This window comes from Passer montanus, unplaced genomic scaffold (assembly GCF_014805655.1).
Source record: "Passer montanus isolate IOZ18808 unplaced genomic scaffold, ASM1480565v1 scaffold54, whole genome shotgun sequence".
Classification (NCBI taxonomy): domain Eukaryota; kingdom Metazoa; phylum Chordata; class Aves; order Passeriformes; family Passeridae; genus Passer; species Passer montanus.
The window spans coordinates 1-512,500 of record NW_024370374.1 but is presented as its reverse complement, the minus strand read 5'-3'; the positions used below and the strand labels follow the sequence as shown (position 1 = coordinate 512,500).

At 40.4% G+C, this 512,500-nt stretch overlaps 5 protein-coding genes across 24 annotated transcripts; 3 read left to right on the top strand and 2 right to left on the bottom strand.

Moving 5' to 3' along the window:
* The first annotated feature begins 46,474 nt into the window (after positions 1-46,474).
* Positions 46,475-52,029, top strand: DBX1 (developing brain homeobox 1). Its single transcript, XM_039725049.1, has 4 exons — positions 46,475-48,676; positions 49,139-49,240; positions 50,867-51,069; positions 51,422-52,029. Exons 1-4 carry the CDS (start codon positions 48,088-48,090, stop codon positions 51,794-51,796), a joined length of 1,269 nt encoding a protein of 422 aa, XP_039580983.1. The 5' UTR covers positions 46,475-48,087; the 3' UTR covers positions 51,797-52,029.
* A 10,116-nt stretch (positions 52,030-62,145) lies between these two features.
* NAV2 (neuron navigator 2) lies at positions 62,146-435,130 on the bottom strand. Of its 11 annotated transcripts, none has more exons than XM_039724986.1 (40): positions 434,529-435,130; positions 210,419-210,536; positions 207,263-207,315; positions 193,565-193,637; positions 188,353-188,584; positions 186,718-186,786; positions 182,299-182,456; positions 164,741-165,842; positions 161,368-161,480; positions 157,974-158,082; positions 155,064-155,459; positions 143,884-144,006; positions 112,261-112,399; positions 106,820-107,111; positions 105,198-105,900; positions 101,477-101,944; positions 100,403-100,468; positions 99,140-99,184; positions 96,779-96,939; positions 94,425-94,613; positions 88,153-88,205; positions 86,848-86,871; positions 86,661-86,735; positions 83,204-83,287; positions 82,499-82,610; positions 82,025-82,170; positions 79,806-79,814; positions 79,216-79,388; positions 77,142-77,295; positions 76,497-76,656; positions 75,934-76,034; positions 74,539-74,634; positions 74,219-74,387; positions 72,265-72,500; positions 70,955-71,109; positions 70,426-70,497; positions 69,757-69,953; positions 69,454-69,572; positions 66,143-66,346; positions 62,146-65,815 (listed from the first exon to the last, which is right to left on the bottom strand). In XM_039724986.1, the coding sequence occupies exons 1-40, from the start codon at positions 434,601-434,603 to the stop codon at positions 65,690-65,692; spliced, it is 7,149 nt and encodes a 2,382-aa protein (XP_039580920.1). In that variant the 5' UTR covers positions 434,604-435,130; the 3' UTR covers positions 62,146-65,689. The 11 variants fall into 11 exon arrangements, with proteins under 11 accessions (XP_039580920.1, XP_039580914.1, XP_039580923.1 ...); XM_039724980.1 differs by lacking the exon at positions 434,529-435,130 and adding an exon at positions 265,904-267,131; XM_039724989.1 differs by lacking the exon at positions 434,529-435,130 and adding an exon at positions 235,705-235,853.
* A 29,477-nt stretch (positions 435,131-464,607) lies between these two features.
* Positions 464,608-476,711, top strand: E2F8 (E2F transcription factor 8). Of its 4 annotated transcripts, XM_039725197.1 has the most exons (14): positions 464,608-464,695; positions 464,954-465,063; positions 466,289-466,564; positions 466,946-467,102; positions 468,199-468,504; positions 469,136-469,297; positions 470,704-470,841; positions 471,154-471,363; positions 471,897-471,981; positions 472,255-472,738; positions 473,617-473,835; positions 474,709-474,838; positions 474,933-475,249; positions 475,838-476,710. In XM_039725197.1, the coding sequence occupies exons 2-14, from the start codon at positions 465,046-465,048 to the stop codon at positions 476,009-476,011; spliced, it is 2,676 nt and encodes an 891-aa protein (XP_039581131.1). In that variant the 5' UTR covers positions 464,608-464,695; positions 464,954-465,045; the 3' UTR covers positions 476,012-476,710. The 4 variants fall into 4 exon arrangements, with proteins under 4 accessions (XP_039581131.1, XP_039581132.1, XP_039581129.1 ...); XM_039725198.1 differs by lacking the exon at positions 464,608-464,695 and having other exon boundaries at positions 464,845-465,063; positions 468,199-468,450; XM_039725195.1 differs by lacking the exon at positions 464,608-464,695 and having other exon boundaries at positions 464,845-465,063.
* A 3,154-nt stretch (positions 476,712-479,865) lies between these two features.
* On the top strand, positions 479,866-493,796 carry CSRP3 (cysteine and glycine rich protein 3). The gene is made up of 6 exons (XM_039725105.1): positions 479,866-479,953; positions 485,974-486,104; positions 489,800-489,968; positions 491,325-491,460; positions 491,915-492,008; positions 493,114-493,796. Exons 2-6 carry the CDS (start codon positions 485,993-485,995, stop codon positions 493,191-493,193), a joined length of 591 nt encoding a protein of 196 aa, XP_039581039.1. The 5' UTR covers positions 479,866-479,953; positions 485,974-485,992; the 3' UTR covers positions 493,194-493,796.
* Positions 493,797-494,274: 478 nt separating this feature from the next.
* ZDHHC13 (zinc finger DHHC-type palmitoyltransferase 13) lies at positions 494,275-509,860 on the bottom strand. 7 transcript variants are annotated; one of them, XM_039725099.1, is made up of 17 exons: positions 509,796-509,860; positions 509,087-509,220; positions 508,584-508,706; positions 508,039-508,116; positions 507,444-507,588; positions 506,087-506,151; positions 505,348-505,510; positions 504,350-504,475; positions 503,911-504,044; positions 503,032-503,132; positions 500,514-500,638; positions 499,425-499,487; positions 498,948-499,041; positions 497,517-497,600; positions 496,549-496,706; positions 495,309-495,406; positions 494,275-494,870 (listed from the first exon to the last, which is right to left on the bottom strand). In XM_039725099.1, exons 1-17 carry the CDS (start codon positions 509,814-509,816, stop codon positions 494,735-494,737), a joined length of 1,848 nt encoding a protein of 615 aa, XP_039581033.1. In that variant the 5' UTR covers positions 509,817-509,860; the 3' UTR covers positions 494,275-494,734. The 7 variants fall into 7 exon arrangements, with proteins under 7 accessions (XP_039581033.1, XP_039581038.1, XP_039581030.1 ...); XM_039725104.1 differs by having other exon boundaries at positions 509,087-509,176; positions 509,796-509,857; XM_039725096.1 differs by having other exon boundaries at positions 509,727-509,855.
* Between the last annotated feature and the right edge of the window lie 2,640 nt (positions 509,861-512,500).

Below are 512,500 nucleotides of genomic sequence, written 5' to 3'. Positions count from 1 at the left end.
GAATGAGCCTCTTAGCCGCACTTGAGGGCCTGTCACAGGTAGGCAACCAACAGAGATAATTCCCAGCCTATGCTTGATTGCCCCCTTATAGACACTCACTCATGATTCTGAAAGGCCTCAGACACTGTTGAATAAACTCCTACTCGCTTCCATAAACTTTTTCTCCCATTGAATTTTCCGGGGATGTGAGCAGCTCCCAGCCCAGTCCGAGGATGCCTCTGAATGCACTCCTGTTCTGAATCAAAGCTTGACAACCCCAGGCTCTTTATTGAACAAGAGAAGAAAACGGGGCCATCCCTCCATGGGAGGAATGTGCTTTCTTCTGCAGGTGAAGGCGCTCTCATCAACTTTTGCGTGTTGGGGGTGTGTGTGAAAGCCAGGGAGAGACTGTACTCTTCTTTTAAACACTTGCACTTTGTTGTCTCTGCTGCTACATCGTGCCTTCTGGCTAAAGGTACTTTATGGTACTTCTGTTCCTTTTACGCACTGCTTTGAGTGACTTGAGATTGCTAGAAATGCATGCTCAGCCTTTAAAAATTTAATTTCTATGTAATGGGGGAAATTCTGCTGGCTTTACTACCAAAACAATACTGTTTCATTAGGGCAGGAGTGGTTCAATATCTAATTTTCTCATCTGTCTAGGGCTTTGCCCACAAAATCTTGGATATTCAAATGCACCTGGTTCAGACTGATCCTGAATGACGCATACCTATCCTTAGCAAAATCCACCCATATAAGCTTCTTTAAAAAAACCCCAAATAGCAGAAAAACAATAAACAAAACCTTTTCTCAGAGCTTGTAAACGTTACACATAGTGTGTTAGGACCTTTTTTAAAACATACATGGAATCAATGGCAAAAGATAAATAGTAAAACTTTGCTATCTACAGATATTATTTGTCCAATAATTCTTCATGATTTTTCCAAGTAAGTCCCTTCTAAAAAGCTACCAATGAGGGGGAAAAAATCAGGTTGCACAGCAAATGACACAATTTCTCTTTCTGTTTCTAATGGTGTATCAATAATATTTCAAAATCTTGACAACATAACCATGAGTCAACCACAGTTAACATGTAAAAATGTTCAACAAAAGGGATTAGTGGCACAACAGACAAGTCAAGACTTGTGCATCTGCCATCACAGTCAGCTCTGGTCAGTTACAAAAAAGAGATGTCTGCATAATTTAATCTGTTTTCTGGTCACCTATCTTTCACGTGTAATGGGTATTGTAATAGTTTACCATGAGATCAATCCTGCAATTCCTTTTTCCATTTCTTCTGGCTGCCATTCAACCCTTCAAAACATTCAACTCTTCCTGACAGCAGGGGCAGAAGCTATATTTTCTTTTGTATCCTATGGTATTAGAAAGAACACTGGTCCTCAACAAATTAATATTAATTGCAGGTCAGCTACTGTAGTGACGAATGAAGCAATATTTTAGTAACTGTTTTCAGAATTAATATCTTAACATCCCCAGGTGCAACACTGAGCAGATACTGAAGTTCCTAACACTAAATAAAATTAATGGTTGAAGGCTAAACTATGAGAAAATCCTTTCCTGGGGACAGCTGCTTCAAAACCACCACCAGGCACAATCAGCCTCCTGAGAACATGCTCTAGGGAGCTGCTCTTTCCCTCTCACAGGAGGCTGAGAGTGCCTAATACAGTCTGAAGTTTTGCTGATTAAATCTACCAATCTATCAGCAAATTCATAGGTGCAGTTTGCAGGCCCTGGAGAGGGAAGGTGGGGTCACCAAGACCTTCCTGCAGAATTACATCATGCACTCTGATGTGCATTAAGCTCCTTGGGAGGGGTTTAGCCCCTCCAGCCACTGCAACATCTCTCCCTAGGCATAAAGCAATTTGAACTACTGAAGGGACTTTGGAACATATAGTTTGGACTTCCTCTATTCCAAGAGGATCATAGGAATTCTATAGGAATCAAAGCTAAATTAAATCCGATTACAAAGTCTGTTTCTGGAAATCTAGAGATGTCTGTTTTATAGGTGCAGGGTTAACTTAATTCCTAATTACTTTCTCTCTTCTAATTATCAACTTTGGCGCAAATTCCGCTACTACTTGAAGCACTAAGGAGCAGATAATGTGAATCTTGACTTGGTAGGTAATCTACAACCTCTTCTTCAAAAATCACCCGTATGAATGGTGGGTGGAGGGGAGAAACAACAGGGAGATGAAGAGCAATTTTCATTAGGTCCATGAATAGCTTGTGGCAGAGCAGACAAAAAATAGGTATAGCACAAGAACAGACTAAGTTCCTTTAACATTGACTGGTAGTGCAGCTAAGGCAATATTTTCAGGCAGATTTACACTTTTTCTGAAGTTAATTAATTAACTAGTATTTTACTTTTTATTCTGGCTCATGTTATTTAGTTTAAAATGGCAACAAATTCCCACAAAGGATGGAACAAACCTTTTCATAGTTGGGAGGCTCATAACACTGAAATTTAAGGCCAAACAATGTTGTCCATCCCAGGTTGCATATTAACCCAAAATTTTCCACCTCTTCTCCCTCAGCTTCAAGAATGCTGATTTCTCTGGAGCACCTGTATGGAGCTGTGGTGGTCAATTAGTGGTCTGCTCTTGATTAAGGACTTTTGTTTTCTAGTCTGACAGGCACCAAACCAAAGCCAAGAGAAGAAAAAAATGGAAAACATTATCCATAAAGAAAAGACGGATTTGAGCCTGCAGCTGTTATTGCTCATCTGGTAGCTCTTCACCAATACCTTCTTTGCTAAAAAAAACCCCTTAACCAACCACAAAATAAGCAGTCATACATAAGAGCCAGGTTTCAAACTTTGACCAAACAAAGGCTGATTTATGAAGCATCTTGGCCAGTTGTCACGATTTTATAGGAAAAAAAAGCAGAACTGTGATCCATTAATGAACATCTAAGGGGGTGCATGACATGGCTAGTTTTATTTGTAGTTGACTCAAGGCTCTTAAATTATGTATCAAGGGATGCCCCATTTGTTTCACTGCTGTGTCAGGGATTCTAAATGGAAAACGGGTGCTTTGCAATATCTCTGCAATTCTTTGTTTGGATGTTTGTTTCCAAAGCTTGCTTGTCTCATTAGTAAGGCCAGTGACATGCAGAATGAAAGAGGAGTGTGTCAAATTAGTTCTTTGAATAAAGATTAGTTAAACATCTTCATGTCTCAGTGATTATTTCTCAAATTTTATTTTAATTTTAATTTTTTTTATCAATAATTTCCTAATTTACATTGCTGCCATGTGATCTATAGGGAAAAAAGCCCCTTCATTCCCACTTGACCAAGACCAAAAGCCAATTACAATCTGATTTTTTGATCCATTTAAGCACATGAACCAGGAATAATACATGATTGCCCAGTTTCAGTAGCTCTCTGAATTGTGACACTCATGTTTTTTAAACTTAAAAAGAGGTTTTAGCTGTGTATCAATATGGCAGTGGTGGAAGATGAAAAGACTGACTTGTCAAGTAAAGTCCAGCTCCAGAGAAGCTCTATTGCTCCTGGGGCTCCTGGAGCTCCAATTAAGACAAAGCCAAAGCCACAATTAATGAAGATATCTGCTGTAGCATGTTACAATTATAGTACCATGGTGGCTGCCAACAGCTGTGAAATACATTTCAAGGTGGTTTTGTTTCTGGTTTTTTTTTTTTTTTTTTTTTTTTTTTTTTTAAATCAGCCATCATCAGTGCATTAAGAATTAAATACTACCTGTAAAAAGTACGGAGGTAGCATAAATGCTACCTTAATGAACACACCTACCTATACATTATAACTCTTGATTTCATTAATAGGATAAAGACCAAGCAGTGGTTGTAAGGTAAATGGCATGAATAATTTACAGGAGTACAAATAGCATGTTGTCTGCTACAGAATAACCATTCATCAAGAGCATTACCAGAGGTCAGCAGCTCAGTTAGAAAAGATTTTCATCTTTTTTAGAGGGAATACTTACAAGCAAGTTGAATACAGGGCAGAGCTGTGAGTCAATAAACTTTAGTCTCAAATCATAAAAGGTTTGAGATCTGAAAATACCCCAAATTTTTTTTATTTTTCTTTAATAAATACTCATTTTTCACCTGAAAAAAAAATGGGGAAAACTCAATTTTACCTTGAGAAATCTTGCAAAGTTCTACAGCCAGTGTATGCAGGATAGCACAAGTTGGAAGCTCTTAACTGATGGTTCTGAGCTTAATTAGTTAGTGGCACATGCCAAAATCTGAGCTGTAATTAGTCAGTGGCAAATGCCAAATGTGCTGGTAAGTGATGTCATACTGGGCTTGCAGATGCTTTGTCTTAGTCAGATGAAATGTGGCATCTCCTTGATGCAACACCACTTCAGCATTCTGGGGTTTTGTTTATTTTTATTGCAGCACTTTTCTGATGGGGTTAGGCTGAGTTGGTATTTGCCCTGTCAAGTGCTTTTTCTTCTCAGCCTCTGCCTGGCTGTGAAGGGTGCAAGCCTGGCTGGACTACCCCAGCCTCACCTCCCAACATTGGTCTCACACAGCTGCAAAGAGTGGGTGCCTTCAGGAGAATATGAGCACACCCCCAGCATTCCCCTGTTTTTAACTCCATGATTTTTCCAGTAATTACAGTTCTTGTGGAACTGTAGTTATTTTCTGTGAAATACAAAGCTGTGTTTTGTGTCAGGTCCATACAGGCAACCTGTGTATCTGTGATTGTGATATGTGTGGAAACTGACCATGGAACAGTTATAAAGATGAAGTCTAATAAATAACTGAGGAAGTAAAGCTTGGAAGAAGGCCTTTGAACCTATCCTTTGTTCGCAATTAACCTTTATAAGTCTTAAGTTGATTTAGGAGCATTTGAATTAAAGCTTTAAGGATGTTGCTGTTTGGCAGGAACTTTCTGCTTCTAGCGAAAAAGAGTTTTGCAATAATAACCTTTTGAAGTATAATTTTAGAATATTGCTTGTAGTAAAGATCTTTGAAACTATAGCTTTAGAATATATAAAAAGGAAACATGCTTATCTTGATGCCTTAACAAAATATTGAAAAGCAGCTTGAGAAAGGAAGATGAACATCAACTCAAGGATTGATAGTTTCAACCAAGGAAAGCTGGACATCACTGTTATGGGATTTATAGTCCTTGCAATTAAAAGGTGGACCCACATCTGGAATCTGGACCTCACCAGCTGGGAGACTTCCTTCTTCTTTTGGAAGCTGGACCCCCACCATGTGGGGATACTCCTTTCTGGGATACATCCTGAGAAAAACTAAATCACAATAATGTATAGAATTCTGATGTAAAAATTGGGAATAGAAATTGCTGAGAAAGCTTATGAGTACCCCTATAAATATCTGTAAGCCACACCTGTCTGTGTGCAGTTGGAGGGAAAAATTCCCCCGCTGTACCCAGCACTGTATTGCTCATACTTTACCAAATTAATTAAAAAATTGATTGCTGCTTGAGTATTGGCCTAGTCTAGTTTCTTATTTATAATATTTTCTCACAGAGAGCAGATGACAGGTTTCCTTCAGAGCAGAGATTACAAGTGCTGACACTGCCTTCAGCACAAAGCAAAGAGTTATCAGTACACAACCATCTGCTAAGAGATAAGACAACTCAAAAGAAACAGCCAAGAAAAGCAGGTGCTGCACAAGCTACTGCCTGGTAATTTAGTCTCATAAAGCTAACTTTTAAGAACTCTGACTTTTCAGATTTGGCAGTGGAATCTGTCTGGCAGTGATGCTGGTGCAAAAAGCACGAGTACTGCCCTTGATTCTGTTTGCTAGTGAGATCCAACACAGAGTATTTCTGGTATTGCCAATAGAAAGTGTTCTTTTGGCCTAGCTGTGTGGTAAACAACCACAACTTTGCTGCTAAACTATTCATTTTGTGGAATACAATGGCCAGGAAGGCAGGGTTTATTCCTCTAAGGATCAGTAAGGTCTGAATCTCTGCTTTTGTACAGCTTTTGTGAGTGAGTCAGCAGCTGAGGGTAAAGCAGGATGAGGTGTCTCTCAGAGCAGAAAACTTCTTTCCCAAACACTTTGGACTACAACCGTGGATCATACAAATAATAAACCTATGTCATCAAGCCCTGTTTTCTTCACGTGAGTCTACACAGTCATTTGGAGAAGTGATGAAGGAAGATGTGGGAACAAGATTTGATATCTGGGAGAGCTTTCTCAGGCAAAGATGTGAACTGTGCAACTTCTCCCTTCACCTGCTAGAAATGATTCTTGCTATTCATCTGCTGTTGCTTTCCTAACCTGTGAGCTGGAGGGAACTGTATTAACAGGTTATGCTTCTGAATGTTTCCTCATGTATATCCAAGGGACCCACATTTCTCTGTGTGTCTCCATTTATTTGGAAATGAGGAGGAAGCAAAAAATGCCTGAGTGTGTGCCAGTGTCTAAGAAACTTCACGTGTAAAAGGTTTTCAGGTGCCTATTTTCAGCCTAAGAAAAGAAGTTCCTCCTTCCATCTTCCACATCCAAATCACCTCCACGCTCATCACAGACCTTGACTGTTAATCTCCTTTACACTGCCTAGGATAATTAAAATTTTGACAGCCAACATATCAGCAATGGATTCTTAGTTACCAAACCCTGATGCACAACCTTAGAAAGGCATGACCCAGACTGCACACTACAGAAATTATATCATAGTCCTGCCTCCCAAAGCAGCCTGTAACTCACTTCTCTTCAAAACATGCTCAGCTCATTGTGCTTGATTTGAAAATGCGAGTCACTCAGGGTGGAGTTTATGCCTGACACAGACCAGATAAACTCCCGTCAGTGCCTCACAATACTTTTTTTTTTTTAATTTAATCTTTAAAAGGACAGGCTGCTGGTTAACTGAGACTCCCCTGTTTGATTGACAGTATCTGTCAGAGGCAATGAACTCCACTTGAACATTGCCTTTATGTTCCTGTGTAAAGTTGTTCAACTGTGACCCTTCCATCTGTTCCAGCTAATCTGAAAGTCATTTAGGCCCGCTTCTCCATTCATCCTAAACACAGCACATTCTCCTGTTAACACACATATGCAAAGTTGTCAGGCCGTCAGCTACGTAAGGGCTTTTTTCCCCTCTTTTTTTTTTTTTCCAGACTCCCACAACATCTGTGTATACGTTTCCTTGTAACAATTATAATTACAAAAAATAAAATCAGAAACTGGCTCAAATCTTGCTAATTACTTTAACAAACATAATAGTAAATATCACAGCATTACTTCAGAAAATATTCAGAGGGGTCCTTTAAGGAAAGGTCATCAGGTAGCTAACTCTGGTGCTCCAATGTGCATGTGCAAACCTCCATATTTTAAACACTGAAACAAGTCATTGCCTTGAAGGTATAAGATCTTTACCAAAAATGTGGTTTATTTTCAGACTGCTGCTGATAAACAGCTGTTCAAACCTACTTCAAATATCTATGATTGTCATATCCTACTTGATATGCAATTTTAAAATGCATATGAACTTATGGAAAAAATGTCTGGAAACTCTTAACAATGTGGTAGTCTCAGTTAATTTACTCTTTTAAATTTATCTTATACCAGTAGGAAACTATTCCACTAACAACGTCAGCACAGTTAGTATTTATCTTGAGAACAACTAATAAATCATCTGTTCATTGCACACAAAGGTAATGCTGGCAATATATAGTTGAGTTTAAATTCAGGAGAGTAAGTATTCATTATGGTCCTGCTGAAAAACTATGAAATACACCCAACAAAACTAAGAAAAAACAAAGAGGCAATTTCTGATGTGTCCAAAGAAATACAAAGGGAAGGTTCTCACCCAATCAATTTGCTATTGCCACAGAAGAAAATGTTTATATAAATTTCATCATTCATTATTCATTTCTGGTACATGCACACACCAAAGTCTTTACAGAAGTCCAGGTTCTTTACAAAAAAAGAGAAAAAAAAGCCTAATGCCATCTATTGTAAACTACTTCCAGAATAAAGAGGAGAAAAATGCTAAAATTTATGGAATAAAACAAAATAACAATCAGAGGGAGAAAAAAACAATATAGAATTACTACGGAGTTTGTTGTGCTTCTCAAAGGGATCATGACTATGTGCTGTACACACCCACACAATACCTCAAGTATTTATTATATAGAATGCGTACTTCTGGTAGAATCTTGACTTCTTGGTAAATGTTAGCACAAAATGAGTGACACTTGTAGCAAACCTTTGTTCTCGTGGCTGATTTCTCTGACAGAAGTTATATAGAAGAATAGAATCAGGAAAAAGAAGAAAAAAAAAGCCCCAAATCTCCCCAGCCTACTGTTCAGCTCTGTCATACAGAGGTAAAGAAACTAGACCTCCTATTCATGTGTTACCCACTTTGGTTGTCATGCAAGCTTTTTGGCCATTCTCATTGTACTTGAATGATGGTAAAGTAATAAAAGCAATGGGATGAACCTCTTTTTTTTTTTCCTTTTTTTTTTTCACTCACAAGGAAGAAGTGTTCTGGATTCCTGTTATGGTGTGATGGAGGCTCAACAGTGACAGTGAAAGTCTGCCAGCCTCACATTGAAGACACAATAGTACAAGTTTAAGTACAAGGTTGCCATTTGTGCTATGATTTATTTTAATTCTTTTAAATAATGTGCATTGAGCTTACATGAATTACCAACAATAAACTGAAGCAATCCTTATGTGTCCAAATGCTTTCCTGCTATATTTATAGGAATACAGCTTGTAAAACCTGATCTAACAAAGTATGTCAAAATTACAGGGTTAATTGCAAAATGCTCAAAAATTACTCAAAAAGCTTGTCTGTCTTTTCATGAGTATCATCTCTGCTTAAAATATAGAGCCTCTTTACCTGTCTTCATCAGCAAAGCCTTTAGGATGAGATTCACCTGCTATCTGCTCTACAGACCTGTTGAGGTCTGTAGAGCAGACAGAAAATCTGAAGTGGCCTGGTCTGCAGAAATATGTCTCCTTTTAGGGTGTTGAAATGGCAGCCTGTGCTGATGAGTCAGACACTTTTAGATGTGTTTATTTCTCTTACTATAAAGTCCTTGAGACAGAGAGCCTGGACACCTGTCCTGGTGGGGTTTTTACTGATGAATGCAGTCTTTATTTGCCGTAAGTACTATTAATGGAGAAGCTTTGCCTTTATTTACCATTAGTACCATTAGTGAGGAAGCTTTGACAGTGCTCCCCAACACTTCTGGCCCTAAAACCTTGGTGTAGAGACACTCCTGTCTCCTGTGGTACTGCTTTTCATATCTTCTTGTATTACTGATGATCAAATTAATGTCTTAGGAGTCTAACAATAGAGGTTTTCTAATTAACTCAGGAAAGTGGCATTAAAAATACACTTAAAATAGCTTCCTGGTATCTACCACTCTTGCTTGACATGCTGGACTTCAGAGATGGGTTGAGTGCTGCCTGATATGTATTGAGCTTTTACTTTACCACCTGGGGATCACTGTTGCTTTCCTTTTATTTTGGATAAGGGCAAAGTAAAATGAGTTTGCCATAACAAAGGGCATTAATTTCAAGAGAAAAGATGTCACAAAAAAGGAATTAAATTTCCTTGAAGATGGAAGAGAAGGTGGATTTTCATGAGTAAGGGCTCTATGCATATATAAAAGACCTCTAGGGAGAATCAGGTCTTTGTGTTTTTTCCCAAAATCTCAGAACAGTAAAAAACAACTACTATAGCACAGTGAGAGAGAAGTTATAACAAAAGTGATATTGGAAGTCCAAGAAGTCTGCAAAGAACAAAAAGTATCTAAGATTCACTAAAATCTATGGCTCATGCCAAGTTTGAATTTTTTGAGTACTCATGCTGGTTGTTTTTCCCAAACATCAACACTTTGTAGCATTATGTAATATATTGTTAGTATGTTGACTCTGAAAGAAAAATTCATGGCTTTACAGTCCCAGGGAAGAGGCCCTGGGGGGGAGTTCATGGGGAAAGAAAAAAGAGAAAAGGTAGAGGTTCCAGCTGATAATAAATCTCATTTGTGGATGTATCTTTTACTTTGACAGCGGCACTCCTGGCTTTTCTAGGATCTGGTTGTTTCTCTGTATCAGAAGATGAGTACTGAACATGCAAGGTGCAAATTACCCTTTGGCTTCTTACCCTGTCTAGTTTGTATCGAATCTTTGCCCAGTCCTCACTGGAGGAAGAAAAAGATGACTTTCATTTAACCATTATACTTTATAATATTACTTTTATCTGAACACACAACTGATAAAGTTATAAGAAAATCTCATACAAAATAATGTTTTTAAACATTACTGTGTCATCTACTCTGTACAGTCAAATGATGAAAATTAGAGACTGCCTTAAAAATAGACCTTTTTAAAAATATATATATAAATTCTTATTTGCCTTTTGATCTTTGCCCCTAAAAAACCACCTTCAATAAATCTTTCAAGATTTATTTCACAATCAAAAGACCCGAAAGCATACATTTAAATGAAAAAAGAAAGAAGGCAGCAACTTCTTTGTAACTGTATGACTCCAAGAGCTGGGGACTAGAAAAAGAATAATAAAAAATACAGATTTCTGAGCTGAGACTGGGGAGCTTGAGTCAGTTAGTCCATTCCCTTCCCTCAATACAACTGATGGGGGGAGATAAAATCATACAGCTCTTTGCATGATCCTGTCATAACCACAACAGGAAAGATTTTTCAATGGACCAATGTCTGTCTTTAAAAACCAATCCTACATGACAGAAGTTTTATAAATAGAAACCTATATGGTCATCCACTGAAAAGGAGAAACAGGAAAGTAAATTCTTCAACTTTCATTAGTAGTTCTTGCAATTTTTGAATGTGTAGGGAGATTACAGAAGTATTACATGTGACCCACAGAAAATTATAAAAATCTGCTGACATTTTCCCATGCCCAGATTTAGGTGTGTAATCTTTTCACTCTGAATTGCCACTGACACTCATTTTTGAGCTGATCATCTCAGGAACTTCTTGCATCTCATCTGCATGTAACAAACAAATCCCTAGTAAGGAACAGTTCTGTATCTCTCTTTGCCTGCATTGGTGCTTCATTTTTAATATGTTTTTTAAGAAATTGGTTTGATCCAAAAGAGAACTGGAAATAAAGAAAGGTATATATCTTGCCCAGGTTTGCCTGCATATTTACAAAAATCAACATTTTCAGCTACAATGCTGTTTTTGCTATGTATAAACTGAGCACCAGGACATTCCCTGAATCTTTAAACAGCAAGGCAAAGTATTTTTTCTTATTATTCATATTCAGCTCAAAAGTAGAAAACAAAACTGGCATTGGAAAACAAAATTTGCTACAGTTTCAATGTGATCGCAATAACAACTGCACTGTATATCTGACAGAAAGACATTTTAAGGCACAAAGAAAGCTCTTTAGTAAAGACATGGAGGTACCATAAAGACAGTGGAAATAATTATCCTATTAAAAAAGTTTAATCTAAAATCCCAAATTAAGTTTGGTTAAAACCCTGTATTTGTCACTTGAGGATGGCTGAGCTGCAAAAGAAATGTGGATGGGACGGAATAATCTTTAGTGCAAGCAGAGCAAATTGAAGGATGTTAAAACAAATAGTACTCAAAGCCAAGAAAGCCGAAATAAGGACAGAAATGGGATGTAGGAGTATCGGTCATATTAACTCACATGCACCATGATCAGCAGATACCATCATCAATGTCCTTCTTGTTTAAACACTTATTATTGTTTTTGCATATGACAAGTTACTTGCAATGACTTTAAGATATTTGAGAAGTTGGACAAACAGATGCTAGCTGAAGTACAAGCATGAATTAATTACTACAAAACTTCAAATATCACATAGCAATCACTTTATTTTACATCTTCTTTAAAACCTACAGTGGATCTTTTATTTGACTTACAAAATAAAAGCTTTCTAGTATATTTAAGTCATTTTAAATCTTTTCTCTTGACTTCCAGTGAGGCTGATTTTATTTAATGAAAGCTGATATCCTTACACAATGATATGACTCCAGGAGCTGTGGCTCTGACAAAAAGCACCACTTTGAAGAAATTATTCAATCCATGAGAACAGCTGGTTACACTGAGTAATAACTAGTAACACAATCTGTCTCGCTGCATAACTTTGAACAGAAGTATTTTTTAGCTCTAAAGAATGGTTTTAAAACCTAAATATAAGTTACAGAGACAGAGGTCAGTTTAATACATAAAATTTTATACAGGAAATAGGAAAAACAGTAAAGACATGAGGCAAATAGCCATAGTGCATACTCACTCTTGAGCTTTACTCACAGGAGCATTTGCCACTGCTCCTATGAGAACCATTTATTCATTGCATGTACGTTCACCAACCCCACTTCTTTTCTCCCAGCACAGTGCAAAATCCCTCTTGGAAGCATCCTGTTAATTTAAATGCCACTTGTCCATATCAAGCCACAGCAAACAGACTCATTTCTGGAGCTGGAACAAACAGGCTGAAGGGCAGAACTGGAAGAGTAGCAACGGTGCTCACACTGGAAATCATATCTAGGAGGGAAATTCAGTAGAAAACCCAGGTTTTAATAAAGGAAGATCTTTATGAAAAATATGTCCACACATTTCTTCCTCAGAAGCATCCCCACTGGAGCCCAACGGAGCCATCAAATGGGTTTGGGGAGCCTGTTAAATGGGTCTCAGCTCTCTTCTGAAGAGAAGCCTCCTCACTTGTCAGACCTCAGTTTCCCAGGGATTCACCTGGACATCCTCTGTTCTTTCACACATGTTAAATAATGAATTCACCCACTAATCTTTTGACATTGTTACATAGATTTATTGCTACCTTTTACCAGTCAAGTAGCCAGAGTGTCTAAGAGCCTTTGCTGAAGTCACAGCAGGAGCTGTAGGCACTGGGAGGGAGCATCCTGGTGCTGCAGCAAGGCCCACATTCAGCACAACCTTATCAGACTGAACAATGAACGCATGCACAGCCTCATCCCACCAAACTGAAATAACCCAGCCTCCTAAACATATGGAGAAAATTATTTTAGAACAATAATAGCATTAAAAAAATAAACTCATGCCCAGAAACATGCAGTTCCAACTCAATTTTAGCACAGCCCTTCCTCCAACACCCAGGCAAACAAAACATCAGAAAATTTGATTTCATATTATTCAAAAATTGTAGGTCTTTGAATCTATTTTCTTGAGCTAACCAGAGATGGAGTGAGTTTTCCAAATCCTTCACCCAGAGACAGAGCAGACTTGTAATTTCCATGAAGTCCTTCTGCCCCACAGATATATTGTGGCCAGCTGAAGATTCTGCTTTGCCTGCCCTGTCTGCAGTTCTTTGCAATCATTCCCTTCTCTGCTGTCTGAAGTTACATGCTCTGGTGGAATACCTGGGTAAGTGACTAAATGCTTTTGGTACTTCCTTTTATAAGTTGAAGTTTATTAATTGATTTGGGGAGCACTTTTGCCAAGATTACAACCAGTTTATAGCTGCCCAGTATCTGATGCTATTCAGAAACTCCAGTGTTGGTGATTTTTATATTACTTATCCAATTACGGCAATGAGTCGAGGTCTAACAGTCTTACATAAATGACTGCTCAACATAAAAAAGCCTAAATTCAAAGGAAAATGCAAGAGAGGACTATTGGGGGAAAAAATCTCAACCAACCACAAGCTTTGTTTGTATCTCTCACTTTAGATTCATTCATGCAGCATCCAGAAGTAACAGGTATTTGTTACTGGCACAGCAGCAGCAGAGTTGTCTCTGAATCACAGCCCAGCCCCAGAATTTGTCTGGGTTTTGAGCTAAACATTCTCCTCTAAGAATTTTTAATTAATATAAAAAACAAAACAAAACAAAACAAAACAAACAAAAAAACCCAAAACAAAACAAAACAAAAAACAAACAAACAAAAAAAAAACCAAACAAAAAAAAAAACCAAAAAAAAAAACACAAGACCAAAAAAAAACCCACCAGACTTAGAGACTGCCCAGCCCAGACTGGTATCAATTAACACCATCACCCCTCCACACACCCCCCTCCTCCCCCCACCCCTGTCCCCCAGCTATTTTGTAAAGCTCCATTTAATATATTTTCTTAGAGCTGTGTAGTGTTTTGAAGGACTTCTGCAGGGGGAAGCAGCCAGGCAGGTTCTGTGACACTGGTGCTGGGTGGCAGCAGCACAGACAGGCACCAGGGTGGGAAACATTGAACTTCATCCTCAACAAGTATCAAAAGGCAACTTCATTAAAGCCAAAGATTTTTTGCAGTGAGGTAACAGCTTATAGTGTATTGCAAAGAGATATGAGAAAGGGCAGATTTTTCTTATCTTTTGTTATTGGAATTGACCCTCAGGGTCCTTAGGCCTTGGTGAGAGCTTAAGCAAGCTTAGATCAAGGAAGGATTTTGAAATTGAATTTATTCAGATTAGTAAAACCTTCCATGAGAGGATTTACTCTCAACAAGCTGTTGCCAACTCAGAGCTTAGAAAGCCCAGCACATTTTACTGATTTACAATCAACTTTTTTTTTTTTTAAACCCAAGGCTGGCCTCATTAAAATGTTTGCCATCAACATTCACACAGTAGCAAAGATTCCCTGCCAAATGTTTATTTATGGGTATTTTCCTCGCTTGTTCAGATAATTTTCATTCAGATGATGTTTCAGGGTTTCAGGAAAGAGATATTGTAAATAATGATAGGGGAAAGTAAGAGAGGAAGAATTCAGTAATGAAAAAGTGCTCTATTAAAATGAAAACTGCTTCTCAGTCACTATTTCATTTCACAATAAAAACATATCCAGACTGCATATAAAAAACTTTGCTCTTGCACTTGATGTATTGATTTTGATACATCAAATGTTTCTAGCTCTAAAAAAGTGAATTATATGTTCCCATTTCTGTCCTGTGACATGCATGGAGCTCTCAGTCCCGGCTGTTTTGTTTCAGCAGGGAGCACTCTTATGAACTCCAAGAGAAATCCAAGCCATGCTCAAACAACTCAGCATTTCACCATCCACTTTGCAGGGTCAGGATTTTGTCCCACAGCTCCCAAACCAAATTTGCATGGTTGGAATTCATTATGTGCTTGCACTGGGAAATCTCTCCCTGCCTTCAGGCAGAGGAAGAAGGTGCAGCAGAACTTGCTCAGAGACCACTCCTGGATGGCTTTGCCAGCTCAGGTACCACACCTGTGTTCTGCAGAGCTGCCAGTTTTGGCAGAGGTTTGTGCCTGTGCCTGATGAGTCCCTGGTATGTCAGGGACCTGCACCAGGGCTGTGATACCCACAGGTACTTTGTGCAAATTCCTACCTTCCCCAGCCCGTTGGGAAATGAAGAACAACCCTGACAGCTGCCACCAGGAGGAAAGTGTGAGGGGGAAACCTCCCCATCTCTGGGGAGGGCTTGAGGACACAAATGCAGGAACTCACCTGTTGGGTTTAGCCTTGTTTTAGTGCCTCAGACAATAATTGAACTGCAACAGTCTAGCTCAGCCAATTTCTGTTCAACACAGTCTAAACAGTACTTTATTTTTTTTTTTTTTCAATTAGAAAGTTATCGCCAGAGCAATACTAAACCATTCGTTGCAGCTTCTCAATCTTATAACTTCTTTCTTGGTTGAATCCTAGAAACGTATTTTGCATTTCAATGTGAAAATCTGTCAGGGGAAAAAATAAAAATATATTAATTCTCAAATTGTGTATTAATGTAAGGTGAAATGGTGCAAGGAGCCAAACACTGCAGCACTTGCTAAGAATTTTTACACTGAGTTGATGCAGGAACTATTTTACACAGCTTTAATTTCCTCAGCACGTTCAAATTTCTTTGCGCGTTTCAGTGCTTATTTTATTTCTCCAGCTAAAACTGTCTTCTTTGACTTAGAGCTTTATAGTTTTTTAGGATAAAAAGGAAAAATAAACTCTAAGTATGCACCTTTCTTAGTGTGGAAGATTTTTATAGTATTTTTCCTAAATAATATCTGTTTTCAGAAAAAAACAAACATCATTTTATAAAGCCTTCTCAGAAAATTTCCAATATCAATCCATAAAATGTTTTCACACCTTTAAAGTGCTTTGGGTTTTTTTTCACCTGAAAAATGTGAGAAAAGTATATTTAACAAGGAACACTTCTATATAAACAAAGCTCAAAACTTGTAGAATATTTTGTAACTACTTGATTTTATGAAATAATCCATTGTTTTCATGTATTTCTGATTCTGATTGAATTTTGTTCCTTGGAAATGAAAGAATTAACTATGAAATTTTATCAAATAAAGACCCAGAAAGCATTATTTTTTTTTTAAATGGAAGCTTTTAAGAGAAACTACTACAAAGGACTTTGAAGTCAAATCTTACATACAGCTCCCTTAAAGATGGACTGGTAAAGACACTTGTGAACTAGAACAATTAATGAGATCTCAGCCTTTGCACCTCTGATGTCTGCAACAGTCCTGTTGCCAAAGAGCTTTCTTCTTGTCATTAAAAAGCAAGTAAATGTTCAGTAAAAAATGCACATAAATTTTCTTTGCATTACCGAGAAAACTGTAAATTATTAATTAATGAAATTGAATTTTTCCTGCAAACAAATGGGATTTTTTTTAAGCATGCATATGTTGTGCACATAAATTTCTGAAAAATCATCTTCCCTGTTGCATGGTGTGTGCTGAGAATATGCTTAAGGTACATGGGATTCCCCTTTGCTCTCTGCCAAAGTGTGCACATGCATATGTTATGGGAGCCAGGTTTGGTAACTCTTGCAAATTCTAATTTTGTATACTTGCCTAACCCTAAGCCCATTGTGTGTGGTATTAGGTCTGTTTCTTGTCAGAAAGATTACTGTTGTATGTATACTGTCTTAAATGGTCTTTTTGTGACCTTACTCTGTGCCCTGAAACAAATGAAGCAGGTTTCTGGTGGAGGGTTTTGGGTTTTTTTTTCCTCCTGAGGGGTATACTAGGAGTGGGGGGAGAAGAAAAAAAAAAATCATCATTACACATGCGGTGCACCAAGGCACACAGACTTCCTTGTGACCGTACTTAGAGAAGCAGGCACAAAGAAATAGTCATTGCAGCTACAATGGGGGAGATCTAGTATGCATTTCCAAGGAATCACATTTTGGGGAGAATTACAGAATAATTACACATATGCTTAGATCATGAGCATTCAATGAAGCGGACAATATTTTGAGGATTTAAGATGTTGGTGTTGTGGTCGTCTCTAAGAAACCAGGATAATTCAGACATTCAAATGCAAAAATGCACCATTTGGAGAGTGTAATGCGGTCTGTTCTGGTCAGTGTTACAAATTCGGAAAGGATTCCCTGGCTGCAGACATTAGCCACTTAATACTTAAATCTGTTTCCAAATGTAAAGCATACAACAAAAGTCTTTTGCATTAATGAAATGGATCCTAACACCAGTGTAGTGACACATTTCATTAACGTGTCACATTACAGATGTAAAATATAATTACAACAGATATGCCTGTCCTACAGCTTGATAAAACCTGTGGATGAAATATTTTTTAACTGATTATACAATAAACTTCTATCTCGGTCCCATCATTTTCTGGCTGTAGACTGAGCTAATTTCATGCCAACATACTGAATTTCTCAACCTTGCAGCTACACTTAGGGTGGCTCAGCCACGTTGATTTGATTTCTGCTGGTTCTACAACAAAAATATTAGGCCATGATAATTGTGAACTGCTAATTAATTGTTAGGAAGTGTCAGCAAATGAGTGCAAATATGTTTTTGGGTTTCCTACCAGCATCACAACATAAGCCATTGCCACTTAGGCTGGCTGTGCTTTTAAATACAGAGAAATGCCACTACACAGAAGTTTTAAAAACTTCACATTGTTTTCTCTCATATTTCATAAAAGCAGAGCGACTGACACACTGAGTATAGCAGAGAACCAGCATCTAACTCTTATTTCTTATCATCTTCTACTTTCTTCAAGTCTATTTCAATACTCTTTAAAACATAGGACAGGTTTTGATCTTCTACTTCCTTCAAGTATATTTCAATACTGTTTAAAATATGGAGCTGGTTTTGCTTCTCTGCATCTGGTCTCATTATAACTGAGAGCAAAAGAACAGCATAATCAGTATGCAAACGAGTATTATAGTATCACTTGTGTGACCCAGGGTGTTCTGCAGTCATCAAAGGAAGAACAAATGTATTATTGTTATTGTTATTGTCATTGTTATTGCTATACCTAAAATATGCTACAGCCTTTGCAAGTCAGTAAAACAATGGCTGTAGTCTGAAATTTTTCCTTGGATGAGCATGCTGCAGAATTTATGGGGCAGTTAGTGTGATGAGAGCCTGCTTTGAAAATGATGAAGTCTGGGAGACTCTATGTAATTGTGGCTTCCGCAAACATTTACTTCTGGGAAGTCCTGATATAGGGCTAGTTTACTGCAAGAACAGCCTTCAGACTGAGGCACAGGAGGGCTGGAAGTCCAAGGGGTGATTTTCCACAGGGAACCCCCATTCTGGGGTTACTGTCACTGAGGCAGCACAAAGTTGAGCTCAGTGTTTGAAGGCTCAGCCACCACAAAATGCAGCCTAAGCAGAATAGTTACACCCTTTCAAAGCTTCTGTCCAGGCATTACAATGAATCTGAGACAATTCCTCTAGTTCTTCTCCCAAATCACAGCACCAACACAAAATAATACGGTCTTTTCCAGGAAATTAGGACAGATTTCCCTTCATTTATACTGTGGTTCAATTAGCATCTCTGATCCCCTTTGATTGTGGGCTTTAGCACTTCTCTTGGTGCATTAGCATTGAGATTTAAAACTTTTGCTTCAAATTAATTGAATTAAATTCATGAAAACAAATTAAATTCAACTTATTAAATGTACTAAACAAAAATTATCCACCAAACTGTCTCACAAGTCACAGGATTTTAAAACCTGAAGAACCTAGTAAAAACCTCCTACTTGGATCATTCTAGACTTGAGGGGTTTTAATACTTTTCAGTGGACTTTTTATATCTTTGTATTTCTTGGCAGAAGAAAAGAAATTAATAGACCTCACAAAACTCTTTAAAAAACAACAAAGAACAAAAAACCAAAACAACAAAAAAAGAGAACCCAAACCCACACAACTTTATGTTTCTCTGACACTGCTGATGTAATTCTGCCTATCAGGAAGTAAAGTCACTTGGCAGCAGTGAAGCATCTTTTTTGAAACTTTGAATTTTTTATGAAGCACAGGCATTATGTGTACATGAAGTACTCAAAAAGAAAGGAAAGGATGGCTAAACTGGTAAACAGCCACAGGTCTCTACTGCATGCAAGAGTATGAAATTGGCAACTTGTAAAGTTTGTTTAAAATCCTATTTTTGTTTTAAACTGCTGAAATAAGTAAACAACAATAATTATAATCAGAAATAATAAAATAATAATAATTTAAAAATTCAGGACCCTGTGGACCATCCGGTTCATATGAGCTGTGAAATTCAAGTGAAGGTCACAAAATACAAGTGTGTGAATAATATACATAAAGGTAAGGAATTCCCTTGATGGTTTAGCTGCAGAAATTGTAAATGTCCTTGAAAAAAATAAACAATTATCTTTCTATAATAGAACACAGAGAAAAATATGGTCTAGTATACATTCAGCCCTTGCTACAACAAAAAGGAAATAAAAATATAGGAATATACTAAATAAAATAACAAAAAAATTGAACTTTATAATTAAAATAAATTTATAAACATAAGGTTACACCTGTAGCATTTAATTACACAAGGATATAAACCAGGCAGAATTCACTTGACATAAGTGTTTGGATTGAAGAAGCTTCTGCTTTGAACATGGGAAGTGGAATAGACATTTGCAGTAGTGAAGAACAACTTGCCAGTGCTGTGATTCCCCACTGATCAGATTGTGCCAAAGACTTGACTGATACACCATCCTAATGGATGGACTCATTTTCCCCGAGAGTCTTCATGTTTCTCTCTAAAATGTAAAACCCAAGGGCTTTTCTCAATACATACGTTTTTAATTTGGTTATGCTTTGCTGGCAGCACCCCTTCATGTGCGTGTTGATTTAGAATGACTGTTGCTTAAGTCTCTTTATGTTTCTGCTTATTATTAACCATAAGTCATGAAAGAATTATGAGTTAATTACTTTAAAAACAGTATTTTTATTTCCTTGTAGTCATGTTACACTTTCATCCACCATAGTTTAATTGCATACTTTTTATGTACTTTACTGTGTTACAGTGACTTTCAAGCAGCACTGTGCATGCTTCCTTAGATGTTACCAGAGCAGAGAAAAATCAATAAAAATCTTAATTACTGAGACCCTAGTCTGGGGAGACCTGAGGCAAGTTTTTAAAGCCATCTATTATCAATTCAAGCTTCCCTGTTTCATCAATGACTAAACAGACTTCTTACCTCCTTTGTGACTGTGACTTTGTGTCACATTGTCATTCCAGCCCAAAATCCAGCATGGGGTAAATCCCTGCCTTGCTGCTTTCACTGTAGTGGAAGGATGAGAAAGGTGATGGGGAGCAAGGGAAAGGTGGAGTGTCATCCTCCATTCCCACCATAAAGTGCCTGGAGCTCTTTATGCCAGCACATTCCATTCCCAAATGCCAAAACCATCCCATTCCCAAGCAGCCAGTATTCCTTGTGCTCATCCCAGACATGGTATGTAACAAACAGCCATGGGTTTATAGGAAGCATTTACAAAATACTCCTAGGAATGTTCCCTCCTGTTCATCCTAGACATCTTTGCCCCGACTAGGTCCAATAAGAATCAATTCTGAGTAAATTTACAAGACAGCCTAATGAAAGAGCAGTCACTTATTTTCATGGGATAGTATGAAATCCTTCCTGTGGTAACTTCAGACTTTGAAGCAAAAACTCCACAAGTAGTGGAGATCTGTACAGTCATCCGTAAACCTCACTCCTCCTACTGTGCCTAACAATATTTTGGTGATATTATCCTTAGCATAACACTGGAGTAGGTGTTTGAGCAGTTTATGTTTTCCATTAGCTTTTTTTTTTTTTGCACTGTGCTGAAAGATTATGGAAAGAGAAGAAACAGGACATTAATCAAGGCTCAGCTGTCAGACAAGAGGAATGAATATGGGAGTCTGATTTAATTTCATTTTCACAGAGAGTAAAACTCCTACGCAGTTTGTAGCTCAAGTCTTCCCACAGGAGTTATTTGTTAGGTCCTGCAAAGTTTTTGCTTAGTCCAGCTTTATGTTTTAGGAGCTGCTGACCTAAGTGAGGTTTCTCCTCATGCACACCAGCACAGCAGCATAGGCAGCCAAATCCTACCCTTCCAGTCTCAGCTGGAAGTGCTCCATGGGAGGAGATACACAGCTATCTACCAGCAAACAGAGCGGTGGTCTCTGTCTCACACTTGCTGGGTCTATGTTGTTGCCTCAGAAAAGCCAGATCCATTTCTTCCTCTTGCTCAGACCTTCCTTTTGATTAACAGCTAAAAGAATTTCCCTGGTAAATCATGAACTGATTAACAAAATGAAACTTCTGCTAGAAATGCAGAAGAGCACTAGAAACTCAACATCCTCAGAGTTAGCAAACAAGAAGTGTGACACATTCTAAAAAGGATTTATTAAGGTCTTAATATGTTCTTTGACACAAAAGTGGCCGGTGGCTTGGGAAAGCGTATTTGCATTATCACATCCGCACTGGCAAACAAGACTCTAGAGGCTGTACCGTGGCTTCCACATTCTCCATAAAAATAGACAGGAAAGCTGTCCCAGCATGGCTCAGTTTACTCTGTGTGTCAGCCAGTCAGGATACATATTTCACCAAGTACAAAAGCAATGTCATGTGCTCCCTTGACAGAGTCACAGGAAAGTGCAAGGGCAACGCTGACAGAATCATCATCACCTCTGTGTCAGACATCAGCAAAGAAGAGAACATGAAACTTGGGCGACAACAAGTCTGAAGTTTTCTAAGGTCACTCAGAAACATCCTGTTCATTATAGTGGGTTCAGGTAATAGCCAGATCTGCCTGGCACATCAGATCCACATTGTAAAGCAAAGAATGTGATAGCCATCCAAACCCTCCTGCCTTTTTGTTAGAATGCTCTTTGCCGATGGTCCCTACAATGTACTAGAAAAATCTGTGACCTAGAAATATTTGGAGTTACATCTCTGCCTAGCACTAACCAACACAGCCCCACATTTACTCAAATTGCCTGAAGGTAGAATCATAGAATGGTTTGGGATGGAAGGCATGTTTAAAGATCCTCTAGTCCAACCTCCAAGATGAGCAAGATCTAGCCTTGCAAATATTTTTGTGCCTTCCAAATACCCAAAGTCCTAAACATTGCATTCATATTAAATCTGAAGTATTTAACCATGTTTACTCTGAAATCTAACAAACTACCCTTCAGATGCAAACTACCAAGCAGTTAAAGTAGAAAAGCTCTGTGTGACTTCTAGTCTGTTCTAAACGTATAACTGATGACCAACCCAAAACATACAATACAAATTTCTCCACAACACCATCTTGCTGTGGAACAAAGCACGCTGCAGCGCTCCGCAATTTGGCTGGCTTTTCACGCTTTCCGTATTCTTCTAGGGAAATCTTAAGCCATGAAATTTCTTTTTTGTTAACGCAAAGACATGGTAATGTCAAGCATTCATGACCATAAGCATGGAAAATTGATGAAATTACAGTGTGTTCAGGAAAATAATGCAGTGATGACAGAAAGAATCTCTGCTTGTATCTGCGTCCTGGTGGCAGCTTTTTGAACAGGTGAACATTTTTTCCTCCCTCTGTGCAAAACATCTCTTTGCATGAATACATCAAATAGATGCCCAGGGAGAAAGGTCAAAGGGAAATACTCACACAAATAATTAAGATATGAAGAGACAGTGTATTAGGTTAAATAATGCTTTCCACTGTCTTATTCAGTTGAGGTGCACCTTTCACCCTGACACAGGAGAGTGTCTGCAAGGCTCTATAAAAATGGAAAGCAACAGAACTGGGCTTCTTGCTGCCACGAAACCAGGACAAGCAGAGTGTGGATAAACAGGGTATCCCTCTTCCAAAGGTCCCCACAATCTAGCAAGGGCCATCTGGAAGCTCCATAACCCATGTTCCCCATACTCTGGGCACTCCTGTTTTGGTCCTGCAGCTACAGTGGGATCTGCACACACCTAACTCCCACAGGGTGGCCAGGTGAATAAATAAATGATGAATACATCAGGCCCAACAGTCACAAGTGACACTATCTTGGGCAGTTCTTGAAAGAATCAAGAACTGGTTGAAACATTAATTACATTAAGAATTCCATCAGTAACATTAAAGGCTAAAATTAAAACCAGAAGACTAGGGAAAAAAAGAGTTAAATGAAACAATAAGGAAAACTAGAGAGAATGAATACAGGTGAACACTTTACTGTAAGAGACTGTCAGGATCCCCTCAGACTGGGGAGAGCACTTGGCTATGTCCCCAGTCCAGCTCTCCTATAAATGGGAGTTCCTCCCCACAAAGAGTGTTCCCCTAATTTGTGTGTCAGTATGCTCTGCCTGGGGACAGAGTCTTCTCTGCTAAGAGCAAATCTCAAAAGCCCTTCTGACCAGCATCTGGCTTTCATCATAGACCAGCAATGTGGAGAACTTGGTCATAAATAGGAATACTACCCCCTCAAGCATAGGATTGCTTTGCTGGGAAGATATCCATCATAGTAACTTCAGACACTCACACAGACAGGGTCTCCTGCTCTAAGGGTACCCCAGGAAAATGCATTCTCTCCTGTTTTCTTTCCAAAATTATTCTTTCCATTAAGGCCACACCCTGATTTTAAAAGAATGGTTGCAAAGAATCACAATGACCGAGCTGAAAGCGTAAAATCAATCTAATATTAACACAGTTCCTTCTAACTCAAGTTTATCAGGGCAGGAAGTACTTCCAGATATTTCTTTGAAATCCGAGCAGTAATATGTAGTTTCTTACAACTTTTCAGTCTTACATTAATTTCTAGATTTCAGATTTTCCACAAAGGTATCTTTTCCCCAGGCAGACAGAACACACTCCTGTTTATGTGTCTTTTCTATCCAGCAGGTGCACAAGTATTTAGGAAGGGGTCACACAGTCAAAGACTCTCTCCCATACTCTGGTCAGCTCAGCTGCAGCTGCTGAAAACACAGTCTGAGGCAAACCTGCCACATTTGCCTCCTCTTTGGGTTCAAACAGGAGACTTCATATCACAGGAGCTCAAGCCCATATTCATTAAGGGGAAAATAAATGCATTACTAAATTTCCTCATGACTCAGTTGCTTTAGGCTAACACAAACCTAAGTTTCCGGGTTTGTTTTAAGGCAGCTCTTTGTTTGCCAGAAATTTGCTTCTTGTTCAGTCTGTGGGCAAGGACCCTGCAACAAAAGCTGCATTTCTCTGGCCCAGTTTCCATCTGCTCTCTGGAACCAGCCACCCAAGCCTGATGCATCCCAAGGTTTCCTTGCTAGGGATATTTTCCTGAGCTTCCTTAGCCAAGCCAACATAGGGCTGATTTTCAGGCAGTTGCTGTCATACTACTACTTTTTTAAAATCATAAATCCTTTTTGTTGTCTTTATAGTTGAAGTCACCTCTTAATGATTTTCTGCATAAATCTGAGGAACAGGACTATATTCTTAAAATCTGAAATTCATATATAATCAGAAGGCTCCAGAAGCAGATGTATCTCACATCTAAAGGTCTGCCATAAACTGTAGAGCGGCAGCACCACCACTCCAGATCCCAAATCTTACACAACCTCTGCATTTGGGGAAAGCAGCGTGAAACCTTGTGAAACTGCACATAAGACAGCCGTGCTTTACCTCCCCCAGGCTTTAAGTGCTTCCCGAAGCACAAGGCAAACGCCAAACAGGGAGAAGTCGTGTCCTACCCTCCCAGGGCACAAGCTGAAGGCAAGGCAGGCTGCACAAGAGCTGCAGGAATGGCAAGCTGTGTTTTACAGCGCCGATTTCTTCCTCACCGCCGCCCTTTGTTGTGCTCGTACTCATGTTGCCCTCTCGTGGCTGCTCTGACAAAGAAGCAGGCCGCACCTCAACCCACTTAGGATGAGCTGTGATTATAGATATATTTTTGGAAGTTTAATACCAGCTTTTTATCCCTAAGAGTGATCCATTATAGCAAGAATTCGTTATGCTGGTGATTCTACAAACATCCTTACATATTTCGTAGAACCACAGAAGGTTCTATGGGGTTGGAAAGGACCTTAAAGCTCGCGTAGTTCCAGCTCCCTTGCCAAACTACACCATTTTGTCCAGAGCTCCATCCAGCCTGGCCTTGGACGCTTCCAGGCATGGGGCAGCCACAGCTTCCCTGGGCAGCCTGTGCCGGGGCCTCATCACCCTCACAGGGAAGGATTTTTTCTGAATATCTCATCTAAATCCACCCTCCTTCCCCCTAAGGCCGTTTCCCCCATCCTGTCATTCTATGTCCTTGTCCAAAGCCCCTCTTCCTCTCTCCATCCCAGTCCTCATCTGCTTCCACACATACCCACATACACAGCACCATCACCTTTGTGTTATACAGCACATTAAGCACACGTATATTGATTTTGCTGTTTTGCTCCACTGCTTTATCCCAGCACGAAAATTCAAAGGCTCCTCTCACTGACACCAATGAGTTTCCAGATCAAGTGTAAGCAAGGGAAGGCCCACAAGTTCTCAGCTGAGGTTCCTCTGTCTGCGCAAGGGAAACCATGGAAAGCACTCTCAGACCACAGACCCTTCAAAGTAAGAACTGGTCTGTAAGGGCACCACCAGCAAACAGCATCCAGGGCCTCAGGATTTTTTGTCAGGCAGTGACTGCCATTCTGCCTTCTCCCAAAAGATATTCAAGCTCTCAAAGCCCTACAGCTTCCTCTAATGCCCACTGATTTCACCCGCAATAAGCTGGCTTACCAAATACTCTGGAGATGAGCCTTAGTCTCCTGGTGGGTCAGTGATTAAGGTAGAAAGTGTGAGTAAGCCCTTATAATCAGAAAATGTGAAAGAGGACACTTAATATACATGAGGCATAGATACTGTATGCAAAATAAACTTTGTTTCAGCAACAAAAAGAGCATCAGGATGTGGTGCTCAGGGGAGAAAAGAAAAGCAGTTTCATTTCTGAGAGGTATTAGTTCTTACCAAAAGCTGTCTAAGTTAATTCAGGAAGACAGATAATTGCTATAGATGGAGTGCCAGAAGAAACGGGATCCAAAAAGTACAAAATTGTCAGAATTTTACAAGACTTGCTATTCATCAATTTTAAACCCCCATTGAAATTATTTTTCCCAAATTATAGCAGATGCTGCTGCATTTCTCTCTGTAAGCACAAAGAAAGAAAATAAATAAATAAATAAATAATGTTTACAAATAAGCGCAAACCTTTAAAAAAAAACAGTGCTGTGTGACACTGCACATAAAAATCACATAAAAAATAAGAATGAAAGCACATTAATTTATATCCCCACAAAAAAAATTAATGCTAAAGGGAACCCTCATATATTTGCTAAAGCAGTATTAAAGCTTCCACAGCTAAAGCCACTAAGTAGGCATCATTTGCAATTTGATTCTACCATTACTTAAAAGACTCAGGAAGTTAACTTGAAAAGTTTCCACTTCAAAATTCCCTTTTAAATATTTCTCCCTGTAAGGTTTGGCATTCCTTAGAGCTCTCACTTCTGCAAATGCATGGGACATCACAGAGCAGACACCTGTAAATGGGACAGTAAATGGAATGGGTCTCTTTGGTCTGGAAGGATGGAAGAGGAATTAGAAAATGTCTCTGTTTTTCCCAGTTTGTTTCAAAGCAGCTGACAAACTTTTGCGGGGGAGAAAATTAATCTTGTTAATTGGCAAGGCATGACATATTCAAATGTTCAGAATCACAAGTCCATGGCTTTATCCAAACTCACTGTGACATAAAAGAAAATTTGTAACCACTCTCAAGCCTTCCTTTTTGATACTGGGCTGATAGTCTGTGAACCCACAGATGTTTTTCTTCATAGGTTACTAATTAAAACTTGAACTAAATCTACACCAAGAATGACAGTTTGGGGAAGGAGCATATCACAGAACCAAGGGCCACAAGCTACAAGAAAGCACCCATAAACATGGAGTGCTTGGTGAGCTCTTGGGTTGCTACAGGGTGATAACTCTACCCAAATAAATCACTCCAAGTAGGAATATGGTCTTTTCACTTTTCTTAAGCATGAGGAGAAAATTGGTGACTTTAGAGTGAGCATGTGGTTGCTTTTAATAATTCATAGCATTGTCGTCATCATTGTGGTAGCATTACTTTCTCCACTCCTGCCAAAACCTATGAAATTTGATCTCAGTCTGCAGCAGTCAGTGGTGGATGAAACACTGGAATGTTCCTAAAGTACATAGGCCAGCTCCCAAACAATGCATTTCATTCATAAGCAGTGGACATGAGGTTTTGTTTCAGAAGCCAAATCCTCCCCCACAAGAGGAAACATTCCTTTCTTTTTGCCAGCATGTTCTGGCAAAAATTACTGTGCAGAACACTGCTGAGAAACTGGGCAGAGTCTGTAGATTCATGAGGACTGGGAACCACCTTGAGACTTTTTATCCCTCTGCATTAAGTTGTCTGTGGTTGACACAACTTTGCAGGATTCACTTTGATTTTGATTTAAAGCTGTCCTCAAAAAACTATTTTAAGTTTGTTATGAGCAAACCTCTGCAGCACTTCAGCTTAACTATAGCAGAAACAATTCGTCACAGCAACAGCTGGAACAAGATGTGTCAGCAAGATGAATGTCTTGTTGATGCACACTGCAATGCTGATCAGTACCAGAGGGGAAAAAATCAGTCTGTTTCCAGCATGTTTTAGGCAAGAAGAAATAGTAGTGAAACATTTTATTTCAGTAAAGATGGAGAAATGTCTGTATTTTATCAGATTTCTTAAAATAATCCCTGGTTAAGTAGAGCATAAAGCTCCTGAACCAAGTCAAGTCTATCCATTCATATTCTCAAGACTATTAAATGATGATCAGGTGGATATTATCCAAACATCCAAAAGTCTCCATTGAAGGAGATTGGAGGAAAAATCCTCTTTCTGACAGAAGAAAGTAGGGGAATTTGACTTCTCAAAGTGCTCACTCTGAGTTCATTTTTTAGATTTAATATTTATTTTCTGGCAGTTATTTAGCACCTATTTTAATTGTCAAGTACTATCCCTACATAGTCTTAAAATTTGCCCGGGACTTTATTGCCAAATGAGATTGTTCTCAGCCTGTGTGGCAGGCTTTTGAATGGAAATTTCACACACCATGCTAAAGTAACTATGGTTCTGCAGAAGCAGAGCACCAAGCATATCTTTTACTTTCTGGAAGTCAGCATAGACCTCTATTTATCTCTAGGCATTAGATAAGTCCAGAAACAGACCAGTCTCTGCAGCTTTTGACTCTGTGCACTCAAAATGCACTCATTGAATTCCAGAAAAAGAAGAAACACCCCCAACATTTTTGGATCTGTACCAAACATCTTGTACCAAGTGTGATTGAAAGCAAATTTTGCCTGGTTTTAAGTTTTGTTTTGAAACATTTGATCTGGTTCTGCAGTCCTTAAATTTTCTGTTCTTTCCCTGCAATTACCACCCTTTGCTAGCAGAATTCTTACTGTTTTTTTCTTCACCTAATTTGCTTACCCTTTACTAATTAAACTTACTATTTATGCATATTCACCTTTGTTATCTCACTCCTCCCCTCAGTGCATCTGTGTTGCTGTCCAGCACAAACCTAAGGCTGGCCCAGGACATTATTTTCAGATGAGTTTCAAATAATGTGAAATTTGAACTTGACTTATATAGGAAGTGGATAAGGAATACTTCTGTTTGGGAGATAACAGAGAAGGCAGAGATGTCCCATTTGACTTTTGCCATGACTGGAAGATGAAAGCATTGCAGCTTCTTGCCTTTGGCTCTGAGGTGCAGGACAAGCAGAGGAATAGAGGAAGACATCTCCTTTTACAGCAAGATTTGTTATTACTTCTAGATTAATTCATTCAGTAGAATCCTGTTCATCTCCTTCATGTTTCTTCTGCCTTTCTCTCCATTCCTTTGCAACTCTCAAATACCCTAAACATTAAAAAGTCACTTAATATTACCTTGAACAAGTCACTCAAGTTTGAACACCTATTCTTACACCTAAGAGATATAGATACAGATATACAGATATCTCTATCCCATATAAATGTCTGAAAAGAGTCATGTACATAATTCTATTTTTAGCAGCATACAAAATCAAAATAAAATGCCTTTCTGCTAGCTTTTCTGACTCACAGGTATCACAGCTCAAGATTTTTTCCTAGCATCTTCATGCTCCATCTTGCACCATGGATTTAGAAGGAGACAAGATAACCAGGGCAACTGCCTTCAAACTTCATGTGCTTCAGTATGGCACAATCACCAAAACTGTAAAATCAGTGAAAACACACAGTGGCAGGCTTGCCTACTTTTTGCCTTCTAAAATTTCATGAGGAAGTTTTGCAAGGTTTTTGGAGAATACGAATTATCACACCTTCAGTCCAACCTTCCTGCTTTGCTTCTGCTCCTCTAATCTGCTTTGCCAGTTGCATTCATGCAGTAAATATCCTGATTCCCTTGAACTCACCACCCCCCAGTCCCCCAACTGGAGATGACAGGGTGGGAGTGTGCCACCTCAGATTGTCTCAGTGGTAAAGATTTGTAAGTGGGAAGTAATCGGGATCAAAAAGCATTTACTTAAATTAACTTTATTATTATTACGTAGAGCCCAAGAAATCTTCACAAGGGATAAAGTTTTCCTTGAGACTTTAAGCTTTAGGTGTATTCAGGCCCTAAAAATTTCCAAAATTCTCCTCATAATTGGTTTCAACGTACATATGTCATTAAAAATCATCCCAGTGTATTTGTCCAATATTAAAAAAATATATAGAAAATTCCAACTTTTTGCCCTTTCTAACAGAAATCATTCCATTTTGACCACCTGATGGGCCCTTGGGGTTAATTAGAAAATCCCCATCAAGAGCTCAGAGGCCAATATCAGCTGTCAAAATCCCACATTCCCCTCTTTCACCTCTTTCAAGTGCAAAACAACCTGTGTCTGAAGATGTGCCAGAGAATAAAAGGGCACACCACAACCACTGTGGGCTCTGACTTAGACCTATTCATGGCCTCACTACTATGAATACAGCAAAATCTCAAATGAAAGTTTTAATCTCCCCACTGCATTCAATCCAAAGAGAAAAGGGCTTCCCTTTTAACAATTTCCCCCCTTAAATCTTTTGTGTTGCCGTGCTCCTGAAAAAGCTGAGATTTTGCTCAGCCCCAGTGAGGGCTTTTGCCACAGAAAGCACTGCACCTAACCCCTTTGTGCTGACATAAGAGTAAAGGTCTGCTCAGACCAAAAGTAACTCATGCAAAAGGCCTTCAGAGGGTCTAAATACAAACTGAACAAGATCAGTGTTAAAAGTGCAGGCATCTGATCTCACCCAGTTTGCCTTCCATGCTCCTTTCCCTTGTTCCCAAAGGTGTGCGGTAAATACAAAAATGAGTGGGGAAAAACAAACATTGGCAAAAAAAACACCAAAAAAAACCCCTAAAACAGATGTTCTAACGCTGGAAGATAAGACAGAGAAGTCCTGTTATTCCGTGTCCTCTGCCTCTGTATCCAGATGAGATGAGATCTCTCTCACATGTTCAGGTGAAAACACCACACCAGAAAAGTGCAGGCTTGTTGTTATCAGCCATCACCAGCTGCTTTCCTCTCCTCTCCCACTTACCCCACTTAGGAAAGTCAGTAATAACTTCATTTTACACTCAGTTTTTGTGAATGAAGGAAAACAGCAAAGGCTGTGCTTTCATTAACAGCTCAGCCACTTGCAGGCGCATTAATGGCCTGAAATGAAAACCAGAAGAAGCACTGAGGATCTTCAGATGTGCTACTCTAACTTTCGTGGTTTGGGGAGATTTTTTTGCCATTTTACCACAAAACACACTTTTCATCCCATTTCACTTAGAGTAGAAGACTTCTTCCCCAGTGCCCCCAGCGTCAGAGAGCACCACCCAGCCTCACTGTTTGTGCCCAGCCCCTCTCACCCACGCAGAGGTGAGGAGGTTTTCTATCCCTGGAGGGACCATGCTTGCTCCCCTGCCACGGACTCCTTCTCCCCACTTCAAGTGATTCTTGTTTTGTTTTTTTCTCCTGGCGAGCAGCAACACCTACATTGTATGGGCAGAGACAGGGAGTATTCATACCCCTCAGAAAGCCATTCACTCCAGGGCAGCTGGAGAGGCTCAGTGCTCGGCTTGCCCTCTTCACTCTTGGATGAGTTTTGTGCAAAGCTCGGGCTTGGGGTCCTTTCCATCCCAGAGCCAAGCATTTAATGAGAGGTGGAAAAAGGAGAGAAAATGTCACAGGGTTTTGTCTTTCTTCACAGTTTGTTCTTTTTATGTTTGTTTGTAGCTAAATTGTGTTATCTGGTTGCACTGGAAGGCTATAAAAGCATACTTGGGGAGGAAAAAGGAAATTATGTTTATTAATTAATACATCCTTGGGCTTTTTTGCTTTTACACTAAAGGTTTGGAAATGGCACATCCTATTTCATGGAGCAGTGAGTGTAACTGCTGCTAGGAGAGAGACCACTGACCAAGTAAGATTAGGGGTGTTTTAATTTAGTATTGCCCTACTTCAGATAGTGGCTCACCTCTTTTCAGAGAATGTTTTTGCAGATCAGAGTTCTAAAGATCCTAACAGGCTGCTAAAAAACTTTTGTCCCCTGAGATTTGTGCTCTACTGACCAGAATCACATTCTAAAGCAGCACTGTGGACCTTTACACAATAAAACCTATGAAAAAAGTGAGAAAAAAAGTTTTTAAAATATCCCCCCTCACAGCTTTACCCATCATCCTATCTCCTTTCTATTTTATTTGCTGTTGATGCAAAACCCTTGGATTTCCAATTGCATATTACCATCATGCTTTATTTCTGTTGGAGATGCACCAAATACTTCCCACCCCCTCAAAGTTACATGGGCCATCCTTCACTCGGAAGTTTAAATTTTCGTGTTTTATTTAGTGAAGAAGATCCTATAAAAATTGAATAAACAGTGTGGTTTGTTTCTGGTGAGACAAGCACTAAGATCAATGAATTAGTTTTTTTGGTTTGTTAGTGATATAATTTATCATTTGTTTTTAGGAAAATACTAAAGTAATGAAAAAATATCCATCATTGGGTGCAAAATGTAAACAAACACCAGGGATTAATTACATTCTTGGGTCTTCCTTTGGAGTGGAGTTAAGACACTGAAATAGCAGAGTGTAATCATATTGTGATGAATAAAATAAGGCAGGATCATTTAATGTGTCATAGTGCAGCCATTTCCTACTGGTGGCCAAGGCAACGTGCTTCACACCTAAATACAGTCACTGCAAAATAATTTTACTAGAAAATTGTTCAATAGAAAATGCTGTTGTGTTCCATATGACAGCAAAATCTGTTTTGTCTTCCTTTTGTCTTTACTAATACTAAAATAATAAAAGATAATGAAACTATTATATCTTTAAGACCAACAATAAATAAGGTGAGAACTAATTACTACAGAAAATAATTTTGTCCTGTTGTTTTCCATAGTAACATGATATTTTACTATTGTAACCTAAAAATAAAAGTAAGTCATGGCAGATGTTTCTGGATGATTTAGAAGGCTGTGCAGCCTTGTCCTGGTTGACACTGGACAGGAATCAGGAATATCCCTGTCAATCCAGAGTAAGAATCAAACAGTCAGTAAAATACAAAACTCCAAAAAGTTAAACACTCCCTTCATTCCCATTGCACAGACAAATGGGGAAAAGAAGGAAAGAGGAGCCTGGAGGCCTCACTCAGCTGGTGGTTCACTGTGTCAGGTGCCAATAAACACAGAGCAAATGGGAGTCTTTCTTCATAGCTTGTGTAACCAAGCAGAAAGTTTCTCAGTTCAGTTTGAAGACATGAGTTCAGCTCTTTCCATCCTCTCTCTTTCCTAGATCCTGAATTTATCAGACACCATTGAAAATCAGCAATTACATTTACAGCTGGTATATAAGCAGGCCCTAAGTAGGGTAGATATAAATAAGCTGGTAAGTTGTGTTTTGTGATCCTGTTTGTTACATAATTAGAGACCTGATGGTATAGGACAGCAAATGGAAACACAGACTCATTGACCTGGATATACAGAAATATCTCAAGGGGCATTTTAGGTGTTGGTTGGGTAACTAAGCTACCAATTAATTATTTGGGAGATATGATGGAAAAGTTGTGATCAGCCTCTGGTCACTACAGCAAAGTCAAAATCTAGACTTCCATTCAGGTCTTGAGAACCCTGGGAGGAAAGGCATAGTATCAGCAGAGTGGGATTTGATGGGATATGTCCTAGCAAAGGAACTACTGTGGCCAAAATTACAACTCACTTGACCCTAGAGCAGGATTTTAACAGATATCTTACATGAAAAAAAACCCTTTCATCCTGTTCAAGGGGTTGAAAAACCTCTCAGGACAGCTCTACTTTTACCTGATTTCAATAAATGATTGAGATCTCAGTGAGACACACAAACCCATAAGATTTTATTGTAGATTTTATCCAATTATTTTTGGTCTCCAGAAAAGTTGAATTACTCTTCTAGTATGACACAAAGATTAGATTTGGCAGTAATATTCTAAATATTACTCCTGTGAGTCCTTTTTCCTAAAACTTTTGAGAATCTGTCGACTCAAAAAAAAAAAGGTGGATCTTATCCAGAATTGAGTTTGATGAGGTCTGACTATTGTACTGAAGGGAGGTAGAGAATCAAGGGTGCCTTTGACTTGGATCCTTTACTGGATCTGTAACTAAGTCAATAATCTGTTGCCATGACTTTGGACTTCCACTTAGCCACCATTTGAACACCACTGCCAAAACTTCCTCTCTGGATGTGATCAGAGCAACCCTTCCACTCTTCTGTAGTTTCTACATCCTTGAAGTGCTGAATGGCACTTTTTTATTTTGTGCATGCAGAGCGTTTTACTTAAGATTGTGCCACAACGTGGCACAAACTCCACTCCCTCCAGGAGAGATTCTCTGTCAAACAAAGACAATTTAGTGAAAACTCTAAAGCTCTCTGTGTCAGTCACAGTGATGGGCACAGTATAAAAACAATAGATAAAGACAAACTGAGCAATGTGGCAGAGAATTACCAGGGGATCTGCCTGTTTGCGAAATGTCTCCTGTTTGCAAGTGAACGCTGCTGAGAAGCCAGAGCCCTTGCTTAGGACTGGTTTAATTTATATGCCCTCAAATGAGGTCATATCCATATCATGCATGATCTCTATTAGCTTTACAGATGCTTTAACCTGAGAAGGTTCAAGCTCTTCAAGAGCTATTCACACTTGGCAGATTGATATAGTAACTGACAATTCACTGCCATCCAAGTGTATCTGGGAACACAAAGCTCACATAAATATTGTCAAGCATATCCCATTGTCAGTCATTCACTTCTGCCCTTCAGCTTCCTGCAGCCCTGAGAGGAAGACCATTTCTCTCAGTGTCATATGTCTGACTGACCCAGCAGACACAAAATTGTTTCCTTTTAACCAGCAATGGACTGTGCTCAGAATGTCAGACACAGGTTTGTTCAACCAATAAACGTGAAACATCTGAGGCCGGGTGGACAGAGACTGGTGAGAAAGCCTGGAACAACTTGTAGTGGTGTTCCTACATTAAAAAAGCTCCAGGAGGAAGCATGAAGGCCTACTTGATTTTTTTTTCTTCTGCAGTTTCATAGCCGACCTGCCTGCTTACTCAACCTAAGCCCTTACCAAAGACAACTGTGAGCAGACAACAGGGTTTTCATGCTGTACTCGTGGCTTTCCAGCCCAAAAATTCCCACTTGGTCCTTTGCTCTGGGTTTACTACTCTCACCTGAGCTCTGCTCTCTCTGTGACAGCTCTCAGATAGGAAGGCATGAAAAGAATAATAAAGGATGAGAAAAACAGGAGAAATAAGTGTGCAGAACTCATGACTTTCAGACTTAGCTGGACCAAATTTTCTGACTGATAAGTCTGGTTGAAGAAGGTCAGATGTGCTCCATTCTAAATTTGGTGAGTAGTCTTTCTTTTAATTGCCTGACATGCATCTCTCTCACACACTAATTTAGCCTGAAAAGAGTAATCAAATTAAATTGTTATATGCTCTTAGCTGCACTAATTTCTTTTATTCAGCAATAACCCCCCATTTTAAAAAAATTACTTTCTTTTTCCCTTGATGAACTGCCAGTTTAGTTTATGAATGAAACTGGTTCACAAACAAGGCAAATGAGTGGCAGGACTGCCATAAGTGAAACCACAGACTCATGTGGTCCAAAGAGGAGTGTAATTCTACCTTCCAGCACTGCAAGCTGCTGGCAAAGCTCAGCCTCTTTGTCTAAGCATCACCTTCATCTTCAGCTGGGCAACCTGGGCAGACTGGTTTATTGGAAGCACACAAAACAACCTGGGCACATCAGCAGTGCCCACACAACATTTTATTTTTGCATCCTAATTATTGTCACATGTACTGTTATTTGACAATTTTGACATGGAAGACACACAAAAAAAGGCTCTTTTCTGTTGCTCCCCTCTAATGCAATGGGAGTTACTGGAAGTAAAATCAGTTAATATCTAAACTGCAAAAATTGTATACTAACTACCAAATGTGCTAGAGAGAAACAAGAAATCCAAAACTAAAGCTTTCCTTTAAGCTGTAAGCACAAGTAATTTAATGCCTATTTCTGGTAAAGTATGGAAAAAAGTAAATCCATTACTTCATTGTCAAAATCCTTCTTGATTTAAATACTGTGAGCACTACAGCCATACCTGATGGAAGGAACAAAAGAGGCTGAGTGGTATTTATCCATTTACAAAATTTTGTGTTGCAGATGGTACCATGAGAAAAACCCAGGAGCCTTGGTGCCCTGTGTCTTCAGTGCATCAGGCAGCTCTTCCTTCCATGGCATCAAGGTAGACAGAAGTACTGGATTTGCCTGAAGAGCCCCTGGCTAATCCAGAGGGGTACATTACATCACCCAGGTCAGTCAGACAGGCACAGAGGTTCCGTTCCCTTTGCCTTCAACTTCCCCCAGATTAAACCACCAGACCCACGTCAATCACTGGCTGTAAAAGACATGGAGTAATTGGAGGTTGTCACCAGGCTGAGGGCTTCTGTTCAGATGTCTTGGCTTTTCCTCGGTCTTATTTATTCTTCATAAATACCAGAGCAAGACAGCAGAGTCATCATTCTCTCATGACAACGTTCTGTTAGTCAGGCATGTCATTTGCTTGTGTGGCTCAATCTTCTGCAGATCCCAGACATTCCCCTTCCACAAGAATTAACCACAAAAATACTGCAGTGTAGCTGCTTTTTGACCATGGATAGGATCAATTTTTTTTGTGCTTTCAGATACTGATCTTGCAACAGCAAACATACAGACACTATAGCAGGTGCTTTTTTCACATAAATAAGGGGTTTTGACCACCACCTTTCCTTTTTCAGTGGCAGTTGCCTAATTTCTAGCTTCATAAAGAGACAGCACTAACTGAGGAACAGCACGTCGTTCCCAATTAGCTCTAAAAAGCTATCAGCAGAGTGAAAGCCAGGTTAAAATAATAATTAAACCAAGAGCATATATTGGTAGGCTAAAGCCAGGAAAGAAAAGAAAAGGCAAAAAAAGGAGAAAAAAATGAGAGAAAGAAAAAAGGCAAAATAAAATCAGGAGTTAAAAGAAGTAACCAAAGAATTCGAGAAGTAATTACGAAGTTACAAATAGCAGCCTGAACGCAAATAATGGCAGAGAGGACCCATGGGCTTATGCAGAAACCAGAAACAAGACCAAGAAAGGGATGAGGCAGGAAGAACTCCATCTTTACACACACTTCCAAGTGAGCTACAAATTACAATATTCCTGCCTAGAATGCAAACTCTTCTTACAGTGTCATTTGCCTTACCATAATTATAATCTGTAACATCAACTTGATTCCCCAAAGTATCTGGATTCAGAGGTTTCATCTGGAATAGCCACTGTGAGCGTCCTCAACTCCTAGCTGAAGCGGGTAAGTGACACATTTCCTATCCCCACTATCTGTGATGGAAATCTTTATATTTTAGCAGGAACAGCTGAGCTCAGAGTGAAAACCTTGGTATTCTGCAGAGGGGGCAGGTTCACCACAAACCCTGACATCTTTAATCTCAGCAAATGCTTTAAAACTCAAATGAATCCAAGTAACAGCCCAGCTTTCCTGCAAATACTCAACTAACTCTGGCAAATACTCAATTAACTTTGGCAAATGTGGACCTGGAGGTTGCCTCCCACTCTTCATATGGACTCTGCTCTGCTGTAACTCCATCCTGACATCTTGCAGGAAGTTTTATATTTTGCTTAATTACGGCATATGTTTTTCTTGCTGGAAAAATGTCTACAGACTTCAATAAGAGCAAGATTTGGACTATTTTTTGAAGCTTCTCCTACAGTGTCTCGTAAATTTTACACACTTCTGTCCTCAGAGGTCACATGATTCAAAACCAGTCTCAGTATCTGTATGCAAACATAACATTCTTTGCCAGTCAAGCACTACAGGTGTCTGGATAGTAAAGGAAAAAAATAATCAAAACCAAACCTTACACTGCATTTTATACATGCAATGGAGATGCACAGTATTTAGGAAAATTAAGGAAAAGATGGGATGTGATAGAAAAACATTTGTGTGACCACACATGTGTGGGTGCAGCTCCCCACATACGGTCCTCTGTAGGGGTGTGCCTCAGATGTCATCTCCAAAAGTGAAACAGAGAAGATTAGTAGGAGGGGAAGCAAATTTTAAAAAAAGCTTTTTTCCTCTGAGCCTCTGCTTGGTGCCTGCACTGGTGTTAGACCCACTCCTCCCTCAGCACACTGTGAAGTGCATGTGGCCAGCAGGACTGGAATCTTTCATTCCCACGTCTCACAGGATAACCAGGCTTTCACACAAACAGCACTTACATTTCAAGGGCATTTGTCTCTCCTAGTTCTTTATCTCTCCACAGAGCTCCACTGCAGTCCAACACTTACTCCACCTACATATGCTGCAATTTTGTTTGGGCTTCATTTTTATTAAATATCAAAAACTATAAACGATGCCATTGTTATAATTACAATGACAGCAAATCAAACACAAAAATGTAAGTGTAGCTAGACATCAGAACACAGGTTTTTTGAGGAGGGTGTCAGACTGCCCAGCGAACAAGTTTAGCTTTCAGTTTTGCACATCAGAGTTGGGGGTAAAATGGCTTGAGGAGCCCTATAGAGGTGCTTTTGCTTCCCTGACTTCTCACACAATATTCTTTCAAATGAATTTAAGGCTTTTCTTGTCCAAATCCCCGCAAAGTAACCACACTGCAGTTTTTCTACTATTATGCAAATAGATTAATCAGCCAACGCTCCAGTGAGAATTAATTTATATTTGAATCAAATGAGGCCTTAGATTCTTTATAACCCAACCCCCAGGCCAAGGCCTGGGCTAGATAGCAACCTCATATTATTCATTTGACGAAATGTGAACTGACATAAATACCATGGCTAACTTTCAATCCGATTACCCCGTTACCTCACATCAATGCTCTCCCAGCCATCAGCCTCCAGCGTCCCTCCTTTCAGCAGCACAGCCAACAACTGACAACTCCTCCCTGATAAACAAGCACCCACGCTGCCACCTCAGACCCCCACTCTTAACCCATCATTCCTGTTCAATGGCCCTTATTCAACAAGGTACTTTATTTTGTTTGTAGGAATCGGGGCACTAAACAACACAAAAATACTGTTTTGCTGGGACTGTGATTCAAAGCTGCCCTTTCAGAGCTGCTGAGCACTTGAGGCACGAACAATAAACATTAAAAAAAAAAAAAAAGGAGCATCATATCCAGCCATACATAGATATTTATAACACTCATGCACAAAATTTTATGCAGTCACTGACATCTGTTATCTTTCATACTCTCCTTAACCCTTAAAAAAAAATTAAAACAAAGTTTGGGGACACTATGCCCAAAGGTCAATGTAAAGTGAACCCACATTTTAGACAGCACACTCATACTAAACTCATGTTGACAACCACTAAATTCTTTCTATTGCCTTGCACAGGAACTTGTTTTTTAAAACGGCTTCCCTTCCCCCCACTTTAAAACTGTAAGCATTTAAAAAGCTTGGCTAAACAATCCACCAGGTGTGAGAAAAGCCTTTTCTGTGCAAGCAGCTCTGTGTCAGAAACCTACACTTTGTAATTAGATTAGCAAGCAAGGACTGGATAGTTCGGATCAAAACATCCTCCCTCTGCATATTGTTTCTAGTGCATAACTGATAACTGAGCTTCTATAGTCATGGTTAAAATCTACTTAAAAACAGGAGTCCTGTGCACTCTGGGATTTAAATTAAGAGGGAAAGAAAACAAAGTGCACATTCTTTAAAAGCTATATGTAATTACTTGCCTTGCTTGCTTAAATGCAGCTTGATTTGAAAATAATAAAACAAACCCTATGATTTAACAACAGCTCCTCATGAAAACATCACTTAAAACACAGCTAAGAAAGTTAGAGTTGTGGGTTTTTACCTTAAAAACATTCTTCATGGTGAACTTGAGAAGAGAAGGAAGAAAAACCTCTTGGCCACATGGCCTCAGCACTGAGGGACATCCCAGATCCCTGCCAACAGAGACAAAAATTCCTCGGCCAAGGAGGATGACTTGACTAGTCTGTCTCTGTGGATTTTTTCCATGTGGCCAGACAATCTACTTGTGGACTGGGGTCAGTTTCCCAACATAAAGAACAAGTTTGAATGTGCTGACTTCCTGGGCACACTAGAAGTGGAATGAAAAAGAGTTGTAGTAGGTTAGGGAGCAGATCATCCCTCCTCTTCCTTCAGAGCAGAGGCCTACACTCACCTGGATATGATGCTAAATGGAAAATAAGGTTCTCCCTAAATCTCTCATACAAAGCTTATACATTTTTCTTGGAAATAGTGAGACTGTTTCACAGCCCTATTTCATCTGCCCAGAGTGCAAATATCCCAGTTTTGAATTTTGAACTCAGTCAGTCCAGTCTGACATCAGTCCCCTTTTGCACTGTGAGGCCTGGGACCAGATGTAAATCCTTGTGTACCAATCTTTCCAAAGAGAGACCTCTGATTACTGGTGCTTCCTGCTAAGGTCAGTACACCTCATAAGTCCCATTGTTATTTCATTCTTCTTAAAGCAATCTTTTAAATATTAGGGCTGGACAACCAGAACTGAGACCAAAAAGCTGCCTTCTCTTTGGCTGGTAGATGCTGTGGAAATAGCAGAAGATAACAAGACCTTCTCTGTTTTTCCTCTCACAGATCTGGAGGCAGTTACTGTATACATAGCAGTGGATGGAAAATTTTCCATGCTGTTCAACCTGCTCCTGCTTCTGCTCTAAGTGCAGAGAGGCCCAGACATGAATTGTCCTGGCACAGAAGTCCAGCCTCATTGCTTGAACTCTCCTGAGAGAGGGTCTGATCACAGTCAGCTGTGTAGTCCTGTCTCTACACATTCCCCCCTGCTGATTTATTTATCTGTAAGAGCAGGAGATGTTCACCAAAAAAGGAGGACATAATTTTTTTTGTATAGTACCATTAGGGAAAGTTAGATAAAGGTTGATAGGTGAGGAACTAAATTTCAATTTAAGACCTAAGGCTGAACAATTTCAGACACCAGAGAAATTCCCCTTATGTCAGTACATTTATGAATCAGGGGGCTGCAAATGTAGCTTAAAGCTACAATTATTTCCTCTCTCTTGAGCTTTCTGGGTCTGACAAGTCACAGTCAGAGTATGAGTCCTCAAAAAGAGCTCTGTCCTGTGCCAGGACAGCACAACCTTACCAGATTTCATCAAGTTAAATTTTAAATCTGCTAAATCCCACCTGATGCCCCTAAAGATCTTATTAGAGACATATAATTTGATGTTCTCCACTCTCTTACATTTTTAATGGACAACAAAAAAACAGAGAAAAAAAAATCATGACATGATGAGAGCCAAAAATGTGAATGCAACCACTAAAACATGTTTTTTTGCAAAATAGTACTCATTGCTACAGGTATGACGAGAAACCTGAGAAAACCTGTTTCATCTTATGAAGATCCTCTTCAAACATCCTGGCTGTCTCATTCTAAACTTCAGTTGTCTTTGATATTTCCCCCTGCAGTACCAAAACATTCCTGACAAACTCCTGAAAGAAGACAAGTACATTGAAATTCTTCTAGGGCTTAACCCCACCACATTGAAATTACCACAAGTTTTGCCCCTGACTTCAGCCCTGACAGAACAAGAAACATTCTCCGGCCAAAGTCACGGAGAAAAGCTTTTCTACAACTCTCTTTGCATGCTTACATTCTCCTTAGTCCCAGAGATTTCTGGCTGCTTTCAGAGAGCTGAAGGCACAAATGAGCAATACACTTCACTGTGTATCTCTGCGATTTCAGGACTGCTGGAACACAAGCAGGGCATTTTTCTTCTGTTTGTCAGAAATAAACATGATTGTCTCAGAAGGGATGTACTTTCTGCAGGTTGGGAAAGCTCCCAGGAGAGAGGCCTTGGCTATTTCAAGAGGTTCTCAAGGTCCAGGACTTCACCAGCTTTTCTCAATGATGAAATGGAAGAGCCTTCATATCTGAGCATCAGGAAGCTGCACTGCTTGCAAAGCAAAACCCAGAAGAAGGGTGGTCCTGTTCTAGTCTCCAGGATGAGCCAAGTGTTTTCTGAAGAGAACAACTCCTTCTCACAAGTGGAGATCCAGTGGAAAATCTCCCGGCTCTGCAGGAATCCAGTCATCCTGAATTTAGATACTTATCCCAAAGAATCCTGAAGAGATGTCTGTGATGCCTAAAACTATGAAGCTGTTAATTCCTCAGGCATTATTGCTCCTTGGTTTTCTGTACCTGAAGCAGCTCACTTGGTAAAAGCATCCCCAAGGGACAACAGAAACACAGCAGTTTTCATTCATCTCACTTCCCATTTTACACAGAGTAACCAGGAGCAGAGCACATGGACCACATGGACCAGGGCTTGCTAACTCATTTCTTTTTGATTCTGTGAAGGTGAAACATGGGGGGTAGTTTGTCATTCTGTCAGAGCTCCATAAATCAAACACACTCCACATCAACATCTACAAGAGCAGCTTAGTATTTCTGGAAACCAAGCATTCTGTCTTTATTAAAGAGCTCCACACAGTTACATCTCATCATCTATGGATGCAGAACCTTGTAGACATGGACATGGTCAGGGCATGGTCTGTAACTGAACAATTTAACAGCAAACACATCACCTTAATGGACAAGGTTACAAATGCAATAATTACAAGAAGAAAACACTAAATGCCCAGGGAATCTGATGATCAAAAACCTTGGAAGTCTTTTTTTTTTTTTTTTTTTTTCCCCCATTTCAGTTGTGAGAGCATTAGAGTATCCCAATGTCCTCCTAAACTAGGACACCCAACAAGGAAATTTTGCACTTGTGTTTACTAAAGAACTGTTACACAGTGTTTGAGTTTCCTTTCCTTCCTTATCACATGGCTTTGGGTCCCACCAAATGAATCACAGGTTAATCCCTGTTAAAGGACCTTTCAGCACCTTCACATAGGGCTCAGAGAGAAAAACACTCACCCCACAACAGCTGTTTTCCCCACTAAATCATGACATCTGAATGTATTTTCATCTACAAGGAGCGAAGTGAGCCTCCCAGCCTATTACCATCCTTCTGGCTACCAGCACATAGCTTGGGGAGGGCATTTCATTAGGAAATGTGCTTACAGGACCCCAGCTCTCTTCAGCATCTCTCTTCTGAGTCTCCCTCTTAAACCTTCCCAGAGAGACTTAAGCCCAAATAATGTGAAGCATCAGCTGGCTGACATGGAAGAATTCAAGGGGCTGAGGGTTGATGCCCTTTTAAGAAAAGGTGTATAAACAAGAGAAGGTCCTGGGTTTATCCTACAGGTAGTCAAATAGTAATTCTCTTCTTTCTCTGAGAGACAGAGGTCCTTGTGTGATATTCCATCAGGCAGAGGGGTAGAGAGCAGCCTTTAAATCCATTCTTGTGCCAGACATCAGGTAGTGTGTGGGCTCAAGGACCCTCAGTTCAAGATGACAACAAACTCCCAGATTTTGTAAAATCCACCCCAAAACATACTCACTCTCTTGCTGAATTGTGCTGGGAGTCCTGTCCTCCAAAGAAGGTTGTCCTTCCTGTCATAACCTGGAGAGTGAGGAACAGAGTTGGGTCTTAATGAGTGGGAAAGTTTCAAGTCACAATACTTAAAAATGCCCAATGCAAAGAGATTTCAGCAGATCAGTCAGCAGAGAAATTTGCCACTGCGATAAGCAAAGAACCACAATTCAGTTTGCAGTGAGGAGGCAGAAGTACTCTTAAGAAATTATTTGAAAGACGAAAGGATTTTTAATTCTTCTGACCTACTTGAGCAACATGAGAGAAACATGTTTTTGAGAAAATAAATTGGCAAATTTGGTATTCTGTCATCCTCCTCCACATTTCATCTGCACAGTTTAATTTGGAAATCCTTGGGGCAGAAACCACAACTGAAACAAGCAGGACCCTGTCCACCAGCATCTGAAATCCAAACTGCCTCTGTCCAATTCCCAGAAAGGTTCCACTGGGCCAAGAAAACATGAAATTGAGGGAACAAATAAACCATCATGTTTTATTTTGCAAATCCTAGGTCTCCAAAATATGCCAATCTTAGCTCATGAAAGGAGTTGTTTTTAAGGAAGTTGTGTGGTTATTAGATAGATCAATGGAGAAGAAAGAAGAGTGATTGTTCAACCCCAGATTATTTTTTTAAAATAAAGGTGGAGGTTGGGGAAAGGATAAAAGGACAAAATGGACAAAAATAATCAAATTTGGAAGAAAATATGCAAATTAAACGGGCTTGGAAGGAGTTAGTAAAGCATGAGCAAGACACAGAGACTAAACTAAAGTTAATTACTTTTGACATGATCAGATCGTCTGGTTCCATTTCAGGGTGTGTGTGCTCTGGGCTGGCCAGCATGAATGGTGAGGGAAAAGAAAGTAACTCTCCCCTCGAGGTCCCTTTGCCAAGTCTGGGCTGTGCACTCTGTCCGAGATCCCGCTTTCTTTGCGCAGAGAGAGAGAGGGGGAGAGGAGAGAGAAACACAGTTAACCACCTGTCAGGGCTGAGGACACAATAAGGCAGCCCCCAAAAGAGCTTTTCATGCATGCGTAATATATTTGTTCAGCTATTCACTTAATGAAGCTGATAAATGTGATGCAAAACAATAGTCAAGTTAATCTATTTAGTAAAATGTTTTGAGACTCTCAGGCGATGTTAAGGAGGGTAGTGTGCTTGGGGACATTTTCATTTCAATGCACTCATCTCTCCCCTCTTAGGGGGGTTTCAAGCATCCTATGTGAATATAATTTCTTATAAATGTGTCTTTAATGGGTTTAATTCACCCTTGCCAGCTGTTTTTTTAGCTATTTTGTAAGAGCAAAACAAACGTGCCAGGCTTGGAAAGCTAGTTAAAATTAGTTTCGGTCACTGGGGCCAAGCTATATTTCCTGCAAACCATCTGCTTGATTGGCACAATAGAAGGATTTTCAAGAAAAGGGGGGATCTAGAAGAGCTTTGAACGAACCAATAGTTACTGTTCCTTGTGCTTGAATTCTAAAGGTGAAGACTTAGGTGTCTTAATACAGCCTCGCCCCCGCAGCCTCCATTCAAGCTGCCGGCGTGGTCGATGAGCATCGTCAGGGGGCTGAGACACAGCAGGGAAGGAGCATCCCTCCCCCTCTCCGGCGGCAAAAAAAAAGGAAAAAAAAATAAAAAAGGAGGGGAAAAAATTAAAAGGAAGGGGATGTCGGGGGGATAAGAAAACATCTAAAAGGCGCACACACACGTTTGCACCGCAGCTTTCCGGAGGAAGGAGCGGGCACCGTGGCCCCGGGCAGCCCTGGGGCGTGCGGAGTGGGGCTCGGCTGGTCCCGTGTGGAGCGGCTCCCGGCTTGGGGAGGGAGGGCCGAGGAGTTCGGCTTCCACCTGGCTGCGGGGAGCGGCCCGGCGGGGGCAGGGCTGTCCCGCGTGGGGCCGCGCCGTGGCGGTGATTGAGACGTCCGGGGATGCGGGAGAGCGATGGGCGCCGAGCGCGGCTCTGCGCGGCCGGGGGGCGCCGGCCTGGCCCTGCCCAGCCCTTTGGTCTCCGGATTTGAAGTGCTGGCTCTCCCAATTTCATGCGGATTACCAACCTCGGACCGGGACACACGCAGCTTCAGCCCGCACCTCCCCCTCCCTACCCCACCCGCCGGCAGTTTTGAGTTTGGGCTCTTTTTTTTTTTTTTTTTTTTTTTTTTTTTCCCGGAAAAAAAGTTCCCGTGACAAAGAAAGTGAGTGACTTTTAAGAAATAAATTTGAAGATAACGACATTAAAATGAATGGCAGGAAACACAAAACTGCCCGAGCATAGGTCAAACGGCATTAGTCACAGGTTTTATCCTGAGACATTAGAATTCCCTTTCCTTAAATGATCACTGCCTTTGAAAAGGAACTTCCAAAGGAGATCTCTTAAAATAAGATCCTTTCGTCTGATTTCTTGGTTTCTTATGGTCTATCTTCCCTTTCAATAGATGTCTAGTCCCTTTTGCCGTGGTGCTTAAGGAATTCTTTATGAGTGTGCTCAGACGCATCACAAGGAACCCGGTCCACGCGTGCCCCAGCATGTGTTTGACCCAACCTTCCAGAAAATGTCAGCCCCTCTTTTTTAAAACCAGAGAAATTAGCAGCAGTTGGTCTATAGTGAGACAAAATGCCCCCAATGTATATGTAAAGAAAGGAGTAAATCATCTCAAAGGAAACGTATAATGACTGTAAAAAACGAAGTGTTCTCGGAACAGCCCGGGCGGAGCTCATTTGGGAAACGCCGGGATCGGGGGGCGGTGGCCAGAGGGGCAGGGAGCAGGGTACAGAGATGGGACCGGGAGCTGGCGGGGTGCCAGGTAATTATTTTATTAAACGGGAAAGACCTGTTCGCTTTTCCATTCGCTACCGTCCCGCTCGCTCGCTCAGTAACACCCTGAGAGCAGCGCGGCGCAGAAACGGGGCTTGGGATAACCCGGGTCGCCCTGGCCGGGGGTGAGGGGAGAGCGGAGCCCGGGGCAGGGCGGGCAGCCCCCGCTCCCCGGCACCCCCGCACCCCGGCACCCCCGCACCGCGGGGCCCGAGCGGGCCGAGGGGCAGGTGCACGGCCCGCCCGAGCCCCCTGACCTCTGCCCACGCCTTCCTTCCCCTTTTTCTTTACCTGTTAAGCATCAAGACCAACAAAACTGGGGAGCGGGGGGAAAACGCCAGCGAGGTTTTATTTCAAAGTGACGCTTTCAGACGGCAGACCTTCCAAGTCAGGTCTGCAGGTGTTCGTCTGCTGGGGGCCGGCGAACAGCGCCGGGAAAGCTTGTCAGGATCATAAGGGCTTCCAGGGCTGATTCCGTCCTCTCCAATAAATAACTTTTTGATTTGAATCAAGGGAGAGGTTTAACAGACTTTCTTTCTTCCCTAATGTGATATAAATCGCAGATGCACTTTTATTGAATGGTTAAAGCATCGACATGGAGATAACCAACACAAAACGTCCGGACAAAAACCATCGAGAGAAATAAAGCTGGTTAATAAGATTTTTGAGAAAGCTTTGTGTTAAAAAGTAAAAAGGGAAAACAGCTGAAGGTGACAGTTAGTTCATGGTTAATAGGATAAAGGCTGCATGGTTGAGCTGCACACTTCTGCTTGCAAAGGTTCAGACACACCAAAGGGCTGAATAGGGTGCTTTTAAAACATAGGACATTTAACACATCTGTTATAGTCTTTAACAGAGAAATCAGGTAAAACCACTCTCAATAGTCGCTTTCATCACGCACCTTCAAAGGAAACTAACTACACTTGCGCCTATTTCCGTATTTGCCGCCACGAACAAAAACTCTCTGCCAGAAAAATCCCTATTTACTACTTTCCCGTTAGACGATGCCATTTGTCCCTCGCACCAAAGTTAGGGGACTCCGGGCTCTGTCGCAGAGACACCTTCCTTCTGAGCAATACACGTTCCGAAATCCCGCACACACGCGCAGATAAGAGGCGGTATCAGGTGAATTTGGCTGCTTCGAGCCATCCGACACTGACACAGCCCAGAGTAGCTCGGACAGCTTCAGCCAAAAGGATCCAAATGCTACAAAGTTGTCTTCATTTTCTCAGCTTGAGGGTAGTGATTCCCGCTATTTTGAACGTAGATAAGCTACAGACGAGCAACAGACTGCGAACCCTGAAGGGGTTGGTCTGGTCCCACAGAGGTGTCCAGATCTCTCCTGTGTGCAATACTCAGATTTTGTGGGAGCAGAGTTCTCACCGGCCACACCAAGGCTCACATTTCGGTGTGGGCAAACCTCTCGCCTGAGCACAAGTACCGGAGACTTTTTGAGCACAAGTACGTGAGACTTTTTGTACACAAGTACACGAAGATCCGAAGCTCGGATCTTGAAAGGACAGGTTGGCACGGCAAATATGCCTTATTCCGGACCTTTGATGTGCAGATAGAAAACCAACCCCATCTACACGCACTAATTCTGCCTCATACTAATAGCAGGAGCAGAACATGTTCAAACCACCGTGGGATCCACTCTCCAAACGTGTCTCTCCCTCAACAGAGCTTAGTTCCACGTTTTCTAATTTGTATTTTCAAATCCACAAAACCCGTGTTTTTCTGAGAGTCCGCAGATAAGTTTCTATGAATATTTATTGATTTATTTCCTAAACTCAGCAGGGGAGCGGCAAATAAATTTAGTGCTTTCTTTAAATAATTCCCTTTCTACGAGGCAAGATGTCATTTGAAACTTTTAAATAGGCATTTAATTAGCCTGTGTGTATTGCCTCTGAACAAAACCCTGCTGGGAGCCTTTGGAGCGCTGTATTCCAAAGAGGCGGTCAATATGCAAAATTGATGACTACACTTTCTTTGTGGCGGGGCCATTGTGCCCCGGTTGCTTATGAAGTCTAATCCAATCATAAATTGCAGCTCCGGACCAATAGAGAAGCCGGGAGCTCGCCCTGAATGAAGCTCAAGTGGAGAACTTTGTTGAACCCCATTGTTGGGGCTGTCACTTTTGAAAGAGCCTCAGCGGGGCTGACCACTATAAAACCCATGGTCCACGAGGAAGGGGCAGAGAGAACTCCGCCAGACTCGCTGGCTGGATCTTTACCAACCCACGTTTGCAAAGCAGAAAACAAAAGCAAACAAACAAACAAGCAGGCGAGCGGTCCCAGCCCGGCTCCGCGGACGGCCCCTGCGATGATGTTCCCCAGCCTCATCGCCCCTCCAGCCGTCTACCCCAGCCTCCTCCGGCCGACCCCCTCCCTCACCTTGCCTCAGTCGCTGCAGTCGGCTTTTTCCAGCCATTCCAGCTTCCTGGTGGAAGATTTGATCCGGATCAGCAGGCCCACCAGCTACCTGCCCAGGACTGCCCCCCCGCCCAGCATGTCCCCCCCAACCTCGGCGGCCAGGACGGACTCGGGGACGCCGGAGCTCCCCAGCTCCACCACCACCGGCTCCAGGAGGATCTGTTCGCCACAGACTTCCAGCAACGACTCCACTTTCCTGAAGTTTGGAGTCAACGCTATCCTCTCCTCCACGCCCCGTGCCGGTAAGCGGGGCGCAGCCCGAGCTCCGGGCGCTGGGGACACGGCGCCCGCAGGAGGGGGCGACGGCCGGGGGGCAGCGCAGGGACCCGGTTTAGGAAAGGGAGGCAGGACCCCGTCCCGAGCTGCAGAGCCCTCTGGCGTCGCTCGGGTTTCCAGGGCGAGGGGCAGAGCTGCCGGCGGCCGGGACGGACGGGAGGAGCAGGCGGAGGGAGGGGTCCCGGGGACGAGGGGTCCTCCGGCCGTGTCTTCTGGCTGACCCTGTCTTCACGGGTGCCGCTTTGCTGGCAAAACCAGCAAAGGTGCCTCTTTCCCTCGGCCCTTCCGAGTTCGGTGTGGTTCTTTCATTTTTTTCTAAAAGTACCACAGCGCTGGTCTCCAGACCGAGCGACAGAACCCAGCCTTGCCTTCGGTCGAATCCAGCTGGCGGTTACCCTCCGACTAACATGATTTTATTTATTTACTAGAAACCTCCCCTGCGTTGCTTCAGAGCGTCCCGCCAAAGACTTTCTCCTTTCCGTACTTTGAAGGATCCTTCCAGCCCTTTCTCAGATCTTCCTATTTCCCAGGTGAGTGTTTGAAATGTCCCTGTGTGCGGGCGGGCCCCTCTGCCGGCACAGCCGGTGATTTCTCCCCGTCTCTGCGTTGCCCCCGGCGGGGTTATGCTGCAGTTCAGAGGTTGGAGGGAGTACAACATTCAAGCATCAGTCGCGCCAATTTGCTGCCCGATTTAGCAAACGCAGTGACTGCCTGACATTCCCTGCCCGCTCCCCCCGCTGATCCGCAAATTAGCCGGGATTGTCACGGTCCCGAGGCGAGGCGGGTCCCCGCTCCCTCCTCCCTCCCTCCCTCTGGATGTTTCAGCACCACGAGGAGCGGTCAGCTCCCGCCGCCCGCGCTCCGCGCCCGCGCAGGGAGGGAGGGAGGGAGGGGGAGGGAGAGGGAGGGACGGAGCCCGTCGGTGTCCCCCAAACCTTTCCGCGTTACGGGCGGGTCCAGCGCGCTGCGGGAACGGTGTGATTGCCCTGCTCCACCTTCGGCGCGTCCTTGCCCTCTGCTCCATCACCTCCCACGCCTACTAACTCTTCCGTCCTCCACCTTCCCGGTTACACCGTCAAACAACACGGGAAAGGAGAGAACGCAGGTCACGGAGCTGTGATTGCTGCAGCACCGAAATATTATGATGCTGAGAGAACAATTAAAAAAATCACTGAAATCGAATTACACAAACAAGCTATGAATTTAAAAAGAAAACAGGGAAAGGGAGAGAGAGAGAAAAAAAATTAACCCAAGCTCTTCTATTCATCCTCTGGATAATGGAATTTGCTTCCTTTCTCCAGCATGTGAATAGCCTAACAAAAACAACTTGAGCTTTATAAATAGCTTTTCATGTCCATTTAATGAAAATTATTTGGGGAAAGAGACGATTGTGCCATCAGTATTCTCCCGAGGAGCCTGGCATGCCGTTGTGTTTAGTTTGAAAGTGTAAATCTCTTTTGTTCCAATAATATATGGCGTTAGCTGCTTGTCCTCAGTCTTTTTCTGTTAGTTCATTACTACACAATTACCATTCACGCTTCATTAGCATCTCTGTCTCTCTTGGGGAGGTTCCCCCCCTCTTTTTTTTTTTTTTAAGGCGAAACTCTGCCCTTTTTTATCATACTAATGCCATTGGGAACCAGGCAGTGTGCTAATTAGCTGCAACTTTTCATGTCTTCGAATTGAATTCTCCAACTTTGGAGCAGGGGGGAGGAAGAGAGAAGAGATTATTATAAAAAGATGAATACTGATTGATCAAAACTGCATCTGAAGAGGAGCTGTTTTGTTCGGAACCAGAAAAGTCCTCATTTTCATCTCCAGCATAATAAAGCATCTGAAATGATAAAAGCATCTAAAAAAAAAAAAAATCAAATGCTTCTGAGTGGGAGGGAGAGCTTTTTTATTATACCTCTATCTTAGCCGGTACGCCTAGCTTTGCCTTTTCAGGCCGGGGACCTTTGAATCTCCCAACAAAACCGGCCACCATTGACCTATTTTCCACATGTGAGTTGATAGATCACCGCCTGAAAGGGGGACGGTTGGTTAAGCCTAAAGCTCCTTTTCACGGCCCCAGGTTGATGAGTGCCCTCCCGAAGGGCAGCGCGGGATGGCGGGGCCGGTCCCGCTCCGCTCAGTGCCGTGTGTCCCTCCCACAGCTGCCTCCGCCGTGGTCCCCATCCCTGGCACCTTCTCCTGGCCGCTGGCTGCCCGGGGCAAGCCCCGCCGGGGGATGCTGCGCCGCGCCGTCTTCTCCGACGTGCAGCGCAAGGCGCTGGAGAAGATGTTCCAGAAGCAGAAGTACATCAGCAAACCCGACAGAAAGAAGCTGGCGGCCAAGCTGGGCCTCAAGGACTCACAGGTGAGAGGGGCCCCAGGTGGAGGAGGGCAGAGGGTGTGTGGGGAGCCAAGATCCCCCACTCCTCAGGGGCAGCTTGGGAGAAGCATGGGAGAAGGGGATGGGAGCAGGGAGAGCACCCAGAGCAAGTTACAGGTTACAAGTTACAGAGCCAAAAATGTCACAATTCCCAGCTGGGTGAATAGGACCAGCTTGGTTCCCCCTGAGCTCTCTCCTAGGCTCCTCCAAAGATCAGATTCTATGGCTCCTGTTAGCTTTAGTATGGGCATTGAGAGGCTTTGAGAGTGCAGCCAAAACCACCTTTTCTGGTACATTTCACTGAACTGTTTCACTTCTTTGTTGCTTTGTACCCTAGGTGAAGATCTGGTTCCAGAACAGGAGGATGAAATGGAGGAACTCCAAAGAAAGAGAGCTCCTCTCCTCTGGCGGCTGCAGAGAACAGACCCTACCCACCAAGTTCAACCCTCACCCAGACCTCAGTGACGTAGGCAAGAAATGTTCAGGAGAGGAGGAGGAGGAGGAAGTTTCCCCTGTGTGCCCCCCCAGTCCCCGGCATCCCCTAACCTACCACCAGTCCCCAGAACATCTACACCTGAGGGACAGACTGGACTCCCAGATATCTCCTTCTCCATCCCATTCTAGCAGCCCCAGCAAACCTTCAGACTTCTCAGACTCAGAGGAAGAGGATGATGAAGGGGAAGAAGAAGAGGAGGAGATAACAGTGTCTTAGATCACTTGCCTGCCCCTTCCATCACACGAGGACACTGCAAAGATGTAAATAAACCAGAGTGCTATAAATTGAAGAGGTGCTGTCCCACCCCAATGTCCACATGCTTCTTCAGTGCAGGTTCTTTATCACAATAGCTGCAAGACTTTCTTCCCACTGGTACTCCTCATTTGTTGCCCTGTGTAGAGGTTTTTATGTTCATAATATCTGCCCAACTTTTCATAACTCTCTCTGCTTAGCAATCAATAGTTGCTCATGTTTAGCAACCAATCTTTTTCGGAAGAAGCAATGGTTTGCTTCTTCCAAAAAACAGACAACAGGCAGCTCCTGTCTGTAGAGTAGGGAGGAAAGGGAAATTTCCCTGTAGGAAAGGAAACTTCTATCCCCCAGCTAAAAAGATCATCAAAAATACAATATAGATTGCATGATCATTTCTATTAGCTTTCAAGTGAATTTCCAGCTACTGTATTACTTCAGCTGCTACTGAAGACTGTCTGATCTAGCAACACTTTGCTCCAAAATAAATAACCTTGAGGGACCCAGACCAACATCTGCCTCCCTCCTCACCCCAAATGGCACCATGCTTGTGCAACAAATCCTTTGAAATACCTGGAATTACTTTGAAGGTATAATGCAAGCATGCCCTGTATAATGGAGATCTTATATATTTATGATTTTCATCCTAATTAATTCATCAATATTGTGTTCAAAGCACTGACTAACCCACCTTCTTGCCGATGTTTGTGCTTATTTTCCACTTGCTTCTCCTATCCACGGTGTGGACAGAGGAAAGTGGATACATCTCTTTGATTTTTAACTGAACTTTGCTGTCTTTGCACAGCTTATATGAACTGTACACTATTTTGTACACTTACGCTGTATGGGTGTTTTATACCAAGGTTATTGTCAATGATTATAACAATGGCTCAACAATGCTTCTTTTTTATTTTAAATTAAATGACAGCTAAACTACAGGTGAATGCAGCTGTGTAATTGTGTAACTTATAAAGAAACACTTTTATTTTTTATTTTACCATGTACAGACTCTAAATATGTATATATATTAAAGTGGATGGTTGTCAAATAAAAAAAAAGTAGATTTTCAAATTTGATCATTTGATAGTACTTGGTTCTAGATAACAGGTTGTTGTAGTTTATGTCTGGGAGAGGAATCTACCTTATTAGTGATTCAATAAGAATTTATCATTTTCTAATTAAGTGACTTTACAAGAATATCTACCCGCCTTTTAGCTAGGGAGCAACTCTTCACACCTCATTAGGATACTACAGTTTATAGACTGGGAGCAAGTAATTAATTAATTCTTCCAGGGTAGAGAAATAGAATGAAAGAGATAAATTTAACTCTTCAGCTTCAAGGCCAGCAAAGGATCATTACTACAACACCAGGAATATCCATAACCACCCACGTGCTTTTTGTTTTTACATTTCTGCTGTACATTACAAAAATATCAGTGGGTTTTGCCTAGCATACAGGTGGTAGCAGAGTTTTTCTGAAACAGAGATTTCATTACAAAATTGCAATTATTTTCTGCTCCATGATCTTTAATGCCCACCATTCATAACACACCAAAATAAAAGAAACAAGTGCAGCAGATGTCCCCTGGATCCAGATCACCCTCTGTGAGAGGAGAGCTGTTTCCCTCTCCACTGCCACAGCCACAGGGGAAGGTATGAAAGGAAGAAGAGAGTGATTCTCTCTTCAGAGAGAGAGGATCTCTCTTTCTTTGGAGTTCCCCCATTTCATCCTCCTGTTCTGGAACCAGATCTTCACCTAGGGAATGGACCTACAAAAATAATCTAGTCCAGCTTCAAGGCTGGCCAAAAATTAAAAGTGTTATTAAAGGGCACTGTTCAAAAGTCTCCTGAATGCTGCCAGGCACAGGGCATAACTACCCCCTGCTAGAAAGCCTGTTCCAGGTCTTTAACCTCTTTCCAATTGGACACACCTGAGCTGGGGCACATTGTCACATTTCTCATCTTCTACCCCTCTGACACCTTGAAGATATTAAAAATTCATAACATACACCTGATACAGGTGGAATGGAAAAAGAGATGGAAAAGACACAGTATTTATCCCACAAAATACAGTGAAACAGCAAAAGAGCTTGTTGGGTTTGGGTTTGTTGTGTTGTTGTTTTGTAAAAGTCATGCATAAAATAAAACCTAAACAAGGAATTAATTCACTGCTTCCCACAGGCAGGCAGGTGTTCAGCCTTCCCAGCAGAGGAGGGTCCCATCACACAGAATGGTTACTTAGGAAGACAAACACCACTCCAAACATCCCCCCTCTTCCTCCTTCCCCCCACTTTATATCCTGAGCCTGATGCCACATGGTCTGGAATACCCTTTGGTCAGCTGGGGTCACCTGTCCTGGCTGTGTCTCCTCCCGCCTTCCCAGGCACCCGCAATTCCCTCACCAGTGAGGCAGAACAGAAAGCAGAGGAGGCCTTGGCTCTGTGCAAGCCCTGCTCTGCAATAACAAAAACATCTCTGTGTTATCCACATTATTTTTAATGTCTGTATTATTGTGCATTCAGCACAAATCCAAAGTACAGCTTCCTACCAGCCACTGAAAGAAAACTTTGCCCCAGCCAAAACCAGCACATCCAGTAAGCATAAGGCTATAGTAAAGTAATTTATAAATGACAGAACTAATTCAAAACACAGTTTGTTTTAAAATCCAGTGGCTACTCCAGAGAACACAGATGCCATCACACATACTACAACACTCTAGGCAGGAACTAGTCCAAAATAAGAACAGGTATTGTTTGTACAAAACCCTCCTGATTCATTGCTCAACAGAAACTGCTGATCTTCTCATACCCTCTGCTCTTTGCATTTTCTCTGCACTAGAAATGCTATCAAAAATAACTATTTAAGACTGCTTCTTTCAGCATGAGGGCTATTACCTCTTACACTACTAGACAAATAGACGTACTAAAGAAAAAATATAATGGAATTGCCATTTAACAGGGAAAAATCCTTACCCAAAATGTAACATTTATTAATCCTGTGGGAATCAGAAAAACAGAAACTTCCACAGACACAGAAGAGTTTAATTTGCAGCCTTAGGAGAAGCTTAGATTGATATAAAAGTACAATACACAGACATTAAGCAGAAAAATCATAAACTTACAGTTGAAAGTAAGAATATACCTTAAGTAAGTAAGAAACTGTTTAAGTAAGGTGATGAAAAGTTTATAGTGTAGTAATGTAATAATATGAAATATGTTAGGAATTTAGAGGATATAACAAAAGCATATGTGTACATGTGAGACAGAAGCCCATTAGGTAAAAGTATCCTCAGTGCAGCAAAATTAATTAAAAGTACTATGTTAAAAAAGGAAAAGAAACCCTGTAGCAACTATCTATTAGTTAGAAAGTTATATATTGTCTTATAACAAAGAACATGTAACTACTCTTGAACTATAGCTGACAGCTTGCTCCTTTAAAATCTCCCAGCCTCTGAGACTGAGGTTTATCTGAACAATAAATCGTTCTTACCCCGAAAATAGTCCCATCCCTTCATTAGAAGCAGCAACAATAATAAATCCTACACTTTATTCTTTTGTCCTTTCAGAGTCTTTTTTTAATAGCAAAAAAAAACCCCACTGTGTGACTACTAAGCACAAACATTTGAGATTCAGGGATACCTTAATATGAAGTTAATTCTATTTATCAACAGCTGTCAGACTGCATCTGTGGCTGCAGGAAGGGGACCACTTTCTCCAACAAAGGCATATGTCAAAGACATAAACTTATTCTCTTTCCTCAAATGTGGAGAGATACTAGTCACATTAGGAGGATCTAGTGGCATCTGGGTTGTTGTGGTGTGCATGGTGTTGGAGGTTCAGCTTGGGTGTATTTCTGAGAGCAAAATGTTCCATAATCCGCTGTTAACAGCCAGAATGTTGGAGGCCACCTGCCTTTGTTCCCTGAAATGAGCTCAGCACTCTCTCTCTCTCTATTTTTAACACAGCCATCTGTATGCTTTGGGAAAGGAAAAAAGGTGATAAGAAGCTTTCCTGCCTTCATGGAGATGAAATTGTTTCCATAATGACTAGTAGCATCCAGAGTTTTGGAAACTCTGGTAATCCCATGTGTAATACACCCCCATAAGAAAAGAACCTCTGCTTTAGGATATCAAAGAGCTCTTTTTAGTGACCCAGCAGCCCAGAGGTCTTGTGTGTATTTTCTTCCTTCTCAGAGACAGGAGGGACATCTCCCAGACAGGGGAATGGATAAGGCAGAGAGGGGGACTTTGATGATCATGAGCTCAGGGCAGCAAATTCTCAACTTAAGAAACCAGCTGCTTCTACATCTGTGCCTGCCAGCGTGGGAGAGCGGCTTTTGGACAGGGGGAGAAAAGGAAATAAATAATTTTCCTGGGGAGTCTGTGCTGTTGCTGCCTGCAGAGCTGCTGGTGACAGACCTGGACTGTGTCCCTCTGGTCCTACTCCCTGGTCCAACGGCTTCTCAAGCAGTGTCCTGCACAAATGGGGAAGCTGGAAGTGTTTTCACCCAGTCACAGCCAGGCAGACAAGACTTCTGCACAGCCCTTTACTGGAAGCAGGTTGAGTAAAAAATAAAAATAAATAAAAAACCAAAACCAAAACAAAACAAAACCAAACCAAACCAAAACAAAACAAAACACCCAAAAAAGTTCCTCTTTTGAAGAACATCTGTCATCCAGGAAAGTTTGAACATTACAATAACCTCAAAGAGGTTAAGAAGAGCACATGATACAAGACCATTATTTCCAGAAGCAACCAGCAAAAGCTGAGGGTGATGAGAGGATATTAACCCAAACCAATCCTAAACCTCCATGCTACAGGAAACTAGCTTGGTTTGAAGAGACCCAAGTTCAGTCCTGGAAAACAGTGATGGCATTTAAAACCCTTTGCTGGGAAGTTCAAGGTGGGGTTTGACAACACGCTGTGGGCTCTGTTATTGCAAGGAGCGACAAGGCAGTCTAGTCTCACCCCTGGCTGTGCTCCCTCCCCAGCCCGACCATGCGCCAGTGCTGGGAGCAGAAGTGATCAGACTGAAGAGCAGAAATGGTTCCTGGATTTGCTCTTCTAGCAGCTGGAACTGCCCCACTGCTGTGTCTGAGGAGCACATGGCTCAGCAAGGATGGCAAAGTTCATCGCTTCTGCTGGCCCTTATCAAGTGACCAAATTGGACATCTACAGGGCTCTGGTGTTTTTGAACCAAGATTGACTTGATACAAGTAAATAATGTCCCTCAAGCTCAAAAAGCCACACTAGCACCACTTTCCCAACCTACATGACAGGGATTTAAGGCCTGGGAAGCCAGCAGAGTGGGGCCTCACAGGAGTGCCTTTACTTGACATACACAAGTGCCAGGTGTGCTGCTTTACCTAATTTTCTCTCCCATGTGTTATGAATAGAAAGCTATCTATTTTTTTAGGTGGCAGAGTTACAAACAAGTCAGACCAGTTGTTGTAAGTCAGTTTCACTGCCAAAGAAAACAACCAGCAAAGGGCTAAAATACTTCATAAAATCATACAACAGCACAATCTGGAAAGATCCTCTGGTCCAGCCTTTTGCGGGAAAGGGAATCTAGGTGAGGACAATTACCCTGATCAACCATATTTGGGAAAACCTCCATCAATGGGGACTCTACAATATTCTTCAGGAGACTGTTCCACAGAATGATTGCTCTTTCTGTAAAAAATATCATTGTGATAGCGAGATAAAACCTCTCCTGGTGCAACCTGTACCCATTGTTCCTTGTCTCTTCCATGTGGCTCCTTGTGAAAAGAGAGCATGTTGCGGTGTGCTGTCATGGTGTGCCTCAGTTTCCCTGGTTTTTCCCCTCAAGTTTCCCTCCTCAGGATGTGTGCCAATCACCTCTCCTGTCCCCACCCTTGCAAAGGGGAGCATAGAGTGATTGGCAGGTTCAAAGGATGCTCTTCACCCCCTGGGGGGCCATTGGCCCACCCAGGTGTCCCTCTCACCTGAGACCCCCTCCCCCTGTGCCTGGTTGGCGGTCCCTGTGTTCCCTCCCCTGCCCCTCTCCCCAGCACACCACGCGGTTGGGAGCTCTGTTGGAGCTGTTGCAGGATTCAGAGGCCATGCAGCACAACATAAAAACTCTGGATTAAAACTCTCCATCAGGACCCACTCCTTCCTTCACCATCGCCTTAAGGGTTTCTCCAGCTCAGGAAGGCCTGAGGAGTGACCCTCTTCAACAGCAAGCTCCAGCCATAAGCACTGGAGCTCAGGGCATGCCTGGACTTGTCCCCGTGCTCCCACGTGCTCACAGAGAGCCAGAGCCTCTCTGGGGTGCAAAACACCACAGCTGCCACGATTGGCTCAACAACTGAGGCCAGACAGACCAAGGCAGTCCCGTTCTATAATACTGGTAAAATCCAGCAACTGAGGCCAGACAGACCAAGGCTGTCCCGTTCTATAATACTGGTAAAATCCAATAAGAGCATCCATCCCCTTTGTGGCTGCCCTTTAGGTACTGAAGTCCTGCCATGAGGTTCTTGACAAGTTTTCTTCAGGAGGAGACTCAACTGCTTCAGTCTTTCTTCACAGGACAGGTTCTCATACCAATCCTAGGTTTAGCCAAGCTTAGCCTTTTTAAATACAACTTTGTATACTCCACCAAAGTTCTTGTACTCCTTGATGGTATTTGGCCACCTTCTCGTGGTCAGGTGGTTTTTTTTTGTTTTTTTTTTTGTTTTTTTTTTTTTTTTTTTTTTTTTTTTTTTTTTTTTTTTTGTGTTTAAGCACATTCCAAAGCTCTCTGTTAAGCCAGGGTGGTTTCTTGCTCTGTTTTCTTCATCTCCCTTTGTAGGGGTTGGACTGTTCCTGAGTAACTCCCAGCCCTTATAAGCTGCTTGTGCTCTCCATGGATGCTTCCCACAGACCCCCACAGCTGGGATCTGAGCATATGGAAGTTTCAGGAGTGGCAGTTTAAGTGCTTCTGAAATCCAGGGGTTTTGTCCTATCTGCTGTCCTGAGTATTCTTAGCAGGATCTGAAACTTCACAATGTTGCTATCATTATATCCAAGGCACCACTGACAGTTATGCAGTAAATATTATCAGGTAGGTTCAGAGAGCATTAAATCCAGCCAGCAATGGGCTGTTCTGAGTCAGCATGTCCAGCATCTGCAGCAGGAAGCATTTGTCAGAGCTTTCCAGGATCCTCTTGGATGACTTGGGCACTCCTGTGCAGAAATAGATTGTTTAACAGTCAGGACTGATTTGGGACTGGAGGTTGATGGTCTGGCAGAAAGTGTGAAGCTGAAAATTGTGCAATAACATTGTCAGAAATGAAATAAATAAGGCAGGAGATCTTTCTCCTTTTTAATGCCTTTATTAAGAAGAATCGAAATCCTGCTGTGGATGAGGTTTAGTGGCTCACACAGATCTGAGCTCATGAGCTTGTTCCTTCCCCACTGGGCTTGGGCTTTGTGTCCTAACTCCTCTTTTGCACTGGGTGATGCTGGTTTGTTGCAGTGTGCTTTTTGTTTTATTAGGTTTATTGTTTGATTTGTAATTTGGTAGTTTTCTTTATGCTGTTTCCTTTTTGTTCCTGCCTTTTCCCAGAATTTCCATCACTTTTCTTGTTGTTAGTTGCTAGTTTCTATTTCTCCAAACTCTATCAGTTTACTGAAACTGTTCTCCTCCCTTGGGATTTTTATGGGTTTATACATTGTGGTTCCCGCCTGGTTTTTTTACTCCCAATTCTCCTGATTTGTTAAAGATTGCACCCTCCCCTGAGACCTGCCCCCACATATAAGTTTCCGTCTGCCCCTTGTTCCTGGTCTCGGGGATGAAGAGGGGAAGTTTCACCATCAAATAAAGTTACCCTGGGACCTGTGTGCTGTTCTGTGTTTTATGATGCGCCAACAGCTGGTGGCTGGGATTCATGGGGCTTGAGGGGGGACCTGCTGCCCCACCCTGCTCTTGGCACCAGCTAGCAGGGAGGAGCAGCAGCACTGGCTCATCACAATCCCAATAAAAAGGCACTCAGATCTGGTGAGGGAGCCATCACATGCTATTTGTTACAGAGAACACCGCAAGATGGGAACAGCAGAGACAATCTTCGGTCCCTCGGATGCTGAGAAACCCCAGCGGAGCAGCATCCACACACAGCATCCCGGCCACATCCCACCCATGGGTGTGGGCATTCAAGGTATTACAGGAGGGGCTTTTCTCACAGCAAAAGAACTCCATTAACCCTTTCTGCTGTCAAACAGAAAGGATGTACCCATGAGACCTTCTTGCTGCATGGTTAGACAAAGCCAAGGACACAGAGATGGCTCAGCCCCACACCCAGCAGGAGCTGCATGTCTCTCTGTTAGAGTGGCCTGAGCTGGTCCTATGTACAAGGGCTCTGTGCATCACAACCCAGGTCTGGAGGCCAGCCTGTCCTCATGGCACAGGGCAGAGCAGCACAGCACAGTCCTGGCCATACTTGGGCTCCCTGACATGCAGGTCACCAGATCTGTGCTCTACAAAGGGCTTTCAGTCAGGCTCTCAGTGGAAGCATGACCTTTTCCCATCTGCCTGTGGATCCCATTTCATGTAAGGTCCTTCAGACTTCTTAACTGGCTAGCCCTACATGGGTGAACTTCCCGGAGGAGAAATTACCCATATGTAGCCCGACCACGGTCTCCACTCCCTGTAACATCTCTCTAGCCTCTGAGCAAATCAGAAATACCTGTGACTGAGCAACCTGCTCTTAAAGAAAATGTCCTAGCTCATTGCAGGGATTTGGATGGTCATCATTAGATGACCTCTAAAGGTCCTTTCCAGCCCAAACCATCCTATGATTGAGGAAGAAGAGAGGAACATGGATTTCTGTGTGTGGCTAAGCTATCCAAGATGATGATGGGGAAGGATTTGCCTACAGTCAGCCCCACTGCCAGGGGCAAAGATGGAAGCTGCTGTGCTCTGCTCTAACCCCTAAAGGACCAGATTAAACATCCACATTAGAAACCACAGATAACCCTTGGTTACCACAGAGATCAATGTCAGAATCCAGGGCATCAGTTAAGTGGTGAAATGGACAGGAAGTGCGGAATGGAGGATGGGAGCCTGCAGAGTATCTGGAGGAATTTCCTCTCTGGTTCTTGAGGCAACTACTCCAAAGTACCAGTGGAAAAGGGAACAGGAATGAGAAAGGTGTAAATACATGTCATGTGCTGCTGACTGAGTTTATAGAATGACTCCAGAGAATTTCCCATTTCCACTGCAGAAAGGAAGTCAGCATTAATCTTATGGCATTAATCTAATCTGAGAAATGATGAGATGGATCAAGGAAGGTCATAAAATGAAAACGAATGTTGGAAACAAAAAAAAGTAGGAAAATAAAGGTTAAAGAGAAGAGGACGCAAAGGAAAGAAAAAGTCAAGAAAAGTGTAGATAATTCAAGTCAAGACAGTGTGCATAGATCAGAGAAAATTATGTGGGAAAGGGATAGGGCAGCCAAAAAGGAAAGGAAGAATTCCTGAGAGATAATAAGCATTTTAGCAGTCCAGTATGGATTCAAAACTGTTCAAGATCATGGCTGAAGCATTTACCACGACCAAGTCTAGGACATGCAATTCTGTGAATCAAAGGAAGTTTACAGAACACAGAAAAATGTGCTGTAGCATGTCCAAAGCAATTCTGCCTCTGGAAAACTGCTGTGGAGGACAGACAATGCCCACATTACAGACCAGCTCTGAGCTACCATTTACACTACTGTGTCATTAAGAGTATTTTTGGATTGAACAAACTTGAATGTCAATCATCAGTTTTCAGCAGAGCTTCTCTTTTTATTTTCTTAGAAATTTTTCACACGTGAATCTGCCCTACCAACATTAATCATTCAAACAGGTGATAAGTGGACAAGGAACTGTCAAAAAAGAAACATGAAGAAGTAAGTATCCAGGAAAAAAACCCAAAACCCCTAGATTTTAAGTGAAGAGGTGTTTGCATTTATCCTTTTTGAATAGAGAACTTTTATTTTTTTTTTTTAGTCAGAGTATTTATTTGTCATGAAGGATAATAGTTTCCTACATGTTTTTACTGATGGTGTATTTATTACTGTATAACCATAATGTCTCTATCAAATGGGTGAAGAGAAAATTGGAATACTTTGTGGAACATGAAGGTTGCCCAGAGGGGTAGGAGATACCTCTGGAAACATTCCAGGCTAGACTGGATGGACAGGTGAGGGGTGTTGGCAACTCTTCACAAGTACTTAATAAAGCCAACAAAACCAAAGGAGTGAACCCCATGATCTACAAATGAAAAATTATAAAATGGTGATTAGGAAGGGATAAACAGTTCTGGGAAGCCACAAATCTGAATAAATAGGCATCAATTTTATTGAATCATGAATAATTTAAGACTGGTACAATCATCAGCTTTATTCTCCATGACACGGGGTGGGGAAGGGGTAGAAAAGGGCAGAGTGAGAAAGGGGAGGCATGATCTCAAACAGACCATTCACAAATTCCAATCCTAAACGAGAACTGAAAATTAAATAGGGAGAGGAGCAAATGGAAAACATCATAAACGTACACAAAATACTCAATTCCTAGTTTTCTCTTTAAAAATGGCTAGAAAAAATTCATCAAAATGCAGCACTTTTAATCAAATATTTACATTTCTATGTTACAATGAAAAAATGTACATCTTATAGAACATATTTCATAAACTGTTCCACTGGAAATGACTAGATCAAAACAGCAACCTTCCATTTAATATCAACAAAGATTTTTTTGCTTTGTTTTTGTATATTATTTTTTTCTTGAAAGAAAATTGCCACATTTAGACAAGATTTCATACACATAATATTGAAGTTAAGCATCAACAATGAAATATCAAGTTTGCTTCTTTCAAAATGTACAAAAAGGCTAACCAACCCCCTCCCTCCTCCCCTTCCCCCCAAAAAACCCACATCTCATTTATGGCCTGTATCATTCTTGGCAGTTCTGAAGGAAAGAAAATGGTTTATTCTCTCCATTTATAACTCAACACGAATGTTGCATAGAATCTTGCATTTCTTGTTGATTTTTTTTCAAACAAGCCAACTTTGTAAGGAGGAGAAAAAAGGAAAAAAAAAAAAAATGTTTTTGAAAAAGCCTTAAATGAGAAAAGTCACCTAAAGAAAGACTAAATCTATGAAAAGTCTTGATAAAAACTAAGACATGTGCACAACAGGTAACCCTGCTTCCCCAAGTTTCAGAAAAGACACGGAATATTGTGATGCTCAGAATGACTAGCCTATTCAAAATTGCCTCTCTCACTTTAAGCCAAGCTAGTGTCAATAAAAAAGAAGAGATAATAGAAATGTCTTCCTGAGCTTAAGCACAGGATTAAACATGAAAAAAAAATACCCCGTTCCCCACAAATAAAACACTACTTTAAACATGTCTTTTAGCACTTAGTTAAAGGTCAACTGAGACATCTTCTAGGATATCAAGTCCATTTAAAGCCCTAGCCCTGCAATTGGATTTTTTTTTTTACAGGCACATGCTCTGTCTGCATGGATTCAGTTGGGGGATTAAGTACCAAAATTCACAGTAGTAGCAGGTAAAGTCAGTGCTGGGAAGCAGAAGTGTCAAGACTACTGGAAAAATTAACTTCTCTCAAACTCATCATCAGCATGCTATGGATTTGATTCCATACAGATCTAACCCATTTTTTACAGTACCAAGAACTGGATTAGGAAAATTGGCTGAGTAGCCTTTGTTATTCCATTCAGTGAAATAATTAAATCAGATTTCATAAGGTTAAAACAGTAACAACACCAAGCTCTTCCTCCCACCATTAAAATATTTAAATTTTTCCTTTTACAATATTTTTTCTTAAAAAAAAGTCATCAGCACTTAAAAGTTGTAAGAGGAGCAGATTCAAGACCAGCTTAGTAAGACAAAGTACAGTTATATTACAGAAAGTCATGAGGTATAATAAAACCATCCTCTCAAGCTGAGTCACAGAAGCATCAACTTGTTTGTTTACGTTCCTTTAAACCCACAAGCTCTTGAAAAAGTGTTTGTAATAAGATTTCTTCCTGTACATTGAAAAACCAGCATATTCCTGTAATTTATTAGAGTAGAAAAGCTTCTTTTGTCCCTCCTGCATGGATAAAACAGCTCTTCAGCGATTTATTAGCTGGGGATTGATATGAACCTGAAATGTTATCTCATTTTCTTCCTTTTTTTATCACATTTAAACAAATTCTAGTATCTCATACAAACAATATTCACAGCAACTTATGATATTTCAAGAGATGACTTTAGCCCTGTTTCTTTAAATAAAATTCCATAATATACAGCACTAATTTAATCAAACACAATTAGTACAAAATAAGGCATCGCTTTTAAAAGTCAGCACCAGAGGAGAGCTGGAAAGGCTCGTACGAATCCCTCCTGAGGAGTGAGGTGTTGGCTGAGGTACAGCTGGTGTGCTGGGGGTAATGGTGTCACCAGGAAAGTGCAACTCTTTGGGAGGTGTTTTCTTGTTCCCCAACACAAGTACAAGCCTTAACACTGATCATGTAGGTGTGTGCGTTCACACAAGAGGAGAAACCAAACCAGGTTCACAGCTCTGCCACAACTCAAAAGCATGGCACAGCTAAACTCAAAAGACACAGTACTCAGTACCTTACCTTTTTTTTTCCAGACCTGAATACTGCTGAAATGATATTTTTAATTTTTTTTTTTTATTTTAAATTAAAAGAAATTAAAAAGAAAAGTCACAGGAGTTAGTATTGTCACCAGAGTAGCACTGGAACTGCCACAGAGCTGAATTTTAATTAATCCTCTTATGGTTGTGCTGATTGGAATGAAACCTCTGAACAAAACTTAAAGTTTTCTAAAAACAGCTGTCACATTTCATGGCAAGAATTAAAAAATGAAAGTCTAACTCATCCCTTTGCAGAGGTGTAGCTCACCATGCCTGTGCACTGCCAAGGGTCTCTGGAGCTGTAGGACTCCATGGGGCACAGCCCTGCCACTGACTTCTGTGAAGGAGGGAAGCCCCTCTCTCCTCATGGTGGATTAGTGGGGTGTAAGCACCACAGAAGTCAGCCCATCTGGTGGTGTAGATGTAAGTAGGAAGAGAATTGGGCCCTGACTAGCGGAAGGCTACCTGATCTTTCATTTGTAGCAGGATTGATTGCTACACAGTGTTTGAAAAAAACCTGATTTGTTCAGACTGTATACATATTTTTATATATTCCTATTTATATATATATAATCTTTATAAACACACAATGAAAGAAAGCCAAGGTCTCAGACTGGCAAGGAGAGCAGCGCTTTTTGTTTTAGTTTCTTTTTTTCCTTTTATCTTTTTTTAATATTTATTCAAACTTCCCTGTTTTGCAGCTTTGCCTTCATTGAGTATTATTACAGAGGCAAGCAATATTGTTATAGCACCAGAACTATATGAAGCTGAGTTTAACCCACAAAGCTGATTGGTAGAAGTCCAGCCCTCATGTAAATGTGTTTGGTCAGAAGCAGCATAGACAAATATTCCCTCTTCCCTCTCTTTCCAGGCAGTACACGGCACAAAGCTGCTTGCTTCACAGCTGTGAAACTGCCCCCCCACCTCAATCCCTTCAACTTAGTAATGATGACTATTTTTAACATCTTCAGGATCTTAGGCATGAGAGCTTACAGCAACTAAAAAGAAGGAACAAAGGAGTAGTGCAGTTCTCATCATCGTTAAAAGAAAAACAATAAAAAGGTCACTTGGGTTGCCTGCACCCAGGTTCAAGATTGCTACAAGTGTCTTGTTCTTGCAGCTCTTAATACTGAGATCCCAGCCCAGGAACATGTTCTTTTCATCAGTCTGTGATCAAGGCTCTTGTCGAGTGGAAACACTCCTGTCTGAGGGAGATCACAACGTTGACTCCAGAGAGGAATCCAGGATGTCATCGTGATGGCTGTTGCTGTTGGAGTCGCTGTCGTAACTCTGGGGACTGGAGTAGTTGGCTGCCTCCTGCAGTCTCATTAGCATGTTCATCTGCAGAGCCAAGGAAGTTCCTGATTATTTGTATTTTGAGGTAGGAACAACATTAACTCCACATAACAACTACAGTGGAGTTTGCTTTGCCAGTGGCCAGGAAGGAAAGGGAGAAACAAGCAGGGGCAATAATACTGAGACTCAGAACAGACGTATTGACTGTAAATCACAGCAGCATTCAAGTTACTGGTAAAACACAGCTTTTCCAGTAAAGGAAAAAATGAGACGACTGAAGGGGTTAGTCTACAGCCACAGACCAGTTCCTGTTTCCAATCCCTAGAAACAAGGCAAATGAAACGGTTCTGCTGTTCAGAAATGAGAACTTACCAGAGGATCTCCTTCAGCATCACTCACTGGAACTTGTTTGCTGGTGGAGCCTTCCCGGGACACGGAGTAGCCATCAAAGCCCACATCCTCGGGCCTCAGCTGGAGCAGAGGAGGCCACTCGTGGTGCTGGGGGCTGGCTGCCCAGGGGTAGGTGTCCATGACCCACTTGGCAGGATCCTCCCAGGGCGCTCTCCTCCCATACAACTGAAAGAGCACAAAACCATGTCAAACATTCCAACCATCTCATCCACTGCCTACCTAACCAAAATGAATGTGCCATGGTTCTTGTGCTGCAGGAAACACTTTGCAAGCAGGGCTGAATGTGAGAGTTTCCTTACCCTAAACACACAAAGCCCTTTGTCATGGCACTGATTTCGAAGGAGCTGACCACCTTCTCTGAGACTGCAGTGCCCTTCTCTTGGCACCAGCTGAAGGAAGAAACGCCTGAAAATAACGTCACCTAATTAAGTCAACTTAAACAATGTCAGCACACAAAAGATGCCATCAGTGCTGACATCTGGATTGCACTGGCAGCTGTCTTACAAACTGCCACCCATGGAATGTGGAGGAGGAAACGTGAGATCTGTCATCAAGCAAGAATGATGGATGTCAAGGCATAAAGTTTTCAAGTCAGATTTCTTTCACATTCAACCAAGAAAAAGCACCAGCAGCATTTGTCCATGCTCAGGTTCCTAAGTAGGAAAGCTCAGCTTCAAAAGCGTTTTTCTGGACGGAACAGACTGCACTACTGAATCCCTATTCTAAGACAACATATTCATTTAAATGCCTCATGACTTCCAAAAGCATAAATACTACTACAAGTGGCTTTAAAACATTTGTCTTCATTTTATAAACATCACTATCAACATCCTTCAGCAACTGGTGCTTGTCTCTGACATTTTGTCACTGTCCTCTTCCTTTATCCACCTGCACAAGGGTCTAGCAAAGAAATTCACCAGTTCTCTGATGGATCTAGGATTATCTCACTTTGCTCAATAATATTTCTCCACGATACATTTTTTGTGGGTTTAGATTTTGCATGCACAAAGCATTAAAGTGCTGTGAATACCAACCCATGGTGTGCTGTGAAGCAGAAGGGAGCAGAGGTGCCAGCAGATGGTGCTAGGCAATCTGAAACTGAGCCTCCTCCACAGCCCGGACCCTTCATCCTTCAGCCCTCCTACCTTATCTTCCCAGTTTCAAGACGGGGCAAACCCAATTTCCTATTTTAACCTTGTTCTCAAATTTACAATGATACACGTCATTTGGTAAGTGGCAAAGATTTTGTATTTTTCACATTTTTTCTCCTGCAAAACTCTGAGTGGATCTGAGCCAAGGAGAGACTAAATTACTCACCAACCCTCTTCCATGGCAACCACATCGGTCCACCCCTCCCACCAGCATGTTTTCCAGGGAGCAAGTCATGGAACAAGGATGGAAGAGGTTGCTCCACAAAGCAAGAAAGAAAAATCACTGGAATATGACTGACAGTGGCAGGAAGCCTCAGGGACTCTGGGTCCTCTTTTTGCTGGTGCTGCATTCTGTACTGATAGACCAAGCAGGAAGAACTCAGGTTTTATACAACCTTCTAATTTTCACATCCTTGTTTTGAAGAACAAAATGAGTCAGCTCCCATGAGAGCAATTACTGTATGGATTAATTTGGTTTGTTTGTATTTGACCCAAAGTAATTCTCTAAGTGAGAAACAGAAACATAAAAATAGCTGAGAGCAGATCCACAGAGATGAGAGCAAAATTAGGACTCCACCTTTCCTTTGTGTAAGGCAATTTCAGGAAAGAAGATGTGCTCTCAGAGGTGTCTTTGTGGGCATGAGGAACAGAAAACAGCCCCAGATGAAACCCACCTTTCTAGCATTAGCTTGTTCATTAACACCACTCTGGCTATACTTCAAGTACTAAAGTGCATCTTCTTAACCATCAACCAAACAAAAGAAAATTATTTAAAGAGGGATGAATTAGTGCAGTCTGGGGAAATGGGGCTGAAGGGGATAAAGAATCTAAAGCACATTGAGAAACTGAAGTCCTCACACCTGGAACACAAGCCATTCAAATACCCTAAGGACAGATGGAGATACTGGGCAGACCAAGGAAGCAAAAGGATGGTTTTATCAGTTACTCTCTCTCCACTTCCTTTACTAATTTTTCAATGCTTTCCACATGTACTGATCAATTATATGAGAGCTCCAAAACCCAGTACAAGGAGCCCATGTATTACTGTGAGTGTCAGTTTACTCCATTTCAAGAGCAAGGAAAATCACCTGCTCTCCTTTCTCTTGTTTTAGATTGGACAGATTCCTAGGTCCTATTACCTTCCTTTAAAACAAGTTTAATGCAAAATAGTTCTCCTGTTCCATTTCTAGCAAAGTTCCTGAGTGTACTCCAGGATATTGTCTTCCTTATGTCTATGAGTCCCAAATTGTCCCAAATTGTCCCAAAGATCATCTTAACTCTAAGTAGTGACAAATTTCAAATGGGAGCTGCCCAAATTGCCCAATTCTTAGAGAATTAATGTATTTCACAATTTTTTAAGAAGCCATTAGTAAAAGATTAGTTATAAACCATATTTTAAAGTAGGTGCTGCTGGGCTTATTTTGTGAACAAAGAGCTGCTTATTAAAAAACCTCCTTTTTTCCCCCTACCTAAATGGCAAGTCCATAGCAATTCTCTGCTGAACCCTCCTCCTGATTCCAACAAGCTTCACAGTCATACAGACACCAAAAGCTATTCCAAATTTCCAGATTATGAATCAATTACAAAACACAGACAATCAATGATGATTTCACTTCATCCTCTGAAAAGAAATATAAAGGAATCTCCTAAAAAAATCATCTTAAATCCTGAGAAGTAATCAAAATGTCACTGATACTGCTCCTGTCACTCATGTATACATTGTCCCCATGCAAAGCTTTGTTCCTATGCTGAAAGATTTGACTTCCAAAGGAAAATCCTGTGTAACACAGTTAATGATGACAAGCATATTTTTCAGATGCACAGGATAATTTTTAGGTGTGCTTCTGGAACTCAGTATTGAAAGGTATTTGTACGTCTAACTCCTCCCACTGCAAACATCAGCAGTTTGGCATCTAACCACTTCTTCCACTCTCTACTTCAAAAGTGCTTGAAGAGACTAATTCTGCCTGAAATTATTGACAGCTCTGGTTGCATTTTCATAGACATGCAGATATTCAATGTGTGAGGTTGCATCCACAGAAAATGTTGCCACTATTGAGTTCTGTTGCCTTTTGAACAGATGCCATTCTAGACCTATGATTTTTCCCTTTGCCTGCTCACCTGTAGCCCTTCTCTTACTGCCTCCAGAAGATATGGAATGATGGAGTAGTTCCACAAGTCAGTGAACCAAACTCTAGAACCATCTACATCTATTGGACAGGAAAGGAAGAGCCGTGGACCTGGAGAGGGAAATTCAGATATTACACTCAAATCACAAGTGCAATTAGGGTGATGACATCTAAAACTTAGGTTTTAAAGAAAGCCTTTTTTACATGACACAGCACAAGGAAGTATACAAAGATACACCTGATATACAAGGAAATAAAATACATATATTTACATATGCCTGGGCAGAGTACTTACCAATAGTAACATCAGAGGAGCTGTGAGCCTCCAAGAATTTGTTCAGATGTTGCCAGACCTTGGGAATCCAATCAATAATCTTGACCAGCTCTGCATTCCTCATCCTGCCACTGATCTCTGTTTCAATCAGTTTTCTTCTCAGGAAACGGCTGAGAAAGCCTTTGACTGGCTCAGTGTGGTTTGCACATAGCACCCATCTATGGCACAACATCAGAAATGGACATTATTTCTCTTCCATGCTACTAACTATTCCTGACTACATTTCCCTTCTTATTTCCAGATTATCAGGATCAAAATGGGCTATTCCAGTCATACATGTTTTTCAGCAGAAGTTACTTTGAAATATTTCACTACATGAGCTGTTTTTTATTGTGCATTGTTTCAGCTTGTTTCTCATTAATCTCCTTTGCCTAAATAATGTCTTACTGAAAATCAGGTAGAAAATAAAGTATCTTAACAATCCTCTAAAAAATAAAAAGTTTTATGAACCCAGTTCTTTTAATGACAGCACTTTAACCAAGCTGAACATGTCAGGGCAGCAACCAGGAGCAAATGGCATTTCTCTCTCACTTCGCTATTTCAGCTGATAAGAACAATTTAAAATTACTCAGTAGCCATTACTCCTTTGCCAGCCCACAAACACAAATGAGAAACCTGAATAAACAGTACCTGAAATTATGGTGAAGTTGAAGATTAGGTGTGGAGGAGGTGGCTTGGTTCATTGTGCCAATAATATATGGACTATTGGGAGAAAAAAAATCAAGCAAATCAAACTTGTGAACATTGAAAAACAAGTTTTAAGTAAAACCTAAACATTAAAAAACGTCATTCAAAACTCTTTTGTCAAAGAATGTTTTGTAGTTACTTATCACCAAATTCTTTACTGAGATTCTGTGACCAAATTCTGGAAGCAAACCACAAGTCCCAAAACAGGACCTTTCACTACAAATGGGGTTTTACTACTAATGATCTACATCATGAAGCAAATACAACTACTTTTAAATTACTTATTTCAGAAAAATGGATCATTTTATGAAGGAAAAAAATCCCTCTGAAGCACTGTCCACAATATGGACAACCTGGTCATCTTCCTCCACATTACTAAATTAATGAAGGCTCTGTGTGATTGCATTTTGCAGAAGCAGTGCACTGAGTACAGGATTAGCATTTGCAATGTGTTCTGATACTATTTCTTTACCATTTGTGGTACTTGCAGTTTAGAAGTCCATTAAAGATCTCTCCTAGGGAGCTAACGTGGTGCAAATTATCCAAAATGATGACAAGAGGCATATCTACAGCATTATTTTCACTGTTGCACTGGTCTGCCAGGTTGGACAGGTACTGGCGGAGTTCCTGCAAAGCAGATATAAAGAAGCAAAAAAAATGTTTTGTCTTCACATTTCTTAAAAAATCAATCAAGATAAATAAGCTTGGTAACAAAACCTAAAGCAAAAGAGTCTGACACCTAACAAATCACACATTTTCTATGAGAAAACACAAGATATGGTTTTCTTTCTCTTTTGTAGGTTATACTGAAGACTCAGAGACTGTGCCAGAAATCCTCTGTGAGATACGGGCTTAAAGAAGGGTAATATTTTGTAACTTAGTTTGTGTTTTTTATTCATCAATGTCAGACGTAAGAGGTCTGAAACATATTTTTGTTTTCAGGAACTTGATCAACTCTCCCCATACCAAAACGAACTCTGCATTCCAGGCATATTTGTTTTATCATCTTGCAATTGTGTTTCCATCAAAATACAGATGACAAAATTAATCTGGAACAAACCATCCCTCATCAGAGGCCAAATCTGGATGCCTTCAGTAATGATGGAAAGGAGGATGAGCTTTTGGTGTTGCAGATGAGTGGCTGAAATGCTCTCAGCAGCTTTAAAGAATGTCTGAAATCACACCAGTGGCTTACAACACAACTTCAACTATCCCTTTCCTCCAGAGGAAAATATGCCTAAGGCCATCAAATACACAGATTTTTTTTTTCTTTCTTTCCTTTAATCTAGATGATCACTGGAAGTATATTCATCAAAACCACTAGCATATAAAAAAAGCAAAGACATGCCTTACCTGCCCAGGAATGTGTCTGCACAACAGCCCCTCCAAACCCCAAACCCAGCACATGACTACAACTGCTGATAACTGCAGCTGCAGAAGCTCCTGACAGCCTACAGATGCATTTGAGGGTTTTGGGAAAAGTGCCCACATGCAATAGGGATCGCTTAAATCTCTGGGAATTTTATGCAGGTGTTTCACTTCCTGGGCAATTCTCAGGCTCCTAAACACTTGAAAATCATGACACCTTTAAGTGTTTAAATACACACCTGGAAGCCTGCTGTTCCAGATCCATAATCAAGTGAATCTGAAAACCTTTAAGCATTGTTTCCTTCAGGATAAACATAACGCTTTGAAAATGAAGCTAAGTTCAAAATGACGGATTAGGAAAGGTCTCTCATTTGGGACACGTGGCTGTGCGAGGAGTGCAAGGTGCTTGCTCACCTTGCTGGATTTGTGGTCGACGTTGAAGGTGGCGATGATGCCCTCAGCCAGCTCCCTGCCCTCCCTGAGCACCATGTACTCAGACAGGCGGTTGGCCAGGTAGGTTTTGCCCGTGCCACTGGGGCCAGACAGGATGATCCTCCTGTGCTCCATCAGCAGGGACACGTAGCGCTGCAGGATGGGCTTGGGGATCAGCGACTCGAACACCAGCCCGTCCAGGCTGTTCTCACAGATACCTGCAGCAGGGAAACACGCCTCTCTTAGGGGGATTTCCAGTTTTTATCCAAATGGACCTGATCAAGCTGCTCTTCACTTCAGAGCAAACCCTTTCCCCACCCCAGTATCCCTTGTGGTTGAGAGAGGCACACATAAAGCTGGGAAACAAGTGCCGGGGTGACCCGTGGGCTTAGCCTGGATCCTCCTTCAGCCTGTTTAAGTCCTCAGCTGCACCCCTAAAGCCCTTTGGAAGCTGCCACACCAAAGGATTCCAGGCTACACTTTTCATGCACAAGCCATCCACTTTACAGCATTTCACCACCCATTCACCCTGAATGTACCTGTTTACTTTTGGATCACTAGACAAAAAACTCCCAGCTATCATCAACTCCCCCTACTTTCCCAAATGCTTGTAATTAAACTCCTCCTCTGTGCTGATAGTTATCTCCTCTAACAGAAAACTCCTACTGATAAGCATTTATGCCATGTCAGCAGTCATTTTAGGCAGAATTGGCTTAGGAAAAATACACAGTGCTTCAAAATAAACAGCAGGAAGGGAAATTGGCAGATCACCCAGAGAAATGCTTGCACCTCAGTGGTTACTTGGAATATTAAATATTTATATAGGCAGCTTTGTATCTCAAAGGTATATGTAAGTGATTTTCCATAAACTGATTAAATACATTTCTTTTTTATTGAAAACTATTATCACTTATGAACCTTCAAGGCACAAGTCAAGTCAGTGCAAGTTAAATACAAACTCAAACTGCAGCTTTACAGACACAGTTAGACCTTATGCAATATTTCAGTTAGGATTTATGACTGGACAATGCATTTTATATGAGTAGAATATCCTGGGTTAATGCCAAGCCTCAGTAAGTTGATGTATTTCACAGTTTATTGCATCTTCCTGCCCACTGCTTTGCTATACAAGGTTACCTTGTATTGGTTTTTACACCAATCTTCAAAAATCTGCTTTCAGTCAAATTTCAAAGCTGAACTGAAGAATGTTTGGCACTGCTCACAAATACCATCTGTCTGCAGATTTCACTGGTCTAACTTTGAGCAAACTGATACATGTTCAAAATGCAGCAGTTGAGGGCTTTACCCCTGAACTTAGTTTCACAGCATAGTTTTCTTTAAAAAGTTCTTCCCTAAGAAACCAAATGAGAAACACAAATACTAAATTTTTATCAGTCTTACAGAATGAAATCAATGGGAATTCTGAAAACCATACATTTTGAGAAATCCAGATTTTAAGGAGTTTCATACAATTTGGGCTCCCTCCTTCCTGGTACTTAAGGAGGGACCCTTCAGTAAGACCAATCAAGCAAATGAGTCAAGATCTATTTTTTTTAAACCCTGCATGAAGGAAATAACAAGTACACCTGTGACAAAGAAATAATGAAATTTTGAGGCTTCACTCATTTGGAAAGTACTTTGCTGCTCAAACAGCTCCACTGCATCCTTTGTGGTGTGAAGTCTTCTCCAGGACAACTTAAGATCTGTGAAGTGTGTAATTTTTCCTAGAGTTTCAGGTTGAAAACTTGTTGAAATTACAGACTCAGCATACCCTAAGTGCTGACTTTATCACACGAAAATCGCAGGAAGTAAATAAATGGTAGGAAGAGGAAAAAGCAGCACAATAAAAAGTCTTTACTCCTCTGAGTTTCTGGACACAGCAAGCTCTGATAAACTCAAGAGTGAAAACTCCACCAGGCAGGTCAGGTGAAATTACCTTTGATGGTAACTGAGATAGTGTTGTTGTCTCCAACCAGGTACCCACAGGGCAGCAGCTCCGGGGTCTCTGCGCTGTTGGTGCGCCTGATTTCCCCAATGCTGTAACCCAGAACACTGTCTGAGTTCAGCCCCAGCTGGCTCACGGGATCCACGTGGATGATGTACTCCTGGGGTGGGAAAGGGACACGGGAAGTCAGGCAGCACTGGGGGCTTGTTCTCTGCTGTGACAGTGCTTAATGCACAAAGTTAAATACAGCCTGGTACCATCAGAACACCCCCCAGGAGAACTCGAGCTCGCAGCATTTTGTACCCACTGACCTTAAACAGGCGTCTTACAACCCCATCCAGAACATCCCACTTGGTCTTCCCACTGACTCCAATGCAGCCTATGAGGAAGGTGCGAGGCCTGGAATCCTAAAGGCACAGGAATAATTCTGTCAGACAAGTGTGGTTAATGTGATTAAAACACTGGCTTCCCTGTCCCCTCCCCTTTTACTTCTAAATAATGGTGCATCCTTACCACTCTATATGGTGAATTCTGAACGGCATGTGGAATTCTTTTCACATAATAAACATTTTCTACAGTGTTGGAATTGCAAACCTAAACAACACTCAGGTGGCTGTGGTGTTAAGCTAAAGGTATTTATTAATCAATCCATGAACAATTCAAAAATCTCTGAGAGGATTACAGTTTAACAATGAGACAGAAAGTCTCTTAGGAATATTCTAGACAGAAAAGTAGATGTCAAGTTCATTCTTCCATGACTTCACAATTAAAGGTGTTACATTTGCTAGGTTTATCCTATTTATTTTTAGAAATTCTTCTGTGAGCACAGAAACCTATATATATATAGATAAATTATACATGGCTCTAATGTATACATGGCTCTAGTAATATAGAGACTTTATATTTATATACTATATATGATGTATCAGAGCATTTTGCATTTTGTAAGTTACTTTTAAGGCAGATAAAAGAAATCAGAATAAATATAATTTTTCTGGTTTTCTACAGCTACACTTACTGTGAAACATTAATTGAAGAGAAAACTAATTTCTATCATGAGATTTGAAGTGTTACTAAAACTTGCTGTGATTGCAGTCAATCAGCAGCAGTTTTACTTTTTATCCAGGGTTGTAATAATTAATGCAAAATAGGTATTTAATAGAAAGAGCTTCTGAGTCCATTTTATTTATGATCATTCAGATTCCACCCCTCAGGAAGACATGAAGTTACTCCTTAAACATGCTTTTAAAGGTGCTCAAAGATGTGAGATAGCAAGGCCATTGCTTGTCAAGGACTGTGTAATACATTCATGCATGTAGTATGTTAAACACACGAGACAGGATGCAACTTTACAATATTTGCAATTTATTTGGGTATTTAGGATTCTTTCATGTACTTGTAGATGGAAAACATCTGAAAGATGTCATTCTAAACAGGGCACTTGTGCCAGAGAGGACAACTTGAACTAGAATGATCTCCCAGTTTGGATTTGTCAAGTGCTTCCATAAGATTGGTGCTTCTGGCATTTCGGTCCCTCTCAGCAGCTCCAAGGAAGCTAGAGGTAGCCAAGTGCCCTCTCTATCACTATCAACACACCAATGAACTGTTTTCCTGAGAAAATCCTTGAAAGTCCTTTGCAAGCTTGAGTTCTCTCACACATTCTGAAGTTACCTACATTTCAAAGCTGGGGATGAAACACAACGCACCTCCTTCCATTTCATCTTGTCCTGGAAGTTGACAACTATTTTGACATTCCTGCCTCCTTCCTTCCGGGCAGAGCCATCTCCAGTGTCATCCAAGAGCATGTCTGTGGACAGGAAACATCAACAGCTTCACAGCTGGAGCTCAATTACAATGAAGACTATTCTGGTTTATTGTAGTCAAACACCACATGTCTGGGCTTCACATGCCCCGAGGTAAAGCACAAGAACCAGGCTGACTGACTTCCCTGTCACATAGCCCTCTCAAAAAGGGAAGGTCATTGAAAATTATTAGCCAGTTACTCTGTATTTTCCTTCCTATGATATATCTCCTGGAAAATGTGCACTATTAAATGGCTTTAAACATGACTTTTCAGAGCTGAGGTCATAATTGGAGGGTGTAGCAGACCTATGATGATATTTAAAAGAAGGCTCTGTGCCAGCTCGTGACATATTTCCACACCTCAGCTGTTAAAAATCTTCATGCTTTCATTTTTCCATGGCTAACCAACTCAAGCTTTCCAAGTGCATGATAAAACCTGCCCCACCACCCTTCTCATTGAACTCACCGAGACTGGTTGACTCCGTGAGGTTCAGGCTGTGTTGAGAGAGACCCACTGAGTGTCTGGGAGAGGAGGAGATGGAAACCTGAGACTGAGCCCTGCTACAGCTGCCATGGTTTTCAGATTTCAGCCGATCGTTCTCTGCTTTTAACTTTTCAATCTCACTCTTGAAAAGACAAATCAGACATTAGAAGGCACAGTGAAAACATGATTATAAGATAGCAACATAAGAAATTTATAAGAAATTTAAGAATAAAAGGTAGCTTAGCAGAAATGCTGTTTCCACCATGTTTAATTAAGGATTTTAATTATTAAAATGTCCTTTCTGTGAAACTTTTAAAAGTATCCTAAAATACCTAAATATGTGGGAATTCACTAACACTGAAACGCAACTACCTTAAGGCAGAGAGTGTGGAAACATTTGAAAGCCAAAAAAATGCTGTCCCCAAAATGCTGTTCCCCAAAATCCTGTCTTGGGGTTGAAACAGCTGCAGCTGAGGGCAGCAATGTCAGGTGTTCAAGCTGACCTTTAATGAAGTTGAACACTGGCACAGGGTTAAACACAGCCTTTAGCAAGCACTCAGATCAGTGCTGTGGGGGGGGCTGGCCACACCAGCACAGGCTGTGGGATGTGGGGCAGCTGCTCCTCACCTGCATCCTGTTCATGGCCTCGCGCAGCTGGTCCAGCTGGTGGGCAGAGCTGAGGGCCTCCAGGCGGATGTCCGTCAGCTTCATCTCCTTGTCCCGCAGCTCGTTCCGCAGCTGCAGCACCGTCTCAGCCTCGCTGTCCGCGCACTCCGAAATACTGCGGGACACCGACAAACACGCGCTCGTTCCTCTCCTTCTGCTGCTTCTCCAGGATTTATTAGCAGAAGAGGAATGATTCTTTTTATTCTGCTTGAAGCAGGTAGCAGTTTGGGCTTATTGATTTAGTGATGCCGTAAGTCAGATATTAAACAGGCCATGGTTATTTTAGAGTCTGATGAAACAAAGATGTCTGAGGGTTATTTTTTTTAAATCAACATCTGAAACAGAATTCTCTGAAAACACCTACTATCGGATAGTCTTCATTTTTTTTACAGTAGTTGCTATAAAGGAAAACTTCCAAAGCCAAAATCTAAATAAATTAAGGGCAGGCATTTAACAGCAGCTGGTTGGAGATTGATGAGTTCACAGACAGATTTAAAGCTCACCAGGTGTGCACAGCTGGGTTTCCCTGAACTGCTCTGGAGGGTTTGGAACTCTACACCAATTCAAGCATGATAAATTCCTGCTCGCTTTAAAGAACTTTTTTTTTCCCCTCCGCCCACATTTAAAAAAAAAAAAAAAAAAAAAAAAAAATTCAAGCATGATAAATTCCTGCTCGCTTTAAAGAACTTACACTTAAAAAATTTTTGGTGGCTTTTTTTTTCCCCTCCGCCCACATTAAAAAAAAAAAAAAAAAAAAAAAAAAAATCAGAGTAACAGCATTCCAGCACATTTGTAACTGTATCTGTATAAAGATCAACTATGCAGCTGCACGCTTTAGGGGAGATTTTACCTAACATGTCTTTCGCTAAATCAGTTTCATGAGAGATGTTTTCCCTACCAAAAAGCCAATAAGCCAAAACGCACCAGTTTTACTTGTTCTCTATCCTTCCCCTAGTTCACATATTTACTCTTTGTTCACATTTATCCTTTTGGCTTCCATAGCAAGGTGAGACGTACTCACACAGCATTTTGGCTGATGACAGATGGGATCATCATTTGACAATTTTCTGGCCTGAGAGTTGTAAAGCACAACTTGCTGTAGTCACCAGAAATGCACTGAGTTAGGCTCAAGAGACAGAAGAAGCTTTGATACAAAAATCATGGGGGATTATCTTCTGCTACTGACATTTCATCACTGTTATACAGCTGGAAACTATTGCTATTGTTTTCACCTCTTCATGTGAAAACAAGTGGAAGGGAACTACTCCAATGCATTTGTTCTGAAATCAGGTTGGAAGCTCTGCATGACCTCCCAAGGTCAGGAGGCTGTCTGCTTTCACAACAATACTCACTGTTACAACTTTCTGTATTTATCCTGCTCTAGTGACAAAGCTACTGATGGAATTAACCTAAAAGCTGTTTCACTAAATTTTCCATGTACATTCTCAAATGTGAGCTCAGACTCAAATTGTTAAACTTTATTTCACAGGTGGCCATGGAAAGGACCAGCCACAGGTGGCTGGGGAGCTACAGAAGGAAAGGTGAGTGGATCATCTCCATCCACCAGACACAAGCAGATAGATGAGTTCATCTGTATCACTAATCCGCAGTGTTTGATTTCCTTTCCTTTATCTGAATTTGTCAATAGAATTGGGAACTTACCACAGCAGATTAATACAGTATGTGCTGTGTTTGGACAAGAGAAACAAAATCCCAGATTTGACCTGGTTTGTTTAATTAACAGAAGAGATCCAATTAATTTGGCACCTCAAGGTCACGCTGGTTATAAATATTCTTGATAATCAGTACATTCTGCTGAGAGAGCAATCCAATGAAATATTTACACTTCAGCACTGATGCAATGATTTTTGGCTTCCTAGACACTAATGGAAAGTACTGGGTTGGGAGTCAGCTCATGCATCTTTAAATCTCTGAATACATGAATTCAGCATTTCTGTCCTCTGCCTTTCCTCTACCAATGCAGCAAGATGCCTTTCATGCTGTTTTCTGTCTAAAAATTACAAAAATCACTTACAGGGAATTGGAATGGGAAGCTCTCAGCAGTGGTGTTGAAACAGTGGTCTTGTGGTGTGGTAGCTTTGGTGAGGAGGGTAAGGAAGAATCAGTCATCTCCTCAATGTCTGAATGAGAAGATGCTGACTTGGGAGATTTCTTTTTCCCAAAAGCTTGCTTGAAGGAGCTGCGTAACTGGAAAAAAAAAACCAAAAAAACCAAAAAAAAAAAGGCCATAGCAGCAGGTCCATCATTAAGAGTGAAACCAGGCAAAAAAACCCTCATAGAGTAAAAACTCTCAGCATGCAAATACTCCAGATGCTACAGCCATACTCACATACACAGTAACATGGGTGAAAAATAAAAAAAGCTTTTTCCTTAACTAGTTTATCAGATTAATAAGGTCAATAGGAGTGGCTATGGATGCTTCCTATTTTTGAAGAGCTATTTGACAGCAAACTCTGTTCAGTGCAACAAGCTCTACAGCAGCGTGGTGACAGCTTGCAGCTGTGCTGGCACAGGGCCCAGCCCAGGTTAATGGTGCTGGAAGGGTTAGTGGTGTCAATGGGGGGTTAGCTTTGTACGTCCGAGTTTAAAGTAGGTCCTCCTTACCTCGTTGACCTGCCAGAAGAAGTGCAAGCAAAAGGAAGTGGGGGAAGGAAAAAAGACATGTTTTAACAGATAAAGCCTCTGGTGAGGGAAGTTTTGGATTTCTGAGACAAATACAATCAATGATTAACAAAGACAAACAGTTACTTTAAAACCAGAACCCTGCCTTTTCAAAACCAGAAGTCTCAAACCACATATGGCCATTTTTTTTCATTACCTGAGGAACACACCAAACTTTCTTAACTATTTAAATTACATATTCTCCTTAGCTTAGGCAGAGTGCTTTGGCTAAGAGCCAAGTTAATAATGTATTTTTCCTTGCAGGAACAGGTATTTCACCATGTGAAAAGACTGCAACTTCTCTACCCACCTGCAACTAAAATAACCTTCAGTAATGTGACTGCCATTTTCCAAACAAGAATTAATATTCAAGTCGTTAAACTGCTGTGACCCCAAAGATACAATTAAACAGGTAGTGTTCAAGAAGCATTTGGACAATGTTCTTAGATATTTAAAGTTTCACTTTTAGGGAGCCCTAAAAGTTAAACCCCCATGGAATCAAGGTCTGGATTTGATGATCCTCATGGCTCCCCTCCCACTCAGGATACTCCATGTACGCCTTTTAATGCCATTGCAAAAATTGCTTACGTACACAGGCTGGCTTAATATGAGCTGAAAACAGTTTTTTAAGCTAGACAGAGACTCCTACAATGAGAAATGTTGAAACTCTGATGTTTCAGCTCTGAATGGACATCTGCATTGCTTCTACACAGAACACAAAGACCTCAGCTGAGAACTTCCTCAGCACCGGTGGAATAAAGAATCCGTGAATCAGATTCATCTCACTCTTCTCTGTAGTGTTTTAATTTCCAATCTTCATTTCATAGCAATGATGTACTAATTTTTAATAACAACATAAAAATACTGTCCTGTTTCTTCTATTTCATGAAAATTTATTTATTTAACTTTATAATAAAAAATGTTTCCTTAACCTTCTTCAAAAATAGTTATCTGATGAATGAGAAATGTAGGCTGATGTAAGACCATATCCACTAGGTTACAATAACAAAGAATAGAAGCTAAACAAGAATTTTAAAAAGTGTTTATCTTATCTTAAAACTACAAAAGTTTTGTGTCACAAACTAAGGGTTGCTAGAAATTTCAAAGTTACAGCAATTTACCTTGTCTATATACTAACGTACAGTACAAGAAAGATTTAGACAAGATGTTGTTTCCATTCTACCAATTATTTAAGGGGCAGAGTGGAAATGCTTCTTTTTTGAAGCAGCTGGCAATACCAAGAGATACCAAAATGAAACCTCTGAGATAAGAGAGAATAACAAGCACTTGTTCAGGAAGCTCTTTCTTACAGTTCAGGAGGTTCATCAACATTTTTGAGAGAATACCAAGTAAATAGCCTTTACCAGCTCTAACCACATTTTGCATCTCTACAGATTTTTCTGTATACCCAGGAGATCCAGGGAAATTTAAATTCAGTGGGAACAAAGGGGTGGATTGTTTTACTGACTACAATAAGGATCTAGGGACTTCAGTCCAAACTACAATCAGACTAGGTCACTAAGGCAGTTATGGTCTAATTGAAAATGGGAGTTGAAGATAATGTACCTTTCCTCCAGTACAGGGTACCTTGTACATAGTACATGATAAGCAAAGAGGGAAAAACGGGAAAGGACAGGTAAGTAATGCAAAAACTTCCAAAAGAGATGTCCGTCACAAAAAATTTTTAAAGATCAGTATTTTTTTATATTATTCTTAGCAGTCCAAGTTAATGCTGGACAAAGAGTTTTTAAACTGTCTAATATGTTCATTTGTAAGAAAGCCCTACGAGATAAAAACAAAAGAAAACCCACAAGAATGATCTTCTCTTGTTAGTTTGTTTTACTTCAATGACAGATACCACATTTTCCTTAAGGGACTGGACGTTCTATTAGCCAGAACTGATCTTTGACAGCTATTTCTAATTTAATACTGGCCTTTTAGCTGTCAAGCTAAAATTTAGTCCTATACAGAGTCAATACAAGGATATACATCACTTGCAACTCAATTAAGCTTTCACAGGAGAGTTTACCCATGATTTAAGCAGTGCACAGTCCTTGTGCTGACCTGCTGCATGAAGCAGGAAGGAGCAGCCGGGTGGATTTCACCGTGCGTGTCCCGACAATTTCACAAAAACCTCACAGAGTCTGCTAGAACATACTTACCCAGTTCTTCCTCTTTTTTTTCTTGGAGTCGCTCTCGATGTTGCTGCCCACACTGGAGTGGCTGGTGGCACTGTTAATGCTGGAGACACTGTCCGAGGAGTGCTGCCTCCGGATCCGCAGGTCTGTGGGCTGAGTAGCTCCAGGACCTGGATGTGAACAGAGGCAGTGTCAAAATTATCTAGGAAATTTGATGAATGGCATTAATAATGCAATCCTGAAGAAACATTTTGGGAAGCCAGCACTCTGACAATCACTTATCCCAATGGATGGACTGTGTATTTCAAATCCTTGTTTCTTGTGATGAGATTAAAATCTGAGATGCTTAAAACATTTCCTTCAGCAGTTTATCACAGTGTGAATTAGTGGGTTACTCTGGTCTCTGGGTAACTGTGATGGTTACATCAGCTATTACCCAGAGGACTGAGGTCTTACTGGAGAGCCCTGGAGTCTCTGTATGTGGTGCTTGTCTCTCACCTTTGCACGTGAGCTCAGGTGTGTTGATGACTCCATTGATGGCAGCCTGGGCAGCAGCATTTTGTTTCTTCAGAAGTTCAATTGTCTTCCTTAACTCGTTCAGTTCTGAATCCTTGAATAAAGGAAAAAACCCATATGGTAGTACACGGTAGAAGAACACCAAAGAAGATGCTTTTCCATCCAACTTTTGATAGTTCATAGTGAATTTATGGAATATATATGTACAAAGAGGTGAAAATGAAGTTTAGGATACCTGGGGAAGCACACCCTCAATAGGGTGCAAAACAGCTTGGGTATTATGATACCAAAAAAATGCATATATTCTGTAATGCAGAAATAATGTCTATTCAAGCATAGTGTCCAAAAACACAATGCTGTGAGTCTTGTAAGTATTCTTCTTAGTGCTTCTTTCAAACATGCCCCTGCTGTATGGATGCATTGGGATGAAATATATTAGAGAAATATCCAATACTGAAGACTTGTGTCCAAAGCAACAATTGATAGGAATAACCTGATCAGTTGCCACGAAATCACAGTGCAGTTTCATACAAATTATTTTTTACATTTTACTCTGTCACCACAAGTGAGGGAGCTAAGTCAAATTCACTTATGTTTGTGATGTTTTCCCCCCCACAACTACAGAAGGAGCATGGACAACAAGGCTGGAAACAGAAATGAAGACCTCCAAATTCTTTTGAAGCTTGCCTTTTGTTCTGCTGTCATGGTCAGGCTCTGCAGTCGGATTGTCATGTTCCCCAGGCTCTGCTCAAACGCTGCCACCAGGTGAGCCTGAAACCAAACCACACAGGAGGAGTCAGTTCTCTTTCCCCAAAAAGGAGTATTTCTGCAGGTATTTAATCAGTCCACCCAGTGCATGGCATTGTTTGTTGTGTAAATGGTGCAGAGAAGACAACACTGCTTAGAAAAGGTCAAATGAGTAGAGCACACATTATGGAAATGCTTGCCAACAATAAAACATAAATCAAGTTTTTGTACAAAGAAGAGTCAGGCAGAGATTTCCCTCCAACTAAATCACTATTTTCCTTTGTGCATAATTAAGGCAAAAAGATGTTGGTAGTCGCAGGGGTGGAGGTTCTCACTGTGGTTCTCCCACCAGGAGAGCAGCTGCTTTGCCAGATAATGCACCTGCATCTAACTCTAAGACTTCTCCAATATTTGAGTGCACCTCACTTCCAGCCAAGGTCAGCTTGCTACATATAATCCAAAATTCCTGCTGCTTGGCCAATTACCCCCTTTTATTTTCCCAAGGAAAGAAAAAAATGTGCTCCACGGGAAAAAGATTCAACATTCTTCTCCTGAGAAGCATGGAGAACACAGTGTCCATTACATGAAAGACATCAGCTAGGAACTGAAAATGACTGAGAAGCAAAAGGAAGGAAAAGGAGATTGGGAAGATGGAAAAGAATGTAAGAAGCTGTATTTCTAGAGCCATGACATGGCACTGTTTTATGGGTACTCATATGCATACATAACTCATCACAGGTGTATTTCAACATGTATTTGTCTCATTAGCCATAATAATCTACACTAACCATTAAAAAAGTAGCTTTATTTATCTATCAAAAATAATTCTATATGCACAATGACAAGTAAAATGGTGAAATCTTTCCAAGCAGAAAAAGATATTTTCTCACCTAAAAAATACAAAATAGCAAAACCTTTCACAGAGCTATTTCAGACTCATTCAGCAGCAGCACACTGCTGCTAAATAACTGTTCTCACATTCACAATGAAAACAAACATGAGCAGTACAATAACATCGGGATGCACAGCTCTCACTCCCATAAGCCCCTATGAAAATAAGCAGAGCTGAGACTGTGAGAAAATGGCAAAAAGTAATTCAAAACCTAACACTATACACGAAGGAAAATCTAAATATTTATTTTAAAAACACAGAGTGCACAGCTTCTGTTGGGGAGGATGAACAGGGCACAACAAAGCTGATATTCAGGGATCCTTAGCAATACTTTTCAAAAGCAAAAAATAAATGGGCAAGCAGGAGTGCATGGATTAGTAACAGATACAAACCCTTAGTGCTTTGACCTGAGCCTTAAAAACCTGAGCCTTAAAAATTGCTCATTCAAAAACAGATCTTGCCATTATTCCTATCTCAAAATCATTCAGTGAGCTATGGAAAAAATATATCTTTATTTTCTATAGCTGGAGCAAAATGTTTTCAAATTCATGCCCTTGATGGCTTGAGAAGCACCAACAACTGCAGTGTCTACGCAAGGAAATTCAGGAAAAAACCTGTAAATTGAAGAGATTCGTTTGAATTGTTGAAGTTTTAATTGACTTTTTTTAAAGGAATTGTGTCTAAAGGAAATGTCCAAGCGTCTTAACTTACAGCACTTATTAATCTAAATCTTTCTGGAAACAGACCTTGCCTTTTACGTGGAAGAAGGATGTTCTCAGGAAAGAGGTGGCTAAAGACTGAAATTTAATTCTGGGACAGTTATAGCAACATCTCTGTTGCCAGTTTATGGACAGATCAGGGGCAGACTCAAGTCTAAGAAGTTTAAATAGCATGAATAAAACACTACAAAATTTTAGCAAAGTGAACTAAGTAAAATAATATCAAAATAATAAATTATATGCTTTGTTGTTTTTGGTGTTGTTGGTTTGTTTTTTGAGAAAAGCCCATAAGAAAAACCCACAGAAACTCAAATGACCCCAATCCAAACAAAAACACACAGGAGTGTACAATAAACACTGTTCTCCACAAACAGAATGGTAGTAACCACACAGAAATTCTTGGGCAGATGCAGAGCAGCTGGGCCAGGCAGTGAGCAGCCTGTGCTGAGCACCAGCCCAGTGACCCTGAGCTGTGGGAAGGAGAATGCAATAAAGCCAAGGCAGAGCCAAATGATCTGTTCAGCTGACAAGTTCTTTGTTTGAAGGACACAAGTTGGGTTATTTAACAACATCATTAAAAACCTAGGCAAGAGAATCTGGTCCTGCTTTCCCACAAGTAAAAGAAGCTTCTGAGTAAAACCAATGCCTGTATGCATCCCCTTTGTATTTGAAAGGCAAATATAAGATTTAATTTTTGAAAGATGTTTAGACTGTTTTCTTTTCCTCTTAGGACAGTAACTAAGTGGTTTTAACTAAGGGCAGCCAAAGCCCTTTTATTTGACTTCTCTGTTATAACTGTGTTCTTGGTTTTCTGGCCCCATTTTCAAGTTAGATGAAGCACTATGATGCCTAGAGTGGACAGCACAGATTTCCCCTTGAACCTTTCCTGTGATACTGCTCAGGTGAAACCTGTCCTTTCCTGTCCCAAGCTTTACACTCCCCCAGTTCCAAGAGCTGATGGACAGGGAAGTCCCCTTCAAGCAACACATGTTCTGATGCTTATTCATTCCCATAAACCAGGATGTCAGTATGGTCTGACCTGCTGACTATTCATCTCCAGCTTATTTACTCTAGAATTGCTTATTTTCCCTGCAAGCTTCTGTGTTGCAGATTCCTGCTATCTGTGACTGCAGCACAGAATACCCAAATAAACTTGCTCAGGGTCATACAGTATTGCCTCAACACTTCCTGGATTCCAAGCATTTTTTTCCCCTCAAGTGTCCTAAATTATTTATCCCTCAAATTCCTGAAAGGAACAAGCAGAAGTATTGTCAACACTGACAAAAAGTCATGTATCTCAGTTCTTCAGGCTTAACTTTAAATCAGCTTCCAGAGCCCCTTATGCCAGTATTATTTATTATGCCATTAACCCACATCTTTATGCAACAGAAAAACATAATGCATTTCAGTCCAAGTTTCTATTAACTTTTATTCCTACCAATTATAATCTTTATCTGTATCTCATCCCACCCAAATGTCAAAGCAAGACATTGTTTATAAAAAAAGACCCTATCTTCTCAGGACCTTAAGATGGCTTACACAGGTACAAAGCCAAATTAATATTATAATCCAGTTTTTAAAGAAAGGTGTAAGATAACTTAGTAGGGCAGAGGATGCTATTTTTGGACCTGTCCTACACATGCATGCAGTTATTTCTTTAAACACATCAGTAATAGGAACTGAATGTTATACACATGAAATCTTTTTGTCACTTAAAAAACCTGGCTGGTAATTGTTGCATTAAATGCATTCCAGGTTAATGTTTGCTCTCAAGAGTTGTACTCACATTAGCAGTCAGCTGAGTTGTCAGAGCTGACACTTTTTCTTGGGATGCATCCAATTCTCTCCGCAGCTTGCGGATCTGTGGGTTTTAAGAGAGCACTTTATTGCATCATAACAAGGAGAAATAAAACAGCAAGACATAATACAATGCACAGTGTCATTTATGCTTGTCAAAGAGGACATGCTCTTACCTCTGACTGGCACTTCTCTTCAGGCTGTAAAATAAAAGGAAGTATGTGAGGATATTACAACATAACCAGCCTGACAAATTTATGCATATTATCTTTTTGTATTTCAAGAACTCTAATATGAATTCCCTATTTTGGATTCCCTCATCCATATTCAGTCTAATTAATCTCCTAATTTATTTACTCTCAAGGAAAAAGTAAATAGGCTACTGGAGGTACTTCCTTCTGCAGGAAGGAATTTGGGCTCCACCTCAGCCTGCTGACCAGTGCACCTCTGATCTCAGTCACAGAGGTGTGAAGAAGTCCTGGCTCTGTCCATAAGGGACTGCACGAGGCTCTGAAGAACCAGGACTGCCACAGAACTTGGCTGATCCCAGGCAATTCCCTTCATCCCACGCTCAGCTCTCCATGGGAAGGAGGTCACATTTTTGCATTCCAAAGTAATGTGAAAAAAAATAAATTAAAATTCCTCCCACTTGGGTGCTGCCTAGGCACTGTGGCAATGAAATAGTGAGGACACACAGCCAGTTGTGAGGATGCCAAGTGGATGTACTGACCATCCACTGTGGTCAGCATGACAGAACTGTGGCTACTATGGTCTGTTTCTAACCACAGTTATCAGCTAAGGAGAAGTATGGGGTAGGAAGTCACACACTCCACAGTTTCCAAGAAAACATCCCCACTACCAGCCAGCAGGAAAATTACAACCATCCAAACACACTACTGGGGCCACTCGTGCAGCAAGCACAGGAACCTGAAGCTCTGAGTGCTCTCCTGCTATTTTCAAACTCCAGCAAGCCTTATTTTAGGATCAGATAACCAAAATGAGTACATACTTGTGGAGAATATGTTACGGGCACAGTGACTAAATTGCCTTTTTTTAAGGATTATTAATATTTGTGCATTGCAAAGTGAACTTCTTTAGTAGTAAATCATTAATATAAGGATGGGATGACTTTATTCAGCAAATTTTGGGATGCTATAAGTAACAAAGTTCAAATCTCCTCATATCTACTGAGGTGCTTTGTAGCAAAAGCTACTGAGCACAGCATAAAATACAGACTCAAAAAATCAATGGCTGCTTTTAGGCCATTGAAGTCTATGTTTAATGTGCTAAATATCCACAGGCATCTTCAAGAACATGAACATCTTCAAGAACATAAACATTCCTTTTCTAGCTAGCATTCAGAACACAGTCAAATGAAAACTGCTTTTTTCCTGTTCCTTGAATGGCAAAACTAGTACAACAAGACCAGCCAATTCAATAATTTTGATGAATAAATATACACTTCATTTCATTATACTCACTGTGGAATAAATAGATGATGTACTGGACACCAAAGAGAGAGAAGAACCATGCACTAAAGGAAAGAAAATAAACACAATGAATTTAAGTGCACTAACCACAGGGTGGAATCATCATAAATCATCCACTGTAAACCACCAATCTGCTGTAGAAATACTTTCACAAATTTCATCATCCATCATAAGCTTAATTATATTATTGTACCAATAATGTACGGTTTGAAGCATGCATTGCCAGCTGATACAATCCGTAACCTTGGATTTGGTAAAGCTGTTTCAAAATTCTCATAATGCTTGCTTTTTTTTGGAAAATTAGGTGTGACCAAGAAAGTTTACAAAAGTTTTGATGAAGGTCTGTTCAGAGATAAATATTTCTCTGGATAGTTTATATTAAAATTCTTGCAAAAGGGCTTACTCAAGATAAAAAAAAAAACCCAAGAAATGCAGAAGGGATTACAAAATTGAATCTAAGTATTTAATCTTCCGTTTTAGGGGAGACTGAGGTTTGGGGGTTTTTTTTCTAAGTAACAGACCAAGATGGGAATGTCCTGAGAAAACCACAACACCCAGCTCCACTGTGTAACCAGATGCCCCAGGAGAAGACGTGGAGAACCCAAGATAAAAAAAACACAGTCTAATTTTGGGGCTGTGAATTCTCCTCTAAATGCAGCTGTATCTTCCTTCTGATGACTTGAGGGATCTGCATCAATGCACCAATGAGCCCAACATTCCCTTTCCCTGCAGGGTTTTCTTGGTCTTTCTATAAAGCAAGACATTTTTTTAACAAGGCAAAGTCTGGTCTCTCATAAAAAATTAACAGTGAAAACATAGCTACAAAACTTCCTGGAAAAGGATTTGTTTCAAGCAATTTTTGCATTTACATTGAATAACGAACATATATACACTGATGACCTAGATGATCTTCAGAGGTTCCTTCCAACCCTAACTATTCTGTGATTCTCAAAGTTGTTACTATCCTGATGCCTGTTACTCAAGTACCAGGATTCACATATAAATATAGTATGATTTCATTCTTTATTACACTATTGAAAAATGTACATGAAGCTATTTTTTTCTGCTACTGAAACATGCAAAATTGTTTTCCCTTATTTTTATTTTTAAAAACAAATAGTTCTGAACTGAAACTTTCATTCAAAATTCAGGTAATTGAACACAAATCAAATAAAATAGCACAAAATCACTTTTTCTTTCTTCTAAGTCCTCCAGGAAAGAAAAAAAAAGTTTAGAAAAACTGCCATTTTGCTTTAATTACCAACTGCAATTCTACATTTGTAATAAATGGGTTCTGCTTTCCCACTGACATTATATCCTAAGGCAATACTGGAAAGAGAAGTAAACAACGTCTAAGTTGGCTTCTGAAGGAATTTAAGACAATTTAGAAAACCCACAAGAAAGTAAAAAAAACCCCTCACACCCATTTGCTTTCTCTGGGTAATCATATTTTCACTTAAAATGATATTTCTAGTTAGATATTAAAGACCATCCTGCACTAAGAACATAAAAATAAGTGGTGTGAGTCAGAGCCAGGCTCTGTCTAATGGTGTGCTCCAGCCCTGGCTGCAACCACAGCCCATGTTTACTGAAAAGAATGAAAAGAGGAGACAGATACACAATGATTATTCCCCAGGTACACCTTTGCACCTTCTGGGAATCAGCAGAGATGGAAATTCCAGGGGTAGAAACTGCAGTCAGACCATTATTTTGGCTGCTGTGACCTGTCTAACATTAACTCCCTCAACTGGTACTGATGACACATTTTGTCTGTAATGAAAAATTCTCTTGTGTTCAGAAATGTAATTCTCTGCAGTTGTTTTAGACCTGCTCCTGAATCAGTCAGTAAGTTCCTTGAGTGCCCCCATGCCATTGTGCTAAGAGAAGGAATGGATGACCAATCTCTTCATAACAAACCAAAATTCAATACACATCTCTTCAGCCATCACTTTCCAAACTGAAGACTTCTATTTTAACTTTGTATCACAGATGTTCTGTGCTTAAGGTCTCCTTCTCACTTTTCTTTACTTGCATTGTACCATTAAGATTTTCAAGATGGAAAACCCAAAGTGAGGCAATATTGCACAAGGCCACAAATGGACTCATAGAGGGAATATAGTATTATTTTCTGGTCTGCCTCCCTATGTTCTTCCTTGTTGAATTTTTTCCTAATAGAGACATAACCAAAAAAGAGCCCTACCAACTGGCCTGAGAGGAAACAGAAACTTTACCGTGAACTTGGTCAGACACAACAAAGAGTTAGCATCAGCTGGAATTTTTAAGATCACATTGGGACTTTAATACAGGGGAGAGGACACAAAATAAAAAAAAAAAGGGAAAGAAAGAAAAAAAGGAAAGAAAAAAGGGAATCCTACTCCTGCCTTGTGAAACACCACCATCACAGAGAATCATAGATTTATTTAGGTTGGAAAAGACCTCTAAGATCATCCAGTCCAAACATTAACCCAGCACTGCCAAGGCCACGAGTAAACCATGTCCCCAGGTACCACATCTACACAGCTCTTCAATTCCTCCATGAACGGTGACCCATGTGCATCATTTGAACAGGTACATAATTTCAGATTTCTCATTTCAAGGACAACTAAGGAGTTAATAGACCTGTGCAATTTCTTTTTAAAGGATCTGCAGATGGCTACTTGAAGGCTATTTAATCAGGAGCCTGAAGGCAGTTATGCTCTTGATGCAATTCCTGTTTCTTGCAGCCTACAAACCCAACCTACAAGCCTACAGCATGAATCTGCAAGCAGCCTACAAACCCAAATTGGTCTGGAGCTATTATTTTAAGGCACTGTAAATGCACAGGCAAGCATGCATCAGTTTTAATGCTAGAAAAGAAAGGCTCTAGCCATGACCATCTGCCCAGAGAGCAGAAAGAAAAACTGGTATTGCAGTCAGTAGCACAAAAAATAATAAGAATTTATATTCCAATGATAACAAATTTAACTTTTGTTTTCTCTTGGAGGCTGAAGTATCAGGGTGGAGCCAGTGGCAGCCCAGCTCCTGGGGATGACTGCTGGCTGGAAGAGTGGGGAAACTGGAGAGCCAAGAGACCACTCAATTTTTATGCTGCGTTTTTCCCCATGAAGTTCTGGCGAGTTTGGAGGCTGTTCCTGCTGGCGCCTCCACAGCCCTGAGCCCTGTCTGACACAAGAGTTACTGCAAGGCTGACCAACCTCCCCACCTACATGCTGTGCTGTGAGAGAACATGACTGTACACACACCCAGAGACAAAAGAAGAAAAGGCTTTAAAGAATAAATCCTGGCCCAGCTTTGAAGTTAATGAGAAACAAAAGTCTTGTAATATTATGTGCTAGGAAATAATTAAGAATTACGTTGGTAAGCTTATTGACACTGGATGATTGTATAAAATCAATTTGTTCATTAACCACAAATTCAAATTTCTATAATACTCTAAAATCTATTCTCTAAAGGTGAAGGCAAACCTCTGCTATATTCAGAAACACTTGACCACTTAGACCTTTTGACTCCCTGAGAAAGAGGCAGGAGCTAGTAAGCAGGATAGCTTAGTAGTAAGTGCTCTCTATAGCCAGGGAAGTGATGGAAGACCTTTCTCCTGAAGACAAAAATGCAGAGACTACACCTAAACATTCAATCCATGTGGTAAAAATTATTATCCTTTTAGGTGTGGAAAATTGAGGAAGATCTGAAAGAGATCTTCAGTATGTCCCCTGCAGGGTCAAATTCCTTCCTCAGATACAAAAGTGGTATTTTCCAACCACTTTCAAGTTCGTAACTTAGTGAATATTTTTTTGGACTTAATTTTTATTACTTTTTTCAAATGAATAAAAAGTGCTTAATAGAACATTTCTCCTAACTCTTTTCATATTTTCCTTTTCTTCTTTTCTTTTTTAATAGTTTCTCTTCAAACATGCAATACTTATTAGATGCTTATCCAAACCATGCTCTCTGCTGGACAAGAATTTCGGAACTACAAGAGAGAGTTTAACTTCCAATATGCCAAAATGGACTTGCTGCAATCTTGAGCACAGTTAAAAGACTAAGGCTACAATTTTTCGGAAGATGTCTTCAATAAAACCTAAGTAAATTTTGCTGCAGTAGCTCTTCTGGTAAATCATTGAATTGTAACACAGATACAGTGACTCAAATTCCTTCCCAAATTATATTTATTATATAAAGCTGCAATGACCCAGCTTTTAGCCCTACAGCATTATGCTAATAATTTTCAACTCCTAATAAAAATCCTCAGCCACAGACCTCTAAAACACAATAAAATGTACTGACTAAATTCAATAACCAATTAATTAATTAATCTTTCCAGAGACATATCCAATACATATTTTCTACCTTTTCCAATGGCAAAAAACATGATGGGATAACCAGAATCTCCAGAAAGGCACTTTGTGGCACTCAAAGGCTTCTGCAAGCATTGAAGTGTGGCTCCCATGCATGTCTGGTTCTTGGGGAGCAACACCATGGGGCACTGGTATTAACAGTGCTGAGTAAGTGCAGGTCTTCAGAAGCAAAGAGCCATCAAAGGCATGTGTGGCCTGTGAAGTACAATCAAGGTCCTCCAACCCTTGCCAGAAAGGAGATTTAAGACTCAAAGAGTTAATGCTGAAAATGTTTCCTAGGAACTACTCCATGCTTGACTTTTCAAAGTGCAATGCTTGAGGATTTTAATGTGTGCTCACAGCCACTACACACTGCTACAGCTACAAGGATGCCTGATCAGGAGCAACCAAACTAAATATTCATTTATAGGTAAATGTTTTTTCTTATTATATTTGCATGGGTTCTTTTTATCAGGTGTGGTTACATATTTGAAAAGATAATGAAGCTCTAGAAAGACAAGCCTAGATGTTTCAAAGAACTACTCAACTCCCTTTGGAATATCTGTTGTATCAAGCCAGGACATTGAGCAGAAATGAAAAGCAAAGACTATCTGAGTACAGTTTAAATACTGGAAAAATTACTGGGATAGAAACAGTCCCAGTAACTGATATCACTTATCTATAATATATGCAGAAATGTGGAGGTGCAAGTTCAAAATACCCCTATTGAAGAAACACTGATGTGCTGACTCTAAGCATGAATTAGTCGTTATGAGAGCACTAAAAATGAAGCACAGGATATGTTTAAGCCATTTCTTTGACAGTCAAGGTCTAGGTACAACACTTATTTCCTGTGTCTGACCAAAACAATCACTGAATAAACATCATCATTCTCTCTGGTGACCAGTGACAGGATCTGAGGGATCTTTGTCCTGAAGTTGTGTCAGGTTTAGGTTGGATATCAGGAAAAGGCTCTTCACCCAGAGGGTGACTGGGCACTGGAACAGGCTCCCCAAGGAAATGGTCACAGCAGCAAGGCTGACAGAGTTTAAGGAGTGTTTGGACAATGCTCACACATGGGGTGATTGTTGGGGTGCCCTGGGCAGGGTCAGGAGTTGGATTTGATGATCCTTGTGGATCTCTTCCAACACTCTGAATCTACAATCAGAACAACCATGACTAGAACTATAGTTTTAGCCAACACTGAGAGCTCCACACTGAAAAAGCTGTGTTTGAACTGAGAAGTGCCCAGTTCCTGTGCAAAGGCCACCCTTTGAGTTGGAGTTCTGGACACTGAGAATTTTAGACTTTCTGTGCTGATAGACTCTGACTCCCAGGAGAGCACTGAGGAGAGCACTCTCGATCTCCTCTCTTGACCTGAGGCCATAGAAAAGGCTTCCAAAATTGACTGATAGCACTGGGATTATGGGTGTGTAGTTAATTAGAAGCGTGTAACATGCCAGGGTGGAAAACTTAAGAGTTTTGGGTTTTGGGGTTCTAAAACTTAAGAGTTTTAGAATACAGTAATACATATATAAAATAAGATGGAGGTTTTAGGGTGGAAGCTGGTCCTTCTTTATCTTCTTCTTCCTTCCTCTTCATGGGTTTGAGTGGTATTTTGTAATTGGACAGAAAAGTCCGTATTGCAGACTTCGAGTTAGTTATGGAGTAAAATGTGAAAATAATTTAGGTGTCATTTCCTAATTGGATAATCTAGCCTTAAAAGACCTTGTATAGAAAGATGGTTAGCCATTGTTAGTAGAATGCAGCAGTACTCACGACTTGTAACACAGATAAGAAATAATAAAAAGAAGGGTCTGAACACAAAACACTGTCTCTAGCGCTTCAATCCCGACCTTGGCAGAGGCAGAAAAAGAAGCCAAAAAGCGGCACCTTTGAGCACGCCCAGCCCCACAGGACCTTACTGACCCTCCTCGAAGCCATCGCGGAAGGAGCCGGAGCGGCTCATGGTGCGGCTCTTCTCGTCCAGGGACATGGAGCTGTTGCGGAGGCGCGTGTCGCCGCAGGGGTCGTAGGGCCCGTCGGCGTTGGACAGGCTGTGCGTGCGCAGCATGCTGGGGTTGGACAGGCTCATCTGCGCCGCGCTCGTGGGGCTCGCTGCAAAGCCAGCAACAAACACACCTCAGTACCGCCAGCACTCCCGCTCTCCTTCTCCGATCCTCCACCAGCAAAGGTTCCTCCCTCCCCCTCCACTTTAAGACAAAAATTTTTGATATCATCTTCTCCGGGCATCACTGGTTTTCAAGTAAGGGGTATGCAAACTAGGCTAGTGAATGTGAAAACTCTAGTAAAATAAGGTCATTTTATACACTGTCCGTATGTCCGTAATGTCCATGTGTCTGTAATTCCATAAACAAGCTCAGTCACCTCACTAACACCTCCCAGGCACGGGAGAATGAAAGAAAATTATCTTGTCATTAACTAATTCATTATTTAGTTAATGAATAAATTAATTCATTAGTTATATAATTTATTCCTCATTTAATTTGGAACTGTTCTTCCACAAAAATTGTAGTATTTTGTCTATACAGAGCAAGACTTATCTTCTTCAAAGCCTTAAAGTTCTAAGAAAATGACATTTTTCTATGTATTTTAGTCACAAATATAAAGAGCTTTAGTTTTCTCATAGCTGTGCAGTTCAGAATTTTCTTTCCACTATGATGTCCTGAGAACTGTAAAATACCAATTTTGCCTTAAAAGTCAATATTCTTCCAGCCAGTGTTTAGAGTACAAAAGTACTGCAATCTCACATTTCTCGAAAGCACTTTTGTGTTAAAATTATGCCTGCTATTTACTCAGAATTAGTTCAGTTGTGGGTAAAAAAAGAGAACAAAATCATTGTTCATCTGGGTAGGTTCCTCTTGGTGTGATGCTATTGCCTGTTTCTATATAGACCATCAAACGATACAGACTATTGCAGAAGACAGGATAATTCAGTTCACAAGTGCTTGACTTTCATATCACCATTTGCTCTTAAATTAAATCCAATGACCTTTCTTGACTCCAGTATCTCTAAGTTCCCATCTTAAGAAGACAGGAAAACTTTTTTTTTTTTTTGTGTTCATTGCAGTTTGTGGCCAAAGAACTTTAAGGCTAATACAAATACTCTCCAACACTGTGCATAAAAAGATAAGTTTCTGGGCTTATGACAACACTCTTTGGTTATTTTTTTTAAACTTCATGAACTTTCCTGACAGTTTGCTAGCTGTTGGAAATGTAGCCATGCTGAGTGTATATTCAGCTGAAATTTTGCTAAGTATCAGTTTATTTAAAGCCACTTATTGAATGTGTTTCTTTCCAGAACACTCAAGTAAAGGCTCTAGAATGTCATTACTGCAACTCAAAACTACACTAGAAATAAGTGACTGTGCAATCTGCTCCAAATTTGCACAAGACGTTCACAAGTGCAAGCTTAACTATTTTGCACACAATTATCATATATAAATTAGTTATTATATAGAAGTTATCATAAACAAGATATTTATTTTAAATAATAATATAAATTATTATGGAGGGGCTTTTGAAAGTCATAAACAAACAGGCATTTTCTTTCCAAATGTCACTTCAAGATGAAATTTACAAACCTGAAGAAACTGCAAAACAATGAAGTCATATTTAACCAGCCCAACAGAGATGAGCACCACTAGCACTTTAAATGAGGTTATTTCAACTGCTGATATAGTCAACTAAATCCTTCATGGATCCTACCAATCAGCATTTTTTGTTTCCTTAATTTAAAATGTGTTTATCAAAGAAGTTAAGTAAATGAATGACAGTTTTTCTGACTTGAAACTCCCCTGACTTTTATATATTGCTTGATTGAGCTTTCTGTAATTTTTCAACAAGCCACTTGAAAAAGACAAAGTAACAAACTGATGAGGCTAGCATACACAGTAAGTAAAATGCTTGGATTTTAGAGAATTATACACGTTGAAAAATCTGCAGGCAACATCTTATGTCCTCTAAGCATCCCAATGGGTGATATCAACCGACAGCTCTACTGAACATTTTATAAAGCTCACAATTTATATTAATCTGATTACTCCCAGAGAATCATTCTTGCAGTTTCAAAGTTACTGCTAGAATGGCACCTTTGGGCATATGAGATAATAATGCTAATTAGTCACACTCATTTCAATGAGATTGCTTCCTCAGGTTCAGTGTGGGTCTTGGAGCTGCTGAAAGAAAATTATCTTGTGCAACATGCTGTTTTCAGGGCACACAAAACATTGCTGTGATTATTCAAACAGATTATTATTCACCAAGCTGCGAGAAGTTAAATCTAGTTCCAGAGGGTGATGTTATGCTGGATCCAGATGAAAATGGAGAATTGGCAGCAGTATCCTGCAGTCCTCCTGCTGAATGGGACCGGAGCCATTCCTTTGCATCCTCTTGACTACGCAGCTGGGAGGATGGAGTATACCTGCAAAAACAAATAGTTTTTGGATGAACTTGGATATTTATTTGACTTTTTTGTTAAAAAAAACCAACCATGAAATGTCACAAGGCTTGGGGTGGGAGAGAGAGAGAAAGAAAAAAGGAAGAATCCTCATATGAAATTAAAGGATTAAATAATCTAAACCAAATATAATTCTGAATTAAGGAGCTGCTCCAAGTTCTTCCAACATGTTCCTAATTCATTTTGCCTCTGTTTGGGGGGGGAAAACCAAACCACAAACTTCTTTCCTATGGCATCAGGTGTAACCAAACCAGAGTGAACCAAAATTTACACGTAGAAGTTGTGCTGTGTAGCACTGTAGGATAAAACCTAGTGTGTGCTACATCATATGTTTTAAAATAAAACTGTAACTTGGAAAACCTACTCCTAGGTTATGCCAAAATTCTAACACTATTTAAATATTTTGGTACATCAATAATCTTAGCTGACTTTTAGTGATATTATAACAAAATTCAAGTCAACAATCCATTATCAGGATTTTTTTCAACAAGCTGTGACCCAACGCTTCATACTCCAGAGACATCCATATCAGGCCTGTGGAGGGTATCCCATTTAGTTCAAAAGTAACAGCATTGAAGCACAGAGGAGACTATGTTTAGCCTTTTCTGAAGGCATTGAAAATAGCTGAAACATAGTCTATGCCAACACCAGTGGCAAAACACCCCTGGCTTCAGCTTAAGTTTCATTTATTTTGTCTCTGTGTGAAGAATAGATATGTCAGGACAGGTGTGATGTGAGCCATGTGATAGGGTACAGGTACCAACAGCCAGAGCATCATGGAAACACTCATCTGCTGATGGAATTCAGTGTCTGCCTTGGGCTATGCCATCGCCTTTGGACAAATATTTATGAATAAATAGCTCTTCTTCCAAAAACTCAGAGCCTATTATTTGCTGATATTATCTATTTAATTAATTTGATTGCCTTCAAGTAAATGCCCTACAGTAAGATATCACTTATTGAGACTATTTTAAATCAATGGGAACACTGCAATAATTTAAAATGTCAATCTGCTTTCAGAAAATACATTCATTCTTCTGCTTATGTCTCAACACTTCATCAGCAGTCCCTGACAACCTGCATCTCTTAAACTTTCATTATAAATCAGTTTATTTAGAAAGGGGCTTTAAATAGTCATGTTACCTTAACACACTACAGATTTATTTTTATTGTCAGCATTAATACCTACCTCTTCAGCACTCAAATGTTTTGGTCTTAGAGTCTTTATTAGAGACATAGTTGAGGACCATAGAAACATTAAAACAAATTGCCATTTTAAGAAAGGCTTTTAATACTCAACTTCATGGGACAAGGCTGCTCTGAAGAACAAGATGCACAGCACAGAAAAAATCACAGCTGCAGTTTCAAGGAAGTGATCCCAGACATCGCATTATGCAATTTAGAAGCTGAATTTCCTAAATTGTCAGAGATACCTCCTGTAAATTCTCTAACACATAAAGCACTTAATTAACATAGCTAATAGTAATTCTGGCTAGAACTGCTTCTATCAATGGAAAAAAGTATGTTATAAAAATCACTACCTCACAGATGTACAAAATATGTTAGAAGACAGCAGCTGAAAGTTTATTTGATGAATTTTTTTTGCTATTTTCTATGAGAGTAGAGAATAAGGTATAGATTATAAACTATAGATTAAGGTATTATGATGCAATTTTTTTTAAATTAATATGTCAAATTTCATCCTGAAAGGTTTGGCATGATCTTGTAAATCTTTTCTATTTATATAACAACACCAATGTTCCCAAGGTTTAAAATCTATTTCAGGTCATTCCATGTAATAGCCACCGAAACAACAACATTATTGTTTTTAAATCCAGCCCAGGGATGGTTCAAGATGCTTTCCAGCAATTAAGCCAGCAAAAGCCACAATTCTTGCTCAAGCAGTGAGGCCACTGGATGAAAAAAGCACAGTTGTCAATGGCCTTCTTTGAGGATTGGAAGAAAAGAGGAAGAAAAGAGGAAGAAAAGAGGAAGAAAAGAGGAAGAAAAGAGGAAGAAAAGAGGAAGAAAAGAGGAAGAAAAGAGGAAGAGTATTGTTGCCACCTCTTGCAAACTGCAACCATCACCACCAGCCACAACAGAAACACAAATCAAACTCCAAAGCCACCACAGAAGATGTTAAACCATGTGGAAACACCAATACCTGAGTCCCTTCTTAGGCAAAGTGTTCCTATCAAGATGTGGGTCGCTGCAGAAAAGTTAAAAGAAAAGAACTTCAGAGAAGAACAAAAGGGAAGGAATAAGATCAGGACGAAGGACATACAAACATCTGCATCACCTTTTCAGAGGAAAAGGTGCTGGGGCCTCCCTACAGAAACATGCACAGACCTCCTCACCCAGGTGGGGTTTGTACAAACATGCAGCTGCTACCATGCCAATGAATCACATCTCTTCACAACCTCACTTCACTCTTTCTCCTACCCACAATGAACAAAAATGGCTCTTTAAACATCAAATGGGTGTTTAAAGATACACTTTTCAGCACGCTATTGGTAAAACCTGATGGGAATACTCAAGTCCAAACCACCTTCCCATCATTTCTTTCAGCAGACAGCCTCTAGGGAATGCACCTAATTACTGTAAAGAGGTATTGAGCCCAGACTGCTTAAATTTCCAAATCTTAGCCTACGTTCCATTAGCAAAGTAAAATGGACTGATCAGTTGCCCAAAACTCAACTATTTCAGTTTATGTTTTTACAATTGATGAGCAGAGCCTGTTAATATGTTTTGAAAAAAAATACCCCTGTGGTTAAGTAAATTAATTCAATGACAATCCTTGTAGCTAAGTTACAGTATGGGACTGATGCAAAAGTGAGCTGCAATGTTTAGATTTGTGTCATCTTTTCCTAACTTTAACATTCATTTGTACAAGGATGACTGTACCTAAATACTTGGAAAACACTCATGAGCCAAGCAGCAGTAAGAGACTGACGACACTGAATGACACAGGGACTTCACAACAAAAAGGACAGGCCAGAAAGGCAGTGGGAAAAGCAGCATGCCAGAGGAATGCTGAAATGCTAGTGAGAGTTTAGATTCATAGGGGGAAAAAAAAAGGAAAAAAAAAAAAAAAAAAAAAAAAGGCACGATTTTCAAATTGCCTTTGGCAAAGATACGAAGGGTGGGTTAAAAATACCCTCGCAAACCAAAGGACATTCCCAGAAATGAGAGCAACATCAAAAACATGCCAACTGTGCTGTATGCCACTCTCCAGATTGATTTGGGTGGGTAGATGGGTGTTTGCAGGGACTCTCACTGGCATGTCTTTGTGTCAGTTCACACCTGGATGATGAACACAGCCAAGCACTCAACTGAGCACAGTCTGGCACAAAACAATTTGCTTCACTGAGATGGGCAACGAAACCTGCAGCCTTGAGCATATACTCCTGTCCTGAGACAGCATTACCTGTCCTGTCTCCTGGGCAAGGTATTTCGGCAGAATTTGGGGCTAGCAGCAGGGGAAGAAAGAGGGCTAGAAAGAGCAGTCCAACAAGACAGAAAACAAGAGAAGGAGTATTAGAATGCAAAGATGAGGGAACAAAAAGGAATTATAATAAAACACAAAGATAACTCCAAACTGTCAGAACTGCACTACATTCAGGGGCAATTTTCTCCATTGAGACGCAGCTACAAAAGTCTTGCTACCTGAACTCATCACTACACATCAGGACATAGCTGATTTCCAGTGCTTGGAAGGGTTCTACTGCCATCTACAAGAGGTTCCTCAGAGACCACTGCAGAGTCCTCCCTAGTGTTAGCTCAGTGTCATCAATCCAGCTCTGATGCTAGAAAAGCCCTGTTCCCTCCTTCATGCTCATCCTCCTCCCAGGTCCCACCCTGTGTCCACACAGGTACCAGTGAATCTCATATACAGAGCTGGGGAACTGATCAGTCTGAAATAAAATTCAGCTGATTGTTTTCCACTTGGATCCAGCTTCCAATAGGATTCACTAAGCATACACATGAATGCTTGTACTGAAATATTTTAGTGAGCATTTGGAGATAGGACAAGACAGCAGGGAGAGGATGAGAAGGGATCAAGTGACTATGGAGATGAGGACTTGTCTTTTCAGCATCACCTCCAGTTTGAAAGTCATCAAATTCTACAATCAAAAAGTTTAACATGAAAAGGTTGACTTTTGAAATCAAAATTGGAGGATTTTTAAAAATACCACTATCACCACAATTAACAACAGATATTTGGAATGCAAAATTCAAGTATTAGGTACCATCTGGTAGCAAAAAAAAAGTTGTCACATTGGCTGTGACAGCAAAATAAAAACCTCTTCTGAACCCATCCTCCTGCTCTGAACTGGGCTCCTTTCCTGGAATAACTTATCTGTATGTTCTAGTCCTAGAGTTATCTGCACTGTCTGGTAAGAGGCATTATTTGATCTGTATCTGTAGCATTGGCTACTGCTGCCAGGACTTCATTCCCACTTGAGATACAAACATGGAAACAAGAGAAAAACCCACTAACCTTTCAGACAATGTAGTCTTAACACTGTTGGTTCGGATAAAGGGAGTCAGAGAATCATCCTTGGAGGCTGGAATCAAGCCACTGGAGGAGTTGTGGCTCAGCCCACCTCCACTGCTCAGGGAGATGTCTATGGATTCGCAGCTGGTGTGTAGGCTGCTGACAGACTGGTATCCAATGCCATCCTTGCTAACTGCAGAAGAACTACTGGCGTTGGTACCCCATGTCAAACTGTTTGAAGGAGCCGAGTGTGCAGAACTGGGGCTGGAAGCCAGTGGAGACTGGTTGAGATCTGTGTTTTTACTATAGAGGGGACTGCTGCCCCCGCTGCTCAGCACACAACTGCCAGATGGGGAGTCAAGGTTACCCTGCTGGTTCATGGTGGCATGAGGGTTGGAGATGATTACTGAGTTTTTCATATTTTCAGCTGTTGTGATAGGAACTTGTTTACTAGGCTTGCCACCAAAAAGTCTGTAAAAAAGAAGACAGCACAAAAAATACATAAAATGGAACAGTAAACATAAGGATATCTTCTCTTTCATCTCAGCTTCAGAAAACCAGAACTGAGTACATGATCCTAGATTGTACATATGTAACTATACATTTATAATCTCCTTGTGTTCATTGTCCCTTTCAATAAAGCCCAGACACAATTACAACAGCTCCAAATCTTTCTCAGGCGTGTCATCTTTGAATAATCAACCAATACTTCCAAAAAGCTAAAATACACCTTCACAGAACTAAGATACAACCATATCCTCTTCTGTTCCTTAAGGAAAAAGGACATCAGAGAAACAATCTGATGTATGGAATACTAGAGACTGGAAGCTTATTGACAATGTAAATTCTGTACAAATCGCCAAATGGACTGCACAGAAGCAGCTTTTGCTGGGATGCAACAATGTACTCATACCAAACATAGGCTTGTTTTGTTCCATTAAACAAGCTGGCTGGAAATGGTATTTTTTAGTGGAGAATGTGACGTTACCTGCTTTTTGGCACCTGGAATTGCTAGTAAAAAACTAGGCGAGCTCCAGAACTCGGGGAGGGAGGGGATGGAGGAGGCTGACCACAGCATCACTGTTGCCTGTGATGCAGCTCACTGCCAAGGAAAAAAAGACCCCAGTTCCCTCATAAACAGTCAATGGGAAACTTCTCAGAAGTGCCCAAGTGTCTCAGTAGTAAACACCCTTGAGACTAAATTATCCATCATTCCAAAAACTGATCTTCAAAATTAGGAAGGAAGCATATCTTCCACTCCAGCTTCAAACATCAACCCCAAAACACTTTTGCTTTTGTTTCTGCCTCTTGGCTACCTGTAACTACCTTTGGAACCTTAGTTTTCCTCATGCATACCTGTAGAGATTTGCTTTTTTGTCATTCACTGTGGAGTACTGTGGGTGAACCCTTTCAGAATAGAGGACTACAGCATTTACACGCAAGTGTTTCTGAAGACTTAGGGGTGGGCATGCAGCAGGCAGAACGTTCTCTGCTTTGGAGCATGCCCAGGTTGTGGGACACATGGACACGAAGTCACTTTGTCCATCACTTCCCAGAAACACAGGCTGTATTAGAGCTGGGCACCTGCAGCACCTGGAGCAAGCCCAGTGCTGCCCAGCAGCAGTGTCCATGAAATACCTTGCCCAGGAGACAGGACAGTGCATGAAACACACCTGAGCTGGGCAGCTGCTGTTACACACTTGCCCCAAGGCACTTGGACAACACTTCCAACTGAGAGGGCAGGTTTAGAGCAGACATAAGGAAGAAATTCTTCCCTGTGAGGGTGGTGAGGCCCTGGCACAGGCTGCCCAGAGAAGTGGTGGCTGCCCCATTCCTAGAAGTGTTCAAGGCCAGGCTGGGTGGGGCTTTGAACAAGCTGGGACAGTGGAAGGTGTCTCTGCCCATGGCAGAGGAATCGGAATAAAATGATCTTCAGGGTCCCTTCTGACCCCAATCAGTCCATGATTCCATGGCACTCAGCAGCTATACCAGCTTAGTGCATTCCCCGAGGTATTCCTGTGCCAGAGCATACAACCTCTTCAGCTTCACTGGGGAAACCACTCTTAAAGAAAGCATCCTGGAGCTTAAAAAACCCCAAACACCCACACAACAGTTTTATAAGCTGCTTCTAAGCTACCCCCTGTTTATGACAACATGGAAGTTACATATATTCACAAACTTATAGATAAGTCTTTATCATTAAAAATATATGGATTCCAATTCACTGTGTAACACCAAAAAAACCTACAGGGCCAAGAGGAAATATGCAAAAAACAATGTCTGCAACTCCACTACGAAAATTAAGCTCAAAATCTTCTTTATTGTCATCCTAGAAATCAGTAACAAGCAGACGAGGCCCAGTTCAACTCTGACACATTTCAACACATGACAATTTTGACAGGCTGGTGAAAATTCAAGTGTGAAATTGTAAATCAAATGAGGGAATAGTTAAATTGAGCCTCAGTGTCTGCTCTTTGAAGTTTCATGTATTTCTAACGTAGCTTTTCAATTACACAGCCAGCAATGCAGCTTTTTAGTAATAAAAATTTCCCAATCACATTCCTACCAATGTGCCTGAGGCACACTGAAATCACTGAAAACACTGTAAATCTGCATTTCTCACTATGTATTCTATAGAAGTGAAAGGCCTACTGGAGTTTTTAAGTAACCATTGATGAAAATTACATGTTCCAAAGTACATGGCTTATCTATTGTTAACCAGGTACAAAATAAAGTATCTTCAATTATCCTCACACAGACTCTTCAAATAAAACCAACCATCTAAAAACAGTTTACAGCGTCAGCCTAAGCTGCCATCACAGCCATTATGCTTGCACTGGTGCTTCAGATGGAATGTGGCTTTCTCACATCACTGGAAGCAGGATGATGGAGCATAACTATGGGTATTATGGGTGTCACAACAAAATGAAATGCAAAACACTGCAACTTGAAACACACAAGCTACTCAAATTCAGTTGAAAAATAATATTAACAGACCTTTTCACCAATATCAAGGCTTTGATATACACTGCATCAACAAATTAGCTCCTCACCAACTATTTGTTAATGTTAGTGTGTGGGGTACTCTTGGGAGAAATAGAAGACAGGATTTTTGTCAAAAAACAGTATTAAAATAAGAAAATTTAACCCAGCTTAGACAGTAACTTTATTTAGGGTTCTTCTTCACAGGCTAAAATGTTGAGTGTTGCAACATACTGGGCTAATCCACACAAGTTATAATAGTTTGCTTTGGGTGAATCTCAGCCTGGGAGGTCAATGCCACTGTCATCATGAAAATCTGATAACCCTCCAGTTGGTTTACAATTTGATCCACAACCGGAATATTTCCAGGTTTGTTACATATACATCTGTGCAGGGACTCTTCAGTAACGTTCTGGTAAGAAAACTCTTATATCTGAGATTGTTGCGCAGATAAAAGCCTCCAAGTATGATTTCTGCAACAAGGAGACTCAATTGTAATTGCCAAAGCCAGATAGGTTTGGTTTTTTCCTGAACGTTAGACTTCTGCTGCTGTCGCATGATGTCCTAAGTATCCACAACACTGGTCAAGCCGTTTATGTGAAATTAAATGTAAATACCATGACCTTGAAGCAGGAGACTAAATAGAAAGTGCTGCACCAAAGCCAGCCAGGCCAGGCTGGCAGAGTCCTGCTCATTCAGCTCCCACTAACATCACTGCACAACCGAGGAATTTGTTGCCTACCTGCGCAGAGTGGGAGAGGCCACATCGGGGTACTTGACTCCTTGCTGGTGGGTACTCTGAGCTCCGCTAGCAGCAGGCTGTGATGCAGGGTTCACTTTAACAGAATTACATGAAGCCACGCTTTCGTTGTCAGACGAAATCCCTTTCTCTTTATCAGTCTGATTGACTAATCCTGGCAGAGAGCTTCCAAGAATTACCTTGGCAGGCTCTCTGATTTTAGGGACAGGCAACCCAGCTGACTTGCTGCTTATGTTGGAGTCTATGCTACTTGTGCTAGATCTATTCCCAGCTCCACTTCTGCTACTGGATTTACTGGGCCGGGGTAAGCTACGGTACTGAAGATTAGTTCGTGCACTAAGTGCTAAGTAGCCATCATCCTGGTTCTGGGAGCCATCAACACTAGTCTTCCGACCAGTGGTCCTACCCATGAGTCCAGATGACTTGGGGATCTTTCCCAAGGTAGCCGATCTACTGGTGAGAGCTGCCCCACTGGCAGTGATTATGGTCATGCCTACGGCTGACCCGCTCTGTTTCTTAAATCCAAATGTATTAGCATTAGCAGCAGCTGTCCTAGAGTTACTTGTGGGAAGCTTTTTGGATTCATCACCACTGCTGCGTCCTGCATCTGATGGGGAACGTTTAACATGTCCAGCTTTAGGAGATAGTCTACCCTTTTCTGATACCTTGGCGTCATCAGTTTTCCCTACAAAAATAGAAAAAGAATTCTAATATTTAATGACTTGAAAACATCAAGCAAATGATGAAACTCAAAGCAGCATGAAAAGCAAAAGCGTGTTAGCCATTGGAGTGCGGTTCAAAGTTATGATCTAGTCTGCACTGAACTTACATGCCACTCTAGTGAGTTACACATGCAGACTTGCCAAAGAAAGTATGTGGTGCCTTTGTCTTTGAGAATATGCAAAGCAGAACAGCCTCACATAATAGTGACAGATAAAAAAAAGTTTCCCTCTGTAGCTACGACAGATTGATCATTTCCATCATTACACACTAGAAGTGTTAGGCTGATAGTATAATTTCACTAAAAGGCATTGTTAAAGCATTCGTATTGTTCAAAACAGTATATAACTTTAACTTTTTCATATACAGTTGTGTACAAGACCTAATAAAAAGAGAGGTATTAAATTATACTGCTTGATTATGCAAATTCAATAAATTTTCTTTCACACATCTGCAAGTGCTAAAATCATTAATATACATACAAGAAAAGCCAGAAGTCATGTTTAGTATAAATAAACATGCTTGTTTAGTAAGGGGGGGGGGGGCGGAAATCTCCTCAACCATATATATTGTATGCTCTTGGTTAATAGTGACTTTGACAACTAAAATTATGTTATTTATTCTTCACACAGAACTACTGTGCCAAATAAATTGGCTTAAGACCAGAGTTTTCATGAAAACAACTGGAAGGGTGTACTAATTTGAAATACACATTTTCAGACAGAAATAGAAATGTGGACATACAAGATGCTGCTTAGGTTAAAGCAATGCCTAAAAATACAGACAGGATTACCTGAAGTTCAGGTTCTGCCTCGGCAAAGTATTTAAACTGTTTTCACACCGAACACATTTTTGGCTTGTTTATATCTTACACATTTTCTCACCTGTTCCAGGTGTCTTTAATGTGCCTGAGGTGGTTGAAGGTTTAGGCCTTGGTGTGGTAATGCCAACCTGAGCCGACATGCCCCGTCGCCAGGAGCCCGTCTGGGAAATAACAGTGTTCTTCCTACCAGAAGTGCTTTTATCAGACTCATCTGACACATCAGAGGGATTCCGCCTCCATTTGGATCCTGGCTCCATTTTTATGCCGCTATCAGATCCCCCATCGGATTTCTTGACTTCATCACCGGACCATAAGGAATTTCGCTCCACCTGGGAATGCTTTTCTGCATCAGTCTAGGACAGATAAGGAATTGCAAGACAACTTTCAGAGCAAGTCCTTCTTTTAGGAAACTTCCTAAGTAAGAACCATTACCCTAATTCATCGCTAAGCAGTCATCTCTGAGTACCAACAAACATGCCATGCCTTTGATGAAGAAATGTCACAGCAAGAAGTAAACCCCAGCAATGACATAATTTTTTAATATGCTTTATAAGAAAAATAAAAAAACCACAACAGCCATGGTCCTTGGAATAAAGAAAGGGAAAGAAACCCCTACTTGTTTTATAAAGGACATATTCAGCTCCATGACATTTATAATCCTCCATCTCAAATTTCTGACAAACCCTTTTACCGCAATGCCAAAAAAGCATTTCAAACCTGTGCAGCCAGCCTTCCTTTGTTCCTGCTGCTTTCTTATCTCTTGTCTGGCAATCTGATCTCCAGAGAATGAGGAGGCAGCTTTTGGAACAGATCTGAATATGTGGAATGCTGTTAACTCTAACCTAACATAATAAAAGGACACCCAAGGACTAAAGAAAAACTAACAATACTCAAGACTGACTTCAATACATAAATTAGTTTCTCTTGCAGACTTTTTTTTCCCTATTCTTTGTACAGATTGATTGTGTTACCAGTCTCTTATGGAGAATTTTGCTATGCTCAATATTAAATAGAAAAATTTCTCATTAGCAAACTGTTGCCAAAATCTCAGAAATGCTTAAATTAAATATATTACCCTATATATAGATATGTGTATATTTTATACATTCCCCATGCATTAATATTTCTAACTGCTAATGATTACTCTTCCAGAATTCTACTCCTGTCAAATACTGTTGATTAAATTTGGTGAATGTGGTAACACCATAACCAACCATTTTGTGATCAGGCATAAATTACAAATATCCACACATTTGACTCTGATCAGGATAAAAATGGATAAAAATTCATGGCTGAAGTGTTCTCCAACCACCCCAGTACCATGAAAGAGACTGACAATTCAACACCTGACTGCAGTTCCAAAGTACTAGCTGATGGGTTTTGGTGAGGTTTGATGCCACCTTTCTGCCCTGCAGCCTCTGCAGAAGATGAATGTGCTCAGAACTGTGAGGTAGGCAAAAGGAATAATTTATTTAAAAGGAAATTATTTTAAATATCCCAACGCATTATAAAGCTCACAGTCTTTATTCCTTTTGGATAATCAGAAAAACACAGCACAGGAGAAGCTGTACGATTATTTACCATGCTTTTCAGATTTTAAGTTCCTAAAGACTGTTTTAACTTTATGACTTTTCTTTACCTACCAGATCACACCACTAATATTAAAGAATTCAGGGGAACTGTGGTTGAATTTCCCCTGCTTTTTACTGTAACTACTTATTTTTTAAAGCCTGAAAAACTAGTTAAGCGATCAGTATGTGAAAGCTGACACCACATATCACAATGGTCTTTCTTCAGTCGGAAGCAGGGCTTGGGTTGTTTATCTACATATTGAGTCATTAGACTAACATGCATTTTGAATTATGGATTTAGGTAATATAATATTCTTGTACTTTCCTCGTGCTACGCAAATGTTTTTTCCCTACCTCGCCATTCAAAGAGAGCAACCTAGTGTAGGCTTGAATGGATCTCTGCTTTCTAACTCCCTTCTTTTCCTGTGCCTGCCAGGTTTGGGGCTGGTGGGTCACTCTTCTATTTCTGACCATCAGTAGGTGTGTCATGAATTCACAGCGTGACTGTTCCTATGTCCTGAGCCTCTCCAAAATCACTATTTCATGCAAACAGCTTCTACATTCACAAATCTTGGAAGAGAGCACAGGCAAGAAGTACCAAATAATCAACCAACGAAGTGACCTCAAAGACGCCATTCCTCATGTGGTCACTTCAACATCTTGTTCCAAGCTCCTTGTCTGGAATTGTGTGTATGCATTATTAGTGTTCAAGAACAACAAATACACCTATCTACTAGCAAAGGCCTTATTCTAGTTTTGGTTGACTAGGAAATATTCCTGTACCTTCTATTTCCTCTCCCCATATCTGTAAGTTAGTACAGTCTCCAGAGAGAACAGTACTGCAAGAAGTCCCCTACCTTTGCTCTCCTGCCTTTTATTCTACTACTACACCCATGGCCAAAGCTTTTCTGCAGCCTTTGAAATGTTGCATCTCCACCTTTGAAACCCTCTGGCCAGAGATGTTTCTGTTTAATGGTAAACACTGAGAACAGCACAGAAACATGATTAAGGAATCCAAACCAAAACACAGTGAAACCTGGCTTGGGGATTGCAGCTGAAACTCCACCTGCCCAGAAGGATGAAAGTGGAAATACTCTTGGCTGGAGGCCATGGCAAGACATAGCGATCATGAGCTGACAGCACAGCCTGAGCTAGGAGCAAACCACCAGGATTTCTCAACTCACTCATAAAGTTTTGTAAATCTGAAGTTGTGAACAGATCAAACCCATCTTTCCTGAGAAGATGTCTTGTCTTAACTGCTTAGAGATGCTGCAGTTTTCTATTTAAAGGAACCTTTCTATCTTCTGATTTTTTTACCATCACATGATTGAATTTGTTACTTGGTCTCTTTCTCCCATTTTATTTCAGTTAAATAAGTTATTTTCAAATGCCCACCAGGTCTTAATTTCTCCTAAAAGTATGCATATAATGCGACTTTAAAGGCATACTATATGTAGTACTGTGATAAAGGTAATTTACCTAATTCTGTGCAGTAAAAAGAAAAAATACTAGGGTGCCAAAACTCCTGTAACTACATTAAGTGGTTTAGTACTTGGCATAATCGCAGCAGGACATGGGAATGTGGCAAGGCAAATTCTGGTTCCCATCACTAGCTTGTTCAGAAACAACTTCCAAAAATCTTCACTGCATTGCTATAAAAAGAGGATGCAGCTATGAATGTCTCTGAAGACAGAGTTAATATCATATTTAAGTCCTGTTTCTCAAAGATGGACAAACTGCAGCTTCTGGAGTATGGGGTAGTCATCAGCCCTGAAAATCAGCTTCTCAACAGAGATTTTTTCCTACTGCAACTATGCCTTTCTTTGCAGAGATGATTCTGCCTGAGTTACTGATTTTATCAGCAGATACTGACATGTTCAGACTCTCTCCCTTTGATGTTGCTGCATTATTTGCCTGGACTCCCAGCTGCACATGTATTAGCTTCAAGCTCCCTCCCTTAATTATCTGAAATCCAACTTCTGTACCCTCTCAAAGAGATGTGACAGAATCACAGCAGCTCAAAAGCACCTGCTGTTTAGGAGAACCAAAGCAAGGGACACTCTCAGAAGAAAAGTCCACATCCCTCTGCAAATGCGTGCAAGTCCTTTGTGGCTCACCACCCTGGGGAAGGCAAACCTGGGCACTGGCCATCACAGAGTCCTTCAGGAAAGACAGACAAGGTGTCTCTGCAGCATTCACTGCATCATGAGCTCTGAGGTCTACAATTGGCAGCAAAAAAATTAACCCTGCAAGCCACACATTTTAGCACTCCAAGCTCTTTTCTTTCCCTTGGCTGACAAGATTCAGGTAGTTTGTTCCACTGAAAATGAACTATTTTATGGGCAATAATTTGCAGATAACAGAATACCTGGAATAAGGACTGTCATTCATGAAAACTGAGGAGAGAAGCAGGTGAGAGACACACCACACCAAAAAACTGCAAACACCACTTGTACATTCTTGGCTCCCAGCTTCCTCTGCCAGTAATTACACTGAACTGCCTGAACAAGCTCCAGCTGCTTTTCTTCTGGTGTCTGTCTGCACCCTCTTGGATACTGTAATAGTTGTGGAGGAGGAAGAGGAGTTTGTCAACACAGATTTTGATCTCTCAGAGGTGTTTCCAAGAATCTGATCCATCAGAAGATAGAAGTCACATGAGTTTCTATTTTTTTTCCTTAGGTTAATGTTTAGTCACATCTCCCTAAGTCTTCCTTCCTCCCCCCTCCCCCAACAGTATTACAATGCTGAGACAGTAACAATTGTCAAAAAATACTTCTAGTTGCCCATCTTACTCTCTGTCAGGTACTGAAAAACATGCTTGATAGACCTTAACTCCTCTCAGCTTGGATGTGACTTGTATTAGCAATTCCAAGTGCCTGTGCAGTCACTGATAGGCAAACAGAGGCTACCTGGAAACCCTTTGTGTAGGCTCAAATATGCACTGCATGGCAAGGGAACAAAGACTACTCTGTGCTTGCACCACAGCTCTGGAGACAGCAATACTTCACAGCAACCACACATCTCCATCAAAACTGATGTCAAAAACAGATTTAGGACTCACTCATGAAAAGGACTGGAGAAGACTAAAAGAGGGAAAAAACAGAGGATTAGGTCATACCGACATCCTTCTCCTCTACCTGCAGCACTGCCAGATCACCACATGCCAGTGGCTGCACCACATGCCAGTGGCTGCAGCACACAGCACCCGAGTCCCTCCAGCAGGACTAGAACAAAGCTGGACTTTTTAGTCCTGCACTTTCCCAAACAAAAACTTACAGAATTGGCAAAAAAAAAAAAGGCAAAAAAAAAGCAGTTTGTATTAATGCAAATCTTTGCGTTATGCAATTTGTTTGACCAATGAAAAACTTTTAGATGCCTTCATTTGTTCCACCCTCTTCGGATGTGTAGTGTCTGAGCACAAAATACATATGTATCCTGCTGATGGAGGCAAAGTTTATCCTCCGACAAAATGCTGGCAAACACAGAAAACCTTCAATAACACACAGCTCTAGAAATTTAATAAAATCAATTTCACTTGCATAACATGCTTACATTTCTGATAAAAGTGTAAACAACCTTTGAACTTTGATGTTTACTTTATTGTATTCTATTATTTAAGAGAAAAACTTCATAGCATTTCAGACCTAAAAAATATCTACATAAGATCCCATTTACATCTGCTTTCTGTGTAGCAGTGCCTCTAGGAAGACAAGACCCAATTGCTGTGACATCACCACGGCAGAGATGCCTTGGGTTCCACCCACAGAGGAAATATTTGCAAATGCCATGGATGACAAGGTGGTTATTATTAGTACTCTCCATACTGAAGGCTGGCTGTGTCTTCAAGTTCAGCAACCTAAAAGAATTACACCCCTCCTGCACACAGAAAGTAACAAATATCAATGTTAGTTGAATAAACCAAAGCTCTTACCTGTGCATCTAAGTTCTTGCGGGAGGAGGCAGGTGTATTGGCATAGGAGCTTATAGAGGAGCTGGTGTTAATGTCATCAGTACTGAGATTATCTATGGTGTCACTGATCCCACTGCTGACAGAGCTGCTGTCATCCCAGCTGGAGAAAAAGCACAACATAGGGAGAAAACAAAGGTAAAAAGACAAGACATCATTCAAAAGGAAGAGTATTATTTCTACCACCCTTAGCCCACTTGTGGTTGCAAGAAAGGCCAGTGCATGCCATCACCAAGCCAAGTGCACCAAGACACAGCTCTTCCTGACTCAGCTGAAATATGTGCCTGCAGACCCAGAGCAGGGGAAAGTAGTGGCATGAAGTGGTATTAGCAGGGGATTTTTTCCTGTGGGGCTGGTGAGGCCCTGGTACAGGCTGCCCAGAGAAGCTGTGGCTGCCACGTCCCTGGAAAGTGTCCAAGGCCAGGCTGGAAGGGGCTCTGAGTGACCTGGGATAGCGGAAGGTGTCCCTGCCCATGGCAAGGGGATGGAACAAGATGATCTTTAAGGTCTCTTCCACCCCAAATCATTCTATGATCACGTGATCTCCAAGTAGGCGCAGCACTAACTTGCTAAGCTGGAACACAGAGGTGGAACTTAAATGCAAGGAAAAACAATTCACCCTGAAGCAACCTTTTGTACCTGGGTGTTCCACAGACCTGGGCAACAACCTGAATCTACCATCAACAGTATCACCAGCCTCAAATAACTTTAGTAACTAAAAGTTCAGTCCTTCAGATGACAAATAACCCTCCTGAGCTGCACTGCCCTTTTCAAGAAGAGCAAGTACTCAGGACTACCTTCTTCCAGTATGTGATAGCTTCAACATTCTCCAGTAAATGAGAAATGTGTCACTGGAAGTTTAGGACAAACAAAGCACCAACAAAACAAAAAAACAACCAACCAAACAAAAAAAGACCTTGCATGAATCAATTTGAGTATTAGAACAGAAAGAATCAAAATGATCTAAAAATGGAGCCAGATGCTCCAACTGTAATGCCTGTAAAATGCCTGTAAAAGTAAACTGCTAAAGGAAGAGATTTATATACTGGCTTACAAGTGCTCCATCTCCCAGAACAATGAAGCTGGGACTGAAATATTATCCTGGAAGGAGCTCTGTCCACTGGATATATAATTTCAGTCCACTGGATAACTATTGCTGGAAATCTGGAAATGTAAACATATATATATAATAGGTCATTTGCAAAAGGCTAAGAACTCACCACCTGGCAGCTCTCTAGCTATTTATAATCTCAGCTTCAGATTTTGAGAGCTCCAGACTCTCCTCCCTGTTGCATTTCTGTTTGCTTTACAAACTTGTAACAAAGAGATTGCACAGAGGTGTCTGGCTGGGCAGTGAAAGCTATATTCATAAACCAATATCCTGAGCAGTTAACATATGCATTTAAACCTGAACTATCTTAACCTGTGTTAAGAAAACTGTGTAAAGAAAGGCAACCTATCTCTGTTTGCTTGAACTTTATTCATAGCTTCACCACTGGATTATATAGCCTTTCTACATAAACTTTGTCAGCTTTGAAATGGAAAGCATTCATTTTTTCCCACTTAGCACTACAAAACACCTTCCTGCATGACTTTTAATGTTGCTTTAATAATTTTAATTGCTTTTTCTTACTTGGGAGTACTATGTTCACCCACACCTGTACAAGGCCTTTTAGGGAACTGAGCACAGCTTGAAGAGCAGCACAATTTGCTGAACCACAAATGTAGTGTGGCCAGGGGGACATCCTCCTCTGCATGTCACAGGAAGGGTTATAGCTGGCAGCTGCTCCTTGCTGACTGCTCTGTTCCCAATGAAGGTGTCAGCACAGTCAGTTGTGCCCCTTCTCCCATATCCCTGGGGGAAAACCAGCTGGGAGGCTCAGACCAACAGCTCCGGCAAGCCAGGAAAGAAAGTTTGGGGTGCTCAGTCACACTGCTCTGCTGGAACAGGTATGGGGAGGGACAGGAACACACCAGGACACACTGCTGGCCCCTGCCACAGGCCCTCTTTGATGGAGCCTTGGGGTCACATCTTCATCTTTTCTCCAGCTCTTGAGAATTCACTCCAGCCAGTCCTGACTGACTCTCAGGAGTGTCCCAGTTACAGGATTTCCAAGAAGATTTTCCAAAGGCTATTTGATAAACCTGCAGATACTCCAGCTGTCGTGACTGGAAAGGATTGCTGTAGTCTACAGTGTTGGTGATGCTACAGTTCAAAGGAAAGAGATAATTTTTTCCCAGATTTGCCTTCACCTGGATAAAAGGTGCAACACAAAACAGAAATCCATGTTAAAATAAAATTCACAACGTGAGACCTCCTGAATTTGAGAAAGCCAGGCAGACGGATTTGACACTCCAGTTTTATCTGCTGTTTTGAAAAATCTTTTCCAGTATAACTGCATGAAAAATGTGCTGCCCATGCCAAGAAATGTTAGGGGGGGAATTGAAAATCTGGAAAAGGATTGAAAGACTTCTTTGAATACTTTTTTATTTAGAGTAGGTAATTACAAATCACAAGGCAAAATACTGGAAGCCATATTACTTCTAAATTTCAGTTCTGAAAACAGGTCCTGATAAGTAACTGACAACTGATAAACTGATAAACAACTGATATTTATTTCTCTTTCCAAACCTACCACATAAAGCATTTACAATTCCTAGGTAAGTCTACAAATAAGGTACCAAAATAGTTAATAAAATCACTGAATAAAAAATATGCCTCGTTTTCCAATGTTTTGTGTAGCAACAAACTTATTTTCTCTTTCTGAACGTATAATAACAATCATAACAGTAATAGTATCCTCAATGCCAATGCCTTATGTGTTTAATAGTTTAATTTCCTTCTTATGGAGATATGGCAGTGGGCAGAAAAAAAAATTAAATACGATAATTTTCCTCTATGTGACTCCTAGTCCCATCTTCAATGTATAGGAACTGAAACATTTCATTTTTGAGCACTCACAATTCTTAAACTACCATAGCTCCCAGTTAATCAGCATCTAAAGAATGTGTTTAATGTTAAGCATAAGTAGTTTTTCTGGCATCAGCCAGTCCTGTTGCCTTCAGTTGGGCAATCTAAAGCATTATGAAAATATTTGAGTGCCCTTTTGAACTGGGACATGTGCCTGAGGACAAAGGTAGAAACATGCACCTGAATACATTGATGGTTGTGGCTTCCCCTCCTGTGTAACCTGGGCTTTAGGTTCTTTATGTTCTGGTGGAAACGCTGTATGTTCAAGCTTACTAATCTGTCAGTAAATTTAAAAATATTAGCTGTTCTGAGGTCTGAAGATAGATGTCTGGATAGATTTTGGGTGCCACAAGCTAAGCACCACAGCTCTCGTGGGCATGCTGGTGACACTAGTGTCCAATCTGTTCTGACAAGGTAGGATGTGTAAATCCACATATCTGTCTAAAACCAGATAGCTTTAGCTTTATTTAATAAATATCACTCCAGCTCAGTCTCTAGCTAGAAAAAAACAACAGCATGTAAGAAAACATGAAAACACCTTAGGAAACTGAAAATAATTTTGTACACCTACACAAACAATTATTGATGCAGCCCTTTGAAAAAGCACTAGAAAGGGCTGGTAGAATGCACTAAACTCTTCAAACTAAATGCCAATGCAAGCCACTTTATGAGCACTCAACATATACAGCTACAATGAACAAGTACATTACAACATTACTACAAAGTAATACAATGAACCCACACATTCTGGTTAAGGCTGTGGCTCCTCCAGGGGACAGGACCAGTCACAAACTGAGGCATTTGTTTCATGATGCTCTTGAAACCACCCCAAGCCCTTCACATAAATTAGTTCATTTTTACCTGGATCCAGTGCCTTGATGGTTAAAGTCAAAAGTGAGGAAGCAGAATGGGGCATCTAACAGCCCTAATTACTGTGTTCTTGGCTCCCAGAGCCCAGATAACATCTTTGTAATTTAGCTGGTGTAATTAATAATATCTGATGTCAGCAAAAGTCTACTCAACCATAACCTGAAGTTGAAATGTTTGGGTTTTCCTTTATTTGATCAATCACCTGAAACTTTACTTTGATTACTGAAAATTGCAAATTACAAAAAAAAAAATCTTAGAAGTGTATTAATATGAAAATTATACAACCACCTACCTGGAACCCATCCCTGCCACCACTTAAAAACTCTCACAATGCTGCCTCCTGCTCTCCATGAAACCAAGCACCCCAAGCATCTTCCTCTGCCTCCCCACTTCATTCTGCTCACCCTAATGCAGCACTGCTACTATTCATCGCCCACGTGCAGCACCAGATCAACTGCTCAAAGCTGCTTTTTCAAACAGGTTTCCAAATCTGTTAGGCTCAGACTTGTATTCTTCCACAGTCTATCAGCACTTTTCCATCTTGCATAATCATCATCCACAGAACTGGCTCTCCTTTGTCAACTCGGGCAGCATGAAAAGTCATTCTGTGATCCTCCGGACAGCCCCTCTCACTGCAGAAATCTTCCCCCTTTGCAAAGGGGTCATTAAAATCCTTCTAAATAAAGCTATTGTTGAAGGCTGAAAATGCACCTTTCTCTACAGATGGGTGTGGATTTTAATTTTGTTGGATCTTCACTCAAAACCAAAATTACAATGAGCTGCTGAAAAATACATTTGTCCAAGAAGGGGCCTTGGGGCTTTACAATATTTCAAGTGGAAACATGGCAATTATCCTCTTCTATTTAAAAATTTAACTATTTATGAGTTGATAGGTGAACAACAACGACAAAATCAAGGTACAAAATTATTGAAACTTCACAGCATCTTCAAAGATCGAAAAGGAAAAATTAAATGTGCTATAACATGAGAAAGTAAATACCACAGCTTCCACTGTTTTCTCCTGGGATTTCCTACAGTAGTGAGAACTGGGCCAGAAACCCAGAAAGCACACACAGACTCTTGCACAGTTTTCCTTTCAAACTGTACTGAAACATACCATTTGCAAAAGAATGGATGGAAATCTATCTCAAGAGAAGTTAATTTAATTAATGCGTTGTACACTGCTATTAATCAACCACCTCCCCCATGTCTCCAGTTACTCTCTTCTTACATCTCACTATAGGTATTTTAACATAAACCACTTTGTTTCTTACAAAAGAGGAGCCCAGGGACAGGACTGTTACCTTGAAACACTTAGTAAAGTCAGATGTAGAAAAGTAAACCAGGAAAAAAGAATACAGAGCCGTTCCAGTTGTTCTTTCTGGAGCAGAATCTAATACTTTAAAAGACTTTTTTTTTGTGCAGAGTTGAAGTGCTGGAAGTGTGCTGAGAGCTACTCAGACATTTTCATGTTTAGTAACTATTGGGGTTACTGCCAGCAAGCTGAACTGCAACTCTCTGTCAAGCTCTGTTTAGAATTTGTCCAAGATAAGGTTTCAGGATTTACATTTCAAATACCTATTTGTAAAGGGAATAACTCACAGAACAAAATTATTCAGTGTTGAAAAATTTGGGTAAGAAAAGATCTGGAGAAGCTAAAAAACTGTAAATGCTCTTTTCATTTAATCTTCTTATATCAGTGCTAATAACCTTATAAAAATAACACTGGATTTTATTTTGTCCCTTAAAATCTAACCAGGAATTTGACCAAGCCATTCACAAACTTGAACACAGCTAAGCATGCACACACACAAAGGACCTCCTAAAAATCCACCTGATCTCAAGGAGTTAGAACACCCTAAATTTTCATGAACTGATTTGACTTTCCACCAAAACTTGTCACATCCTGCTCTGAAGCTGAAATTCCTAAGGTCCCTTCTTCACCTACACCTTAGCTCCATGCCCCTTCAGCCCATGGCTGTCTGGGGTCACCCAGCACTACTGTATTCAGTTGCAAAATGCCTGACTGGTGGAACTTGTTTTTTTGGCCATTGTTCACAGCCAGGGTTCCTCCAGTTCCACAGCCTCGGGGAAGGGGAGAAAAGCAAGGCACGACATGTGACCCAGGTGCTGGAGGAACTCCCAGCTAAGTGTGTAAAATTTAGTGTACAACACTACAACCAGCTGCCAGCCCCTTTTTCTTGCACTCACAACCTATAAACCATATTTTTCCCAGCTACTATTCTGTCTGAAGACTTACTTGTTTATACAGCTGTTTACAGACCAGCTCCACACTGGGTGCACAGAGCAGCCCTTGGCCAGCTGCACTTTCACCTCCCTGCTTTGGAAACCATGGGAGTGATGCTCATCCCTGGTCATGTCTGTGTCACTAAAACGACTACAGAGAATGCTGGAAACAAAATCAGGGACTTCATATCACAATAAGGTCAGTGTTAAATCTCAGTCATCATGTTAAAAAAATGTGCTTTGTTTGTTCTGCCTTGTTTCCATGACAGTAAGAAGTGCTGAGAAAAGTCCAATCAAAGTCACAAATCCTTGTTTATATACAAAACCTCAGTGCCTTCCAGAAAATAAAACCCTGTAAAGTGTCCATGTGACAGCAATGGACTGAACAAATCCAGAGGTCAAGCCCAGACCACTGTGGATTCAGGAATGGACTGCCCCAGCTCCCTGCAGTCCCCCACAGGATGAAAGGATGAGGGAATGGGGAGGAGGCCCCTAGCAAAGATCTGGGTGTAGGTCACCACTGCAATATGCCTCCAACTCCCTCTCAGCAAGGTCCCAGCCCAAACACCTCCTCACTCCAGGCAGGGAGAGAATGTGGCCTGCCCAGGGGATAGAGAACTGTGAAAACTGAAGACTTGATTGTGCAAGTTTCTTACCCTGCCTCACTTGCCAGTACTTCTTTCTTACTACTTACTTCTCTCCCAAAAGCAGATACTCTGGATCACATCACCTCCTAGTACAAAGACACAATTTAAAACTTAAAGAAGGGGGAAGCATCCACCGAACACAGTGACAGTTACTGACACCTGCCTCAAGCTCCTCCAACACTGGGCTGAGCTGGTGAGAGCTCAGCAGCTCACTGGTACCTGGCAAAAGCTCCAAAACACAATAAAAACAGAGTTAAACACCGAGAAGAAAAAGAATAGATTAGTTAAATTCTTACAGGAATGATGTAACAAAAACATGTTAGGAAAGGAATGAAGGGCAGTATGGAAACAAAGCTGCGCAAGATGCATTTAAATTCCCTGCTGCTGAGTGTACTTTTGAAAGACTCAAGGGGCTGAGCCCACCTGCCCCATGGCCATCTGCCTCCTGATCAGGGTCACTCAGCCACCCACAGCCCCAGAACAAGTCGCCATGTGGGACCACTGGACATCCTCAGCCAGGAAGAGGTGGATACTGAACACCCCAGAGCCAAAGCTGCAGCTGGCAGGTAGAATACGGCTCCTCTTCTTCCCACCTTCTTCTAAGCCATCCTAACACTATAACTCCACCACTGACACCAAATCTTTCAGGTCTGCAGACTGTAACCCCAAGCAAGAAACACACAGGCACAAACTGAAGACAAGACATATATGCACAAAGACTCAAAGCAATTCTGCTTTTCCCTACTTAGAAGACACTGCAAAGCTTCTACATACATTGATCAAGGCCAAAACCTGTGCACAGCACAACTGATTTCACACCTGAGAACTGCTCCTGTCTCACAGCAGCATCAGCTGTCTGCACATGGAGACAAACACAATGCACATGGTTTTCCCATCAGAAAAAAGGAGAAAAACAACAGAAATTGTCTTTCTGAATGCATGACAGCCTACTGAAATATGCCTTAAAATAAAAGCTGAACTTGGCAATAAAAACGTGTTAATTTGATCACAGGGCACAGCACTATCACTCAGGAAGCCAAACACTGGAAAACAACAGTTGTTATCCCACCAGTGATTTACAGGACAGACACACAATCAAGTAAAATGTTTTCTTTGCTGCCTGGAAGATGTCAGCTACTACAACCAAAAAACTGAAAGCAGTTTTTTGTCCTAGCAGACTGCAATATTCTAAATAGTAGCAGTAACTCCTGGTTCATGTGAGCCTTTAAAATTAGGCTTATTTGGAAGGAACCACAAAAAGGAAAGGGATCTTATAACCTTACTCAGACAAATCAGGAAGCCACCAGAAATTTGCCCAGGAGTGAGAATAAGAACTGGATATTATGTACTAAAAGGCAAGTGCACTCTGGGCTGGGATCTGGCCTGAAACAGACTCACACACGCCTTTGTTTCCTTGCAGCGTGAGCTCATTCCCACAGAGGCTCCTCCTTTGCACAGAAACCAGACTTACAGTGCTAAAATATAACAAAGCTCCATAGTTTTCTGAGGCTAAAAGCCTGCAACACTAGTGGAAAGATAGCGAGCTAGACTGCAACCTTTGAGTATCAATAAACTTCACAGAATCACAAAATTAAGCCAGAAAAAGCAAACACAGCAATAACTGTCAGTCCTTACATTGGAAATTTTCTACCATGTTATTCAAATATTTGCAATCTATTAAAAATGTATTGATTTCATGCAGCATATAGAGATTGAAAAGAAACACTGCAGGGAAAAAGCTGCTCAGATTTATCCATCATCTAATGTGTTTCCACTGCCACCAGTATTTGCAAAGCTAAACCCCCTTACTCAAAGGTGTAACACAACACACTCCCGTGTTTTCAAAAGTGCACAAAATCTCTTACCTTGCAATATTCCCCAGCCAAAGCACTTCTCCACCTTGCTGCCCATGAAGAATTCCAGGAAAGGGGCTCAGATTTATTTTGCAGGTTGATACCTTCATTAGGCTACCATCCAATGCCTCCCCCTTAAATAAACCAGCCTGTAACTTGACTATCTAGGAAGAGACTTGGAAAAAAAGTTGGAGCAAGGTTGTTTTCCAAGAGAGCCCTTCACACAGAGTCAGCAGCTCTGAGAGACACTGGAAAGTAAAACCCAGCTAGAAGGTGATCATCAGAAACTTCCCCTGGAAAGAAATCTGATCCCTCAACAAAGTTAACCTCTGAAGTGCTGAAAAACCGAAAGGTCAAGACTTTGTGCTGGGACTAGGTTATCTGTGAGAGCTGTAACCTGATGGCAGTAACCAGGCAGACTGGTGCTTCCAGATCAGGTACCGTATCCCACCAAGTAAAAGCTCACGTCCGCAGCCCTGCACTTGGAGGTACTAAATGGCACTGTTTGATCTCAGCTGAAAGACTACAACCTCTAAAAGCATTTTTGCCACTCTGCTTCTGTAGAGGAGTTCAACAATGTGACTGCTGAAGCAAGTATTATTTTATGTGAATGCCGCAGAAGACATACCTAAAATGTTTTAATACAAAATATTTGGAATAGGGGTAATTTTTTTTTCTTTTTTCTTTTTTTTTTTGTGGTGGGAGTGGTGGTATAGAAAAACATTTTCAATAAAAATGGTAAAGAAAATAGCAATTTAGCCACCGGTATCTGCAGCTAAGAACTTAAGAAACTGAGACAAGATATGTAATATTAATCTGACTCTTCTTTATTTAGCACTGTAGAGCAAGGGGGGCTTATTACTTCCCCTTATTTCAAATAGAATAGAGATGGCTATTTATAAATATAAGGTTGGTAAAAAAATCTGGTTGTTAACATTCAAAATTATTATTTTAGTCTAATATAAATATTATCTGTCAGGATTCTTCCAAGATCTCTGCATTCTGAAGAACAAACATATGGGATTTTTAATTTTTTTTTTTAATATGGGAAATCACACCAGCTGAGTAGTGCCAGGATAAATTTCTGTTGCCAGAGAGATCCCCAGCAAGGGATCCTCTTCTGGAAAGGAGGTGGGAAGCCTTTAGGATAGAGCCAATAGATAGGACATGACACTGTTGCCTTAGCCTCACCTCAAGAAAATCATGGATCGTTCAGCCCAAAACCAAGAAGAGTGGAAAGACTAGTGAGAAGTCAACTACACCATTATATATTTATTAACTCAGCTTGAGTACCCTTGTTTTAAATAAAACACACCTTTTAGCACAACACTGCAACATTGATTGAAAGAGTTAAAATGCAAGAATTCAAAGGTTATAAAACAAAGACTTTGTGGAGATACTCTGCTGCCAAAACCTTCAAATAAATGAGTCGCAGTCTGAGCTTGCCTTTTTACACTGGAGCCTGTATTTTAGTGGCTACTTTGTAACTATGGCAACACAGAGGACGGGTAATTTAGAGGCTGGTGGATGTGACAACTTGCAATTTTGAACAATGTTAATAATAAAAGTGGCTTGGGAAAAGCATCATTTAACACAAACATTTGTGGTTCAAAATTAAAAAGGCCTGCTCACTTAATTTTAAAAATTTTTAGATTTTTTTTTTTTCAGCTGGATGATTAACTAAATTATGTTAGTCTGATGGTTAAAAAAAGGTAGAAACATGACTGGTGCTTTTCGGCTCATCTGCACCTTAGAGAGCAGCCAACCCACCCCCCTTGTGATGTACAAATGCAAAGCTGCTGAGGTCGCTATCTTTGCTGAAGATTAGACAAGAATCACATGGCTTTTTTAAAAGAAAGCTAAGTATTATCCATAAAGAAAGACGGAAAAGATCCTCGTGGACTGTTATTACTCCTTTTTTGCCTCTGGCGCATTTTAACTGCTACCCTTTATCAAAGAATCCTGCAAACTACTTTTCATTCTTTATTTCAATTGCTGAATAGTGAGCAGACATAACTCTCAGATATGAGAGGTACTTAAAAGAATCACAACTGCAGTAGTAAAGCTTTCTTTTCATCCCTAACACCCTTCCTGTCCTCCTCTCACAAGTGATGTTTCTCAATTATCTGCCCGTGCAGTTGTACAGGAAATTAGTAACTGACACACTGCTAATGGCAAGTAAGAAAAACCAGAAACACTTAAATTTTTAAAAAAAATCAAATCCGAAATTGTAATCTAGGGGGAAAAAAATCAGGACACTGCATCTGTTGAATAACCAGCTCCAAATAAAGCCAAATTCACAATATTAAGGCACAGCACTATACTAACATCCACCTACAGCCCCATTGTCCTTCCCTTCCGTGCAAAGGAGGGGTTTTGCAATGTAATACCCATAACGCTAAATACAGAGGGACATTTCCAGATGAATTTAACATTTAGCAATAATCACAGTTTTATGGGTCAGGAAGTTCAGAAGATTAGTGTGTTATGGCTGCAGTGTACAAAAGTTTGTGTTAGAAGCTTCACATAGCAATGGGGTGAGATAAGTTGTGAACAGCTTTACTTGAAGTTCTTTTATGGTAGTTAAAGTTGGGGAGAAGTAAGGAGACCCCATGTATTAATTTACCTAAAGAACAGCTGCTTAGAAAAGTCTGCAAAGTGTCCTAATATTCAGTGTCATAAAATCACTGCACCTCCTGTCCCTTGTTCCTTCCCCCCACACCTGTGTGCTATTTCCATTAACCTCGGGCACAACTGTGATCCTGGTCAGAACTGAACTAAATCTGCTTGCAGCAGAACACAAACTTACCAAAGAAATGCCTCACTCTATTTTATTTACGAAGGCCTAAACCCACAATTATAGGTTTGCATTCTACGTTAAGGGAGCTCAAATCTTGCCGCATTTCAAACACTTCGTTGGAGAACACCAAAATGCCTGAAAATTGTGCGTTTATTGCAATACACCAAATCCTTTTTATTTTTGTTCCTCGGTAGCTGAGATCTATAAGGTCCATTTCAACCTTATAAAATGTCTGCATTTGATAACTCTAACAATTATAAAAGTAACACAAACAGCATAGGCTGTAAAGACATCCCACTTTACACTCTCTGGAACCTGCTAGATAATGTGTGGCATGAGGCATCTGCCACATCTTTCCTGGAAGAGACTCCATTACCACTGGGTAAACCAATGCCTTAAAATAATCTCAACACCAATTTTTTAAGATTTATTTTTCATTTCTTTCCTCCTAATGGAGATTAAGATAATTTAAATTAAAAAACCCCAACATTAGTAACACTAAAACATATTCTGAACAGACTCAAACATGCTTTTGAACACACTTCTATCCTTTGAAGTAGAGCATATGGAACAAAAATACACCTTTTTAGAGTACTTTCATTGACTGAGTATCTGCATGAGAAAATAAAAGCAGGACTACAGCAGCACTGTTGCACCATTACAACTCTTACACATGATACTACAGGGCTAAAACTCTATGTAACTACCTAAACAAATGACCTTCGCATTAAAATAATTTTTTAAAAAATTTCAAACAAAAACAACAAAGAAGCCCCAACTCACTGAACTCATGCGTAATTGTTAATCCTAGGAAGGTATTTCTACCTAAAATAGAGGAACACTGGCAGCAACGTAAACTCTCAGGAGGAGGTATGGTAGAAAAGAAACCCTAGCTGCTACAACCATGTGGGTTTTAAGTGAGGTTCCAAAGGGAGCTTGGAAGACAGGAAAAGTAGGACTGGAAAATGAAGCTTCATTTTTAATTCTTCTTATTCTTCAGAGGCACTGAGTTTGCAGACTGACCAGGGACACGTGCTCTGAAAGACTCCTCACATCCTTAAATCTCAATCGGAAGAACCCTCTGTTGCCTCAGGCTTTCCTGAGAGCAGATAATTATATTATGGTGGTGCTGTGTGAATTTATTTATTTTTATAAGTGAACACATGAAGTGTAGAATACTTTGGGGTTTTGTTTAAATCACTCAGATGGTATCACACAGAAGAAAGTAAAAAGAAACCATCAGTGTGTGCTGCTGCATGGGCATGTATTGTAATGCAGAGGAACTGGGGAAAGGGGATTCTGACCCCCAGGAGACTGTGAATTTGACCAGAAAACTCAAATATAGGGTAATATTAATAATTATTGCACAGTATGAGATAGACTTAGATCCCCCTCCAAGGAGCTGCTTTTCACTGAGCAATCATTAAAGAATGCCCCAGCTTCCTCCAAGAAGGTGAGATGCATGCCTGGTGGAGAAGAAAAGACTATTTGTGTGTGTGTGATGTATGATTAAAATGGCTTTATAACACTTTAACAGGTACTTCAAAGATTGTTTAAAAAAAGCCAGTAGCCTCCACGGAGCACTTGTGTTGACACAGTTGTGAGGCATACTTTTCACTATGCCCACTTCAAATGAATAAGCACATCAGAGTGAAAAACACCAGTGGCCATTTTCTAAAAAGAAAAAAAGGCAGGGAACTGGAGAAAATAAAAAAAAATGGGGGGTGCTGAACAGCAATTTAGCTTGCATATTCTTATCTGAGAGGAATTCCAAATGAATGCTGAATCTGGGCTTATACTTGGATGATCCAAAATGTTTTTGTATTTAAACACATTACCAAGTCTCAAACTCCTTGAGTGAGAAATATTATCAACATATTAACTATATACACATGTATTTGCTTTTGCATCTATGATTTCTATGGTAATATTTCCAGATATAACAAATAAACCCAACTAAGATTATATAGGACAAATAGCCCATTAGTAAGAACAGTCAATATAAAATGGACAAAAATCTGATCTTAAAGTGCAGATAATGCGCTGAAACGCAAGAATGATGTATCAATCCCATTGTTTTAAATGCAGTTTTCTTTATCTCCTTCTCCAAACTACAGAAATCAGCGCTCTTTCCAAAGACCATAATGCTACCAAGCACGATTTTAACACACATGCCACTCACTTAGGAAAAAAAAATGTAATTCTTGCAATCTAGACTGCTGAATGGAGTAACAAGAACTGCTACAATGTTCTAAGACTTAACTGTCTCCTGCAACCATTAAGATTTTAAGTTCGATCCCTACCAAATGGAATTATAAACATTGTGCAGCTGGCATGAATTCTTTTTCTCAGGTCTCTGAAAAAAATGCTTTGGGGTGAATCTAAGACAGATGTTCATATTTCATTTACAGTTTGTTTTCTGAGCTTTCTAACATCATGTCTGTATCAACAAGCAATAGAGTGGAGAACAGAAACAGGTATGAAAGAAGCTACCCAAATCATCATCTAGGAGCTATGAGGTAGAGAACAGCTCAGAAAGAGAGAAAATTTGAATTACAGGTTCTGTTTTGGCCAGCAGGTAGAGGGCTCTGTGTCAGAGGATGCATTCAGGCCCAAGAAGGATACACCAAGTGTGATAGCTACAGAATTAGATATTTCTGACTGAACAAGCAGCTCTCCAAGTGGTTGTAGTATGGTTTTGAGAAGCCCTATAAAACTTGATTTAACCTTCCTACCCACGCTCCCCAATAAAATACTAAAATCATTACTGTTAAATCAATAGCAGTCATTAACCATGTCAGGGCACCCACCATAAAAACACTGCTGTCATCTGTATGGATCATGTTCAGTTATGATCAATAGAGCTTACCCATCTTAATTGCTTCAGCCGTCCCTTAATTAGAGCTGTCTCTGAATTTACAGCTGCTTATTGCTGCTGTGGATGCTTTTAAGCTTGCACATCCCACTAGAAAAGTAAACTCATTTATTCTAATGAAAATACCACTACTACATCAAGCTAGCATCATTGTAGTGTTTGCAAATCCTCTGTCTCACTGAGTCTATAAACATTCAAACCATATAAACACTTCAAATGCATAATCTGCAAAGAACAAAGACACAAACTCTCAACTTCAACAAAATATTATTTTCCTTTAGTTTTGAGAGTCCATTTGTGTTTTTTCTTATAAAACAAAAGGATCTACTCCACCCATTCAACACTAGGATGTTCCAAAGACTGTATTTGAACCAAAACACATACTTCAATCTCAGGTTACCTTGCAAAGTATTTCCACTCTTTTGGATGTGCTTTTTCATGTGAATTGTTTTTTTAAAAATTTTTTTGTTGCTTCTGTCCACCAAATAGACTAATTTGCCATTTCCAAATTCACAGTAATGAAATAATGAAATACAAACTTTTGGACATTTTTCCTCCCTGCCACTGTTATCTGTGCCTAGTTATGTAAACTAAGGATTTTTTAGATTTATAATATTCCTAACACAAAATTAACTGACTCAAACCACTCACCTACAAGACAGCAGCTCTAACCAGTGCATACTTTTAAACAAAATTTATCCTAGCTCTTGGGTATTGTTTAATATGCTGACAACACTTATGGACTCTTTGCTCTAGAAACAAAATAGAAATTCTTAAGTAAGCAGCAATAAAGGCCGAGCATAAACGATAAGGCACTAAATTTAAACTAATATTTAAAAATTGCAGCTGATTAGAGGTGTGTCCTCCGTGAAACTCCTTATCTCATAAACATCTGTGGTAATCACAACTTGCCCAGGTGAACTTCTGACCTCAGCTAAGCCATAACAAAATCGCAGCTGAAAATCACCTGAGAATGGTCCTTCAGATCAGCTGCATTTCAGAGTACCCAGCTTCACAGACGCTTGACTGGAGAATAATTCAGCTGGCAGACTTGCTTTTAGCAAAAGGGTCAACTTTTTAACTACTCCACCAGTTCCATTGCTCAAAGATGACTTACATATAGAGAAAACACTACTCTTGAAAACATAAACATAAGAATGAAACCTCTTGCTCTTATTGACCAGAAGATACACACGTTTAGATTGCAGTAGGACAGGGGAAAACTGATGGAAATAACAACTGAATATTGACATGGCGAGCTACTGCATGTAACAGAAAACAGAGCTGTTTTCTTTTGAAACGGAACTAATTCCAAACGCCTGTGCCTTGTAGGGCTCAGATTATCTGATGCCTGACATCGTTATCTGATACCTGAAAAATTAACAAATCAACCGCGTAATGAACTTTTATATTATATTGTTACAGTTTCCTAACAGGTAAATATATCTTTCACATACCTTATGAATGATGTTAAATATTTAGTCTGGAACGCTAATAAGCATTTTTTCCAGTGAGTAACTCTGCCCACATCATCCCACCTCTCTCTAAAGAGCCAGGTCACATCTGCTTGTTCCCCCGCCCCAACTCAGAATAAAACTACTAAATTCTGTGCTCTAGTAAAAGGTGCAGCAATGTTCACAAGCATGCACCTAGTAATTAACCAACAAGGGGTTAATTATTATCATGCCTCATGGCACTATCAGGCAACCTTTTGTTTCATTTTGTTCTCTTTACAACCAGACGCAAGGACAGATGTTGTCAGAGCCAGAAGTGACACTAATCCTGGGTTTCTTCCATAATTGCCCCTGGTATTCCTGCTTATCTCAGGTCTGGCTCTTTATTCTATCAGCTATTTATCTGCACGTGAAAACTTTGGAATATTCATTTCCATGCTGCATCATTTTACTCATGAAAATGCTGAAGACAAGACCTTAAGACGTGCATTACTGGCTATGTGCACAGCGTAATTAACATGCATATTATCTCTATGCAAATCATGTCATTGGAAATAGTGACTATTAGCATAACAAGCGCTTATTATTTATTGAGATGCAACTCGAGCAGGCATCCTGCTGGGGTCTGACTTCCTCTGTCACAACGGCACCATCTTTTCTTTCTTCGTTTACACATTCTTCTCTCCTCCTGCTGATTACCAGCACAGAAAACGGGAGCCTCCCTCCTGTGCCTTTCTTTAGGGGTGGAAGTCTTGTGTGCTGAATTGCCCGGGAGCATCGGATGCAGTTCCAAGCTCTGCGGAGCCTCTCCCCGGAGCCGCGCTCCCCTCCCGCCCCAAACCACCCCTTCACCCACATTATCTAATTCCGAACAGATAACAAGTTTAAAGCAGCACCTAGGCTTCTTTCTCTAATATTTTTTAAAGGAATAAAGTGTGATAAAACAAAAGCTCAACTGTGCAAAGACATAAAACTTTCCCAATATCATGCCTACTCCTCCCATCCCACTTCAGAAGAATTTAACCTTTGAATCGTCCCAGCCATGAAATGTAACAGGAAAACACAATTTTACTACTGCAGGGTGAGCAGCAGGTGAGCAAGGCTTGCTTACTAGATCATTTCATCAGCCGTGCCTGCTGAGAGCTCTAGTTCACTGCTGCCGGCATTGCTTCCCTGCTCCACTCCCTACCCCACTGAAGTCCTCCCAGGGTCTCTGCAGGACTCCTTAACCTTTCCTGGCACTTCTGTGAGAGCAAAAATTTGCAAAACTGTTCCTGGCCCGGTAATCCCTTCTCCAGCCCTGCTGGGCTTCACGGTGTATGTTTGTTCCCTCAGAGGCTACACCCACTGCTTCAGAGATGGCTGTGTTACAGAAATGAACTAATTAGCAAGGGGAATGAGTTCAATTATTTATCACTTTGCCAAATCTGAGATGTTTGGCCTGAAATTTTCCAAGCTGCACGCCAACCTAAGGATTGACTTTGGTCCTGGTTAAAAACAGAGCAATCCCTGAGAATCATTAGAATGTAAGGCATGATTTTCCCTGAGAAACCTTGTCCTACAATACAAAATACTTATTTGGTTCTGGAGGGCCCTGGAGAACAGAGAGGGTAAGACATGAAGGGAAGCCAAGAATGTGAAGAGTAACTGGAAAAAAAGAAAAGGAAAGTGAATACCAATTTAGATGTAATGTCTGGAGCTGAATGTTGGGCCTGCTGGAGGCGGTGGTTCACTGCTGTACAGTGATAAATAGCTATAACTCATGGAACCAGCACAGAATCATACAACACTTTGGGTTCAAAGGGCCTTTAAAGATCATCTCGTTCCAACCCCACTGCCATGGGCAGGGCCACCTTCCAGTAGATCAGGTTGCTTAGGGCCTCATCCAGCCTGGCCTTGAACACTTCCAGGGATGAACACTGACAGCCTGTGCCAGGGCCTCATCACCTTCACAGTAAAGGATTTCCACCAAATATCCCTTCTAAACCAACCCTGTTGGTGTGAAGCCATTCCCCCTTGTCCTTGTTCAAAGTCCCTCTCCTGTATCTGCTTTAGGCACTGAAGGGACTGACTCTCAGTTCTCCCTGGAGCCTTTTCTTCTCCAGGCTGAACAACCACAATTCCCTCAGCCTATCTTCATCAGAGACACCTTTACACCGCAGTGGTGGCACAAATGCGGCTGAGAAGTGACCAGAAATGTCCAGAAGTGACTAGAATCCTGTCAGAAATTTATTTTGCTTAGAAGAGGCTTTAAGGCACCATCACACTACCTCTAGTTTGGCAAGCTTTTAGCTAAAACTTTCCAACTGTCAGCTCTGCTACTGCTACAGCAAATATCTCTGCTTTAGAGAAATTTGGATTTTATTAAATATCCTGTTGGTTTATGAAAAAATGTGACTTCACAACACTAAGACAACTCCCTTGGACCCCTGTTAATTTTCACAGTTAAATTAGCTGGGGGAGATGTGGGAGTTCAAGGACTTCAACCTGAATTCTTTCCATCCCACTTCCTGTTCTGATAGCCCCACAATAGTCAAGAGTCCAATCAACACCTTTCAGTATCTTAGGTTATTAGTTCCAGCAAATAATTTGACAGGAGAGACAGTGAGAAATATTCTTACAGAAACAACCCTAACACAGGAAGCCAAAACAGAGATCCTTGCTCCAGTCAGGCACAGAAGCGACTTCAACTAAACATTATACATTGTGACCTCAATTGCATCAGTACTTTCTAAGCAAAAAACAAGAACAAAACCCAAGCCCTCATTTTCTGTCTTATCCATGTGCAATAATGAAATAATTCTAAACCAGCCTCTTGTTTCTCTGTCCTATTTCAACACTGGTGGAGTGTGGCCATCTGGTTAAGGCTGAACTGTGAAATGGTAGCTCACTTTGCCATCAGAGACTTAAACTAGGACTGACAAACACAGCTCTGTTTTAGTGAATTCCTATAGAGAATTCCTATAGAATTAAGGAGTGGTCACTGGATATATTTGTTTAGAGACTTCAATGAACTGAACCACACAAGGGAAGACAGGATGAAAGGACAGAAGTCAGTAGGTGTATCCTGCCCTCCCCCCATAAAAAAGCTGGATTACTAATTAGATTAAGGCACTCATATTTAGCATTTTAACAGGCACACATAAGAAACTGAAGAAACCCCTTGCCTTCAAGATTAATAAAGAAATAAACAAAGTTTCTTTCCCCAAAGAAGGGGAAAACCCCTTCTTGGTTATTCCCTCCACTTTCCCTCTAATGTGTGACTGTGCTTTGGTTCAAATAGATTTTTAAAGAAACAAAGAAGAGAGTTTTCAGAGATTAGTTTATAAGATAGTAAGTCCACAGAGGCTTTTCTTCTGATCACCCTGTCCTTCTTGTCTGCCTTAAATCCATCCTACTAAAGTTATAGCTACAGTTCACTACTGTTCCTGAAAATGTCCAAAGAAAGTTTCATTCTCCTCCCATGATCTCACCCAGTCTTGCTTAGCCAAGTCATAAGTTACCTTTCGCTCTCATTTTTTAATTTCTAAAATAATCCCTTGTTCCTAAATGATTTGGTAACATACACATTGCCATAATAAATTCAACCACATCACCATATATTGCAAACCCCTCATTTTATGAGTGTTAAAATCTGGAGGTGAAATCAGAGCCCGATGTCAATAAATAACAGAAGAATCTACCCAAAGTGAGGAGCAACTTTAAGATTCAAACACATTTCATGGGCAAAGCTGGGCTGCAGTAATTTGCGGAGGATACACGTAGATGTGATGAAAGCTCACCCAACAGCACAAGGCATTGTTTGGAAAGAGATGGATGACTGCAAGGGAAAGCAAACTGGTGGCATAGAGAGGATGATGCAGGAAAGGTAAAATAACTCACAGAAAAGAACGACCAGAATTGGTGGTGGAGAGAGGGAAACAGATGGTATGACTCACAGAAAAGTGATTATTTTATCAGTCACATGTTTAGCTCACTACAGCTGATGTAAAGTCAGCCCATACAAACAAACATGATGTGAGAAATGAGAATGTCACTAAAATCAAGAATGGGTCAGAAGTAACAGCAGAAAGGGACCAAAACTTTTAAGTCACAGCACAGAAGATACCTCTGATTTTGCCCTCTGGGTGTTGGTGGTCAAGCCACCAGCACATTTAAGCCTAACAGAGTAACAAGCAACTTCTTGTTGCCATATGGCATTTTGGCTTTTAACTTCTATTACTAAAGAAATGACTCAGTGATTATAGAAGCCAACAAAGAATTTCAACAGAAATAAGAGCATGAAACTCACAGACTGACTTCAGTTTGAAATCAGAATTTTGATTTCAGAAAATTTCTGTCTTTACTTTGCATGCACATTTAAGACACTAGAAATCTGTAAATGCAGATTTCTTTCTACCACCTGATCTCTCTCATGAGTCCTTTGCTTCAGAAATGCTCTCAAAGCACAAATGAATAAATTCTCTCCCTAGGAATAGACAGAGAATACACAGAGTCCCAAAACACAGGTTAAGTGGAATTTTTGGGTGAATGTAACCTCTGTGAACTTGACCTGGCACAGTATACTCATATTTCTTTCCCATAGGCTCATGTTGGTGATTCTTCCTTCTCCTTTTCCCTCTCATCTCTTTCCACAGATACACAGTTGCCTATAAATACCTCTCCAGCCATTTCCTGATAGTATTCTGTTCATCCCTTCGGCATTCAAAACAGTTTCAGTTCCGCAAATGCAATATTATGTTTCAGATATCCCTGAAAACAAAAATTAAGTCTCTGAATAAAAATGCAAACGAAACATGAAACTATGCATGTGCATATCAGATGATATAAAATAACATGAATGGTTTCAAAGAAATGTTTAAGGCATTAAGTCATGTTATGAAGAGTGTTTCTAGCTGCAAGTTTCATAACAAGAATAAATCAACCTTGACAATGAACATGAAAGAGGGAATGAAACCTTTTTGAATATTCAAAGTGGTTTGCTCATTTCCCTCAAACCAGAACGAATGAATTAGTTGATATACCTGAAAATTAATTTAAACTAACAACATAATCAGAAAATATAAACTTTAAAGTTAAAATTAGATTAAAAATATTAAAACATTACTTGGGGCTGATGAGAGCACATGGTAACTCCACAGTAGCTGCTGAGCTGAGCCTTTATAAGTTAAGGAACTACAAAAATATAACATATTGTTAAAAAGAGCTGGCCTCAGCCCTTGGACTTTGCTCAGGCACTAATCAGACTTCCAACATTTAGCATTTATTCCCTGGCTACTTATTGACCATCTATACCTGGACACACATAAACACAGTCTCTAGCAAAGGGGTGGTTACTGAGGCTCCCTGTGCTAACCCTGCACACAGGTTTCACACATTCCAATGCCACTTATATCCAATTAATTAGCCTCAAATTCCAGCAATTGTTTTGAAAAAAAATAGATGTTTTATTTATAGTGAGAATATGTGTAAAAAAAAAAACCAACTTTTACTAATAAAAACAAATTACACACCTTCTCGTAATACTACTGTAGCAGCACAATGTCACTCCAAGTGTTTCCACTGTGGAGTGTGCTATTATTTATCCTGGCCAAATGTACATTTAACTGCATATACTTAAGCAACTTAAGAACATTATATGGAAGCCTTAATGCCAGTTTATACAATAGCAGAGTGTTTTTAAGCCCCATGGAGCTGTGTAACACTGAGCAGTTTAAGCCTCAGGATGTTGGAGCTCAATGCAGAAAGATCAGGAGCAAAGTTACTGCTTGTTCTGTGGAGTCTCAATGTCACTGTGAATCTTATTAGCTGTCATAAAAAGGTCACAAAGTCACCTTATCATACTGAAAAATCCCTATGTCTTGATGACGCTGAGGAATTGAGAGAAGCAGGATAGGATCTACAGATAAGAAGCGTATGGACCCCCAGTATGGAATATCTAGTTGGACAACAAGGAAATTATCATGACACCAAGGAATGACATGACATAAGCAGCAGCTCCAAGAATCCTGGGGCAGCAAATAGTTATAGTCTTTTGTCCCTGTCTCTCCACTCCCCAACTGGTAAAATGCTCCACAGAGGGGGGATTTCCTTCCGTGGGGCACAGACATTCAGCCCACATGGTCCATACACTCCGTCCCCTTCGCTTCTGTCTGTGGAAATACATGAGAAATGAGACATTCCCTGCTCTTTGAAAACCCAGTTATAGATGGCACATCAGACCTATGGCAGAAGGGGAAAAGAGTGCACCTCTTTGTGAAGTGCCATGGAAACACGGAAGGAACCTTCATTTTATCTGAAGACATCTTCTGCTTTCACAAGTGCCAGGTCAGGGATGCCTTTACTTTCTTTGGTATCAATAAGCCCAAAAGCACCTCCTGCTTACTTCATTACCTTCTAAAAACATAGGAGCTGCCATTCAGGACAGCTGAAGGAGATAATTACAAAATACAGAAATTTTGCAATATGAGCTTAAAGTTGTGGATACCGTAGAGCTTCTTCTGTTATGCTGCAGATGTGGATATTTAGTGGATATACCAGGGTAGTAGTACCATCCAGCTTCAGACATTTAAGTTAACTGTCCAATTTAGGAGTCTCATGACCATGTATATGCAATGGACCAAAGCATCCAGATATTATGAATTCACTGATGGAGACCCTTCACCCCACCTGCAGTGTTTGAAATCTCTTCACAGGGAGGGAGGGACTGTTAGATGTGGGGCAGTTATCTTTCGCTAATTAGAACACCTGTTAAAAACAGATGGGACAGTTTTCTTTATCTCTTCCACAACCAATCCTCCCTCCAGAAAATATCTTCTGTTAATGGGTCATTGAGTCTCTCACTGCATGACTGATATAATTACATCATCCCATTGGGAGATGCTCCACCCAGGAAGAGGAGCCAAGCATTCCTACCTGGATGTAATCTGAGACTTGGAACACCACAGGCAACTTTTTCCCGCTAGATTCCTAGAGGAGCAGCTTTCTTTTCCACTGCATTCCCAGAGGAAGCCCAGACCCATCTACATCATCACTGGACCTTCAGAAGAAAACTACACCCTTCTACAGGACCACTGCTCCAACAGAATCTGTCACTCCAGGAGGATGGCAGCCACCATTTAATGGAACTGCTACCAACACCATGACCAACAGGGTGTCAGGTCATATTCTGACTCTGTCAGTGTTGTTTTGTATTACTACATTTTTATTTTTTATCCTTTTTAAAAAAATCCTAATAAAGAACTACTACTACGACTCCCATACCTTTGTCTGAGAGCGCCTTTCAAAATGATAATAATTCAGAGGGAGGGGGTTTACATTTTCCATTCAAGAGAAAAAGCCTCCTGCCTTCCTTAGCAGACACCTGTCCTTTCAAACCAAGACAAAAAGAAAAAAAAAAAAAGAAAAGAAGAAAAGAAAAGAAAGAAAGAAAGAAAACTCCAGCAAAGGTCAGAAGAGCATGCAGGAAAACACATGCATCTTACATTTGGACTCAGAATTCTGATATAATTTTCTAAACAATACCATTACAGGAAACATTAATCTGCTAAAAAGGAAGCTTAGATGCTGGCTATTAACATTAATACTTCTAATACCATGGAAGCAAATACTAATAAACTTTTGTTATAATCACAAGACAATACATAGCTGTATAGCAGGAGGAAAAACAAATAAATATTGAAATTTACAATTATAGACAGCACAGATAGACAAGCTAAGATCAAAAGGTAAATGTTTAGGTTTTCCAGTAATAAGATATTTAGTAATAAACACAATATTTGAAAAAAATCACCAGTCTAGAAATTTGCTTTACAGCCACAATGAGCTTCTACCTTCTTCAAACAGCCCCAAACTGGAATTCTGCTTTGGAAGCCTGACAGCTGTCTGCTATTAGTTTTATCTATTCAATCTCCAAATCCCAAACTCAGAGGTTACTGATGTAGGTCAGTTGTGAGACTGTGTTGACTCTCTTGCCATTTGACATGGAAAACCAAACAACAAAGTCTGCTCTGTGTCAGCAAGCATTTCACATTCTTCGGTTTGTCATGCAAAGCACAAAGACCCTGATACAGTTCAAAATGCACTCTTTGTATCTACAATCTTGTTTACTCTTGGAATACAAGCTTAATTTCCCACATGTCTAAAGTATTTTGAAAGCCACTTCATACAATAGAAAAGACAGTGCTAATCTTTGGCAGTGGAACCAGAAACAGAGGGTTTCAGAAGAGCCTCCAAATCAGCACTGAGATCAACTTTATACTTATATACTTTGAGTGGGGGTGTATGAAAGGAAGCACTTCTTCAGGAAAATCTAGTGGTGTAGGATCACGGTTTTGCCATCCGTAGATGTAAATTATTTGGCTGCTTAACTCAGGCAGTTTTCCCTGTTTTCACAGAATCATCACCAACAATTCTGGAAAAGGCAAGGTCCCTTCACCATTCCACACACCCAGTGCAGCCTTCCAGGGAAGCACAAACTGCATGGGCAATAAGAAAGGCCTAGCTTAGTCACCATGAGTTGCTCCCTTGAGGGCACCTCCCACCTTCCTTTAGCTTTGTAGTGAACAGCAGCTGCTGGCCTCAGCATTTTACTTGGATGCTACAGGAGAGATGCAAATATGCCCTAAAATATAAAGGAATGCAGAATGAGAATCACAGCTACAAAAGCAAGGGGCATGACACCAGGGGAAAGGTTTCAACAAGAAATGCATCTCCTAAAGCCTAGGTCCAGATTATCTCTTTCATATCTTTACATCTAATCAAAACAGGCAATTTTGAAGAGGATTAGAACTAGAGTGATAACCAAGCATATGAAGATTGCCCAATCAAATGACTTCGGAAGGAAGAGCTTGCAGCTGTAGTGTGTTTTGTTTGGTTGGTTTTAGTACTGAGTGGTAGAATTCTGAGAGGTGGCACCTTCTCATATGAAGAATTGCTGAAAAAGGCAAAGAACTGCTCTCAGTGCCTTGTCAGCCTGTGGAGCTACTAAACCAGGTATTGGAGCATACCTGAGTACCTGAGTAAGAGAAGAATAGGATCATTCTTGGCTTCTTGAATACACACATGTCCTTACTGCAGTAAAATCTGCTCTTTTTTTGTGGCCATGAATACGCAGAGAAGGAATTGTCCCCAGGGAAACCCAATTCTAATTTTACAAAAAGTCAGTTAACTAATAGGCATAGAATTGATTCAACAGCCAGCCCCCACAGGTCAATCATACATCTGCTATTGCTACATTACATGGCATTTTGGAGCCTGGATAGAATTTTCTACACAAACACAATCTCAGCTGAAAAATTATCTACTTCCTTAAGTCATCCCCTCCTCAAAACTCTCTCTAGCCTTCCAACAGCTTCTAACCTCTCTAAGCTGGTTGTTGGAATCACACTCTTAGCTGCCAACATGCAATGAGTAAAATTAGACCAAGCCTAGGAAACAAACAAAACTCTCAAACCTATCTCCATTCCTTTATGCCTGTCTGAACAGAAATAACACCACGAAATCCTACAGAAATACTGCCCAGAATACTTTGTCCAGTGTACCACATGCACACCCCTCCAAAAATGTGTAAAAAGAAAAAGGAAAAACATTGTCACTGTGTCTACTGAACCAATTCACACAAACCTTGTGTTATGTAATGAAAATTTTTGCTTCTAAACCTGAAGAAAACTTTACAAGAAGTTTGTCATCTTTTAGGTCACTGTGTCAAAGTGTCAAAGACACTGCTTCCCTTGACTAACCTTGGCATGTTTGTAGAGTGTCCTTTTCTTTCTTTTGGTAATGCTCATTTCAGCCACCTGGTACAGCTACTATACCTTTGTTTTGAACTACTATTTGTTGCTTAACTTTGCAATTACTTTATGGAATCTAAAACCACTTTGGATTGCAGCTTGTGAAAAGATTCCTTGGAAAATAAAAGTATATGGTATTGTGATTCTAATCAGCAAATCCCACGGCCATAAATGTCAAAGAATCTTTGCAATGTGAATTTCCACTGCTTTTGAGAGTCAGTTTTCAAGATAAATTTGGGATCCTTCAAAGACAGAGAGATGGATATCTACAGGTACCAAGGTACAATTTGCATATTTAGAAGCAATACCGCTTTTTTCTAATTTAGTGATAAAATCCAAACAGATGGCCAAACAGTGCAGATGATCTGCTAGGCATGAATCATTTCACCAGTCCTGTGACTTTGCTGTTAAGCAACTCTAGATGGGCATATATACACAAACTGCAGAGACTCACAGCAGAGACACAGTGAGCAATGAATGCTCAAAACCACTTTTTATCTATATTATCTTAAAAAAACTTAGAGAGTTTAAATTGTTTTTTTAGAAAATTACACTTATGTAATATACAGGATCCTTATATAGGGGTGTTTCACTGTCCTAGTAAGAAAAATAAATGGGAAAAGTGGAGCTTGTAAGTATCTTAATTGTAGCAACTTAATGCAAGTGCAACTTCCAGGATGTTCTGAAGTGAATGAACTGTGAACTGATGGCATGTAATCTTCCAGGCACAGTGGAAATAGTGTGGCAGCAACTTCCTCAGCTGAGACCTCTTGAGGTCTGTAGATGATTATCCTCCCTCTGCAAACTCATTCACACAGAACACCAGAGGAATCTCCCTACAATTCCTTTACAGGGAAACTCCACAAACACGTTAACACTCCTAAGAGAACACTGCAGGGCAGGGAGATGCATGATGGAATTCCACTGCCATTACAAGGCAGGAATATCTATTTCTACATATTATTGTAGCAATTGGGTCCACCTGAAGCTTAAGACATAACCCAGTCACGTTCTAACAATTTAAGATGAAGACTATCTGGTTTATGTGTCTATAGATATCTATTCCAGACCCATTTTCTCCAGTTTGCCCCTTTTATTATGTATTGTGGTACCACTGCTAGTGCAGTAGAACTCCAGCAATGATGAGATGGGGAGTGATGAAGTGATGGATGCTACACCTCCATTTAACTTCAGCTTCACTGTCTCAATTAAGAAGAAAAACTGAAATCACAGTCAGGACTTTGAGCTGTCTTATCCTACCATAAAACTACATAAAGGATACCTTAACAGAAATTTCATTTTTCTTTTCCTTATATTATAAAATTTCCATTGTCTACAATAAATCAGCACATGACCCCCCCCCCCCCCCAAAAAAAAAAAAAAAAAAAAAGGAAATTTGGTGCAGCTTAAAGGAAATTAGATTCAACTTCTTGAGCAATATCCATCAGCACCATGACTGTAATTCTGCTTTCAGTGGAATCTGCCTCCTCCCAAAAGCAGTGACATCTTCTCTCCCCACTTTTCAAAACAGGCCTATATTTCCCCCAACTTGATGACTTGCTTCAGCTTGCTTTTCAGCCCTTCTGAAGTGTGATCCAAATCCCCTTGGTTATGAAGGCAATCCAACAATCTCCCTCCACCACCAAGATTACTAACATCTTTTAGTAATCTCATCACTGTAGCAGGATCAGGAAATTAAATTTCAGTTAGTGAATTTAAACATACTCCAGACAAAGGGATTTACTCCACAAATGTGAAATACTGTTTACTACCTGAGCCATGACATATAAATAACTTTAATCCGTTTTTATAAAATGCAAAATAGCAACAAAATACTACTCTTCAGCTATTTTTGAAAGCCATCATTTTTACCATTTGTACTGCACTTAATGACATTGTTATTAATAGCAAAGTATGTGTGCTCTGTGTGGAATGTCCTCAGGCTTTCTGCTCACTTTCTGCTTCACTTCCACTTCTTCTTTCCTGTCCATCTCCTGTCCAGGGTCCACAGTCTACCTTGGGATTATTCAAAGATCTTTCCAAAAGCAGGAAATACTTCTAAAATGCTGACTGCCAGGAAGCAGCTTCAGTCGCAAATCTGCCTAAGAGTTAATCTGGATGTAGACTTGTTTTTAACCAAGCTGTACTCATCAGATGTGATCAGGATACAGACACACACTCTTGAAGAGCAAGCTCAGCACTGTTTTTGCTGTTTTACCTACAGTCCATCAGTGCTGTAGCTACTGGAAGCACCAAAACAACACAACCCACTCTTTGACAAGTCATTACAATCAGAAGCTGGGAAGACCTTTCTATGCCTTTATGCAAAGCCACATAATTCATGCAACCTCAAATAGAACTTCAAAAGGGAAACACTCAAAGTTAATCATGCTCAGCAGTAGGTTTTTAAGCACTTCATCACTGTTGATTTTGAAAAGGTCATATAGACACTTCCCTAATAGCAAAGTTACTCTTGACAAGCTCACATTCAGAGTCTCCTGTCCCAGCCACAAGTCTGTGAAAAAATTCAGGTCTGAATTACTTCCTCGAAATAACAGCTTACACAGGTAAGCAACTACAGAAAGATTAATTCAGATCTTATTTACCTACACATATTACAAATTTAAGTTACATATATGAAGGCAAGGACCAGATTTAGTCTCAGATGGAGCAGCTGTGTCTGACAATGTGAAATCAACTTAACCAGATGGCACACACTATGTCCATATATACAGAACAGACAAAACAATAGGATATTTATTTCCAACCTTGAAAAAAAAATCCAAAACTAAATTAAAAAAAACAATCACAAACTAAATAAAAAGGTATTTTAATGTCTTTTTTGATTTAAAATGCCTTTGTTCTAGGCAAACTGAAATTATCTTGAAGTCAGAAAATAAGCTCAGCTGTATTGTGCAATGATTCCATTAACCTTGCAATCAAGCATTAAATTCAATGCCCTTGTTTGCATTTCACTGCTGCAGGGGAAAGTGTAAAGTCTGTGCTTTACCTTACCAGAGCCAATAAATAAAATCCTCACAACTAAACTTCTACAACTAATAGCATAAGAAAGTAAAGTAGCTAGCATATTGCAAAAATTCCTCTGATAACTTTTTAATTATTAACTTCATGCTCAGAGGTTCACAGTCTTTCACACTTGTTCTCCCATGCATTCAATTAACATCTGCTTTGAACAAGTTAAATAGAATCTTCATATGTTTTCTGCATGTCCCAATAAAGTAACTCAGCACCCCTGCTCACTGCCTCACAGAATGAAGAAAACAGATACTGCACAGTTTTATTCAACTCCTTTTCCTTATGCCCATTTTCACCCCAGAAAACAACTCAGACTAAGATTATTTTTTTGTTTAAACTGAACATCATGGTCACCCAGCAAGCAAAGAGGAGCTATTTTTAAATCATTACCCTACTGTCAGAAACTCCCCATTTTAAATACAAAGCTGTGTTTCATGTCAGGTACATACAGGCAACATGTATGTGTGATTGTGATATGTGTGGAAGCCGACCATGGGACAGTTATAAAGAAAATTCTAATAAATAACTGAGGAAGTAAAGCTTGGAAGAATTTTTACAGTCCTTGCAATTAAAAGGTGGACCCACATCTGGAATCTGGACCTCACCATACGGGGATACTCCTTTCTGGGATACATCCTGAGAAAAACTAAATCACAATAGTGTATAGAATTGTGATGTAAAAATTTGGAATAGAAACTGCTGAGAAAGCTTATGAGTACCCCTATAAATATCTGTAAGCTCCAACTATGGGTGTGCAGTGGAGGGAAAAATTCCCCCACTGTTCCCAGCGCTGTACTGCTCATACTTTACCATATTAATTAATAAATTGATCGTTGCTTGAATATTGGCCTAGTCATTTATAACACCCATTTCCTGCATAAGGTATTATATTCAAAATAGAAAAGACTAAATCAAAGCAACACATCATAGTATCACCAACTCTGAGACCAAGGGTAATTTTTCTGCCATGCAGAGTCTTTATTGTGTATAGAGTCTGTCCCACTCCACGTGAACTGAAAGGATGGTTTCTGAAGCTGAAACAAATGACAACCTAGGGACTGCATTTCAGTGGGTCACAACCCCATTCTAGGTGTAATACATTTAAACACACCAATAATCCCTCTTGTCAAATGTTCCTAATTGGTGCCTGATGTGTGGTGTCTTCAGGAAAGAAGTTCAGCAAACAAGAAGTGCTGCAAGCACAGAAAATACTGGATGGGAGAAGGAACCAGTGACAGGAATGTATCACTGGCTTTCCAGAAAAGCTGTTACTTAACAACAATATACCTTAGACAAATGCTGAATTTTAAACAGACGCTTTTGCTACCATGGCAATATTGGTTCAGAAGCCACAGCAGCAGAAGAGGATGACACTTGATTCCTGTCCAGCTGCATCATAAGGTGGCAACACCCTCATCCATAGGACCAGCAGTGAATGCTGGTTGGGTTTCAAGCTGCACATTTCAGAAAGAGATGTGAGCTCCTGGAAAAATCCAGGCATATTTTACAACTGGCAAACATATGTTGACTTGTAATTCAAACTGAACTGGGATTCTCTGAGAGGTTTTAGTTCTTTTGTTTACATTTGACATCCTGCTATTTGCTAATATCACAAGGATGCCAAAGCAGATTTAGGTCTAAATCTTGGCAGATTTAGAGTTAGTTTACTTAGAAAACAAGGCTAGATTCTCCACCACTTGGGTTTCCTTAGTAATATATGCATCACAATGAATAAAGTATCAATAATATCAAGCTCAGTCATGTCCTGGGAATGACTTATAGATAGCAGAAAGAGAAAAAATCTTTAATTCAAAAATTCATTTGAACATGCACCTCAAAATTAATTTTTTATACTTAGAGGCCTCTCATGGAAGAAAAAGGATATGGGTCACTTACTGCATCAGCAGTAACACTGATCAGGTTTTGGAAGGGAAAGAAGCAGCCATATGCTGACCTCGTTAAAAGCAAGTATTTAACCCATTTATATCAACATTAATAGAATATTTCACTGGGTTCCTTTGTGACTGCACTCCCATGAATTATGGATTTCCAGTCCTCTAATTCTTGACATTTGGCCTTGACTGTTCACATTCAATCACTGGGGAGAGTCAATAGACATGAAAAGAGAACTCAGTCCTTTCTATTTCAAACACTACTAAAACAAGAGCTCAACACTTTCTTGTGCTGCCTCCTATCCACAAAAACACAGGGGAGATTGCAGCAAAACACTCAGGAGACACAAAACTAGCATTTCTCCCGACACCCCCACGAACACAAAACCTAAAATGCTCTGGTGTAAGATGAGAGAGAGATGCGGAACTCCAGGTGGCTCTTTCAAAATGTTTATATTGTATACAGCAGTCCAGGATCGTGGGTGACAGAGCCACGCCTACAGCTCTCAGCTCCAGCTGTAGGCAAGCCTGAAGACCCTTTAGTTCTGGTTACAAGGCATTATATATTTTTCTTTGCTGAGCATCTTAATACATAACAACCAATCAGCATCATATATAACACCTTTGCTATTACCTATAGCCCATCAACACTACTATCATTACCATATTAAGGTCAATATTATCCAATCACATGAGTTAGTATGTTACAGTTTAAGCTTAAAGCTGTTTTTCAGTTTTCTTGCAGTGCAAAATTCTTAAGACTTTTTTTCTGCTCACCACATCAGCATGTCTGTTTGCCTATGGTATCTTTCTGCTTTTCCTAAGACCTATTTCTGCTTGGTAAAGACATCTTTTTTGTTTGTGGTCAACATATTCTTTGCTTTAGCCATAAAACCTCCTTCCAACCTGACTTAGCCTTTGCTTTCTTAGTTGTCCAGTAATGACTGGCTCAGCAATTGTCAACTTAGACATCTATTGCTCTTCTATATCAATACTTGCTTCCATCTCTATTCTGTTCTCAGGTTCTACATTCAGAGAGCTTTCTACCAAGCATGCATATCTGTGAAACTTTCTTGTCAAACTTTCAAACCCCGGAGGAATTCATATGCAGGCGTTGAATGCCTGGATGGCCAAGAGTGTTCAGCCCCTACCTGTCGGCATCCCCGAGCCTCAGGGCCGAGCTGCGCTGCAGGGTCTCCCGCACCGTGGCCATGCCGTCGGGTAGCCGGTTCAGCCGCCGCGTGTACAGCCCCAGCCCGCCATCCGTCAGGTACCTGACAACAGAACGCCGTGTTCACTATCACAATAAAAAATTCACATATCATAACAGCACTTATGTTGTGGTTTCCCCATTTTTAAGTTAAGGATGCTACACAAAACTAGAAGCAAACAAAACGTCATTCTTGATTACATCAGAGGTACCGTATCCTCCATTGTATTCTCTATTACACCTTGCATGCTCTCTCATCACCAAGACTCGAATTTCAACATAAATGTGATAAAGGATACTTAAAGAAAACCTAACCTTCATTAAGGATACCTATATGGAAGTAATTTAATGTTTGTGAGTGCAATCATTAATGATCCCTTCTTGCCCAAAATAGACATGGTTTGTACCAGCCTGAATTTTTCCGCATGCGCTAAAACACAATCAAAATTTCAAAACTTTTACAAGTTAAGTGCAAAAATCACATTGACTTAATCCCTAGATTGTTAGAAAACAATAAACCTAAAGTATTCCCCAACTTACAGAAATCATCATGGATGAAAAGTTTTTTGCAGCCTTCTTTTGGTTCCTACATTCTACTGTGGCTACAACTGTGACCTAGAGACACCTGCATTTAAAAATTACTATTTACTATTACTATTCTTAGGCATTAATAAGTGCCAGGTGTACATATGACACTTCAGAAATTGCTAAGATAGCACATTTCTTACCTTCTGGTTTAGACAAATGAAAAATTAATGTTAAATGAGCAGAGATGGCGGGCAATGGCACAGAGTGAGCCCTGTGTTACCACCATCAGTTCATCAGCTCATGTGGGTGTACGTGAGCAGCACTGACAGCTGAGTGAACACAATGTGAAGATTTTCACACGCCTGAGACTGAAATAGCTCCAACAACCTGAGCACTACGGTCGCCGTTTCCAGAAGACTGCTGGACAAGCACCATACTCCACAGAGACAGGAGCTGACAGGACTGTATCTCCTCAATCCCTTAGCCACTCTTAGCAAATTGACAGCAGACCGCAGAATAATATCCAGATACTCAGGACACCTTCCCCTGGCTTAAGAAAGCACACAGCTTTCTCTCTGATAGTGAGACACCCCTTACCCACAGCAGGAAAGAAGAGATGCTCCGATGCTCCAAGCTGCAGGCAGCAGTGTCTCTGCTGGTGAGATCTCACTGTGCACATGTGCTTTACCCAACCCAAATTTGATTCCTACATTTATAAAAATGGGATGGTGAGCAGTTGGGAAGCCTTGCCCAATCTGCTGATTAGCATTGCAGTTCAGTGTATAAATCTGTACACAACCATCCCAGCAGCAACCCAGGAGTCTCGGTAGAGTCTTACAAAGAGGTTGCCAAGCCCATCAAGTCAGACACAGGAGTATTCCCCATTCTGCAAATCTGTGGGGATTCTCCCAATTCATAAACAAAGATTATAAAAAGCATGAGGAGCAGTTGCACTGTAGCAGGTGGAATTTGCCTTAGATTTGGCATTCTAACTTGTGTTTGACAGTTTATAAATATTTTATCATGGAAGAATATGTTTTTTCCTTAAGGTACTAAAATAAAGGAGAAGAAGAGAAAAATGGCTCCAGACCATAGTGCTATACAAACATCTGAAGAGTATTTTGCAAAAACATTTCATGTACATGTATTAATTGGTTTACTGCACCTACTTGTCTGCACACGCAAACAAGTTTCTGTATGGATACTCTCTGCACGTGTGCTGGAAAATGCAGCTTCTGGCTTTGCTGTCAGATTCCTGGCATATTGGTCCTTTGATAAGAAAGATCTGTTACAGCTGAAATAGATTGTTTGTCATACCTATCACTCAGAACTTGGAAATTAATGTAGTATTCTTAAGAGTTAGCCATGCTGAAATCAATGTCTTTTCACCAGCATTAGTGTATTTCATCTTCTACACAGAAGCCCAGCAAGCTAAAAGATTAGAATAACACTCCAGTAGCTCGAATTGAAAACTGGTTTCAAGCACTGATAAATCTCGCATGAGCAAATGGAAGCTGGATGGCTTTAGCATCTCTGACAACTAGATCATGACACTTTTCTAAACAAGTCCATGTGAAAAAGCACAGCCATAAACAATGACTTTTACCCCCATGCCAATAACACAAGTTTCTTACATGCCATGACAACACAGGATAGACTTCTGTATTTTGAAATAGGCTTGTGTAATCACAGTTTGAAAGCTTTATATCTTAAATATCCTCTACACGGGAATGTTTAATTTGGAAAAGATGCCAAAGCCAATGGTGCCTGAAGTCCTGCATGTAACAGCAAGGTGAAGGAAGAAGGAAAGGCACTAGCCTCTAAAGTCTGTGGAGAAAAACACATTTAAAATAAATACACTTTAAAATAAATGAAAAAACCCTTGTAATTATCCATTAGTTAGTACAGAGGAGATTCTAACTACTGGTACCACAAACCTCCAGCCATTGCTTTAATTTCCTTCCTCTCTATCCCTTCAAACTTCAACTGTCTTGGCTTTCAGAAACTATCTTTTCCTTACAACTACATTATTATTGCTGCAGATTTTTGCTTTATGGGAAAGGAGAATATAATGAAGCAACATTTTCCTAAAGAAAATCTTCTAATGTTTTACTCAGGGGGAAACAAGACCAAGGAAATATTATCCTGTTGATAACTGTAACAGTACTCAAAGTCATTGGAATTTATTGCCCTATCACACCCACACAATGTGGAACACAACAATATTGGCCTCTCCTCTGCAATCACACATTGCACTCCCAACCACTGTACTAGGTCTAAATGTAATTTATCTGACTTTTCATATTAAAAATAATAAGAAAATTTACACTAAAAGCCTTGCTAGCTTCATGACTGCTAAGAATTCTGCAAGCACGTTCAGTGAAAAACAAACAGGACTTAGAAATAATATTTTTTCTTATTTTACCTGCCCCAAAATAAGAAAAAGTTTAAATATATTAGTTAAGGAAATGCATAGTATCCAGACTCTTTTACAAGGATAGGTAAATTGTACCAAAAAAAATTAATCTCACAGATGCTTTATGAATGGTACCAACAGCCAGGGAGGAATAACTGCCTTTAATGAAGCTCAATATCATAATATTTAATAAATGGACAGTGAAACAATGATGAGGTTGGTAAAAAGGAGTTTCTGATCTTTTCAGGAACTAATGTACAAATACCCATCACTATAGCTTCACTCTTCATCAGCAAGGAAAAAAAGTCAACCAAATTTCTGTCAATATGAAAAGACTCAGTTTAAACAAGAGCAGTTATACAGTTAGGACTTCTAGTCCACTTTCTAGGTGACACGTTTTTCCCGTCAGAAAATGGCTCCCTGCTCTGCACTACAGGCATAAAGCAATTTGCATTGGACAACCTGGACCTTTAAGCTTCTCTTTTCTTTAGCCAAATACGCCCTTTCTGTGCCTCCCAAATTTTGAGTGCTGTAACAAGCCCTTCCAAGTGTAATATTTTTAGGGTATTTTTGACGCTGATTTATTCCCCTTTCCTGAAAGGCACACTGAGGAAACAGGAATGAGACATGGCAAGGATCAGCAAAATCCAGTGGTCTCAATCACTTGACTCCTGTCTGCACTCCGTACTTACTGACAGATGCAGCCAGCCAACAGCGCACTTACTTTTATGGTCAGACAACTCTACCACTTCACATGTATTCATTTGACTCCTTAATTCATGAATATGAATTTTTCAAGTTTGAAAATAAGCAGCCAAGGGGAAAGCATTCTTTATTTAAGGATTAGGAAGAGAAGGGGCAGCAGGTAAATCAGCAACACACAACAGACAAGGCAAGCCTACCCTGACCTGCTCTGGATCCTGTAGCTCCATAATCCCAATCCCACAAGCAGGAGAACAGCAACATGCCTCGAATGGGACCTGACTCTGGCAGCTCAGGTGCTCCTGCCTTCCTCTTGGTGCTTTGGATTACAAGCTGATGTGGAAAAAGCTGCCCAGGTGTCTCCTGGGCAGATGATTTGCCTAGCAACCCAAGAGCTTGAAACTTTAAGAAACAAAAAGCTTGAGGGAATTATTTCACATATCAACATTGGCTTTGACATGAGGAAATGTCTCCTATTGATGTAGTAGTAACACTGTTATCCTTAATGCTTTCCTTTAAATATCCATTTTCACTAAGCTTCATCTGTCTCGTCATTACAGTCAGTGAAATGAGATCAAGGGGCTTAATGACTTTGAGTATCAAAGAACAACTCTGACTTTGCCAGTGCTGAAAACCCACAGAAGAGAACTCCCCAGTGCTGTTTCTGAAATATGCTGAATGGGATCAAAGCCATCCTGTTATTGCAACTACGAATATATCCTAAATCTGACTTAAAAAAGAAATGCTACCCTAACAGCTGGATGATGACAACTGCAAATTTCTCAGTTTAGTATCAATTTGATCTACATTTTTCATTATAACACTGGCATTAGACCATATGGGCTGTTTATGTCCCCTGAAGTCTTTCAAATCACTATTCTTGCCTGACTTGAATCAGGACTTGGTAAGTACTTGATCTCCTAGCCAAAGGGTTGGACACAGACACTGTCTACAAGCCTATGGTTGGTTTAGATTCCATTATTGATCCCTATGAATTTCAACAAGAACATTCAAGAACAGGATTAGGTTCTGATCTTGCAAGTAGGGACTCCAATACAACGCCCAAATCCCTAATATTAGACCAAATATTACAGTTCAGATTCACAGAAAGGCAAACCTATTGATCAATTAATAAAACTGAATTTATATTTAAGGTAGCCTATAAGTTACAGAGTAACAGACTTTCACCCATAATCAGTAACGCTTTATAATTAACAAACTAATGAATGAACTATGAATTATTTTGCAGATGCTTAACCCAAACATGGAGTAAGACCTGAACGAATTACTCGCAGACTCAAAAATCCTAATCACTGCTGGAAAGGAGGAGATACCTGTTCCACCAACACGTAAGACAGGAAAAATGAGAATATGCAAAACTTAATAAGTATATATTAGTTTCATAGTTTATTTGGAGAAACCTCTCACTTATGCTATTGGTAAATCACCAATAGCATAAATCGTGCTGATTATTCAGTCTAGAAACAAAACAAATTCATCTCATTAACTACTTAATGCTCAGACCTTTTTCTATGAGGAGAAAAAAAAAAAAGAAATCTGTAGCAATAAGTGGCTTCTGTAAAAATCAATACTCTTCTGTCTGGAGATGTATTAAAGCTGCCTGGCAAACAACAATTTTTGGGCACCACTGTCCAAGGCTAATTTTTTTTTTCTATGTCTTCTCAGCTTCAAGCAGTCTGCAGGTAAGGAATTCCAAGGATGGTGCAGCCTGTAACGGAGCTGGGTGGCTGCAGCTTCTCCACATCCATCCCCACATCCAGAACAACAGCTTCTGACAGAGCTTTTGAAGAAACCAGTTTCCTGTGGAATGAGCAGTCTTAGATACACATAGTCAAAGAGAAGCTGTCAACACTTAATATTAGACTGAAAGGAAGTGTCTCTCATAATGGCTGCAGCCATTCCTGCTCCAGAGAAGTCTCCAGTGCATGATCCTCTTTCCAACACTCACTCCGTCAGCCAAGGGCACTTTCACCTCAAGGAGGAGGCCTGCTCCACCATGGCTTTTAAAGCTCCTTTTAAAATCTAGTCAGCCCAGACAGACTGGGCTGGAGTCAGACTGGAAAACACTCAGGAGGTCAAATCCTTTCAGGTGTGCAAATGCCACTCTGGACCCTAGGGAAACACAGGTCGAAACTCACACCCACCAAGCACCACCACCACCACCAGGCTGCTGGCAGCTGAAGGCCCACCAGAATCAGGCAGTGGTTCAATGGGGCTTTGCACATGCCAATTTTGATTTCAATGCCTAAATTCTTTCTCAGAGTCCAATGCAATTGAAATCATAGAACTAAGCTATAGAATAAGTGATCCATTTTTTCACCACACTCTTAAATTCTGTTCAAGAGAGGAATGAACTGTCACCAAACAGGATTAAGAAGGGGGTGCAGCTTCTCCAGAGGTTTTCAGCAACATCAGCAGCAGACAAAGAGTAACTCCACAGCAACTTTGCATTATTCTCTCCTGCCAACTCTTTCCCTGCAGATGATCCACATCGACACAGTGTGAATGACTGCATCCCCCTCTACTGGCTAGCCCCAGACTGGGACCCTATTTTGTCCCTTAGAAGCTGTCCCTCCACTCAAATTACAACCTGTTGGCACTGATGCAGTAGCTCAAACACTGCTGAGGTGTTTCTTACAGAAAAAAGCCCAAAATAGGGTAACTGCTATTAAATGGTATTTTGGTAATTGTTAACAGTAGGTCAGCGTATAGAAGTAAAAATACAAAACACCACAACTATTGCATTCATTTTATTGATTAACACTACATGTGACCTAACCTGAGCATTTTACCATTATACTGAGAAAAAAGGCTGATGTATAAGGTTATAACTCCTAGGCCTATGTTGTCTTCCTATGCTGAATCACACTGCAAGAAAGGTTCTATGAGAGCATGTGATCTGAAATATCACTTGAGATAAATGATAAACACTGTCTTATTGATGAAGCTGACACAAGAACTACACCTCAAGTGAGTGCAATATTTAAGAATACTTAAAACAATATACAAAACTAATAATATTGAATATGCTTGTGCAATATCATACTCATGTCTCCTGCAAAGAACTGCAAGTACAGTTCTTGGAGTAAGAATACTATATTTAAACATCTGCCATAATTTTTTCTTTTCATTTTTACAGCATGAAGTCATCTCTAATTTTAAATCCAAGCTCAGCTGCAGGTTTGTTTGCTAAAAAGTCAGAAGTTAATGCTTCCTTATTCCTTTTCACGCAAGTCAAACTTTTGAGTTTGCTTGCCCGATCCCTTCATTATTTGTGTTAATTATCCATTTACCATATATAGATCCTATTCTGCAATGTTGAAAAGTTCACTGTGTAGAAATAGTCAGCCCTAGCAAGATGAAAGGCAGTTCAAATAAATACTCTGCTCAAACACAGAAGAAAAATAACATAAACCTCCTAATGAGTCTTAGTCCTGTTGAAGTGTTAGAGCCATAAAAGGAATGCAGTTTCACCCATCCACTGCATTTAGATGAAAACTTATCACTAAAACCATATCATTTAAAGAGCAGTGTCCAGAAAATGACTAACACACTGTAACCCAAAGTGTACAGAAAAAATACAGTGACAATAACTATGGAAAGAAATAGGTCAGAAAAGCCTTGAGACAGAACTTTGAACCAATGCACAGGGCACCCAAATTCTCGCTCAGACTGAGATTAGATCAGGCACCCCTGATTACCAGCCAGCCGCAAGTTACCTGGAGCAGGAACCACTGCTACTGCAGACAGCTTAGAAGGAAAGGGTTTTGCTCACTCGCTGTTACCAACAACAAATTCTCATTAGCAGCAAACTGCAGAGTCCTCCTCCTCCTGTGAAACCTCAGCCCTAGGGGAGGTCTGTTATACCACCTGTGACTGTGACATCTAAAGAAAATGCATCACTATCTGACTTTTAAATATGACAAAACCATGGAACAGCTGCAAGAATCCTACAAATACCAACTACACTTCAACATTCAGTGAAATCAGTCCTCAACTTCAGCTCTTTTTTGCCTCCCAACAAATGTAACTCCTAAATGTAAGCCTACTTCAGAACTCTACTTCAATGATGGTTGTGGTCTGTGAAGGGCACAGTGAGAGTTTGAGACCTGAGCAGAAGCAGGGGCAAAGTCTGAGTCCCCAGCCCAAAGTGGCCTCTTCTCCCTTTCAGTATCCTTCATGCATGTTCCAAATTCAACTGTTTCCAGTGCTTGTAAAACAATCTCCAGGAAGCATAAAGGTCTGAATAAACAAGAAGCAATCATAACCCTATGATGATTGTGCATGCAAACACATTAAGAGGTTATGGAAACAGAGATGTGGAATGGGAATACATCACCACAAAATCATCAGATATGGGAAGATTAATAAAACAGTAAAATGTATCCCCCCAACAATAACCACTGCACCCACAGGAGGTGGCTGTAAGGAGAATTTTAGCACAGTGCCCCGACCATTGTTAGAACACAGCTGGAATAGCCATGCTTCTGCAAAAAATGATTTTGACAAAGGTGTGTTTGCAGATCCAAAGCCATTTCCTGAGAAAACTTGTGACCAGCACTAATCAGTATATCTACACTGTTAATTCTGCATAGAAAGCTGCAGACTTAAGGTAATGAAAACAGGGACAGAGGATTAATCAAATGAAAAGAAAATAATTATAAAAGGCTTTTTTTTTTAACCAACAGCCCTGTTGCTGCATTCCAGTAAGAGATATAAAGGAAATTAACTCTACATCTCATTAGAGAAAACTGGGCCTAAGGAGACCAAAAAAAAGATAGGAATATGTATGTTAGTAGCCAGAGGGAGACTGAAGTGGACAAAAACCTTCTCAAAAAATGCAAAAAATCCATGAGAATTAACATCCCCACCTGGGCCAATCTTTGGGGCAGAGAGGGGAGGCAATTCTGGGCTCTGAGGTGCCACATTCCAATGAGGCTCTGAGTCTTCAGCTCAGCCAGCCACCACAAGGAGTGGGCTGGGGGCTCACTTCCCAGCTCACACAAACCTGCTCATGTTGCTTCATCACTGGGTTATGTTATGGACCCTGCAAAAAGGCAACTTCTTACCTTTGATGCACCCCCTGGAGACTTGCTTAGTTTAAGAGCTGCTCTCTGTCCCTTTAGCAAATACTCTCTTCCTTAACCTTAAGAAAGCAATCCTGGTGTCTGCCAGAGTTCTGCTTGAGCAGACTCATTAAGGGAGGCCAAACGAAGCTTCCCATGACCCAGTACATTTCAGAGAAAGCACCAGGATCACAGGGCTAAACTAGTTTTTCTTGGCTATTGGATTTATTTTGGCTGTAAATATTTTGGCTTCCTTCCCTATCAGTTTGCCAACGAAAACACAGATCCAAGGTTTTCAGAGTCCGGGATTGTAGAAATTCTGAAAAATGACAAAGTGAAACACATACCAGTTAATAAAGAGCTATTCATGCTCTAAATACCCTCTTGTGCTGCTCTGCAGAGAGTGTAGATCAGCTTCTGGAAATGTTGAGCCTGTTTGCCCTACCACTGATCTTGTTCTGCAGCAAGTCACATGGATGCTTTCTTTACATGCAACCTCTCTGATTTCTAAGCAGTTAATTATTCCTCTCCCACAAAAACACAATGCTATCCTATTTTTTCTTACTATTTGAATTAAATAGACATTGGGGAACACAACTTACAGAAAAGGCTACCAAACATCTGTTTACACTGGAGATGGTAACCCAGTGTCATTAGGGGTCACCAAAGGCAACAACCTTATTTTTTTATCCTTCTCCATTAATACTGGAATGCTGTTATTGCAATTTAATACTGCAATATTCCCTTCTCAAGGAATCCACTCACATGATTACCCTCCACAGACTGCAACCCCAGGCTTGTGGGGCTGCTTGTAGCAACACTCCCTCCAAAGGCCTACAAGTGCAGCAAGTAGAGGAACCCCAAACTGCCCATCTCCCTGCCCACAACCTGGAAACGGAGTTGCATCTTTCCAACAATGGATTTACCCACAATACCAATTCTGTCCTTGGAAATTAGTCAATGACTCCAACAGTGCTATATGCATCGACAAATCAGCTCACACTACTTAGCAAAACAGACTCCTGTAGCTAAAGACAAAAGATATGGAAAAGAAAAACTTACTTGTACACACTTTTTGCCCTAAGGACCTTAAATTGAGATCTCATTTATCAGTATGTGCTTACTACATGAGTAAAAAGTGAAAAGTATCTCACTCCTTTAAAAACCAGTGGGGAAAAAAGAATCAGATACTCAGTTAAAGATAGCCCAGCACCCAAGGCCAGGAGTGAGGTAGGGTGGATTATATTACTCTTCTGCTATGTTAATCATTCTGGGTATATAACTCACTGCTTTGGTGACAGAGGTACCAACTCGCAAAACCATTTTCTTGCCCAGAATCTAAACACCACTCTTTTGCTTTCAGACTATGGAGACTCCCAATTTTTATCCTGCAGGATGACCAGACACAGAAAAGGAAATCATACACAGAGATGAGCAAAGGTACAGATTTTTCTGACTAAATAATTAATAAATTTGACAGCTTTTCTATTCTTTCCTTTTCCTCAACCTGGAATCTGAATTTTATGCACTAAGTAAAGGTCTGCAAAGACAGGGGCTCCTCTTTGAGCAACAGAAGATTGAGCTGACACAGTTCTTCCAGGGGTAATTCTCAGCTACTACTCAAGGTGTTTTATGGAAACCACGGTAGTATACAGAGTTTACTTTCCTCACTTCCAGACCAAAACTACAGCAAACAAAAAACAAACAAAAAAATCCCACCAAACCAAACAAGAAAAAACAAACAAAACACCAAACCATTTAAATCTCAAAGGTAATTTTTAACATCAATCCAATGCCAATGTACTTGAGCTAAGAAAAAATTACTTTTACAGTAGGAACTGAAAGTAGACTAAATTGAAAACTGACTTTGGAGCAAAGAACAAATGCTTTTTCCACTCAAGGCAGAGAAAAAATGCTGATGTAAAACCTTGTCAATAACTGTCTATCACTTCATATTTCTGTACACTGACTTGTTCTTTAAACCTGTCTCTAGCACATACTACTACTAACACAGAGATGCAAACTCATTTCCTTCCAGTGAACTAGCCTGTCAAAGTTGAGGCAGCAAAAGAGTTGAGCGAAGTACAAATAGTGCCTCACTCCCTCCATCTCGTGGGCACAAATGAATGTTGCAACCACTGTGAGTCGACTCTGGAAAACGTTTAATCACATGCCAGAGTATCTTCACATCTAGGGATACTTTCTTAATGTGCACTTAAAAACTTGAATGTTGTTTAAATCCCTCTGTGATAACAAGCTGTATCTCCAAAGACCCATTAAAATGAGTAGAATATCTTTGGTGCTGGCATTTATTTCTCAAAAAAAATCACAGAAATACAGGGCTATAAATGGAACAGAAGAGTCACATGAAGTGAGGCGTTAACTCACCCACTGGTGATGTCATCGGCCCTGATGTTCTTGCCCAGCACATCGCCATCGCTCATGTAACCAGTGGCATCCATGGCGATACCCTCGAGGTCCATGTCGTCACCGGCCTTGTCGGCGATGTCCACGTGGCAAACGCCGCTGCCGCGCGTGGCCAGCTGCCGCCGCAGCGGCGCTGAGTACAGGTAGCGCGCGGCGCCCGGCTCAGCGCTGACGAAGCGGCTGGCGTTGCCCCGCGGTGGGTAGCCATTGCCCATGGATGGCGCATCGCCAGCCTGCAGCCGTGGGCTGGACTGGCCCAGCCGCCAGGACAGCGGCGTCGGCCGCCCCGTCAGGCTGAGGATGCTGCGGCCGCTGATCTCGGTGGTGACGTTGGTGTCAAATGTGGTCTCCAATGTGCTTGAAGGGAGAGATGTGGATAAAATCCCTTAGGGTTTCAGCTTTTACATGCTTGAATTCCTGTACTGCTTTAGTGTATAACTCTAAACTCCATATGGAGTGTTAGTTGACTTCACATTTTGGCCAAACAAAATGATCCCTCTAGACCTGAGATTCAAATCACCTCACTGCCTTGGGCCCGAAAAGTATAAACAAAAGTGAACTGAGGGGGAGCAAACTGGGGGTATATGACATCATTACCTGAAGCTGTAATTGGAGAATTAAGTGCCAATATGTAAATGGACCAAACTTATACCTATCTGAAAAACTCATGGCCATCATTCATTTGGGTGTAACCTCTGGAAGGCTTCTGACTGCCCAAGGGGTGCCTGCTTAAAGGCCTTTAATAAATACCCACTTTATTCCCTTAATCTTGTCTAGCCTTTGTTCCAGGTAGCCACCCCAAGGCATCAGACACACTGGATCAAATGTGGCTCTTACAGAGAACACTGTGTGAGATTTCAGGTGCTTCCAAGGCCCAGAACGCTCACACAGTTACTGACTATACGCAACAGCACTAACAACTGACTGCTGCAGCACCTGGGGAGATCCTTTCCTTTCACTTTTCACGTCCTTCCCCCCATATTCCTAAAGAGACTCTTGTACCCAAGCCACCATACATGCATGCTCTACATACAGAAGAAGACTTAAGCAGGACTTCAAAATGGATTATCCACAGTATCAAAGAGTAACTTTCTCACCTTCAAGCACACATAACTCTATTACACTACGGTTTTGCCAGTCTAGGCAAAGAAGTGGGATAATAAGCTGACTAAAGGAAAACCTGCTGAAGTTCTATTTTTCTAAAAGATTTCCTTTTATTGTCTGCATTCATGATAATTTTAACTCTGGAGATGTGCCCAGCACCAAAGGGAAGCTACTTCTCCAAGATGAAGAGGAGTAAATGAAAAAGGTAAGAAGAAAGCCCAATTTTTTATTCTTCAGAATATATTTTGTATATTAACAAATCAATAATGAACGATGAGCTGCTTTGAAGATGTTCAAACCAAAATCAGAAAAAAACAATAAATTGCTCATATATTCATGAGTTATGTGTATTTTAAAAAATACTGGCAATATTTATATATGAAACCCTATAAATGGGACTACACCATGAGTTTTTAGGTGATGTGTACAGATTGCAAGACTACACCCTAAATACTCATAGCTGAATTGCAGTCAATTTATTTGAGGCTAATCCATAGCTGCAACTTCTCTTACCCACATGAGCTCCTCTTTTCCTTTCCTGCTCAACTAAGTGCTACTTTTTAAAATTTATTGTGGGTATTAGTAAAAATAAACATCATTGTACCCTTCCCAGTGTTACATATAAGCAAAAACCTCTGTATTCTCTGGTTATAGTAATTAAACCATGAAGAGCTGTCACATTAATTGAAATTTTCAAAGAAAAACAGCTTTGGGATTCATCTTTGCAAGCTCTTCTTCAGTTTTAGATACAAAGCCAAAACACAAAGCGTTCCCCCAATAAACTCATGTAGGGCTGGGGTACAAAGGTAAGGCACCAAGTGTTAGGTAGGACCCCAACCTCATTAGGGGCCAAACAGCTTATTCTCCAAAACATCCTGTTCAACACTGCAAAGATCTAACTTACAAAATGTTTAAATGTAATAGCAATCTTTGTTTATTTACAGTATATTTTAAATATTGCTGAAGATTTGCAAATGCTGCTTTACAAAAAAAAAAAAGGCAGTTTAATTCAGGGGATGACTAACAATATTAGAAGAACTTGTTTGTCCAAAGTTTGGTCAGGAATTTAAGTTATGCACTTGATAATATGGGTCAAGCACAGTTCACCTCTCACTTAAACAAAATATTACACATAGGGGGAGAGAGGTGTAATGCACTGAAATTACTCAACGGTAAGAAGAAACATTTTGAACTGTAACTTATATTCAAACATCACCTCACACATTTAATAAGAAGTGATTATTCTTGACTTTTGAGTCAATCCACACCCCATGCCATCCCATCAATTCCTCTTCATACATCTCAATAACCAGCAAACATTTAAATTCTGTGCATTAAAGACAAAAATCACAAGATCAGTATCTCCCACTGTCAGTGTTAATAATTTTTCTAAGGATGCAGTGCAGGTGTAAGAGATGTAAAGTAGAAGCAGAATTCACAGAATGACTGGGTTGGAAGAGATCTCCAAGATCACCGAGTCCAACCCATGCCCTAACACCTCAACTAAACCACATCCAGTCTCTTTTTAAACACATCCAGGGATGTGGCCCCAGGCAGGCCATTCCAGTACTTTATCACCTTTTCTGTAAAAAACTTTTCTTCCTAATATCTAACCTATATTTACCTAGACGCAGCTTGAGACTGTGTCCTCCTGTTCTGTCAGTTGTAGCCTGGTGAAAGAGACCGACCCCCACCTGACTACAGCCACCCTTCAGGAAGTTGTAGAGAGTGGCTTCCATTTTGTTACGGACCCAGAAGTGCCCTTACCTGTGGGTGACCTGGGTTCCCCGCAAGCTGGACATGGTTTCCTCCAGGTTCTGCCGAAGGTCAGCGATGTTCTTGACAGTTCGCAGCCGCCGTGTCTCTGGATCCTCTCCTGCAGGGAAAGGAAGCCATGAGTAAGGACCAAGCAGGGAACAGCACAGAACTGAGCTGCTGCCTATGCATGACTCAAATGCACTTTTCTTCTGACTTTTTAAGCTGGTTAGGATTGAGATTCCGTTCCTCTTGGCAGGCACCTGCCATCATCACATCCTGACCGAAATAAGCTCTGCAGGGTTACCCTCACTGCACAGGCTGCCTTTGAGATGTTGTCAACTCCGTTTAAATTCTGGTTAACTTTCAACCTCATTAGAATATACACTCCATCAACACCACTCTTTCTGTCTCATATATTGACACAATTAACGTTAACCTGACACAGGCAATTTCTCCAATGCTGTGTTTTCACTAGATCTTCTTTGTCCTATAATAACAGCTTTCCATAAACTAAACTGTGCTGACTGGGTGGCTGCTCCATGCTGAGTGATGTTTCAGGTAAAATAACAAAAGGTCTTGCTTGTCAACATAACACAGTTAACTGTTCCTAAAATGTGCTATATGACACAAAGTTGGGGGATGACTTAGTTTTCATAGCATTTAGAAATCCTGTTCTTTAACGACTTTGTTCTAAAATACATTCATGTCCTGCTCCTTAAAAGTAGAGTTTATGTACACAAAAAATAAAGTCTTCCTACTGTTTCAGCATAATTTCATTTTATCAAATTAATAATTTAATTAGTGCTTCAGCATAATTTATTTACGTGCTCTCAGCTGTCAATTCAGAAATGTTTTGGTTGCTACCTCAGCTGCGCTTTATAGGGTTAAATCCTCTAAGAGGCTAAAGAGATGTGAATTTCTAGTAGTGCCACCCTATCCTTTGTAAGCTGAAAGCTGAAATAGTAAACCTCAAAAAAACTGTCACAAAGCTTCTGTTGGACACAGAAAGAAATTCTTTCATTCTAAAGGATTTACAACTCATGACTAAAGAAAATATCACAGTAAATGTAAAACTTTTCACATTTTGTATCAGCCTGCTCTGTGCAAGTGATGCATTTTTGAGCAGCCAGGATGCTGGGCACCCACACAATTGCTAGTTTAGATGGATATCTATACATTACACACAACAGAGGTGTGAAGAACCATATATAAAAAAAGCTGTTGTTGGAACTTTCTACACTCTTTGCTTTAAATTTCATGTTTCTAGAAGATGCCAGATTGGTGGCACAGAAAATCCCACTCACACACTGTTGCCTACAAAGCAGCAGTGCTACAAACTACTGACCAAAATGCTCAGTGCCCATGTGAGCATTTTTCTTTTAATCAGTCTCTAGTCTCTGGGAAATCATCTCCTGAGTTACAATTCACTTAAGCCAGAGGGTCAAACAATTATGGTCTGGCTGGACTGAAAACGTCCACCTAACAAGACTGATTACTTTAGCCAGTGGGTCTCTGGGACAGAAAACATTTTCTATACTTGTGGATCTACAAATTTTTGTAGTAAAACACATAAAATATTTATAGGCCTTCAGCTTAACAAATGTCACAGTGCTCTTTTACAGATCATTTCTCTCACAGATGTGAAGGCAAATTGTAGGTAACTCCATAGGAAAACACACAGGAGACAAACTAAAGCAATTTCTACTGAGATCACTCTTATGCCTAAATTGATACTGAATTTTCACTTAAATGGCATTCCATTGCTTAAATTGAAAGTATACTTTAAAGACAGATATTGGATATTTGGCCCCTAGAGCTTAATTCTGAAATCACTTAGCTCCTCATGAGCAGGCAGCATCCTTAAACGATTCCGCTTCTATTCTTCCCTTCCTATGCTCTCTTTTGTTTTATATGTGCTTTTAAATTAACAGCATCAATAGCTGCTATGCAGGGAGAGAAGATATCTGTGCCTTATTTCTTCTAATTCATTTGGGCTGAGGGACTATTTTGTTTAGTTCTGTTTTCCCCAAGGCCCCTCCATGGATGCTGCTGTCTGTCTGGCTGTGCACAGCTGGGGTTTGCATCTCCCTTGTTTGAGTTTTTCAGCTGTCTTCCACCTCTGGATGCCAAAATGTACATATTCTAGTTGAGTAATAGTTACATAACATCTTTCATTAAAGACTGAAGACGTTTGTGATCTAGAAGCACTTTTCAGTGCAGGCTGAAATACATCCAGCCCAGTCAATATGATGATTAAGAGGTAATGCTGAAAAAGTTTAAGCAGCTGGACACTGCGTTTCTTACTTGCAACTCTCATATTTAAATATGAACCCAAAAATGTTCTCGAGGATTTTATACCTTGTGCCTTTTATCTGCCTTTTATGTAATTAATTCACTTATGCATAAATCGCACACACAGATATGTTCACTTAGGCATTCCTGCAGCCCTTTTCCTCACCAGTGATTCTGCCTCTCACCTTTGCCATCAGCACACAGGTAGTATTGATAGAATATGCAATGCAGCATGAAATGAATCTCCTTGTGAAACTTTTAGTCATATCACTTTTCCAAGGAGGGCATTTGGTTTCAAACCCCACATTAAACTGGGGGACACCAAGACTAAGTAGATGGAAAAAAACTGAGAGATTCTACAGATGAAATATCCTGCAATAGCACACAGTAAGCAAAGTCATAGATATTGCTGAAATGGGGACAGGAGGAGATCAGACCATGACCTTAAAAACACATTTTAGATCATATTAGTAGAATCTAGTATATTCTAACTGAATATGGTTTCTGAAAATCACTGTGTTATATTGGTAAGCTTAATTAATTTTTTTAACTAGCATATACTTTTTACAGTAGCAGGAATTCTAGATATATACACCAGGTACTTTCTAATTTAGACTACTCATATTCTAGCCACAACCAATTTCAGCCTCTGTATACTGGACACAAGAGTGTAGTTGGATTTTGTTGCCCAATTGCTGCAAAGGCTGTTTCTCAAATTGATCAGATTCATGTGAGTGATAGGAAGATTCCTCCAAACCAAAACTCCAAGGAAATGAACACAGTCTGTTCTGTAAGCTCCAAAATGAAGTTTTAAAATCTAAACAATGCATATGAAATGCTTAAGAATTATTAGGAACCTTATAGTAGTTTAATCCTAAAAAATGCTGCACATCTCATTAAGCAGGCAGAATTCCTGGTGATTTCAAGAAATTTGGGGAGCACACTTGTGCTGAACTTAAGCATCTAGAGTTCAAATTATTGACACCCGGTTCACTGCTGAAAGAAATAAGAGTTATTAAGAATGAAAACAGTAGGAATAAAATCAACCTGCTGTAGCCCATTCTTATTTAACCAGACCACAGCCAGTAATGGGTCATGCTGCAAGACCTACCTGAGAGATCTTCAAGGGCAGGCTGGGCAGTTTTGACATAAAGAGCAGAATCCATGCTGACTCCTCCTGTGCTGGCCTCCGCTGTTACGTTCCCTTCATTGTCTGTCTGAGATCTGGAAAACAAAACAAAACAAGGATGTGCAGCCTCTCTCCATTCAAAGTATCTCAAGTTTAACAACGAGACGAGTGCACCTGCCATCAGCCACTCTGTCCCACTCTCCAGAACACACCAGCAGACTGGTTTTACATAATTCATTGGTCCCATGTTGAATTATGTCCTAGAAATGCAAACAAGCACTCAGCTGTAAAAAATAAAAAATTCATAGTCAAAGATAGGCTTCACAGCTCATCAGACGGGGTCTTAAAACACTTGGATTTCCAGATGTATCTTAATTATCAATAACAAAAATTGTTGTGGCTAATCTGATCCTGTCCAATAAAGTCTGTATTGCATGAAGATAAAGCAGGGAGCATGTGATGTCATGTTACACTCCTGCTAGGTTCTCTTCAACATCACTTCCATTTTAAGATAAATCACTGGGCAAAACCAACTTCAAACTCCAATTTATTTTCTGATATTATGGCTGTCAGGTAATGAAACGTGATGTAAGGATCTACTGTCAGATTTGAGTAAGATACTGTGACTCATTTCACTTTACTAATTGTGCTGTGTTTTGCTCAGAGCCACACCAACAGGCAGCTGGAAGTTCTCTTGCCCCAAGGGCAAGTGCTGCTGTAAAAAAGTAAAGACACAGTGGGGAATTACTATTGCAATGCTCCTAATTTCACCTGACTCTTATAGCCGGATGCTCTGCCTGGAGTGGGTGTAAAACAACAGGAACGATGCCCTATTTACAGAGTTGTCTGTGGCAGAAGGAGAAGGGGCCTCTTGCTCTTTTGGTGTTCTTTTTGTAATAACACAAAAACCAGCCTGACTCATCAACCCCAGAGTCCAACCTCCCCATAGGGAGGTGAAGATGTGGCAGACCTGGTAAAGTACCTGATGAAGGAACCAACAATGACACCACTGATAACTGGAGATGCTGGGCTGACACAGCTGGCCAGGACACACATGACTGACGCTCACTTTGTACTATAAAAGCCCAATTCCACTCTTTAATGACAAGGTTTTCTAACACACCCCTCCTCTGAGTATGTGCAGAGTCCTCCTTGAGTGGGGACATCCTGCAGGGTGAGCAAAAGAGATGTGCCCACAATCATTGGTATGGGTGAATAACATCAATCTCTACTGAATAAGTGTTTTAATATAACTTCAACATAATTCCTTTGATATTGTTACAATAATAGTGAATTATACTATACTAGTAAACATGGCTGCCTGTACTGTGTAGTCAATAATTCTGATTGAGAACTATTAGTCTAATCATTATCGAAATTAATCATTTATTTTCATATAAATATATCTGGTTTGCCATCCTTAATCCTACAGTACAGTTGAGTTACATGAAGTTCAATTACACCTATACAATCCTTCAGACATGAACAAAGTTCACAAAGTCTGGTGCTAAGCCTGGCTCCAGCTCCATCAAGAACTCCTCTCTGAGAAGGAGTTTAGAAAGCAAGGGAGTCCTTTCTACACCTCTTGACTCAATGGGAGAGCTTCTCTAATAAGCATTGTCTGAAACTCCCTTTCTGCCAGTGACAACCCTATACAAAATGCAGGACAATTTTTTATGTCTTTTGCTTTTAAAACCGCATCAAACTCAAACAAAAAGTCTACAGGCAGCTGAAAAGTACAGATTAAAGTAACCTAACTGATGTCAGAAAACACCTGAGCCTTCTACTGCAATGCATGAACAAGTGCATTTTGCAGACTGAAATAATGCCTGGATAGTAAATATAATAATGTGTTATGTTTGCCTTGCAAACCAAAATAATCTGGCTTTTCTCTTTCCTTTTAAAGCTAACATGATTACAGAGTTTCGCCTTTTTTCCTCCAGTGCTGAAAAGTAAACACTCTTTTTTAATTTTCCAGGTAGTTTCATTCCTGGTTTTCGTAAAAGGTCAAATAAATACTGTGTGGAGTTTATCAGTATGTTTAGATTATAGAAAACGTATGGACTGCATCTGCTTTTACACATTAGATAATGATATCTGTGTTCAGACTAAGATCAATACCAACAATGAGGGAACACTGTGGTGATAAATTTAACAACCCATCTCAAAAAAATTCTGCTTCCCAGGTACCCTGGCATTTAATTGCATACACACACGGAGAATTCTCAAAGGAGTCAGAAGACTCAAGAGTTGCTCTTCCTATTCTGCATTCCTACACAGGCCTTTGGCATCCCTCTCCTTCAGGCTCATTCCACTGACATTCACTCTTATGCAAAAGATGTGACTGACCATTTTTTATGCTACATCAGCCAAGAGATCCAAGGCAAAAATGGGCACAGTAGAGCTGAAAAAACCATGGCACAGGGGCAACAAAAATTACCAAAGATCATGAACAGAATCTCTACAAGTGAAAGCAAAAGAGGCTAGGACACCTTAGCCTAGAAAGGACACGTCTTAAGGAAGGGAAGGAGGTGAGAAAGCTCTTTCAGATCATGAGCAGCATGATGAAGACAGAGCAAACACTTGCATCCTCTTATTATGAAAGAGCTAAGCAGTGTCATGAAACCCCCATCAGATGGCTGTCCAAACCAAAAATCCCATCCTCTGACTGAGAAACTTGTGTCCCAGTCATGCTGTGTCCTTAAGAATCCCTGCTACTGATTTCCTTCTTGTTACTTCCCTACTATCCCTGGGATACTTCCCTTATGTATCCTCTACTGCCACTGTCACAAAGAAGGTGCTTCAAACAGAAAACTGACTAGACAGAGCCTAGCTGTGACTTCTTTCGGCTGCTCTTTCCTTGTCTCAGGGTTAACACATACAACAGCATAGACTTCTTGTCTGGCCTTACTTAAATAAAAGTATTTTTATTTTATTTTTGTTTTGTTTAATTTCCAATTCCTGCTTATAGTGAGGCAGCTCCACCACTGTCAGCCACAACAAAGACCCCCAGAGCACCTTGGCATTGTTACAACTTTCAAAGCTATGGTGCACGAAACAAACCTGATACATGTTCTTGTACCCTTCAGAAGAGCAGCACCTGGTCAAGGAGGTGTTCAGATTGTCATCTTTCCTGCTAGCAACACCAGACACAACCATTATTCCCCCTCCTATCACAACTTCTCACACAGCCTTCACCATCACTTTTTGTGAAAATGCATAAATTGCCTACATTCTTGAAGCAAGAGACTTCTCCATGATGTAGTGTTTACCTTGCTGCTTCTCCCCCCCTGGAAGCGTCCAGAATGATCCTTCTGGGCACCCTCTCCCACAGCCCCCGGGGTGCGTCCCGTACCTGTACATGAAGGGCGCGACGGTGGCGGTGTTGGGGTGGCTGTATTGCTGCTGGGGATGAGGTAGCTGCACGCTCACAGTGTTACTGCCCGTGCTGTGCGTGGTCACCGCGGGCCCGCTCACCGCCTGGCTGCTGCTGCTGCTGTGCAGGCCCCCGACACCCTTCCCCTCGGAGGAGGCCAGGCTGGACGAGGAGCTGGAATGACGGCTGTCCAGCTGGGACTTCTGATGTGAGAGCCCCATGCTGGCTTTCCCGCCACGGCTCCTCTCGCCTTCCTTTGCAGGAACAGGGGCGCTTGAGGATTTCCCTGTGGTGTTTTTCATTCCTGGTTTTGGTATTCCGCTGTGCGAAGGGGCAGAGGCCTCCTTCTTGGCACTGTTCAGCTTCCCTCCTTTAGGGATAAAGCTTGCAATCTTGGAGGACTTTTTTGGCATCTCTGTTGTTGTTGTCTGTGCTGTCTGTTCTTCTTTAGGTTCCTCCTTCAGCTCCAGCTTCTCAGTGATGGATGTTCTCTTTGTAATGTCTTTACTTTTTTCCTTTTCTTTCTGTTTCTCTTTCTCCTTCTCATTACTCTTTGGAGAACTTTTCTTATTAGTCAGCGCACGGCTGAAAGTCCTTTGTGCAATTCCCTTGAGTGCAATTTTTGGGCTGCTGGACATCGATCCTGGGTTGCTCAAATTCTGGTTGGTGGCATCGATTTCTTCACTCTCCTCAAAGCTGAGAAGCGCCTCCAGCTTTTCACAGCTGTTGTCCCGAGAGCCTGGACACTCTGGTGTTGTCCCGGACACTCCTGCTTTGGACCCCCCTTTGCTGTTGAAGAGTTTTAGTTTTTCCAGCATGGATTTCTGACCATTGGGAGCTGTTTTGGTGATTTCCGATGGCTGCTTTGGAGGCTCCACTGCTGGCTGCTTCACGGTGAGCATGGAAGACGTTGCTGTGTGCTTGGCACTGAGGGACTTGCTGCGCCAAGGTTTAATAGCAGAGCTGGGCTGAGGGATGGCTGAAGAGTTATTGCAAGGAACAGCACTGCCGCAGCTTTGAACTGAGGATGAGACATTTTCATTCATTCCTGTGGGCTGGGAGGCTGTGCTGTCTGCAGGCTCTGGAAAAAAAACAGAGAGAACAACCCAAAAAATCAACATAGTAGTACCTGGTATTAGAGTTACTATGAGATACTTTCTGTAATGAAACATCAAGAATTTCACACTGACAACATTAAAAAGAGACATTAGTATTTTCAATGTCAGTGAAACTCGGAGAAAATAAAAGCCAGCTTTCTTTTCCTACCCAGCAGAGCAAAAATGAGCTCCTACTGTATAATTTACATTTACTTGCTGTTTCAAGAAAAAGAAAGAAGAAAAAGAACCTCTTTCAATTCAAACCAAAATGTGTTCTGCAATGTGCTCTCCCTTATTAAGTCCACAATACTTTTTCATTAGCAAAAAGACAGCACTATTTTGTAACGAAGGGTTCCCTCTGCTTTTGGCAAAATACTTGCTGTCCAAGTTTGATTCTTAGAAAAACCTCAAACGTTAAAAAATGCAGGAGTAAGGAAAAAAGTAAAACTAAAGTCCTTTCAGTTATTGGGGGTGGGGGTGGTAATATCTTCACAATGCAAAGATAGAAGAAAACTCCACGTACAAAAATAAAACCAATTGTACCCTTTTGTAAAGAACCTAAATTAAGTATCACCACATAGCCTAATACAGCTGTAAGAGAAACTTGTGGCAGTAGCTTACAGCCCTCCCCCACAGAGAAAACAAATCTATTATTTAGTTAATTCCTCCTAATGTTATTTGTTCTTACTAAGACATTAGTTCTGAGCCTAAAGAGAGATTGAAAAATCACACTCACCTACCAGTGGCCACTTGTCTGAATCAGCTCCTCTTTGCAGAGTTTCCCTTTTGAAGATGTTACTCTCTCAGTTATCACAAATATGTTTTCTGTTAAACTGCTCATGCTTCCAATTAAATTTTGTCATCTGTGTCTGTTCGCCTGCCCAGCAGCCTGCTGGGGATTAACGGCTCTTACCTATATTTCCCTGCCCTCTAGCACGAAAGTAAACTGTGTACAGAGCTGCATTTTTTTAATTCAAAAATCAACAGCAGCGAAGAGCGTGCGTTCTCGGCAGCAGGAGCAGCCCTGTGAATCCAGCTCTGTAAATCACGAGCTGCTGCAGCCACACAGGGACTGTTTTACCTCACTTTCAGTTGCTCAGTGAAGATACAGCTCTGTTAACCTCCCTCCTCTGATCCAAACCAGACCTACTGAAGATTTAAGTCTCATACATCTTCCTGACTTAGCACAGAATCGAATTTCTAAGAGTATTAGAGACTCCTTAATAATAAACTCAGCCATTTCACATGGTTATGGACAAAGTGGAATAGCAGGAACTAATGATACTTTTAAAACTATTACTGAAGTCAGGACTTTTAACCAGTAACTAACTATTATACTGGCTGGTTTTACTAGTCTTTTTCCTATGGCCAAGGAGCAGGAAGCTCCATGGAGCTGGAAGGAATCAGGAACTGGATTACAGACACAGACAGGAATCACACTGCTTTTAAACTTGTGCCACCTGCTGACTTCCACAGTATTGCTCCTGTTTAACACAGAAGGAAAATCAAGCCACCAAATATCTCAAACAGTGATACCATCTGGCCTCTCACTGCTCTGCTCAAGCCTGCTGAATTCAACCCAAAGTGTTAAGGAGGACCAAAAAGATAATGGCACAGGAATCAGAGAATCATTAAGGCTGGAAAAGACAACCAAGATCTAGTCCAACCATTAACGCCGGACTGCCAAGCCCACCACTCAACAACATCCCTAAGCACCACTCCCAGACCTTTCTTTGAGCTCTTCCAGGGATTCCACCACTGTGGGAGGAGTCCCAGTGACCCCTAGTGTGACCTGACACAGTGCCCTGACACAGAGAGGAAGGAAGGTGACAACCTCTTCACAAGCTGCCAAAGTTCCTCACTCTGCTTTCAGAAGCTGCACCACTGCTCTTTCCTTCATGCCTCTTACCATACACTGCTGCTTTGTTTTTGTTTTCATTTCCTGAAGCTCTCCTGCTCATCACAGTGCACTTCCCATCCCCACACCGCACCAGGCTCCTTTTGCATACTCAGAACAGGAAAGCCTTTGTCTCAGCCTGCCTTCCACAGAAGACATCCAGCAACCAAGTGAAAGCTTAATGAAAATCCCAACTGTGCATATTGTACAGTTCATTTGTATAGATTATTTTTTAAAACAGTAATAGCCCATCTCAATATTGAGATATTGCTATAGGAAGTGGAGATTGACAGTACTTTCAACACTAAGTTCCTAATCCACATGTCTTCTGGCCTCATCATGCTAAACAAATCTCAGCACAAAGAACAGCCATGCCCAGAAATCATCATAGCTGTGTGGAATTCATGAACATGCCTAGGATGGATTTACAACCAGGTCCCAGGACGGACCCAATGTACTGAACAATATGGGCAGGGAAGCCTTCACTTGCTCAGAAAAACAGGACTGGGGCAATAAAAGGGTGACAAAATAAAAATTACCAGTAAGGGTTGCATCTATAAAGTAGAAGAGCTGGTTGTACACCTTGTTACGACAACATATGCAGGCACAAAAACTCAGCTCGTGGTCTGAGCATGCAGACAACTGATTTCTTAGGAAAAATATCTGCCTTCTCAAACGGGTGCTTCACAAGAGTTTGAGAACAATACAGGAAACATGTGTATGGGATGGACAAAGCCAGCCTGCATCCCCCAGCACTGAGAGCCTACGCAAAGTCACTCACCTGAGACAAGAGGGATCTGAGAGCCAGATCCATAACCTGCCTGAGAAGTCTGACCCTGTCTCAGACACTGAGCTGGCCGTTAGGTCATGCATAGCAGCAGAGGCCACCACATCAAAATAGGGCTCTGACCAGCTCCACAGCTTTCTTCTGGAACTCAGTGGAAGGGGTTGCTTAATTTGGGACCTCAACTACATCCTAACAGCACAGATGAATGCTGCAGTTCACAGACTTCTGGGAAAAGATGCTTGGCTTGGATCAAGTGAAATGGCTTGTTTACAAATCCCAAAGCACTGCACAAAATTTATCTCCCAGCAAAATCCAGAACTTTTCAATTTCTCCTTTTTTTTATTTAAATGTTTTCAGGAAATATATTTATTTATTTATTTATTTATGTTTGGTCACTGACTAAAACATGTTTTTCCCAGTTTACTTGTTTATAAACACAATGCTCTCTTTGTCCCAACGCCCCCACATACACCCTCCTGTCTGGAAGTGAATTTTCCTTCCGTTGCCAGTGGCATAGGAGGAGCACAGTGCAGCTCCTTTACAGACATGTCAGAGAAACCAGAATTAGGACAATACTATGACTGTAACATTAAAAAAATAGAATATATTGCAACAGTAATTTTCAGAGTGTCTACTTAACGTTTTCCACAAAGTGAATTCTGTGAATACTGGATGTATGCACCTCAAATGAATAAAAAATATTCACAAAGTCTACAGTTAAGCAGCAACACTTTGGGAAAGGAAAGAAGGTACTTTCTTACACAGCTGCAGTGGATTTTGATTTCTACTTGGGTCAAATACAGTGAAACTAGAAATTGAACAACCTCAAGTGACTTATTACATTGCACCATGCACAGTTACGGCAAGAAATTAAAGGCTCACCCTAAAACACATGAAAAATTGCTCCAGCTTAAGAAAACTTCAGGTTTTCAGACTCTCCATTTCTTCTTTACAAACAAGCACTGGCTCTTTTACTCCTCTGGCCAAGTTTGGTAAGCAAAAGGAGTTCTGCTGCCAGAATGCAGCTTCAAATGCTGGGTTTCCTAATGAAGCAGCAACATGAATTCGTGGAGCACACATCAGCATGCAAAGGGGAAAGTTTTATTCAGCACAGTATAGACCCTTCTTTCATGAAAAGCAGAGCAGGTTTCATGCATTCAGTTAATAAGCTTATTATTTCCCATGTGTTCCTTTGTGAGGGAGGTATTTTCTTTCTTCAGCAACCTGCATTAACTAAAACTGACTATAAAAGAAATGTTTTCAAACTCAAGCTACAGTTTACAATAAATAATGATCACTTTCCTCTTTTCAAAGCCAAACCTTGGCCTGAAATCTATTTTGTTCCTAGTGCTCCTGTTAAAAAAAGATGTTGGTGGTCCAGGTCCAATGCCAATACACACTGTAGCATGGGTAAATCTGATTTCAGCAGCTCCTGCAAAGACTGAACTGCATCTGCAAACCCACCCGTGTGTGAAGAAGAAAAAAAAGAATCTGAAAGCTTATGATTTAATTCTTCCACAGAAGTCTTTGAGAGCTTATGCTATAATAAGGTCAGGAGAAAATATATGCAATTTCCCATCATTTCTCATGTTCACTCTAAGTAAGTGGACTTTGATTTGCTATAACTGAAAACTTTCAAAATCCATCATTATAAGCATGAAAGGCAACACCCAGACAAAGGATGTTCTCATAGTTACTCTCCTTAGGAGGGTCAAGAACTTAACCGCATTTTTACTCATTTTTGAATGAACAAACTTTTATTTTTTATTTCACAACTATGGGAAAAGTTCTTATGAAGAGAAATATCTTTTAGTCCAGCCTATGGATTAGATAACATATATGAAAGCAAATCCACAACCAGATTCTAATCTAGGAAATAAAAGCAGCTCTGCCCTATGACATTACAATGTCGGAACTGCAGAAACCACTGTGGCAGTTTCATAATTTCCCATCTAGAAGAATAAATGGCAAATCTTGACCCTTCCCTTCCACCCACCAGAAGACTATCCTTTAAAGCACTATACATAAAGTCCTACAGAGAACTTTTTAGCTGAGTTGTTCTCTACTCCAGTGATCATTTATCAAACCCTGTAAGTATGGAAATGTCTGCATTCCTTCCAGGAGCCAACTATAAAAGTCACAATCTTTCCATAAACCCAAATCACAAGCAGGTAGAGCAGAACATTCCCAACAAGAGCGACCTGGCACTCAGTTCCTCCTCAAAATAAGCACAACTCTTGTGGCCCACAGAAATTTCCATTTAAATTTCCATTGTAACAGTGGGAGAATTGCAGCTGGCAGGAAGACACTGGCTGACCTACCATCGAGGGGTGCACATGGCCTCCACCCACAGGACAGCTGAAGCTTTCTTTTCTCTTTTCTATTCTGGACCACAAAAACCCAACAGAAATTTTTTTTTTAAAGCAGAGATTGCCAGATAGGGAAATTCTGTATAACCTCAGAAAAGCCTGAATAGGGAACATTTTTGCTTTGCTGAGGATGAGACCTTAGAATCATAGCTGGAACCACAGCTGGAAGAGACCTTAAAGATCATCTCCCTGTCATGGGCAGGATGAGCACCTTCCACTACACCAGGTTGCTCAGGACCCTTTCTAACTGAGCAGAATTGTTTCCTTCAACTTCTGTCCACCGATTTTCCCTTTAATGGTGATTAAATCCACTGTAACACAAGAGAAAAACTACCTTAACTCCATGACATTTTTCTTCCCTTCCATCACATCTACTTCTTCAATCCCAGTGCTGTAAACTGTGTAACTTCAACAGCAGTTCCACGCATTCACAGAAATGTGTCCTACCTCTGAAAACCCTAACCAAAGCCCAGGGATATGTCAGAAATGCAACTTCCACCTTTCTGTCAAGCTGCCTCCATTCACACAGAGCTCCAGCTCATGGAACAACAGTTCTGCTGTTGGCTAGCTCACTTAGCCAAGACTCAGCATTTTTGATGAGGTGAGGGGAAATAAAACTGGAGCACAGGCAGCCCCTTTTCTCATTGTCTCACCATAACCAACTAAGACATTTGAATTCCTTGTTGTTTTTGTTTAGCTACTGTAAAATTCAAAATGCTATTGACACGAATGCCTAAGATAAGGTTGGAGGGACCTCTGTTGACCACATACTAGTTAGATGATCATAAAAATAATGAAACCAAGTTGACTGTGCCATTAAAAACAAGTTGCACTCTCCATTTTATACTAGACAAATACCATTCTTTTTCATTCTTCTCCATTTCCTTCTATTTGTACAATTTAATCCTCCAAGATGTCTCATAACAGACTTATTCAAAAGCATTCATGAATTCCAGGCAGGAAGCCGTTATGGAATCTTTCATTAAACTATATACTTAGCTGGAGTGGACAATATGCACAGTTAGCATATTGTCTGACACATCTCTCCTGCAGGTTGTATGAAATAGGCACTACGAAAATCAGTGGTCTGAGAACTGCAGTCAGGAAATATTCCCCATTTGTATCAAAACCAAATGACAGACACATACTACAATTTATGGTGGGGTCTTCTTCCTTTCAGTTCTCTGCTGCCAGCCACAGATTCTTCAGGAATATTTGGTTATAGATGAGGAACAAGCAAAAGGCTCAGCAGAGAAGCCACAAATGAAAGGGCCCAGGGAGGCTGAAAGTGCTCCCAAACAAGGAGAAGGGGCTTCTACAGATGTGGTAGAAACATGCTGGCATTTGAGGAAGTCTGGGATGTAGCACCACTGCTCTTTGCTTTCCCATGATTTAATAGTGAACCCTTGTTTCCATGGCTGTTTTTCTGGCACACTGCACTCAATAAACAATAAATTTATGAGAAATTGTAAATATTTATTTTAAAAGGAAACATGTAGGCACTGCAAAGGCCATGAAATGCTGGACCAGCTCTTCAGCTGGTATAAATTAATGTGGTTCCACCACATCCAATGCAGCTATGTAGATGTACACAGGGCAAGAAGCTGCTTCTCAAGGTTAAATTTTACTTCAAAGCTACGGATCTTTATCCTCATGAACTGTACTGTTAAGAACATGCCACTGGCTAATATTTTTAGGATATTTTTTTCCCTGAAACTTTGTTTAAATATATTTTTGCCTCATTTTATGTATTTCTAAAGCTTACACCAGCTATGTTCGAAGTCCTGTGGTCTTGTAAAGCTCCACTTCAGCCATGATTAAGCCTTCAGCCAGGCTTTGTCTAGGCAGAAGAGGACATATTTTTAAATGCCAGATTCAGCCAGCTGAACAGTTGTAAAATTAAGCACAAATATGATTCACGGCAGACTCACATCTTGCCCTATAAATATGCCATGCTGCTTGCTATTTCCTGGATGTCTTTAAGCTGTTTGATGGGCACACACCCAACATAAATATGTCACTGACGATTTACTAAGATGAGCCAATCTTTCAAAAGCATATTTGATTAGAAAAGGGTGCAAACAATACCCCAGGATACACATGTATCTCAGCTAGCCAAAGATGAGTATTTTGTTTGACACTAATAACTCTTGTAAGGGTCACCTTCTGACACAAGGCAGGAGCCTTATGTCTGAGGAATTTCTCAGCATTAATACATTTGGTAAATTGGAGAAATAAACTTGAGTCAGTAAGACTTCATTCACTGAGGTTGACTGAAGAGGTGTGTGCTGAGAAAGAAGAAACTGAATGCATAAATTTAAAAGATCAAACCATCAGCTGTGCGACTTCACTGCGGGAAAAGGAGTCACAGCAAGAATGCAGCTGCACACTCCATAACGTGGCACTAAAGGAATACAAATGTCACCCAGAAATGCTTTAGGAGTATCCCATATGTAATCAGAGGCTTGGAGAATCACAGGAGAGAAGACAAAGAACTTAACTACTCCATGTTGTTCAGCAGCAAAATATGGCATCAGGTGGAGTGCTTTTTCCAGCTCCAGCGCTCCTCTAAAAGAGACTAACAGACTGGAAAGGGGCCAGTAGAGACCATCAAGACATAAAAGAGATTTATCACATTAAAGGGATTTATCACAAGAAACCTATAAGAAAAAGGATGGAGTAGTAAAGATTGCTTTGTCTGGAAGAGAAAAAGTTGAAGGAGACATTTTAAGCCTTCAAATACGTGAAGACTTACAAACAGGACAGAGATCAAGGAAGAGCAAAAATATGCCTTATTTTTAGCCACACAGAATGGTTTTATATGTATGTTTTTAACAGATGCTTTTAAGACCAAATGGACACTGGAAGGGATCCAGTTTAAGAGATGGTCATGTCCCTGTCACGAGACATTTCAGAACAGACTTGTGAACACACCTGTCAGCTGGCTGAATGTGGCATTTACAAATATGTCCTGTTCTACCTAAACAAAGCACGGCTAAAGGCTTAATCATGGCTGAAGTGGAGCTTTACAAGACCACTTTGAACATAGCTGGTGTAAGCTTTAGAAATACATAAAACAATGCAGAATTTTTTTCTACATGGATACAGCTGGTTTTCCTTCAGAGCTGGAGCACAGACTCCCCATGTTCTTTACAGATGCAATTCTACAAATAAATATAGTATAAGCTGCAAACCCGTGAAAATTTTAAGCAGAGTTCCTTAAACAGAGTTAAAGCCAGGAACCATATCTGTACTTCAAAGTCATGACTCAACAAAAGAAAGTACCAGGTTCCTCAGCATATCGTTCAGATTACCTCACGGTCCTTCCTTACTCTCTGTCTTTTGTTTTTACCCTTGCATCATCAAATTCATGATCACTGTACTATATTCAAGGCAAAATATATCACCTTGAGCATTTAGTAAATACCTTCAATGTATACTGTACTTATAAAACTGGATAGGGTTACTCCAGCATCTGCTTTTGGTAGTGCACACAGCAGAACAACAGAAATCACCCATTACTCTGGTAATGGATTTATTGAGACAAATCCTGTAAATTTATTTTACATGTCAGACTTACAGGGAAAACCCTTGGTCAACAAAACCAGAGCATCTCTTGAATGCCAGCACAGAGGAGCACATACACAGCACCCTAAACACTAAGCAGAATATGATGTTTGCTTTGTGTCTGACCTAATGAAGCACTGGAACATTTTTACAGGGTGGGATGACTGAAATTTAAGTAATTATCACATTTTCACACTGTTGAGACAATCACATTTATTTCCAGTGAAAATTTGAAAGTGTGGGCAAACTGGTTTCACATGTTGTGGACTTATGCCTCTTTAAAATATAAAATCTTTTCTACTTTTGCAATCCTTTTAATCTTAGTGACTTTTGTACAGTCTTATCAAGTCATCATTTCAAAAGCAAATTTAAGATTCATTCAACATTAGATTAATTTCTTAAGAAATTATCAAATTCATTTCTAAAGAAAGAGAAACAAAAAATAATACTACCCCCAAGGTGGATATAGAAAAGAGTGAAAGTAACTGTTTCAAAAAGTCAAAGGGAATTTTTTCTGAGCCTATAAGAACATAATTTTCAGTCATAAACAAAGTTAGAGCTACCCAGAATTTTAAATAAATAAATAAATACATGAAATTCATCTTACTGTTATCTGTTGCACAAGCCAACAGTTTAATTCGGTAAAATCACTTCCTATCTTTCTGACATCCATATACTGTTCATTCATAAGCACAGGGATCTTTCCGTCTCACGAATTCTACCTAGTTTTGCTCATCTCAAGTGAATTGCTAAGATCTTTTTGCTGTTCCGGGTTTCCAGAACTTCCCTTACTCCACCTGTCCTCCCAGTCTTCCCAGCAGCCTCGCAGAGCTGGGCCCAGCACCAATCCATTGGCACAGCTAAAAACAGGTTCAGTGATGAGCTGGAAGTTGGTACCAAAAGGGTCAATGCCTTTTCAGTATCAACTTCAGTGCAAGAGAGTCCTCAGCTGGAAATCCTCACCCTACAGAGGACATGGGTTGAGACACCAGGCTTAAATTTTCACATTTATATTCCATCTGTGTGCCACTGGATCCTGAAGTGACTCACTCATCAGAGAGCACTAGAAAAACTAACTTTGGGGGTTTGTATGGACTCTCCCTTCTACAAGACACCAAGTACCTGAACACTTCAGGACTAGCCAGTCTTTGATTAGTAAAAGATGTAATTCAAAACATTAGAGTTATTGTAACAATGGTTACGTAATAACAGAATCACAGGATAGTGGCTGGGTTGGAAGGGACCTGAAAGATCACTCAGTCCCACCTCCAGCCATGGGCAGGGACACCTTCCACTATCCCATTTTGCTCCAGGCCCCATTCAGCCTGGCCTTGAACACTTCCAAGGATAGGGCAGCCACAGGAAAACCCATGCCAGTGCTGCACCACCTTCGCAGTAAAAAATTTCTTCTTAATATCTAATCTAAACCCACCCCCTGTCAGTTCCAAGTCACTCCCCCACATCCCGTCACAAGCTGCCCCGTCAAGCAGCCCATTGTAAAAAGCGTCTGTTCAGCCGTCCCAGTGACCTTCTGCCAGCACTAGGTCAGCTGGCTCCATGCCACAGGAACTGCATCCAACATCCCAGCTTCCTACTGCAACTATCCTGATAACTATCCCTGCACCTGAAGCATAAAAAGCCTTCTCTTTCCCATTCAGGCTGAATGCTTCTATAAATGAGTAGAAAATTTTTTTAAATGCTGCAAGACAAATTTCTATCATGCTCAGAGCTCTTTTTTCACCACTTCTGGGTTTTTTAGTTCTTATACTATTACTGTGCACAAAGACAAAAGCCGGGGGTTTGTCTCTCTTTATAATTATCAATTTATTTGGAGTGGAAAAACTGCATGAGGTTAAACAAAATGTTTCCAGCAAGGAAGTTTGTGCAATGCCACTTGATTATCCTTTACTTGGTACAGGAGCCAAATCCAATCATTCAGAACATCAAATATTTCATCTCATTTTACATAAAGCTACAAAAGAAGACTTGTCCTCCATTTTAACGTGCTTGAATGAAAGATTTTTCTTTCAGGTAAACTTTCCAGATCATCTATGTTGATCTTAAAAGACAAAAGGGCTCAGTAATTTCTGAGCCAAAATTGGAACCTCTGTCTGAACACTAACTCTGGGCAAATATTAAATTCTGACTCATGTCTGATTTAATCTCTTCCAATGGCTAAACACCCTCATTCTTAAAATTTCTATCAAATTTGTGGTCTTAATTGGGCTAATATCAAATTCCTGAGAAATGGATACCCATACACTAACTGTTGAGATAAGGAAGAATTTTTATTACTATAAATGTCACTGCAGGTATCTTGTAGGTAATAAGGGAACCTTGTAACCTTTCTTTTAGACATATAACATAAATTAACCCTTTAAGTACCAAACAGCAAAGTAGATTTTCCAAAGCTCTATTTATGCAGACCTCTTTCTGTTTTATCAGCATCCCTCTGTTTCAAAGCCCATTTGAATACTACTGAATATCTTAGCCTTCAAGACATTACCCACAAGAACTCTGAATTTTGATCTCCTTATACACATTTCTCACCTCGCTTTACATGAAGATGAGAGTTTTTCCCCTCAGTCGCTAAAGTAGCCTTTTTTAATTGAATCTGAGGGTTTGACATAATCCAAATCTGCAATTTTAAATGACCTTAAGCAATGGTGAGTTCAAGACAAGCTTAGTATCACACAGAACCAAGTAATGGGAGTGTACTGTCATGCATTTTTGTATCATGACAGGATTGAATATGAAACATTTTTATCATCAGGAGTAGAAATTCCAATGGCTCATTTCCAGATGTAGGATTTTCTACTCTTTCACAAGAGGGCATTTAGAGAAATAAATATGGATTTCCTAGTTCATGAAGTTGATATGAAGATACTGATTTAATTCTGAAGAGCCTTTCCTGCTAAAGCTCTGACAAGATTTGCCATGGCCTCTTGAACTGTGCCCTTGAACTTGGTGCCCTGCCCTCTTGAACCTGATAAATATAACTGCATACATAGAGATTGCACACATTTTTAGCACACATGGGGCATGTGTAACCATACACCAGTTTGCCCACTGGAATGGGGATGACATTTATTTCCTTGCTAACATTTTGCTGATGGTAGTCAGTCCTATTTTGATAACACAAAGTTAGAAAGTTAAGAGGAAAGAAATTCCTTAACTGTCCTTCAAAATGCCTTAGTAACTCTTCATATTTAAGTAGTTTACACTTAAGGAAAAATTTAAAAGGAAATAATATTTATAGGTATCAAAATGTGGTAACCAGTCTAGGTCACAAGAACCCTCTGGAGATATTCCTTCCAACCTTCACCTGAAAGCAGGAGATGGGGTTAGCCTGGGTAACCTGAGATGAGGTTATCCAGGGCCCTGTCAAGGCAAGTCCTAAATACTTCCAAGCAAGTGAAATCCGACCCCTTCTCTGGACAAACTTCTCCAATGCTTTATTCTTCTCATAGTAAAGAATTTTATTCCTATTTCCAGACTTTGTGATTTCCCCTAAAGGAATGTGTGCCCCTTGAACTGTCATCACACATCCTTGTGAACATAGTGACTACCCTTTATATATTAAAAGACAGTTGTTAAGTACACAAAGTTAAAAATGTTTACCCAAAATTTGAAAGAAATAAAATAAAATAAAATAAAATAAAATAAAATAAAATAAAATAAAATAAATGAAAATAAATGAGGGGAACACACACTTTTCTTATCTCCTGCCCATATAGACACTGCTATGAAAACAGTTATTTATTTCACCTCACTGTCTGAATCTGTAGGCATGTATTCTTGGTTTTTTTCCTTTTTCTGATATCTAAGAGAAAACTGACATCAACCTACCTTCTTTATAAACCTGAGAAAAATAAACATTTCCTTTGATCTCAAGCAGAAATGGGCAAAGTCTGGTAATATAGCTTTTTTCCTACTGATATTTTACTTAACATTCAATCCATGGGAATAGTGTAATTTTTCCCACAGATGTCTACTGCCCTCTGTAGGATTATTTTAAACAAAATATTAGGAACAAAGTAGAAGAAAAAAACAAAAAGAAAGCATGTAAGCAAGTATGTGACAGTACTTATCACACCATCCACATCATGGTGGAGGTGGCTTATTAAGTTGCTGTCTCTTACAGCTTCATAATTTCATTGACTTTATAGATTTGACACAAGTAATAAGCAGAATATTCCCAGCCAACACCATCAGACTTTTGAGATTGCAAAATGCAAACTGAGTGCCTGAAGAACAGTAAAGACAATGGGTGTATGGGGGTGCCCAGAGCTAGTCCAAAATCCCCACCATTTTGCAGAACTGCAGGCTGCTTTCACAGCATGTCTCAAGAGACCCCTACTGTGTGTAAGCAAAACACTGACATAAACTCAGGAGAAAACTTACTGTATCAAAGTCTTTACTGAAGTTGTAGGCTTCAATATAGTTAAGATTCCTTCTACATACTACCTAGGACGCAGTTCTGGTCCTCACTGCCATGGATAAAAAGTAGATTAATGTATTTTAAATTGCATATGCAAATCAAATTTTGGCTGTATTTTATCTGGTGATCCTGTCAGACAATTAGAAAGATATGGTAATGTGGAGCCTCAAAGTAACTACTAACTGCACACAGGCATAGAAATGCAATGCTCATTTGCTTCTCCACATTCATTAGAAAAGTTTCTGATAACTTAGATGAGTTCAGTAGTGACATGGGAAGTGTCTGATGCCTTCCATGCCACGGAAACCTGTGGTGTTCAAGGACATTAAAGGACAAGGAAGTAAACCCAAGCTATTCCTACATAAGCATGGGCTAAGTAATGCTGACAATTCAGAAGATAACTGGCTCCAGTTGTATTGAAGGGATTAAGATGACATAAGAAACCCCAAAACCCACAAGCCTAACTGCTCAATTCCCCACAAAACAAAAATGCAATTAAGACTTCAATGGCATTTAAAAAACAAAAAAGCCTGCAACACCTATTATACACATAAAAATACCCTGTCTGGAATGTAACTGCAATTATAAATGGCTAGTCACTGTGACAATATAAAAAACATACTACAGCACATTATCATTTCATGCTGTGAGGAATGAGGGTGCTGAAATTCCTATGAGTTCAGGTAAATTCCCTATAAAAGCGGAATTTTGCATATAAACTGAGGTTCTAACTCCAAAAAGCAAGTTAAAGCTATCAGGCCCTAACCTCAAAGAAGGTGTCCACAGGACTGAACTAGGTGTCTGAGTGATCATTACTAGAGAACATTTTCTCTTCTGTATATATTGAAAGTGATGTCAGACAGCATGTGGAGACTGAGAAAAAAAATACTGAGGACACAATGTCAGCTGTGGGAAAGGGAGCACCCTCATACACCCATCTCTTTACACGTTCCTTTTAGCTGAGAGAACATGTGCACCTCACGTCAAATACAATTTGCATTTGGAGGGAAAGGCCACAGATTAATAAAAGCTAAAAATTACAACCTACTTTTTGTAAGAAATTATTCAAACATTCAAACACTGAAGGCCACCTTCTATCACAAAGTGAACTATCATGCCAAAAGAGGCTGATTTTTATTTCTCCCATTTCCTTCCTCAAAAACACAACGGAGCAGGTACTGGGTAAAGAGATGAAAACTTACCAAGCCTGGCACAAGCACAGTCATGTAAGTCTCATCTTCTTAGGCAAAACACAGGATATGGGTCATAAAACCTGAATTGTCTTAGCACTTTGACAATAAACTTTGTCTGGCAATGTTACAATTAACTACAAAATAAGCCAAATATTTGTCAGACCAATTGCTTTTGTTTCTCATGGATGCAGACCAGCTTTGTGTCATGATTATACTTTTAAGAAAAGCTCAACTTTACATAAGCTTTTTTTTTTTTTAAAGACCATAATTTATGACTGGAAATTTTGACCAGAGCAAAATTCTGAGTAGTTAATGCAATTTATGTAGATTGTCAGCCTAAGAGCCGGCCCTGTGTCCTTTAGTCATTTGTAATATTTGTAGGAAGCAGTTCATCTCATGTGCTTCTTCATAAATCAGTTCATCTTTCTCAGGAGATTAATTATAGTGAGGAATGAGGGTTCTCAGAAGTGATTGTCTAAAAGCAGTTGATATTTAAGTTAGTTGACAAATTATTGTTATTTATCTGTATGCACAAGGGCTTCTTTCTTTCTTTTTCTTTTCTGAAGACTAAAACCAGTAGCTTACCTTTCTTATTTAGTAATCTTGGTTAACTGAGAAAAGAGCTAAAATAGATGGAAGTCCTCACCTCCATGCAGCATAACATCACACATCCCATATGGAGTAGGGATCATCTAGCCAACAAACCCATGCTGCAGGACAAAACAAATCCCACTCCACCTCTCCTCAATCCACTGCTTATGGGACATGAGCAGAAGAGTATTCACAAGAAGGACGAAGAAAGAGAGTGGGAAGATATTACACAGGAAAAACAAAAAGGTTTCTACTCCTCACACTAAAACCTGTTAGCTTGTTCTTTGAACTGAAAGCCAGACCTAATTCAGATTTAGAGACAACTATTACATGCTGATGTTACAGTTAAATCATTACTGTTTACACACTGTACCTTCTAAAAGAGTACACACTGATTTACCAAGGTAGAATATTGCTAAATTATTAGATTATTATGCCGATACATTAATCTGTAACATAATTATATTAGACAGAGGTTAATTTTATTTTTCTGTTATACAAAATATGATCAGGATGTTCCAGAATGTCCCTGGAGAATGCTGAGGGTCTCTGCTGCCACCATAATTTTTTTGGGGCAACATTCCAAAACCTACTGATACAGTCCTTGGACAACAATTTCCAGAGAAGGGAGAGCAGTTTCCTGGAAAGAACCAAGCATGAGAACTACAGAGAAGCTGACCCAGACCAGTGCTTTTCCCTGGAGCAAAATGCTCATTACAGTTATCAGAACCTCCGCACAGCCAGCAAGGAGACTTGAGCCTGAAGGCTGCCGCTGTCAAGTGAGTGCAAGGAGCCTCTGCTGAGGCCCAGTGCTGGCCTCTCTTTGTCAGCAGAATGACTTTGGGAATGTGGGATTTGCTGCCAGCCCATGCCTAGGCTGGAGAGATGCGCTTAGTTCTCACCAGCCACAGCCCCCCAGCCCCGCTCTGAGCTACAGACTGAGGCTAATGAATGCTGGCAGATCACTACATTAGTGAATGGACACAAAGTCAGTAAATGTCATTCAAAAAAGCTCTGCTTCACACACAGCATGGCTCTGAGTGCTCCTGATGTGCTGCCACAGACATAATTTCACTGCAACATTTATAAAACATAACATATTCCTGCCTTCACGCACAACACTAGATGATTCCTGAAATTAGACTGGAATTGTAATTTTGTATCTTACAGGATAGTCTACAATAGTGATGGAAATGAAAGCAAATTGTACTATTTATCATATAAAAACTTTGCAGAAATCTTTAGTGGTCATTTTTCATTCTTGTCAAACTACTCATCAAAATGCCTTGTTTTACGATTAATTCGTTCCCCCTTATCTGTGCTTGAAGCAAATGAAAAAACATGGTTCACCAGTGCCAAGAATTTTTAAAGTTATTTTTTGGGTGCACCTTCAGGCCAGCAAGTCACAACTTCAGCTATATTAACCGAGGACTATACTTTTTTTCAAGAAGAGACAGCTGGCTTTTGGATTATAGATGTCATGTTTACAACACACAGCTTCGAGACAGTCTTACAACTTCTGGAGATTAACAGAAAATCCAATTTCCTCTGAATGAAGCCACTATTAAGAAAAATTCAAATTATTAATTGCTTACCTTTGTCACTGCTGCTTGTTGGGGTTGGAGGGAGAAGCCCAGGCTTAGATTTGTCATAGTTGTTAAAGCTCTGGCTGCGTCGGTTGTTGGCACTGATGGAACCACGAGCTTTGGCCTCGCTGCCTGCAGCGGACACCCTCATGGTGGGACCTGGAAGTCTGGTGGAAGAATTTACAACATGTTTAAACATGGGTAAAAAGCACTCTGGGCAAGAAACTTTCAGCTGATGCTTTGGTGTGTATGTTCAGAATGGCTCTGGGACTGTGAATAAGGGACAGTGACTGACCTGGATTTTGGTAAAAAAGACCAAACAAAACAGGCAGGCAGGTGAGATTTCATCAAGTGCCAGAAGACATGGATGATAGACTGGCAAATGATGGGGGTTTTTTATCCTTTAAACTGTACAGTTCTCACTTCCCTGAACATGGTTTAAAGTTGTTTTCCCCTTCCACTATAAATGATAAACTCTTCCAAGGAGGGGAGTGATAATTTCTACATTGTAACCAAATGCCAGGACACATTGATACTTACATAAAGAATGACTATTTCACCTTTTTTTTGTGTGTGTGTATGTCTTCCTACCTGTCTGACATCTTTTTTTTGGCATCCTCCTACCCGTCTAACTTAATGAAGGCTGTTTCTACAGAGGAAGTCTTCTTGTTGCACTGTCTTCTACAGCCATGGACTGGGTAAAAGGTGGTAACTCTTTAGCAGCAGCTGGGGAAAAGTAGTGGGTAGGTGTCCTGTGCTGACGATGCCTTAGGTTCTAGCTTTTATATTTTTCAGATTCTGTACTGCTTTAGTGTGTAGTTGTGAGCTTCATATTAAGGGATGGTAAGCTCTCTTCACAGAGTAGCTAGACAAAATAATTCCTTTTCTAGCTTGGAACCAAGAACAACTGATCCAAATTTCAGGCCCAAGAGCATATACAGTGTGGACTGAAGAGAGTAAAACAAGAAGGATGGGACTTCATAACCTAAAGCTGTAATTGGACAATTCAACTCCAATATGCAAATGGATCAGAACTTATAAAAGTGAGAAACCCCATGACTGGTTTTTCATGTTGTGAACATTTTGGTTCATCTTGGGTCTAGCACTGGCTGGGCTCTTCTGCTGCCTAAGGTGTATCCATTAAGGCCTTCTAATAAATCCCTACTTTAGCTCTGTCTAGTCTCTGTTCTAGGTCAGCCTTCACAAGACATCACTGAAGAGAAGCCTCTCTGCATAGAGTCATTGGGTTGGAAAATACATATAAGATGGAGTTCAGCCATAAGCATAACACTTCCAAGTCCACCACTAAACCATGTCCTGAAGAGCCACATCTACACATCTTTTTAAACATCTCAAGGAATCCTTCACTTCCCTGGGCAGTCTGTTCTAATAGTGTTCTAATGGGACACCATGCATAAGCCGAAAATAAAAGTATCAACAGCACAAGTATAGGCTCATAAGGGTCTTTCTACTTCCGTAAGAACAAATCAAAGGATCATCTTAGATGAAAAGTGTATGTCAAACAAGCTGCAGTCTGAATTGTTTTAAACCAGAAAAAAACCCCTGAGGCAAAATTAACAGTCATTTGCCATAAGTCTGGTGAATCAGAAATAGTTGCAGGTAAATTCAGGGGAGGAATACCACTGGCAAAAGGTTAAGACTGAGGCATTACTGTTCTTAAACCAGATTGCCGGACACTTCATCACATGCTGGCCACATAAAGGCTATCCTTATTTCAGAAATAACAATGAGATGGAACTTGGCAGCCTTTTCCCTTCTAGAGAAGCACATCACATCTCTGCCCTGACAGCTGCAAAGCTCAAGAGCCAAGCCCAGCAAGACTTCAACCTGATTTCATTATTTGGACCTATATAAACCACCTATAAAGCTTCAGCACCCTCTCCTAGAGTAACCACATTATCAGTGAGCTGGTATTAGCCTCTGGTTTAAACTGGACATCTGCCTCTTCCAGCCTGTACTTACCAGATGAATCTGATTAACTAGGGAAAAAATGTAGTTATTCTGGAATAAATAAACAAACTTTTATGCTTTTCAGGCAAAAAAGGAAGGTGAAAGACTTCTCTAAAAAGCCTGACAGAATCAGGAAAGCCACCAGCATCACATCTCAGAACACTCCAAAGCCAACATTCACACACAGAATCTTTTTAAAGCTTCTTCATGTAAAATACAAAAATCTATTCAAATAACTTGTGTCAATAATAAAGTAAAAGGAAGAACTCCCAGTTGTCAGAGGGAGTGTGGATCCAACTGGCCAAATCACCATTGTACCTCTGAGAGAAGGAAGAGAAGCCAGGAAGGAACCTGGCAGGGCTTCCTAAATAAACTGATTTATCCAGGACTAGTGAAGAAATAGAAGATATGAAAAGAAGCATGGAGAAAAAGCCAAAATGTCAGCAGCTGCATGCACATGCTTTCAAAGCTCAAAAGAGTCTATAAGACATGAGGGCATCATTCAAATACAAACCCAAAAATTAATTTGCAAGCTCAAATCACCACAGATTCAGTACAGCACGTCGTGGTTCTGAGGTTGACTTTTAGACCAGTCTCTCAAATTATACAGCTTTTTCCAGCACTGGGGGGTGCTAAAAAGTTGTCCATACTCATCATTGCAGCAAAGGGTCCATGAGAAAACCCCAGAGGGTCTTCATCCACTGCAGAGGAGACCACAGGGGAAGAAGCTGAGGGCAACCAGTGACAAATAAAACTTTTTGAGAAAGTCACCAAGACAAGGAAATTTAAAAAAAGTTCATTTTGTTTGACAGGAAACTAGCTAGGTTTTCTACAAGGCACCTAGCCCAAAGCTGCTACCCAGTTTTGAAACATTGCGTACGGGGCACCCACCCCAGGATGGCTACAAGGGCCCCAGTATGGGAGGGGAGTTTTCCAGCAGCAGGGAAGGGACAATCTTCCTGTAGTGATGCATAAGAAAAGGCTCCCCACACACATCCACACAGGTCTTGCAAAGCTGTCACATTTTAAAGTAAACAAAGGTCCTCAAACTACGTGATCACTTAAGAAGTTACAAGTTTTCCACTGAGTCAGTACTGTCACTGCCAATAAAAACACACCAAGAATAAAACACCTACATGTCAAAAGACTCTCGAAGATATCCTTTCTCTTAAGACTTTTTTCCCCCTCTGTAGTTTAACTAACTGGTTTTAAGACCCTTCTTTTTGGTATTAGTTCAAGATACTTCACAGCGGTGTCTGTGAAATCTAAGGAAAAAATCAGGTTCAGGGAGACACTTCTGGGTTCTTGCAATTTAGAGAGAAGATACTGAGCTTGTATAACACACTCTTTTACTACTCTTCAGCACCTCTGTTAAGCAAATATGAGCTGTCAAGCCATAATTAAGATCAAGGAAGAACATGAAATGTGGAACTATTTAAGAGGGATTATTCTGCAGAGATTCACTGTTAGCATAAGCATAATAAGAACTAAGATGTGGGAAATAAATCTAAATTATACAGCAGAAAAAAAATCTATACAAACTGAATAAAGATCATAAGCTATAGTACAAAATCTTAGCAAAAACTGTATGGTATAATTTACCAATGTAAAACTATATTCTAGTCAAACATTTATATATAATAGCAAAATAACAATATTATTACCCAGATTAATAACCACAGCAAGCCTTAGGATCACTGAGATGAGATGGACAGATGAACTGGCATGCAAATCATGCTGGGATCCAGGGAGAAAAGTGCCTCTGATTCACTTCCAGGGAGGTCACAGGTGAGAACACTGGGGAGTGCAGGGGCTCTGATCAGCAAGAGCCACACAGTGCTGTTGGGGGGTCACAGCATGCAGGTGACACTCTCCTCAACAGCTGAGCCACTGGCCTGATGAAGCTCAGATGAGGGATGGGACTGAATGATCTTTAAGGTAATTTCCAATCCAAAACATTCTATGATTCTATGATTTCAATAATGCAGGTCAAAATATAATTAATACAGCAAGGTGAGAACTCCCAGAACCATGTTTTGTTCTCAAAAGCAAAAGCTCCTAAGAACAAAAAATCAAATTATTTCCTTGAGGGCCAAAATGCATTCCACAGTTTAAAAAAAAAACAACAAAAAACAAAAACAAAAACCCAAAAACCCACCACCACCAAACAGAAAAAACAACAACAACAAAAAAAAAACCAACCCCAAACAAACAAACAAAAAAACCAAAAAAGCCCCCACAAACAAACAAAACCACAAAAAAAACCAAAAAAACCCCCCAAAGAAACAAACAAAAAAAAAAACCTAAGAAAAAAAATTAAATCCATCTACAACTTTCCCATTTCAGCCATTTGTAAAGGTCTAGTTACAAACTGTTTTTGACAGGAACCCTAAACATGCACCCAGAAATATTGCAAAAGGATTATTCATGCTTTGCAGAAGATGAAGAAATGCTAACCTAGAAGACCTTTTCTGACCAAGAGTGAATCGGATGATTTTGCTTTGAGATGAGTCCCTGGGAGATGCACTGTGACGGGAAAGAAAAAGCGGAAGAGAACATTGAACAAAGAAACTTTTCGGGGTTTTTTTTTAAAGCCACTAAACTTAGTAACTGATTTTAGGGAAAAAATAGGGTTTTTTATGAATCTCACAAGAACATAAAGCTTCTTGACCAAGTATGACTTCTGGTCAAAACCACTACAGTCTGAAATTAATTTTTACAGAGTAATGAACATGCAAATCTGCATGCAACCCCCAACTCTAGTCCTCTTTTCTTTCTCACTCCTTTATTATATATATTTTCTGTAGAATCTGAGCAATTTGACTTTAGTACATATTAAGAAAACATGACCTTGAAGATCTTCAGGATATACATATTTTTCAATTATTTGAAACCCACCCCAATCTATACAATGGACTGGAAACAGCAAAACAGTGTCAAAAATCTCTGCATGTTTGACAGAAAACTTGCAGAAATCTCTTCAAACACATCTTTATTTTACGGTAATTATGTTTTTCAACTATACAAAACTATTGTTTACACCCAAATGAGCATAATTTGTGAAGAAAGACGTAAAAGCCAAACCCAAATAACCTCTGAGCAGTCCCACTTGGAAGGCTTCAGTTAAACTGTTTATATCCCTCATAAGGCAGCACTTAAGCCAGCGTTCACCTCAAGGTGTGTTAACAAGCAAGCCTCAGTGTGAGATTTGTAAGAACAAGAAACCTTCATACTTTACTAATTGTGCAAATATGATTTCTGCTTTTAATTCTCTTTCTTATCCCCACTAAACCCTCCCTGTTTTAGCAGTGCAAGGGTCAGACCAGTAGAAGGCTGCACGTGCATTTACTGTGGTACTGCCTCAGAAGACTGCTTTTATTCCAACCTGGGCAGAGCACTCCTAGCATTAAAGACATTCAAGGAACAAAACCCCTTTCTATTCAGCTGTACTCTGATCTAGGAGTGCCAACAAACACCAATGATGAAAATTATTTTTCATGTAAAGCCAGCAGCATATTATTTTTGACCAAAAAGCGTAAATTTGATTTTGATTGCCACCAGGCGTTATGAGATCTATTTCTTTTACCACTGGCAGAGTAACCCTTCCCCACAGTGGAAGGTAACCCTTCCATTTCTTAGTAAGGACTGAAACTCTTGTAATCTGAGAACTGAAGTTGGTTTTCATATGCCTAAAATGTATGTTTTCTAAAGGAAACAATGTGCATGCTTTGTGAGTAGAAAGAAGCAAAAGGAATAGTGAGAAAAACATCCTTTTACAATCCTATGGTTACTTGGTCCAGCAGGGATGCTACACCCATTGGGCTGCATATTTCCAGCACTGAGAACCTATTTAAACACACGTGTTTTGATTCCCAAACGCTTAATATCAATTGCTACCCTGCATTCCATTATCAACACGCTTTATTCTAGAGCAGAACTAAAGAAAGGAGTTTCTTTGGCTTTTCAAGACCTGCAATGATAAGCAAAAAAAAAAAAAAAGAAAAAAAAAAAAAAAAAAAAAAAAAAAAGGCAAAAAAAAAAAAAGAGATAAATGAAAAAAACCCCAACTTCCCAACTTTAAGATTTCCCCACCTGGACTGCATTTCTGGTTGTGCTTTAAACTGATGTTGCACAGCTTGTGGGGGCTGTTGGCACGGAGTGTGGAGCGAGGCTGGCACCTGCTGCTGCGGGACTCCCACCTGGCACTGGGATGGAGGCACTGCTTGCTGGGATGGATGGTGCTGGGGCTGCTGCTGCTGCTGCTTGTACCGAGACAGGCTGAAGAACAGGCCCAGGATGGCCTTTAGATTCCCATTCCTGATTTCTGTAAGGCAAAGTGGAGAAGTCATTCGTCAGCCTCAGTGGGTGTTTTCTCTCCGACAGTGTAGCAGGTCAGCCACTGCATCCCCAGAACATGGTCTGAACTGAGCCCCTTTGGGATATCCTTTAGGATAAGTTTCATTCTGCACATCTAATTGGCATTACAGTTGATTGCCAGTGAGCACCAACCACAAATAAATAACTCATCTCTCCCCTGCAGTGACTGAGCAACATCTCTCTCACATTTCCGCTGCAGTCTGTGTTAATGCCAGTGTGCTTAAAAAGCAAGTCCCTTTTAATCTTGCCTTTAAACTAAAGTAGCTAAAAACCCCAAAACAGAACCGCCACAACAACAACAACTGTATTAATGACAGCACGCTGTAAATGATTTCTCAGTCCTAAACTTGCACAAGGAGGAAACTACTCCGTTCTCACATATATTTCTGGATTTTCAGACTAATCTAAGAAAATTAAGAAAATTTGACGCAAGTTTTGCACTAGAAAATATGGTTATTGGTTGACATAGCTGTATTCAAACACAATTACCAGCTTTGATATGATCACAAGCTGGTAAGGGACAGGCAACCAATGTACCTAAAGAGAGCTTGACAGTCAGTGTATAAGTTTTCAATTCCTGAATGTCATCCTGCTCTTCTATGCAATATCAAAAGGAAAAATGTAAAAGCAAATAGAAATACTAAGATGAAGAGGTGTATCAGACCATGCACTTAACCACTGTATCATAATTAATATGCCAGAGGGCAAATTCTTCCTTGCAGACAACCTTAATGTGCTGTGATTTAATTATTTAGCATGTTTCATTTCCTAAATTTAAAAAGCTAATTGACAAAGCTACATCAAACAGCTGAACTTCTGCCTGTGTTGTACAGATCATTTGAACTGAAAGCTGACTGTTGCCCTGTGAGAAAGTAAGAAGAAAAGGACACGTGGTAAGACAGTGGCCAAGCACAAAGGAAAGAACCAGAATTTTCACTTGTTTCCAGTTCCGGCTGAAAGGTTGCTTTGAGTTTGTGATGGACCACACTCCATCCTTTACTCCCTCTCTCAGCCACATTTCTGCTCACATCTTTGCTGTGTAAACAAGCTTCTGCTCCTAATCCTAAGCACTTTACCCAGCAGATCTGAGGCTCTAAGTTTAAAACTGTTCTTTCCCATTCTGTACCAGCTTCCAGCTCTGGTCTCCTTGTCTACCTGCACCTCAGTTTACTTTCCCTTCCCAGCCAGTAATATAATTTACTTTCTTGCTGAAATTTGTCTCAAAGCATGCCCATGTCTTCAGAGAACATTAGCCCGCCTCTAAATGGCCCTGGTCATCATCCAGACCCAGGATATTCCTTTCCTCTCATACTTCTTGACTCAGTTTCCCTAGCCATTTTTTCTTCCCTGCAGCCTAGCCCCTCCAACACTGCTCTCTGCCACCACTGACACTCCAATCCCTTGTTTAAAGGATTATCACTCCCAGGGCCCTTCAGCAGCCATTTTCAGTCTTCCTTTGTTTTCTCAGCCAATTTTAGTCTCTTCCTGAACAGTAGGGTCCCAATTAATCCTGCCTGTTTCCCCTTTTCCCAGCCCACTCCTGCTCCCATGCAGTGCCATGGAAAAACCCAGCATTCTCCCACTTCACCAGGCAGGTTCCTTCTCTAATCTGCAGGTTCTCTTCAATAATCTGTGTTTAGCTTAGGAGGACAGGGATGGAAGTGGAACAGACACAAAATACAGCAGAACACAGTAAAAAGGATTTCCTTATCTCCATCTTTCCTTATCTCTCAAATAACTCAAAATACTCATGGCAACTGTAAGGAAAGTAGCATCTAATCACAGATTGAAGCACAACTAAACAGATCCAGAGGCACTGGGAAGCTTAACTGCACAAATACATTCAAAGGTAAAAGAAATTATCATGGACCTGCTTGTTAAAATTTAGCAAAGCTATATGCAAATTGAAACTGATTTCTATGTGAAGTGAGAGACAATTATAACAACAACCCACCTATGACAAGTTGCTGCCTGTTTTCTACTGCATTTATCAGAAGGGCAACCTGCTTTTGAACAAATAATCAAAAGAAGAACACTTTTAATGAGTTAAAGTAGTCTCTTCCACTCTGGATTTGAAAAAAACCCACATTTAAAATCAGACTTTCAGCGCCACTTCTGTTTCTTTTATCTTAAAAACTGAGGTAATTCTGGCAGTTTTACCTTGCACTTCATACAAAAAGGAGTATTTCAAAGACTGCTTCAGCCTCACTGCACTCTTCCCACGAGCAGAGTCTAAAATACTTCCTGCTTCAAGCCCTCTCCAGCCCATGGTCAGCTCCACTATATTGACTTAGATAAGGATAAAAGTATCCACCCAGCCATTCTAAATGTGGAGCCAAAAATTACTGTCCTGGATACTGGAAACAAACACTCCAGACACCTGAAACTGGAATTTGGTTTTCATAGGAAACCTCACAAATCCACTCCTCGGAGATTTCCATCCTGGGATATTCCTGATGGTGCTTGTTTCCCCCACATCACTGCTCCAGGATGTGTTCAGCTGATCATTATCCAGCTCATCTGTTATCCAAAAGATCTGCAGCTGCTTATATGTGATATCAGTTTGAGTTTCTAATGCACATTCATGCCCTCCGATATCTTCAATATCTTGAGAGCAAGGAGATATTGAGTGCAAGCTTCTCTGGCCAGCTGCAATTTCAGGAATCTAAAACAAGTCTAAGGGCAGGGGTATAGAAAGACAGTTCAAGGAATGAACAATAAAAATTTGCAGCAAGAAGTTAAAAGAGATCTCCAGCTCTCCATAGTTTTCTTCAGTAATGAGAAATGGAGATTTTAGGCTTTTAAGAATCTTTGATAAGATTTTTAAGAATCTTTTTGCCCTCATGTTTCCTGGGAAGGGGAGCCTCTAGCACAGCATGGTCATCATCAGTGATTGCAGATCCTCAGCATCTCCAATGCATAAATCCATCAAAATAGACTCTGTGTCAGTGACATGCACATATCAAAGCAGGATTTTTCAACACTGGAAAGATATACATGTGCAGTCCCAAATTATTTCAACATTTAAGAGTCATCCAAATTCCAGTTTTCAATCATTAACTTTCCTCCACACTGAAGCTTCACTGTTGAAAAATACGTGCTCTTACCAAACCCAGGAGACTTCGGTGATTACTCCCATTTGGAAGCAATCACAACCTTTTCCTTCCTCTTAGATGAGGATCTGCCAGTGAAGTAAATAAAGTTATTTGCAGTTGACCTAGCAGGTCTTGCAACTTGCACAGAAACACTGGCTTGTCTGGTAACAACATTCCTCACTTTAAATGGCTCTGTGTTCCTCAACACAGTGCCGGAGCAACTAGAAAGAGAAACTCACTTTACTGTTGCATTCAAATTATTTTATAAAAATATATTCAATCCCTCCCCCTCTCTCGTTGTCACTTTCTTCCTTCAATGTTAGTGGTGGAGCCAGTAAATGCTCTCATTCATAGGGTGGCAGCAAACATTATTGGTCCCTTCTTAGCTTCCATGTGATTTAATACACTAATTCCTAGATAGTATAAAAGAATGGCAGAAATCCTGAATCAGCAAAGCCATGGGATAACATGTGTCCTGCTGGGCCTGACTTGTGACTTGGCAGGAGAGCCATGAGCATTAATCATGCTGTCCCTTCCCCAGCGTGAGCAACACCATGCTGCCAGCTCGGTACACCCAGGCAGTTTTCTCATCATGGACCTGCTATTTCACTTAGATTTTACCTTCTAGTGAGACAGGTAAATAACGTGACATGTATTTTTACAGTATTTCCATGTTAAGATCAAAATTGGCCTTTACAATTGACTCAGATTTTCTTTTTAATAATTTCCCTGCAAACAAATTTTCTGCTGTTTGAAGTTTTAGCTCATGCTTTCTTTTCTTGACATGAGAATCCTTCTGATTATAACTGAGCAATTGAGGCATGTAATGCTGGCAGCACTCAGGTGGACCATAGTAAAGCTTCTCTTTGGAGGAAAATATTTGTTATTGCTGTTCTAATCCAGCCTAAGAATACACCTAACATTTAGCCTCCTCTTCTGCTAGCTGTGGTATACTCAGGTTAACACTAAATATCTGCTATTTTGCTGCAGCCTCCTCCTCCAAACTAAGTTTGTGAAGAGGCTCAGTCATCAAACATAACTTTGAAGTCTCACCTGATGCCACACATTCAATTATTTGTTCTGCAAAGCACTGATGGAGATGTCATATCATATATTCAGCTACTGAACCCAACTGCTTTTCCAGCATATTTAAATGTAAATACAAGTGAAAGCTGGTGCTGAGGATGACAGAAATCTGTTTGAGCACTTGATAAGATAATAGTTAAACAGCTTCTGAGCCAACAGGTACCACACATCCTGGTATAAAGGAACAGAGTTAACCTAGTTTGGTTTCAGAAAATTCTCCTGCTCTTCAAAAGCAGAGTGATTAATTAAAGGTCAAAATGTCTTGTTTTGGTTTGGCTCAAAATATTTGGATTTGTTTGTTTTGTGCACTTGGAAACAGGAAAAATATCTAAAATGAGAAGAAAGCAGGATGGTTGTTCAGGCAAGAGAATAACTGAAGAATAAGGAAATAATTTTTTTCTCTGAAAAGGCAAACAACTGACAGTAGCTCACTTATATCTGTAAAATATACACTGATCAATGTGCAAATTATAGAACTGAGATAAGAAATTTCTGGTTTTAAACAGAAAATAGTAAAGAAGTGACTGAATTCTAATTTGGTCTCATTCATTACTTTTACAGGTCAGCTGTGTAGAAATTAGATACATATTTTATCTACCTTTCACACTGAGATGGGGAAAAAAGAAATAAAAGATTGTCAGAAGTTTAAATTGACCTTATTAATTTAAATTACACTCCATGTTCTAGTTGCAATCACATGTAGTTCCTGATGTAAGATGAAACCTTAAAACAACCAGAGGACTCACCTTCTGCTGACAGACCCTGGATGTTAATCCCCTTAGCAGCCAAGAAACTCAGGCATGCATCTATGTTTTCAATCTGTTCAAGAACAAACAAAACAAGCAGATAAGAAGGAGACACAAAAAGAAAATGCATTGTAATAATTATTTACTTCCACCTACTGCCACACTTGAGTGCACTCAGTCTTTGCATCCCATAAAAATGTCCCTTTGCTCATGATGTGGAAACCATAGTATGAAACCCTCTCAGTTACTGAGGCCCCAAATAGATTATTCCATTGATTATAAACTGACTGTTCCATGGGTCAGAGCTTTCTGTTATTTGCATTTGCAGGAAGCAGGTTAGCTCAAGCCCCAGTCACAACAGGTGATTGCTGCATTTCTTATTAGAGGGTCAAGGATGCTCTGAGCCAGGATTCATAACCTACAACAAGTGTAACAAACATGAAACTGAAAATAAACATGGAGGCCATTTGTCTGAGAAGGCAGATTGCCACTTGCTCCAAAGCTGACAGCTGGCAGAAGTTTCCAGCCACACCAGGAGTTGAACACAAAAGCTGTAACTGGAAACCCCAGTTGGAATCTGGAATGTGTTCCCTGGCGGCATTCCCCGCAGGTCAGAAACACCAGGCCACTCTGGGCATTCGCTGAGGCGCATGTCCTGCCCCTCGCAGACGTAGGGCAATGGGAACAACCTTCATGGGATAAAATCAACTTTCACCAGGCAGGGACTTGTGCACAACAGGTCTGGCTGTCAGCTGCTCTACAGAACTCTGTTGCTATATGCAGACTGGACTCAAACCCTACCTAAGAAAGTGAACTCCAGAGAGGCGAACGAGTCAGGAATGTTTTCCACTCTATCTCAACATTACAGTAGGAATCTTGCAGTAGCCTCACACCTGATTTTCCACCAAGCTCCCACTGAAGCTCTGCTGTCATAACCAGGAGATGGAGGTAGATGCCAGCCCCCATCCCAGATCAAAGCACCTCCATGCAAAAGCCTAAGCTTGGACACCTTGAGGGGCTGCAAGGAACATTTGATGAAATACATTTGAGGTTTTGTGTGTGGTTACACAAAAAACTCTTGGATTATACCATTGAGCAATTCTTTGATCTAACCATGGTAATCAGCAAGTGATAAAATAGAGTCTTTGTATTTGAACATCTCTCAAACATTAATTTATTAATTCCTGAAACTTTGCAACCAAACACTGCATCCACCATATAGATAAGGAAGGAGACAGACACCAATCCCCACACCTGGACTCACATAACTATCTTTATTCTGTGAAGCATAGAGACATCAAAAGAAAACATGAAAAATCCAGCTGCTCTGGCAGCTCCTGCCTGCCCTCAAAAAAATACACAACTGAGGGCTAAGGCAGCATTTTAGAACTTCAGCTCTCAGCACCTGACCTGAGCTTCTTGTCCTTCTCAAAGTAATAAAAAAAGTACCAGGGAAGCTGCCAGGAAACCTCCCACATGGACTTCTCTCAGGGTGCATTTATTTATTGTCTACAACAATAAAAACATTTTCTTCTATCAGGGGTGGAGGTTAAGTTATTGGCATTGCTGAACTGTGATTTCAACAATTAGAAACATTTTTATCAACCTCATTATACTTTGAGATATAATATAAAGTACACAAAGTATATAGTACACTTTGAGCAAATTATATACTCAAAAACCCAGAGAGGTACCAAAGAATACATTTCCTGTACTGCTCAGATTTTAAGGCTTGGAGCAGGGAACAGTTCAAAGATTCATTTATCCACAATTCAATATGATCCAACAGTCAATTGACCCGTTTCCTTCTTCAGTACTCAACAACCCTTTCAAGTTTCCAACACGGCTGTTTTATTGAGGTGATTGGGGACTTGGCTGGAAAACCAAAGTTCACCTTTTCAAGAATAAACACCACGTAAGAGGATCAATCCATTCCTACCACCAGCACTTAACAAGCTGCATCATTCCAAGAACACTTCCAGACTTCCACAGCTGTGGGTAGATGCCTCCTCTCCAAATAAGCAGGTTAGTGACTAAAGATAAGCAATATCTCACCCTCACTCCAGCTCTGCAGTAGCTCTCTCACTCCTGCTCTGCTTGCTTCTCTTCCCAGGCCTCTCATCTTTGCATAAACTCTCTTTTAGGACAGAGTGAGCACAAGATTAAGATTTACATCTGGGTAGTGAGTTCCTCATCCATGTCCTCATTCTTGGTGCTATATAGAAATCTTTGGTGTCGTCCTAATCTCATCCTCTTCAAATTCAGGGAGTCCCCTTCCATTTCTCCTATGGGATAACGCCCCACTTTTTCTGAGCATTGTAGCCGCTGAATTAAGGTAAATCACTCCCATCCTTAGACTGAGGGATGACTCTCCATCACAGGTACCATAGGCTGAGCAACCTGGAACCACACAGCCATACAAAAGGTCAGACGGAACTGCCTTGCCACACCAGTGGTAATGCCTGGCTAAAAGCTGTGGGAAACAGGGGCTCTTGGTGCTCTACTGGTATGGAAAACACCCTATTTTCAGCAAGCATGACAAAACAAAGTGGGAGTAACAGGGATGTGCAAAGGTTACATTCAGAAAATAAACAGAATGAGATCCTGTGGGGATGTACAGCCCTGCACATATGAGAAATTCACTAAAATAATAAAACTGAAAGATATAAAGGTGTCAATGACTGTCCAAGATTTACACAGTATCTGTGATATTAACAATATTACATGGCATCATGGCAGGAATGAGAGGAATTGGTTGATTTTGAAGGAAAAATGGAGCTTGAAAAGGAAAACAGAAGGAAATTAGAGAAAATCCAAGAAGAAAGTGGAACACTGAATGCAGGACTGAAATTATGTAGCTGAAATGATTAAAATTTACTGCTGGTGAGAATTCAAGGTCCTTCCCACACAACAATGGCTGGCCTGAGTCAAGAACCCTGACTTGGCCGAATCAGTCTAATGCATTAGAAATCATGTTGCTGTTTGAAGAGATGATTTCCTAAAACATCATGAATTTCACTCATAAAAGCTCCAAGGAAGAATTCCTGCCCTGGCCCCTGCTGTATTAACTACTAATAATACTCAAATATTGTTTTATGGAGAAAGATGACACCAGTGCAGATAGGGCTGGAGACAGTAATCTATGATAATTAGACCATTTAAATGTCCATAGGATAGAAGTGAAGTTTCTGGATAGATCTTAGCGAGATGGTAGGGAAAAACTCTTCCCTGTGAGGGTGGTGAGTCCCTGGCACAGAACTATGGCTGCTCCATCCCTGGAATTGTTCAAGGCCAGATTGGACAGGGCTAGGAACAACCTGGGACAGTGAAAGGGGTCCCTGCCCAGGAACTGGAATTGGAACAACACGGTCTTTAAAGTCCCTTCCAAACCAAACCATTCTATGATTCTAAGCAAAACCCCAATAACCCTGCATCCTGGTGACTTCCAACACAAAGTACAGTTGCCTCCTTGTAATTAGCATTCAGCAGCAAATCATCACCCAGACTCTATAGGCCCCTTTTCTGCAAAGTCCACATAGCTTGCTTAAACAAACCCTTTAAGCAAATGTGAAAGGTCTGGATTTGCCAAAGGGGAGTGGATATCTTCTTTTTCACTGTGAGCTACAATTGATTTTTTGGCTGACAATTCTGATTTCTCATTTGCTTTGTCCACAATGTTTAATGCAGCAGAAGCAAAGCAGGGAAAGATGGCAGCTTCCCCTGGCTACCCAAAACAGGGGAAAGCTGTGCAAAAGAAGAGAAACCAAGCACAGCCACCCACAGTGACTATCTCACTCAGAAACATTACTGGGGTATCCAAAATTGAGTCTTATTAAACCTCCCAGACAAAATATTCAAATTAATTTGCAATTTTAGATTGCCACATTTAAACTATTTCAGGTGTAATCTACTATCAACATGTGCTATCAGTCCCACATCCTTTTATGATGGGTATTTATTCTAAAATGTCCCTAAATGCCAACCAAGGACAGCTGAGCCTACACCAGAGGGGCTGGTAGGCTCTGGGATTCCTCCTCCTGCTTTCTTTTAATTAGGAGATTGTGAGAAAAAACCTCCAACAATGCTGTAAAATTAAATTTCTGCTCAGACATAACGTATCAAATGTCATTAATCCCATTCTCATACTCAGAGAAGGAAAAGCTACCTGAAAACTTTCTCTTAACATGAATAACCTGACAAGGTGGGAACAGAAGGCATCATGGCTAAGTGCTACATGTCTGTAGCACTGTCCAAGACCAGACAATCACACAAGACTTTGTGCTTGTCATACAGCAGCATTTTCAATTTCTATTTTTGCTAGTGCTAGAGAGAAAACATGCCCTGGCCTGTATGAGCAGAAGAGGATATGCCAAAAACAAATTTAAAAAAAAAAACAAAACACAAGCCAAAATATCTCTATCCTGTAGCCTATAAATGGAGACCCACAGGTGGGCACTGATGTGCTGAACGTTGACTATATCAGACAAAAAGCTGAGTATGAACACAGCCTCCAGCCAAAGCTGCCTGTCCAACTCTGCCAAGTCAAATATGCAAGGTAAAGGATAACTAGGGCTGCCCCTGGCACAGACACAGGCAGAAACAAAAGGCAGAATTAAACTTGTTGTAGGTTCCTTCACTTACAAACCAGGGGAAGTTTCTCACATTGTGATGTAAGACTTCTGCTCCCAACTTTTGCAGCGATAAATGAGGAGTTTTGATAAACATATCCAGAAAACCCAATTCTTATACTGAAACCAGTGCCTTCCATGTAGCCTGTGGCTCAATTTCATGTGTAGTATAATAATTTTCAAAAGAAAAAAGAATTAATTCAGATGAAAGTTTTTAAGGCCTCACAAACCTTTATGCAATATTCCAGCAGACTTCACATACAGTGCAGAAACAAGGAAATAGCCTAAGAAACACAAGCTGTTCCTTAGGACAAAATTTATTCCTTGTCCGTATTTTTGAATAAGGTGTTTACCCTCATATTTTTATATCCTAAAGTTTAGAAAGGGCCTTAAAATCTTAAGCATTACATTGACAATTCTTAAAATCATGGAGGTTTTGGGGAGGAAGGGCTCTTCATTCCAATAATATCTCATTTGCTCTATTTCCTAAACATAATTATACATAAAAAATACCAAAGCAGAACTGCAGATTCCATTTGTCCCAGAAGGATATAAATGCTAACTCTTACTGCTCTAAAATAAATCTTCATTAGAGGTTATCCCATTCAAAATGTATCTTTTTAAAAAGAAAATAATACATTGCTCCCAGCGTTCATCTGCTGTTCCTGACTACTTGGATAAAAACGTCTCCCATAATTAAGTTTCTGGATTTTGACAGAACTTAGTGGGCCACTTAAAATAAAAGACATAATGGAAGGGCAATTGAAGCTAATCCATATTCTGAAGACAGGCAGATATATCCACAGAAACAGAAATTTGCTCAAATATACACGAAGAGTTGAGTCTTCTCTTAAAATTGCCTTACATTCGGTTTTTAAAGGCACTAGTCTAAGGCTGGTGAACCAGCTGGTGAACCAGCCTAAGCCTCATCTCAGGCATCCTCTTCCTTCGACCCTGGTAAAACCTTTGCTATCCTGTGTTTGCAGCTCTTCCTGTGGAAATAATGGGACAAATATTCAACATTCACTCCCAACATGCCCAGTGCGAATAGAAATTAGGGCAGTAAACCCCACAAAGAAAACTGTGCTTCATACTGGCCAAAATTCCTAACGACAACAAAGAGCATCCATGGGGCACGCTTGTATTGTGAATGGATTCAGGCCATCCAGGGCCACTCCCAAGGTTTGCCAAAGCTGATCTGCTCAGGGAGAGACACATGGAGGATTGTAGAAATGGTCCTGCTTTATTCAGCTTTCTTTCAGGTTTGTTTTTCTATGTTTATTTATTCAAAACTGAAATTTTCCCACAGGGAAAAACAAAAGCAAAGAGAATTTTCTTTGAAAAATATTCCTGGAAATATTATTTTTTTGTTAGCTCTTCAGAATCAGACCTTTGAGAAGTTAAATGGAAAATGTGTGAATAATTTGAAATCCTGAGATGTTCTAAATTATGATTAAGCAACAACAAGCTTAACTTTGCAAAGCAAGTATAAACAAAGAATCCTGCCGCTGGAGAATCCTTAATTTAGGATATAGATGAAACTCTCTTGACAATACTTTAGCACATACCACAGTAACTGTATTTCTTGGCACTGAATCCCTGTTCCTGCGTAATTGAAGAGAGGAAAAGGTGGGGAGAAGCCATGGCTGTGCTCAATAAACCCATAATTAGGACAGCAGTGACTCTAACAGATGCATTATTTCCACCTTCCCTGGCTGCTCATGGAAGACCCTTTTCTATCTGGGGCTCCCAGGCTACAAGTTACGTTCTGTGCAACTGGGAGAAGGGGGAATGGCTTTAAACTGAGAGAGAGCAGGTTTAGATTAGACATTAGGAAGAAATCCTTCCCTGTGAGTGTGGTGAGGCCCTGGCACAGGTTACTCAGAAAAGTTGTGGTTGCCTCATCCCTCGCAGTGTCCAAGGCCAGGCTGGATGGGGCTTGGAGCCACCTGGGATAGTGGAAGGTGTCCCTGCCCATGGCAGGGGGTTTGGAACCACGTGGTCTTCACAATACCTTCCAACCCAAGTAATTTCATCATTCTATGATTCAATCTAAAATGACACCAGTATCTAGCAAAGGTGGACTTCTTCCTAAAACATCCTTGAAATTTACATAAACCAATATTTTCCAGAGTGCACAAATGCTCAAAAGGAAGGACTGACACAAACACCACTCAGTGAACCAAGTGCTGGCTGCTCTCTGTCCTCAAACACCATCTCAGATATTGAAGGCTCTGTGTATCAGTAACTTGAACTCGCAACAGGATTCCAGAATTTAATGAAACTTGTTCAGAAAGAACCTCCTGCAATGCAGTCGCTGACAGTTGTTCATTTCTAAAAAAGGTCCCTGGGCAGGGAGCTGCAGCCAGAGCCCATTCCCAGGCGCTGCGCTCCCTCCCCACTGGCATTCCTGTCTGGAGGCTCTCAGCCTCACCTGTTCCCAAGGGATTTCTTCCAGCACCACCAACACATACATGCCCCCTCCTTCCCTGCAGCTGGATGGCATCACCTACTGAAATTCCCCTGCATAACTGCTTAGAACAAGTGCAATAATACCACTTGTGTATGTAAAAATAGCTCTGCACAAAACCCAGAAGAACAAAATGCTCTAGATATGCACTACCATCAAGGAACAGCTAAATAAAATAACCATTATCACCCAGTTACAGTGTATAAGCAATGGCTGCAAATCAAAGATCTGTGACAAGACACAGAGACAAAAAGTTTATTTCTCTGGACTGTTTAATTCTTTGTAACAGCTATGATCTGTTTACACAGATATTCCACAGTGAAGAGCTTATCACTGCATCTCCTGTAAAAGAAATATCCAGCCAGGAGAAGTAATTTCCATACAAACAATCTTAATTCTTATAGCACCAAGCTGAAGGAGAATAATAAATTAATTTTTACTTCTACCTGTCCTCAAATCAACCAAACTTTTTCTTCTTAGTTAGAAAAGGTTCTTATCCACAATTTCACAGTTTTCACCATTTATGCCAAGCATAATAAGAAGCTGTGTGTTTGCAAAGTATTGCATAAAAGGTATATTTATGTAGTAATTTTATATCAGCAATGGTCATGGCAGAAAATTATGTTAATGGTGCTTCTAGACTTTGGTGTAGATGTAAATATATAAGTGGAAGCTACAGACACCTCCATATACACACATGGAGTGACCCTGGCCCCTCAAGCCATTTGCTGTTTCATGAATACAGGATGGGCAGAACCATAGGTATTCACAATGCAGTAATTCCATTTAACTGTGATGTAAAATATCAAATAGAATTTAATTCTGCCTTTAGACTGAAGCTCATATATTGCATTTTTAAGATAAAAATTACTTTGTTGCTCTTCATTTAACCTCACACTGTTTCAGAGACAGATGATGAACAAATGAGAGCAGCCCACTGGGGACCACAAAGGTGATCCTTTATGGGACTGAAATGAGTGTCAGCAGCAATGTCTCCAAAGGCACCCTACACACCCATCCAGTGCAGGAGGCACACACTGCCTTGTCATCCATCCCTGCAAGCAGAAAGAGTTCTGGAAGCCATCCCTTCCAGAAATGAAACAAATCTCTGGTGACACTGCCATGCCTCGTGGCAGGGAGATGTACATATCGGTCTTTCCTGATCTGGTCCAGCTCCATTTATCCGGTTGTTTTCTATGTAGGATGATGGGGGGGCCCAGTGGGGGGCTTGTGGTTTTATTTGGACTGCAAGCTCTGCAGCACAGAAACCTCTGATCCAACCATGCCTGTCTCACTGACTACCATGCACAAATGGGAAGCATGGCAGCATAACAACAGTCTAGGTATCTGGAAAAAAACAGAGATAGTAAAATCAATCTTCTTGGAGCAAGAGTCATACAAACTGAGGCTGAAGGACAGCTAAGTACAAGCAACCTGAAAGATCTTCTCTGTAGTAAATCATTCTTGTCTAATTCACAACGTGGGTTCATACATGACCAACAGAAACTCCGAGAGTTTAAAGAAAATTCTTTTAACATTCCGGAACTTGCTGTTTGGCTACGTCCCTGCACGGGCAGTCACAGCAGCTAAGCTGGTGGCTGTCACTGGCCAGGCTGGCACAGCACTGGGGGATGTCCTCCCCCTCAGATGACCATCAGCTGTGTGGAACTGCACCACAGGTATGGGGCCGAAGACACCCACCTGTTACCATGGTAGCATCAAACCAGATTATATTTCCAAACATATGCTCCTGGAAAATCACAAACTCCCCAGGCAAAGTGGGGGAAGGCTCAGATGATGTGAAAGTTCCCTTCAATACATTTGCTCAGCCTTGGAGTTGGATTACACAGCTATATTTAACCCCTGGGATACATTTCCAAAAATCCTACACTAGGAATTCACAGAGAAAAAACGTGCTTGTGATGCTTTTGATCTTCCAGCAGGGCTGCTCCCCTGAATTAGCAGCACATGCCCCAGCAGCAGAGCCCTCCTTGGCTTTGGGACTCAGGGAGGCTGGAGCAACAGCCTGGCAGATTTATTGCACCTTCCTATGGCAATGTTTGGACAACACTGGCTGTACAAAACTGCTCAAAACTTTTAGAGGAGCAGGTTAAAGTGGGTGCCTGCTCTCGAAGAGCAGAGACAGAATTATTTTCCATGAGAAAACAAGCAGCAAATAATTTTTTTTTTAAAATACAAGAGCTATTTTTAGTTATTTGTACATAACACAGGAGCTCCCTCCCTCAGTGGACATTATGCACACAGAGAGAGCTGCTCGGGTCATGCAGATGGTTTCAGCTCCTATTATTCCTTCCAACCATGAATGTGTGAGCCCAGCTATCTCCTGTAAGTATGAGCCACATCATGGCAGCACTCACACCCATTACATCAATTCATTAAAGCGCTCTTCAGAAAAAGAACACAGAAATATGGATGACACATGCCATACAAATGAATTAGTAATGGAGATTTCGATACCTATGCTCGTTCGACAATAAAAAAAGTAATGTATGGAGCTGGCAAGGATCACACTGAAGACGGGAGTGGATACCTTTCTCCAACAGCTGAATTAATATTCTCAGAACTGTTCAAGTCAAAACCAAGATCCCCACCATGTTGGAAAATTTCCATACAAACTGGTCCTTAGGTGTCACACACATTACAAAACAGCTCATTATCAGAGCACAAGGAATCACACAAATATTAAAATAATAGTCAAAATCCCAGACTGGAAGTAAGGTTTCCTTGAAATGAAGTTATTGCACTGAAAACACGACCTTCATCCCAACTTCCATACAGTTCTAGGGAAGAAATGCTGGCTCTGATCCACACTGCAGCCAGTACAAGACCCTTTGTTTGCAAGACAAACAGCAGTAAGAAGACTGAATGATATCTGTTTACCACTACAGCTCGGTTTCTGCACCAGGAATACATGATTCCTTAAAACTTCCCATCAACACATTAAAAAAATAAATACCTCCCTTTTGCTGTTTGAGAGCACATAGACAAAGTGATCCTGAAAAATATTAAAGCCCAGCCACTAACCCACATGCAAACCACAGTAATTTCCTCCCCTATTTATAGGAGGTGCTGTGGTGTTTGTTAAGCCTACATGCCTTTCTGCTGCTCCAAATTCTTGTCCTGAGTGTCCCACAACTTCCCCAGACATGGGAAGATGAAAGTCTGGTGTATCCACCCACAGGTTCCTCAACTCTCTTCCTTTCAGCATGTTTCAGCTTTGCTACATTCATACATCTATAATGTAGCATAGACAACTCATACACTTTGGGTTTTGTTTATCATCTTACAAATGTAAGTGGTATGTTTTTTACCCCTTTTACGAGGGGTAACATTCAGCACTTGCAAAGGCACCCACATGAATAAGAATAATCTGTAATACCTAGGAGGGCAGGTACTAACCTCCCATAATCTGCAAGAAGCCACATGTTAAACTCTAAAAATCATGCCCTAAACAAGAAGCAAGTAAGAAATAAAAAAGGAAAAATATCTGTTTTTCTATAAACAAACCGTACTAGCAGAGATAGCCCTACTCAGGTTTATTCACCTAAGTCTTCTTTTCAGAAGCGTGCAGGAGCGGAAACTGGCCTTGATGCATTGACCTTCACCCAGTTATCAAGGACTATGCCAACATTTTTCAGGTTTTTTTAAAAACCCAATGCTGCGATGCTCTCCAATTGTTCTTGTCCCAGAGCCTGTGCTCCATACAAGCACATCCTCTCTTACCCACAGTATTTTCTGCATGCAGCTGGAACTAATCACCAGAATTACAGGCTTTTGTTTAGACAAATATCTACAGTATGAAAACACAGAGGTTTAGGGGGGAAAAAAAACCCCTGAAACAGATTTTATACAGAGGACAAGCTATAGAATAATGTATAATAGATTATATAAAAGCCAGCCAACTCTTATCTGCAGCAAAGGAAGACAGGGATACTCCCCTCAGCAGAACAACCCACACAGGATGATGATGGGAGGACAGGTTCTCACCTAAGTAATTTTTCACGGAGCCAGTGGGGTCCTTGTCATGTCATTTTTGGCACTGGAACACGGTTGATAAGCACTGATGGTCGCACATGGTTCTGCAGTACTAGACTTCACTTGACAAGGCTTATTAGCACTGGCTTGGAGCCTGACAGACCCAAGCTGTCTCTAATGCTCAGTTTGGGCCAATTTGCCTGATGCTCTCCAACACAGGGAACAAGGCAGACAGGCTGGATCTGGCTCTGCAAAGAGCTCCCTCAGGTTTGGCACCACCAGCTTGGGACTGTACCACATGGAAGTGAAAACACTTCTTTTCCCCACATCCTTTGATGGATTTGGGAAGACACAGATTTGGTTCAGCTTTCTAAGCTGATACACCTGGCTGGGAGTGAGCTGATTCTTCACAGCTCAGCTCACATGGGACTCTGCAAAGGGAAAAGAGGATAGTAGAAGGCCTCCTTCCCTCTGAGATCTGCTGAATTTCCATACAATGAGCAAAGTTAAATCTCCATTTATTGGTGCTATTTTTTTTTTTTACGTCCCCCAAGTCTCCTCATCTGTGCTGCTCGCCTTTCACGCACTCTAATATGGATATGGACACTTTGAACTGAAAGATTCATTTGAAAAAAAGAGTGGACATTACCTAAGTGTCTTGATGGCCTTGTCTCTGCCACCTCTCTGAGCCAGAGTTACCAGACACAAACACCAGCTCCCACATTCTGCAGGACCCTGTAAGCTGTATTAATAGAGTGCACTGAAATGCAAAGGATGAAGACCACTGTACTTAAAACAAGGACTGCAACACCTCTGTCCTATCTCCCTAAACACTGCCTGTAACTACTGCACAAACATCACCCCTACGAAGATTCCTATGTTCTGCCTTAGAAGAATCATGGAATCATTTGGGTTAGAAGCATCCTTAAAGATCATCTGGTTACAGCTTTCACTAACCCAGGTTGCACCAAGCCCCCTCCAACCTGGCCCTGAACACTTTCAGGAATGGGGCAGCCACAGCTTCTCTGGGAAACAACATTATTTTTATAGTCAGACAACAAAGAGCTCTGTAACTATGTGCACCTGATAAAAGCAAGCCATAGGCATAATTCTCATTTTTCTCACATGAGAAAAACTGCTGGGGATGCCCAGCTGTGACTCTGCAGGTCTGATGAGTGGGGGTGTCAGTCCCACCAACCACAGCCTCCTGAATGAGCAAGTGGAGTAACATCAGAGGAGGCAGCACAGACCAAATGTGTCCTTCCAGATCTGTCCAGCATTCCTGACCCAGCACATGCCCCCTGCATGCCTCAGGTTTTAACTTGATCCAGCTTCCATAAGCAACATGCATCCCACTATCCAACAGAGCAGCACTTTATCTTCATTGAGAATAATGACTTGAAGTGACTTTTTTAGCTGCAACGTCCTGGAACTGGTTATAGATTCCAGTCCTGAATGAAATTCAGTTCTTACAACACACTTGTGGAACATTAAATTATAGCAATTGTCAAAATTTCCTCATTATTTATACTCCAGACAGCTGCTGTAGCTACAACAAGCAGCAACCACCCTCTTCAAAGCAGCAAAAAGGAGCAATGATAAATCTTCCTGATGGCTTGCTTTTTACAGAGCACTTGCTCCATGGTTTCAACAAGATTGATAACTTCCAAGATACAACAAAGCCAAGAGAAAAGAGCAGAACGGAGTGTGAGTTTTGACTTAAGATGTCAAACTCTCCTTAAATCTTTATTTCATTTTACTACATGAGTGGCTGTGGTCATGTTGAAGTCAGGAAAGTAGGGGCAGACAGGAACACTCTTAAAAAACATTAAAAAAGCTTCCGAGAGAGAACAGGTATCCAAGCATCATAAAGAAAGCATTTGCAATGCCAAAGGAAGATAATAGAATTTATGTTGCAAAATTACTTTTTCTCAAGATACAGAAGGAAGTAACCTTGTTTGAAGTATCATACATTTTAAAAGCTCTTCATTTAAATTAATTTTAAAAACAAGTTTTTTATTATTTGTGTTCTTCATAAAATTCTGCTGTACCTTTAGCTTCAGCAATATTCACAGCAAATATACTCCTGAGATATTGTATACTTTTCACTTTCCTGGACTGATTTTTGGTTCTCCAGGTTTGAATATTAAATACAAGCAAGACACAAACCAACTTCTTATCTGTTAACAAATTGCATCTTGAATTTTATGAATTTTTTTCATTTCATTCATATTGTTCATTTACTTTGTTTAATTTCAAAAGATACAGAGTCTTAATCATACTTTCAAACATCTAATTCTTTATTTCCATATATTTGTTTAATTATGTGATATTTCAGAAATATAAAGTAGCAATGTAAAAATAATCTCAATTGTAAATATGTGGTAAATTATAAGACCTGATTCAACTACTGTGGAGTACAATGGGGCAAGAACTGTAATATTAATGTTCTGAAGATTGTACTTTTAGTCAACTACTGTGAAAAATTAATTAAAAATTGTTACTGAAATTAATTAAAAATTGTTACTAGAACTCTCAGACATTGAAGTCCCACCCTGTCACTCAGCCACTCACACACAAACAACAGACCACTTTACTACTTACCATTTGAGACCTATTTTTTGGGCAGCCATTGATGTCTTCAATCTTTTCATTTGCTGAAAGGCAAAAAAAAAAGAGGCAATACAGCAAAAAACCTAAACCAAGGGCATTATTCCAATAATTTCCTGAGCACCTGCTAACAGCTCAGTAAAGGGGTTTTGGACTGTAGCTATCCAGTCCAAGTGAATGTGTGAAACACTGAGAGCCACAAAAAGAAAAAAAAGCAGCTGGAGTTGTGCCTCCAGAGACAGCTGGGGCAGAAGCCAACTGTTCTGACAACTCCTTGTACAGTGGCAGTGAATTGCTTTAACCTACAAGAAGGAATTGTACAGTGGCAGGGAATTCCTTTAAACTACAAGAAGGATGTGAGTTCTGGAAGCTGAATCACTGCTGGGTGGAAAAGTGAGAACCACACATATAGAGATGTTAGCATGGCAGGTGGTTTGCTTGCAGAGTGAATACAGGTTTTAATCAAAATAGGAAATTTATGATCTATAACTAATAACTTTTTTTTCCCTTCTCTTTTAAAGCACAAATCATGAAACAACATTTCAAGATTCTTGACCATGGCTCACGTGCCATGCTAACATAGCCAACCTGCAGAAGAGCACGGTTTCCATCTTTAAGGTCAGAGGTAAAACAGTGAAATCCCTGAGGTGGATAATGTTTGCCTTAGAGTCTGAGTTTGCTCTCCTACACCTTTCAGCCTGGGATGCCGAAATGACTTTGTGTTTGAAGAACCAGTTACAACCAAAGTTCCCACAGCTTTTTCACTGTAATAAAGGCAGGCACCCACATCCCATTTGATTCATGCATAAAAGCTGTATTTTGTAGCAGTCCCATGTATTCTCAGGATACCCGTCAGAACTCCATCCACTTCATAGATTCTCTGTTAGGAGGACCACATTTGACATGATATTCCAGTAGCAGTCATAGCCATGAGAAACAAAGCAGTAACACAGCTTCACTCCTGCCTGATAGCTCCCATTTTACACACCCATGACACAGCACACAATGCAATGGGAAATTGATGCTAATCTGAAAGAGACTGCAGCTGAACTCAGTGTGCTCCCCAGAATGGTCCATCAGCCTCTACACATTAAAAGCACACATTGCTTCCAGGAATGCCATCTCGGATTTGGCCACAGAGAAACAAAGATTAATTTATTAAATCCCATTTTCCAAGTCCTGTGCACCTATCTTGTAATATCAAATTTATAACACTTGTAAAAATTGATAGCTGTATTTCTATAAATAGGCACCATTCATAACTACTTGAAAGCAGACTAATGAGCTTGTGAAGGAGCTATCTCTTGTTTGGGACACATGTACAGAGATACCTCCAAGAACCCAGATCACACCCAGGGGTCGGCATCCATGGATTTAATCACAGCTACTATGTTTATATGGCATTACTAAGGCATATAGTACTTACATATTCTTTTACAGGCTCATAAATTTTGAACTGAAATGAACCAGAATGATGTGAATGCATTTTAATTGACTTGCAAATAGCTGCTTTTGCACATAGCACACCATAACATTAAAAAACCCCACTCCAGCACTGCATATCAAAGCTTTCTTACTATGTAGTTAGGAAAAAAGCTTGGATTTTGCAGGCTACAGAAAAAGCTGCTTCTAACTGTGAAAGCCCTCCTCATCTTTGTGACAATGAGATGCAGTTGCCTAAAGCCATACACAGCAGAAACAAATTACTTTTCTGCACTATTAATTTGCTGGATTAAACTCAGAATGTTTAAATATGACCTTTCTTCCAGATGAAAAAGGTTCTTCGAAAAAGAAATCCTTCCCCCCGCCATACTTCAAATTTTGAAACCTTGTAGACCTTATCTTAAATATTAGCCAAAAGGCAGCTATAAAAAAAACCGCAAAGGTGATGAAAGCAATAATTGCTTATGCATTTTAGAAGGAATAATTTGAATTTCATAAGGATTTTCACAAGTCAATACTCAAAGAGCTACATTTTAATATTTGGTAGAAGGAACCAAGTCCACATTTTGATGGTGGTATTCTTGCTCACATGTTCTCATGCAGAAGCTTCCTACAACTGTTAAGGCAGGGTAGCCAGACAGGCATGAAATGAATCAACACCTAACACTCCTGGGTTTCCAAAAACCTTTCCTATTAAATGAAAGGGACATAGAAAGGAGCAGAGAGATAAACCCTTTTTTAACATATCCCAGCAGAATCACTGGAAGATGTTTCACATTTTCATCCCAGAAGAAGGGCTTGCAGATCCCTACCTCAGACCCAGAACTAGCTCCTTTACAGCATCTCAAACATACATAATAAATATGCATGCACTGCTGTCCTGTTCCTTCATTGCTGGCTTCTTAATTTGCATCTCAAATCTGTCAGTTTGCTCCTAACAATGGTTGTCCTAATTCCCATTAGCAGGCTTTCCCATTCCATCCATCTCCACCGGCCCATGCATGTGTTTTGTGGCATCCCCAGCACCAGATGGATGAGCCTCTGAAGGAACTAATGAAGGATCCAGGCCCAAGGGAAGAGGGACAATATGCAGCTCTACACAAAGAAAATTGTTCAGAACTTTCATTATCCACGAGCATAAATGCACTAATTTAAGAGAACTAAAGGCTTTAGATAAAATAACTGAGCCTGCACTTGGAGATTTGTCCGAATGGTAAGTGATTTTCCTCATCTGAAAACTCGTTATGAAAGATTTCTTTTTCTGCCACACAAAAATTACACCCTTTTTCCTTTCCCAGCTGTATATATGGATCTCCCAAATCCAACTGGAGGCAGGAGGTTCAACACAGGAGGCAGTATCACTGTGAATTATATTCAGACCAGTACCCAAGAGGTATTAGAAATGGTGAGGGCTAACAGCATCCTAGCAGAAAACAAGTACCTCATGAGTTGTTTGTTTTTAACATTCAGCCATGTGGAGTAATACTGCTGTGTCAGCAGATCTTATCAGCAACATCCAATATTTCTCCACTGTAAGACAAGGCTTTTTCAAATTAATTACAAAAGCCTCTGAAAGAAAATGATCTACACAATTCCATGCAGTTTGATGGATGCCCCCCATGCACTCTCTGTTGGTGTAGAAGATAAAAACAGGGATTGTCTGACCGAGCTGGTGGATACTCGGCACGAACACAGAAAGTCACTCACCTACAACTTGAATTATTTCAGCTAGCAGGACTCCATCAGTCACATCTTGCTGTAGATCCTTTATCAATCTCTTGTGACCAGATTTTGCTAGATAGTGATTAGCCCAATCCGTATAAATCTGTTAGGAGACAGAGAAACAAAAACAAACTGTTACTCAACCTGAAAAGTGAGAAGTCTTTGTTTCTCCCAGTAGTCAAAAGGCTGGTTTCAGACCACTGCCTTTTTCTTTCCTCTCTTCGACACAAGTCAACAGCATTAAAATTCAACGCCTTGTGCAGATCAAGTGTTCAGCTTACTGCAGAGTATGAATTTTTCTATTCAGCAACCTGACATCAAAGCCCAGGGTAGATGACAGCGAGATCCTGGACATATTACAGCTTGAATGGACCATGAGGAGGTCAGTGGAATATTCTACAGCAGCAGTGAGTGCGCACAAGATATTTCAATTTCCATCCAAGCTTTTTTTTTTTTTTTTAATTTTTCCTTTGACATTTTTTCTTCATAGCTGTTATTGAGAAAGTTTTGAAGGTTCTTTTCCCAAAAATGCTTCTGGTAGATATTAGCCATACAGCAGTTTCATTTTGAGGAAACTCCTTCACTGTATTACCAAAAAAATTTGTAAAGGTCCTAAATAACACCAATTTAAATAAATTCCATCTCACAGGTTAAACAGGCCCATTAAATCACTTTTGATCTATTATGCAAACTTCCAGCTGTTGGAATTTATTTCAAAATGTATTACCTGAAAACTAGGCACACCAAGCAGCCAAAATCTCCCTTTAATTTGCATTAAGTACTGCTCATCATATGCCAGCACAACTTATTCAAGATCTCCAGAAAACCTATAAAAACTTTTCACGCTAGGTTATCAAAAAGAAGCTAAATTACTTCATTATGAATTTCAGCTTATGAATTAAATAACAATATTCTTTGCATAGGACAATATTCTGAATTAAGAATTTGTAAAATTACCTATTATGTTCCCAAAAATAGGGTAAAAACAATTAAATATCAGGATTTTACCTTCTAAATATATAAATATTAATGTCCACTCCTACTCTGAAGAGAGTCTAGAATATTGGAAACACATTCATCCCAACCCAGTCTATCAGTAAGCAGATGTAGATTCCATGTGCTCCCTGGAGCCATCCCAACCCTCACAGACCCTACAAAGAAAGCCCTGTGGGGATGACAAATGCCTCAACACCAGGCTGTGAATCACTGACCCAGAGGGAACAACAGTATTGAGTCCCCAAAAACCCAGGGAAAGCCCTCCCTGTGCACTGCCCAGGAAATGCGGGTTTCCTTCACAGCTACTGAGAGATGGAAAGAAAAGAGCACAAGGAGAGGTATGGCTCTCCAGGCTGAACAACTGCAGCTTCAGGAGAGGTGCTGCAGCCCTCTGATCATCTCCATGGACGTGCTTTGCACTCCACAGCTCCACACCCGCTGTATCCCAGGGGCCCTGGGGCGGAGCACTGCAGATACCCACAGCTCCTCATTTCAGAAGCACCTCCAGCCTTGCATTTCCAGTGTGGTCATGATGTCCTCCTTCACAGGAACCAAAAGGCAGCTACCAAATCTAGGGGACAAGTATTTGCCGCAAGACAGAGGAACCTGGATGTAATACAAGGATTGTAATTTCATACTCCTCTTGCACTTGCTGATTCAATGTTAATGTGATAAAATGAAGAGCAGAGGTTTTGACTACAGCTGTTTTTGTTATAAAGTCTTCATTTGTGTTTTTTTTAACCTGTAAAACACAGCTGGTAGCAGCCATGAACAAATCACTTAAAATCTGAACGATATGCCCTTATTTTCCACCCTTTATCCTTTACTTTCCCCTTCGGAGCAGCAGGATGTGCATTTCCTATGCCAACAGTGTCATGGCTTGAACAGAAAAACATGCTGGAACACCCCCATAATAAAAAAGCCCCAGAGCTGAAAAACATCTCAGTGAAATAAAGGCTGAGTACACCAGTGATTTCCCCAGATGAACGAGAAAAGAAAAGGGACAAAAAACCCACGCTGCACAAACCAGACATTGTGTTCCTTAGCTAGTTTTACAAGAAAACATTTTCCATAACAGGAAAATATTTTAAAAGATTCAACGACTTCAAGGAACTGCTTTTCTGCCATATGGTTTTCGCTTTCTTATCTAGGAGTGAAAACATATGAGGAAACAGGTTATAAACCATTTACTTTGCAAGTCCAAGGGTCCAGACCCCCCCCCCTCACCTGCCATCCCTTCAATTCAGCTGACAAGAAACTTATCAAACACAATAACCATGTTTCCTTTAATGGGAGGGCTGCAATGAATGTCCTAATTAATCACTGAAGGACTTCCAGAAAATTTAAGATTATACTTCAATGCACCAGTTCCATCCTGGATCATTTCCATGATGCAGATCAACATCCAGTCAGACAAATCCTTGGACCAGCCCTACAGTTAAAACAGGAGCAGACCCCTCTTGGCAGAGCCTAAAATCACAGCACGACCTTCAGAGCTAGTTAGGATTGATTTTCAGTCAAATAACGGCATGAGAATGCTTGCCTGGCATTGCAAAACTGCTATCCTGTACCTGCTTCCTACTGCCCTAATTCCAGTTGCACCCAGGAACACCAGATTATATTCTTATATTCATATAATCAAACAGAATTGCATCAAAGAAATCCTGAACTCCCTTAATTCCTCCTGGTAAAGGAAACAACTTGAAAAACCCCAAATACCTGCTGCCTGATTCACTGCCTATGATAACATAAAGAAATTCCCTCTGATAGCAAATTATTCTTGTAAATCCCACTTTGGGTGCTGAAGTCAGCCTGCTACAAGCAGAGCTTTTATGGTTATTATGAAATGCACACCAGTATGGAGGAACTATTTGGTTCTGGGGTATTTAAGGGTGTGGAATATTATTTCATCCCACTAGTTAATTAGGAGAGCATTTCACAGGAAAATACAGATATAATAAACCTGTGTTTCTCTATATGTAACATGCAAACTATTTTTTAACTGCCTGGGCTATATATTTACAAGCTCTGAAGCATTCCTAGGCATACAATATTACCCAGGAGCTACTGTAGTAGCTCCTTTTGGTTACCACTGATTTTTATGGCATATATTAAGCAAATCATTGAAACTTTCCAGGATGTTTTTGAAACCTGCTTGTTACAAGTCTTTGTAAGGTACTACACAAACAGATTTCTAATGTTTCTTTTCCTTTTCCATACAAACAAGTGGAAAGGAAATATAATTGCACAATGGCTGCTATTTCTACACACATGAAATACATTTCAAAACACAGTGTTTTCAAATGTTCAAAGCCAGGCAAGTAATTGGAAAAACAATAATAAAAGAAGTAAGAAAACACTGCTGAGAAACTTTCCATTTCCCTATCTCTGCCCATTAATTATGAGTGTTCCTCAGGTATTTTCAACAAATAGTAAGGAAGTCATGTTTGAATATTCATGTGAAATTTTGAATATTCATGTGAAGATTACCTGAACAGTTGTCTAATTAAAAATATAAAAAAGTTGTGATATGAAATATTCAACCCACTACAACCCAGGAGATATTGCCTTATTATATACGCCAGTATGGACTTTTAAAACTTTACAGTGATTTCACACAGTATGAAAATCACTGGAGGCAGCTTCCTTACAAAAATCAAGTGAACATGGTGCTTTGGGCATTATCACCACCAGCAGGTCTTTGTGTCCAAGGCAGGTTAATGTTTAACTCAGGTCTAAGTCCAAGTCCCAGCTTTTGCTGAAGGTGGACTCAGCTGTTTGGTAGCTTTTTTTCCCTCTGTAGTGTATGATCTTAGGAATCCAATTATCTGGGAACAAATTAAAAACTTATGTGAAAGATCTTTTTCTTCTCACTTTTTCTCTGCCCCTTTGATCCAACAGATTTGAAATAAGAGCATTACAGTTAAGTATCAATTTTGGAAATATTCAGTACATTGAGTCATAGCTAAACCACTAAAATGTAGCAAAAAACCCCTTGAGGTTTGGGGCAAAAAGAATCCAAATTCTAAAGATTTTGAAATCTGTCTGTAAAGAAAAGGCCTGAACACTGTCTTCCACCAACAAGATTGAAGAATTTTGAAATTTAGTAGGGTTTCTTCCCACTGTCCTTTTCTTAGCCTCACACCTGCTTCTTTAAAGCACGTTTCAGATGAGAGAAGAGCCTTGCTTTCCAGCCAGGAGACCCCTGAAATTCTCTGGCACTGCAAGGCTCCTACAGCATTTCTGTCTGTGCTGAGAGAGCACATCCACCACAGCCCAGCACGCCTGAGCCCACCTGCCCTGTATCTGAACACTGAATCAGTACAAAAGGTGCCTTTTGCAGAGCTGCTTGGTTGTTCAAGCCATCCCCAAGCACCTGAAGAAGGCTGGGGAACAGAACTGACCAGCAAAGTCAGGATACAAAGCATTAATAAAGTCATGGGAGCACTGAATCCAGGAAGATCCTTTAGGGACCCAGTATATCCCTGGGACTGCAATTAGGTTAATGGGTCAGGTATTATCAGTACTCCAGGGTCTCCTTTACATGGAAATTACCTGATGTTTTTGCCTGTGAGTCAGTATTCTGAAATACACTTCATGAAAAGCAAAGGATTCACACAAAACTGCTTGAAAAGAATGTCTCTCTTCCAGGCAAGTAGAAAATATGCCCGTATCTCTTCCTTGTTTCTCATTTCCATACACACACACAAATCTAATCATAATCAATGCCCAAGTAAATTTTCAAATCTTTCTCTCCTTCCCTTACCATGTCATTTCTGAACTAATCAGACTCTGATTGTTTTCTCCCAAGAATTATCATGAATCAGGCTCTCATGAATCTGGTAACAGCTGAAGAATATCTTTTTGACATCATGCAGCATAATTAGAGCAGAGCAAGGCTTTTTTTCATGATTGAATAGCAGAGTTAGTCACACCGATGAGCCCCCATTCCAGATGAGCCACCACAATGCAGTGCCTGTGCTGCTGCTGCTCACCAAACCACACTGCCTGCTGACTTTCACAGGGAAAACAAAACCCACCCCAAAACCTAAAAATAGCCACAACACACTGAGATGACCGGAAGGGGAATTTCTGCAGACCTTACAACACTGCAGGGTTTTGGAAAAGCCCGTGAGATACTCACTGCTGCCCAGTGTCATGGGGCTTGCACATGTGGAGTCACAAAATCCCAATTTTTGAGTGGCAACACTAATTGCAGTCTCGTGTGGATCCATGCTACAGTCCAAAACAGTGATCTCATTAACAGGTATCACACTGCAAAGCCCAGAGCTAAACAGCTAAAGCCAAAGGTTTAGTTGAAAAATTACTCTCTCTGAAGCATCTCTGGCTCCAAGGAAGCACAGGAGGGATAATGGCTATTTTGAAAGTACATAGAGATTATGGCCCTGACAATATTTTGCTGAGTTACTGGCAAAAGAACAAGGAAGCAAATGCTAAAACAAATTTTTTAAAAAATCAAGTTTAACAGCATTTGTCACAGATATTTTTTTAAAGTTTTCTTACAATTTGTGGCCTTAGTTGCCCCTAAATGGTTCTTAAACCCTGTAGAAATATCTAGCTGTACATCTGTACCAAGACACAAATCCCACTAAAAGGGTAATGCTTGACTCTTCCAGAATGAAATAAACTTTGCACTGCCATAAAAAAATATGCATCACGGTTTTTTCCCAAATATAAGTTCTTGCAAAACAAAACAAATGCTTAAAAAGCAGGACACAGGATAGACAACATGTGACCCCATTTCTCTGTGATAACTCTGAGGTGTTAGTGGGCTTTGAGCAAAGAGTTCTGTCTGGTCCTGTTCTTTTGGGACACAGCTGAGGGTACGAGGACAGCAGGACTCAAAGCAAAGGCACACAGTCCTCAGAGGTGCCCTTGAGTGACCAGTGACTCCCAGCCCAGAAGGAAAGGACACAAGAGGCAAGGACTGAATCCATTCTCCTCCCTGCTCCAAGATACTGGAAACATCTGGAAAGCCAGGATGGAGGGCAGGAGCTTTGTTTATTCCATGGTACCAAGCACCGTGGCACCAAAGCCAGCTAATAAAGGGAGGAAATCACCAGAAATCCCAAGTCTGAGGCAGTGATGGGCTGAACTGCAGGTGGATTCCTTCTAGCAGGCAGATGAGACAGCAGAATTACCTTCCTGGAATGTCACATTTGGAGACCAGGCTGGATGGGGCTTTGAGTGACCTGGTCTAGTGGAAAGTGTCCCTGCCCATGGCAGGGGGATGGAACGAGATACTCTTTAAGGTCCCTTCCAACCCAAACCACTCTCTGGTTCTGTGATTTGCAATCAACTAAACACAGCTGTCACACACATATGCACATACACCTACTAATTAGTATCTAACATGATGCCAGTACTCTCAATTACCTAAAGTGCTGGAACTTAGCAACTATTGAGAATTGAGCTACAACCATCTGCAATTCCCATTTGGTTCTCACATTTCTGGGGAAACAGAGTTGTTTTCTTCTTTTTTTTAATTTCTTAAGGCAACTCAACTAAATTATTCAATCTACTCAGATGTGCAAGTATTTGTTGCAACTGCTTTGAATTATTACCCATTGGTGGAGGATATTCTTCTGAATATTCCTCTGTCATTTTACTGGACACTTGTGTACATTAATTAGACTTTGGAAGTTAAATAGATAAATAGGTAATTTAAACACCACTGGAACTACTTATTTCGCTCTCTTTAAAGCCTTATTCCCAACTGAGGAGGGCTTTTCTCATGCATATGACTACTATTCAAAAGCAATGGGCTGACTCACAGCACACAGAGCCAAGCATATGCGTCAATTTTAGCAGGCCTGCAACCTTTCCAGGAATAGAGCCTTGGACCATCCACACTTCAGAGCAGGCACTGAGTGTGTTTAGAGCAAATCTTTGGTGGATACTAAACAAGCATCGTGCTTTCAATTGCCCAGCTGGCACCTTTCCTATTCTTTCCCCACTGAATATTTTACTACATTTAATATAAAAGAGGAGCAAAGAGAAAATTCCTTTTTTTCACCGCAGCTGTAAAGTTTCTGAACCCTGTCACTGACAGGTGTTGCCTGCACAGAGGGCTCGGTATTTCTCACAGAGCAGCATTTTGCTCTGGAGCAGCCTCCAAGGTGAAGCAAGGACAGTGATTGTGCCCTCAATGCTCCCATTATCCATCCACGTTTGCCACACACAAAGCCCTGTAAGCTGGAGCCACGCACACCACGCCAAGCAGGTGGCCAGTCTCTGATTCCCCCTTGCAAAAAAATCCCATGAAGTCCTGAAAAAAATGAGATTGCATTCACACCTACAGCGATTCCTTCACGGATCCCAGAGTGGAGTAAGAGTTTAGTTTGCTGAGCTGATTGAAAAAACCCACTCCAAGACACATTTGACTGCAGTGAAACAACTGAACTGATCTCACACCAACAAATTATCATCTACCTCAGAGAACAAAAGCAGCAAATGCACTATTTTTTTCAGTGTTTTATAAAAAGTCACCTGAAGTGCACAGCAAGTTATTTTCAAATATCACAGTTCTCATACACAAAATATACCTATTTACATCTACTAGCACACACAAACAGCAACAGAAGAGGGCTTATCTGGAATGGTGAGATATATCTACTCCGAAGACAAACCACAGAAAATCCTAAGAAGCTGCCGAAGAAAAGGGAAAAAAAAACAAAACCAAAATAACACTTCTAAGGCTGAAGCTAGTTACTGTTCAACAGCACCACTGCCATAATCCAGGAGCCAAGAGCTGCTTACTGTTTTATAATGGTCACAGGAAAATTTACTTCTCCCACGAACAGGGACCTGGAAGGTCATACTACTTATTGGCATATTTAACGTGCATATATCTGCTGGAGTCCAGCTTGTTCTTGCTTCTCAAGGGGTCCACAGTTAAATGATTATATATATGCTGGCATGTGAAGCTTGAGTGGTTAATTTTAGCTGAAGACACGCATGCACAGTGCTCAGATTTCTGACACAGTCAAACTTTACAAATCCCACCCCTCCTGCAGCTCTTCCCTTCTCTCTATGTCTAACACAGAGTTCCAATGTTTGACATCAATTTCAAACGGGATCAATATATTTTATCATATCAAATAAATTTACAGCAAGAATAAAGTTTGGCAGGTCTTTTGTGTTGGACACTGCAGGCATTAAAAGAATGATCAAAGAAATTGTCGGGGTTTTGCTTGACTTCTTTTGTTGTTGTTTTGGGTTGTTTGAGGTTTTTTACAGAATCAGGAGGCTTTCTACCTATTATAGAGACAACTCCCTTCCTGTAAATGCTCCTAACATCTATGGAAATTTATGCTCTGAAAGGCTTTTTGCACGACAAAAGCCGCCAGGTACACCTCTTTTTAGAACTTCAGAGTATATTGGAAGGTTTTACCCATCACAAATGCAAAATAAAAAACATCACAGTGAATGAGATCTGTGATGGACACACACGACCTGGTGCAGCAAGGGCTGCCTGCCCTCTGGCAAGACCCCACCATGTGCAAGTCAGTCCTAATTCCATGGTCTGATCACTGTTGTTGCCATTCCTTAAAAATACAGAGAATTGGCACTTGTAAGATGCTTGGCTGGAATTCTTTATATTAAAAAAAACACAGCCGATGTTGCCAAGGTAAGAAGCGATGGCTGCTTCACCTCTCCTGTTGCCAAGCTGAAGGATAGAAGTCTGACATTTTCACTGTTGATTTTTCAAAAGGCACACTCCTGCCAGAGTCAGATCCATGGGGCTCTTTTAACTGCTCCATGAAAAGCAAACAGCCTGGGAGCCACAGTGTCTCCACATCAGCTCTCCCCCAGCAAAGCCCCCTCACCGTGGCAGAGGTGGCTGTTTGTTTTGGGGAGGTGGGGGATGAGAGGGGCTTTGATGGAGTTTGAGGAGAACATGATGTGCTGTGACATGAAATAGCTGCTTTACCCAAACAGCTCCGAGGGCTGAGGCTCTGATGTGCTCAGGACTGTGCTGTGAGCAACAGCTCTGCTAATGCAGACAGGCTGAGTGGGAGAAGGGAGGAAGTTTGCACGTGTTCTCCCCAAAACCCTGACCACTGAAGATGGGAGAAGGCTCTAACTCCAGGATGCTACAGCCTTACAGCTTCTGCTGTAAGCACCCAACACTCAATGTGATCAGTTCCCAAAACTCCATGTAGTCTTGGCTTGTGAGACTAAAGTCTTCTAAACTTTTCTAATAAAGACAGATTAATTTTCTCTATTTGGAAAAGATCTGAGAGACTGTTCCTAACAGCTGCTGTAATTTCATTGGTATTTTTCACCTGGGGTCACAAATCTTCTGTGTTTACAGTATCATCTCCTCTGGGCAGAAAGCCATGGCTGCAGGAGGGATCAGAAAAGATGAACCATCACTGCTGGATAGGACTCTGAGAAACAAAGGGCAAGGAAAAGATTCCAGGAAACAATAATCTGAAGAGGGCTGGAAATGGAACCTGATTTGCCATGTAGCTTTTTAAGAACAAACTCACTCCTCTATTCCATTTTCCGCTGATTGCTTAGAAGATTAATTCGTCAAAACAACTTTCACAGATGTGAAGCCACTCCAAGTAAAAGTAAAATTGGTTTCTAAGGCATGTGATATTAAACCCTTTCAACTCCTAGCAGTGTATGAAGATGAAAGTTATCTGATCCAAACACTGAGGCCAGGAAACATTGCAAAAGCTTTGCTTAATTTTTAACAAAATCAGTTTGCTGTGGGGATTAAGGAATTACAGAAATTGGCCTTGGTCTCACAGCAAATCCTAGCCCTTTTTTAGCCAAGAAGGACGAGCCAACATTCCCTTTTGGGTCTGCTTAGTGCTTGATGGACAAAAATGAGACTTCAAAACCAGGGCCTGGGTAGGATCAGTCCATATCAACACTGCAGTCACCAGCCAAATATCCTCCTCTCCCACAAACAGAGCACCCAATGCCACTCAAAAAAGAGTAAGTCAACTGCACTTCCTTCCTCACTCCATAGAATGTAATTTAGTTCAGTGTCCAAGGCTTTTCACGAGAGGCAATGCCTCTGGGGCCGCTAGAAGCTGGCGAGAGGCAGCACTCTCTGACACCTGGAAGGACATAAAGCAACCGGCCACAACACATGGATGGAAAAACCACTGCAGCTGAGTTAGCAAGGCCTACAACCTATTCATCACTTTATCTGCCAAGCAAGATCAATGCAAAATCTGGAGATGGAGATGGAAAAGGAAGAAACAAGACCCAAACTTGAGCAAGGACTTGACCACATGATTGCTTCAAGCATGTCCTCAGATCTCAGCTACTGAGTGCACATTTAACTCCTCTGATACTTTACTGAACAGTACTGAACAGTACTTTAGCTGGTAGTTAAAGAAATATGTATTAATTCTATTATTTCTAAAGCTTATTGATGGTAAGAGTAAAACTGAGAAGGAACCATTTACCTTTCTAAAGACTTTTTAAAATTCTGCCCATATTTCTACACACCTCCAGCTTCTGGGTACTGTCAGAAATAGGACAGTTGGATAGACAAATCCTAGGTGTGACTTACTTTTGACCTACTTTAAGCTGCATTTTTAAGATAGTGAAAAATATTTTGTGACAGCTGAGCATTAATTTGTGTGGCAGAGATTCCATCCCAAAAAAACACCAAAATACCAAGAATCTCAGAAGGTTCCAGCTTTTCCCATTAGAGCCACATTATCCCAAGAGCTCATCTTCCTCCTAGCCATCAAAATAAAGACCCATCTTTCAGAAAACTTCAGATAGCCTAAAAAAAAAAAACTAAAGAAGTGCCAGATCTCCAGCATTTTTAAAATCTGGTCCTCACTTTTCAGTAGTGAAAAAGGAAATATTCATAAATATTTGTATCAACATACAGATGAGAGGAGGCAGCCTATACAGGTGTCCGGTTGTAAAAGTTTTGTTAATGAGATCATGAGGTAAAATTCTTGCATTTGAATATATTAACTACTATCTATACATAGGTGGAAGCACTGGTTTTGTTATGTCATTCACTATATTGCCACAGCCCAAAAATCAGACTACAGAAAAAAGCTTCCTGCATACCTGGGATAACGAGGGGTTCACCATATTTTACAGGAAATGAGGTAATCTTTATAATTTGTTCCTGCTAAGCACTTACAAGTTGTTTCTTTTTTCCTTCCCCAAACAAAAAACCAAAATGCTGAATTAATTTCCACAAACATAACAAACCTAATCTAATGGTCTTGCAGTTGGCCATCTGTTTCACAGATAGAAATCTAACTGAATCTCCCACTGGCTGATAACTTTCTAAATTACATTAAATTGTCAATGCTGACCCTGCTTCCAGCTTAGTTTCTCATGCTTCCATTTAGGAGGCTGGGAGTGATTTCTGTATCATGATCTATATGCCTATTAGACAGAAGAAAATTGGCAATAGATAAAGCTACACATCTGGCACTAGATCAGATTTGAAAGGGCAGAGAAAGGCAATGTCCCCAGCTGTGATGCAGACTAAGGGAATACAGGAGAAAAGCTCTAGAATGCAGATGTTATAGAAAAAATTTTAGTTCCCCCTTCTCCACTACAGTCTGTGTCACAAAGACCTTTTCAATCAAATGTACTTGTATATTTATAAATAACTAAGAAATACCCCTCCTAATGAGAAGGACCAAGCCTCTGTACCTAAGTTTAGCTTAGCACTGTATAAACAATTAGTAATTTTATCCCTAAAGGCCACTTACAGGCAGTCTGGCCAAGACCCTGATTAGCAATTCACTGTCTTTGGGATGAAGAATGAGTCCCTGCATGATACAAGAGGAAAATTCTGCTTTTTCATTTCCCACTGACCTTATGCCTTGTTGGGGAAGAAGGGAGGGGGGGTGCTGCTTCCATCAGAGCCAGCTGGTGTGGGCACTGCTGCAGGCAGGATGCTCATAGACTCAGAAAACCACTGGCCTGATCTGTGCTGGCAAATCCTGTGCTCCTAATTAGAGAGATTCACTAAAATGACACCAGCCTGTGCTTTCATTGATCTGGCAATTAAAATCAGTGCTGTAGGGTTTTGTTAAAAATTCTGATACTGAACTTTTAACACCTTCTTTTACATTTTTTAAAAAATCCAGTAAAGTAAAACTTAGAGCAGGCCAGAATTAATAATTTTCAAGTGTATTTCATGGTTGATCAGGAAATGACAGTACAGGCACAATTGCCACAGGTGCAGGAGGTTTCGGAATCTCTGGGTGCCTCCTCACACAGCCATCAGCCACTTAAAGGCCTCCTGTACCTTCCCGAAAAAAAATCATTCAACAAAAAGCAATAATTCTTGCACTGCTCCTGAAGCTTTCTACAGAAAAATATGTATATATATATATAGCACAGTCCTTTTATAGAACTGTCATGAGGCAGATCAACTGTAGGCTTCATCTATTTCCAGCAGAAAGAGTTTTATCATAAAGATATCTAATGGGAATTTCCATTAAACAGCATGACCTACACCAGGCTAAGACTATTATCAGTTCCTTATGATTTTTCTTCATACATCCCTTTTTAAAATGGGAGATGGTTGAAATACTTTTATTATTAATAGTCCTTCAAGAATCATATGGCAGCAAGGAGGCTGATCAAAAGACCTGTGAGCTCTGGAAAATTTAGAAAGCACAAAGCAATAAGAGCAGCCTATCTTCACTGGGCCTCCATTACTCAAATTCAAACGTAATTTTACACACACATACACAGTCCCTTCCTCTGTTTGATATCCTGCCTCTAGTCCTGCTTTCACCTGAACACCTACCCCTAGAAAAGCATTACTCCAGCAAACTTATGTTACTAAAATTCGCTGAGTAAAAGGTTTAGTGAGAAGAAAAAATATATGGAATTTACAGGTAATAAACGCCTGCAACTGATCCTTGTGATCATTTTACTGGGATCCATAGAAATCAAACATTTGACCTTTTTAAATACAGAAAAAAACCAACTTGGTAAATGCTCAGTTTTCCTTCAGATGAGAACATTCATTTTGATCCATGCTATGGATGTGGTCAAATGTTCCTATAGGATGCAGATGAAAGCCCGCCTATGTATCAAAGTAGGCATGGTTTAAAGTAACATAACACAGATAAGACTAGTGGCTTAGCTGCAGATAAAATCAGAGCAATTTGCTGGCAATCACTCGGAGGACAGATCCTGCCACAAGGCTTAGGGACATCAGCAACATCAGCTATTCTTTTCTGCCTGGAGCAAGGGTTGGAGGAATGCAGAACAAAGAACAAGCTGCCTGTTTGAAAAAGAAGAAGAAGGGGGGAAAAAAAGCTAATTATGCACTCCTATAAAATGTTGATTCAGAGATACTAATACTAGGAGGGGGGAAAAAGGAAAAAAGATCTATCAGGATTGGCTGCCTGTTATCCTGATTGAACAACTATTATTTATAGTAATACAGTTACTTACCCGGTTCTTTGTTAACTACAGTTCAAGCTTTGTAATCTTAAAACTTCAGAAATAGGCAAAAAAAATTTTTCAAGGAAAAAAAAAAAGCTGCAGCAGCTGCTACGTTGACATTTTAGGTTACAGGCCACTTTTTGCAAAAGGCGGGCAAAGAGCACCATCTAAAAGCTAAATTGCAACAAATTAATTAAGCTGTGGGTAAACGGTTGAGTTGTGAATGAAAATGGAAACTACTATTAAAACAACCTGAAAGAAAAAGCAGCTCACTGCTTGGATTTGGGGTTGGTTGGTTGTTTTGAGGTTTTTCTGGTTTTGCAAGTGGGTTTTTTTGTCTGGTTTTGTTGATGTTTTATGAACAAAACAATTTTATTGATGAATTTCTTAGAGCTGTCATTTTTGCAGTGTTTGTTTTATACCTTTGGTAATATTTCTGTTGAAAATTTTGTTTATGCAATCCCACAATGATTATGAGGTTACAAATTCATTTTTATCTCCACAGATAACCTTCCCAGATACCTCCTGTAGGTTTTCTCCTGAGCCATCACTGCCGGACTCTTGAGGAGCAAGACTGCTAGGCATCAGCTTTTCACCCGTGGCTGCACCTGGAACTAGAACACGCACAGCAGCCTCAGCAAAATGACAACTCCTTCCATGGAATATAGGCTGTGACACCCTGGGAACATCGGGAGCACAGATCCAGGCAGATGACAATTAGTGGGTCTGGGCCAGCTCTATTTCTCTTAAACATGGGCATCATTTTAAAGAGGTGGGTGACACTTCCAGGCACAAATCAAGGGAGTGCAGGCTTGTCCCCATAAGAGTGACTCTGACACAAAGGCAAATAAAAACATCTTACTGAACTATACTGGAGCTGACAAAGGCAGCAGCTGCTCTGCTTCACAGGGCAAATTTATATCTACAGGAGGTGTTGTGAAAAATGGATCCTTAGGGGAATTACAATCAGCTCATCCTCTCTGCCACAATGCTATCTAAGAGATCCTAAAGAAGAAACCAAGCAAATCAGAGACAATTTGTTTTTAAAACATGAGAAGTTCACAGATTCACTCAGAGTCGCACACAGAGGTATTTCTGAAGAGCATACAGACACACCAGGAACTAACACCTCCCAGCACACACTGTAAAGAATATTAATAAGTTGGAACAGTAGTGCCTTCAAAAGATACAGATCTCTTTATTGTGATTCAGAAGCTCCTAGAGGATTTGAAGGATGGATGTTTTGGCATGAGATCCTCAAACTTCATTTTATTAGCGCATAAGAGAAAAATTTACTACTACTACAACCACACAGCTAGCCAAAGAAATAATTAATGAGTATGAACTAGCTTAAGTAATAACTTGTAAAGATTAGGATTACTTGAAAAATGAGCAATCTTACATACTGAGATATTGAGATTGCACAAAATCAAATAGGTGAAAAAGGCCCCAAGAGTCCATGTGGTATAAAACACAGCATGGAATAATGCTGCTGTTTGGTACACTAAATCAGGCTTCTCCATGGACTAAGGGACTAAGTCTGTGCAGTTTGGTATACTGGCATTTGTCCAGTATTTTGCAAATCAATAATGCAGAAAGTAAGCACTCTGCAATACATACTGAACTAAGCATTTACAGACAATACACTGTATTTAGCACATCTGTTCCTGTATTTCTACACAATCCATTTTTCCTTTCTTTAGTATAACTAGTAGTAAATAGCACATTAAAGTATCTGATGGTCTAAATGAGTTTTTGTAGTGTTTTAAACACTTGCGTCTAGTTAGTGTGACCCTTTATGTTTACTCTTTATATAAACTAGGATGTGACAATGCTTGGATAAGGGATAAGGGTTAGGGGAGGGCTTTGCACATTCTTCATGGACACCTGCTTTGCACTGACAGCATTTTGTTCTCCCAGCTCTCTGCAGATGCTTGTCTCAAAAAGCAAATAACCCAAAGATCAGATTAGCAGCCTGATATTTCCATGAGGGAAGCTAAGACTGGCAGACCTGTAAAAGTACTGAGTAGCCCTGAGACCAGCCTCCATCCCCAAGAAGGATGAAACACAATTAGCATCAGGAAAGCAGATGTCTAACAAAGTAATAAACCATAACTTTCACACAAGGTTAAAAATTTCCCTCTCCTCTCCTCTGTTCGGCAAATGATCCATGGCTCCCAAATGTATCTCTTTGCTGCTTTACACCACCTCGAGACTCCCTCATTCTCTCATCAGTTAATTCATTGGCAATCACTTGTCAGCAAAAAAAAAAAAAAGCAAAACAACAAAGAAGCTCGTTGAGCAAAAGTCAGAGATCATTAAATTAACCAGTCAAAGATCAGCAATGAACAGCTGACACCAAATTGAACCCAACACATGGCCCCATTCACATTATTGTTTAACACACATAGCCAATCACTCTGCCTTCAAAATGACATTAAAGGATCTTTATTTCATCAAACAAAAATATTTGCTTGCGGATGAATAGTCAGCCTAACATTAAGTACATCATAAAAAGTAAGCCATTGCTTTCATGCAGTACCTTCGGATTAAAGGTACTGTTTTACCTCTGAGTACAAACTAAATTATTAAGCATTTTTATTAAGCATTTTCTCTTTAGCTCAAAGAGACCCGAAGTATATTTCTGTGTACTTCTATTTGTGTACCAAGTGTATAATATTACAGGAAGGCCTCCCAAGCACCCACTCAAGACTGTATGAAATTTCTTGCCTGCTTGGTGGAGTCACCTTACACCCACAGTACACCAAGGGAGGATGTGATCTCCATTGCAGGGCAGCAAAATCTCCCAAGGCCCACAGCTCATGGGGACATCACCTGGCCTTATGAGAACGGGTCCCAGAATGACCCAACAATCAGTAGTACCTTTATGCTGCTTCTCCCAAATCAATGATTTCAGCACCCACCACACGCCTTTCCCCGAGGCCTTTCCCCGAGAGCACACACAATCTTCAGCCTTGCTGAGTAGAAATGGCATTTGGCATGGCACTTGCCGACCCCAGATGGAAAAATCAAATACCACACAACACAAATGCATTAAAGGAAGTGAGAAACCTGATGGCTTTCTCCCCTGGCAGCAAGGGCCATTCTGTGCTGGAGCTGTTAATCAGTTAAGGACAGGTTATATGGGGACAGAGATAGAACTGGATGTGGATGTGAGGGCAAGGAACCTAATGAAATATATCCGTTCTCTCTCAACATAGGAAAAAGCCAACCAGTGAATAAATGCAATATTTTAAACACAGGGTGTTGAAATGACACATGAAAAAAATCATATTTACAAGAGACTAAGGTACCCAGAGTGGCAGGTGTGTTTCCTTTTATGCCTTGAAAAGGACTTTTTCAGCACTGAGTAAATCTCTCTATGTCTGTCACCCCTCCCATGCTTCTCCCAAATCAATGATTTCAGCTTCTCCCATCAGCACCCACCACACGCCTTTCCCCGAGAGCACACACAATCTTCAGCCTTGCTGAGTAGAAATGGCATTTGGCATGGCACTTGCCGACCCCAGATGGAAAAATCAAATACCACACAACACAAATGCATTAAAGGAAGTGAGAAACCTGATGGCTTTCTCCCCTGGCAGCAAGGGCCATTCTGTGCTGGAGCTGTTAATCAGTTAAGGACAGGTTATATGGGGACAGAGATAGAACTGGATGTGGATGTGAGGGCAAGGAACCTAATGAAATATATCCGTTCTCTCTCAACATAGGAAAAAGCCAACCAGTGAATAAATGCAATATTTTAAACACAGGGTGTTGAAATGACACATGAAAAAAATCATATTTACAAGAGACTAAGGTACCCAGAGTGGCAGGTGTGTTTCCTTTTATGCCTTGAAAAGGACTTTTTCAGCACTGAGTAAATCTCTCTATGTCTGTCACCCCTCCCACTCCTTGTCTTATCTAGGTAATAATTCTTAGACATGCTTATACTACACACCTCCAGAACAAGAGTTGCCACTTAAGTTTCAGCAACTCCTCACACAACCTGCCTGTGTCTCAGTAAATCAATGTAGGCAATCCACTCAAAATTTAAATAAAGTTTTTCAAAAGGGCACAAATTTGCCTCTTAAACCCATATTTAGTCACGACAATGTTTCTACAGAAGGCCAGAACAGACTATTTGCTCCCTACAGGCATTTCATCCTCATCAATCCCAGTATCCTGTATTGTGGACCCTCTCCTAATGTAAATGCTTCACTGCAATGTCTTAAACCAAAATCAAACAACAAATATTTCTACCTTCTGAATACTAAGGCATGTATCACAAGAGAACAAAGTAACATCTGTGTGGTTTTGGAAGTCTCTGCCAAAACCAAGCCACAGTCAGGTGAGCCTTTGGAAGTGCTGGTCTCATGCTCTGTACTGAATTCACTGGTATGGAATCCTGATCGCAGATTATTTACCTGCATTTTGGTCATTAAGAAAAAACCTCCCAAGATTTGTTAAGGCAAATCTCTGGATGCAGAGCAGAGAGAAAATCCTTGCCTTACAATGCCCAACTGTTTCACAGGTGATCATTATCACATTCCAGTGTGGGCACAAGGGTGAGATGCCAGAACTCTGACACCACCACTTGAAACAGGATACTCAGGAGTCTCTAGAAGCTTTCTAGTGCTTCATTGTAAAAGCTACTGATGAAAAAAAAAGAGATATACAACTATTGCTTACTTCAGAAGCCTCATTAAACCTTTCCCCACCAAAATCATCCTCTCTCCTTCACTTTAACAGTACTCACCCTGATAAAAATTCTGTAGGGTCGTGATTATTAGACAACAAGATTAGGATGGTTATAATAAAATTAGCAGCTGCACAGATAATCTATAAAGAATTTATGTTTGTCATTTCAAAATAAAAAAGCAGATCCACTACGACAATAAACAAGTGTACTTGAAGTAAGACTTTTCAGACAGAAAGGTAACAGAGAAAACATCTGAGCAGTCACAACCTCACCGCGATGGCCCTAATCGTGAACTATCTGTTAATAAAAGAAGGCAAGTAGTGGTCGCATGAGAGACTTAATCCTTACTCACATGCAAAATTTTTAAATTAAAGATATATTAAAGCCCTTGTGCAACGTGTAATGACCTGGGAAGACTTCACCTGAAATATCTAATCTCATTCTTGCCACCTGTGATCAAGAAGGAAGAATTCAGACCAGAAATGGTACAGAAAATTACCTTGGAAATTAGGAGAAGGTCTTGTGAAAGAAAACTCTTAGAATTATGTTTATTTGAACTTCATAGTAAGTTCTTTGCCCAGAACACTGAGGAGAAGGAACAGAGCAGCCAGCAGACGTGCTGGCAACATCCCCAAAAAGCACACAAACAGGCTGCGAGAGTCAGAGCAGATGAGGCTGAAGGAGAATCAGGGGCATTTTTCCACCAAGAACAAGAGACTGCAAGCCAAGTGGTTTTCAGATTTTATAGCCATGGAAATGGTGAAATTGTTACACTAATCAGAACACTGTAACAGTAAAATCTGACATCGATTAAAACAATAAACGCTCATTCTCACATGCTATTAAATACCATCTGCATTTATCCCTATGTGGGATAAGATCACTGCAGAGCAAGACTTTACACAAAAGCACATACAACGGGGAGTAAAAGAAATAGTAAGGCTTTTAGAAAGGTGTATGGAATTTTTAATCATTCCTCAGTGTCCTATGAAGGAAAGAAGTAAATAAACCAAAATCAAGCTGCAATCCCAAAATGCATCCTGTACCAGAACAGGAATGCTTTTTGAAGGATCACCTACCTCAAATCCCTTTCCAGTCTGTTTACTGCCATAATACCAGCACAGAATTAAATGAGGCCCAAACCTCTACACCTGTATTCTAAATTAAGACAAACGTATTAATCTGGAATATTTCAGAAAGCCTAAACCGAGAAACATACAGCATCTACATATATTTTTAGATTTGCATTTCTGAAACTCCTTATGTAAGGATTTTTAAAATTATATCTTCATTGAAATGTAACATGGATAGTTTGTAACAAAGCAGTTATAATACAGCATTTATTTATCTTGTGATACAGACATATGAATACGCACATTAAGTAATTTCCATGTGTTTGTTTTCAACTTACTTTGATTTCTGTAATGATATCAACTCCTTAAATAACTAATACAATTTAAGATATTTAGATTTTTATAATACTTAAATATCTATGTGTATTGTACAGAAAAAATACACACTGTGCTGGGACCCTGACGTGCATATACACACACACAGTATTTGTATCTGGGAATTTAATTGTGTGATACAAGTGCTATCATAAATGATCCAAGTCACTCCAGGCTCCTGTGTGGAGCCTTCCCTCCTTGAAAGAGAGCCTGTTTCAGTCCCTGCTGTGGTGATTAGAAGCACCCTGCTGTACTTTGATGTCCTAACAGAGAATACTCATATGCCCACATTGCGCCCCCCCCCCCCCCCCTTTTTTTTTTTCCCTTGTTAGGAGTGCCAAGAAAACAGATTTTTCTCTGTCATGGTCAACCCAAGAACCCTTTTTTTCCTTTGCACTGATCTTTTGTAAATGATCCTACACCTGTGTGGGATTGTGGGTGAGGTTTCACCTGCCTCCTGATAGTTTCACTGCTTTCACACCTCCTTATCTCTACTGACACCTGTCAGGAACAGGTCTGCCTTTTCACAGCCTTATGATGCTGCAGGTCACAGATGTGCTGTCCTCTCCCTGACTGATCCTCGGAAAAAGCGGGGTGTACTCTTGCAACAACACACTGTCCGCTCACAGGCTCCTGTGTCAAAAGAATATTTCCTTAGTTGTGTGATTAAACAGAAGTTTGGGGAATGTATGATTACATGCAACAGCATTTTTCAGACATATCCTAACCTATGAAACACTGAATTATACTTTGCTATTTATTTTAATCTCTGCAGAGTGCCAACAACTAAGCCTTCGATCTAGACATCTAACAGCGGGCTAAAGTTCCACACTTTTTGGCTTGGAAAAGGTGGGTAACAGGCTATGATCCGATTCCAACACCAAGTCAATAGTCAGCTGCACGATAATGCTATGATTGTTCCAATAAACTGCTTATAAGCACTAACACAGATGGCAAAAGCTTAGGGAACTGAAGGAATTTTTTCCCCTACTTAATGAAAAGAATTGCTAAGTCAGCTAGCAAAAATAGGCCTGTCATATCGTAACTTTACAAATCTCTTATCAGCCCAGTCAATTCTTCTCTCTCAGTTTTTAAGTTAAGCACTTGAAAATCTCTTCCAGAATGAAGTGTTTCTTCCAAATAAGTACGTCCCCTTTGCTGTATGCCCCACATCAGCCCAGAAGGCACATAAAGATAAGAGAATTAAAATGAAATGTTTAGTAGAAGGAGAAGTCATATGTAAACCAGGACTGAAATTATACACATAGACATAAACCTTTTAACACTCTCTTCACAGAGAAAATTTTGAATTAGCTCACTATTGTCACAACTATTTTACAAGGATAACTTTTTTCCCGCTGTTTTTGCATGAACATGTTTTTAAAATCCAATGGTTTACTCAGCTTAGGGCCTGTAAACTTGTGCAAACCTCAGGTGTTGATCCAGCTGGCACCACTCACCCTGGCACAGGGTTGGGGTGGTGCAGAGCAGGAGTCGTTCCTTCTTCCCTAGCCCATATGGACATGGTCCATCTCCTCCTGCACCTCCTGACCTCCAGCAGGAGTGATTCTCCTGCTCCTTGGATCTCAGGGTCTCCTATGGAGCAAGGGCAAGGATAGGAACACTGAGGGGCTTCCACACCCAGAGCCTGTCTGCTGCTGTGGAAGTAAGAATTTGGTCCTGCTCAAAGGTTACAGCACAAATATAAAGTGCTTATGCAAACACATGCACCTTTTTTTTCTCTCATGTTATTCAACATTTTAAAATCGAAGCAGAAAATAATTATGGGGAGAGAAAAGTAATGAAAGAATTATACTGCTTAATAGTAAGTACCATTCAAATTTTAAACATTGAAAACAGAAAGAATAAAGGTGACAGTGAAAGTTGAGTAGCCTTCAGTTTTCTCCAGCTCTGTATAATCCATAAGTCTGATCTCAAATGAGAAAAGACAAAAGCTACAAAAGTTACAAATAAACTTCATTAAATAAAAACCTAAAAAGCTTAAATTTTTGTGCATCTAAAACCTGTTTTTGAAACACTGTTATATTTCACAATAAAATGCTACAGCCTCTGCTGACATTACTGTGGCTCTTCAGTCAAATTTATTTTACTCCATTCAAAGAAACGAATCTTTCAATACAGGCTTACCTTGGGGTCATTTATTACACCCTGTCAGACACAGAATGTATCATCTTGAGAACACATACATAGGGTTTTCATTCATTAGTTTCTTACGAGCTCAAAAAACCAAACAAACACACACACACACAACCCAAACCAAACCAAACAAACCCAAACCCCCCCCAAAAAACCCCACCAAGAAAACAAAACAAACAAACAAAACCAAACAAACAAACAAAAAAACAAACCAAAAAAAAAGTTTCTTACGAGCTCAAAAAACCAAACAACACACAACCCAAACCAAACCAAACCAACCCAAACCCCCCCCAAAAAAACCCACCAAGAAAACAAAACAAACAAAAACAAACAAACAAAAAAACAAACCAAAAAAAAACCCAAAAAACCAAGACCTCCAATCTAACACAAACCAACCACACACAAAAGAAAGCCTAACTTGGAAAGGTTCTCTACTGCGAGTAACATACTGACAGGTTAGTTAACATGTTTTTACTGATACAATAGCAGGAAAAACCTCATAAAAGGCTGCAGCATTCTCATATTTGTATGCGTTGTATACACACGCTTCAAGGCTGAGGGCTTGTAGGATATGTACGGGGCAATTCAAACTTGGCAGAAAGAAACAGGATCACATGCTTTTTACAACCTCTTGTGAATTCTTAAAGCCATAAAACAGTGAGTGGGAACGATCCTTGTTTTGATTACATTAGAAAAAGGTGTTTGCATTAAGGTGTGAAGCTGACTCAGAACAGTTAAAAAGAAAGAGTGATCTACCCTGAAATATTGTTAGTCTCAAATGTAAAATGGAAATAAAATCAAAATTAAACATTTGTTTTTAGAAACCCAGGAATAAGGAACTCTGAGGTCAAAATAATTTTGTTTATCAGCTGTGCACAAGTCACTCAGGACAAATAGGAGCAAGCTACACAATTCATTGTTTTTGTCCCATGAGTTGGCAACACCTTAGCAAGTCGACATAGTCTATTCAGCAAGAAAATGATCTTGCTTACTGTCTGGCCACTCCTCTGAATGTCCAGAAATAACATCAATATGCTCCAGAGAGACTGGCAAGAGACCTGACATGACTGCCCAGTAAACATACCAACGATGAAAGCAACCTTGTATTTTGCAGCTAATTCAAGACGACAAGATGGCAGCTGAATGGATTGTATAGTGTGTGAAAAAAATTAGGCCACCACCCCCCAAAATTATTCAAGGATAGTATTATGAAAAAAGAGTTACCAACACAGAGTTTCAGCAGAGTTAAATACTTATTCCACGTTGCACACTTATGGCAACATCACAATTTTTATGAACTTATCTAAGTCTTGTAGGATCTGATATTTGGGGATTTTGTGGTAACACCAAACAGATAGATCCTGCTGCCTGAAAAGTCCTCTATTACAAACCTGAAAAAAACCCTGTTTCCATACTCTGAATCTTACCATTTCAACCGCCAATCGATTTCTGCCATCGCCACCCAAAACTCAGCAGAACATATCTGACTTTTGTCGGCATAGTAGCCGACAAAGCTCACCCTAAGCAGTCACTGGCAAACATTTTCTCATTCTTTTTTCCACAGAAACCTCAGTGGACCAAAGGCAGGAGGAGGAGAGAAAGCAGAAAGGCAAGGTCAGAGGTATTTACTTGGACACTCACTTATCTGAGAATTATTTATATATATGTACAAAAATAATATATATATATAAATGAAAGATAGAAATTAGTAAATAATATATAAATAATTCTTAAATACATAAGATATATATTTTATATATTTTTTTATATATAATAAATATCAATATATAAATAAACTATATACATACACACACACACACACATATATATATATATAATTTTAAAGTTTTCTTTCTTTGATCCACTTTATCAAGACTAGCCAAAGCCTCTGGAAGAGTTCTGCACAAAGCTGAGCCAGAATCCTGCCAGGCCCCCCGAGACAGCACCCAGCAAACCACACCAGGCAGGAGGCGGTCCCACAAGGCAAACCTCTGCAATTCCCGAATTACAGGGGCAATAAATGTCTGCTGCTTGACAGGGAATGTGGGTCACGAGCAGGGTATGGGGTGAAGGATTTTATCTTTTCTCCTCCTGCCCAAGAAGTGGGTAAATCCAGTACTTTTATTCCACTCTGAGCATCACGTGGATTTTGTTGGACACCACCAAGTATATGATTCCTCACATCTCCTTTTCTCTGCTTGAATTCATAGCTCAGTTCTCAGGTGCTGGTGCTGCTTGCTTAGCCCACTGGGGCCGGGTTTAAAGGCCAATGTATATGCAAAGACTTTGCAATACACCTGTGTACATAAACTCTTTCTGCTTCCTAAAGAGCTCTTTGCATATGAAAAGCGAGAGAAAGGACTCACTTTAACCTCCCTCCCAAAACACTTGGCTTCAGCTGGAACCAGGCTTGGGCAACCCCCACACAAAGCCGCCAACTTCCACTGCCAGCTCGCAAATTCATTATTCCAGGGGCTACTCATGCGTGAAACATCCGAAACTATCTGATCCATGTGAAGGGCTGCTGCTGTATCCAGAGCTGAAAGCTCCTTCACTAACACGTGTTTATCACCTCATTCCTTGCGAGGAAAATATGTAAAATCAGAGATTGTTACATTACCAGCCGCGCTATAAATTTGATTGCAGAGCCTGATAGGAAGAGCTGCTGGGAACTCCCACACGGACTTCAACAGAGTTTTCACACATAAAGGCTAAAGGATTAGACCTGTTGCAAATCCTGCGGCTTTATTACAAATTTCTCAGGAAAATAAATCTTTCCTCTAAAAACTGCATAGAAATGTAATTTTCTTTGTTTAAATAATCTGCCAGAGACACACAGAAAACAGATTTAAAGCTATCTTAGACAAGCACTGTACTGAGATTCTTTACATCAAATAGCTTAAAAAAAAGAGCTGCTGATGAGAAGTCTAAGTTTTGATCAGAGTTTATATCTTGGTATGGACAGTAATTCAAGCAGACAGGCAGATATGTGGGTTTTCTGAGCTGATTTATGCTGCAGGAATGGAGCAGCCACACACTTTATACTTACAATGTGCAGTGGGGTTTTTTACTTTTCAGGAAAGGGGAAGAAAGAAACGGGGACGAGGGAAAAGGGAAGGGAGAATTTAAAAACAAAAACTATCGAGCAAACAAAACTCCAAATGCTCCCAGGCGACAAAATTATACCAGCAAAACTGAAAGAGAGAAAATTGCTTCCAAGAAGAAAACAATAAGAAAGACAGTAAATAAATGAAGATGAGGGAGAGAGCTACACACATAACTGATGATTCTGTTCTTAGTTTTAAAAAAGCCTAACTACAGAGATGAAACAACAAGCAGACCTAAACAAGCCCAAAATATGACTTAATAAGTAACAAATCCGGCTGCGACTCCATAGAAAAGAGCATCCGCTTGGAGAGCACATCGGTCCAGCACCAGCCCTGCCACCCTAGGTACCCCTGCTCGCTAATGAGAACCGTGCAAGGGGAATTTTCTCTCGATCAGCGGCAGTCCCGGGATGTTCCCGAGGTCCTTACCAGCTTCATGGTGCTGTTGTTCTGCTCCCAGCGCCACAGCATCACGCTCATGGTCCGGCCGGCACCTGCCGCGCCCCGGGGCTGCCCGCGCGTGTCCGCGGCCGCGGCTGGCGGGGTCGGGCCCGGCCATGCCGGGACGCGCGGGCCCGGGCGGTCCCTCCGCGCCGGGGGAGGATCCTCGCACCCCTCGGGGCGGGGGTGACCCCGGCGGGCCCGGCCGGCCCGGCCCGGGGAGGGGTTTAGCACAGAGGCGGGGAACTCGGTGGAAGCTGAGCCCAGAAACACTGGAAAACAGAGATTAACCGAGCGCCAAGCCGCATTTTTGCGAGATGCTTAAGGGTACCGGGCGCATTTTAAAGCAAAACTGCGAATTACAGGGGTTTCTTCCCATTTTGGCAGCCTGGCTCTGTTAAAAGCACAGGTTATGGAGCTGTCATGTTGTATCTGAATTTGGCCCGAGCTGCTTCCACTCAAAACTGGGTTTATACTTAAGTCTGGTAGGGTGGGAAAGGACGAGGCTTGCCCTGAGTGAAAGGGAAGAATATTCTGCCTTAAAAATTATTCAACAGGTGGAGCATCGCAGATTGCCTTCAGGAACATAAACAAGAGGATAGGGAGAGTGTTTAGAATAATCAGTATATCAGAATTTGCCACATCACATTTCAGATACAGCTATTGAAGATCTCTGTAAATGCCAGGCTATTCCATAGGTGATCTCTTGCACCCCTCTGAAAACAGCTCCCCTGTTCCCCTGGAGCACCTTGCCCGGCAAGCAGCCCAAACAAGATACTCGGCTGTGGGAGGATTCATGCCTGCTCTTGCCCAAGGTCCTGTGAAATCACCACTAAATCAGTGGGAACCACACTCCTCACCCTTCTGCTCTGCAGAAGGTGTTACACCTGATAAAGGGCAGGGAAATATGGGGAATTAAAATACCTTTGAAGGAATTCCTCAGGCCACCCTTTTTGCACCCTCCCTCCAAATACAAGTTTTGATTCACATAAAGAGAACTTGGCTGGCTGCAGGAGAAGAGGCAAGAAATTACCACAGGCATAACCCACAGGTAATGGATCCAGAGCCCACTAGCATTTTAATATCATTTTCTAATTGTTAAATCACCATTTTTTAAAAAATTAATGGACCAAATTGTACTCAAAGTGATCACTTTCCTATCTGAAAATTCCCCTTTTTTATGATTTTACTGTCAAGACTGCTTCATGTATCCACTCAGTATGTTGCTCAAGAAATACAACAAACCAGTAAATTGGCATTTGAAATTCTGTAAATACCCTTTTCCATAAGGAAAAAACACACATGCCTTCTTACTGAAGTTGTTTCCTTAACAGTTATGCTTCCACAACTTAAAGATTTAATTTTTTCAGTCTGTAATTGTTCTCTTGTTCTAGTTTATTATTTTAAGTGATAACAAAGAAGGAATAATTATTGAAACAAACAATCATATATTCCTGCACTGTAAAAATAATTGCCCTACCAAGTCTGGTAGCTTGAATAGCTACGTACAGAGAAAGAGCTGCATGTTGAAAGCACTCAAAGACTTTATGCATACAGGTTACCTTTGAACCACAGAAGTAAAATCTGAATCCTCTTCTGAGAATAAAGAACTCTTGCTCTTTTCCTTCGGACCAACATGGACCAAAGCCCTAGCACAGCCAAATCTTCCCAGCCAGCCCTCTACGTAAGCAAGTACCCTGCTGAAAGGTCATTCCTACAACACTCAGAAGAGGAGAAGGTCACAGCCCATTCCAGGGCTTGAAATAAGATGTATGGTCTTCAGGAGGTTCAGAGGCTGAGACAAAAACCTGCTGACAGACTCATGAATGAGGGAATGAATGCGTGCACTGGGAGGGAGAAGCCTGGGTATGATGCCAGAAGGATTTTCTAAGAAACTCACAGTACCTTGGAGGAGCTGCAAGTGCCTGCGGTGCGCTCCTCGCTGAGCTTCAGTTTGTCCCTTCCCTGCTGCTAGTCCAGAGGGAGCATTGCCAGGGCTTCCCATCGACCTGCTGGCATCTGCCTGAATATCCTGACATGATGGTGTTCTGCTTCCAAAAAACACACCAGCTTCAGGCAAAAAACCAAGGGAACTGAGACAAGTGGAGCTCTACACTTGCAGGATTACAGCCTGTACAAAGGGCCAAGACAGCACACAGCACAAGTCAGCGTTGCCTCAGACACTTCCTAAGTCTCTTAAAAGGTTGTGGATGATCTGCTCTGCCAGTTTGAACGGCCAAATACTTTCATTCAGCACTCAACCTAGTGCCAAAATCAGGAACTGTAAGAAACGAAGAAGAGGTCTCAGAAAATGGCAGATTTTTATCTACCATCACAGGGAAAAACTCCATTTCTGGGACCCAGGGAACAGAGTAGAGCCAAACTGCCCCAGCTACAAAAAGCAGATTAAAAGACCAGATATGGATGGAAGAACTCTTCAGTCAGCCAGTCTTGTTTCTTTGAACACAGTTTGCTGTCTGTTTTTACCTTAACTAAAGTGTGGCTCATGCTTGAGTGTTTCCTCATTTTATCCCTGTTTGAGCCAGCTGAGCACACTGAATGTGGACAGAGACACATGTAATCACCCTGAAATACTAATAAAGCAAAGCTCCTGAGGTGTAAGCTCTTTGCCTCCCAATCACTTTTTAAGCCAATTAATATCCTTAACTAAAATCTGTGTTGCTTTTAGATACTTTTATTTAATGGATTTTCCCAAGCCAGCCTTGATTTGGGATGAAGATGCCTCGCTGATAGCATTGCCAGGTGTAACCGGAATTTATTTCTTCCATTAAAAAGTAAGACTTTGGAGCTGCCTTTCATCTTCCTATCTCCCTTTCAGGCTCCCACAACACAGTGAAAGAGATAAGGTTAGGACTGAAGCTGGTAAAACCCATGCATGACCTCTTGCCCCCTGGCAGAATCACGGCAGGAGTTCCTCCCCAGTTGCAGTGCCCCAGCTTTGCTGAGGGATCCAGGAGATGCCTTTCCCATACAATGCCCAATTTCAAAAGAGAACAAGGACCAGATATTTGCTTGTATTTGAATCCTTTAAAACCATAAAGCATTCAAGCTCTCTAAGCCTTTATTATGATCTTCAGCAACACATACATGATGACATGGGGTCAATATTAAGTTGAACCTTCAGGAAAGGACATTATTTACAGCCCTAATGGGCATCTAAACTTCCCTATTAAAGTGCTGAACAATACACTTGTTATTCACCAGCAAGCCTTCAATGACACAGAAACACGTGTCCCCAGCAAACCCGGTGTTCTAATGAGACATGCTTCCAGATTCCAATGCTTTCCAAATAACACTGCTGGAAAAACAGGAGGAAACAGGTGTTGGAAACATTATGAATGAACTCAGTGCACACAGTCGTCATCCGTGCAACATTACTATAAAGAAAGCTTGGGGAAATCCGTTCAGTAATAATTCATTGTTTGCCTATGAAAAATATGTGTGCTAACAACTTGCTCTGCCGTCATTAAACAAAGCCACACTCCTGTACATACCCATTACTTTTGCTTTTTAAACACATCAACATTTTGCTGGTTTTTTTGTTTGGTTTTTTTTTTTGGGGGGGGGGTGGGGGTTTTTTGTTTTTTTTTTTTTTTTTTTTTTTGGGGTTTTTTGGTTTTTTTTTTGGTTTTTTGGGGTTTTTTTGTTGTTGTTGTTGTTTTGGGTTTGGGTTTTTTTTGTGTGGGTTGCTTGTTTTTTTAATCTGGAAAAGAAAGCATATTAGAGAGTTTTATTACTGCATTCCAATGCATTTTGGTCAAAAAGACCACAATCTTCTGTTCACTAAAAGCTACAGTTTTATTTGTTTTTTACTATATAACGTATGTCTTCTCTTCATGCATTACACATGGAAATATCTACAAATTATAATCTTTAAAGCATCCTAGAAATCTTGAAGCTGTCAATAACAGTATTTTGCTAAGCATGATTTGGGAGAGAACAGAAGCCTAGCTCATGGAATCATAACAGATGCTCAACCATTTTCATTCCAAAAAAGCCCTCAAAATGGTGTTGAGTAGGAGCCTCTGAATTCAACATTTTCTAAACCAGCAGAAGAGATGCTTTGCACTGAGTAGCACGATTAGAGGACCTAATGAAGGAGCTGCCCACATGGTTACTCTTGATTTTTGGCAGTTGTTGGGAGGTTCTGGAGGACACAGAGACAGCTGGTGCTGGGTACCAGATCAAAGAGAATGAAATGGCCTTGATAGTCACAACCTCCCACCAGTCCCAGACAGAAGTACAAAAAGAGACAGAAACTCAATTAATGAACAGCTGAAGCAGACAGTATTATTACTGGCAAATGAGAATCCTTTCTCTGGAAAACATGTCTTGTTAAACTGGTATTTTCTGCTGAGTTCACAGGAGCTTACAAAAGTGATATCACTGATGTGATTATGTGAGGAGGCTCTTGCCTTATTTTCACCTGGCATGGTGAAAACCAGAATAATAACAAATCAACCCAGCAAACATCTGGTGGACTGAAAAGGAGTTAACAGGTTTAAAAATGTGATATGTGAGATATTATATTTACAAAAATAAGCAGCTTGACTGTGACAGGAATAATTTTCAGCCCTACTTTTTGGAGCAAACCCTAAAAGGGGCTACAAAATTTGTTGTTGATACATCAGTAATGGGAGATGTACATGGTAAGAAAAGAGGAAGATCAAAGCAAGAGAAGTTCATCTATAATTTCATCATGACTAGAACCATAAAAAGGTGTTAACGCAGCAAATGCAATCTTGTAAGGAGGAGAACCTAAGAACGTGACAGAGCAAATGGCTCTCCATGAGTTCAGTGCACCTGGAGAGAGCATCACAGCCATGATGTACCATCAGGATGCCCGGGTTTGTGCTCTGGTTTAGGGGTGATGCAATACTTGCACATAAGAACAGGGGTTTATCAAACAAGAACAGGCTTTATCACCTGCTGGGTTTAATGCTGGATGTGTAAAACAGTTCAACAGGTTGAACCTTTGGAGAGCCTTCAGAGAGGAGCCGTGAGAATGACTTAAGGACTGAAAAATGCAGATCACAAGATCCAAATATCTGCTTTTCATTTGTCAGAGAAGAGTAAGGGCAAATATGAGATCATAACGTGAACTAATTTTAAAAAAATCTAAGCAAGTCAGCAGAAGTCATGTGGACTGTTTTATGGAGGAAGTAAGAGTGAATTATCACATTTATTGCTGTTTTATTTATCATCAAAGGTTATTTCTAAGTTCCCCACTAAAGTGTATCAGTCAGCCACAGATCTGTTCCGGCCGACTCAAATCTTTACTACCACCTGACTCCTGCCAGCAACCCAATGTAACATACCGCAGCTGTCAAGGATTCCAAGGAATATACAAGTAATGGAAACATTCCTGTGCTCTATCCCAAATCCCAGTCTGCTGGTACTCAACAGCTCACCAGTGCACCAAGAAATTGCTGGGTGTCCTAGGGTGAGATTATCCCTATCCCTATCTCCAATCGTGTGTTCTGTTTATGCTGGATATTATATTCTGTGCCTTCAAAACTAGTTCTGAGAGCAAAGGTGGGGAGAAGAAGAAGCACGGAGTTTGTGATCAGAGACTGCATTCACTCCTCTAAAAGCAACACTCCTCCACATTCAGCTGGACTGTGTTGTCTGGGCATGGAGAGAGCAGATCTGGGCCCTCCTTTTCTTTTTAGTTAATTTAGCTATTAACTAAATAGCTGAGGCAGAGAAGTTTTCTGCTGGACTGTTTTTTTCTTTCCCTTTTCTGGGAACTGTTGGAACCTGCTCCGGACTGGGACCGGGGGGCACCGAGAGCTTGCCCCTTGTGGCCTAGCGGGCCCTGCTCTGGGCGGCAGCCTTTCCCAGAGCCAGAGGGACTGATAACAGAGCGACCGCCCACAGGAGAGGCTTTCTGAAATTGTTGTCTCTTCAGAGCGGCAAATGAGTTTTGTCATCTGGTATTGTTCGTTTTTTCTGCTGGGGAGTGCTTTGCCTGTTAAATAAACAGTTATTTCCACTTCTCTCCAAGGAAATTTTTCCCAAACTGGTTGGGGGGAGGGGCCGTGTGGGTTGGCTTTCTGGGGGGGCCCCTTCTGGAAGTTTTCTCCCAGATGTGCCCCAAGCCAGGTCTGGGGGATTAAAAAAAAAAAAAAAAATCAAAATCTTGATTCAGAACACAATGTGTTAGGGGAAAAAAGCCACTAAATAAAGTAATAAAAATACTAGTAGACTGAATATGGACTGGTTAAGCAATGCTGACAATATTAACAAGGTCATCCAGATGATGAAGAGCAATAAATTCACACTGTAGTCTGAGGGACACAAGTGCTCAGATCGTCACTCCTAACCACCCTGGACCCACAGTCCAAAAGTCTGAAAAGGAAAGTAATCCAGGGATTATCTTTGCCAAGGAAACCTATGGGTCCTCCTCCAAAAGTCTAAGGGCAGTGTTGTCTTTGGATTGGAGCATAATCCCAGCCCACACTTACAGCTCTATCATCCAACATGCCCTTCCCCAGTTGCCCAACACATAAAAAATAATAGTATTGATATCAAACAAAAATAGATTGACTTACTATATTTGAGACTAATTCTTCAGTCATATTATTTTAATAGACAGACTAAAATACAGACAGGAAAATGTTATTTGCTCTGCTTCTGCCAAGTCTTTGCCAACTACCCTGAACAGCAAGCATTTAAAATAACTAAGCAATTCTACTTAAGCAGATGCAGAATAGTACAAAAAAGTGATTCAATTATTCTGTAGACAAAGCTGCTTAGTGCTAACACAGGATCTCTCACCATAACTTCTGAAACCTGTCCCACAAAAGAATACATACCAAGATTTAATTAAAAAATAGCTGTTACTCATAGCCTTGATCAGCCACCTGGAACACTTGATAACAACTGGTATCCATCAGATCCATTTGCCAAACTCTTTATACTTCACTTTTAAATGATGTGGTTGCTAATTCAAGAGCACAAAATTCTGTGACCCAAAGAGCCTATGTGGCAGATTTGAGTTGAAGTTTATATTATGACATTACTTATGCATACAAATACAGAAGTACTGAAGTATATAATGACTTTATTAGGGGTGCATTTATTAGGGGTGGCCTTCAAGTACCAGAAGTGAGGCTAAAAGACAGATAGAAAGAGACTTTTTACATGACACAGGGGAATGACTTCAAACTGAGAGAAGGTTTAGAATGGATTTTAAGGAAGAAATTGTTTACTGTAAGGCTGGTGAGACCCTAGCAGAGGTTGCCCAGACAAGCTGTGACTGCCCCATCCCTGGAAGTGTCCAAGGCCAGGCTGGATGGGGCTCTGAGCAATCTGGTCTGGTGAAAGATGTCCCTGCTCAGGGCAGAGGGGTTGTAAGAATCTGATCTTTAAGGTCCCTTCCAACCCAGGCCATCCTAAGGCTCTATTTAGAGTTGAATCTATTGAGCAGTTTGCCTGTTATTATATATAAAAGCAGTTATTAACCTATTATTGATGGAAGCGCCATAATCAGATCTTCCCAACTAATTTGATTTCAAATATGTATTTCCAGTGTCCACAGAAGGTTTCTGGATGCTGCTGTTCTCCTCACACTTAGGTTTCCAGCACTGCCTTCTGAACCAGCTTCTTAATTTCTAAACAAGTAAATACAATGCCCAGGCTTGTTTTGAGTTTGTTGACAATGGCATGGAACAATGCTAATGGAATCATAAGGGCCATGCCATTAGTTTTTGGTTGTTTATTAGAGCACCAGCTTTGAAAGCTTCCATGCTTTGCTCATGGCATGGCTCTGAGTCAGAGGCTGATTTCACCATAGGCAGTCCTGCACAGCTCTCCTTGCTGTTCCTGCTCAACCCAGAGATGGGAGGGAGCTGCTGCCAGCCCCACAGAACCACCTTCTGTGTGCCCCGCTGAAGGCACAGGTGACTTCAGGAATGCACCATTCCCCCTTCAGTCATCAGCCATAATCAGCTCCCTGAAGGCACCATCTGGAGATATGAACATAGGTTATGAAATGCAGTCTAGTATTTTCATGATAAATGCTTCTTACTGTGGAAGAGCTGGTGAGAGACCAACACTACTGGGGACAGCAGAGCTGGGGTAGATCTCATCTCTTACCCAAATGGCAGGTAACATGATGAAGAAAAGCTCTTCGTGCAGGCTTTTAACTAGAGCAAGGCACATTGCCAGCTGCTGCACAGCAACAGTTGGTTTTGAAAGCCCGCACATTATAAATTAATGGGCCTGTGGAAACAGAGGAAAATCCCTGCTAGGGATGCCCAAGTACCCAAGCTGGATGCCCAACAAGACTCTCCTCTCTCTCAATAAATTTACATTTCATTCAGCAGCCCAACCAAAATTTATTTTTAGTTCCCATAAGAGTACTGTACCCTCAGTGAAACTTCTACTTGAGCTAAGAAATTAAACTATAGTGAGAAACTGAGAAACACTTGTTTGTTGTCTTTTGAGGTTTTTTGTTGCTGTTTTTAATACAGGGGACACTTGTGAAAAGCTCAATTACTTGGTATAATCACACATAGCAAAAAGTAATTCTTCTTCCTCTACATACTCAGAGTCTGTTGAGTTGAATGCACCAATTCTTCAATTTTTCACAGAATAACACTCATTGTGCATGTCATGGGGAAATGACAGGCTGCAGCCAGAGCAGCGCTAATTTGACATTACAAAACAAAGATACAAGGAATTAAATAATTAGAGCCTTAATGACAGAGAACAATGCATGTCTCCTTTGATAATCCCTCAAACTCTTAAGATAAAAGCGGGGTAGAAACGTGCACACAAGATGTTCAATAACAGAGTTTCAAAGTGTAGTGGAGCACATTGTGGTGCACCCTTCCATAGTATTCCAACATGTTAAAAGATCAGCCTTTTAGAGCAAAAAGGTCTCCAATTGTCTGGGCTCCTTCTGCTCCTTTGTACCTCCCTTCCAGCTGCTCTCCCCTCACCTCCTCTGCCAGCCTCCCCCTTGGCTCACTGCACTTGTGGGCAGCTGGAACTTTTCTTGCTCTACTACTGTTTGATAATAGCAGAAGTGACAAGAACTAACTTACTTCATGTTTCTCCCTACTCTACAAGATCATAAAAAATAATTAATATATATAATCTATTAAGTCCATTGACTGGAAAACAATTTTTCCTAAAATTTGCCTCTTTTTTTTATTATTATTTCAAATATTATCCTTTCCACTTGCTTTCAACTTTTCTTTCAATTTTCATCCTGCCACATCATCAACCTAGGGGGGAAAAACCTGAGATCCATTCAAGCTCAAAAGAGTTTGCAGCAGTCTAAAAGTCAACTAAAGATATTACTTAGCTACTTTTTATATACTTTTCCCTGTACTCTGAAATTGAGGACAGAAACAGAAATAGTAATAACAAAAAAAAAAAGCAGATGATGATATTTATCTTGAAAGACTCTTCTAGGCTGCATATAAATGCAAATTCTTATTCATAATGCTGGATACAGGCAGCCAAATCTCAACATATTTGTGCTACTTTAAAAGAGATAGCTTCCACTAAAGGGTAGAGAAATTATGAGCTGCCTCAGATAGGGGTTCTGAAAACAAGTTTTATCTAAGAAAACCTTTTCTAGTCCCTGGGGTTGATGTCCAATTAATGCTTCTGGTATTCTAAAGGCATTATCACTTGCTTGAAAATAAACTTAAACATTTTGCTAAAAAAACTGGGTTTCTGTTTTTGATGGATTAGTAAAATACCACAGAGCTATGAATATAGGTTTTTACTTTAATATTATTTTCCCACATATTATCACAAGGATTACTCCCATGGCTTACTGGCACTGTTATTCTTCTGCATCTCAAAATATGAGACAAATAGAAAATATGAATAAATAAAACAAAGCTACATCATGCCCCACTGTAAACAACCAGAAGCATTTTGGTGAGTTCACCTTATATTGCACTAATGAACAGAGCACATCTGCACCCCATAAATGTCAAAGAGAGTTTTATTACTATTCAAATCACTCTAAGAATTGGACTGTATTTCCATGATGGGGCAAAGAAGTGCATGTTACTTTAATCTGCTCCCCAGACTGGCCTGATCTAGACTATGACCTACAGCCCAGTCTGACTTGAATGAAATAATTAGCATTTACTAAGAAAACTCAGTTATCAGTCTCAATTTGAGATGCCTGTCTAAGAGCATACCATCAGCATTTTGACTAGGATTCACTTAAACTGTTAACAGGTTTTCAGTTATAAAGTTATATTAGAATACCAGGCAATTTTCCCACCTACTTGCACCACTTCCTATCACTTGTGTGTCTAGCTTATATGTCAGTACTAAAAATTATTGCTAGCCTGTTCTCAGTGTACCTTAATATCATAACTAAAGAAAAAAAAAAAAAAAGAAAATCCAATTAAGATTTATGGGATCTGATTCTTCTTTGCCTTTTAGTTTGACGATGTAATTTAGCATTTCACTTTAATATTCGACTAGTATAACAAGCAATTACATAAGGTGTAAGATATAAAAGAATCAGACCTGTTTTATTACAATAAATTAAATATTTCTCATTTTTATTAAATATTTCTTCACTGGTGGCAGGCCATGCCCCAGAGAGGAGATTCTAATACTGCTTTTAAGCTATTTAGGTATTTTAAAATTGTGTCAAACTATGCTCTGAATGTCCTAAAATGTGGTAGCTGTGAGCACAATGTTATTTTCAGAGGCAAGGAGCCTCTGAAAACAAGATTAGTTTCCAACCTCTAGCCTAGTTACACAGAGTTCAAATCACAGACCAAGAAAAAAAAAAAAGAATCTGCTGCTACTGTTACAGCACTTCACTAGGGTGAGTAGGAAAAATAAACAAACCTGAGAACAAGCTATTATTAGTTTTCCTCTGCAGATAAATATTATTAATGCTGCTTGGTTTATTCTCCAAGCACTTGGCCCAAAAGAACGGGCATTGCACTGATCTGTGCTTGGAAACTTTGAGGTTTGGTTCATCCAAGTCCCAAGAACAGGAAAGAGAAGAGGAGGGAAGAGACCGAGGTAAAAAGAGACATTTGCCTGAGGATGCCTTCCAAAAATTGTGTCCTGTTCATATGGTTTGGGAATGCATTGTCTTTCTGTGACAGAGCATTCCTGAACAATAAAAAGTGAGGGACCTCTTTGGCTGAATTGAACAGGGCAGGTCAGACTGCCTGAGCTGGGGATGGCAGGCTTTGTCTCCACCCAAAACATTCCGTCAAGATATTGCTCCCTTATGTTAAGTGGGTTTAAATCTAAAGGGAAAGCCCAACAAATGTATCCTTAAATAAGTTCATTTCAGTCCACTTTTACCTGTCACTAAGAGCCAGCTCAGCTAAACCCCTCACCTTGCAGCATCCTCTGAGCACAGCCCAACAGCACCAGGGTGACTCTTACTCGTGCCAGGGGTGCCTGCACTCCACTTGCTGCCTACCTGAGAAGCCTCACACTCACCTGGGCAGTAAAACACACCTAAAACCCATCCTGAACCAGTTCCAGCAACCACCTTCGTGTCACCACCATTCACCTGCTGCTTCCAGGGGGAGCAGAGCCTGGGATGAAGGAGACCAAGAAGGTGTCCATCAGCGGACTGGGAAGAACAATGGTCTTTAAAGACCTTCTGGTGTGCTGGCAGAACCACAGAAAAGACTAGAAATGTTCAAAGTCTTTGCAAAAAAAACCCCAAAACAAACTTTTAAAAAAAACCCCCAAAAAAAAAAAAAAAAAAAAAAAAAAAAAAAAAAAAAAAACCCAAAAAATACACCTCAAATTCAATCTACTTCCTTTCATCCCTTTTCACTGCACGTTACAACCAGGGATCACTGTAAGCAGCATTTGTGCCACCATGATCCAATTCATTTTCCAAATACTGTGAGGATTAAGCATATGAACCAGCATATGAGCATATGAAACAGAAAGAAAGAAAAAACAAACAAAACATCACACATGAGAAATAAGGTCTGGCTTCCATTTCAGGGAATTAAGAATTAAAATTGTTAACAAGTGACTGACAAAAATTATTCTGCTTCCTGCTCGTTTAACTGCTTCTAGGCAAAATTATGATTACTGCTAATAAGCCTAGAAATCTAATAAGCCTTAATACAGAACAGCAAGTCACAAAACAACTACACTTTGCCGTCAAAATGGTTCTCCTGCAGCCAAAAATACAGTGTGAGTATGGTTTGAAAAAGCCAAGTGAAATTAGCACTTGATATTCATGGGGGAAGGGGACTTCGCACACAAAGGCACCATTTAGTTGTATTTCAGGTCCTGTTAAATTGGCTCACACTACCATATTAACTGGAAATCCAAAGATGATAGCTATAAGGACAGTGTAGCTGCTTCAGAAATATTTTTTCCTCAATTAAAATCACTTTTCTTTCATTATGAAGGATCATGGTTTGGGTTGGAAGGGAGCTTAAAGACGATCGGGTTCCAACACCTCTGCCAGTGGCCAGTGTCACCTCTGGGCAGTGACAACTTCCACTAGGCCAGGTTGCTTAAAGCCCCATCCAACCTGGCCTTGAACACTTCCACAGAAAACTTCCATACCTGACAACACAATGGAGATTTTTTCAGCCATAATTCCAAGCAAATGCTTGTGACTTTAATGGTTTTACATCTTCCTCCCCACAAAATAGAGAGTTTTGTGGCACAATTCATGGCAGCTACAACAGAGGGAAAAAGACTTCTAGGTTAGACCCCTACTACAGGTCAGATCAAATTTCCATAGGTGACAAAGCTGATCTTAGCTCCAAAGTGCTGCCTGCAAGATTCACAGCAAATAACCTATGCCAGTTATCCTCTGAAAAACACTATAAAGCTCTGAAATGCTCCAGCAGATGCATATGCTTTGTAGAGACAGAGAACCTACAGATTAAGCTACAGAATGTGGCTTTTTCATTGAACAGGAGAGGCTGAACAGTGATCTCCTTTTTTTCCTGGAAACTACAACTTATTCTGTATTCCCCTGCTAAAAGGATTGCAATAAAACTCTTTTTAATGAAAGGACAATTAAGTCACATTATGTGCAAAAAGTCATCATTTGATAATGATCCACTAACTTCAGCAAGATAAGAGACTAATCACTTATGGTAATCAAATTTGCCCTGGTAATGCAGTGATTGAACCCTGCTGCAGCAAATCAGAGATGTTCATTAGCTCTGCACCAGGATCCCACCAGGTCACAGGCGTGTCCCTGATGAAGATACTCCGATGCTAGGAGGTCACCACTGGCCACCACTTTACCTCCTGTTCCATTTTTGTACCAGAAGAGGCAGATTCTGGATTCATCAGTCATACTTTTTGCATTAGTTTCCAGCCACACAAGTACTGGCAATTCAGAATAAAATGATCCCCAAAGAAAGGCTTTATTATGTATTTTTTTACAACATCATCTATTCCCGAAATAAATGACAATCATTAAATACTGCGGGTCTTTTTTTCCGACTTTGAAATAATTATCTATAATAAAAGCATATTCATAATAAATCTAATCCATACCCAGTGGATACTTAATCCCATGCAACTCATCCGGGAAAGCAAAGGAAAATTAGGTGTGCTTTGGTTCTGTCCAGCACCACCAGGTGGCAATAGCAGCCCAGCTAACCCATCCCACAGGACACCGGCGGCACCAACTGCTTTATTCTCCTTTTCCCTTTCACTCAGACCTACCCCGAGCTTTTTATAACTTAAACTCAGAGTCAGACTAAGAACCTATAATAAAAAGGACACCTACTCCTGCTTCATGAGCTAGTCCAATGACTGGGTCCAACCTAAGCAGCTCCCAGGAACCCATGACTGACAATTCCAATCTAGCAAATTCTGCTGTTCTTGTGCTTAAAGGCGTAGCAGCCTCATTCAGACATGCATCACATTCACTTGATTTCTGCATACTGACACCCCTCCGATATATTTTGGCTCAAAGAGGGAACAGCATGCAAGATCCCACTCATTCCCTATCCAAACACTACATATATGCCCCAAACCACATGATATATGGAAAAGCTGGAGAAAGAAAAACACTTTTTAATAACCTGGAAATTACAGAAGTACACCGAGCCTGGATTTGAACAGAAAGTTAGATCCAAAAAGTGGTTTATATTTTTCAGATTTCAGCAAGTTCTTTATATAAGTGAGTTAGGTCTGTATAGTCTTGCTTTACCAGTTATCTTAAGTTCAAGCAAGAGGCAGAGGTGGCTTGGTGCATGGAAATTAATTGCCATTGTAAACACAAGTTGCAGCATCAATCACACTGAATGATGAAGCTGTAAATCAAAGAGCAATCTGGCTTCATCCAGTATTCCAGGACTACAGTTTCTAAACTTCTCAACAGTCTAGTAAACAGATCTGTGGAGGTTTTTTTTTTTTAATGGGGCTGTAGGAAAAGCATAATCCTAGGTAAATTAATATATAAAGTTATATCTCTGATCTGACTTCATCAGTATCCTTTCTGGAATTACAATAAGGTAAGCAAAAATGAGTAACTGATCTACACCTGCTTTTCAGACTTACAGTTCTAGGTGCTCAATTACCTCAGACCACCAGGAACTTCCAGCTCTAGCCCCAGAGATCAGCATTCCCTCCCTAACAGCCATATTTCTGGCTTGCAAGGATTCACCCACTGACCTAAGTCAAAAACTATTTTATATGACCCTAAGGAGAACCTGGAATAATTTGCATTGTAACCACTATTGTCTACTATGAACTTCTGTTAAAAAGAGTTTTTTAATCAAGTCTCATCCCTGCACTGGGAAAGGAAATGTGACTGAAGGTGATAGGAAAAAAAAAAGAGGAAGGGGAATTAGATTCTCTTGGCTTCCTCTCATCACTGTAGACTTCCAAAACTGAGCTCATGCTTAGGATGGATTTATATTATGGTAGTCAAAACCCACAGCATTTTCTTATCAGAGGAACACCTGCTCAAATGCAAGTTACACACTAGGACTTTTTGTCCCAAATTGCTTTGATCTTTAATTTCAGTTCCAGTATTGTCTGTATGTCTGTTCATAAAGCTAAATTATGACTTGAACTGCAAAATTCATTCTAGCTCCTTCAGAATTTAAAACAATAAAGCAGAATATGAAATTACCCACTGCCTCCAGCTGCAATACATTTCTTCTTTCTCATTTTCACCCACACTCATTGGAAACGTGGTTCAACCAACAACCTGAAAACTAGTTTTAATCTCAACTAGTACATGGAGGTTCCTCCTCCCCACCTTTTCGTTCCTTACATCCCATAAGCACCCAAAACAATGACCCGTAAAGTGGCAGGAGATGAGCCAAATAGCCCTCCAAGATACTCCAAGGCACCACACATCTGAGCAACAGGTGTTGAACTCTGCAAAACAAAACCAGATACCAAAAACCCAAACCACACTTTTATTTTATTTAATTTTTTGGGCATTCAGCCTCAGGCCTAACACTGCAGCTGTTCACAGCATCCACTGATACTTCTCTGCCATTCCTGAGCCAAAGGGGCAACTGTTCCCTTTCAGCCTCTTGAGTGGAAGCAATGCAATGTGGTGGAACCAGCCAGAGCCCCACAAAGAGGGGAACAGCAGCAAGCACTGCACCACTCCAGAGAGCATGGCAAGAGCTTCCTGAGGGAGAGTCCTGCTCATCAAACCTGACTTCCTTTTATGACAGGGTAACTGACCTGGTTCATCAAGGGAAGGCAGTTGATGTAATCTTTTGGGATTTCAGAAAAGCTTTCAATAGTGCCTCTCAGAGCGACCTTCTGGACAAAAGCATCATGTGATGGGTAAGCAACTGGCTCATGGGTTACAATGAATGGGGTGGCATCAGACTTTCACTAATGGGGTTCTGCAGGGCCCCATCTTAGGCCCTGTGCTCTTCAACATCTTCACTAATGACTTGGATGCAGGACTCAAAGGAATACTAACCAAGTCTGCAATGATACAAAACTGGAAGGAGCCTGCAGGGAGGCCCTGCAGAGAGATCTGGACAGGTGAGAGGACTGGGCAATCACCAACCACATGGAGCTCAACAAGGGGAAGCGCCGGATTCTGCTCTTGGGATGGGGCAGGCCTGGAGGTACAGAGGGTGGGGAATGAGACACTGGAAAGCAGTGCCACAGGAAGGGACCTGGGGGTGCTGGTGGATGGCAAGCTGAATATGGGTCAGCAGTGCCCTGCAGCCCTGGGGGCATCAGGCACAGCACTGCCAGCCGGGCAAGGGAGGGATTGTCCCGCTCTGCTCTGAGCTGGAGTGGCCTCACCTCGAGTGCTGGGGCAGTTTTGGATACTACAAGGTAAAAAAGACATGAAGCTGTTAGAGAATGTCCAGAGGAGACCACAAGGATTGTGAAAGGCCTTGAGGGGAAGCCGTATGAGCAGTAGCTGAGGGCACTGGGTCTGTTCAGCCTGGAGAAGAGGAGACTGAAGGGAAACCTCATCACAGTCTACAGCTTCCCTGTGAGGGGAAGAGGAGGGACAGGCATTGATCTCTGCTCTGTCACAGGTGACGGACCTAAGGGAATGGCCTGAAGTTGTGCCAGGGGATGTTTCGGTTATATGTTAGAAAAGGCTCTTCACCCAAGGGTGGTTGGGCACTGGAACAGGCTCCCCAGAGAAGTGGTCAGAGCACCAAGCCTGGCACAGCTCAAGAAGTGTTTGGAAAACACTCTCGGGCACATGATTCTTGGGGCGTCCTGTGCAGGCTTGGGAATTAGACTTGATGATCCTTTTAGATCCATTCCAACTCGGCACATTCTGTTATTCTGTGGAACAGGCTGCCCAGGGAGGTCCATGGAGTGTTCTCTGGAAGTATTCAAAATCCACCTGGACACGGACTACATGATCTTCAGAGGTTCCTTCCAACCTTAACTATTCTGTGATTCTGGGATAAAAAGACCTCATAAGTCAGGAATTGTTCTGTGTTCAAATTTGCAGAGTTAAATGCAAAGCCAACCTGCAGTAGCTCTAGATCTCTGGAAAATAAGCTATTTTTAAACAGCAGTAGCAATGTGGACTGCATAAATTAGCATAATCTCAGCCTTCACAGATAGTTCTCAGCTGTTTAACATACTACAAATCAACACTCTGCAGATTCCTCACTTCTACTAACATGGTCAATCATGCATTTCATTAGGCTTCAAATTTCCTTTTTTCATCCTACAAAATCTCAACGGCCGTTTTTTACACTCTTCTTTTCCTTTTCAGAGCAGTACTATCACAGGCTCAGGTTCCATTACAAATCTCACGAGGTTTCATGTGTAACAAACTGGTGGTTCTGTGGTTGCCTAAATGCAGGACATCCTCTTATTTTCTGATGATGATTTTTTCCTCATGGGCAGATGGCATAGAAGTGGAGTGCAGATGGAAACCCACAGCCCACAAACTCATTATAATTTGAAATAGTGCTAGCAGCTCTTCGATTCTCATCTTCTCTTCAAATTATTTTCAGCAATAAAGGATGAACTGCTGTTTTCAGAAGGCACAGCCGAAAGTAAGGATATCTGTTTATAGCTGAGAACCTTCTAACAATGTTACTTCTATTTTCACAAATTTTATTAAAATCCACAAATCATTACTGAAAAGGACTTCAAATCAAGCATCTCTTGCTTTGATTCAAGTATTACCGTAAGAAAAAAGATCAATAAGAAAATAACAGATCACACATGCATGAAGGTTTACAAGTCCCACTGTTAGCTATTTAAGGTAATCTGTGGCTCCAGGTATCACTTTACCTGAGCTGCTTGGAATTATAATGGATTTATCTCTGCAGAACACCTGTGAGATAAGGGAGCTGCTGGTGATAAACTGCAGCAGGCAGCAAGGAGGTGACGATGCTGATGGCCTGTGGCTCACAGGTTCACCCTGCATCCTCTCTGTCCTTTAGGACTGAAACCCCTCCTGGCAGAAAGGCGGCTCAAAATGAGGGTGCAATAGAAACTAGTCTTATCATTTCTTCAAGCGTTTTCACAGCATGTCCAGTCTGCTGGAACTGGCTTTCCTAACCTTCCGACCAGTTGGAAAAGCCTAAAAACAGCAAAATAAAAATATCTGTGGTGGAAATAGCAAGGAATGAAAAATATTAAGAACTAGAGGTCAAGCTTGGATCCCTGAAAAGTTTGTATTGACCAATGGAAAAGCATTAAAATAACTAAACTTATCCCTTAGCTATAAAAAGAAAACAAACAAGACTTGAGACACCCAAGTGACATGGTGAGGATTTACAAACTCACAGACAGCTCTCTTACACAGCATAAATGAAAAGCTGGCTAATTTGCTCCTGTTCCAGAAACCTGGAGTCAGACTTGATAAACACAAATAGCCTCTTTTGTTCCAAGTTTTGACCTGGTGCCTGACAGCCAATTATTAAACCACAGTGCTCCACCTCAGCTAGAAAGGGACCTTCTAAACTGTCTCACAAAATGGTTTCTGTCTATTTAAAAGATGGACACATATTGCTTAACTGTATTTTCAGCTTGCAAGAGTAAAGGCTTTTTCTCAGACGGCTGAATTTGTTTGCATATTACATATCAAAACCATTCAGATCTTCAACCTAGTTGTGATATACATACTCTACAACATAAATAATTTGCCTATGTAATGCAGGGCTATAATCTTCCTCAGCATGCAGGCATACTAATAATCTTACACAGAAGATGAAAGAATTAAATATTACATCACCAAAGACAATTTATCTTTCCTGCATTCATGGAAGAAGATTATGGGAGGTCATCTTCTTAGAGGTTTCCCTTTCATAACAAAAAAAGACAATGATCAGTTTTCATTAGGGAAGACTTGTCCTTTCTCCTGCACCCCATGACTTCCCTGTCCCATCCACCAAACACAGCACTGATATCAACCAAGTAAGTACGCACCATTGTCTATCACAAAGGTTTACAAAGGGTAATAGACACGCCAAAATTTGAAATGCAGTCCTTAAGAACTAACCCGTGTCAAAAGAACCTAACACACATTTTATCTCCAGCTTAATGGCTTGCACTGATCAGGGTCTTCAGAAGTGACCATTTGAAACTGTTGTTTGAAGAGAAAACTCAGCTCGAGCTTGACAGAATAAAGAATTTCCAGAGGAAGGGAACGTTCCATTGTAAGTGCCTTGAGGAAGCCCTGATTCTGTGAAATCCAATATCCCACAGCTCATCCAAAGGCACGTTCAGAGTCTTTGGATAAGAGGCTGATCACACAGGGAAGGGCAAAGTGAATTTTGGCAGAGGATGAGATACTGTACCAGCATGTCTGATGCAGTAAAAGTGACTCTACCACACATCTGTCTCTCTGTGAGAGGATGAATCTGCCTGTGACAAGGTCAATTTTGAGAAAGGTTGGTATTAAAAGATTATGCTCCCTCCATCCTCTCACTGAGGTTGTGCTAATTATTTCAGGGGAGCAAAGGAATTCTCTGATCCTCCAAGTCCTCCTTCCCTCTCAAGTTGACTCTGGCTGCCGGCACAGCACCCAGAGGAACAGCACAGCATATCCTAATTCCATAACTGTGGAATTAGCCATTTTCAACCTTGAAATTTAACCCTAAGAAATTGAGAGTGCAGTAATCCACATAATCCAGGCCTCTACACCTGTCCTTCTTCCAACTAATCTCACCACCCTTCACCATGACACATCTTAATTTAGAGTCCTGCCTGCTAAGGTCAGTGTGTAAGTGGATGCTCAGGAGTTGCAAGAAGTAGCTGTCATATGGTGGGACCAATTGCTTTGTGAACTCTGAGAGACACAGAAATATCAGCAGCGAGCAGAGCCCTTTGCCAGCCATGCACAAATGATCTTTACAAAGGTTCCAGGAGGCAGCGAGGAGAAGGGATAGATAAAGAAATAAATGCGTATAGCATAGCCCTGGATAATGCGATCTGCTGGTATTAAGCTTTCTCCTGAAGGAGTTAAGTATATACCAGCTGCTCTACATTAAACCGAGCTGGCATTTTACATCATGCAAATTAGCTGAGCTCCCATCCATTTCAGCCCATCATTTAGCAGCATTGCTGTAAATGATGCAAAGTTCGGGCCAAAGTAAGCCCTGCCATTTCAGCTGCTGTCAGGGAGGAGAGGAGGAGGCAGGGCAGGCAGTGGCTCTGACTAATGCTGCAGCTATTCACAAGATGGTTTGCAAGAGCCTCCTTCCACCACAGGTATTGTCTGCGTGACCAAAACATGCCCATGTGCATGAAAAGCCTGGGGCTTTTTATTTGTTGAAAATTCATTTATATACACTATTAAGAACCACTGAAAAAATTATTTAAAATTCAACTATTTGCCAGTGGAAAACTGAAATTTCAAATTTTTCTTTGCCTAATGCTGTACAATAAACACTGAGTAGATCTGACAGGTCATTGGCTCAGAAATGCTGACACAGCAGCTGAGGGTAGCATCAGTCCCCTCCATCATGTCCAACACCAGTGGACGTTTCTCAGACTGTGAAGGAAAGACATGAAAATCTGTGTTTATCCAACACAAACCCCTCTTCTGCTGAATCTGAGAGCACTCAGGAGGCAATAAAGAGGGCTAATTCTTCCTTAGTTCACACTGCTGTGGCCAAGAGATTAAGTTTCAGCACAAAGCTGAAACGGTGAAAGGAGAGTGAAAAATCTGATATTAAGAAGCCTAGTGAAGGATCTGCTATTAAGAAGCCTAGGAGCTCCACAGACATTTTGAAAACTATTATTTCAGGTTCTTTGTTTACCTGCTCAACAAGGGGAAGGTGGAATTCATTTTTGTGTTAAAAATAAGGTAAACTGCCTTGCTATCCAACCTGATAAACCAACCCACCGGTCAAACCAGTGGTGGTGACCCACAGGCATGACATCCCATCACACCATACTGTATCTTGGTGGTTGCACCACCCATCAGTCCACGTGGTCCAAAGCCTACTAGGGGAAGGCCAAAAGACATCTTACAGGCAGAAAAGGAAAACCTACATTGCTGCAGTGTGGGAAATTGCTATATGACTGGTTGGAAACTACTTGGATCCTAGGCAACCACTGCTGTTCCTCTTGAAAAGCAGAAAGAGGTTTGATTCAGTGAAATAAAGCAAATTCATTACAATTCCCCTGGAGATGCTCCAAAGGGATGAACAGGCTGCTTTCTCCCCTTTCCATCTCCACACTAGAGGACATGGCTCCTTTTTGCCAGCTTTCTTTGGCAGTGCCCATCGGCACATTAGTGTGGAGGACCAGACCCCTGTGTGCTCCAGAGCCCATCCCAGAGGAGTAAAATGCAATGATGCCAAAAATACTCCTTCCCAAAATAATCCATCCCAGTTAAGCCTCAGACAAGTCTGGAATACATGTGGCTGTCCTGAGAAGCAGACTGACCTCTGGTTATTGAGCAAGAAAAGCTCAATTTCTAAGCTATTGCATTAAATGGTCAATGCACATTTAATCTTGACACAACACGTGTCATTTTTTGATTAGTTTTCAAGACTTAAATATCCATGTGTCTCTGGCAAATGGAGAATAATTTAAAACTGAATCAAATTTGTCTTACCACACTGATCCATTAATTATTGTCTCCACCAGTTGCAATCAAAGTTGCATATTGATCACTGTGGATCAAAATGCCAGTACTGAAACTACCTGTAGTTTCCAACAGTGGACACAGCTCAGGTGGAGATGGCTGAAGAAAAAGGAATCTGCTTCTAAATATTTGTTTCAAGATGTGAAAGTATAACAAAGTCTTAGCACCCATATTCACCATAAAATATCACACAAACTAGATCAGCAACATGAAATCCCACCAGGGTATTAATTTTGTTCTACCAATAGGCAAGTATATAGAACTAATAGATGGCAGAAAAAGACAATACAATAATTTTTGGTCAGCATTTCCAGAAGATAAGCAATCCTATCAGGAAAGATCCCCTCATTGTGTGAAACAAAAAGGTTTTACTACAACAGCCTTCACGACTGAGAATGTCACTCCATGAGACGAAGAATTATATAAAATTACAATTCCAGCCTCTCACACACCTCTCCCACTTCTCCCAAGAGCAAAGCATGGGTGTCCTCAGACAGCTGTTACAGAAGATGTTCTTCCTAAACAGCTCTGAGAAATCTAGTTCCTTTGGCTAAAAGGCCTTGTCGGCCCTTATAATGTTATTTGGGAGATGAGGGAGAACGTGCAGAATGATCAGGGAAGTTGGGTCATTCCTTTTGTTTTGAGAAAATGTAATCAAGCCAACAAGACCCCAGCACAGAGAAGAGCTACTGCTGCTGCCCGAGCAAGTCAGCCTGTTAAGGGCTGGTTTAGGGTTTCTATTTATTTATGGATTATTTACTTCATGAGAAAGCCTAGATAGGCATGACTAGCTCACTTTCTTCAGCAAGTGAGACAAACATCTCCAGGTTTCTCCAAGAGCGCTTCAGAGCCTTCACAGGAAAGCTAAGGCACTTTTGGATTATACCATGGTGTCATTACACAAAGGACAAGACAGAAGAAATGGACCAAGATTAGTGACAGGACAGGTAAAACGAAGACACTTCGGGAGACTCCTTCCCACTGTGAAACTGGCAACTTATAACCACTACTGTAGAGACAAAAAAAAAAAATCCATGCAAGGAAAAGGACTTCAGGAAATATCCAAGACAAAGGATGAACACAAGCTAAAAAACGCAAATAAACAAGACACTGTCAAAATATGATGATATGACAGTCCAAAACTCAGCAAGCACAGGGGAAAAAGTCCTGGTAAGAGTGCATATTTAAATACAAAAAATGGATATTTTTCCCTTTCAGGCATTGTTTTCCCACACACTGCTTCTATTTCTGAAATAACCCAAAATTAAAATGAAAAATAATCCAAGGATAACACAACTAAAAATACTTTCAACAGGCAAAAAAAGGTGGAATCAGAATAAAACTTCAGATCTCAGCCTGTTTTAAAATAAGAAGTGACTTGTTTTCTCATTTATTTTAATAGGTGGTTTATTTGTTTTAAGTTTTAGCAGTTATTTCCATGCCTTTGAAAAACTGAAGAAATTGAGACTGTTTCCACAAGCTATTTCAGAAAAAATAATTTACAGATAAAATTAGAGGCATACAACTAAGTGCCAAGTGTTTGACTGAATTCCAGTTCTTGGTGAATGGAAAACCAGCAGCTTCCTGTTACAAAATGTACCAACAGTTCATGTCTAATAATACACGTATCTAACCATTTATATACTTCAAATATAGATGTTTCTAAAAATAATATTAAAGCAGGGCATTTTTAGCCAGGTGAATTTCTCAGGAGAATGAGATTCTACAGTTTGCTGCAAGGAAAAAAATAGATTAATGGGTTAAAATTTTAAGCACATCTCTTGATTTATACCAAAATATAAAGTAGAAGATTTAGCTCCAAACCTTAAAAAAAAAAAAAAAAAAAAGGAAAAAAGGTCAAGAGCAGAACACACACCTTTCCATTAAAGGCTCAGCTATTGCTTAATTCACAAATGTATCTTCTTAAACAGCACTTACAATATTTATCCTGTTGCAAACTTGGAAAGTTCAAGCAAAATAATTATTGATTTAAGCACCTCCTTAATTTCTTCCACTTTGGTAAGAAGAGGGAACTTGATGGCTAGAAGCATTAAAATACTCTACAAATTGTTCAGAGATTTAAATCTAGTGGTGAGAAAAATCTGGAAAGTGAAATTATAGAGTAAAAAATGTTTCTCGAAGGACTCCTAAAAGTAAATTAAAACCAGCCAATACCAATCCTTGATTTCCAAAACCCAGAACTTAATCCACACTATCCCAGTAAATATAGGCTTTCTTTTCTGATACCCTCTGGACAGGTAAAAAGAGCACAAGTGGTGTTGGTCTGGGGTTTTTTGGTTGTGGTTTTGTTGTTGTTGTTTTTTGGGTGTTGTTTTTTCTGTTCTGTTTGTTTGTTTGGGTTTGGTTCTTTTTTTTTTTTTTTACTTCCTAGATACTTGAAACTTGGTAAAGGTTAATTATTTGTTTATCAGACTTCTTTAGAATCAGGTTTTTTTTCTTTTTGAGAACTAAAGCTCAGGTTCAGTGCCAGCAGATTTCAAAAGCAGTATGTGTTGTTCTCCTCTATTAATATGCGTGTACCTCTTTCTGCTTGGCATCACTGTGCATCAAGTGTCACAGCAGAAGGTGATAAAAATCACTTGCTAAAGCAGGGACAAAAAAGTGGGAGTGTTCACTTAAAAATTCAACTTAATGGAGTAAACCAACAGTTTCAAGGACAGAAGGAGAACACATGGACACCATATGCATGAGCATTTTTAGCTGTTAACAAGTAGCAGCAAAGGAGAAAGATAATCTAGTATCAAGGGGCTAGCTAGTGATTTTCTATGGAGCTGCAGACTTTCTGACCTTGGCTACATTTCTTTGTGCCGTAGCCATCCACTTAACAAATATTCTCAAAAAATTAGAACAATATCCCTACCTCTAAGGTGCTTTAGGTTAAGCATATTCAAATTTTCAAGCCAGATAGATAGATAGATAGATAGATAGACTGTCACAAGTAAGAGGGGGAAAAAAACATTTTCCAAAATGATAAAAAATCAAATGGAACTTTGAACAAAGTTACTTTACGCAAAGTAACCCTTTGCATATTCTAAATGAAAACTCAATGATTAAAGATACCCTGAACTTATAATGCAATGTTAAACCTGTTGTTCAAATGCAAGAAAAGGTAGCTCTCTATATGAAAAGACAAATCACTGAAAAATCTATGTTAATAATCACAATAAAACAACTTTGGAATTGTTTTCTTGTTTTCTATCTGAGAACATTTAATCTAGAGCAACATCCCCACCACACCTCTCGCTCCCCCAGCAATTAAATATTTTTCAGTATGTATCTAGAAATAAATCAAACCCAAGACAATCATAAATAGCAGAAGAATTTGGCTACTTAGTAGCCTCAAATTGCTTACAGTGTGTAAAAAAAATTCCATCATAAAGATCCAGCTCAGGCTTTTTTGAAGGAATGTACTTAGGTACATAACTATAATCATATCAACAAGCTCATTAGCACCAATTTCAAATTTGTTTTCTGCTTATGTATTTTGATAGTCTGAATCTATAGTTTTTCTTAGCTTCTCCCAACTTCAGTAAAATCTATCCTTTGGTCATATCCTAAACATGACTCCATAGTTGGTTTCTTCCAACTACAAAAAGCAATCTTTTATGTGAAAGCTATCAGTATGATTGACCATATTTTTCATAATTTCATTTATAATTAGCTCAGCAGTCATTGCAAGACCATATTTCACACCACTGAGGCAGCTCATACAATGGCACTGAAACCAGCTGATGTTCATCTGACTTTAAATTGGGTCCAGATAAAGATTTGCTTGATCCATATCCCTGCTTCAAGTTGGTTTGGTACGAGAACTGTGAAATGCAGCATCACACACAAAAATGGCTAATGCACGTCAGAAGGGAAGGCATCATTTCTCTGCAATATGCTCCATTAATCTTGCTCTCTATGAAGCTTCACATTGGCAAGACAGTGATATGAAGGTTTAAACAGCTCCAGTTAAAGTTAATGAAAATATAGAAAAATAATTACTAATATCTGAACTATGTGGCTTCATTTGCATTGCTAATGGCATGGGCACAAGGGGAGTGAGGCAGAGAAGAGAAACCGAGAGCCCACAGATCATGGGTCATGTGTGGCTCATCAAACATCTGATGTGAGCCTAAACTTGAAGTGTGTAAAAAAACGGGAGGAACCTGTTAAGTTAGACAGTTTGAGAGCAGTGCACAGCTGACTGAACTCCCTGGAATGTGCCACCAACCTGGGAATGGCTGTCCACTCCATTTGTATCAGAGAGTTGCAATAAAGCTTCCACACCCTTGTCATCACTTGGACTACAGAATGGGCAATGAGGCAAAAAAAAGAGATGTTTTTAACCTCAACAGGTATGGCAAATGCTTTTGGGGCACACCCCAGGTGTAGATGATCTTGACAAATTAGGAAAGAATCACTAAATAAAAAATCTAGTGTAAGACTAGAAAATAGGGACATCTAGAACACACCAGAACTAGACCATCACAGATCCAGGCTGCCCAACTCAATAAGATCTTCACAAACTGGGAAAGCAGTCTGAAGAAAAATCTAGCTGAGTGAGATAGCTTGATTTCAGATTCAGTTTAAAACTGATTTCTAACCAGTTTTAAACTGAATTATTCAAAAAAAGGGGTCTAGGGAAACTAAAAAGAGCTCTGTAGACAGCACAAGGAGTTGCAGGAGTTATAGAAATCTTAGGCTTCACCTAGTGTAGGGAAAGAGAAAAGTGAGGGCACCTGTGAGCACCTGCTTGCCCTGTCCACCAGAAGAGGGCAACTGTCTGGTTTTCAGCAAATTAATATTGCAAAGAAATGTGCAAAGAAATACCAATTCCTAACCCCTCCCCTCCCAGCCAAATTAAGCACAACTACTAATTAGGTAGTTGCCAAACACATATACTTTAAACCCAGGTTAAACAGATGTCTCGTAACTTGGAAGTGTTTTAGTGGAAGGGTGGGACCAACCATTTAGCAAGGTCCTGGTGTCTTTAGTGCTGCTTCTGTTACTGAAGGTACAAACAAGTGGCTATTTTTTAGGTTCTCTGGAGAAAGAAAATAAAGAAGTTGGAGACTACAACATAGCAGCAATAAACATGGTAATTAAATCTGTAATCTCCTTCAGTGACATTCACAATGGCATAGCAGCAGATTGCCTGCAATGGCATCTTCCTTCTTACATCTGCATGAACAATTACACCACAACCACAGACTCCTAACTGGCAAAGATTTCTTTCTTAAATAACTAATGCAAATTTAGTAGCCAAATGCATCCAACTTTCTCAGAATCACTGAGAAATACCATTCTGTAGATGAGAGATGAGAATCTTGCTATCTACTTGACAGAAGTTTCTCTGGTAACAAAGTTAAATATTTCCAAAACAATTCTCTCTAAATATGGGTAGTACAATTTATTGGCGGTGTTTTCAAATTAGACAAAATAAGTACCAGTGCAACAGTCAGATACTGTTGTGCACAACACAGGGGATTTAATATGGAAAAATAGAGTGTGTGTATCAGTAACAGTAAAATAGGAATGATACTGCCATGATTCATCAACTTAAGATTTCCAACTAGCATTTACAATGGGCTTGATGCTAAAACTCTCAGACCTTTCTTTGGAAAGTGCCTCTGAAATACTCTGAAGTATGCTTTTTCTAAATTGCAGAGCATTTTAAAACACACTGCCCTTATAAAGCCTTAAGGCACAAAACTTCCAGTTATATAAAACCCAGCTAACACATAAAAAACCATATCAAGAGGAACAAAATTAGCAAAACATTTAGAAGTTTTCACCGATACCACATTTGTGAGTGGGACATCTTGAATTTCAGCAGGTTTTTTTTTTAAGTGGTGTTTTAATGAATACCACCTACAGTGCTCATGTTCTCTGAAGAATCAGGTTCTAGAAATCAGGCACCACCTGGCACCAAAAAGCTCATGAACCTTTGCAGTGGTGTGTAAGTGGCTTGAAACATGCTAACCCAGCACGAGAACGTGGTATCCTCACATGCTGGCTTCTGGACTATGTTCTAGACACAGCCTCTTCTTCAGAATAAACAGTCCAATAAGCCACTACATTTTGTATTATGTAGTGCAAAAAGGACTTACTCAATGGGATTAAGAACAACCCCCTGAAATATTCCCAGAACCAAGATAGTTAGTCCAAGTTACACAATCTCTCTCTCTCTTTCTCCTTCCACCCACAGAGGAGGATGTTCTTTCTTGTGGGCTGAAAATTCTGCATAGGGCAATGGTCCAATTTGTGGATCTAAACTATAAATTCTACTGTAAGAATATAACTTCCATCCCTCACAGGTGATGCCAGGTGCCTGTAAAATGGTGAGGGTCACACTGGTGCTTCAGATAAGCCACCCAGAGAAGCAAAGTGACCACCCTCAGATTCTCAAGCTATTCAGTGTTCAAGTCTAAACCTTACTAGGGTTATTATCAGAAAGCACTTTTGTACCTGAATGTAGCAGAAGGTGTTCCAAGATAAAAGCTTCAGTTGCTGACCTGTCAGCTGGCAGCTGTCCATTCATCCTGTTCCTCCTCCCTTGGCAGGGAGGAAGAGTAGGAAAAGGAACGAACAGTGCCCTTGAGACGACATATTTGGAAAAATCTCCCTCTGGATATAGACTGCCATTCCAAATGACCACCCTGAATGGCAAAACCCTGCATGCTTTTGTGGGCAGAAGAATCAAAGCTGGATCAACAAAACTGCTGAACAACAAAAAAATGACTGTGTTTATTCAAGATAATACATAGTGAAAAAAGCCTCACTGGTTCACACCTTAAAAGGTGCTGGTCATCTGCTCAGACTGCCAGCCAGAGGAGGTTACTGAGAATGCAAAGCTTAAGATTCTTCCTGCTGCTGAAGAAATTAAAGATGTAAAATTATCTGACATTTCTTTAGCCAAAATCTTTCTCTGTTCAAATCTAACAAGTTAGCATCAAGACCCTTTCACCATCAAGCTACAAAAAATGGGGTTTGTTCCACATCCTTGCAAGGGTTAAAACCACCAGAGAGTTGCCCTTAGTGCTGCAAATGGCTTCCACTGGCAGATCTCTGTGAGCATAATCTGTTACAGGATGAGAAAGTATTTCTGAATAGCAACCACCCTTTTCAGCAATGTAGATTTCCATGCAGAAACCATGGCACGTGTGAGAGAAAGGGCAGCAGATAATGAGATTTTGCTGACGTTTCATAATCACAAGGACAGTCTCAGGCACAAGTGAGAGAGAGCACTTGATTATCTTGTAAAGGCAAGACGTGATGCACAGGTTGATCTGTCTGCTGCCACTACCCTGCATCCATGCTTGGCTGTCTCCTTTTCCTGCTCTCAGTCCTTCAAGAACTGCTCCAATCATATCTGTCTGGCCTGAGCAGCCCAGTACGTCACCCTGTCTACCAGCAAGGAAAGTGCAGCATATCCTGAAATCAGGGCACGCGGTCAAACATGCTCAATCAGTAGGCACATTTATCTGAAGGGAATAGGGTTACCAGGCTACAGATTTCACAATCTAGGTGGCAGGGATGATCCATTATTCTGCAGAGAAGGAAAAAACCAGGTGAGTCTCTGTCATCATTTCCCTCTCTCAGTATAATGGTATCACCTTCCACCGGGCTCAGATATTGGCAGAAGCAGCGTGTAATGTATATGGCTGTTGCCAAAATACATCCCAGGGCTGTACAGCCATCTCTGGAGCTCAGCAATCAATTGTGCTTGCTGCAGCAGCCCATCTGCTCTGCTCCCTCCGCAGCATAGTTACACACACACTGTGCCCATGCAAAGCTCACTGGGGCATGGGGCAGCACGGGGCAGCCCCAGCCTCGCTGACAACCTCACCCTGCCCGCAGAAGTTAAACCAGCTGAGCAACGGGCATCTCTCCTCCCTATTCAGCAAGCAACACATATAAAAATACTTTAGAAGGCTGGCACAGATTAGAGGGAAACCTAAAATGTGTCTATTGATGATGTGCTGCATCTATGATGTCATGCATGTATAGCATTATACAGGCAATTCCACTTGAGCGTTCTTTTCCTACATAATATGTTTAATTTAGCTGCACTGAATGACATGCATATTGTAATCTAGCATCAAGCACTGCCTCCCATTCACTCCCCACACAGCTACAAACACAGAACATTCATACAACTAGTGCTCTGGTACAGTACATGACCAAACACAAAACACATTCATGACAACCAGCAATCCTCCCCCAGCCCAGGCACACGAGCCAGCCACAAGCCAACCCTTACACTTAGCACCTACAGAAAGCACACAAAGAACACACCCCACAAACAACATCTCTACCATCTCCCTCCTTTAAACCCCCCCCCCCCCCCCCCCCACTAAAAACACAAGGCAAGCCACCTCCCAGTTCAAGCAGAGGTGATGGAGAAAGCAGCACACGCAGCCCCATCCCTCAGCACCCCACATCAGCTCCATTATGCTGACAGAATTACACATGCCACTGTGTGCAATATAAAACATCCCACCACTGCAGACAGATGTTGGCAGACACACACTTCCCTTCCCCGCAATTCCATGCTATTTACCCCAGAAAACCTGCTGCACACTCTCAACACAGAAATAAATTCTCACATACACGCCCCAGCATTTGGTGCCTGCTAACCTGTGTGTCAAATCCATTTTCCACCGAGCTACTCTTCCTTGCTGGGAGGCCATCTCTTGCGTTTTCTTGTCCGTTGGAAGATTTGAGAGGAATCTGGCTGGAATACAATGGCTTCGTCACCTCCACCTTGCTCCCAAACTTCAGGTAACAGGGCTGTGGGATGGTCCTGGCCGTTGGGACATGCAGGATTGGAGCAGCACTGTGTACGGGTTTAGGTAGTCCCGATTTCATTTTGGAGGCTACCAGGATGGCTGGCATTTTCTCTTTCTGCTTTCCTAACACGTTTCTGTCAGCAGCAACAGCAGAGACAGCAGGCAGGGAGAGAGAAAATGACACGTTTGGGAAGCTGTTCTGCTCTAAAGCAGCCTGGTTACTGCAGAGATCTCCAAAATCAGCTTAGAATTTAAAATCAACAATAAAACCAATTAATTTTTTTCTTTAAAGAGAAAGGAAAAAAGAGAAAAAAAAAAAGAACACCACTTTTAGTCTAAAATATCACCCAGCTTTACGCCAGCCTTCCACCTGTTTCTTCGAATTTTATTTTCAGTTCTTTACCACTGTCCTCTTTCCTATTTCTGCTAGGTAACTTGCTCCTTCCTTTCTCTATCTGACTCCTGCAATTTTCTTGCCTGGAAATGAGAGACTTTCACTCCATTATCTTGTCACTGCATCTCCAAAGTGAGGCAGCCTTGGGGGGGAAAAAAATTTAAAAAAAACAAAAAAAGAACCTGCTGCTGCATATGCTTCCCTTTCCGTACGCACGAGAGAGTGACCGAGCAGGATTTCCAGCTTAAGATGTCCTTCTTCAGTCTTAGCCAAGAAGCAGATGTAGCTCAGTGTGTTAATGACTGATGCCCTTGGATACAAGCCTTAGAGAATCAAGCTTCTTAAGCCTAAATAGCTGTGAATAGGACAACGATGCCGGAGCAGAAGGAGAAACGTGCACTGACAACGATTTTTAAATCAAAATATGTCAGTGGCTACAAAATTTCCCGGCTCCCCCAGTGCTGAGCATAAAAACCTGCAGGAGGAGGGGGGGTGGGGGGGATGGGAAAAAGAAAAGAGATTAAAAATGAAAGCGGTTCAGCAGCGAGAGGGAAGGGAAAGCAGCCGGCAGCCCGTGCTCCCTCCCGCAGTGCAGCGGGCTCCCGCCCGGCGCTGCTCGGCGCGTCCCGGGGGGGCCGGGGCCAGCCGGGCGGGAGGCGGCGGCTGGCCGGCACCGGGCGGGCCCCGGGTTGGTCCTGCCCGCTCCGAGCAGGAACACCACACAAATAAATAAATAAATAAATAACCAACCCAGAAATCGCACCCTCTCTGCGCAGGGGGAGGAGCGGCCTCGGCTCCCGCGGCGGGCAGGGGGACCTGCGGAGCGGAGAGACCTGCAGGGATGGATGGATGGATGGACGCTCCGGGCGCTAGAGGGATGCTCCGGGGGCGCGGCACGGAGCAAGCCGGGTTTCTTTTTGAAATTTCGGAAAAAAAAAAAAAATCAAATCAAAACACCTGGAGGTGATTTATTGTTCGTGGCTGTTCGGGAAAAACTCCCGCTGCCAGCATCAGCAAGAATTTGAATAAGTGCAGTGAGTAATAGGCCCTATTATAGCCCTCTTGGCTTTGGGGAGGCTTTCAGTGTCAAGGTTCCTCCTCATGCTGTTCGGTGGATGCCAGGATCTGTTAAAAGCCCCGGATGCCGTGTTCCTGTTCATCCTGACACATTTCAGAGCTGCACATATTCCCCTTCCTGCGCACACTTGCACCATCCCGGACAGGGGGAGATTGATTATCCCGGTGCGAATCAAGGGACCAAGTGATGCCTTTCAGACTGGGGGGGGGCATGGGGGACTCATCACCAGGACATACAGTGCCACAGTGCCCAGAAAAGGCTTTGACTTATCCCTCACCACAAGAAAGACATTGAGGGGCTGGAGTGAGTCCAGAGAAGGGAATGAATGGAGCACAAGTCTGATGAGAAGCGGCTGAGGGAGCTGGGAGGGCTCAGCCTGGAGAAAAGGATGCTCAGGTGGGACCCTCTGGCTCTCTACTACTGCCTGGGAGGAGACTGTAATCAGGTGGGAGTCGGGCTTTGTTCCCAAGCCACAAGTGACAGGAGGAGAGGAAATGGCCTCATGTTGTGCCAGGGTAGGTTCAGATGGGATATTAGAAAAAATTTCTTCACTGAAAGGATTGTCAGGCACTGGAATAGGCTGCTCAGGGAAGCATTCACAAAACACGTGGATATGGCACTTGGGGACACGGTTTAGTGGTAATATGGCAGTGATGAGTTAACATTAGGTTTGATGATCTTGGAGGTCTTCTCCACCCTTAACAATTCTATAATTATAGGAGGGTGTCTCAGAATAATATTCACAAAACCAATATGAGACATGGAAGCAAAAGGTGCATTTCAATCAAATCTTCATCACAGTTCCGGTTAATTGCTTTATTTCCCTAGTAGGGCTGCTTCCTTCAGCTCCTTATTCCCACCTCATCCACTCCTCAAGTACTGAACCCCTAAGCCACTGCCTGGGTGGCAAGGACAAGAGTGATCCCAGCAAGAAGAGAGTGCTTTGGGTTGGAAGGGAACTTAAAGATTAGAAGTTCCAACCCCTTGCCAAGGGCAGGGACAACTTCCACTATTCCAGGTTGCTCAAAGCCCCATCCAACCCAGCCTCAAACACTTCCAAGGATGGGGCATCCAGAGAAGCAATGAACCTAAGCCTGAAATGTTTGAAATACACACTGGGTGAAGTGACTCAGCAGGACAAAGGAAGCCCAGCCCCATTGCCCCTGCCCCATCCAGGCTGTGAGCAGTGCTTGGGGAAGGAAGGCTCAATCATTCATAGCAAGGGGAGCTGGGACCTGCCTATTTAACACCCAATCTTTTCAGGAAATTTTAAACATGCAATCCTCAGGTTTTTAGATCTGAGACTCTTTCAGACAGAAAAAAAGAGGCATTTCTTGGATTGTATTGTAGGTGTCTCCAGGATGAACGACAGCACTGCTGGATCCTTCTGCAGATGTCATCTTCAACGACTTACCCAAGGTTACACAGTGACTAAGCGGCAGAACTAAAACCTAAAGTCAGAAATTGTGCTCTACTTATTATCAAGTACTATTCCTCCTCAACATTGCAATGTAAAATGTAATTCAAGTTTCCATATGTTCAGTTCTCACATGTTCAGTCCTGGCTGTTGCTGGGATTTTTCAGCACATCTGCTTTCACCGTGTACCCTTCTGCAGGCTGTCTTGTAGTAACTACAAAAGGGTAAATTTTATTGTAGCTGTTTTTGTAAGTAACTGCTTCCACCTCAATCTCTTTATCCATCTACCAATTTCAGACGGGAAGCACACATCCCTCATCATCCAACTCACTGAGATCCCACCAAGACAAATCTTCTAATGTTCTGCCATAACTGTCCACAATGTCAGCTTAAACACAACTATATAAAACATTTCAAAACGCTACAATTCGATAAAGAATGTAAATTTACCATCTGAGAGGACTGGTAGTCCTTGGAGCAGAAATTTGCCAAATACTCCAACACCATTTCCATCATTCCGTGCTGAGAACTCAGCCCTGCTGGCTTAGAGAAGGTTGGGCTCCAGTATGAACATCTCGAAAAAGATCCAGGCCTGAAAACCAGGCTAATTTTAGATCTGTAATAAAATATAGTAAACTTTAAAAGCTATTAGAAGATCTAACTGACAGCTTTACGTTCTGTTCTTCACTTACACATTTTATGAGGTTCAGGCCACCAATCCCTACTGCACGCAACTTGCCAGTTTTTGTTGTTCTGTTTTTATCTTGGAAAACTGGCTAGGCTATGGGATACCAAACCAGCCACAAAGTTAATCTGACCAAAAGAAAAGGATTCCTTTCATTACTCCCTTAACAATTATGGAAACTGATCCTTTGATGATGGTGGATTAAATACTCCACAGTTCCTTTGGACACTCAAAGAGTTTTACTGACTTCTCAGCGTGCAGTCCAACCAACTGAATATGATTTCTTCTGAATACACTCAGTGTATAATCCTGACAGATATTTTGCCATATCAGTGGACACATTCATCATCAAAGCTTAATGTGAATTCCTGATAAAACATTTGAAGAGTGATCTAGAATTACTGCTTCTCTCATGGATTCAGTTTGCATCTAACAATCCTTTGTCATCTAAAACCCGGGGAGTTTTTATGTTATACATATTTTGCTTTATATATCTAAACATCACAGCATAATGGCACTGAAATGCAAGCTGCTGTATCCAGTGGCAGTGTAGTCACATGAGATCATAAATGATATCACATTACAGGCTCTATCTGCAAAGAGTGACAACATCAATTTTGGTCTCTCTTTGGAATTGACAAGGTTTTGGGTTGTCTGGGTTTTTTGTTTTGCTTTGGTTTTGGGTTATTTTTGTTGTTGTTATTGCTTAATAAATTATTTTTTATCTGGTTTTAAGGCTAGGATTTTTAAAAGAAACTACTTCTCTTGGACAGTCAAAGGGATCTGGTAACCTGTCTCTTATCTTCTTTGAAAAGCCCAACCAGTTTTTCCTTCCCTGTTTTGAATCACCCAAATTTCTGTGTCTAAGGTAGGAGTAAGTAACCTTAAAAAAGGAGGCAAATTATCTAAACAAAAAGCAAGAGCCTCATTCCTTCCCAGAAATGTTGGGTAAGCCTCTGACTAGGAGAAATTCCCTTGCAGCTTTAAGTCTGATGAGTATCTTTGCCTGAATAACCACAACATCCCCTCCTTATCTGCCTGTAGTGGAGGGAGCATCCACTCACTCCCCAAATGGGGGAATATGGAAGGAAAAATGCTATAAACAAGCACTTTACTTTCCTGTTAGGAAAAAAAAAAAAAAAAAACAAAACCCAACAAACCAAATCAAGAAACACCAACACAATGAAACCACAAACATCCCTACTGATCTGGCTTACCCAGCTGATTTTGAGGTTCAGAAAGTATCACTGCTTTAGACTCAAGCTGTGACTGCTCAGCACCATGGAGTGCCAGCTCAAGTGCCAAGACTGTGGTGTTGAGAACTGGCTTAATACTCTCAAAATTTTAGTGAGCAGGCTCATGTGAACTCAAGAACTTAACACACCAGAGGAAACTATTTGAATGCCCTGTAGTTCAAGAGCTTGTAGGAAAGTCAGCACATTGCCCAAAACAAAGCCAGTAAAGAGAAGAAAAGCCCAGAGTTGACTGCTCTTGAACAGATGATCTTTATGAATGCGATGAACATTTCTGGAACAGTAAAACCACTGAAGCTGCCTCCACAGCTCACACATTATCAATTAACAAAACAGGGTCTCTATACCCAAGTGGAAAGAAAATGTCTGTATGAATTGCATGTGGGTATTGCAAGTAAAATTAAAAGCTTGATGAATTATTGCAAAAGATCAGAGAATTAGACTTTCCTTTCAACTTGTGGTTAATATTCATCCTGAACAAAGCCAAATGTTACATTAGCCTAAATGGAAAAACCATGTAGAATTATACTATCAATTAGAACGCCTCATTAGCTGGTCTGGTGATTCAGAACTGCTGATGGAACTGAACTCAAGGCTTGAAAATACCTTGATCAACTCCATCCTTGGCTTTAAGGCATTAAGGATGGATATGCAATCTCCCAGAAAAATAATTTCAAGCCAAGGTGAATATTCCTAAAATGTCACCACATTGTCAGTGTGGTGTCAGAATCACACAGTGTCAGATTCAGAGGGTTTAATTGTTCTCTCAAACCCATTCTCATCAAGCTTTACTGCTGCCAGGCAGCTGTCCTATAGACTGTGGGCATGTTCAGCCTTGGCACAGCTCCATCAACTTAAGTGAAGTTATGACAGGAATAAATATGGATCTATTTTTGGTACTGCAGGCATTTTGCACACTCACATCCATCTTTTGTTCCTGATCAGTATCAAATACGGAAAAGACTGATCCCATCTGTACATTCACATTACCATTCTATGAAAGAACCCACAAGGGTGTAGAGGAGTAAAGGTGTAAACCTCATAATTTTTGTTGTGTTTCCCCCTGGGGAACAGTAGAGATTAGAAAGAGGAATGTGGATAGAAGCATTATATAATTTGGCATCCTCTCACCACAGCAATTATAATCTGTACATGTGAGTTCTTTATATAGAGCAGTGAGAAGAGGAGGAAACCTTGGTTCTGTTCCCAGTTCTTTTGACAGAAATCCTGTCTGCATTATACTAATTCTGATCTAAAATTCCACTTGTAATCCCCTGACATGCTTCTAATTCACACTGGGTTTAATTCCACTTCATTTTATAATGGTGTAAAATTTTTAAAAATATACAAGCCAAGTTCCACCTGGACAAGAACATCTGTACCACTAATTTTCAGAAAATACACAGGAAATTTCACTGGCCACACTAGTGATATAAGCAAATGCTCTTGCACAGTTATGGCACCATTTAAAATTAGCGTCTTCTGAACAATGCTCACATTTAATCCCATTTCTGTACCAGAGCGCTGCACGGTTTTGCAACGTAAGCCTGTAGTAGTGCTGCACTCAATAGCTTCATAAGTTTCTATTGTCACAGCAAATGCACACTCACAGCTTTAAATTCATTGTGCTGCCATTGTTTTTGGATTTGTAGCCATATCATTTTCCCACAATCTAATAAAAACTGGGCTCAGCTGTCTTGAGACACTCACTGATAGGGGTTCTGTGACGGGCTTTGAAAAGGTCCATCTCTCTGACTTAGCATGTAAAGTTCATTCCTCAGACTTAAACTCATCAGGACCCGGAGACTGAAAGGGATGAGGAATGCAATAGCTTATTTGAATTAATGCTTTCTGTTGTGGTGTAAAATTTAGATGCTTACTGTTTGTCTGTGCCATGGTCACAGCAGTGACCACAGTGTAAAGCATATACACATGAATAATCTTTATGATCCTAACAGAGGAGCTCTGTCAGGCCAGCCCATAGCTCACCTTGACTTGCACATCTCTGTGTCTGTGACTGTAACAATGGACATCAACTCTCCATGCCACTAACAGCACCTGGAATAAATATTGCAGTACTGTTTTGGAAAGAGACTTGCTAATCACGTCTTTCCAATAGAGATGTGCATCTGGGTATTCTTAATCTATTCATGTGTCCTTTGTTTCCACAAGGTTAATGGTACTAGCTCCTACATTATTTTATGCCTGACTTGACATTGCCCATGGCTTGGTGTGTTTGGAAAAGCAAAGAAAACATCTGTGACTAATGAGCATATCACAGAAGAAAGGTAATGACAATGATGATGATATAAATACCACAAGCTACTTTTGACTTTACAAAGCATCAAGTTAAGATGAAATATGAAGGAGAGGATTTAAAAAAAATGCTCTCTTCCCTCTGCTGCTGTTCTTTCTTACCCTCTTGAGAAGTGGCATGTTAAAAATAGCCACCACTTACAAGTTAACAACCTCACATCATCAGGTAGCCACCTTCTGTAACCTTGCTGGCACATTTCAAATGAACCTGCTCCATCATCTGGAAGAGTTGTCAGAGCCTAAAGGCGGAAACCATCTGAGAAGCAGATTGGAAGAAAAGACTGTATTTCAAAGCCTTTTTACAACTGGATCTGCTTAAGCATTCCAACCCACCCTCAGCTGCCATTAGTCTCTCCCACATCAGCAGTTCTGAACAAACACAAATTGGCCAGATTATCATTAAGCAACTTCAGCTATTTCGTAAAGAGCAAAGTTTCACTACTCAAACTAAGTGGCTAGGACCAGATTTTCCCTTGCCTGTAGTTTCTCTATAGCCAACATCAGAATTTGCCTTCCAAATTCAAAGTATTTATCAAAATCTTCTTTATAGAATGATCCAATCCTATAATACACTCATATTATCTCCATTCCGTTCAGTATACATTTCCTATCAATTTCTATTAAAAAAATCCTCTTGCCTATTGAGCCCAAGCATCCAGTTCAGCTGGTGCTGCACCGTGCAGCTCTGAAGCCATGGAATAAGTGCTTGTGGTGCTCACCTACTGCCAGCGGATATCAGGGAATGATGAATATCATTCTACACTTCCAGCTTTTGCCAAGTACACTTCACAACCCAAGTCTGCAGGCAGCCACTCTTCCCTAGAATCCCAAAAAAAGAGCATTTCCACAGGGCACCCGTTCAGCAGCAGTTCTGACTTCTTCTGCGCTGGAAGTCACCTGCAATGCACCACAGAATGGCACTAATTGCAATAATATGAACACCAGCTATTTCTGAACATGTTACCACAAAAAATTTATATATACAAACCTAGATTGTTCACAGTGGTATCAAAAGAAACACAGAAGTGCCTAACATAATGCCCTGAAATGAACGCTGCCTACCTCCACAGTTCCTTTAAAGAAAGATTTGTCCTGAGTTGATGTTTATGGAAAATAAAAGCAAACCCACGTCAGCTAAATTTTGGGGTAATGGTTCTACTGAAATTCTTGAATCAAAAAGTTCAGGGAAATTTCTTCAGATTTACACAGACATAAGTCAACCACCAACCCAACAGCCATGACCATTCTTGAGAGTCAACATCCTTCAAAACCAACCTCAATTCCCACTGTGATGATCTAGCAAGGGAATTTGATGAGGATTACCTAACCCATAAACTGGGAGGCAGGGGCAACAGCAAAAAGTAATAATTCATTTTATTTTTAAAAACCACATGTCTGTTTGAGGGAGATATTTACTTGCACCTGCCGAATATCACACTCAGTTTTAAACCAGAAAGGTTAAATGTTCACTTTGCAAGGAAATGTACAGGAAACAGTTATTCTTTAATCTCTCTATTAACCTAGCACAAAATAATCAAATTTAAAGTGCTGCAGGGCCACTGTGCAGCCTCATGCATGGCAGGATCAAGCTTATGTTCTCAAATTTCCTTGTAATTTCCTATGTTCTCCCATTAGCAAACTGATAACGAACCCACCTGTGCTGTTCTAACACTGACTTTTTCAAGCATTTTTAATATCCTCCACCCAAAACTGACATAAAAACCTAGTAATGAATGCTGTCTTAATATTTTGTTTCCTACCAAATCAACGGAAGTTCCCACTGTAATGATTAGAGACACATTTGTTGCCTTAAACAGCTTTGATATTTCAACATTTAATCAATTTTAATTTTTTTGAGGTTTCCTGCCACCCTTTTACCCATGATGCTGTACTGAACTCAATGGTTTGCAGCTACAGTATGAAGACCTGACAGCCTTGCATTTATTTTACACACCCCATCAATAAGTTTTTTAATAACACTGCTCTCGCTGTCTGGAATATTTTGGGAAGGTATCAGTGTCATAACAACCCATGGCCATATTGGAGATCTGGCTGATGTTTTTCACTGGACAACAAACAACACACTGAAGACGTAGGACTGAGAGAGAAATTTTCTCAATTTCACATTTCCTCTTGAAATTTTAGTAGCAAGGACACTGTAACACACAACCTTTTTTCCAAATAAATGGCACACAGATGATGGAATGATTTTCTGTGTTTTAAGACATAATCACCTCCTGTATGAGAATTAACATGAGCTTTGTTTATTCCAGCAGCAAAACAACCTGTATTCAAGCTTGCCCAGCTGTCTAAAAACTCAACTGATTCCACAGTAAAAGCAGGTGTAGTCAATCATTCCTGTCACAACATTAGTACATTACTGGCTGTTGGCAAGTGGGTCAGCTCGTCACAAGCAAAGCACTTCTCAGCTGCTGTTTCCTTCCATCCCGGCTGGCACATGAAACAACGCCGCTACAGCTGCTGAATTTCAAAAGGAATCCATCTGTTTAACTTCCTAAAATGACTTTAAAGAGTGGGATATAACAAACACATCTGCTACCCTCAGCATGTTAAAAAGATCATCTGGAAATTAACTGGGAAATTATAAATCTTTTTAGATGGGGATTCACAGTGAAGTTCCAATATACGTGTAACATCTGTTCCACCTTCAATTATAGCTCAAAGCTTTGCACCTCTGGCTTGCTGAAGAACCAAGGCAGACTTTAGCTGTAACCAGCTCTGTATCTCCTTATCTCACTGCTGGAGTTTGTTCAGGACCACATCACTGGGCATCCATCTATTCAATTTTGTCACTCCTGAAAGGCTGGACTGGATAAAGCCTTGAGCACTGTGGTCTGATCTCATAGTTGACCCTGCTCTGATTAGGTTAGACTGAAGACCTCCTGAAGGCCCTTTCAATCTGAATTAGCCCAATTGTTTCCAAATAAAGAGAAAAAAATTAAAATTCCATTAGTACCTACTGGAAGAACTCAAAGTAGAAACCAGCTATGAACAACAACCTGGTCCATCACAAGAAAATGCTTAGGCAGGAGGGCCAGCAGAAGACACCAGCAGATCAGATTTTAGGAGGAAAATATTAGCACATGCTGAAGTGTGATCTTCCTTTTGGTTCTTCTCACATCTCTCAGAAACACAAATGTGTAATCACTCTGAATTATGTGAACAGATGCCTACATCTAGGATTTGCAATTTACATTAACCTAGCCTGCATTAACAGCTATTTTGACACCAAATGCAAACCACAGTGCGTGTTTTCACCCTAAGGTACAACATATGTGTACCCTGCAGCACCAGGACTTCTCAGGAAGTTCCTTGGCTACCTGCTGCATTCTCAGCAGACTCTTCAGGCATCCCAATTTCATCTGCACGGTGCAGGCAGAGCTGGTGGAACACAAGCCAGGAGAGACATGCATTTTCCACAGGTCTGTGGGCACCAGAAAGGCTGGCAGGAATGCAGTGAGCCATGAGAGGTCCCTCCCAAGGAGCTGCCATATCCATTGGGGAAGTGAGAGGAATTTACAAGGACACGGAACAAAAGCAGCCCTGGGGAATATGTTACCAGCAAACTGGAAACAGGTGAGGTGTGCTAGCAAAGGGCTTGTGAACTACAGGCCAAGGCAGACCTTTAGTAATAGGAATTAGTATTTGATACTCAGTATTAGAGCAGAATGTCTTAAGTGCAGCACTTAGCAGCAGTGCCAACACTGTTCTGCATGTATACAAATGACAAACCATTTTTTCTGTGCTGTAAGTAGCTTGTGCAATTAACAGCAGTTTGCTTTCCTGTCTTCCAATTACAGACTCAGGAAGAAAGGGCATATTAAGCTACTTCGTGCAATTCTGGACCACCTACTGTTAGAAGTGCAATTTGAGAATGAGCTGCTACTGCTAATTATCAAAATTAAAACCTGAAATAGCAATGTTCACTTTTAAAAATGAGATGACTTCCTATTGCAGGCATAACTTTCCACTGCTCTCCCCTGCCAATAGTTATCACTTTTGTATGAGATTTCTGGACTGAAACTTTGAACACAGAAATGCCATCATCCAGAAAACCTTTCAAAACATTTTGGGTCACCACTTTGGGTCTTTCAAAACAAAACCATTTATTTACCCTTGGCTAATTACCTTTTAGTTTCTCTGCACAGACGCAAAATATTTGTGTTTCTATTTTGTCTTTTCTTTTACATTTTCAGATGGCTGCAGCCATTTCCAAAATCATCACCATGTTTCTACCATGATGTTGGGAAAAAAATTTCTCCTGGACAGTACCACTGTTAGTACAACAATAAAAAAAAAAATTACAGCTGTGTATGCATATGCACGTGTGCACACACACATGCAGTGTGAACTGAATAAAAATGTGGTGATGTCTAATTTGACCTGAGAAAGCCAGAACAGGAAAAGTTCAACACTATTTGCAGCACAGCATCACCAATTCCAATCTCTCTTACCCTGTGCTGAACAAGCATTTTCAATTCAAAGGAATAATTAGCATGCCGAAAAACATCAGAGCACTAGCAAATACCTTTTACTTGGCATTAGCAAAGATCAATGAGAATTCATCACTGTAAGCCCACCACGAGCACTTGTTGCCCAAACACACTGGGACAGGCAGGACTGTGCCTACACCACCCATGTTTATCACAGGAAGTCTAAACTTCATTAGGAAATAATGAAATAGCACATATCATTCTTCTAAACATCATTACTGACTTTTTAAAACCCACTGAGAGACTCCTCACCCCAAAACCCCATTCTCAGCCGCTGACCATTCTGTCCGACTCTAACGCTCTCATGTGAGCAGACATTGCCGGTGCCCGTGGCTGCTCGGAGCCGCAGGCTCTGCCCAGCGGGCAGGCCGTGCCGATGGCCGGGCCCCAGCAGCCGATGCCACGGCAGCGGCCAAAGGAGGAACCCAAGCCCGCCCGTTTCTGCGGGGGAGCCACCAGACCATCAGCTTTGCCCGAGCCCTGCACCTCTCCAAAGCTGTTTTCCTCAGTTCTGTGACCCCCTTCTCCCCTCACTGCTCCTTCTCCCCAATTCCATCCCTAACCCGCCCTCCCCTTAACAAACCCTTGGGAATCCACTCCATCCTTCTAAACCTGGCACTGCAGCCACACGGCTAAGCCTCAACATTTCACTGAATTGAAAATTCTACTTTATGATCCCCTTCCCCTGTTATTCCAAGAGCAGGACGATAACCATCTCTGCAATCCATACCCCTTTTTTCCTTATTTTGGGTAGATCATCAGGAGCAAACCGCTTGAAGGTGCAGGGTACCCCAAAAAGCTTTTTCTTTCACAGAGTCCCTGGCTCCCTGTAGCCTCCCCAGTTCCCAATCCCTATCCACTCGTTCTAGCTGAAGAGAGGGCGTCAGCTAGAACTTTCATCCTAAAACCCTCTAACCTTTTTATCATTCTTATCCAATACCTGTCCTCTCTCCACTTCCTTCCTGTCTCCATGAAGTAGTTTTTACAATTATGCTTTTCTAGTTTGTGTGTGCTCTTATTGCAGATTGTCCTGTTTTCAGTTTTAGAAAGCAGGGACCTGTCAGGTCACAAGGGTAGATCCGACGAGAAGCAGGTTTTGATTGTTTCTTTAATAGCGAGGGTTCAGACAGTATTAGACTGCTGAATCAAAATTGCTGTTGAGTTTAACCTGTCCTCAGTAGGTTCTGAGGATGACTGATAAGCTAAAATGGTGTCTGGGAAAGTATTTTGACGGTTTTTGTGGTAAATGCTCCCTGAGTATAGGTAGTAGCTGAAGCCAAATTTATTTTTTTTCTTTTTGTTTTTCTTTTTATGACCTAAAACTGAGGGTCTTCTGGATTAAACTGGCTGGAAGGTGAAAGCCCTGAGAGGGGGAGCAAAGTCAGCACCTCAGCCTAAACTGGGGGCTGTGGTGGTCCAAAAAGCCAGCTGGAAAAGGTTAGACACCATTGAGCCAGTCACGCTGAAAAGGCCAATCCCAAAATTCTCCTATGAGCTTAGTACCAAAGGAAGCACTTGCTCATGCTTTTAAATTTGATTAAGATCTGCAATATGGACCCACATAACCAGTTTATTACAATTAAATGCTCATTTTATCTTTGCTGCCTACCACCAAAAGCAAACATCAAATCAAATGGACTGTTTAAAACATAATCTTCACTGCAATTGTATTTATATTGATGTTACAAAACTGTATAACTACTGTTTCATTTTTTTAATTGTTAATTGTCATATTTCTCTTTTCTTTCTAACGAAAAAAGGGTGAGGTGTAGTATTGCATTTTATTTAAATGGTATGCTCTGTCTCATCCCTCCAAAATGTGTGGTATATTCTAAGCCTGTGGTCCTGCCCTGAACCATCCCGTATCTGTAATCCCATTGGCACAAGTCTGATTCCGCGCCCACTTTCAATCTCCCTCTTAAACTGTGCGAGCAAGACCAGTGGCTCTCTTAGCCTTTCCCCCCTCTCAGCCTTTCTCCCCTGTTGGCCCTTCCCTCCCCCAGGCTCCCCCTCCTTCCCCCTCTCCCTTCCCCCCTTCTCCTTCAGTGACCATGCTGTTCCCAGGGATGGGACCCCCAATAAACTCCCATTTAATCAGCACCCTCAGAAGCCGTGGGGAGTCTCCTTGCCTGCCTGCTGCTGCCAGTGCACTCACAGCCTGGGGGGCCCTCTGGGGACACCCCGGGGTGCCCCCGCCCCCAAAACGAAATACAACAGATGCCCACCCCAGGCTGGAAATTTTGGAATGCTTTAGCCAAAATGCTAGAGTCAAGGTAGAACCATATGTCATCACTCAGCCATGTCCAAAAAGCACCTTTGCTTCAACAGCTTAGGCACTCCAGAGCTTTGAACTAGGTTGGGCAAGGCAGTTATGTTTATGCCAGAATAAAGTTTAACGTGTTTTTTCTGAAAGCACACACAACACAGCTGATTTTAAAATCACTTCATTTTACACATGCTCCATAAGAATGCTTAAATTCAGCAGTTAAGGTCTGCTGAGTCTGTGCTCCTGAGCACTACACTGCTCCCACGAGTGAGGGACAAGGCCCACAGCTGAACTGAGCACTCCCCAATCCAGGGGGACCAGAAGTAACAAAAGGAGGATTCTAAGCAGCAGGGAGCATAACAAGGCTCGAAGAGAAAACCTGTATGTGGGGCTGAGAGCATGGATTACGGAAGGACATGGAGATGGAAACTGGTTCTAAAGAGGATAGTGTGAAGAGCAGAGCCAATTATGGGAACAGGACTGGGATGAACATCCAATATAATGAGAGAGAGAGCATTAGGACATGGAAGCTCTGAACATACAAAACACTACACAGTGCATGCCCCAAAATCAGGTTCATATTTCATGCGTGAAGCTAGTAAAATACTAATTTTAACTTTCCCAGTGTTTCAGGCCCATGTTTATGTAACAGAGAGTACATAGCATTGTCATAACTCACCAAACATCATCCAGGTATCAGGTGAAGGCACATTACTGCCAGTACAGTATTGAGATATTAAACTGATCAGCACTATGCACTGGGAAGCACATACCAGGAAAAATCCATGAGGGTGTCAGGAGGGAAGAAAAATACAAATTTTGCCATTACGTGTAGTTAAATCTCACATACCACACACTGGTCTTTCTTAAATAAATATACTATGAAATAACTGGTTGCTAATTCACTACTCTTTAAGGCCAGCATTGGAAAAAACAGTGTATGATCAAGCCCTTAAAACAGAATCATCACGACAAATAGGCTTTATGTCACAAAATGTAAAAAGCAGGTATCTGGGATTTTGTATTTGGCATTTCCTAAACGTTGGGTTCTTAACCTTTGTATTTCAGCAACCCTAATATTCTTTTAACACTTCATTTGTTCAACAAGTTTGATATTGTTTCCCAATGTATACTGGATGGTAGATCAAAGAATTTGCACAGAAGACTCTTGCACAGAAGATTTACAGTGGCTATTTGCATCCTGGGAAATCAGCAGATCTGCACACAGCCCACACACACCATCCCAGTGCTCCACACAAACACCCCTGGTATCCTGTCCCAACCCTTTCAGCACAGACTGGATCACAAAATATCCTGAGCTGGAATGGACCCACAGGGACCACTGAAGTTCAGCATCCCACCACAGGCACAGCAGCAACTGCAAGGTCACCTCTGCACAGCGATGCTGGGATGAGTCCCACACAGCTCTGTCTCCTGGGAAGGAGCAGGCACAAGGCCAGCTCTGCCTGCCATCATCTGAAGAGAGCGAGAGCACGTTACCAACGCAGCCAGGATCACCCAGCCCTCAGAGCTGCAGAGGCAGCAGCTGTGCCAGGCTGCCTCAGCGCCCATCGTGCCCTTCTGCACAGCTTCCGTCCCTCCGCCGCAGCCTGGTGTGCAGTGCCACCTGCAAACGGGTCACCAAGCCTCTGACCCAGTCCCCGTGGCAGCCAGGCCAGTTCCACATGACAGCCTGGCACCCCGTCAGCCAGGTTTGGCAGGCACGGGCTCCCTGGACAGCAAGCAGGCAGGGGGGACAAACAGCAGATGGCTTTTCTTATCTCCACAACAATTTAATCGCAGTGGTCATGATGCCACTTACGTGCTCCACGCCACCTCCAGTGCCTTGCTGCAAGGTGAACAAGCTGCTCTCTCCCAAGGGCAGCCCTTGTGACCAGCCAGGAAGTGTTTGAAGTGTAGTCAGGACACAAGCCACACTCACGCAACTTGAACTTTGTAACTGGAACAGAGCACGACAGATCTGACCAGCTCAGGCAAAAAGGAAAAGCGCTTCTTCTGCAGGAGAGTTGTGACCCTGGAAGTCAAGGATATGGGATGAGCCCAGTGCCACTGCTGAGTTCCCCTGCAAACGTAGGCAAGCTGGCCTGACAGCTTGGCAAACGCCTCAAATCAGGCTGCCCTAAGTAGAAACAAGTAAAATTGGTTGCTGCTTTGGAAATGTATTTCTTTGTTTTCTCTTTATCAACTATAAAACCAGATGAAAATGTCTGCACAGTGTCCAGGGCAATGTGACAGCTCTGTTAACAGAAGCCCCTCAGATACTGAGACGTCACCAGATAAAGATTTCATTTAAGCATGGGAGCATTATGTAATTAATGCTGATCTACATTTGTGCGACCCAAAGCTAGGTTCCTCAGCACTAAAGGGGATGTGGGGATGCCATAGCCACTATGCAGGCAAATCCAAAAGGAAGGCCAAGGCAGCAACTATACTCCTAGTAAAGAACAAAGACTATTAAGTGTGTTGTCTTTTCCCAGCCTTGATTGAAATTAGGAAACAAACAAAACAAGTTTAAATTGGTTGTATTTTGCTAAGCTGGTCAGAGCAACACCAACTTGGTAACACCAAGGTTGTGGGTTCAATCCCTGTATGGGCCATTCATTTAAGAACTGGACTCAATGATCCTTGTGAGTCCCTTCCAACTCAGAATATTCTGTGAATCTGTGTTTTCAGCTCCTTAGCAAGACAAAACTAAAACCCCCAATGCATAATAGTTGATTTCATATTTCCCGAAGGGTATAGCTAACATCAGTTCTCTAGGCTACTCTACAAACTTGGGCTCTTAGACATATCATGGGGACTTACACATATGGATGCAGCAGCAGCTAAAGAAAACAGCTGTAATTATTCCCAAACCTGTAATAAATCACAACAGGGGAGCTGTTGGAAGAGGAGATGGAGAGCCAAAGTTTGACAAATGGAAAAGACAAAACCATTGGAAAAAAAACTTTTGGGATGTGTAAGCACGCTAATGAAGAGTAGAAATAAATAAAGTATAATAGATAGGTTATATACAAAAATATTTGTAAAGCAATCTAAAATAACAGCTTTCTCTTTTGATGTTACTATCTGTTTTGAGTTCATGTTTATGGCACTACCAAACCCCAAACAAATGAGATGAAAAGTGGGGAGGGTTATGCAGATAACATTGTTAGAGAAGGAAGAAATAAAGGAAGGTGTTGTTTATCTTTCCTTTTACTCTCAATATTTTGATTCCCTGTTGCATAAACAGGAGGGTGAGGGAATTAAAACGCTGTTAGGGAGTTCAAAAACTTAGTTCTGTTCCCTTGATCCAAAAATTCCACAAAATGTTCCTCTTCCTTTTCATATTATGCTTTACCACCTAGAGCCAGAGCACAAAGGGCAGCGGTTCCCAACATGTGTGTGCACAGGCACAAACCTTTGTGTGGCAGAGCTGTGCTGGGAACAGATAATTACAGCAAATAAAAGGCAGCTCTGCATACAACAATGTGGAAGCAAATCCAATTGCTAAGGACATTGGCTGAAAACAGCCCTCAGAAACAAAGAACCAGCCACATTAGAGCAATCTTTCATACTTGTATAAAATAAGTAATTGAGTCACAGACAAGGTGAATCCTGGGAGCACAAAGAAAGACCACAAGTCAAAGCTGGAAACTGTCCCAACAGTACTATATTTCAGCTCCCTCTCTGTTTGGTATTCTTCCCACTCTGGGTTTAAGCACAGCATCAAAGCTCATTATTAGTCTGCAATCAAGGCCATTAGAGCTCTCAAATTCAACCTGAATACTCACTGGGCAAAACCTGGCAAGACAGCAATAAAGATTCCCTCTTAGTAATCAGAGTATTGCTCCACACCATACTGATAGAAAACAGTCCCTTTGTGCCCAGGGGCCTGCCAGAGGGCTCACTTGAGAGAAAATGTTATCTTACACACTATAAATATGTGAAAATAAGATTGGAGGCAGCTGTTGTGACAGCAATTTGCCCTGTTAATATACCCCTCACACTCTGCTCAGGTTTTTAGCTCACTAGTGACTCAGAAGCAAGAGTGACACTGCCAAACCCCATCACATCCCTGCGTTTCCCGTCCACTTGTAGGACTGCCCTCACCCTCACCTGACTTCACTTTGGCTATCAGAGATGGAGTCAAGCATCCCACAGCTATTTGGGAACTGTGCAGAACAGGACAGCTTCTTTATTGTCCTAGTTTGGCCCTGTGACATCACAGCAAATGTTAACCAGGAGCAATGTTAACATTGCAAAAGTCTCTTAAAAAAGTAGATATTTGAAGCATTCCCACTTAAAACTAAGTACAGTCACTTATCAATTTTAACTCCTGCCATATTATTACATATTACTAAAAATCCTCAGCATTCTCTCAGATAATTGGCTGCATTCATTATTTCCAGTAAGAAAGAAATTACTGAGGGAGAAAAAAACCCCCATTTTGTTTCTACATTACTCCAGGTTGCATGCTTAATACAGTTCCTTCCCAGAAAACCGAGTGGTTATTTCTATTTATACTGCGTGTCTTTGCTATAAATGAAGATCCAAAACAGGTGGCAACTATCATGTAGCTGCTACAACATACAAAAGGTGCATAAGGACATACTGCAAAATATGACTACTGGCCATAAAGCTACTATTGATGAGCAAAGTATAGCCTACTGATTTCCTTCTTCAGGAAGGAAACCTAAACCTAAACCAGAGAACACTGGCACGTTAGCTCACCTCACAGTCAAAATTTCGCTGGACACTCTCAAGACCTACGGGTAATGTACTTCCCCCAGGATGCAGTATTTTAAAATACAGGTAATGAGAGAGAACATCCTTGAGTAGTAAGTTCCAGATTTGAATAAGGATGCACAGAAAACCTAAATCAATGTTTTTAAGCTTTTTTAAGCTTTCAGTTTCTGGAAGCAACTTCCTAAGGATGACTCAGTATCTGTAAAGTAATTGTTCTTCTCTGAGATGAGATAACCTTGGGGAGATACAGCAAGCACTGAGTGATGGTGTGACAGAAGGTTTACCTCCTTTGTACCTGTTCTGGAAGGGTTGACTTCAGCTGCAATTCCTGAATTACAGGGTCTAGAGAGGACTGGCTGCTGCCAGCCCGGAGCAGCACCAATCAGCCAGAAGTCATGGTAGGAGGCAGCAATGCCTCGAGCAGACTGCAGTGCCTGTGTCCCTGCCACCTGTGCAGAGCAGGGGGGGAAGCCTGCACCCTTCCAGGGCACAGCCCTGGCACCATGCAGTACACTCCCACACACACTCCCACTCCCAGATGGCCTTCACACAACCCTTCCAAAATAAATTATTTTAGGATTTAAGCAATTAAGCCACTGAGCCCAGATTTTTGTCTCGCAGTCAGGAGAGCAACTTTCTTTTTTTTTTTTTTAAAAACAGGGAAAAAACCTTGAACAGATGAACATCCCTGCCAAACTAAAAATAATAAAATATTCCTGTTTCTACAGCAAGTCACCTAATACAGCCAATGAGTTTGTTCTGCTGACAGCTCTGTGTTTATACCTGCTGCTTTTCCTTGTCCTGAGTCTGGCAGGAAACAAAAGCAGGAATGGAAATCATCTCTGTGCCAGCAAGTAGGGGAAATTAAGGGAAACAAGGGAAGGAACACAAAAAAAGGCACATGTGATGTCACCCCAATTTTTATTGTTGCTTATGATGTAGAAGACAGCACTGGCACTCCAGTAATTCAGTGGAGGGGAAAAGGCAGCTACAGACCTTCAGCCCAGTTTAGTGATGAGTCCCCTTAAGCTCCAGAACCTATAATTCAGGACACTTTTTTTTTCAAGACACTGATATTAGAGCATATCACCACATCTACCCTGCAAATCTATGTATACTGAGGACGTGGTTTTGCTTTAGACCTACTGAAGTGAGACAAGAAACACAGTCAGCTGCAAAAGAGAATTCTCTCAATTTCTGTCCTTCCTGAAAAGAGAAGATTGGGCTAAAAGATTATTCAGATAAATTGAACTGTGTTAGAGACAGGGATCAGACCTTAGTGAGCCCTCAGGTAACCACTTGCATTTAAATGCCTGTAGCAGTAAGCTCCTGGCAACGTAAATATTAAACAGACATTTCTAAAGCCTAGCACAGAAAGACAAGGGCTTTTATGCTTGCCTGCTTGCTTTTAATAGTGGATATACACACCTTATATTATATAATTTGAAATTTTCTCATTGAAGTCTTGAAAACTGTGATTGAAACTTCAGTAACAATCTGCATTGTCCATCCCATGACTCTGACTCAGAGACAAGACTGAAAAAGTCACCAGGACCAGCTGTGTGTCCCATTCCCAATGCACACGTGATTCCAGCTTCCCATAAGCCAGGCCTTGAGCCGCTGCAGTTCAGAGAGAGCCATGCACAGGAAAAGGAAACATCTGTGCTGCCCTAAGCCAAAACAGCCCCTCTGAACTGCCGTGGCCCAGCCTCTCCCCATTCACCTCAACCACTCCACCCCAAATCAGGCCTGGAGACATGACCCTGTGCTGTCCTAGCATCAGTCACCCTGTGACTCACAGCTCTCTATGAGCTGATGCATCCTCCCATCTGCCCAAATCAGGCCTGACAAGGCTGCCAGGTTCAGTGAGCAGTCACTGAACAGCTGAATCACCCTTTTCCAGCACTGTCATTGCCCCAGCTCTGACTCTGTCCTTGCCCTGGTGTCTCACCACATTGGCCTGTGTGGAGCTGCTGTTGAAGCTCCTGGAATCCATTAGGGCTGCATTACTGAGGGAATGCTGTGGGAGAAGGGGTGTGAGCAGAGTGCTATGGGCAGAGGCTTTACCTGCAAAACAAGCAGACCACCAGAACAGTCAACAGAAAGCCAAACTTTATCATGAGCACAGATGCTCCTCCAAGCATGTTAAAAGCAAATCCTTTCTACTGGCTCTGCTAACTTTAATAATTAAACCCCTAGGTCAGGCTTTTGAGGAGGCAAGTCCCAGTTCTCATGCTATCTCAGGAGTCCCATGGTACAGAGAGACAAGGAGCAAAAATAAATGTGAGTGACAGATTCACATCTGAGGCTGACATCTAGCTAAAACATCAGGTAAGTGCAGGATCAACATGACTGAGAGGCATCAAAGGAAAGGAGATACTGTACAGGACCAATTCTTCTCTCCCTCAAAGGCAAAAAGTATTTTTAAAAAGGCTCAAGAACCAAAGGACAAAAAAAATCCAGGTTATAACTCTTTTTCAAAAAAAGACTATGCTCTTAAAGTGGACGTTATAATAAGGAGTAGCCTTGTGACACTGAAAGGAGTAAAAATGGCACAACTGATAACCCACAAAACTCTCTTTTCTATATTCAGCTCAGCCCCACAGTTCTGTATACCAGATCACTCAGCTTTGTGTTCTCCTACCTCTAGGCCCTTTGCTCTTGCTCCTCAAACTCCAGATAAATCTCTGATCCTCATGCCATGCTGTCAGGAACAAGTGGCACAAGGCTGGACTAACATTTCTTTTCCTTTCCGGCTTGCAATTACACAAATCACATCTTTACAGCTTTTCCATCACTCCCTGCCCATTTATTTCACAATGCACTTTACCCAGGCTTGCCCAAAGTTTCACTTCCTGGCAGACATGAATAGTGAAGTGAATCAAATATCAGGCTGAGAACATCTCAAAAAATGTTTCAATACCAGTAATTTTTGTGAATAGTGAAGTAAATCAAACATTAGGCTGTGAATGCAGCAAGGAAATCTTTCAATACCAGTCATTTTTGCATTCAAGCTGAAAAAAACTAGGATGGAAAACACTTATTTCCTGAGTTTTGCAAAAAATTGTGGCTTTTCTCTACCACTCTCAGTGTAATCCATGTATTTTGGGAACAGTCAGCTATTCCCATTGCTCTCAGCTGGCATGTTCCATGCCATAACTCAGACTTTGCTGAGAAGTTTGCTGACCTTGCATCCTGTTTAAAGCAGTTACTGGTCACCAACATGGTGACAGTAAAAAACCATCACTTTCTGCAAGCCTTCTCCTTCCTCCCTGACAGCCATGAGAGCCAAGCCCAGAGCACACTCACCCCTTCCAGGGGAAGAACAATGGACTGGTTCCTGAAACTCAGCACAGGACAATTTTGGAGCATTATAAAAAATACTATGACATTATAAATGGCCATTTTGGGGCATAAGCTGGAGTTGGGCACATCTTATCTTAACACAAGCAACATAGACATTGTGGAGAATATCCATAAGAGAGATGGGAATCCGGCCAAACACAGGCTTTGCTAAGATGACAGGATGAGGCACTTAAGAGTGTGTATTTGAAGATGAGAAGGCTACAGGGGGGATCTTCTTGTGCTCTGTAAGTACCTTAAGAGGGATCACAAGGATCTGGTGGACGGATAAATTTGAACTAAACAGCAACAGAACAACATGTGGACAACCCCAGGCTTTAAAATAGAAGCATTTTATATTAAACAAAATCGTGGTGGTTTAGCCAAAGTGAGCTGCTATCTAGCCATGTTGGGGGTTTTTTTTTGGTTGTGTTGGGGTTTTTTTGGGTTTTTTTGTTGGTTTTTTTTGGTGGGTTTTTTGTTTGTTTGTTTGTGTTTTTTTTTGTTGTGTTGGGGTTTTTTGGGTTTTTTTTTTGTGGGGTTTTTTGTTTGTTTGTTTTGTTTGTTTGTTTGTTTTGGGGGGTTTTAGTTTTTTTTGGGGGGGGGTTGTGGGTTTTTTTGTTTTGTTTTTGGTTTTTTTTGTTTTTGTTTTTGTGGGGGTTTTTTGTTTGTTTTTTGTTTTTGTTGTTGTTGTGGGTTTTTTGGGTTTTTTTTGTCCAGGAGACTTCTGAAACATAAAAATAATGCAGCAGTCAAGAAAATAAAAACAGATTGCTTAGATAGCATAACTATGGATATGTATGGGATTAGATGCTCAAACACCATAATTTTACTCATGCATACAGGATTTATGGTTAGCATAAGTAAGGAATCTTCTTTTCTCAGAGTTTTCAACTCTTTTCTGGAGTTGGAGAGATAGAAGCTTGTGGCAGAAAAAATGGATATAACCTTAAGAAACAGATGATGTGGAATATTCTTCTAGCACCCAGTTGCACAGAATAATTTCTAATATACAGACAGAAGCACCAAAGACACACTTATTGTATCATCCTGAAATGACAGAACAGAAGAGCAAGAAATGCTCTCTAAAATGTCTCTCACCTGCCTGCCCAGCACACAGAACCTGATCACTCCCAGAGGGCCACTGTCTCCTCTGCCAACACTGAACACTGCAGCATGATCAAAATACCCTGATCTTTCTTTACCTGCACCTTGCAGATGTTCTTAACACACTTTTACTGGATGCTCAATGTCCAGCCTGTGTTGTGAAAGCAGAAAAAGCAGAAAAAAATCTTTAAGCCCATTGTAAGGGCTAATGGTTTTTAACTAAAAGGGGGCTGGTTTAGATTAGATATGGAGAAGATGCTTTTAGAGATGAAATACTGGCACAGGTTTCCCAGAGAGATGGTGGAGCCATCCCTGGAAATATTCAAGGCCAAGTTGGATGAAGCTCTGTCACCCCAGGACAGGCTCTGAGCAACCTGGTCTAGTTGAAGATGTCCCTTCTCATTGCAGGTGTTGGACTAGATGACCTCTAAAAGTCCCTTCCAACCCAAACCTGTTATTTTTCCCTCTCAAAAAGCACAACAGGCTGAAAATATTATGTGCCATGTGCAGAGCGACTTACAGGAATCCCTTCTGAAGAGAAAGTCTTGCCAGTGGCCAAAAGCTGGTGTTTTATTTTTATTGGACTGGGAGTTTTATGTTGCCTCCCTGCACCAGTTGAGATGAAATTTGAATCTGCTGCTGCCGTTTCACCTCGGGTGCCTTGACTTTCTTGTACTAAACAGGAAGCCCTTGTCAATACAAAACTATTTGCACTGGCCTCCCTAGCCTGTGCTGTGTCTAGATAATTCAGGCCTAATGAGAGATTATTTCCTGTGTTCGTGGCTGACAACACCCAAAGACATTCTGGGATTGTGTGGTGATAAAAACTGAACTATATTAAGCTGATAGCACGGAGCTGTTAAATATAAGTAGAGAGTAGAAGAGGGAATGGATACTGCTCCATGCCATCCAAAAGTCACTGAGATTTGTGCTTGAGCCAGGAAATTAAAACAAAAACAGGCTTTCTGGTTTAGGACTGACATCTCCACTAAACCCACTGAGCTCCATAAGCTTACCTATGTGCTAAAATGCAGAGAGGTAGCAGAAGCAATATGTGTGTGTGATTACAGGCTAATGAGAGCATGACTTTTATCCTCACCGGATGCAGATGGACTAAAACTAACTCTATTCCTAATATGCAACAGCAAAGGTCAATCCAAACAAAAGGTAAGGGTCAGATTTCCAGCAAAACTAACCATAGCTTCTTGGCAGTTTCACCCCCAGGGAGCTGCTGGAAGAAGCAGGCATGTCACAGGAGTGACACAGCCTCTCTCACAGGCACCTGGTGAGTACGAAGTAAAGCCCAGCCTTTCCTTGCTCTACCAAAGGCAGTTGAGCCCAGACCTAAGCCAGAGGGTTTAATAACAATTATCACATATTATACATCACACACACATATTATACATAATACATATACATATTAATATCATAATTTCATTTCTTTCCCCTTTTCAGAATATGAGCCAGTTTTCCAGCATCTCATGTGGACATTATGGATGACTAACTTGCTCACCAGCAACTAAATCAGGGCATGAGCCAATATGCTCCAGAGTGTAGCATATTTATAGCCTTTGGGATGTAAAAGTGAGCCATCCCTCTATGGAGCAGAAATATCCACTGTGCTTGAAGAAGATGGCCCTGTATAAACAAGTCAATGTACATTCCAGATGAAGGAAATGAAGAGTGGCAATACAGCACCTCCCATAATTCTAGCCAGCTGTCAGTCCAGCTAGGAAAACAACAGGATCAAAAGCAAGCTATTTTTCCTTGTGCATTCATGAACAGAAGAAATTTTCTTATCGTAATTAATTCCATTTTACAGTATCATCATTAAGATATGCAGATTATTAAAGCCAAATGAAATACTTCAGTTAATCTCCATCCACATATCCTCTTCACTGGTCTTTATAGGGCAGATTTTGAAGGCTACCTATCATTTCGAGCTGCACTGCTGTTCACTTCTACAAAGAAACAAACAGAGAGCTGCATGAGACACGGATAAAAAACCCCAAACCTTAAACTTTGTAATAGAGATGTTGGGCCACCTCTTTGGACCAAGTACAGTGCTCCAGACTCTTGTAGGAGCATCTTCAGGTCTATTTAGAAAAGAATGGCAGTCTGACGGCCCAGCCTCCAGGCAGGCAGCTGGGCAGCTCTATTAAAACTACACTGTTACCTTGAGGAGAAGCTGACAGGTTAATGAAACAGGAAAAGCGCAACAGCCCCGGGGACTTCATCCCAGCTCCCATCAGCTGTTACTATGCAAAACTGGCACTAAAGCTAAAAAAGCACCACATAAGCTTAATTACCTCCCATATTTTAGATCAATGTGACTATTTCAACCACACAAGACATTTTCTCTACTTTTCTTTTGCAGTTTCTACACATCAATTCCCTAGTTGCTGTTTCCAAGGCAATCCCACACTAGAATTTCAATGGTTTGAAGCAACTCAAAGGGTTCAGCCATAGAAGGCAGGCTGAGTTGGTCTCCAATTCCACTGCTGTAGGAAATATGAGTATGAATACCAGAAAAGTGAAATTATCTAAGAAAAAATAGCATGAGTCTTGTTGTACCTTCAAAGAGCAAAAACAGATGCTTGAAGGCTGTATTAGTTGAGAAGTTAGCTTGAGAAAAGATCACCTTGGATGTAACACAAATCTATCCAGGACATAGGGTGGACACAGAAGGAATCATTATTTGAAGAAGTTATGATTATGCTGAAAGTCAGGACCAGCTAAAACTCTCTTTGCCATCAAAGGGGAGAAACAGCACTGCTACAGAACACTGAGATCATCCAACGGTGTGTACCTAAAATAGTTCAGGTGAATCACATCCTAAAAATGCTTATTTCTGTTCTTTAACTATAAAAGGAGCCCTAAGGCAGTCAGTTCAACTGCATATGTCTATGCTGCAAAGGTTTAAAGAAAAATGAATCAATTTCTCACTCAGCGGTTCCATCCAGAACCACAGAAAGTTCCCTAAGTTATGCAGCAGTGAGATACTTGAGGAAATTACTATCCTGAAAGTGGAAATGGGGTATGCTTTCTTGATAATAAAAGTAGCTATCAGACCTCTGCCCATGTTTAAAAATATTAAATTATCACAGTGTTGCCATACCAAAAAGGCAATTACCAATATGCAAGTGTCCTAGGTTACAACACAAAGATGTATTCTATTCCCATCCACAAGAGCTGTTGAAACCAGGAGGGACATTGTTTTTTCCTTATCTCCTGTTAATGGGCCGATCAATGCCTTTCCTAGTGGCTCAGAGATTATTCCATCCAGGAGCCATTCCTGTTTAATGGACCCACCTCAGAGAATGACAACAGCCCATTGGGAGATGCTCCGCCCAGGGGGAGGAGCTGAGCATTTCCACCTGGACATAATCTGGGTTTTGGGACACAGCAAGCAGTCTTTCCACTGCATTCCCAGAGGAACAGCTGCCCTTACCCACTGGCTACCAGATTGTTTCTGCAGGATCACCAATTCAACAAGACCATTTCATCTGGACTGCTACCACCACCCTAACTAGCAGGGTGTCAGGCTGTATTCTGACCCTGTCAGTGGTTGTTCTTTCGTATTATTGCATGTATTTTGGATAATTTTTTTTCCTTTTTTTCTTCCCTTTTCCTAATAAATTGTATTTCTGACTTGGAGTCTCTCACTGGTTTTGCTTTCAAACTAGAACAGTAAGAAACCAGATGACTTGATTCTACTGAAGAAAAATTCCCATAGTGAAGTTACAATTTCCACTCTCACAAAATAAATGACAGGAGTCTTAAAAGAGAAAACAGAACAATATTCTGTACAGCTACTGACCATTTCTTCAAGACAAACTCAGTTCTTAATGCAAAACTGTGCACCTCACAATAAGTACAGATAAAAGGGTAAGAAGTGAAGAGCACCCAACTATAAGTCCTAGGCTCTACAGCAAGGTCAGTGAATGTGAAGAGAACAGTGCAGCTGATCATGCTGCATGTTTCAATCCGATCTCCAGATTCCAAGCCTGGTAGCTCTCACAAGCATTAAATTTCCCAAGTAATAGCATAATTTAAAAATGCTACCAGGAAGGAAAATACACTTGACTGCACACACTTGGTTAATTCCCAGAAACATTGCTTCTCTCTTACTTTTTTGGATGCTGGAGCCTGTTCCTGTAATTCAAAAGTAAACAATTATTCAGGAAGGCTATTCAGGCAGAAATCAAGCGAGGAGCACGCAGTGGCCTGTGGGTTCCCCAGCAAGCCCCGTGACTCATCGGGGCAGCCTCTGGGCCAGCAGACAGCACACGCTTTCACTTTCACACAACGCCCAGGCCTGGCAGGCTGCTCCAGGGAAAAGCATCCAGCCCCTGCACATCCAAAGCAAGAACCTCGGAATGACGAACAGGCACCAGCAGCCTGCTGAGAGGGCAGTCAGCCTACAGATACCAAGTCAGGCTTACTACCTGTTATAGATAATGAGATTATTTGCTCTCGTATTTAAAAGTGTAACTATTGTGTGAATGTTAAGAAAAGCTTTAGTAATATATAGCTATGTTATTGTAGTTTAGATGTCCTCTGTTCTCCCCATAGTTCCCTTTCCCCCCGCCCTGTTTTGTGACCATGAGACAGCCAGGGTTGTCTAGGACAGGTTAAAAAAAAAAAAAAAAAAAAAAAAAAGAAGGGTGCACAGTGTCCCTTGCGGGAAGCAGTTGGGAATGGAAAAGTGGGAGGTGTGGCATGGCAACACCTGACCCCCTATCAAGTTACAAGAAAGCAGTTTCCACCAATAAATGGCAAAGAAGAGCTGACAGACAGAATTTGGGAGGGGCCAGGGCAGGCTGATGCAACCCTCAGGGGTATAAAAGCCTGAGCATCCATCTTGAACGCAAACTGGCCATGTGGTATGCACAGGAGGTTGTTTTCAGTGCTGCAGCTTTTTCTTTATGTAGTCCTTTGTTGTATTTTTGTTAAGGTGTAATAAACCTTTTTAAATTTTCAAAGTGAGCAGTTGTTTCTCACACTACCTCAGCTCAGCCCAGGGATCTGCTCAAAACCCTGCCATCAGCAAGGACCAATGCCTTCTAAGGGCCTGGCTCACCTCAGGCATTTTCTTTGATGCTTTTCCTAACTTGCAGGAGGAAGGAAAGGGTGGAAGAGGCTTTCATCCCCTCAAAACAATAGACTGTGACCCAACCAGAATATCTTCTGTTTTACCACAGTTAAAATTATCCACACAGACAAACAGAAAGTGCAGTGTTTTTGTTTCACAGTCTTGACACAGCAGAGAAAGGACAGTGAGGATTTGAGGAGCCTATGCCAAGTTCAGTTCCATCACACAAAGTCCTTACTCCCAGGAATTCCTAGGCAACTGGCAAGAGAGCACACTGATACTAGGCAAGGAAACAGAGGTGAGATTTCCCTGACATGGCTTGCACAGGTTAAAAGCAATCAGCTCCTATTTCTATTTTGAGCTCTTCCAATCCCAGCTTGTCGTGGGCTGCTTTTTGAATCATTGCCAACAGCTCAAAATTGTGTGAGCCTGTCGTAATAGATCACAGCTTGGGACAAACTGTGACAATGGCTGCTCTGCAAAGGGGCACAGGGAAAGCCCTGACTGCAATCCAGGATTAAGGGGCAGCACCCAGTACCTGCAACACTACATTTTTAAGTACCAATGAACTTTTGTCTCAAGAAGAAACTACCCATTCACTTAAAGCTGCTTTCTGTTTCCCTGGGTACAAGTTAAAACCAGACTCTGCCAGCTTTATCTCTGCTCATGAATCACATCCCAGTCTTTCTAGTCTCCTTGACTACAGCTAAATAAAACAGGGGCAGGAATCATTCGTTGGCCGTTAAGTGCCTGAAATAAGGCGACGACTTGCAGCTGGGAAGTTTTATGGCAGGAAATACTGGGATGTGTGTTTCATGACCTGGGTTGTGGCATAAAGGGCATCAAGTGGAGCTCAAGGCATCAGGACGTGTTGAGGTAGAGCTAGAGGACAGAGCAGGATGAAGGGAGCCATGGAAAACTGGTTCCTGGTGGATGTTGCTGCAGCACAGCAGAGGCATGAACTGCCCCAGGACCTAGTGAACAAGGGAGATGGACAGTTGGCTAGGTTCACTTATTTATCAGTACAAACATTGCCTGCACCAGCACAAATCAATGATCCTTGTATGTCCCTTCCAACTCAGAATATTCTGTGAGTCTGTCACCAAAAAAACAGACCACGTCGCACAAGCTGGACTCAATCTTTATGTGTCACTTCCAATCAGGATACTCTACGTTTCTAAATCTGGAGATGAGACTGATGGACATGGGGACCTGAACTCCCACAACTGATGATAAGCAAGGAAAACCTGGCTTCCGAATTAACATCTCGTCTCCTAAATCCCAAAGTAATTTTTGCTTAGTGGATTAAGTAGCTCCCAGACACTGCCTTGGGCAATGCTTCAGTTTTATTTCAGGTGTAGGGCCTCATCAGCCACTTCAACGCACATCAAGAACAGCCTCCAAAGTCTGAGGTGACAACCACCCCTTTCCCCAAGAAACAATTATCTGAATAAGTTTTCATATCATTGAAGGGGAAAACTACTGGCTGTGTTTCCTCTTGTTCTGAAGCTGAGTAGTTTATTCCTATTTCAAATAAAACCAAAAGTGCAAACCATGTTTTTGCTGAACTCCTAGGTCTCGATGAACATGAACTGAAAGAAAGATAAAATCTACTGATGCATTCTCTTAACCATCCACATCAGTAAGTCTTTGTACACAAACTAAATGGAGTATTTAAAGCCTCAGAGCAGGAAAACGAGATTATAAAGGGATTTTGGAGGAAAATGAATTCCTAAGAGCAAGTTGCACACCAACTTTCCTACACTGCCCTTGCGTAATTAAATCTGTATCCACTGAAAACTAGCACTGCATGAATGAAGCAACCTCTTGAGAAACAACTACATGAAGACTAATAAAACAGGACATGTCAAAATTATTGCCAGATCTCTAAATCTTTGCCATATATTTTACAGCATGTTTGCCTACGGTTGACCCCAGTGTAATATTTATAAAATACAACTGCCAGAGAGCTACAGCACTTCCTTTCAGCAATCCCAAGGTGGTATGCAAGCTGGGGTTTTGCAGCTCAGTGTTGAATCCTGGAACTTTGGAGGATGGAGTCGATCCACACACAGTAGAGATATATTTAAAAAGTCTCCAGCAAGAACAATATCCTCCCCAGGAACATTTGCAAGTTTTCAGACTCAGACCTAAGGCTGTCAAGGCTGTGCTTTCATCAGTCTACAGTGAACAGACTGATAGAATAATTTTGAATATTAACTGATTCCTCTATTTCTCAATATAATTTAAATCCACATGCTCTAAAAGAAACAGACCCCCAAGTCAGCACACTGAGTTATTTGCTCTCAGCCAAGGATCTAACTATAAAGCACAACAATCCTGCTTAAAAGTCAAAGGGAGCTATTTGTCACTGGAGCTCATTGTAAATGCACAGAAATATGGAAGTTAATTTTATCCTCAAAACTATCCCAGAATGTGTGGAGCCTGACAGCCACTTTAGGCACCTGAGATGCTCAGAAGAAATGCCATGCCTTTATAAACCAAGTGTTGTTCCTGGATCCTGGGTTTTTTTTGGGTTTTTTTTTTTTGTTTTTTTTTTTTTTTGCAAGTGAAAGCATTATGCTTTTAGCAGAAGCAGCTCACTTTTATAGCTGCTGTGAACTAAATTAACAAAGGTGTCTCATGTAAACATAGGCTCCATCAAATTAATACTCCCAAACTGTTGCAGTACAAGTATTATCTTCAACAAAAATTAAAGTCTTTTTTGAAATAGTAAAAAATAAAATGTTCTGGGATGTCATCCAGAGCATTTGGAGGGATCATGTATCCAGGTTACATGGACCTAAGCAAAGTTACTTTGGTTTTAAAAAAATATAGATGATCCAAAAGAAATACAAATTATATTAGGTTGGACTCCCATGTTCCTGCAACAAATGTGGAAAACTAGATACTGTCTCAGCCACCCATCATTCTTGTACTTCTTGAAGTATAGCACTGTCTCTTACAGATGGAGAGGTTTTGTTTTTTTTAGAGGAGTGAGCATAATTTTGCTGACTGTAAAAGACCAGCTACAAAACCCAGCTCAAGACTCTGCACTGCACTAAGAGCTCTGTTATTGAGCAGCTTGCATCTGCTGTTCAGCTGCCTAAGCACTGTGACAGTGAGAGCGCCTCCCACAGTAATTCTCTCCAATATTGGTTCATTCCTGACCAGGCAGGCACCTTTTAATTTCTCAAGCAGGCCATCCAGTGTCAACACTCTACCTGCAAAGTATCTTCAAGTCTTATTCCAAAGATCAAAATCTTTGGAATCAAAATCTTTTAAACTGAGATTTTTCAAAATCCATTTCATGTTCCAAACTAATTTTCCACACTGTACTGCATGTTTCTGGTGGTTTTTTAGAGAACATAAATGCAACAGCTGTAGTTATAATAACAGCCATGTAGTAGCTACATAGACCTAGTTAAGAAAACATGGTCTGAGGGACTGCATTCTCTCTAAAGCACCCTAACAAAGTCCACAGTGCTGATTTTTTTCAGAAATAATTATCTAAGTTATCAGACTTCTTTCTTTTCCTTGTGGATTTGATTTTCAGTGTCACAGAATATGAAGAAATCATCACCCATCCTGTAAGTGAGAAAAATACCAGGCAAACACGCACTTATCCCCTTCTCCTTTGGGGGTTCACAATACTATCCCTCCCTGTCCTCCTGTGCAGCTCACATATGCAGGTTGAGGTGTCCTCCTGCATCTTTCAGCCAGCACATGCAACAGCTGAATTCAATATCTTCACAAAGTCCTTCAGATTGCCTGAATGGCAGTAGTTGTATTACACTGAGCCAGTTTTGACAAGCATCAAGTGTGAAATTTTGTCACCCGATTAGTATGTCCCTTTGCCACAGGAATGAACAGCAGAGCAATTGGAAATGCTTCCTCGAGAGCAGAGATGTTGTGTCAGCTGCAAACTTCCCTCTCTCCATCCCCAGAGTCAGAGGCTGGAAGGGTTATCTCATGGAGCAACAAGGAGTCCTAAACACATGGTTAGTCAGGTCATCTGAGGGCAAGTCTGTTTCAATTACTTTTTATTTTAAAACCCCAAAGTCCTTTGCTGTGCAGTGCTGTACTTTCTGACTTTGTCACAGGATAGCTGCTACAATTTCTAGGTCAGTAGGGCTCCAGCATTGCCTTTGGGCTGTATTTTCACATGGCTCAATACAGTTAACATGTCAGACACACCACAGTAAATAGCTCCTATTGTCTGTTGCTTTAGGGAGCCATTGGTTTCACATAAAAATATCACTACTTTCACTAGCAGGTATTGATAGAGGTCTGGAAATGGTCATTCACAATCTGAAATGCATCTGCCTTGCTCAGACAATGATAAAGTAAGGAATTAGTGACCCATGCTATGGCATCTGCTTGACACGGTCCTCACGCACATGAGCCAGACTGACAGACCACTGCAGCAGACGAGCTGGGGTGTAACAAGCTGGGAACTCCAGTTCCTCAGCCCTGCCTTCAACATACACTGCATTCAGCCTCAGGGTTAAGTTTACAGCAGGAGATAGGAAAAATACTGCATTTATGACATTGACTTTCCCCCCCTCCCCCCCTTCCCTTTAAATCAGATTAAACTAATGGGCAAAAGCCCTCATTATAGGTGTCATGTCTGATGCAATTCCCAGAGTAGCAGTGCATTCTTCCTCCCCAAAGAGAAGAAAAACACACATTGTGCAGCACTTTGAGATGATTCCTTTGTTCACTCTTAGTACATTTTCAAAACTGGACTTCCCCTTTAGCTGCTTTGGGAATTTATCACAACCAATGCATGGGACCAGGCTTCAGTCAGTTTAGATTATCTTTCAAAATCCTCACAAAGTGCAAAATCCCAAATCCCAGAGAAGAAAATTAACATTCCATGTCTGTTGCTGAGACACCTGGAAATATTAAAAGATTGTTTCTCAAAAGCTAGGACAATTTTCAAGCATTTCCCCTTAATTTATTTATGTCCCTTGTTACTTCTCATCTATAAAAATGCAAAGATTTGAAAACGCTGAAGAACATCTTCCTTTAAAATATGGAAATATACTTGGAGATTAGGATCATTATGATCATCCAAATCACCAGAGAAAACCTTGCCAGAGCTAGGTTTCAAGGAAAGCTCATCTCTTGATAGGCAGAGTCCAGGCAGTAATTTGTGTCAGGGCTGATTTTAGTCTTTTTCAGCCTTCTGTTTGAAAACATCCAAATTATTAATTAGCTCATGTACAAAGAGTGACAAAAAAACCTCATTAATACATGAGCTCTGTCAGAGATCTTTCTGTTGGAGACTAAGTTGCATCCCACCAGGGAGGAAATTCTCATGTTTTTAACATTTATTTTACTTTCTGATTAGAAAGAATAGGCAAAGACATTCCACTGGTACATTAGTCCTATAGAACTGATACATCAGATTTTAGAGAAGGTATTCTAGCAATTGTTCGGTTTCCTTTTCCTTTACTTAGCTCTCCATTACCTTTTGGAAATTCCCAGAGTGATACAGGAGTATTTCCAGAATGAAGTTCAACAGCTGTGTAACAATCCATGTCTTTCTTGAGGATTCCATGACATGGAACACAAAGTAGGAGAAATCAAACCTGATGCTGCAGGAAGGCAAAATATCACCATCTCTATTCCAAGGTGTGATGCTGTTCCCTTTACATCTTAGGTAGAACAGGTAACCACTTGCTCCACTTACAGCAGCCTCTGAAAGCTTTGGGCTTTCATCCTGTTCAGCTTGCTAAAGGCAACACATTGAAAAGACAGGGTGACATCTTTTCAGGTATGAAGCTGAGTAATTAAACAGCTAAAATTCTTTAGCTCATTTTAAGTTCGTTCTTTCAGATAATCTAATTTTTACTTTGAAACTGAAGAGCACTGTATACTGTGTAATTTACTAAATCACCTCTGGTTCAGATGTAGGAGGTTTTCTGGTTCATAAAGCCACAGTTTTAAATCATAATATCACCCCAATGTGCTGAACTGCTGATCTGTGATGCACAGTTAGGTGGGAAGATCTGCCATCGGTGGAAATACCCAGCTGCCAGCCTTCCACACATACCAGAACAGAAGGGATGAATTCCTGATGCAAACCCATCAAATATGTATGTGTTTTGCTAGGGGAGAAATGGAGCAGAGAGTCTGGAGATGCAAAATGAGCCATAAGGAGCCACCACCACCATTGCTACCCCTGCAGCGACAGCAGGCTGTGTGTGGTGGGTTTGCTTTTTATAAGACATCTCCACTTCTGTTTCAGGGAAATGTCTACAGATTGGTAAAATAAAAGACAATGAAGAAATAATCTGGTTTGTTACAGCAGCTATACATCAAAGGGTCAGACTGTGTCAGCAATCTGCACACACACCCCCCCATATTCTTTCTCCACTCACATAATGTACATGATGTATATATTTACATGTGTAGAGACAGATTTATTATATACATATTAAAAGGGGAAAATGTGCCTCTCATGCTGTGTCAGTTGACTTGGCTAAGCCCGTTGAAGGCTGCAGTTCCTATTTAATGGGTGAAGGAGATTTAGGTAATGAAGTCTCTGGATGAGGAAGCAGTGGTATTTATGAGACTAAAAAATATTTGGGCTTATCCAGCTTTGAAATTACTATAATAGGACAAAATAGAGGAGTCACGTGGGCAACTGACAGCAGCAACAAGCAGAAGCTTTCACAATTCCAGCCTTAATTATGTGGAATGCACTGGCTAGAGAAGATGACCCACAATTTCACTAAGTATTCCAGCACATAGAATATTTACACTTTCTACTCCATGTCAAAAAGGTTATTTCTGCTCCTCAAAATACAGTAACAGTAGTTATTTTCTGATTACTTCAAGGAAGAAATTTCCTGAATCTGACTGGATATTCAGCTTTTGATTTTTTTTTCCCCTCCAGGATGTTTCTTGTTTACTTTACTTATTCATTAGTAGTTTTCTTACACACTGCCTAGATTATAAAGCAGAGAATGGCAAAGCAAATAAACAGAGATTAAAAGCTGCAGCAAAGTTAGGTCTTTAAGAATTAAATCCAACCTCTAAACTGCAGAGGCAACTCTTCAAAAGTCACACTAAGCAGAGTACATACATTTGCAGTCCAACTTCCATTTAAAGTGGATGACAAGTTTAGCAAGGATAATACCCTTCAAATACTAGCTGATTGGAGAGGCAAGGACATTTGCTCAATTTGCCCATAGTATTATCTTCCTGGCTTGCTGGGAGTTGATGTCCCGCTGTGAGCTTACAATAAGAGTTTTCCTTCTGAAGTTCCTGATGTGGGAGCATTTTTTTTTAAGATCATGGGAAAGTTTGGGGGTTTTTATTTTAAATCACTGCAGCAAAAAAGTAAAGAAGATTAACTGGGTTAGCCACACAATTCATCTCGCTGCTTTTGGCTAATTCACACCAGTCAGCATATCCTAGAAGACAGTCTTTAAATCTCACATATGTCCTTGTTAATTATTATACCATATGATAAAAGGCAAATATTTTTGAGTGCTGAGAAAAAGTGGCACAGCATTTTAATCCATACACACTTTTTTTTCAGATTATTAATCTAGTGTTAATCTACCTTCAAATTTATACCCAAAGATAAAATATCCTGCTGCTTTTCCTTCTGATTCCCCAGAATTTAACAATCAGGGTGCACAGCAATGTATCGATCTGATCTAGCACCGTTTCCAGTGCAAACTTCCCCTTGCAGCAGCAGGTTCCAAGCAGATGGTGCCTGGATAGAGCCAATTGATGCCCAAGTAAACCAGGGCATCCTGACAGCTCCAGCCAACAACAGGCTGCACAACAACTCCAGAGAGCTTACGAGGCAAAGCCCAGTCTTAGGAAAAGGCTAACGCTTTCCAGGGAACTTGCTAGGACTGCTAGGATTGACATGTTCATGATAATCAAAGTCCACTTGCACTGGCTTGGAAAAACACCAAAGAATTTTTGAATGTGGCCAATCACAAATTTTTCCTGCAATTAATAATTAGGCAGCTCATTACTTGGCAGTGAGAGAGATTAGATATTTGATTTTCCTGACTAGTCACAAAACAGATTAGTAATAAAATTACTATTTAATGCTATTAATAATGTATTCCTGTGTAGCACTAATTCCTAGTGCTACACAGGAATACATTAGAATACATCTAATTTTTCTATGTATGGTATTTACTCTTTTATTGCTCTACATCTCCTTTTACAAAGATTATTTTCTCCCTGTTATAGATTAACTAACTACATGCTGGTTTGCAGCAGAACATGATTCTTCTCTGTAAAAGCAGAGGGTAAGAGACAGCCAGGGACAGCTCCAGGCAGGATGACACCTGGAGCACTCCAACCATGACAGCTCCGCCCTGGGAAAGCTATATTAACCCCTTCTGTCAGGCTGCTCTTCCTCCCACACCTCCCCAGCACAGCCATCCAGCCCCTGTGCTGCAGCTCCAGGCAGGGCAGGTCACCAGGGGCCACTGCCCTGCAGGGAAGGGGATGAGGTTTATTGCTCTGAGCTGCTTTTTCTGCTGGGAAAAGGGAAAGAGCATTACTGGAACCAGGATGGGAGCAGGGGTTGTTCTTTACACACAGGAGCAGGGAGATGGCCCAGAGCCAGAGCCCAGCTTGGATTCCAGCCCCACAGGTGCCAGGGCAGGACCAACCTGGCACCGGGCTCCTCTCAACATCCTCAGCAGGCACGAAAACCAAAACATGGGCAGCAGGTTCATTGCATTCATGTGAACAATCTGCACTCTGCAGCACACTTGCTAAATATTTTATCACTTCTGATTAATTGATGGATTTTTAATTTTTAAATATACTCATGTTTAGTTCTAAATTCTTGGCAAGAAAGAAAGGACTGACATAGTTTAGTAACCTACACTCTGTGAACACTGTACCCACCTCTCCTTATAATCAAGGCCATCACCTTCCAAACCACAGGAGCAGTTTCAATTAATTGAATTTTTTGGTGAAATATTTTAAGATACCTGGCATTTCTGAGCCACAATTTGCCCAAGATTTCTATGTATGTTACAAACATGAAGGAATGTCTGCAATGTCTACCATATATAGTAGCTTGGGGCTCTTTCACTCCAGAGTAAATGGTAGGTAAGATACAAAAAAGCACTGCTTGTACATCCTTAGCCTGCACAATTAATGAGCTGAGACTAAAGCTCCTCTTAATCCTCGGTCTCATATCTGATTGAAGTACACTGGGCATAACTCTTTTTTTCTTTTGTAAACTTGCTGGTACATACAGCTAGGGTGTATCCTTTTTTTTTTTTTTTTTTTTTGTAAAAAATAACAAAACCAGCCAAACAAAACCCTACAGAGTAGCAAATGGGATACCAGATTCCTTCTGTTCACCACCTTACTGTGTTCCAGAAGAACTGAAAGAGAATTTATTTATTCTGTGGTTTGGGGGGAGTTGGAGTTGGCTGCTGGTCCATAACCATATTTATGTTGACTGCGTTTGGGAACTCAATTCATTCTTGAACACCATCTTTTTGCCGGGGTTTGTCTGCCTGTTTTTGGTAAGACAGTTTCTTCATAGAAAAGAGACTCTCACAGTAATCCACATGATCAAGCCTCAATTGTATATACAGAGATGGCTTTGATTAGTTATTTTTTCAGTATTCTTGGAGATCAGGTAGGATTTGTACACCTGGTAAGAGACATCATCAGCCACAATCAACATGCAATATGGGCAGACACAAGCAAAAAGGGATGGAAAAGCAAGGCACATGTCCCTGTTTTATAGACAAGAAATGGAGACACTGAGGAACAGCGACTCAGGATGTGCAGAACAGCCCCTTTCACCTTGGAAACAACCATTGCTGCTGGCATTTGCCACAAAGCAAGCATGACCCAAAGCAACACCCACAAGCACTCACACTTTCTATGTTGTGCATTGTAACTTTCAGGTATTTACACTCGAGTCCTTCCATTTTTCCTATGTCTTTACTGAGAGGCTCCATCCCACATCGCGTGCTGAGCCAGAGCATTCCTGCACAGCCCTCCCTCCCACTGCCATGAATAGCCAGGCTGGTGTGGAGTGGCCCCCGGGTGGCAGCCACTCTGATCCACACTACATGAATAGAGAAACATCCTTTACTGAGAAATGAAAGCTGACAGTCGGTAGGACTCCTCCTGTACTCATCTGCACAAGCTTTCACATCCAATACTACTTCAAATGCAGAAATTTAACTACAGGGCTCTTCACTTTCATTTGGAAAACAAAGCTGCAGCTCTGTATCCCTGCTCTTTATTTTAAGGCTGGGTTTGGCAGAGGGGTTTTTGTTGTTGTTCTGCCTTACTCAGGGCCTCAGCAGCGCACTCCTGATTAACTGCTCTAGATCCAGCAGCACGGGCTAAGAAGGTGATTTCCTTACTGCAGATCATGCTGCAGGGATGGAGAACAGTGATTCCATCTCTCTGAGTTTATGGCTGAAGCATTCTGGAGACAATTCCTCATGTCCTTGAGGGCAGATGAAAATTATTCATTGGGTGAAGGTCCTGTTATCCCACTACTACCACCATGCCCATATTTCACTACTAATTGATGCTTGGAGCAGTGATAATGTACTCTGAAATTAGATGGTTCACCTATCCCTTGGCCAGATCAAGCTGGAGAAAGGTCACTAAATGGGAAGACGCATGAGGGCACAAGAACCAAGGAACAGAGCAATGTATCCAAGAAAATACATCTCTGCAGTTTCCTCCCCTGATGTAGGAGCACTCAGATACTCAGAAGAGTGCTCACACCAAAGTAAACTATACAGAGCTAAGAAGTTCCCATTGAGTGATATAATGATCCCTGGGCAGGCTGCCCTGCTGAGATACCAGGGATAGCAATCCAGCTGCTAGGAAACCAGCTCAATTTGCTGCACACTTCAACTAAAGAAAATAGGAAGCAGAAACATATGCTCCATCAAAACCAGAGTCACAGCAGGACTCAGAAGTAACCATATGATAACTGCTTTTAAATATAAAGTGAAGGGCATTCTATTAATGCTGATGTAATGCTGTAATCTCTAGTTTATACTCTTATTGATCTTGGATGCTTGCAAAAATAATTGAAGCAACACTGAATATATTTCCAATTTTGTTGCTTATTCAGTTCTGTTTCATGGATCTTTGTAGGCAGCTACAATTTCTATGCATATATTTCTTATCAGATGTATGCTATTCCCACTTGCTCCTCAATTATGTACATTAACTCCTTAATGACTTGCAGCTTGAAATCTTCAAGCCCTGTTTGCCCTATTTTTAGTTTTGACTGGCACAGTCAGAGAAAGAAGTTGCAAAATAATAGCATTAAAAAAGATTTATGAAATCTGCACATTAAATTATTTAAGTCTTCATCAAATGAAGCTTTTTTTACTGTACTGTGAAACAAATGTGAAGTCTTAGCACATTCTAGAAATACATACAGCAGCATAATTATTCTGTAGATATAAATTGACTGAGCAGAACCACCTTGACTTTGATCACAGAATTAAAGAATGGTTTGGGTTGGAAGGCACCGTAATACAGATTCTCTGGCAGCTCATATTTATATCAAAATTATTTAATCAATATTTAGCAGCTAAAGCAGCCACAGTCACGAAAACACATAAAAATGGATTTGCACAACCTGCAAGGATGATGCAGTACCTGAAATAATTCCAGGGAAAAAAGAAATTTTATATCCTAAAGCCAGCTTTGGGCAACAACTTTTTTCCTCTGTGGCAGCAAACTGCTTAGAGGGAGAAGTGACTTCTTGATTTGCCAACATAATGCTCCTGTAGGAATGAAGCTGCAAGCTGACCTAAAGGGAAAAGTCAGCATGAGTTCATGCCGGATTGTTTGAAGAGCAGACCTACTTGCACAGCAAAACTGCTGCTTCAAATCCACAAATGGCAGCCAGACACATGCTAACACAGCAGTTTCATGACACAGGAATACATTAACATTTATCAAACCAAACCACAATTAACTGGGTGCCATCAGAAAAAAAAGTTTTCCTGCCCACAGTGGAACAAGAAAAGATCTCCTGTGGATTTGTGCCCTACATCCATACACACACACCTCCATCCATCATTAACAGTCCTTGCTCTTTGTCCTTCTCAGGAACATTCCCAGTAATCACTCCCACCACCTCAACCCCCATTTCCCACAAACCCCTGAAGACTTAAACCACTTCTCTACTTCCTTAGTGTTGAGACCCCTCTCCCTGGCAGTATCTTTATTTCCCTTAAACTATCCAGCATTTCTTCCACATGTTCTTGAACAGCCTCCAGGGTCCTCACCACAGGAGAGGATCAGCCTCCAGAGAGCCAGTGACCTTCATTAGCCTCACTGAGCCATTTCTAGAGATTGAACACATCTGCTCTGCCTTCAGGTGGATTTGAAACTGGTAAACAGGTTCTAAAGGTACTGGAAGAAGGTAGAGGAGAAAAGATGAACTAGCAGAAAAAAGGAGAAACAGAACTACCCTAAACAAATTTATGTTCCTTATGAAAGTAGCTTAAATACACAAAAGAAGATGAGGTGCAGTGAATCAGTAACACAGCACTTCCCAGTAAAACAAAAGCACATCAGGAGAAGGGAGGGTCCCTGAGCACAAGGCTCGGAAGAACTGAGAAGGTCCCAGAAACAAGATTTTCTGAGATTTCACATCCATTGCCCCAAAGAGTATGACTCCTACCCAGTTCCACTAGATTTAGCCATGTGTTGCAGTACTTCAGGCATGAGAGCCAAAGTATTTGCAATGACTAGCCTTGCAGGTTTTGTCTCCTTTTACTCTAAAATATTCAGCTGGTTCAGCAACTTTTTTTGACATTCAGGCTTATCTGTTCTGAAGCAATAGGCTGTGCCTATCTTGAAGATTTTTATCATTTTTCAGTTCATCTCCTCATCAGCTGAGGAGGATTTTTACTGGAGGAGATGGCTTGTGGCATCCCAAAACTGGCAATCCCATACATACATCTCTGTCAAGGTGCAGCTTGACAAAGTCCAGCTCTTCATCCTGTTTCATCTCACAAAATGGAACTGACGATAAGAGAAGGGCAAGAGGAGGTTTCTATCTGGCAACTAAACTCCAATGGCTTATCTGGGACTTATCAGCCTCTGTGACTCTGTACTGGTCACTGCACTGTCTCTATGCATGATCCAAAGGCTCTGCTGGAGTCACTCCCAGAAACAATTCAGCCTCTGCTGGCACTGAAAACCCAAAGCAGGACAACAATGGGGACAGTTTTGGGTGTTCACAGCAGTACAGGAAAGGAAAGTGAAATCCAAAAATTAAATGGAGTTTCTACTGGAGTGAAACCACTTCCCCTGTCCATTTGACTGCAGAGCACAGACCTTCATGCTTTGAACTCCAACACAGAAAACCACAGCAGGAATTCTTCCCTGGGAATGGCAGAAAGCCATTGCTGGTGGTTGTCTGGAATTAGAGCTGGGGTCTTGCATAACTTTCTTAAAATTACCTACTTATGATTTAGATTTACATCTAACAGTGTTCAGCAGCAAACTTTTCTATAAGGTTCAAAAATCATGCATTAGAACACAATAAACTTACTACTTTAAATGTATCCCCAATTGCATCAACTGACTGTTTACTTTTCCCTTAGTTCCCCAGAATGGGCTTAAAATAAGAAGGATCTACCCAGGTTAAAAAGTTCCCACCTTTTTGATATGGGGCCCCCAGCATAAGAAGCCATGGACCTCTTGGAGCGAGTCGAGAAGAGGCCACAAAGATGATCACAGGGCTGGAGCCCTTCTGCTGCAGAGACAGGCTGGGAGAGCTGGAGCTCTTCTATTTGGGGAAGGGTCTGGGGAGACCTTAGAGCCCCTTCAGTACTTAGAGGGGTTACAAGAGAGCCAGAGAGGGGCTTTGGATGATAAGGGCTTGCAAAGAACAAGGAATGGCTTTAAACTGATAGAAGGCCAGTTTAGATTAGATATTAAGATGAAATTCTTCCCTGTGAGGTAGGTAAGGTCCTGGCAGTCCCTTGCCCAGACAGCTGAAAGTGTTCAAGGCCAGGCTGGACATGACTTGGAGCAACCTGGTCTAGAGAAGAAGTCCCTACTCATGGCAGGAAGTGTGGAACTGGATGATGTTTAAGGTACAAACCATTCTGGGATTCTGTGATTCCATATAATTCAAGAATTTGCGTGACATGCTCTGCCTCTAGGATGCACTGAACTTGGCTGTGAGCCTGTAGACCACATACACCCCTTCTGCAGCACCCTGAATTCCCCAGCATCAGCAGCAGCAGCACATTTTACTAGGCTGACTGTATCAAGTTATGTTTTCTCTGATCACTGAGCAGTCATCACCCAGAAGAGATGGAAGACTCCTGTGAGCTCCTAGGTATCATGAGCTGTGAGACTGCTGGCTTCAATTGGAAGCTACCACTAGCTTAACATGACAGCTTAAAGGAAGGAATATATTTTTTTCTGTAGGAAGAGTTTCTAAAACGCTCATTTCTGAAAATACAGAAGGCTACTGATGTGTTTGAGGTTGTGGGGGAGAGAGGGGTGTCAGCAGCAACTGTTCAAGCCGTACCTGCATTTCATGTGGATGCACCCTTCACATGCTGTCCCCGGAGGTGGATTCCTCTGCTGCACTGGCAGCTGCTCAGAACAGCCCTGGAAGCAGCCATGGGCTGGCAGCAATTGAAACACTTCCCTGGAAACACGTTTCTGTCAGCCTGGGGCTCAGCCTCGGCAGAAATACCCCTGCTATCCCTTCTTGTTCTTGCTACTGTTATGGCGGCACAGTTAAATGGTTCTTAGTGTTATTAGCTCAGTACATCCACAGGTTTATATGATTGGGGGGGGCAAGATAGGAATGATGGAGAAAGAAGAACAAGGTTTATCCATTTAGTAGTTTCTTAGCTTACTGTGAAGATAAAATATGCACATTCTGTATTAGGCCTTTGTTGGCCATGCATGGAGGACAAAGAACTAAAAAAGCACTAATTACTAGGAGTTAAGATTAGTCTCTCCTGGCCTGTGGTAAATATAAAGATGAGTTTTAATAGCAGAGCAAGGAGATTAAGCAACATGAATTCTGACAAGAGCCATAAGAAAAAGGCGAGTAAATTACCCCTTGTAATCCAAAAATATACAATGAAGAATTCCTTATGGCTTCCCATGAAAAAGCCACAGCTTCTTCATAAAAATTCAGCCTGGGACAAAGAGGCACTTATCACATCTACTCTGCATTTGCAAAGAAACTCCACACTGATCTCCAAAACTCCTACGAACTTGTGATCAGGAAAGACATTTATGAAGTATTAGCACTGCTGCCTGACTCAATACCATCATGGTGTATTTTTCCTTTCAGTGCCTCGGCTCCACTGACACTGGCTGCTGTGTCACCGCACAAAAATGCCACGCAAGAGGAAAGCCCGTGGCCCACCTCTGAACATTTCCCTTCTAAACACTTACTGTTTAAAATGAAAGAGCTCCATGAGACAGAGCAAGCATAGCTAAGAACAGCCATAAATATGCAAGGGTCTTGGCACAACAGAAAAAGGCATGTTTGTTATGTGGCTATGCTACAGCTCTGATATAAGAATAGGCATATGTAAATATATATATATATACACACACACACATATATATACATATCCATAAATACACACACACACATATATATATATAAAAAATAATTTAGACCCTTAAGAACATCTTGCTTTTAAAAATTGCCATGGATGACAAAGTTCAGCAGTTTTGGAGAGTCTGAGCTGTGCTAACCTACAAGCAGATGGAAGCAGAGCTGGAAGCAGGCTCAGCAGGGTAAGAGAGAGGGAGAAGCAATGAGGCAGGTTGCAGAAGAATATTCTAATTTTCCAGCAGCAGAAACATTTTTTAGCATCTTCACAGATGTTGGCAAATTTACACAGCTCATAAGAAATACAAGTTAGGAAATAATCTGCAGCATTTGGAACAGTATTCAGCTCTTGTGTATGGTGCTCATTTCCCTTTGAGTCTGTTCTGTAAAGTTAACGAAGCACTAATGAAGCTGGTTTCCTTTGGCTTTTTGTTTCTTGTAGGAATTGCTGGAGTTCAGTAAGATGTGGGCTTCCTTTAACTTATATTTTGCTTGTTTTATGTGGTAGATGCACTGGCAGGTTTAAGAGAGAAGGGGCTCCTACTGCAATTTTTTTTGCTGGCAAAAATAACTAATCATAGAGCTCACCAGGAACATAATGGCCAAAGTAGGCAAAAATATTAAATAAAATAAAACAGATTCAGAAGGTGTGAGGAGGACTTGGGCTAGGATGCTGGACAGGGCAGGCAAGCAGGAGAAAAGACCAAGTCCCACTTCCCTAGATTAGAATGGATGACTTTGGAAGGGATGCAATGTTATAATGAGGAAAGCTAAAGGAGATACACCAAACCCACACTTAACTGATGACTAAAACTCAAAGTGAGTACAGACAAATGTTTTCTAATTCATGTTTATTAATGGGCTAAAATAATTTGTCTCAAAAAATTCTGTCAATTGGACAGCTGGTTTTTTAAAATGGGCCATCATTAACAGAAAAGCATATTTAGTATTATTCTCCAAGCTTTCAGTGGTGAAGATTCTTTCATGCGGCTACAAGAAATGAAGGGGATTCAAAATTTTTGCAATCTTTCTGTGGCTTTGCTACTGACTTATGGTATAAGGCAACAGAAGTTAAATCTTTTCACTCCAGAGCTCCCAAAGCAGTTTTCTTGTCTAAGTCCAATCAACCTCATTTAAAAATCCTGCTGGCTTTGCTTCATTCTCGTTCCCACCAACATTATGTTCATCTGAGACAGAAAAGCAAAATGCAGCTACTCAAGGCACCATAGTGAGCAACAAGGGAAGATTGAGCCTAAACCTCACCAAAATGTCCATGCCCTCACTAACATTGAAAGCATACTCAAAAGGCAATAAACACCTAGTTCAAAAATACCAAACAGCCCAAAATACCAGTCAGCTCAACACAGTCAGCAGGCCAAAAGACAAACTGGTATGGAATGGAAGAAAATCAGTTTGGGATTAAGTTGTATCTTTCTCATAGGAAATATAATTTTTTTTTTTTAATCAATCAAAACAACTTTTCTTTTTTTCACATATATACTAATCATGCTTTCCTATGTTTTTCCTCCTTAAATGGAATGTCCTTTGCATGCACTCACTTTACTGATTTCCTGCAAGCAACCTCCTTCCTACAGTACATTCCTGCTTTCACTTCTCTCCCCCACAAGAAATCTCTGTAAAAACTCATCACCTGGATGATTTTGAACCTCACAGACTAGAAACAAAACTATCTTGGCACAGTTGTCCACTGTGCCTACCAGCCAAGATGCCAATTTGCCAGGCTCACCCCTTTCTTCCACTGCCTTGCAGGTATTTCCAATTAGAATAAAATCGTTTAATTCAGAGCTCTGTGTTAAGTGACTTTCTTGGTTCACTGAGATGTTTTTGACATTCACAGGTAACTGTGTGACCTGGTTCCATTTCTGCACCTCTTCCCAGTCACAACTTTCCAAAGCACATCAAGTGCATTCATTTCCATACATTAACCAGCATCCTCTGGCCAGTATTCTGCCTCCACGAAATTGATTTATTAAAGCTCACTACCAGCAATTTAGTAAAAGGAAGATGTATTTGGGACACAAAGAGGAGAAGCAAATAAGAGCAGAATAATTATTCTGCTTCTTCATCACACCTTTCAAAAAAAATCCCAGAGCATTCATCATACAAAGGACATGTCCTCCCAGCAACAGCGTATTCTTTATACATATGTACACTTATTCCAGACTATAGTTAATTATTTCCCCAGTAAAATTATTTCTTTGCAAATTTAAATAATGGTCACAGCTTGAAATGAAACACATGCATGAAGAATAACTATACTCTCAGACAACCAGAGCAGATGCTAATATTTCTCATTTGTTATGAAAAAAATGGAAAGTGTATTGCAAAAAAAAATAGAGAAAACTACAGCATTTCTAGATCTCCAAGCCTGAGTAGATGCAGGAAGCCCTGAAACACACAGCTGGGGGGGTATCAGACCACTTTCTTATGATGTATTGAGGTGATGCCTACATTGCAGTTCTTAAAAACAAATTAAACCCAACCCATAAACTCCTCACTCCTGGAAGTCCCACTGCAAATGTAAATCTGGGCAAAGTAAAAGGGAAGCACTTTGTGTGAATTTCAAATTATGTTAAACATTTTTTCTTACAAGTCTCCTTCATACAGGTGCTCACAATTTCACTGCAGTAAGCACAGTCCACGCTAGAAAGCACTAATGATGGTTGCTTAAATATATGTTCTTCCAGCAACTGCAATAAGGGAGTTAATCACAGAATTCAAGTGATTTATGATTCATTTCTGCATCTCAATCTAAGCACTGAAAAGCTTCAGCCCTGATTTTTCTCAACAAATGTGCAATTGGATGCATAAATGAATATTCAGCTGATGAAGTGAACAAAAGCATCTTAGAGAACACCAGACTGCAAATGCAGCTCTGTTTTGTGAGCCAGGGAGTGGTAGATAATGACTTTCTCAGTCTGTGATCACTGGGGAGCATGGGCAAGGCTGGAGATGACACCCATGCCAGGGCCAGCCCAGGGCACAGGTAATCCCCCACAGACCCAAATGCCACTGCATTAAAAAGTGCATTAAATCCCCCTGCGTCAGGCACATGGCAGTGCCAGCCCCACACACAGACTGTGATTAACCCAGGACTTCTGATGAAAATGTGCGTTTTTAATTAACATCCCAGTGACCTGGCAGAAGTAACAACCATCCTGATATACCGCCGCAAAGCAGGGAGCACTAATGCCACCTCACATAATGCTGATGGCAAAATGACAACTTTAAGTGGGAAGATCTGTACAATTATGTCCAAATACAACTAAATACACACTTTCCAATTCCTCCTGGGTTGCACAAAAATGGTTTTTAAACAAAAGCCTGACCAGAGACACTAAAATTCTGCATGATGCACAGTTCTACACAACATTTACACCCTAGAAGAACATGGCAGACATGCAGTGTAGTGAAGGAAAAAGTAGGAAGTGATCTTTATTTAAAAGGCTTGAGATAAAATTATTGCAGCTGTTGAAACAAGGTTTAATTTTATTTCTGTCATGCTGCACTGGATTAAGTAGCTTGGAAGTGTTCACATTACAAGGTTAAAATGCAAATAGCTTGGTCAGGACAGTTTGAGTCTTTGAAGGTGTCAGCTACAAAACTGGGAATATTTTTGTCCCATCAACTCTTCTCCATGTTGTGTCCTTGAGGAATCCCCCAGAACAACACACACTAATGAGCAAAGCAGGATCACTTTGCTTCATGTTGAAAACCAACAGTCTTTTGAATTCTAAGAGCATCACACGTAGCTTAGGAGACAACATAATTAATGGGTTTGCCTGCCCTTCAACTTGAAAAACCTTGAGAGTGCAGGTCCAGCCCACACAAAGGGCACAGTCTCTATCATTAGGACTTTTAAAAGCACCTCAGATTAGACACAGATAAAAAATCATCCAATACTATTAGACATTGCAGGAATATTTATAGATATGTGTGCATGTACTGCATCCTTAAACATGTCTTGTTTGCCAAAATGGAGAGTTTGAGATTGAGAAAACAGGGTTAGGTTTTATTAGGCTGGTCCAATACACGGGGGCTGGTATGACAACCTGTATTACTGTAATGTGGATCTTGTAACAGTTTTGGAATGACCCAGCAATTATTAACAACATTCTTTAATTCTTTATTAACATTCTCCAGATGGCCTAAAAGCCTATTTTTAGACGCATGAAAGCAGATTTTATTTATTTGAACTCACTGCTTCTAGATCTACCTTATTCATTCACCACAAATGAAGGAATCTTTGCTAAGTGATGATATGGATATTAAAAAAAAAGGAAATAAATCAAGCTTGCTCTACATCCTTGTAGTTATTTAGCTTCCTCATTCTCCATGAGTTTCTTAAATGCTGTAATCGCCATTGACTGTCCCTGTTCATTTAAGACTCTTAAACGTGCAGGGAAGGTCAGAGCAAGTAAATTGCAGCACCCTTGACTGAAGCACATTGATCAAGGCCAGTTTAGTGCTTGCTTAGTTTAGCAGATATAGTGTGGCAGTCAGCATTTCTAAATAAATTATACGATTTCCAGATAGTGATGTATGATTTTCATAAACATGATGACTCAGCATCTGAAAGAGAGGAAAAAAAATCTCAGGAGTTTTAAGAGTTTTAAAGCATAATTTAGCCTGTCTTTTTATTGGATTAAAAATTCCCTAAACAATTGGGTAAAAAACGTCTTGAAAGGGCACCAGTAACAATCAGAATGGTTTGGCAGAGACCAAAGATACAAGTTGCATGAAAGCACAAGAGACTGAAGTTTGCAGCACTGCTGTGGAAACACATATGCTCTGTTCAAGTATTTGATGTGATGCTATGCTTAGAAACTATTAAAAGATGAAGATCTGAAAAAGACATTTGAAGAGTCACTTTATTTACAAGTGGCAATTTGCTTTTCTTTTGAATAGATAAGCTTTAAGATCAGGTGAATTATGAAAAAAAAATTGTGGTTTCTAGTTTTATTAGGTATGGTTTTGTTAGTGTTTCCAGTAAATGCATGTCCTGTGTGATTACCTGTCACTTTGTGATAGCACACTGCTCTTTGTTATGACAGCCTGACCGCAAGGGATATCTACCTAAAACGCAACCTTTAAAAAAATTTTACATAAAAAACAAAACTTGCTGTAACTTTTGAAAACAGCTGTGTTAGCACTGACAGTCATTCCTGGCTGGGACCAATTTTCCCTACACAGTTTAACAGCTCCTGCATGGAATTTTTGCTTGAACTAAAGACAAAAAAATCCAGCCAGGTTTAGCTGCTGTGCTAGCAAAGCCCCAAACATCAAAGTCCAACAGGGTTCATAAATGGGATTAAACTCCCGCCAAAGATATGGCTGCAGCTGAAGCCACCCATACCAGGTACCAGAATTTTGTTGTGAAGGCTTCAAAAACAGCCAAGAAGAAACCGTTGCCTCATTTGGCACCAGAAAATCCAAAGATTAGGTGAATCCAGAGAGAACTGGGCTTGTATTGCTCTGCTCCTCACATGAGGGCTTGTTTTAATTGGTATTCCCACTATCCCTGTATCCCCTCAGATCCTCCTATCTCACCAGCCAAAAATCAAAGGACGTTGGGGACAGGATGCCCCAGCATCCTTTCATTGAAGGAAGATGCTGTGGTGGGCACGGCACACTCATAAGACTTGACTGATTAGCCCATCAGAGGCACCAATTATAGTGTTAGGCACCACAGCCTAACAGGAAGAACAGAAACCAGCTAAGATAATTCGCTGAGAATTTATTTGTGGATAATTTAATCTGATAAAAGCCAACATACTTTACTCCTTTCTGTCAAACTACCAAAATTATAGATGAGAATGTTATTTAAGAACACAGTATATTCAGGTGCCTTGCTGTGACTGTATGCTACTCATACATAGATGAATTCAACAGAAATTGTTTCTTGATTGCTCCTTAAAACCTTAATATCTCTATTTTTCTGGCAACTACTGCTATTCACTCTGCAAACTTCTGTCCCTTTCTGCTTCTTTGACTTGATCATATAAAAGAAACTGCAACTTTTATACTCAGGTAAAGAAGCAATAATACAGGTAGAGAATTTAATTATTTAATGTGTTTCATAGTGAATTAAGGACACTCACACTGATCCTCCTAAGCCTAGTGCTGTATTTATTCCTTCTCACCTGTAAACCTTTTATCAAAATTTCCAAAGCTTAGTGCACTTGCAATAGTACATGACATGACAATAGTACATGACATGACAATAACAGAAGGTTAACTTTAAGAAAAGAATAAGCAGAAGTACATCGTGCCTAGGGCTGGATGAATTTGACACCAACACTTTGCAACACCACCAAGTCTGAAGAAGAGTGTGTCCCACTGATGCCTCAGGTTTTAGCTTTTATATTTTTCAGATTCTGTGCTGCTTTAGTGTGTGGATCTGGGCTTCATATAAGGGGATAGTAAGCTCTCAAAAAGTAGGGAGACAAAACAATTCCTTCTCTAGCTGGGGACCCAAGGACAACTGATCCAGATCTCAGGCCCAAGAGCATAAACAATGGCAGAATGAAGAGAGAAAAACAAGAAGGATGGGACTTCATGGGCTGGAGCTGTAATTGGACAATTAGCTCTAATATGCAAATGGACCAGAACTTATAAAAGTGAGATACCCCGCGACTGGTGGTCCATTTTTTGGTGGCCATTTTGGGTTCACCTGGAGTAGGCTTTTGTACTGCCCAAGGTGGATCTATTGAGCCTCCTAATAAATCCCTACTTTATTCTTTAGCTTGGTCTAGCCTCTGTTCTAGGTCAGCCTTCACAAGGCATCACCACAGCCTCTGGTCCTCACTTCATCCACTCTTCTCGAAAACAGACGCTTCAATAAATACTGTCAGGATTTACCTGTGTGCCAGACAGGAATGGCAAACACTGCCCCTGCAGAGTCAGGTGTGGCATTCCTGTGATGGTCAGAAAGGTCCATAGAGAAGAAGGGAGCACTGTCCTCTTTCTGAGGAAGAGAGGAGACCACGATTCAGGAATACATTTGAACACAGGCTCACTTTAAGTAAATCCTCAAATACCAATTCAGTTAAGAGGAAGCAAAAGGTGCAGATGTGCTTCACCAAACATGGGTAATATTTCCATCCCAAAGGTCAAGTTTGGACCTTTTCATGCTTTTTAGCTCCATTGATACCAAATGTTTTTTTCAGGCAATTGCTCTTAATAATTTCATACAGTGAAGAGCTGGAATAGAAACTTGGCATATCTGCTAACTTCTGCAAGATGCCCTTGCTCTTGTAACTGCAGATATCACATTTCAGATACAGTAAAGAAGAAAAAATAATGTTAATAATTAGGAAAAATATCATTAAACCATTACATTTGAGGATTCACTGTCATTTGACAGGACATTCTTCAGCAGATTATTAAAATCTAAGGGATTTTCCAGACACTTGAGGTGAAGACTTTTTCTCATACCAAGTTTTAGGAATGGGAATAAACCTAAAAATCACACCTAGAAATTTACAAAACTGTGAACTTTTGGTTGCAGTATTCAATAGAGAGGTTTGCTTTTATAAAAATCCATTTAATTCAAATCTAGAGGCAAACCATCAATGTTGAAGTTTCTCAGTGCCTGGGTTTTGATCAGATACAAGTTTTGATCACTGTCGTTTGTCAGACATGGAACTTACACACTGAAAGATGACATTTTTCAAGAAAATCTGACCAGATATTAAGTGCGCTAAGTGGATTTTGCCTACAAGTCATAATTTAGAAAAAATAGATCAAATATTACAAGCAGTAAAAACATGGTTTTAAACTATTCAGATTTCTTCAACTCGTACAGAGAAACACAATGTAGTTTTCCACTTGGGAAGGTCAAAGCTTCACTTGTCCTAATGACTGTCACTGTTCTGCCTCCTGTTCTGAAGAATATAAGAGCTGCTACAGCTTTCCACCTAGCAAGTGATGGGCTTCAGATAATCTCAACCCCTTTAAAAAAGTTATGATTTACCAAAAAACAGAAAACAGTCTCGTTCAGAGACAAAAAAGAAAGACCCACATAAAACCCTCAAACCTGCAGCAGCCCATCCCTTCATACAGATGACTAAGCATCAAGGAGTCAGCATTGCAGACCTGGTGGATCTGCTCTCTCCTTATCAACACCCAATACCTGGATGCCCCAGGATTCCAGATAAGCCTCAGGGAACATCAAGATAAGAAAACAGTTCTCTTTCTCCCTAGAAAGCCTGTTATCTTGACCACAGAAAGCAAAAGGTTCACCATGGACACCTACAAATAAAATTTTAACTGGGTAGATTATTGAAAATTCAAAAAACACATCTGAGTATTTACATCTGTATATACACACACAGTGTATATGTATCTTGGAACAGATTTGTAAATGTTTCCACTGTGTACTGCTTGTAAAATTTCAGGGTTTGGAAAAGTGCCCTGGCTGCTATGTCACTGCCTCTGCTGCCAGGGTAAGAAGGGGGCTAATAAAATAAGCATTAGCAGGAGAGCACAGTGTGAAAAACAAGTTTGGTAGAAAGAAGCTGCCCTCAGGTTTAATGTTTTTCGGTATCAACCTCAAAAGGAAATGAGTGGGGAAGAGGAGAGAAGAGGAAAGGAACAGCAGGTGGCTTGAAAAATGATGTAGTCAGACCGATGACAACTTTTCACAACAAAGACATCACAACTAGAAATAGAGATGCTGAAAGCCCAACTTACATTTTATTGAACATCTGCTGTGAAAGATGTTCTTCCAGCACAATTAAGATAAATTTTTAGAAGGCAATTTTTAATTAAAAGACTATAAAACTCACGAAGTCTAAAACTTGAGTAAGGCTTATTCCATGTTTTGATTTTTGTCACATTTATCCTCATAAGAGTTTTCAAAAATGTACCATGTAAGTAGCTGTGCAGATGCAGGAGGCAGCACTGGAGGTTACCTCCATTTCAGGGAGGATTATGGTTGTGAAGAGGTTATCAGTATCTCTTTAGCCCCCCCACCCCACTTGGCATTGTCTTTTCCCAAAAACATTAGAAACCACAGTTTCCAAGCTCCCAAACTTTCCAAGTTTCCACACTGTGTGGAGCACTGCAAAGTGCTCTGCTTGTGCTGGGTGGAAGTTGTAGCAGCCCCTGATTCTCACCTGGGCAGTGAAGTTAAAAAAGGCTTTAAGAAATTACTGGCAGTAGGTTATTCTGGCAAATAACAGAAAACTCCAGTTCCTGTCATAAGGACAGTACAGCTTCATCTTCCATTCATCCCAAATGTGTTAAAAAACATTTTTGTCCTCAGCTACACAAGCAAATTGTGACACTGGAGACCAGGCAGTTATTATGAAAAAGATCCTTAATTCAAATAAACAAGATAGAAATGAGTCTTTAAAGCTTCTAAATTGTTTATGATAATAACTATGTGCCTGTACAAGTTCATTTCATTTTAAAAAAATATTGGACAAATGAGTAGAGTTGCACAAGGAAGCAAACATTATCCAACACATGTACAGAGGCCTATCAGAAAATTTTCCTTTGCTTTTCTACACCCACTCATGTGCAATTAAATTTGTTTTCTTTTTTAGGGAGGAGAAAACAGCTACAGAGATAGCATTAATCTTTGCTTGACTAATTCCAGATCCGTAGATGACCTCTGTACACACTTGCAGTTAAAACTAGCATACAAATTCCACTGGAGAAGCATTAACACAGTAATTTTACAGAGATTTATACACCAAAATAAAACCAGAGAAAAACCATTGGAAAAAGGACTTCTGTAAAACAAAGTTGCTTCACTGTGTCTGCAGTACAAGAGGATGTACACTAACACAGAGATGGGGACATTAAAGCCTATTTCATCCAGTGATAATGTGCATTTGCGAAGCATTATAAAATCAGAGAGCTGATGGCTCAAATCTGGAAAAACAGTAACACTTGCACCACAGCAGTTTGCACATGGGCCACTACCACACTTCACTTTCCTGCAGAACATGAGACTTCAAAGGTCCCATGTTAAACCAGCAACTACACCTTTAATTCTTTGTTCTCCCATCACCTGGGCCATCACAAGCATCACCCACAGAACAGATCCTGTTTCCTCAGCCCCTTGCTCCTGCCCTGTGTCATTCCCACATCACACCAGCACATAGAGAGCCAGGTGGCAAATGAGAGTGGCTAACTCAGCTGAGGAAAGACCAAAACACAAAAATCCAGCAATTTCTCTTGAATTACTGTTACCTTGTGTCAGTTCCTCATCCCAGGTCAATGCTCAGCTGCAGATACTCTCATTCTGGTAAGGTGGAGGAGGCAACAGGAATGTGAACAGGCTGCCAGGGAAGGTGGGACTGTTTCTCTTGGCAACACGAGCTTATGCCAGTTAAGAGCAACTATTATTTAAGGCCATAATAATTGCAAGATAAAGTATCTTTTGAGATGTATTTGTTTGGTTTCCTACTTTCACTTTAGCCAAAAAGAATAGAAAAGTCAAATTTTAGTTTAAAAATAACCCATTGGAATCCTTTGAGTTACTTTAAAATCCAATGTTATCCTTTCAGTCATCACCATCAAGTGTCCCATGCAGCTTCCTTGGTAGGATACCTTCAGGAAGAACAGCCAATCTTCCCAACTGCTTTTTAAGCTGGAAAAGTTACTTCAATACTGAAAGGGACCCATCATACCACAGGAAGTACGAAAGCCATGTCTCGGGACTGTTAACTGTAACTGGAGGAAAGGATTCTTCTGGCATCAGAGCAGTGGCAGGAACCAATGCCAGACTTATCCTGAATGGGACTACAAAACAGATTAACAAGGTTCTTTATGTTCTCTGTGTCTCATGCACATTTATTCTGGGTGTTGCAATTCTACATCACTGCAACCACTGATAGCTACCTACCTCCAGCTGAAGCAGTTGCCTTTGGAAGTAAAGAAATAAATGTTTTCACAGGCCAAAAATTCTTAAAATTCTCCTCAGGAACACAATTCATTATAGAGTCACTTTTAAAGGCACATATCAGTCTGAAAAACTATTTACTCAGCTTTCTGACCCTAATATTTCCCTCGCAGGCATGTATGCAAGAGCCAGTCCCCTGCAGCCATACAGGCACTGGGACCTAAGGTCATCATGATGTATTTCCAGCTGCCCTCAGCAATGGGCACATGGGCTGAACTGCCACAGCAGTGAACAAACCTCATGCTGAGCAGCAAAGACAGGTATTTTGCTTCCTCACATTCATGGAGGCTTTTTGAGATGGCAGTAACTGGGAGGTGAAGTAATCATCTAGTCTCAATCACAATCAAGAGTGACATTAGTGACTTAAAAAAACCCTGAATTCCAGTAGAGATGAACAAGAACAGTATCTGCCAAACTTTTCCCACTTCCAGTTGCTTTTCTTGCCAAAGTTTTCCAAGGATTCTAGTTCTCAGGTGACAAGTTATTTGTGCAGAGTAACAAATGTTTCTCACTAATAAAGAGGCAAATACTCATCTCTTGCAGTGACAATACTGCATACCAGTGAGCCACAGTCACAAAAACAAAGAAGCATTTGAGTTTGGCAGACCTGGGATCTTGTGTGACCTAATCAAACTCTACCATCAGCAAACCCTTAAGAAGAACACAGGTCTGACACAAGCGTACCACCAGTCCAAGGCCAAGAATTCAGTGGGTTTTTAGCCCGAGTAAAACACTTGTGTACAACAAGGCATCAGCTCTCACATGAAATACACACCCCTGTCCCTGGCAGAAGGACAGTGGAAAGCTAGTAACCTGAAAAATATAGAAGAAAAAAAAAGATTAAAAATTCAGGAAGAAATTACTGAATCCTTCAAGAAATTGTCTGCCTCCACAAATGCTACTACCTGCAGAACAAACATATTTTTCATGTTTTTGTGATCCCAGTGCCTCACCCGAACATTCTGTGACTAGTGGGCGTCTGGAAAATCATGTCCTGTGTATTCACTATACACAGAAACAGCACAGCATGTGGAGAGGTCTGATAACTGCAATAACTCCAGTGTTTACCTTTTAGCTTGCTTTTAAAAACCATTTCAGTCTTCCATTAGATAATTACAGGTTTCATATTCTCACTTTCAAGGTTTATTTTCAAAACACTTCTGTCACTAAAGCAATTCTAGTTTATCTACTTGCCAAAAGCAATTTAGGGACTTTCACATGACAGCAATGAAGCACAGGAAGTATTCCCTTCTTGCATATGAAATAGTGGTATTTAACTACTTTTTCCTCTCAATATTGTAAAAGTAAGCATGTAAATCAACCTGCTATTTTAGAACTAGTGAGAAAGTGCCTTACTGTTGTAATGATGTTCACCTAAAGTACACTCAAGGTAAATGAGAGATTTTGCACATTCACTACAAGGGTTCACAAAAACATGCATGGTGCTAATAAAAGTAGATAACAAGGTACAGAGCTATGAGAAACAATGTTAGATTGAAAAAATGCATCGGAGACACAGGACAAAATTTATTCTTTTTGTCAAGATGTTTAAGGAGCAACACTAAGATACTTGGTTAGTTTTCTCCCTCTCTCATCCTTTATCATAAAATACCAGAAATTTTAAGTCAATATACTCTTTTTTTTCCTAGAAACCTTCTTAACAGAAACCTTCCCCAAAAAGCCTTGAGAGAATTGATTACATTCAAACTGAACTGCTTCCATACTCATCCAACCTTTCAAACTGCTCTTCATATACTAACATTAAATAGGAGAAAATCCCTCATTTAAAAGAGATATCCAAAGACCATATCAAGTCTCAGATAACTTTTTAGGTTTTTTTAAATAGAAGATAAATGTTACCTTAGGATACATGTATTAACAAACAGAAAACTTGTTAAAACCCATTTTCAAATAAGGATAAGGCTGAACATTTCTTGTTAAAAGGACAAGAATGTTCCAGATCAACAACTAGTTTTAAAAATAAACCCCAGGATATTTCTAAAGACATGTTTAGGTTGATCACTTCTGTCTAATCCACGATAAATCAAATGCAAACCTGTTGGGGTTTGTGTTCACAGTATGAAATGGCCAGCTCATGGCTTTGATGGGAGACTCAGACCCAGGAAGCTTGCATGAATGTCCGAGAGCCCACCTCAAGAGGATTACATTAGACAAGTTCAATAACCATCAGTTAAAATACCCAGTCTGGCAGAGCAGGACAGCTCTACCTTGGAACTATTATCCTTGAAAAATTGCACTTTTCTGGACTCTTTTGCATTTCTAATCTGGAAAGCAATTGGATTTACGAAAGCCATGAAATTATTAGTTTTTGAGGTGATGCAAAACTAAACATGCTGCTCTGAAAAAGCCTGTAATTAAGCAGGCAGAAATAATTTTTCACTATCTGGCTCCTTTTCAAAGCACACATCATTCTTTTGTTCCTCCTGCAGCATATTCTCATGGCAGCAGCAACCATGCTGATCCTAGGCATTAATTACTGTTTACAAGAATGGAAAGGAGGAGGGCAAAGAGAATGGAGAGAGCAAAGAAAACAACACTACACATTTCCACAAAACACCTCATGGTGATATTTGAAAAAGCAGCTTACAAACATCTACCTACACAGTGCTTGTTGGAGGATTTATCTGCTCCTTTTAAGAATCTAACCTTGTAACAATGATCTTTAGCTGCTCAGACTAAAGAAGATACAGGCATCAGAATCTATTTTTAGTTACAAAAAAAAATAAATCATGGCTAAACCAATATACACATATATCAATTTACAGAAACCATTTGCCTGGCTTATTTTGAAAATGCCCCAGAGAGGTCTGCTATTAATCTAAATTAAGATCTATTTCTACACAAGAAAGAATAATTAAAATTAGTCTGGGTATTAATGAGTTTCCAGGGTAGCCTCTCCAGGTGCAAGTGACAATTTTTAGACATGTAATGACAAGGTACTTAATGCACACAACAAGGGGAGTCACAGATTCCTACCATGATCTTGTAATCATGAGCTACATGCTAGAGGTTTTCACATGAAGAAGGTGGAATCTGTGGAGTTGTCTTTTTTTAAGCGTATTAATAGCTCCGTAATTATTAGTGCAGAATAGTAATTACTCAATCACTCACTAAGTCCAATTCGAAAGATCCCCACAGCAGCCAATGTTATTCCACCCTCAGAATTGCTATATATAATTGCTAATATAACTTGTATTGACCAATATTGTCTTTGAGATGAAGGTTGAAATCAGGACTGGGAAAAAAATTGTTATTTGAAGAACATAAAAATTTGATGTGTTTGGCACTCAAAAGAGAACAGAATGATCCGAGGCCCCACAGGGTGGGATTTATGCTATCACTGTTTGTGTTCCATATTCAGCTGATGCTCAGAACCACATCTGCCTGAGCCAGCTGAAGTTCAAAGCTGAAAGCCTTGGCTAACAATCTCAGGTACAATAATATAGTAATACAGCTATATATGTGTTCTAAATTGGATCTGCCTCACGCTTAACCAGCTCTGAGCAGGTGCAAAACAAGACAAAGGTCATCTCTGAAAAATCAATACAGAACCAAGTTATTTATACAGATGGTTACAAAGAAGATTTATTGACCTTTTTCAGTAGAGGAGAACTGAAATTTTAGTGTCCATATTAAATTACCACATTTCAGCACAGCCTTTAGGTTTCCAAACTATACAAAAGCATACATGCAGTTATTATACATATGTCTCCATGCTATGGTTACGTAACTTGACTGTAATGAGAGAAACCATTGGCACAAGAAGAAACTGGGGAATCCAGTGTATCTAGGAGAAAAATCTGAAGGAAATGTCATCCAAAATTCTTTCACATCTCCAGCTGCTTTTTAAGGGACACTATAGTCCAGAATCTGGATTGAAAAAGAAACACAGATCTTGCATAATGTCTGTGTATAAATACTTCAGAATTTGTTCCTGCCTGTAGTATCCTAAATAGCATCCCAAGTCCCAGATACTATATGCACATATGTATAAAAGCACAGATGTGTGTGATCACAGGCAGCCTTTAAATTGAATCAAATAGAAGCTTTATACTTTCTTGTACAGCCTGGCTTGTTCCTGTCTCGATTTCCACCCATCCTGGGGTTTAGCAGAAAGATGTGTGAGCTCTTGGTCGCTCTTGAACTCTGACACCTCTTGGTCTTGCCAGGCTCCTTCGTTTCATCTTCAGGAAATTTAGTCAAGTTTATGGCTAACACCAGAGTAACACAACTTGCAAGGCAGGTGACAAGGGCTGTGAATTTACATCACAAGACAGCAACAGGAAATTCTGCATTTCCTTACAATTTTTTTATCTATATATCTCAGTACTTTTCATCTGAAACAGATTCTAACACAACATCACCACAGCATAAAGCAGCACTTGATTTACAAGCTGTATTCCTGTGATGTGACACCCATCAAGGAAAAAAAAGACACATTTTCTAGGATCAACAGAACAGTTAATAAGAGCATAAATTACAAAAACATTCATCTAAGCAAGCTAATCTATCATGCTAATCTTGAAGCATTAAGTGTAAAATACAACACTTAAAGTGGCCAAGAATGTCAAACACGCACATTGATAATCTTTGAACCAGTCTTACTATGCCAGATCCAACTCTGCCAGTTTTCCATCAACCATAAAACATAGATAGAAACTTAAATAATTATGACATACAGAAAAGATCATATTATTTGTGTGTTGATAGGTTATATATTAGCATAGGAATAGGTTTGAGGAGTAAAAATTTCTGATGGAAAGAATTCAAATTCAAAACAATTTGTATCTACTCCAGACTTCTAAATCACTTGAAGCTGGTAAACACTGTTACCAGCAGTACAAAGATACCATAAGGCTTTGTTCTGAGGTACTAAAACCTGCTATTGTGAGAAAACACCAAGTTGATCCAAGAAAACGGACTTCAGAAAACAGAAAAAGTCAGCATTTTCCTTCACAAGGTACAAAATCCTAGAAAAGACAGGATCTAGCCCAATACTGTGGAAGAAACTGATTTTTTGTAAATGGTATTTGCTTTCCATTCTTCCTCTATGTTATGTATACAATGGTAATTCGTGCTGATAGAATATGGATATAAGAATAAAATATAAAACTTTAAAATCACACCAGCAAGGAAGAAGGGGATTGCTTCACAAGGTGGTGAAACCACAGCTGGCAGCCGAGGAGGAGGAGGTGTGTCATTAACATTAAAAGTGGACCTAGCCTGCACAGGACATGGGCGTTCTCACTGGTATGAACGAGAGATGATGGCCATGGAGATGTTCATCTCAGATGGAGGGGACCATCGAGGACATACATCTGAATGCGGGGTTCCAGGAACTGGAGACAGATACACATCGGTTCCTGGACAAGGTTTCGTCCAGCGCAGGACAGAGAATAGGCACAACATGAATATGAAGAATTCCAAGGAAGGACAAAGGGACTCTGCCACAGGCAAGAAAAAGATTATAAAACTGGACTCTGCCAGGTGGCATTGGTGAACAGGGGGATTTGGTGCGATAGAGGCTGGATCTGAGCTCACCCAGCTCCGATCCCGGGGTCAGTGCCGTCCTTGATTGTTGGCTGTAGGAACTGTATATCGGTCGCCAATAAATTTACTTTTTATTTTTATTAAAAATTGGCTGGATCAATTTGTACCTATAACACTCTACAAAGGGTACAACTTATCGACTCACTTGTATTTCTCTTCCCCCTTGACTGGGATGGAAAATTGTCTTCTTGCTTGAGGAAACTCTAGGCCAGGACAGTGCTTCTCAGTCAGTCACAGCTCCCAGCAGTTTGCTGGCCATTTATTGTATGATTCACACTCAGACTCTTACCAAATATGGGTATGAATCAGCAGTTTAAGAAAATACAGAAGGAACATAATTTCAATGATTATTTACTGAAAATTAGACTTTCTCATAGATAAAATGGCATGACAAAAGCCAAACAACCTGTAACAAAATGCTATTACTGGAATATCTGAAGTCACTGCTGATGAGAAAAAGGTTGCTATTCCCCTAAAAGTGGAGTCACTGTCTTGGTGACCAACCTTGGCCCAGATCCAAGGGGCCACAAAACTGCAGTCAGGTTAAAGACCAATCCAAACCGCTTTGTCTGTTAAGATTTGATCCTGCGAGTCAAAATTTCATCTGCATTTCTTGAAGTGCAAGTTATGAACACTGGAACAGTTTATCATAAACCTGGTAATTACTCCTCCATGTCGAAAGAAGCCTCCAAGGGCTCAGTGTCATGACTTTTTTTTTTTTCCCAATGCAGGAGGGAACAATGCAAGAAGGGCAAGGCTGCTATACTGGGGGAGCTACAATCAAGAAACCTCCATGTTTCAGTGACTGACTGGGTTTTTCTGTTTTTTTGAAGAAGAAAATATATATATATATTGGAGACTTGTGAAACAGCACTGGAGTATCCAACTCATCTGTGGGTCCTGTGCTTCCATATCTCGTTTTTGTCATCCTGGGTTTTTCACATACATGGTATATGAGAATGCTGCCTCTTAACATTTTAGCCATATACTCTATTAAGAAAAACACACACATGCCCCTCCCAGATAAGCAACAACCACATGATCTTAGTTCTTGTTCCTGCTTCTTTGGTAGCATAGGTTCAACTCCAAGAGATACCCAGAAGCTACACACATTTAAAGCACCACAGCTCCTCTCAGTGAAGCAGTGAACACACTGAAAGTGTCCTTTACAATTCAGAATCACAGAATGGTTTGGATTGAAAGGCACCCCCAAAGATCATCCCCTTCCAACCCCCCTGCCATGGTCAGGGACACCTTCCACTATCCCAGGTTGCCCAGAGCCCCATCCAAACTGGCCTTGAATACTACCAGGGATGGGGCATCCACAGCTTTTCTGGGCAGGTCCTGTGCCAGGACCTCACCACCCTCATAGAGAGGAATTTCTTCCAAATCTCTAATCTAACCCTGCCCTCTGTCAGTTTGAAGTCATTCCCCCTTGTCCTGTCACTCCATGCCCTTGTCCCAAGCCCCTCTCCAGCTCTCTTGTAGCTTCTGTAGGTACTGGAAGGCTGCTTGATACTGTTCTTCTAGGCATTAATAAATGTCTCAGTGCCTTTGCAAACAATAAATGACTCGTGATGCTTGCTATCAGTTATAACAATGAAGAATACTCTGAATGTGTAATTTTCTTTTAATTTAACATCTGCAAAATTGATTTAGAAATCTATGTGGCTCATTAGGCAAGACAAAGAAATAAAACTGGGAAAAAAATAAGTCTTTATCCCTTCTTCCCTTACTCCACCTGGAAGCATGGAAAAGCTGAGTCTTAGAATTGCTAATTCAGCTTGTGCAGGACTTCCCCACAGTCTTTAACAGGTATTTATCACGTATGATATTTCTATTCAAGTCATCCATGCATAGATTAAGGGAGGTTCATGCTAAAACTATGCAAGTGAAACAAGCACAAGTGTTTGCTCAATGGGAAAGGACTTAAAATCCAGAGGAGGTTTTAGCTTAACACAAATACAAAAGAGCTCCACAGGATATCTTTCCCTTACTTGAGACTGGAGTTAAATAATTTAACTAAGAAAATACTCTTATTCCTCAGGTCACTTGAATTAATTATTAAAATTTCACAGTGAAGAGAAAAAAATTAATAAATGTCCCCTCATTTAAATAGAAAATAGCTGTTTCTTTAAAGAAAACCCACTATACTTGCTATAACTTTTTAAAATTGGAGGTTATATAGTAAAAATATCTGGTCTAATCGCATAGCTTTCTTCCCCAGGACAAAGTATTATATAATACAACTCCAGAAAAAAGTTCTCAATACACACAAAATTTGTTCAATGTCACATTTTCTTAAATAAAAAAGTTATATAATAAATGTATTAAATTCGCGCTCATGTAAATATAATAAATATATTCGTAGTTAGGGAAATATATATCGAATCACGCTTTAGAATATGTTACAGAAAGCACCCAGGTTTTTAGAAATCTTACACAAGGTTTGGGAAGTTGGCTACCTCACTAGATTGTAGCACACACAGGTGTTCATGAGATAAGAGTCCAAACTAGCAAGTGAAGGGAGTAGCTGCCACGGAAATTCTGAGGAGCCTCTGAGCACCCAAGCCACCATCGGCCAATAGAACGAGGACAGCTCTGGACTAGGGTGTGAATGCTCGGTTCCTGTAAATCGAACTTTACACGTATCAGTTCCTGGACGTGGTGTATTTTTTGTCCCAAGGCGGCTTTGTCCTAGCTGGAGACGGGATTCCAACACCTGATGGGCGACAGCAGACTACATGAATATTTGAATCCTTCCCCGGCACTGTTCTGTCTATTCGAAGACAGAATTCTTCTAACACTGGACAGAGGATGAATATTCAGAGAAAGAGAATGAAACAAAAGAAACCTAGCTCCAGGTAAGAAAAACAGTATATAACCCGGTCTGATGCCAGAGGCGGTCAGACCTGTGTTCACCCAGTGTCGAGTCCCGGGCTCTGCGCTGTCCCTTTGACTGTGGCCTACAGAGACTGCATTTTGATTTGAGAAATAAAATCTATTTCCTTTTTCTATTTTAATCTGGCTTTCTCAAATTATTGATTTGGCCTGATCTGGTTGTTGCCTATAACAGTTAGCTTCAAATAATTTTAAAAATAGCCATACTCTTTATCACTAGGTCTGTTACCTAGTGATAAAACACTATATATAGTGTTTTATCACTAGGTAACAGTGATAATACTTAATAAAACAAAAGTGATAATACTTAATAAAACAAAACACTTGGTTATAAAAAAAATGACACAGACTTGTTTGAATGCTGCTCTAACAATTGCAAAAAAACCCCCCAAAATATTCACTACCTGAACACCAATTAATTCTTCTTTGGTTCCCCAATGATGCTGAGCAACCAACTATAAATTAGGTTAAGAAAACTGCACACAAGCTTTGTCAGGGATGTCCATTTACAAATGAAAACCAAAGAAAAGAGGCTGAACTCTGAGGGAGCTAAAGGCAATTTAATTGCATATACAAATCCTCTAATCCCAAGGACATGTAATTAGCTACTTCCAAGCCTGCACCTCACTGCTGTCAAAGAAACACTGGAATGCCTGCTAATTCAAACCATATCTAAGGGAGTCTCTCAGCAGAAAGAAAATAGCAGATAATTACGTGTCTGGAAAAATAACCCACTATGCAAGACATCACAGCATTTGCACAAGCCCCTCTGCACGGGGCTGATACTCTACCACAGCTCTCTGTCATGGCCGAGGGCTGTGATGTCCAGAGGAGGCCACCAGGATGGCCAAGGGGCACAAGGGGAAGCCGTATGAGCAGTAGCTGAGGGCACTGGGTCTGTTCAGCCTGGAGAAGAGGAGACTGAAGGGAAACCTCATCACAGTCTACAGCTTCCCTGTGAGGGGAAGAGGAGGGACAGGCATTGATCTCTGCTCTGTCACAGGTGACGGACCTAAGGGAATGGCCTGAAGTTGTGTCAGGTTTAGGCTGGATATCAGGAAAATGTTCTTCACCCAGAGGGTGGTTGGGCACTGGAACAGGCTCCCCACAGAAGCGGTCAGAGCACTAAGCCTGACACAGCTCAAGAAGTGTTTGGAAAACACTCTCGGGGAACATGGTGTTACTCTTGGGAATATCCTTTGCAGGGCCAGGAGCTGGACTCAGTGATTCCTGTGGGTCCTTTCCCCCTTGTTCTGTGATTCTGTGATTCTGACATGCACCCATTGCTGAGCTCTCAGCAAGCCTGTCCCATCTCCTGGTCTCCATGTGTCATGCTTGGCTCAGTGGACACATGATTCATCTATGGTTGACTCACACTTTTTTTCTTTTTACTTTTTAAGACTAGAATAACACATATATCCGTTATTTGGCTCAACCCATCAAACCATTTAACCCATCAAGCAGGAAGCAGACTAGGGCAGCCGGCCACATACAATGGCCAAGCACCTTGTGATTCAGCTGCTGCAGAGGTGGTGGCTATGTCAGTGCCCCTGTCATTTACTCACAACCCACATCCCAGAGTAAAACAAAAAAAGGACAACTGTCACTGCCACTCATCTGAAGCTCTCCAGCTAAGCTGAGACAGCCTCAGAAGTTGAAAGACAGAGCAAGTTAAAAATCTGACAGAAAAGGTTCCTTCAGCCTGGAGCATCACTTACAGACAGACATTGCTCTCTGTGTGCCACAAGCCTTTCAACAATGACAGATCCACATAACTATCAGGTAGCATTACCAGCTAATAACAGATCTCCTTACGCTTTAATTAGAGATATGCAAATACACCAGACCTGACCACTGCTACATGAAAAGCAGAAAGTGCTGTTTGAACTACGGAGTGCTGCAGAAAACCTCCAGGTAGGATGTGCTGAAAATGTGGATATGTTATCAATACAATGATTGATAAATGAAGCCAGATGGAAGGTTTTTTAAATGAGTTATTCTTTTCACTTCTTCCCATCCATATATATTCTAAACAGTACCCTCGCCCCACTTCCATTATCTAGCAAAACACTCAACTGGAAAACAAGTATACATTTGATGACCCCCTAACTTGGCTCTACCCCAAAAGGCAACCAGACCAATTCAACATGAGACCTGCCTGGGATATTACCAAACAGCAAATACCCAACAGCACTACCTCCTGTTCCATGTGCTGCCTTCACATGCACAGTCCTGCCCTCCTTGCACACTCAGTGCTCCCATTAATGGTAAAAGCATTTGTTATTTGATGTTGATTGATTAATTCTAATGGAAACACTTATACATATTGTGAGAAGAACACATACCAAAGCTTTAAAAAAAAAGATAGAGCAAGGTCCTCTCAGGATACTATGATGGGAAACAGACTAGGAGACCTAGTCTGGAAACAAATACACTGATGGCAACCAGGAACTTTAACAAGTTGTTTGCCAAGACTCTCTAGTTGACATCTTTCTTGTTAAAATGTACCTGGGATTAAACACTGCTAAATATATTGCCAAATCAAATCAATTAAAAGTGTTAAAAACATAATTTGTAATTCTGTATTCAGTACATTTGTATTAGTCCTCTATTGCTCACTTTGGTCTGCTAAGAAACCTTAGGAATCTCTACCCCATAACTTTAATGCTTCCTTTACATGGATTTTGCTTGGAAGTCACAAGGCGGGTTGAAATAATTCATAACAACTTGACCCAAGTTACTATTCTATACCTACTTACTTCAAAATTAACACATTATCCTGTATCTGTGAAGGAGAATTGTTGCTAATTTGATTTTCCACAAAACAAAGGCAAAGAACCCTGTCAGCATTCATGCTGTAGCTTAATACAAAATCATTCTCTGGTAGAAAGGCAATGGGATGCACAAAGAACTTTTGCTTACAAATCAGAATTTGGCCTTGAACTACAAAACTTTGGGTCTTAGCAATGCTAAATAGGCAAATCTATTTAACATTTTCTCTCAGTACCATTTTAGGTACTGGCAGACATTTTTCTACTAAACACTGATATTCTTCTCTGTAGTGTTTCCTGCAGTGCTAAAAAGTCAAGAACACCTGATGTACCCTTTACAAAAGGATTTTCTATTTATCCATGACATATTTTTAATATCAAGAGACAAAATGCAAAGCTCATCCACAGAGCTGCTCTTTTACTCCACTACTGTGATACACACTGATTTTCTAATAACTGCTAAAACTCAGGGCCAGAAAGACAAACTGGATCATTCAGTCACTGCACAGACCTTCCTATTGATGCAAACGTTACCTAATGATCACTGGAAAATTCCAATTATCAAAGCTGCACAATCTCTTCAGCAAATACATTATCCATTCAAATCTAATTTTGGTTAAACCATCCCTTGGTGATAACTTTGAATTGAATACACGAACACAGCATAAATTTAAAAACATGCTTTTTCACAGGCAAATACAGAAAACAAAAAATGTGACGGTGGTTTTGGACTCTCCATTACCACCATGGCTCATGTCTCTGCTGGCGCCATCCCAAGCTGTTACTGGAATGAATCCTTGCACAAGCCTGCTTGTGTCGTAATCCCTGGATCTCAGGGCAAGCCAAAGTGGCTCCTCTCTGTTGACAGGATTTCATTTGACTCCAGTGTCTGCTGGCTGTGGAACTCACCTGGAAGCAAGGCGGGAAGTTCTCACACCAGGAAGAACCCCAGATTTTTGTTTGTTTTCCAAGGCTGTGGAAAAGAAGAGGCTAATGCAACCCTATCCTGAATACTACATCCAAATGCTCTTGGACCACTCAAGCAGGTGTGCGTTCACACCTCACCTTTTGAGGATGGGAGTCCAAAACAGGTACTCTAGCACTGAGAATAAACATCTAAACCACTAGAGAAGTGACTGGAAATCTCCAATCTCTCATTTTTCATGTGAAATGGTGATTGCACCATCATTTGTTCAGATTTCCAAACTGGAATTAAGGCAATTTATTTATTAAAGAGAAAGATGAATCTTGTTTTCTCTTTCTTTAACCCTTTGCCCTCCCCACTTGACAGAGCAGATTTTAAAAAGCCTCCTTTAACTGATAACCCATGGCAGAAATTATGTCAGCTTTCTTCCAAACAAGTATAATTTGGTTTTCATCCTCTAGATGAGAGACACATGCTAGTGCAAAACAGTGATAAAGCTGGTAAGTCAGCCTCCATAAATTACAAGTACTGGCACAGACCTTTAGAGTGAGATTAATGCTGAAATAAAAAGAAATATTCAGATTCCCCATGGTTTAATTAATTAATTTGATCCTTGCACCCTTTAGCTCGGCTAAAGTTTCATGATGTGACAAGGTGAGCAACCACTGTGAATCGTAGGATGCATGTGGGAAGTTGATTTGTAAGTTTAATAGTTCCCCTTAGTAACATTTTCAGGTCAAATATTAGATACAGAGAATCCTTTGTGGTATGAAACACACACTAGTCCAGATGACAAAGCACCTGTGGATCAGTAAAAAGATAAAAACACAAGCAAAGCTTTTAGTTGCTTGACAACTGAAATCCCAGTGATATCCCAAGGTTAGTCAAAATGAACAAGGGGCAGATATTCAGCTGCAGCTTGAATAACAGCCTTGGTTTCTCCCTCAGGTAGGATGTAGGTGCAATTTGGTGCTCAATGAAATGAGATGACCCAAAATTCTTAGTACAGACAGAGGCTCATTCAGGGGCAGGTTCAATTTTGTCTGAAACTGCTCTGCACTGCTTAGAAGAGACATCCTGACATTCACATAAATTATAGCAAATGCCAATTACAGCAGTGTTAATTTTACAAGTATTAATCCTTCAAAGCCATAATCCTATTGCAATCAAAAATATCCAAGGACAATGTCAATGCCTGGTTTTCTTACACATTAATGCCATGTAACAGAAAAAAAAAAAAGAAGGCACCAAATGCTACTGAGCCCAAAGATAGAAAATGATACCTCGACATTTCCAGTGAAGAGTTACTTTCAGGTAACCATCTTTATTTCATTAAATCAAGTCAGATACTGTACGCTGTTATATCTAGAAGAATAGAAGATAAAATAAGTAAGTGAAACCCATTGTCAGAAATTCAATTTTTAAAAAGGCACAAAATGCATATGAGAATGCTGTGATCACAGATAAAGGTGAGTAGTAAGAGCACGGCATAACCCAAAGATGTGAATCTAGCAGAAGAAATGAAAATCAGCAACAGAATTCTTTGTGGGAACAGATCAGGCTGAACACTGAGAACAGAAGAACTACAGTAACATCACACCAGCTCCTTTGGTTAATGATGCCGTATTTCCAAAGTTAACATCCAGTTACAGATTAAGGTGGTAATATAATGGAAGTTGCAATTTAAGTTTGGTTTTAGAGTGATTGTCCTCACAGCATCATCACTACACCACCAATGGAACTTTTTGCTGAATAATAAGATTCTCAATAATGTTAGCATATTTTAGACATCTAATTTGTAATTTTTCTCAAGAGCAAATTAATCTGCAGCCAAATTATTTCAAATGACCTTCAAATACGACCACAGTCAAATTAACTTCTGTCAGATTCCCAACTCCAACTCCATTCCATGATCTTCCTTGGACTCATGCCTTCAAGTTTGGAAATCCATTTTTCACAGTCAACCTAAATACCAAATCAAACTCAAGACTAGCTGAAAACACAACAGATGTTATGTTTCTAACTCAACAATTTTAGGACTTGTATTACATACACTTCTTTACTCTTTTCAAGACAATCCTTTTCGACAACAGAGCACCCAAAAAATTTGCTTCTGATAAGGAAGCTTATCAGTTAGCATTTCCTTGGGTCAACTTGTCTGTGTTTAAGGAAGTCAGGAGTATTTTTAATGTTACATTTAATGTTTTTAATACAATGTGTAAAACAAATGACCCAGTAACAGAGATAAAGAGTAAAACATCCTTACTCCAATTTAAGGCTAAGAGGTCCTACAGCTAATGCATGTCAATGTTGTGCATGTCAATGTTAAGCCGTAACAAAGAGAAGGTGTTTAAGAGATTAAAAAGTGCTTATATTTCTTCTTCCCTTTACAAAATAGTTTGACACATTCTTTTAAATCAGTATCTGCTCTGCTACTGCTTAATGTATTGAGTTCATATAAAATCTGAAGAAGAGGATGGCATTTTCTGGAAAAAGCTTTCAAGATTCAGACAAGTGCTCATTCTAGCAATGTGCAGAGACATTTGTGTAATTTCTTCCTCCACATCCCTTATTACATTTTCAGTTATTATAAATTCAGTAAACCTCAGTAAAAAAAGAACAAAAGCTCTCTGGGAATCTCAAAAAAACCCCCAAAAAACCAAAAAGGAACTAAGCGGAACAATTACCTTTCTAATTGATGGAGCAGCGTGTAAAACGCTGCAAAATGACTGAAAATATTAAACCATATATAACAGACCATAACAAAGAGCACATAAAGAAGCATGCATTGGCTTAGTTTGTCAGTGCTTGGGGCTGGTAACACCAAGGTCATGAACTTGATGCCAGTATGGATCATTCACTGAAGAGCTGGACTTGATGACCCTTGAGGGTCCTTTCCAACCTGGAATATCCTGTGATATCAGGATCACACGTTTGCTAGATCAACAGGAACACTGTTTTGATGACCCTTGAGGGCCCTTTCCAACCTGGAATATATCCTGTGATATCATGATCACATGTTTGCTAGAACAACAGGAACCCTGGTTTCCATGGTCCTGTGCAGACTGGAGAATTTTCAGTCCCCACTTGTTTACAGTGATTTCTTTTTTTTTTACAAAATATCTGAATCTTTAAACACAGTAATGACAGGTCCCATGCCACAGCTTCCACACTTGCCCTGCAACCTTCTCCACCAGGTACGAGGCACTATCACTCTAAAACAACTAGGGGGGAATATATTTGAAAATCAACAATGAGCATACAGGTGATTGCACAGCCAGCCAAACTGGAAAAAATAGTGCCTCTGCTTTTTGACTCCTAGAATATATTTTACATTCATGAAATTTATTATTTTTTCCGGGGTTGGGGTTTTTTTCCCCTTTTCCTTTTCTCCACCCCCCTCCTCCTTTTCCCTTCTTGAAGCCACGACCCTGCTGACATGGGAGCTATTTCACTGGAAGCAGGCAAGAACAGAAAAGGTTTCTGCAGCCCTGCCTCCCACCCCGCACACAGCCCGCACCTGCCGCAACCCCAGCACACGTTCCAGCTCCCAGCAGCGCACTCCGCGAGCAGCGCCCACCACAACTATTTACCCAAGGAAATAGCTGTGATAAGCGGACAAAAATAGCCCGAAATGATGGAAAGCATTTTGTTGGTAGACACGTGAAAAGAGAGGAAATGAAGCTGTTAGGAAGACGGAGCGCAGAGCGGGCAGCGCTGCGGCGCCTGCCTTCCCCAGCCACAGCCACACTGCCGGCTGGGCCGGCTCCAAGGCAGGAGAGCTGCCCTCCACATAAGGGCTGCTGCCAGGACATTGCCTTACATAGCTCTTCCATCATCTCCGCTCCCAGAACCTGGAGATCAAAATCAGCTGCACCTACAGCTACCTCTGGCATGCAGGGAAAAATCCCTGTGCGCGTCCCAGGCTCCGGGACACCCCAAGAGATTCATTAGGGAGCCCTGTGCATTTCAAATAAAATGTATTTGTGGATCTGACAGCTTATGAGGAAGGACATTAATGCCATTGTAAACTGTTTTTGTCGGCATTCAGGGCCTCTGTGCAGGGGAAGGGACAAAACCAAAACAAAGCCACCAAAGTCCCCGCAGCACACAAAGAGAGAAGCAGGTGCTTGCCTCATCTGAAATCAAATCCTTTATTTTGCCTATTAAAATAGTATCCATGCCCATATCAGACAATCAAAACATGATTTTTGTATTTTGTTTCTTTGCATATTGACTTTTTCAAGGTTCAGTATCTTCCAGGAGCAATAGCAAGTACCATTTATTGCTGCAGAACAGAAATAGCAGAGTGCCTTCAATATTCCAAGGGAAAACAGCACAAAATACAGCAAGTACTGACTGTGAAAGAGGGCAGGTTTGGACTGGGTATGAGGAAGGAATTCTTGCCTGTCAGGGTGGTGGGGCTCAGGCACAGGTTGCCCAGAGAAGCTGTGGCTGCCTCTGGATCCCTGAAAGCATCCAAGACCAGGTTGGACACTGGGGCTTGGAGCAACCTGGGATAGCAGAAGACGTCCCTGCCCATGGCAGGGGGATTGGACTGGATGATCTTTGGGGTGCCTTCCAATCCAAACCATTCCATGATAAGATAATGAGATATTGCTGCTCCTTAATTAACTTTTATTGTTTGGGAAAAGTGTTCCTGTTTGAGGGAAAGCCTTAAGCAGACGCCAATTCCACCCAAAGGCAGTAATACTTTGGCACTTATTCATTCCAAATAACTTCACTGTGGTTTTTTTCATCCATACCTGAGCTGCAGGAGCTGGTCCAACTGCTCAAGTCAGTGTACACTGCACTGAATTAATGAAGGCTTGTATGATAGCTCTAGTAGCTGGGTCCATTAGTGATATGAAGTGCAGAAGGGCTGTAACTGGCAAATGGAGAGCTGGATACTTGACATTTTAATAAAGACAAGCCACGTTTAGACAGTGCATGTGGTAGGTAAGGGGATATGATGCTACCATTTCTCCTTTAAAGCGAGAAGAAAATATTAGAACATAATCAAAATTATTTGCATCACAATTTTAAGTATGACAGAAAGAACATTCTGTTGTGCTGCTGTTGCCTTCCTTTAATGCCTAAAAACAACTGTACAACAGATAGCTTTAGAATAGATTTTTTTTTTGAGCACACATGTGTAAGCATGAACAGCAAAAATGTATGCAATTTTTATTTGCAGTCATTTGAAGTAGTAAAAATAATTTTGAGAAACACTGTGTCTTCTCTCTGCTACACAGAGACCATGCAAAAGTTTAGACATTAGATGAATATTATCTTCAGGAATTTATGAATAGGAGCTGTATTTTAAATAGCCACTACAAATGCTATTATAATTTCAGAATTATTTCCCTCTAATTTTGCAAGATGTGGCAGAATTTAATTACAAATTCTAATGGATTGATTTTTCCATCACAACATGTAGGTAATTTGTCTCCCTCCCATTTCAGAAAAATGAGCTCTGAGACATTCAAGTGTGGGAGCTCCATATCCTACTGAGGGTAGGCAGCTCTGCCATACAATCTCCCCTTAAAAGGCAGGAAATGAAAGAACATTTCAAATGCAGTTACATATATATAAATATATATTTTTAATATGTATATACATACACACATACTGTTTACCACCATTAAAACACTTCATCCATTGTCTGGCATGATGCATTGTATGGAGAGACTGTCCAGATGAAAAAGAGTTGCTTTCCTAAGCAGAAGTTCATATTGTATAAACATTTCCATATAAAGAACGTACATGGAATTTCCAATGTCTTATTCTAAATGATGACTGCCCTTAGCCATTGCCTTAACAATGCTCTAATAATTCAGCTGGGTTCAACTAAAAACAAAGAAGTCCATGTTCTGACTGTACATCAGATGTGCTGGGAAAACCAAGTCCAACATAAGGACAGGGAAAATCCAAGGTTCTGGACTATGGAGCACTATGTTACCTGTAAGCTGCCACAGCTCTGATACCTGCCAATATCTTTTACAGGTGATTGTTCATACACTTATGAATATGAAACTCAGGCCAGGAGTATTGGATCCACAGTAAAGATTTGTAATTATAGAAAAAGCCTTCAACCCCTGTAGTTAGTCTGTCCAGAAGCAATGTGTTACCTTATCACATAATTATGAATATTTGAGAAATATTACAAGTACACCCTCAAATCTATGTGTTATCCCTTTAAATAAAATAAAGCAAAAATTACAAAGACCATTTCAGATGCTTTAATGCATTTCTTTAAGTGCAATAGAAACCAGGCTGCCACTTCATCAGCATCAAAGTCCAAATTAGATCAAGGAGTGTGGAGGTAATAACGGCAGCAACAGATTCCCTTCCTACTCCTTTCATGGTTAAGTGAAGTTTGTTCCTTTTTTATTTTCTAAGTATGGTTAGGCGCCTCAAGCATGCCTGTTAGGATGGAAAAAGCGTGCAAATCCCAGACCTAGGACCCTGCCAAAAGTCTCTTTAGACAGTCAAGGCAGCCAGAAGTATGCTGAGAGCTTGCCAGAGCCATATTGGGTGGCTAAAATTAAATAAACAGTTAATAAAAAGATTTTGAATCAACCTAAATAAATACAAACTTATAGCTTAACTGCCTTATCTGCTTTATAAAAGAGGATCCAAGACAGCAACCAAGCCTTTGAAATGCTTTGACATCCGCAAGTTCTGGACAGCAGATTTAAACAGAGGAGTACTTGCTATTATCTTTTTCATAAGACAAGGCTTACATTTGGAACAAAAAAAATAACCATTGACTGCTCTGACAGGGATGTCTCTTCTTTAAAACACATACTTGCTCTGCCCCCTGTTGTCAGCAAATTACACTCAGTCCTAGCAGCAAGAGGCCAACAGCAGGTCTTCAACGCCAGAAATACCCAGAATTAGCTAAAACAAAAGGCAGCATGCCCCAGAAGTATTTTAGGAATACATTTCTGCATAGTGAAAAATGTCCCTAAATCATTATTTGCATGCTTGAGGCAGTTTGTTTTCTCTGCTTGGTATTTTATTATTTTTGGGAAAATATTACCATGAATACCAAGTGTACACAACTGGCTGGTGTTTTTTGGATATTAAAAAATATTAGCTGCTCTAGGAAGAAAAAAAATGTTTGAGGCAATAAAAGATGAGTTTTATGAAGGTTCAGAAGCCTTTTATTTTACTTTACCTCTGAATCCTTATACTGAATAAAGATCAGTGCTCTGAGTTCAGCCATTTAGCTGCAATCTGACTTTACAGCCCAGTTTTCATAGGCAAAACGAGAGTACTGGTTTGTCACTGATGTTTTTCCATCAAAATCATGCAAACTCACTGTGGCCAACCTGCAGTGAGGAGATCAAAACCAGATCTGCACCCACCAGGATCACTCAGGGAGCTCCCCAAACTTCTCTTGCCTGGAGAGCTTCTGAGCTACTTAGACCTTCCCTGGTACCTGGGAAAATGAGGTGAAAGAACTTTTGGGTGACCAAACATGACCCCACAGAAAAGGAATAAAGAAAATCTTAGATCATGGCATAATGAACACATTGCTATCCCTTCAAAAATAAAGGGGTGATAAAACAAACTCACCAGCAACAGAAATACACATTTCCTACCTCCAACTGCCATTAACAATAATATTTGCACTCCAGTGTCCTTCTTGGAATAAAATTGTTTAAATAGGCAGAAGGAATGGCTTAGTGGGCTAATCTCAAGTGAAATACTCCGTAAATCCACAGGTTTAAATGCCAGTGGGGTCACTCACTTTTCTCCTTTCCAGGACAGAACAGATGACTGTAGCTCAGGGATAGCTGTGGATTCCAGGTGGTGCAAATGGAAAGAGAGACTTTTTATAGCCCATCAGAGCAACTAGGAATCAGTTACATCTACCCTAAAAATCAATGTTTGTCTGTTGCCCCAGAATTTATTTTCCAGTTGTGGTCCTTTTTCCCCTCAAGTACCATTCCTTTCCTTAGAAAGCAAGTTATTTACCTTCAGTACTCAGGCTTCATTTTCTAGAAACACTTCTAAATTTTGCTGATCTATTATTTTAAGGCAACTTGAGTTGCTCACTTGAAAACCAGGCCAGGACTAGTATCTTTATATATTTATTTACAAGTGCCCTCACTAGCTGTGCTTTGCCAGTGATTTTGATCAACCCTATTTTGTGAAACTGTACCTAGCAAAAAAGAATAAATAACACAGTCATTAAAAAAAAATGAAATCACATTTGAGAAGTTAGTGATACCTACTTTCTATTCATTTACAGTTATCTGCTTTTAAACACCTTTTTGTGCATCTCAATGTTTCCTCATGGGAAAACAGGAGAACTCTAAAGTATCATCAAGAAATACATAATACCTTTTCCTGTTGTATTAAAGTGTCCATAAATATCAAAACTATAGATCCAATAGCAGTTTTGGTATTTATTTCTCCATCCCTCAGGAGACTGTGGCTGTTGGCACCTTCTAGCTCCCTGAACAAAAAACAGAGTGGAGATGTATATATAAATTAATGTGTGAGTCCACTGTTGGAATAAAAGCTAAGGACTTTCTCTCCTTTATACATTTTTAGCTAATACACTCTTTTGAAGTGCATATTTAGAAAACATCCACAGCATAACAGGCAAGAGCTCTTCTATAATCCTGCTCTGTCATGCAGTAAATTTGTCTGGTTTAAAACACGTGTAGAGCGAACTGTGCTTAATACATCAGTCTTTCTATATAAACCTAATTTTTGAAGGCTACAGCAGAAGATGAGGGGGGTTCACGCAGGGGGATGATTTAGAAGATGCCGCTCCTCCTCCCAGCTAGCTGATGACAGCTAATTGGGGGGGGCAGGTCCCCCCTCGAGCTCCCTTGAATCCCAGGTGCCAGTGTCGGCGCATCATAAAACACAGGGCAGCATACGGTCCCGGGGTAACTTCATTTGATGGTGAACTTCCCCTTCTTCTGCCTCCTGGGACCCCGATCGGGAGGAGAAAGGAGCTTATATGTGGGGGCAGGTCTCAGGGGAGGGCACAATCTTTGACAAATCAGGAGAATTGGGAGTAAAAAACACGGTGGGAACCACAATGTATAAACCCATACAAATCCCAAGGGAGGAGAACAGTTTACTGAAACTGATAAGAGTTTGGAGAAATAGAAACTAGCAACTAACAACAAGAAAAGGTACAAAAATTCTGGGAAAAGTCAGGAACAAAAAGGAAACAGCATAAAGAAACGACCAAATTACAAATGAAACAATAAACCTACTAATAAAACAAAAAAACACAGCAAGTAGATATTCCTGATTACATGCAATCCTTAACTTTAATTGCAAAACATCTGAATTACCTTAAAATCTGCATTATGGATCTGGAAAAAAAAAAGAAAAAAAAAAAAAAGCATTGCACAGGTCTTTGTATGGCTTTTCATCTTCTGGACACTTGGACTGCGACCTCAAATTACACCCCCAAGCAGGGAATCAGAAAGGAACATCTCTAATTTTGTTGCTTTAAACCAATTAGTTGGCCACATTTGTAGAGGAAAACTTAAGTTTTAAAACTGGGTGGCCAGTTGCTATATGGCTTCTCATATTTTGTCTTATACACACTTGTATTGAGACTACCACTACCACTTCTTTAACTTAGTTTAACACAACACTGCTAAAATACACAAATCAGGACTTGAACAAGAAATCTGTTTCTGCAGCAGCTAAAGCCAAAAGAAAAGTTGACTTTTTAACACCTGAGCAGCAGTTTTCCAACACAACTAAGCCAATTTAACAGTTTCCAGGAGGACTGGCACAGCATCTGCTCCCACAGCATCTTCTGCTGTTTTAACCTCTTGTGCAGACTTGGACAACAAAACCATCCCTACAAGGAGTGTCAAGAGCTCCTGTTTTCCTTCAAGGGAAGCAATGAGGTTGGCTCCATTCTCCGCAAAAGGGAAACCCGAGAGCTGTAATGGATACATGCACCTGGTTTTATTAGCAGTTCACCAGCTCACCACACAATCCTAGAATGGTCTGGATGGAAGGGACCTCAAAGCTCATCTCATTCCGACCCCCTGCCATGGGCAGAGACATTTTCACAATCCCAGGTTACTCAGAGCCTCGTCCAACCTGGCCTTGGACACTTCGAGGGATCATGGGGCAGCCACAGCTTTTCTGGCGCCCTGTGTCAGGGCCTCACCATCCTCACAGGGAAGAATTTCTTCCTAATATCTGACACAAACCTGCCCTCTAGGGAAAGGGCTTCACTCCAATTCACCAGAGGAAAGCAAAGCACATACTCCAGCTTCCAGGACAGGGAACACACAGGAACAATAATGCAAAATACTGGAAAAGTTTCTGAGAAAGAAATAAACTAAAATAAAAACTGACTTTAATGCTGGTTCAAAACTACCTGCTATCACATTTTGTCACTTAACGGTACCACAAGTCCAGAACACATCACAATAATTTCAGAAGCCTGAAATTCAGCTATTTCCTTTCTAAAGCTTTGTTTCTGATTAGAAGTATTTCAACCCAATATATGTATGCATTTACTTGTTTAAAAGCTTTCCTCAATGTATCATCTATATTTTGATACTCTTATTTAAATTTTCTAGCATTAGCTAGCCTGGCAGGCCCTTCAACTTCATTTCTGATCCATTTCAATATGTAAAACTGGGCTCAGGGTGTGTTGCTGTTCCTGTAGCTGCCAAAGGCAGAGTCAAAACCCAGCTCACCTTGTGTTGCAGAGAAGTCTTTCAGCACACTGTAACTTCCAAACTGCAATTTTCTATAGTATTTACCAAATTAACTTAACAGAATAGCTTTATATGGGATTCCCAACAGATATACACAGCCAGGACTTCATTCCCTTTCCCCTGCCATGCTATTTGCTTGTCATTAATTCCTGTCCTGGGAATAACATAGAAGGCAGAGGAAGAAATTATGCCTTGTTATTATCCCTCCCCACAGCAAGGGGCCAGAAACATTTGTGCTGCTCTTAGCAAATGCTGTCTCAGTCCTGCAGAGACAAGGGTTCATCCCAAAGAGGCATCGCCAGCCCACATCTGCGTGGACCACTGCAAATACTGAGACAACACTACAGACGTTGGACCAGATGTACAAAAAACAGCACACAGCAGTTTGGAGAAATTATCACAGTGTTCTAAAGAGACACTGATTTTTAATGAGCTGGTTAAAAGATCCTCTTCGGCAGTCAACTAAAACTAAATACAAACAGCATCTTTCAAAGAGAAAAAAAAAAGTTTAATTCAGGAAAGCCCTGAATCCTTCCCTTCTTCTATGTAAAGACAAGTTTTAAGATGTAACACCATAAATCAGCTGCCTAGCCACAGGCATCAGTTTTGTACTGCTTGCTTGGCTGTTTTCCCTCCAGTAATTTAGGAGGAGGGGAAAAGAAAACAAATAAACATAACCAAACCCAAAGTTCAATAGCAATCCTTAAATATCAGACTAGTCTGGATATAGTTGCTGAGATCTGTTCCTTGCGTTTGACTTCAAAAGTGATTTCAGTTAAAAGGTGATTTCAGTTACCGGTCAAGCGAGCAATGCGATTCAGCCACCTCTGGAAAAGAAGCACCTGCAAGAGATGAAGGCACCATCCACCACAGGTTTTCCTGAAGGAAAAACCTCTTTCCCATGAAGAACAGCTGTTCTTCAAACCTTTGGCTATTCTTCCCCTTTTAACCTTTTTTCAGTTTTAAATGGCCTCTGCTGCCCCCGGCAATGAGTTTAACCCAACTTTTCACATTAAAGAACAACAAGCCTGCTCACACAAAGGATTTACCAGACAGGTAAGACCTCAGGATGGGACAGTCACAGAATCACAGGATGGTTTGGGTTGGAAGAACTTTTAGAGGTCATCCCAACAGCAGCGACATCTTCAGCTAGATCAGGTTGCTCAGTGTTTCCAAGGATGGGGAATCCACCACCACTCTGAGCAACCTGTGCTAGTGTTCTATCTCCCTCAGTGTATGACCATGACCACTGTAAGATAATGGCAGTCCAGAGCCATTTCCAGCCAGCTTTTTGCTCCTAACACTTCACTGACAAGTCAGGCTCTGCACAGCCACTCCTCTGAGCTGGTTTGGGTATGTATAAATTTTTACAAGACTTTTAACTCCATCATTACACAACACCTTTCAATCCAAAGCCACACTAAAAATTCACTCTGGTTGCTGTTCCAAGTCAACATCTACACATTCTAGTTAAAACACAAATATCCAGGTTTAATCTGCATTTTTTAACTTGGAAGTCATCTCTGAGGCACCAACAGTGCTCTTTTCTGCCTACTCCTTTTCAACGAGTTCATTTAATGTATTTTTTAAAAATCAGCATACTGAAACACAGAAGAATAACTTGGCTAATTTGGGACAGAGTAGTGAGAGTGGATTATAGCAAAATACATGTTTTATCAGTGTTAATGTGAAGTTCTGCAAATTATCAGTGTCTCAGTACTTGCAGAACCCAGCAGAGGGCAGGTTCTGCCCTTTTAAACAGGAACAAAATCCTATCGAGGATGTCTGCTGCCATTCAGATGGAAAATGCCCTCACCTAAGAGACCCACCTCAACAGGCACTGGGGAAAGAATTACAATTTAAGATTCCCTTTTGCAGCTCAATCCCCACCTGGAGCTACATTCCAGCCGATTTACAGGACAACCTGCTTAACTCAGACCTGCTTCAATGGGCTTGCGAGTCAAACAAAGCAAGAGCCATAAACAAAGGTACCTGATGCACCTCTGATATACAGGCAAATTATACATCCAAATGCTAATTATAAGTACATTCACCACATATTCTTCCCGCTGAGAATTCTGGGGGCGGGATGAAGGATAAACATAATGTCCCTGCCCTGTAACTTTTAGCAAGAAGGGATCATTTTTGCCTTGTGCCATCACAGTTAAAGCATTTTTATTAGGTAACTGATGTATTTTATAAGGAAAGACATTCTCCAATTAGAGACTCATAGGATGTTCATGGGTGAAGGCAAAGAGAATTAATACTTGAAGAATATCTACCTCTCCTCACAGTCATCTTTAAGGGTCTCTCTAAGGACGTATTTTCAATATATTAGCAATGTTTTGCATACTGTTATTTATACCACAACATGAGGAAAGCAACTGCACCAACAAGGCAGCTCTCTCCAGCTTGTTCAAGTCACCTGTGTCACACCTTCCTTCTGACACACAGAGTTCACCAGGCTTTGCCTTTATCAACCCATTTGCAAATTGAACATCCCAAGAACAGTGCTATTGAGGAAATAGCACTGCGAAAAAGTATCCCGTAGAAAATGCAAAGATGTTTTACAAATCCACTGGATGAAAACAGCCTGTCTAGATGCTTCTTCTTTGGGTGTTTGGGTTAGTATTCCTTCTGTAATTTCAAACAGATTCATAATTACTTGGAAAAAAAGTTTTGTTAACTTGCTTTAGTATTAGGACACAAATACCACTAAGTAAATTCCATCTGAAATAAATTAAAAGTGTTAAATTAGAATACCTGCAGAATTACTGAAACACAGCCATGACGAGGGCTAGGGGAGAAAGTGACAGACTGTGCTCCAGCAAACAAGTCAGAACAGTCTGAGTTCTGCATGAAGAATCCTTGGGAAGCATGCCAGGACAGTCACAATAATTATTTTGAGCAAACTAACCACTTAGTTTCAATGCTGAGAATACAACCCTATGGAGGTGGGATAGCCTCTGGGGTATGCTGCCTTGGAAGAAAGAGCTGAGTCAACCTTCCTGGGCACATTTTCTCCTGAATCAGAGTATTTTGGAAAAAGCAGCAGCTCTAATCTGAGATTATGCCTTTTAGCTGGGATGTACTGCTGACACCTTTACTCCTCTACCCTTTTAACGGCCAAAATGACAGAGATTCTGTATGAGCACCTACAAGAGTGATAAGGGAGGGGAAAAAAGCCTCCCCTCCCCTTTCTTAGAGATTAACCAGTAAACTATGATACTTTTAAACTAAAACCAGCCTTCATACACATTATCAAGCGTTAACAGCTACCAAGAAAGTCTATAAATTTGTAAGAACCCACAGCATGAAATAATTCAGTTAGCAATATCACTCTTTCCCTGTAAAAAAAGAAAATATATATATATGCAGTGAACGCTGCTGTTGGTCGCAGCTGTGTCTCATACACACGAGAGATTTCTCAAGGGTTTTATGGCAAATGAGCAAGCTGAGGATTCTGCCAAAGGTTGTATTTATCACTTTTGGATGGGTGGAGAGAGACTGGTCTCCAGATTACCTCATCGTTCCTCATGAATCACAGGCAGCGCTGTGTGTCAATAAAAGACATCAGCATCTAAACCTTCCCCCATTGCACTTCTGCTAATTTTGAAAGGGGAAACACCAGACAATATTTCAATCAATTTTCAGAGGTTTAAGTAAGAACAAAAAGATTAAGAACGCTAAGCTATCAACAGCTATAAAGTACAAATTCTCACTGCCAGAATTCTCACATATTCCATCCGTTTGCTTTCCAGCGCTGCTGCTGGAAAGTACCCTTTTGTCTTGCCCTCTGGCAAAAAATCCACTCCAACAACATAGGGAAACCTGGCAGTCATTGATCTGTGCCTCCCTGCCATCTGCACCCCCTTCAGCTGCCCAGGGCTCCCCCAAGTTCCCCCGGCCTGCTCCCCTCCCAGCACTCCCACCCACTCCCCTTTAGCAGTGTCATTAATAATTTAGCAGCTGCAAGAGACAAAGGAAACACTCTGGTGACACCACCTTGGGGCTGCTAAGATTTCACCAGGATTGTGAAACTGAGAGAAATACCGAAAACACGGAGGTTATGAATTTGGTACACAGCAAAGAGTGGAAATTCATAATTAGGCGTAGACACAACCCTTTAATCAGCAGTATAGATCAGAAGAAATGAGCAGCCAAACCTGAAAAAAATACACACTTAGGAGTGTGTATTTGTCACAGCTGTCAGGATAAAATAAATGTACAGGTTATACTTCTTTGAAGCAAATTGCTGTAATATAATTTACTACTTTGAACCACTTTAGTGCTGGGAATTTAAAATAATCTCAATTAGCATATTGCCTTGTGGTTGTTATTTTGACAGAAAGTCTGTTATGTTATTATTTATAACCAATTAGAGCACTAATTACTGTTTTTACTGCTTTGTTAAGTTCTGGAAAATACTGGGTAAAGGAAAGAGAACAAGCTATGGAGATGGAAGTAGTAGTTTGGATCATTTAATTAGGCTGGCTATGAGAGTCTTAGAAACTGCCAGAGATGACAGACCTGGGAAAGGGAAAATGTGACACCTCAGCTGCGACTGGAAACTACAGACAACACAAATGTTTAGTTTTTAATTACATGGGTTTGGGAGATTGCTACAGGCTACAACCTACAGATTCCATTAGGTCTGCTGTACTAAGTAGAGTTGGACTCAACTACTGTGTGCACGAGCGGCCGTCAAGAAAACCTGGAGGAACTGGTTTTCCTTCAGCAGATGGCCCCGTTTCCCTCAGAGCAGTGAGCAGATGTCCACACATGGTGTTAGCATGTCTGGCATCCTTGAGCCAGGCACCTTTAAGACAGTTTTGAAGAACTGTAAGGAACCTCTTACATCTCTATACTCAGATAGACATATCAACAAATCCTCCAAGAAAATTAAATTATCCTCTAACCTCTCAAGCAATCAGACCATCCAGCTCTTGCAGATGAAAAGTATTTTGTCAATAAGCAGTTTTCAATGTATTGCTGCAAAACAGTAATGTTGCGTGAAACTGGCAGACAACCAAGTCATAGATTCAGCTTGATTTTATTTGATAACACCAACATCAGTCCCCAGCATGTGAGAATGTAATACCCGGTAAATTGCCTGTTCATTGGTGACATGGATGGAAACAGATATTCCTTCAGACTCCTTCCTGACAATGTCTTGCAAGAGGTTAGTTAGCTTTCTGAAACAGCCCATTGTGGGAGACAGAGTCAGTACAGGACTGCATCAAGATCTTCCTCAGAACACTCTCAAAGCAGTAAATATGGGCCCTTTAGGATTTTAATGGATTTAGTATTTAAAAACTGTCCTGCAATAAAACATTCGGTGGTGTGCTTAAATCTGAACTACCCTTGGTAGAAACACCAAATTCTTCTCCAGTCAAGTGACTCCTGCCAGACACACACCACTGTCAGTCTTTGGTCACACAGCTTCTTATACAAGGGTTGGGGTTGGAAGGGACCTTTAAAGTCATCTTGTCCAACCCCTAAGGAGGTAAGGGGCTAAGATCAGGCTGCTCAGGGCCCTGACCAGCCTAACCTTGAATGTTTCCAGGGATGGTGCATCCACCACCTCTCTGGCTGTTATTTTACCATCTTCACTGCAAAAGAACATTCTTTTATCTAGTCAGATCTACCCTCTTTCAGTTTAAAACAATATTACCTCTTGTTCTATCACTACAGGGCCCATTGAAAAGTCTGTCCCCATCTTTCTTATAAGCCCCCTTATAGTACTGAAAGGTTGCAGTAAATTTCCCTGAAGCCTCTCCTTTTGCAGGTGATCAACCCCAATCTCTCAATCTGTCCTCATACGAGAGATCATCCCTCTGATCATTTTTTGTTCCTGAAGAGTGGCTCTAAAGAACCAGATAAAACTCTTTCTGGGAGGTTTTAAATAGGTTATTCCTCTCCTGGCCAGCAGAGCATTGGGTCAAGAGAATGGTCTTGGCACTGAGTATTTGAGGTCATTAAATAATCATTTTTAAAAAGATGCGCTGTACTTTTAATTAAGTCTGTCTTTAACAGTTTCCAGGTAACGTGAAAAATTGACATTACCAATATAAATTAGTCTGAAAGCATCAGCAGTCTGGTTTTGTTCTTTGTACACAATGGATCTATGTATATTGTTCTACAGGTAATTACTATCAGAATGGTTATTAATAGACAGGTAACCGTTACAAAATTAGTCAGTGATTGTTTCTGTGTGCATCTGTTCTTCCACAAGATGTATTGGTTTTGCATTAAACTAGTTCTAGAGAAGTAAAATTGAACAGAAACTGCACAGGGAACTCCTTGGCAGGAGATAAGCACAGGAGCTAATATTGATTGCATTGGTTTTCCAAAGCACATTAGCATCAAATGAATGCAGCTGACCTTGAGAGCCTGCAGGAGTCACAGGAAGGAGTCACTTTAGGCATGAGATTGGGTAAGTGCTGTGTTTCAGCTCACAAAAGGCCTGGACAATTTTACAATTATATTTCTTTTACCTTGTAGCACACCACAAATGGCAAAGCTTTTGGTCTGTGCTAACAGTTGGACTCCGTGACCTTAAAGGTATTTTCCAACCTAAAGGACCCTGTGATTCTGTGATTCAAGACAAAAGCAGTAATTCCTCCTAGTTTAACTCACAGGGGTTTCTATTTCAATGATGGAATGCTGCTTCATGCTATTAAGAGTACATTGAGAGAGAATACCTGTAAAGGGATATATTCCTGTTTACTGCCTTTTAAAGGTTATTTCTTTGCATTTCCTGAAATTATTGCAAGAGGAGAAATAATAATAAAAAAATCTTCTAATCCCAGTGCACATTTAGATCATCTTCTCTCACCTCCATTTTTTACATCCATAAATAAGGACATAAAACACAAAGAGAAAGAGGTGATTGCTGCCGCGTGGTTCAATGAAGGCAAGGAAACTGGTTTAGCTCATTTCTGGAAGTTCATTTCACAGCTGAATTCCTTTTCATTATTAACTTTTCATTTGGCCATATCTAAAATTGTTTAGATCCACATAAATCTGAGGACGTGATTGCCACTGAAGCTCTCTAACTATCTGGCTACGTGAGAGACCAGTGGCTGGCTGCAACTTCAGCCTACAGACATTAATCCTATTCGCCATCTCCTAAAAAGATGTTTAAAAAAAAAAAAAAAGAAATGTATCTTGCTCTTTTTCATAAGCAGCATGAAGCCACCCTTTTGGTGACATACTGTGATCTTCTGTGATTAATAAGTATGACGGCTTGTTAATTAGTTGGCTAATCACTTTCCACATCTATCATCATCGTTTCAAGGAGGAAGTAATTTATTGGACTACAGACAAAACCAAGTAAGAAAATGTTAATTTGATGTCACAACAAGGTCCAGTGATTTCAGCATTTTTTAAAACATTGTTTTCTGCCCTTTTTCAAAAAAATGAATACTTAGCAAGGACAAACTAAAGAGGCCTGAACTCAGTGTTATTCAAGGTAACATATTTTACATAGAGCTTCAACATTAGGATAAAGTTTATATTTTTAAAATTATATTAGCGCAAAGTAGCATTTCTGTATAGAGAGAAAAAAAATTGAGAATTACTAATGCCATAAAATTTATATGAAGACAATTTTCTTAGAAGAATGCTATGCTGCACAGGCATTTTATATAAAGCAGTGCTTTCTCCTCTAAGCTCCCCAGATGACTTTCAGGAGTCAGCCCAAATGGGAAAAATTGTGTCATCATGGACAGTAGACATTGTCCTTAAGTAAGATACCAGGTGGCTTGGAGCTCAAATCAATGATAGCATCCAATTATTACAAAATAAAATGACCCTCTGAAGAAAATAGCTCCCATAGGCACTACAAATCAGAGGGACATGTTTTCTTCTGGCATGTTCTGCATTTTAAGTCCCTACAAATGTTACTAATAACCTGTCATCCTGCATGAAAATAGATGATACCTGCTGAAGGCACCCACTGAATTTGTGAGTAAGCACATTATGTGTATTCTCTGTGATGTCTCTGCCATCTCCAAACAGATGACTAAATGGCAGGTTTAAGAAATTACTTTCAGTATTACAGCACATCTGCTTTTTATTTCCATTTACAAACATGAGAAAGGCTGACAACTTCCCTACATTTCTCTGTACCAGCTGAAGTTCCCAGAGTTACAATATATACATTGTGTGCTTAAATTCCCAGGGTACCTGAATTGTACAGGCACGTTTCAGTTTGTCTCTAGTTTCCAGGAAAGCAGATGATGCTTCAATAATGTGGTTCTCTCCTCCTTCTGTGGCTGAGAAGTCCCTCTTTGCTGTTGCAGTTTTGTAAGTCTGTGCTCTACAGAGTTGCCCAAATAGCCTGGAAAGTTTCATGCTTATCCACAAATACATTAATTCATGCCAAGGTAAACACAAATTAAATGGAGAGGGCTTTAAAACTTTGGCAAGAATTTCAAGGTTTGACAGAGGCTGATTGTGAATCAGGTGAGTGAAAAAATACCACAATTTGAGTTTGCTGCAATATCCAGAGCTAAGGATTGGGATATCACATCTGTTCTGTGGGCCAACTCAGCTTGCCACTAGTGTAGCTAACAGCTGGCTGGCACTAGGAGGATTTTACTGATTCAAACTGGAAAGAACAGGTTTATAATGTAATAAGAGAGGAGGAAAAAAAAAAGAGTTCACTACTCCTCAAGTTAATACAATTATTAGAATAGTACAGGAGAAGGTTCCTCTTGCCACAAGGCACAGCAGCAAAGCCTGGTTGATAGCAAATTTCAGCATCTTAGTTTTACCAGTTCTACTCTTACTGTGTTCAAAGGGGAAATTTAATTCCTTAAGGAGTCCCAGTGACTGAGCAAAGAGACAAACTGAATTGATTGCTATAAAAAATAAATTTAAAAAAATATTATTTAGAAATTACTCATGCTTGTTAGTACCTTAATACTTTTATTCCCTGACAATAAATAAATCCATTAAATGGCTAACATAAATTCTGTGTACCAGTTCCTGTTTAGAAAGCAATGTTGCAATTACACTGATATACTTTCTCAGTATGCAGAATCAAGATAATATATTTTGACTCAAGAAAACATCAGCTCTTACTGCACTTTATGGCAACAAACACCAGCAATTCAATGATACAAACAAGTCTTATCTCAGCACTATTGCCACTGCCACTGGGAATGAATTACTTGTAAGAGCAAATTAAACTTTAACCATTTAAGTGACTTGAGTTGTGAATACTGTTCTACTGCTCATTTTAGCACTAACACATGAAGCTGCTCAAAACCATTAAAACACATGCAGTCATAAGACAGAGGAAGATTAAAATAAGGCTGGGCTTTTCCTGCTCAGATACAAGGACTGGTTTGGGTCTGTTTCTTTTACCAAGCCACTAATGTACAAAACCTGCATACACTTCCCTGAATTTTTAATTTTCTCCTGCCCATCCAGTTACAGCAATGGTTGGGTAATGGGGATGCAGAGGTTAAGATGGACAGGATGCACAACTGCCTACATTTTACTGCAGAACTCTGTGTCCAACTGTATGGGAGACAGCTATGGCGTCCTGGCCTCCTGGCTTTCAGGTTATCCAATTTGCACACATATCAGGCATCAGAGATGCAGGATAAGGAAGTCTGGCTTCATGACTGCTTACTGCCATAATCTCCTGATAAACCTTCACTGAAAATGTGAAATGTACCCCCTGCATGATAAGAATATTTGAACCCAGGGTTTCAGGCACCCAGATACAGTTACTTGTGTTTGTAGCCTTGTATGCAGGAAAAAGGTGTAACAGAGAGCATGTTGGAAGAAAGGCATGACACTTGTGTCCATATATAAAAACCATCCTCCCCCTTGTTTCAGCTTTTTTCTTTGATCTCTTTCTCTAAATAATTCTCTCTTTCAGAATTATTTCAAACTCTATCAAAAAAAAAATCTGCTTCCAACTTAATTTTACACCATTGAATCATAATGAGCCCACACATTCTTGTTCAGTTATTATATTTAGACCCAACCCTTTGGATATAGTATATCATAATACAATGTGTATGTAACTTTCCTCCTACTTAATGTATGCAACATATAAGTGACTAGCAGCTTGCAGTTCTGCTGTTTTCCCTCCAGGGATCTAAAAATGTTTTATAATGGGGAATTTAACTTCAAAGTGCTTCTGTGAATGAGATGCAGCTCTTGATATTTTCCCCCATTCCATATACAATGAAGCTATAGCAGAGAAGGATTACATCAAAGGTCAGGCAGAAGTTCATTGATGTAGCTGAAAGAGTCCTTCCTACGTGTCCCTCTGGCCTCAAGTGCAGAAGTGTTATGAAGCAATTCTCATTACACATGGAGTATATTCAGGTAAATGAACCTGATCCCTGAAGGATTTACAGGCCTTAAACTATTTCAAGCTGTAGAGACCTTTTGGGTGGAGTGATTTCTTACACTGAAAGCGGTGGTATTTGAATTTATAGAAAAGAGCAGATTTAGTTTCTACTTCTGTTGTCATGGAACATGTGTAGAGAAGATGGACCCCTGTGCCTACAGCAAAAGGGGGGATGTTTCAACCATGTACCCTGGCAGCTCTGCAGCACCAAAAGGGATAGAAAAGAAACTGCAGTAGCAGTATAAAACGCCCTATTTCCACTGCAAACAATTTTCTAATTTTCTTCAGAGGAGGTTTCAGATAAATGTACTGCAGGACATGAGAAGCCCTGTAGGTCAGCTAGCCCTAGGGAAAAGAGATGGGTCAAAAGAAGAACCTGAAGTTTCAGCTCTCTTACACACAGCTACCTCAAACAAGTCAAAGCATATGTCTAAGTATCCCACAACCATCATTATTTCTCATTAAGTTCTTTGATTCCCATGAATTCCCTGTTTATTTGTTGGTTTGGTGTTTTTTTCCCCCATTGTTACCCCTCTTTAGAGGAATATTTCCCACACTGCAGCTTCCTAGAAGCAAAATGTTTGCTCACTTCTCCTTCGGTTGGAACACATTTTCCTGACTTTAATAAATAAATAAATAAATGAAAATCGATAGTAGCAGATGCCATAAAGCACTGATATCCCACTGCCAGAGTTTCAGCACCAGGTCATGCCCCCAGGGATTCACCCACAGATGACCTCACCTCATTCGCTTAATGAACAAGCCACATATGAACAGGAGAGAGTCATTTGTGAGGATGTTACCATACTCAGGATCACAAATTCCTCCAACTCTGCCCAGGCATGTTTCCTTGCACTGCCACAGCACTGCATTTCAAATGCTAGCAGGGAACAAAATTCTCTGTGCATCACCAGACCCTGCGATTAAAGCAGTCGTCTCAATCCGAACCATGCTTTATTAATAAGGAATAAAGAGAATGCAAATAAACTAATTATAAAAGGGGTTTTATAAGAGCAAAATTCCCAAAGTAAAACTTTAAGCAATGTTCAAGTGATTATCCATCTAATTAGGAACACATGAGCCAAACACCAGCAGCCTGATAGCCAACTTCAGTGCAGGCAACATTTTAAATACAGACCCCCTGCACGTGTGGTATGGCATCAGTGCAGGAGTCAGGTGCCATGTGCTCAACCTAAAAATAAAAAGCATCTGAACCAGTTTAGACAATTCCATCCTATCCACAAAGAACACCAACAGAGCCCAGTGGACAGTCTGCCTGTACACTCTCCAGTGTGCCTTTCATGGATCCCACAGGATGGAGCATAAAGTCCATTTTCAGCTCATATCCTTTTGGATGGATCGGATGGCATACTCTGCACTCACATATTTTACTTACACTCAAAAATTCATAAAGTAATGAAAGAATCTGCCTCCAGAAGCAGCAAAGTCTTTAAAATGATGATGTTTTATCATTACAGAAAATGGAAACACGTCTCAGAAGTTGATGCAGCTGTACACTGAGGAGATGCCAGCTGTACTACGTGGACAGAAGACCATCTAGCTGTGCTGTCCATATGCAAAACAAAGTTTTAGCTACAAGGGCAATACAGAGGTGATTTACATTAGAGATTTCAACAACTCTTAATTTTTCCATCTGTGAGTAGAAGGGTTCACTAAGCCAGCTCTTTAAATGCTGCAAACCTGCTAAGACTTCTAAGTATTTTCTTCATTTTGATGGCATCCAGAGCACCGGTTCGGTAAACAGTATTTATTAATAATAAAATATTTAGAAAACAATAATAATTCAGTAAATATTAATAAAATATTTCGTAAGAAATAATAATTCAGTAAATAATATTTTTTTTAAAATAAAAAATGTCAAACACCAAGTTTTACAGGTTAAATCCCTCCAATTTCAACAGCATTTGTCAGCAGTTAGCCAGGCATGACATGCATTTAGAACATCAGTAAATCACTCTCAATATTCACCAAAGCACAGTACTCTGAAGGGAAACAAGTCCAACTACATATGCTCCCTAATTGATTTGAACTCCACCATCCAGGTGTTGACCAAATGAGATATTAAAGCCTGCATTTTCATTGTTAAACTCTGCTGTTCATCCAGTCAGGCTTAGTAACATCTACAGGAACATACACTGAAAACCCTACAGCTTAGATAAATTATACTATTTCATAGTTTAGAGGCACAGAAACATTTGCCAGATTGCAAATGTTATACTATATATAAAGGATACATGCAAAAAAAAATCTTTAAACAGATTCATTTAAGGGAAAACACAAACAGCATTTATCATATTTTAAAACTGTTCACTGAATTCTTATTTACAAAGACATGATGGAAATCTTCAGGGTTACAGCACACAACAGCTGTCTCTATAGAAAGTGCCAGCCTTCATGTTAACAAGATGATAAATCGACTGATCAGTGTTTAAGCAGTATTAAAACTGAACTGAATTATACTAAGATCCAGACTTAGAGAACACTTAAAAGCTCTTACTGTTGAGTACAGCTATTGGGCTGGAGGGTAAGGACAGAAAAGGACAAACAGTAGTTAGGATGTGCAGGACACAGGCCGGCAAAGACACCCTACTGAGAGCCAAAATAAAGGACACACAATGCTTCATGGATGGGAAGTGTTCCTGTATATACTTGATATGAATACAACTAGCTAGTGGGAAATGGAGTTGAGACTAGAAGGTTCCTGTAAAATGCAGCTGGAAGAGACCTGCACTCTGATCCCTGCTGATGGCCAAGATCTCATGGCACCTGAAGGTTCTGAACTGATGGAAATCAAGACATTTTTTAAAGCAGGAAAAAACCCAGACTGGAGATCCCATACCCAGTTACTATTCACAACTGCATTGATGCCACATGCCATGTCTTGTCTAGGAGTTCTGCCTTGCAGAGAAAAGCTGCCCTGGGGCAGGACCACACATTTCCTTTCACAGGCACCAACATCCCTCTGGACTCCCCCACAACTGCAGACATCAAAATGTGATCAGTGAAAAACAACCTGCTTTATTAAAATTGGACAAGCTATAGAACATTAACATTTATGCTTCACTTTCTAAATGCCTGCAATACTATAATCAGCATTATATTTGACATTTGTGACTGACTACAATCACATTTACATTAATGGCAACGCTGTTGAACCTGTAGCAGAGGTAAGCCCAGATTTTTGTATCTATTTAATGCTTCAACGACAGAGAAATAATAAGGGCGCCAACACGTGATAAAATGGTTCAGCTGCCTTATTTTTAATTAAAGCACAGTGCAGCTGACTTCTGTGGAACAACGTCCATCTTCCACAACTGCACAGACTCACTTATTTTACTAGAAAAAATTCACATTAATTTAAGGCCTCTTGACTCAAACAGATTCATCTCAGGTAGTGTAATGGCAATAGATTCCTTCTGCAGCACCCTTCTGCTGGGAGAGACACCATCTTCTTTCTTTCTAAAAAGACATCACATAGAACTACACTCCATCAAGTAAATAAGACTAGGAGCATAAACTGAGATTAGAAAAAATGCTGTAAGTAAAATTGTGCTGTGCCCTGAAATTTGCAGCTTCCTACAGTAGAGGCATAACTTCTGCACAAACAGTTAAAGCTGGGCTTTCAAACCTTGACTAAAATCTTTAGCCTTGCTGAGAAGTGACGGAATGAAAAGTATTTGCATAAGCTTGTAATTTGAGCAAGCATAATGTAGATGGAGCATGGGAATACAAAGCAGTTTTCGCTAAGACATAGTTATTCTGAAACACAAAGCTACTTATTAATTTTAAAAAGAAGACACATGTCCTGAGAAGTCATTTAAGACAACAGAGTTTAGAAAAAATACATACATCTCCTCCATGTTTTAGAATAATTGTCCTCGCCTTCCAGAAGTCCCACAAGGCAATCCTGGTACAGGTGGTGTTGGGAATGGAATGCTAATCCTGAAAGTACAGTGTCTGCATATGAATGAGCCCCTCTTTTGGTCCCTAACATTTAATAATTTTTTATAAATACCATAAACAAGAGTATTTTACCCAACACTGCTGAAACATTTCCTCCCATCTTGGCAGTTTATACAAAGGAATATTATTTGTCTCCCTCATTACAGGCTGGAAATTTGAAAGTGTGTTTTAAGCTAGTGGTGGGTCCTAGTATTTTCCATATCAAAGAAAGAAATCCATTTTGCAACTCCTCACATCACTAGTTTGTGCAAGAATTAGGTTGCTTCTGTCTGACCACAAAGTAAAATCAATCAGCAACACCGAAGTTCCTTCCTATATATTTCAGATCACCACCAAAAAAAACCCCAAATGTTGCAATATCTTTTGCGCCTACTTTCCACTGCAATCCACTCCATCATCCAGGCTCCTCATATGTAGTAATCTGTTCTTGAGAACTGTAATTGCACAGTGGGAAACTCAATAAACCTGTATCTTATCTGAAAGAGAGGCTGGTAATTGCCTGAAAGAAATGGATCTTTTTGTGGAAGGATATAAGACAGTGTCACATGTATTGTTAGCCACTAGGTTTAAAAAAAAAAAAATAAAACCAAGAAAGAAAGAAAGAAAGAAGAAAAAGCATGTTACTTTTGTGGGGTTTGAGGAACCATTTGTGGATTGGTTGGTTTGGGGGTTTTTTTAGATTAACATCTAGCAAAGACTGACAAAAAGCCTGTATTTTTCTAAAAAAATGCCAGCAAACTCCTTTTTCACCAAAATAAAAACCTGTTTTTAAAGTTATTAAGTATTTTGGAAGCTCAACACTGCAGAAAGAATGCTGGCAGATCAATACATACTCACACTATCAAATTAATCTTTACTGGCTTCTGAATAATTCAGGCTCATTAGACTTCCAAGCTGTCTGGCCTAAAGATTACGTGAGATGTGCATTAATCTGTCAGAAAGGTGGCAAACATAATTTCATCCCTCTTCCATCCACAGTCACTCGTATTTGTACAATAATAATGATAATTTCAAAGCCTTTAGTTAAATCATAATTAGCCTGCAACCCTCTGTCTGAAATATACTGAATATATTTGGTAAAACAAAAACAAACCAGACCAAAAAAAAAAAAAAAAAAAAAACCAAAAAAAAAAAAACAAACCAAAAAAAAAACCCACAAAAAAACCCCAGCCAACAACCCCCCCCCCCAAAAAAAGAAAAAAAAATTAAAGCCCCACAACACACATATGGGGAACAAGGGGAATACAAGCAAAAGACTCTTAAATGTTATTTTGTACAGGGTTACAGTGAGGGGTTTTAATTAGGAGAAGTAATGATATGTTTAAAGAAACATTAAGAGAACAGGAACACTGAAATAACCATATTTGATTTACCAACTGTATTACTTAAATCTTGCATTTATCAGTGGGCTTTAAATATTCCTGCCTTTTGTTTCATTGCCATTCTTCCAGCACTGGCAAAGACTCAGTTGTCACCTAACAAGCACAGGACAACACCGTTTTGGCTCCTCAGACTAACAGCATTGATGACTCTCAGATACAGACCCCTCTGCTGTAGTCAGGGAGTCCTAAATCACACCTCCATAACCTTTTCTTCTGCAGTATAAAGACACATCACTAAAGAATTAATAATGGGTGTGGTCCAAGTATTTTTATTTTTCAAAACATTGCCACACCACAGCCAAAAATAATTCAGAGATGATGTCTGAGCTATAGCTGTGGCTCAGTGGCAGGAGTTGCAGTCTTGATTGCCCCCAAAGCTTGGTTATACACCACATTCAGGTGCCCACTCCTGATAAGAAGTTTTCTCTAACTTCTCATTGTATAAGTAAAGTCAATTTTCCAGTAAGTATTTCCCAAAGAATGAGCTTCCCCATGCAAAACAGAAAACAAAGCAGAGAATGGTGAGAACACTGCAGCAGCTGGTGTCCAATGGACAGTGCCACTGCTCATTCTCTCCTAAAATACTCTCTGAGGGATATCTATAAAAGGTCAAAGACGGTAAAATGGAAAACTGATCTGAAATTTTAAACAATAAATCCCACCTATACTACTGGTCTCCACAGCAGGTCACAGAAATGAAAGACTTGATACGCAGTGCTAAATTTTATCACCTCACAGGCTAGATTCAGTTGATTTACCTCTTGAAGGACAAAAAAGGGAAGAAAACAGATAAGCATTTATGGTCAATAAGCAATTGGCTGGCTTGAGCTAGCAGAAATTACATTACAAAATTCTTTGAACTGTGCTTAGCTGGAGATTTATTACAATATTAGGAATGTCAATTATTTTGGCTTATCAAAAGTTTTGGAAACATGGATATAAGGAAAAACCTAAGTAAGAGAAACACAGTTTTCAGAAATTGGTCCTGCAGTAATCTCTGTGCCCGTTCATCAGTTTCTTTGCAGGGGGTTAATGTGGTCACCACAATCTCCAAATAAAAAAGATGAGCACCTTAACTATTCTAGTGTGAAATCCTATTTAATATTTAAAAAAAAGAAAAAAGAAAAAAAGAAAAAAATCTGGAACAATTTCTAAAAGAGTAGCACTAACCTTGGAAAGCAGAGATCTTGTCTCCAGTGGACAAATCACACATCATTTCAAGCTATGATTCTAGTTGAATGCAATAAATTACTTGAAAAATTGACCCTCAATTTGTTGGTTTTTCAGCCAAAAGTGAACTGACAGTGACAGTTTCCTTCAAAACCAAGCATGCACTTCCCTGAATGAGGTGTTTTGATATCTACTAAGCTCACAGTATACACCAGCAAGGGTACTGGCCAATTTACAAACTTAGTTGATCCAGGATAAATGCTGGTCTGAGGAAAAAAAACAGAAAGAAAGTCAACAGCTGTTAAGGGCAATAAGGCTTGTACCACATATCTGCTAAATGTTGACATTTTCAATAGACTCTGTAGCCTCAAACAGCTAAAAGTATTCAAATATTTTCCCTCCTACTGGCCATAAAACTGAGCACAGGCCAGAAGACATCTATCTCCATTTGTAAGATCTCTTCCACACTGCAGCTTCACATCTTTCTTCTGGTCAAGAAGTCTCATCTCATGTTTGAACCATCTACCTGATGCTGCTAAGTTCCAGGCACAATTAAACTGCCTAAATCCAGGCAGTCCAAAAATCCACCCCTTTTTCCACATCCCACCATTTGGGCCACGTTTGGAAAGCATGAACTCTTAAATTCCTTAAGGTGCTTGAGAATCTACCTCTACAACACTTTTTTTCCTCCTCTCTTAAAACCCTATCTTGTCAAACACATTTGGAATTACTGCAAGTACAGGGGAAGATTAAAAGGGGTCTAAATTCCAAGTTTCAAGGATATTTCTGCTCCACACAAACATTTTCAAAGAGCACATTGTACACATGTATATTCCAGTGGTAAATTATTTTTCTGTTAACTGCTTTTAGTTAACAGAAAGGGGCAGGAACAAACTCCTTTTATTACTTACAAGTCTTTGACAATGATATAGGTGAAAGTGGGGTAACATCTCATTAAAACAAATCTTCTCCAACATGCTACTGTAGGACATTTAACATTTCCACCCTTGATCAGAAAGCAAAATTTCATAGGGCAGACTTCTGGGTTTTTTTTAAATAGGTATTTATATCAGTTTCTGTTAAAGTCTGTATAACTCCCTGGATGAAGGGCTCAGGTTCTGCATTTCTACTTCTCAGTCTTTCCAAGCATGGAGCTTCTTGCCTTCATCTAGCCCCCAAACTCTGAGCAAGGCTATGACCCAAGGCTGAACTGACTCAACCCTATAAACCTTCCTTTCAAAATCCTCTACAGCTGTCTCTTCATTCAAGAAGTACTTTTCAATCCCATTACTACTTAAACCCTTCATAATCCAATCAACCTCGGCAGCATCATGTTTGATCCCTCTGTCAACACTGTAACCCTGTAATATTTCATTTAGGGAAAGCTCAGCGCTACTTTCCATTTCCAGAAAAACCATAACTGACCCAGCTTTGTTCTGGATTCATCTTCATTTAGCACAACCCCATTAGAAACATTGACTGGATCTTCCAGATATCTTTATTTTACATAGGGCAAAAAGAAAAATTAAACTTCTCCAGCTATTTCTAAGGAAAGAAAAGATAATTCAGATGAGTACACTGGCTTGCATTACACACTATTTTTGTAGTAGTGTTAAGAAATCAGTGTAATATACATAAAGGAAGTAAGCTGAAGCTTTACAGTATTTTAATCAAGATTTCATAATTTCTTCTATTGATTTTTTTCGTATTTTGACCTAAGTTAACTGCAAACTAAAGAGAATCATAGACTCATTTAGGGTGGAAAAGAGTTTTAAGATTGAGTCCAACTGTAAAATTGCCTCTATTTCTTAATTTAGTTACTAGAAATATAACCCTTTAAGAAAGAATACCTTTCTTAGCTTTTATTATTTATGAGCCTTTTCCCTAGGTATTAATATTCTTTATGGCAAGCTCCTACTTTAGGGTAGTCCAAGACCAGCAGAGAGGTCTAAAGGTGCTCCCAGGTCCAAGACACCAAGGATTTGTAAACCTGTAACATATTCCTGCTTCCCCTTAGGTTTAGTACTCAGCTTCCCTTCAGGTTTAGTACAGGATTATCATATCCATTTATCATCCTTAGAGTCCAAAAGAGAACACAATCCTGTAACCATAGAAACATGGAAACATGGACATTTTCTGTCTATCATATTTTAAAAAAAGGGAACGGAGCCTTATTTGCTCTCTCCACAACATTGTCACAACCCCAGCTGAAATGAAAAATCCCATGTTCATTTTAAACCAGTGCAGCAGCTCACAGCCCCTTTCCTTCCCTCTCTTCAGAGATAAATACAGCATGGCTTGGCCTGGGAACATTGAACCTTGGGATCTATAAAATTGTCATTTGTCACAATGAATAGCTGAGCAATCAAACAGAAACTTAACAGCCACTGCCATGTCAGCCACCCATCCCTGTGCAGATCAGCCCAACATCCATGATGGACCAGGAACAGTTCCCATCTGGGGCAATTTTTTCTACCCCCTTTTTTAAAGACTTGCCTTATTAAAATAAGCAGAGTGCAGTTGCGCAATACTAGTCTTGGTAGATGAGGAACAGTAGGCATGCTTACCATATATCACGAATCTAAAAACAATTAAATCATTATTCGCTGTTTGAAGATATGTGTTTCTAATTTAACCATGAAAAGCTAGCATGTTAAAAAAAAAATTAAAAATTCATACTATCCATGGCCAAGAAGCGAAAGCCAAAGCATGCAGACAGAGCCTTTAGTTAGGAGTGATGTGGAAGGAGGTTTAGGGGCTATTAAAAGAAAAATAACACATCAAATTAGATCTGAGGACATTAGCAGCAACAGCTGTTTTATGTTGCCAGAAAATGCTTTCAGTCACATCCTGAAATATTCAACAACCTAAATACTACACAGTCCCTTTAAATCTCTAAAAACTCAAGGTATCGCCTGGGAAAGGAAAGTGCCTTGCTCCATACACAATTATGCATTTACTAAAGTCAGATGCTTGGAAGAATAATAATCTACCCATTCCCCCACCACCACCCTCTGGCAATATAATTTAATAATTGTAAATCAGTAAAGCATTATAAACAACTTCAGGATATACAACACAGGCTTTACTGAGCATAATACTTCAAGATAATTAAAGAAAGCGACTGATACAAACCTATAGTCACAAATAATTACAAAAATGGACATTAGTCAGTATTAACATGGAAAAATTAGGGAAATTAGGCACAAAGAAGTTAAAATATTAGAATTATGCAGCTCCTTTAATGGAACTTCAATAATGCCTATTTTCTGTCTCATGCAATACATCTCACAATGTAGAATATTCCCATAACTTCCTGAATGAATGTGCAACATTACAATGATAAACTTGCTATCCTTGGATCACACAGATCTGCTGTTTTTCATATTTTCATGTGAAGCTTTGCCATTACGGCACATTATAAAACATACAAATCCCTTTTTTTTCACTGAGGAACCATTTAGTCCTTAGAACAAAAGTTGTCCTCTGTAATTCAGCCTTTTTCAACACCGCAAGAAAATTCTGTACATATTCATTCCCAAAGTGCCTAATCGGTCAGTATTTAAAAAAAAAAAATCACAAGCACTTTTTGAAATTAAAATATGAACTACTTATCCATGCTCTGTGAAAGAAACTCTCTTATGTTTCCACTGACCAGTTCTAGACATTGAGATAAGGGTGAAATTTTATTTTTATTTTATGTTTTTGCTCTGCCCATTAGATGCAAACCCTTTGGGACAAAACCAAACCAAATTCTATGTAGTTAGTCTAAATTGCTCAATAAAGTTGAATTGTTTTGTGAGCATTTTATGTTCTATATGAAATTGCCACCTACAGACTTCAGGGCAGCTACTCGCAGGCAGCCAACGCTTAACAAGAAAATTTTACATGTTTAAAAAGGTTTTTGCCTGCCTGTGAAAATCATCTCCCAGCAGAGAAACAGGTGCCCTTGGTTAACTGAAAAGCAACAGGAACAACATCTAATTAAGATCACAGTGGAGCTGCAAATGCTGTGAAGGGACAAATATTCTTTCAAGTCAAATGGCAATAATTCATGGAACCAAACCTTAACACACACAGAGACTCAAAGAGAAGCAGTTTTGCTTAAGAACTATTATGTCCATATTTTATTTCTTTCAACAGGCAAATAATTGACTTTTTAGTGTTTGGTTTGATACTGGTCATAGTTCTTTTTAGTATCATGAATAAATTGTTTAACAGAGGTGCTGGTAAATAGCTAAGCAGTGCATTTCGCAACTTCTTGTTCAGAAATTAATGTTAATACAATGTATTTAATATTAGAACTTGTTGAGCAGTCCTAACAAAAATCAATCAAACCAACAGCAATAAACCACAACCCCATCATTTCAGCTTCCCATCTACCTATCAAAATCAAATTCTGCTTTACAGCATGTGTCTCAAACATTTTTTTTGAACAGCTGTGTTACCTCAAAATTCCTTTATTGCCAAAACAGATATCAAGAAGCTACAACCAAACAAATGTACTTGAAGGCAAAAAACCCTCTATAGCCTAATAAATACAAGTCAGGATGTAAATATATCATCAAGAGCTTCACTAACTGCAAGTAGTTGCACCCCATGAGACAGCAGTAATTTCTCCCACTGGATTTGGGCCTAAATATTCGTAGCATGATTCTTTTCACAGGCTTAAATACAGGGTCTGGGGGTTTGGTTTTTCATTTGCTTGCCTGTTTTTAAATACCACAAAGTAATTCTGTTTCATAAAGACACAGTGAAGGCACTCTTCACAACATTTCATTTGAGCAACAGCCTCCCCTGAGTAGCTGCTCCCCTTTCTGAATGGAGCCAATCTCAGCACAGAGGTTCCCTCCAATGTTTGGAAACTGGATGGCAGAGGATGTAGAAAATGCTAATTTCTTACAGAAAGCATGTACACAGCACTGAGAAAAACCCTAAAGCTCAAAACGATGTTATGACTCTCAGGGGCACAAAATCCAAGTCAGGAGAGGAAGCTGCACAGAGGAGAAGGGCAGAAGGGATCCCTGTCCCTTCAGTTTTCCCTCCCAAACTCTGCCCATTAAGTTTCAAGCTGAGCCAAATAACTTGTTATGGATTAAATCTAATGCTCTCACCACCATGCAAGTATTGAATTAAAAGCACCATGGGAGGTACCACAACTTCTGATAAGACTTTTGCAATGTTAACACCTTCCCTTCTGAAAACATCCTTGATTTCACACTTAGATTACCTGATTTCATTTTCCGGGGGGTGACTTCTGTTACAGCTTTTCTGCAATTCAGTATTTTCTCACACTGAAGTTAGTAATATACTATAATCAAGCAACATTCATTTATTCCTTTTGATAGGCAGAACAGAAAATCTCTACGTCAAAACAATCCACAACCATGACTTCATCACCAGCATTGACTGAAAACTGAATAGGTTAAATAAAGAAAAACAGATTTTTTTTTCTTTATGCCACACAATGGAGATAACCCCCATGTTAGATGCACACCTCAAATCTGAAGGTCTACATATTTTGGCCTAAAATGCTCATTTCTTTCTTTCTTGGGTTTTTTGGTTGGTTTTTTTTTTGAGCGGGGGGGTTGGGTTGGTTTGTTGGTTTTTTTTTTAATCGCAGGGAAGCTTTTTACCACCTCCTTTGTAAACCTTGACATTTACATAAAATATTTAACAACACTCATAATTGGGGGTAAACTGATTATGACCATATAAATGTACATTCACACCTTGAAACACAAAGGAATACAAGCTGTGTAGGACAAGACCTAGAAACAGCAATATTTTATTACACTTGTAAGCTTCCCAGCTCCAACTAGGATAAATATAAATCTAGAACTTGCCTTTTTATTGTCCATTTATACAGGGTGACATAAAAAATATCTCAGACTCCAAGGAATCAGATGGAGCTATGAGGACCACCTTTGTGCAAACACTTCTGTGCCCCAGGTGAGGCACATCTGGGAGAGCTTTAGAAATGTTGGTGGTGGGATCACAGCAGTACAGGAAATATTTTCATTCACACAGCAGGGTGGGAGACTAAAATCGCACCAAGTCTCCTAACATCCTAACAGGAAGAGGAGCAAAGGTGATGAGATCAGCACAAAACACATATGGACTTGCTGGACTGAGTCCAGAGTGGGCCACAGAAATAACCACAGGACTGCAGCACCTCTGCTGTGGGGACAGGCTGAGAGAGATGGGGATGTTCAGAAGAGAAGGCTCCAGGGACAAGGCATACCAGAGAGCCAGGGAAGGACTCTGGACAGAAGCATGCAGTGATAGGACAAGGGATAATGGCTTTAAACTGAAAGAAGAGAGGTACAGATTAGGAAGAAATCCTTCCCTGTGAGGGTGGTGAGGCCTTGCACAGGTTGCCCAGAGAAGCTGTGGCTGCCACATGCCTGGAGGTGTTCAAGGCCAGGGTGGATGGGGCTTGGAGCAACCTGGGATAGAGGAAAGTGTCCCTGCCCATGGCAGGGAGCATGGAACTAGGTGATATTTAAAGTCCCTTCTACCACAAATCACCCTCTGTCTCTATGAAAGTGCATTTTCAGCTTCTACACAACTTTCCCCTACACCCCCTCCCTGAGCAAAACAGTGACCACCACCAGGGTGGCATCCAGGTGTACCTTTTGCCTAGAGAAGTGAAGAAGGGACAATCCCTCTTGTCAGGACCACGTAGCAGGGAAGAAGTTAAAATCTGCAGGGAAGGCTGTAGCTGGATACAGTCCCAGAGTGAAGGCAGAGCCAACAAACCACGCACTTCTGTGTGTTTGGGCTACCTGGGGGCTGCAACAGTAGGACAAGGCAGAACAACTCAGTGCTTTCTACCAATCCACCTTGTGATGTTTGGGGGCTTCTACAGTTAAACCCCAGTTCTGGCAATATTCAAAGAGCAGGGAAAGTTTGCAAGTGTGTATATGTGGATTTATGGGTCAAAAATGGTAGGTCTATATTTTATTTTATTTTTAAATCTTTATTTCTATCAACTTCATATGAAAGCAGGACAGTGGGGTTTTTGAATGCCTTAGGGTTCGGCCCAAGGAGAGACACTTCTTAGGCTGGGACTGGGCAGTCAAGTCTAAGCAGAAAACTACCATAATGAAACATGAAGGCTTTTGCATCCTCCATGCAGCAAACACAATGCTCATTTACATTCATGAAGTACAAGATATTTCCATATAAAATTGGCTTTTTCCCCCATTAGAATCCTACAGGGCTTGATTAATTACTGCTAATGAGAATGGATTTCTTTTCTTAATTTACATGCTACCTGTTCATTTACTTTCAGATTTATTTTTGATATCCCCATTTTAAACCATTCCCCTCAGGAAAATGACCATCATTATCAGAAAGTCCTCCGAGGAGCACAAAATAACAGTTTTCACTTTGAGTCACCATAGCAACACTACTGTAACGACATCGGATTTGGTTCAACAGGAGAGGAAAAATGAATGAATATATATATATATATATATACACACACACACACATGTACATGCAGAGGTGATGATAATAAGAGATTCATAACACAGTACAGAAAATTCTCATTTCAGTGACCATGTGTTTCTCCCTCCTTTGGCCACAATAACTCATTAAAGGTCAGTTCATCCCTTGTCACCAGGGATGCAGTTGTCCTGTGGTGCATTCATTTTTTTTAAAAAACCCTGCCAAATACTGTCAGAAATGCCATCATATCACAGGAGAGCAAATAGATGATCTAGTCACACACGGGAACCTGGGGTTCCTAAGGGATTTGCCCATTTAAGTGCCATTAATGTTAATGGGGAATTATGTATGAAGATATTTGAGTGAGGAAAAAAGCTCGTAAGAGCAAATCCACCATTATAAGCAAAAATTAAAAGTTTGCCATTATAATTTGCCATTATTTTCAGTGGGAGAAAGGTTCACAACTCAGATAAGCCAGCTAGTCAATATTTATAGAAACAAAAGCCCAAAAGGTATATTCTAAAAATCAAACATCTGGCTTTTTTTAGTCTTTACCTCTTAACACAAAACACTCCCTTTATTTTTTCTCCCTTTTTTCAGCTAGGATATATTTTTCATCTGGAAGAGGGCAAAGTGTTTTACAAATACTGCATTATGGTTCATTAATGAACCAACAGAATGATCTCTGAATCTTTTTTCTTATGTTTCTTCCTGACAGTTTCTGGCCCAATGCCTTGTCTTTGGTTAAGAAGAGAATAGAGCAGCTCTGGGAGGGGAAGTCTCTGCAAATATGAAGATGGCTATGAAAAGCTGTCTTTCCTCAGTCCCAGCCGGATGAACTCTCCAAAGGCTTCAGTGTGTGCTGGCAGCACCGGGAACCAAACAGCGCCCAAAAGACAGATTTCTCTTACTCTCTATCTCAGAACGAAATCCAAACATCAACAGTTATGAGGACCAGGTCTGGGGTTTGATACCCTGTAGCTTTGCCCTGGGATCATTTTTCAGCCACATACATAGAGAAAGATGTACATGAATTGCTTAAAAAAACCAAAAACCACAACTGTTCTCAGTTCACACTCAGCAGACAGCAACAGATTAGAGTGAAACATCACCAGGATTTGGTTTTGGGACTGCAAGTTCTTCACTACCAATTCTCTGTACCACTACATACAAGACACAGCTGGATCAGATTCAAGGTCAATTAAGAAAGCCCTCATTAGAGTTTATTAGCCAAATCATAGCCAGGAACTAAGCTTATATGTACTTATTTAAGACACAGATACAACAAAAGATGCATGGACAAACCTTCAGCCAGGGCGAGAAATTTCAGTTGTTGCCTCCATGCTTTCATTGACATGCAATAATTACGGTTAGTAGCTGCTAAAAGGCTTCTAACAAACCTCCCACAGTAATTTATCATAATTAACATAACCTTAGACATTTTTCAAGCTTTTTGTCCTCAGCTCATTATTTATGGGCCTTTCAAAATTGTTCCAGTACATTAATTTTTCTATTTTTAAGCAAATCTATATGCAAAGCCTATCAAGTGCTGCAAGAATTACAGTTCCCAGTTTAAAAGTGTGGGTAATATACATCTACATTCATAGCTTGGACTTTTTTTGAAGCAGTGGTGAATCATTAATTAATGATCTACAGAAGTTATTAGTCAGGTAGGGCCTGCTTTGCAAGAAAGGTGTAACAATGCATACCCAAAAAGGAGCAGAATTGGTAGACAGTGGAAAAACAGAAAAAATGTAACAAACATTTGAAATATTTTGCATCTAGGTTCAGGTTAGTAGTACTTTCACATTATTACAGAGAAGAATAACTATGAATGTTGCTCTGTAATACTTCTGAATTCTTCTCCAACACCTTCATCCCACTTTAAGCTCAAAAATCAGCTACAACATAGAAAAATACAGGTAAAGTAGGGTCAATTTTATTTGGAAAAGCAGAAATGAATGTAAGGATGTTCACGTAAAAATTAGCAAGATACAGAAATGACAAATTCAGAGGACTGTAAGTATGAATTTCTGGGGGATCTTCCACCCCTTTCTTTAATTTAACCAGGTTTATCATTCTAGCATACAGTACTACATGACGACACCCCAACTAGGGATGACCAAAAATTAGATTAGTCCAAGAATATCCAGAAACTACCAAATCAGCAAATGATTCTGTGATTAATCTGAACAAATACGATCCTGAAAAGACATTTTAACTATCTGATTACCTAAAAACCCTGGGTAAAGCTTTAGTTGTATTTAAAAGTTACGAATTAAGTTTATTCATTCAGGACAGCAAAGTCTCTGCAAAGAGGAGCCAAGTTACAGGAAAGCTGCTCCCCACTACAGCAGTGCCCAAATACTCACTGGAATCAGTCCAGAATAGATCAGACCCATGCCAAAGCCTGCAGCCTAGGTGAACTCAGCTCCTATTCAAATTCAAAATATCTAGAAATAGTTTAATGTTAGCAAATTAAAAGAAATTATGCCCAAAAAGAAGAGCAGTCAGTCATAACCTTTGTTAACAGGACTGGAATTGGAGGTCTTGTCTCAGTGAGACCTCCTGCAGCCACATGGCCCCTGGAGGCATCTGAGCACCAGGGTGATAAACCAGGCAGTCCAGTTTATCAGCACATAACAAAACAGAATTAAACTGTTTTTTTCCCAATTACAGGGCACGATTCTGGGAAGGAAAGCCTTAACTGCTTTGTAAGGCAGACATTTCACCAGGAGATGGCTATAAGCCAGCATATATCTCTGTCACTTTTTAAAGATAATCTGGTTAAACAGCTACATCTTCTTATGTTTTTGTTTCTACTATACACATGAAAATTAGCTTAGAGACTAAGCAGGCTAATTTACATTTTTAGGGATATGTTTTATCATTGTGTGCAGATAGGATTTGCAGTCTCTGTGCTGAATGCATTGTGTCACTAACCCACTCACTTTTCTCTGCCCAAAGAAAGAAAAACAAAAAGGACATTTGCATCATGTGAGCAGAAAATATAGCCCTGCTTTTTGCTGAAAGAAGAAAAGCCTTGAATTATCACCCCTAGCTAGTAAAGCCAGGGAAAACTGAGGAATAACAGATGCTAAAGCAGAATTTCCCCAACACTAATAAAATGGCAGGAGAAAGTATCAACTTTCATTTTTTGGTCACTGCCTTTGAGACTGCACCCTTATGAAAGTGACATGAGTCCCACAAGAAAGAAACACAGCATAATATTTTTTTCCCCACAATGGCAGGTAGTTGTAGGTGTAAATGAAAAGGAGTGATTTGCTGAAGGCTTGTTGCCAACCTTGTCACTAGCAGTAGCAAGTGTATGGGAATTGTACTTGGTGCTTACCTTCAGGCCAAGCTTTGAATAGTGGATCTGCGATCTGAAACGGCAAAGCACCAATGTATATCATCACAACTCAAGGAAAAAAAAGAAAAAAAAAACTTAAGGAAGGGAATAAAATACAAAAACCCTGTCTCAGTTTTACTCCATTCTTTTTACTTTAAAAGGGGAAGAATAATGAAATTACCTCAAATTTACCTAATTTAATAGCTATGACCAAGGAATGTGAAAAGGTTCAAACAGAAGGTACAAATGGATTCAGGTACTGTCACCAGTTTTCCAGCACCGTTTATCAAGAGGGAGGTTCACCTTCTTTCACCTTCCTTTTCTGATGAACAAACCTGTAGAGGCCCTTCCTGTTATTCTTGGCATTATTAGCCAGGTTTAATTCCAGCCCCACCTTGGACTTCTCACTTCCTCCTTACACAACTACACTTCTCTGTGCTCTTCCCAGGTCATCTGTCCTGGCTTCTACTGTGATTTTGCTTCTTTCCCTTTAGTTTGACCAGCAGGTCCCTACTCAGCCACACACATACATATGTGCGTAAAGGATCAAGCAAAATTCCTGTGCATTCCCACATATCAGAAACAGCATGGTCAGTAGCCTGGTTTATACTGAATTTATGCAACAAAACACAAGCACTGGGAGAGCTACATCTTTTGCAGAGGAGAGAAACTGAAACAATAAGCAGTTTTAGCCATGACTATACACACGTGTTAGACTGGCATAAAATTACAATTCTATTTCATAGATATTTTGTAGCACAACTGTTCGATCTTGTTCAACTTGCAAAAGTGGAAAACTCCTGCAGGAGTCAATCCAGCAACCAAGACATGAGTGTTGGGAAGAAGAGAAGCCAGCTGATCCAGGCACTGACAGGAAGCTGAAACGTTTCCAGCCTTCAGCTGGGTGTCACCAGATCACAGAATCACAGATTGGTTTGGCTTGGAAGGGACCTTAAAGACCATCTAGTTTCAACTCTCTGGTTCCACGAGACCATGTTTAGCCAAGCCCCATTTAACCTGGCTTTGAACACTTCCAGAGGTGGAGCTTCTCCGGGCAACTTGTGCCAGGGAGCCGCCACCTCTGCAGTAAGGAATTTCTCCCTAATTTCCAATCTAAACCTGCCCTCTTTCATTTTATAGATCTTTGCTGCAAACAAACAGCATCAACGAGAATACTGCAATGCCAAGAAATCAATAATTTGTGCTACAGAGTTTTGGGTGAGTATTTTTTAATCCTCCTTTCCACATATCTGCTACAAACCCCAGCAGTCTGCCTTTTTCTGCAAACTTTGCATTCATTGGAGAATCTTGGGCTGACATCCACCCCACAACTCCCAATGCAAGCTATTAGAGCTATTTGTTAAGTTTGCATCTCAATTAGTCACATTTCATGAGATCTTACTGTAAGATTAATAAAATAATATTGGAAGGCAAGAGTTCCATCATCATAATGATTTAGCACACATACCAGAGATGGAAGTATAAATAATTAAACCTACCAATCTGAAAGACAAATCTGACAAATCACTTCAACTGCCACCAAAAAGACAATTTCAAGTTCATTTAACATCTAATACCAAAAACACTGACAACAGTATCAAAACACTGCATCAAAATACAAGAAAAATTATTTATTCATGGAGTCTGATCTTGCATGTCAGATGCTGTATTTTAAATATCATTGAGCTATCTCAAACTGGTTCCCCCTGCATTGCTTTTTTCCATTTTTGCAGTGGAGTCTGATCTTGCATGTCAGATGCATGTCAGATGATCCAGGGACCATAATCAGATAGCTCATGTCATTGAGCTATCTCAAACTGGTTCCCCCTGCATTGCTTTTTTCCATTTTTGTAGAGAAACGGTACAACTTATCCACAAAACTTGTAAGTAAAAAGAAATTCCCACATGTAGCATTTAATTGACCAGTTTTGTCTACTAGCCCTTCTACAAAATCCCCTTCCTAACTTCATTTGCTTTCCTGCTGTGAAAATTCAAATAGACTAATAGGCTTCTCTGTCTCTGCTAACAAGAGAATGTTGTATTTAAGATCTTATTTAAATACAATTACTGTATTAGATTCAGTATTTTTCACTAGGTTATTCAATGTGTCCTTTGCAAAAAAGTTATGTAGCCATTTCAAGTCCATTTCAAGGTTAGGGGCCAAGGCTGAAACAAGAAAATATTTTTTAAACAGAATCAAAATGAAATATTTACTGATAGAGGGGGGGAAAGCTTTGTTTAGATTCAAAAAATATGATACACTTTGATATAGTTCACATTGAAGTCAAGAAAAAACATCAACAAACAACTTTTTTAACAGATCTTATGTTACTGGAAATGTTTGGCCAATAAAACTGGCAACACAGAATCAAACACAAATACATGAGGACACACAAAAAAAGATAGCTGTCCTAATTCTAGAAGGTGCAATAACGAAAACACCTGTCAATAAAATTTCAGTTACTCAAGAATATCAGCCACAATTCCTGTGCAGGGCCAAGACTATTTAATACTATTTCCAGCTATTTGTATCTTGCTTCTCACAGTGCCAAAAATGAATTTAAACTCTATATTTCAGGCAGCATCCAAAACACAGTTGCCTAATTAGAGGGAAATACTTCTAGTCCAGGGAAATAAACCCACTATCCACAGGAGTACTAGCAAAGGGAGGCAGGAGCTGCAGAGGAGGGCTGGAGGAGGACCTCAGAAGGGTGATGAATACTGGGACACAGCTACAATTTGTGATAACATTTAACCCTCTGCCCTCAATTTAGGCTCTCTAAGACATTAAATGAATACCAATACGTCAATGAAGCAGGACAAACACAAGCCCAGGGAGAACAACAAAACCCCTGCCCCTAGCAGCATCCATCCCTCTTTATCTTCCAGATTACAGGAGAAGCCACAGTATCAGAAGTCTTTAATTCACCAGTGAGAGGTGCAGGGGAAGAGTTAAAGCGGCAGAGCCACCTGCACCTGCAGCAGCTCATCTGCTCTCCCCACACAGCAGTCCTGCAGGTCACTGCACTTCCAGAAAAATCAAAAACCTAAAAAAAAATGTGTCTGCTAGCCAGTATCTGTCACCACCGCAGCTGTATTACACAGCAGTTGGCACAGATAAAATAATTCCTTGTTAAGGAAGGATTTATAAAATATACAGGACATTAACTGAACATACATAGTACTACGTGAGATTATAAATTCACTAACCTAAACACATTCACTGAGTAGAAGGCAGAAAAGAGAACCAGTCTAGTTTTCCATCAGTTTGTGCAGAATTTGCACAATTTGAGATAAGTACAAAGACCATGGTATCAGAACAGAATTCTCAGGTTAATGCAAATTAGGGAGTGCAGCATCAATACACAGAAGAGAGTCCAACACAGTTAAAAAAACTTCAATTAAGTGTTGAACTGCCTTAACATCCCCAAGAGTACAATTGCTATCACCTCCAACATCCATTACTGCAACCATTTGGCCTGCAAAACTCCCTAAGGAAGGGACAGTGCCAAATGCCATCTTCCAAACATGACTATTTGAAACTGCTTAAACATCTATCATGCCTATGCCCAAATGCTGCTGTAAGATATCAAGGTCTTCTCAAGAGCTTCTTTCATGCTGCCATAATCAAGTCTTAGTTTGATTTGTGATGCCATGGCAGGCTGCGTCTTAGCATCTTCTGTGTGGGTGGGTAAGAAATGAGGGAGCACCAGCAGTTGGCCACTGGGCTTCAGGGACAGGGAGGAAAGCCATCTTGGTTTAATCCAGGGACCAGCTGAGAAGAGCCCAGCTAGAAAAAAATCCCTCTCTTCCAACCTGCCTTGGACACCTGGACTAAGACATGACAGCCCTTCTTCGTCAGGATGAATGTGGCTTCTGCTTGCAGCCACCAGTCCTGCAAATACCTCTTATCACTCCTTAATTAACAGCAGCAATTTGCTCAGTGTCACTCCCAGATCTGTGCTGTTCGTTTTGTTGTTTGTCAGTTTGGGGATTTTTTTTCTCATTTTTTCTTAAGAGCTGACTTGCCCCGACCTTGAAGGGCTACGTTTTATTCTTCAGCTCCAATTAAAGGTTGCAGAAATCCGTCATGGTCTCACCTCCCTGCATGAGAAGTCAGCTCTTCTCTCTCAGTGGGGGGAACTGAAAATGGGCTCGGTTGCCTAGAAACCTGAATGAGCATCTTCTAAGTGAAAAGCAACTTCTGGACTGTTAATTCAGGAATGGAGAGCCCAGGCAAGAGCACAGTGCCAGTCACTTAGCTTTCAACACCCATGGGGTGACCCTTTCCTGAGTAGAATGAAGGGAAAATGAACACTGGTCGAAGACTGACAAGAGTCCAGGTTTTTTTAAACCAAGTAGTTGCAGATGCTGCAAGCAGGGCATCCATCAGTCTCTCCAGGTCAAGGCCACTCCTTGCTGCTGGGCAAGGGGTTTGCTTACCCCACAAAGATTTGCTCATTCATTCAGTCTGGGTGTGGCACCACACGTACTTATTTGCTGGTAGAGAAACCAAAAATGAGCCAAAGGACACATCACTTATCTGGAAGTGAATACACAATAATAACCCATTACATACAGTATTATCAATTTTGAAACATACCTGCGTTTGTCTGACTCCAGTGAGAATTAATTACATTATACTTTATGCAGCGATCCTGCTTATTTTTAATACAAGAAAAAAATACTCTCCTCTTATCTGTATTACAGCATTTATCATGCAGATACTGAATACGTTTTCTCTTAACTTACAAAGAAACCCATGATTAAGAGCCTTTCAGGAAAACTTTCTGTGAAATTTAGTATTAGATCTCAAATGTGTTCCCATCTGAAAAGTTTTCATTAGTGAAAGCAAAATCTTCAAGATATTCCTATAAAGTTAATCCAAACTCATATACTGGCCATGCTGACAACTATGCAATAGAACTGAAAATATCAAAAATATTGTTTTGAATTTTAGCTGAATTTTGAGGCTAAAAATATTAAGGGCCAACACCAAGTAATGCAAGAGAGTGAAGTAACAAGGCAGGGACTCTGTTGATGAAGAGCATTCAGGGTCAGGCCCTAATTATTCAAGTAGCTATTGTCAAAATTTGTGGCATGAGGCATCAGCAGAGTAAGTGCCAGGTCTGGCTGCAGCCCCCCATCAAATCTGAGTCCGTGCACTGCCACAGTAATCCCAGTTCACCTGGGAAGCAGAAGGAGAGACACAAAAAGGGAGCAAAGACCTATTTCCAGCCCTTGCACCCAGCAACTGCAGGTGAAGCAGATTATTAAATAAATATATGTAAGTCTAGAATCACTAGACTGACAACACTTGAATTTATTTTGGAGAAAAGCAAATAATTGGCCTCAGTTCACATAACTCTTGTGTTCCTCTGTTGTTTTGGGTTTTTTTCAAATATCTTTCCCCATCTTGCAGAAACACTAAACATAAATACACAAAGGGTTCTGCAGTATTCAGATATTAGAGACCAAAACACAGCTAAGGTGAATATCTCCCATCAGCACAAGAAGTTCCACCCTGCCTGCTCATCTATGTGTTGGGGATTTTTTTCTTTAAAAATTTCTCTTTCTCCCTCCTTCTTTTCTCAAGTTACTTCATTCTAACATTTTTCTTGATACAACAGACTCAATAACATGCATGTAACTAAAGAAACCCACCTGGTTTTGCACCCTTCCCTGACCTCTAGCACTGGAAACAAGATCTAATATCACATGCCCCTAAATCACTGACCTCTGCCTTTTGGAGCTGATGAAAGGTCAGCTCATGGCAAACTCAGTCTGTGGTAATAACTGCTCCCAGGCCAAATATTTTATCCACCATTTATCCTCAAAACCAGCAGGCACAATGCAAAATCCCTGATATTAACCACTGCCATCAGCACTCTGACAAAGCAGACAAAATACAATAAAGCTTATAAGTACAGACCCTCTTCTGATACTTATTCTGCATTCTGCTATCCCTGTCCTAAATTGGACTCAGAGTGGTTTGGGTTGGAAGGGACCTCAGAGACCCTGTCATTCCAAGCCCCCTGCTATGGGCAGGGACACCTTCCACCAGACCAGGCTGCTCCAAGCCCCTGGAGCGGCCCTGAACAGTTCCAGGGATAGAGCATCCACAACTCCAATTTATACCTGATTTAAAACAACCCTCTTGCCATGCCAGGTCATACAGGGAAGACAGCAAGCTCTACCCCATGCTCTCATGGGGGAGAGACAATGGGCAGAGACAAAACAAAATCTCACTGCTGCACTGCATGTCCTCTACACACACCTGCAGAGCGAAAAAATTCATGCTTCCTCTTCCCTTCTTCCCTCAAACTTCTGAAGGCCATGAGAAAGTGCTGCTTGAAAAGAGCAGCACATGCCAGGCTCGCTCCCAGGCTGCAGTCCCTGCTGCAGGCAAGCAATTCCCAGCCCGCTCCCCAGAGACAGCATTATCAGCCTCGGCAGCCAAGGTGGGAGCACAAGGCACGGGGACTGGGAAGGCAAGAAAGGAGAAATCAAATGAAAAATATCGCAGCAGCTGGTCAGTGAGACTCGATTTTCAAGTCTAATCTCAGTTTGTGCAGTCAATGGGGGAGAAATGGCACAATTTGCATAACAACAGCCAGGGGAACTGAATAGTGGCAAATCAATTCTGTGAAAGAAGATAAAGCAGAATATAACTAATACATTAGCAGCAAGGTAGAATTCAATTCCCATCATATCTGATGATATTGATTAAAACTGACACTTTTTTTTATTATTATTATTCCTCCTCCACTTAGGACATGGAAATAACTGAGCCATATAACAATGCAGTTGTTTTACACAAATGGAAACACACTTGGCCACTGAAGAAAATAATGTGAAGTCCACATCCATTAGGACTAACAGCCCTAAAAAATATTAGGGCTAGCTATTTTAGCGTGTTACAAAGACACAAACTCACTTAGGTTCAAGGAGGGATTTGGTGACTTTAATTTATAACCCACAGGAGATGGAAATAGCATGAATAGCTGAAAGGAAGTATTAGGTTTTATTTATGGATGAGTTTAAAATAATCAGCAAGCACAATATCTCTGACTTCCTTCCAACTTATTTAGAGATTTGACTATCAGTGCTGACTTGCTTTTGAATTTAAAATAACCTTCACAATCACTGCTAGGTTGAATACAAAAATTTCCCGACAATGTACATTTGTCTGTAGTTAAAGCAAATTCTTTTTAACTCAAACAAAATCCTCCTTCCCCCTTTCTTGGTCACCAGTGTTATTATCTCAGTTAATAATCTCATTTTTAAAGATGCTATTACAGCTGAATGAGAATTGCTGGTCTGAGAAGAGAAGCACATTCAGTATGTGAAAAAAAAAGGAAGTAGCTCCTAGTGATGCTGCTGCTTGCATCTAAGCAAAAGGAAAAAAAGAAAAACCACAAGTTTGGATGCTGAAAAGTCCACATTACTTTTGACTGAAGAATCTGCTATAAAATTTATTTTCAGATTTAGAAAAATGAAGTATTTTGTGTGTGTGTGGTTTTGACTGCAGTGCATGTCATCATAGAGCAAAGACACAAAGACTGACGAAAATCTCAGCCAGTAATGCTGATGTCACTGATCTGTTCTGCATAGCACTTGAAAAGGACAGTAAACACAGCTGAATCTTGTCAATACCAAAACTTTTGACTTTATTACCATCTAAAAGAGATACCCACGTTCCCCACTGCAGATTTAGAAGTGTTTCCCTGAATTACAGAAAAAAAGCCAGAAGCTTCACTTAGTGCCTCCTTGAATACTAAACACTTCACTGGTCTACACCAGATCTTATCCTTGGACTCCAAGAGAGTGATCTGCCACAGAGATGAGCCAGAAAAGGCAGATTGCTGCAGCTCCTGGGGTTGAAGTGTCCTAAGGGGGTGCTGCATGGAAACTGGAGAAGATGGGGGGCACTCCCAGGTGTGTTTGCAGAGGAGCAGGGTGCCACCCTTGCCCTACAGTCACCAAGGGAACAGACAGGCATCATCCTGCCCTTGCACATCCTTCAAAATGTGTCCTGGAGAATGCTGGGTGTGCTATCTGCTGTGTGTACACTAAGGATTCCAGACACATACATGTACAAACCTACCCTATAATACCATTTCTTTCAACAGGCAGCTGCCTTACATTAATATATATTAGTTTCAGTAACTAACTCGAGTAGAGATGTAAGTGACATTTGCTCCCTGAAGTGAAATTACACATTTATATACATCCCACTTGTTCTCCCATCTCATTTTTTCACAACAGTTCAGCTGTCACATTCTCTCTTTCACTCCAGAATGAAAGAAAGCAGATATTCTAGGTTTAACAATGAGAAGGCAAAATTTAAAAAAAAAAACAAAAACAAACCAAGAACAAGCCATTGTCTCAGGGCACTGAGCTCAGTTTACGGATCAAAAAGTCCAGGCACAAGACTGTTTCACTAAGTTACCCTGCAGGAAAATGGTTGGTAATATACAAAGATTTTATCTTTTTTGTTTGTTTTACAATTGAAAAATAGAAGGCCTAAATTTTGGGTAATATTCTAATGTAATTCTGCCACCTCATACCTACACAGATTCAAAAGCAGCTTGGAATCTAGACTTCATAAAGTCTGATATTTCTGCTCTACTGGTCTTGATTGTTGACTTTTTCTTTTTTAAATAAAAGTCCAGCACTGTGCTGTACAGGACAGAAGCATCCCACTGTATCTCCACTAAACAACTACAAATCCATAAGAGGAAACACAAAATACTCCTAATTTTCTTCGCACTTACATCAGTTGGAATAAATGAAAAACATGAAAAAGCAACACTTCTAATGTCATTAAAATATGGTGATGAGTAAACCAACCTGAACAAAGGGAATCAATTATCTGGATAACTTTTTGTGTTCACACAATCTGGATGAATAATTTACAGGGAAAATTTCTAAGTTACCAAGAATAGATTTTAGTTCATCCACAGTTTGGAGATAACACCAACACAGTTACTCTCTGAACTATTAGGAGTTCCTAAATTAAAAGTATTGCTTATTATGAGAGACAAAAATGTAACCAAAATTTTTAATTCAATTGGAACACCACATGGGGCTCTTTCCCCACTAGGACAGATGACTTCAACTTTTAGAGTTTAGAGAATCACAGCATATTCGGAGTTGGAAGGGACCCAGCAGGATCATTGAGACCAGCTCTTGAATGAGTGACACATTCAAGGGTCAAACCCACATCCCTGGTGTTACTTAGTACCATGCTCTGACCAACTGAGGCAATCTCAGAATCTCTTCATCATCTGCAGAATCCAACCACACTTCCCTCTTACACCCATCCTCAGCCCCACCTAGTCAGTCCCTTTACACTCTGCAGCTTGTGCCCACCAACAGAGAGAATAACACCAGTTATTTTCTCTTCCTTTTCTTCACTGGGGAGCAAGGAAGGGGATTTAACTTGCAGAAGTTACTGAGAAGAGTGTAAGACAACATAATACTGTGCTAACACCACTTTTGCCTTTCCTCAAAGTTATGTACATAACTACCACTCCCTCTGTAGGGATCACATGCACCCCAGTACCTGAGTCAGATCACCTTTCTCACCCAACTAATGAAAGAACTGGAAATTAACTGGAGAAAACTGGCTGTGTAATCGATCTGACTTACTTTAAAGTCACTAAGGATCAAAGAGAGAAAGGTAAAACTCTTTGATCAGGTTTGCAAAAGGGGCAGGACTGTCCTGGCAGACATCAAGGCAGGGCTTTAGAAACTCACTCTGGTGAGGAAACTGCACTGCTAGGTCTTAGCACAGCTTTGCTTTCCTCTGATCCCCCTGCAGCTTTTTTTACTCTGCATCTAGCATGGTATGAACACAGTGTAAAATAACCTCAAGCAATATGTATAATTTCATATGGTACAGATCCAAACAGGAGTGATGAAATTTCCTCAAACCCTACTCCTAAAAAATATTCATGCCCTTAAAATCTTTCATTATTACCAAAGGTATAAACACATGATTGATTAAAATACTATGATTTCTGGATGAGTAATTAAGAAGGCACATAACAAAGGTGAAAATAAAGGAAAATTTCTAATAATGATCCAATTTTAAAAAATCTGTATTATTTTAATGTTTGTTCAAATATATGCTTCTGTTCATGACATTTGAACTGTGACTCAAGACTGGCTACGAAGGTACATTGCAGATTATTTCTGCAGCACCCTACCTGTGAATTAGCAGGCTTTTAAATTATTTTAGGTGTAAATAAGTGGAGGTACTGCAACACAAATCCCATGGTTTGCAGGATGCTTTGTTGTCACGACTCATTTTATTACCGGTCTGTTAGCAGCAAACTGTTCTTCCAAGAAATCAACTTTGTGATTCCAAAAACTGGTACTATACTTAGGAACATGATTAAATGAGAATAATTCCTTTCTATTGTGATCAACTAACCAAGATACTAATAGCAAGAACCCTAAGTGACTGGAAAATTTATTCACTTATAGAATTTCAAAATTATGCATACAACATATTAACACGTGTGCCTCAACCTCTCATGAAGTATATCAAACAGAATAGTTCCAATTAACATGAAGCTACAGTTTCAAGTAACATATTACAGCTCATTTTAAAAAGTGTCTGTGAATATTTGGAGATAATTAACTAGTCCAATCAGTTCTGCTTTTGGGTCTTATAAATATAACAGTGGTATTTATATATTCCCCCAAAGAGTTAAATTCTCACCAGACTAAAAACAGTGCAGTTAAATCTCTTTCTGACTGAAGAAGAGGGAAGAAAGAGTCAATTCTCTTGTAGCTAATGGAGTTAAATTGCGGTAAATGAAAATAAAATTAAGACAATTTTCTTGTGTTTGTGCAGGTACGACTAAGTCTTCATCACCTTAACACTAGCAGAAAATGTTCAAGAGCTTTGATCCTGAGAAAATTAGATGTTTTCAGGAAAGTCAGGGAAATCTCCTTTAAATCAGTCTCCAAAGATGAAGATACAGCCATTATATGGATGGAGAAACAAGGAAAGAAAACCAATGCAGAATAATTCCAGACCACCATGACTCCTTTCACACCTCTGATTTGTAAAATTAAACATTTTTAGCAGGCAGGTGTGAAGGAGGGACCAAAACCTGACTGACAGCTAGTTCCCTCACACCATGGTGCACTGAGAGGCAGGGGCTGTGATGGCCTAGTGCATTTAAAGAGGGCCCAAGACCCTACTCCCATCCACTGCTCAGCACATTAAGGAGAACATCACCTTGTTCAACAACTCCAGAGTGCTATGAGTAACACAATCAATGATAGCACAGCAAAGGTTGGACTTTGGAGAATATAGAGTTATGCAGCTGCTTCTTCCACTGCTAGGTGACTTCACCAGATTTTCATAAAAACCTGCTCCAGATTCCTTCCATTCTAGCCAGGGGAAACTCAATATATTCTGGAGAAGTAATTCTGACCTGGCTAGAAAAATCCATTTACATCATTTAGTGATGATGGCACAGCTGACAAAGGGAGGTGGACAAGTGGATGTTTTACTGCAGCTACAGTAAGCAGCAGGCTGGGGCTGTCTGAAGGGAAGAAAATACTGAGAAACAACATGTAAAATCAGAGCAATGGACAGAAAGGAAAAAATAATAGCTAACCTTTATAGCTGTCCTTCAGCATCAGCCAGGGACTTACCTAGAAATACTCCTGGCAGATTAGTTACTGCAACACCCTCAGCCACCAGCTTCCAAAATGGTTGGTTCACTGAATACATTTACAATGAATAATAATCAACTTCTCAGCTTCTTATGACTTGGTTTTTCATGCCTTAATCCTGTATCACATTAATTCAAACACATTTTTACTGTTAAAGTGGCTTAAAAGTGAGGATCAAATGCAAACACAAAACAATGCAGATATAAGGAAGTGATCCTGATGGCAGGTTTGAGTAGGTGAAATATTAGTAAATGATACCACGGATAAGGGCAAAAGTATTCTATTATACTACCTTCCTGTGGTCTTCTTCTTTCCCACTGGAAACTCTAATAAAAACTGATTTTTTGGTTTTGTTTTTGTTTTAAGTCTCACAATACAAGAAACCACACTTTCAAAGTCTTCCCTCAATTCAGATGCATTACACTAGTTCCCCTTTTAAATTCTAAGTGTCTTTATGGTTCTGGCTGAGCTTATTTTACTGAAGGATTTTTGAGCAACAAACCAGGCAGACAAGTAAAAGCAGAAAGTTAAAAAGAATCAAAGCTTTAAAGAGTCAAAGAGAGGTCCTGGTGAATCTGCAATTTTCTGGTGCATCATTCTGCATCAGATGAGTAATCCGTCGTTTGGGATGGCTTCCAAGAATGGACCATCTGCTCTCAGCATGACCACGCTCCTGGAAGCTGCAAAGAATCTTTCACCTTCTCCTCGACAGCTCTGGAGAGATATAATAATAAGGTTTCTAGAAATAACAAAGCCAATAAATTGTAAGCTGCTTTGCCTGAAATACCATCTCTTCACAGGTTCAGTGCATCTAACTTGCATTAGTGGCCTTCTGCTACACATAAGTGGCATTTGACACAGAGAAAACAGATTATACTGAATGGAGGGAATGGGATTTTTAGCCATGAGATCACAAGGCTAAAACAATAAAATCACACATAAGTGATTGAGGGAATTTGCATATGTACAGTTTCTGAATTCTTCCTAATTTCACGCACATGCCCTGTCACAAACGCTTCAAAGAACAGCAAGGCGAACTCAGAATGAAAAATACCCACATCTATCCCCTTCCCTGAGTGCAAGGACGGCTACAGGACAAAAGCCCCCAACCTTAATGCTCGTCCAAGGCAGCTCCATGGAAGGGGCCAGATCTCAAAGAGGAACACAAACAAGCCAGTCACTTCTTATAAGCTGTCCTGCACTGTCAAATTCAGGCAGCTGGCTGAAGACACAGGAAATCAAATTCCCATATCAACAAACAGAGGAGATGATGTTGTTCCCATAACCCTGGCCACAGCTCCACATCCTCCCCTCTGCCAGCACGGGCATTCACCTGACATCAAAGTAGCCAAAATTAAGAAACTAAATGAGGGTTCAGGTTTTCACTCAAGAGGAAAAAAACCCTCATGGAGCAGTCTCTAGCCAGGGGGGAAAAGATGAATTTCAACATTTTTGTCAGCAGCTGCCAGCAGGTCACCTCAGCTGTATTTTAAAAATACACCTAAGAGTTGACTCTTACACAGCTGAAGGTTCCACACAAGGATTTTAACAGCCTGTGGTTTCTAGCTGTGGGGCAAGGAAAACCATGGGATCAAGTAGTTGAAGAGGAGAACGGTCAACTGCCCTCTTTGGTATTGAGAGTATACCTAGCATCTTTATTGCTTCACCTCAAGACCAGATGGGTTTGAGATCCCCTCAATAGGTGGATCTCACATCACCAGAGCAGCACACTCCATACAAAGCTCACAAAGCCAAGTGGAAGTGGGCTACAAGAAAGCATCTAAGCTATTCATAGAGGGTTTTTTAGAAGAGGCCAAACTATTTTCTGAACTAGAAGAAATCGCTTTGGTCGTCAGCGTTCCGAAACAAGACAGAACAATCCATATTTGCTAAGTGTGCCCTTAAGCATGCAGTTAGGAAAACAAAGGCAATGACCATGTTTTGCTCACGTTTTGCAACTTCCAAGTGGAACACAAGATCACTGGAACAAAACATGCAAGATCAGTTGTCGTTCATCAAGACAGACAAAGCATATACAAGGTGTCCACAATTATTTAATCTACAACTGTAAAACTGAGGTTGAAAGAAGAAATTGCAGCATAACACTTCTCTTCCTAAAGGTAGCAGCTCTCACATTCAGGGCTGGAGGACCTAAGACAGGTCATGCTGCCAGGCAAGGCTCCATCCAGCCCCTGATCTGCTCCTGGCAATTAACACAAACCTTCCACCATGCAGCTCCAGGCAAAACGATTGGAAATTGTTTCTTCCACAGCTGAAGTGGAAGTTTGCATGCTCCTGACTACAATACAATTAAGACAAAAAAAATATTTCCAGAACAGCCTTCTCGCAATTTTCCTGAAGTTAAAATGGTAGGAGATGCCACTTCTGCCAAAGGGAAAAGGGAAGCAGGACAGCACATCACAGGGTCGAGTAATGACATGTGTGGGAAAAGGAGCTCTAACTGCAGGAATCTGGGGTGTAAGGAATAGAAGACAAGGAGTGATGGAGTAAGGGCAAGAGGTGCTCTAGGACAGACATCCAGCTACTGCAGAAATGGAGTGGAAGAGAAGGGAGAAAGCACCACGTATGAAATCAGGTGCTGAAACAGCAGGAATATGTGCACAGGTGGGATTTAGAGCTGGAGTTAGAGAGAAGATGGTGAAAAAACAGCCATTATTTTTAGGGAGTTAAACAGAATCTTACAGAACATTTCTTATTTGGTTCTTATGTCACAAACAGAAAATACGGCCCCTTTGTGCCTTCACAGTGTTTCAGTCAGGGCAGCACTTGTGACCAGCCACAGTAGTGACTACTCCCATCTGAGTAGTAACTTAGTATCCAGCTCCAAGGATCCTGAAGTCTCAGCCCTTGCTACCAGTCCTTGTTCCAAACCACCAGTTATTCTACATCTCAAGTATGGTTCAGTACTCTTGCAAAATCCAGTATCTTAGGTGTTAAAGGAAAAAAATTAATTATTTGACATGAGAGAGGAAAAATTCAACACAGACTTTTGAAAACATACCTAGCCTGCTCATCACTCTCCTTTCCCTTCTTCACAGTCATTTCCAATAAGCAGCTTTGGAGCTGCCAGATAAATTTCTCCTCTGTCAGGAGAACAGGCACCAGACTCCCCGAGGTCCCAGCTGCTCCTCCCCTATTGCTATCAGGGCTCCCATTAGAGGCAACACATCCTGCTCTGATTAAAGCGTTGCCTACACAAGTCCTATACCAGCCTCAGTCTGTAAAATGCAAAGGACCTTGATTTGTAGCAAAGTAGATGAGAGGAGGAGGGAGTTAAGAGCTGAAGAAAAAAACGAAAATAATGAGGAGATGGAGAAATAATAGAAATACTCCGTTCTTGAGCTGCAGGACTATCTTTCATACCTATAAGCATTGACCCTAAAAGGTCATTCATTATCTTAGAAATCTAAAATCCTATTTTCCACTTAAAAAAGGCTTTGGTGTCTTAAAAACAAACATCATCCATTCTTGGATTAATCTCAAGTTACAGGGATTAGTTTATCACAGAATCAGGCGTGATCCATGTACACAGCTGCATCCTTTCCAAAACTCAGCAGAAGGCAAAAAGGACACAATGAATATGCAGAAACCCTGTTTACTGTTATGAGCAATCATCTTATTTGCCCTTCCTTTTGTTACATATAATATTAACACTCATTCTTTGTGCTCTTCTACACTGCTGAGTCTTGATTAATCAATCTTGTAAAAACTTGTCTTCAGTGACTCATCATCTGCTTCTACCTTTTGAACTCTACTGAAAGCATCCTGATCACAAAACAAAGCAATTCAGTACAGAAAACATTATTGCCTCCAAACTGGGAGGAAAAAACCCACAAACAAACCCATTTTGGATCACTGCAGCTCCAAGGTCTACATCATTCATATGTGGCAGTGAGCAACTACCCCCTCAGAGGCAAGGGCTCAAAATTGTTACTGTAAGCACCAGGAGTGATTGTTTAATGGGATGCTTTGGATTATTACACAGCAGATTTACAGGACATTAGTTACTACTGCTACACAGTTGGTGGTTTGTTTTCTGAAGAACCACAGCTGACTATTTCCTTTACTCTTTTCCTCTTAATAGATAAATCTTCATAAAGTATTAATAAATTGTATTTCACCAGCATAAGTTGTCAGGTAATAAACTGCCTACAAATATTAATGGAAACTACCAGCCTTAAAGCCATGCTCATACTGAAAGCAACACTGAAAATACAACAGAATGCTGGGGTTTTGGGTTTTTTTTTAAATACCCCAAATATTTGTATCTGGTCTTCAAGTGCTACAGACTCTACTGCACCTAAGAACATTCCTACCAAAGGTAACACCTCCTAATCAATACTTTCTCTGATTCCTTCTCCTTGCAGCTGAACCACAGCATATGGTGCACATAGATATTGATATTCTGCTCCCAACACCACCTCTGCTCCAGCCCTTGTAGCTGCCCTCAACTGGTAAAGTGGCTCTTGCCAGCCACAGTAGCGCTGCTCTCCTGGCAGCATTTCCCATGGCAGGGAAACAAACATGCTCCTGTTCTATGTGTTCCCAAGCCAGGATACCAATCCTTGGACACCAGCCTTTGGCACCAGGCCAGATGGATGGTTTTTGCTGTTCCTCTGCTTTATGGGTTTGAATAGCAAGAGACTATGAACTGCAAAACCACAATACTGTTATCAACTGAGGTAAAAAACACTGGTCCACCTCACAGCCATGAAATAACCTCAGTGTTAGAAGAGACCTTAGAGAGAAGAACATGAGGGGACGAAAAAGGAAATCAGAATATAAAACTAGAGAAATAAATGCAACTTAGTACCCAAATCACACACTTGAAGTAAATGGAGACACACACCGCTGCACCATCTTAAAGAATATAAACATGACTTACATCCCACATTTGTGGAACAGAGTGAAGGCTCTGCAGATTTAGCATCTCTTCAGAGCTGAGAAATAACTACCCAAAACCCCCTAGCAGAGCTGTGACATCTGTCTTCTCAGCAGTTCCTAAGGTGGTCCTCACAAGCAGGTGTTATTTTCTGAACAGAAAAGTCTCTCACTTCCTCCCACTATCCAGTATTTATGCCCACACTCCAAGCTTAAATGATTTCCCCAGATCTACTTCACCCATCTACAGCTAGGTTTTGTTACCTGAATTTAAAGGATATTAATTTACAGAAATGCACGTAATTCAGGATGGATTTGTTACCCTTCCTAGTGCATCCAGGAACAGACACAAAGGGAAGAGGAACCTTTCTTGGACAAACAGCACATCAGCAGTCATGGAGCCTGCTACACCCTGATGCGATCCTGTGCACAAATAACAACAGTCTGTGCCTGTCTGGCACATTTACCCACAGAAATCTGGCATATGTTTTACTGTGAATAATTAGGAGAAACACACAGAACTCTCTTATTTGAAGGTAGCTTTTGTTACCGCTCCAATCCTGCAAACTTTTAAAATGAGGGTAAGATGACAACATAGAAGACTATCAAAATGTAATTGAGGAAGAGGCTGAAACAGATGAGTAGGGAGGAATTGGAGTAAAGCCTCCACACAAGCTAAAGAAAATCAAACAAAGCAGATAACAAACTGTACTTTGAAAATCTGTTCATCTGTACAGGCATGGATGGCTATTTCACAGTTTCTCCCTGCTTTCTTCCTGAAGTGATTTAGATCCTGAAGCTTTATAACATAAACTGAATCTGGATTAGATATTACATATGTAAATCTTTATATAAATAAAGACAGTTTTTGAAACATATATTGGTTTTCCTTTTTAGCAAAGGATTTTTAGATGAAGAAACTTTTCCAAGGACAGGAAGAGAATCCACTCAAAACCTTATGGAATATGCCTGATTCCCTATTTGGTTACTTTACTGTCGAGTCTCCTCATTATAGATGCAGCTTCTGCCATATTTAGAACGTTGACCTTTTTTTTTTTTTTTTTTCCAAATAAACCCTGAGAACACACCAGATTTCATCCCAGGGCAGAACTAGGAGCCTGCTGTTACCAAGCTCATACTCTGATCACGCACACAGGACTGCTGTGATTCACAATTTCTAAAAGCAAACAGAAAGATCTCTGGATGCTCCATTGGTGTGTGAGTTGAGGTCTTTTTGCTTGGTTGTTATTGGCTTTGTTGCCTCTTTTTAGAAATAACATTATAATCTCACGTGGTAGCCTTGGAAATAGTGAATTACTGAGATACACACACGCTATGAAACCCTATTTTCAAAAACCTGGCATCAGCAATGCTGGCACAAAGCAACTAAGGGTGCTGGAGAAACCCTCAGCTGCTCATTCTTGCTCCTCCCATCCTTTGAACATCAGCATTCAGGCAGACACGCTGAGAACAAAGACCAGCTCTCTGTATGTCCCCAAAGGGTGGCTTGTGCCCACACCAAGGGATGGCAGCCAGCCCAGTGGAGCAGCAGTCCTGCACCAGTGCCAGTCACAACAGCAGCATGTGCCCTGCCATGCCTTGGACACTTCCCCTTGGAAATTCAGGGATTGGTTTTCAAGACTCTTCACTTACACTGAAAAACACTTCCATGCATAGGCTGGGGGGAAAAAAAATTGAAGTCTTGTTTGCCCAAGTGGGCTTGTGGGTGTCATTCTTGCAGAGGGATTCAAAACTAGCATAGAGACAGAAACATCAGCATCTGACCAGGACCAACTACCATAACCACAGCCCAGTAGGAAGACAGCAGTTTGATTAGGCTAGTTTAACTGAGAGAAGTTGTGATAGGAGACACACAGCTTGGACAAGAAATACATGAGGCTTATGCATATCACACTTTTCTACACCATATGTTTTGTTCCAGGCAATTTTTAACAGGATAGTCACTGGTGCTGCAAGATCTGAATTTGGAAAGGGTTTAATCATCCCATTCCAAACATCTATGATGGTAGTGATGAGTTACCTGAATCAGGGTTGGTGTCTAATCAGCATAATTAATCTCATTCAGTGATTAACCGAAAGAGGAAAGAGCTCCTTTAGGCACAGGTAAAACAGCACAGGAGTCATTACTTGGCAGTGACAGTAGAGAATTTAAAAATGGAAGTAGTGCTTTGTTGGAAGGTTCACATTCAGTCTAAAGAGAAAACACACAGATTATTAAGTGCTAGGACAGAAACTTGAAGCAGTCTTTCCCCAACCACCAGAAACCAAGACGCTACTGCCACTAAAAGCTCTGCTAATTTGTGAAATACTAGAAAGTGTTCTGGGGACACAACAACCAAACACTGCACTGACACAGGCCAATTCTGTTCCACATACTATGGACAAGAACCCTGCAGGTGGTTTTACACATCACGCTACAGTTCAAGCCTTTTTTGTCATTGGTCCTTCACATGGAATTACTATAAAAATGCTCTCATTAATATCCACACAAAAAATTATGTCTTTCACAGTGCCAGGACCCATTTCAGAAGTGTCTGAATTTTCCTAAGCAGTGCTCCTGGTTTCTTCATTCAGAAATTTCAGAAATCCTTCATGCAACTTCAAAGCTGTATGTCCTACAATACAGTCCAGTTTCAGCACACCACCACCAACAACATTGCCATCTATTCCTATGAAATTAAGGTAGCAAAAGCTGGCACAGCCATCAGAGGAAGCACCCCGCCCTTACAAACACAGTGGTGTATTTTTTGCTACCCTCACATCTTTCTGGTTTCTGCACCATGTGGCTGAAACAGCAAATTGGATGAATTGACCCAGAGAAAAGAAACATTTTGAGGGCAAGGAAGGTTACCTTAAAGTTTATGTGTACTTAGAGTATATATGAAATTTCACAGTTCATTCCAGAAAAATGAGAAACTGCGGAAGGAGAAAAAAAAAAAAAAAAAAAAAAAAAGGTAACACAGGTCACATCTGACACCTGAGAGTTGTCCAGCCTCTATTTCAAGTGGCTGCTTGCCAACTGAGGCAATAGCTGTGGCATTTGGTAACACACGTTAGCAAGGAAAGGCTCCCAGTTCTTCCTCACAAGTTCACGCCATCCACAGCCTTAGCAGCCTGCCTGTACACTTAACAGCCATAGAAATAATTGACTTACAACTAGTGATTTATGCCCTTTGACCAGATAAGGAGTCAATGGAACTCAGCAGCAGCAACCAGCAAACTTTGGATAAAAGTATTTACACCTATCACTGGCTCATTGCTTTCCTGGTGCCAATAAGACATCTTCTGTTTCATCTTCTGTTTCATCTTCAGAGTGCTAATATCCATCACATCTCATTTTTATTTCTTAACTTCCTTTAGGGCAGACACAAGCATTGAAACTCTTACATAAGCCAATATTACACAGCATGCAGCTGAAGAGAGAACTCTCCCCATTTTATTCGGATCAATACCAATTACTATTCCTGTTACAATTAAATCACATCTTGATCAACTCTTCATTCAGGAATGTGCTCATCACATTCCTCAGACTTCTCTGCTGAGGAGCGTAAATACTACTGGATAAAACAGTAGAGAAGGGAGGAACAAACTCTGTTGAAGGTTCAGGCTGGCCATTACCAGGGGTCACGGCAGCTGCAGAGACCCCCATTAGGTAACACTCCACGTGTTGTTGGATGTTACACATGAAAATGTGAAGAGCTGTTCCAGATTTCCTACATCCAAATGAGGGATGTTCAAATTTTTTAACGTGCACCTGAAGTCTCAGCCCTCAATTTCTCTTTTTCCCCACAGCAGTGAAATTACTATTGAAAATTTAAAGGGTTTTGGGAAATAGCACAAAAACATTAAAAGGGACAGTTCAGGGAAGGTAAAGGGTCTAATAGCTAATAGTTCTGAGCATGTATGACTCAGAGGCACCCATATTGAGAGCACCTCTGCTCTATGGGGTGTTTTGAAAGCATTTTCCTTTTAACTGAGAGCATGCAGCTCTGCCCGCCCCTTCCAGAGAAACAGCCAGAGCTGGACCAGAACTGATCTGGGACACTTTATTCATAAACACAAGAGTATAGGGCATTAGAACTGGCCTGGTACTCACACAAAAGAAGCAGGAGAGTGTGAACAGGAGCCCATGGCAGGCATGAGGATAAAGCCAGAGCATCAGCACTGACACCAATAAACAGCAACTCAAAAGGCTCACAGCAAGCCAGGCTGCAGTCAGGGTGCAGAGACCACAGCATGTCCCCCAGAAAAACTGTGTAGTATCTCTAAAAATGATCCTCTGTCCCTGAAGATAATCCTGATGAGCAGTTTCACTACAGCTGGTGCAGTATCACTGGAAAATCTCTAGATAAAGACATGAATAAACCCATTTTTGACACCCCCACCCCCCGCAGCTCTCATGTTTCTCATTTAGGTATTTGACATTTTTCAGCTCTCCAGACAGGGATTAAAAAAATTATTATTTATGTTTTGAATTGTCTTGTTTTATTGATGGGAAATGAGGGGAACGATGATAGCAGTAATAAAAGTTTAAAAATCCCCACACCAGTTCCAGAAAATCCAGGAAAATTGGAGCCTCTGCATTTTTGTCATTGTTATCCTCTCAGTAGGTGAGAGAATTCACTCTTCAAGGAGGACTGTGAAAAGATACAGCTCCTAACTGATTGTACAGAGTCTTGAAACCCTAAAGAGGATTTTTAAAACAACAGCCAAGGGACATGGAGAAGCAAAGCAGCAGGACCTGCTGCAGGGGACAAGTATGAAGAAAGATGATTATTCCAGCTCAGAAAAAAATAAAGAGATTAACTGTCAAAGGGGAAAAAATAAAAAGAGTCACTCTTAACTCATGCAAGGCCATGTCAGAGTGTGAAAGTAATTTAACATATTTTCAACTTCAAGTGACTGTGCAAGAGGCAGTGGTGGATTCCAGGCTCCATGATTTATAGCCAGGCTCAGAGGATGAACAGACATTGATGGTGAAAGGCAGATCCAACAACAGGATTTCTTCTTATTGCCTTTGATTAAAGCACAAGACACAACATATGCCCAACCACCCCTTTTTGTTTGTGGGGTTTTTTTGTTTGGTTTGTGTTTTTTAATGTATTTGCATAAAAAGCACAATGCCAAAGGTACGAATCAGGAAGGTCTGTGATGCCGCGGATAGGCTATCTTGAAGCCTCAAAAAGTTATTTTAAACTGACTGGGATTTGAATGCTAGCAATTAGACAAGAAACACATGCTTCACTACAAGCAAGACCAATAAGTGTAAGAACAATTACCATTTTGTGAGACAGAGTGCAATGCAAACCAGAAAAAAGCGTATTTAATTTGTCAGAGCTAATATTTATCCAAGGTGACAAATAATTTACTTGGTTGATTGCATACTTCTGGAGTCCTGGGTTGAATCTGTACACAACACAAAGCTCCCTTCAGCAGCAAAAGAATCTTCAGTGTCAACCAACAAATGGAACGAAATTCAAGACCATAAAGAAAATATTTTAACAAGAAGCACACCATAATAGAGGGGTTTGTTCTTCCTCCATATGAACCCTCTCAACAGCCTCTACAGTTACCATTAAAAAATAACAACCAGACAACATGGCTTTCTTCTGAAGGATTTCTCAAATTCTCTGATAACATTCAGCCCCATACAATCAAGAGACTATCAACACTGATCTGATCTTGCCTGCACAAGGTTGTAATTTGTGCTGTTTGTCTTCTGGGTATTACCTACTGTCTGCACAGAAGAGCTTTAGGTTTAAAATTACCAGCTCATTGAGTCTCTGGCCTGTGAATGTAGACAGGCTAGTTATAACACAGTACAACAGCAGTAATAATAGTTGTAATGGCTAATATGCATTTAATTTTAGACTAAAGCAAGACATGACAAATATAAATGAAAAAAATATTCCTGCCCTACTGAGAGCATTTTCACACCAGCATTGCTTGTGGTTGTTCTTGCACATGCACAGTTTTGCCTCAAATACAACTAGAGATGAAGGTGCTCAGTTTCTGTCACTGACTGTTTCCAAGTCAAGTAATTTACCTTTTCTAGTGGAGCACATTAATTAATCTATCATGTATTATGCACACACCTTCCTTTTAGAACTGAACTGCCGCAATGCTTAAACAATTTTTTTCTTTGTCATATGGTTCCCTATCCCTGTATGAAACCCCCCAAGTTCTGAGTCCCATTAATTACTGTTACCTTATGGATTTCTGTAGAACATTAATGAATCCTGTCATCAAAACAACAACCAAACAGCTGGGGCAATGACAACAATAGCTTAAATCCCTTACTGTCAATTTTCCACTTCATTGGATTTGATAGCACAAGGCAGTGGCAACCCTCTGAAACCAAGCAGGGTCATGCAGGTGCAAGTCCACACTGAATACAACATATGCAGAGGTCATACAACTTAGCTTGTCCCATTCCTTCCCAATTTGACACAAGCTGTTGTACTGTTTTCTTACCCTCATTAAAAAAAAAGCAAAAACCTTCAATTTCTGCAGCATCTTGAACAATTGTAACTCATCAGACATTGTGTATCTAAATAAATGTTTTTAAGTGTGCAGTCAGAGGTATTAAAATAGAAGAATATGAGTTTGGAGGCATCACATGCATCACAGGTTATTCATAGGCATTAATAAGGATAGCATGCACTATTTTTCACATGTACTTCACAAAAAGGTTAATTGTGCAATATATTTTCAACATCCAATTCCTGGGTTTAGCCTATTTGCTACCTCTACCAAATCAAGTAAAACAAAGTAACACATATGAAAATTACCGTGCACTCCCTTTAAAGTTGCATGGAGTTAATTACCCTTCAGGTGACACAAGTGTATCTAGTTCAGGATGCTTTTTGCTGAATACACTCAAGGTTCAATCAACCTGTGCAAATCTACAACACAAAATTCTTCAGATATCCACGTTTTCTTAAAAAGCCATTTTATAAAGAAAAAAAATCCCCACTCACACTTACTGCAGAATGTCACAGGTTCAGCAGTTCAACTAATTCCTTCCGCGTCTACTTGTCTTTATGATTTTAACACACACATGCACATCGTGTAATTGTAGGTACAATACTTCCCCTTATTATTTAATCCCCTGAAGCTATAACTGAAAAATGCTAATATTACCTTGCATGCTTGAAGCAGCTTGTTAAAGAAAGGCAATTTTCTCATGTGTCAAAAGATTCCAGTCCCATGAGATCCTCTGCTTAATTCATAAAGTAATTCAATATAATTAAAGCAAAATTGCATCTTACCCAACCATCATGTTTTGCAAGACAGATTTAGTAAAAAAAATAAGAAGTTTACACTGCCAGCAGGAATAAGGAAAAGGCACATTACAGGAGATGGGGGAGAATTAAAGGTGAGAGGCTGTCAGCTCTTTTAGAAGAAACAGAACCTCAGAGGGTCCAGGCATTCCCATCTCCCAGTGAGCTCATGGCTAGATGGGCCACTCTCATCTGTACAAAACAGATGACTTATCTGGTATGAAATGAAAATTAAAAATTATTTACTTGGGGAACTCACTCACCCCCAATTAATCACAGTGAGACTAAAGCACAGCTTCTGCTGTCCACCCCCACAGAGCAGCCAGAAACAAGGTGGGCATTTTGTTTTCTGATGGGTTATATACAGCCGCAGAAGTAATCACATCCCCAAGGATGACATTAAAATCTAGATAACCCTAATTGGACCCAGTTCCTAATGCCCGTTTCCTGGATGGGGTGAATTAAAAATAAATACAGTATGCAAGACAGCAAGCCTCTGCATTAAACCACAACATCTCATTAAGGAAAACAGAATAAGCTTTTTGTGATTAAACGCTGTGTTCTTTTGTTGACATTTTGGGGGGTTTTTAAATTACTGAAAACTGGCATGTATTTAAAATACAATAACTGACTATAGTCTTGTTTATAGAAAATGTCAGGAGTCAGAAAATCTACATTTAAACTACCATGTTACTGAAAATTATGGTATTTCCCACACTAGTAGCTACAGAAGACTGAAACCTCAAGACTATTTTAGAATCCAATGAAAGCAGATTCAAACAGAGCACCCAGAAAGATACAGGCTAGATAAGGAAATTCTGCCTAATTCTAATGCACACACTGCAGGTGGGTGGGGGGGAAAAAAACCACAAAAGCTTCAAATAAATACAGAAACAAAAATAGGAACCACTAGAAAACTAATGTCTTACCTCAGTTACATAGAAGAACAGCAGCTATGCCAAATGAAACCAAACTTTATACGCACTAATAGCAGGTTCTTTCTAGAGAAGCAGCAGCACAAGTGAAACTATATTATATTCCAAGAGTCAACATTCGTTAAAGTGCGATTTTACCAATTCTTTTTTGCAAGAACCCAAGCCTCAAACCACAAAGCTCCTCCTGGGAAAAGTCAAAGCCATGCTTTCCCCATGGCTGCACCTGAGTCAGATGAACAAGGCCTTCAGAGAGCACTGATGAGACAAAAAAGATCTGAACGAGAAACCCATCAGCCTCTTGGAGCCATCTCCTCAGGGATCCTCATGACAGAGGTCTCCCACACTTTAATGTTTTTAAAGCCCTCCCACAGACCTAGTTTATGCACCCAAACCTCCCATTTAAAGATACTCATTTTCCTAAACCCACAGACAGCCCTCACCTTGCTAAAAACACCTACAGCACCACAACAAAGTCTTTAATTCACTAATAAGACTCATGTCCAGCTTTGTATATCCATTTTTTCAGTTCATCTGCCCCCTGTTCCTTGCTAATACAAGATGCAGGAGTGGTGGAGGTTTAGAAGGGGTTGTATACTTTCCAAACAAGTGTTTTTAGATTCCCAAACCACTCTCTACAGAAGGAACACCAATTCAAGATACCAGGGTTTCAAACTGTAGAAGGGCCTTCCAGATATCAAGAAAAGCTTGTGATTTGGATATCTCACTGTTTCATCAAGAATAGGATGTATTTCTGACTTTCCTTCTGACAACTCAACGCTGTGTTCCATGAACGCCGAGAACTTGAAAGGTGTAGTCCAAAGAACTAAAGCCATGGAAAAATAATACAAGATACTCTCACACTGTACAGACTGTGACACTTATGAAATGGACCAAAGTGAAAACACCTTTCACATCTTCCATTATTTTAAATTAGAAAATATACATATAAATTATTTTTTTAAAATCATTGTTATGATTCAGAAACATTATTTACTCAGAGGCCTGGTTCTTCTTGAAGATTTCAATATAAATCATTACTTTCAACTGAATCAATCTATTCAGCTATTTCAACTGTAATTTTTAAAGTCTTGAATAGAAGGCCAGTGAGAATTAAAATAACTGGGTTTGATATTAAGTTATTCAAGTCACGCTTAATTTTTACTGCAAGGTTCAGAGAGCCTGTTTCAGAGACAGTTTAGATTTATTTTCAAGAAACCAACAAAGAACTGTGGATATTAAACCTGTGCTATCTACTACTTCAGATTGATGACAGCATTTATAAAAAAAATTAAAATAATAATAATAACAACTATTATTATTATTATTATTATTATTATTATTACCCTGTTTAGAGTAGAGATGATATTTAGAGTTCAGGAATGGTGACAAGCAGACAAAAGGGACACAAGGTCTCCAGCACATTTGCTGACACTGTCACTGACCCACCTGTAAATGTTCTAAAGGGGGATCACTCCACCATCCCCTGGGAGATTATTAGCAGTCCACTACGTTGAAGGCCTAATAAATCACTGTCAGGGTATGCCTACAGTTATTAATCTTATTTTTGTTGATGTTTGTTCCATATTACCTAATAATCTGTATCCATCTTGAGTAACTGCTCTAATCAGTCTTTATGCTCAGCTGCTGCTAGCAAGTTAAACACTGCATTCATCCCAGGTCCTTTGAAGGCATTTCAGCCTGACATGTTCATTTTCTGTATTGCTGAATGAGGGCAGGAACAAGCACTGGCTAACTTAAGAAAGGAAAAGCACAGCCTCCATCTGGCTGAGACACGAGTGAATTGTTTTGTTTTAACCCAAATGTTCCCTTTCAGATCAAGATCACTAATCAAAAGTTAAAGATCATGATTTGCCTGACTGATGGATCTATTAAATCAATTGATAATTTATTAACATTGATTTTGGACCCAGGGCCCCGAGCCTCTCTTACTTCTCACAATGCATCTGAAATATGCCAGGAATGAAGCTGACACATGCAAAAGCCCTACCATGCCAAGTGCTTGCACAAGGGAAATTTGACACACAAACTAGGGAATACAGAAGAATTATCTCAGCAACTTAAAGCCTGAAAAGGCAAGGGGCCAGTCCTGTCTTTGACACGTTGTTTAGTCAACACATATAAGATTCGTATTTCCAAATCTTAACAGGACACCATAATTAATCAACATTGGGAGGGAGTTACAAGTTTTCACATCCTTTCAGACTACAGCACAGTTGCCCCCTTCCCCTCAGGAGTGAACATTTTAAGCCCAAGCCTGACTTTGTAACACTGTGTTAACATGGCAGTCCTCTTCACAAAAATAACTAATCCCACAATGTTCAGCGGCAAGCCATTACTTTAGCTGAACTTTAATTTCAAGCCTCGTTTCCCTAGCAGGGAGGCTCTTCTAGACCTGGCTGTACCCATCTGAAGTTATTTCTCTTGGGTGGCATAAGGAAATACCAAAACCTTTAGACCATTATGCTTCAGCAGTAGATGACAGATGACCTAGATGGGCTTTCAAATTCAGGGCTGTTCAATATGTTAATCTGGAAATGTACACTGGCAAACGATTACCACATCTTTATTATCAACAAGATATTCTGAAAAAGTGATATTTAACAGACTGGCTTACACAGTGAACCAGAATTGTGTCCAAACACAAAGAAAGGGTGTATCAGCAACATCAAGAAAACAAACCAAACAAACACAAAAATAAAAAAAAGCAACGTGCTTCCCCAAGAATATGACATGTACGCATCAGGAACAGCCAATGTCCATCTAGACAGTCCTAAAAGCAAGTAAAGATTCCAGGCTTGTGTTGTTCATGTTTGTTTCCTACTGCAGGCCAAGGGAGTCAGATTGGGGCCAGAAGGGATCAGGCTCTGATAATCAAAGAGCCAAACATCTCACAGGATAAACAAGCACGGGCAGGCTGGTGTTACAGGATGGCATTTGCTAACTGGGAACCAATGTGCAGAAGGATAAAGCACTTTACTCATCACACAAGAAATCTGTGACAAAAACAAGAAATGAACCCAGTTTACTGGCCTAACCCTAGCCCTGAGAAAGCATGTTGGGACAGATGCAGGGATCTCCAGGTTCTTATACTGAACTGAAAACTACAGGTAATGAAAGCTTTGAAAAGGAAAAATTAGATATTTTCATTTAAAGCAAACACCTATACAGTTTAGGTAACTAAAGTGGACTCAGCAATGGAGGGATTAGTCAAAGGATTTATTGACCAAAAGACTAATTAACAGAATGGTCCAAATGTTTAATATAAACTAGTTTAGAAAGCATGACTAATGTCCAATTTTCATCCTTATGGAATATCATTAATACAGCTGTCATCCAGAATTTGAGGCTATATGATGGTTCCAAACCAAGTTTACTTTTAGGTGTAATACCTGCTCTGGCTTTTGGTCCCAAACTAAGTGCCCAAAGCACTAGACACCAGACATGGGGATCATGAGTGTTTACAGAAACCAGTTCAGACAAACTGAAAACAAAGGTTCAGAAAACAGTGAAAACCTGCATCACTTTATGTTCTCACATGTAAGTATCATTTCATCCTAAACCAATGTTTTTCCTATGCAAAAAGCAAATTGACAAAGTATAGGAACCCTAAAAACAAATCCACAAGTGCCTGAGACTTTGTAATGGTCCCTTATGCACCAGGGTCAGCCAGTGGGGACTCAAGAGACAACCTTTATAATTTACTAACCCATCCTTTCTCATTAAAAAAAAAATACAGAGAAAGCATGGTGTCCAAATATACCACCCAAGCCCCATGGCAGCAACCTGGCCATCATCTCTCAACTCAAACCCAGCACCACAGGCTGCTCCAGCTGAATTGGGAGAATCCACACCTCTACAACCTCACTGCAAACATATCTGGCACCACACAAAACTTTTAAGATGTATATGATAACATGCCTTGTTTAGCAGCATAAATGCTGGGCTGAACTGGATGATGAGCAACAGCTGCCAAACCTGCACCAAAATAGTGGCACAAAATAACTATTTAGTGATTAGCCCTGTTCCACATAAGGAAGAAAAAAAATTACACATCTGTGTGAGGAGGAAGCTTTCCAGGGTTGACTTCTATCTTAAAAATACCAACCATTTCTATAAAACAACATTTAGAGACTTTAAAGGTCTTGCCTTTACTGCTAGCAGTGTAGTACAAAATAGTTTGTAGGAGAGTAAAATTATCTCCAAGAAATGCTGCCGTACCAGCTGGGACTTTCCCAAGCTGTTCTGCAATTATCCCTGTACTGAACCTTGCTGAAATCTTATTTTCTGTAGGTTGGTTTGCACTGGGGCTGCTGCTGACAATAGAAATTGAGGTTTCAGAAGTAAAACAGTATCTAATTTAGGCCCAAATACTTTACTACTGATTATGTTGTGCAAAAATGAGAAAACACAGCTTGACTTTAAGAACATATTGCAGCTTTGCTCAGTTGGCAGTATCTGATACATTTTTCTTTTTTCCTAATTTGTAACCACAAGTGTCTTCTTTAATAGGATTTCAGTGTTTATTTTAACTAAAATAATTTCCAACTATCACTGAAAAAATTGTCCTCTCCAATGAATGTTCTTAAAAAATAATCTGATGATCAGTCTTTCCCTGGTCTCCATGCAAGATGAAGACACCGAGTTACACCGAACAGAGGTTACTGAAATCAGTTCCAAATTATGAAGGTCTCCACATGATAAAAATCACTAAACCATGCTAGAGTAAGCAGATGGTGGAAAACACAATTTTTTATTTTTGTTTCTCTTTTGATCAAAAGATAAAGTGGCATTTAGTTTGAGGTTTTTAAATAAAAATAAGCTGGACTTCTACAACATTTCCATACAATTAGTCTTGTATATACAGCCTAGATAGCTCATCAAAGGACATCCACATTCCTGTTGGGATACAAGACAAAGCACAGCCACTCTCCTTTGCTCTCAGTGATTGAAGGAATTGAAGGAATTTGGGAAGCCCTGATCCTCCTTGGTTACTGATTTCCTCACACAACAGTGCTCTGAGCATCTCCTGCCACTGGGCTAACTGCATCCAGAAGCAATGTTGATGGCAGGCGAAGAACTCCCAGTTCTCAAGAAAAGATTCTTAAGCAAATCCAGGCTCTTTTTCCAGCTGGTATTTTCCAGCCTTGCCCAGTGTATATGCCCACCAATTTGGGTGGCTGCAGTCTGAGTTCCAGCAGAGCCACTGCAGATGTGCACCTACCAGTGCTCAGGTAATGCTTTCCCCTTAGAAAGGCCTGTGTGAGGATGCTGGATATTAGAAGCCTTTCCTTGTTGTCTGGATGAAAGCCCTTTGCAGGGGATAGGTGCTGAAATGATCCTTTTTAGTATGCTGTTGAGTACTTGGTTATGGATCATACCATCTGCCCAAGCTAGTGAATGCAAATGACTCCAGCAATTTTTCAAGTATAAGCTTAAAAATAAAAAAAAAAAGCATGTGATAGTAAAAAATCCCATACAGGCATTTTCCACTGCACAGCTATTATTTGAAATCCACCACTGAAAATGCAAGATTATTTCAAAAGCATATTCCAAATTCCTAGAAAAGATCCCCATTATTTCTAACCTCATCAGTCTTTGTATGAAAACAATACTCTTGGCTTTTTCATCTAAATATTAGCAGATACAGTACAAAGTATTTTGTTGATATTAATGTGCTTACAGCTTATTACATTGAGTTAATTAAAACCTGAATAAAGTAAAATCTGGAAATTCCGCATGTCCAATTTGTCCACTAAAGCAGCTTGGGTAATAACACCCTGCTCTGTAAGAGCATTAGGCTATCACAATGCAGCATATGATTCTGTTCCAGCTCTATTCATTTCCCAAAGAAATGGGAAAAGCTGCATAGCTTTATGGACAAACCATTAGCTCGTCATCTCTAGGGAAATGGTTCATCAAAGTATTTTGGCTCCAGACAGATTAGATCTCAGTCTGCTTCTCCTTCAGCAGAATGCAGCACCACAGAGACCACAGAAGGGATTACCAATTTGAGGCAGCCAGAGCCTGAATTTTTTGTGAGCCAAAAGCCAGCAGCAGCTTATAACAACCACAAGTAGAAAGGTGCTGTCAGAGGGCTGGCATATCCAGCAATTCCGTTCCTGATTATGTAGCATTCAGCCAAAAATGTGGGCTTCAGGGAGCACTACAGCACCAGGCTATCCTTCCAAAGGGAAAGACAGGGAAGGGAAGTGTACCAGCCAGGCTGGAACTTCAAATAAGCATGTAAAAGTACCAACGCCACAACCTGCAAGGGATTCCAACTGGATGTAGCATCTTTTCTGCTCTGCCTTAATGACCCACTCAGAGAAAACCTTGGAATGACCTTCTGTGGTGATGCAGTCATGTCAAGTCTGAAATTCCTGTGTTTAATGCATAAAATACATTTTAATACATTAAATAATTGTGTGCACACATGAACAGGCAGACAAACACTGAACCTTGCTGTCACCCAAGGTTTTACAGCCACACAGCTGGAGCATCAGCTGGGTCCAGCCTGACATCACTCACTTGCATTGATGAAGCTGTGATAATTCACACTAGCTGAGGACTGATCCCTGGAGAACCTTGATTGCCTAAAGTTATGTTAGCTGCCTGCACCCTCTCCTACACTGCTATTATCCAGCATCATCTCTCACTACTGCCATGCCAGCTCCACTTTGCTCCTAAGACAGAATTTTGCTCCATAAAACTATAAATACTCCAAAGAAAGGTTCAAATTAGCATCTGGATGATATTCAATTGCACCTGTATTGTAACCACCTAAAAATGACTTGATGAAATTTAGTCCACATAATCTCACTTTTGCTTAAGAAAGTATTTGTCTTCTCTCCTAAAATTCCAGTCTCGAAGCTCTTGTGACTCTAAGATGAATTTAATATTTCCTTTACAGTAGAACAAAGAAAATAAGGAAGATTCTCCTGCTGACTGTGTCATAGTCAGAAGAAAAAATATTTGACCAAAGTTCAAATACCTCAAATTTAATAAGCCCAAGTCTAAAAGCCTTGTACCATTTAATGCATTCTACTCCTTACTAACTGAACTTTACTCCTTCAAATTTTCAGAAATTAGAAGGAGAAAAAGGAAAGAGCAACTGTGATCAAGCGACATTTAAACTGACACACACTTAGTGCTTTTAATGAATTTTATTTCTCCCTAAATTCCATTCCCAAGTACTCCTTCAGCACACACTGTGGAGATTAAGTGAAAATAGTGATGTATTGCTTTGGAAAAGCTTGGTTAGTACATTTCAGGGATATACAGGCTCAAATAGTGTGCACACCAACAGCAGATCTCTGCAGTCAGAAAGGAGCTAAAACCCTAACTCTGATCTCCACCACCAGCTCACAACAATTTCTGACAACATCACGTCCTACTCTCCAGAACACAAAAACCCCTACACTGTTTGTAAGCAATGATTAATTCCAAAAGATGGAAAAGGAATAATTGCAGTAAGGATCTACAAGACATGAGCAGAAATATTCCCATACTTAGTTTCCTACCTCTCATACTTCCTGCATCAGCTTACCCAGGACACCAATGGTCATGTGGCAGCTCCTAGAGAGTTAAGGTCCATGTATTTTTTCAAATTCATATCCTACTAACCACAAAAATGATCAGAAAAAGCTAACACAACTTTGTAGAAACCGTGTACATCACAGCAAGACAAGAACTTCAGGCATTGCTCCTCTACACAGGGTAGTACAAAGAATTCTGCCAAGCTGATGATTATATAAATATTCTCTGCAGCTACATCTCTCTTTTTCCCCAGAGATGCACAAAGAGCACCCAAAGAGAAACAGACACTGCAAGTTGCCAAGATCCTTTTGAAAGTTGCTAGGTGCCATCATCTTCTCAGCCTCAGGCCTTGCTCTTGCTGTTGGCAATTAAGAGTCCATTTAAACTCAGAACAAAAAGAGGCAAATTTGGATTTTTGAATTGCTTTTGATATAAATGCTGCACTGAAATACATAAGAGCCTCCTACTGGTCAGTTGAGATCATTCTGCTGCTCTGAATGGTATCAGGTTGTCTCTTTATAGGCTTCAGATTAAATTTACTGACAGGTAATTTATTCCTGAATTTCTCCTCCAAGAGAATCAAAACTTGCCACAGTCTTTCCAATGTAACCTCATGGGAAGGCCTCCAGCACACAGAGGTTCAAGCATGAGAACAGGACTCCTTGGAAAGCTGTGGTTCAACAATGGCCTCTCCCACCAGCTGGAGATGAGCACCAACCCAGCAAGTTTTTCCTACAGAAAGGGACTGGCTGAAGACAGGAGAAGATGAGACCACAGAAAGGAGTGAAACTGAAATTGGACCACGGAACTGCGTGAAACTGAAGCAAGGACATAAAGCCGTGAAGAGAGCTAAGTCCTGGGCATACCAAGGTTTACAAAGCGAAATGTCATCTGGTGGTAAATAAAGAAACATCCCCAACTCTCACCTCATGAAAAAATAGTCAAGATAGTACATTCCATCCCCGAATTCTGAGCTCTTCAGCTGCAACTACAGTTCACTTGCATTTTGGAGCCAATCGCTTTGCACTTCCACAGTAGATAAGGTAGGTGTAAAATTGAAACCCAGCATCTGCATATCTGATCAATCATGACAGAGCTAGCTATTGATTACATGTAGATTATTATTTTACCACTTATCATTATAATGTTCTATTGCATTATCATCATGATTATCCTCTCTCACCCTCCTCCCAGTCAATAAAATATTGAAACCTAATCATGCCATAGAGTAAAAACTGTGCAGGGAAAGGAGCAAAGGAACAAAACACCCTGTTCCCTCTGAATGCAGTCTGTCACGTCTGTCCTGAGCATTGATAAAGGTGCTGATCCATATTACTTGAAGATAATGTCTAATCCTAGTGACTTTTTTTTCAAGTCAGCAGAATAATGGCTCATGATGTGAGCGAAGAGTCCCCTGTGGCACCCTGGGGACCCACTGGCTGTCCCAAACATGTCACTTTCTCCAGCACAAAGTAACACCAGCCCAGCTTTTCTAGACTCTTCCAAAGCCACACTTGAACAGATATCAGCTGGAGCTCAAACTGCTTGGCTCAACAAACACTATTTAAAAGAAGGCCAAAAAATGTCAGTCTCCATTTTTTGGGGTTAATGTGCATTTTTTAGCTCAAGTCATTCCAACCAGCCAGTAGAGAGGAAGCTTTCCAGAGGTCTAGGAGAGGCAGGCATTGATGTGCTGTGACAGTGAGCTCACTGGTAAAATCAGAAGCTACGAGCAGGACTCTGGAGGGACAAGCAGAGCTGTCTGGGTGGTACAATGCACCAAAAGGGTTCTCAGCCACAGCCTTCTCCACCAGTGATGTGAGGACAGCTCATGTATACAAAGACCAGCTGCAAGCTCTCTGTCACAGCACACAGGAGGGATACTTGCTCTTGCTGCAGATAATCTCCACACATCTGTCTCAGTGCCTCTGTCTCACTTTGCTACAGAGCAGCTAGGACAAATCTGATTTCCTTATTTTTTTATCTGGAGTGGGGAGGTGGGGGCATTTAAATTATGTCCAAGATGCATTACAGGTTTATTTCACAATCAAGCAATTCATGGCATCTTTCTATTTAGATAAGAATATCTGAAATATTTTTTTTTTAATCCAAGACATAAATATTACACAATTAAAGATCCTGCAGTTCATTATTGCCTACTGACTCTTTGTATGCACGTCTTTTTTTCTCCCCTATTGGTACTATACCAGTTCTTATGTTTTGTGGTCAAGCTGACTTTTGACATTGAAAAAACTGTATTATTTATCTTAACATCAAGTCCACAGGATGGGAAAAAAAAAATTAAAACAGCAACATATTACAAATGCATAGGTGCCAACAACGAAACCAAGGCAGAACCTTCTCACACCACATTTTCCAGAATCAGCTTTGTTTGCAATTAACATAGTTGATTTATATTCAGTGTCTTCTCTGTGCTGTTCTGATATAAACATCATTTTAATTTAACTACCCTTTTTTTCCACGGGGATTTCTTGTTAAAATTCCATTCATAACACAGCAATTTCTCTAAATTACACTGATGTAGGGATGAACCAATCTTATCAGCATCATTGAACTAGCAGAGCTCTTAATACAGGGGGTTTCATTATTTTTGCTGTGACATGACTTGCATCAAGCCTATTTACAAACACTAAACTGGTCTGAAGGAGACCAGCAGCCAGACAGGTTGGCAGAAAGACTTGACAGCAGAGGCTCAAGCTTGTGTCTGTGCATTAGAAAATACAAGGAAAGCAGAAGAAGCAAAACACACAGCATTACCAAGAAAACCTCAAGCAGTTAACCAAAAATTACAGAATTGGGGATGTACAGTTACCCAGATAAACCAAACCGTTTACAAATAAAAATATTCAATAAGACAAACATAAGCCTTTTGCACTGACCCTCCTAAAAGAACAGAGGATTTTCTCAGCAGAAATAAGAACTAAGTGCCCACCAAGTGTTATTTAATATTTCCTTGGAAGTTCAGATAGGCAAGTTAAATAAACAGTTATTTCCACTTCTCTCCAAGGAAATTTTTCTCAAACTGGTTGGGGGGAGGGGCTGTGTGGGTTGGCTTTCTGGGGGGGCTTTTGGAGGTTTTCTTGCAAATTCGCCTTAAACCAAGACAACAGTTTCAACAGTTTGCAGTCACAACAGGATTTTGAATCTCAACAGCAGCCAGCATTGTGCTGGTACTATTTAAAACCTCCTTAACGGCACTGCCAGCAGGAGGGAGCTAACAAGAACTCAGGTGTTTACAATCCAGAGCAGCAAGGGAAGCATTGGAGCACAGAGCTATTCAGCTGCCAGACTCACCACCTTTCCTGCGTCATTAAGAGGAGAGAGGAAAGATTAAACAAAATTTACTGGTGGCCTTAAAATTTCCTAGAAACAGCTCTTCAGAAGCAATTACAATGATGTTTCAAAAACGTGCCCTTGGAAGATGGATAGAACAGTGATGTTTTAAGAACATGCCCTGGAAAGATGGAAAGGACAGTCTCTTAGCCTCCCTCTCCTCCCATAAGTGCAATTCAAGATAAATAATACCACGCAATTGCTTAAGAGGAAAGAAAAGGCAAAGCTTAAAGGTCTGTCAGTTTTCAGTACAAATCTCCCATCAGAATAAAAGTCTTTCATCTTGTATGCAGGTGACATTTGAGAGACAGGTACACACTAGGTATGCAGGTTAAAGCTCGCCTCATTAAACTTCGATTTTTGGCCACTATTGACTGACAGTATCCAACTGTTTCTATGCTTAAACTCAAGACATCCAAATCAGCAACAATTTCATAACATATGCTCCAAGTAAAGATCTACAAGTACTCCCACAGTCGAGCAGGAGTTGTGAATGTTCTTTTATGGTTTTTTTTCATCCCCAGTTTCACCTTGAAAACAGCTGAATATCAATGAAATAAAAATACCATAATCCCTTCTATCTTCTGTACACATCATGAGGATTGAGGGGCCATTAAATAAAAATTGCCAATATAACTAAAATAGCTGTGCTACGTAATGCAGAAAACCAACCAGATAGAAACATCTTGCAATTTTGATCAATAGCAATTTCCCCTTGTATGCTTATCCATCAATGTTTTTATTGAAAAATACCTTTCTTTAAGATGTTCAGTCTCCAATAGAGAAAATAGTATATTTAATTTCAGTAAAGTGTAAACAAATCTCATTTACTATACACAGGAGTCTAAAAGGGAATTTGAAGGTTGGTTGCAATAAGATCTAAGATGAGCAGTCATGTTAAATCTGTAAGACAGGCTGAGACTCATTCTCATCTTCCAAATTCCACTAGAAATTACCATTCCTCTTGAAATGTTTGATAGCTACAACAGATTATTAATTCTGAGTTGCTGTGAGATTTTAGAAGTGACATCCATCTGTGAAGTGGCATGGCATTTAGAAGTGGCACCCTGACATCCATCAACCTGCACCCTATTCAGCACTTCTCTTCCTATTCTGCTTGCAGTGCCTAAACCAGTTATGGGTGTTAATGACACACCTTAATTATGCAACCCGGTTAAACAGATATTTACTATTTATTTAGAGGAAAGTGTGTTAAAGGATTTCTCTCATCTGAGAAATATTCTGTAGCTCCAAACACAAGGATTGCAGAAAAAAATGATGGTTTTTAAGAATACCTTGCATCCTTCAAATGAGTCTGTCAGCAAATCAAACTCAACACTGAACTTCAAAGTAACCGTGTACTTCAACAGAATAGAAATAGCATTTATTTACATTGACACATAAGCATCTCAGGCTTGTTGGAGGCAAGGCATCATTTTATAGAAGCACTTTGCAATCTTAGCATTTTGCAATGTGTTAACAGTGCTTAGTAGATTCTTAAAAAGACAAATATAAACTATTAATATTTTATGTGCCAAGATCTTCAGAAGTCTTTGGGGCTATTGATTGCTTAAACCCATTAAGTGCTATTTTGATCTTAAATAGCTGGAGATATCTGCAAAGAGATTCAAGCTAAGTGGTAATGGCTATTTTGAGAACAGGCAGTTTTTTGGCAGCTATCATTAGTGATAATGAAGTTTTCACTTTAGAAGCCACTAATCAGTAAACAATAGCAGTTAGGGCAGTTTTGTTCAGTTTTGTCTCCTTTTTTTTCCTCTCCTGATTCAAACATGTGTGAGTCTAGTTCTTACCAGGAGCACAGACCAAAAGACAACCATAAAATTTATGGCACGAGTTTTCTGTGTCATTTCTGTTTACACTTTTAGAAATGGCTGAAGATAAGACTTCAAGTTTGTTTTCAACGGCAAAACCAAATCACACAACAACAGGGATGAAGAAAGAGGGAGTAGCTTACTTAACTATATTTTGTCTATGAATTCTTCAATATTTACTTTTAAAAGAAAAAAAAACAACTATGAATGCATTTCCACCTGGTGAACAAAGAACCACCATCTAAAAAATTAAAATAGCATTAATTCAATAAAAACACTGAATATCTGTAATTTACATCTTCCCTTTCATATTCATGCCAACGATCAATTCAGAAAGAAATATGGTACATGCATGGAACTGAATGCAAAATATTTCTATTCCTTTGAGAAAATGAAGGTAGCAACTGCTGCCCATGCTTTGACCTGGTAAATATTTAGTCCTGCAATTAATATGTGAAAAAAATTCTTTTCACATTCCCAAAATGAAGTGCCTAAAGAGTTAAGAGAGAATGGCACAGATTTGGTGTTTTGTGCTTGAGGGTTTCTGTTTGACTGGGGGGTTGTGTGGTTTGTTTCTTTTTTAAAAAACAGGCATGGAAACCAAATTTCACTGAAAGAACAGAAAGTTTGCCACCTTCCTTATTGGGAGCCATATGAAGTCACTAGTGTTTATCTCCCTCCAGCCTTCAGTGAAGTCAAGGTAAGCACTTGAATCTCAGGAGCTGGATTTTTTCTATATATATCTCCTTTTCTGTTATCCACAGAAGACTGTATATTGTACATGGAATTAAATCAAGAGTACTTCACCAAAATTGTCTTTTGAAGGGAAAAAAACAATCTGAGTGAAAATATATTGAAGTTAAAAAACTACACAACAATCAAACCCAGACCTTTCTTCTAAAGACAAGAATTATTCTGAAGGTAAAGGATCACTACAAAGAAACTAGGAAAAAAATGAAAACTTACATCATTTCGAGCAGTACGGCCTTATTGTTCAATATCTGATCCACAACTGCTTCCTGGTTGCTACACAAGACAATCTGCAATCTCACATATAATATTACCAGCATAAGAAATGGGAATAAGTAATTTGCCTACCAAAAAAACTCCAAAAGCACAAACGAACAGAGAGAAAACCATCCTAAAAAAGACATTGATAGTGAGAATAGCTTAGGATTGGAAAAAAACACAGAACATAAAAACTGTTATAGAAACTTTAATGTGAAGGATCTCCTCTGAAGTTGGCTCAATCTGTCACACTGAAAGGCAGAGAACATTCTGCAATGTAGTGCAAGGAGAGGTGGTAACCCCACACGACCTTAAAAAAAAAAAAAACAATCTAAAAAACCAAACCAAAACCAGAGAGAAAATTGCTTACTCCTGATTATTGATTCTGCTACAACTGGATTTGTTTTGTTTTATGCAACACAGTGAACTGATGTAGTAAGCAGTATATATCTCAGTAAGATCAGTATTGAAAAGGTACAAAAAACGGTCACTTCATAGTCACCATTTATCAGAGTAAAGCAAAAAAAGTAGTGTATTAGCACAGCAAAATAACATCACATACTTCTACACCAGGTTACAAAAAGACCTTGATTTTCTGTAGGTGAAGTATTTTAGTAGCGATGATGAGAATTGCGTTTATCCTCCAGTTGAGGATTGATTTAATCACAGCACAATATGTATTTTGAACACCTTCAGAAAGTGATTGATGATATGAAATGCAAAACCTTAACCCTCAAAAAACAGATAATAAGCTTACTGGCTAAAAAAAACAAACCACAGCAGCACAGAAGCTGCCTCCATGACAAGGACCAACTGCATTCTCTTTTTCCTCACCCAGCTCTGAGATGCCTCAGATTCTACTGGGAATATTAACAAAGCAGTATTTACAGCTGCTCCACCTGCACACACAAAAGTATCTCAATTTTTGTTTTACAATTACCTTCCATAATAACTGTTTGCCTGTGTCCTGCTCACAGCTGATTCATCTCATTGATCACACTGCACTGTGACACTGACAATGACTCAGTCCCATTTTGCTTCAGACTTCTCATTAAAAAACTGAGTTAGTTAATGCAAAAAAACTACTCAGGAAGCCTCTAGTTTATAAAGTTAAAAACCAGGACTTGAAAAAGCTTTTTTTCTGGCTGGGCTTAAGGTGGAGTAAAGGTGTAGCGGTGACACCAACTATGTTTACTGAAGTTTTAAGCGCAGAATCTGTCAAAAATGTTACCCCACTACATCTTAACTGCAGATACTCAACACACAAGATTGTATTTGATGTTCTCCTACAATGTACAATCCTTTCTGCAACTCCCTGAAAGTCAGCACCTAGTGCCCATCTCTTTCAGAGTTCTGCCTTTCGCTTCACCTGAGAAAAAAGCAGCCCTGATGTCCCAGCCCTCATTTCCCTTTCCCAGGTTTCCCTCCCTCAGTGTCCTAACAGGACCAGATGGCTCAGAAGAAATCAAAAGCCAATCTGCTCCAAGTTAGGCATGTTTGACAGCAAAACAAAAAAGAACAAATTGAGCTATTAGTCCCTATAAAAATCCTGCAAAAAAGCCATCACTTGAAATCACTTGGAAACAATGATCTTAAGGGGTATGTCATGGATGCCAAATAACAAACTAAAGCTCTGTTTCTTGCAAGGTGTTTTTCCAACAAGGACTCTGGTGTTTCTCCTTAGAGATTGTGTCCCCTCCTCCTGCCACAGCACAGAAACCCAATTAGAGCACACTTCCACCTGCAGCAAGATCTCAGAGCACCACTGAGCTTCACTGCAAGCAGTGCCAGAGATTAAAAACCACAGGTCTGTTGTTGCAACCTTTGCTGCTCAAACCAAGATGTTCCTGTGCCCTCCTGAGAAGCTTGCTGAGTTACCCAAGCTGGCAGCAGAACACAAAAGGAGGGTGCAGACAGCTGCTCCAGCAAAGCCGCTCAGGTCAGGTTTTCCTTCCGTGCATGGGCAGTGTGGAGAGGGGGGATCGCACACAACAGGGCAGAAAAGGGCAGGGACAGAGAGCTCTGAGATCAATTGGCTTCAGGCTCCTTGAAAAGAGAGAAGTCACCTACAAGCACCCCTAGGAAGAAAGAGGAGGCTGGTTTTTAAAATAATTTTTAATCCTTGGTAATGATAATTCAGTTATTTATTATATGCAGATATAAAATTAAACAAATCAGAGGTCACGAAGCAAAGACAAACTGGTCTAACCTCCATCCCCACATAACCTCAGATATAATTAGTACCATGGGATTTTCTTAGCTCTCGATCAATTTCTTCCCCCAGAAGGGCAGGGTGCTGCTCTTTCTAAAACAGTGTATAACCAGAACACTTGAAATATCAGGTACATGACCAAAGACAACACCTTTAAGTGCTCTGAAAGTGCTAAGCATTATTTTCTAAAATAAATAAATTCCTAAAGGAGGGAAAGCCCCCCCCAAATTTTCATCAAAAAAGATTAGGAAGACCCACACGCTTTCCATGAAATCAGTAAGCACTCAGATAAGAGAAAGGAAATTGAGAGTAATTTCTTGTACAGGATTGCTGTTTTGCTTGACACACAGGAAGCAGGGAAATGCTATTTATGACACCAAGAGAATAAGAGAAATATTTTTGATGCCAGGTACTATTGCTATTTTCATTTATATTAATATAATGGACATAAATTTGAGACATTTAATGATTCACTAAATCCCACAAAAGGAGGCAGCCTAACTGCTTCCAGCAGCAGTGCTTCCCTAGAGCTTGTGCCAAGCTGTTAAAGAGAGCAACAAATTCAAGTGCTTTATAAATATTTCTGCAGGACTGTAAATATCTAGTTCAGTGGGGAATACCTGTGTACACACAGGAAATACCAAAGCTAATGCAATAGGAGAAAAAAAACCCCTGTGTTACCCAGAACTGCTCTGTCTCAAATGCTCTTTCAGGTGTCCACTGTGCATCTACTCTTCACAATTCCATGTTAGATACAGGTAACCTAATCTGGAGTATCCCCAATGCTGAGTCCAGCTTCTGACCACATATCCTCATCAACCCAGCTCCAGCCTCCAAACACCTGAGTTTTTTTCATGCTGAGATGTTCTAGGATTCCTCCTTTGTCAAGAATTGAGGGCTAGGACTTTGATAAAAGCAAAGGGGAAGCACCAGCATTTTGAGAAAGTGCAGCCATTCATTCGCCTGCCTCATGACAGCCCAGACAGCAACGAAAAGTATGAAATAGCTTTGAGAAATGTGTTTCCCAAAACAGTGCTAATTTACACTGACTGCTTTAAGATTATTTGGGAATCATGGGGAGGGTGTAGAAAAAAAGAGTCAGAGAAGCTGTTCTGTGTTGGGAAAGGGGTCCCTTCATTCAGATTTTTGGAATATCAACACCATGACACTCTGACCATCATCTCACAGCACAGACTACACAACAGAATGCAGCAGGACTATGTATTTCCAGTATTACAGTCCTTGTTTCCAGCTCCTTCTTACCTTAATCTCTAGCTCCAAAACCATTAATTATTTACAGTCCTTCCCTGACACCTATAGTGTTAACATTTTTATTCACAAGCTATTGGTAACATCTTCCAACTTATCTTTTCCTTAATCAATCATTCTATATTTTAGATGTAATTCACTACATGGAAATAGCTGTTCCAGATGATATAATTTTATCTATTTGTGTTTACACAAAGGACATTCAGGATCACATTCAGGATCTAACACACAGATAAGACTTACTGCAGAGGCATAGCTGGGAAAACTCACTAAATAAAGGACCTTGGAATGCCTGTGCTGGTTTTCTCTGGAGCAGAGTTAATTTCCTTCACAGCAGCTGATATGGAGGTATGGTTTGGATTTGTACTGGGAACAGTGCTAATAATACAGGGATGTTTGAGTTGCTGCTGAGCAGTGCTTGCACAGAGTCAAGTTCTTCCTGCTCCTCCTGCCACTCCAGCAGCAAAGCAGGCTGGGGATACACAAAAAGTTGAGAAGGGAAACAGGTGGGACAGCTGATCCCAGCTGACCCAGGGGGCCATACTGTATCATGCTCAGCATATGAAGCCGGGGGGCGCATTTGGAGTGACGCCAGACAGAAGCACAATTTTCCTTAAGAAGGAAAACACAAAATTAGAGCACTTACCCTATATTAAATCATTGCTGTACAAAGAGAGATGCTAAAGGTTTCCCAAATTCATCATTCAGCCCATACTGGAAAGAATATTAAGCACACAGCAGATGCACCAGCCTAGTTCAGACTTGGACTTTCACTCACAGAAGATACACTGTAGATAAAACTTGGATTTTTCTATTACCTACAAGGTTAATCTTTGTTCCACAACCCCATTTTTAGGGTTAGCTATCTGAAAAGTAGCAGTCTCATCTAAAAGATACATCCAGGAAGGAATTGGTTTCTTATTTTCCCCTGAAAACAGGAAATTCTTCCCAGAAGGGGCAAGATAAAGTGTTAGTCCTTGCTGGAGGCTGAAGTGCAGAGCTACTACAGGTACTATAAGTAAGGAACACTGCAAACACATGCACCCAAAACTGCAGTAGTAATCAAATAAATTAGTCATGCACACCAACAAGAAAAAATTAAAAAAAATTAAAAAATCAGAACAGCCTCTGGACCTCCCCTTAAATACCAGACAGACCCTTGCATAAGCAGTGAGTCAATATTACAGACAACAAGCTTCACAAGAAAATGTGTGCCAGAACAAGTCACCCACACTGTGATTGTTGCCATTTCCTTCCAGGTTTCCCCATCTTTTCAAACAGGAAATCTACATTTCTTTCTTTTTTTTTTTTTTAATTTATTTACAGGAAGAGCAAACACACCCCATTAGCAAAACTATCAATGACATCATTAGTTTGTTTCTACAGCCCTAATTATGTGTACAGCAGACCACAGGCTAGCACCAAAAGCAGGAGGCCATGGACTCCAGCTTTTATGCTTTTGGCACCACAATCAAGGAAAATACTGGGGAAAATACCTATCCAGCAAACCCTAAACAACCTCAACACAAAAAAACCCCCCAAACCAGTATCAGCAGGGAGAGACAAGTAACAGCCTGAAAATAGGAAAAAAAGTTACTGAAATAATATTCTTTACTTTGAATTGTCTATAGCAAGAAAGGCCCACTCCAAAGACACTACTCAACCTTAGTCACTGTAAGTGCATTTATATAAACTTGACAATTTGAGCGGTCATCTGTGACCACTATAATAATACTTATTTTAACCTTTTAAATTTTGGGTTTACTCTTCATCACTGAGAACATGTCTGAGCTTAATCTGAAGTGAATATTAACCCTAAACCTCCAATAACACTGTCACACTCTCAGTAAACACTAATACAGCTGGTGTTAAAAAATAAGGGGCTAATTTTGTATGGAAGTTTCAAAAAGGCACAAACTTTTAGGAAGTCACAACCCAAACAACCCACTGTATTATCCAAATTATGAGTACAACTCAACAAGCAGTCATTGCACATCACCCACTGTGATTCTTCACAAAGGTGGGCTCTATTCCACAGAACAACTCCTTAGATCTTACACAAAATTAATGGAAAAATAAAGCCTCATAAAACTATCTGCACAGAAGAAACATGAAAACTATCATTAAGGATACTAGAGTTTCTTAGATTTTGGACAGGAGTGGGAGCAAATTGAGCATTTTTCTATTTTTAAAGCATAACACTTGTCACTTCATTGTACTTGTGGCCTACATGACTACATGTCTTCCCTCAAAAAAGATTTTCAAGTACAAATATAAATGGCAAAAGTGTTATTTTCATTGCAACCATAACCTTTAAAATAAGTAGGTACTGTCCAAATCTTCTAGTGACACTGGAATGAGGAAGCAGCAAGCTACAATTTGTTGGGTTTTTTTTTTAAAGCTCGTTATTTCTTCCAGCATTTGGAACAGCTGGTAAAAGTAATCATTTGGCAAGGTCTGTCAAGGGATTTTTTTAAAAGTGTATTTGCTATGGTAGATTACATACTTTAAACCAAAATGAAAGGCTGAAACATACAAATATTTATGAAAGAACAGGGGGTTTCAGACTTTCAAACTGTGCAATAAACATGCATGCACACACGTTAGTTCAGATGAACACATCCCTTTCATTTAATGCTCCACTATTTAACTCTTTTCACAGATTCATCTTCACAACTTTAGAGAGTCACTGAAATGCTGTGGACACGCAACACAGTTCTGTATATAAGAATAATAATAATGTATTAATTCATTATTAATAATTATTAATAATAATATCAATACTATTAACAACAATATTAATAATAATATTATTAATCAGTAAACCACACACCATCCACTGCCCTGAAGATCTCAGGAACAAACATGCTGGTGCTCTACACTGATGTGAGAAAGCCCTGAGGTCCACATCACATGTACCACCCAAGGAGACTGTTATGTTCTCATGTCCACATGGATAAAGACAGCTTTCAAGGCTTGCAGGCATTGTTTGAAAAGCTTTCTAACATCATGTTGTGAAAACTCAGCATCTTCTTTTCTTCTGGAGAGACGCTATTTAAATTTCATCTGGGATATTTATTTGCACAGACCAAACAATTTTTGGCGCACAGAGATTATGCATCTCTTTGTGATAAGAGGGAAAGGAAGACACAAGATTCACCAAAAGTCATTAACCACTTTGGAAGACACAGAGGAGGAATTACTGCAACTCCTGGATGAGCTTGGAACCCAGCTGCAATAGGAGACACAGACAACATGGGATAAGTGGAGCTGTGTATCATTGACTCTCATTGACAGAGACTCAGTTTAAAAACACCAAGCCTGATAAGCAGCTGCTTGGCAAGACAGTGTTTAGACAGCCAGTTAACTTTTGAGTTCCAGCCCAAAATATGCAGCTCCATTTCTACTGATGTTTGATGCTGAGCTTTTCTTTTTTCTGCACTACTGCAAATTTATCCAAATTTTCAAAACCCAAAATTTTAAGATTCTACTTGTACTTAAGAGAGTATCACTAGACAGTTTGCACCAACTTGTTCGCCAGCAGAAGGCTACAAATAAGATGTTTTCTTGCTCTTAGAAGTCCATTGAAACAAAATACTTCTTCAGCAACACCCTTGTCCTACCATTCGAGGAAAGCACATCATTCCTAAGGACACAATGATACTCCCACTCTTATCCCATCAGTTTAGATGAGCATTAAAATGTTTTTACTAACTTGGATGCACCACTGAACAAAATCTAATCTTAAATGAAAAGATATAGAAAGAGGAGTGCTAAATAAGTTCTCTCTCTGGTTCATTCCTTGCCATTATAGAGACATGAAATTACAGATATCAGCTGACCCATGGAATTCAGAGGTACCTCAAAAAGCCTTAGTTCACACTACTTAAACATTCAAACCTTGCAGTAATGGGTACACTGGGAACCGGAGTGGCAACAACCACAGATTAAGTGTTTCTAGACATGAGCCTCTATCTTTCCATACATCACCCTTGTATTTCCAATGCTACTTAGCAAAATATTCATAATCTTTCAAAGGACTAGAATGATGACCCAATAAGACCAGAATACAATTAGGAAAGAAACAAAAGTGCAAAGGCTTTAGTCTAATCTCAATATAACCAGTATTTACTTGAAGCAGTGTAATAGACAGCCATAAAAATATTTTCTGGCCTTTCTTCTATAGTAGCCCACAACTCCTGGCTCTGTGTCTACACCAGACCTCACCACTAAACAGAAGAGTTGCAAGGACTGTATGTTAAAGCATGAGAGAAGAGCCACAAGAATCTGATGGGGAAACCTGCTGACAGTACATGATCAAAATTGCACAAATTGATAGAATTTTTGGGCTAACTTTCAAAATGCATGTTCAAGGACAAGTCATCACATTGTTCTTGCCTGAGACAGGTATTTCAGCTACCAACCACACAGGTTAAGCAAGGAGGAAACACTTCTTTATCTACTGGCTTTCTTATTACTCACTCACTGGTGTGTCTGTTAACTCATATTACTAAAATGGATTCCTTTACGTGGTGAAATAATATGAACAATAGCACACAAGTTTCTCTGCTTCAATAGCTGCCTCTAGTGCAGCCATTAGAGTGCTCAAATTTGCAATAGACACAGTGCTCATTTTCCAGTGGCATCCCACCCACGCCTTGAATTCACTAAGAAAAAATTTATTTCTCTAGGAAAAAAAGACCCTCTCAGAATCAATATTACAAGTTTGCAATTCCCTATCCAACAGGGAATCTTTTTAACTGAATACGAGGATTTCAGACTAAGCCATTAACTTGCAAAGGCTCAGAACAGACAGCTTCCCAGTGCCACATTCAAAGCAATGTGACCATCATGCAATTTGTAAATGCAGTGCAATAGGCCAATTCTGCTTTCCAAACCACTGCCAGATTTGTTCCCATGCACTGCAGCACTCATCCCCAAGCATTTTAATGAAAAATCAACTATTTCTGATGGAAAAGATATGCACTGTTTTGTGGCTAATATTCATAAGACTTCTCATGTTATTCTGTACTTCACTCCTTTAAGCCATTAATTGCAAATTACTCTGCTGCTGGGAAAAGTGTAATCTTGGAAATGCGAGCCTGGAAAATCCTGGCGTTTCACAGAAAGTATTTTTCTATTTGCATAGTAGCAGGGCTCCAGCAAGCATGACCACTGGGCATCACTTTTCTCAGGCCTCTCTAGATATAGTTTAGGAGCTTATTCTGGTCTAAAATGGCCAGTATACTTCACGGACAAGTTCAAAAAGAACAAGAGCAAAATAAAGCTCCTTATGCAAGGGCTCATAAAAATCCATTTTTCATTGGAGCATATTAGCATAATCTCAAGACCCTGCTTTTGTTAGACAGAAAATTCTTTGGCTGATCACAGAGGGAATCTCATAGCAGACTCAGAAGAGTCTAACTCAGCCTTATAAAGTCCAAGTCCCTTGGAAATAACACAGACTTTAATGTCACCACTGCCTGTCTCCAGCAAAATGCAAATTAGGTTGTGAAAAAAAATACAAACCCCTTCCCTCCTCTGAAAACCAACAATTCCTCCGATTTTTTGTCTCTTTCTCTAGTTTACTGTGCTCTGCTGCTGAGGCTTGGATGAATGATTTGGGTCATGGAGTACAAACACAACTGATGTATGTCAGCCAAAAATTGGAAAGATTATACCTAAAACCCCCAGTAGAATATATGCTGAAACACAGTGAGCCATCACAAAGCTGTTCCATGCCAAGCTTCTTGGCTCTCCATTTTTGTTGGTTCAAGTGGATAAGGAAGGAACTGAGGCAATTATTGTTCCAAAAATATTAGTGCATCTTTATAGACAGAAAGATCCAGGCAAAAGCAGCACCTTTTATTTTTGGTTTCAGTTTGGTGTGCACCTTTCCACAAAGAAACAATGATATCCCTATCCCAGAGCTCTCACCATGTATTTAGACAAACATAGCGTTTGCAAAGACACAAACTTTCCACAATTCAACATGGTTTTTCATTCGCTTTATGTGTATACTTTTGAAATACAGGTCAGAGCCAAATAGTCAAGGCAAAAGGAAATAACAATTTGAGCTTTCTTTTAATGAGAGCATTGTATTGTTTCTCTGCTGTTCTTGTATATCTGAAAAACTTGTTCCAACTGTGGTTTTCCTCCATGGAGCACAAGATTTGCTACTCAATAACCTTCCCCTTCCAAGGCTGCAGAGAGAAAGGAGTAAATTTGTATCATTCTTCCTTTGTATTAAGGATTTCCACAGTGGTGTGAATTCTGTCTAAATTCATTTTCAAGAATAATTTTCCCTGCTCCTGTAGCCCTGTGTGAGCTCATATCCCAACACTTAGCAGATGTAGAAGAAACTTCTAGAATACATCATCTTTAGTACAATATTCATAGAAGGCTCAAAATACTTAAGAGGAATGAACAAATAAAAGGCTTTTACATAGTCACAATCGTGTTCCATTGAACTTGCATCCCTCCCATCATCGTATCATAGCTCAGTTTTACTGAAATACTCCTGCATCTTCTCTGTTGGCCTCTGCTTTTATCCAGAGCTTTTCTGGATAAAAATCTCCTCTGTTTCTTGGGGAACAGATATCCCCCTCCTGCCTAACCACTTACATCACTGAGGAAATCATCCCCTTGATTGCCCTAACAGTACATTAGCAGTTATACATATATATATATATTCTACTACTTAGGTTTGTGTGCTTGAAAGAGCAGATGATGCCCACTTAAGCAGCTTTTCCACACTCAGATCCCCCACCAATTTCAATGCAAATTCCCCACGGAGAATGACTACAAAGCCTGGGCTCCTGCAAATATTTATAGCATAATTCAACACAGTTAATGAAGTAGCCATGACACAAACAGGAAAGAATAACAGTTTAATAAGTCAGTTCTTAGCCACATGAACAGAAATTAATATATACACATAGATATCATCTAAATCATGAAACAACTACAGTCTCTGCTTTGCTAAACAGTGCAGCTCTAACAACACAATAAAAACCTTGAAAGGTAAAGATGTTTAACAGATAAAAAAATAGTAGGAAAGCTAAACTTTACTTTAGGAAAAAAAAGTATGGAAAATCAGCATAGGTGACCTAATCTACAGTTCAGTTTTTCTTGAGTAGATACAGTGATATGCAAACTACTTCAATACTAGCAGAAATGAAAAAAAGTGCTTCAGGTTAAATGCAATTGACCAAAAAAAAATATAATACAGCAATTGAAGGACGTGTACTCACATGAAAGGTATCCAAGTATGGTAATAGTACCCACCTCCTAATTTCTAATAATCAGTTTTACACTTTTTACACATTGCCTGAGATATAAGTGCCTAGTACGGAGCGCTTATCAGTGCACACATTGGCAATTTCAAGCAGTTTTGCTCAGGAAAAACAAGATTTCTAAGCAGTCATCTCATTTTTACAAGCATCTGCTATCTTTATTGCTTTAGGATTTAACATTCAAAAGGGTATATACAGCATCTAACAATTTAAAAGATTTTCTTCCTCACAGGAAAATCCTTAAAAAACATGCTTCTGTGATTATGTGCTTGCATTTCAGTTGTATTATGGAAACTGACAGAAATTAAGCTAAAACCTTATATTCTACTCTCATGACTACGTAAAAGTCATACTTCAATCTACTACTCCTATCCCCGCTTTTCAAAAAAAAACAAAAAAAAAAAAAAAAACCAAAAAAAACCCTAACTTGAATTATGTACAATGTGTGTCGTCAGTGATATTAATTCCCTAATTAGATATTCTTTTCCCATTACCCAAAAAATTGGTATTTGATGCAATGGAAGTGTGCACAACACATTATTAATCACTGTCAACAATGTGAAAGGTTGCAAAGATAAGTACTCATCAGTATAGAATCTGGGCACACAGCCAAAAAGAAATAAACTACACATATGGATATTAAGTTATCATCAATGGTTATGAATAGTTCTTGGCTTCCAAAGTTCAGCACTCAAACATCTGACATGCTGCCTGGATCTGCCTCACAAAGGCCTTGATTTCAGAGGGGTTTAACTGCATGATGTTCTCTGGGAGCATGCAGTGCGCTGCCACATATGCTGACTGACAACGTGCTTGGACTGTAGACACTCAGGATACCGGAGTCTAAGACTCAATTTTGAACCATTTGCTGAAGTGCACAGTCACATTTTCCACTCAGACATTAAGGATGAAACTAACCTATTAAACAGTCACCACATTGTTTCATGGTGTTTTTGACATTATCTGCAAAGGAGACAGTACAAATGTACTACATTACAAATAAAAACAAACAATCCTTATCCAACCATTAAACACAAATCAAGACTGAATGCTTTCATTATTTAGAGGCTGTAAAAAATTCTAAATTGAAATCCACTTTCTAGTTTAATAGGAATGGATATAGGAGTGGAAAATAACTCATAACATAAAAAGCACACTACATTACTACTCTTAATTGGCAACAAAAGATTATCACTGAAGTTCATCATAGCAATTGACTTGCAATAGAATAATTTCACAAGAAAATTAGCCATTCCAAACTCCCAGATGAATTTGGTCACAGTATCTGGACACCCCTTAAATTGGCTAAAAACACGTGCAAGCTTCAAGGAAACAAGCCCCTGTTGTATCCTCCAAGGACCGCACTAACAGACTTTACATCACCTCTGTTCAGAAGGCCCAAACCCAGCTGGAACAACAGCTACAACACACTTTGGGGCACTTCTGGCAGTGTGGGGTCGTTAGTGTCCATGTGGGAGTTTGTCAGGGATGGGGGTTGTCCTCCTGCCCCCAGGAACAGATGCACCTGAGGAACTGCTGGGTGAATGAAGAACATCTACCAGCACAGACTGTGGAACATACAGCACCTGCCAGGGCTGAGACAGGACAGACTCTGTCCTCCTCTCTCCATTCCCTGGCTTAGACTCCCATACCCCAAGACAAGATTCACTGAAAAATAAGAAAACTCACTTTTTTCTGTCCTGGATATTGGAAATATACCTGCTGAAAAGGCTTACTGTAGAAGTTGCTATCAGAACCACTACTGTAACCCAAAAAAGCAGGATATGAGAGACCTTTATACTATGCTTTCATCCAAAATTATGAGATCTATTAAATAAATTAGTGGTTTACTTGGAAGATACCTAGCAAGATAAAGTAATCAGCATGTATGATTTGTTTATACACACACCTCTCTTGAGACATTCAAAACATCCTGGAACAATAATCTTAATACTAAATCCTTCTGCATTTGATAGTGACCAGCTTTGGACACTTATACCACTGCAGAAGAAGTGTTATCAGTAGTGATCCATCACCCTATGGCAGAAGAAATGACAGGGAGGAGAGGACAGCAGTCACTGCTTCATCATCTTCAAAAACATGTACACCTGATGTAGATTAGACAAAGTTCTTGAGCTATCCTTGCTCCCCAGGAGCACAGGGCAGCACCAGAGAGGGATCACCTCCATTTCCATACACTCCTCTGGCTCTGTGGGACATTTCTCTCAGCCCAGTTTCTCTTTTCAGAGCACACCAAAATTCTGTACAGATAGGAATTGTCTGCACCTCAATGCACACATGAAAAGTCACTATGGAACAGTAAAAAACCAAAAAGCTACTATGTATGGAGCAGTACAGTCATTTACAGGCTGCAGAGTATTGTGGTTTTGTAGTGATTTGTAAGAGGTATTTTTTTTTTGTTTAGAGGGTTTTTGCTATTGTTTAGAAATAAGGACATTTCAATTTTGAAGCAATTTCCTCATATGAGGTGAATGCTTGCATCATACTTGCCTTCCATGTGTCTTGTGTTCTTTCCTGCAAGACTCAAAGAAGTATTTCTCAGCATTTATCAAGATTATCCATTTCCAACTTCTGTTTTACTAACAGCAGCAAAAACCCCAAATATAAAACAAAACCAGTGCTGCAAGAACAAGCCAGTTCTCCAGCTTCCCATCCTTCATCACTCTTCTATTCTTCCAAAGTTCAGCCAAAGACCTTGGAGCTACACTGCCTAAAAGCCACACAAGGCCATGGATTAATTGGAAAATTATGCCCAACTCCAAAAGGAAAAAAAAAAAAACCACACAAAAAAAGATTAGCATAATCCAAGAGGAATCCAATAGCGGGAGCTGTGTGTCTCAGATATTCTCATCTGCATGAGGCAGCACGGAAGGGGTCACCCAGACAAGTTAGCCCTTGAAATGTGAAGCTGTAGCAGCAGGACGGTGGCAGACAGATCAGTGCAACCCACGTGACACACTCAGATGTTGAAGGGATCTCTGGCTGAACTTTTTAGCAAAGCTCCAGAGATGCTTCTTGCTATTGGAACATATCCAGTCTGGGCCAATTATAACCACCAAGCTTCAGCACTCCCCAACCCAGATCATGCCAAAACAACCTAGAGAACCAGAGAGGGAGGATTTTCTTTCATACCTCAGCACTTCACACACTCCCCTCCTGAACCACAGAGCTCCACCTTTCCTGCTGTTATTTACAATTGGCAATTGGAAACTAACATTCTCCTCTGTACACCTAAGGGGCCTTTTGGGGTCCGTTTGGCTAGCTGTGAACCCCCGGCTCAAATCGACAAGGACAAAAGCAAGAGACAGGAGACAGCCTTCTTCTTGGGACGATCGTCCCACAACTTTATTGTGGAACGCCTCCAGAGAAAAGAGAGTCCGGCGGGGAGGTAATGGCAATGGCGACTGGCAGGAAAAGAGGTCAGGGGTCTCGTGGCGGGAGATTTTAAACCCGGGGAGGGGGGCGGAGAGGGGCCACAGCCAATGGGATACAACTGATGCGAGGGGCGAGGGGAGGGAGAAACCCAGGCAAGACCACCACCACCGGGGCTTCGGGGAGAGGGGAAAATGGAGCAAACCATGTGATACAAACAAACTATTCAGTGCAATATAAAAATCCCAATCACCCAGTGCAAAGCAATAGCTAAAGAAACAACTTATTGCAATACAATTGCACTACGTTGTTTTGCACTAAGTGCATACAGTGCATGACATTAGACCATCAATTCCAAGTTCCAGGCTGTTAGGTAAGCAATCATCTGCCTATCTATTCAGAAAGGCCCTTGCCTGTACATGCTTCCATCTATTTTGGCATTTCAATGTGCTGTGCTGCACTTCAGGTTACTCCACAGTTTACACAAGGTGAAAATCTCCCCCACACTCACCTTTCATCCTCTGCCAACTGGTCTATTATGCCATGTCATCTGAGTTTTAAAAGGATGCATCCATGTATTTATTTTCCCCACCTGATAAATATTTATGAATATTTTATTCCAGCCCTGACACATACACACTGTAGCTAATCTTTCTTTTACTTAGTCAAGCATCTTAAAGGAAAAGGAGTTTGAAGACAGGCTACTCCTATTGCCAAGCCTGAGCTCCAGCAGTCAGCATTTAATCAAAATTACACCAGTTTGGAAGGAAAATTAAAGAGACAATAACAACAACAACAACCCAGCATGTAAGATTAACATGAGTTTCACATTAATAGAATGCAGTATTTGAAACCTGCAAAAATTAAATGTTTTAAATAAAGATCTCTTCTTCTGGTGTTTTGTGGTGGTCTTCTCATTCACAGAATGTGAGCTATCAGCCTAAATAACACTAAAGCTCAAATATTATGCAATTAAGAGATGGCTGATGCAACTTTCATTCATTTCTAATATGTTGATTTTGATCAAGGCTGATATGGGAAAGGCACACTTTCAATGACTGAATTAGCACCATCTAGTTTTTGTTTGAGCAGTTTAACAGTCATGTTATGAACCAAGGGAGCAATAATAGAACAACTGAGATCCAGTTCACGTTCATATAACCAAAGAATTCTACGACAATCCAACTTTCCTTACCCTAAGCCTTGCAATTCCGTGATTTCTCCTGTTTCTAACCCCTGTAATTCCTACTGTGTTCGCAGGATTTACTTAAAAAATTTAAGTGTCATAGTACTAAATTGACAACATTTTAAAAATTCATTACCTTGTTTAACACAATACAGCAAATGTCAATGAAGAAACCAAGGCATATGAATTAGGAGACTTCAGAGAGAGACAGTGAGATAACACGGGCAATTCTATCTGCCTCGTTGCATTTTTGGAGTAGTCATATCGGATGTATGTTGCTTATCCAAAACAGATCCTCCAAATTACTGAGGATCTGATAGTCACTGCTGTCATCACAATGAAGAACTGAAAGACTTTAGAAAATGAACTGAATGCTTCCAGCACGTAGAATTCTCATTTTCCACCTATAAGTGACATTTTTCATAACAAGCCTAACTTGTCTCTATCGATTTCTCAACTGTTACCAGATGTCAGAAGCTACTCTCCTGCCCCTCTGCTCCTTGAATACAAGTCCTTTTTTCAGCGCAGAATACTTGAAAAATAGTTACGCAAGTCTGAGTATATATTTATTACAACAATGTGCGATAGCCTCAAGAGACATCTACGCATCATAATCTGTTAGCAAGAAAAGAGTCTTCAATACCATGCTATTTTTTCCCTAATGCTGCAAGGACAAGCTAATTTGTAAGTCAGATAATTTCTTTCTAAAGGATGAATGTCAGTCTTCTGCAAAGAAGGGATTTTTATAATTCTACCACAAAAAAGGCAAGATTTTTTTTCATTGTACCACAAAATCACGTCCACCTTCTCACTGCCTTTTACTTGGGAATGTTGCAGGAATCTCTCAGTCTCCCAAAAATAGGTCTCGTTCCCATCAGAAGATGCAGTACACTCCTGAACAGCTGGAGAAAGGTTGAGGTATCTGCACTGGCGCCATCTCCCAATAATGCTGTGCACAGAGACCATGGGTCACTGTCACATCTTTCCTCTGGGTTACCCTGCACTGCCAGACAAAGAGCAGAAACAGAAAGTGCACTGACTGGGCAAAAGGGTTTGTGCAAGAAAAGGCAAGAAACACAGATGGATTATCCCTTCCAGTCTTCCTCTGCACAGGGAAATTGTGACTTGATGTAGAAAACAATAATAAGGTTCTGCATTACAAAGGGAATTCAGCTTGGAGAATAAGTTTACTTAGTCCAGCAGCCTCCTACCAGTTATTTCAGAGTTAAACCAATATGGCCTTAAACAATTTTAGAAGAAAATATCCATTTTCATTTGTAACATACCTATTTTCCTACCAGGTTCTGTTACATTTTAAGTATTCCTCTTAACAATCATTTGAAAGTAACACATGAACATGAATGCAAACACAGATATAAGATGCCTTTCAAGCAGGAATACCTAAGAAATACACATTTGTAACACTCACCAAGAATTTCTTCATCTGCACTGCACCAGTAAATATGTTTAAAGTTGTCTGTTGTATACTGGATCTACACCTTAACAGAGAAACCTAATTTCTTTGTTAAAGAACATACTTGAGCTTTGCTGCTACTGGAAGAAGTCACTAATAATTGCTTCTTAAAGTTATGAATTGCTGCAGTATGCAAACATAAATAAATCTCTATCACATCTGTCAAACTAGACTATAATCAACCAGAAAAACCCCTGAGTGCCTAAAAATAAATACTGACAAATGCATGTCTGTCTCTCCCTAATGCCTCCCTTTCTAGAAGACTTCAAGATTTGTAATACACCCTAAAATTAGTAAGGAAGTCTGAGTTATCACAGAGACTATTTCCTGTACACTCCTTCCTCCTTTTCCCCATTCCCTTCCTTACCACTGCCTTCACCAGGAATATCACAATAGATAGCAGACCTCAGAGATATCAAATTTGCTCCCAGGCACAGACATAATGAGAGGCAGTGTCTGACTGTTCAATCTGAATTTCCCAACTATTTAGGTTTTGAAGTATTTTATACCACGGCCCACACATTATTCCAAGTGACAATTACTTCAAAGCCAGAGGGTAGCCATTTGCGTAATAATGAACATTTTTCTAAGGAGGTGTGCAGGAAACTACACACTAAGGAGTTTGAATGTATATTATCTGAAAGTCACACTTACTTTACAAAAAAGAATTAAAAACAACCTCTAGTGTTTCTACCTTCTTGTACCTTTTATGTAACAGACAGAGACACCGGTCCTGTTAAATGCACAGGACATAAACTAATTTTTGCAACACTTTCCAGCTGGGGTCTTATGATGTACAAATCACAAATGGGACGGGACTGCTGAGGAATGCATCTCGCTTTCCTAAAACCCTCTAATTTTAATGATTTCCAACACACTGAGTCATGTGACACAATAGTAATTTCCATTGGACTTTTCCCATGTGTAAGGGCTGGGAAGTGGGCTCCTGAAGCAGTGCACAGGTGGAATGCATCCTATGACACAGAAAATTTGGTTTGCTACATCTTAATTGTAGAAAGAATGAGGAAAATGCAGCAACTTCTGCTAAACCACGGTAAAAGAAGGGAATGAGAGACAAAGTGCATTTCACAGCTGCAGAAACATCTCCAGGAACACTCTGGTATTGGGGGTAAATTTTCTTATAATCTAACAAGTAACAGAAGAAATTTTTTTACTAAGCAGAGAGTTCTCTTTAGCATCCTACAACCCTTTTTAATATCAGAAGTTAACTTCATTTTGAAACAAGTGTTCTTAAACTCCAAAGGATACACCCTATACTACATAGCACTTACCTGTATTTACTGCTTAAGCCTTTGGTTTCATTGTCTTTGAAATTAGATTGATGAAGCCATTAGGATCTCAGCTATAAAATCTTCCTTTATACCACAAGATGTGGAAAACTGGAGTAAGAAGCTCACTAAAGCACTGAGCCACAGCTACAGCATCATGTCCAGCTTTCACTCTCTAGCCCACACTCACAAGGGCCCCAGACAAGGCACCCCAAAGCCAGCTAGAGGAGACAGAATCTACAATCCACCCCAGACTGGAGATTTTCCACAGAATCAAGACGTCTGGTTAAATTCTGAAATATCCCAGCTAATTTATGACCATTAATACTTGCAGTCACCCAAGGTAAGAACAATCATCATACATAGTGCCCTATGTTGTCAGCAGCAGCAGCTGGAAGAAGGGCTGGATTTCTTCCCTACACACAAGGCAAACAGCTGATGCATCATCATACTGCTGGGTTTCTGTCCAGCTCTGAAAGATCAGCTATTGATCAGTGCCACTGGCATTACAGCACACCAGACACTGCTGTTGGATTTGAATGAGCAGATGACACCAGTGTAGTCTTAATCTACCACCAGAGAAGAAGGGAAAAAAACAGTTTAAAACAACATGCTGTGCAGATACACACAAATGCGAGCAGGGAAGTTCCTCCAGGTATGAGCAGAGTCAGAGGTGCCATATAAACTCCTTGTCAGCACTGATCCTCACTTATTTCAGACTGGAAATAACCAACTGTTCCATATGGTTCACAACAATTTCAGCAAACAGAAATAATTTCAGACTGATTTTGCACTGTTCAATTAACAGCATCTGCACTTATCTGCTATTAATCTGTCTACCATGCAAGCATTTTCAGAGGTATGCATGCCAGAACTTTGGAATAAACCCTTAAAAATAATTGTTCTGCTTTTTGTTCATGTGGGGGAAGGTGGATATCAGGCTCCCCCAAGCATATTGTAAATCACTCCCATCCTCTATTTTTGATTAAGATAGAGATCTAAAACTCTGTGTCTTGCTCAAAGAGTGCCATCAGCAAATTTGCAAAAGGTGTCACAGATGTTTTCCACAGAGATTTCCAGAGTTCTATCCTTGTAGAATAATGCTTCATTTACATTTCTCTCATCACTTCAGAGCCACAGCATCATCAGCAGCTGTTTATGCATCTCATCAGCTCCTTGGTTTCATCTCCTGATCAACTTCATTCCCTCCATCACAAAGAGGCTTTAAGCCACAGTTCATGTGGAAAGCCATGATAGTCCTGCATGGCTTAAGCCACCTGCTTGCACATGGGTATTTCTTCCACATTCTTGGAACTTCAGCTGAAATCCTCAGTCAGGTTATTTTTGAGATAATTAACTTGACTTGGTATGAGGAAGAGAAATACCATATGTACCTGTGTCACATATAGTTTACTTGCTTTACAAAACAGAGGTAAAGCTCAAAAATGTGGCCAAGCCTAAGACCTCAAGAAATCACACAGAAGCTTTTTTCACTGTACAGTAACAAAGACATGGGGAAAGGTGAGGGCAAATACATGAAAGACTGACAGAATTACACGAGTCAGTTCTAGTGGAGACTATGCCAGAGTCCTCAGGCACATGAAATCCACCACTTGCAGTCTAGTCTTTGATTGGTTGACATCACCACAGAGCCTTTGTATCACATCCTAACATAAACTTATATAAGTTGGAGAAAAATCATGCTTGAATCTTAAAAAGTTCACAAATTCTTTTAACTAGACAAACATTACAAGAGACATCAGCTGAATAAGCAAGATCTTTTTTTAATATTATATAAACATTTTTGACAATATGGAAAATTTCTTCATGACCAGGGTCTGACTGGGAGAGGGCTGGCAATACCAAATCACACTCTATGACTCTCTCATTAAAACCATTGTAGAAAGAAGTTCCAGATAAGATAGAAGAACGAAATATCCTGTTAGCACAGGATATTTCGTTCTTCTGTCTTACTAAAACAAACACAACTACCTGTTTCTTTGAGCCAATTTCCCAGTAATGAGTGGTTTAAAATTGTCACAGACAACACATCCACAAAAAGGGTTACAGAAGCATCTTTATGAGCAGGAAACTTATGACCTTAAAGCAGAAGCCAAGCCCTGGACACACTACCAAGGCACATCCATGTAACCAAAATCTGCCAAATCTGATTCTATGATTATAAGGTTTAAAGTAAGTTTATTAACTTATTATTAATCTTAATTACTGTAATAAAAAATATAAAATTATGTCACGAACTAAAATTTGACAGAGATTGTCATGTTTACATAAGGTTTTAAATATCTGAGAAATTAAGGAGAAGCTGACATTTTCTCAGTTCTCCCACTCAGTGGATTTTTATTGCATGTGTATTTCCATAGAAACCTAGTTAGTTAAATTATCAAAACACCACAACACAGCTTGCTGTAATTTCATAAGCTAAGTCTTGCTGCAATTTATAAGTGGTTACACTTGAATGCTTCCACACTGGCTCAGCAGCACAGCACCCAACTGCATTAATGTTTCAGCACAAAATTCTGCTAATAAACACAGTACTCAGCCACCATTACCCTGCTTTAAAGAACACAAGCCCTCAGCATAAGCAGGTCAATACATGTGAGACTACTTATGCTCTTTAAAGCAACTTTGATATAAAGGTGGAGCAGAGCATCCTCAAACAAATGGGAAGTTTATCAATAATAAGGCAGGAAAAACACAAACCCAGGATAAAGCTAAAGCATATGGCTTCAGTCACGGCTATCACAACTACTGCTCCAACAAAAACAAGTTGAGAAAAAGATGCCTGAAAACAGTGTTAGTCTGCTTGTAACACTGTAAAACTGCAGCTCACATGTTCTTCATTCAAAATAAAAATAACTAAAGGAAAAAAAAAAAGAGCTGAGGATGTTTACTATCAAGTAACAAAAGGGGAAAAAATACTAGAAGACCACCATCAGTTTGGCTTTACAAGGTCCCGCACCAGAGGTACTCTGCCTCTGTGGCAGCATGCCCAGAGGGCTTGAACTGGTATTTCAAAGTCCAGGGTGACAATTTTTTTTACAATCAAAACCAAAAATGCCCCTCAACCCACACACAAAAGTAAGCCTGTGAGGCACACTACTACACGCTACTTTCTGTGCTGCTGACAAAAAAACACAGTCCTTCCTGAAACAGACCAGCCCAGTACTCCAAGTAAGAGCAAATAAATTGCTAATAAAAAATTAAAATCACAAGTCAACCAGAGACAATTGTTTAGTTAGACAAGAGAGCACATCTAAGCATAAAATACACATTTACAGAGATCCTTGCAGAATCTGAATTCACTTCACAATTCCATTTTACTCATCATTAAGTCAAAGAGGGTTCAGTCAGGCAGAGCAGAAGTCACTTCTGTCACTATTGCACATACACATTTCTTTAGGATGTCCCACTAGCTTAGAGTTATGGACCTGAATGAAAAGTCACGAAGAAGGAGGAATGAAGGATGGAAATCAACTGAAGAAATATTTCATTTCAATCATCAGAAGAAAATGCATTTAATCAGAAAACAGGGCAGCACTAAAATTTTCATAACACAGTACATGAAAATGTACCTAAGTAGATTATTTTAGCAGCAGTTTTTACCTTAAATCTCTTCTTCAAAGAAACAAAAAGTCAATATCTGAATTCACTGCTCGTGAGCAATCATCCATTTTATACCAAAACAATACTCTACATACAAATTTTACAGACAAAAGGTCTGTAGCATCACCTATATTACTCTTGTATTTAAAGACTCTGTTGCCAAGGTCATATCCTGGCATAAAGCCTGCTCACTAGTCACATTAGTATTCATGTTGGTAATCCTGCTACCTTCAGATGGCCAGCTTACACGGTTGTTAAACCTGATCAAATTCTTCACTTGTACATTACCTGTTACATGGAATTTAGCTGTGTAATTCCCACTAGATCCAACTTAAGATATGTAGATAGCTGAATCACTGTCCCAAAGATTAATATGAGTCCTCTTAAAGTCAGCCTGGGAAGCTGTGAGGACTGAAAAGAACCTGTTTTGGCTGATTTCAGCAAAATCAGAGGCAGTCCAGTTTTGAGTTCTTGAAGATCAGCCAACACATAAAAAGCAAAATCCCATCCCTCTAAAAAACAAGCACAAATACTAAATATTGTCTTGCTTTAATCAATATAGCTACTAAGTTGATACTTAAAAATACACTTTTAAAAAGAAACCCAGCAAACAGGAAACTAAGCTTTATTTCTACACCACAAATGCAGACATAGCGTTCTATATTATACTTGGGAAAGACAAGCCAGATCCATCATCGAGGGGTGTACATACACAGACACATTCTTACTGCTTCAGAAACACTAAACAATGGTTGAATTTATGTTCATAAAATATATGGCGATAAAAAGGATAATGCACTCACCTGATTAAAAATGAGCTTGGTCTTTTTTCTTCCAGCACAAGCCTCATTTTCAATAACAAAAAAGTGTCTATTGATAATTAATTTTAATGGCCTTTGATCACCCATACACCTTTCCCTGTCAGAAATCTAAGAACTTTAAGCTTAGAAACACTGAAGTTCACATTACTATTCAACTCCATAATAACAACAACTGAGTTGCATCAACATTATCATTATTCCAAACTGATTTTTCCCAGTAAGCAAAAGTCTAAGAAAAGCTCTCATCAGTAACCTTTCCCTGAAAAATTCTATACGAAATGAAATATAATACTCTGTTAAGACTTGTTTTGCAAATAGAAGTGAGAGAGATCATCCAAGCATGCAGAGTCTTTAAAATGGATCTTACATATATCATTATAAATTTAATAATCTCCATGTCGGCTAGAGTTCAAGTTAAAATGAATGTCAGCAAAGCATGACCAATTGATGTTATCCCAGCTGCCACTGAGCCTCACTTGGGGTTATATTATACATTCAGAGGCCCCGTGCTACATGTGCACCAAACACCGAGAGCCAGGAGCAGATGGGAGATGTAGGCTCCCACACCTATCAGCAAGGAGAGACAGACATAATTGCATATTAATTTTGGTGCATCAAAACAATTACTGCACACTTCAGTGTCACAGGTTACAAATGTTTTTCCCATCACACCCCAAATGCAGGATAATGTTGTACACTTCTGAACGTGGAGAAAAAGTGTTCTAGCAGCCTCCAGAAATTAAGCCAATAGACAGATTTTGTTTCAACCCTTATTGATTTACTTCAGTCCCAAAATGCTTCCTTGAAAAAAAGTAGGAGGAAGACCTTGGCAGCTTGTCAGTTAACAGATCATGCTTGGTGCAATTAAGATACATTCAGGAGTTCCCCAAATGCTATTTCTCTCCAAGCAAGCAGCTGCATTTTATCCAATTTCTGAAAGTTTTCCAGGCTGCTTAGATTTCTAATGGCGTGACAGAGAAATCACTTTTATTCTTCAGCAGACCTGATGAAACTGTGACACAAACCTCCCTCTCCCTGAAATTAGACAGTGCTGTTGAACAGCAGAGTAATAGCTGACGGTCAACTTTTTTTTTTCTAACTCAGTTTTCAACTGAAATAAAAATCATACTGGGGAAAGGAGCTCTCCACACAGAGCTGAACACGGGGTTTTCTATTCCCCATCAACTCTGCGTGGAGGACGACATCAATGATTTATACAGCACAAACATGTCAAGTTGTAGTGTGCTTGACTGGTGCCAACAAAACAACTTTGGAGTCCCAGTTGTTCCCAGCTAGTTTTGTCTGAGACAAGGACTTCACTTAGGTCAATTTAGTACACCAACCCATTAGGATGGGATAACTCAACACCACCTTGACAAACAGAGCTGCCACAAAGCACTTGTACAAAATAAGGGCCAACATCTGACATTAAGCACATTCCACTACATTTTGATTCAAGCCAAAATCACATCTAGCAACTACAGCAAAACGCAAACAGTTCCACCAAGACAATGAGGACACTGACAAGTGCACAACATTCTCAGCAAATGAAAACACCAAACACCAAGAAGGCATTTTTCTAGCCACTCCACTAAAGATATCAACAGGAAAAAAGCAGCTAAACTCACAACAAGTCAATAATCTGACCAGACTCAGTAAGAGTCTGTACACTTCATTTGCACTGTATGTCTCTTCATCAACAAACAGCCAGAATTCTAGAGATTTTTCACTGATATCACAATTTCCCTTTCCCTCAGCTCTTTGCTCCATACATTGGAAGAAGAGAAAGACAAACATTTTCTAAAACATATAATCAAGAGATCTACAGCTGGCTGAGCATAGTGAGCAGCAAGTGCAAGTGATAAAAGCATTATGTAGAGCTATTCTGCCACTTGCATCTCCTTCGGCAATTTAAGCAGAAAGTGTTCCCACCTTTTGTCACTTACCCTTTTTTGATCTTCCAGTCCATGTGTCACAATCTTTCTTTTCTGATGTTGGCTGGATTCAGAGCCAGATTCCATTTCCCTGCTACAAAGACTCTTCCAGCCTCTTTAAGCTTTCTCTAAAAATCCATAGTATAAACAATAAAAATCTAAAAATAATTTTTTAAAAAGCGTGACAATTCCTTCAAACTTCGTCCATTGTCTTTTATCATTCTTCAAAATTCCTGTTTGCCATCACTGCTCATTATCCTAACAAGCAGCCATTCTGTGAGCCTCTATATCCTAGAGTAGCTCAGATGAAAGTTTCCATGCAAGTGCCATACAGAAGGAAGACAGAGCTGAATCCAAACCCACTAGTTTGTGCCACATTACTGCTCCATCAGCGGCCTTTTCAGTGCATACCTGGCACAGATAATTTATATGTCAATAAAGGTGCAAATGTGCATTTAATCCACTGTGTTGATATTATCAGCATCCCTCTCATGGGCCGCCTTCCTCCCATAAATCAATGTAAACACTTCGCAGTGATAATTGCCTTTTGCAAATCTAGCAGGTGTTAATTACATAAAATCATCCATGTACACTTGTCATCTTCTTCTATGTATTCAAGCAAATACCTAGAAGAGGGAGGAAAAAAAGCAGTTTTTACCAGCTTGAAAGAAAACATAGATACTGATGTTCTTTGTCCACCACCAGGAGCCTCAAGTCAAAACTGATACAATAATTACATGTTTTGAACACACTATGCTCCTCATTCAAGCTACTCAAAATGCTCTGATGCCTGTTTAGAGTGTTATCTTGCCTTTGGGGCTTCTTGCATAAAACCAGCCCAGACTGACAATACTGTACATCAGAGCTGAACCTACTGCAACAACACTGACTGAAGCCTGCAAGGATCAACTCAAAACTCAGCTTTCCAAGGTTCAGAGTGCCAGACCTAAAGCCAAAACCATTATTCTTCTGGGGTCTCCTACCCAAGGATCTTTCTCCACAGTCTGTAAAGTTAATGAGTGCCACCTCCCAAAACCCTGAACATCTGAACACGATAATGCAGGAACAAACAGGTTATATTATTGCTTGGGAAGGAAAGTGGAGCAGAGCCTGAAATCACAGCTTAACAAGTCAACCAGCTTAAATGCTGTTCTTTTTGTAGTGAGAGGCACAAGTTTACTACAGGAGACAGAGTCTCCTGTGTTAACTTTTAAGGTGGGACCAATATCAGCAGGCTTCAATACAGGAAATACACATTTACTACACTGAATTCCATACTAAAAAGGCTAAACATTAAATCAATTTCAGCCACCTTAGCTGAGCTTGGTATAAGAGCACAGATTTAGCTGCATGTTGTTATAAGCCCGGTAAGCACCAAAAAATCCAAACCTATGTCCTGTGTAACAAAGGAACTAACAAATAAGAACATCATAAGACACTCTCCCACCACTGAAGGATAAACAGCATAAAAAAATAGATTTCTCGCAACACAGTGGAAATGCTTGTTCTGCATGCTGACATCCCTTGCTATGCCAAGGCAAAGATCTTGACAAGATAACAGGTAGAAATACTGCTTTTGCCTCTCACTTCAAATGCTCTCTCACTGCTCCTCACCATGAAGCAGTAGGTCATTAAGCCAGTTCTCTTTGAAAGAGCACAGGAAAGAACACAGCTGATTGCAGCATTGCTTTGCCATTTGAAAGTAATCTAAAAACACATCTAACCCATTTTGCAGAGAAACAGGACATTTCCAATTCTATTTTGAACCAGAATCTCCTCCTGATTTGTGGTTTCAAACCTGCCATGGCTATTGCCACATAAATCAGACAGGTACCTTGAAGGCAATACATGGCCTCTGACCTTAGCAACAAATATCACGAGCAAAAAAACCCCAAAACTTTATAAATACCCTTAAGCCCCACTGAGGAAAACTTTTCCTCTCCAGTGATTTCACTGTGATGTGACACATGAGACTGCATCAGTCACATCGTGTAATGCCATGCTGGAATAGCATGACATAACCAGTGCAACTAAGGACAACATGAAAGGTCCCCTCAACTAGAAAGAAAGAAGAAGTAGTAGTGCAGTCTCTGGAAGTTCCTTTGCATTCAATGTTCCAGCTTTAACCATCACGGAAACAGCCTCTCCAGGGAAACACGTGAGGATCTATTTGTATGTAGTACTTAGTACATGACTGCAACCTTAGACCATGTGTTATAGGTATTTAGTGTCACTGCCCAAGTCAGCTACATTAAGCTTCATCGATTAAAAAAATATATATTAACAGGAGGAAAAAAAATGCATCCTGAGGCTTAGAGAACCATTTCAAGTCAGCCACAAACCAAAACATTTTTGAATGTTCTGAATGTAAAAGTAAGTTTAACTTTTTAATCTATGTATATATCTGATTGTGGAAATGAATTAGTAACAAATTTAATTTAATGCAAATTAATTGGCATTAAATACAAAACAAAAACTCCAAGAAGAAAAAAAGGTAAGGTTTACTGGGGCAATCACCACATAGCCAGAGACACTGACACCAACAAAAAACCCAACTGACCCAAAATCGGTGTTACCCCATTCTCCCATCACAGCAACACCCAAAGCCCCCAGTCAGCCTCTAGACCCAGCTGGGCTGTAACTGAACATCCTCCCTGAATCAGCACCTCTAAGAGCTCAGAGCCTACACCTGACCATGGCTTAAACACATTAAGAGTCTCAATGAACCACAGGTGAGTTGATAAACTTAAGCCGTAGGGGCTCCACCTGGGTATATCCTACCAGGGTCCATCGTCAACACACAGTCCCAAAAAGGTCCCCACCCGCACAGAATGTCGCTCACATTTACCTCGCTGGACACCCAGATCCTCAAGGACGCCGCCTGGCCGCCAGTCTTCCATTCAAAGTAACGCAAATTAACACAACTTTTGGGGGTTTTCTCGTTAAAATGTAAGCAATCACGCAACAGAAGGAATTTCTAATTCCCGCAACTTCCCGTGGTTCGGGAACAAGCAAGCAAGCAAATCCACAAGTTCTTTTTTTCACACGGGGAACGGCAGTCTGTGAGTCCCGCGGCTGTGTGAGGTGCCAGGCAAAACCCCGTGGGTCTGGGGGCACTGCAGCCGCGTCCGCCCAGGGTAGGCTGCGGGGCGGGCGCCCCTCTGCCCGGCACACAGCGACAGATGAAATAATAGCAGTAATGTACAAATAATCACAGAGGGCAGCAGCAGCACGACCCGCCCGGTGGCCAGCCCCGCCCGCGCCCACCCCGCCAGACCGCGCCGAGGGAGCGGCGACGCCGAGCCCGCACCGCCGAGCCCCGCACAAGCTGCGGCCCCGCGGCCGCTGCCGCGGCGGGGCGGGCGGCTCTGGGCACTGCTGCTCCCGCGGGCCGGCGGCCCATGCGCCCGGGGCAGGGCAAGGGGCCGCCCTGCACACCCGACTCTGGCTCCAGTGTCGCCGCTCCGTGCCGCCGCCACAACTCACTCTGGCGTCGCCAGGACAACGAGCGCCCGCCCTCCACCGAGCCTCCTCCTTCCTTCCCTCCCGCCCTCCCCGTGGCGCCGCCCGCGCCGCCCAGCGCGGGGGCTCCCACGTGGGGCTGCCACGCCAATGGAAGGCGGGTTGAGGCCGGCGGAAGCGGCGGAGAGCCCTTCTCAAGGCGGGAGGCCGTGGGCGTTACCTTCCCGCCACCCCCCCGGCCTCCTGCCCGTCCGGCGTCCCCGCGTCACCTGCCCAAACAAACCCCTGGAGGCCGCAGTGTCGCCAGCAGAGCGCTGCGGGCAGGCTTTTGGATAGGGCGTGTCATGTCCCTCGTCTGCCCAGCCCAGCCTAGCCCGCTGTCCTACGTGCCGTCCCTGTGCCTTGGGATCCTGCATCTCTGCAGGACCGCGGGCACACAGGTCCGGGGGATGCCGCCCGAGGGATACTACTTGGCTGTCGCACAGCACTATTAGTGCAATATATTGGTGGTACCAAACGTGTCTTGATTAGGTGTGTATTCAAAAAAAACCTGATGTAAACGAGGTATCACCCTCCCATTAGTGCAGATGCTTGCATTGCTTGGAGCTGGGCCAGCTGCTCTGGTGCCTCGCAGGCTTTAACAAGCCAGAGCTAGTAAGCCAGGCTGGGTATAAGTTCACTCCTCACAGAGCCACTTAGGAAGCGCAACGCTAGTTCTGGAAATTCCAAGTAGCTGCACTGCAGAAGGTTCAGCAGAAGCCATCTTTGGTCCAACTTGACTTTTTGGCCCAGCAGCCTTGGTCAGCCTGACTGGCCCACACATCTTCTGTGGGGGAGTAAAAGGAGTGCTAACAAATATTATCACAGCTGCAGAATAAAGGGGGGGTTTATATAGAAAGATTTGTCCCCAAACTGAAATGCACTTTTTGTAGTGGGAGTGCTGTAGCACAGTGTTCTGAGCGGAATGTTACTTACTGTCCTAGTCTGGGCTGGCTGGAGGTCACAGAAGTAGGATAATGCTGAGGGACTGTTGATTTCTGAGGGCAATAAGCTGGTCATGCTTCACCGCCTGCTCTGACTACAATCCAAGGAACCAAGAGTGGCTCCTGCCATCCACCCTCCACCAGAGACCAGTAAGAAGAGGAGTGGTTCCTGTTCCATGGGAGTATATATGCAGAACGTCATCGGCTTTCACCCTTCCTATCCCAGACAAGAATATCACCAGCGCAGCATTTCAAGGCATTTTCCTAATTTTCTCTTTACACTTGCTAGTTCGTCCTGTGTGTGACTCCTTCTGTGGCACCTCATTCCTGAGCAGAGAAAATTAAATTCAACCCCAAATAAAATTATGGCTACAGTCTTGCCCTGCTTTTAGCTTTATCCTCAAAGCTCAATTCATCAGAGCTTTCAGGCCAGTATTTGGTGCATCTACCAGTAAATAAAATTTACTTATCATTTAGACCATTTCTTTAGTTCTGTACTTTAAATGTCAGAGCATGTGGCCTCTGTAAAAAGTACCCTATGAACTTAGGTTGCCTGAGGTTTTCTTTAAGCTTACCTGGAAAAACCAGATGTCACAAACACCTGGGCTGCTGTCGCTCTTGGGACCTTTGGGGACAATGTGTCTTGCAGAAAGCTTCTTGGCTGTGACTCTCAGTCTGGCCCGTGTTCCAAGGCCTTTTCAAGCATTTTAAGGGATTTGCTGACTGCCAGCTCCCATGGAAGATGATGTTTCTGTCAATGTGTGACCCAACTGCCATTTTTTTAATAGCAATATTTCTTGCATGGACAACAGGAATGAGAAATTAAGCCAAACAGGTTCTTTGGCAAATTCAGGTGGTGTTTTAGTATGGTAAGAGATGGTTTATAATAATTACTTAGAAACTCTGCCTCTACTGTAACATTTTTTATGTTTAGTAAAATCTTTTAAAATATGTGGGTAGAGGTAGAAAAGAAGATTAGAACAGCCTGGTCTGTGAGAAAGGAAAATTTCAATTTGACGGGACTGCTGTAAAGTTCCTTATTTTTCTCAGCAGTTGATTCACTTGCTTGCCTGCAGCTTTAGTTGTTGTGGAGGTTTTTTCTGTAAATTCTTCAAAGTGATGGATTTTCTCTTTGAAAGAATGCTTGACTGTAGAGAACTACAGAAGTGTAACCTTTTTTTTTTTTTCCCTGTGCACATGTGATGCTTTGAGCTTTGAAAAGACATGTGTAATGCCATCTCTTTTGTTAATTTGCATGCCAGGAGCCTAAAAAATTGCATTACTGGCTTCATGCTTTGCAACTGAAAGCAAGGACAGTGATCTCCCACTTTTTCCAGTTAAAGGTCATCTGAAATACATGTTCCTCTCTGGCTCAGACTAGTGAGACATTCAGCATTTCATTAATCAAAGAAGAACAAGGCTTATTTTTATTGATTCAATGTTATGGTTGTAACAAGAAACAGTAGTGTACAAGGTGGTGCACATATGCACCCTCCCCTATGCTTACAATTTAGACAAAAGGCAAGAGAAAAAAAAAGCAGGATTTTAATCTCTGTTTTAGAAGCAGAAAGCTATGGCACAGAGCTGATGAGGAGAATTTGCCAAGATCACATCTCCCAACTGAATCAGTATCTTAACCACAAGCTATTCCTGCTCTTGTTGGTTCTTATCCTTTTGATGTATTCCAGCTTCTTAGATAGGTAAAAGTAATCATGTATAAAATTACAACCTCGGACTCTAAAAAGATAATGATCAAAGTACGAGTTCTCATTGGACATTAACACAGAAATAATTCTCTTATTTAAGAGTTCATACATAATCGAAAGTAACAATCATTGTCCTGTAAAAATCAGCAACAAAGCACTTTAAATGCACACCTTTAGTCCAGGGATAATGTCAATCAAATCCCAGTACAATTCCTGTGAAAAAAACATTTAGTATTTTCACAGAAAGGAAAAGATTGCAGGGTGGGAGCAGCAGCCTGGGACTCACGACTCCTGAATTTGCCAGCTTTGTGTTTTCTCACCCTGGGTTCGGTGAAAGCACACCAGGTTCCCACAGGATAAATTCTAAATGCCAGCCATGCACTGTAAATGTGTTAAATCAAAGATTGCCTTTCCCCACCAGTTCTATAGAAGTTGTGCTAAACAAGACCTTCCTCTTGGCTGGAGCTCAGATGCAGCAAGTCCTCATTGCCTGAGTGCACACTGACACTGTCCATGCTTTGGAGCAGTGATCTCAGCTTGGACAGCAGGATCTGGCCTGATGCATTTTAATCACCATTGCAATACAAGGCTTCTTCAGTGCTGTGGAAGTCATGATGCCATAAACCCACGCTTTGCCATGAGCATTTAGAAATATGAGGCTTCCTCTGCAAGGGCCTTTTACCTGACACTGCTAAATGTCAGAGAAAGTTCAGTTCTAACACATTAAAAGATGCCTTAAAATATGAATATTATTCATACTCTCAAATAACTAGTTTTTATTTCAAGTGAAAAATGTTTCATAATTAGAAAACAAAACATTCATGAAGAGCTACATGCAATTCATCATCTGAAGAATTCAAATCATTTAGCTTCAGATAATTCAGCTTTGATCCATAGACTGTAAGAGTCAACATTTCCTGAGGTGTTTTCACAGACTTTTGAGGACAATGTTGAGTTCATTTGTCTGTGTGTCTGCTGCAGGGTCTGGTAAAACATGCTGTTACAAAACTGGTGGCTGCAATGGTAGGAGTGTTTAGATCGCAAAAAACCAGGGATGCTAAAATAGCAAAGCTTTTATTAATTTTTCAGGCTCTGTTACTTACCTTTTGGCTTTTGGTTGTAGCTAATCAATTTGAATGTTCATATAAGTTCCGACTTTAGGCAATGAATTCTTAAAAATGTCTTATTTTGCATTTTTAAGATGTTATTGTGTAATGCATGTACATTTTTTAAAGTTTTTGCTTTTGGAGATAGAATGCATCTTTAGAATCTATTTTGCCTCTCTGGCAATAGGTTTCCTTTAGGCAACCAGATCCTGTCGTTCTTTATTGTATTCTTTGGCATGAGGAGGATTGGTTTTAATTTTTAAATATGAAAGATTTCTCTAAATAACATTTAGGTTTGGAAGATGAAATCAAGTGCTGATCAATTGAATGCAACAGGTATATAATATCCTAGAAGCTGTTTCACCCATTTACCTCTCCTGTGATCTGAAAACCATTCAGACTAAAGAGAAAGTTCAAACACTAAATTTAAATGACAGCTTTTAAAGAAAAAAAAAACAACAGCTGTTCTCTGAGAATTATGTCCCCTGTACTTGTTAAAAGGGGAGCTCCTGGACCTCTTTGGTAAGAAATATTTATTTGGTAAGAAATATCCTCACTCATGGCTCCTAAAGACTAAGAATTTATTTCACAGTGCCTTATATTTCAGTGTAAATATTCTAGGACAACTCTCTGTCCACTGTTCTTATTGTTAGCTCGCATTTCTGTCATCCTCAGGGCTATCAGTCTGTATTTCCATGGTTAGAATGTTTATTTCTTCAAAGTAATTGGCTCCCTCCATGCCTGTGTCCATGGACAGCCAGCATCTTCCATGGTCAGTCATTACTGTAATGAAACACCTTTGCAAACATTAAGTTTGGATTGTGCTGAGCTGTATTTTGGATTACTGCTGAGCACACAATAATATAGCTATTAATATTAATATTGATAATATAGAGATCTTTTTGTTAGGTCTGAGCAGGGGTTACACAGAGACAAGGCCTTTTCTGCTTTTTGAATGGCCATACTGGTGAGGAAGTTGGGGAGCTGGGAAGAGACACAGCCAGAACAGGTGACCCCAACTGACCAAAGGAATATTCCAGACCATGTGAAATGGAGCTCAGGATATAAAGTGGGGGGAAGAAGGAGGAAGGGAGATGTTTGGGGTAATGGGGTTTGTCTTCCCAAGTAACTCTTGCACATGATGGGGCCCTGCTCTCCTGGAGGTGACTGAACACCTGCTTGCCTATGGGAAGAAGGGAATTAATTCTTGTTTTGCTTTGCTTGTGTGCAGTTTTGCTTTCCCTAAGAAACTGTCTTTATCTCAATCCACAAATTTTTACTCTTCTGATTCTCTCCCTGATCCCACAGCTGGGGCAGTGAGCAAGTGGCTGTGAGGGGCTTGACTGCTGACTGAGGTTAAACCACAGCAGTCCTTTTTCTCCTTACAGTTGTCAAAATTTGAGCTCTCTGTTTTGCTTGTACAGGACACCTTCAGAGTGCCTTGGGAGAGCCACATTCAAACGAGTTCTCCAGAACACGTTTTCTGTGTTTTCTTTTATCTGAATGAAATGTGCCTCACAAGTTAGTCACATATGCAGCAAAAGGCCGTAGACTGTGTACAAACATGTTTAATGAAGCTGAATACTGCAAGCATAAGCAGCAAAAATATTTTGTTTACTTAACATTTATACACACTCAAGTAAAACTTGTTACATTTGGTTGGCTAAGCTTGTTTTCAAAAGAGACCTAGAAGGCTGAAAAAGTTAAATAAATCAACATATGCATAACAACACACTCATTCATATTAACATTCTAATTAAGTCAATGATTAATTCTTCTTTGAGGATGGAGTGGTGGTAAAACAACCCTAGCCTAATATCTAGTAGCAATATTACGGTCAACTCAAAATTCCAGATATATCAACACATGCCTATGTAATACAGGAGAAACTTTTGGACCTGAAGTTTAAAGAGAAATCTGAATAACCATATGCTTATTTGAGTATTTAAATGTAGGTTGAAACTAGCAGCTCTCCACCACTGGCTTGTAGATATCTGCTCTGTCTGCAAATAAAGAGGTCAGCAAACTTTCCTACTGACTTTAAATGGCTGAACTGGAAGAGCAGGATAATGTCACAGCAGCAGGAGAAGAAAGGGGAATTTCTGAAATACGTTGGCTCTTGTCAGAAATGAATATGAACTCCAATGGGAAGATGAGAGACACTATAACAGTATCTTTTTGAAAGCACAACTAGCTGCTGTGTCTTGTACAATCTGGGTATCTGGAATGTTGCAACTGAGCACTGAATGGTGAGGTTTTTCCCTCCATCCTATTTGTCAGTAAAGATTGCAATACCACAAGGCATTGCCCAGCCGGGGACACTGGATCAGCACTGGGTCAGCACTGGAGAGAAAAGGGAAACCTTCTGCAGCAGGTCAGTCTTTTCATGTTGACTCAGAAGACAGGAAACGGAGCCTTTCCTCTTGGAGACAGTGAAAGATGGTATGGGATGGCTCATGTGAATCAAGAGGGTGATCACAAATGCCTGGAAAAAGCAGCTTTTCACAGATTTTAGTTAGTGGCTACAGCCAAGAGGGAATTTCTTCTTTTAGCAGGCCTGGAAAATGGGACTTCCAATATCCAAACCAAGAAGCTGAGGTGGCAACCCTTATTTCCTTGCTCTGACTCTGTCCTTAAATATGTGTACTCCAAGGTTTCCAAAAGGCTTACTTTACAGCTCCCTGAGGCTTGTTAACAGTTCTTACCCTACTCTCCCCTCTGTCCAATACCTCTTTCTCGGGAAAAAGAAGTTACTGAGAATGACCATGGACAGTCTTGCAGCTTCAGAGATGGAAACAGAGGCATCTGAGTTAATGGATGACCTAGTGGCTCCAGATGGAAGTTGGTAGGCAAATATATTCTATGCCTGGATAAATCACTGAGAAACCTGATCTGTCCTTGCTTGGAGCAAAAGTTTGGACTAGCGATCTTTTGAGGCTGTTCTAACCTGAATTATCCGATCATTCTATGAAAATGAGGAATCTGTTTTACAGAAACCAGTGCAGATCTTAGGATAGAGAAGATGGTTCCCCTTTAAAAAACAAAATATGTATTTTGAGAAGATCATATTAGGCCAGTTATTTTACAGTCTGAACCTGATGGAGGAACTTTTGTTTTCCTAATGTGAGCCCATAGAGAGAGCAGTGTAAATCTTTCAGTATTGATGCAGTCCTACAAAATTCAGCTGGATATAACCAGGACCACATTTTTAATTGGGAAAGAATAGAAGATTATAACATTGCTAAGAAGTTTTTACATTAACTTTGTTAATATGAAAAAAAAAAATTTAAAATGGGCATTTGCAACTTCATGTTATCTGTACATCAAAGGAAAATATATTTGTCTTGATTCTAAGGTAAGTTTATATGATTATAAAGATCTTTATGAACAGGTGAGGTAAAGAAGAGAGAGGTTGTGAGTTCACATTTTTGCTTCAGTATTTTCCACTTCTATACTCTCTTTTATCTAAGGATTTCAATGCATTCTATGGACATTAATGAATTAAGCCTCACAGCAATCCTGAGAGAAAAGGTAATGCTTTAAAGGTTGAAATTCAAAGAGATGAATGGATATAAATGGGAAATAGCCTTCTTAAAATATCATATACTATTCAGACCATATAGAAAATCCCCTGTTTTCCTCTTTCTATCTATCCCATGTGCCTTCAAGGCAATTCACAGTACTGGAAAAATTGATAAGAAGTGTTTCCAACTGTTTATGTACAGACAGATTGGATGCAATGACAACAAGATAGCAGAAATAAACAGGGAATAGATCAGACTGAAAAAAATGTTGTTTTGAATGTGTTAAACTTAATTTCAGCCCTTAGAGATAACAGATTTTGCAGAACACTTTTGTACTGAAATGGATTTGCTTTACAAATTACCACACTCAGGACTGTATGAAGTCACTTAGCCAAGACAGTAGAGTTGGAGAAATGCTCTCCTGCTCAGAATCAAATCCAGTCTCTGAACACAGAGGGCGCAGCAAGGAAAGGAGTCCTGGTTCTCACTGGAATGCACAATGTACAGTGCATTTAAATGCAATTATCTCTTTAATGACCAGCTGCATTCCTGTGCCTTTGCTAACCTGACAAGTTTTGTATATAAATAATTCTGTTGATAGCTGGCAGAATTCATCCCAAAGGATGCAGTATTGCGTGCAGTGATAAAAACAGCATCTTTCAGAAAGGAGGCAAAGCCTTTGATGCACAGGGACATGGAATTTCAGGAGGTCTGTGAAGTCTTGCAACTTTTCTTCCCCTTTTATGTTTCCATTGGTCACAGATACACTTTCCTCTCCAGCCCATTTGCAGTTCTCCAAGCTGTAAAAATTCTTAAGCAGGACCCAAAGGGGAAGTGCCTTGTGTCTTCCAAGGAGACTATGTGCTGTAATCATGTAATGAGAGATCCCTCTTGATGTACAGCTTTCATTCAATGCAAGAGTCAACAGTCATGTTGAGAGCATGTAATTTCCTAACTCAGAAGTTCTTGCTGTCCTGAGGCACAAGGAAATTAACCTCTTTGCAAATCAATATTTTTTCCAAATAGGTTTTTTTTTTATTCATACTTTGAACAAAGCTAGAAACTGAGAAATATCTGCTTACAGAGAAAACAGCTTCACAACAGTCAAGAAAACCTGCAATTACCAGTGGAAGCTCATTTCACACTCTGTAAAAAGCAAATAGGACCTAAGTATTAGCCTTTATTTACAATTATAATAAGCTTCAAGATAAACATCTAGGAGCAACTTTTCTTTCCTGTAGGAGGGCATCTATCCCTTTGAAACTTCTCTAAAGTCTTAGAAAGTAAAAGCAGATGTACCAAGTCATGCCAAAATGCAGTTTTGCTCAAAATCCTGTCCCTAGCAGGAGAGGTCCAAATAACCAAAGTCTGTGAGGAGATATAGGAGCAAATTAAGCAGAGTTATATTTATGTACTGTGTAGTCCCAGCTTCCAGAAATTTGTGGCTTATAGCCTGAGCCAGGCAATGCCTCCTGTTCTTGTATCAGGAAAGACAGTAAGTGAATACTCCCAAGGCTTCTTCTGAAAATAAACAGCTGGGCATCACAGGATTCCTACACCATTTCTTCATCTCTTTCCACTGAAATAGGTTAAACTGTGTGTGAATTCCCATAGGGATCCAGGGAGAAGACAAAGCAAAACTCTTCACATTGCTGCCCATTGAAAGGACAACAAGAAACAGGCCTGAGCTGAAATACAGGAAATTCTGGTTCAATATTTTTAAAGTCTTGGTTTGGTTTTCTGGGATTTTTTTTGGTGTGTTTGTTGGGTTGGTTTGATGGTTTTTTTGTGGTTTGTTTTTGTTTGTTTGCTTTTGGGTTGGTTGGTTGGTTTGTTTGTTTGTTTGTTTTGGTTTTGGTTGTTGTTGTTGTTTTTTTTTACTTTAAGTGTGATCAAATGCAGGAACATGTTGCTGATGTGGCTGACTCTGTTTGAACAGGAGGCTAAACTATATGAACTCCAGAGATGCCTTCCACCTTCAGCTACTCTGAGTTATCCTCAGTGAAATACCCTTGGATAGCAAATAGTTGTGTGGTGCAAATAGTTGTGTGACTCAAAGAATTTATATTCTTTCTGGCTTGAACCAGAACTTGAAACTTCAACTTCTGCAGCCCAAGTTCTTGTACTCTGTAGGGATGACTGCTGTTAGTCCAGAAAGTCACATAACCTGAGTCATTTTCCACAGCTTCACAATTAAGACATTCCCCCAATATGTGGATAAGACAATTACCCGATATGTTTATCTTTAGTTGTCTTGTATGAGCAAAACAACCATCTTTGAAATAGGGGCTGTTCCAGCAAAAACATCTCTTTTGTTTTTCCAAAACCTTTTGTGTAGCAGATGTTTGTGCACCAGCAGTTTGTCATCCACAGAACCTGAATTTTTCAGATACAAAAGTACAAACAAAAACTTGAACTAAAAGTCTTAATGACTAGTAATGAATATAAGATCAAAACAATCTATTTGCTCCTGCACTACATAGATTACAAGAAGGCAAAATAATACATAGACAAGGAAAGAAATGGAAGATCTTGAGAGGTCTGCAAAATTCAAGAACCCAAACTGGGCTTCACCACAAAAATCAAATCCACCTGCTATGGTCTTTCCCTTTTTTTTTGGTAAACGGTAAAACTATCAATGGTTGCTCGTCACCATACCTTGTCCTATTTAAACAATATAATCAAGTTTTCATTTCAGTTAACAGGAACTGTCTTTGTTTGCGAGTACCTGTTCCCATGCTAATTGAATCTATTCAAGCAGTTACAGAAAATTCAAGCCCCTCTGAATATTAACCAGAATTTACTGGAGTGCCAAACAAACCTAATACACCTATTTTATACTGGCGGTCCTAACCTGTCACACCTTTAAATGCAGAAGATATGCAAGGGGAAGGGAAGAACAGTTGCAGGTGAACCCCAGCTGGGAAATGTGCACTGAACACCTCTGTGTATGGACCAGTTTTTACCACAAAAGCTGAATGAACCAGGAGTGTGAGAAAGAGCAGGAGTCACAGCATGAGCTGGGCCTGCCCTCTGCAGTGCTTATCACCCTGTGCCTCAGGGGAACATCTTTCTCCCTTTTGTACACTGTTAAAGCTGAAGAAGAGTAGGAAAAAAACGTAGAGAACTTCAAGGTCCAAGGTAACCACAACTGGATGATGTTTATTTTGGCTAAGTTATGTACAGTCAAGACTTAGAAAAAGTCCCCTAGGCTGTTTGAAGGAAGGAATCTTTCTTTCTTGAAGATTTCTTGAAGAAATAAAATTAATGCCAGTAAAAAGTCCCTATATTTCTTTGGTAATTTCACTTGAAATCTAACCGCTACTGCTTATGACTCGTAGGAGAAATTTCTCTATGGGAATTGCATGCAGAGTCCAGGTTCTAGAACAGAAAAAGAATCCATACACTAAATTGCTAGATCAGTACTGTAAATACAAACATGCTTGCCTTTCCCACTTCCCAATTTAATTTGTGAATTTATTCTTGTTTAATTTTATTATTTTCCTGTCTGGGTGGGGGAGAGGGGGAGTGCAGCAAAGAATGTTATGACCATTGACCTGAGACAGTCTCCTGGAAATGATCTAACAGCAGGGAACAGCAAGTCCTTTTCAAAACCAATGAAGTAAGAAAATGCTGTTGACCAAGCTATTGTCAAGATTTGAGGAAGCGGAGGGGGGGAAAATTATGAAAAAAATGAAGAGAAGGGATAAAACTGTGCCTTAGACTCATACTTACTGTTTCCTTTAGAAAACAGCCCACGTATTTCCAAGGCCATGACTTTTATGGGATCTTCCCTCCTCTTTGGAACAGCATCCTTGTTCCAAACAGACGCTGTTTTTAGCAGCAGTTAGATGTCATGCTTATGTTTATGAGTGCAGGAGTTTTGCTCACAGCATGCAGTACTCCACAGCCTTGGATTTTCCTTGATCTGTCTCTCCTCACAATGTCCCGTGGTAGCTTGGAAAGACAAGACAGTATTTCTGTAGAGCTAATATCTGTTTGTGTCCTTCTTCTTCAGGGGAAGCTCCATGGATTCTTACTGCCTGAGACATGACAGTTCTGAAGTCTTCACATGTTTATTTAAATGCATTTTAATTGGGCATAGCTAATAGGAACAAACAAGCAAGCAAACAACAAACCATGTTCCCAGTCCTAATGAGATCAGCAGCATTGCCAGGACTGTTGTAGTGTGTTTTTTGTTTTATTAGTATGCTTACTGTTTGATTTGTAATTTTGTAATTTCCGTATGCTGTCTTTTTGTCTCGGCCCTTTTCCCAGAACCTTCCTTACTCCTGCTTTCATTAAATGCCAGTTTTTCCCTGAACCTGCCTTCCCTCGAGAAACTTCCCTCTCAGTTTTGTATTTCTCCAAACTCTATTAGTTCACTGAAACTGTCTTCCTCCCTTGAAATTCTTTATTGGTTTATACATTGTATTCCCCACCTCATTTTTCACTCCCAATTCTCCTGATTTGTTAAAGATTGTATCCTCCCCTGAGACCTGGCCCCGTATATAAGTCATTGTTTGCCCTCAGCTTGGGGTCCTGGGATGCTGAAGAGGGGAAATTTTACCATCAAATAAAGTTACCCCAGAACCCGTGGTGCTGCTCTTTTGTTTATGCTGCGCTGTGACTGATAGCTGGGATTCAACGGGGCTCAAAGCAGAGGTCTGTCACCCTCCCTGTCACCATCCAGCCGGGACAAGCGACACAGGAACATGTTCCCTGTGAAATTATGGCCTAGGAGAGGCCCTGAGGGTTAGGAGAACCTTGCTCAGATACTTCAAGATGCTACTGCCAGTGCCAGCTGGGTCAAGCACTACATCAAAGCTGGTCCTAGGAACACAGGTAGTACAGATATTAACAATTTGCTTTCTACAGATGCTTTTTTCTCTACAAAAAGCCCTTTTGTTTTAGAATTATAATGGACAATATTGGTATATTGTTGAATCTGTACCTGAAAGTAGTTAAAAACATAACAAAGTACCTATAAAAGTTCTCAAATAAACAACACTCACATTCTTAAACAACTTTAGAAAGACTGTAAATGATGGTTGTATGAGAGAAACTTCCCACTCAGGATTGGGGTTTTGTTTGTGTTTTGTGGTCTTTGGTTCTTTTTGCTGATCCTTCATTCTTTTTGTGCATGTGCACAGGCACATGGAATAACTTCTCACTCAAATACAAAACCCTTGATGTTAATTAATCTTTTGAGTTAATCCATTTCCACTGAAAGCCAAGAGACTGAAATTATTATTGTTGGGGATGACAGCTGGGGCCTCCATCAGGAACCCATAGCAGTGGGTTTGACTTTCCTGATTTCTCATCGTTTTCCCCAGATAAGACCCACTAATCTAAACTGTACATAAACAAAGGGAGGTTATTGATAGTGAGCATTAGAAAATCCAAAACTGAAGCTGTGTACGAAGTCTGGCTTTTATTTATGGTATTTGTTGGTGAAACAGATGCTGTATTCCCACAACTTCATAAAGGAGAGTAAAGTCCTGCTCTAAACTGTCTGAAATTATCTATTCTTTTTACTCAGATACGTGTTACTACTATTCACACAGAGAAACTTTGTGAATCAGTTAGCACATATTTACATTTTTAACTATGATATCACACTTCAGGATTCTTTTTGTAAGGATGAATTCCATGCTTATTTCAAGAAGCAAAAACCAAAACAGAAGAGGTAGGTTTTAAGAACTTTATATAGTTATCTATAAAAGAAATTTCCTCTACTGTATCAAAGGCAGATGTTCTGCAGAAACACCAGTACCAATGTGCAGGGAAAAAATCTGAACTATTGATGAAATAGTGACGATACTTTTCCCCATGTTTAGATATCAAATAAACAGCCAAGAAAATGTAATTAAAAAAAAAAAAAAGAAAGAAAGAAAAAGACTAAACAAAAAAAGCCACAAACCACCTTTTGGAAGGAAAGCAAGCATGTGTAATGGAAGCCCATAGGGTAATATATTCAGAAGCTGTAAGTGCTGAAAATGAAGGCTTAGAATGAAAGCAGCTCTTCAGCCATAACTCTACTGTCACTAACATAAAGCTATAATCTTTTTTTCCTATGTTCTCATTATTATCCAAGCACTAAGTGTCAGTTAAGAAGATGTAAGAGAACAGGAATTTTCAGTGGGGTGGAAATCTTTCGTCGCCTGTTTTCTTATGTATAGGAATGTTACAATTTTGTCATGGCTTTTAACTAATCTTGGGTTTACTGCTGCTGTGACAACCTTTTAAGGAGGTAGAATGTGAAGTTATACTGTTACACTCTAATAGACTGAAAGGACTTTTTAAACCCCAAAATAGCAGTTTTAATATTGACACTGGAAGGGTTGAAGCCCATATCTGTGATGAAATTGTGAAAGAAGAAGCAAATGTGCTAGCAACCAGGAAGAGACAACACTTCAAGTTTCTGATACCTTATTTTTTTTTAAATTTTGAGAGCTGGTAGGTAAAAAGCAACTGCCTGGAGTCAAAGAATTAATTTATTTACAGATTTTCTCTTTAGTACCAGAAAGAATATTATATCTTTACCTAACTGTTTTACAGAAGATAAAATAGAAGCATTGCAAAGGGAAAATATTTATGAAAAAGGTCCTCCTCATCCACCATCTGTCATTCTTTCATAATATAGCTCCTGTAACAGTAGTGTCAGAGGTGTTCAAAACACTGTTTAGGAATAAAATATTAATCAGAGCAAGAAAACAAAATATATCCATGAGTTAGCAGTCATTTTCAACCTAGTGTTTCTTTCACATTGTAACCAGATGTTTACAAGGTTTCAGAGTTAAGGCAGATTATGGATTTTAGTAGGATACCTGAATTTTGAACTGACAGATAAGAAATCTGGATTCACTGTATTCATTTACTTCCTCTTAGAGTGAAAAGACTGTTTGGCTGCAATTCCTGGGATGTGTACAACATTTTATTCTTTTTCAAAAGGATGCAGAAAATTATAAATCTGTATATTGAGTTTTATTTAAATAGCATTTGTTCACTCTTTCCATGAGACATAAATGTGCTTGACCAGAAGGGAATAAAATGGTTTTTCCTGTCCTAGAAGGATATAAAGTTGAGTTCACACAAAAATTTGTATCTCAAAATAAACGATGTTCTGCTTGCTCAAACAGACAAAAATAGAAATTGTTTTTGGGGGTAACTTCTTACCAAGTTGCTATATTCAGGGTCTTCTAGCTTGTTTAGTTAGACCTAACACAGAAAAATCTATTATACTTTACTGCAGATACTAGAGTTTTCATCCACTATTTAGGACCTTAGTGCACAAGAACTAATACCTCATTGACAAAAACTCTGTTTACTGAGCAAACTTATTTGATGCTCTTTTACATGGCTCTTAAAGGGACAAGGGCCTCTTTCTTCTCCATCCCTCTCCCTATAACTGGAGAAATCATTAATACAGTAGAAAACCTTCAAAAAGAAGTTCTTCTGTCTGGGGAGAGCTCTTTGCATAGCATGAGCTAGAGGATGAAACAACCCAGGCCTTATTTAACCATAAACATTTTCTTAAGAAATAGCCCAGATCATGGTGTTCAAGTTTTCAGTCCATGTATATCATCACTCACACAAGAAAATAACATTACAGCTCTTTGAGAGAAAGTGATTTAAAAATATCAAGAGTAGAGTCTCAACTACATTACCAGCAAGACTCAACTGCTTATTATACATTAATCAATCTTACACAAGGCTTTGGGTTGTTTGGTTTTTTTTTTAGTTAACAGTAAAATTAAGAAGTAAAATTTAGCACCCAAGTTATTCTCATGCCTAAGAGTTTCTTTGCTCTCTACTCTGCGGGTAACCAGGCAATAAAATCCTTTGGTCACCCACAAGGAAAGCACTCAAGGCTGCAGTCATGCATCCATGCGTTTGGGTATTGTCTTCCAGTTCCTCAATTTTACACTTTGCTAGAAGCACACAGTGACAGCAAGTTTCAATTACTCTGAATCAATATTGATGAGCTTGAACTGCAGCATTGGATCTGCGTTTCTGATATGGAGACAGTATCCTTTTGAATGTTCTAATGCTGTCTGGTTATCCTTATTTTGAACACAGCTTTCTGCATCCTAGAGATATATTAAAGCAGGAACATGGCAACAGACACATTGCTTACTACAAATCATGTAAGTGTGGTAGCTTTTCTTAGCAAAGAAAGAGCATTTCTTCCCTTAACCTTAGGAGAAATGAAATGCATCCCCTGCTGCCATAAGTAATGACAGAAAGCAATGTTTTAAGATACCAAGTGGTTGCTCTATTTATTCATAACCATGGAAATTACAAGTTAGCTTGCTATGTGCACAAATGGAGTCACATCCAAAAATCACAAGTAATTCAGCAAAGTTTACTGCAGTACAGTTAACTCATTTTGGGGGCTTGTCAGTTCTGCTAGCATCACCCCCATTGCCTCATGAAAATATGGGAATCAGTCCAAAAGATCACCCAAGGAAGCACAGTCTTGTAATGTATTACTACAGTAGCTCTTCAGTTGATACAGCAGCAGCTAACTAGTATAGACTTCCAGCCTGGAGCCATTTCTGCATGAATACGGGTCTGAGTTAATACAGCCTAAGCTAAACACGTTCTTATCTCACCCAGAAATAGCTGAGTGGCCAGGAAGTCCTAGGTCCAGGACTAGCTTTTGTGTTACCTTATGATCTGGAAAAGTAACAGCCATAGCCATTATTTAATGGTCATCTATTCTCTCCCATATTCCCCTTGCTCCAGAAAAACAAAGAAACATTGAAACATGTCTGCTGCTGGAATGCGCTCAACATTTCTACAATTATCCCTGCTGAGAAACTCATTTTAGAGAGGGTTGGGTTTTTTTTTCCACGAGAAGGGAAAACAGATTAATTCCTTGGCAACAAAATTCTAATTAATCAAAAATGTGGCTCTATTCATATTTAGCTTCTTCATTACAATATCAGATGTTTACTGCTGAAATTATAGTCTTGATTCAGTGCAGAATCAGGTGGCTCTCAAGATTTAATTATAAAAATAAAAATTAGGTTTATTGACTCTGTACGAGTGTTTATCTTGATCTGTGATTCACTGATTACAGAGAGAAATTATTCAACATGAGGCAGGACTGTCTGCAAACAACTGGAGAAACATGCTTATCTCCAACCCAACAGCCTGTCACTCACCCTGGTAAGCCATCCCTATGGACTGGCTTGGACCCGCTCAGACTCATTCCAGCAATTAGCTGAAGGAAAACAAAATTTGCAAGAGCAATCTGGCCTGAGTGTAAAGGCCACTTAAGGCACTACTAGCACTGCCACCAAGGTAATTGGTGTGGTTTTTTGTACACAAAATTTCCATTGTGTCTTTTCCAATACAGAAGTAGTTTTCCATGTCAATACCAATCCATAGTCAGACTGCATTTCCTTTGGAAGCACATCTCTGGTCTCTGAAGCTCACAGAATAGGGAACTTTTGTCTTTTCATAACTGAATGAACCTGACCCTACTTCCAAATCTCCTGCTCTAATCTGGACATTGATTCACGTATTTAATCGCTTGAAACTTGTCTGTCAATGCTTGTTTGTGCATCCTGTAAATTCTAAAGGAAAAATATTGCTTACCTGTCTCCCTTTGACCATGTGCTTAGATGAAATCTAGCTGTTGAGATGTGAATTAAAAAGCAACATTAGTGCTGACTTCCACAGATTTGTTGAATCTTTTCTTCCACATATTTGTTGAATGTGGGGAAACAGAGAACAGAGAGATGTGTCTGAACCTTACAATTTCCCCCACACCCCCAAGACAAAAAACACTTCAGAATTTACCTTTTCTTGATGTAAAGATAGTAATTTAAATAGATTAAGAAAACAATGGGTTTCTAGGCTAAATGAATAAAGAGGACATAGTCTTGCTACTACAAGCTCGAGAGATGGTAAAAAGCTGAGCTCTTAACCTACTCAGTAAGCTGAACCCTCACCCTCACAGGCCTCTGTAATTTTGGTAAGCAGCACCTTTTTTCCCTCAGGATTTTTTAGTCTACGCCATCTTCTAGAATAAAGTACTTCTGCACCATCCCACAAAATTCATCTAGGGAAATCCTCCCTAGTAAGACAGTTGAAGTTGTTCTCTACAGAGGGACATTTGAACTTCTCTGTCCTGTTTCTTTACAATGGCCTTAATCACAGGAGGATATTTTTCTGTTGAAGTTCTGTCACTTGTAGAGCATAACTGACTTTTTATTAGAACAGAGAAAGAAAAACATTGCAATGAAAAAATGAGGGAATTCACGTGCCATTCTTGCTCTATGCTAAACAGCTATTTTGTGTGAAGTAATCACTGAAGGCACCAGGAGTATGTTTCTCACAGATGAAGGTGCTGTGACACATTCTAATTCTTTTTCACTCTTTGGCCCAATAAAAGTTTGCTTATCTATAATGCAGAAAGTTTAAAATAATCCCAGGCACAGCCAGAGGCAGCTGTTTGTGGAGGCTGGAATGGGAAGCTGGAATGGGCTTGGCTAGGGGGAAGGGACTCAGTACCTAAAGTCCACAATCAACTGAAGAGAGCAAGGATTCTAGAAGATTTAAGGCCATCTTTCCAATAAGCGCCTGATTGCTGGAAAATCCATCCTTGTGTATTTTGTGATCGTGAACACCATATGAATACAGACTTTTTATTTCAGCTGATGCTCCTGGATGCTGCTGTAACTCGGACAAGAAACAGCAGAAGGAAGTAGGTGTAAAACCAGCTGGTTGCTGTCCCAGCCTGGTAACAAAACACACGTTCCAGAGCATCATTTCATGCCACAAAGTTCTCTCAAGAGAACTCCCTTCATTAAACTAACACGAAGGCATTCCTGGCTGGTGAGGATGCTCAGCGAGCTTCCCTCAGGATAGATGGCCCTTGGAAAAGGTGTCTGCCTCCCTGTTAACATGCATCATCTCAGAGATCAGCCTGCTGAGTGTCTTTCCAGGCCCCTGTCATTTTAATGGACAACTCTCCTTTGTGGCTAAACATTATATCAGTCCCTTCAGGGGGAAAAGGAGCCAATGCTGCACATCGCCCCTACCTGACTGTCGGGCCACATTCTGGAGTACAGCCAGCAGGGAATTTGCAGTGAAAACCCCAGTTCATCATAATCATCACTGGATGCAGATTTTCCCCGTGTCAGATTATTCAGAAGGAAAAAAAAGGCTCTTTGTTAGAGCACCACACATTTTCCTGCGTTCTCTGAGGGGGAAGAAACAAAATAGAGCAAGATAGCTAAGAAATTAATATTCAGATGCATTTAAGTCTCTTGGTTTTTTTTCCATTGTGTCTTCCCAAGAAAATATCCTCAGAGATTTATCATTTCTGTGAAGAACTGAAGAGGCTGCCAAGCAGAGCAAACAGGATTTTATTTTGATGGGCACACCACAATGTGTATTTGTCATCCTCTATGCCTTCCTGGAGCACAAGTATTTTACTGCATTGTACTGCCTATGCCAAAAGCCTTATCAGGAATATTGTAATGCCCAGAGAGAATCCTAAATGTATTTGTCTAGTTATTAGCTTTAGTTGTTAGCCTTTCAGCAGGAATATAGTGTAAACATAATAAACACAAGTTTCCTTTAATAACAGAGGACTGTAGTTATCTTTCTATGCAGTTTTAGGTTAATGTATATTTTATGATGCACTTTTTTTCCAGTACAAGTATTTCAAAAGAGTGAAACATGGTTTTAATATTAAAAAAGCACCATCCTTTAAAGCTTGATATTAACAAAAATTTTTATTTCTCTTGACTTCTGTGATATTTTTATCAAAACCTTTATTTCAAGGTCTTGGTAAATGATATTTTACAGCCATTTTACATAACTAAACTTGTTAATTAATCATGACATGAAGTTAAACTGATTTTAACAGGAAGAATTACTAGTAGGTTTTGAAAAATAGCACATGAAATATTTTGTCTACAAAATATTAGTCAGTCATTTTATAAACTGAAACCCTCACAAGCCCACTGCTTGGGGGTCATGTATCTTTAAAAAGTCCATGAAATTTAAATATCCAGTTAGTAATTCTTCTTGCTTGCTCTCTTGTCCTCACTCACCTCTGCCAGTTCTTCTGGTTAAAAGTAAAGCTTGACTGCCATTAGAATTCAAAGCACTAAGTATTTCATATTAATAACACAAAGCTCTGCAAAAATTCTCAGTCCTCTTGTAGGTTAGAATTGCTTTCCAGCAGCCTAACAGGCTTCCAAGCAGAGTGTAAGCTCCACTGGGATTTTAACTAGAACAACACAGACTAGAATTTATGAGTAAAAACCCTGCTGACCATCTTCTGTTTGCAAGAGTGGACACATGCATCAGCACTTGCTATGCCAGCAAGTGATACCTTGGTAGATTTATGCAGCAAGAGATTCAGTGAGAAAGTTATAATGAACCTCTGAGCATATTTAAAGAAAAGCAACTGCCAGAGATTAAGGCAAAGATAATTACTGTTGACATGTTTAATCCCTTCATGGCAGATGAAATAATTCACCTTGGTTGAGATGCTACATACAGAATATTGAGGAGTGTTTCAATAGAGATGGCATTTGGAATAGAAGATGACAGGTGCAAATAAAGTTTATTTTGGGTATTATGGGCTTTGTGGTGGATTTATTGCACTCAAGCAGCATTCTCATAGGGGAAAAAGAAAAAGGTTATGTGTGCAGTGCTGAACATCTTTCTTTACATGCAAAAGACATGGAAAACTAGCTAATGGAGAGAAAAGTCTGTGTTCAACTCACAACAGAATTTTGCTTTTAATTGCACATGGAAGAAACTCAGAATCCCCTATTCCCTTTATGCTGTTATAATGCATGCCATTTCCAAGAAGCCAGGAATTTTTATTACCCATTCCACAATGTGGAATCCACAGCACAGACAAGCTAAGAGTCTGCCTTTCATATCGATTTATTATAAGGAAGTCTGGATACAGGGCATATGGTGCTGAATAACTTTGGAAAAGCAGGTCATTCCGTAGGCAGTCCTTTCAACTGGGAAGATGCCAGAAGAAGGAAAGAGGAATGCTGAGTCCTTGTCCAATGTGTTCAGCCATACATCACAAACTTAGAGATTATTACAGTGCACACTCACGTCCCTGGGCGGGTGCTTGTCATGTACTTGTTGGCAGCCTGCAAGAACACACCCCTTGTGAGTGGGAGTACCCAAGAGCAGGCTTAGGTCAGCATGGAACTAATGAGCCATCAGAAGATAGAGCAAGAGAACCTTCAGAGCAAGAAGATAAAAGGGTGGCCCAAGTTAGAAAGGCAGAGGTGGATAGAAGGTTTAAGTCAGACATGTAAAGAGCAAACTCAAAGAAACAGCTTTCAAATATGATATGGTACAAAAACTCAGGAAAAGGAGAATTACACTGACATGGAGAAAAGTCTTTAAATAGAAAATATTATTAACGTTCTCAAACTAAATTACTTCCTGATGTAAATCCTCTAAAATCAGTCATTTTTCAATAGAGGAAAATGTCATGATGTGAATATAACATTATTCCCACTCAATGAGTTATGGAAAACAATTCAGAATGAGAATATTGAGAATCTATTCAGCTGAACCAAAGAAGTGGAGTGTCTGTGCAATGTCAATGTAGTCTGTTTTGTTAATCTCACAGTACAAAGAATTCTGCTATTGACATGCCATTGAAAATTACATGTGTCATTTCTCAGGAAAAGAACTGAGGGGGGAAGGAATTTGTGTAAGAATCTGCATTTTAAACAAACATTAACTTTTGGATGTGTCTGTGCAGTAGGAATCCTCTTAAATAAGAACTTAGATGCTGCTTGTTGACAAGAACTAATTGAGATCTGGTCTTAAGAAAAATGCTTCATAGGCTGCTTTAAGAATGCGTGATGGATTCCACTACAAATACTTGACAGAAGAAATACAAAATAAATGAAGCATTTTCAGTAGCACATCACTTAGGGAAATAAGATCTTCCCAAGGATGCCACAAAAAACAACATAATAGCAAGCTTTTTTTTCCCCCTACACATAAAAAACTTGGGTGTATAAATAATTTTTAAAAATGTAATCTTCTAATTCAAGGACATGAAGCAAGCAGACCTTTGGTCCAACTTACCCTTTCAGGAAATAACTCTTGTGAAAGACTTGTGTGTATATTTCCCTTTGAAAAGCAGAATTCCTCTTAATTTCTCAAAAGTATTGACTCATTTAAATGGCCATGAGTCTCAACTCCTAGTGGAGATAACTTACCTCTGAAACATTGAAACAACAAAATCTAAAGTACACCGAAAAAATTTAGATGGTATTACCTGTGAAATGTTTGACTACAAAAAGTAAAATGCATTTGAAGTACAAACATGCTCTTTACTGACTACTCTAAACTCTTAGCTCTAGATGTTCCAGAGCTAAGAAAGTGCCCTGTGTTTGATCTTAAATAAACACACATTTCTGAGCTGTTATCTTCTTTTCCTAATAATTCATCCTAGCAGGAAAAATATACCAGAGAAGTGAAGCACTGAAACACTGTAACTGTATTTTTCTTCATACCATGCTATTAATATTCTTGCAGTGTAGTTTCTGGTGCATGCATTAAGGTTTAATTCGCATTCCCTGAAATTAGCATGCCTGAAAAATGCATTTGTTTGTTTAGGAATCCAGGTTTTCATAATGTTTTGGGTTTGTTTCCTTCTCAGCCTTCACCTCAGAGCTTGACCAGCTGATTTAATTTGCCTAATTTTAAAAGGCAGTGTAACAACTGAAAGCAAACAAAGTCCAGTTAAATTTAATCAGCTTGTTTAATAATATGCCTAATTATGATTTAATTTTATGCCGACTAATGAATACAGAATTAGGTAGGGCTGGAGTAGAGGACTCCATAGGGCCCTGTGGTGCAGGCACTGCCACCTTGTGACCCGGTGCTGTGCCTGCACTGAGACCTGCTCCCACACCTGGATTTGGGGCTGCCAGTTATTCCTCCATCATCACTTTTCCCTGCCACCTCACCAGTACCCAGGCTGGCACGTGGCAGCAGTGATTCTTTTGGGTGCCTGCACGCAGCTACAGCTGTGTCTGTCTGCTGTGGGGCTAATCTTACAGACCTCCTGGGATACGCAGTTGCCTGGAGAAGCTCTCCATGGAACTGCTCCAGGCCAAGTTGTATGGAGCACTGAGAAACTGGAAAGTGTCCCTGCCATGGCAGGAGGGTGGAATTGGATGAACTTTAAGGTCCCTTCCAAATCAAACCATTTTAGGATTCTGTGACAACATGCTGCTGCCTGTGGAGGTACTGTCTGACAAAAATCCAGATTGCTTTTAGACATTGTATTTTCAGTCTGCCACATGTCATTTATTTGCCATCATTTCCCAGTTTAATCTTTAAAAGGTTTGGGTTGGGTTTTTTTTGGTTTTTTTTGTTTGTTTGTTTTTTTTTTTGGGGGGGGGGGGGTCTGGGTGGTTTTTTTTGTTGGTTTTTAAAAAATAATTTAAAAGCCATTTAGTGCTGCTATACCCTGTACAGAATTACAGATGGCATTTTGCTGGGTAAATAATGTGACGGGAGCACAGCCCGCCAGCACATCTCTGTGAGGAGCAGCAGTCTCTTGCAGACAGGGAGGAGTAAAAGAAGTGTGACCTCTAGTGAACCCAAGTGCCTATACCACTCCTGCAAGAGGCACAGCCTGAAGTTATCTGCACGCTCTGCAAAACTTTATTCATAGCTCAGAAATTAAGATATATTTTTGTTACATCACAGCCCAGAATGAAGACAAGGAGAAAAAAGGATAAATGCTATAATCCAGATTTCATCACAATTTTGAAGTGAGAGATTAACATTACAGCAGCATGTGAATAAGGAAAGGCTGTGGTTTCTGACTACTACCTTGAACTCCTGAAACTACTCTGCCTTCTTTTTATTTTTATTGAAGGCAATAATTTCATTATTTATACTTAAAATATATCAAATATTTAACCCAATCTACTGAGAGATTTATGAGGTACTTGGGCGTCTGCTTATATCAGTAACTTATTGCCTAGAAGTACATACCTACAGAAGGCTGCAGTTCCTCCTTGAATCCCATCAGACATTAAAATTAAGGTGTCATAAATGAAAGGCATCAACTGCCTTTTAAAATTAACTTGAATAAAAGAAACATTACCAGAAAACGTGACACTTGAAAGAGACATGTGCAACAAACAGCATCACTTGCCAGGGTTCCCACAAGCAGTGTTTCAACAGTGGAACTGGATACTGAACTCGAGGCACTTCCCTGCAAATATCCTGCTGACAGCTATCATGTTCAAATTCACAATTCCTGCCCTAGAAAGAGAAATAACAAAGTAGCTCCTTGAGGAAAGCAGCCTAAAATAGCCTGAGCACTCTGACAGCAGGGCATACAGTCACAGAAAGTTCAGCTTCCTGAAGGTTGTAGAGATTGCAAAATATTTTCAATTCACATTACTATCAGTGATTTTTTAATTTTTAAAATTATTATTAACTGGAACTTTACAACAGAGTATTCTTAGAAATGTGGTCACTAAAGCCCCTTGCTCAGGACCACATCCAGAGGCTTTTGCATAACCTCAAGGATGAAGATTCCACCTGGGCATTCTGTAAGTGGTCTTATACATGGAATTACATAATAAAAATGACTCCTGCAAAATTCACTGTGTATTTTCTCTTTATGTGAGCCATTAATTACAATTCCTCTTGACAGAAGTGCAGCACCACATCTAGGAAGCACACCAGCGCAAGATACTGAAATTTGCTACCTTGTGATCATATTGAAACAAATCCATTATTGACAACAATTGTTCATACAAGAAATACAACTTGAGCAGCGCATGCAGAGCAAACCAGATTAGTGCTTTCTTTAGCACAATGCATTGCTAAAGCTGTTTCTGGGAGAGGAAAATTTCTACAGGCAGATGAGGAGGGATGCTTAACTAGAATAGAGGCACTGGAAGCACTTAATTTCACAAATTCTTTGCTTATTTACCACTTTATCAGTGATTTGATTTGACCAAACCACTAGGATATGTCAAACATTCTCTTTAATCCACATGGCAATTTTACAAGTAACTCTTTAGCTGAACTAGCATAGATAAAACCTCTCACTCTCCAACTCTGATTTCTGGCATCAGGTGGTATCTTGATTCAGCACAATACCTGAAAACAGCAAATATCCCCCACAAAGATCATGACACAAAAGGCTTCAAGGTTATACATTAAAGGGCCCATTATTAACTAGCTTTTGGTTGCCATGTCAGGGACATGAAAATTTTTAATCTTTGTTCTTTTTCCTTTAAGAGGTACCTGGCAGAGAACATAATTGCAGTTTCTTATGCAAGTCAAGCAAGAGCAGAGGGAAATAAAAACAGTTTCAATTGATGGCTGCAAGTGAGAATGCCCTTTATTGCTCCATGTAATTCCATCATCTCAGAAATGCAAAGGCACTTTCATGATAAGGAGCATGGCAAAAGAGGCACAAAAGTTACTAACAGAATAATTATTTCAGTAGATGTAATATCCTTGGAAATTCCTTAAACCTTTACTTTAAAATGTCTGATGCTGTTGTAATGGGCAGCTTGTAAAGCTAACTTGAAGATCAGGAAAGAAGTCCCCTGAACAAAGGTCACAAGAGTGTGTTGTTTGAACAGAGATAATGGCTTCTTGATTAGGTGATAAAGGTAATTTTCAAAGCTCAACATAAATTAAATAAACATTCAAATGACAACTTGAATGCCTGATTTTTTCCCCCAGTTTGATTTTTGAAAGACATGAGTGCTCCTCATTTAAGTAACTCAAATTCCATGTGGTCATGCCTGGCATTATGGGGTAAAGAAAAAAACACACATTATTTTTTGTGTATTTACATTTTGTACTTCTTGTGAGTCACACACCAGCTCTGGGTTACAACAGTCACACCTGCTAGTGTACATTTTATAGAAAGAAACCAATACTCAGTAATTGTATCAAAGCATCAAAAGGAAAAATAGCAAATCTCCACCCAAATCCCACTTTTTAAGGTGTGGAATATAGGTACTGCAAGAGAATAACCCTTGGCTGCTACATGGCTGGTGACACCAAGGACTGAAGATCACTTTGGGGTCAATTTTTTCATTTGAGTTCACAAGCTTTCAGACTTCCCTTTCAGAACAAGTTGCAGAGTTACATCAAAAGGTTTGGAAATCCTGTCTCTAGTACAAAAACCAGTCGAGATGTGGTGGGTTTAAATCCCAGACTCCTGCCTGCAGAACAAAATAACCTCTGCAATAAGGTCAGGGGCACCCTTACCACTCTTGACAACCCTCTGGTGGGTGTGAGGCTCTGCTCCCAGGGAACACGGGCCAGGACAAGATGTCGTGAGATGCAACAGGGGTTTTTGGTTGGACACTGGGAGGAATTTCTTCACAGGAAGGGTGATCAGACATTGGAATGGGGTGCCCAGGGAGGTGCTGGAGTCACTCACTGTCCCTGAAGGTATTTAAGGAAAGACTGGATGTGGCGCTCACTGCCATAGATTGGTTATAAATTGGACTCGCTGATCTCAAGAGGTATTTTCCAGTCTAGTTGGTTCTGTGGTTTTGTGATAAGCAGCAGCAGACGGCTGGGACCCATATCGGGGGGCAATAACACCCTTTGGCCAGGGGCAATCGAAGCACTCCACGCGGCTGCGAGCCCCTCACCGGCTCAGCCATTCACCTTTTATCCCCTTTTTGCTGAGCGGGGGAGTCTCTCCAGCCGGTGTCCAGCCCAGGCCCCGGCTGTGGAGCTCAGCCTGGAGCTCCCGGCCCGAGGCACGGGCGCGAAGTGCAGTGTGGTTTAAATAAAACGTGCGCGGTAGGTTCCGAGGAGCGTGGCGGCCGCGGAGACCCCGCGAACGGGCGCCGGGGCGGCGGGCGGGACCCCGTGAGGGGCGCGCGGGGTGCGGGGCCTACGGCCGGGGGGTGAAGGCTCGAGGGGCGCGTGGAGCCCGCGCGGCCCCTGACGGATGGGACGGGACAGGACGGGACGAGGGCGAGGCCGGCGGCAGCGGCGGGTAAATAGGCTCCGCTAAACCGCCCGGCGCCCCCGCCCGCTCCGCCTCGCGACCCCGCGGCCGTTGGGGCGGGAGGGAGGCAAGGAGGGAGCGAGGGAGGGAACCCGCCAAAGCCCCGGCCCGAGCCCCGCCGGCGCTCGCCCGGCAGCGGGAGGCGGGAGGAGGGAGGGGTCGCGCAGCGCCGCGCTCCCATTGGCCGCGCGGGGCGCTGCATCGGGAGCTGATTGGCTGCCGCGCCCGCCCCACCCGCCCGCGGCGACTCCGCGCGTTGAATTCAAATCGGCACCGGGAGCGGCCCCGCGCTTCGGCCGGGCCGGCGCGGGCGGCGGTGGCAGCGCAGCTCCTGGGGGCTGCCGGCGCTCCCAGACCGTGGGGTGCGCGGCGGGAGCGGGAGGACGCGGGGGTAGTGTCTCCCCTGTATTTAAACGCGCCGCCGGCAGTGGCGATGGGCGGTGTTGGGCCGCGGCGGGCGGGGCGGAGCGGGGCGGGGCCGGGGCCGTTGGGCGGCGGGCGCGCGCGGGCCGAGCCGGGAGGCGGCGGGACGAGCTCGGCGGCCGCGGAAGGCAGCGGGAACCGGCCCGTCACGGGGCCTCCATCCAATACCTCCCTCCCTCCCTCCTCCTGCCCTGCAGGGCCGGCGGGACCTGCCATGCGGAGCGGTGCGGCGGGAGCGGCGGGTGTCGCCTCCTGAGGTGGCGGGAGAATACGGCCGGCGGGCGGGGAGATGGGGGCCGGCGACAAGGTAATTCCTCTGGTGAGCGAGAGCAGCCGACCCCCGGGGCTGCCGATGCCCGCGGGGTGATGATAGCCCCGCTGCCCGCGCTCAGCCCGGCTGGGGGTGAAACCGCCTCGGTCAGAACGATCGCGCGTAGAAGCCGCGGGACGGCAGAAATCGAGTGTGTTTTACCTTAGCTTTAATTTCTGTCCTCAGCAAAAGTTCCTGAAACTTTATCTCTCACGACCTTTATCCACGGTGTCCGTGAAGAACACTTCTGCCTCCTGGCACTCCTCTTTGATTTTCTCTTAACGGAAGGTGTGTGGAGGAGCAGGGATAATGATGTTCAGAGCGTGTTTGTCTCGGACATGCTGTGGTGCCGTGACAGAGAAGTTGCGATTGGAAGAGGGTCCCGCGAAGGTGGGGCGGCGCTGGGCCAGGCCCGCTTCCCTCGCAATTCCAGGCTGGCCAGCCTGCCCGGAGCCCCGGGTACCTCCCCCAAAGGGAATTCGGGACCACCACCGACCCCAGACCCATTTCTTGGAGGGCTCTGCGGGGCAGACCGCGCAGGCGCGGAGACGCGGCGCGAAAAGTCAAGGGTGCAATACGGGGGAAAGCACAGGGAAGTGGATCGGCCCCCGATCCAGCCCGCCCGGGCATGCCTTTCCTTCGCTATCCCGGCTTTATCCTCTCCTCTCGTGTTGTATCTCGGCAAGCCCCGCGATCACATTCCCCCCCTTACTCCGCTCCGAAGTTTGTTGAGAGAGCTGGGAACTTGTAAAGTTAAGAGCTTGTTAGCCAACACTTCCATGACTACTAAATACCGGGCTGGTCGCTGGAATTGAGGTGATTATATGATAAAGGATAAGAGTACTCTGACATAGGCTGGTGTCTATTTAGCTCAAGAAGAATTTATAAGTGACATCACACCCGCTCCCGGGTCAGTACGTGTTTCAGCTATTATTTATAGCTCTCTGCTATGCATTAAGGTATCTTCTGATTGTATTTGCCTCAGAGGAAGGAAAAGGAAAATTATCCGAGGAATAAATGCCAGGAGACCCGAGCCTTAAGCTACAGGCACAGAAATGGTTTCAGAGAAGGGACTCATTGGTTCAGAGTAGGACTGGAACTCTTGACTTGGAGCTGCCCAAAAAATGCGATGGATCTCTATTCCCCTTTGACTGTCATTGATACGTGGATCATGGTGCACCTGGGTTTTAATATCACTGTTGTTCTTTTTATTGATATGTAGGAAAATGAGCATTCTGAGCCATGCAAAAATGTACTGAAAACTCCTTTGAAACAAGCGTCTACCTCACAGTTGGTACTGACAGAGAGACAACCTGACTGTCAGCCTCTAACCACACCCCCAAAACTGAAGGAAACCCCTCCAGCAGATCCATGGACACCTACTTCCAACCTGAAAATGCTGATTAGTGCAGCCAGTCCTGAGATTAGGAGCAGAGAACAGAGAAGGCAACTGTCAGACAGCTCAAGTGAGGTCCTACAGACAAAACACTGTTTGCAGGTATGTTGTAAATTTTGGTTTTTTTGGGTTGTTTTTTTTTTGGTTTTTTTTGTTTTTTTTTTTTTGGTTGTCTGTATTTATTTTCCCTGTTTTTTGGTTTTTTTTTTTTTTGTTAAGTTAGTTGAAGGCTGTTTATTCAGTATAAAAATTATACATTGACACAGCACATCTTTTTTAAAGTTTTGGTTTTGGAGCATTTATCAAATATAAATAATGATATTGACTAGCTACATTCAACAGGCAATGTTCTAGTTTTATTTCACAGCTGCTGAGGACAAAGGGAGAACACTGGCCCTTTGACAGTGTGCTATGAAGCTGTTAAATATCTGTGCTTACGTATTGTCAAAAACCTCACAATCTCTTTTCCTTATTCCCATGTAGGAGCACTTATTGGGGGATGAATATGAAAAATCTCAGCCAAGTCGCAAAGAGAAAAGTCTCGGATTACTGTGTCATAAATTCTTAGCTCGGTATCCTGATTACCCCAGCCCTTCACAGAAAAGTTACATTTGCCTTGATGAAGTCACTGAAGAGCTACGTAAGTTGGTGTTCATCCTATTAAATATTTCTTCATGCATATTTGCCAATAACCTGTCATTTTTTTTAGTATATTTTTGCTCCATACAATTTTGGAAGCTTACTCTGTTCTCAAATTTATTTAAACCCATTTTTAAACTGCTAATTCCCAGAGCAATTCTTTTAGAACGCTGATGTTTCCTCAGTGAATTGAACTGAGAAACTCTGAATTCTGTTTCATATTGAACATCTAAATTATTGCTTATGCCACAAATAACCAGTTGCAGTTTTTTAAATTCAGAGATGATACCTAAGATTAGTGGTTAGATTTTTGCAGCAGGAACTAGCATTTCTCAAACTGAGCCCACAGCTGCCTGTCTGATCATGACATCAAAGCAAGAAACCTCTTTCTGTTCTTAATGGTATATTAACTTTCTCATTCTATATCACTGTTTTGTATGTTGCACCAATAATTTCTGCAGAGTCCACATTTCTAACATCAAGCTGAAGCTTTTTTAAATAAAAAAAAAAGTTATGGAGTTACAGTATTTTACAGCTTATATATGGATAATAGTTTTAAAATTTTGAAGCTGTATGATTTACATTTTTGTATGCTTTGTACAAAAGGACATGTATTTTAGGAAATGTCTGGTTAAAACCAAGATTTTATCAGAAACCAAGAGTTTATCAGACAAATTAGAAGAGTGTGCTAATAAAATGACATGTAAAAAGAAGTAATAAAAGAGTTTTATACCATGAGTTTCCAAGGTTTTTTAAGGACAATCTAGAATCAATGCAGTGAATAATTAGAAATGCTATGTTTTTTCTAAAGCTGGATTGAAACCATGTAATGACTCTTCTGGCAACAGTCAATTTTATTTCTTAAGGAATGCTGAAAGCCAAGTATAACTCTGGAACATCAAGTTCTTGCATATACAAAGCAAGATTTGTTCTCCTTGCTGGCAAGACCTGGGAGGGCTATTTTCAGTTTGTGCTATGGAATTGGCAAAAATGATTTGGAAGTATACTAAGAGGAAGGACAGGACTGTGCTGCAGGTAATGCATGAGTGCACCTGTGTTATGTAGCAGAGCTGTCAGGTTCACCTTTCCCTCTGCAGATGTGGAGCGCAGGCGCATCTATGACATTGTGAACGTGCTGGAGAGCCTGCACATGGTGAGCCGCTTGGCCAGGAACAGATATGTCTGGCATGGGCGCCACAACCTCCCCCAGACCCTACAGGCCCTGAAAAGGGTGGGGGAAGAGAACAAATACATACAGCAAATCCAGATGATCAAGAAAAGAGAGTATGAACATGAATTTGATCCTGATGGTGAAAGGAATGAAGAAATGGCAAGTTCTTTTGACTCAAGTGAGCAGTCAGAAATGTCTTTTGTCGAGCTCCCAGGAGTGGAATTCCGTGCTGGTAATAATTCTCTATAATGCCAAGAATAATATGTACTTAAAATGATAAATTTCTATGAACTTGGGAAAAAAACTTTTATTAGTCTTCCTTTTTTTTTCTGAGGAGGTGCTGTTCCAAAGGCACCACAACTCTTTGTAGTGAGAAAAAGTGCTCTGCACTCTTTCACTTGTCTTATTCGTTCAGTTCTTCTAATTTGTTTCTACATCAGGTGGAACTATCAAATACACCAACATATAATCCAATTGGCAATTGACTGAGTTGTTATAGAAACCAGAAGTTGCTACTGAATGTTGTAGAAACTTGAAGAATAAATTACTCAATTTGTTTTATTAATTTAGCTTTGATTCATGGAAGAAATTTTAATTAAGGGTTAAGCATCTTTAAGAGTACAAGTTGACAGACAATGGGAAAGGTATATGTGGGATACATCACTGTCTATTCTTTGTAGTTAGACTTGGTATCCACCCAATCATCTGTTTCTTGTCACGCAGAAACATGATTCTGGTGTCAACATTGGCCCTGCCTAGTCTCTGTGTTGTTCTTACAATTATTATTGAAAAATTCCTTCAGTGTTTTATGTTTGTAGCTGGTGTGTTGCTGAATACTTTAATCCTTTTCCTGTCTGCTGCAGCATCAGTGAATGGCAGGAAATACAAGTCCTTACGAGTGATGAGTCAGAAATTTGTGATGCTGTTTCTTGTATCAACACCTCAAATAGTGAGCCTTGAAGTTGCTGCTAAAATCCTGATTGGAGAAGATCAGTTAGAAGACTTAGATAAAAGCAAGTTTAAAAGTAAGTACAATAGCAAATGTAAGCTAAATGAATTATTCCAGTACTGCTTCATATAAGGAGAAATACTGTCTTATTTTTCCTGCCACAAATGTTTATTTGAGCCTCTACAAACTCACTCAACACCTTCTGCAGTTTATAATTTTGTATGGCTATTGATGCATAATGCCCACCTGAGAGGAAAAGTCCATTAAATCCTCCCTCCTGAAGTATTGTCACAAGCCTCTATATTAGTAACAATTTCTCTTTCGTCAAGCAGCCTGTCAAAGTTTTCAGCATCATTTCACCAAAGATGCCCCAGAATCTGTGTTCTGGCCACATAACTAACTTGGTAGAAATCTAAAGAAATTCTGTAAGAGTCCTGTGACCAACTTGCATGTCAGAGGAAGTGAAACCCTTTGCTCTAACTGCAAATTATTTCTTCATTCTTTTACCCTTCTCTCAGTTCCCTGCACACTTCCTCCCCTTCCTCTCCATTCAAATGAAATAATTTTTCTAGGGCTAGATCAGTAGACATATAATAATTAAAAATTTGCTGCTTTTGAGGGATAGTTGTAGGTTTCATTGAAAATTAGGCTTTTCCTTAATTCTCGGATTCCTTTGCTTGTTTGGGTTATTTTTTGTTTTGGTTTCGAGGGTTTTTTTTTTGTGGAGTTGTATCTATGCAAGTACTGATCCTTGCTGGTTTCCATTCATTATTTCCTTTCCACTGCTTCACAGCAACATAGAGAGGGTGGGTGGCTACTCAGTAGTGGTTTTTGCTTGCTTTTATTCTTCTATAAGAAGAGCCTGTCTCACAATAAAAGCATTTTCAGGGCATTCCATCTGTCTACTGGTATTTCAAATATCAATCCCATGTTTTACCACGTTCTTGGTTATGAGCCAAAAATTCCATGACCTAAGCACATTCACTTTGCTCTAGAACTCACTTGTAGTTTGACTTCTACCTGAATTTTTTCCCGAATAGCTCAACCTAGAGAGAGGGAAGATATGCAGGATGATTACCCCGTTGGATTTTAGTGTGTCTCTTCCCTCCAGTTCCCATATTTGCCATTGCATGTGTGTACCTACCTGCCTTTTAATCTCCGTATATGTACTACAGGATTTGTGTAGGTTTGATCATTGCACAGAAATTAACTTGTTTTGAAAATGTTCTTTTTTCCATATTTAGCATAATAAACTTTGCAGTGTCTTCTAGATCTGTATCTATGTCTTCTATTTTACATGTAAACTTTGTATCACAATAATATTATTTCATTATATAAATACCTGTTCCACAAAATTGTTGTTATAATTTTTTAAAAGCTTTTTCCTTTTAGCTGCTTAAAGGGTATTACAACATTTCTTTATCTGATACATGCTACTTTTTAATTGTAGTTGCTACTTTCCATTTATCTCTTTTATTTCAGCCAAAATTAGAAGACTTTATGACATAGCAAATGTTCTCAGCAGCCTTAAGCTTATCAAAAAAGTTCATGTTACAGAGGAGAGAGGTAGAAAACCAGCATTCAAGTGGACAGGACCTGAGGTCTTGACAAATACTCAGGGTAGGTGTATGTGTCATTTCCTTTTGTTCTGATGATGATATTGATTGTTTTTTTTATTTTCTGTGCTAGAAATTTTTGACCAAAAGACAGAGTAACTAAGCAGAAAATCTTTTACTAGTCACATCACTGTCCTTATGAGCACAGCAACCAATATCTATTTGCATACGGTGGAGGTTCAGCTATTGAGATTCTTGAATTTCCATGTTCGCTGCTGTTGATACTTCAGGAATTATAAGCCAGGGTCCAATAATTGCTTTTTATTAGTGAATCTGTATATGATACATATTTTCTTCTTTTTTTTCTGTTTTTCAGATACAAAACTTGAAGCAACTTCTACAACCTGTTCCCCACCTATTTCAGAATCCATCACTTCCAAAGAGCAGTGCTCAAAAGCCCTTTTTCCTTCAAAAGGAAAGCAAAATTTCACTCGGCACTCATCTCTAATAAAGTTAGTTAAGAGTATAGAGAATGACAGAAGGAAGATCCAGTCTGCTCCAACCAGCCCAGTTAAAATAAGTGCCAGTATGTATATTTTCATATTTTTTTATTTCAGAAACTTTTTTCTTTGTTTTTAAGTCAGATGTAGCCTTCATTAAATATTTGGGCTTGCCCTCTTCTCACAGGACTTGTAGATGTGTGGGTGGTGCTCCTTTCAAAAAATGCATCTTAAGAGCTGTCAAAAATGCAGAAATGGCTACAAACCTTCTATTTGTCTAGAATCAATGAATATTGGATCTTCTCTGAACCTGCTTTGTTGTAGAAACTCTTCTTTGGATCATATTATTTAACCAGTTCTGTATTCTAAAACAGAAAATTACCTGTCAGTGTTCATGTTCTTGCTAGGCATCTTCTCTGGGGCCTTTAAAATTTGTTTGATGTAAGTTGATGTCCAGTTGATCAAATCAAATCTGGACTGAGTTTGAGGATAACTTATCTCATTAACTGTTACATTACATAATGCAGTGTCCTCAAGTTAAAGTTAAATTTTTACTTTGAAAGTTAAATTTTTACTTTGATGAACTCACTCTTTTGATTTGTTCTTCTCCTCCAACCAGGTACTTATCAAAGTTTACCAGTTTTCCCAAATACAATAGCTCAGTTTCCAGCAATCACTAAACATCAGCTGGAAGGACAATCCAAGTAAGTTTGCACAAGTTTAAAGGTGAGAACAAGTTAAAGTTATGCTCAGCTTGAGTGGGGCAATAGCCTGCAAAAAACAGTAACCTTGAGTACTGCAGGCTAGTTTTTATTTTATCTTTAGTGGATTGAGAAGTACAGGTTATGTCAAGTCTTTGTATTACAGAAGATAATGATAATATAGTATATTACAGAAGATAATTTGTTAGAACATTCATTTTTGCATGAAGGAATTAAAACACATTTGGGTTTTTTTTTTTTTTTTTTTTTCTGAAGGACAGCAGAAGAGATGCAAACGAAATGTGCCCTGTCCTCGCCTGAGGCTGTCCCCAAGCCTGAGCCCTCTCAGCAGCCAGCTCTGAGCCAGCCCCTCGGGGTGTGCCCTGCAAGCCACGGCTCCATGTCACCACTTATCCTACCTCATCCTCAGTCTGGGGTTTCATATGCAATCTATCTGCACCCTTCCCAAGCCCACACAGTAACAACCTACAGCCCAGGCTTCATGTTGCAGCCTCTGCCATGTGCTAACGTAACTGGAATTAAGAGTAATAATTCAAAAATATTAAATAAAATAACCACTGAGGAAGGGGACACACCGAGAGGTCCAGATGAGCCTACAAAATCCTTGGCAGCTGAAGAAAGACCTGAAACGAAATCAGAAACTTCATCTCAGCGGTGCCTTAAAAGATCACAAGCACTACCAGAGAGTAATTTAATTAAAAGGCGTAAAAGTGACGAGGAAAGCCTTGATACTTCTTTGGTAAGTTAAATTAGTTTTAAAATGCCATTTTATGACTTAGTGATGTTGCCACCTTCCCATTTTCAAAGTGATGTGGGAGCCTGCCAGTGAGTGTAGGCGTTTTAAATAACATCAGGCTTGAAGAGATGGTCTTCATTTGCTATGCCTGCTGATGTTTGAGGGGCTGGGGTTTGTATCTAAGAAGACAAAGTGTACAGGTGTAGTGAAAATAAAGTAGCTCACAAAACACTATGTCAAAACTTACCTATTTATACCTGATTTAGGGGAGTAGGTCAGGTTGAGAGCAAGGTTGGAAGCAAGAGATCTTCAAGGACCCTTGAATTCTAGAATTCTGTAAACTTGCTGGCAACTATTCCTGGCTTTAGAGGTGTTAGGAGGGAAAGTGGATGTATAAAAGTCCCTTTACAGGGAACGTCCCAAAATCCTGATGCTTTCTAAATATTTCCACCCAGTGTTGGTTTGTTGTAGGCATAATAAAACAACATATGAAGACAATAAGAGGTTCAGATAAACTTGATATATATGGAGAGATTTGGGATGGATTACTTTCTAGTCCTAAAATGTCGATTGTTTTAGCATCTCTGTAAATTATAAATCTGCTATAAATTTGGCTTTCTGAAACAGTTGTCATATGTTATGGGTGCGTTATGACAGCACATGCTATCCAACATCCACTAGCTGGGAAGAAACAAGATACGATAACATGGACCTGGCTGTTCTAGTGACCAGAAATTTTTATAGTACAAACTTGAATGAGGCGAAAGTAAAAAGCTTTCTTTTCAGTTTTTAAGAATGTTTAACTATCGTTGTATGTCTCTAATTGAGATTGTTAAGCCTTACAACACCTGCCTTTCTTTTTGTGTGTGCTTTTTTCAAAGGGAGAATACACTAAGAATGAAAAACCACCTTCCAACAGCTCACAAACAAATCACGAAATGGACTGTGTCCAGGAAGACAGACAGAATGAAACCAAAACAGTAGATCAGAACATGGCAAGTTGCTGTGACCCATGTACAAAAGAAAATATTCCAGAAGATGAAGATAAAATCAAAACAAAACAAGACATACCTGTGGCATTTGCCATTCCTGCTCCTGAGGTAAGATTTGTCTTGCCATTCCCTGGGAAAACACTACTTGGAGTCTCTGCAAAAGAAACAAAACTACAACGAACTACACCTACATAGGCTGTCTTTGGCTGTATTAATTTTACTGTGCTTTTAAAACCTTATTTTGTAGGAATGTAGGATTTCTGTTTCTGCGTTGAGTACACAAAAAAGAGGCCATAAAGAGGCTTTCGGGCTTCCATTGGAAATGAAGGTCACACTAATGAGCTGAGGGCAATATTGAGACCCCTTATCTCCCCCATCCTCTCTTTTTTTTTCTTTTGCATTTTTTCTTTTGCATATATTTACTGTCAAATGCTTTGAAACAGAATCACATGAATCTCTCTTCATCAGTAAAATTCAGTATTCTGCAGTTAAGACTGATTGCTGTAGAGAACCTGAATAAGGAATTGTTCTGTTGACAAAAACAGAATATGTAAATACAAAAGCTTTGTCATCCAATATTTGTTTTATGAAAAATACAATCCAAGAATGAGGTGATGTGATGATTTACTGGATCCAGAAGGTTTCTTCTGGAAAAATAGTGTTCAGTATCATGGTTTCTTTTCCATCTGGTCAAACTCCACTGTGTTAATCCCAGGTGGATTTCCAGTTCCCCACCAACAGTATCAGCTGGGAATAGAGCCAGCTGACTTCTCTGTGGTATTAATTTGAAAGAGCATGTCCTTGAGTCTATTGTGTCTCATTTCAGACAGCAAGTAGTACAGGCATAGGATATGGCATCCTGGGGACATGGAGGATAAAGAATAAAAACAAGGCAAGGGAGGGTTGCAGTTTTGGAGAAAAGTTTTGGGGTTTGCTTACTACATGTTTGGGCTAAAGATGTGCTGTCTCTTTCTTTCTCAGACTTTTTTTCCATCTGGTTATCTTATTCCTCTGACTCACTGCACCCATGGCAACAAGGCAGAGTGCTCCACTAAAGAGAAGGCTGGGGTGTGTTCTCTGCAGCACACAGCCTACAGCTCTCCCATCACTGGTGAGTGTCCAGGGAAACAGGCACGGGGGTCCAGCTCAAGGGGCCAGGGCCAGCTTGCCCTAATTCCTTTCAACACTTGATGTTTCTGTTCTAGGTGTCATTCCAATGCCAGCCTCAGAACTGAAGACAGTCAATATTCCTGCTTTTCATATAACACCCTTGAACATAATGCTGTCACCAAATTCCATAGCTGCTGCACCTGTACTGAGCAACTCCTGCCTCAATTCAAGCAGTACCAGTTCTGCCCCAAATCCAAGCTCTTCAGCTCTGAACTTTATGCTGCAACACATAGGACTAATACCTGCTGGTGTGCAAGTTCCTGCAAATCCTATTCTACAGCACGTGCCAGTCTCTTCCCAATCAGAAAATATCAGCCATAGCTCAGGGAGTACAAACATGCAAGAAGGGAAGGTGAGTTAAAACATATCGCTACTCCACCATGGTGGGTTGAGTAGGAAGTGCAGTGCAGTAATTCCCTTACAGCAGGTAAAAATTATAAATAAACATTTCTTTTTGATCTTTAGAAATCAGCACTGCCCAAAAAGAGCTAGCAGTGAAGGCCAGCCTAAGTACAGTAGAAATGAGAGGTTAGCAAGGAAGATAAGTGACTTATTTGTGGTCGAAGTGGAGCCAGCTGGAAGATGACATGATGTGAAGAAACAACTGTTTTAGAGGGAGGATTTTACGTATCTGAGATTGTGCTTATTAAAAAACTGTTCCTTTGTTATTTTCTTTCCTTCTCTGTATTTCTCTGTATATTTTATGTAATACTGTATTGCCTAATATCTGTTTGTGTTAAAAAATAAGGGGATTAGAAAAAACATATTTTTATGTATTTATATATGTATATAAAGGAATGCAGGTGTATTCTTCTCAGTAAAAAGTTCAGTTTTTAAATTTCAGGGGAAAAAAAGTTTGCTAATATCCTGCAGAAACATAGAAGTAGAATTTACTTTTTATTCCCCCATAAATGAAAGTAACTTTCTCTTTTCTCTTCAGTTCCTTCAGCCAAAGGAACCTCAGGAGCCTCAGGCAGTTACAGAGAACTTTTTCCGCACACCAGGAGGGCCAAACACAGAACCTGCACTATCTGCAAACTCAGATGGTACCCAGAGAACCTCTCAAGGAACTCTGTATATTCCTCAACGAAAACTTGAAGTTTCAGAAGACTAATTTTGGGATAGGGAATTGCTGATTGTGTTAACAGGCAAAATTGCTGGTAACACACTGCACACATCTGGCATTGTATGATGGACAGTGGTTTGGACATGTATTGCCAAGACCTCAATGCTGGAATAGCCTTAATTGTTGCTTTAGAAAATAAAACTGACTCTTAAGGAGAAAGTTAATGCCTAATGAATTTTTCCAAAAGGCTTACCTGAAGTATTTTAACAGCAAAGTTATGTATCTAGTGGGTTTTTTTGTGTGTGTTGATTTCTTCTATGCAAAGTAAGCTGAAATTGTCTTTGTACAGAAAGGTACAGTCTATCAGTCAGTATATATTTTGCACCAAAAAAAAAAAAAAGTACTGTGAGTGTGTAAATATTTTATGTCTTAGCAAAAAGGCCACAGGTAAAATGTTTTGCATCTGTGTTTAAATAAATGCTCTTTTGTAAAGTTAGTAAGAAGCACAAAAACTCCCAAATTTTCTTAATCAATTTTTATATAAGTTAAGAATTATTTATACTGTATTTTTAAATTGATTTATTCAGATTAAACTTACATAAAACTCTACAGTGACTTTTTCTGTTTGATCATATTGGATTACCTAAGTTACACATTGCATATGCATATATTGCGTATTCACTGGCATCTCTTAAGTCATTTTTTGTCAGGCAGGGCTTGCTGTGTTCTGAAGGAAGGGAGGAAAAATGGTGTTTTGTGAAAAAGTGAATTAAATAACTCAATGTAACTTCTGAACTCTTATCAGTACATATTACAACTCCTAAAAACAAGTCAGAACAAAAACGGAAGTAAGATATTACCCTGGAGCATACTCAGGAACGTGTGGCCAAATGTCACAGAAGTTTCAAACAGGTTTACTCAAACCACTTGAATTTAAATAAGGGCAACAGTGTCTCATATACACTGAAGGAAGAAAGATGAAGACTCTTCATATAGTTCACATTCAGAAAACAAGTAATAGCTGACAAAATGAATAAAAATACAGTGTATCTGCCTTCCCAGCTGAAATGTGCCTGGTAGACCAGACTGGGATAGAAGAAATAAATAGTAGCAAAGCCCGAGATTCAGGCTTGGACTGCACAAAAAAAAAAATATATATATAATTAAAGCAGCTACCACAGTAAGACAAACTCATCTGTTCTTTAATAGTGCAAAGTTCTAATACAAAATACACCTGACAGAATATTTCACTATTGAAATATTTCTAACTGAGGGGGAAAGAAGAATAAAAGCTGAAAGAGGGAAAAATTCTCACTAGAGCACTGAGTAGATTTTTCTTTTCCAACGAGATAACTGATCTTCCTTACACCTGCTATCAACTTCATTCTGGAAATATAAAGGCAAAGGTTTTAGGAACTTGCATTGCTCAGTAGAACACCCCTTTTATTTTTGAGCACCACATCTGACAGACTAAGAAACTACAGCAATTGGGCTTGGTGAAATGGTCTTGTCACACATTGTGCTGAGAAAGCTGAGCATATTTTGGAAAGCTGAACATGTTTTCTGACTTTCTGTGTCCCTTGGCTCCTGACACACTGCAGTTGATTTTTCACGAGCACTTTCCTTCCTGTGTGCTGGTTTTGCAGGCTGAAAGCTGCTGCTTTCTCCGCTCCAAGGGTCTCCTGCCCCAGCAGACCTGCATTTGTCTCTGGCAGCCCAGCTCACTGCTCTTCCTGCCTTGTCTCACCTCCCCTGGAACGTGCCCAGAGTGCCTGATGTGCTCTGGAGAAGTCCCTCTGAGGCTGGCTTTGCTTTGGAGTTGCTGTGTTCCAGCTCTCAGGGCAGGGTTTTTTAATCCCTTCCACTGATTTATAGAAAACTGCTTTCTCACTCCAGTTCATGCATATGCAATTCCAGTTGCATGTCTTGAGTCGTTTCTTCCAATCCCAGATCCTGCTAACCACAGTTGACCTGGAATGATAGGTAATCCCAAGTAACCTGTAGAGATCAAGCTGTTCCTTGGAGCTGTAAAGAGCTTTTCAACAATCCTTACAGGGGCACACAGCAGCAAAGAAATTAGGCAGCACCCAACACTGGGAAAACTAAAAGTTCATCACCTGCAGTGTCGTGGTTTGGCCCGGAAATGTGTTTCTGGAAAGGTCTAAGTCGGGCCAATCAGTGGCCAAATTCAAAACTGGCATGTGATGTGGCCACTGAGGATCTGGATACGCCTCTGAGAACACACGGGGGTTAAAAGCAGGAGATTCCCGGAGAACTTCCTCTTTGGGAATCCAGCGTTGGTGAGTAGGTCTGGCCTCTCCCCTGCCCAGCTGTGCCTGGGTGGGGGAGGGAGAGGCCATGACAGGGAGGAGGCCGGGAGCCCCAAAAGGTGCAGAGGTGGAGGAGAACATGCAGGGGTTGATGAGATTTGATGATGTCTCTCATCCCCCGGAGAGAGAGACAGAGATTGTGCCAGGGCCAAACCATGACATGCAGTTTTCCCTTAAATCCTCTGCCAAAACCAAAGGGAAAATACTTACATTTTGGGGCAAAAACTGTCTTCACAGAGTTCCCTGCAGTTGGTTATGGTGCAAATGCATCCAAGTACATGATCTATAAAATATGAGTGAACATTACAGAAGATTCATCCATCTCAAATGTCAGGGGTCCTAACGTAAGTCACCAAGGGCGCAAACACAAAGATTTAAGAAGCTTCTCAGTGCTTCCCATGTATTCCAAGAGGGAGTTCATGACTGCCCCAACCCCTCCTTGCTGCCCTCTTACAAGGAACCCTCATACCACATACTGCACTGTCTACTCTGCATTTGGCTTTATCTGATATAGAATAGTTCCATTAACTATCTGGGGACAACAACCCAGAAGAGATGGAGTCTAGCTCCGCTGCTCAGGAAAGAGTCCTTCAATTTCACACCAAGGACCTGCCTCTGCATTATAAAATCTGCCAGACTTAACAGCAAACTGATTGGTAAGTTCCTAAGAGTTTTCTTAGCAGCCTCAGCTAACAGACCCCTAAATCCTAAAGTCTAATGTGGATTTGGCATCTAATTTTCTTATGTTTCCATGAAAGTCCCCAAGTTGAGACTTTCAGCTTGAGAGTTCTCGTGTCTAACCCCTGGGATGGGCCCTTTCATACACAGCATAGTCCATGATCCTGAACAAAGTTGCTAAATTCAGGCATCTGCTCAGAAAAATGAGGATTAGCTTCTAAACCTTTAAAGCCCTTAAAATAAAGCCCTGTAAAAAAGTTCATACTTTACTGCCTACATCTCTAACACATCTGCAGCCTCATCCATTTCCAAGGGGCTCATTCAGGCATTGCAAAGGTAATTGCAATAATTACACAGGCTAAATATCATAGATGTTATCTACCCACCTTAATGCCTAAAAACAGTAAAAAATGAAAGATTTGAGGTAAAAGCATAATCCTCTGTATCCTAGAAGACAAACCATTTCTATATCTCAAACCATGAACTGCAGAATGAAATGCTATTTAGTTTAAAACTGTTGTTTTCCTGGAGGTGTTACAAACAAGTTTTGATGTATTATTATTTTTAACAATTATTTTGGTAAATTACTTTTGGCAATGTGACCATTAATAACAAGATCATCATTTCAAGAATTGTTATTTTATGATTCACATTTAAGCAATGCAGTAGAGTAACTATAAAACTTTAATCTTTATTTTTCAGTCAGGAGTGTCCTTTAGGTGTAATCCGAGGGGCTGCATTGTTGTCCACTTACTCACAAGCAGACATAAGGGAACAAAATGCCAGGCTTTTGTCAGAGGTTATTTTCAGCTTGGTGATAGCAATGGCATTGCTCAGATCCCTTAAACTCTCAATCCCCTGCCCTCCCCTCCCAGCTTATAGGGCTGGCAGAAGTGGTCACTGCATTTAAAGAGAGCAGGAACCCCTCCCATTCAAACCCTTTGAGACCCAAGAAAAGAAGGAGAAAATTCAAGCGACTCCGGTGAGTTGAGTCCCATGGGTTCTGCCAAAAAGGGTTTGGGTATTTTTTTATTCCTAACAGATTATAGAAGCTGTTTGTTGCCTGACAAAGAAAACCACATAGGTATAGTACAGAAATGAGTCCTACAGAGCAGTGTTTTAGGTTTGGAGTAGCCAGTAGAAAGAGAGATTCTTCTGTCTCAGCGAGGCAAGCAGCTACCAGTGCTGCAAGAGCAGGGCTGGGGAGATCGTCATTAGAGACACTCATTTGGACTAGGCATGACTGGATAACAGAAGTTTCAGAATATTTAAAAATTTCATTACAAAGCTACAGAATTATGTCTGCAGTCAGTCATTAGAAAGCGCACGTACACAGCATACAAATTTTTGTGCTTTTATAATGGTATACTAGAAGTAAGAAACCAAAACAAAACCCCCAAAATCTTCAAAATATTTAATGTCGGAGACCAATTGGTTTCATATCAAAAAGAGGAAAACTTCTGTGCAGACTTGACAAGAAATGGCTAGCTAAGAATGCAGGATGAAAGAATTATTCCCAAATTCATCATTCAAGCATTCTAAGAGAGCATGATTGGTCAAATCATCAGGAAAAAAACCCCAAAAATTCAAATAAATAAATAAATACATAAATACATATGTGTTTTTACAATGAAAAATTTTCTGCTTAAAGGTAAAATTATTTCAGAGAATAAAGCCATGCATGTAGATAAAATAATTCTGTGTCTTAGTCATCACAGTGTTATTTCAAAGTCTGTAGCAGTTTTGCCTGGCACTTAAAGAACTTACTGTAGGGATAAGGATTCAGAGAAGGATCGTGTGGAAGGAATAGTGAAAGCTGATAGCCCAGGATTAGGCCTGGAAAATTGAATGGGTCATTTGTACAGCAGGATGCAGCTTTCCACAGCCACATGGATCAGACTGAACTATGAGTGTGAATGTACAAGCATGTGAATGTGGTTGGTTTCTAAGTTAGAATGAAGTGAATGAAGTACCTTACTCTGGCATCAGATACTGTATTTTTTGGAGATGCAATGTTAAATTTCTGCAAAAGTGTGCATCAAGGAAGTTTCAAAGGAAATGTAGCATCACTAGGCTAGAAAATAATACAAAAAGTGGAAGAACAGAGATGAAAGCAAGGGAATGTGGCACTGTCAGCTCTCAGCAATAAACATGTGCTTCATATAAAGTCGGTTAAAATCTTTTGTTTCAAAGTGCCATGTGTAACTTAGTGTGACCAGTGTCAATGAAATATCAAGATTTACTTTCCAGTTTTGACATTCCCATACCTTGACCTCTCTGTGTTTCTTTACTGCACATGTAAGGGGAAAAGGCTGGTTATTATGAGATCATGGTGGAAGCCCAATGTATGACACTGACTAATAAAATTCACCTGTAGCCACAGCCCACTGAACTCATTGGAATATCAGAAATATGATTATAAACACATAACAAGATCACATCTCCATCAAATGAGCTGTCTTCAAACACAAGCCTTCCCACTGTGGTGAATCTCTCCTGCTGAGGGAGAAGCACAAGGGGCTGGATTTTGACAGACACACCTCCAGGCTGCTCAAGATGCAGTGGCATCTCAAATACAGACTGTGAATCTCTCCTGCTGAGGGAGAAGCTCCTGCTGAAGGGGCTGGATTTTGACAGACACACCTCCAGGCTGCTCAAGATGCAGTGGCATCTCAAATACAGACACATCAAAAGAAAACCTCACTGTGAGTGTCAGTTGCAGAGAAAAATCACACCAGCATTTTATTGCTATTGTATAAAGGAAGACATATTTTGTTATCCCCACAGTGCTGGTGGGGTGAGTACCACTAAGGATGGTCAAATGAGTCATGATGGTCACAGGACAGGTCACAGCAGAGCTGTGATTAGATACCAGAGAGAAGTTCTGGCTGCACTGGCATTCCCACAGACATCAGCTGTGAAATGAATTTCAAATATGGCCTTGATACTTTGCATTTCAATGTAGACAGCGATGTGTGAGTTTTATATTTTTATTATATATTATTTACATTATATAATATATATTTTATATTATTTATTTTTATTATATATTTAGATGTTATATTGTATATTATATTTTATATTATATAGTATTTATATTATCACTATATTATATTATTTATATTTATATTATTATTGCTTGTTATTGTTAGGTAAGGAATCAAGAAATCAGTTTTCTTATTCACTGACTCTAGACCAAGCAGCTTAGCTGGGACTAAAATGCAAAGAGATGCAAGGCACACCCTGCCCCCCACTCCCCATTCAGCACTTCTACTGCCAGTGGTCACAAAGACCAATATTCCCCATTCTGTTTATCCCCTTCAAAGCCATCCTGCAGCACATGTGGCAAAGAGATAACCCTGCCAGTCACACAATACATAACTCTGCAGTCCATTCAGATAAGACCTGAGCTCTAGACTGTGAAATGCATGAGCATACAGAAGGGAAACTTTGTGTTTAGCAAGGAAGCACCAGAATTAATTCCAATTAATCCATTAATTTTTCACCTGCAGCACAGTCAGGCATTAGCACTGCCTTTTACTGCTCCACATTTCACCAGGCCCATACCGCATCCACCACCCATTTAGATCAATGGATCAAAATACATTTTTGGATTTTATCCTTATCAATGGCACTTTGATTAGAGAGAGACCCTCTGTGGCAGGATGTGACACCCAGATTTGGACAGTATGACTAACAGCCCAAAAGAATACAGCTCACAATGTTTTCATGCCTGTGAGAGCACATCAACACTCCAAAGGCTTCCTTGCTTCAAGCCCACCCTACAAAGTAGTGATACAAGCTCTAAATAATGGGAGGCATGAATCCTTGAGGCTGCACATCTGAGGTATAAATTCTGCTCCATATAGAAGCTACATTCTGAAGAATGACAAAAGCTGAACAGCATTTGAGCAAGCCCAAGAACACTCCTCCAGTTTAACAGCACCCTGAGTGCCCACACATCGCAACTAACACTCAGAAGTTTCTGTGTCACACATTTCTTACCTTTAGGATCACTCTGCTCCACTTCCCACTGGATCACCAGAATATAACAAGTATCATGTGATGAGCAGATATGAAAAGTTAACCAGATTAAGACAAAAAAGTTCAGGGAATTTGATGGGGATTTAGACACTGACACCCAATGAAATTATGGGAAGTGGAGACTTTGGATCTACTTTTTTTCTGATGACAAATGGGAGACCAAGTTCTATTTCTATGGAAAGGATGGAGCTTTATCCACTGTATAATTTAGATGAGTACAAAACTATGAGAGCCACACCCCCTGTGGAGATTACCTTCTCATGGTGACCCTGCTGCAAAGGCAGCATCCCTAGGGATGGCCAGTCAGCTCCAGAGAGATGAGAAAAGCCTGGACAGCAAGAGCACAGATGTGCCCGATTACCTCATCCAGCTGTTCCTCCAGCCAGCATAGACATCATGGCATGCACTGCTATTCTTACACCAGTATCCTTACAGAAATATTTCTGCCATGCCTTTCTTCTTTCTCCTACAGCTTCTCATCAGGTGATGCAAAAAAACCCGTGGAAAATGTGTATGCATGCCCAGTCATGTTACTATAATTAGCTTCAGGAACAATGATCCTTCTAAGAGCTTTAACCACAGCCCTTGACAGCACAAGGTTCACTATTCCACTTTATCAGACTTTTTCAGAGATTATTTTTTCCCCTTCAGCTGATGATGTAATTGGAGTTACCTTCAACAACTATCCTTGCTGCCACAGTTTTGGAGGCTTAGTGTGCCTTTGAGGAGACCTAAGAAAGAGAAAGCAGCTTCACAGAGAGCAGATGTACAAACCACTCTTCTCCCAGCCAGCTATCAGTGCTGTCTCAGCTGGGAAGGGATTCCACTGGAAACCTGATTTGAAAGGGAACACTATAGACACAAAAATCTCATTTTAATTTTCAAGGAAATGTCAGAAAACTGATTTTTATCCACAGTTGCTCTTTCTTCTCTTAAAATGTTTGAAGCATCACTTGAATATGTTTTCATAAGAGAAAGAAAAAATGGCACCAATACAAAAGTACTTTAAAAACAGAAGAAAATATAGAATAGCAGAGTAAGAATAAGATTTTACCTACATGAAAGATTCTTTTCTGTTCCTTTATCTCACATTTAAAAGAAATTGAAAAACCAATTTAACAGTGCTGCTCAGAGAAGGCTTCACTGAGTGAGAGAGATCAAATTCATCATCTGTTCATTGTGCCTGGGTAGTTTTGTTTCTTATTTCAGCTACATCAGTTTTGCTTTTTTTTTTTTTTCTTTTGCTTCTCACTTATTACAGATAAACAGAGTTAGAAGAAAGGTGAGTTATCATTTCCTTTCTGCACCATTACTGTTTTGGAACTGCCAGAGCAGTTCTGCTCCTGAGCAGCCTCCCAAGAGAGCTGGGAGGGTCTGGAAGAGATTCATGATGCTGCTGGTGTGTGACAGCAGAAGGCTAAGGCTGGGATGGCTGAGCTGGGGAGGGTGCTCAGCTGAGCAGAAATCAGCCTCACAAAGAGGAAGACAGGGTGGACCTTGCATGAGGATGACAGGTACGCTGTCTAGTGAAGGTAGCAGTCACAACAGTGACTAATTACACAGGGTTAAGGATGTGCTAATAACTGCTGTGGTAAGGCAGAGATGTTTGGATATGCTCTGTATCTGAACAGTTATCAAACACAGGCTGCAAAACCTGCCCCACTGCCATGTCTCCAGTGCTATTGTCTCAGTGTGTGTCCCTTCCTTTTGCTGGACAGACAATTCTTTCATACCACTGCAGGATTTTTGGTCTTAGCTGTCAGAAAGGATTCCCCTCAGAGTGCAGAGCTGGCATGTAGACATTGTTCATTTCATTCTGAAATTCATAAGATTAAAGTGAGAAGTCACTGAGATGATGATAAGCACAGGACATTAGTCTAACTTAAATACATAGCAAAATATTACTCTAAAATGCAACTTATTGAAAATACCAGCTCTGTTACATCACTGCTGTGACAAATTCCCCTCTGTCTATCACCTGACCTCAGAACAAAATTCTCAGGTAGCAGGCCTGATTCAGCCTTCAAAATCCTCCTCTTAGTTAAAAGTACCTTTGGTGAATTCAATCAAACACAAACAGCACAAGCAGGCTTCAAAATAACTATAATAAGAAGGTGACTAGTTTTCCAAGAAGGAGGAGGAAGGCCTGGTCAGGAGCTTGGAATAACCCGATAATTCAGTGTGCAGATGACAAGATGACATCCCAGTCTTTCCAGAAATGATGACTCAAACAAGAAAACAGAAGGGCAGACTGGGGGCTGGGGTTGTTCCAGGTGTGTGACAGCACAATCACAGGGAAAAGCACTCAGCCTGACATCAGGAGACCTTGGCTGGGCTACTGCCCTCCTGTGTGACCTTGGGCAAGGCACTCCAGTGCTAACTGGAACAGCAAGAACTGGAACAGAAACCATGGCTCTTTTTTTTTCTCTGATGTTTAGATTTTAAAAGCAATTGACAAAGAAAAAAACCCGACACCTTAAGCACCTCAGGAACCTCTCCATTATTACTTTACAATGGCTGCCCAGCACAGAGATCTTGTGGCTGTTTCATGAGGAACTCAGAAAAGGTTATGTTGGAGTACAGGAAAGGACAGTGTTGAAAGAAAACAACGATTTGATGGAAAACAAACCCTAGATCCTCTTTTCCAGAAGAGGGTTGAGTGATCCTAGCACCTTTTCACTGAAACACCTCACAATCATTTCACATATTTACCATCACAGTATACCAAGCTAAGGAATATCCTTTTTTATGAGAGAATCACAGGGATTTAGACTGTCCCTGTCCCCAAAGCACCAAGGTAGTACCCTCACTTCTGCTACCACATCGGCACGAAGTATATTGCAAGTATGCAGTAGCAGTTGATGGGAGAGGGAAGAAAAAAAAAATTTAAGTCAAGCTGTTCCATTCAAAAGAATTCACATTTGCTGTTGCATTTATTTACATAATTTGTTTTCCTAGGTTAACCCTTCAGATAAGGATGCCAAACTGGGGAGGAGGAGCCAAGTGTGGGGCCTGTGAAAAGACCGTGTACCATGCTGAGGAAATCCAGTGCAATGGAAGGAGTTTCCACAAGTCATGCTTCCTCTGCAGTAAGTTGGGCTGAATGATTTAATATCACAGCACACCCATAGTTCTGTATAACTCTTCCATTAAAACCAGAACATTTATTTTTGTATTACTTGGCAGGCAGTTTTACTGCCTTTTACCTGGAGCAATCTGCCTCTTGGGCTCCTGGCTTTTCTTTGTCCAAACATGTGATGGATTTTGTTAGGGACATGAAGATGCTGCAGAATCACAGTATCTAAGTCCATCTCCAGGACACCCTTCCTTCTGTCCCACAGTGTGTCATACCACAGGTTTGCTTCAGGTTAAAAAGCCCAGCAGAACTAAACAGCACTCATCAGACAGAAGGATGATTACTTCTTTACTTTTAGGAGATTATTACTTTCACAGTGCATCCTGACATTAATTTGTTCCACACCGAAAAGCTGAAAGACCCTGGTGTCATCAAAACCTCCCACCAACACTCTGCATGTACTTCAGCCTCCTTCCCATACTTCACACAGTCGCATTTCACTTACTCTTTCCCTCCACACTCCTCTGTGATGTTTGTCTTCCAGGAATTTTGCTTTCTCTGCAGAAGAGGCAGAAATTTGTAAAAAAAACCAAAAACATTCAGAGAGAAGGTACCAATTCAGCTCTGTTTGCCCTTTGTGGAGAGGGAGAGAGCAAACAATTTGCTAAGAACTAAAGACAGCTGAAGAGTTTATCTTGCAGACAATACTTGGGATTGGTACCTTTGCAGTACAACTCCCAGCATGACAGTTTAGGAGCCAATGAATCCAATTTTCTCTCTCCCTTTCTGGAGGGATAGAGACTTCTTATTTGGAGGCCTCAGACTAATTTTACATGCTTAGCTGATACAGAGCAGCTCTTTGAAGAACAAGACCAAAGGACTCACCTGAGCTGTCTTTGCCTTTCTCCAAGTGCCTTAAAAGTGATGCCTAAAAGTCCAAATGATCCCTTTGGTGATGCCTAAAAGGCCAAGTAAGAAAGTATTCCCTCAAAAAATTTCCAGTTAACTGACAACCTTCAGCCAATTCTTACAGAATGGTAAAAGGAAGATCTCAGTCTCAACTAAAACTTTCCTAATGCTTTCATGTTCTGCCTATAACAATAAATAGTAAATAAAAATAAAGATCTGCCCTAATAGAACATAGTTATGAATATTTCTCAAATTTCTTCATTCTTAGTACAACTGAGTTATTTTATTTTAGTGATTAATGACAAACAACTTACATTCATTAGCTCTATCAAATATTTGGTTTGTTGGGAGGCTTTTCTTGGTTGGTTGTTGGTATATTTACTGTGGGTTTTGTTTGTTTGTTTTTAATGTTCCTTTATTTGCCTCTTGTTTTAAATCTGAATTAATTATGAATAGGTTAGATACTAAAAATAGTATTGCCATCAGAAATATGTTTAAGGTCAAAACCGAAAGATGCATCTAAGTTGCCCAGTTGGCATATGAAAGGTATGATAATTGGCTTTACTTTCCCCCATGATTCACATACACTGTTCAGCAGCTCTGGATGCCTCAGGATCATGTATCATATTCATGGGCTTTTCTATGAACCATTTATAGGATTTCATTTCTCAACAGAAGGAAATCAATTCTACCCCAGCCTAAACTCAGGCATGGAAACAGTTAATTTAGCTGTACTTTTGTATATTTTTATATAAAACTATTTCAAATAGATCCTTTATTTCACATTATATTTGACCAGGTACCCAAAGCACATCTGTATTTTTTGACCAAAGAGTTCAATTTCAGCAGAATTGTAAACAACTCAAAGCAACCTCTTAATACAGGAAGAATCAGACAAGCTAAATTATTTATAACACTCTCTCTCTGCTCCATAGTTTTGCCCTACAAGTATTCCAAGAGAGAAATTTGTTTCCAGCAATCACTCCTTCCTGTGCAGACTCCTGTTTACCTGCAGACTGACGCTTCACTGACAGCTTTTACCCAAAGACCAGCTGTGGTGGACATTTGGCAGGATCTCATGCCATCAACCTGGATCTCCTCATGCCAGTGGGAGAACAGGATCTGTTGGCTGATGACAGGTCTCAAAGTTATTTCAACAACAGCACTTCAAGGGCTTTTGCTCCATCTGTCGTGGTGAATTGATACCTTATCCCTAAGGTACCAGAAATAGAAACACTTTACTGCTAGAGTTTCCATCATCCCTTAACTCCCTCAGCAAATACAATTATCATCTCAAAGCAAGAGTGTAGTACAGAACTGCCTCATTTTACTTCTATATAAAGGTCTTTGCAAATTATTTCTCCCTCCATGCAATATAGGGAGTAGGAAAGCCACAAAGATAACCAGAGAGCTGGGGATGTATAACTATTTATACTGCCCCTTAACAGCAACCTGGTCTGGGTGTTGGAACTGCATGATCTTTTAAGTCTCTTCCAACCCTCTGCAGCATAATTAAAGCTGCAGAGGTTCCAGGCTGTAGATTTCCTGCAGTGGATAAACTGGATTCAGAGGAGGACATTTAAAGTAAACATGGGGGAAAGGGGCTAATCAAACACCCAGGTAGGTCCTCCAGAGTTTGCACTTCCGGCCACTTTCAATACTTCTGTATTTCACAGCTTTCTGTTGCATAAGTGAACTCAGCAACTTTGTTTTCCAAGCTATCAATAGCTCATGACTGGAATGCCCTCTGCAGGGTAAGCATTTGTTCTAAGGAACCTGGAGAGAAAGTTTTTGCGTATTTTTTCCCCACTTCTAATCAACCACTGTTGAACAGTGAACAGTTTGTAAGAAGTATTGAAACAGTAATTTTTTTTGCATACTGGAAAATCCTGGTTTTCAAGAGAGACTCTGAATTGAAACACCTTCCTCTCTCTCTCTGTGGGGTGGACGCTGTCTCACACCGAGTTCCCCAAGTGGTGCAGCAAACACAGGCATACACTCCTCATTAAGTAGTGAGGAGTGTAGCTACTATATTTTTTTCCCATTCATTATTAGTAGTGCTGTAGAGGACATAATTTGTATTTGTATTCCCTGATGAAAGCTGGGCATTCTTATGACACCTTCTGTCCAAAAGCCTGCTAGACCTTTCTTACTGAGCTAAGCTAAGTGTAGTTCTCTGTACCAAAGATGATTTGCAAGAGCTCTGTTTGTGAATGGCTACAACCACATTTCTGTCCTCCTGGAGGAAGTCTGACAGAGCTGACACTTGCTTTGCCTTAGTGCCACAGCTCCAACAAACAAATAATTATTAAAAAACCCCAACATGTCCAGTCTGACTCCAGACAGGAGTCAATGTTAAACCCTCTCTCAGAAATAAACCACGTCAAAACAACCTGGGCTGAGCTGAGAAAGCCACCACAGACTCAGAGCAAGTATCCTGAAAAGTCCAGATCAATGTCCCTGCAACCTTCTTTCCCCCCTTTTTTAAGGTCTGGGAGTTCAGGATGCCAAATTTCAATCTCAAGCCCATTTTATTCTTCACAGATCTAAATTTCTCTGGGGTTACAAGAGAACTTCAGAGGGGCAAAAGAACAGGTTATGTGTACACACATGTACCTCCCCCTTACTTCAGCAACAGTTCAGTCAAGTTTTATACTGACAAGTTTATACTGACTGGCTCCTTTCCCCACATTTTTAAAGCTAAACAGAAAGAAATATTAATTGTAGTTATTTTAAACCACATAAATTCAAATTTGAAAAGGCAAATGCTGATATGTGCTTTTCTCTCCCTGTTTTCAGTGGCTTGCAGGAAGGCTCTGGACAGCACCACAGTAGCAGCTCACGAATCCGAAATCTACTGCAAAACCTGTTATGGGAGAAAATATGGCCCCAAAGGGGTTGGCTTTGGACAAGGGGCTGGATGCCTCAGCACTGACACCGGAGACCACCTGGGCTTGAACCTGCAGCAGTGAGTCAAACCCTAGTGACAACTCCTTTTTCTGGTCCTACTTGTCTCTTACCAGGGTGTTTTATGTATTTCATTCTGTTTCCATAACAACATCTAGCATAAGGAGCAGAGCAGACTTTCCTACACCCTTTCCTTCCATGGACACTGTAATTCACAGTTTTTAATGATGCTCGGTCTCTTCAAGCCTGCTTTACAAATTATACCCTCCTTCAATAGGTAATTATTCTGCAGAAGCAGCCTTTATATGCCACCACACATGTAAATATTCACTGCAATTGTAATCTGCCATTTGCAGCACAGTGGTAAAGTCACATTGACCATAGGAAAAGATTTTTTTTTTCCTGTTAGAGGCTAAAATACAGTTAATGTTTTACTCTTAGAGAAATAATCACAATACCCCATACTGTTAGCGCTCCTCTCAATGGGGGAAATAACATTTCTAAATCCTCCCTGTGGTTCTAATAACACTTACAAACACACTGAGAATGTATCTGAACAAAGAAATTCTAATGGGATACCATCTTCCAAAAACACATAATTAGCTCTGACAGTTCATTTTTATAGGATTTTCCTGCAGTTCTCAAAGTTGCAAATTTCTAAATCAATGATGTTTCTTCTTCCTTCTGAGGGTCTACTTTAAAGAAACCAATTAACCAATATGCTGTGCAGGAAATAAAAGCTTAAACAATGTATTTAACTGTAGCTCCTTGTACCATACAAATCCATTACAGGTGGAATTCTGCACTCAAAACTTGCATCCTGTGGATAAAATTACCTGTTTCAGTCCAGCTATCTGATAATTCAGAAATCATTCTGTGAAAGGCTTTATGCACAAAGATTTAAAGCATGAAGTCCAGAACTAAAAAACAAAGCCACTTTTCTGATGTCCTTTTGACCCTAGACCAGGCAAGAACCCCAATTCCGTGTCCAAATGTTTCACTGCCTAATGAAACTATGGCATGCAAAACCTGAATTTCTATTTTCAGTTTGATGAGTACCAGCAGATAACCAGTTACAAAGACTAGAGACATCTTTTCCTTGTATTTTCCCTGTTGCCTCCCAATGAGACAAAATTGGTTTTTATTTCAATTATTATTAAATATAATCTTTGGTGCATGTGGCTGGTGCCAGTTCCATGTATTTAGCCCAGAACAGGTAATATCAGAGCTTACAGTACCAGCTTCTCAATCATACAACACAGAATTCAATAGAATACTTTGATTTTCTTCTTTTTTTATCCCCTTTTGCATGTCAGAGATGAGCAATTTAGTATTTTTTATGCCTTACTAAAAAATAATTAAATCCTTTTTTTTTAAAGAAGATATTTTTAAGCAGCTTTAAAAACTTCTGTTTTAGGGGGTCACCAAAGCCTGCTCGCCCCTCAACACCAACTAATGCTTCAAAGTTTGCCAAAAAGATGGTAGATGTGGATAAATGTCCCCGTTGTGGCAAATCAGTGTACGCTGCAGAAAAGATCATGGGAGGAGGAAAAGTAAGTAGTGACTTCATCACTAGGAAAAAACCCCCACCATTTTATAATGCTGAGGAAATATAGCTAAGAGGTCCTCAATTTTCATTCATAAAGAAAACACAAGGATGAATTTGCAAATTGCTTCAACAGGTTTAAAATCTTGTACTTTTTGTAAATATATTTAAATTTTTTGCTTCTTACTAATGTTTGAGGACCAAGCACAGATTACTGTACAAGCTGGCTCTTCCTCCATCTGTGGGCATATTTATAAACATTTATGTGTAGTGGCAATTGAAGATATATTAGACAACATAACTGAAAAAAGGCTAACCCAGACTGACTAAAAATGGAAGCCACAAGATCTACAAATTAATTCTAACCTTTCCACACCACACAAAGCAGTACTTCTTTGTTTCTTGTACCTGCTGGCTGTGCACTTTCTGTGCCACACAATGAATTGTCTCCCCTTGTTCAGCCTTGGCACAAGACCTGCTTCCGCTGCGCCATTTGTGGGAAGAGTTTAGAATCCACGAACATTACAGACAAGGATGGAGAGCTCTACTGTAAAGGTAAGAGTTGCAGAGAGCTGAACTGGGCTACAGAGTCAATCTAAAGTTATTCTCTTTAGACCTGAGATTGCCATTGTGATTTACCTTGCTGAACGCTTAAAACCCCCAGGAAATTTCATTTTTGTCTTTTTTTAACAACCTTCTGAAAGCAAAGAGCTGTGGTAACACTGCATTTGCAGCTTCCGCTATTAACATTTAAATTTTAAAGCTATAATTTTTCTACAGGTGGGACAACTTCTCAAATCTGCCAGACCTTCTAACAGAGCACTGGCCATATCTGCTGGGCAGGCTCTTGTACCTGCACAGTCTCACTCACTAAAATAAAAAATCCACAAAGATACAGATCTTTGGTCCTCCAAATCAGAATTCTTGCCAATAGTTTTGAAGATATTTCCACTGCACTGGTATCACAGAAGATAATGCAAAAATGGTAAATTACACATCTAGATGTTCTTTTCAGATTCATAAAGTTCACAGACTTCACTTGACTCCTAGAAATAGCTTAACGGGAAAAAAAATATGTGAAGCTTTTATATACAAAGCTAAACTTTATAGAGAGCCCTAAAAAAGAATACTGGAGTTCTGTGACTTTGGGTACAGTCTGTCAACACAAGTGGATCAAATTGGCATATTTGGAGAAATATGCTCACCATTACCACTTAGCAGAATTGTGATAAACAACAATGCACACATTAACCAATACAGAGTTCAAATGGAATTACTTAAATGCCCATCAATAGTTTCTGGATTATGCTCCAGTTCTTCTTAAAAATCTCTGGCTTACTCTGTATCACTCATCAGACCAAGTTTTACTGAGCATTTTTAGACAGAGAAGTAGCTTTAATGAAAGTATTACGTTGATCTAAAAAATATATATAATTTCCTAACTTTCTTTGAGATCACCAGATGCAACTTCTGTGTAATTCAAATATCTAATACCAGTTTCAGTATTAAGAATCAGATAAACTTATGGGAAATACACTACTTCAGATTTCCTTCCTTTTTATCAACTTACATTTGATAGTAATTTAAAAATGAAAACCAAAAGACATTTACCTCTGAGAGCCTTCAGAGTACCATTTACTTCCCACTCCTTCTTTTGTAGTTTGCTATGCAAAAAACTTCGGTCCCAAAGGAATTGGGTTTGGTGGCCTCACTCAAGTGGAGAAGAAAGAGTGTGAATGAGAAGAAATGAATGCAACAGACTCAAACTGCTGTTGATGACACCAAGTGATAGCTGTCAAGTAAAACACTAAACAACACATATTGCTAAGTACCTAGGGCATTTGATTAAGATCTTCCTCCTTGCAGAAAAAAAATTGTGAGTTGTATCTTAAGAAATTCTTAGAGTAGATTAAAAAGGTACAATTATAAAACTAGACTTATGTTTGTGTTTAGTATATAGACAAGGAACCTCATGGAACATTATTGCTTCTTAAACTAGTACTTGTCACATTTTAGACTGGAATTTTAGACTCAGAGTGCCCCATTATGATAGGGATACCTTCTGGAGTGAAGGGTCCAGGTATTCTCAGTTAGATTGTATTTTCTTTTTTTCACAATGTTAACCTGTCTGCATTTCCACCAGTCTCCTAGCTGAGCTATGATTATGCTGGCAATTGTGTTAGAACAAGTAGATGTTATTTGCTTTGAGACAACTAAAAAGGATTTGAAATTCTCTTTCTCTGAGGGAGGTATTTCTAAAAAAACCCAATATTTTCTCAGGATACAGTGTTATAAGTTTTTTCTGCTTTCAAGCTACAATAAAGTACTTACTGCTTGACATTATTTTTATTTGTATTTGCTTGTGCTTACACAGTCTACAATGTTTCAGATAAATGGATTTCACTAAGATGAATGAAACCCCTCACAAGAATTGCATTTCACTACAGTACTTATGATGTCCGTTCTAGATGGTATCTGGCTTTCATTTCCTGATCTTGAACTCTTTCCCTGCTGATTTCATTGTTACCTACTTTGACTCATATTCATATCACACTGTATAGCTGGCCCCTCCTTTTCTTAGGAATGTGGCTGACATTAGCTATTACAGATGCAGTGGGGAACAATTCCCTCTTTTTATGTGCATTGCTATCTTCTACCATAAACTTACCCATTTTCCTACCCTAACAGGGCATATATATGTGAAAAAGAAAAGGCAAAGAGTCAGGCTCCTTCTTATGGTTGTGTGCCCACCCATTCTTAAATACCTCACTGGTCACATATCTCTTGAATCTATTTCCATCTCCAAAAATACACTTACCAGTATGAAAGCTCTATTTTATTAGACGTAAACTCTTCAAATACAAAGACTTAATAGAGATTTTCACAGCATAAGCAATAAAATTACAATATCATTGTAATATTACATTTTTAAACATGAATGTTGATCTTAATTTTCAAATTTGTCTTTTGTTACCAGAAAATAAAGCAAATGGCACCAACATAATTTTGAAATTCTGCCCCAAAAACTTACCTTTAAAAAATATATATTTGTGTCATCTCCTCACGTAACATTTTAAATAGTTTCAGCTCAAACTATACATACACAGACACACAGTGACTGTTCCATATACAAATCTGCTGTATCTTATGTAGGTAAGTTCAATATTTGAAACAATAATAAAAAATAAAAACAAGCAGCTTAAGAATAATTTGAAGAAATTAACAAAATATCTAGTTTTATTTAGCTTTCTGCTCAACCATCTTAGAAATTAAGCAAAATTTTACACAGAATGAACATTTGTCTCCTTTGCCAGATGAAAAAGTTTGTATTGCTTGGTCCAGTCAATTAAGTTGGGTTTGAACATACCAAAGCAACTGCACTGAAAAAAGTCTGCAAGATTCTGGAAGCATCCAAGGCTGAAAAAAGAGAAGAATATGCATTCATAAACCTAAGAAAAGAAGACTGCATCTTCTTCACCATGAGACAGTACTTAAGATATTAACCTGTCAAGGCAGACAGCTCAGGTAGAAGAAACAGAAGAGCTCTCAATTGAGCATTATTTCTCTGCTGAACTTTTACAAAACATTTTACATTAACAAATGAGAGGAAATAGGGAAACCTTGGTACCGATTTCTCGATTAATAGAACTAAATACTGCAGGAGAAGTCAGAAAGGGACCAGTTCATACCTTAATTCTCTTTCTGATCCTACTCAACAGACACAGAGACTGATGAACAAATTTTTGGACAGCACTCCCTCACCCCAAAAACAGTGGTTTTGCATTTATGAAGCAGTGAAGCAAATCAGTACTGAAAAGATAACATGTTTAAAACACTCTATTCATTAATACCCACTTGTAAGGAGTCCTCCTGAGTGAAGCAGGATGCTTAGAAGATTTTCTCTGTACCAGGAGATTCATTCTTTCATGCGAGGTCAACCCCAGGAACACAATCTGATTGTAAAAAAAACCCGTAAGTAATGGTTACAACATGAACATCACAAATTAAAATCCTATTGAGCAAAAGATACTAATAAGAAGGGAGTAGGGGGGAAGAGCCTGGACATATTTAACAAATAAGTAACCACCGCTATAACTAATGACTGAAAAGTATGTCTTTAAATGTCACTTGGGCTAAAACAGAACCTGTCAAGAACCAGCTTCCAGAGAAGGCAAGCTTAATTGGGATGTCAGTGAAGACTGTACTTTCACAGATGTCTGCAGAAGTAAAAGATCTATCACAGTTAAGTACCCATCTCCTCAGATTTTTGTCTACATTCTACCACACAAAATGGTAGAAAAAAATACCTTGATCCACAATGACATTAAGTTTTCAAATCACTGTGTATGAAACACAGTAGTAAAACTGTAAATATCCTCCCTATCTTTTTCCAGCATGATATCCCACTGTCTTGAACACTGAAAAAATCTAGCAGTACATGTCTAAAATTGTGGGGCTTTTTGTTTTTTGGGTTTTTTTTACTGAACAAGACGTAAAACGAGCGCATAGATCGGTGTGCTTAACACATATTGCAAAGACACCTCCTTCCTAAGAGCTGCTAAACAAGATGTTTTAAGACAGCTCTTCTCAATTTTGTTTGCATAGCCAAGCTTTTCTCTGAGAAAAACATAAGCAAGAAATTTGACAAGATAGAATCCAGGTCATTTATTTTTACAGTACCAGTGGGATTTACTACAGTCTAATGACACATGGCTGAGCTCTGCCACAGAATTTTCAACTCAGAAATAATTGTGTTACTGAGCTTTCATGCAGTTTTGGGGGCATTAATACCAGTTCTATTAGTCAAATAGATTTCTTGTCTTTAAATAAAACTTTTTATAGGCTTGGAATTTTGAGTAGTAAACCCAGAGCTCAGTTATAGGAATGATTTGCAGACAATGATTCTACTTCCAACAGAGAAATGCTGAGTGCACAAACTGAACCTGTGAAACTTCAAGGTCTGCCCTGAGATTTAAGAGAAGCACATTGGCTGTGATAGTAATCAGGGAGAGCAGGCACAGAGTTTTTATGGGAGCAAATCATCCAGGGAAGAGCTTTAATTTAACAAGAAGCATAAACTGAAGAAAAATATTACCTGATAAAGCTGAACAGTGAGCCACACAGAGGCCCACAGGGTGTGGAAACAAGCTACTGAGGAGACGTAGGAAACCCAGGGAGAGCAGGACACTGTCTGGGTGAAGTACATCCATGCTCCATCTTGATGGAAATTTGCTGCACAGTGGTTGGACCAATCTGACAAGACACACAATCAGTTAATTGTGTTTTAAGCCCTTAAGAGCTGAGGAAAGATTATTTGCATGAAATTAATAATACATAGCAATATCCTCTAGAAATACCATGTTTCATTTACCCTGCTACCATCTAAAAGCACCCACACAGATGCATGAGTACTTGCTATTCTAGTTGCATAATCTTTACACTCTGTGTTCATGATCCACAGAAAAACATCTTTGTTTTTAAAGGTTGGTGCTATAGTAATTCATCCTCAGCAGCTAAATTATAAGGGTTTTCCGCTCCTTTCCAATAAATTTTTTAATTTTACAAAGTAAGAGTCCGGATTCATTAATGAGATAATATACTTTTTTCTCTTCAGAATTAAACTACTTTAAAACCAAAAAGAAATCTCTGCATTTAGTATGGATATTTCCAAATTAAAATAAAATCAATCAAGCTTTTGCCATAATATATTTACAAACTTATTTTCTGTTACAGCAAAGGGGAGCCAGATTAGAACCTGTCACCTGATCGTCTGCCACATGGCTTCCCTATTTCCTCTCTAACAAAATTGCTTCCTGCTATTTCATTTTCCAATTAGTATCCCACTACAGCAGCATCTTTGTTCTTGCTCAACACAAATGGACTCAGGTATTTGACCAAAGACTCAGAGAGGATGCATTTTCACTTAAGCTACACAGTAACATCACTGCTGAAATAAGGTATCACTTGTGCGGGTTGCATTTGCTGGAAATTAAATGCTGAAAAATAAAGACCACACAGAGATTGATTTGAAAGCTAAATAAAACTAAATTCATGGATACATACACTGAAGAGTTCCATAAAGCAGCCAGACACCAGTCATTGTCAGGAAAAACAGGAACAACAGGTAGTAATAATGGTTCCCAATGCCTGAAATTCAGGGGAAAAAAAAAAAACTTAAGTTGGACATTTTAAAATTCAGCAGTACTTGCATTTCTACTAAAGTTAGAGTCAAAACCATTTCTTATTTTAACCTCTGCCATCCACAAGATAGCTTGGCAAGGCTGATCTCTCTCTCAACTTTGTCCTGTAAGCCATCCCAGTTTATGTAATAGAATTAGTTGTGATAAAGTCAACCAGGATTTGTCTCTCCTTCAGAGCATGCCTTCAGCTGTTTTAGTCTGATGAGACCTAATTAAGCAACCACAACTCCCTCCCATCCACAATAAAATTGTCTCGTATACTGAGAAGTCTAAGCTATTCAATTTGCTGGACCTTGTGTGCTTCAGAATTGAAAACATACACGTAAAAAACCCTAGACCTCTGTCAGAAAAATTGTTACAGGAAGATTTTTTTTAAAAATTACAATGCTACTGCTCAAAGCTTTGAGACAACACATCAGAAGGATGTCTCAGCACCTTGTAAATAGCAAACATTACAAAAAATAGCATTTAACACTAGGAAAAAAGCTGTTGGCAAAAAAAAAAAGTGAAAAATGTATTGTTACAAATGTGAAGCTCTCACCTTCCTATCTTGAGCATCACCAGTAATAAGCCAGAAAGGATAAGAGAGAGGGTGAGAGGGAAGAACAGAAGAAGATGCAAATGCCCTGCAGGATTATCCTAGTGGTATAGCTGCTCCACTCAGAACTGTCCCTAACAGTGACAAGGGGCAAAGGAAGTTCAGGAAGACACACGAGTCCAGCCAGTTCCTGCACTTCATTCTCCTCATCCACAGCTACTGCATCAAAATGTCAGACTGTGCACACTTGTCTGGTTCTTTCAGTATCTACTCCTGGACAGATTGTCCAAAAAAGTTTGTCTAATCCCTTTCTGAACCTGCTGACATTGCCTGTGTCTGCAAACCCTTACAGCAGCAAGCTCCAAAATTTCCCTGCCTGCCATGTGGAGACATATTTCCTTTACCCATTTTAAATCCCTAGTTCTGCTATGACATTCTGCATTCACTTTAGCCACCATCTTCATTTTTTTCTTTCCTTTTTTAAAGTCTCAATCATATCCCTGTTCCTTCTCTCTCCAGAGAAAGAGTTACAGATTGCATGGTATGTGTTCTTAGGGTGACCACTCCAACAACCCCTAAATAATCTTATTTGCTTTTCTCTCTTCCATCTAATTTCCCTCTGGCACCTGTCAGAGTCCTTCAGCATCAACAGGATATTCTTGCGTCATGTGTGCTCTCACTTTAAGGGGATAAATGTTATCTCTGCAACTTTTAAAATATGTGGCATTTTCAAATTTCATAAAACAACACACTCACCTATGCACTGTCCAGTCCACAAAGAATGCTGATCATATCTGGCTACACATGCTTGGCAAGCAAGGCAATGCACAGATCTCAAAGGCTTCCTTACCTAGTTGAGAATGAAGGGAAAGAACACACTCACAGCAGAAGCATCTACTTTGCTCAAAATCTAAGGCATCATCTTACAGTTACCACCACATTTTGCATAATTACTGTGTCATAGACCTCACAACACAGAACATAGATGAGAACCATACACCTTAATTTAAAAAAAAGATGGAATTTTTAAAAATTAAGATTAGAGTCCAAGGATCTCAAAGCATCTCTTATCACCATAAAATCAATAAAGAAATCTAAACAATGTATAACAAACTACTTGTGTAACACTTTAATGACAAGCAGTTAGGAAAAAGGATTTTTATGGCTTTTTACTCAAAAGTATTGAGTAGAAGGCAAGTTCACAAAAAAAAAAAGTACAAAAGCCCTACTTACAAGACATGATGTGCAAAATGTTCTGAAGTCCAAGCAACCAGCTTCTGCAAGAGCTATAATGTTCTGAAAGATAAAGTATGTTGTGCTTGCATTTGGATAACATTTCCATAGGTGCTATGAAGATTTCTACATTAGGACTTTTGCAGTTTGTAAGTATTTTAAGTTCCAAGCATGAATAGGAATAAGAACTTGCTATTTAAAGAGGTGCACAAGAAAAAAACAAACCAGTCAAGACTAATGTGACTTCACCCACCCAAGATTACTCAGAAAAGTATTTCTGTGTTGCCAAAATTAATAAATGATGTGAATTAAATATTCCTTAAAATGAGATGGCACCTCTCATATAGTCAGCCAGACTTCAGGGAGATGAAACCTGCTCCTTGGATACAAGGACACAATGTTTATGAGTCCTGTGGCAATATGTTAAAACTGCAGTTTATTCTCCCTGGCAATTGGAAGAAATACAACCTCAATGAGAGCCATGAGATCACAAAGAAAATGCTTTCCTTAACCCATAGGTTGGGGAGACCAGACATTAAATTCACTACTGACTGTCTGCCCATGATTTCTTTTGGCTACTATAAAACAGTTAGGAAATAGCATGTGAGTTGCACGATGTTCAAGCACAAAAACAAAACCATTATACAGATCCTCAAAGCAAGTGATAAAATTTCAATAATTACTAGGATATGATATATAGGAAAGCACTGTGACTATTTCTTCTAACATAGACAACTGAAGCAGAAACCATGCAAAACTTATATTTTTCCTAAGTGAAGTTCTAAGTGGATTCATATCATAGATAACACCAGTGGGTCTGTAGAATCTTTGGCCAAAGCTCACATTTCAATGAGAAGATAGAGGCAACGAATTTATAGCAGGACAAGGAAGATAAGGAAACAAGCAGTAGAAGGAGAAATTCTCCAAGATCTGTGTTGTTAAACAAAATTGCTAAAACCTCTTTAAGGAAGAATATTTCACTGCTTTCCAGTTTAACAAAGCTGCACATGATGACAAACAACCACTAGAAGTGGCTGATACATGTTGCACCACACCAGCCCTTCCATCTGTTTTTACAAAATCACCTACCTCTTTTCTTTCTTCTTCTGAAGTCTTTATATATCCAGGATCAGTACTCCAGGTTTTATAGAAATAATAGAGAAGACCCATCATACTGAACATAACTGCGATTTTAAGAATTACATTTGTGGTATGTGATAGTCAGGTTAAGGACTATATTCTTGTAACTCATAACACTTCTATTTGTCAAACAAGCAAAATATTCTAAAATTAGTTAATACTACTTTACAAGCAAGACACAAGAAGGAAAAAACTACTTTCACTTTTACAGTGGGATCCTCTCTGTACTGCCAAGGACATCTTATCAGAGAAATGGAATATTCTGTCCAGTTTGAGTGCTGAAGAAGACTTTTACAACTGCATAAACCTGCATCACAATATGGCTCAATGTCATCCTCCTTAATAGTCCTCCAGACTTCTGCCTTTGAATATTTCAGAGATATGAAACAAATCCGATTTCTTTTTTCCCCTCTGAAGCTTTTGTACTTTATTTAAACAGTATCAGACATGCAGAGCTATAAAGCTTCTGGCAGCTGTGAGATTAATTTGGCTGCTGCACCCACCCCTAACTCAAACAGGTTCTTATTCAGTCTTACCTTGTCCCATTCATTTCAGCCAAAAGCAACTAAATATACTCATTCAGAAAAATGTAATTGAAAGTCATCCTGAAACTATTTTTGTCACACACAAAAAAAAAGCCCAAGCACACACTGCCATACAATTCTGAAGGCAATGGGACATTAGGAACAGCATTTTTACACTATGAACTAAAACCATCTGTGTATCAGATGACTTGAAAACAAAAACATGTCAAGATTAACTGTCTTTACACAGCAACAGAGGAATATAGACTGGGACTAGTTTCATACAAACTAATGTCATGCATCAAACTTGAGAGCTCAGGTTGCTAAAGAACAGTCGCTGCTGCCATCAAGGACCAGACAGAGAGCTCAGTCTGGATGGCATCTCCAGTGACTCCTCAGTGACTTCATCAACTCCAGTGAAAATGATTTTAAAAAATCCAAGGTGGCCACCTCAAAGTTGTTTTGTCTTATGAAATAACAAAACTGCAAGCAGCTCTAATTAAAATCAACTTATGAAATACTGGCACAAACACCAGCTGTGTTTGTTACAATGCAGTTGCAGGGTGCAATTATAGAAGTCAAAATGATGGTGTGTTTCTTGTGGATACTGGTCTATTTGCACTGGTATTGTTTTTTTGGAGCTCAGAGAAATCTTTAGTTAGAATGGCTGGATTTTCATACAGTCCAGAGGAAGTCTGACACACAAATACTGAAAACTAAAATCCTGAAAAATTTTTAAAACACCCAGATCTGTGACCAGCTCCAGAAGGAAAACACACTCATGAGAAAAAGGGCTGGACAGTGAAATGGAAAACTATCCACTGGCCCATCTTACCGAGCTACGGTTAGTACTTCAAGAATATTGCTATGCTCACTATCTTCAGCAAAGTGTCCAACTCAAATCGCTACCACTGGAAGTTTCTTTTCCTTTTAACTTAGATGGCACTAATAAAACAAACCTTAAACCTACACAACAAATGAATAACACCATTTCCATTTACACAAGCATGCGTGTGAATCCCCAGCAGGAATACACTTGATCAGTTCATCAAAGTTAATCCTGATTATTCCATTAAGGACATCTTAATTGGGAACAGTACAAGAGAAAATGTAATTTAAAGGCTGAATTAAAAATTAATTACAACTGTGTAGTAATACATTATAGCTGCTTTCGTACAAAATTATTTGCAGTTCTAAATATCTTCCTAAGGCTTTTTCACACAACTTTATCAATAAACAGATGCTGACTGTGTAACAAAAGAGCAAGACACTGGAAAGAGAGCACAAAGCACCAAAATGTTTTTGTACTCATCACTGAGAAGCCTCTTCAAAGCAAGTAAATGTCAGGTAGAAATTAATTCACTGTTTACTAAAGATTCAAGGTAACCTGTGAATAAAGACAGGAGACTGGACAGTCTACTTTGCAGGAACACAAATATATTTCTTCTTTTTTTTAGGGTGGTAGTGGTAGAGGATGTTGTTTTTAAAGGCAGGAGCATGAATACCACCAACTGCCAAATGCTTATCATTTTAGAAAGAAGAGATGCTTTCAGTATTATTATTAAGATATGTGTTACCCAGTTATACCACATGACAAAATACATCACTGTGCAACAGTATCAGTGAGGAAGATTAAACAGTGATGTGTAGATGCTAACAGAAATCATTAGTTTTATAACATCTTCATTCTGATATTCCAGTAACATATGGAATAGATCAGGTTATAAAGAAGACAAAAATCTATAGACAAAAGAATGTACAGAATTTTAGTCTGTGTATAACTTTAAAGTCTCTTTGCCCCTTCCCAATGGAATTAAACCAATTTTATGAGACATTAACACTCACATGGAATTATCTGGAACTATTCATCACAGTTTACACAACCAGGTTTAGATTTACAAGAAACTCCAAGCAAAATTGCATTTCTTGAGTATGAAGGATATCAGGCAGGAACCAGAAAAACCAGGTCATGGACATCCAAAAAACTGAACTTAGCAGAAATGCTGTGGGAAGATATCTTAGATTCTTGAGCCCCACGAGTAGCCTGAAAGAACATTAAAATGAATAAATATTTTTCAAAATATAATTGAAACATAAATCCATAGAATAGAAATTATCTGGTTTGTAACTGTAAAACTTCATGCACATGGTTTATTTCAAGTTGCTCAAAGCAATCAAGAACTGTCACTCAAAAGCATTCTTTATCCATACATATAGGAGGTAAACAATGCAAAAATAAAACGGAAGAGTGCTCTGTTCCATCACAATATTACATATCTGAGATGTGCTGTAGGGATGGTTGAAAAGTCCCATATCTGTCTGTTTGCACACAGACAGCATTGCCATATCAGTGACCACTGACTTTGGCAGAAAAAGTGAGAAACAGCTCAACATAACACTGGGAGGTCTGGGGAGCAGGTGAGGGGATGGCTCATTAAAACTCATTTTGTGACAGAATATAGCAGGAAAAAGTTATGATAAAGGACATTTCTGAGCAGATGTCTCAATATCCACCAGATACAGACCATCAGTAACACTATGATAATAAAATTAGCTAACAGACTGGGTTTGGGTTTTTTTTTTTCAAATCCTTCAGTGACAAGAAACTATTATTGCGTGCACTTAAATACATTCAATTATTATGGTCATACATTCTAAAAAGTACATGCGTTTAAATTCTTCACACACTGTGCAAGTGTGTGTTTCTCAGGAGGAATCTTTTATATTAACTGAAACTAAACTCTGAAAATAATTATGCATCAAATGCTTTTTAAAGTGTCTTTGACAAGTAAGTCCATAAACAGAGAGAAAAAGCCACAAACCTCACAAACAGAGACATCACAAATAGCAGGCTGAGAAGCAAACCTCCTTTTAAAAGCCAAGAATCAGAGCTTAAGTCCATGATGTATCCAATGGCCCACATGAATGACAAGGAAGATGCTATCATCAGGAACAGCTGTTAAAATTATTATTGTTAAAATATGACAAAGTACTCAAGTATGTCTTACTTAAAAGTATTCAGTTCATGTAATGACAAATGGTGAAAGACAATAAGATAGGACAAGGTGATACATCAATACATCAAAAACAGGGGTGAGTTATGACATAAAACTCTCATCCAAACCACTCCAATGTGCTTTTACAGAATTCTATTTTGTGCACCCAATTTCTGAAATTACTCTTGTTAGAGTTAATTTGCATGTCACTCTAAACACAGCATGCTCTGGTTTTATTTCTATTAGTTATTACTCAGGAAATTACCTCGTATTTCTCTACTATTTTCAGTAACCTGTTATTTCTCCTGTTTCTCATTTTTTCTTCCTCTTGTATCATGTAAACCATGAAGTGATTCTGACTTTCATAAGCAATGTCAAGAGGTCTCTCTCCCTTTAACAACAAAGAGGGTTATTTATTTATTTATTACTTTACACATAAATACTCTTATTTTTAACAAAAACAACAAATTAATATAGTTAAAATAAGATTAACTGGGCAGTTACTTCCCAGCCCCACCTCCCCCTCCATTATTTTTTTAAGGTAAAGGTAAGCTAAATTCAGAGTGCTAACATGCTTAAATCAGAGCTTCATCACTCTGAAAACTGATACTTGTAGATAGATTGCAGTTGTTTATCTGTTGGACTGTTTCCAATAACATATCTATATAGTCATGGGAATCTACACTTTCAACATTTATGCTATCAATTTCTACAAATATTAAGCTGAAGCCTTTCATATGTGATAACCTTTTGAATGTACAAATAGGCATTGCCAAACACCAGCTTTCAGAGGAGGACATTCACTTAATTTGAAGTCTTTACGAGTCTGACTGGACACTAAGAAATGTATTTTTTTAAATCAGCCCAAATCCTCATGACAATGTCATTAAGTAGAAAATAGCTAAATGAAGAAATGAAAAAGAAATGAAACAAGGCCCCGACAAAATTAAACTAATTAAACACACCAAGAAAATGAAACAAAAAGGGGTGAGGGAGCAGAATCTGTGAAGGACACAATTACTGTTCAGTGAATACAAGGCTTGGCTGTTCATTACACAAAGGTTGCAAAGAACCTCTGCATTCATACTCCAAGCCACACCTCAAGAAAGGTACTAACTCCCTTTTGGGAAAGACTATGAACACCTACTCTTAGCCAAACCCTGCCGCAATTTACATCCAACATGGAGAAGACTGAGATTTTTCTTTACATTCATTTCATACATTCATGCTACATGGGATAAAATATCACAAAGGAAATCCTACCTTAATATTTTTTATGTCCAGGCTAGCACCAGCTTCCAACAACAGATCCACTGCACTAGTGTTTCCTGAGGCTATTGCCCAATGCAGTGCAGTATTCTTTTGAACATTGTCTACAGCATTGAGAGAGGGGTTAAACTTTAAGAGGAATTTCATGGGTTCTGGTCTAGATGAAAATAAAGAATAAGAGTTAACAAAGAGAAGATAATCTAGACTGGAAATGAAACTTTTGAACACTTTATAAAACAACAGTTCCCATCTGTGAAACAACAGCAGATATATAATGCCTTTTCACAACCAGCTCATCAATGGTAGATCCATGTTTAGAATTCCACACCTGTCCTGGAAGTTTTTCTCCACATGATGTTACTGTACCATTTTAACAAATATGAGGTACATAACACAGATGATATCTTCTACAACACCATAGCTTGTATCTCTCCATCTTATTAGTTCTAAATGCGTTTCACTGCATCCACACTCATTTGTTTCCATTTTGCAGAAAATACAATAAGGCTGCAGATGATGCAGCCACAAACCTAAACTTATTTTAGAAATTCTTTTCACTTTCTTTGCTATATCCAATGAACTATTCCCAACTCTGGATCTTTGAAACGCCTCACATTTTCATACAAATGGAAGGGAAAGGAATGTCAGTTAAAAAAAAAAAAAAAAAAGTAAGGAAAAACACCTCACTGCTTCTTGAGTACAATAGACTCCTCTTCAGTTATTCTCTACTTACCCAATGGCTTTTTGTGCTGTTAACATTAAAGGTGTTTGCCCATTGAAGTCTGTTGTGTCTATGTTCTAAGAATAAGAAAAACATAAACAAGCAAGTGATTACCAGTGATTTCAGGAAACAGTGGAATTTGGGGCTATATAACTGGTTTAGCTTCACTAACGAAGAGAAAAAATACAGAAATCAAAATGTATCAGCCAAGAAGCCAACACTCATTTAAAATTTTTTCCTGCTTCTACAAGTCTTGCATATCATTCCTTTCAGAATATTCTCAGTTTCCATTTAAGGAAATTTTTAAGGAAGAGACTCCACTAAGGATATTTTTAAGTGAATTATGTCAACTGTACTTCTTGTCCTCTTTGCAAAGAAATACTATCAATAAGAAGGACCTTGTAAAGCAATGTTAACTGTATTCCTTGTGTAAATGGATATACATAAAAGATGTACCGAAAATACATAGAACAGGTTTATTAAAACAACAAAGAAGGTTTATGTATCTCAAGACATACCTAAATATCTAACCTAAATTTTCCTCCTTCTTCGCAACAAAGGTTTCCTTGTTTTCTGCCTCCATCCATCATTACATTAGTGCAGATTTACTTAAAAGAATTATTCACATGGATATTTTTAGTAGAATATAGGTGAGCCAACAACTTTATTAAGCCTGTGATATACACCACTACACCTGCACCACTACACCTACAGTAAATGAAGTCAGTTACTCTCCCTAAAGAGAACTTAATGAGAAAGAAAATAAACTTAGCAAACTTTTAAATCCTAACACTAGATAGTTTCTCAGAATCAGTCTAGATCATATAAGAACTCTCTTGTCATTTTTACTTACATGTTGTTACATTTGCCATCAATTCTGCTCATTTCACATATAAGCTAAGAGATATCAACTACCATGGATACAACACAGAAATTTCTAATGAAAATTCAGACCTAATATGATCATCTGTTCTACATTCTTCAATTTATGGAAAACTGCATAGATTATTAGTTACAAAGCTGTAATCAAATCATAAATACTTCATTATGTCTACACATCATACACTGCTTTTTGTTCCCACATTTAAAAGCCATTGGTTATTTCACAGCACCACAAATCCACACAGCCTTAATAACGCTCCTAAACATGCTGAAATGTAGGTGAATCTGGATGTGGGGGATGACAGGAATAGGGAAGAGCATTAAAAAAATTATATCTAAGTTTGTCTGTGCTTCTAGCACATAAATATAGGTATAAAATAACTGGTTTTCATCTAGGGAAAAAAAATCCAGTTAATTCTGAAATGTCTCCTATACACAGGCAGCTACTCGTAAGCAGAAAACAACATTTGGGGCATCAGAAACATACCTGGCCTTTTGCTATGAGGTAGGCTATGATGGGCATGTGTTGGAATAGCACTGCTAAATGAATGCTACTGAATCCTTCCCCATCAATAAGACTGGGATCTGCTCCACATTTCAACAATAACATGACCATCGGAAGGTGTCCTTGTCTACAACAATATGTGAAATGAAACTATGATTTAATGATGATTAAAAAAATTGATACTTTAATGAAAGCATTGCCTTACTAATTCTCATAGGCATCCCACAAAATATTTCAGCTTCTCACAGCTTTATTTAGGAAATTACATTAAATACATGCAGCCTAATAAATGAGCCTAGGGTGAAGCATTAATTTAGACTACATTGGTTATTCTACAGTAACTTCTCCTGTGAGCAGTCATCCAAACCTCTGACTCTGGCAAAAGACTGACAGTCCAGAAGAAAGCACTCATTTTCCAACAGGAGACTTTTCACTCGGAGAAGTTTTCCCAGAATAATTACTTCAGGTTATGTTTTCTCCAGACAAGCAGAGAAGCTTTGTTCTCTGAATCTCAGAAAACGCTACCACAGCTTTAAATACCGACAGATTTGCAGTTAGGGGTTGCAAGCAGCACTACCTGATCGTCCAGTGCAGGGGTGTAGAATTCAAATCTCCACCAAGCTGATCCACTACCGCACCTTTGGAAATGTAATATCTGTGTAATAACAGCACAATAAGGTCAGGAGCAGATAAAATAAAATAGCAAAACATTATACAAAAGATAACATATCTAAAGGAGTAAATGACTCATAATAAAAAAATCACTGGAGAAGCAAATGGACAAAAGTGGTTTAGCAGTAAAAAATGCTGCTTCAAGAAAATGTTGAAGAAAAAATAGAGTCATTAGCAAGGTACTTCTAAAATCAGCTTTCATCTTTGTTACAGAAAAAAACGCAGAAAAATCTAATGATTTCATGTACTACATGAGTTCACATATAAAGAAACGGGCTACCTTTACATTTCAGTGACATTTTCACTAAGGTAAGTGCATTAAAATTTGAATTGTACCCTTCTCTTCTCAGGCAGTGCGTTCCTTTGTTTTTAAGTACAAAAGCAACAACGTGATTATAGGCAACAGTGGCAGAATATACTGTGTTACTGTCACAAGGACTCCCAGCTTACTTTACCAGCTCCTGTCTGTTGTTTATTGCTGCCCAGTGAAGAAGAGTCACATTTTCTTTGTCTGGTTGTCGAACATCATATCCTGCTTCTACCAGTTCTTTGCATCGCTCTAGCATTCCATACCTTAAGTGAGAAAGAAAAAAAAATCAATTTACTTATCATTTTTCAGTATTCTCCAGTCTGGAGACAGTTGCATCCAAAAGAAAAAATACATCTTAGTAAGCATCACCCAGTAGTTTCTACTGGAGCAAATTCCACATTGCATTCAATGGAAGTATTGTAAAAAGAGTGGGGCTGTGCCTTGATGAGTAGAATTTTCTACTTAAACAAAGTTGCTCAAAATGTTTTTATTTACAACAGCAACAGTAAGTTATTTTTCTTCTTCCTCTACAGGAAGAAAATGAAACTGAAAACATTTCCTGTGGAAAAATATCCAGCCTGGCTCACATTTGAGGACACTCCCATCTATTTCAACACTCTGCACACTCAGAACATGTACTTACTGTGTAGCCTTGACAATGCCACAGGTGCTGGGGTCTTCAGCAATGGGATATGGGCCTGGGAGACCTTTATCTTCATGGACGCTGTGGCTGCTGTGCATATGAAGTCGATGAGGCTCATGGCAATGGCTTTTACACTGGCAGTTAACAAAACAATTATTAACTATTATTATTTATCGGCTGCACACCACACACACCTCTCCCTTTACCAGAAGCACTCACTGGGCATAGTATGTTCTGTTAATACAAACGAAGATGTTAATTCAAAGCACAGGTAAAGCCTCCTGGCAAGAGACCCATCCTTTCATTTGTGCATGACAGCAGGGATGGGGTTAAGGTGCATTAGGACAAATTACAGAGGCGTTCAGCACCCTGCAGAGCTGGCTCCCGACACAGCAGCCTCACTCACAACACCGCTACCATTCCAGAAACCACAAGCTACGGCCTTGGGGCAGGGTTTGAAACGCACTTGGCAATCACAGTGCCACCCGTGCAGCCAGAAACCCGACGCGAGGGAACAGACAAGGCACACGCAAGGCACGACACGAACGGATCCTTCCCGGTAGCCCCCGCCAGATCCCGGCGGCACCGCGGCCGCCCCGGCCCCTCCCACGCCGCCTGCCAGAGGCCCGCGGCCGCATACCCCGGCCCGGGCAGCGCCGGCTCTCAGCCCCGCTCCAGCCCATGCGCTGCCCGCGGGCTCCCCGCTCACCGCCAGGCCGCTCCCCGCCATGCCCGCGGCCCGCAGCTTCCTGCTCCCGCTTCCTGGGCACGGCTGCGGGGCGGGGCCAGGCAAACACGGCCCGGGCGGGGCGGCTCCCGAGCGGCTCCGGGGTGGGGTAGCCCGGGGAAGCCCGGGGGAGCCTTCCCTGAGGCTGTGCCTGCCGCTGCGGAGCCGCTTGGGCGAGCAGATTGGTGGCTCCCAGGTTTGTTCAGTTGTGCCTGAAATGGCTCCTTTCCTTTGTTAATGATATAGTTAGTAATTCGTGTAGATAAAATATATATAGACTTCTATAAAATATATGAACCAAACCGGCTCTACATAGGGAGAAGCGGGGGTAGGAATTTCATTCTCAGGATGGCAAAACCGCGGCAGACTGGCAAGGAGATACCATGACATTTACATACAAAGGAAACCTCGGCTGCACAGGAGATGGGGGTTCATGGAGGCATGTGTCCAGTGACACCCGAAAGATGGTGGCCCGGACCTGATATCCATCTGAGATAACCGGAGCCATCAACACCTGCCGCCTGAATACAAGATTCCGGGAATCGGGGAAATGCATTGATCAGTTCCCGGACGAAGGCTTTGTGCAGCCTGGACTGAGGAAGAGAACCAACTTGAATATGAAGAGCTCAAAAAGGAGACAAAGGGACTCTGCCGCGGGCAAAATAAAGAGTATAAGAACTGCAGCCCCGGAACAGCCAATGTGGACGCATGGGGATTTGGTGCACTAGAGGCCAGATCCACATCCACCCAGCCTATCTCCCGGGGATGTTGCGCTGTCAGTTTGATTGTTGGCTGTCGGGACTGTAACACGGTCGCGAATAAATTCCTTTTTATTTTATTAGAATTGGGCATATTTCATTTTTACCTATAACACCTTTTACCCAGGCAACCACACCAAAAAACTTTCGTTTTCACACAGGATCCCCCCAGGTAGCAGAGAATACAAGAATTTTCTGTTGGCGAATTTTTCGGGACTTGAGCCTCAGCAGCTGGAAACGGTCCCTTAGTGAAGGCTCTGGAGCACATCTGATGAGGAGAGGCTCAGGGAGCTGGGGGAGCTCAGCCTGGAGAAAAGGAGGCTCAGCGGGGACCTTCTGGCTCTCCACAATTCCCTGAAAGGAGTAATGTCATCTCCTTGCTGGCCCTGTTCCCACAGGAGTTCAAGGCCATTTGGGACCATTTCCACCCCCAGCTGAACCCCAATGTCCCCTCATAATGGCCGCCAGGGTGAGAGAGGAGCCGCCATTTTAGGGCAAGCTGTGAGGGGCAAGTGGTCACTCCCTGAAGAAATGGGGATAAACTGGGAAAACATCCAAACGTGTCAAACATGCACAAGCTTCCCAGGTGAGGTGGGACCCTGGCAGCCCTCAGAGTGATGCCATCTCCTCTTGCCTGAGGAGAAAGCCCAGCATGGGGTGACCATAGACCTCTAGCTCTCAAGCATCCTGTGGGGACTGTGGGGACACAGGGATCTCCTGCTCTGAAGGAAATGTGTCATTGTTATGAATAGAAAGTTATATTTTTTTAGGTTGCAGAGTTAAAAAGACCCTTGGACAACTTGCAGTCACTACTCACAGGTCATCGGAAAAGGGATAATTATCTCTCCCAGCTCAGCTTCCAGACCAGGGCTGAAACACAAAGATCTTGCCATCCTATCACAATGGTGTCCTGTCTGGCAGGATCATGACTCAGAGCAGGTCTTCAGGGAGAGTCTGGGAGAGCCATTCAGGGCACAAGAGTGTCAGCAGCCCTCATAAAAGGGCAGAAAACTGAAAGAGTTGGCACATTACCAAAAAAACCCTCCACATTTATTTCTAAAACCCTGTTTTGGTAGGTCAGAAGAGTAGGCAAAAAGCGGCACAGCTTTATTAGATGGCACCTGCCCACAGGAAGAAACCTGGGTGCTTTCCTGTCAATGGTTACTGCACTTAGCATCACCACCAGTTGTTTTTAAGGCAGCAGAAGATATATTTGAGAGGGTACACTGAACCCAGCATAATGGGAGTGACTTTGGCATCTCAACATTTCCCGTGGGCACCATGCACATGATTTAGGATGCTGCAGACTCAGCTGGTCAAAGGTGCAGCCTTACCTCCACTACAGGAGAAGAAAGAGGAAGAGTTCATCAGGGCTCAACCTGAAATGCCATTTTGTTGCATCTAGTACTGTGCACAGCTTTGGTAAGAGACCAACGTATCTGTCCCTGACCCACAAGAGCCCTTGGAAAGCAGACACCTACCCGTGTGTCACTTCAGAAAGCACCAGGAAGCCCTTGTCACTTTGTTGAAATGCAGCTGTTGTTTCACTGTTGCATTTCTTGGCTCGGTAAAGCCCCTCCTACCCGCACTACAGCCGTGCGCCAGGCAGCGGCCACCGCCTTGCAGCCGACGGGCCGGCGAGCGGCAGAGCTGGGCCGGCCGAGCGCGCACGGGCGGCTGCAGGAGCCCCCGCACAGCGGGGCAGGGCGGCACCGTCACTGTCCCCGGCGTCGTGGGCTGGACTCTGCTCTTGATGAGCGCCGGGGCTACAGCCCGAGGCGTCGCACAGGGGCGTCCCGGGAGCAGCTGCAAGCCAAGGAGGGCTTTTTGAAGCCGTGCCATCAGAGGCACTGGAGACAGCCAGCGACTAGGCTGCTCTTAGGGGCCCTGGCCTGGCCTGGCCATGCCCCTCAAGAGCCCCGCGGGAGC

Bases quoted from the DNA above. Each gene is read 5' to 3' on its own strand.
- DBX1 (XM_039725049.1), top strand. From the start codon at position 48,088: ATGAAGCTCAAGTGGAGAACTTTGTTGAACCCCATTGTTGGGGCTGTC. The intron at 49,241-50,866 runs GTGAGTGTTTGA...TCCCTCCCACAG, and splicing joins CAGATCTTCCTATTTCCCAG to CTGCCTCCGCCGTGGTCCCC. The intron at 51,070-51,421 runs GTGAGAGGGGCC...TTTGTACCCTAG, and splicing joins TGGGCCTCAAGGACTCACAG to GTGAAGATCTGGTTCCAGAA.
- NAV2 (XM_039724980.1), bottom strand. From the start codon at position 266,161: ATGCCAGCCATCCTGGTAGCCTCCAAAATGAAATCGGGACTACCTAAA. The intron at 182,457-186,717 runs GTTAGCATTTCT...TTCTTCCACCAG, and splicing joins GGTCAGAAAAGGTCTTCTAG to ACTTCCAGGTCCCACCATGA. The intron at 165,843-182,298 runs GTAAGCAATTAA...TTTTTTTTCCAG, and splicing joins AACAAGCAGCAGTGACAAAG to AGCCTGCAGACAGCACAGCC.
- E2F8 (XM_039725197.1), top strand. The intron at 469,298-470,703 runs GTAAGTACAATA...CTTTTATTTCAG, and splicing joins AGATAAAAGCAAGTTTAAAA to CCAAAATTAGAAGACTTTAT. The intron at 471,982-472,254 runs GTAAGTTTGCAC...TTTTTTCTGAAG, and splicing joins CAGCTGGAAGGACAATCCAA to GACAGCAGAAGAGATGCAAA.
- CSRP3 (XM_039725105.1), top strand. From the start codon at position 485,993: ATGCCAAACTGGGGAGGAGGAGCCAAGTGTGGGGCCTGTGAAAAGACC. The intron at 486,105-489,799 runs GTAAGTTGGGCT...CCCTGTTTTCAG, and splicing joins CAAGTCATGCTTCCTCTGCA to TGGCTTGCAGGAAGGCTCTG. The intron at 489,969-491,324 runs GTGAGTCAAACC...CTTCTGTTTTAG, and splicing joins CTGGGCTTGAACCTGCAGCA to GGGGTCACCAAAGCCTGCTC.
- ZDHHC13 (XM_039725096.1), bottom strand. From the start codon at position 509,816: ATGGCGGGGAGCGGCCTGGCGGTGAGCGGGGAGCCCGCGGGCAGCGCA. The intron at 505,511-506,086 runs GTAAGTAGAGAA...ATTTTCATCTAG, and splicing joins ACAGCACAAAAAGCCATTGG to ACCAGAACCCATGAAATTCC. The intron at 495,407-496,548 runs GTAATATTTTTC...TTTTACAATCAG, and splicing joins TCACTGTTCAGCTTTATCAG to ATTGTGTTCCTGGGGTTGAC.